General features: G+C 53.0%; 136 protein-coding genes across 136 annotated transcripts; 70 read left to right on the top strand and 66 right to left on the bottom strand.

Annotated features, from left to right (window-relative positions):
- Window positions 1-2,440: 2,440 nt before the first annotated feature.
- On the bottom strand, window positions 2,441-3,149 carry NECHADRAFT_79492 (uncharacterized protein; the record flags this gene model as incomplete). Its single annotated transcript, XM_003051876.1, has 3 exons — window positions 2,441-2,539; window positions 2,597-2,913; window positions 2,966-3,149. The coding sequence occupies 3 exons, from the start codon at window positions 3,147-3,149 to the stop codon at window positions 2,441-2,443; spliced, it is 600 nt and encodes a 199-aa protein (XP_003051922.1).
- A 733-nt stretch (window positions 3,150-3,882) lies between these two features.
- Window positions 3,883-5,319, bottom strand: NECHADRAFT_79491 (uncharacterized protein; the record flags this gene model as incomplete). Its single annotated transcript, XM_003051875.1, has 1 exon — window positions 3,883-5,319. The coding sequence occupies one exon, from the start codon at window positions 5,317-5,319 to the stop codon at window positions 3,883-3,885; it is 1,437 nt and encodes a 478-aa protein (XP_003051921.1).
- Window positions 5,320-6,248: 929 nt separating this feature from the next.
- NECHADRAFT_37891 (uncharacterized protein) lies at window positions 6,249-8,585 on the bottom strand (the record flags this gene model as incomplete). Its single annotated transcript, XM_003051874.1, has 4 exons — window positions 6,249-6,357; window positions 6,427-6,584; window positions 6,642-8,027; window positions 8,223-8,585. 4 exons carry the CDS (start codon window positions 8,583-8,585, stop codon window positions 6,249-6,251), a joined length of 2,016 nt encoding a protein of 671 aa, XP_003051920.1.
- A 984-nt stretch (window positions 8,586-9,569) lies between these two features.
- On the bottom strand, window positions 9,570-11,622 carry NECHADRAFT_79489 (uncharacterized protein; the record flags this gene model as incomplete). Its single annotated transcript, XM_003051873.1, has 9 exons — window positions 9,570-9,771; window positions 9,835-10,034; window positions 10,087-10,298; window positions 10,346-10,520; window positions 10,571-10,671; window positions 10,717-10,868; window positions 10,921-11,081; window positions 11,134-11,342; window positions 11,394-11,622. The coding sequence occupies 9 exons, from the start codon at window positions 11,620-11,622 to the stop codon at window positions 9,570-9,572; spliced, it is 1,641 nt and encodes a 546-aa protein (XP_003051919.1).
- Window positions 11,623-12,368: 746 nt separating this feature from the next.
- On the top strand, window positions 12,369-13,325 carry NECHADRAFT_79488 (uncharacterized protein; the record flags this gene model as incomplete). The annotated part of the gene is made up of 1 exon (XM_003052335.1): window positions 12,369-13,325. One exon carries the CDS (start codon window positions 12,369-12,371, stop codon window positions 13,323-13,325), a length of 957 nt encoding a protein of 318 aa, XP_003052381.1.
- A 959-nt stretch (window positions 13,326-14,284) lies between these two features.
- NECHADRAFT_79487 (uncharacterized protein) lies at window positions 14,285-17,696 on the top strand (the record flags this gene model as incomplete). The annotated part of the gene is made up of 2 exons (XM_003052334.1): window positions 14,285-14,721; window positions 14,777-17,696. 2 exons carry the CDS (start codon window positions 14,285-14,287, stop codon window positions 17,694-17,696), a joined length of 3,357 nt encoding a protein of 1,118 aa, XP_003052380.1.
- A 412-nt stretch (window positions 17,697-18,108) lies between these two features.
- NECHADRAFT_92993 (uncharacterized protein) lies at window positions 18,109-19,834 on the bottom strand (the record flags this gene model as incomplete). The annotated part of the gene is made up of 5 exons (XM_003051872.1): window positions 18,109-18,204; window positions 18,253-19,023; window positions 19,071-19,189; window positions 19,237-19,489; window positions 19,538-19,834. The coding sequence occupies 5 exons, from the start codon at window positions 19,832-19,834 to the stop codon at window positions 18,109-18,111; spliced, it is 1,536 nt and encodes a 511-aa protein (XP_003051918.1).
- A 4,098-nt stretch (window positions 19,835-23,932) lies between these two features.
- NECHADRAFT_79485 (uncharacterized protein) lies at window positions 23,933-26,746 on the bottom strand (the record flags this gene model as incomplete). The annotated part of the gene is made up of 1 exon (XM_003051871.1): window positions 23,933-26,746. The coding sequence occupies one exon, from the start codon at window positions 26,744-26,746 to the stop codon at window positions 23,933-23,935; it is 2,814 nt and encodes a 937-aa protein (XP_003051917.1).
- A 1,854-nt stretch (window positions 26,747-28,600) lies between these two features.
- NECHADRAFT_79484 (uncharacterized protein) lies at window positions 28,601-29,251 on the bottom strand (the record flags this gene model as incomplete). Its single annotated transcript, XM_003051870.1, has 1 exon — window positions 28,601-29,251. The coding sequence occupies one exon, from the start codon at window positions 29,249-29,251 to the stop codon at window positions 28,601-28,603; it is 651 nt and encodes a 216-aa protein (XP_003051916.1).
- Window positions 29,252-31,140: 1,889 nt separating this feature from the next.
- On the bottom strand, window positions 31,141-32,226 carry NECHADRAFT_92992 (uncharacterized protein; the record flags this gene model as incomplete). Its single annotated transcript, XM_003051869.1, has 1 exon — window positions 31,141-32,226. The coding sequence occupies one exon, from the start codon at window positions 32,224-32,226 to the stop codon at window positions 31,141-31,143; it is 1,086 nt and encodes a 361-aa protein (XP_003051915.1).
- Window positions 32,227-33,090: 864 nt separating this feature from the next.
- NECHADRAFT_79482 (uncharacterized protein) lies at window positions 33,091-33,510 on the bottom strand (the record flags this gene model as incomplete). The annotated part of the gene is made up of 1 exon (XM_003051868.1): window positions 33,091-33,510. One exon carries the CDS (start codon window positions 33,508-33,510, stop codon window positions 33,091-33,093), a length of 420 nt encoding a protein of 139 aa, XP_003051914.1.
- Window positions 33,511-34,027: 517 nt separating this feature from the next.
- NECHADRAFT_79481 (uncharacterized protein) lies at window positions 34,028-35,525 on the top strand (the record flags this gene model as incomplete). Its single annotated transcript, XM_003052333.1, has 4 exons — window positions 34,028-34,190; window positions 34,236-34,623; window positions 34,740-34,964; window positions 35,327-35,525. The coding sequence occupies 4 exons, from the start codon at window positions 34,028-34,030 to the stop codon at window positions 35,523-35,525; spliced, it is 975 nt and encodes a 324-aa protein (XP_003052379.1).
- Window positions 35,526-38,726: 3,201 nt separating this feature from the next.
- Window positions 38,727-41,249, top strand: NECHADRAFT_79480 (uncharacterized protein; the record flags this gene model as incomplete). Its single annotated transcript, XM_003052332.1, has 4 exons — window positions 38,727-39,003; window positions 39,055-39,962; window positions 40,014-40,349; window positions 40,398-41,249. 4 exons carry the CDS (start codon window positions 38,727-38,729, stop codon window positions 41,247-41,249), a joined length of 2,373 nt encoding a protein of 790 aa, XP_003052378.1.
- A 2,221-nt stretch (window positions 41,250-43,470) lies between these two features.
- NECHADRAFT_38140 (uncharacterized protein) lies at window positions 43,471-45,304 on the top strand (the record flags this gene model as incomplete). The annotated part of the gene is made up of 6 exons (XM_003052331.1): window positions 43,471-43,591; window positions 43,646-44,058; window positions 44,108-44,482; window positions 44,535-44,819; window positions 44,874-45,042; window positions 45,093-45,304. 6 exons carry the CDS (start codon window positions 43,471-43,473, stop codon window positions 45,302-45,304), a joined length of 1,575 nt encoding a protein of 524 aa, XP_003052377.1.
- A 798-nt stretch (window positions 45,305-46,102) lies between these two features.
- Window positions 46,103-47,412, bottom strand: NECHADRAFT_100259 (uncharacterized protein; the record flags this gene model as incomplete). Its single annotated transcript, XM_003051867.1, has 3 exons — window positions 46,103-46,929; window positions 46,978-47,090; window positions 47,285-47,412. The coding sequence occupies 3 exons, from the start codon at window positions 47,410-47,412 to the stop codon at window positions 46,400-46,402; spliced, it is 771 nt and encodes a 256-aa protein (XP_003051913.1). The 3' UTR covers window positions 46,103-46,399.
- A 524-nt stretch (window positions 47,413-47,936) lies between these two features.
- On the top strand, window positions 47,937-50,290 carry NECHADRAFT_1180 (uncharacterized protein; the record flags this gene model as incomplete). Its single annotated transcript, XM_003052330.1, has 2 exons — window positions 47,937-49,550; window positions 49,601-50,290. Coding segments are annotated over 2 exons (2,304 nt in total), but the record flags the coding sequence as incomplete, so codon positions are not given.
- Window positions 50,291-50,745: 455 nt separating this feature from the next.
- NECHADRAFT_79476 (uncharacterized protein) lies at window positions 50,746-51,500 on the bottom strand (the record flags this gene model as incomplete). Its single annotated transcript, XM_003051866.1, has 2 exons — window positions 50,746-51,269; window positions 51,323-51,500. 2 exons carry the CDS (start codon window positions 51,498-51,500, stop codon window positions 50,746-50,748), a joined length of 702 nt encoding a protein of 233 aa, XP_003051912.1.
- Window positions 51,501-52,469: 969 nt separating this feature from the next.
- On the bottom strand, window positions 52,470-53,374 carry NECHADRAFT_79475 (uncharacterized protein; the record flags this gene model as incomplete). The annotated part of the gene is made up of 4 exons (XM_003051865.1): window positions 52,470-52,633; window positions 52,761-53,105; window positions 53,161-53,230; window positions 53,357-53,374. The coding sequence occupies 4 exons, from the start codon at window positions 53,372-53,374 to the stop codon at window positions 52,470-52,472; spliced, it is 597 nt and encodes a 198-aa protein (XP_003051911.1).
- Window positions 53,375-56,361: 2,987 nt separating this feature from the next.
- NECHADRAFT_100257 (uncharacterized protein) lies at window positions 56,362-58,927 on the top strand (the record flags this gene model as incomplete). The annotated part of the gene is made up of 1 exon (XM_003052329.1): window positions 56,362-58,927. One exon carries the CDS (start codon window positions 56,362-56,364, stop codon window positions 58,858-58,860), a length of 2,499 nt encoding a protein of 832 aa, XP_003052375.1. The 3' UTR covers window positions 58,861-58,927.
- Window positions 58,928-59,628: 701 nt separating this feature from the next.
- NECHADRAFT_60485 (uncharacterized protein) lies at window positions 59,629-64,962 on the bottom strand (the record flags this gene model as incomplete). The annotated part of the gene is made up of 2 exons (XM_003051864.1): window positions 59,629-60,672; window positions 60,722-64,962. The coding sequence occupies 2 exons, from the start codon at window positions 64,960-64,962 to the stop codon at window positions 59,838-59,840; spliced, it is 5,076 nt and encodes a 1,691-aa protein (XP_003051910.1). The 3' UTR covers window positions 59,629-59,837.
- A 2,452-nt stretch (window positions 64,963-67,414) lies between these two features.
- On the top strand, window positions 67,415-69,688 carry NECHADRAFT_79472 (uncharacterized protein; the record flags this gene model as incomplete). Its single annotated transcript, XM_003052328.1, has 1 exon — window positions 67,415-69,688. The coding sequence occupies one exon, from the start codon at window positions 67,415-67,417 to the stop codon at window positions 69,686-69,688; it is 2,274 nt and encodes a 757-aa protein (XP_003052374.1).
- A 2,325-nt stretch (window positions 69,689-72,013) lies between these two features.
- On the top strand, window positions 72,014-74,062 carry NECHADRAFT_68732 (uncharacterized protein; the record flags this gene model as incomplete). Its single annotated transcript, XM_003052327.1, has 2 exons — window positions 72,014-72,058; window positions 72,362-74,062. The coding sequence occupies 2 exons, from the start codon at window positions 72,014-72,016 to the stop codon at window positions 73,811-73,813; spliced, it is 1,497 nt and encodes a 498-aa protein (XP_003052373.1). The 3' UTR covers window positions 73,814-74,062.
- An 81-nt stretch (window positions 74,063-74,143) lies between these two features.
- NECHADRAFT_68730 (uncharacterized protein) lies at window positions 74,144-75,043 on the bottom strand (the record flags this gene model as incomplete). The annotated part of the gene is made up of 1 exon (XM_003051863.1): window positions 74,144-75,043. The coding sequence occupies exon 1, from the start codon at window positions 75,005-75,007 to the stop codon at window positions 74,144-74,146; it is 864 nt and encodes a 287-aa protein (XP_003051909.1). The 5' UTR covers window positions 75,008-75,043.
- Window positions 75,044-76,142: 1,099 nt separating this feature from the next.
- Window positions 76,143-78,653, top strand: NECHADRAFT_38069 (uncharacterized protein; the record flags this gene model as incomplete). The annotated part of the gene is made up of 1 exon (XM_003052326.1): window positions 76,143-78,653. The coding sequence occupies one exon, from the start codon at window positions 76,143-76,145 to the stop codon at window positions 78,651-78,653; it is 2,511 nt and encodes an 836-aa protein (XP_003052372.1).
- Window positions 78,654-80,535: 1,882 nt separating this feature from the next.
- On the top strand, window positions 80,536-82,105 carry NECHADRAFT_104235 (uncharacterized protein; the record flags this gene model as incomplete). Its single annotated transcript, XM_003052325.1, has 3 exons — window positions 80,536-80,639; window positions 80,704-80,837; window positions 80,898-82,105. 3 exons carry the CDS (start codon window positions 80,536-80,538, stop codon window positions 81,719-81,721), a joined length of 1,062 nt encoding a protein of 353 aa, XP_003052371.1. The 3' UTR covers window positions 81,722-82,105.
- A 3,946-nt stretch (window positions 82,106-86,051) lies between these two features.
- On the top strand, window positions 86,052-88,665 carry NECHADRAFT_60475 (uncharacterized protein; the record flags this gene model as incomplete). Its single annotated transcript, XM_003052324.1, has 7 exons — window positions 86,052-86,336; window positions 86,415-86,975; window positions 87,034-87,115; window positions 87,163-87,510; window positions 87,558-88,020; window positions 88,074-88,161; window positions 88,212-88,665. The coding sequence occupies 7 exons, from the start codon at window positions 86,052-86,054 to the stop codon at window positions 88,428-88,430; spliced, it is 2,046 nt and encodes a 681-aa protein (XP_003052370.1). The 3' UTR covers window positions 88,431-88,665.
- Window positions 88,666-89,327: 662 nt separating this feature from the next.
- Window positions 89,328-90,923, top strand: NECHADRAFT_79466 (uncharacterized protein; the record flags this gene model as incomplete). The annotated part of the gene is made up of 1 exon (XM_003052323.1): window positions 89,328-90,923. One exon carries the CDS (start codon window positions 89,328-89,330, stop codon window positions 90,921-90,923), a length of 1,596 nt encoding a protein of 531 aa, XP_003052369.1.
- Window positions 90,924-91,853: 930 nt separating this feature from the next.
- NECHADRAFT_79465 (uncharacterized protein) lies at window positions 91,854-93,551 on the top strand (the record flags this gene model as incomplete). Its single annotated transcript, XM_003052322.1, has 3 exons — window positions 91,854-92,022; window positions 92,055-92,140; window positions 92,181-93,551. 3 exons carry the CDS (start codon window positions 91,854-91,856, stop codon window positions 93,549-93,551), a joined length of 1,626 nt encoding a protein of 541 aa, XP_003052368.1.
- A 368-nt stretch (window positions 93,552-93,919) lies between these two features.
- Window positions 93,920-95,234, top strand: NECHADRAFT_68723 (uncharacterized protein). The gene is made up of 6 exons (XM_003052321.1): window positions 93,920-94,055; window positions 94,110-94,220; window positions 94,272-94,288; window positions 94,342-94,487; window positions 94,549-94,629; window positions 94,677-95,234. The coding sequence occupies exons 1-6, from the start codon at window positions 93,997-93,999 to the stop codon at window positions 94,806-94,808; spliced, it is 546 nt and encodes a 181-aa protein (XP_003052367.1). The 5' UTR covers window positions 93,920-93,996; the 3' UTR covers window positions 94,809-95,234.
- A 786-nt stretch (window positions 95,235-96,020) lies between these two features.
- Window positions 96,021-101,423, top strand: NECHADRAFT_60471 (uncharacterized protein; the record flags this gene model as incomplete). The annotated part of the gene is made up of 3 exons (XM_003052320.1): window positions 96,021-96,156; window positions 96,461-100,683; window positions 100,734-101,423. The coding sequence occupies 3 exons, from the start codon at window positions 96,021-96,023 to the stop codon at window positions 101,109-101,111; spliced, it is 4,737 nt and encodes a 1,578-aa protein (XP_003052366.1). The 3' UTR covers window positions 101,112-101,423.
- On the bottom strand, window positions 101,423-102,805 carry NECHADRAFT_60468 (uncharacterized protein). The gene is made up of 2 exons (XM_003051862.1): window positions 102,033-102,805; window positions 101,423-101,980 (listed from the first exon to the last, which is right to left on the bottom strand). The coding sequence occupies exons 1-2, from the start codon at window positions 102,745-102,747 to the stop codon at window positions 101,784-101,786; spliced, it is 912 nt and encodes a 303-aa protein (XP_003051908.1). The 5' UTR covers window positions 102,748-102,805; the 3' UTR covers window positions 101,423-101,783.
- An 8,395-nt stretch (window positions 102,806-111,200) lies between these two features.
- Window positions 111,201-113,156, top strand: NECHADRAFT_92979 (uncharacterized protein; the record flags this gene model as incomplete). Its single annotated transcript, XM_003052319.1, has 3 exons — window positions 111,201-111,595; window positions 111,649-112,001; window positions 112,054-113,156. 3 exons carry the CDS (start codon window positions 111,201-111,203, stop codon window positions 113,154-113,156), a joined length of 1,851 nt encoding a protein of 616 aa, XP_003052365.1.
- An 824-nt stretch (window positions 113,157-113,980) lies between these two features.
- Window positions 113,981-116,241, bottom strand: NECHADRAFT_38303 (uncharacterized protein; the record flags this gene model as incomplete). The annotated part of the gene is made up of 4 exons (XM_003051861.1): window positions 113,981-114,132; window positions 114,186-115,785; window positions 115,836-116,147; window positions 116,212-116,241. The coding sequence occupies 4 exons, from the start codon at window positions 116,239-116,241 to the stop codon at window positions 113,981-113,983; spliced, it is 2,094 nt and encodes a 697-aa protein (XP_003051907.1).
- An 861-nt stretch (window positions 116,242-117,102) lies between these two features.
- NECHADRAFT_104230 (uncharacterized protein) lies at window positions 117,103-119,487 on the bottom strand (the record flags this gene model as incomplete). The annotated part of the gene is made up of 2 exons (XM_003051860.1): window positions 117,103-118,454; window positions 118,497-119,487. The coding sequence occupies 2 exons, from the start codon at window positions 119,485-119,487 to the stop codon at window positions 117,103-117,105; spliced, it is 2,343 nt and encodes a 780-aa protein (XP_003051906.1).
- A 620-nt stretch (window positions 119,488-120,107) lies between these two features.
- Window positions 120,108-121,298, bottom strand: NECHADRAFT_102593 (uncharacterized protein). The gene is made up of 5 exons (XM_003051859.1): window positions 121,172-121,298; window positions 120,997-121,100; window positions 120,854-120,893; window positions 120,726-120,791; window positions 120,108-120,667 (listed from the first exon to the last, which is right to left on the bottom strand). Exons 1-5 carry the CDS (start codon window positions 121,188-121,190, stop codon window positions 120,327-120,329), a joined length of 570 nt encoding a protein of 189 aa, XP_003051905.1. The 5' UTR covers window positions 121,191-121,298; the 3' UTR covers window positions 120,108-120,326.
- A 419-nt stretch (window positions 121,299-121,717) lies between these two features.
- Window positions 121,718-124,265, bottom strand: NECHADRAFT_68711 (uncharacterized protein; the record flags this gene model as incomplete). The annotated part of the gene is made up of 1 exon (XM_003051858.1): window positions 121,718-124,265. The coding sequence occupies one exon, from the start codon at window positions 124,263-124,265 to the stop codon at window positions 122,115-122,117; it is 2,151 nt and encodes a 716-aa protein (XP_003051904.1). The 3' UTR covers window positions 121,718-122,114.
- Window positions 124,266-132,962: 8,697 nt separating this feature from the next.
- Window positions 132,963-133,905, top strand: NECHADRAFT_60460 (uncharacterized protein). Its single transcript, XM_003052318.1, has 5 exons — window positions 132,963-133,097; window positions 133,160-133,189; window positions 133,302-133,455; window positions 133,518-133,696; window positions 133,752-133,905. Exons 1-5 carry the CDS (start codon window positions 132,996-132,998, stop codon window positions 133,782-133,784), a joined length of 498 nt encoding a protein of 165 aa, XP_003052364.1. The 5' UTR covers window positions 132,963-132,995; the 3' UTR covers window positions 133,785-133,905.
- A 5,015-nt stretch (window positions 133,906-138,920) lies between these two features.
- NECHADRAFT_60456 (uncharacterized protein) lies at window positions 138,921-140,007 on the bottom strand (the record flags this gene model as incomplete). The annotated part of the gene is made up of 2 exons (XM_003051857.1): window positions 138,921-139,481; window positions 139,584-140,007. The coding sequence occupies 2 exons, from the start codon at window positions 140,005-140,007 to the stop codon at window positions 139,003-139,005; spliced, it is 903 nt and encodes a 300-aa protein (XP_003051903.1). The 3' UTR covers window positions 138,921-139,002.
- An 8,481-nt stretch (window positions 140,008-148,488) lies between these two features.
- NECHADRAFT_92972 (uncharacterized protein) lies at window positions 148,489-150,171 on the top strand (the record flags this gene model as incomplete). The annotated part of the gene is made up of 1 exon (XM_003052317.1): window positions 148,489-150,171. The coding sequence occupies one exon, from the start codon at window positions 148,489-148,491 to the stop codon at window positions 150,169-150,171; it is 1,683 nt and encodes a 560-aa protein (XP_003052363.1).
- Window positions 150,172-155,152: 4,981 nt separating this feature from the next.
- Window positions 155,153-157,228, top strand: NECHADRAFT_104225 (uncharacterized protein). The gene is made up of 2 exons (XM_003052316.1): window positions 155,153-155,415; window positions 155,469-157,228. Exons 1-2 carry the CDS (start codon window positions 155,278-155,280, stop codon window positions 157,119-157,121), a joined length of 1,791 nt encoding a protein of 596 aa, XP_003052362.1. The 5' UTR covers window positions 155,153-155,277; the 3' UTR covers window positions 157,122-157,228.
- A 239-nt stretch (window positions 157,229-157,467) lies between these two features.
- On the bottom strand, window positions 157,468-158,322 carry NECHADRAFT_37720 (uncharacterized protein; the record flags this gene model as incomplete). Its single annotated transcript, XM_003051856.1, has 1 exon — window positions 157,468-158,322. A coding segment is annotated over one exon (855 nt), but the record flags the coding sequence as incomplete, so codon positions are not given.
- A 790-nt stretch (window positions 158,323-159,112) lies between these two features.
- On the top strand, window positions 159,113-159,938 carry NECHADRAFT_79451 (uncharacterized protein; the record flags this gene model as incomplete). The annotated part of the gene is made up of 2 exons (XM_003052315.1): window positions 159,113-159,489; window positions 159,548-159,938. The coding sequence occupies 2 exons, from the start codon at window positions 159,113-159,115 to the stop codon at window positions 159,936-159,938; spliced, it is 768 nt and encodes a 255-aa protein (XP_003052361.1).
- A 6,351-nt stretch (window positions 159,939-166,289) lies between these two features.
- Window positions 166,290-167,445, bottom strand: NECHADRAFT_79450 (uncharacterized protein; the record flags this gene model as incomplete). The annotated part of the gene is made up of 4 exons (XM_003051855.1): window positions 166,290-166,703; window positions 166,816-167,007; window positions 167,042-167,136; window positions 167,214-167,445. The coding sequence occupies 4 exons, from the start codon at window positions 167,443-167,445 to the stop codon at window positions 166,290-166,292; spliced, it is 933 nt and encodes a 310-aa protein (XP_003051901.1).
- Window positions 167,446-168,907: 1,462 nt separating this feature from the next.
- On the top strand, window positions 168,908-173,727 carry NECHADRAFT_92970 (uncharacterized protein; the record flags this gene model as incomplete). Its single annotated transcript, XM_003052314.1, has 7 exons — window positions 168,908-169,083; window positions 169,137-169,239; window positions 169,306-171,161; window positions 171,202-171,262; window positions 171,298-172,221; window positions 172,270-172,480; window positions 172,583-173,727. The coding sequence occupies 7 exons, from the start codon at window positions 168,908-168,910 to the stop codon at window positions 173,725-173,727; spliced, it is 4,476 nt and encodes a 1,491-aa protein (XP_003052360.1).
- Window positions 173,728-175,121: 1,394 nt separating this feature from the next.
- On the top strand, window positions 175,122-175,895 carry NECHADRAFT_79448 (uncharacterized protein; the record flags this gene model as incomplete). Its single annotated transcript, XM_003052313.1, has 3 exons — window positions 175,122-175,337; window positions 175,403-175,588; window positions 175,644-175,895. 3 exons carry the CDS (start codon window positions 175,122-175,124, stop codon window positions 175,893-175,895), a joined length of 654 nt encoding a protein of 217 aa, XP_003052359.1.
- Window positions 175,896-176,429: 534 nt separating this feature from the next.
- Window positions 176,430-177,981, bottom strand: NECHADRAFT_38334 (uncharacterized protein; the record flags this gene model as incomplete). Its single annotated transcript, XM_003051854.1, has 2 exons — window positions 176,430-177,865; window positions 177,924-177,981. 2 exons carry the CDS (start codon window positions 177,979-177,981, stop codon window positions 176,430-176,432), a joined length of 1,494 nt encoding a protein of 497 aa, XP_003051900.1.
- Window positions 177,982-179,180: 1,199 nt separating this feature from the next.
- On the bottom strand, window positions 179,181-180,163 carry NECHADRAFT_79446 (uncharacterized protein; the record flags this gene model as incomplete). The annotated part of the gene is made up of 2 exons (XM_003051853.1): window positions 179,181-179,806; window positions 179,857-180,163. The coding sequence occupies 2 exons, from the start codon at window positions 180,161-180,163 to the stop codon at window positions 179,181-179,183; spliced, it is 933 nt and encodes a 310-aa protein (XP_003051899.1).
- A 2,607-nt stretch (window positions 180,164-182,770) lies between these two features.
- NECHADRAFT_38659 (uncharacterized protein) lies at window positions 182,771-184,351 on the bottom strand (the record flags this gene model as incomplete). Its single annotated transcript, XM_003051852.1, has 4 exons — window positions 182,771-183,579; window positions 183,633-183,824; window positions 183,876-184,137; window positions 184,199-184,351. The coding sequence occupies 4 exons, from the start codon at window positions 184,349-184,351 to the stop codon at window positions 182,771-182,773; spliced, it is 1,416 nt and encodes a 471-aa protein (XP_003051898.1).
- A 2,547-nt stretch (window positions 184,352-186,898) lies between these two features.
- NECHADRAFT_79444 (uncharacterized protein) lies at window positions 186,899-187,400 on the top strand (the record flags this gene model as incomplete). Its single annotated transcript, XM_003052312.1, has 2 exons — window positions 186,899-186,930; window positions 187,085-187,400. The coding sequence occupies 2 exons, from the start codon at window positions 186,899-186,901 to the stop codon at window positions 187,398-187,400; spliced, it is 348 nt and encodes a 115-aa protein (XP_003052358.1).
- A 2,105-nt stretch (window positions 187,401-189,505) lies between these two features.
- On the bottom strand, window positions 189,506-191,149 carry NECHADRAFT_100241 (uncharacterized protein). Its single transcript, XM_003051851.1, has 2 exons — window positions 189,899-191,149; window positions 189,506-189,850 (listed from the first exon to the last, which is right to left on the bottom strand). Exons 1-2 carry the CDS (start codon window positions 190,846-190,848, stop codon window positions 189,748-189,750), a joined length of 1,053 nt encoding a protein of 350 aa, XP_003051897.1. The 5' UTR covers window positions 190,849-191,149; the 3' UTR covers window positions 189,506-189,747.
- Window positions 191,150-195,917: 4,768 nt separating this feature from the next.
- On the top strand, window positions 195,918-199,443 carry NECHADRAFT_100240 (uncharacterized protein; the record flags this gene model as incomplete). The annotated part of the gene is made up of 3 exons (XM_003052311.1): window positions 195,918-195,929; window positions 196,138-197,680; window positions 197,733-199,443. The coding sequence occupies 3 exons, from the start codon at window positions 195,918-195,920 to the stop codon at window positions 199,247-199,249; spliced, it is 3,072 nt and encodes a 1,023-aa protein (XP_003052357.1). The 3' UTR covers window positions 199,250-199,443.
- A 262-nt stretch (window positions 199,444-199,705) lies between these two features.
- On the top strand, window positions 199,706-201,428 carry NECHADRAFT_79441 (uncharacterized protein; the record flags this gene model as incomplete). The annotated part of the gene is made up of 2 exons (XM_003052310.1): window positions 199,706-199,854; window positions 199,931-201,428. 2 exons carry the CDS (start codon window positions 199,706-199,708, stop codon window positions 201,426-201,428), a joined length of 1,647 nt encoding a protein of 548 aa, XP_003052356.1.
- Window positions 201,429-201,828: 400 nt separating this feature from the next.
- Window positions 201,829-205,607, bottom strand: NECHADRAFT_79440 (uncharacterized protein; the record flags this gene model as incomplete). The annotated part of the gene is made up of 4 exons (XM_003051850.1): window positions 201,829-202,413; window positions 202,464-205,345; window positions 205,421-205,532; window positions 205,602-205,607. 4 exons carry the CDS (start codon window positions 205,605-205,607, stop codon window positions 201,829-201,831), a joined length of 3,585 nt encoding a protein of 1,194 aa, XP_003051896.1.
- A 692-nt stretch (window positions 205,608-206,299) lies between these two features.
- NECHADRAFT_92964 (uncharacterized protein) lies at window positions 206,300-208,622 on the top strand (the record flags this gene model as incomplete). Its single annotated transcript, XM_003052309.1, has 2 exons — window positions 206,300-206,641; window positions 206,688-208,622. 2 exons carry the CDS (start codon window positions 206,300-206,302, stop codon window positions 208,620-208,622), a joined length of 2,277 nt encoding a protein of 758 aa, XP_003052355.1.
- A 347-nt stretch (window positions 208,623-208,969) lies between these two features.
- Window positions 208,970-209,818, bottom strand: NECHADRAFT_79438 (uncharacterized protein; the record flags this gene model as incomplete). Its single annotated transcript, XM_003051849.1, has 1 exon — window positions 208,970-209,818. The coding sequence occupies one exon, from the start codon at window positions 209,816-209,818 to the stop codon at window positions 208,970-208,972; it is 849 nt and encodes a 282-aa protein (XP_003051895.1).
- Window positions 209,819-210,524: 706 nt separating this feature from the next.
- Window positions 210,525-211,697, top strand: NECHADRAFT_38694 (uncharacterized protein; the record flags this gene model as incomplete). Its single annotated transcript, XM_003052308.1, has 1 exon — window positions 210,525-211,697. The coding sequence occupies one exon, from the start codon at window positions 210,525-210,527 to the stop codon at window positions 211,695-211,697; it is 1,173 nt and encodes a 390-aa protein (XP_003052354.1).
- An 856-nt stretch (window positions 211,698-212,553) lies between these two features.
- On the bottom strand, window positions 212,554-214,878 carry NECHADRAFT_60448 (uncharacterized protein; the record flags this gene model as incomplete). The annotated part of the gene is made up of 3 exons (XM_003051848.1): window positions 212,554-213,663; window positions 213,724-214,438; window positions 214,687-214,878. The coding sequence occupies 3 exons, from the start codon at window positions 214,876-214,878 to the stop codon at window positions 213,347-213,349; spliced, it is 1,224 nt and encodes a 407-aa protein (XP_003051894.1). The 3' UTR covers window positions 212,554-213,346.
- Window positions 214,879-221,729: 6,851 nt separating this feature from the next.
- NECHADRAFT_100238 (uncharacterized protein) lies at window positions 221,730-224,422 on the top strand (the record flags this gene model as incomplete). Its single annotated transcript, XM_003052307.1, has 2 exons — window positions 221,730-221,783; window positions 221,844-224,422. The coding sequence occupies 2 exons, from the start codon at window positions 221,730-221,732 to the stop codon at window positions 223,908-223,910; spliced, it is 2,121 nt and encodes a 706-aa protein (XP_003052353.1). The 3' UTR covers window positions 223,911-224,422.
- A 3,004-nt stretch (window positions 224,423-227,426) lies between these two features.
- Window positions 227,427-229,622, top strand: NECHADRAFT_100237 (uncharacterized protein). Its single transcript, XM_003052306.1, has 6 exons — window positions 227,427-227,554; window positions 228,044-228,062; window positions 228,182-228,337; window positions 228,396-228,500; window positions 228,563-228,626; window positions 228,680-229,622. The coding sequence occupies exons 1-6, from the start codon at window positions 227,537-227,539 to the stop codon at window positions 229,254-229,256; spliced, it is 939 nt and encodes a 312-aa protein (XP_003052352.1). The 5' UTR covers window positions 227,427-227,536; the 3' UTR covers window positions 229,257-229,622.
- A 1,802-nt stretch (window positions 229,623-231,424) lies between these two features.
- On the bottom strand, window positions 231,425-233,231 carry NECHADRAFT_92960 (uncharacterized protein; the record flags this gene model as incomplete). The annotated part of the gene is made up of 3 exons (XM_003051847.1): window positions 231,425-232,264; window positions 232,310-232,796; window positions 232,849-233,231. 3 exons carry the CDS (start codon window positions 233,229-233,231, stop codon window positions 231,425-231,427), a joined length of 1,710 nt encoding a protein of 569 aa, XP_003051893.1.
- Window positions 233,232-233,729: 498 nt separating this feature from the next.
- ARP2102 (Actin-related protein, ARP8 class) lies at window positions 233,730-236,249 on the bottom strand (the record flags this gene model as incomplete). The annotated part of the gene is made up of 3 exons (XM_003051846.1): window positions 233,730-236,011; window positions 236,064-236,142; window positions 236,210-236,249. 3 exons carry the CDS (start codon window positions 236,247-236,249, stop codon window positions 233,896-233,898), a joined length of 2,235 nt encoding a protein of 744 aa, XP_003051892.1. The 3' UTR covers window positions 233,730-233,895.
- A 615-nt stretch (window positions 236,250-236,864) lies between these two features.
- On the top strand, window positions 236,865-238,627 carry NECHADRAFT_92958 (uncharacterized protein; the record flags this gene model as incomplete). Its single annotated transcript, XM_003052305.1, has 6 exons — window positions 236,865-236,884; window positions 237,193-237,430; window positions 237,481-237,557; window positions 237,609-237,638; window positions 237,686-238,162; window positions 238,219-238,627. The coding sequence occupies 6 exons, from the start codon at window positions 236,865-236,867 to the stop codon at window positions 238,625-238,627; spliced, it is 1,251 nt and encodes a 416-aa protein (XP_003052351.1).
- A 704-nt stretch (window positions 238,628-239,331) lies between these two features.
- Window positions 239,332-240,170, top strand: NECHADRAFT_100235 (uncharacterized protein; the record flags this gene model as incomplete). Its single annotated transcript, XM_003052304.1, has 1 exon — window positions 239,332-240,170. Exon 1 carries the CDS (start codon window positions 239,436-239,438, stop codon window positions 240,168-240,170), a length of 735 nt encoding a protein of 244 aa, XP_003052350.1. The 5' UTR covers window positions 239,332-239,435.
- Window positions 240,171-244,798: 4,628 nt separating this feature from the next.
- On the top strand, window positions 244,799-246,741 carry NECHADRAFT_79429 (uncharacterized protein; the record flags this gene model as incomplete). Its single annotated transcript, XM_003052303.1, has 3 exons — window positions 244,799-245,051; window positions 245,100-246,373; window positions 246,433-246,741. 3 exons carry the CDS (start codon window positions 244,799-244,801, stop codon window positions 246,739-246,741), a joined length of 1,836 nt encoding a protein of 611 aa, XP_003052349.1.
- Window positions 246,742-252,256: 5,515 nt separating this feature from the next.
- On the top strand, window positions 252,257-254,476 carry NECHADRAFT_37819 (uncharacterized protein; the record flags this gene model as incomplete). Its single annotated transcript, XM_003052302.1, has 1 exon — window positions 252,257-254,476. A coding segment is annotated over one exon (2,220 nt), but the record flags the coding sequence as incomplete, so codon positions are not given.
- Window positions 254,477-255,415: 939 nt separating this feature from the next.
- On the top strand, window positions 255,416-256,550 carry NECHADRAFT_79427 (uncharacterized protein; the record flags this gene model as incomplete). Its single annotated transcript, XM_003052301.1, has 3 exons — window positions 255,416-255,466; window positions 255,624-256,284; window positions 256,339-256,550. The coding sequence occupies 3 exons, from the start codon at window positions 255,416-255,418 to the stop codon at window positions 256,548-256,550; spliced, it is 924 nt and encodes a 307-aa protein (XP_003052347.1).
- A 6,156-nt stretch (window positions 256,551-262,706) lies between these two features.
- Window positions 262,707-264,394, top strand: NECHADRAFT_100233 (uncharacterized protein; the record flags this gene model as incomplete). Its single annotated transcript, XM_003052300.1, has 2 exons — window positions 262,707-262,987; window positions 263,023-264,394. The coding sequence occupies 2 exons, from the start codon at window positions 262,707-262,709 to the stop codon at window positions 264,392-264,394; spliced, it is 1,653 nt and encodes a 550-aa protein (XP_003052346.1).
- A 1,250-nt stretch (window positions 264,395-265,644) lies between these two features.
- On the bottom strand, window positions 265,645-268,359 carry NECHADRAFT_79425 (uncharacterized protein; the record flags this gene model as incomplete). The annotated part of the gene is made up of 5 exons (XM_003051845.1): window positions 265,645-265,969; window positions 266,023-266,187; window positions 266,524-266,579; window positions 267,096-268,101; window positions 268,178-268,359. The coding sequence occupies 5 exons, from the start codon at window positions 268,357-268,359 to the stop codon at window positions 265,645-265,647; spliced, it is 1,734 nt and encodes a 577-aa protein (XP_003051891.1).
- Window positions 268,360-268,811: 452 nt separating this feature from the next.
- On the bottom strand, window positions 268,812-270,428 carry NECHADRAFT_79424 (uncharacterized protein; the record flags this gene model as incomplete). The annotated part of the gene is made up of 4 exons (XM_003051844.1): window positions 268,812-268,831; window positions 269,016-269,286; window positions 269,338-270,069; window positions 270,120-270,428. 4 exons carry the CDS (start codon window positions 270,426-270,428, stop codon window positions 268,812-268,814), a joined length of 1,332 nt encoding a protein of 443 aa, XP_003051890.1.
- A 3,815-nt stretch (window positions 270,429-274,243) lies between these two features.
- NECHADRAFT_79423 (uncharacterized protein) lies at window positions 274,244-274,799 on the top strand (the record flags this gene model as incomplete). The annotated part of the gene is made up of 2 exons (XM_003052299.1): window positions 274,244-274,283; window positions 274,336-274,799. The coding sequence occupies 2 exons, from the start codon at window positions 274,244-274,246 to the stop codon at window positions 274,797-274,799; spliced, it is 504 nt and encodes a 167-aa protein (XP_003052345.1).
- A 45-nt stretch (window positions 274,800-274,844) lies between these two features.
- On the bottom strand, window positions 274,845-277,648 carry NECHADRAFT_68691 (uncharacterized protein; the record flags this gene model as incomplete). The annotated part of the gene is made up of 3 exons (XM_003051843.1): window positions 274,845-275,718; window positions 275,772-276,939; window positions 277,021-277,648. 3 exons carry the CDS (start codon window positions 277,646-277,648, stop codon window positions 275,466-275,468), a joined length of 2,049 nt encoding a protein of 682 aa, XP_003051889.1. The 3' UTR covers window positions 274,845-275,465.
- Window positions 277,649-282,019: 4,371 nt separating this feature from the next.
- NECHADRAFT_100230 (uncharacterized protein) lies at window positions 282,020-283,280 on the bottom strand. The gene is made up of 3 exons (XM_003051842.1): window positions 283,121-283,280; window positions 282,623-283,055; window positions 282,020-282,572 (listed from the first exon to the last, which is right to left on the bottom strand). Exons 1-3 carry the CDS (start codon window positions 283,121-283,123, stop codon window positions 282,154-282,156), a joined length of 855 nt encoding a protein of 284 aa, XP_003051888.1. The 5' UTR covers window positions 283,124-283,280; the 3' UTR covers window positions 282,020-282,153.
- A 1,134-nt stretch (window positions 283,281-284,414) lies between these two features.
- NECHADRAFT_92955 (uncharacterized protein) lies at window positions 284,415-287,057 on the top strand (the record flags this gene model as incomplete). The annotated part of the gene is made up of 4 exons (XM_003052298.1): window positions 284,415-285,291; window positions 285,345-285,370; window positions 285,417-286,586; window positions 286,635-287,057. The coding sequence occupies 4 exons, from the start codon at window positions 284,415-284,417 to the stop codon at window positions 287,055-287,057; spliced, it is 2,496 nt and encodes an 831-aa protein (XP_003052344.1).
- Window positions 287,058-287,265: 208 nt separating this feature from the next.
- On the bottom strand, window positions 287,266-288,577 carry NECHADRAFT_102591 (carbohydrate esterase family 1). The gene is made up of 3 exons (XM_003051841.1): window positions 287,821-288,577; window positions 287,665-287,769; window positions 287,266-287,615 (listed from the first exon to the last, which is right to left on the bottom strand). The coding sequence occupies exons 1-3, from the start codon at window positions 288,487-288,489 to the stop codon at window positions 287,532-287,534; spliced, it is 858 nt and encodes a 285-aa protein (XP_003051887.1). The 5' UTR covers window positions 288,490-288,577; the 3' UTR covers window positions 287,266-287,531.
- Window positions 288,578-288,920: 343 nt separating this feature from the next.
- NECHADRAFT_106063 (uncharacterized protein) lies at window positions 288,921-289,379 on the bottom strand (the record flags this gene model as incomplete). Its single annotated transcript, XM_003051840.1, has 2 exons — window positions 288,921-289,241; window positions 289,293-289,379. 2 exons carry the CDS (start codon window positions 289,377-289,379, stop codon window positions 288,921-288,923), a joined length of 408 nt encoding a protein of 135 aa, XP_003051886.1.
- A 1,325-nt stretch (window positions 289,380-290,704) lies between these two features.
- Window positions 290,705-291,344, bottom strand: NECHADRAFT_79417 (uncharacterized protein; the record flags this gene model as incomplete). The annotated part of the gene is made up of 4 exons (XM_003051839.1): window positions 290,705-290,741; window positions 290,799-290,887; window positions 290,928-291,246; window positions 291,304-291,344. The coding sequence occupies 4 exons, from the start codon at window positions 291,342-291,344 to the stop codon at window positions 290,705-290,707; spliced, it is 486 nt and encodes a 161-aa protein (XP_003051885.1).
- A 345-nt stretch (window positions 291,345-291,689) lies between these two features.
- Window positions 291,690-293,257, top strand: NECHADRAFT_38592 (uncharacterized protein; the record flags this gene model as incomplete). Its single annotated transcript, XM_003052297.1, has 2 exons — window positions 291,690-291,771; window positions 291,831-293,257. The coding sequence occupies 2 exons, from the start codon at window positions 291,690-291,692 to the stop codon at window positions 293,255-293,257; spliced, it is 1,509 nt and encodes a 502-aa protein (XP_003052343.1).
- Window positions 293,258-293,668: 411 nt separating this feature from the next.
- On the bottom strand, window positions 293,669-295,482 carry NECHADRAFT_38178 (uncharacterized protein; the record flags this gene model as incomplete). Its single annotated transcript, XM_003051838.1, has 3 exons — window positions 293,669-295,087; window positions 295,250-295,272; window positions 295,407-295,482. 3 exons carry the CDS (start codon window positions 295,480-295,482, stop codon window positions 293,669-293,671), a joined length of 1,518 nt encoding a protein of 505 aa, XP_003051884.1.
- A 1,839-nt stretch (window positions 295,483-297,321) lies between these two features.
- NECHADRAFT_37866 (uncharacterized protein) lies at window positions 297,322-298,359 on the top strand (the record flags this gene model as incomplete). The annotated part of the gene is made up of 1 exon (XM_003052296.1): window positions 297,322-298,359. The coding sequence occupies one exon, from the start codon at window positions 297,322-297,324 to the stop codon at window positions 298,357-298,359; it is 1,038 nt and encodes a 345-aa protein (XP_003052342.1).
- Window positions 298,360-298,726: 367 nt separating this feature from the next.
- On the bottom strand, window positions 298,727-300,619 carry NECHADRAFT_38892 (uncharacterized protein; the record flags this gene model as incomplete). Its single annotated transcript, XM_003051837.1, has 2 exons — window positions 298,727-300,385; window positions 300,440-300,619. The coding sequence occupies 2 exons, from the start codon at window positions 300,617-300,619 to the stop codon at window positions 298,727-298,729; spliced, it is 1,839 nt and encodes a 612-aa protein (XP_003051883.1).
- A 1,496-nt stretch (window positions 300,620-302,115) lies between these two features.
- NECHADRAFT_100228 (uncharacterized protein) lies at window positions 302,116-304,324 on the top strand. Its single transcript, XM_003052295.1, has 4 exons — window positions 302,116-302,695; window positions 302,823-302,865; window positions 302,905-303,875; window positions 303,924-304,324. Exons 1-4 carry the CDS (start codon window positions 302,428-302,430, stop codon window positions 304,145-304,147), a joined length of 1,506 nt encoding a protein of 501 aa, XP_003052341.1. The 5' UTR covers window positions 302,116-302,427; the 3' UTR covers window positions 304,148-304,324.
- NECHADRAFT_79411 (uncharacterized protein) lies at window positions 304,323-305,180 on the bottom strand (the record flags this gene model as incomplete). Its single annotated transcript, XM_003051836.1, has 1 exon — window positions 304,323-305,180. The coding sequence occupies one exon, from the start codon at window positions 305,178-305,180 to the stop codon at window positions 304,323-304,325; it is 858 nt and encodes a 285-aa protein (XP_003051882.1).
- A 1,000-nt stretch (window positions 305,181-306,180) lies between these two features.
- Window positions 306,181-307,098, bottom strand: NECHADRAFT_102590 (uncharacterized protein). The gene is made up of 3 exons (XM_003051835.1): window positions 307,055-307,098; window positions 306,692-306,999; window positions 306,181-306,642 (listed from the first exon to the last, which is right to left on the bottom strand). The coding sequence occupies exons 2-3, from the start codon at window positions 306,997-306,999 to the stop codon at window positions 306,522-306,524; spliced, it is 429 nt and encodes a 142-aa protein (XP_003051881.1). The 5' UTR covers window positions 307,055-307,098; the 3' UTR covers window positions 306,181-306,521.
- A 251-nt stretch (window positions 307,099-307,349) lies between these two features.
- Window positions 307,350-309,407, top strand: NECHADRAFT_38612 (uncharacterized protein; the record flags this gene model as incomplete). Its single annotated transcript, XM_003052294.1, has 1 exon — window positions 307,350-309,407. The coding sequence occupies one exon, from the start codon at window positions 307,350-307,352 to the stop codon at window positions 309,405-309,407; it is 2,058 nt and encodes a 685-aa protein (XP_003052340.1).
- Window positions 309,408-311,594: 2,187 nt separating this feature from the next.
- On the top strand, window positions 311,595-312,978 carry NECHADRAFT_100227 (uncharacterized protein). The gene is made up of 7 exons (XM_003052293.1): window positions 311,595-311,683; window positions 311,738-311,791; window positions 311,844-311,885; window positions 311,939-311,998; window positions 312,052-312,108; window positions 312,160-312,297; window positions 312,350-312,978. Exons 1-7 carry the CDS (start codon window positions 311,651-311,653, stop codon window positions 312,848-312,850), a joined length of 885 nt encoding a protein of 294 aa, XP_003052339.1. The 5' UTR covers window positions 311,595-311,650; the 3' UTR covers window positions 312,851-312,978.
- Window positions 312,979-313,247: 269 nt separating this feature from the next.
- Window positions 313,248-315,240, bottom strand: NECHADRAFT_100226 (uncharacterized protein; the record flags this gene model as incomplete). The annotated part of the gene is made up of 2 exons (XM_003051834.1): window positions 313,248-313,819; window positions 313,872-315,240. 2 exons carry the CDS (start codon window positions 315,238-315,240, stop codon window positions 313,305-313,307), a joined length of 1,884 nt encoding a protein of 627 aa, XP_003051880.1. The 3' UTR covers window positions 313,248-313,304.
- A 1,137-nt stretch (window positions 315,241-316,377) lies between these two features.
- On the bottom strand, window positions 316,378-319,762 carry NECHADRAFT_38628 (uncharacterized protein; the record flags this gene model as incomplete). Its single annotated transcript, XM_003051833.1, has 3 exons — window positions 316,378-316,930; window positions 316,978-317,420; window positions 317,477-319,762. 3 exons carry the CDS (start codon window positions 319,760-319,762, stop codon window positions 316,378-316,380), a joined length of 3,282 nt encoding a protein of 1,093 aa, XP_003051879.1.
- Window positions 319,763-320,392: 630 nt separating this feature from the next.
- NECHADRAFT_79406 (uncharacterized protein) lies at window positions 320,393-321,570 on the top strand (the record flags this gene model as incomplete). The annotated part of the gene is made up of 3 exons (XM_003052292.1): window positions 320,393-320,509; window positions 320,576-320,707; window positions 320,770-321,570. 3 exons carry the CDS (start codon window positions 320,393-320,395, stop codon window positions 321,568-321,570), a joined length of 1,050 nt encoding a protein of 349 aa, XP_003052338.1.
- A 115-nt stretch (window positions 321,571-321,685) lies between these two features.
- Window positions 321,686-325,872, bottom strand: NECHADRAFT_38720 (uncharacterized protein; the record flags this gene model as incomplete). The annotated part of the gene is made up of 3 exons (XM_003051832.1): window positions 321,686-322,431; window positions 322,480-325,765; window positions 325,822-325,872. The coding sequence occupies 3 exons, from the start codon at window positions 325,870-325,872 to the stop codon at window positions 321,686-321,688; spliced, it is 4,083 nt and encodes a 1,360-aa protein (XP_003051878.1).
- Window positions 325,873-331,001: 5,129 nt separating this feature from the next.
- Window positions 331,002-333,887, bottom strand: NECHADRAFT_104215 (uncharacterized protein; the record flags this gene model as incomplete). The annotated part of the gene is made up of 4 exons (XM_003051831.1): window positions 331,002-331,417; window positions 331,495-332,089; window positions 332,145-333,609; window positions 333,658-333,887. 4 exons carry the CDS (start codon window positions 333,885-333,887, stop codon window positions 331,260-331,262), a joined length of 2,448 nt encoding a protein of 815 aa, XP_003051877.1. The 3' UTR covers window positions 331,002-331,259.
- Window positions 333,888-336,018: 2,131 nt separating this feature from the next.
- On the bottom strand, window positions 336,019-336,852 carry NECHADRAFT_6087 (uncharacterized protein; the record flags this gene model as incomplete). The annotated part of the gene is made up of 1 exon (XM_003051830.2): window positions 336,019-336,852. A coding segment is annotated over one exon (834 nt), but the record flags the coding sequence as incomplete, so codon positions are not given.
- Window positions 336,853-345,288: 8,436 nt separating this feature from the next.
- On the top strand, window positions 345,289-347,289 carry NECHADRAFT_38914 (uncharacterized protein; the record flags this gene model as incomplete). Its single annotated transcript, XM_003052291.1, has 6 exons — window positions 345,289-345,395; window positions 345,662-345,915; window positions 345,973-346,030; window positions 346,097-346,316; window positions 346,381-346,499; window positions 346,554-347,289. 6 exons carry the CDS (start codon window positions 345,289-345,291, stop codon window positions 347,287-347,289), a joined length of 1,494 nt encoding a protein of 497 aa, XP_003052337.1.
- Window positions 347,290-350,623: 3,334 nt separating this feature from the next.
- NECHADRAFT_92941 (uncharacterized protein) lies at window positions 350,624-352,390 on the top strand (the record flags this gene model as incomplete). The annotated part of the gene is made up of 4 exons (XM_003052290.1): window positions 350,624-351,288; window positions 351,379-351,654; window positions 351,704-352,250; window positions 352,331-352,390. 4 exons carry the CDS (start codon window positions 350,624-350,626, stop codon window positions 352,388-352,390), a joined length of 1,548 nt encoding a protein of 515 aa, XP_003052336.1.
- A 1,652-nt stretch (window positions 352,391-354,042) lies between these two features.
- Window positions 354,043-355,234, top strand: tpi1 (triose-phosphate isomerase). The gene is made up of 4 exons (XM_003052289.1): window positions 354,043-354,182; window positions 354,304-354,374; window positions 354,453-355,055; window positions 355,105-355,234. The coding sequence occupies exons 1-4, from the start codon at window positions 354,145-354,147 to the stop codon at window positions 355,134-355,136; spliced, it is 744 nt and encodes a 247-aa protein (XP_003052335.1). The 5' UTR covers window positions 354,043-354,144; the 3' UTR covers window positions 355,137-355,234.
- A 121-nt stretch (window positions 355,235-355,355) lies between these two features.
- On the bottom strand, window positions 355,356-356,048 carry NECHADRAFT_100223 (mitochondrial 54S ribosomal protein MRPL51). Its single transcript, XM_003051829.1, has 3 exons — window positions 355,985-356,048; window positions 355,844-355,926; window positions 355,356-355,788 (listed from the first exon to the last, which is right to left on the bottom strand). The coding sequence occupies exons 1-3, from the start codon at window positions 356,021-356,023 to the stop codon at window positions 355,497-355,499; spliced, it is 414 nt and encodes a 137-aa protein (XP_003051875.1). The 5' UTR covers window positions 356,024-356,048; the 3' UTR covers window positions 355,356-355,496.
- Window positions 356,049-356,246: 198 nt separating this feature from the next.
- Window positions 356,247-357,910, top strand: NECHADRAFT_100222 (uncharacterized protein; the record flags this gene model as incomplete). Its single annotated transcript, XM_003052288.1, has 5 exons — window positions 356,247-356,629; window positions 356,681-356,808; window positions 356,861-356,966; window positions 357,031-357,155; window positions 357,236-357,910. Exons 1-5 carry the CDS (start codon window positions 356,368-356,370, stop codon window positions 357,908-357,910), a joined length of 1,296 nt encoding a protein of 431 aa, XP_003052334.1. The 5' UTR covers window positions 356,247-356,367.
- Window positions 357,911-358,696: 786 nt separating this feature from the next.
- NECHADRAFT_79397 (mRNA turnover protein MRT4) lies at window positions 358,697-359,537 on the bottom strand (the record flags this gene model as incomplete). The annotated part of the gene is made up of 3 exons (XM_003051828.1): window positions 358,697-358,754; window positions 358,808-359,287; window positions 359,347-359,537. The coding sequence occupies 3 exons, from the start codon at window positions 359,535-359,537 to the stop codon at window positions 358,697-358,699; spliced, it is 729 nt and encodes a 242-aa protein (XP_003051874.1).
- A 2,259-nt stretch (window positions 359,538-361,796) lies between these two features.
- NECHADRAFT_79396 (uncharacterized protein) lies at window positions 361,797-363,615 on the top strand (the record flags this gene model as incomplete). The annotated part of the gene is made up of 4 exons (XM_003052287.1): window positions 361,797-362,021; window positions 362,075-362,149; window positions 362,211-363,269; window positions 363,325-363,615. The coding sequence occupies 4 exons, from the start codon at window positions 361,797-361,799 to the stop codon at window positions 363,613-363,615; spliced, it is 1,650 nt and encodes a 549-aa protein (XP_003052333.1).
- Window positions 363,616-368,078: 4,463 nt separating this feature from the next.
- NECHADRAFT_100221 (uncharacterized protein) lies at window positions 368,079-369,896 on the top strand. The gene is made up of 2 exons (XM_003052286.1): window positions 368,079-368,603; window positions 368,669-369,896. Exons 1-2 carry the CDS (start codon window positions 368,128-368,130, stop codon window positions 369,351-369,353), a joined length of 1,161 nt encoding a protein of 386 aa, XP_003052332.1. The 5' UTR covers window positions 368,079-368,127; the 3' UTR covers window positions 369,354-369,896.
- Window positions 369,897-370,093: 197 nt separating this feature from the next.
- Window positions 370,094-370,944, bottom strand: NECHADRAFT_79394 (uncharacterized protein; the record flags this gene model as incomplete). The annotated part of the gene is made up of 3 exons (XM_003051827.1): window positions 370,094-370,415; window positions 370,467-370,555; window positions 370,642-370,944. The coding sequence occupies 3 exons, from the start codon at window positions 370,942-370,944 to the stop codon at window positions 370,094-370,096; spliced, it is 714 nt and encodes a 237-aa protein (XP_003051873.1).
- Window positions 370,945-371,153: 209 nt separating this feature from the next.
- NECHADRAFT_100220 (uncharacterized protein) lies at window positions 371,154-372,901 on the bottom strand. The gene is made up of 3 exons (XM_003051826.1): window positions 372,056-372,901; window positions 371,771-372,001; window positions 371,154-371,710 (listed from the first exon to the last, which is right to left on the bottom strand). Exons 1-3 carry the CDS (start codon window positions 372,701-372,703, stop codon window positions 371,432-371,434), a joined length of 1,158 nt encoding a protein of 385 aa, XP_003051872.1. The 5' UTR covers window positions 372,704-372,901; the 3' UTR covers window positions 371,154-371,431.
- A 923-nt stretch (window positions 372,902-373,824) lies between these two features.
- Window positions 373,825-375,009, bottom strand: NECHADRAFT_38196 (uncharacterized protein; the record flags this gene model as incomplete). The annotated part of the gene is made up of 1 exon (XM_003051825.1): window positions 373,825-375,009. The coding sequence occupies one exon, from the start codon at window positions 375,007-375,009 to the stop codon at window positions 373,825-373,827; it is 1,185 nt and encodes a 394-aa protein (XP_003051871.1).
- A 9,660-nt stretch (window positions 375,010-384,669) lies between these two features.
- NECHADRAFT_79391 (uncharacterized protein) lies at window positions 384,670-385,176 on the top strand (the record flags this gene model as incomplete). Its single annotated transcript, XM_003052285.1, has 1 exon — window positions 384,670-385,176. The coding sequence occupies one exon, from the start codon at window positions 384,670-384,672 to the stop codon at window positions 385,174-385,176; it is 507 nt and encodes a 168-aa protein (XP_003052331.1).
- Window positions 385,177-386,632: 1,456 nt separating this feature from the next.
- On the bottom strand, window positions 386,633-387,354 carry NECHADRAFT_102587 (uncharacterized protein). The gene has a single exon (XM_003051824.1). The coding sequence runs from the start codon at window positions 387,167-387,169 to the stop codon at window positions 386,765-386,767; it is 405 nt and encodes a 134-aa protein (XP_003051870.1). The 5' UTR covers window positions 387,170-387,354; the 3' UTR covers window positions 386,633-386,764.
- Window positions 387,355-388,474: 1,120 nt separating this feature from the next.
- Window positions 388,475-391,131, bottom strand: NECHADRAFT_60425 (uncharacterized protein). The gene is made up of 4 exons (XM_003051823.1): window positions 390,719-391,131; window positions 390,464-390,667; window positions 390,333-390,414; window positions 388,475-390,257 (listed from the first exon to the last, which is right to left on the bottom strand). Exons 1-4 carry the CDS (start codon window positions 390,950-390,952, stop codon window positions 388,963-388,965), a joined length of 1,815 nt encoding a protein of 604 aa, XP_003051869.1. The 5' UTR covers window positions 390,953-391,131; the 3' UTR covers window positions 388,475-388,962.
- A 3,961-nt stretch (window positions 391,132-395,092) lies between these two features.
- On the bottom strand, window positions 395,093-397,185 carry NECHADRAFT_100218 (uncharacterized protein; the record flags this gene model as incomplete). Its single annotated transcript, XM_003051822.1, has 1 exon — window positions 395,093-397,185. The coding sequence occupies one exon, from the start codon at window positions 397,183-397,185 to the stop codon at window positions 395,971-395,973; it is 1,215 nt and encodes a 404-aa protein (XP_003051868.1). The 3' UTR covers window positions 395,093-395,970.
- A 4,135-nt stretch (window positions 397,186-401,320) lies between these two features.
- NECHADRAFT_38149 (uncharacterized protein) lies at window positions 401,321-403,550 on the bottom strand (the record flags this gene model as incomplete). Its single annotated transcript, XM_003051821.1, has 6 exons — window positions 401,321-401,350; window positions 401,408-402,720; window positions 402,768-402,937; window positions 402,990-403,168; window positions 403,227-403,415; window positions 403,470-403,550. 6 exons carry the CDS (start codon window positions 403,548-403,550, stop codon window positions 401,321-401,323), a joined length of 1,962 nt encoding a protein of 653 aa, XP_003051867.1.
- Window positions 403,551-404,156: 606 nt separating this feature from the next.
- Window positions 404,157-406,749, top strand: NECHADRAFT_68672 (uncharacterized protein). Its single transcript, XM_003052284.1, has 7 exons — window positions 404,157-404,533; window positions 404,589-404,653; window positions 404,702-404,928; window positions 404,976-406,384; window positions 406,435-406,500; window positions 406,548-406,569; window positions 406,626-406,749. The coding sequence occupies exons 1-4, from the start codon at window positions 404,174-404,176 to the stop codon at window positions 405,398-405,400; spliced, it is 1,077 nt and encodes a 358-aa protein (XP_003052330.1). The 5' UTR covers window positions 404,157-404,173; the 3' UTR covers window positions 405,401-406,384; window positions 406,435-406,500; window positions 406,548-406,569; window positions 406,626-406,749.
- Window positions 406,750-407,768: 1,019 nt separating this feature from the next.
- NECHADRAFT_102585 (uncharacterized protein) lies at window positions 407,769-409,501 on the bottom strand. The gene is made up of 4 exons (XM_003051820.1): window positions 409,365-409,501; window positions 409,274-409,307; window positions 408,920-409,217; window positions 407,769-408,872 (listed from the first exon to the last, which is right to left on the bottom strand). The coding sequence occupies exons 1-4, from the start codon at window positions 409,418-409,420 to the stop codon at window positions 408,688-408,690; spliced, it is 573 nt and encodes a 190-aa protein (XP_003051866.1). The 5' UTR covers window positions 409,421-409,501; the 3' UTR covers window positions 407,769-408,687.
- A 4,314-nt stretch (window positions 409,502-413,815) lies between these two features.
- Window positions 413,816-416,258, top strand: NECHADRAFT_68667 (uncharacterized protein; the record flags this gene model as incomplete). The annotated part of the gene is made up of 6 exons (XM_003052283.1): window positions 413,816-414,303; window positions 414,351-414,411; window positions 414,462-414,977; window positions 415,025-415,416; window positions 415,463-415,674; window positions 415,843-416,258. The coding sequence occupies 6 exons, from the start codon at window positions 413,816-413,818 to the stop codon at window positions 416,256-416,258; spliced, it is 2,085 nt and encodes a 694-aa protein (XP_003052329.1).
- Window positions 416,259-416,865: 607 nt separating this feature from the next.
- Window positions 416,866-418,408, top strand: NECHADRAFT_79381 (uncharacterized protein; the record flags this gene model as incomplete). The annotated part of the gene is made up of 4 exons (XM_003052282.1): window positions 416,866-417,165; window positions 417,215-417,261; window positions 417,307-417,978; window positions 418,027-418,408. 4 exons carry the CDS (start codon window positions 416,866-416,868, stop codon window positions 418,406-418,408), a joined length of 1,401 nt encoding a protein of 466 aa, XP_003052328.1.
- Window positions 418,409-418,781: 373 nt separating this feature from the next.
- NECHADRAFT_79380 (uncharacterized protein) lies at window positions 418,782-419,212 on the bottom strand (the record flags this gene model as incomplete). Its single annotated transcript, XM_003051819.1, has 3 exons — window positions 418,782-418,911; window positions 418,977-419,104; window positions 419,162-419,212. The coding sequence occupies 3 exons, from the start codon at window positions 419,210-419,212 to the stop codon at window positions 418,782-418,784; spliced, it is 309 nt and encodes a 102-aa protein (XP_003051865.1).
- Window positions 419,213-419,676: 464 nt separating this feature from the next.
- Window positions 419,677-422,256, top strand: NECHADRAFT_100212 (uncharacterized protein; the record flags this gene model as incomplete). The annotated part of the gene is made up of 9 exons (XM_003052281.1): window positions 419,677-419,724; window positions 420,014-420,232; window positions 420,285-420,350; window positions 420,408-420,521; window positions 420,695-420,722; window positions 420,772-421,107; window positions 421,157-421,798; window positions 421,849-421,985; window positions 422,041-422,256. 9 exons carry the CDS (start codon window positions 419,677-419,679, stop codon window positions 422,254-422,256), a joined length of 1,806 nt encoding a protein of 601 aa, XP_003052327.1.
- Window positions 422,257-422,378: 122 nt separating this feature from the next.
- NECHADRAFT_102584 (uncharacterized protein) lies at window positions 422,379-423,127 on the bottom strand. Its single transcript, XM_003051818.1, has 2 exons — window positions 422,981-423,127; window positions 422,379-422,891 (listed from the first exon to the last, which is right to left on the bottom strand). The coding sequence occupies exons 1-2, from the start codon at window positions 423,068-423,070 to the stop codon at window positions 422,508-422,510; spliced, it is 474 nt and encodes a 157-aa protein (XP_003051864.1). The 5' UTR covers window positions 423,071-423,127; the 3' UTR covers window positions 422,379-422,507.
- Window positions 423,128-431,171: 8,044 nt separating this feature from the next.
- NECHADRAFT_79377 (uncharacterized protein) lies at window positions 431,172-432,594 on the top strand (the record flags this gene model as incomplete). The annotated part of the gene is made up of 2 exons (XM_003052280.1): window positions 431,172-431,770; window positions 431,805-432,594. 2 exons carry the CDS (start codon window positions 431,172-431,174, stop codon window positions 432,592-432,594), a joined length of 1,389 nt encoding a protein of 462 aa, XP_003052326.1.
- A 1,031-nt stretch (window positions 432,595-433,625) lies between these two features.
- NECHADRAFT_79376 (uncharacterized protein) lies at window positions 433,626-434,798 on the top strand (the record flags this gene model as incomplete). The annotated part of the gene is made up of 3 exons (XM_003052279.1): window positions 433,626-433,918; window positions 433,979-434,060; window positions 434,127-434,798. The coding sequence occupies 3 exons, from the start codon at window positions 433,626-433,628 to the stop codon at window positions 434,796-434,798; spliced, it is 1,047 nt and encodes a 348-aa protein (XP_003052325.1).
- Window positions 434,799-436,967: 2,169 nt separating this feature from the next.
- On the top strand, window positions 436,968-437,567 carry NECHADRAFT_79375 (uncharacterized protein; the record flags this gene model as incomplete). Its single annotated transcript, XM_003052278.1, has 3 exons — window positions 436,968-437,167; window positions 437,224-437,373; window positions 437,435-437,567. 3 exons carry the CDS (start codon window positions 436,968-436,970, stop codon window positions 437,565-437,567), a joined length of 483 nt encoding a protein of 160 aa, XP_003052324.1.
- Window positions 437,568-438,573: 1,006 nt separating this feature from the next.
- On the top strand, window positions 438,574-441,720 carry NECHADRAFT_79374 (uncharacterized protein; the record flags this gene model as incomplete). Its single annotated transcript, XM_003052277.1, has 2 exons — window positions 438,574-441,294; window positions 441,679-441,720. The coding sequence occupies 2 exons, from the start codon at window positions 438,574-438,576 to the stop codon at window positions 441,718-441,720; spliced, it is 2,763 nt and encodes a 920-aa protein (XP_003052323.1).
- Window positions 441,721-443,282: 1,562 nt separating this feature from the next.
- NECHADRAFT_79373 (uncharacterized protein) lies at window positions 443,283-444,037 on the top strand (the record flags this gene model as incomplete). The annotated part of the gene is made up of 3 exons (XM_003052276.1): window positions 443,283-443,478; window positions 443,577-443,672; window positions 443,895-444,037. 3 exons carry the CDS (start codon window positions 443,283-443,285, stop codon window positions 444,035-444,037), a joined length of 435 nt encoding a protein of 144 aa, XP_003052322.1.
- A 1,954-nt stretch (window positions 444,038-445,991) lies between these two features.
- NECHADRAFT_38475 (uncharacterized protein) lies at window positions 445,992-449,463 on the top strand (the record flags this gene model as incomplete). The annotated part of the gene is made up of 2 exons (XM_003052275.1): window positions 445,992-446,083; window positions 446,232-449,463. 2 exons carry the CDS (start codon window positions 445,992-445,994, stop codon window positions 449,461-449,463), a joined length of 3,324 nt encoding a protein of 1,107 aa, XP_003052321.1.
- Window positions 449,464-451,011: 1,548 nt separating this feature from the next.
- On the top strand, window positions 451,012-453,540 carry NECHADRAFT_11630 (uncharacterized protein; the record flags this gene model as incomplete). Its single annotated transcript, XM_003052274.2, has 2 exons — window positions 451,012-453,106; window positions 453,290-453,540. Coding segments are annotated over 2 exons (2,346 nt in total), but the record flags the coding sequence as incomplete, so codon positions are not given.
- Window positions 453,541-457,829: 4,289 nt separating this feature from the next.
- On the top strand, window positions 457,830-458,439 carry NECHADRAFT_79370 (uncharacterized protein; the record flags this gene model as incomplete). Its single annotated transcript, XM_003052273.1, has 3 exons — window positions 457,830-457,844; window positions 457,900-458,047; window positions 458,114-458,439. The coding sequence occupies 3 exons, from the start codon at window positions 457,830-457,832 to the stop codon at window positions 458,437-458,439; spliced, it is 489 nt and encodes a 162-aa protein (XP_003052319.1).
- A 1,184-nt stretch (window positions 458,440-459,623) lies between these two features.
- NECHADRAFT_79369 (uncharacterized protein) lies at window positions 459,624-461,630 on the top strand (the record flags this gene model as incomplete). Its single annotated transcript, XM_003052272.1, has 5 exons — window positions 459,624-459,780; window positions 459,811-459,914; window positions 460,260-460,430; window positions 460,488-461,342; window positions 461,394-461,630. The coding sequence occupies 5 exons, from the start codon at window positions 459,624-459,626 to the stop codon at window positions 461,628-461,630; spliced, it is 1,524 nt and encodes a 507-aa protein (XP_003052318.1).
- A 205-nt stretch (window positions 461,631-461,835) lies between these two features.
- NECHADRAFT_38826 (uncharacterized protein) lies at window positions 461,836-463,429 on the bottom strand (the record flags this gene model as incomplete). The annotated part of the gene is made up of 2 exons (XM_003051817.1): window positions 461,836-463,239; window positions 463,304-463,429. The coding sequence occupies 2 exons, from the start codon at window positions 463,427-463,429 to the stop codon at window positions 461,836-461,838; spliced, it is 1,530 nt and encodes a 509-aa protein (XP_003051863.1).
- Window positions 463,430-464,861: 1,432 nt separating this feature from the next.
- NECHADRAFT_92928 (uncharacterized protein) lies at window positions 464,862-467,321 on the bottom strand (the record flags this gene model as incomplete). The annotated part of the gene is made up of 4 exons (XM_003051816.1): window positions 464,862-464,909; window positions 464,963-465,351; window positions 465,404-466,343; window positions 466,422-467,321. The coding sequence occupies 4 exons, from the start codon at window positions 467,319-467,321 to the stop codon at window positions 464,862-464,864; spliced, it is 2,277 nt and encodes a 758-aa protein (XP_003051862.1).
- A 7,299-nt stretch (window positions 467,322-474,620) lies between these two features.
- Window positions 474,621-476,162, top strand: NECHADRAFT_38808 (uncharacterized protein; the record flags this gene model as incomplete). Its single annotated transcript, XM_003052271.1, has 3 exons — window positions 474,621-474,884; window positions 474,938-475,075; window positions 475,407-476,162. The coding sequence occupies 3 exons, from the start codon at window positions 474,621-474,623 to the stop codon at window positions 476,160-476,162; spliced, it is 1,158 nt and encodes a 385-aa protein (XP_003052317.1).
- Window positions 476,163-479,908: 3,746 nt separating this feature from the next.
- NECHADRAFT_73622 (uncharacterized protein) lies at window positions 479,909-480,749 on the top strand. The gene is made up of 2 exons (XM_003052270.1): window positions 479,909-480,170; window positions 480,225-480,749. The coding sequence occupies exons 1-2, from the start codon at window positions 480,087-480,089 to the stop codon at window positions 480,423-480,425; spliced, it is 285 nt and encodes a 94-aa protein (XP_003052316.1). The 5' UTR covers window positions 479,909-480,086; the 3' UTR covers window positions 480,426-480,749.
- A 1,652-nt stretch (window positions 480,750-482,401) lies between these two features.
- Window positions 482,402-487,537, top strand: BRAT2101 (uncharacterized protein; the record flags this gene model as incomplete). Its single annotated transcript, XM_003052269.1, has 3 exons — window positions 482,402-485,308; window positions 485,357-485,632; window positions 485,682-487,537. The coding sequence occupies 3 exons, from the start codon at window positions 482,402-482,404 to the stop codon at window positions 487,353-487,355; spliced, it is 4,857 nt and encodes a 1,618-aa protein (XP_003052315.1). The 3' UTR covers window positions 487,356-487,537.
- A 91-nt stretch (window positions 487,538-487,628) lies between these two features.
- NECHADRAFT_38643 (uncharacterized protein) lies at window positions 487,629-488,698 on the bottom strand (the record flags this gene model as incomplete). The annotated part of the gene is made up of 4 exons (XM_003051815.1): window positions 487,629-487,940; window positions 487,988-488,314; window positions 488,360-488,553; window positions 488,605-488,698. The coding sequence occupies 4 exons, from the start codon at window positions 488,696-488,698 to the stop codon at window positions 487,629-487,631; spliced, it is 927 nt and encodes a 308-aa protein (XP_003051861.1).
- Window positions 488,699-490,178: 1,480 nt separating this feature from the next.
- On the top strand, window positions 490,179-490,852 carry NECHADRAFT_92925 (uncharacterized protein; the record flags this gene model as incomplete). Its single annotated transcript, XM_003052268.1, has 2 exons — window positions 490,179-490,316; window positions 490,373-490,852. The coding sequence occupies 2 exons, from the start codon at window positions 490,179-490,181 to the stop codon at window positions 490,850-490,852; spliced, it is 618 nt and encodes a 205-aa protein (XP_003052314.1).
- Window positions 490,853-490,869: 17 nt separating this feature from the next.
- Window positions 490,870-492,108, bottom strand: NECHADRAFT_100206 (uncharacterized protein). The gene is made up of 2 exons (XM_003051814.1): window positions 491,681-492,108; window positions 490,870-491,631 (listed from the first exon to the last, which is right to left on the bottom strand). Exons 1-2 carry the CDS (start codon window positions 492,045-492,047, stop codon window positions 491,057-491,059), a joined length of 942 nt encoding a protein of 313 aa, XP_003051860.1. The 5' UTR covers window positions 492,048-492,108; the 3' UTR covers window positions 490,870-491,056.
- A 248-nt stretch (window positions 492,109-492,356) lies between these two features.
- NECHADRAFT_38302 (uncharacterized protein) lies at window positions 492,357-493,749 on the bottom strand (the record flags this gene model as incomplete). The annotated part of the gene is made up of 3 exons (XM_003051813.1): window positions 492,357-492,518; window positions 492,573-493,295; window positions 493,348-493,749. 3 exons carry the CDS (start codon window positions 493,747-493,749, stop codon window positions 492,357-492,359), a joined length of 1,287 nt encoding a protein of 428 aa, XP_003051859.1.
- An 829-nt stretch (window positions 493,750-494,578) lies between these two features.
- NECHADRAFT_38996 (uncharacterized protein) lies at window positions 494,579-497,176 on the top strand (the record flags this gene model as incomplete). The annotated part of the gene is made up of 7 exons (XM_003052267.1): window positions 494,579-495,146; window positions 495,194-495,533; window positions 495,586-495,804; window positions 495,852-496,044; window positions 496,098-496,317; window positions 496,415-496,642; window positions 496,689-497,176. The coding sequence occupies 7 exons, from the start codon at window positions 494,579-494,581 to the stop codon at window positions 497,174-497,176; spliced, it is 2,256 nt and encodes a 751-aa protein (XP_003052313.1).
- A 2,140-nt stretch (window positions 497,177-499,316) lies between these two features.
- NECHADRAFT_79358 (uncharacterized protein) lies at window positions 499,317-500,493 on the bottom strand (the record flags this gene model as incomplete). Its single annotated transcript, XM_003051812.1, has 4 exons — window positions 499,317-499,474; window positions 499,653-500,022; window positions 500,074-500,282; window positions 500,337-500,493. 4 exons carry the CDS (start codon window positions 500,491-500,493, stop codon window positions 499,317-499,319), a joined length of 894 nt encoding a protein of 297 aa, XP_003051858.1.
- A 3,869-nt stretch (window positions 500,494-504,362) lies between these two features.
- Window positions 504,363-505,553, bottom strand: NECHADRAFT_38763 (uncharacterized protein; the record flags this gene model as incomplete). Its single annotated transcript, XM_003051811.1, has 1 exon — window positions 504,363-505,553. A coding segment is annotated over one exon (1,191 nt), but the record flags the coding sequence as incomplete, so codon positions are not given.
- Window positions 505,554-506,385: 832 nt separating this feature from the next.
- On the top strand, window positions 506,386-507,312 carry NECHADRAFT_79356 (uncharacterized protein; the record flags this gene model as incomplete). The annotated part of the gene is made up of 1 exon (XM_003052266.1): window positions 506,386-507,312. The coding sequence occupies one exon, from the start codon at window positions 506,386-506,388 to the stop codon at window positions 507,310-507,312; it is 927 nt and encodes a 308-aa protein (XP_003052312.1).
- Window positions 507,313-511,039: the final 3,727 nt, after the last annotated feature.

Below are 511,039 nucleotides of genomic sequence, written 5' to 3'. Positions count from 1 at the left end.
ATAAAAATCTAATTTTTATTATTTTAATTCCCTTATAATTAATTAAATAATTAGGGCTAAAAATATAAGCCTTACTTAGTAAGAATATTTTACTAAGGTAAAATAGCCCTATAAATTTAATCTCTATATAATTCCTTTAATATTATAATAAAGAGGTTAAGAATATAATCTTATTAATATATTTACTCTCTTTTAAACCCTTTAAGATTTAATAAAATTAATATATATTAAGCTTAAAATAATTTATTCCCTTAGGACCTTAAAAATTAATAAAAAAAAGGATATACCCTTAGTTATATTTAATTTATTAATATAAGACTAAGTATTTAATAATTAAATTATAAATATAAAATTTAAAAATATTTCTTATAATAATAATCTAAATAGCTTTAAGGGGATTTATTAAATTATTATTATAAATAAGCTTAGGATTAAGGATAGGTATTTTAAGAAATAAATCTTTTATATCTAAGTTAAGCTATAAGAATTTTCTTATATAGATTTAATTAATTATATCTCTTTTAATCTTATTAATTTAATCTTAAAATATTAATTTTATATTAACTTAAAAAGATATATAATTATAGATATTAAGAATATTAATTATATTAATAATTAATAGATTTATTACTTAATTATACCTTTTATAATTAAGGATAATAAAGAGGCTAAGGTCCCTTTAGGAATTAAGCCTTTTATATCCCTATAATTAAGAATTACTTTTTTAACCTTTTTTTAAGATATACTTAAATAATATATTAATAATAATATTAAGGTTAAAGATAATATATTAATTTATATAAATAGAGAAATAATATTAAATTTTAATAATTCTAAGAAAAAGAAAAAACTAATTATAAAGCTAATTAGTTTTACTTTAAAGAATAATAAAGATAAATTTATAATTTTTATATCTCTTAAAAAGAAAAATTAGCCTAAGATCTTATTAAAGCCCTTAGCTAATTTATTATTAAATACTTTAAAATATAATTAGCTTTTATCCCTTAGTAAATTAGAGTTTTAATTATTTAAGCCTTTAATTTCTTTTAAAGATAATATAAATAAAAATAAAAAAAAAGCTTTTATTAGATTATCTAATTAAATAATAAATATAAATTATTAAGATAAGACTTAAGATAAATACCTATATATTATAAAAAAAAGTCTATAAATTTAAAGTATTAAAGACTTTAATTATTTAAATTATAAAAGTAATAAGGTCTTAGTATTAAAGAGAAAGGTTATTAAACTTAGTATATAAGCTATATTATATAACCCTAGAGAGAAAGGCTAACTTAGGGAGGTAAAGAATTAGCTTATATAATAATTATTATCTAAAAATTATATAATATATCTTCTTATTAAAATAAGAAAATTATCTTAATAAGATAAGATTTTAGCTATAGCGATATAGCTATAAATACTTATAATAATATTAAGAAAAAATAAAAATAAAAAAATAAGAGAATATTAAAAAAGCTAAAATAATTAATTAAATAATTAGTTTTATTTAAGAAATAATTTAATATATTAGAGGGAATTAATAGCTTTTAGGGAAAGAATTAATAAGGTTTTAATAAGGCTTCTTAGGAGCTATAAAGATAAATATTAAAGCCTTATAGGGAGCTATAAGTTAGGAGAAAAATATATTAAGCTAATTTAGGCTATTAAGGTAATTTTTTATATATAAAAAAGGGAAATAAAGGCTATAAAGCCTTACTTTTATTATTATTTTTATAAGCCTTAAATAAAAGACTTTTAGGCTCTTTTATAGGTTATATCTTTATTATTATAAATTAATTAATTATTTTTATTATTTTATATTAAATTTATCTTATAAAAAAGTATATAAGATCTCTCTTTTAAAAAGACTTTAAAAAAAATATATAGAAATTTCCTCCCTTAGGCTATATAGTTTAGTATATTTTATTTCTCTAATAAAGTATAATTCTTTTATTATTATAGAAGTTTAATTAGGCTATTATATTAATATTAGGTTATAATATTATATTATATTTAAGATTTATTCTTTATTATAATTATAGCCCGGCCCTTAATGGGTTAACTAAGCCTAAAGATCGAAATAGAAACTATATTTTATAGACTCTAATAGCACCCGAGTTAACATGGGTGTCTGTAGCCTTCCTAAAGAGCATTTCGCTGGTTTTTACATCGACGGTCTCAGCTGTAAGTTAAGGCGGCGTAATTAGTTCACTGAGCCTAATAGAAAATAAGTAGGACTTAAAGAGCATATCGTGAGGGTAGAATTTATAAGTCAAGGAGGAGCTCTGAGAGTTACCCTAGCCGGCCAAACGGCAGTGCACTAACGTGAAGGGGAGATTTATTGTCTTGGAAAAAGCCCATCTATCAATCTTGAATATTTCTGCAACCCTCATTCACCAAATCAAGCCTCTCCGCAGAGGGAGTGGAACGTCCCCAATTACTGCAGCTGAACCATAAGGTTCTTGTGCTGGCCAAGGCTCTTGTACTCGGCCAAGGCAGCCTGAGCCTTGGGATCCTGGTAAGCAGCCTGAGCCTCCTGAATAAAATGTGAGCATACAATCGCAAAATAATCAAGAGTGAAAACTCGTCATACCTCGAGGCTGTCCCATCCAACCAGACCAAGACCAACGGTAGGTCCATCTCCAACGCTGACACCACCCCAAGTCTCCTTGCCGAGGGCATCAACAAGGCTCATCCAGGCCTTTCGAACCTCGGGGTGCTTGCTCTTGTCTTCAATGACAATGCTGGAGAACTGGGTGAAGGCTTTGTGGGAGGCACCCTCGGGGAACTGGGAAACCTCGAATCGGCCAGAAGTAGGCTCGCCTCCAACTCGCTCATTGTACCTCTCCTTGCGCTCCTTAGCCCATGCAGAGGCCTGGAAAGTCTCAAAGTCCTCCTCGGTCTTGAAAGCTGTGACATGTCTTAGCAGCTGTCTTGTAACGACTGGGTCTCGTCCACCTACCGATGCACTGGACAAACTTGAACTCAGTGGCGGCAGCACCGTTCTCGGCGACAACGGGTCCAGCGGAAACACCGGCAACTCCAGGCTGGGACTTGAGCTCCTCCTTCAGCGTAGGCCAGGCCTCGAGGAAGCGGTCCTTGTTCTCCTCGGAGATGGTAGGGACGACAATGGTGAAGTAAGGCATGATGGCGTGTTTGATTGGGTTGAAAAGTTGAGAAGCTGAAGGCGATGTAGTGAGTTGGTGAATGTAGAAGCAAGTGTTTGATGATGAAATGTTCACTCAAGTCGAGGCATCAGTCTGTATTTATAACTCTACAAACCCCATAAGGAGGCTCCGTTAACTCCTCGTCGGAGTCTTGCCGGAACCCGAACAATAAGCTTGAATCAGCCCTAGCTCTAGACTACGCGTATAACAAACGACATTCGTACGAGTAAGTTCTCCCAAATGCGTTACGCCTTTGAATCGCTGGCGGTGAAACCCCCCATGTCAAAACAAGCATGACACGGCCGCGCCAAGACGTGTCTCGCCAAAAATGGGTGGAATTGCGGATTCGCTTTCGGTTTCGCGACGGATAGAACAGAAGCCGAAGTCAATTGTGCAAGATTTATGTACACAATTAAATGATGCGAGATATGGTCTGACATTGTACCCTGTTGGCACTTGTTAAAGGCATAAGTTTGTCGAAAATAGACCCTGTTTATAAACGAGTGGCTTGGAATTAACTTCAGCCCAAAGGTTGCGTCGCATTCATCAAGATGAAGCGCCGCGTAATCATGCGTACATACCCTAGTGAAGCCTATCTCCCCTTTTTTGTTCTTGTTTTCAAAGACCTCTCTATCGTGCAAAATATCAAAGAAGAACATACTAATAAACACATAAAACACAATGCCGTAAAACACAATGCTCCTAGGTCAACCTATTCTTGTCCGTCTTTGAGTTCATACATCCACCACCCCGAGACTGGCTGAAAGGAGTCGAGTTTAGCTTTCGAATCTTCTTGAGAAACCTCAGGCTTTGAAACTGTGTCTGGCGCTTGCGGTGGTTCATCGACCGTCGTCGCCTGTGGCTCATTGGCTACCGTCACATTGTCAGGGGATTCTTTCGACGTTGAAACCCCGGCATCTCGTCCCGGAAGAGTAATGAGCCTCAAGACAAACTCTCTCAGCCGGGCAACCTTGCTGACCTTCTTCTTCTCGGTCTCCTTCGGGGTTTCCGCCCTTGGCATAATCGTCTCCTCCGGGGTTTCCGCCCTTGGTGTAATCGTCTCCTTTTCAGGACGTGGAAGCGCAGCCGATATCAAATCACCGCTGCTCCAAGCCTTGACGCCTACTGAAGCTGCCACCATCCTCGTCTTGTGTTCTGTCAAATTTTCGACAAGTTTGACAGGCACCGACACGAAACCCTTTGGGATTTCTTCAATGTCAATGTGATGGAATTGTACACCATCCAAAATGCAACCCGCACGCCACCCACCTGTTTCGGGGTCAGGGATAGTTTTGTCAAGTCCTTTGGAATACAGACAGGTCCCCTCAGCCGTCCAGAAGCAAAAAGCCGAGATCCATCCAGATAGACTATCGGGCCCAGAGCTTTTCTGCTCCCAGTGGGCAATCTTGCCCCAAAAGTCTAGGATATCGGGATCCTTGGGATCCATGAACGAGAGATCAAAACGGTGGAGCACTGGCCGCAGAAGCTTGGCGAATAGTTCAGCTTCTTCGCCAAACTCGGCTATCTTGTCAAGGCGCTTTTTAAGCCTGTTCCAGTCGGTCTTGTATCCGAGTAGAGTCACCGACGGAAGACCACAGCTTATGTCCGCCGTGCAGGAAAAGTATTCCTGCATCGATCCCATCATGAGAATCAGAGCCGTAACATTGTCCGGTGCCTCGGCAGTCGAAAAGTCGTCGGGCATGATCCATTCCCTCAGCTTGGGGTCAAAAATGTGGTCCTCTATTCGCTCGGTCATGAGGCGAGCCAGTTCAGCACAGTCGAGAGTCCCTTCAATGCGAACTGCCACTTTCTTCTTGCCCTCGTGGCGCACGAAATGGGACCTCAATTTCTCAGCGTTCTTATTGATGTAAAAGCTGAGCTGAGTGAGGATGGAAAACCAAACATCCTCGGGGCGAATGAACAGGTGATGATGATTGTTGTAGGCTTCCCAGACTGCATTGACGAAGCTGTTTTTCGCGGGATGGATTAAATTCTCGTGGGCCTTGTCAAAGGAAGATTGAATGATCCTCTGGCCCTTCTTATATTCATCTGGGCATGCCCGTTCGAAGACTTGACCCGATTCTGTCGAGGAGCCTTCGTTCTGCCGTGGCGCAGCTGGGTGATCAGCTGGATAAATAGTGACGGGCATTTCGAGCACCTGAGTAAAGTTGAAATGAAAAGAGGGGATGGATTGTCATTCCGTCGTTGGCTGCGTGGTGTTATTTTATAAAACTTGGGAGAGGCTGCCCGGTGAAAGAACTGGCATGTGACAGGGAAGGAAAGGCCCCTTTGTCTACCTGCATAAGAGGAAACGAGGAGTCACTCTTTGTCTGCATGATGCTCGCGTGTGGCTTGATCTGTTCTTTATTATACCAAGTTCCAGCCCGGCCCTCGATGGGTTAACTGGGCCCGAATTTCGCTCGTGTGGCTCATTGGACCAACACCTGTTCAGTGGCTTATATTAAAAAGCTTCAATAACAGGTCAAGTCGCGGCCTTTTGAAAGAATAACAGACAAAGGCCCAATGGATCGCTATCAAGGCACTGGCCACCAGCCAGAAGTGACCAGAGCCAAATTCTATAAATAAAGAAAAATAACAAAGAAACTATCACGAGGAAGACGCCAAGGGTGCCTCACAGGCCCCATGCGAAAGGGACATGGGGCTGCAGCCTAGCAAAGACCACAAAGAACAAGTTTATTAATAACAACTAACTAACTGTGACGAAACGGAGGCTTGCACCATGGTGCCAAAGAGCTAATTGGTTACTAGGCCCAAAGATTCAGCTGCCGTAAATGACCCCAATCTCTTGATCTTATCACACCACCTGTAATGCAGGGACAAGGCAGCACCTTAGCCTCTGTAATCCGCCTTGCTATATTTATGTTAACTGCTAGATTGAGGAGTTACAAAAATAGTGTTATGCTAAACCATTAATAGGTTACCTTATTGTAAGTTATGTGGCTCCGCGCTTTAGCATGGTTACCCTTTGGCTTCGTACATGTAGGCTCTCACTTGAGATGAGTACAGACGACGGTCGAAAAAAGAGCACCGCCCTTCGAGTTACAACTGCCTCTTATGTCATAGAAAATCCAAATCTATCGCGCCCCAACCATAACCAATCACATTTTCATCCCCTATCCCAACCTCCTGGATGCCCTCCATCTCATCCCGGTTTATGGCCACTTGGCTCATCACCGGAGGCAGAGCTTGCTGCTGGAGTTGCTGCTGGTACGGTTGATGTGGCTTCTGATGAGACATGGCCGCCTCTTGACCATCTCCTCGCTTGTTATCATCGGATGGATACTCGACAAACTGAAAGCACGTTGACTTCCCCATCATCTCTTGCATCAGAGATGTCATTCGTGAAATGCAAGGTTTCATCAAAACCGGGAGACTCTCTTTGCCCCCATAAATCTCTCCTGCAGCGTTCTCACCAGTGGTTGCGCTTCTGGTAGCTCCTAGAGGGAATACTGCGTCATCTGAAAAGAAGGCTGCCATCCCGCCAGATACGACACCTGCGAACTGACGCACTACATCCGCTGCTCGGTGTGCAAAGCTCCACTCCTTTGGGAACGCTTCTAGGACTGATAGTGCGACTGCAACCTCATCCCTGGCCAGAAAGGGAAACTCCGACTGTGCGGTCCAGTTTGCTGAGCGGCATACTGCCACAAAGTCGTACATCAAGACCAGGCATATAGGCATAAGCCTGTAGAGCGTGTTGCAGTTGAGGGGTAACTGTTGCTGTTGGAAGAGCGCCGATGTCGCTTGGAGCTGGCGCTGCGCGAATTGCTGCAGCTCCTGCCGTGATACAGCTCCGGCTGAGCTGTTGAAGTGATTTGGGTAGTATAACAGAAGGAGCAGGTAGTAGTACCGCGCGCTGAGCCAAGTCGTGCTGCTATGGATGGTGGTGTTATCGCCCCCTATCGGTGACATCAGGCATCCTTGACTATGCCAATCCTCGATGGTCGCCCGTAAACTACTCAGCGTTGCTCGCCTATCCAAGGGTGTCAGCTCCGCAATGTCGGCCTCTCTTCTGAAATGAATCTGCTCCAAGATGCGGCCTTCCAGCTGGCGTAGCTGGATGACGTGTCGGCTTGTCTGCAGTCTCCTCGCGTATGTTATTCTCTCCCCGCTGGCAAATTCTTCGACCGTTAGACCGGGAAATGGCACGTCAGCGTTGTCTGGGAGAGCCACGGGTAGACCTTGTGAAACGGCCATCATGCGGTCGAGAGCGTAGATACTCCAGTAAAGACGGTGGCGAAGCTCTGTTTCAGCAGGTGGATAGGTATTTTCATCTGCTGGTCGGCGAGCCAGGCCTATCGTGATAGCCTGCCGTGCCGCAATCCCGACAATGGAGTATACTAACGCCCCAGCCGGGTCAAATAGCGAGTAGAGCGCTAGTAGCATTAAGATCTGGACCGACTCGATGCTGTCCCGACAGACGCACTCTTGGATGATCTCGGCATATGCCACCTTGAACTGTTTTGCCGTGTCTCTAGGGACCCGGCTGGCTCGCTCCAGAGTTGTGCAACCTATGGACATGACCAAATAGAGGAGAGTAGACTGGGAGTCACGAAGCCTTTGAGCAAGGTCACCTAGTGTCTCGAGATTCTCGAGTATCTTGGCCTGGTTCACAAAAGGATATGCTCCGTTGACGTTCCGAAAGTAGGCGTCGACAAAGCGACGAGCTGCCGCATCAGTTGGTAGGCCATGACCTGCCGCGAAGTTATCGGCTTCTGGATTGTGTGTGCCTGTTGAGCTCTGATAAGATACCTGGCGGCCAGTTGGGCGGGCACTCTCGGAATCAATAGGTGAAGTCGTAATGCTTCCGTCGATTTGAACACCGAGACTTGGGGGCTCCAAACCGGAGTGACCTAGTTCGGCGTGGCCCGGAAGTAAGCCAACTTGGACTTGAGCCGGGGAAAGATCAGATGATGACAATGCATCAAGTACGTTCTGATCTCGAGTCTGCCCCTGAAGGGCATCTTGATTCGTGGGACTGAGATTCAGTCGACTCCCAAGTAGGGCTGCAAGGTCCGACCCAGTCTCAACATCCTCGATTCTTGCATCATGGTGTGTCTCAATGAGGTGCCGGTTGATGTAGTCACTGAACCATTGAACCCGTGCTCTCAACTGCAATGCCTCGGCTTCAGGGGTAGCGGGTGGTGCACTATACGAGCAACTCTGACCTGCGCTGGCACACAGACTGCACGCGGGAAAGGTCCGGCTGCACTTTTTCTTGAATGAACGACACCTGTCACAGGCAGGGATGGAATGGCGCCCTTGAGAGATTCGGGCAGAACCAAACGGGCGTGGAGCAGAGGATGCTGGTTCGCGAGCTGGCGAAGCGGAGCGGACCCGACTCGCCCTGGTCGATGACGGAGAGTTCCGTCTTCGACGAGACTGATGTGTCATGTCCGAGGCTATCGTGGATACCCTGCCCTCGTTAGAAACTGGCTCAAGAATGAAGAGCCACTGAATGCTTACCTCAATCAACCGCACTCGGGTCGACACCAGTACTGGTCTTATCAAGGATGTGCTCTGCCCCCATAACAACCAAGTAGCGAATACGGATACACTCCGAATAAATTTAATCAGCTCCTTTAATGTATTTTCACATCATGTGTTTAAGAAGGATCTTGTGTAAATGGGGCGAGATGAAAGACCACCTAGAAAGTCATGGGTCTGGGGAACAACCAATTCTCCCCCACAACCGGAAGAAACATGTTCCACTAAGGAGAACTACCCCGGATTCCGACGAGACGGATACGACACGTCCTAGCCCCTGACCCTCATCGCGTGAGACGGCAGGGCGAGATGACGCGAAAGCACGATTCAGTGTTTTCACCACGTGGTAGAAAGCAAGAGAAGCAACCGGTTGCCCGAGTAGATCTCTGCTGCATAAAGTAGCGGCAAGCTCAGAGCGCAAGCGGTGGTCTCAGGGGTTGGAACTTCAGAGGGGGTTGGGATGGGCGTCATGCACCGAAGATCGGTTAACTTGAACAACGTGGCATCAGGTAGTTCTCGTACCTAGGTCACGGTTTTCACCTCGAGACTCCAAGTTTTGACGGTGCAGAGACGATCTGGGACATGAAGGCAACCTCACGACCGAGACGGACAATATTCCCACGGTTCAAGGTTGTATTGCCGCTCTGGTCTTGTGCGTGTTAAAGCGCTGAACCTCGCAATAAAAAATGCTTAATGTAATAATGTTGACTTGCTCGTGTACTATCGTTCTCTTGACTCTCCACAAGCCTCGCCCACTCGTCCGTTCCAGAGTGACTCAACAATTTATGAATGGAACTCTCTCCTCCTGCCAATCAGGTACTTTACCACTTCTAGTATCCGATCCAGTCCCCTATTGATTATGATAAAGGCTGCTGCCAATATCCATGTCGGTTACGCCTTGTCTTCTGGAGACATGTGCTCCTTATGCCCCTTTTCCTCAAGGAACACCTGAACCTGCGTGACACGCTTACGGAACTTGCGAGGCGCGATCTTGTCGTCAAACATCTCGTCTATCTCGGCAGGGGTTCGGCAGGCGATTTCCGGCAGGACAAAAAATCCGACGACGCACGAGATGACACCGGCGGCTCCGAAGCTGATGAAGTCAGTTACGTTCTGTATAAGAATCATGAGAGCAAGCGGAAGGGTTTTTTCTTACAAGTATCCCGTTCTAACACTCCAAGCTTTGAGCATGAGTGGAACCGTGTAGTTGAAGGCAATCCCGAGAACAAAAGAGCCCATCAAGGCTATAGAAGCAGTTCGTGCCCGCAGCCGTTGGGTAGGAATCTCGGCGACGTAACTGTAGGATATTGAAGCACCACCAATGACTCCAAGATTAGACAGGCATCCCCAGAATACCTGAATTAATGTTAAGCCATGATGTAGTGGCATAGAGCCGGCAAACACTTACCAAGACATTGCCCAGTTGTTTGCTCTGGTAGTCGAAAGATCCAAGAATACCGATGGCAAGCATCGAGATGGCTCCTGCCCCAAAGAGGCCGATAGTAAGCCAGCGTCGACCAAATCTATCCGACATCAAGGTAGTTGTGAGAACACCCAGGAGTTGACAAACAGCCAGCACAACCGTCACGGTAAAAGGGTCGTCGTTTCCAGCCAACTGAACTAATCTGGGTCAGTTACGGACGGCTTATTAAGCCAGATTAACTCACAGAAGTATGTGCCATAGTTTTTGGTGACACTCTGTCCTGCCAGCTGTTGCATCGCCTTGGGCCAGAAGCAAATGAAGAGCCGCCAAAGGTGGATTCCTCGGAAGATTTCCTGATATTGGCTCTTGTCCTCGGCTGTGGATTCTCTCTTGTGCTCTACTGTAGCGATGATAATGGACTGGGACAAGTCAGCTCGAGTCCGAAGCAGAGTATAGGACTGGATCTTACCAATTCTTTCTTTACATCGTAGCCTGCCACGCCTTTGTGTGTCTTGGCAAGCACCTTTTCTGCCTTGTCAAACATGCCCCGCTGGACAAGCCACCCTGATGCTGGTCAGCTTCAAAGTAAGTGATGCCGGCCATGGTCAAACTCACAAGGGCTTTCCGGGAGACAGAACAAGTTGATAAGGAGCATACCGCCCAACATTCCCCACTGGGTGCGGATGGGAATCTGAAAGTTATACGGGTCCGTGAAGGCCAGTTGTCGCAAGGCCAACGGGGCGAATATCTGCGAACAAACATACCAGCTTTGTCCAGATTAGCAGTGGCAACGACAAGGCCTATAGTTAGGCAACTCACAGCATGTATGAGGTAGTCAGGAAGCCTCGAATCTGGGTCGGCGCATTCTCAGAAATGTAAACGGGATAGGTAGCCTGCATCATGCCGAGGCCAGCTCCTCCGATCAGCCTAGCAAAGAGCCAGTAGAGCCAGTTCGTGGCCGCAGACTCCAAAGCCACACTCTAAAAAAGATCAGTAAATACCCAGTTGTAAGGCGGATAGCTTGCAACTCACGACTGCAAGAGAAAGCCAGGTGATGTGCATAGCAAACCTTCGGCCAATCTTGTCAATAACAATCTGAAGGAGGCCTACACCGACGAATTGACCAGTCGATAGCATGCCTCCCCAAACAGCCACATGTGTAGGGTTGAGCTTAGTGCCCCCGTTGGGCATTTGGCGAATGAACCCTTTATTCGAGACAATCGCGTTCGCAAGCGCAAGTTCTTGAATTCAGAGTTAGACTGGTGATCTTCAGCAGGGAAACAATAACGTACGGTAACCTTCGAGCGCGGCACTGAACGCAGCCATCATGCAGATCAAAGCTATGCGCCAGTATATACGCAGAGCTTTCAGAATGGGCAAGTTATCCAACTCGGATCGCATCTGGACCGGGTCGCCTTCTGCCAGGGCCTTGTCGATGGCCTTTGGAAGCTCGCCATTGTCGGATACTTCGACATGATCGGCGGGGTCCTTCTTCCCGTTGGACTGATCGGTATGTCGCATGGTGAATGGTCTCGCTGAAAAGGAGGTTGTTCCCGTGCCTTGGGAAGAAGCATGAAGGGCGGGAGGCGGGCGTGTCGACTAAATATGCCCGACAGCGCTTTAGTTGGGCTGGCTCTGATCGCGATGGACCATGGTATTGGCAATTGAAACTGTCTCCGGAATGGCACTATTCAATGGTTGGGAAGAATCTTGATGGTAACGGTCACGTTGGATTCAAGCCGGGGACCGGAGTGCCTCCGACAAGACAAAACCGGCCCCACACCGTCCCGAGACCGGAGCGCGTCCGACTCCGCACCATTGGAGCCGGGTCACAGCCCGACAGAGTCAACTCACGTAGCGAGACCCCAATGCTTGTCAGCCAGTAAATTTTGGTGACATCTTGCGCGGAGGTGGAGCAGTATCCTGTGAGCCGGGGAAGATGTGGGGAGGATGCGGGGAGAATGGAACCAGCACAGGATGCGATTCAGGGGTCCCAGCCTCGCATCGGGCTCTGCCCGACAAGAACCGGCCTCCACCCGACTCGGCTCATTCCTTCCAAGCGGTTAATCCAATTCTCATGCCATATACTTGCCATTTAGCACTACCTTACGCCTACACCAGCCAGGTGAAACGAGAATTCACCAGACTGAGGAAGCACAAGGAGCCCTCAAGGCACAAAAGGATCTAAGCCCTACCAAAGACGGGTCAAACCACTCTCAACTCCTGAAGTCTTCCTCTCCTCGGCCGTTCTCTTCTCTTCCCACACAATGGCACCGACACGCATCATACTGGATACTGATCTGTCCATGGGCGCCGGCGCCGATGTCGACGATGGATTCGCCCTTGCCCTAGCACATGCCGACTCAGACATCCAGCTCGATCTGATCACCACTGTTAATGGCAATACTGACGTCGAGAGCGCTACCATCTTGACTGGCGTCCTCCTCAACCGACTCGGCATCCAAAATACGCCCCTCGTCCGTGGTTCCGCTACTCCTATAATTCATCCCGATCAACAACGGACACCTGCCCCTCACATTCTGGCGCAGAAAGAGACTGCGCGTGCCCCTACCCCAGGCTACGCTCCCGTGGCTATCATCGAGCATATTCTTGCCAACCCAGGGGAAATCACCCTTGTCGCCATCGGGCCTCTCACCAATGTGGCCCTCGCCTTGCTTCTCGAACCGCGGATAAAGTCAGCCATCAAGGAGCTTGTCATCATGGGCGGCGTCTTCTTCGGAACCATGTACTCTCGTGACAAACCAGGAGAATTCAACGTCTTCTCTGATCCCGAAGCCGCCCGAACCGTGTTGCGCTCAGGCATTCCTCAGCGATGGATCGGCCTCGACTGCACCCTACGAGTTCGACTGAACATGGCAGACGCTCAAGAACTCAAAAAGTCGTCGTCGAGTTTCGCCGCCTTTGCTGGAGATGCCACCATCAAATACATAGATTACCAAGCTGTCAGGTTTCCGGGGAGGCCCAAGACGGACTCAATCCCCATGCACGACCCCCTAGCTGTGGCCGTTGTGTCACATCCTGAACTGTGCGAGTATAGGGACATGGCGGTGTCAGTTATTACCGGTGATGGTGAGGCACGTGGCATCATGGTCGCCGATCGGCTGGAGACTCATTCACCTCCAGTCCCGAATTGTCGAGTTGCGGTCGATGTCAACAGCGAGGCATTCCGAACACATTTCTTGACATTAATTCAAAAGTTGTAAAGATTTTTTCTCTTCTGTTGGAACTTCTCCATAGACATAGATAATTATAGATTGAATTTTATTATATGAACACCATGCGAACTCGGGGCACATCACTTCAGTGACTATCACTTGCATCGAGGGCGTCAAGGCCAAGGACTGCGAAATTCGCATCTTCTTTGAAGATTTATAACTATAGTGGCTATTTGCGTGCCATTATCTTGCTCGTATTTAGAGAGATTCTATGGGGTTTAGCCCTGGTACTGAACGTTCTAAGAGCGCTCTCGAGAGTGACACTGGATAACCCGTGTGAGAAGTTACCAGAGTAGGTATCCATGCTTGATGGTCCAGGGCCATCCCGTCTCCTGAAAGTTGTGAGTAGTAAGCTAGAGCGCCCGTCAAACCCCGTAGAAAAACAGAGAGGCGTTTTCTTCTGGCTGTGGTTGGATGTGCTCTGTTCCTCCAACAAATAGGAGGACAGTTAAACTATAATACTAATTGCTAAGAAATAGTATTATCCCGCCTAAATAAGAGAATGTGTCCATCAGGTCATTACTACGCCCATCTCGTTCTTCGCCCAAAATCCAAAGACATAACTGGTAAGGTTGAAAGCAAGGCGTATCAAATCTCTTCTCGTAGGCTTCCTTGCAAGCCACAGGCCCAGTCGACATTGGTTGTTAACTTCATGGCAGGCTGACTCTTGTCTCTAGGAGGGTGTCCTCCGCCAATGTGCAATGCACGCCAACGCCTCAATAACCAAAGTTCTGTTTCACGCATACCTACCTGGAGTGCAGCCGCCTCTTCCCTCACTGATAGGATAGATTTGCATAGTGGTTGTTCAGCTTTCGCTCAGCTTTCCTTCAGCTTTCGAGATCAGTATTTCAGAGCCTGATTATTTATGTAAGTATTCAACACGACAGACCCCGCACAATGCCTTTCCCTTCATCCATTCAATCGCTCCCTATCGCTCACTTGTCAACATGGAAGTGATTGGCAGCGTAGCGGCTGTGCTCCAGCTAGTCCAGGCCGTTGGGAAAACCGTCATCCAGGTGAGCCAGGTCTACCATGACATCCGCGATATGGATGACGCCCTACGGGACTTTGATAACCAGCTCGGGGCTACACGGATGATGCTGTCCGTCTTGTCAGATGGCATTCAACGCAGTACTCTGAGCCCGAGCAAACCACCTTGGTGTAATCAAGATGTGTTGGAGGGCCTTCTCAACAGCTGCAACAGATCCTACAGTCGACTTGGAACTATTTTCTCCAACATTAGTCGTCAGATGTCATCTTCAACTGCTTTGGGGGCTTACATCAGGAAGCGGCGGTATGACAGCGATATCAGTCTCCTCCGTCACTCTATCGACACATACACCTCGGCTCTTCAGCTCCCTGTCCTCATTCAGACGATCCAAGGGTGAGTTTTCTCTCTTTCACTATCATCTATTAACTGGTATCTAAAGCACATTTAGATGTTCTACAGCCACTATTCCTCAACCTCCCGCCGGAGACATAGCTGCATCATTCGATGAGTTGATGCGCCGCATAGACAGTCTTCAGTCCTCTATGGACCGTCTGGATCACGACCTCGTCACAAGAGCCCTTCGAACACCTGAGACACCGATGCCAGCCTCTCCCCAATCAGGGAGCTCTCAAAACACCCAGGCAGGATTAGACGCCGCTGAACGAAAGGAAAAGATTGATATGGAGAACGACACTCGCGCCACGCTTGATGTGTTGAAGGGACTCGTGGGTCACGCCAAGGACTACGCTTCAACCACCGAGTCAGCTTCGATGTCTTCCAAGCGTACACGATCCTCTTCAAAGACGGTGCGAGCCTTTCGAGACATGGCCAAAGCTGCGGCTGGCCCTGAACCTCACACCAACGGAGTCGTCAACCCAGACGTCGGCTTTCATGTTCACTTCTCAACAAAGTCGCGCCAAGATGTAGCAGATTGGGTAGGCAATATCGATATGGCAGATGGTGCTTCAGCAACTTCTACATCCAGGACATCATCACCACCATCCGTCACAACCATCATACAGTCTGTATCCTGTATCACCAACGAGACCAGTGTTCTCGGCGAGCTTCACGAGAGAAGGATCCAGGCAGCTGAGAAGTGTATGAAGGAAAAGTTGTACGACAAAGCCATACCGCATCTCGAACGCCTTCTCAGCTCAAACACCGACCCCGAATTCCTCCAGGACGAAAGTCAATCGGCCCGGTCATTAGCAAAAGCGCTTGTTCAATCCCAGAGTGACAAAAGCATAATCGAAGGGTATTGTCAAAAGTTTCCTTCAATTAGTGTCTGGGTTGACGAGTACCGACTGGAACAGGCCCTTGGCCTCTTGGAAAAGGGCCAAAATGACGAAGTTGTTGCCTTTCTACAGTCGTACAAGGCCGTTCCCGAGCTAGGGTCAACCACTCCAACTCAGCCTGCCAGCTCCAAAACCCTTCAGAAGATTCAACTCACTCTCTGTCGGGCACTCCGTCGGTCTGGTAAAGAGAGCGCCAAAGATGAAAGTATCCCCATACTCGAGCAACTTCTGGGGCAAGATTCGTTAGAATCAGCCGTCAAGGGAGACGCCCACTCACTCTTGGCGGACGCTTATCATGTCAAGGGCAACTTTGAAAATGCGAAATCTCACGGCATACAGGCTTGCCAGTTCAAGATGGACACACTCGGTCGTGACCACGACGAGACTAAGTCGTGCATCGCGTTCATGGCTGACATTTGTTTCGACAACGACGATCCAGACGAGGAGTTGTGGAGGGGTATGCTCACTCGTCCTGATTACACCCATGACGGTGTGCCGCCGAAGTTCTCCGACATCCAGAATCGCCTCCATTCCTGCGTTAAAGAAATGCAGCGGATGGCTGCCAAGAGCCCCAAGCAGGCCGCCAAGTTCGGAGTAAGATATCTCAAGGAGAATTATTGCCCAATCTGGAGCACAGCCATGTCCGACCAAAAGCTCCAAACCGATCGGACTCTAGTCACGCGAGAGTGTCTCTCTCCATTCTTCTTCGAAAAGTCTCTTGTCTGTTGGGATTGTCTCCGTAAACACATGGAGAGGACCCACACACTTGCTGCGGTTGAGGTCGGTGCTGCATGCTCCAGGCATACATATGGACAAGCGCGTAGCTATACTGGTCTTTCTCCTTTTCATTTCTTCGCCATGGCCGTCCCCCGGCGTAAAAAATGGCCAGCTCGACAAAAAGATGACTGTGTCGAGGAGATGGATGCCATTCTCAAGATTGCTATGATGGCCAACCCCGGGGCACAAGTCACTTCTCACATAATCAACGCGGCCATGACCTATGGGCGTAGATCCAAGGAGGTATCCGCCTTATGGCTGGCTGCTACCCATGAGAATCAAGGAGTAGTCGACTTCTTGCTCTCTTTGAGCGAGACAGATGCCACCCGAGGCATGGGGGTTCTCCAACAGACATACGGTTATCGTTTCAGGAGAGAAACCCATCCTATCATTGCAGCGTTTACAGGGTATAGGTACGGTTCGCTTCCTTCTAGTCGAATGCGCTCGAAGCCCTTCTTCAGAGCCTTCGCCGCCCTCTCACCCGATGAGGCACGCGAAGCACTTAAAGTACCAAGTTCTGGCGGGTTGCCATGGTGGTTCGGTTGCCCTCACATGCTCGACAAGTTCCTTATCAAATGTGGAGAAGGAAAATCAGAAGCTACCAGGGACATGCCTAGCTCGCTGCTTCGGTTCTTGCTTCAGGCTGTATCTGACCGGGCATTTAAGGACATTAAACTGGTCCTTGAGCCGGTCGACATCAAGAAGCTCTTCTGGACCCTCTGGGACCACGGAGCTAAACAAAGCAACCTCTTTTTCATGATGCAGCCCATCAAGAACACCATTGCCAATTACTCCGACTACTCGGAAAGCTATATTACAGGGCGCCTACAGCTATGGTTTTCAATTCTCAATCAGCTCCGAGGGTTGAACGTCACTCTTGGTAGCAAGTCCGGAAAAGCCCTGGAAGATTGCTGCAAGGGGCTAATCAACAGGATATACAACCTGCGACGCCGCTTTGAGGACATTCCAACGCAGGATGAGGAAAAGTCTTTCCGACAAAAGTTTTACAAGGCCATCGAGGACGCAAGGCAGAGTTCAGGAACTTCACGAGCACAGGATATGTGGAAGAAGGAAGCAGGAGATGCAAATGATTCTGGAATGGAACTAGCAGGCAATGTTGACTTGTTCTGGAACTTTCTTGACCCCGAACCCACGTCTTCTCCTGTGGATTCGCGATACCAGACACCCAACCCTCCATTGAGGCCTTCACACAAGTCATTTCGGCTGATAGTCCTGTTGGGGGACAGCCAACCCATTCCCAGGCGGGTTGAGCGTCCTCTCCCTTATCATGATTAATGAGGCGGAAGAGGGCCCTAGAGATTCTCGATTGGTTTTGGGCCCAGGGAACTGTTGCAATTGTGCAAACAAGAATTATACTTGGATGAAATCCTCGGATTAAAGCCTAGGATCCTTTGGCAAAACAAGAATTTGAAAAGATTGTGTTGTTGAAACAGATAAGCGGAATGGCCAATTCAAATTTCCTACCTCGTTCCCTATGCTACCAGGGACGGGCCACCTCATCTAAGCTGAGGGTAATTTTACTATGAACCTTGAGGAAACATAAACATAAATTTACATATTCACGAGCTAAACTCATCTCATTCTCAGCTTTCTTATCATGAACTTATGATGTTTTTGGTCTAATTGGTACGGGTTTTGGACAGGGCGCAGCAGCGGCTCCCACTCTCGGCCTACCCTCCCTAACCGTCTAAGTCCGACGCGAGATCGCTGTAGGTATATCCAGCTGATATACGAACCAGCAGCTGTAGTGCTTCCACTCGTGTCTAGGATCAACGAGGTTTATCTATCTCGAGTCAGTAAGAGTTGAAAAATCAGGGGCAAGTTCTCTCACGTCGTAGAGGCTATACAGCGTCGCAATAGCCTTGTAAATCTCCAACTTGGCCAAGTTCTTCCCCAAGCAGACGCGTGTTCCTCCTCCAAACACAAAGTCCAAGACTTCGTGCATTCGTCTGAACCGCTGATTAAACGCGTCCTCTGCCTCACCGTCCTGCCTGAGCCACCTCTCAGGGACAAAGGAGTCAGAATCGGCGCCAAAGACGCCAGTATCTCGGCTAGTTACCGCGGGATTCAGGCCGACCTTTGTACCAGCTGGGAGAAATCGACCATCTGGAAGGATGTGACCACCCTCGGGGACGACACGCTCCGGGGCAAGACCGATGCCAGGGCAAACTCGCATAGCTTCTCGAATAACAGCATCCAGATAAGTCAGCTCTTTCAGGTCCTTCCACTGAGCCGGAGTTTCCAGGTTTGCTTGATCAAGCTCAAGAAAGAGCTTCTGCTTCGTCTCTGGATTCTTGGCCAAAAAGTACACAACAGCACGCATGGCCGAAGCCGTCGTGTCGCCGCCGGCAATGACTGTCGGCAGAAGCCAATTCACAAGTTGAGCGTCATTGACCATCCCCGGATACTGCTCCTCCAGGCCGAGATACTTGTCGAGAAGGTGAGGAACGTTCTGAGATTTCAACCCCTTTTCGGCAATCTCTTGCTTGTATTCGGATATGGCCCTTACCGCGTACATGGTACCCGTCAGCTGTGGTTTAGGTCCGATCCGCTTGATGGGATTCTTGTCGAGGAGATAGTCGAGCCAAGGGATTTGACAGACCTGTCTCTGTTAGCCCTGTGCTGCTGAGTTCCCGTGGGCCGACTTACAGGGGCAAAGTAACGCATCGAGTTTACAGAATCCTTGATCAAACCATCAACATCTTGCTCTTTCTCGATAAAGCCGTAATGTCTCCCAAAAGTGACATTGGCCATGGAGTCCCAAGCCACTGTACAGTCAGTAAGTTTGCGACAACAGAACAAAGGGTTAACAAACACCAGCCCAGCCAGTCATCCATCATGCACACTTTGCCCTTTGATGGTCCATCGACAAACTTTTCGTTGAGCTTGGACGTGAGCATATTGATTGTGACGTCTAACAGGGGCTCAATATCCATAAGTCGGCTCATGGAAAAGAACTTGGAGATGGGCTTGATTTGCTGTGCATGCCATTCAAGGTCCCGCGTGTTGAAGATGTTGGCCAGCCGTTTGCCATTAAGAAGGACGTCGTTGATCATGTACATATCACTCTAAAGTACACTTGTTAGACCCCATATACAATGATAAAAGATTCATACCTTAACCCAAGCCTTCTTTGTTGAATACACGATCTTTATCATCTCCGGGCCGTTGAGAATGATAGTATTGGGGCCGACCCGAACAGCAGAGCCATATCGCTTGTGCCATCTGCGGTTGACGTTGTCGATTTGTCCAGGAAGTACGGCGGCAGCACGCCAAAGATCAGTAAATCTGGCAACGAATGGTCCTGGGAAAGCTCTCAGGGGGGAAAGGAGGAGTTGCCATACTACTGCTAAGCATAGAAGAACTGCCCCTATGCCTAGCAGATGAGCATACTCGAGTTGAGTAAAAGCCATTGTGTCTCCAGTCTGCTCGAGTTTAGTGCGGACGAAACAAACACGATAGAAAGCAGAGACCCTAACTTATACTCATCCAAGTATCCCGTGCCAAGACAAGTCGATCCCGCAGTCTCCATCTTGTCTTGCCTTAGCCTCCGTATGATCCTCGCATACACGGTCGATCAGATCCCGATCGCGTCATAACCACAGCTTTCAGCTTAGGAGGATGCATAAGATGCAATATATGCCATACCCGGGCCAATAGACGACGATGTATCATGTATGTTTGAAACTGGGCTTGACTAATTCCACGGCTGCGATTGAACCCTCAACCGGGGAACAGGGAAACGCGTCATTCCCGCCGCGGCCCGCTGCAGGTCGAATTCCCGCTGCAGGTCGAATTCCCGCTGCAGGTCGAATTCCCGCTGCGGGCTGTCGGGTATCTCCTTGCTTGCGCGGGGACTGCCATGATGTACTGAGCTGCGATCTAGACCAATCATGATAAGTCTCTTCCTAGGCTCACCAAAATCAAGATAAGGGATTAGCCTATTCTTGTATGATTTTTATAGAGGTTTAGATAGTGCTCTAATAGTAGAGATGGGTATGCTCTGGTGGTCCTCGCGCAAGCGAGGAAATGTAAAAAGGCTGGCCTAGACTTAGTCAATATGGTAGTGTTTTCAACTCTATAGGGCTAGTCCATGATGTTATTACCGCATGCAAGATCAATGGATTCCAGGGAGAATCACATAGCGAGGAGAAGCGCTCCGAATAATTGTCGCCAATTTGCACTTGATGCAACCCATTAACCGGCTGCCCGTAGGAGGAGAAGCTTAGAAAGAGCTTGAAATCATCTTGCAGAAGCTGCATCTGCAGTCCAGCCACCAACAGGTGGCTGTTGCGGATGAATGGGAAATGCGGGGCCACTGATAGCCTACTTGGCATTTGAACAAAACAAAAGTGTGTGCGAACGAGGCTCTGAGAATTCGTGTTACGATAAGGGTGAGGCTCTGGATGATGAGTTGTGAATGAGGCAGCACGTCGGTCTCTCACATGCGTTGGCAACACCTGAGCCAACTTATTGAAGCAACAACCGTGAGGTGTTCTCACTTGGATGAGTTATGACTCCTGCAGTCTCTTGTTAGAGTGGTACTTAAAATCACAGTTGTTGCGCAGTGACAGGCTACGACATATGCACCACACGTCATGCGGTTGGTCGGATGACTTGATCAACTGTAACTACAGGCGCTTTGCCGCACGAGAGCCAGGCTTTCACTACCACAGATCTACTTCACGTGATCTAGCATGGAGTCATGACATTTGTTGAGCCTCTCTGACCTACCTCAGTCGAATATGCCTGTGTGTTAAGACTGACTGGTCAGTGTCAATAGGGTCTTGATGAGCGACCATCCCACTGTGTTAGCATTGGGTCATGATGCTATGCTGTTTTGACAATGTGTTCTTTGTTATAGTTGCAGCCCGGCCCTTGATGGGTCAACTGAGCCAGAAGATCGATGAGCAACTTTCATCCCCTCATTGGCAATGCGGGCTTAAAAGTAGAGAAGTCGTTAACAACTAATTGAATCAGAGTTGCCTCCAATCGAAAATTTTCCCAAAATCTCTATTCAGACTTTTGAGAATTCTGAAGCTCAAATGGCTCGGGATGGACCTTGCGTAGGTGCCCCTGAACAATGCTCAGATTTTGGAAGGAACAATAGGCACAAAGGACGTTTCCCAGATTAGTAGTTACGCTTGCATCAACGGCAAGAGGCACTTTCACGAACCACGTATGCGTAATGGGTTCCCAGTCAAGTGAGCTCTTGTGTTCCTCGCATGCTTTCACACGACCATTGTTCGTCAGTTGATATCTCACTGCCTCATCCCTTACAGCAGTGATATGAAAAGCCATACGATATGCCCAGTATCGACACCAGTATATGGACGACTATAAGACGGCGAAAGCTCAACTCCTCCTGCTCCCACTTCTCTCAGGTATTCCAACCAGAGCCTTCTCATCCAGCACTGCCTACCTTCACCAAGACACATCACGAAGCATACTCTATCATCCAGAACTAACCACCCCAGATCAATCATTCCCATCATGAGCGACCTCCCAGAGCCGTGGGAGATCCTGATCCCCGTCAACGAGGTCCCCAACCTGCGATTTCTATGCAACACTTTACGACGCCATTTGCGACCCCGTCGATTCACCATCCGGGTGGACAGGAACAACTACTCAATCAGAGGACACTTTCGGAATCCCAGCCAGATCGCTTGGGCGTTGATGCAGGCTGGCGCCTGGCGGCCCCGTCCGCAGCCCGTTCCTCCTCCTCGAGACCCCCTTACTCCTCCGCCTTGAGACATTGACTGTTCATCGGAGCACACTAGTTGGCCTTTTTTACGATGAAATTTCTCAATCACTCGGGCTCGAACCATGAGTTACCCCCGTATCGACACTGTTCCTTGGCCACATGTGCTTGGCTGGAGGGCCAGAGGAGGCAAGAAACAAGGCTTCTCAGATGGAAGGTTGGATATGGCGTCACACCGAACGGTTTCGGCGATTCTTGAATATGAGTCTTAACGCTCCTCAAATGGGGAGAGGAGGCGGTAAAGGGTGGGATTTTGTACAAAGCATGATGCGCATATGAAGGGGTGTCCTCTGGACAAGCGTTCGGGCGGAGTGAAGTCGTCAAGCGAAGCAGAGGAGGAAATTGCATAGCTCAAAATCCTTAGCACATAGGGAGGAAGCCTTGATCAATAATTTTTGCTTTGATTGCCCCTGTTCCTACCTTTTAGTACTTGAGTGACAGGGTTGACATCTTGCTGCTCACCACCCTTTCGTCTCGCAAGTGCTGCAGGGTGCGTTGACTGCGACGTCGGTAACTGACACTCGTCGCGCAGACTACAACAGGCGCCTTAAATTGATCACCGAGAATACTTCATGTCTTACTAAGTGCATGGCAATATTACTAGCTCCTCCAAGGTTGTTGATTCAACTCACCAGGGAGTAAAATCATGGTCGCCCAGTTTTGCTCAACTTGAAATAGAGCTCATCCAGGCCCAGGACAATTCATTCACCTCAACAACGAGGGTTTTGCTTATTACATGAATGATGTTTTAGGATAATCTATTAATACTCTTACTTATAAGATAGTGCGACCTCTCGATAGGATTTAACTGCGTACAAACAGGAAGAGTGAGCAATTTGGTCAGCTAATTTCTCCTCAGAATTCAGGGCCGCATACCCTACAACTGCTCACAGCCCATCTTCGTCACGTAGGGAGTTTGAGCTTGTATAGTTGCGTCTCTCGGTTGCGAAGAGTTTCCGAATACACCAGCCTATCAAGTATCTTCTAAAATGTGATGAGGAGTTCAATCAAGGAGACCGTTGAGCCCACCTCACGTAGCTAACGGCCCTTCGTAATGACCGCTTCATCCTCCAGAAGACAGCACAACCAGAACCCGACGCACCCACCGGGGAAGCATGTTTACAAACACAGGGGATTCCTACGTCGTCAGCCTCCTGTCCCTGACCCTCTCATTCAGCTAAGTGGCGGGTTTTCTGATCCCGCCGAACGGTGTCTCAACAACAATCCGACAACACCACCAATCCAGAGATGTGAGACATCAAATGCCAGTCTACCACCACATCTACCACCACAATTTTCACGTTCCATCATACTACAGTCAAACTCACAAAAACCTGTGTTAGTCGTCAAAGAGATTAATATCTTCATATTGGGGTCATATCTTTCGTCGTCGAATCTATCCTCGATCCAATTTTGCAAAGATGCTAAAGGGGTATGATGAACGGAATGCTCGCAACCAAACAAATAATGACAGACGCAGGCTGTTGACAACAACAGCCCAGTCGGATCCGCCTTTCACCGTACTCCTGTCTTGCTATGCAATCCCTTCACATTCCAACAACCGTATCGCCACAAATGCTGCCCGCGCTCGTGCCTTTTCACCCGGGTAACCCTCCATCGTCGTCGAAACCCATAAATCACTTCGCTGCCTGCTCCTTTTCGTACCACAGTCCCCGTTCCTGCGAGAGTTGGTACCGTCTGACCCAAAATCTATGTACGGAAGCGAATGCACCCCCCACGGGAGCATCCCTCAGTCGGCCCAACCCAGCATCTCAAGAGTCCCTCGAGCGTCCGCCGCCGCCATGCCGCTGACGGCGAGCTGTCGGACCTGGCTTCCGCGACGGAGACGCTGCAGTCCGACCGACATCTTCCAGGCCTCCGACTCATCGATGACAAACACATATCGCTTGCCCTCCTGATCTCGAACTGAGGCCCGTAGCAGGTGCAGGCCTTTAGATTTCCACTCTCCAGTCTGGCCAGTCGAAGAAGGAATGTTAGCATCTCGGAAAGTTCGATCGCATAAACCAAGACGACAACAAGTTTTGCACGCGCGCAACATCTCGGACAAGTACACATCGGCTTCGTCGCCAGTAAAGGCTTTGGTCGCACCAGGGTCGCGGGTTCGAGAAGCGGCCGTTTTGTGAAGGAAGGGGTTCGTTTTCTTGTCGGGGGCGGGGGAGGAAGCAGACGGCGAATTAAAGCAATGCGGGGGGCACCATACCTCGACTTGTTTCAACGTCCAGGCCTTTACGTCCCATTCTCGCTGAGGAACGCTCCGAACATCGTCATCGATGAAGAGGCCCTCAGTCGTGATGCGGAGAATCAGTCCGTCAGTGACGGTTCCAACTCCTGAGATGAGCTGGCTGGCGGGCATCTTGGAGAACTGGTTCATGAACAGGTAGACACCTGAAATGACAATCTTGTCAGGGTCCTTGGTGGAGTAAGGACCGCTGCGCACTGAAGGAGGCGGCGATGTTCGGGACGTCGTCTGAGACGCAGCCCATGACGATTCTGACCCAATCGACGACGCTGACCTCTTGTGCTGCGGCTTGGCCTTGTCATACGGCCGGTGACCAGTCTCCGTGCTGACGCCCGAAATGTTAGACTTGGCAGCGGCGGGAGTGGCCGTTCGTTGAGATGAAGCGGCCGAGCTGGGAGGAGGCTGCCTGGAAGCTGTTGAGGTGGTTGAGCGAGGTGCAGCAGGCGGTTTGCCGTTTGGCCACATGCTCATTCTCTCACCCACGCCTGAGTAGGCATAGCTGGTTCCCTGACGGGATGGCGTAGCTTCCTGTTCAGCCTTCTCCCGCTCCGCCTTTTCCTTCTCAGCCTTCTCCTTTTCGAGCCTTTCCCTCTCCAACCTCTCCTTCTCGAGACTCTCCCTGGCGATTCGAGCCTTTTCCATCCTCTCAGCACGTTCTCTCTCAGTGCGCTCCTTCTCAGCTCTCTCCTTCTCGCGCTGCTTCTCCAACTCGTCCTTTTCCTTCTGTTTCTGCAGCTCTAGTTCCTTCTCCTTTTCAAGATCTTTCTGTTTCTTCTGCTCTTCTCGAAGTCTGGCCTCCTCGGCCTCCTTCTTCCTTTGGGCATCCCGTTCTGCGGCGTACTTCTTTCGTCGTGCTTCGCGCTCTTCGGCTTCCTTTCTCTTTCGTTCTTCGACCTCACGAGCTTCTCGTTCTCGCCGCTCTTCTCTCTCACGGGCTTCCTTGGCCTCTTTCTCTAAGCGCTCGCGTTCTTTCCGCTCATGTTCCAACTTTGCAGCTAAGTCCCTAGCTAGCTGCTCAGTTTCAAGGCGTTCCTTGCGCTCCCTGGCTTCGCGTTCCTTTCGTTCGCGTTCTTTTTCACGCTCCTGGCGTTCCTTGGCATCCTTGGCTCGTAGTTCGGCCAGTCGTCTTGCCGCGTCCTCTCGTCGTTTTTGCTCTGCCTCCTTGGCCTTGCGCTCCTCTTCCCGTTTCCTCATCTCGTCACGAGCCTTTTCCCATGAACCCTTTTGTTTAGGTGTCTCGGTTTGGGCGGGCTTGGGGGCCGGTTCCGGCTCAGGCTCGGGCTTTGGTTCAGGCTTTGGTTCCGGTTTGGGCTCAGGCTTGACCTCAGGCATTGGCTCAGGCTTTGGCTCGGGTTTTGATTGAGGGACCGAAGCTGGCTCAAGTTCTGGTTCAGGCTTGGGAGGTGGAGTTGACTCAGGCTCAGGCTGAGGTTTAGGAGCAGGCTCAGGTTCTGCCTTGGGCTTGGGGGGAGGCGATGACTCGCGTTTTGGTTTACGCTTGGACTTGGGAGGAGGACTCTCTGATCGGACCTCAGTCGAGGGGGCCTTCCGTCGATGCTTATGTTTCCGAGGAGGTGTTTCGGGAGGCGTTTGGGGTGGTGGAGGCCGAGCCTGGGCGGATGGTCGACGCGACTCCGTATCAGCATGTGGTGTAGGAGGAGGTGGTGGTTGAGGATCATGTCGCGGTGGAGGAGTTGTCCGCTTCTCCTCTTGTGGTGGCGATGGCCTTTGAGACTCAGGTCGAGGACGACGCGGCGGAGGATCCGAAGGTGGTGATCCTTGCCACGACGTTCTTGGGCCATCACCTTGAGGTTGCCGAGGAGGAGGATCACTGTGTGGAGGCGGAGGCGGAGGGGTGCTGTGAGGGGGAGGAGGAGGGGGGGCTCCAGCATTGGTTGAACCATTCGTTGAACGGTATGGGCCCCATCCTCCCGCTCCAGACTTGTCGTTGCCAGAGCCATTACCAGAGCCATTCTTATCTTGGTTTTGGAATCGACCCAGACTCCACGCGCCAAAGCCAACCCCGATCACCAACAAGGACATGGCCACGTTACCCAGACCTTGGAAGCCATCCCACCACGTACGGAAAGCCGGAGCCAGGGTCTGGCCAAGAACAACGAGGATCAATGCTGAAGCGAAGCCGGCTGCAAAACTGTTGACGTTGGGTCTCATGGACGGTAGGTATAGGAATCCGGAGCCGGAGGAGTGTTCAGGGATGACGAAAATGTCATACTTGCCCGGAGGCAAGCCAGAGCCCTTCGGCACTCCGCCATGAGGAGGCGGAGGCGGAGGCGGCCCGCTCATAGTCGACTATCAGCTCGAGTGGGTTGTCAAGTTGTCTGTTCGGGCTGTCGCTTGCTCGGGGTCGCAAATCGTAGGCGGGATCGCTCGTCTATGGGATTCTCGGGGAAGCCATCAAGGCTACAGATAAGACTAACAGCAGGTCAGTGGAGGCGGTCTCTATACCTAGACAGCGATAGGTATGTGTGCCAGCACTGGTCGCTGGGGAGGTGTCGACAGTCGTGAGTCGAAAGAGAGTTTGTTCCCGAGTGGTTGGGGCCAGAGCAAGGTTTAAGAATTTTTGAGGTTGGACAGACTCACACAAGACAAAAGCCGGGGATACGGCGATGATACCAAATGTCAGGCTCCGAAGCAAAAAAGGACTGCTTCCAAAAGGCCTGGGCAAACAGTGACAAAACAGGAAGCGATGCGAAAACGTCGATGTCCTGTTTGCTCGTCAAGCTCGGGATAGCGTTTTGTGCAAAGGGGGGTTAACAATGTAAACCGGGATGTTGGAGAGAAGAGGGGGAGAAAGGAGAGAGGGCGGCGAGGGAAAAAGATGCCCGGCGCCATGGAGATGTGGACCGACAAGGTTGAGGGTGCCCACGACGACGAGACGATGTGCAGGACCATTTGTTTACTCTCTGCTGGCCCTGGCACCAAGGTACCTTAGGTAGGTACCTAATGTAGACTCAGGTACCTGCCCAGCTGGGTGGGACTGCCTGCCTGGCAGCACCCCTTCCAGCGGCTGCCCGCGCTAACAAATCCACTCTTTCCGCCTACGGACCCACATGCTCATGGCTTAGGTCACTCATGACTGGCGAATGGCACTCGAAAGTCGAGACAGCTCATCCTCTCAAGTTGAAGTGAGACAGGGGACCAGGATCCAATTGCCATGATGGACTCGAGAGGGTGTGGCTTTTCTCGTCGTTTCTTTCTGTCTGCGTTTTGCTTCCTGTCGTCTTGGAATTGCTAGGGTCCATGGATTTCCAACATGGTACGATGGGCTGGATGGAGCCCAATTTGCGGAAACGGCGGGTGGCTCTTGCCTGAGACGAGATGACACGCCCATGTCTATCTCGGCCATCCACAAGATTCTGCTGACGTGCAGGAGAATTCATCTCTCACATCGACTTCTTCCTTGAGATCAACGCAAATAAACGTTCGGCTCGCTTCAGGGACTGTACTCAATCTTGGCTCCAGGAGCGAATGCAGGCACGATAACCGAAAAAGGAGGCTCTTGAAGCTGACATTGCTACGCGGTAATTACTTCTCAACCTCGTCAGATCATCTTCCACTACCAAAGCTTCCATCTGTCGTTCTGTCTCTCGTCTTCTATGGTCTTCTTCTCACCCTGGCCTCCATTTCGGCCAGCCATCGCTCCCGCCTCCCGTCATTCAACGGACGCGACCGTTTATCTCGGCCTCCAACGGTGTTGTTCATTTCTCTTCGAGACAAGAGGCGGTTGACAACCAGGTCTCCCCTGCTTGTCGCCCCAGGGGGTTATCCCAACGCCTCTCCTCTCCTCCTCGTCACAGGCCACCCGGCGCGTGTTCGGCTCGAACACACTGACAGGACCCTGGGGATCAAAAGACCAGACCACAGAACCTAGGAAAAAGAAAAGCGGCCGTTGAGGATTGCGTGGGCTCGTTCGTAAGCTCGTCCCAACTCTTGAACCTTTCAGGTTCCCACGCAGCAGATGGCCATGCCGTCAGCTTCCCCGCCTGTCGATCTCGTCACAAAGGACAGCAATCCATGACCTGGTGTTTTGATGACGGGCCGTCATCGGTGTCCTGAAGGCTTCCATGTGTCCGCAGGCAATCGTCCCCGACCACAACAATCCTTCTCGGTGCCTGGCCCTTGTCGATTGGCGCGGCTTCAGTTCTCCTCCTCCACCCACCAGTCCCCCCTCTGTTTCCGCAACTCGTCCCTCCTCAACTGGGCTCTCGTTTCCATCAAGGCCTTTCCAAGAAGATTCTCTCCCCAATGCTGCCGAAAGTTCATGGCTCGGTTTTCATTGTACCCGATACCCCAGACCCGGTCCCTTGATGCCGCTTCGACGAGGATTCGGTCTCCTGTGGCCAGCAGCTTGCGACCGAGATGTTCGTTCTGGGTAAACTTTGCCATGTTACCCGCTTCGACCACTTCACTCTTGATGGGGTCCCGCTCGTCGTGGGTAAAGCCAACAGTCTTGCGGCCGAGCGACTTTTGCTCTTTTGGGCTTGAACTTGCCAGGATCTCGGCCTGGTGGGTTCTGTCGGTGAAGCGCGCCGCCTTGCAAAACATCATGAACTGCTCTGCGCAGTTGAACGTGATCGATCCATCTGGATCTGCCTCGTCTATGTCACGACCAACAAGCTCAGATATCTTGGCTTTGCTAACGGTGAAGATGGAGGGAAACCATTGACAAAACTCCCCGTGCTTGGCATTGGGCATGTGAAAGAACAGATAACTCGTGTTACTCTCCTGGGCCTGGCCCTGCGAAGAGTCAAGAGGCTTTGGCCCCACTGACTTGCACTTTTTGCCCATGGCTTTTCACCATCAATTGTGTCACGATGTCGATTCTGACCGGGGCTCAGCGTTGCAATTACGAACAAGCGAATGGCCATGGATCCGGCGAACATCTTATTACCATCCAGGCTATGGAATATACTTTCCTGGGTGACTCTACGAGACGTCACCATCGTGGGAAAAGCTTAACTTTGGTTCCTGGACCGTCCTTTCTATGATTGGACCCTTACCACGTTTCTGCTGTCAAGCTCAACTCTATGGGGCGTCTATCCGCAAACGACACACCGATACGACCTATCCTCGGCACCGAAACTACGGCCCTTGGATTTTGCGTTGGTCATACTGTGCCCGCAGCTTCCGTGACGTCCGCGACGTCAAGGCCGCCAAGAGGTGAAGTGAGTGGCTGTGATCGCCTTAGCGGTGAGGCCTTCGATCCACCTTCTTCTGGCTGCAGAGTGCCAGCCATCATCTTTTTCTGTCATCCCAACCACCTTGCATTATTATGAATTCACACTCACAGCACAAGTCGTGTTTACATTGCGTGTCACAAATTGCTCCAATCGCTTCTTTTCTGCATGCACTCGTATTTTACAACTGTCAAGGTCTTCACAACTACTGATTAATTCCCTCTAGTCACAGCCCGGGTGCATGCAGCGATTGGGCTGTAACCTTGTCGCAACCCCATGCCCGGTTGTCCTAGCAACCGGCTGAGACAAGAGCGCCAAAAGGAAACGCGACGTCGGCTCTCCTTGTGACGTAAGGTGTCTACAGGCAGCTTGCACCACCCACTCAGAGTCGTTTTGGATGAGCCAGTCCACCTACGTAAGATGTCCACACTGCCCGTTTCTGCAGCCAGCACAGCACAATAGTAGAACGCAGCGTGTCTCTGTTCTAGTAGAGGCATTGCAGGTTGACGGGCATTAACGAGAAAGACACACATGATGCCTGATTCTTTTTTTGGTGTCGTTGTCATGGCATTGCCTCGTACGAGGTTATCCCAATGCCACACACAGCCAGCCTCGTAGTTCTAGACCACTTCTTTCTCTTTCGTTGACCGCAACCAATTTTCTCGTCTCGTCTTTTAGGTACATGGCTAGCGCACTTCTCAACCTGGGTGGGTACATAGCAGTTGTACCTCCTTGTACTCATGTCCCCCATGACGGGGCAGCCCCATCCTTAGCAAGCAGGTGGAACGGGCCGCGTCTAGATGTCCATTTTTCTCTGCAACAGAAATTCCCATGGAGTCGGATCATAGCGTCTGTGTTGTTGCTCCAAGCAGGTTTGTTGTGCTACCAAGTAAACAACAAGCTTATCCCGCTAGTTACCGGTCGATCATGATGTCTTTGATTGCTTCTTGGTCTTTTTCCCTCTGCTGTATCAAATTTGAATCTTCAAGGATGCGGGACGCGGGACGCGGGTGTCTGTGGAGCTGCTGCTTTCTCCACAGCATTGTCACTGAGAGACTGAGAGCAAATTTCCCATTTCGACAAGGAACAAGCCTACAAGGTATCATTCAGAGTTCAAGCTTTCATGTACAATCAACGGCAATGCAGAAAGGACCCTGGATGTTCCATGCTTGACACTCATTTCCCCAGCATCAAATTCAAGCCCTAGCATTAACATAAAAGAAAATGCACAATGCACAAAAAATGCCCAAATTGAATTCCTTATGCTAGAATCGAAGAAAAAAGCTCCCCATCAAATCAAACGCAAAACCTATTGTTCCCAAGACGCCCTGCGTTAATCCCATCAAAATGCCTTGTCCTGTTTCAACTTTGTACAGCGAGTGTTGCCGCGTCTGCAATCCATGAGAGTCCTACCATGAGCATCTTGATAATCCACAACCACCAGACCACCACTTGAACCACGAGCAGTATCAATTTCACCAGCACCGCCAGTAGTAGCAGTCACATCTTCTTGATGCGGTTGTTGGCAACCTTGACCTTGGCCTGCACCCGTCCCGCGTCCTCGTCCAGCTTGTCCAGCATCTCTGTCTGTCGCTCCACCTCGTCGTAGATCTGCATTCCCATCTCTTTCTGTCGTCGGATAATAGTCGTGAGTTGATCAACCGCAAGATCTTGGTTCTCCATCTCTGTCTTCTGTAGCTGCAGTACACCTTGGTTGTCCAGCTCGCGAGTCTTGTCCGTCTCGGGCAAGGGAGCTCCGAGAACCCGGCCGCTGGGTCGACCTCCCTTGAGAAGCCCGGCTTTGTCGGCTGTCGATGCTTGGCCCTGACTAGATCCACCGAGCCCTGAAGCAGACGTAGAGCTGGGCATGCTGTTGGAGAGCCTATCAAGACCCTCCCGCTCCATCCGCGCCTGGGACACGAGATCGCGTCGGCGTCGCAGTTCGCCCTCGCCCAGTCGACCCGACTCTTGTATCCTCCGTAGTCCGTCTGCCAATGTCGCGATAAGCGTGCCACTCCTCACGAGGACCCTCTTGGCTGCTGCGCCTGCTTCCGCTGCAGCCGTCGAGTTGCCATTATCCACAGCCGCGTCCCGCCGTGATAGACATTGCCGCGCTTCATGGAGGTTCTGCTTCAGATCTCTGTGGATATCAAGCCATGTACCAGGATCTGCCGCGCCTGGTGCAGCACTCTTGACTCTTCCCGCCGCCGACACCGATGAATTCGTTGTGCTCGAGCTCGGCAGGTTCAGGAAAGCTCTCCACGCCGAAGTATCGCGCCACCGTCGATCGGGCGACTCGGCAATCGCGCGCAGGTACTTTTCCAGCCCATCCTGACGTTCCCGCGTCAACTCCAGCGAGTTGACGGTCGACTTGAGCCAGTGCTTTCCAGGCAGGGGCTCTGGAGGCGCGGCGCCAACCTCCTGCACGAGCGTCTGGTTAAGGGTGGCAAAGTCGGAGTATCGCTTCTGAACGACAAAGGAGCGTAGAGGAAGTCGGAGGGTGATGTTGTAGAGTGTATACGGCTTCTTGGAGCCTTCGTCGGAGACGCTCGTGGACGGGATGGCGATCTCGGGCGGCGGTGCCATGGTGATGCGTTGTGACTGCTGCTCTCTCTCAACTCGCGTGTGTGGTCCAATGATGGTATACTAAAACGAAGACGGTCTATGATTGAGCTCAGAGAAAAGACGGCAACAATATGATATCCTTTGCGTCAAGGAAGATGGTACAGCAGGAAAGAAACCGGGAATTGAATTAGAGCACGAGGCGATGATGAAAGCGTGGCACAGCTGCCAAGGGTCGGGTGCCTGACGTCGTCCATAATTCATACGGTGAGAACCTTAGCGCGCCCTGCATGCTCTGTACCTAGGTAGCCTGCCGTTCGGTGAGGTCACGGCGCCGGCACTTTGGAACGCTAAACTGCAATTGGGTCGGGTGGGCATGCGACCTTGCACAGTGAGACACACTGTATAGGTATGATTCACCTCACGCGGTGCATTCCATGAACTCGGTTTTGCCCATCTCACGAATGAATTGCTCGACTAGATAAATCAGAGTTTCTCTCTTCTCCAATCATACCGTTCTCGTGGTATATTTCCAGAAACCGCTGCTTATGTTTCACCTACAAAGCGTCGACTTGTCGTCTCTGAGATAAGACCAGAAACCTATGTACCCAAGTTGCTGTCCCCCAAGTAAGTGGTAGTCGGCCAAGGAAAACGTCAAATACTCAAGTCGCTGACAATGAGGCCCAACAGTTCAATAGAAACTTTCCCTAGAGGAAAAGGAGATTTTGCGCAACCTTCAAGGCTTTCCACATGTGCCTGAATGGCTGGGCTGCACAGCACATCAAGGTAGCTCCTAAGGTGCAATAAACATGGTAAAGGAATGAGTCAAAGATAAATTAAGTCTACATAAATTTATGATAGTCTTTTAGTATATTCATTTAATCTTACTCATGATTTTTGAGAAGTCTCGTGGGGCCTTTTGCCGTTCGGATGTCTTGAGTCCCAGCAACCTTGATTGATGGCGTCTTGGTCGGCATGAGCCTGTTCTGTCGGATGACGGGGATATAGGAGATTGTGGCAGTCCCGGCGATGCTGAACAAGTTGGCCTGTGTTGGTAAAGAGCATGGAGCACTCGGGGCAGCCGAGTTGTGCACTACCGTCGCCCTCTATCCATTGTTGAAGAGGTAGTAGGTCAACGTCGAACTCTGCCAGAGGAACTTGAGGGATAATGGACGTATCCCATTCGCCTTCCCATATCTCTTCGCCAAGGGACTCGTGGACTCTCCAGAAGGGGTGGTAGAGTGGTACATGGCGGAGTATCTCGCGGAGCTGGTCCCAATCGTCAACGGCAAAGCTCTTCATGGCCATGTTGGTGAAGACTCCTTAAAGAACAGCGGCGGCGAGATCATGGCATCCTATCTAAACCGGTTGTAGAAGTTGCCCGCAGTACTCTTCTCTTGCAGCGTCATGACGGTCGGTGGGAGCTCCTTGTCTTCTCTGGCCATCAGGAAGCAAGTTGCCCCAGGTGCAATTGAGGATGGAATGGCTGATGCAGGCGGACTCATTCACCGTAACTAGGATTTATAGTTCTTCCACACGGAGCAGGACTCCTTGGCTAAACGGCCTTCCCTTTCAATAGGGCCCTCGCTGCAATGTCAGCCGTCCCGACCTCTACTCCGTCTGGGGCAACACGCTTCTGCCCTGCCTAATGGCCGGAGATGATAAGCAGCTCCCACCGACCGTCATGACGCTGCAGGAGAAGAGTACTGCGGGCAACTTCTACAACTGCCTTAGGCAGCATGCTAAGATCTCGCCGCTCCTTTGGTTCAAGACGGTGGGCTGGCCGATTTACCGTCTGCGCACCCAGCTGCGCATGGCCAGAGGCATGTTCGAGCTCTGCCACGCCGAGGTCTACAGCGACCTCCCCTTCCAGTACGGCCCGGGCTGCGATATCAGCCTCCCCCAGCACTCTGCTGGTCGTCAGGTGGAGATCTACCTCCAGATGAAGTACTCGGACCTAAAGCCCGCTGACCTTACAGCTTGCCTTCGTCCACTGCACTGGCCCCTTCTGCTACATTGACCCGGTTACCCAGTCAAAGAGCAACATGGACCAGAATCGTGGCCTTGGCCCTTCTCTCCGACTTCACCAAAGGCCAACCCGGCCTGCTTCGTCGTCATCTCGCCGTACAAGTCCAACGTCGAGCTGATCAACCGCCTGTGCAAGAACCCCGAGTACGCAGCTCTAGCTGGGATGGCCGTTGCCGTCACAGTCGATTCGTTCCAGGGACAAGGGGGCGATAACGCTGTTGTCGTCATGGGGACCACTGGGAAATCTGGCCCCGGCTTTACAGCCGACGAGCAGCGGCTGAACGTCATGTTCAGCCGTCAGAAGAATGGGCTACTGGTTGTTGGTGATATTGACGCCGCCGGGCCTCTGGGCAAGGATAAGAAGGAGACATTCGACGCCAACGGAGAAGCCATGTATGTTCGTGGCGATGCCCTCAGGAATATGTACAAGGCGTTGATGGACGGTAGCCGAGCTGTCAAGTCTGCTTTATGATAATACTTATGTAAAATACTCTAAACATAATAAAAAGATCTCCTAATAATGAGCAAGCGTTTAGAGCTACTTTTACTTATTCTTTTCTTACTTTTATCATATCCTTAACGCTAGCCTTAGGAAAGGATACGGTGAAAGGTTCTAGAGAGGTCAGGCAGAACGCAAAGAAGCTGGAGATCAAGTCACAAAGCGATGTGGTAACTGCAGCGGCCAACGAGTGTCTACAAGGACAGACCCAGCCCCTCGACAGCCTAGTCAACAGGTAAGTGAGCATTGAACACTAAACGCACAGCACTGGTATAGAAGCTAACAGTACATCAAGATCATGGGACGCCCTTCCTCCAACCTTTCAACGGGTATTGAACCAAAAGTTCACCGGGTCATTTGACCTGGAAGAGCGTGTACAAGCTGGGATTCAGTCGACGAAGGCTCTGTCAAGCGAAAAAGCGGGTTGCTCTCCATGAAACCCATTTCCCTGCTGAACATTGAGCAGTTGGTCCAGCTACCCCGTTGACAGATGGCTCCCCTTCTTTTTTCAAGCGACAACGGATGGACGACGATCAAGTCTCACATGCCCCAAACGCATCACCTTTATCAGCTGATGTCTTGAATGGATGACCATAGGATTGCCGATGTGCCCGACCAAGACTTCGATCCTGTCCGACATATTGACCTCGGCAGTGCTACGGTGACTATTGACAACCACGGGATGGCCCGTCTACCGTCTGCGCACCCAGCTGCGCATGGCCAGAGGAATGTTCGAGCTCTGCCAGGTCGGGAAATACAAAGTGACGGATTGGCGCAGGCGATGTCCACGACATGAATAGCACCCCTGTGGCATGTGCTAAGCCCTTCGTCCTTATTTGCCTGGCTAAATGGAAACCCCAGAGAGAGTTCAAAATTAGACTTGGCATGCGTCGAGTTGTACATGAAGAGAAAGAAAGAGCGCCGTGGTCGTCTGGTGATGGTGTCGTTGTCCGTCAGAGCATTGACCAAGATAGGTATGGGACATCGTGGAGGAAGAGAAAAGGTACGGTGGGTGCCGTAATCTACAACCAGGAAGGAGCCTGGGCGATACCGACATGATGCTCCTTCCTAACATCACGGCGAATGCCATCACTCCCGCAAATCCCGCTTCAGACAAGGTAGGTGCCCAGACACACCCATGATGGTACAGCATGTGGTCATTGACAGTAGTCTGGCTCCCTATGGCTCATTGTTGGAGGACGAGACGCAGTCTTCTCAGGGGGTCATAGCTCCGTTGCTGTCACCCGTGTCATCGCCCCCAAATCCCAGACCTTGGCTGGATTATCCTTGGGAGCCAGACCCAGGGGGGGGGGGGGGGGGGGTACTGACTTTGGCTTAGCGAGCCAGGTCTAGATGGTTGAAAGCCATACCGGCTCCCAGGTTGGTGGTAAGCATAGCCATGGGCAGATAGGTATGACATGTGAGGGCTACACAAACTCCTCGCGGTCGACATCGTTAAAGTCCGGGTCAAACGCAAGTCCTCCAAGGAGCTCGATGAGCCCTTCACAAAGGTTGCTATCGGTACTGTCAATGGTTTCATCCTACCATGAAAAGGGATGGCGAAGCTAGTGAGGGTAGGGTCAAGCACAAGGTTAATGGAGATGATATAGAGCTTAGTCGCTTTTTAGGTAGTTGCTTTTTCAGGAGGGAATATATTATTGAAGCGCTTGGTTTCTTGGTCGTTGAGGGGGCGGTAACTCATGGTGAACTATTTAATGGGAAATGTGCAAATAATTTTAAGCCCCCGAGAGGGCATCACGTCAAGGCTAGACGTATAACATGCCCAGACGTGGGTGTCGACATCTCGCGGGAAGGAAAGGCAAACGCCAACATAGCCTTCTGCGTTATTGGGCTCTTCTCTGACGAGAGACAGCGAAAGCGACGACTTTCGGGGTGAAGACGTTGGGATTGGCTTCGAGTATCGCCTTGTTTGATGGTATCTCGCATTCTACAATGAAGAGATGAAATAGAATCGAACTAGTGTGAAGAAAACCTTCTGGGGGTAAAACCAGGTCAGGCAATCTTTGTCTCAAACTGTTTCTTGGTAAGAGATGAACTTGGCGATCTAGCCAAAGACCTTCATGAAGGTTGCGCGAGTGAGCTGCGGCTTGACGAGCTCAATCATTCGGTTCATCTCCCATATACCGGGTCTCATTTCTTCGAGTCTCTCCTTGATCTCCGGGGTCACAATACAGAAGGCCCAAGCCCGCTCAAAGAAACTATGTCGAAGGAACTGGGACTTGGCGGCTTTGAAGACATTGAGGGAATACTGACGAAGGTCTGTTTCGTTGGCACCAAGCAGACCAAGGAGGGGGACATCCTCAGTTTAAACACGAAGCAACACAGCCGGTATCACTTTCAACACCTCAGGATGCGGCAAGCTCTTAAACAAAGGCCCAACGCCTCGCAGAGGTCGGCACAGGCGACGCAATGGGGCTTGTCTGATATCCCGCTGCCAGTTCGACACCTGACCCCTGGTCTCAATGTAATCATGACGAGACCTCCTGGCCCAGCATATTCCGAGTTCAAATTTAATGCACCAGGCCCTTCTGGACCTGATCCTAACGAACAGTGCGAAGGCAGAATACACCCGTCGACTAAGCCAGTCCCTCACCTTGGAGAACGCTACCAGACACGTCATGGTCTTGGTCAATCGGATGCTAGGGCTGCCGCAATAAAAGTTGTGACGAAACCTGGGCCGACGAAGGGGCCGGCGGCGATAATGGGAGCGGCGATGGGAACAGCGTACCCAAACCGCGAGATAGAGCAGTTGTGTTTATTAGTTTCCGCCAGAGTGGTGCTAGGGACATCTCTTTTGAGTGAATGACAACAATATGAAATATGTTGGCATGCGTTTACTGTTCCGCTGATGCTTCGAAGTGTAGTAATATCGGACTTGTGTAGGAATCTGCAGCCCTGGCTGCATTGTGAAGCCTGGACCCGGGCCATCGCTGACATTTCTTGTGCTGAATGTGTCGTCTGCTACGTGCCTATCGAGGATGCCTACTACTTGGTTCTTGCTGGTTCATTATTGCCCTATGGGCTCTGCTGCTTGTGCTTTAACTTGGTGGATCGACGGGGTTAGACTTCGTGATCCTCTTTACGTCCTCAGGGGGCAAGTTTACCGCGAGTAACGTCAACATTATGGGTTTAACCAGGCCTTAGGTGGGAGTTCGTGTGCCATCGCAGAGTTGAATATACTGTGAAGAGGGCGAGTCAATACGAACCAACTGGGTGTCTTAGTTAGGCGTTACAAGATGGACAGGCGACATAATTAGGACATGGGCTTCTCTGCTGCGGTTTGTTATCAAACACCCAAGAAAGCTTTAGTATCTGTAAAACATGTGTTGGTTTCTTTAGTTAAAAGGCCTGTTTGGCATACTACGTCGTACGCCCAACATCGGCATGCTCCATTCATATCGCTCGGTGCAGGGGCATTCTCACAATGACTGCTTCGCGGTTGGAGGCACGATCCCAACGCCTTGATGCCGTTTGAACAATGATATTGCACAGTCATCAATGGTCTATTGTTAATTATCCTCCAATCATGCGTAGCCTTGCCAGCGGCAGAACGGCTGTGCACTGTCAGGCACTGCTACACCCACAACAGAGCAACAGCCATTATGAATCGCGTTTCTCTGCCCCTCTGTTTTTCCCTCCTTCTCTCCTTCAACAACAATCTGCTCCCCGTGAGAGACCACAGCTCGCCGTTCCCGTGTTCTTCGCGTTCTCCGACGGGCCTCGTGTCTGTCGTACTCTGTTTTCGTTGGGTCGCTTCCCTCTTCACTGACGACGAACCCAGGTGGTCACGCCGGCTCTCGTAAGAGGTCGGTAACTGAGCGCGTGCTTGCACGTTAGCTAAGGACCCTTGGGGGATTCCGAAGTGTCGAGTGGTCGTGGAGGAGAAGGGTAGTAGTTTGGTGTTTGGTAAGTCGACGAACTGCCTAGATTTTCATCTTCTCACCCAAGCAGTCGTCGTCGAGATATCGGTTCCACCATGGCCTCACGCAAGAGCAGCGGTCCTGGTCCTGGTCCTGGTTCTGCTCCCGCCACCGCCGACCGCCGGCCAAACTTTTGGAAGCCTTGCGCAATCCTTCTGGATAGCAGCCACGGTCCCATCCTCGGAGGGAAAGCTCTCGGTGTGCCGCAGTCGGAGGTCAACTCATACCTCTTCACGTACAACAAGACGCATGTCGAGCCGAGCATGGGATTCTACCTGGAGTTTCCATTCAATCAAGCAAACGAGGAAGAAGGGTTTGGCCTATGCCACAGGGGTAGGCTCTTACGTGCGTCCTCTAGAATAACACACACTGACGAATCTATAGTCAACAATCTCAATCACGCCATAGTTCAAGCCGACATGCGTAGGATTGAGGTCAGATTCCCCCGAGAAGGCTTCTCTCGTTCCATCGAGCCAGTGGTCAGCGATGCCCTGCGAAGCCGCTTCCCTGGCACCAAGAAGCCCCTGTCGCTGGTCAGGGTCAGCCTGAGGGATCCATCCCTCATCAAAGTGCACGGTTTCGGTATGCCTTTCAAGGGCCCAGGGCACCCATTCGAGGAGTTGCTCAACCACCAGGGAGCTCTACTGCAGTTTCTGCGGCAGAAGAAGATCCGTATCATTGTCGCCGCACCAAGCCCCGTCTTGGAGCGCGATTGGGACGCCAGAAGTCTTCCGCTGCCTGTCGCCTACCCCTACGGCAACATCCACAGTTGGGACGAAGTGCGACATGCCACAATCCTTGGTTCCGAGAGTCTCGAGTTCCCACCCACCTGGAGTTATCATGATGACAATGCTCACCTAGCCGTTATGATACAGACTCAGGTCCAAGACTTCATGTGGCTTGACGGAGCTGTTGACGAGATCGCTTCCCAGAAGTTCTCGGCGTATTTCGTGGAGTACGCTCAAGGCAACACGTCGAGGTACTATGTCATCATGGCCCTCTCAAGGACCCTCAAGGTGGAGTTCGAGCATGCTCTGTGTCATCTGGCCAAGGGCGCCTTCAAGCTTGACCTCTACGACAACTGGGAAGACGAGGCGGCCTCTGGTCAATGGGATGCCAAGGTCGTGAATCCGCAAGGCATCGATGCCCTCAACGCACATCACCTTGCCGGTCGCGAGATGATTCTGCTAGTTCGCCGGCCCCTCCTAACGCAAGCCGCCCGAGGCTCCGAGTTCAAGGTCACCACGTTCCACGATCGCCTGGCTGCTGACCTCGCGTTGAACGAACAGGGTGTGCGCCAGTAGAACTGCGCTGCTCTTCACTTCGATGCTCGTGCGGATGAGTATGAGAGGAAGGTCAACACCATCTGCCTCTTTCAACCCGGCAAGCAGCCAACCAATTCGATTGGCGGGGCTCGTGACGAGGTCGACTTCAAGATGAGCCTACATCGAGACCTGGTCCGTGGAACAGGCTTTTATGATACGCTGCTGGGCTACGTTCCCTCCGGCCCTTCTCCCGAGCCTTTGGGCAACCTAAGCAGATCACTCCCCGTGATCAACCTCCTAGGAACCGATCAAGACCGAGTCGAGGCCCTGGTGCATGAGGTTCTTCCCCAAGACCGAGCCAGGTTCCAGACATACCTGAGCGAGAGGCCTCTTGGGCTCGGAGTCATCACTCCAGTGAGTATCCACCGCGCTTTTAATATTCGTTCTACTGACGCCTGGTAGGGTCCTGGCCTTGGGAACACAACTGCCCTCGTCGTTGGCACGATTGGCATGTCGTGCAGCCTCGGCAAGATCTACGCCACCGGCCCGACAGATGAGGTTGTGAACGACTTCGCCGCTCGACTCGACCATGTGGACACCAGGGCGACGGACCGCATGAACGACGGCCGCGATGAAGGGGACCGTATTCGATACAAGCATGTTGTCCGCGGTTACAAGATCGATGACGAGGCATCTGCCTTCCTCCACCTGTTGCGATGCCCCGATGATGGAGATAAGGCTGCCCCGAACTCGTTCTTGTCAGGCCAGTCAGAGTGGAAGATGCACCTATCTGCCGCATATTGGCTCCTTGCCCTCCTGCGCTCCCCCAGTCCCAGGGTCCGCCCGCTTCGTCGGGATGAGAGCGCTGCCCTTCACGAGATGCGCAGCCGCATCGAAAACGACAAGCAGTTGCACCGCCTTCGTGCCCTGGCCTCCCAAGGGATCGATTGGATCGAGTATGAGCAAGGCGCCATGCTTAGCAAGGACAGGCTTGTCTCGTTGTTGGAGGAGGTTGTTCGTGTCGCAGACATCGTCTGCACCACCCCATCACTGTCGGCCAAGGAGCCATATTCCGCCTGGAAGCGCGAGGCTCGGGGCATTGCGGTAGACGATGCCGCGTGCATGAGCCGGCCTGACCTCTACTGCGTTTGGGGCAACACGCTTCTGCCCTGCCTGATGGCGGGAGACGATGAGAAGCTTCCACCGGCGGCGCTGTACTCCCACAACCGGTTCGGCCAACATGCCAGGATCTCGCCGTTTATCTGGTTCAAGGCGATGGGATGGCCCGTCTACCGTCTCGGGTTGTCCAGGTAGAGGCCAAGCAGATAGGTAGTTAGCTGCACTAGGTAGCAAAGTCACGATGTTAGAGTACTCAACCCAACAAGAACGCCAGGCTCACTCTACTTTATGATGATTATAATAAAGTGATATACTGATAATAGTTAATACTTTAGATCTCTTTTACTCATTCTTTCCTTATCTCTGTCATACCTTTATATCTAACCTTAGAGGAGGATATTCTAATAACTCTGTCGTATTGGTTTTTTCCCCTTGTCCTCGGCGATGATTAGGAATGGGAGAAAGTTGAGAGCAGTGGCCCAGAAACTACAGAGACCAAATTCGAAGAGGCTTCTGCTGGGACGTCAAAATTACCCCAGAAAACAAGTTTCTGGGGTTTGGTGGGAAAAGGGCCGAATCCCACCTTCGACAGCATCCTCACTGATGGTGACCCCTGGAAGCTGAGAGCGATTCGCATCCACCTCTGCCTGCTGCAGACGTATTTGACTCTGCGGAGCCCCGCAATCTAAGGCAGCCTCAAAGAGTTACGACCGGCATTTACACGGCGGAGAAATATAGGGGCTAGAAACACTCCTCGCAAGTCACTCTTGGGTAGGCTTCTGGAATTTCAAACCCGACTTCCATTCTACGAAGCATCAAGTGATGTAACTTCATGAAAGGGGTTCCCGCAGTTAATACGGTCATCAGAAAAAGGGTTCTTGTCCCGAGGAAAATTGTGGTTCGAATGGAGTAACTATCGAGTTGGTTACAAGAACGGTTTCGGAGACTGGCCGAGAGTTTTGGAACCTCCGAAAGTCCCTTAGACGCTAGAAGATTTTTTTTATCATGGATGTAGCATGGGGTGATATGTTCAATAGACTAGTTTGCCCTGAGAAACCGTGACAGTGATGTCGAGATGCTTCTAATTATTGTTTCATGAGCTCGTAGAGAGGACACACGAGACAGTTTTTGAAAATCAAGACGTAACCAAGATCAAACCCCACTCAATCTATTGTTATGAAAAGGGAAATCGGCAGTTAAAATGAAGCCATTGCTGTTCGCATGATGCTGGAACTGATCATGGAAAGATTGATACCAGCCACGTGGGAATTCATGACATCTTCAAGGTGGTTACAATTTCCATATCCGGCAGAGGCATGTGGGCTTCGTTTCTCGCCTATTGTTTCGTAAAGGGAACAGGCGTGACGTGCTGAAATCTGAAAACCACGCGCGGTTCCATGGGATTTCCGCTCCAAAGTGGAGTGAAGAGCCGGACAAATATTCCTGAATAGGTAATCAGCACGTGGGGTTTCTCCGCCCGAGGATGTCCCGGGTCCCATCAAGAAAGAGGAGTTGTGGGAGAGTCTGGGGATGCAATGTTACTCTCGTCAAGCTTAAATCACTCTTCAACGTCAGAGATTCCCCGACTGTGTATATATCTGGACTTGCTGTTGCATTAATTTCGCCTAATAGAGCCTACCATTTAATACAAGGCATGCAATCATCACCAGTCTCAGCCTCAAAAGTGCCGTTCGCACTAAACAACAGGCCATGCCGGTAGCATGCTTCCACAACCCTAGCTCTCCCACTTTTGAGGGGATCGGCGAATGGTTCGCCGACGTACTCGCGCTTCCCCAGCGAATCGCATCATGCTTCCCCTGCTTGGAACCGAGTCTAGACTAGCACCATGAGCCGTCTGGCTGGGATTTTGCCAACCCCGTGACTGTCAATGCGGGAGAAGACGATCCAAATGTCGGAGAGCCGCTGAGTAAACTATTTCAGACCGTACAGGTTCCTTGCCGAGTATCCCCGAGGGCGAGGGTCTCCGCAGTCGCGTGAAAGGCAAACAGGCTCGGCAACTAAACATTGACACTTATGGAAACACTAGACGCTTTCGTGTTCCGGCAGCATGGATCAGCTCTCTCCAGCCCGGCTTCTGGGTGCCGAATGATGTACGACTCGCCTCCATGTAGAAACCTTAACCACTAGATTCTTCATACCCATTCCTCGGTTGGCCCACACTCCGCAGCCGTTGGTCATGGCTGCCCATGGGGAATATCATGTTCAGGTCTAAAGAATGCCATGATCTGAGCGCTAGGGATCCATTGCGGAATTACGGGTGAAGTGTCTATATAAGTTTGTGGGAGCCTCACCTTGAACAGGTTCTCATCAACACCACTGGGCCATCAGCCTATACAAGTACACATTTGACAACAACACTCGCCAGGGTTGAGTCTTTCTCAGAGTTAACTCCATCATGGCTCCTACAGAGACCGATACCAACCATGTCGAGGCATCACAAGAGCGTGTCGCCTCTGACGACAGCGGCAATGTGACGCTCCGCGATATCTGGGAGCACCGCCGGGTTCTGGGTTTCTGTGAGTTGCCAAACCATCTTCCTTGATTGAACTTTCCTAATCTGGAACTTGTAGGTTTTCTCATCTTCCTGCTGCCAATCAACTTTGGCTTTGAGATCAACAACGTCGGCAACCTCCTTGCTGTGGTACCGTTCATGGAAGAGTTTGGCAAAGTCGTCGATGGGACTCTGCTCATTACCGCCCAAGATCAACAGATTCTGAATGCTGCTACGACCGTCGGCATCTTTGTTTCAGCCTTTGCGACAGGCTTCATCTCTGACAAGGTTGGCCGCAAGTATACGATTGTTCTCGCCTGCTTCATCTGCATCGCTGGCATCATGGTTCAGTACTACGCCAAGTCCATCATGAACCTCTTCGGCGGCAAGCTTCTCGGGACGTTTGGTTTCGGGTTAGGTCACTCTCTAGGACCTGTCTTTGTTGCTGAGATGGCGCCAAACAAGTTGCGAGGAACATGCCTCATTTTAATCGTGAGTATTCGCCCACCAGTCCCAAGCGCACCACTAAACTCGGATATAGAACACCATGATTGTCATCGGCCAGTGGCTGAACTCCCTCGTCATCTATGCCTGCTCGGATCGGACCGACGACATGGCATGGAGAATTCCTGTCATCACTCAGCTGATCCCGCCTTGCCTGCTCCTCTTCGGCCTCGTCTTCCTCCCCGAATCACCCTCGTGGCTACTTGTCCACGGACGAATCGACGACGCAAAGAAGTCTTACCTTCGGTTCAACGGCAAGGACTTTGATGCTGATACTGCTGTGGCCGTTGCTCAGCTCGCTATTCGCCACGAGAACGAGGCCATGGGCGAAGGCGGAAGCTGGCTCCAATGCTTTCGCGGTTCTGACGGACGCCGAACTTTAATCATCTGCATGGTCTACATCGCTCAGCAGGTAATGTTGAAACATAAGACCCAATACTTCTGAGGTTCTAACCCTTTATCAGTTCATTGGTGTCAACTTTGTGAGCGGCTATCTCACCTACTATTTCCGCCTAGCTGGCGTAAACAACCCCATCGGAATCGCCCAGGCCGCCTTCGCTATTCAGTTGTTTGGAAACATCTGCTCATGGCCCCTGGTCGACCGAGTTGGTCGTCGCCCCATGATTGTCGGCGGCATGATTACAATGACTGCTGGTCTGCTCCTCATTGGTGGTATTAGCACAGTGAACAACCAGCAGGCTCTTTCAGCAACTGTTGCCTTCATGGTTGTTTGGGGATTCTTGTACCAGGTGAGTACTACTGTTCCTCGAGCAGCAACTTGAACTAACAAACACTTAAAAAAGATGACTGTGGGTGCCACCGCCTACAGTGTCGGAGGCGAGACCCCTAGTATTCCACTTCGTCAGAAGACTTATGCCATCAACATCATGAGCGCCACGGCTGTGTCGTGCCTTGTTCTTCAGGTTATGCCTTACCTGATCAACAGCGACGAGCTCAACTTGGGCGGAAAGAGTAAGTGAATGCCCACCAATCACACTCATCACATTCTAACAGACCTATAGTTTGCTTCATCTTCTTCGCCTTCTCCGTTCCCATGTGTGTCTACCTTTACTTCTGCCTCCCTGAGATGAAGGGTCGTAACTACGCCGAAATCCAGGAGCTCTTTGACAAGAAGGTGCCTGCTCGCCAGTTCAAGAATTACCAGTGCAACTTGGGAGATGCCGTTGTTGCCAAGAGGATTGAGCTGGAGGATCGGAAGCCAGTGGAAGTCTGAGCACATTGTCTTGATGACTTGGGGTTGCGCAATGAATTGATGAGGTTGGCACCAATAGCCTCACAGGATAGTGGAGAGCAAGTGGATAGTTAAAGGAGTACTCTCTACTTTATGATGACAATGATACAGAGATGTCATAAAAATGATTAATACTTGAGATCTCTTTTATCTATCGTTTCATCATTTTATTGCACCTTTACAGCTAACCTTAGGGGAGAACAAGCTAACATCTCTATGCTCGCTCGTGTGTGGCGGCTGATGGACTCGCGTAGTCGAGGCAGGACAGACATCCCCGTCGCTATTCCGAAGACCCCTAGCAAAATAACTACTTCATACCATCACTAAAATCTCAGCTTATGGACTAAAGGAGGCCAATTAACGCTACTCTTGGCTAGTTGGTTGCACCAGAATATTGAGAGCAACTGGGTTTCTGGAATTAACTCTGATCCATAAACTCTCTGAAGAAGTCGACACATCAACCCCCAGATTCCTCATTACAAGCCAACCGAAGCGTGCTGCCAACTTGAGCGTGAAAATAGCCATTATCTCGATGAACCCCAACTTACACACACTGACAGCGTGATGAGACTTCAATGTGAAGAGCCACCATGTTTCAATACCCAACGGCTGTTATAGATGATGTGTAGGTTGGCTAGCATAGGGAGTGAGTCAAAGATCCAGTCTGCTCCCTGTAAACATCATAGCCGTTCCAACAACGGCCTCACGTAAACTCTAAATTATCTCAAGCCATGGCGGCGGCCCGTCCCGTGGGCCTCAATGCAACATGAACAAAGCATGCACGTTTCCAACAAGATCAATTTTGTACTCATTCACAGGGACTCAAGAACACGTTCCCCGGGAACAAGAATAAGAGAAAAAGCTTCGCTTCTAGTGCCAATCAATTGCCAATGCGTGCGCATCCATTGGCTTTCAACACAGTCCCTCCCCAAAAGTATGAGGCCTCAACTCCAAAGTCCATGCCCGTTTTTGCCTCATGCCGGAGAAAACCAGACTATGTGCTCCCCCTCCCAGTACACTCAACTCATCATGGTCGCGTTCATTACATCTCCCAAGACTTTGATATGAGCTTCGGGACTAAAAAGTCTCCTGGTCGTCCACCTGATCCTCGGCGGGGATCTCGAAGCCCTCCTCTGTCGAGTACAGGATGGTCTGGATTTGCTTGATAAGACCGTCCTCCTGCTTCTCCAGCTCGGGATCCTCGTCGACGGCTTGTTGGATGAGAAGCTCAATGTCTCGGAGCTTGCTAAAGTAAAAGTCACGCTCCCTCTCAAGACCTGTCACTGTCTCCTTGAGAGTAGCGTTCTCCTGCTGAAGGGCGGCAGTGGCGGGGCCGGCAGCCTTGGCAACTCGAGGGCCACCGCTGGGGGTACCACCTGCTCGGCGGGCGGCACTGCTGGAAGCGGCGGATCGGGGGGCGGCGGCACCACCGGTGGGGGGCATGGCACCGCCTTTTCGTCGGGCAACGGCGTCGTACTCGTGATCCGGGAAGTTGAGGTCCCAGAAGCGCTTTGTCCACTGGAGGAACTCGAGGTTGTCCTGCATCTTGCACTTGACGAGGGCCGATACGGGAATAGGCTTGTCGATCTGGTGCTTCAAAAAGCAGTCTGTGAAGGGTTAGGCCGCGGTCGGTGGAGACGGGGAAGTAGACGTACTCTGAAGCACCTTGAAGTTTTGAATGTACAGGTATTCCGAGTTCACATTGAACTTGACCTTGGACATGGGGACGTCCATGTAGATGCTGTCAAAGACTTGGCAAAGGGCGGCGCTAGGAGAAGAATGTTAGACGCTGATTTCGTACGCAATGTCCCCTGTATCATGATGTTTTGCCGTGACATTGTGTCTGGCGTCGCGGTGGCGATCTCGATCGCGGGGTTCTTTGTTGTTTTGAGCCGCCATGACCACGATGATGGCACAGGTCTCACCCAATTCAACGAGGGGGCGGGGCAGAGGTCGACTCACCCAGTACCGCATTGCTCGACCTTTGTGATGTTGAGCTGCAGAAGGCTGTTGAGCCACGCAACAAGCTCTTGTCTGTGAAGGAAAGCCCAGGTCAGCACCAGCTGCGCGCCTACAGCGGAGGCCGCCATGTCGTAGACGGCCCCGAAGACATCACCACCAACCTCGACTCGCCCATCTTGAACTGGAGATTTGTTTATTCGGGAGGATCGTGGTACAACGCAAGCGATTTCGGAGCTGATCGAAGCAGCTGATTATCGAGAAACGTCTTTCGGGAGTGCGAAGAGAGTAGAGACGGCGCAGAAGCAAGCTCAGCTAAAGGAGAGATTGCGTTGTCGGAATGGGATGGGAGAAATTACAGAGTTGGCACCTCTGTCGCCCTATCAACGGTAGTGGGGCTAACCCCTCGTATGGATCTTGTTTGGCAGCTCCAAACCCCTTGGGCTCTTGCAGTGAGGTCACGTGGCACCTCGCTGACCGCATCCACGTTCTGGCTCGTGCTCGTGCTCGTGGACGTGACGCTCTCACCGCCAAAATTTTCAAAAGCGGCAGAAAAAAAGTTCGAGATTTGTGCTGGAGGAAGGAAGCCCCACTATCCATCAACTTCACTTTTCATTCCATAGACACGGCACGAGTGTCTCTCAATTCATTCAAGATGGCGCCCTCACAGAAGCGAAAGCCAATTGAAGACGACTTTATCCACACCATTGACGACGACGACGATCTCCCGGTCGAGGAGGAGGAAATCTCTGCCCAGCCTCCCAAGAAGAAGGCCAAGACCTCCAAGGGCTCCAAGAAGTCGAAACGCGATGCCACCCCCGAGGATGACGAAGAGGAGGTCGCCGAGGGCATCTGGGGCCAAAAAGACGACGACGATGGAGCCATGGACTCTGACTTTGAATTCGGCGGCGAGGACGCCGAGGACGTTGGTGTCGAGGAATTCGAGGGATGGGGTTTTGATGGCGCGAAGAAGGGCATGAACGCCGACAAGAAGGGCGTCGACCTTGACGAGATTATCCGACGACGGAGGGAAAAGAAGCTTGGAAAGTCCGCCGACAAGGATGCTGAGGAGGAAGCCGACGAAGCTGAGGTGGACGCCAATGAAATGGAGGTTGACCTCGACGATGACGACGACGAGGTTCTCGCCGACGACGCATTTGGTATGAACGTTGCTTCAGACGCCGAGGAATCTGGGGACGAGGAGGACGGTGACGAGGACAAGTCTGAGAACGAGGCCGAAGACGATGACGATGACGAGGCAGCTTCAGACAACGACTCTGTAGCTACACCTGTTGGCCACCCTGACGACGACGTCTCAGACCAAAGCGACGATGAGGAAGATGCCGAGGAAGAGGAAAAGCGCAAAGCCTTCTTTGCCCCTGAGGAGCCGGCCAAGCCTGGCAAGAAGTCGGATATGTCGTCATTCCAGGCCATGTCTCTGTCTCGCCCTATTCTTCGTGGTCTTGCTTCCGTTGGTTTCACAAAGCCCACCCCTATTCAGTCCAAGTCCATCCCTATCGCTCTCATGGGCAAGGATCTCGTCGGTGGTGCTGTCACTGGTTCCGGAAAGACTGGTGCTTTCATCGTGCCCATTCTTGAGCGTCTGCTGTACCGACCAAAGAAGATCCCCACGACCCGAGTTGTCGTCCTCACACCCACTCGTGAATTGGCTATCCAGTGTCACGCTGTTGCTACCAAGCTCGCTGCCTACACCGATATCAAGTTCACCCTTGCCGTTGGTGGTCTGAGTCTCAAGGTTCAGGAAGCAGAGCTGCGATTGCGACCAGATGTCATCATCGCGACACCAGGTCGTTTCATTGATCATATGCGAAACTCGGCCAGCTTCAATGTCGACACAGTTGAGATTTTAATCCTCGATGAAGCTGATCGTATGCTTGAGGACGGTTTCGCGGACGAACTGAACGAAATTCTCACAACACTCCCCAAGTCCCGCCAGACAATGCTTTTCTCAGCCACCATGACATCCACTGTCGACCGACTGATCCGTGTGGGAATGAACAAACCAGCCAGAGTCATGGTAGACTCGCAGAAGAAGACTGTCGGTACCTTGGTGCAGGAGTTTGTTCGTCTACGGCCTGGCCGAGAGGAGAAGCGAATGGGTTACCTGGCATACATCTGCAAGACACTTTACAGGGAACGAGTCATTATCTTCTTTCGACAAAAGAAGGAGGCTCACCGAGCCCGCATCATCTTTGGTCTTCTTGGTTTGTCATGTGCCGAGCTTCACGGTAGCATGAACCAAACTCAGGTTAGTAACATCTCGAGTGTAATAATTCCCGGTACTAACAGTATGCACAGCGTATCTCAAGTGTGGAAGAGTTCCGAGATGGCAAGGTGTCATATCTGCTGGCTACCGATCTTGCTTCTCGTGGTCTGGATATCAAGGGTGTCGACACCGTCATCAACTACGAAGCCCCTCAGTCACTCGAGATCTACGTCCACAGAGTTGGTCGTACTGCCCGAGCTGGTCGCAAGGGTACCGCCATTACTCTGGCCGCCGAGCCCGATCGCAAGGTCGTCAAGGCCGCCGTCAAGGCTGCCAAGGCCCAGGGTGCCAAGGTTGTCAGCCGAGCCATCGATGCCTCGGAAGCCGACAAGTTCCAGAACGAGATCGACGAGATGGACGACGAAATCGATGAGATCATGCAGGAAGAGAAGGAGGAGAAGCACCTCGCCCATGTCGAGATGCAGGTGAGGAAGGGTGAGAACCTAATTGAGCATGAGGCCGACATCAAGTCCCGACCCAAGCGAACATGGTTCGAAACGGAACATGACAAGAAGAAGTCGAAGCTGGCCGGTCGCGAGGAACTAAACGGCATGCGGGAAGGCCTGAAGAAGAAGGCGGGCAAGTTGAGCAACAAGGACAAAAAGCGACTCGACGCCAAGCAGATGCGCGCCGAAGGCTCAGAGTGGAGGAAGGGCAAGTCTTCTGAAGCTGAGATGAAGGCAAGGCACAAGGATCAAAAAGCAAAGTCAAAGGCAAAGGGAAAGGGCGGAGACAAGAAGAGCGCCCCTAGCAAAGCCAAGGGCAAGGCTGGTGGTAAGAGGAGGTGAAGTAAGGGGAGTCATTGTCAGCGATGTACAGGTAGATTTTAATGAAACTCATAGCAAGACACATGTCATACCGGTCAAGTAAATCAAGGTAATTACTCTTATAATTACATGTATTATCAACAAACGGGTGTGTTTATTCCTCTGTTGAACCCCAGTTCCGGTCAAGTCCTGAAGAGCCAGAGCTCTCGTGTAACCACGGTAGTGTGTTGAACACAATCTCCAGTAACGATCTGATAATCGATCCAAGCCTATAGAGATTGCAGAAGAGAAGTTCCATTCAGCACCGAGCCTCCATCACTCACACATGACGCGTGAATGTGCCCCAGCTCCAGAAGTTTCGGTGTTGCAGTAGGAGTGTTTCCGTACATGCCAAACCATGGCATGCGTCTTTACAGAGCGGCAATGGCAGACACGACTGGGAGGCTTGGGTCAGTAGGGACGCCAATGCCAGCGATAAGACCAAGCTGGATTTGAAGCAGGGCAATGAGAGCAGCCCTCAAGTCCGTGACGGTCACACCAAGAGTGACCGAGGCCCTCAGGATAGCAGCAGCAAGAAGAGCAATGGGGCGGATGAAGGGGTTCAGGACATCTCTGACGGCCTGAATCTCAGCAGCGAAGAAGGCGCGGATGTCCGGGGTGAGGTCAGTGACGAGGAGGGTGACGGTGACGCTGATCTGGGTGATGATCTCGATAGATGCGTTAATTGCCAGGACGAGTTGGGCGACTTGCTGCTGAGTGAGGCCGATGATGGCACCTGCGACACCTCCCACCGCGCCGGTGGTGACAGCAACGATGGCGGCCGTAGCTGTTGCGACGGCTTGGACGATTGCCTCAAGGTTGGCCTGGATGACGGCTTGGAGCTGGACAATGACTTGAGCGTCAACAGCTCCCTGAATTTGGGCGACGGCCGTAGCTATAGCCTCATGTTAGCCTTTGCTTCCGTTCAACTGTGGAGTTTCTCCTTACTGATAGCATCCACGTTGGCTTGGACAGCAGTCTGGAGGGTACCGACTTGGCTGACAATGACACCCACGGCAGTCTGCTGCTGCCGGGGGACAAGCTCAGGAACAGGCTCTGGCTCCGAGGCCGGTGCCGGAACCGCCAAGGCGAACGACGCAAGGGTGAGGAGGCTGAGGAACTTCATTGTTTAAGTTGGTGATGTGGTTTTCAGGGGTGTTTGTTGAATGATGATCTGATCCATTGCTATTGCTGGGCGATTAGGTGGATTATATACTCATCTGAGGAACTGATGATAAGCAACTCGATCGGTTCATCGTAGTCTTTCCATATCTGATGCCTCTCATGTCCGGATGCCGGAGGAGGAGGATCTCGGCAAGCCACCATGTGCATTCCGTGAATCTGAGACATTCTCTCGATCTAGACTCGTCACATTTCAGAACGTCATTCCAGATCTCCATCACTGTAAAGTTCTTGATTGGTGTGTCATAGTTCCCACCATCCCCTCTCGACGTTTTTCTCTCTTTCCTCCGAGAGCTAAACTCGACGTGGTTCGGCACACGCCGTTCCCGCCGGCCCGCGCCGGGATAGTCTTTGTCAACTTGCACCCCTAGTTCTCTACCGTTTGGTCAAGGTACGCAGGTAGATTCGTATTCAGCTACTTACAGGAGACTATACGGGTCTAGAAACGCGGGTCGCAAGCCTCTTTCGTCCGTGGTGAGACTTGTATTCCTAATAGAGCTGGTGTGCCAACGTCGTTGTCACTACTAAAGTTTTGATCAGTTTGACGTGTGTTTGAGACCTTCTTTTTTTCTCCGGCTGCTTTGAGGTTCTTGAACGAAGGAACCGTGGCGTGGAAGCTTGTATCCCTTAGCCTTTTAGTCTTGCGGTTATGCAGTTACTAGCACAAACTATTTTACAAGCTTACAGACTAATATGCTTTCTTGTCAGTTCCAAGCGTTTGACTGTTATGCCCCTTGTTCAGAGCCTTGTTTCCATTTAAGCGCCGAGCTGAACGCATCAAGCCCAGTCCACTCCACCATCACGATGCATTCAAGGTTGCCACTCCACCTTGACATTTTTTTTCAAGATGGGCAAGGAATGTGAAGATCAAACTGTGTTTTGGTTGCTTGTTTCGACTTCATCCTTGTGTACTTCAAAGACTATCCGGCGGTGACTTTGTTGTACCATGTGGTGACTTGCTTGGCAGCCGGAGGATCACCACCTTGACGAAAGAGAGTCTCAATGTCTCGGGGTTTGGGACATCAAAGACATCCGAGATCCAAGACGTGTGGGCAGTGTCGGGGAAGCCCGTAGAAGCTGTGGATTATCAATATCTTCGTCAGTCTGGCATCACAGACAATGACAGGTCTGGAAGTGGCGGAAACCTCAGCTCTCCTTGCATCGAGATGGCAGTTCCACCAAGCAGCTGTCAGCATCCACCGACGACATGCCAAGGCAAACACGCAGGTGGAGCGCTTCCAACCAGGGAGGTGTGACGAAAGGGCCAAGAGATGTTTGCAGGTTGGGGTTTGAGTGGGCTCTTCGCGGAAGAAGCCGACATTGAGCAGATGGTGTGAGCGATTTAGAAAGAGGAAATTGTAGGCGAATATGCATCTTTGATTGTCTTTGACAGAGACGGGATAGATGAGGCGGCGTTGAGAGACAGACGGGAAAGGAGGCGTGATGGTGAGGGAAAGGAGGCGTGATGGTGAGGGAGTGGTGAGGAACGCATCCGATGGGTTGTCAATAAGACAAGCAACACACGGGGTGCATGATCGTCGTTCTTGACCTCAGCATCGTGGTTAGGTTGTGTTCAAGTATCGAATACCGGAACAAGTACTTACTCGAACCCAGTGTCGAGGGCATCAGCCAAGAGTGTCGTGGACACGGCACGGCTGAGCTCCCGTGATGCTTCTACAAACAGTTGGTTCAAGCCCGTTATCTTGCATTGCCAAGACGTAGTTCTCGGAACCAAATGGCCATGATTGCTTTTCAATGCTTACAATTATCGAAATCAAGGTTACAGTCTCAAAGTCCTACCAGACAGGGCAGGGCCATCGTGTATTCCTCCTCCTCTCACCACCTCTATCAAGTTCTCGCATGGCGGACAAGTATACGGTGGACTCCATAGTTTTGAGCGATGTCGGACAGGCTCTTGTGAGAATCTACCTAGGCAGTACTGTACTCATCCGTTTTCGATCGTGAGTGAGGTATGCATAGCACCTCATTCCATCGCTGGTACACCAATTCAGGGCAGTTCCGGACATGCTTCACAATTTATTCTTGTGTATTTATCTAGCACATTGATCACGTATGAAATAAAGGCCTATACTAGGAAGCATACAAGACGTTGTGAATTGAATAGCATGAAGTGTGTCTCACAAGTTAATTGCCTCACTTCTCAACCAAGGGCTTCTTATAGTAAACTCCTTTTGCACATTCACGTATTTACTGTTACTTAATCTGCTGTTTATTACAAGAAATGATCCAACCGGCCATCTGAATCGGTAATGGAGCGGCAACAACTCACCTCTGAGACCTACCTGAAGTTCTGCAACAACACCAATCTCCACGACACTCTCCTCAATTGAGCTTCTGTTTGTCCATTTAGCCTATTTCCTCTATTTCTAAACATCCCTCCTGTCCAGGACTACCTCCTTCAGCCGCACAGAACATTCCTCTGCTATCTTTTGACACGTTTGACTCATTATACTCGTTATAGCGACAAGTGGCATCCCCAAAGCGGCTTTGGGGCCGCACCCAGAGCCCGTGATGCCTCAAGATCCCACCCGCAGGCACCCCTCGCCTTCCTGACGCTCGGCAGCAGGACAAGCTGACGGTCAGTTCACTTCCAGTTATCTTGGATCCCGAAATTTAATGCTGCTTGCAAAGGCCAGACGCACTTGGCGCGTTTAACCGTCAGAATTAATGGGAGCGGATCCAGGTGTCTCGCCGTAGTCGCTTGTCGACCGGCAGACACCTCTCCTGATCCCTCCTAGTCGTCACCTACCCGTCATGGAAACAGAGTCTAGATGCAGAATTTTTCATTGCAGCGTGAGGCAGTTGGCCTTTCCCTAGGAATAACATCATTATTGACTGGGATCCTACGGCCCAGGCGCCTCGTGTTTCCATCGACTTCGATTGACCACTCCAGTCTTGCACTGGCCAAAGTAAACACATGTTTTCCACAAGGCCACGGTTCTTCAACTCTCGCAATTCCATTCATTGGCCTTCAAGATGGAGTTCTGGCATTGAGCCCCTGGCCACATCGTATTCAGGGGTAAGATGAAGAAAGAGTGAGAAGGTGCCTGTAAACTCAGGGAGCCTAGTACTGTTATAAGTGACTTCATTCAGAGATTTTGATATTAATCTTGGTCCTCTTCCTCCACATATCGCCCGGGCAGCTACTCCGGAGCGCGTTCTGGTCATTAAATGCATGTGCGCTCCCAAGGTGGACCATAAAGATGGAACAAAACTAAGAAAGAGAAGAGCAAGTTTGAGAGCATTTCCTTTTCTGTGTTGAAATATAGTTGTCTTTATTACCTTCATGAATAATTGTGTAAGGTTGAGAGGTCTTTAAGAGGAGTTGGCCTGGATTTTGCGATTCGCCTTTAGTGTCTTATTTATTTCTTCACCTGCATCCATGAAGCGTTGAGCGAAGCGCTGGCATCTACTTGATCCCTTTTTTCCCCACGCGGAAAGTCCTGCCGGAAGGGACACTCGGAGTCTACTGGTGCACATACATAAACCGAAAAGTCTGGAAACCCGCGAGATGAGCCCGAGCTCGGAGTGCCAGGGAAAGGCATAGGACCACGTCCCAGGGTCATTCACTTGATCATTTGGCAAGCAACTTGGAGATGATCGCCAAGAAGGAACAAGAGACAAGTAAGAACAACAGTTTCGCCACGTTTCGGTGGGGACCAATGAGAGTTGTGTCTGATTCTCACAGTTGCTCTACATTTGTCCCTGAGAATATCCATTTCCTATCAATGTTCCTGGATAGCACGGCAAGAAACGCGCACGGGGGCCATACTGTAATGAGACAAGAAGCACACAGTCCGCAATACGAAGGAGACTATGTGGCCTATTAGATGTGATGTACGTGAGCGTGGCCAATTGAAGAGGATGTAAGATGTTGAAACCTCTTGTCATGTGCAGATACAGGTTAGCTGCCCGCACGGGGTTGAAGAAACAAATGAAACACAGGTACAACGGCAATAGAAATATAATCACTCTCTAATATTATGCACGACTTTATATAAAATCTATATAGAACAGGAAATAAGAATAATAAATGTTTATTTTTTAGATATACTTATTACTATTATTGTGCCTTACCCTTAGCGGAGAATTTGCTGAGGCTTGTTAGTTGCGGGCTGATGACGTAAGGCTCTAGATGTCGCCTCGGTTGGCATTCCAGGCAGCTAGAGGTCACGAGCCTCACCATCATGCTTAGTCTAACATTGCTACTTTCAAACCCTCCAAAACCCACCGAGCAGACTCGAATCATGTGCACCAGTCATCTCGGTTGACCATCGTGTCAGGCTGAAAACGCCCCCGTCAGAAGACGCGCCCGCCTGCGACGAGCCCGTCGCCCGTCGCATCCACCAAGCTCGTCTTCTCCAACCGTCAGCCGGACCGTCATCGTGAGCTCGCCGTCCAGAGACGCACATCCTCGCCTATAAATCGGATTCCCCATCTCGGGAGGACCAGTCGACAAGGTGGCTCCATTCAGGTTCTTCGGCCCCTATCGCCCTCATCCGCGCCACAAGCAGAGCCTCCTGCGCTTCCTATTCCCACGTGCCGTCCGAGAGCGATATCGCGAGCGATTACTCAACTTCCACCTCAATACTCTTCCCTACCTGAAACACAACTTTCAATCACGGGTCTACCGTTATATAGTTGAGCGCCAGCGTCGGCGCGCCGACAAATCTCGAATCGTAGACATCGTCGCAAGGCAGGGTAGACGTCTGTGGCTGGGTCAGCAAGCACATCGGCCCGTCAAGCATGCTAGGACCCGGCACAAGGGTCTCGTGGCACGCAGAATGCCGCCTATCGGAGGGAGTATGACGGGCTACGGCTCGGACCGGGCCACCAGCCCTGATCGGGAGAGAGGATACCGAAGGAAACGACTGGCTGCCATGGCGGGCAATTTGTACAGGAGCGGCCAGGCAGCGGTCACTGAGATCAAGGAATCATACGCCCAGACTAGGGCGCGAGGCATGGACGGGGCATATGAGAACCACGGCCGGATACACATTCCAGGCGCCTTCCCTGATGTCGCCATTACAGTTCAGGGCGACGATCAGATGGTCCTGTTCCCTTCATACGCGAAACGACATACAAAGAGAGACTGGGGCGAGACAGCAATGCATGAATCAGAAGCTGCTCATGGAAGTATCAGAGATGAGAACTTCTGGAGGCAAGAATGGGAGAGGAACGAGGATGAGAATGCCATTGTCGACGTCGATGTCCGAGGTTGGATCTACTCTCCTCATACGGGGCCAATGACACGGAGGAATCGAATATTGATTGGCCTGGCACGGCAACTCAGCGGTATACCAGCTCCGAGAGCCGACCAGCCTTACAATCTCAACACCGGACCTACCCGAACTCATCAGATGCATGAGGAGCAACGGGAGCGGGAAAAGATTGAGCATGAAGCGCGGCGCATTGAACGACTAGGACAGCAAGAGAAGCGGGTGGCCTATCGTGGAGGCTACAGTGAGAGACCCCAAGAGAACAGCGACCCAGAGACGGACAGTTTCTACTTTCCTCGATCAAAGAGTGGCAACCAGTCTCCAGACTCGGCTCCTTCAAGCCCAACGATGCCAGCCAGGACTTTCTCGACATCCACGACTGAGATGAGTGAAGCAGATCTGGTACTCGCCAATGCAAATCTCATGGCTCGAATAGCGCCCTTCATGACGAACCCTTCTGTTGCTCTCCCCATCACTCTGTTCTTCTACAACGACACCAAGTCTCAGTCAAGAACTGTCATGACCAACGATGCAGGTCATTTCATCATTCGCGCTGCACTAGACTTTTTACCGACACATGTTCGGGTCCTAGCCAGTGAGGACCTATCGGCAACCCAGGAGATCAAGCTCATTGAGCCTTATGGAGTCAGTCTCATCAGTGACATTGATGACACTGTCAAGAAATCCAACATCTCAGGAGGTGCCAAGGAGATCTTCCGCAACACTTTCGTTCGCGACTTGTCCGAGCTTTCGGTTGAGGGAGTGAGAGAATGGTACAATCGCATGTACCAACTTGGCGTCAGCATTCATTACTGCTCAAACAGTCCATGGCAGCTCTTCCCAGTCCTAGCCAGCTTCTTCAAGCTCCACGGGCTACCACCAGGATCCCTTCACTTGAAGCAATACAGCGGCATGCTACAGGGCATTTTTGAGCCAGTAGCTGAACGAAAGAGATCAACCCTAACTCGGCTGCTCAGGGACTTTCCTGAGAGAAGCTTCATCCTTGTGGGTGATAGTGGAGAAGCCGATTTGGAGGTTTACACAGAACTTGCTCTGAATAACCCTGGCCGTATTCTCGCAGTCTTCATCCGAGATGTGACGACACCGGAAGAAACACCCTTCTTTGAGTCTGGCTTCGACCCTAATCGATCAAGGACTCCAAGCGCATACGATGGTTCGCGAAATGCTTCATCTCAGAACCTAGTACCAGGTGCATTCCGAGAAAGGAGGCCATCCGCGGGTCCAACCATGGGAACCCTCATCGACTTTTCTGATGAGCCTGGAGAGACAAATGTCGACCGCTCTGCCGCTCTCGCTCAGATTCGGAACTCGAGCGTCCCCAAGACGGCCAGCACAGGCGATCTTCTCAGTGGACGTAAGCCTCCACCACCTAGACCAGCCAAGCCTGCGGCCCTTAGAAGCGCCAAGTCTATCACTGAGTTGAACAAGGGGGTTGCTGGAATCGGGCTCTCTCGACAGAACTCTGACGAGCAACCCCCACCTCCTCCGCCTAGGAAGCCCATTGTGCAAGTCAGAGAGCCCACGGCACCACACCCGCTGTCGCAGATCCAGAACTCTTCCCAGCAGAGTATGGGCAGCAGCAACAGTGGCGGCTTTAAGATCCCGGCACAACGCAATAGAACTGCCGCGTACGATGCTGATCGCCCCCCTCCACCTCCCCCAAGACGGCGTGCTACCCCCTCTAACATCGCGGAGCCGAGTCCTCGTCCTCCGCCTCGCCGTACCCAGACTACAACAAACTTGGATGTAGATTGGGAACCTCTACCCCCACCGACAAACGGACCACCGTCCTTTGGCACTGCCAGATCCGGCAGCCGGTCTGACGGCAACACCCCGACTGGAGGCTCTCCCACCTTGGGACCTCAGGCGGTCAACAAGAAACTAGAGTTATGGAGGAGGAGATTGGCGAGGGCACACGAACAGTTAGACGGGTTAGGGGTGGCTTTGTACACTTGGCGGCGTGGCAACGACGTCATCGCCGAGGCCGAGGGCATCGTGAAGCAAGCCCTCGGTGATATGGAAAGAAAGAGAAGGAAGAGGTAGTGACGAAAGGAATTCTCCTAATAAACACGTACAATCCGAGAGGCCACTTGAATGTTTCAAGATGCAAGACTGCAGTGTCTTTCCCATTGAAGCTTGATTGTTGCCTCTGGCATTCGGAGGTTGTTGAAGGTGACCAGTTGAGCTTGCCCGCCACCTTGCTCTCTTTGAAGAGATTCTGGACCTTGGCTCCTTGGCTATCGTTGATATAATGTCAGGGTCTAAAGATATTGGCGCGCTTGTTGTCCACGGAGCGAGAAGACAAGGAAGATGAGGGTAAGGACAGGACATTCATCTGATATTGGAAGTGGAAAAGTACCACCACCCAAGGGTTGTCTCTCGGTGTTTTACGGCGTTATTCTGTCGTTGAGAGTTGTATCTATGACTCCATGATCAACTATCGACGCCTTCTCCACGCGAGCATTCACAGACTGAAATATCTCACTGCTTCATCATCCAATCACACGGCGTGGTGGCAGAGTGGTCTAATGCGATAGACTAGAAATCTATTCTCTTCGGAGGCGTCTGTTCGAATCAGGCCCACGTCGATCGGTGTTCTTTTTGCTGTTTTTGCCATCTTTTGCTGGTTTTCATTGTGCCTATTGTTCGTGATGTTTTTCTTGGTGTTTTGGTTGATGAGTGTACATGGCAGGTGCGGATGTCTCAGCTCCGAATTATAGCGGTTCTTGCCCCTTCCCTATCCAGACGTATTCAAATTCTTCATTGCTTCATCCTTCATTGTTATTACATGGGAAATGTCGGTAGTAACACAGCTCATAATTCTTTTCGTCTTACACCTCAAAAAGGAGAAATAGTCTTCAAAACAATGCAACTAGACATGTAGCAGCCGTGCTCCATCACATCCAACACGTCTCAAGCTATCAAAATACAGATGGACCCGGCATGTACACGTCTAGATGTTCCCAACCCCAACTCCGCCATCTTGGCATGCCCCTACCGTCATTCCATAGCCGTTATATTCATCGGGGGTTCATACCCCCCGCAAGGTTCATGTGCATGATGGCATCCGCCGTCCAGTCCGCCTCATCGTTAGAGTCCCTGTTTGGTTGTCCCCAAAAGTTGACATCTTCTCGCCCATCTACACCTGGTAGTCGGATCTGGGGTGGCGCTTGACCTACCCCAGGTGGCACTTCAGGCTTTGTTCCTGGCGCTGGTAGAGGACCTTGCTCAGGTTCAATGGCACCATAGTGTGAGAAATCAGGCGCGTCAAAGGCTTGTTCTGCCTGGGGAGAAAGGCTGAGCTGAGCTGGGGGTTGAGACACGGGGGCTTGCGGTACCACCTCAGGGTATACGTGCGTGTCCTTGTAGGTAGTTGGTGTTCCATGGTCATCTGACGTCTCTGTAATGTTGCTCTGTGAAGGAACATATGACTGACGAGGAGGTGGGTGCTCAAATTCCTCCTGTTCGGGGATCTGCGGAGCCTGCTCGACATTCCTCAGACTGGTAGAGCCGGGGGCAGGGTTTCCTCCGCTTCGGACACTGACCATGGATACTCTGGCCTGGTCCATCCCGTCGACAACACCTCCAGCTTCAGGGGCGTCCATATCACGGATGGAGAATTGAGCCAGGGTACGAAGCTTTCGACTGACCCAGCCGCCCAAGATCTTGCCACGCTGCTTCTCTCCGAGACGCGACTTGGGGAAGTCTCCCTTGTTGACGAAAGCTACGATATCGACAATGATCTGGTGTTCATTGAGGATAGCGTTGACAATGACTGGGACGAGAGACGCCAAGTAGGGCTTGCGGCTGACCTCGACGAGAACCACAATCAAGCCACCAGCTTGGAAGACGGCACTATATCTTTATTAGTACAATCAATTGTGTATGAGGGAGTCGGACTTACCAGCCATTGGTCACAATATTTCTGTGACACTTCTCCACAGAGTTTTCGATATCCATCGGGAAGTGGCTCAATCCGTTGATCTCGAATGTCTCTCCAATGTTGCCGAGAACAAACAGCACCTGCATTTCCACGAGGGCTCCGTTGGGACCAATCGGTCGACTAACGTTATGAAGGAAACCCAAATCTCCTGTCCGAATATACTGGATGCTCGGATCTCCATCAACAGCTCGTCCGTCAAACCGCTCGGCATCAAAGGCGTCCTTGGAACCATAGAATGACTTGACGCAAGCCTCAGAGTCGACCCAGATCTCGCCATACTCGCCGTCAAGACAGTGCAGTCGGCTTTCAGGATTGATGATGGCAATCTGAGTCGAGACGGGAACCATTCCGCTGTCTTGCACCAACAAGGACTGGGGGTCCGCCTCTGGGTCAACAGGAATAACCAAACCACGTCGTAGAGCCTGTGTGTCGAGCCAGAGCTCGATCGGTTCGATGCACATGTATGACCTTGATGCAATCATAGGGTTGAGGACATGCGAGTAAACAGTGTTGATGGCGGTTGGGTCCAATCCAGCCCCAGCAAAGTGAAGCCTGACCTTCTGGAACACATCAACTCTTGGTCTACTCTCAGATGTGATCATCATGTTCTTGAGCTCATGCAGAGTGAATCCCTTGGCATGCATGGAGTTCATGGCATGGTCAAGCATCTGCGGTGTCGCGTACGTATCCTTGATCTTGTACCTCGACAGAGTAACAAAGAGGGACATTGGGTTGGTAGCGAACTCGATAGGTGACAGAAGATAAGTCGGTGTGCCAATGTAGATGCCCATGAGACATGTGTGGATGAATCCTAGTCCAGTTGTGCTTCGGACACATCCAAGGACTGGTCTCGTGCTTGTCATTTGGCAGGTTTCCTTCTGGACCTTACACATGCCCATGACGGTGTCGTGTCCAAGTTGAACCGCAATGCGTCGTTGGTCTGGCGTCCAGTACGTCCACACAATAACTGGATATCCAGGCCGAATCCAGGCGGGGTCTATCGTGAGTCTCAACTCTCTCAAGCCATTGCTCTGCTTTGGCGGCTTGGTGGTGTTGTAGACGCTGGGCATCGAGATCTTCAGAACCTGGGCAGATTGTTTGATATGGCTTGCCACGGGCTTCATCTTGATCAAGTGATCCACCTCTGCGTTTACGAGCATAGCCTTGACTTTGTAGTCGGCCACGATATGCAGGAAAGCAGGAATGTCTTCGTTGAGTCGACCTTCATCGAGAGGCGCGATGGGGATGACGATTGCGCCCAGACATATGCAAGCGTGAACGGCAAAGACGAATTCCTCCGAGTGCGTGTACATGAGAATCATGTGGTCGCCTGGCCGCACCTTGACCTTGTTCTTCAGGTACATGGCAACAGATGCCACCTTGGTGTCAAACTTCTTCCATGTCACTCCCTTTCCTTCGCGACCCCTGCCGTCGATCGTACAGTAGGCAAGTTCTTCTGGTTGACGGGCAACCCGCCATTGAATGAGGTCAGAAATGCATGAGAAGTTGTTCAGGGGAGTTGATGTCCGGTCATCCATGACAACCTCTCGTCGGTCAACACCCGAGTATTGCTTATCAGCTGGCAACAAGAACTCGGCACGCGAGTCTGAAGCCAGCGGCGACCAGATGCCTCCCATTGGGTCTACGCCAATGGGCAGATTGAGCACAGCATGCTCTACGCCAAACTTGACGTGCACACATGGAAGGTTGCCGAGATCAAACTCTCGGCGACAGAGCATGTTACCGATTTCTCGCCGTCCATTCTTGACAACTCTGGGTAACGTGTTTGGCGCTGTGATCATAACGCAGTACACCCTGAGATGGTGCTCCGTCACAAGAACCTCCATACATCTCTCAGCCAGCGACTCCAGCAGCGCAGTGTCTGGCTGTCGAGGTGGCCCTCCAGATGTCAAAGGCGCAGTCGAAGCTGCCGCCGACTCAAGGACGACGACGGGGAGATGTTCATCGTTGACAAAGACGTCAAAGGCTGAACAGTCGTAAATCTTGGGAACATTCTTGACGATGCTCACGACAATGTGCTGAACAAAGAAATACCGGTATTCGGCTATTTCGTGCCCATGCTCAACCCACTCGACCTTTTGCCGAATGCGGTCCTCGTATAAGCCCAGGACAAACAGTTTGCCTTCAATGACAGTACCCAGCAAGCCGGTTCTGAGAAACTCGGGCTCGACAGGCTGAGGTGTGGGATCGCCAGGATCGAATCTGTAGGGGCGAGCGTGGAAAATCAGCTCCGTGTTCTTGGGCTGCGCCCAGAAGCCGCCAGACAAAGAGGGCGAGTCAACCCAGATCTCGCCCACAGAGTGAGGAGACGCTAGTAGTCCCGACTCTGGATCAACCACAGAGAGCGTGGCATCCGGGATAGGATATCCAAAAGCACCAACCCGCACCAATCCCGGGTCGTCGCCTGCTCTCTTGCGAGCTTCATCACCAATGGCCACAACCACAACTTCATTTGTCTTGAGCGCCTCACGATCCAACAGAACCTCGCCAAGCTCATTCTTGGCCCCTTCTTCTGTAGTCGTAGTACCACCACCACTCAGAAGACTTCCAAAGCCGTTTGAGGGTGTTGGCTTTTCTGACTCTTCCTTCTCTCCACCCTCTTCTGAGTCTGTGTCAGAACCCAGATCGAGCTTCAAGGGGCACCCCATACGCTCTTCTCCTCCGAGCCAGTCACGAACACTAACTACCATGCCGCCGTGTTCCGGCAGACAAAGCATCGGTGCCACAACCTCACGAGCCCGAGGGTTCCTCAGTGGTCTCAACCAGCGATCTGCTAGCACTTCGTGGAACCCACTGTCCACCGTCAGTGTATCAATCAAGCAGAGCTTGATCATTTGAAAGTTGGGCTCCATCCCCTTTTTGAAGTTTCGAGTCACCATGGGCTGCTCTTGGTAGTTGTAAGCGGCCCGTTTCAGACCCGGATAGTCTGCAATCATGATGGTCGACTTGTATTTAGTAAGGAGGTGGGCGTAAAGGCCGGGAACGTCAACGGCCTTGTTGTCAAACCAAACAGTAGTGTGGCCGCCGTAGACGGTAAGCAAAACGCTGAGAATCATGCCAATTCCTTGTCGAGGATCCAGATAGGAGACCAGAATCTCACTACTGGCACCACCACCAATCAGCCGGCCGTTCTTGTCTCTCAACGACGGGTTGAAGGTATCGCCAGGTCCATTGCCGGGAATAGTAGAAATGATGGCACTCAAACAGGCCATCTGATGCATGATTGTTCGGTGGCTCAGGACGACACCTCTAAGATCTCCTGTAGGCGCTCGCGAAAACTCGATATAGGCCAGGTCTGGCACGACCAAAGGAGGGATATCATCCTTCTTCTTAGGGTGATAGCTGCCAAAATCATTCGTCTTCCACCATTCGACACCCTTTGGCCAGGTCAACTTTTGCGTGGTAATGTCTCGCTGGAAGGTCTTGAGGTTGTTGTCGGTAGTCAGGGCAAGATGCGCTTGTGTCGATGTAAGGATGGTGTTCAAACGTTGGTAGTCCTCCAAATCATTGATGGGGACAGCCACCACACCCGCGATAAAGCATCCCAAGAGCGCAATCGCAAAGTCAATGACTTCTGAATCTCGATACACCAGAGCAACTCGATCACCACGGTATAGTGAGCTCTTGTCTCGGATGACTTGAGCCACCTTTTCAGCTCTAGCCGCCAATTTGTCCCACGTAATCGAAGCAATCTCCTTGCCTTTGCTGTCCAGCACCCAGTACGCTGGCTTTTTCGCTATCGTCCGGCCCCTGTGCCTCAGAACAGCTGCGATGTTGTCAAACTTGGACATAGGGGTGGATTCATCGTGGGGGTCTTGAATCGCGAACGGCACTTCTCGCGGTTCTAAAGGCAGCTGGTACTCGAGGACTTCCGGGGGTGGTAGATCGTTCGCTGTCAACATCGGAGGGGCCATAGCGGCCGTAGGAGAGAAGGCATCGCTCGAAGAATATCGTTGTTGAGGTCCCCCGTACTCGACTGTTTGACCCTGCTCATAGTGCTGCTGCCCTGCAAAGTCTGAAAAATAGCCTTGAGAGTCGAGTAGTGTCGTCGTTCTGCCATCATAAGGCTGCTGTTGCTGTTGCTGTTGATACTGCTGCTGCCGTTGCTGGAATTGCTGCTGTTGCGGATCGACATATGTGCCTTGCTGTTCGGGTCTAAAAGCATAGTCGCCCGACATCATGGTCCCGCTTCGGGTTTGGGGTTCGGTATGCGAGGGGGAGAAGAAGAGAGAGTCTCGATGAGCGCCGGTCGGGCCTCCAGCCATCGAGCCCCCTGGTCGCAGGAGAGAGGCGGGAGGTATCTCGGGGGGGTTCGAAGCGCGTGAAGGCGCTCCATAGGCTGATGACGGTCGATACATGGGAGAATCTGGACTGTCGGGAACGGGGCCGCTGCCGCTACCCAGGGCGGCGAAAGCAGCAGCTCGGTGGCCATCGCTCGAGGGATGCGCCGAGTCGTCAGGGGAGTGTATGCGGAGGCCAGGTTGAGAGTCGCTCAAAGCAGCGACTTGAGGTGGAGGAGAACCAAGGAACTTGGAGAATAGTTGGGTTCGTCGCTTCTGGTAGCTAAGGACATGGTTAGCGGTCACAGCACACGCGATCGCGGGGTGCATATGGAGGAGCTCACCCCTTCTGTGTAATATCTCCCTCCTATAAAGTACGCAAAGTCAGTCAAGTTCTATCAAGTATTCCAAGCAAGTGATGTAAGCATCTCCTACTCTAGCCACGTCTCATGATGTAGAGTAGCGCATGAGGTAGAGGGGATCATGGTGGTGGATGCGGAAGTGCCGGGGGCGCCAACGAACCTCGAGCTCGCGGTCCAGCTCCTCAAGCTTCTCTTGGAGCTCTGGATTGAGTTCGGCCATGGTGGCAGGTTGGCGATGCAGCCTCTCGAAGTTGAGGTTTGTGGATTAGGGATAACCACGGCTCACAAGCTGGAGGAGCCAGCAAAAGGTCTCGTGACGTAAGGTATGGCAACCAAGTCTTTGAGGTTAGGCCAGGCCAAGCGGGATTGCTTTTCAGGTTCTGGTTTGGTTTTGGCGGCAGGAGCGCCCAGTAGGGCCAACACGCCGCCGTTGGACCAAGGCGGGGAGCCCCTGCCTTGGTTGGGCTGGCCTGGATTAGCCGCCGCCCTTCGTACCTGCAAAGGTTCCATTGGGTGACAGATCAGTGAGCAGAGAAGGAGCGAACGGCATCCGACGGCACCTTCCTGAGACCGCCCAGCAACTCACTCCCTTGTAGTGCCCCTCCATCCTCCACTAGCTCCACTAAAGTCCCTGAGAGGTTGCAACCCCTTGAGGCCTCTAGGGAGGCTTTATTCGAACCAACGTCGACTCCCAGCTTGAGGTCCGTTGCAATCCGAAATACGGCCCCGTGAGAAGGATACGGGTTATCTGTATTATTTCCAAGAATATCCTCCCTCGAAACTCGTGTTTGCAGGGATATTGCGGCACAGAATCCATCACACGATTTTGGACAAGTCATCGGCGAGCTCTCCATTAGACATGGGCCCAATTGGGAAATCGTTTTGCAGAGCTCTTTGCCACTGAAGACAAACAAGACAATGAAGCAATTTATCGGTCTCAGATCATCCCTTCTACAGTTCCCAATGCTTTAATGAGATCCAACATCACGAGAGAAATCAAACGTTATTAAAACCCCTCCACTTGTTCCCAGCCTCCGTGTTCTCTCGATGGGTTCGGAATATTGAAGCTCCTTTTCCGAATCATGGCCCCACTCGTACCTGAAATTTGATAAAACCTCGCGGCTGAATTTTCAACTCTTCTCTTCATGCACTTCCAATGCAGCCTCCTTCAATGGCCATTAATTATGGCCTTGAAAAGCTGCATTCTCTGACTCAATTCCTTCGGTCTCTGACGAGATGATCAATTTTCATCCGACATTCGGGCAAGGGCAATTGGGCTTGGAGCATGCAGACTTTTCGCGGCTTTCTCAACCGTGACACTTCAACTCACCATGACAGGTCAACTCTCATGCCAGGTCCATCTCGGATCTGGCTCATGAAACTGCTATTATATGGTAAGTCTTAACTGTTCTGCCTCCACTGCCCTCCCCTGCTTCTATGATGAGACACGCATAACACAGACCTGTTCGGAACTTTCTGTCGAAAAACGTGCACAGCTCTCCTGATTGAAGCGCTTTCTTCCCAATTTCTTTGGCATCGTGCTGGCTTTCATCTTTCTTGGTGCTAACAAGCCACAGATTTTAAACTGCTTCCCAAAATAAGAACATGGTGCAACGACCTTGACCACCCACCCGTCCTTGGGGGTTCGTGTCTACAAAGACAAAGAGGTGCCACACCTTTTCTGAGATTCAGTCCTTGTTCAGTATATCCTGAACACGGTCTATGTTTCTTTGCTTCGTGTTTTAAGGGTTTCTTGGAAACAAAGGTTCAAAGGAAGACAATGTTCATAGATCCAGGCACATGTTCTCGTGTTGTCCTCGGCCTCAGTATTAATATTCACGGTTCATCCTTGATCAATGTCCTTTTCGTTCATTATACCCACTATATATCCATTCAACTACGATTGTTAGACCTTTGACAGGTTTTCCGCGCCGCAATCGTTCAACCCGCATTTCGACAACAGCATTGTGATCACGAGCTTCAGAGATAACATGGATCCTCTCCACAGCGCTGGTCCTTATTTGGACGGTACTATGGCTGCGGCCCAGTCAGACTATCTGGCCAACCTCGACGTTGACGATTTACAACTCGACGACATAGATTTTGACCCTCTACCTACGTTAAATAGGCCCGTCACCGACGATGGGCCTCAGGTGGTGCCGATCAGTGCGCCTATTCCACAACAGCCTGCAGCTCCTGGCTTCCTCATGCAGGCACCGCAGGGTGTTAACGACGGGTTTGACGTTGGCATGGGACCTGGGGGCGTCGCAGGATTTGGTGCCGGAGCCCTCAACTATGGTCTCAACAACTTCGATAATGCCATCAACCCCCAGGTTCTTCGGATCAACCCCAATATTCAGCCAAGACCCTACCAACCCAACAACATTTACCCCGATTTTGGACTAGCAGGGCGTCATGGGCCGACGTATACTCCTATGAGCTATACTCCTATGAACGCATGGTTGGAAAGCCACAATTTTCAAGGACAAACGCAACTGACTCCTACCCAAGTCCACTTACCCGTCGATGATATACAAAAGGCATATCACGGTGTACCTGCTCAGGTTGTTCGCGGTTACTGGAGAGAAGATGGAGGACGTTTCGGACCACAACAACAACAACAACAACCTTTCGGCGGATTCCCCCAGTTCCTCAATCAGCCTGCGAATCAGCAACCAGCTCAAAATCAGGAGGCAGGATATATCAAGAAGCGTAAGAGGAGAGATTCCTCTGCCGATGCAAACGGCCCAGAAGACGAGTCTCCTATTCGCTGGGGTGGTGGAAAGGTTCAGAACAACAGGGCGCTCAAGCTAAAGGGAGACATTACTTGCGACCCAGCCTTTGTCTACACAGATCCCCTACCCCACGTAAAAAACTGGAAGAAGATAAACAGCGGTGGCCCCCTTTTCAAGTACACGGACCAAGGGCAATGGGCCGATCACCTGGAGCTCAGCGCCGCAGAGTTGCGTCACTATCTGGAAAACTGCCCTCGGGACCTCAAAATCTTTGTCCAGCAGCCTCCCGCGCAGAGCAACTGTCGGCTGGAGGAGTGTGATCGAAGGTGTCGATACGCCCACTGCCCTGTGGACTCCAAGATCATTCGGCCTGGCTTTCTCCGCGTGGTCTTTGACGAGTACCATGATCTCACGTCTACTGGCAAGAAGGACCCCTTCAAGGTTGCAGGCTGCATGCACCTGTGGTGCTTCGAGCAGTGCGTAGACCCTTACGAATTCTGGCTCAGGAGAAAGCTACTCCCAGACGATCGAAACCTCCCCAAAGAGCAAAAGAACCTCATGGCGCTCAACCGCGATACCGACAGAGCCATCGTCAGCAAAGCCTTCCTTCGATGGATGTCGATCCAGGACAACCTACCAGGCCTCCCTGAGATCCCCCGTGACCATCAAGACTCTCTCACATACGCCCTAGTCAAGCATCACCTGGATAACCAAGTCACCGCCCGCCAAACTTGTCGGGATAGGCGCAACAAGGGCAAGGCCGAGGAGGATAGGAACACCCTCGACGTCCACCTGGGTGATCTGAGCGTCTACGCCCGAAAGTGCATGGAAATCAAGGCGAGAAAACGCGCGAGCGCAAAACGCCGCAAGACTGGGAGCCCGTACGAGAAGGGCCTCACATGGGTCACTCCAAAAGATCTGCCCCACGACGAAGAGCTCCTGGAGCAGATCCAGGAGGATGCGTTCAAGGGGTCACTCCATAGCCCGATGCAGTCGCCAATCAAGACGCCGACACCAGTTGCTCCAAACTTTGAGCAATACGTCCAGCCGGGCGAAGAGGACCTGAGCTTTATGCAGCTGGATCCAAACTTGATGCAACTGACACAGCAGACAGGCGTTCCTCCAGAGCAATCGAAAGAGCCTGATCCGTACGACTATATGCAAATGATCTCGTCTGGAGATTTGACCTTTAAGGGACTGTCGCCGTTGAAGTCAGACTCGACGCCGGAGACAAAACTTGAGTCGACCCCAATGCAACTGGACTCAATTACACTCGCCCTCCCTGATGTACCCCTCGACCCTCAGCTATTAGAGAACCCTGTGCCAGAGTCCCAGAGCCCTGAGGCAAACCCCGGATCACGGAAGCGACGAGCCAGCGATCTCGAGGATGACGAAGACAGCTTGTCCGGCAGCAGCTCGAGGCGCAAGAAGCAGAGGGGCTCAGTGGCGTCCAAGAGCAGCGAGCGTCAAAGTCAGGGCGCACGTCTAAGGAGGAGTCCAAGACAAGGCCCGAGGCGCTCAGCTGCCTAGAGAACAGAACTGCAAAGTTGGCATTGGCGACGGCTTTCCTATCAAGTGATGGGCATCAGAAAGTGGGGAATGACTCGAAGGTTTCTCTCCTGCAGGCAGGAGAAGCCGTTCGACAAAGACGCTTTGATCATGAGTTACGAAGGGGATGGGGTCCTGCATAGGCAACGGGCAACGGCATGGCGTAGATGGCGTCTCTTGGTTAGCTCAACGTCTTTACTCTTTGTTTCCTCTTTCGATACCCCCCTCCAAGATGGAGGTTTCTGTTTTTGTCTCTGTTGGTTAGTTTCTTTGTTAATAGGACATGGATAGACGCATACATAGATGCATTAGACTTGGCTCAGCACGGAGTTTGGAGTCCTGACGGAGGTATACCTTCCTCTTTAGTCATAGATAATCAAGGTCAGTCCTAGTTGAAGAGTGGATTCTCGATAAGCAATGCAATAGGTGACGGTGTGGAAAGACTTGACAAAGCAACCGAGTTGATCAAGTTGCTGACCCTGTAACTGACCCTTGGATGAATTCAGGGTCAAAGGAATTCCATCTCAATCTTTGTTTAACAGGAACAAATAAACTTGCAAATAGAATCCTTTGGTAAAATCGTCATCTGATAACTCTTTGTGTCTGAAAATAATCTGGTGACTGTGACACAGACATGGTAGCTAGGACTCAAGCCACTCAGGCCGTGCCAACTAAGGACAAGGACACAGATCTCGGCTTCTTCCGAGGGATTTTCCCACTTGGGACTCCTCTTTCAAACTCATGTGCTCTTACGAAATCGATCGATACGTTGTCAAAAGACGGGACGAGAGAGGATCCCGTCCAGGATGATGGATAGCACAGGACGGGGGACGTGCAACCAGACGGACTGCAGCCTGCGGGCCCAAGCTCTGGGAAAGACAAGCTCAAGCCAAAAAGAAGTGGATCTCACACAACTCCCGAGCCCGTGATACGTATGGCTTGACAGTTGTTCGACAGGGGACCTCGTCTTGAGGAATGGGAAGGGAGAAGATCTTTGGTGCATGGCACGGGAACGCCGAAGTGGGCGGAGAGGGGGGAGTCTCACACCCGGGGGGCGCTAGATGGGGGGAGGGCCGGGGGATGGATTGAGGTCCACGCTAGGACAGCTCTGCGGCCTGGGAGCTGAGCCGGGAGCTTTGTCTGGGGGCTTTTGGGGGAGCAGCACCTGTTGATGACATCGTTTCTGACGGTGTATCTGCTTTCCTTTTTGGTTGTGGACATGAGGGCTGAACAAGAGCTTTGTTGTAGAGGGCGGTGGCAACGGGGGAGGCTGAGAAGAGAGCCCATCCAAGGCCGGCCGGTGTGAGCTGTGAGCTGTAGCTTGACATCCTGCCCAGAGGCCAAAAAAACGCCCCTGCTGGCTGAATGCTGCATCGGCGAAGTGCGAAGGGTCCAAGGTAGGTCGAATAGCATAGCTTGCTTGCTTGATGGGCTTGGTCTAGTTCAAAAGAAGCTGTGTTCCCGGGGGACGTTGAAGACTTTCCCGTTGCTTTTTGCTTCAAGCCCATGTTTTTTGAATCAATCCTTCAAACGTCTTTAGAGTTTGGAGTATTTCAATCCTTTCATTTCTCTTGAACATCTTGCCAATCTCCCATCAATCAACCAGTTGGTGGCACCGGCTATCCCGTCTCAATATCCACCTCTCGATTCCGCGCCAAACACAAAACCGACCTTTTGACTCCTTACCTTATCCTCGGCGCGTCGCAAGCGAAGCGACCGACTACTATAGCTTCATCCAGCATTATCCTTTTTTTTCCCGTACCCGCAGTGGGCTTCAACGCTAGGTATTGCCCGGCGATTGTCTCTCCTGTTGTCGCAGAGTAGCTGCAGTCCATCCTCACGCGTCGCGTCACGGGGTTTTTGCAGCCATCTCAATTATTCAACAACCAACCCCCCGGAGGATCGGAGAATATTTACAAGCCGTTGTGCACGGTGTCTGGGTGTGTCCCTCCCTTCCTTCAACTTGGGAAGTAGACTTGAACCGTTCTCTCATTGGCTTTGCGGCGTCGGTTGCAGATCGGCCAAGGCCTGAAATTCCGGATCCGAGAAAGTGGAGGCGTCCTCCAAGTGGACGGTCCGAGTCGGGGGTCTTCTAACTAAGGCGGTCGGGGAGTGTCTAGCCCGTGCGGCAGGCGCTGTAGGTACCTTACAGAAGGTGCTTGCTAGGGCGCTCGGGGCACTTTTAGTGGGTCGATAACCAACCCACGGGGACCCTTACCTTGGTTACTGTCCGCCTTGTGCTATCCAACCGTCGGGTCAACCATCTCTCAAACCGTCATCCGTCAACTCTCTTTGCTTGTGTTCGTCATGGGAGAGGATCAGATGGAACCTGCCCTGCAGGTCATTGTGCTGGTACGTATTTTTATTGGTGTTTGTTCGCGATCCGTTCCTCATGCCGCCCGTTGTTGTTTTGACCCATGATATCATGGGTCTCGTCGCTTGCAGTATACAAAGACGTTGCCGCGATGCGATGGAAGCCAGATGCAGGCAGACGCATGGAGGAATCACATGTGATCCAACGGGTCTTCACTCCTGGTCTCTCAGCCATATCGGCTGTTCCATATGCATGTTTTAAGCATTGCTTACGGACCAATTCATCATCATCTCAACTTCACAACATAAGCCATGACAACATTTACTAACCTCAGATCATAGGGTTCTGGAGGCGGACCTCTCGAGTCCAATGTCACTTCATTCTTGGTCCGCTCCGTCGGTCAAAATTGGCATCGTGGTTCTGTCGTCGCCGTCGATGCCGGTGTTCACCTTTCATCGATATGCAATCTCATTGAGGCTGCGACGCCCTCACCAACCCCCTCTGCCCCCTTCACACTCACCTCAGGCCCTTTCGCCGGCATTGAGCTTCCTCATACGTCAATCCTAGCCAATGCCGCTCACATTACTCAATCACTTGTCGATACGTATCTCATTACTCACCCTCATCTCGATCACATCGCTGGTTTTGTCATCAACACGGCCGGCTTACCAGGCACCCGACCCAAAAAGTTGGCTGGTCTACCCAGCACCATCCAGGCCTTCAAGACGCACATCTTTAACCATGTCATCTGGCCTAATCTCAGTGATGAGAACAATGGCGCCGGAATGGTGACATTTATGAGATTGGTCGAGGGAGGAAGTCCTGCTCTTGGTGATGGCGAAGGCAGGGGTTATGTCGAGGTCGCCGACGGGCTTCAGGTCAAGATCTGGAGCGTGAGTCACGGCCACTGCATCGAGAGGCACAACCATAGAGGCTCAGCTTCGAGCGCTTCGACGCGATTCGGCAGCCATGATGCTTCCATGTCTATACCTCCGCGACGCGACCTCTACAGTCATCCAATCCCTCCTCAGCGAACCTCGAGTCTGCTCAGTCAAGCAACATTTGGCCCCGGATCTCCTCAGACCGAGCAGGAGCGGATATGCGTCTACGACTCAAGCGCATACTTTATCCAGGACCAGAAAACTCACCGCGAAGTTCTCATCTTTGGCGACGTCGAACCTGACTCCCTGTCACTGAGTCCCCGAAACTTTCAGGTCTGGAACGAAGCCGCACCCAAGATCGACTCGGGCTCCCTACGTGCGATATTCATTGAGTGCAGCTATGACGATTCGCAGTGCGACGATCGCCTGTTCGGCCATCTCAAACCTGTCTACGTTATCCAGGAGCTGCGCTCGCTAGCCTCTCAAGTCGCTGAGGCTCGTAGTAACCGACTTCTCAACAGCAAGAAGCGCAAGCGTGTAGGCAGTCTCACCGAGGAAGTCCCTCGCCGGAATCCTTCACTGGCCAATCTTTCACCAGAGGACCCCGTCTCGCCAAAGACCATCAAGGCTTCATCGGTTGATCTCGTGCATCCTGGTCCTGAGACACCCCCGACGCCGCACCTAGCTACTCCAACAGCTGAGCTGACCCTCAGGGAACTAGAGTCGTTCACTTCTGCACCTGTGAGACAACTCGAGGGGCTCAAGGTTATCATCATCCACGTCAAGGACCGGTTAAATGATGGGCCCAACGTGGGCGATCAAATCCTGGAGCAGCTGCTGGAGCACGAAAAGGAGGCGCAACTAGGTTGCGAGTTTGTCATTTCCAAGCCCGGACAGAGCTTTTTCTTTTGATTTGTTCATTCTCTGGCGTTGCATCGTGTACAAGAATGTGTTGTTGCATGTGGTTCGGTATAGGCTTGTATGAGGTTTGGTTCGCGATATAGGTTCGGTTTTGGCTTCATGATTTGCATGACCTGATATTTGTTCTGATATGTACGCTTTTGACTTTTGTCTGAGGCGGTTTTGGTTCCTGAGATATCCTTTGAATCCGTTCCAGGAGAGGAACTGGGGTTTGATACTGAATCGAGAGCTGTGTTGCACACTGAAGTAGTTCCATGAGATGGGTCGCGAATCCGTTTATCTCTATTCTATCAGTCATCATCCATATATAAAAACTCTAGTCTATTGCCCATTTTGCTTCTTGAGCTTCTCGGCACCCTCTAACCCACCGACATCCTTTTCGAAATCAACTCTGGGAATTTCCATGACCTCGGTGGTCCTTCCATACGTGATACCTCCCAGACGACTTATCGGCCTCAGCACCTGAGGATCAACGAGGTTCTTCTCCTCGTTGATGGCATCCTCCCTAACCCAGAACCTCGTTCCCTCAAAGATGGCGATGGTACCAGACTTGTTGCCTGGACGGGCGCGGCTTTCATATTCCTTGAGAGTGTCGAGCTTGGCTTCGATGCTGACGACGGCCTCGCCAACACGAGCGCACTTGACCGTCTCGCAGTCGTACACAGGGGTGAGGCCGGAAATGTCCCACTCAGATACACCATAAGGGGCATTTGCGCTGGCAGAGTTGGCGGCCTCGACAAAGTGCTCCGAAATGATGTTGATGACACACTCGCCCGACTCGGATACATTGCGCAGCGTATCCTTGGCGTTTCCCAGACCGGAAGCGATCCCCACGACAAACAGCGGGGGATCGTGGTTGACCATGTTGAAGTAGCTAAAAGGCGCCAGGTTTGTCGAAGACCCATCGGCAGAGCGCGTGCTCACAAAAGCAATAGGTCGTGGAGTAATGGCAGAGATGAGAAACTTGTAGTTGAATCCAGGACTGCGACCCTCCTCATGAGGATCTATCGCGACGTGCTTCTTCCCCGCGTCGCCCTCATGAAGCTTGTTTGCGCCATCGCCAAACTTCCAATCCGGGTTGACAGTCTTTGTGTAACGAAACTTTGACTCGGTATCCCACTCTGGACGAGAAGCCTCGACGCCTTTAAAGTCGGGGTGAGGATTGCGCTTGACCTGGTCCGCCATTGTGAAAAGTGGTGATGTGGTGAAGGGGCGGATAATGAGGGGTAGTTTTGGCGGGGTGAGAGGTTTAAGGGGACGTTGACGAGTTACGGAAAACATTGAAATGGGCGTTTAATCCTACCTAGCTGGGTACGGTATCAGGATTGGTTGTGGAGAAGAGAGGGTCGACGATTCGTAATTGATGGCGGCATCGATTCGTTGGTAATTCCTGATAAAGCAAGTCTCGGCAGTTGGACATGGCATTGGGCGTTTGTATCCGATGTCGCAGACACTTCTATCATGACTTGCTTCCTTGATCAGAGTGGTGAGTATTCATAGCCAGGCCACAATTAATGTACTAGACTCCCGCAATTCTACGCCACGCCATAGCAATATTACTATATTGGAATCACCCTTAGTTTCCTCTCAAGGTGGCGTTGATTGCCTATGGGTATCGGAATTTTTTCACTGCATTTTTAACCCGCGCTGACCGTCCCTGACTTACGCTGGCACCCTCCAAGTCGCTCTTAAGTCATGATGGCGTTATAACAATGCCGAAAACGTATCTACCCAATAAAAGCATACTAGATCATAAAAAGATAATTGAAATCAATAATTTGTTGACCAGAAAGCAGAGATACAGTACTCTTCATTCGACAACTGAGTTTGTTCAGGGTAGGTAACTTGGAGGAAGATAATGATAGACCCCATTTAGCCGCAGCACGTGTCAGGGATCAGGGTTAGCGCATGTGACGTCGCGAGGCGCTTGTTAGCGCAAACGCGGCAAAAGACTCATTCGGCCGCGTCGCAAAAAAGTTGCCCGCCTGGAACTAGAACTATTACCACCAAGACTTCACTGGCCATGTCAGAGCAATTGTGGCTTCGTCTTACGCCGCATTGCTAACTCTTCCCTCGCACTCTTTCCATGCAAAGATGGGGCTCTCAGCGTCTTGGTTGTCAATTTCAAGCATCTATTAACCGTCATTTACATCTACTTCCCCCACCTTCATCCTCATTCTTTTACAGACAGAAATCGACAACCCGAAATCCCAGCGTCAGATCTCGAAAACCACGGTTGCCTGAAGCCACCCCCGTAACGAGCTCGACAAATCCTCCATCTCCAATTCCAAAACTTGGGCTATACTCTGCAGATAGACCAATGGCGACTTCTGTCGAGATCGCAGCCGTCCCCACCTTGGACACTCCCGGCACGTGCCTCTTCGTTCACAATGAGAAGCGCGCCTACGTCTTCGGCCGACCCTCCGAGGGTACCCAGCGCGCCTTCAACAGTCGGAGACTTGGCATGGGAAGCACAGAGCATGTCTTTCTCAGCGGCAGTGTGTCTTGGGACCAGGTCGGAGGTCTCTTTGGCTATATCCTCACAGTTGGCGGAACACTCGAGGCAAGCAGGGAACAGACAGCCATTCTAAACGAGGAGAGGCAGAAAAAGGGAAAGAAGACGGTCAAGCCAGGAGTTTTCGAGGCCATTGGTATACACGGTGGTGAGAATTTGTGCCACAGCTTGGCCGCCTGCCGACCTGTGATTCTACGACAGCCCGTCTCTGTGGTCACATACGAACACAGGACTGATCGTAGGGCCAAGACTATCGAGGACCTTGAACCCGACTGGCAGGACGATGCAATCCGGGTGTGGAATATCCCTGTTCAAAGAGAGCGCTCCAGTAGCCCGCAAAAGCGCCGTCGATCGAGTTCCATCGTTGGAGATTTAAGCCCCTCCTCACCACAGTTTAAGGGATTGGCAAAGCTCTCCGACCCTGAATATGCTGCTACTCTTGTCGAGAAGACCATGTTCAATGGCCACCTCAAAGGCAATGGCCTCTTGGTTCCTACGCAGTTAAGCCAAGTCAAGCCCACGGACACTGTCTTTGTCCGCAAAGGGAGCGATGTGAGCTTATACAAGGGTCCAAGGCCAGGCGATGGCGCAAAAATCAGCAACCCAAACGAAACTGTCTGGGTTTTCCCCGAGCACGAAAGCCTTATCGATCGCAATGCCGACCTCATCAACGTCACACATCGACCGCTCCCACCTACGATATACAGCCAAACGTCCATGTGCTATCTCGTCAAGTGTCACGACCGCCGTGGAAAGTTCAACCCAGCAAGGGCAAAGGAGCTTGGTGTCGTTGTTTCTGACTTTAAGTATCTGACCCAGGGCCAGAGTGTCACTGGGAAGGACGGCATTACGGTGACCCCTGACATGGTCTTGGGCGAGATGCAACTCGGAAACGGCTTCATCGTTGCTGATATAGAATCCCGCGACTTTCTGGACTCCTTCTTTGAACGACCAGAGTGGTCCAACACTGAGCTGATGGCCAACGTCGTTACTCTCTACTGGATTTTGGGCACTGGCTTGGCCAATGATGCCAGGATTCACCAGTTCATTCAAGAGCACCCTAATTTGAAGCACGTCTTTTGTGCGCAGGATACATGTCCCAACATGATTGCCCTAGCCGGACCTAGCGAGCTTCAGACCAAGCTACGGCGGATCGACCCTGAGAGATTCAGTCTGCTCAAATACGACAACACAGTCAAGGGGGACATACCTCCTGGACTTAAAGTCGAACACGGCCGCATTGGCAGCAAGATGTCGCTCATGCCTCGCCTTCGCTTCGATACTGGAACAGTCGCCCCTTTTCCTAACCTCGCCGAGGCAGCGCAGTCTGTTAGTGACGAGATTATGGACCTGGCACGCAAGGCGCAGGAAGAAACCTCTGACCCCGAGTTTCTAAAACGAATCGAGGAAGAGGAGAAGGACATTCCCAACCGTGATGCCGAGATCATCCCTCTCGGTACTGGTTCTTCGATCCCTGGAAAGTACCGCAACGTCTCTGCAACCCTTATTCGCGTTCCTGGTATCGGAAACTACCTTCTCGACTGTGGTGAAGGTACTCTTGGCCAGATCCGCCGGTTTTTTGGAGACGAAGAGACGGGGAACATTCTGCGAGACATGAAGTGTATCGTCGTCAGCCACCTCCACGCCGACCATCATCTGGGAGTCCCCAGTTTCGTCAAAGCCTGGTATGAGCACACTTTGCAAGACAGCAACGCAAAGCTGGCCATCTCCTGTATATCAAGATATCGCAACCTCCTCGAGGAAGTCTCCCAAGTCGAAGACATTGGCTTCCACCGCCTTCACTTCCCTAGCTGTTCCCAGTCGGATAAATTCAACACGGGACGCCGAGAAGTCAAGGACGACAGTTTCGGTCTTCGTTCCATCACCCGTGTCGCGGTGCCTCACTGCTGGCTGTCCTTTGCTACAGAGATTGAGCTCACATCTGGTCTTCGCATCGCCTACTCGGGCGACTGCCGTCCGTCAGATGACTTTGCACGAGAGTGCGAAGGAGCTCACCTACTCGTCCATGAGTGTACCTTTGATGACGACATGCTATCTCACGCTAAGAAGAAGAAGCATTCGACCATGGGAGAGGCACTCAGCGTCGCTCACAAGATGAAGGCCCGACGGACACTACTCACACATTTCTCGCAGCGCTACGTCAAGTCTGACTCTCTCAAGAGGGAAGACGCGGGTGAAGCTGGCGAGGTGCTCATGGCGTTTGACCACATGCGTGTGAGGTTGGGAGATTTCAAAAAGGCTGCAGCGTTTCAGCCGGCGATTGCTCAGATGTTGGCAGACGCTGGTGATAAATAAGTTAAAAAAAGAGGAATTGGGACTTGTACAATAAGGTGGGCGGACGGGTAGAGCATGGTGGCGGATAGATTACGAGTAACGGTCTCACTTTGTTATGCCATGACTATGAAATGACCACTCTTGTCTTTGACTATCCTTTCTATGCGTGATATTGTCGTTGTTGAACTGGCTGTCTCCTATCAAGATGTCTCTCGCCTTGCGTGAAGGGAAACGCCTGTCTCGTTTCTGCCCTCTAACTCACGGTCATACATGGCATTTTAGACCACACTACGGCTTTTGTTACGGAAAGGAAAGAGCAAATGAGACACTCAGTGAATTGGAGTTTGGCAGTGACAAAGTGAATCATGGCTAGCCAAACATCCCCCTAACCTGCACCACGAGACATCTGACTGGAGACTGGCCAATAGCCATTATCAAACTGTGATCCCCAATAGATGGCCATGATACAAGAAAAGCCGTAAAAGGGCTCATAGGTAGAGAGTATAAACAGAAGGGAGTTGTTCCCAAGAATACGGTCGTATGGCGCAGGTGACCTTGTCTTGCAATGGCTGTTAATCTCGGTTCACCCAACGATGAGCCCTCCTCTGACATGTCCGAAGCGTCAAACCTGCAAGGGTCTCCAGGGTGGTTGACTCAGATTGTCCTGTTCGTGAGTCAATCGGAGATAAGTGTCATGGAAGAACAGGGTAGCCAAGGGATGTGAATGGTGGTGCCTCAGACATCCGCGTCGAACTCTTCACTGAGGAAGGTGCAAAACAGTCGCAAAGAGGGACGTCTCTCAGCGAGCGAGGCTCCAACCAAACCTGTCTTCGTCACCATCGCAATCATCGCCCGTCTGCCCTTCAACATCCATCAAATCGCCATCTGCGCCAGGCAGATGCCATCTCTTGCAACGGTAGTCGACCTGTCAGTCTGGCCAGCACATTGGGCTGCTGTCAACCACCCCTGCCAACGGAGCCCTGACATCTGCAGTCCGTCCCTGCTTCTCGCCCATCGAACCACGTCCCTGCATCGTACAGAGTTGCTGCACAAGCAACTGACGTGTCACCAAAGGCGCCCTGAGCTATTGTTGGTTTACCCCTCTTTCCCTCACCCTCATATCTCCTGGGAGCGTCATTCTCACCATCAAACAGGTCGGCCGCGTGGCCTAATGGCTAAGGCGCTAGATTTCGGTTCAGACGCCCGATCCCTCTAGAGATTCCAGGTTCGAATCCTGGCGTGGTCGAATACGAGTCTGAATATCTTTTTTGCTATTCTCTAGCATTTTTGCTGATTTTTTGAGAGGTTTGGCGATGTTGGTGGTGATGTAGAGATGGTTTTGATATCAAAACCGCGCTCCTTCCTCACTTTTTGCCCAGCCCTACGGCCAACGGTCCGGGGTGCATGGGCCTATACCCTTTTTGGCCAAAAACCCATCGAGCTCCTTCCCTCGTAGACGGATTCTCCATGAAGAATTCATCCTAATTCAACGGTTCTCTCGACGACATGCGACGAAGTCGTGATGCTCTTGTCGGGAGAGCTCCCGATGCTGCGTTTGAACCCCACGATCTTTGACCGGGCCGGCGCTGCACCCCGACACTAGTGAATCACCTGGCCCCGGCCAACTACACACAACTCCCGGCGCCGAAAGCGGGACGCGCTTATCGTCGCTATTTTTCCCAGTTGTCCCACGGCCCGTGGTCATTCGGGCTTCTAGTCCTCCACCAGCCCTTCGTGGACTCTTTTGAAAAAACCCCCTCTTTCCTGCGCCCTCTCGCTAATGTCTCTCCTTTGACCTTTCGACGCCCTCCCGCTCTGGTGACTTTTCCCCGTTTCGAATCCGTCCCTGCGAACTTCGTTCCTTCACATCCAAGCTTGACAACAGCTTCCCACACCGTATATCATGTCGGCCTCGCTACCTGGCACGCGGGAGCTCCCCGCCTCGCAGTATGACCTCGAGACGTATATGGGACGGGTGCGCCATGCAATTGGCATCACAGACCCCTCGTAAGTGCAACATTCGACTACCCAGGCGCATTGGCGTTGGCTGACCGCGGCGGCGCATTACTAGGACATTGTTCGCGGGCACAACGGGCCTCGAGGCGGCCAAGAAGATGGTTTCTGAATACAAGATGGGCAAGATTGAGCACATGTCGCCAGCGCTCTGGCATGCGAAGAAGGTGGTAGATTCTACGTTGCATCCTGGTATGTGGTTCCTATTCAATACTCGAAGCAGTGGATATATCTGACTCTTGAGTGTTGTAGATACCGGCGAACCTGTCCTGCTCCCCTTCCGAATGTCCTGCTACGTCTTGACCAACCTGGTCGTCACGGCGGGTATGCTCCAGCCTGGTATGGGCACGATGGGTATCGTCGGGTGGCAGGTCTTCAACCAGTCCCTCAACGTCGCCTTCAACACGGCCAATGCCAACAAGTCGTCCCCCATGTCCACTGAGGTCATGGTCAAGTCCTACCTCTCGGCCGTCGGTGCCTCATGCTCCGTCGCTCTGGGCCTGAACGCCGTCGTCCCGCGCCTAAACGTCTCCGCCTCGACTCGCAACATCCTCGGCCGCTTGATCCCCTTCGCCGCTGTCGCTTCAGCCGCCGGCCTCAACACCTACCTCATGCGCCGCGACGAGATTGTCAAGGGTATCGACGTCCGACCTGTGCTCTCCGAAGAGGACAAGGCCAAGCTCAAGGCTGAGGGCAAGTCGGAGCGGGACGTCCCCTCGCTGGGCAAGTCCCATACTGCAGCCAAGATTGCCGTGTACGAGACTGCTGCCAGCCGAGTCTTCACTGGTAGCCCCATCATGGTCATTCCCCCCATGGTGCTCTACCACATCGAGAACAAGCAGGCTTGGTACAAGAACCTCATGGAGAAGGAGTGGGTTCGCGCTCGACCCCAGCTGGCCAAGGGCATTCCCCTCGGTCTTAACCTGGGTCTCATTGCTCTCACTTCGTTTGCCGTCCTACCTTTTGCGCTTGCCGTCTTCCCCCAGCAACAGGAGATTAGTGCCGAGATGCTCGAGCCCGAGTTCCACGGCAAGGGAGGTTTGAATGGCAAGGTCATCTTCAACCGTGGTCTATAAGAGTCCACATCGTTTGCTTTTAGCATATTCCAGGCTTGATACATCATCGGATGAGCCTTGTCTCAGGACTACTTTGAAACAGAGGGAGTCCTGGATCGAGGGGATTGATTTGCCCATAGCTTTCGAGAGGGGTTTGGTTCAAGACTGGCTTTGAGAATACCCTAGACTTGAGCTCGAGGGAATAGGGGTAGATGCACTCCTTACCTGTCTTCGAGGATTGGAGAACGGATTACACCCATACAGACGGCGTTTATGGAAAATGCGAGGGATCTTTATGGTTGTCGTTGTAGACCAGGGCTGGAAAGATATGCTGGACCGGAAGACAAAAGACTACATAGAACTTCGAGTTGCTAAAATCAGTCAATAGAGCTAGAGTTGCTTGACATCTGCAAGCCATGTTTGACTTGAATGAACCTATCTCTGCCTACGGCGTGCTGTTTCGATACTCAACCATCATGGCTACGGTAGTTTAGTTTTGTATGAGGATGAAACGAGACATGAACAAAGACGACGGCATCAATATGACTAAACAAACACCTCACTTCATAAAACCTGGCATAGAGCGGGGCTGACTGGACCTCGAGATCCATTGATTCAGCAAGGCGAGACATAATCCATTCTTTTTCCCTGAAATCCAGGAGGTCTTCCACAAGCCCGAGTTGGCCTAGGTTTGGTGGGCAAGCCATCGCCACCGAGATCGACACGGCTAACTCTGGCGGGATGCCAACCCGTCAAAGTCGCGATGGTGACGGCAGTGGAGACATTGGTTATCGCCCAAGGAGAGAAAATTGGTACTGTAAGACAGACTAAACAGGTGACCCTGTGTCGCTGTCGCTGTCGAATGCCGAAATCCAAGCACGTCACTCGTCAGGCCGACAGACGAGACTTATCATGAAGGAGCGCGGGGTAGTCGAAAGGTCGGGAAAAGGCGGTCTTGAGTCGTCGGCAGAAGGACGGCAAATAGAAACCACCTGGTGTTTCCCGAATCCTCTTTTATCTTGCTGTGGAAGCGGGGGCTGTTGACGAAGCATCAACATATCGACCCGACATGATCAGGGGACCATGAACCGAAGCGCCACAGAGAAGTGCATCAGAAAGCGAGAGAACGCGCAGCGCGTGGCAGTGGATCCAAAGCCGCCATGAAGTGGGAGGCTGACGACTGGCCAGTTAGAGGTAACGCGAAGCAACTCTGATGATATCGAAGGCTACGGGACGAGGACCGACTTGTCCACCGGTTTCGAGCCAGCCAGCCAGCGAGTGCCAGCTGAGCCAACGGAGTCTTGTCCGTGGATGGATGACCCATCACCTGGCTAGCAGCGGGCAGGGCAGCAGCGGGGTGGTGGGAATGTTCTGGAGACAGTGCCTACAAGTCCACACCATGACGATGCTATCTATCATGACAAGGGGTTTGTTGGTAGCACGAGAAAGGCGAACGGTTGACGGCATGAGGGCGCGAAATGAAGAAATGGAGCTCAAAGAGAGATGAGATGGATATCAACGGTCGAGGCTCATCGAGGTCCGTGAAGGACAACAGAAGCTGGGGTTAACCAAGTCCAGTCCAACAACAGGGGTTCTTGTCAACCTCCGCTTTGGCCGGGGACAAGGTGGATGGATCCATCGCCGAGGCGTAGGCCGCCGGTGTGAACGGGTGCATGCGTGTGCTTTCGCGTGGGGAGAAGCATCTGTATCAGTTGCGTTGGCGAACACTGAGAGCGTTTCAACGCTTCCGAAGCATTGGCAACCCAAAATCTCCCCATTGCGCGCTTTCCTGGCGTCGTCGACTCGGGTCTACTACTCGGGAGTAGCGGTGCTGCCATGGCACATCTGGATGGTCATGGCTGCGACGAATGATGTCGGAGGCCGTGAGCTGACAGAGCCTGTCATCAGCCCAAGACATTGGGGGCACAAGGGACGGACCAACGAGTAATGAGACGCCTGTGGTCCCTGTAATGTGGTGCAGAGGCTCTGGAACTGGAACGGCCGCGGGCCCGGAAGGATGCGAGACGGGGCTGGGCGGCATCACATCTTGGGGTCCCTGTTTCTCTGGGGTCTCGATTGCTAGGTTAACTTTGGGCTTGATAGTCGATGATACAAGCAACGAGCAGAGATTGAACAGATGAAGGCAATTCAGGGCAGCCAGTGGTGAGCACAATGCCTTTGTGAAGACGTCTGATGCATCTTTCTAGCCACGACGTGATCCAAGGCGAGAAAGCGAGGGGCACAGAACGAACTCGGCCTGAAGCACGGGGTTGAGCGAGGGTCGAGGGTTGGCTGCGGCCCACCCAGCCAGCAGCGTCATTCTGCGCGAACAGCGTGCCAGATTTGGCGCTGGCTGGCTAGACCCTTCCTGGCCATGAAGGTTGAAACTCTCTTTGGGCTGTGAGAGAGCCAACGCATCTCGAATTGCGTTCCTGGCAGTAAGGGATAGCATCTTTTCGCTGCGAGAGAGGCGTTTCAAGGCGGCCAAGGAACGGGGTCGACGAGGTCGATGAGGCCGACGGAACCGCAATAGATCGCTCCACATTGGTGTCAATGTTGAGTGCTGATTTCGTGCACCTGCGAGGTCGTGACCTTGTTACAACCGGAAATCAATTGACGTTTTTGTCCGACATGTTTCTCGGTGACGCCCCTTCTGGCTTTCCCGCTCTTCACCCGGTGGTTCTGCGAACAGCAGAGAAATTTGTCTTAATCCCTTAATAGGGTCCACGACAGGCTCAGATTCAGTTGACGAGGAGATGAAGGAGGATGGAAAAATTGCCCATCAAACGGCAAGAGTTAAGCGACGATGGAGACTTGGAGCGTGAAAGGTCCCAAGGTGGCCCAGGCACATCTTTTTCGGGACAGGCACAGGCCGACGAGGGCGAAGTGTACCTGAGCCACCAGAAACGACATGTACCTTTTGGGGTGGCGCGGAGCAATTTGGCGGGGAGAGATAAAAATATACTTGCAGACAGTAGCTGACCTTGTAGACACGGCATTCACAGCGCCGATAGGCTTGCTCCTTCCAGGTTGGGCGGGCATTTTCATCTGTTCTTTTGTCGTATGGCAAGAGCCCTCTTCATCGAATGGTGCAAAAAACCAGAAGGAGAGATTTAACACACGGCTTGATGTGAATCAGAGAGATTCCTAATTAAAAAAAACTTTGCTCAGCGATTCACGATGCCAAAGTCTTCAACAACCAACACGTCACACGGTCTGCGTTTACTGCCCAGGCACTCCAAGGCACGGGCTGCTCCACAGGGACCACGCCGCTGCGACGGACTCTGGGCCAAGAAACCATCGGGACGCCTTTGCCTCGCTCGGCCACCTTCCCAAAGGCGCCCTCCCGGCAGGACCCAAGGATTGTTTCGATGGAGACAACGGGCTGCAAAGCCCTGCAAAAACAAGCCCTGCTGGATGCCCTGCAGCGCGCCGACTCCAATGCCGGATCACAGCGCCACATCCAGGTACCTCTGTCTAGCTGGAATTCCGCCTCTCTCTCACCCTAAATCGTAACCCGAAGGAAAACCTAGCAAGGGACAAAGCACACCTCCCTAACCAATCCACTTCCCGATGGGCCTGTTGAAGATGACGCGAAAGATACATGGAGCAACGTAGAGACCGCCGCTCTTCAGTATGTACTAGAAATGGACTGCTATCAGCGTCACTCACGATAGGCCCGTCACCCTCCCGACCTGCACCCAGTAACTTTGACCAACGCTCCTCCTAGGGAGACGGTAGCGAAGCCCGTGACGCCCTCACCAGGCCGCTGTGAAATCACTCCACATCGCCTTTTTTTGTGTTTCTCAATCCAAGCCTCGCCTCCTCCCCAAAAAAGGAACATTACCATTTCCCGATTAGGTGATTCAATGGGTGTTGGGAAAGTTGAGCTGCCCCGCTGTCTGAAATAGCCTGAACGGACTCGCACAGTGGACGCCTTACAGCGCCCTTCCAGGCCACCCCCTCACTGGAACCCCCGAATGCCACCCGCTAAGCCCACTGTATCGTCTACCGCTAGGGCTTGAGCCAGGCCTGCCCATTGTCGGGCGGGTGCTTCTTCCACTGACATTTCGCACCTCCACCCATCTCATTGATCACATCGTCCGGGCTCCCACTCCCGTCGAGAACACCCCAGGTCCCCCGTTCCATCTCGCCTCTCGCTCGTCGGCCTCTTCTCCTCTTCTTCACCCACGATACAACGCAACGAAACGAGAGAGAGCCTGCGCATACGACTCGACTCGCCTCGACCTGATCGGTCTTTCGTACCGTTCGATACGGCATCGTCCCTTCGGCCTTCCCTTTCGTTCTCCTAGTTCACTTCTGCATCTGGCCCTGGACGGCTCTGATCAAGATGTCAACTCCCTCTACGGCCACGGTTGGAGCATTACCACGATTCCACGATCCGCACTATCCCCCCTCGTACACCCATTCACACACGCATCACCAAGGATACCAGGCAAATCCTAGCGCCAGCTATCGTTCTGTTGCTACGAGCCAGACTATTCTCCCTCCTCCGGTTTCGTCGGTTGCCTCGCCCTCTCATAGCACTGCGGCCATACTCCCGCCGCCCTATCAGCACTCGCCTCTCGCGTACTCGTCATCCGGATCGAATACTCTGAGCCTCGCTCACTCCTCGGTTTCTCGTGCTGTTCCCGCAGCCCATGAGCCTTCTCCTCGTCACGACGCGAACTATTCTACCACGATCATGCCTGAGGCCGCTCCTGCCGCTCGCGCGGAGCAGCCTTCCAGGAAGCGTCGCCGCTCTCGTGAGCCTGATTGGAACAACTTTTACAAAAATGGCCTCCCCAAGGAGATCATTGTAATTGACGACACTCCCGAGCCCGAGGCCAATACGGGTCGAAAAATCACGAATGGCACTGCCACTGGCCCTACCGACAGCACTTCGGGCCGTCAGGTGGCCAAGAAGAGGAGACGTGATGATGAGCCTGGCACCATCCAGGGCGCGGGCTACCACATTAAGTATCTGGGATCACAAAACAACACTCCGCTGCAGACATCAACGCCCACTGGCTCGTCCATCTCCAGCAGTGACCGCACCAATTCTGCTATCAACACTGCACCTACTTCGCTTTCCTCCAACGGCCAGTACGACGATGTCCAGGTTCCACTCAAGCGGAAGCGGACCCGGCAACAGGTAGCCAACGAGGCCAAGCGTCGCGATATCGACGGCCTGGGTGATCCCTTTTTCACCTACAAGCCTCCTCCTTACCCACCCAAGAAGGCTGGCGAGGTCAACGTTCAGGTTATCCATGACGTGAGTTGATTCTCCACATCGCTCTCTGCAGACCGAGTCCACTGACAAATCCTCTTAGCGACAATACAACAAGAACGTCAAGGTCGACGATGACGATGGCCACTACATTGTTGTGCCAGATGCTGAACTGACAGACAAGTGTAAGTTGCCCGTTGCTCCGAATACATCTTCAAGCTGACCCCAATAGACAAAATCGTCCGCCTTCTGGGCCAGGGCACTTTTGGCAAGGTTGTCGAGGCCCGCGACCGAAGACGCAACAAGGCTGTTGCCGTCAAGATTATCCGATCAGTGCAGAAGTATCGGGATGCATCAAGGATTGAACTCCGTGTCCTAGCCACTCTCAAGGCCAACGACGAGGAGAACCGGAATCGATGCATTCATCTTCGGGATTGTTTCGACTACCGCGGCCACATCTGCATCGTCATGGACTTGCTCGATCAGAGCGTGTTTGATTTCCTCAAGGGCAACGCTTTCGTTCCTTTCCCTAACAGCCAAATTCAGAGCTTTGCCCGACAACTCTTTACAAGTGTTGCTTGTGAGTAGAACGAATCTCGCAGCTCAACTGCCACTGACCGTTTCTAGTCCTACACGACCTCAACCTGATTCACACCGATCTCAAGCCCGAGAACATCTTGCTCTGCAACCATTCATACCAGACCTTTACCTACAACCGCAAGATTCCCTCGTCTTCCACGACTATCAACAGACAGGCTACTCAACGCCGTGTTCTGCTGGACACTGAGATTCGGTTGATCGACTTTGGCTCCGCGACCTTCCAGGATGAATATCATTCGTCAGTTGTTTCGACTCGCCACTACAGAGCCCCAGAGATCATTCTGGGTCTCGGATGGTCGTATCCCTGCGATATTTGGAGTATCGGATGCATCCTCGTCGAGTTCTTCACTGGCGATGCTCTGTTCCAGACCCACGACAATCTTGAGCACCTGGCCATGATGGAAGCAGTTGTGGGACACCGCATCGACAGCCACCTGGTCCAGGCCGTCAACAAGATGTCCACGCGGAGTGGAGGAAATGCCGCTTCCAAGTAAGTCTCTCAATGTCAATCCACTCGTCCACTCACTTACACTCTCTCTATAGGTACTTCAAGCGGCTTAAGCTTGATTACCCCACCCCTGACACGACCCGCGGCTCCCGACGCTTCGTCAAGGCCATGAAGCACCTCACGGTAGGTCAAGATTAGTTGATGGTTTGGCTATGGCTGCTGACAAAGAACAGGACATCATCCCTAGCAACAACGCATTCCTCAAGAACTTCGTCGATCTACTCAAGAAGATATTCGTCTACGACCCTGCCCAACGTATCACTGCTAAGCAGGCCCTGAACCACCCCTGGCTCAAGGAGATGGCTCAGCCTGACGACGGCACCGAGGCGGCTAAGATCCGCCTGGAGCGGATACGAATGGAGCAGCAGGGTGCAAGACATCAATATGTCTGAGCCTGGCATCGCAAGCCTGATATTCTTTCTAACGACATACGAGCATGATCACGGAGTTCTGGTTTTCCCGAGGCGAGTTTGAAGGGAGGGACCTCTTGATATGGAAGAGGCTCGTTTGATGCTCATTCGACCTCCATTGTATTCTAGTGCCACCGTCGAATTTTCTCGCTGCCATTTTCACTTATTCTGGGATTTCTCTATGGCAGCTGGCCCCTATAACGCAACGCTACGACGGGAAGGAAAGGTGCACTTTGTTGGATGGCGGCGTCGAGGTGCTTGTTTCGGCTCTGACAGCATATGGACAGCACTTGTCCACTTCTTTTTCCCTTTGTCAGGTCTAATAAAATCGGACAAATACTCATCGAGAATTGCCTTGACGCAACTGGCGACTAACGGAGAAGGACACTCAATACTCGTGTATCCGAGTCGTCTCGGATACTTGAGATCGTCACCACATGATCTAGATCTGGGCTTTGTTGGCTGTGATCCCACGTGCTAGGTAAGTATCCGAGAGGATTGGGGATATGCGAATGTCACCTGCTAACAGAACTCAAGGCTACCTTCACATTCCACAATGGTTATCGTTCACACAAAGAACAAGGGTGGGAGTGACTTGTGAACAGCAGCTTTCTTGCTACAACAACACTGCTGTCCCATGGTCTTGTTCACCAAAGAATGCTGAAAGATCTGCCTGGTTCACTGCCCGCATCTGCAAGTTTATTCGAGGCCCGGTGTTATATATGGCTCTCTTGGTCAGATATGATGCGAGCGAAAATGAAAGCTGTCTGCAAACCATTCAGTGTCATTTGACTCAAAGGATTTTGCTCTTGGTATTCTCATAGAATAGCGAGCCTTGACTTCTTTCAGTCCATCCTTGGCGATTTCTCTGTCCTGATCATGGCAAAGCGTCGTCACGACCCAGATGTCCACCAACTCACGGGGCTGCTATGCATGCCTTGTGGAATTGATTTTTCAAGTCCTTCCCAAGCATGGCTTGATGACCAGGCGAGAGGCATAGGGCAGCTCGACAAGTCCCTACGCCGATCCAACAAACTCCTCGCTCGCATCTCGTCCCGTCTCGATCAGTTCCGTACTCGACCCAAGGCAGCCCAGCTCTGTAAGGCTCATCATGGTCTCAATCCCAAACTGATTCGTCGTCATATGCTTCATATCATCGCCGAGTGTACCAAGCGCATCGACCGTTTACGACACTGGCAACGACGCACTCCCTTTCCCGCCAGCGTCAGGGCATGGCTCAAACGCATGGATGCCGTCACTGGGATGTGGATGGGAGCTAAAGTTTTCCGTGCCGTATTTGGATACGCACAGGTTGCTTCTTCTCCGAAACCAGTCAAAAACGGCTGCGAGGCCTGTATCATGTCAGCCATTGGTGGTCAGGATCAAGCGCTTCTTGACCTACGAGCGAGTCTCGTTTCTCGCACTGGAGGCTACGGTCGAAGATCGAGCAAGGAACCCCGACTGTTGCGTTTGCTCGAATCATGGATTGACCATTTCGGTAGGGACCGAGCCGATGCTATTCGACGCCAGAGCGAGATGCTTGCCGATACGCTCCGAGCTGTGAGGCTTCAAGTCAGGACCGCAAAGGGGGCTGCCGAGAACGATCCGACGCCGTCTACGCCGAACCGCTACCCAGTATCGAGACCCGAACAGGTGACACAGAAAGTAGAGCGGGAGGTGATTCCTAAAACGCCATCACGGCCGCGACAAGGTGCCCCAGGATGGGCCAAGAACACAGACGGTCAGGTGGATTATGCATATTTTCGGAACCCGCCTTCGACTTGGGGTTCCTCGGGCGAAGAATCCAACGATGAGCGTTCTGAGTCAAACTCAGTTCGAGAGTCACAGTCTTCCGACATGGACGAGCTGGATACGCCCGGCGAGCGTGCGGGTCAAGAGGCATCGGACTGGATGGACGTTCGCATGAAGAGCCAAGGGCTTGGTCCCAACGAGCGCCGGAGACTATTCGAGGACGACACTCACCCTGCCCTCAGCGACTATGGCCCGGCCAATACTGTGCCCTCTCTATTGGGAAATGGACGGCCACGGTCGATGCATGGTGAATCGGAGAGCACTCGACTGCCACGGCCAACACTCAACCGCCCAGCCACTGCCGTGGGCCCTCCTGCCTCTACAGCAGGAGGGAGCATCTGGGAGTCTGTTTCAGTGGCCTCCTTTTCACGATTTGGGTCTCACACGCCTAGCCATTCAGGCAGCACCATGGCACCCCCAAGCACAATGTCTACCGTCTCCTCTCGTGTCCCAAACTTGAACCCTCGTCGCAATGCCCCGGGTACACGCGACGCACCGTCCATGGTGTCGCTCCCCCCTGACGACCAGCCATATCTAGACTTTTGCAGACAGATGGGATTGGATGTGAACTCGGACATAGTGGAGCAAACGCGGGCCTCTGCCCCGTCGGGCTTCGGGAGTAATGTCCCTCCACCGCCATCAAGTATCTACTCTCAGGACTAAACAGGGAGATATCACCTTGTGGTCGGTTCGGGGGCTAAGGACTTTGGAGAAGGACGAAAGGGGAGATTTTATGCCATCTTTATATATCGAGGAGGATCAGTAAACTGGAGGGAACTATAGTATCATTATAGAGCCCGGAGTTGAAGTTATGGATGGGAATGAGACGGAGACCTTGATTGAGGTCGATAGGAGGAAATACCCAGGGCACCTATAGGAGTTTTGACACGAGACACGATAATATAAACAACCTTTCCTTTGTTAACTTGCGCTTTGTTCTCACAATCATATTGAATGTCGCCTCCTTGCAACAACACAACCAATGAGTGACTCGCACGCAGCCTGTAAATCAACATCCCTACTTGTTTACAGATTTCCTGGCTCGAACCCATGTGGACAAACTTCCAGCTGTTGTTTGCAAGTGCCCAATCTCTGTGGTCAGCTAATAAGCTGCGAGCACTGTCTGCCAGTGCCCGGTAACTGGCAGAATCTCTGCCTCTCTCGAGCACCGTGATACTCTCCCTTGTTGAGGCCCAGCCCTAAGCCCTAAACGAGAAGGCATCAACAAAAATTGACTTGGTGTTATGATTCACTGCCACTTGCGCCTTCCTCATCTTTTCTCGCAAGCACGTGCAACCTCCTTCCTCCGCTTAGGAGGTTGACACAACAACACTTCTCGCCTCCTCTTATCGAGCCAACATATTTCCTCGAGAGCACAAATATTTTGCATCTCGCATAATCCTTTGTTTGTTTCCCCCCTCACAACTCATTGTCTGGACCTTGCTGACGTCTTTGTTTAGAGTCCACCTGCGGCTGCGCGCATCGTTTGCTTCTTGCTCCGTCGATCCGCTGCAAGCTTCCGCCGCAAGCACAAATCCGCGCCCTCATCAAAGCGACTCCTCCTCAGCGCAGTCAGCTTGTCGACACCCAACCATGTATCGTCCCTCAGGTGGTCAAAAGGGCGAGATCCCCGATGCCACATCAACCTCGAGTGTTTCGCGGACGCTCCAGCAGTTTCGAGCACAGAGCGGAGGCGTTCCTATCCGCACAGAGACTCCGCCACGCCTGTGGCCTACCGCTGTCCTAAGGGCTGGAAGAGACGGTGCGCAGACAGCTTCTCACGACACGGCTTAGATGGCCGGTCGCCCAGAAGCTTCGCGGCCTGCCGCAATCCCGACACCTCCATCTCAGACCAGACCCCTCGACAAGAATCAGAAGATGTATGCAGTTCGTTCTCAGCCTTCCATGCCCGGCTTTGAGCATTCAAGCTCGGAGACCACGAACTCGCCTCGAGAGGCCAGCCCGGATCTCTCTCAAGGCTCCCCGCCAGGAGGTGTGCCGTTGCCTGCGCCTCTGCACATCATCCACGCTGCCACGGAATCGCAGGAGAAGCCAAATGTTGGTGCTGGCACTCTCACTATGGTTGTGAGTGAAGGGCAGGATCAAGCGGCCGAGATTCCCTCCTCAGTCGCCCACGACAATGAAAGATCAGCCGAACTTCCGAGATACGAAGCACTCAGCCCAGGGCCTTTCCGGCTGCCCGCTGTTATTGCTGCAGTGGATAAATGGCAACTGGATGACTGGAAGCCGCCCGTCGTCGCCTACCTCAAGCTTTCCCGAGATCCAGTCATGGATCAATGTGACATTGACACGGATACCGGAGAGCTCATGAAGCCCCTCAAACACATCAGGATCAAGACGGAGGACAGAACAATCACCCACAACATGGGAGATCCCGAGTGGCGACGATGGAACATGACCTCAGAGATGTACATTTCCAGAGAGCTCACTCGCCGTGAAAAACTCAAGGAAGAGGTCCTTGACCAACTGAAGCAGGAAGAAGTATCACAGCTGCCGGAAGACGAACCTTGGCCCGACGCCCGATGTACTTTACGACCCGCAGTCCCTGAGGACTGCGCCGAGATTGCTCAGATTGTCAACCTGGAGATTCAGAAGGAAGGCCACTCTCAGATCCTTCTTCCTCAGCCTGTCACGGCTGAGGATATCCGGGCTGTTTATGACGCCTGTTTGCGCGGCCTGCGACCTTTTATCGTGGCGGTTCCCTCGCAGAACGAGTTCTTGGATCGATCCAAATGGCCAAAGGGGGCAGAGGAAGAGTACCAGGAATTCTTGAAGTTCAAGAAAGCCCAAGAGCCATCCAAGCCTACAGTCATCCTTGGATTCGCTTTTGTCACCGACACTCGACAGGGTTTCCTTGGCCACATGTGTCCTGCATCCAGACTCACAGGGCAGATCAAACTGGCGGTCCACCCTGAGCATCGAAGAAAGCTGATCGGAACCGCACTTCTCGACCGGATTCTGGCTTCTGTGACTATAGGCCACCGCAGCCTTGTCGACTTCAAGTGGGAGTGTTCAAACCCCAATTCCATGTACGAGTACCCTGCCGACAGGAACCGCCGACAGTATGCGAGAGTCTACGTTGAGACCTTTTTCACCGGAGAAGATGACCCAAGCCTTGTTTGGATGACGGGCATGCTGGAGAAGTTTGACTTCAAGCGAGTTGGTCTTTTCAAGGAGACTGCGAAGAGAGGAACTCGCGGTGGCGAGTGGCTGGATCTGGTTGTGTGGGAGCTGGAAGTTCGTTCTGCCGAGGAGCTTGCTAACTACTGAAGGGCGATGGCCAGCACAGGCATCAAAGATATTCGGACTGTAAGCAAGGGAATGTGAAGAATGTGTTTTGGGAGGTTCAAATGTGGAGGAGGCTTGCCGACTTTTGATTCATTGCTTGATCTGTACAACGAGTTGGGGTGATAGCGGTATGTGCTAGTTATGGGGGATATGTTGAAGCGGAATAGACTGTATGAACTGTGCTGTACAATGGAAATCATCTGTTTTGGAGTCGTGTTGTTGGAGTGGCATCGTGCATCAGTCGCTCAAGCGAGCACCAATCACGTGCAGCTGTGAGAGCCGCAGGCACCAGAATTCAACGACGTCCAAGTAACCCAGCGTCAAAGAAAATTCACATCAAATCTATTCGCCTGAAATTCCCGAAAGCAGCTAGCAGAGTGATCCTTTGCGTTATTTATTCTATTCCACAGACCACAAGCCTCAAACCATGTTGTCCATTCTGCGGAAAGCTCGCCTCAAGGATAAGGAGATGCGGATCCTAATGCTGTGAGGGCTCACCGAACGAAGAGTAACGAGGACCGTAAAATTGACACCACACAGGGGACTGGATAATGCGGGGAAAACAACTATCGTCAAAAAGGTCATGGGAGAGGACGTTAATACGGTGAGCCCGACGTTGGGCTTCATTATCAAGACGATCGATTATGAGGGGTAAGACAGTCTCCCAACGTGATCATGGATAGTGCTGACGATGCGTCCCAGGTATAAGCTCAACATCTGTGTGTATCCAGGCGCTCTAAAATACCCAAACAACCATGGCTGACTCTGTTAGGGGATGTGGGTGGTCAGAAGACGCTCCGTTCATACTGGAGGAATTACTTTGAGAAGACAGATGCCCTGATATGGGTTGTGGACGCAACGGATCGGTTGCGTATCGAGGACTGCAGAGATGAGCTGCAGGGACTTCTCTTGGAAGAGGTACATGGATGAAAACGGCCGGAAGTGCAAGAAGCCAAGGGTTTACTGACGAGTTGCACAGCGTCTTGCAGGAGCAAGCCTCCTCGTGTTTGCGAACAAGACGGACGTTGAAGGATGCATGACGGAACAGGAGATCCTCTCGGTAAGTTCGGAGCAAAGAGAAACAAACATCAGCTCACAACGGCCTAGGCACTTCAACTGGAGTCGATAAGGACTCATCGTTGGCATATTCTACCATGCAGCGCCATGACTGGTAGCAACCTAAAGGAGGGATTATCATGGGTTGTGGATGACGCCAAGAAGCGCCTTTTCCTATACTAAGCTATCTACACAACTAGCAAGCAAGGAAAACGACTGTTGACACGAGCAGTTGAAAGCTGAAAAGTCCACCCACCATTACGTGCATAGCCCGAAAACGATAGATGGGCTCGTTACGCCGGGCAACGGCCAAACTCAAACGGAAAGCTTTTTCTGGCGCCAGACGCGAACGACAGGGAACAAGCCAGCGGCGGGCGGATGGGCACATTGAAAGCGGCACATTTGTACACTGCCGCAACGTCGCATTCCCGATCGACTGGAGGAAGATCTGAGATGGGATTCGCCTTTTTTTCCTGAGGGCAGTACCTAGACTAGGTAGAATCTGAGATGGGGGGGCAAGGTTTCACCGGATTTGAGAGCGTGGTGGAGGTGGAGCGTGGTCATGGATGGGATAATGGATGTAAACAAATGACGTTCTTGGTTTTGTTTATGGCGCATCCATCAGTGAAGGAAGGATTGAGACGGGTGCATAACGACTAATTAATCTGTTATGCTTAGGAGAAGAGTTTATGCACTTCTTCGTATGATACCTTATTCAATCGTGCATCAACATCGAACTCGGACAGGGGTTGATGACCGCCATTGGGTCTGAAGCTGTCAGGCTCGAGGTTCGCTGAGCTTCTAGCGGGAGCGCCCTCAAGCTGGCAGCGGGAGTACCCCCTGAGACTTCCGCTACGGGGCCAGTCCGCGGGTGGGTTTCTAGGGAGAGACACCTCTGGACTGGAGAATTGCCAGGGGGGGGCCTGAGGGGATGGGCCAATAGGGTCTGCGTGATGCGCGTGGGCACTGGCCGCATTGATGGGGTCTGGAGGGAAAATTCCATGGACAGCTGCGGTCTGGTCTGGTCTTGGTTTTGCAAATGGGGACGGTGGACATGATCCCATGCAATCCATGGCTGGCTGACTGTCTGTCTTTGGCGCCCAGTTTATCAACGCCCAGCGAACTCTTCCTCTTCCCGTCCCGTCTTTACAGCACCTACAGTTCGTTCCCATCGGCAACCCGAGGCGACGCCCGGCAGGAAAGAGAGGGATACATCTGTCTGTACCTAATAGTTGCATCGTTCTTTTGCGTGGGATTGCCTTTTCTTTTTTCCTTTCCTTCTTACTGCTCCATTTGCTTATGCATAGCGGCCCCCCCAAATCCTCTCCTGCTGCCGCCGCCCGTTTCTAAAACATCCATCCCTCCACCCCCCGTTCCGTGTCATGTCCGAGAGCCATGTCCGACGAAGTCTCCCAGTTCCTCGAGCAGGTCGAACGCCTGCGAGGCCAGCAGATCGAAGAAGACGAGGTGCGAGCCCGTGAGCTCGAGGAATACTTGGCTGCCAAGCGAGAGAGGCAAGCCCGTCGTGAAGGTGAGAGAGAAGAGGTTCCTGGAAAAGCTCTGTGTTTTGCTGCGATGTGACGGGATGTGAGAGAGACGTGATGCTAGACTTTGGCTGTTGCATTGATGGCGTCCACTTTCGTCAGGCCAACATTCCCCCGTCGTACACAACATAACGTCCCAGTGTTTACTTTTCGTCCCCATTGTTATTTACCTGCTCTACTTCATGGCCTCTTGCATGCTGTTTTTTCTGGGTTGTGGATGTGGTTGTCGATGCTCATGCTGAATCACTCAATCGCTGTCCTTTTTCCCTTACTAACGGTCCTTGCTCTCAGAACGTGCCAGATCCATCTCGCCGCAAAAGTCCTCACCCGCAAACACCCCGTCCCCACGCTCCAGCCGACGCAGCATACACCTCTCCGAGGCATTGAAGCTCGAGTCCCCCGTCGTACCCAAGGACGAAGGCTCCCCTCAACCGCCAGAGCCCGAGGCCAAGCTTGAGGCCCCCATGGACCCCCCCGACTCCTCGCCCACCAAGGAGAACGAGACACCCCTCGACGTCGATACCAAGTCTCCTACAACAGCAGCGACACCACCCGCCCGTTCGTCTACGCTGTCGTGGCAGCGCCGGCCTAGCTCCCGCAGCGGCGCCGCCCGTCCCCTGAGCATGCTCGCGACCCAAAATGCGACCCAGCGGTCGCTGGCCGGGTCGCAGGATGCCGCACCTGCTCCCGCCTCTGCCACCGAGCAAACCTTTTCCAAGGACCAGATCGCCCAGGCACTCGGCTCGAAAGATCCCTCGTGGTTCCGTCAGACGGCTGATCGGGGAGCAAGCTCTGCTGCTTACCGAAAGAACCAGGTTGAAGACGAAGATCGTCTGGATATGGCCTCTGTCAAGGCCCAGCTGCCAGGCATGACATCCGACCAAGCCAAGCCTAGCCCGCCTGTCGAGGAGACCCCTTCTCCTACCAAGATGCGATTGGCAAGCCCTCCGACTCTCAATCCTCCAGGCTTCGATGGCCCAGGTGACGACAAGCCACTGGTTGACCGCTTCGCGAGGACCCCTTCAGGCCGCACATCCCCTATCCGGTCTAACTCTCGGTCCAACTCGCCTACCAAGGGTGTAGGGGGCTTCGTACAGAGCGCCATGATGAAGAGGTCTGACAGCGTCAAGCGATGGAGCGTAACGAGTCCCCCAGGCCTGGCCCGTGGTGACTCAATAGCCTCAAGTCGAGGCACTGGGCTGCCCGGAACTGGTCGACCTCAGAGCATGGTGCGCCCTGGATCAACCACGCCAAGCTCGAGCCGACCTACATCACGAAATGGAGAGTCTGAGAACGAGACCACACCGAAAGCCCCCACAATCGACAGCGCCCTGGAATCCAAGACCCCCAAGGCTGGGGAAGAAAGGATCCACGTTCCAACGAGCCCATCCAAGACAATGGATCCTCGACGGTGGAGCCCGACCAAGTCTAGCTGGCTGGAGAGTGCTTTGAATAAGCCCGAGTCACCCAAGCCTCAGCACAGGTCAAACACGTCGCAGCCTGCGTGGATGGCGGAGCTCAACAAGAACAAGGCCGAGAAAGGCAACTCCGCTACAGAAGGGACCCGTCCTCGGCCGGGATCCATCTCTCACAAGCATCAGGTTAGCATCGGTGGGCTTATGAGGTCTACGCCGGTGGGATCTGTTGCAAGGCCTAATACCCCTGGCCTGGGCGGTATCTACTCTCCTCCTCCTGGTGGCAACCGACCTCCTTTCGGTCATGGCGCTAGCAAGAGCATCTCGAAGATTGCCCCTAAGCTTGAGCCAGCAGGTGCCGAAGAGAAGGCGGTAGAGCCTGCCCCTGCCCCTGAGCCTGTTCCTGAGCCTGAGCTTGAACCGGTGCCAGATCCTGAGCTTACAGCAGAGGAGAAGCAGAAGTTTCACGAACCCGAGCATGAGGAGGTTACAAGTCCCAGCGGGACCAAGCCCCCTGCACCCATGCCAAAGCCGAAGCCTGAGACGCCGCCTAAGAAGGACTTTCGCGGCAGCTTGAGGCATCGACCGACCGGCTCTGAGGCACCAAAGACAAACGAGCCCGAGTTCAAGAACGTGTTTGGTAACCTTCGCAGGACCAAGACTCAGAACTACGTAGCCCCTGATGAGCTCAAGAGTAACATCTTGCGAGGCAAGGCCGCGCTCAACCAAACAGGTGGCCCTCAAAAGACGGAGAGGGTAGATGAATTCAAGGAAGCCATCTTGAAGAAGAAGGATGACTTTAAGAAAGCTCAGGCAGAAGGCAAGGGCATCACCAGAAGCAACACCATGGCCGCCGACCAGCCCGTGCCCGAGGGACTCGCACGACGAGCTGAGCTGGCCAACAAGAGAAAATCAGTCATGGATCTGAAGTCGGCTGCTGCGCCAGGTAGGCCAGAGTCGCCAAAGCCGGTTCCTGGTCCCAAGAGGATGCAAAGTACACCATCTTTCTCGCCGAAGCCCACTGTATCGCCAAAGCCTTCGCCAAAGCCCGCCGCCGTTCCCTTTTCTCCTGAGCACTCGAACGAAGGCCTCAAGCGGGTATCAACAGAATCTGCCGCAAAGCCAGAGGAGCCAAGAGCCTTGCCAATCCTGCAGAAGGAAACGAGTGCCCCCTCTATACTGCAGGGACGTGTAGGAGGTGTAGGAGGTAAGCTTGCTGGCCGGTTCAGCCCAGCTCTGGCTGGTATGCTTGCACGAGGCCCTCCTCCCATGGCTACCAATGGGGGAGCCAGTGAAGAATCCGGCTCAAAGGGTGCTTCTGCACAAACCACTGAGCCATCTGCTCCTGGCCCGCAGTTGACACATATGACAAAGGGTCGAGCGAGAGGACCTAGGAGAAAGGCGCCGACCACAGCCGCCCCTGCAGCTGCCCCAGCTTCTGAGTCCAAGCCTGTGCCCAAGGAGAGCCCAAAGCCCATTGAGGCGCCTGTCGAGCCTGTCAAGGAGGCACCCCTGAAGGAAACCCCTATCCCTGTGGAAACGACTCAAGAGGCAGCCTCTGGTCCCTTCTCTATCCGACAGCAGGTCGCTGCCAAGGCGGCCCTTCGTGGTAGACCTACTCCTGGTGCTAAGCCTGAGGAGAAAGAAGCTGCCAAGGGCTTCCAAAGCCTTGAGGAGCGAGCTCCCGTATTCCTCCGCAAGCAAACATCTCCCACTGAGCCTGCTTCTGGCGACTTCCCGTCTCCCCTTAGAATCCAGAAGACTGGTGATGCCGCTTCGCAGCCCAACTCGCCCAAGAAGCTCGACACGAAGCGCATGTCGAGGTTCTTTGATGAAGCTGGATCCAACGGCGCAAAGCTGGAGTCTCCTAAGGAGCCTGTCAAGTTGACTCACCAGCGAACTGGCTCCAGGTCTCCTGTGAAGATGTTCCAGCGTCCTCTGCCGGAGCCGGAATCACCCACCAAGGTTGACAGCGACCCTGTCGTGTCGGTCAAGAACGCCAGAGCCATGTTTGGCGGTGCTGCTCTTGGTGGTGCTGCTCAGTCACCACCACCACCTTCAAAGCCCTCTTTCGATGGGGCTGAGCCTGAGGTGACCAAGACACCGACAAGGACACCTCGTGCGCTCCCTGAGGTCGAACGTTCATCTCCACTTCAGATCAACAAGACACCATCTCGAGTGGCTAACCGCCCTCTGCCAACTCCTCCGGCGGCTAAGGAACCCCAGACTCCCAAGGCCCAGCAAACCGCCTCGGCGGCTGCATCGCCAAAGAAGCAGGGTAACGATGTGGCAAATCTGCTCAGCGACTTCTTCGGCCCAAAGCAGCCCAGGACCGAGTACAAGGTGGACACTGCATCGATTCTCATGAACCGCCCACCGACAGGGCCTGCTAAGATCCAGAGTCTGAGCTTCCAGGTGTTCCAGATCTCGGCTGAAGGCAGAAAGTCGCCGGTTGCTTCGCACCATGAGCGCGTGCTGTTTGAGCGAGAGATGTACATCGCCCCGCACAGCTTCACTAATGAGGCTGGCTGGAAGCGGTTGGAGATTTACTTCTGGGTTGGTGACCAAGTGCCCGAGGCTGCAGCTGATGATGCTCTCCTGTTTGTTCAGAAGGAGGCCAAGGCCCTTGGTGGAAAGCTGGTCAAGATGCCGCAGGGCAAGGAGACGACCGAGTTCCTCCAGGCGCTTGGTGGTGTTGTCATGGTCCGACGAGGTTCGAGCAACAAGTACGACTCGCTAGCAGCCAACATGCTCTGTGGCCGACAATACCAGGGTCAGGTCTCGTTTGACGAGTGCGACTTTACGCCATCCAGTCTCTGTGCGGGATTCTCATACCTCATCACCAACCAGGGCAAGGCTTATCTCTGGAAGGGTCGTGGCTGCGATGTGGCCGAGCTGAGCGCAGCACGACTGATTGGCATCGAGCTCACGCTGACTGGGGAGTTGATTGAGGTCGAAGACGGTGAAGAGCCCGAGTCGTTCTGGGCGCTATTCGAGGGAGGATCCAAGCCGCACTCGGCTGATCACTGGCGACTCAAGCCCAACTATGCCAAGTACTGCAGCAGACTCTTCTGCTCGGACGCAGATACACGGCAGCAGGTATGTTGACTGTTCTCTAGTAGATCTTGACACATGCTGACGATAACTAGGTCTTTGAGATCTCGCCCTTCAACCAGCGTGACCTCTCCCCTGAGCAAATCTACGTCCTCGACGCCTTCTTTGAGATGTACATCATCGTCGGCGCCCGTGCCCAGTCCCGATATGCATCCTTCCGCAACGCTCTTGACTTTGCGCAAGAGTACGCCATCCTTGCCTCTGGCATGGAGGACCGCCCCTTTGTCCCCATCTCGACGGTTGTGCTCGAGGGTATCCCTCGGGATCTGAAGCGAGTCTTTCGCTTCTGGCGCGATGACCTCAGCCCTACGGCAACTCACAGCGGCAACACAGCTGCTCTTGGCACACCGAGGCGCGGTCGGAGCTTGAGAGTGGTGTCGCTGACACAGGCGCTGCAGGCACTTAGCGAGTGAAGCAGAGAGAGTGTCAAGTGTTGAAAAAGTCGGGACTCTTTTCTTGAGGTGATTTTCTATGTAGCGGTACTCCTTGTAATTGGCTGGCCTCGGCCTTTGGTGCATGATGAGACATGGGACGGGGGTTGGCGATCTTGGAGTTGAAATCTTGCCTTGTTTTTGGCCTCATGTTGGAAGAAGTGGGTGACGATAGTAGACCATGTGTGGCCTAGACAGCGATGTGTGTATCAATACTTGATGTTTGATTCTAGTTTTCATCGTCTGGGTGATGTCGTCAAACATGGACTCAACTGCAAAGACAACTGAAATCTCATCTCATCATGCGTCGTCTATTGGTTCATCTGATAATCGTCTGTATCTTGAGAAACAAAAAACATGTCTCAACAGCAAAGCGTGGAAACAGTATGTATGATGGGGGAAAAACAATGCAATAGCACAAAAAACAAAAAGCAATCGACTTTGCTCAGTCCATCAGAGCAAAAAGCCGCCTCATGCGTCTATGGGGGTATCAAATGACTGCCTTCGAGTCTCTTCATCCGACATGACTCCCCTTGGAAACCCTCTCTCGTTAGGAAAATTTACTCATCATCCCTTATCCAGTCTGTCTCCTCCTCTTGAAAATCTACCTCTACCAACCTGAAGTCTACAATGTTTTTTTAGGGGTGTGGTCACTTAGTGGGCGGCGCCGTTGGTATCGACGCCGGAACTCTTGCCGGTTGAGTTGCCGTTTGTGGCGGGCACTGCGATGGGTTGGCCTCGAGCTTTGACAGTGAGAGTGACGAGCTCGTTGAGCATGAGCTCGCGCGTTGTGCGGGTGAGCTCATCAACATCAGCAGCCTCCAAGCCCTTGGTAGGAATGGGTTCCAAAACTGTAGTTTGTCAGTCAGCTATAAAATTGTCACTCTGAGAGAGAAAACATACCCTTGACGGGAATCTTGCCAGACTTAAAGACAAAACTCTTGATGAAGAGGATATGGCTATAGTTTGCGACAACGCAGGGAACAATGGGGACGCCGGCCTGGACAGCTAGGTGGAAAGCGCCTTTCTTGAAGGGGAGCAGCATGGGCTCCTTGGCGTAGCTGCGAGTGCCCTCGGGGAACATGTAGACACTCTGGCGCTTAGCCTGGATCTCGTTGGCGGCGCCCTTCATGGCCTCACGGGCATCCTTTGTGTTCTTGCGGTCGATAAAGATGGAACCGCTCAGAGCCATGAACCAGCCGAGGAAGGGTGTCTTCTTGAGCGAGGCCTTTGCCGTGACGCTGCAGTACTTGGGGAACATGGTACCCAGCATGAGAACATCGAGCTCGGTTTGGTGGTTTCCGATAAAGACGGCGGGGCGCGTGGAACCGAGGATGTTGTTGGGGTCCTCAATGACAAACTCGACACCTGTGGTCAAGAGCATGGCGTAGAGGAAGCATCGGCCGGCGGCCCATTGGGCGATCCCCTGCTTGCCGATGAGGGTGAGGAAGATGGAGACGAAGACGCCGTAGAGGGCGGCAAAGATGAGCGAGATGTACGAGGCTAGGCCGCGGGCGACGAAGCCTGCCTTGGGGACGACCATGGAGAGTGCGTAGAAGAAGATGGTGAGGGCAGCGTAGCCTGTGAGGAAGGTCGCAAACATGCTCGAGAAAGACATGGTGGGCTGGTCGTGCGTAGTTATACGATATAGGGAGAATCTGTGCGATATAGACAAGTATTTCGGAGGAGAGTCGACGGATATAGGGAGAGAGGGTTTGGCGGGGGGTGGTTGGTTTAGTTTGGTTCGGTTCGTTGAGTGGAGGCTTCAATTCTCGCTCGCGACGGCGGCAGCGGCGATGGCGATGGCGGGCAGTAGCAACAGCGGGGTTCTTTTTTCTTTTTGCGACACACACACAGACACAACGAAAACGAAGGTGGGTAACAATAAGGTAAGAAACAAAAATGACCTGCTATCACAAGGCCATGGCTTGAAGCATAAAGTTTACTAAGTAAAAAAAAACAGGAACAGGGAAAGAAGAAGAGAAAAAAAGGCGCCCGTTGGATGGCGGCCACGGGATCGGGAAGAACGAAAGACTGCCGTCGCTGAGAAGAGTCGTTGATTGGGGCGATTTGATTGGCCGAGGCCGTGAACATGACGGAGTTGTGGGTGTGGGTGAAAGTTGGCTTGTGAAAGTCGGGAACCTGAGTCAGCGGTTTCCCCGATGTTGCGATGTTCCGAATGGGGTAATTTACAGGGGGCACATGATGTATCACTTGAGACGCTGATTCCAATGGCGTTGTATTGTTATAAAACATGCGGTATAGTTACAAAATTGACTAATATTGTTACTATACAGACAATATCATATGCCAACTTGTACACATAAAAAAACGTGCCGCGGCTCATGGATCAAGATATGCCACTTTACTTTTACGTTGGGGTGAAAAAACGAACGCTTTGACCAGAATCACGTGGCGGGCCTGTCCCCAACCGTTTGACAGAGATGCCAAGCTTTTAGCCTTTTACTCCACAAAGTGACGTACCTGCTTGGCAAGGGTTTGGTTTGTTCTGGTTTGAGGGTATCACCATCAAGCAGATGGTAAATACGGCTGTTGGTGGTAATTGTAGGCTTTAACTGGTAACGACAAATGGTTTCATTTCTGGGTATAAATACCCCCTCTTTCCCTCTAAGTTCGACTTGAAAACTCAATACCTTCTATATATATATACACCAGTATTCTAGTCACTTCATCGACTTGACAGCTCAAGAGTTCTACTTCCCTTGGCGTTTTCCACCATTCTGGGCTCGAGCGAGACATCGACCAGGCACGAGACGAAGAAGATCTGTCGCAGCACAAGAACCAATGCAACCAGGCTTAGAGATATAGAAGAAGCTGATGCCGAGGCCTTCTTCACCCGCCCATATCCCTTCATACGTCATTCGGAAACTCTTATATATACAGCAATCAAGAACAAGATGGAATGTCCTCGACTGTCCCCTTCTATTGCCCCCAGCCACATTTGGCTTCCTTCGCTTCTCCTTTGAGTCTCACGAGCCGAGTTGATGCTTCAGCTTTGAGCTTCTCATCATGTGCGGAGCCCCAGTGAGGCCAACTCCTTTTCGGGCTCTGCCAGGTCACCCCCAGAAACACAGAAGACGACGAACCCGTGGCCTCTTTTTCACCAGAACGATTCATTTTTGGGTCCTCGTGTTTAACCTCTGGTCTCGACACAAGTCAGAGATATCTCGGTTCTGTAGAAGGGGGTGGCCAAAGATGCAACGTCCAAACGGAACTTTTCTATATACGCTTTCGTTTTCGTCGGATATATTACAAGCACCCCATCCCTACTCGCGGGGCCGGCCTGTCGCACTACGTTAACGAGATGAATCCTGGATCTTGAGATACGGGCCGGCCATGTTTCGCTATATACATAAGGGTCCCGAGCGAACTGGAAAAGTCCAATACTCAACCGTTCCCTCCATACTTCACTCTCATGATCATAAGTCCCAAGTCGAGCCTTTTCCTGCACGCGTTCGACGCATGACTCAAGCCAGGACAGTGTGTCTTGAATGACTATTCGTCCATCTTTGAACTTTGCAATATATACACCTCACGATACCTTTGTCAACACCTGGGCACACCTGAGCCTTACTGCATTCAGACTTCATCTAGTGTTCTCTACACTGGTTACAAACCGTGGGCGGTGGGCTCAAGAGAAAGTACCAGGATTCTGGTTCCTCTAGCCGACTGCGTACGTGGTCTTGCGCGCCATGTCCACGAACTGCTCAAGACGTTCTGCCTCTTGTTCTTGACCGACAGACGCCCTTTGAATCGATCTGACCCGACCTGACTTGTACGATGGGAATGGTCTTTCACGAACCCAACACCACCGAACACAACCTCCAACAGTCAATCACGTCAGAACGCTCAAGTCGTCAACGACGCCTCTATAGCCTCAATCCTCCAGCAAGAGCCAAAAGGAACATTGCGTTCCGCTTCACCTTGCCCAGATCAATACTTTTCCTCGATGGAACGCATATACCCTCTGGCCGGGGCCCAGGATCAATACATAGTTACAGAGACAGATTCCCATCAAGGGGCCTTTGACAATGGATTATTATTGGCGGCTTTCCTATTATATATACGAACCCCCATCTCAACCATTGCTCGGAGGAGAGACAAAGCTTTTTATTCATTCAAGTCCTGGCTTCGTCGGCTTCTTGGGCTTCTCCCACGTGCTATTTCATGAGCTGGGAAGACGTCATAGAAGGCCTACTCTAGGTACCTTAAGGCATCATTCCTCCCATTCAGAAAAGGCTGTCCTACAGCGTTTCATCTTTTTGACGAGTTGGATCCTTGGGATAATTCTCGGCGATCCCAGCGACCCAAATGAATGGGAATGACGCATCTTGAGGCGGCAAATGTCGGTTTGAACACACAACAAAAGTCTTCTTCCAGGTGCCTCCCCTGGCTCCTGGCGAACCTGGATCTTGACTCGAAAGCACAATTGAGTTGGATTCTATATCATATACCCTTTCAAGTCCATTCACAGGAATTCCCCTCGGCTTCTCAGGTGCCCCCGAATTAGTGCAGCCTGGTTATATACTCGATCCACGTCGAGACACAGTCCTATTCTAAAGATGTTGGTCGACGCCATATCATTCCTCTCCTATATATATTTCAGCCCTTCATCTGCAGTCCTTGGTCAGGAAGTAGTCTCCAGCTTTGCTCCCCGAGACTAACACAGCTGCCCTACCTGTAGATGGGGTTCTCCGTCTTCTCGCTTATGAGGGCAACGCCTGCCAGACGTTCACACCGTCCACCGACAATCGTGAGGACTCTTCAGCGTCTTCTCAAAGCTATGCGGGAACTTGACCTCGAGAAAGGAGCCACCAACAAGACGGGGCGCGGAGCAACCCAGAGATTCCCATCTGGCATCCTAGCCGCGATGCCATGTCTTCGACACCTCGTGTTAGAAAACCACGGAATGGCAGCTATTGGTACCATTCCAGAGGATGTGACTTTCCCAGAGCTGGTAAGCGCCGAGTTCGCAAGTTGAGGCGATGCTACTCTTCGATTGTGGCCGCCCATCATTCCCGAGAAAGACACTCCCTCGGTCTTCTTTTTTTGCTCTGATGAGGGACCCCTCGTCGTGGTGATCATTGCAATAAGTGCAAACGATGCAGAAGCCCTGGTCGGGCCCCACGGCCTATCAGTATATAAAGAAGGGTCTTCTATCTTGTTCTGGAGGAGGCACATTACCATGGTCTCTATCTTCTACGTCATGTCCGCACTCTGATCAAACCTCCGCCGCGAAGCTTCATCACATACAGTGGGCAGCGATAGGTAAGCTGCAGAATGTGCTGGGAGTCGGAGACTTTGGAAGTTACACTCCCTCCTCTCGTCGCGGATGAATCTCTCATCTAGATATAGAGTATATCTCTGAACTTCATCGAATCAAAGTCGATTGAAATTCGAATTTCATTTGAACGAAAGCCAAGATCTATTAAGTAGAAAGGCCCATATATACAAAAATCTAGCGAGCTGAGCCAGGAGGCAAACAGTGCTGCCCCTTTCCCTTTATCGGTTCTCGGAGCGCTCAATCATGCATCTTAGACTCGTTTGTTGGCAACGTCATCTCAGTATGGGGCTCAGATAACCCCCATGGTTGGGCTTTCCCTTTTACCCTGGCGCTTTATATACCCGGTGAAGGCAGAATCTCAAGATTCTCTTTGCCACTCTGGATTCGACATTCGGCGCGGTGAGCGCTCGAAAGAGAAGACTGGACATACGACAAGATCGAGCCTCCACCTTTATCAAGTTCATCTCAATTCCCTCGGGGCTTCCTACGCCGTTTACCAAGCGAGGCGACAAACGATGCCTGCGAATGTTCGCTTGGTCCTACATGTCATGAGCCAGACTCAGTTTTCGACCTATTCTGCATTGTCCTAGGCAGACTCTACCTATATATCGAGAATTTCACGTTCCACCAAATGATAGGACCTTTGTTCGTCACCTCAACGAGGACCATGATAAATCAGCAAGGTCTTGGAGGACAAGTTTCAACGATTATTCCTTGGAGCAACACGCCGACTATCTCTTGTCCAGGTTTCTCTTCGAGATGGCAGTGAGTGAGGGTTGGAAAGTTGTTACCTGCCCTTTGCGAATCCCGACCGCCCCAGCGAAGGATGACTTCAAGCTGGAGCCGATCGTCGGAGGCAAGAACGTTATCGACATAATCGAGTAGCACTATTTTATATTTGTCATCTACAAGTCATACAACCCATTACGTCGCGACAAGAGTAAGAACTAATTGCCGCCACCATTTCAGTACTTATACGGGACAGTGCATGACTGGAACACTGAGCGGTTCATTGGCCTCACAAAGTACCAGCTTCAGTCGAGAAATCACCATCTCGTCGCTGGAAACATGTATTAGACCTAGGTTCCAGTGCTGTCCTGCTAAAACGCCAAGCCCCGCGTTGTTGTCAAGGAGAAACTCCCTTCCCGTTCCCGCAAGAACTACAGAAACACAAGACTGCGTGGAGAGAGCCGCATGTCCACCCCTATATACTCAAAAACTTCAAGTCTCTCTTTGCTCTTGTGAGAGCCCAGGCAGTCGAGTCATCTGGTTTTATATATACATCTAGGGCTTCAAGTTGCCTCTCAACGTGGTGAAAAGCCTTGGAGCCACACGAGAGATTGCTTCTCTTCTTCTCACCGAGTTCAGACCAAAGCTTGTCGCCTCGATTTTGTTGGCGAATAAAGCACCAGGAGGCAGAAAGCTGCATTTTGTCCTTCCTCCGGCCTTGACGAAACTTGACGAAACACCTATGATATATACGTCACCCGGTACGATGGATGAGAATAAGTTGCTCGGGAGATATGCATCCTTCCAAGAGGTCTACTATACTTATCGTGCCATACTCAATGCCAAGAGCGGCACCTTATCACGAGGCCAATTTAAGAGGTTTTCAAAGCCAATTTTGGCCGGAGTAATCCAGTCATCTCTTACCCCTAAGCCAATTCTCTCTAATGATTGTTTGGAAATTGTCTTCTAAGTGACAAAAGAGGCTATTTTCGGGGTTCTACAATCATTATACAATGACTTACGCATCTATATATATACGACCCGGAGTCCACATTGTTCAAGACATGCTTCGGAGCTCAGATACGGGTGTCGAGAGAACCCCTATTTACCCGATCCGAGATGCCCTTCATCGAGTGTGTCATCTGTCAGAAGCGGCCATCGAACGCGAGCCACAGCTATAGAATTCTAGGGGAACAAGACATCATCAGATTTCAGCTGAGGGGAGGCCCAGACCTTTGAAGCAAGGCGGCAGCGTCTGACTGTTCCTCCATTCCTTTTACGGGCTGTGGTCGAAACAAGACCAAACTTCGTCCTCCTTGAGGTGAACATGTCTGTTCATGACTCTCGGGGTAAACGAGACCGTTATTCCAGCTATATATCATCTATATTTCTACACTCTCGTAATTACAGTTACAAGACTCTGGTTCTACGCCTGGTTCTTCCTTCACAATGAGTTACACCCCCAAATACCAGTATATATCTCGACTTCACTCCACTCGCTCTATCAAGCGTGAGGCCCGAAGCTTAATTCCCACCAGAAAGGGACTTGGAAAGAGAGGGGCTAACGAGCTTGCCATCTCTTGGGCCTCCATAGCCGGGGGATTAAGCAGCAATTATTAGACCACCCGCCGCCCTCTTTGTTATTCACCGCTGTTCGTAGTTTGCCACAACTCATATCATTAAGCCGCTTGCGCCTGTGATCATCCTCCCTTCACCTGCTTCAGCATACTTGCCATCAGTACGAGACGCTTTGTAATAAATGATCTCACCAGGGGAGTCTCACGATATATAGAAGACCACAAACCACCATATCATCCCAAGCAGTGGCCCCCATGGCTTGGGTAAGCTGGGCCTGACCTCCCCATCTACTGTCGCGACAAAGCCCCCGCCCCCCGATAACCAGTCAGTCAGGGAAACTTTGGGGCTTCTCCGTCACCTCGTTGATCGAGGCAATTAGGGAAGCATGCAAATATCCAAAGGGCTTGGTGCTTAGTTGTGAAGTTTCGGTCATGCTGTTTCGGGGCGATCTCTTCCTCATGTCGGCTTTGCATGAATCCAGTTTTTCCTCCTTTATACTATACAGACTTCAGGCCATCGAACCTGGCGGTCCCAGGAGACATTCAACACTCAGTTGTTCGTTAGCTTTGCCTGGTTGTCTACATGGCCCTACCGGGACTGGCCGGGCCTTGAGGATAAAGTGTGGCGTTTGGGTTATTGTTTGAGAGTCTGAAAGAAGTACTCCGGCTGAGAGTGGCTCCTTCGCGGTATGAATCCCCTGTTCTTGCCTGGACGATCAATTGTGATGTCCAGGTGGATTCTTCATGTGTCTCTTGCTTCGCTGAATACCCTGGCACCAGCTGGGCGTGCATCTCGCCAGAATGCGAGTAGCAATCTCGTCTCACTAAGTTCCACCCGTTCCCAAGGCTTCCCAGTTGAAAGTATCCAAGGACACCCAAGATATATAAACAAGACCATCCACAGGCACCTCATGGCCGAGTTGGGAGCCGGGCCGTTGTTCATCTTCATGACGCGCATCGCCTTCGTCGGCCGCCTAGAGGTTGTAGCCGATCGGAGGCCTCCTATTACCCGCTCACATATATAAACACAGCAACGCCGCGTGTTTTGACACCATCCATGATGAGGTCTTGGCCACGGCGATCTATATATATGACTCGTTGTGTTGGGTTGCTAGAAAGCCCAACCATCGATAAGACGTAGGAATTGTTCTTCAGGAACGGTCAAACGTGCTTCGTCGAGAATACACTCGAATGCAAACTCAATTCAGATTTTACTCGCAACTGGCAATGGCTCGAAGTCATCCGGGCCAAGTGACGCTCAGGGCGCAATCGGCCACGGCATTCTCCATTGATCCACTGGCACATCTCCTGGATGATATTTGCTCGACTGGGATCCGGCCCTGAGTCAATACAACTATCTATCAACCAGTCAATCAACAGTCATATGGGTCAGTCAACTACAAGTCCCAATCAATGGATCGGCCAGTCAATCGAATACCAATCAGTCAACTCCAACTCTACTCGTCGTCATCCAACTTGCTCATATCAACTCTCGTCATTACAATTAAGGACTTTGAGTTCAACCTTCCTATTTCACCACGTGTTATCCGAGATCAACGTGGTCTGCATATCAACGTTGACCGGCAGGAGTTCTCGTGGGGGAAAACGCGGCGGACCGGGTCCAAGACAAAACGGCCAATGGGGGCATTTAGGAGACCCGAGCTCCCCCGCAACGCCAAGCAGTTCCCTGTAGACTGACGACGGCGTCTGGAGCGGATCCTCTAGGCTGTAGGTGCAGGCAGCATAGAAGTAGTGATATAGATAAACACATGTTAATATCGTGTACTCAAGTATCGTTTCTTATGATAAATTTGGCAGGCAGCAATTGCACAACCTCTTCAAGGACCAGGGCTTGAATCCGACATCACGGGACCGTCCGAGCACACCCTCACACCCTGTCAAGCTCGAGATGCAGCCCATTTGGTAGCACCAGCACGACTCAACCCGAAAAGACAGCTTGGTCTGAGACATGTGAAGAAAAGTTCAATTGCAGCTATTTCTGCTCTATATATCATTAACTTATCAAAACACCATCAAGGTCTTACCTCCTGTTCACCATCTTAAAGCTCCTAGGAAGTCCTCATCACATCACGTGAAGTGCGCCTATCGGGACTCTACCGGCTCTACACGGGATACCCAGATACAGTAGCTCAGCTCATGTAACCACTGTAAGCCCCGTCGTTGCAGCCTCAAAGTGGAAGCCTCGCCGTCACCCTCAAACTCCCCAGCATCAACCATCTCCCAGATTTCTCGCCTCGACCATTGCGAGCGTTCCCTATCTGTCGCATCCTGGGACCCGGGGGGCTCTAGCTTGGTCGCTTAAAGCCGCAATCCGATCCACTCGTTCAGGCTCCTTCTCGGTCCTCGTCCGTAACCTCCCCAAGGCTTCCCAACTCATCAAGCTTGAGCTTCTCGTCGTTGCTCTGGCATATGATGCGCCTCGCCCGATAATCAATCGCCATGGCCTCCTCTCGCCGAGGACAACCCTCGCTCTCGGTCCGCATGCCCTCGAACCAACCCCTCGATCGTCCTCCCATCGACGCCCTGTTCCTTATCCACTTCGACGTCAAGGCCGGCTACACTATTCTCTGGAAGCAGTCCGCCCCGGGTGTTGAGCTTGAAGGTCTCGTCGAGTACAAGTCTCTGCCTTCGGGCCTACACACAGTCTCCGAGGATCTCATCTACTTTGTCCACGATGGCGGCCACGCCGGTCTCAGCGCCTTCGTCAACATGCCCTGCGATGAGGAGGAAGCTCGCCATGCCAGGATGATCGCCGTCGGCGTTCTGGTCCCTTTGAGTTATGGTCGCTTGGGCCGCGCCTGGAGACATGCAGAGGCCTTGAAGGAAATGGCCGCGTACGTGTTGGCCTCTCCCTGCGCATCTGCGCCCAACTAACAGCTCTCCGCAGGAAACTCGCCGAGGACCGCAAGAACACCAGCATTCTCGAAGAATACTGGACCGCCAATCGCGAAAAGCAAGGCCAGGGGAACCGACGTCTCTCGGGTGAAACCCCCGTGAGCTCTCCGTCTCTCCATTCACAACCTCTTGGCCGCAAAGGCCACAACCGGAACCGATCCGCCTCGGACGGCGCCTCCCTAATACCTACCGGCAATACCCTCTCGCCATATCATCCCGCCTGGAGCTTGACCAGCCTATTGGACAAGTTTGGTCCTCTCATCTTTCCCATACACCGCGCTGCCTTGTTGCGCAAGCGCATTCTAATATCATGTCATGCGCCAGTTCATGAGATTTGCGATTTTGGTAAGTTTCGCGCTGTATAGACTCTAACCGCCACTAACGAACGTCTCTCCAGTTTATAATATCTCTGTGCTTTCCAATATTCCCCTGTCCGTTACCGATATCCTCCCCACTTCAAGCTCAACACAGCGCTTAAGGCCCTTGTTCTCTATTGGTGTACACGACATTCCCTTCCTCATGGAGGATTTTGAGGCCTCCAAGAGAGAGCGGAGTAGTGAGGACGCAGTGGACGATGAGGCCGGTTCCGGGTGGATCGCATGTACCACTGACAGTATCCTCGCTATGAAGGATACTCTGTGGGATATGCTCATCACCATTCCTCCAGACTACGCCTCTAATGCTGTCGAACGGGTTTGGCCTGTGGTAGAATGTCCACGGGGGCAGCCTATCAAGGCAACTCAGCGAGATCTACGTCGTTTCACTTCTCTCAAGAACGGCCTTGCTCGCCTAGCAGCTCCCATCTCAACTCCCAATGCCGCCCCTGAGTCTCCCGAGTCAGAACGGCGCATCTCCACTGCGTCAACGCGCGTCGTGCGTGATCCTCGCGACGATGCTGTAGAAACCATTGTCGAACCCTTGAGCTGGGCAGCACTGGCATATAATGGATACATGTGGTGGGCCAGCGCCGGTGAGCAGCTCCGGTCTGAGCAACAGGAAGAAGCATCTCGCGACGCTGCTCTACTCGCCGATTTGGGTCCCTCATCAATGAGCATGCCTCGGCCAAGCTCTCGTTCTGAACCATTATCAGAATCTCTCAACTCCCTCACAGCACCCAGACGTACCAGCCACAACTCGGATGAAGCCCGTGTCGAACTCGCCATAATCGCCTACTTCCACCGTCTCACCACCCAGATCCTCTCCGTGCTAGGTGATCTAGCCGACAGCCAGGACGAGCCTTATACTGACCATGACGACGATGAGGATCTATCACAAGGCTCTGGTGAGCGGACACCTCTCCGTCCAACAGAAGCTGATCTCGATCTTGACTTGGACGCCGATGCAATCCGCATCGACAGCCACGCCGTGGAAAACATGGGCCTCGACGTCTGGAGCGATAGCGACTCCCTCTTTGTCCGCGAGCTGTCAACCCTCTACTTTGGCCGCTCCGCCCGCATCGAGGGCAAGGGCGTCGAAGTCTGCGGCGTGAGAGTCTGTTGAAGGTTCTGGCCCGGCTGTCTTTGCTAAAAAAAAAACGAGACAAAGACAGCTGTGGCGAACGAGACGAAGCTGGACTTGCGTCTTCTTTTGTACAACTCTGCAAGCTAAAAAAAGAAGAACGAGTATTGTTTTTAAGAGCAGACGGGTCAGTCTAGATATATGTGCGGAATACCAAACTCAGAGAATCAAGCCTCGCAGGCAAAAACCCACCCCAACAAAACTTGTGTCGACGAATTGATGGAGGAGACGAGTTTTTTTATTTGCTGGCAGCGTTGCACTTTTTACATGTTTTCAACTCTTAATGCTTGTTTTTTCTTCCTATTCTAGAAACTTTTGGTTTGGGAGGGTTATTATTATATAGCGGTTTTTTGCTGGGCATGTATGTATGTATGTGTTGCAAGATCAAAAGGACAACAACAACAAACTTGTACATAGATCTCTCTCCCATATGTTGCATGGGTTCAGTTCAAAGTTGGCATGAGAAGAAGAGATTAAAAAAAGTCGAGTGTGGAATCAACAAAGTACAATAGGTATGAAACAACAAAAAAAAAAAAGAGGTTATATATCTCATTCCCTTAAAAAGAACCCCAAAACTCCCAACCCGGTTTTTGGCCGTGGAAAATGTTATGCCCAAAGTCGGAGGGTGCCATGCTCCTCATACCGGACAAAGCAGCTCTCCATCCCTCTTCTCCTTTTGCCCATTTCCCAAAATACATACACAAGGATTATCTGCCTCCCGTAAAGACACCTACACACAGTGGCAAGGGGGACGGCACCGATGATACAGGGGTTGCGGAAATACTATGTTCAACAAGGCGATCCGGTTATGACTCGTCCTCAGTGTCTGTGTTTGTCGCGCTGGTGTCATCATCCTCCTCCTCGGTACCGCTCTCATCGTCAGAGTCCTCCTCGACCCTCCGGCGGGGCTTGGGGGTCTGGCCGGTCTTGAGAACGTGCATCTGGCCAGCAAGGGAGTCTGGAAGTTCGTTAGCATATGATCGTAGGTGAAAATGAATGGTATCAACTTACCCTCGTCCGGCTCGCTGATGTCGTCCTCAGCCTGCATCTCGGCCGCTTTGCTGGCCTCCTCAACAACAAGTGTCACCTCCATCTTGGTGTCGAAGCCAACATAAGAATCGCAGATGACGTGCAGCACAAAGGTGTAGTGACCGGCCTGAGGGGGAGCAGCGAACTGAGCCTTGAGAGTCTGCATGTTGAAAGTCGGGTTACCCTTGTCGTCGACGATGGGCTGGTCAAACTTGGCAAAGTGGAAAGGAGGGACGGCCATCTTGCCCTGCTTGGAGTCGCTGAGGAAGGCATGCCATTGGGGAGAGTGATCGCGGGCGTAGTGGGGGGCAAAAGTCAGAGGAGGGAGGATGGTCTGCTCGTCAACACGAACAGGCTTGCCGTCAGGACCCTTGATGGTCTTCTTCTTGCGACCGCTGAGAGCCTCAATGTCGTCCTCGGCGGGATCAATGTCCTCGAGATCCAGCTCATCAACAGCGGGGACGTTCTCAGTACCAGGGGGGATGAAGCGGCCCTTGATGACGAGGGACACAAGAGACGAGGGGATGATGAAACGCTCTCCAGTAACCTTGAAGAAAGCCTTGGCGACACGGAAGTAGGGAATCTGCTTGGCAACACTAACGGCGGTCGTGTACTGCTCCTCGGTCAGGAGGCCCTCGCCAACAGCAAGCTGTCGTCGCTGAGCATCCGGTCGATCCATGAACTTCTGAACAGACATGTGGGTCTTGGAGTCGCCCTCAATGCCGCTGACAATCGAGGGGGTGATGTGGGGAAGCTGGAGAAGAGGAGACGACTTGGGGGGCATGGCTTGGATCAGATGCTGGCTGGCGTAGTAGGAACCGGCGATGGGACCAATGTTGCCGTAGGCCAGAGAGATGGCGTTGAAAGACTGGCTCAGGGCGCGGGCAATGGGGCCAACTTGGAACTTGGCCTTGGTGAGGGCAGGGTCATCGAGCTCAACACGACCGAGGTAAGCCCAAAGAAGAGCAAGAGCCTTGCGTCGCACGCCGTTATCGAGATCCTCAAGCTTGTGCTTGTCCTTGGCCGTCATACCAGAAGCATAGGGCTTGTGTTCGCCCTCGGCCGTGATCCTTGACTCAATCTTGGACAGACCAGACTCGGCCTTGTCACCCTTCAGAGTCTCCTCAAACTCCTTGCCAGTGCTCAGTGCCGTGATGATTCCACCCTGGTCGATGTTCTCCTCGTATTGTCGGAACAGGTTGTTGGCGCTCTCCATCAGGACACCTTCCTTGGACCTCCGCTTGGTACCGTACCACCACGATCCGACGAGCCAGGGAAGAAGGACTCCAAGGAGTAGGGTGTACAGGAGAACGACATACTTTCCGTTTCCGTCGGAGACGATAAACTTGGGGAGGGCAATGCCCATGCTGAAGCTCTGCTTGCCGTCGGGGTGGCCGTACTGGATGTAGTTGTTGCGCACCTCCTCGTCCGTGAGGGCCTGGTAGGCCTTGGTAAGTTCGACATAGTAATCGTTGAGCGACTCGGCGGTCTCGTTCTTGGCAGGGTCGGGGCGAATCTTGTCGGGGTGGTACTTGAGGGACAGGCGCTTGTAGTGCGACTTGATCTGCTTCTCGTTGAGGGACTAGGGCGTGTCAGTGGATTACTCTGGCTGTCAATCTCGGGACAGCTCACCTCAGAAATACCAAGAATATCGTAGGGATTGTAGAGCTTGGGAACAGTGCGCTGGGTCACCATGATGAGGTACACCATGCCGCCCATGAGGGCCCATCCGATCACGACAAAGATGGCCCGCTTGACCCTCCACTGCTTGCGCTTCTGGGTCGTCCTCAGCGACTCGACGGTAGCCGAGTGCTCCGTCTTGTAGTCGGTCTTGATCCGCGGCGCAAGCGCATCTTGGTCGCGACTGGGGCGGACGAGGGTGTAGGTCAGGGGGACGGTGACGAGGCCGGTGAGGGTGAGGATGAAGAAGGGGAAGAACTGGCCCTGTTATTGGGAGAAGTACTTGTTAGCCATAAAGTTGCAGCAGTAGACGTCGCATCTCTCTTACCTGCTCGTCATACGAGTAGTCTGAACTCATCTTGAAAGAGTAGAGAGCCCAGGGCTACACTCGACGAAGGAGCTTTGTAACGGGTGATGAAGACAGCAAGACCAGACAGGATTGGTTCCTTCTCTTTCGTATGCCCAAATAATATGGAATCTACCGGCCAAATGTCGTGTCGCGTGTTGAGCTGGCCGACAGACAATGCGGATTTTCGTAAAGTTATCAAAAGAATGGATGTCGAGGCGAGTGTGTCAAGCTGTCCTCAAAATGTTACGGCCACGCAGCGCATTTCCACTCCAGGCGGGACCGGGGACTTCCTTCCACTGGACCTGACTTGCAAGGAAGGTGCGGGCGGACGCCGGTGGTCGGATTATCTGTCACTCCCCACTTGCCGCTTGGGCTGGAACATAGCAGAAGGAACACTCCAGCTGGTACCTTCCGTGAATACGCGCCACCGTGTTCACAGTCTCACTCACTCTCGCTCTTTCCATTTCAATTTTAGAAACGCAACCATCTCAATCCATTTTTAGCGTGGTCAGCCCTGTAGCTTACCTATGCCTTTGTCGAGCCTATTCGCCTCCATATTTTACACTCGTGATAGCCAAGTCTAACTTTGCAACAGAAACCTTGTCCCTTTTCACCTTCAAAACCTCCCAACTTTTCAATTATAAAACTAATGATTCATTGACAAAGAAACTCTCTCTCGCTGCATATGAATATGACCTAAAGCATAGTCCCTCTAATCCTACAGTACAGATTCCGACTCCCTGTTATATAGGGCAATTCTTTGTTCCCAATGGTACATCCTCCCAACGCCAAACATGACCAAAGCAAAGCAACCATCACACGCTACGCTATGACATTCTGCCCTCCTCCTACTTCACATCTACTCGCTGCTTACTCGCTGGCGTCTCCGTGACTCGAGTAGTCGCTCTTCTCCCTCGGCTCCTCGTAAATCGTGTCCTCGTCCAGGGTTGTCATGCCAAGTCCAAGCCCGCTGAGGTCTTCCACATCCGTTTCCTCCTCCGTCGTCGCTCCATTGCCCATCTCTTCGACGAGGATGTTTCTAAGATCCTCTTCGCTGAGAATGGTCTGGATGCTTCCCCTACGCACCCACGGGCGAGAGTCTCGGCGACCTTGTTCAATCAATCTTTCAACCATGAGACGGTTTGCGATAAACTTGAGCTTTGGGAATGCACTCTGCTTGCCCTCGTGAATCATCCGTGCAAGACGAGGTGCATCAGGATCCGTCAGGATATGCCAAAAGTCTGAAATTCTAGACTTGGGCCAGATAGTGATGGTCCCGCTGAACTCCTGTAACCACAGCTGACTCCAATCTTGACCAAGAGGCCGTGGCAGCAGCTCAGCGTGACGGATAAACTTGAGCCACTTGTTCATGTCCAATTTGAGGTAATGCTCGAACGCCGACATGAGATATCCGCCTCGCCATCCACGTCCCTTGCGGTGTGTTACCGGATGGCCAACCGAGCCTCGGGAGGAAAAGAAGAAGAGGTTGATGTGTGGGTTGACCTGGCTGACAATCGTGAAGTTGACGTTGAAATGTGTGTTCAGCGCCTTGATGGGAATGTCTGTCCGTAGACTGCCGTCCTTCCACTTGTGGCCGAAGGAGTATGGCTCCAATGTCCCGTCTCGAGTCTTCATCATGAGGACAACAGGGTTCAGAATGCCAGGGACTGCAGCCGATGCTAAAACGGCCGACCAGATGACACAGTCGGGGCTTGTGAGGTAGTTGCAGAGGATAGTAGGTGAGTGAGGATCAGCTGGCACGCAGGTCACGTTGAGGATACGACCTGTCCGCTCATATGCCTCTCGGAATGTCATTGAACCTCGCGTCCACCAGCCACATCGCCGAGCCCAGTCAACCGAGTCGAAGCGGGCTCCTGTCTTCCACCATCGCGGAAGCCAGACGGTGAAGGGCTCGCGGCAGGCGTTGATGCGCTCCGAGAGTGCTGGCACAAGTAGTTCATCAAGCTCCTCGTTCGTGCGAGTGGCCACCAGGGCTGCAACCAATGCTCCACCGCTGGTGCCAGTAATAACGTCCGGCAACAGGTCCGCATCCAGAAGGGCCCTGACAACTCCAACATGATAGTAGGCAAAGGCTGCACCTCCTGACAAGCAAAGCGCTGTTCTTCCGTAGTTGGCGTAGACGTGCTTGAAAAGAACCCGCTTCTGCTCCATCTCTAGCTGCTTGGTGCCAGCAAGGAACTTGATGCTCTTTTGCTCTACTCCTTGTTAGTGGTAATTCCACAGGGAGAATATGAAATACTCACCTTCGTCAAGAAAGTTCTGCACCAGATTCTTCGTCCCAAAGTACGTCTGGCTGTATAACCTCGAGTTCTCCACTCCAACAAAGTTGTTCTTGACGCAGGCCTCGATCAGAGTCTTGAGATCGTCCACAGCCTTGCCTCCATCGCTCGGTTCAGCCTTCTCTTCCTGCTCTTCTGCTCGGAGTCTCGTCTTCCTCATCTGCTCCCACACCTTGCGAACAGTCTTGGAGTCGTAGTATGCGAAATCATTCTCCTCCTTCCAAGTCTGTCGGCCGAGGTAAGTATCGAGTTCCTTTGCGGCGGTAACCCAATCTTCGTAGTGAACGGTATTTCGCAGGGTCCGTCGGAGGCTTTCTCGCTTTCCACGCCAGGTGAAAAAGTGTTCATACACCCAAATATACAATCTCGTTGAGAGATAGGCAATGGCGAGGCCGGTCAACCACGCAAACACAAAGAAGAGTAGTGGCCATTTCGATACTTGGTATAGATATCCTTCGCGGGTCTCGTCCTTGGTCCGTGTTCCCAGCAGGCCCTCAACGGCTCCCTTGCCGTTGCGGCGCTTTCTCTTGTGTCGCTTAGATCCGCGTCGATGGCGATAAACTCTGGGGTTCACAGGGGCCCAATCGTTCTGCGCCGTGATAAACGTCCCTTGGCTCGGGTGTCCCTGGCTCGACGACGATAGCACGGGAAGGTCGCCGGACGCGGCGCCTGCAGCGGCTGCAACGGCTGCCACATCATCGGCAATGCCGCCCTCAGCCTGCGACGGCCTCTTGGTTAAACTGAACGAGCTGGGACTGCGTGGCGATCGAGCACCCGCATCATCAGACGGGCTCTGGAGCGGATCCGGGGCTTGTAGCGCCTTTTCAAAGGCTTCGAGATCTTGCGCAGCGACGAATTCAGTGTCAACGTCTGGTAGATGGGAGGGGTCGAAGGACTCGGGTGGAAAGCCGTAGGCGGGATCGCGAGGGAGCAAAGAGGCATACGGCGACGACATGACGGATGGGTTTGGCAATCCCTAATCCATCGCTGACGATAAAATTTTCAAGAGAGATTGCAACAGATTGGCATGGATGAGGCGAAAAAAAGGAGTAGGAATGCGCTTGATCACAGCCTGTATGTTGGGTAAAGTACCTCGTGAATAGACAACGTGAGGAAATGACATCAGTAGGTCTCGTCCGGAGCTGGTCAGCCTGAGCTACTACGGTACCTCTGTACTTTACCCCAACGAAATCCACAGCCAATGGAAACCCGGCCTTGTAAGTTGCCATTCGGGGGTCCATCCTTATCCATACCAGTTCGCCCTTGGCGAGCCGAGGTCATGGCTCTCCCAACTAAAGAACACCTGGTCTGGCATCAGGAGAGAGTGGGAGACATGAGAAAACAGCAGATGCTAGTAAGGCACAGAGACGGTTTACACACCCAAACATCTTCTAGCTACGCCTCTCAGCTCCATTCACAAACGGTGCACGTCATCATGTCTCCCCACCTGCAAATATCGGCGTTCATGAGTATCGTGGATCCCCGTCGCCTCCCCTTGCTGCATCCTTGCCCCGATGCCACCAGGGGTCGGGCTTTATTTTTCCTATTTTTCCTATTTTTCCATCAGGGGTATTTCCCAACGACACAACTCGGTTGATGAGGTCGTATACAGAGTATGTAGCAAGATGTTGTAGTATAATTGCACGACCAAGGTTCGCCTAAAGGAGAATTCTGAATCTCATAAACAGTGGATAGTCACAAGTCCTCCTCTGCTCTTCCCCCCGAACACTCGACATCTGGTATACCTCTGTAGATCTCTCCCTCCTACCCCCCATCTCTTCTCTCCTTCGTCCTTTACACGTACTGCGAGAGCCAGCGTATACCGTCACCGTAACCTTGTCGCATCACCACGGAGCACATGAACAGCTCGATCGGTCGGATACCCTCAAGCTGAACCTTGCCCTTGCCGGTTGTCTGGTAGAGTCCAAGCTGGTGTCGCATCTCGTCCTCAGAGACGGCATCGGGGTGGTCGATCTTGTTTCCGAGGATGACAAAGGGGACCTTGGAAAGCTCCTCCATGGAGAGGAGGGCATCGAGCTCGGCCTTGGCCTCGGGGAATCGCTCGTGGTCCTTGGCGTCGACGAGGAAGACGACACCGTTGACCTCGGGGAAGTAGTCTCTCCAGATACGGCGAGCTATCACGACAACCATTAATCATTTGCAATCGCGGACTGAGGCCAAAACATCACTTACCCTGCTGGTGACCGCCCAGATCAAAAGTGGTGAATCGAACGTTGCCGATAGCGAGCTCCTCGGATGCTACGGCGAGTCAGTACAACGTATTTCACAGCGATAAAGCACTAGGCCTGGATAGAACATACTGGGGTGAAGAGTGGGTTGAAGAATGGCAACACGGTCGTTCTGTGCATCCATCGTCAGTACTGATGGTCCTCCAAATCTGCCATTGCCGTCGGTGTGAATCAGGGCGGCCCATGATCCATCCAGCAAGTAAATCTCGACGCACCTTCAGCATGTGGAGAAGAGTGGTCTTTCCGGCATTGTCGAGACCCAAGAACAAGAGCTTCGCGTGCTTGTTAAGAAGTCCAAGTGAGGACAGCACATCGTAGACTATCCGCAGCACGTGTCAGCCCATCCAAATCCAAATCGCTTGCAGGCGGCGCATCGAGGCGAGCACCTACACCAGTTGACAATCCACATGATGCAGATGTATTAGATAGTCGTATTAAATCAAAGGTAAAGTCGATGGATTATATTCGGCCGCTTGGGGGATATTCGTCGTGGAGGCTGGCGTCGTTGAATGCGAACTGGGTGGATTATGAGGAAGGCGTTCATGGGCTTGATCAAAAGCTGGCAAGAAAGGGTGACGCTGTTTTAGCCTCATTTCTCAGGCATCCATGGTCGCATGTCACGCTGTCCTTCGGAACACGCGAGGAAAGGCATCGGAAGACGGACAACAAAGAGATCACGTAGCACATCCATTACGAGTCTTTACTTTCGGCTTCTTTGTTGTCGTTCGATTTATTCCATCACACTTGCATGAACTAGATCATTCTCCCCTACACAACCAATCTTGACCTGTAAACATCCGCATCTTGCCACTTCCGATAGTCGGCCATCCCACCGAAATTTCAACTCTACACCTCACACCAGTAAAGGTGCATGCAGGAGAATTGGGTCGAAGAATCAGGATGCATTTCTTACAAATCAGACATGTCAAGTTTCATCACAGTCAAACAGAGTCGTTATTGATATCCTGTAGATGCACATCATCATAGCCTCTCATCCAACGCCGAGCAGGTGACCCATTTTCCCAATGTGCTGTATCGGGTATCCAAATAGTTTAAACAGAAGGTTCCTCTCCGCCGGTAGCGAGCGTTGTCCGGCCGCTCTGAACAATGATAAAAAAAGATGTAAAAGATATATACAGGAAACCTTTGTATCGGGCATCCATAAGTCCCAGTAGATACAAGTGGCCCAGTCCCGAGGACCTGGCCGAGAAAGGGAAAAAAGAAAACGTCGTCAAGTTAAATCGTAGGTATATCGTGCATGACCGTCTTTGGTCATGTCAATCTTGCATCTAGGCAATGCATAGTTGGTCTTCATGCAACACGACAAGTGTGCTTAGACAGAGATGACATAGTTGCCCTGGTCTTTCTTGCCGGCCATCAAGAGACCGAGTTCTCGCATGCGTTCCGTACCGCGGCCGGGGACAGGTTTCCGCTCAGGGATCTGGCCTCGTCGTGCACGGTTGCAGTACTTTTGATGGAACTTCTCCTTGCGTCGCTGTCGTTTGCCCTCCAAGCCCTTGACAATGTCGATGGCACCGCGAACGTGGACGTCGCTGTCGTGCATGATCTTTTGTCGGGCTTGCTTGCGCTGCAGGCACATGGCACCAGCACGCGGAAGAGACTTAGTCTGGGTGAGACCAGGGCGGCCGGCGAGGTTGAACTTGACCTGGCCACAACGAGGGGATCCAAGGGGTGTGATTATGGGCTTTCGGGCGGGAGCTGGCGACTTTGCCTTGCGGGGCGAGTGTCGGTCAAACAAGGGCTTGGGCGAACGTCCTCTGGTCTTGGGTGGAGGAGAGAGATGGCGCTTAGGGGGAGGGGAGCGGAGCCTTTTGGGTGAAGCATGCTCACTCTTGCGTCGGCGGCGATCGCGCTCATGATGCAAGTCCTCCATCTTCCCATGGAGAAAGTCTTCCTCATCGCTTGAATGATGAACAGGGTTGAAAATTTCCCCATCACCCTCGTCTTCAGACTCGGAGGCAGGGAAGCTAGGGTCAATGTCCTGAGGAATGAGGCGGAGCTTCTCGGTCCTGCGAGCTGCTAGGCACGAGAGATACGCTTCTTCAAGAGGTCTGTCCTCATCCAGGGTACCGCACACGAAGTCAGTGCTGTCAGGAAGATCAGGAGCCTCATCGCGCTGCTTAACGCGTCTTGGCTTCTCCCGGCGCATGGTCCGGTGCTGGCTGCTCAGGGTCGTGATGGACGAGTCAGACTTTCGCTCGTGGAGGGATGGGCGGCGGACCAGAGGGGTAGCGGAACTGATGTGAACAACTGTCTTGGCACTGGGAGTCCAGAGAGCCATGTCATCGTCATCGTCCTCCTCTTCAGAATCAGCGAAGCCGGTCTCCTCGTCGGTGTGATAACCATCAGAGTCCTCATCCTCATCTTCTTCATCCTCGTCATCCTCAATGTCGACGTCGAGCTCATCCTCGTTGTCGTCCTCATCGTCTTCATCGTTGTCAAAGGCTGCATCCTCGTCGTCGTTTTCCAGTTCCTCCTCTTCCTCCAAGGCCTCCTCTTCAGCCTCAGTGGCGAGGCGACGGATATGGTTCTCCTTAGTGAGGGTGTCGTTGATGGTAAGCCTAGCCCCCGTGGCATCGCTCTCGCGACGAATCCAGTCGTCTTCGCGAGTTGTGCCCCTGGCAAACTCGTGGAACTGGGACCCATCCGTAGTCAGATCAGACGAGTTAGCACGGAGGAACTTGGGCCGTGACATGGAGTGTCTGCGAGGAGTGGTCGGTTGAGGTGCAGCCGGGACAGCAAATGTCAACGTCGAGCTCCGTCTAGGAGTGGATGGAGACTCGGCTTTGGGTGTGCGATCAGCTTGGCTGGGATGCATGCCAATGTTTCTTGGGGGAGTGTTCTGAGTTGACGCAGGTCGAGCCGGGCAAGCAAACTTGATACAGGGTCGTCGGGGAGCTTCCTGGGCAGAAGGTGTCTTGACCATGGGCTGAGCTCGGGGTGTCTGGTCTTGAGCAGCAGGCTTTCCTCCACAGGCGAACTGGATGCTTCTCTTGCGAGGTGCCTCCTCAGCCCTGGCTTGCAATCTGACAGCAGCACCAAGCAGGGAGACCTGTTTCGGGTCTGCAACCCGTTCGTCGCTGAGGCGGAGCATGGTCATCTCGGGGAGAGGAGGGCTCGGGGTGCTGGGCCGCGAAGGGCTCGTGAAACCAGTGTCGCTCGTCAGGTCAGCGGTCGAAGCGAAGCTGATGGTACTGGCAAGGGAACGCCGCCGTTGGTTGCTGGTCAGGGCGGGTCGCTGAAGGTCGTGAGTTTGGGTTTGGTAGAGGTCGTCATCCGAGTTTCCCATGATGGCCTTGGTCAACAGAGACGACTTCTCGTTCGAGGGTCGAATGGCGGTTCGCTGAAAATCGCTTGAAGCAAGTGGTTGCTTTTTCAAGTTTAGCTCGGGGGGTTCGTCGGCTTCTTCGAAGTCTTCTGAGCCGTGAGCCACCCAAGGCGTGTCTGGGTTGTTTGTGGCCATGTTGGGATTGGGAAGGGGCTTCGGGATAATATCTGATCTGAGAGCAGGGATCAAGGCTTCAAAGCTATGAGCTGTCAATCCCGCAGATTCAGAGATCGAGCTTGTCGGCAAGGAACCGGAAAGGCAGTTCGAAGCGGGAGGTGTTGAGTCGAAAGGTAGCTAGGCGAGATGTGCGGCGTTTGTGAGGTGTCAGACGGAGCTGAAGCTGCAAGACGCTGCTGATGAACTATCGCGAGAGCGAACAACAACGTCCAGTGGTGCAGTATTACGTGTGTCCCAGAGGACAGAGGTGCTATAACAGAATGACGGACATGGTCAACTGGTATGAGACTCGGTAATGGTTGATGGTATGTTCCTGGGGAGGTAGAACCGCCTCAGTATAGGCCAGATGGGTCGATGGCAAGACGCAAGATGCAGGGCCGGCCCGGGCTTTTGAGAGCTGGAAGGAGGAGAAGAAGCGCGGCTTTCTCGAATCGCAGGATCCCCGTCTCAAAGAGTGGCGCCTATGCTAATGCTGCTTTGCTGGTGGTGGGTTCGCTGTGGGTGTGCTTGTTATTGCGCGTAGGTGGGCGTGGGAGCTGCAGGTGCAGATGACGTCCCTTGAAGGCACGAGTGCAAAACAAAGTCTAAGACAAAGACGGACAAGGACCGGGTAGGGACGATTGCCCGAGCGTAGTGTGTGTTGAAGAGGTGCAGGAGAATAAACAAAAAAGTGCGGGAGAAGAAAGAGGGATATATCACTCGGCAGTTGGGGAATTGAGGTGGTGGTGGTGTCGTCGATTTAATAAGCCCCTCGGGAACGCTTGGAAAGCGGCGGGAAAGAACGAGAGAAAAAAAAACAGTAGCCGATGGCAGGCACGACTGGGAAAGGTACGGGGGGTGTCCCCTAAATTAGAGGACGACGGTAAATGGGTGCCGTGCAAGGAGCGGGTAAAAACTGGAGCTGAAGATGGGACGGAGGGGACAAAAGGGAAAAAATAGGGACATGTGCCTTGTCGCTGTCCGTGTCAATGAAATTTTGCTGGCACGGGCTTGGCCAAAGGTTTCTCTCGGCTGGTAACATCCCACAAGGCGGGCGCCAGGTGAGGGTTCAGGGCAGGGCTTTCACTTGGTGTGGGTGGGACAAGCCCACTGAAGCTCAGTGGAAAGACTTGGTGACCAGGCCAGCGCTTGAACCTTTAGGGGATTGTTTTTTGCGCCCTTTTTCTCCTGGGGCGGGCTTCAACGCCTAGATCGATCCATGGGGGGCCACGGGCTTACAATGGTTCGCTGCCCTTGCCCTGCTACCTTTCCCTGTCTGTCAAGCTTGTCTCGTCCCGCTATAATTGCTCCGAGTCTTCGTTTCCGCTTTTTCGCCAGATGGAAAAAAAGAAGAAGACCTATTGGATCCCTCCCGACTCCAAATTTACGGTGCGTCTTACCTCTGGACATTCCGAGGCCAAATTTCGGCTACATAAGGAGACCTTCACCCAGTGAAACATTCAGGGTGCTCACACAGTACCAGGTTCTGGAAGGATCAACCAGTCAGGGTCTTCCCAATTGACCAGTGGCGCCTGTCAGAGATGGCCAAACAAAGTCCACGTGCGGGCGCCGAACACGATCCTCGCACTGTCTGTTCCACCAAAACGACCCACGACTCGTAACCGGATTGGCCGTGCGAATATCTCACCCCGAGCTAAAGCGCACTGCCCTCCACCCAAGCCTTGGTCATCAGCAACCTGGATTCATGATCTCCGTCATCATCTTTCCAGAAGCAAGCCGCCACAAGAAATCGCCGCCGTTGATTCACAACCCGCACTTGGCCGCCCCACCTATCCCTGTTCTAAAGGCTTCTGGCCAGTTGGAAGCGCGCTGAGGCGTGCTAGGGAGCAACAGTCACTCCTTACGAGGCGGTGTAATCTTAGATGAACGCTCGCTCTGCGACTTGGCTACTGCTGACGACTGACTTCGAACCGGTACGTGCGACTCGCTGAGTCGTACTTGTTGATCCTCGCGGCCAGTGACTGACAATCAGTCACTTTCCCGTCACCCCAGCCACGACACGACACGACGCGAGTGATGGACATGGCTCGACAGCCATTATGCCTGTTTCACGTTTAACACCCCGCGCCAGGGGCTTTCATGATGCGAGAAGGGATGGCTGCGCCCAGGGTACTTGCTGATCTTTTGTTGTTGCAGGTTGTCACCAGCAAGTACCCGGTCATCAAATGCACAGAACTCGCAAAGCCTCGTCTTGGTTTCTAGTGCCACAATGCACAATGGCAACAGAGCTTGGACGCACAAGTTCTCCTTCATCATTGCTCTTTGTCAGCTCAGCTCAGCTCAGCTCATTCGTCGTGCGCCTCATCTTTGTTCTTGTGCGCTCTACTCTCGGCTGCGACCGAGTCGTGGGGGTTGCTCCAGAATATCGCCTCGAAAATAACGAAAACAGTCCGTCTGCCAATTCCAAAGCAGCGTCTCCACTGCCGCTTGTCCGCCCTGACAAGTGGTCGCTCTGCTCTACTGGCGCCTTTTCCGCTCGTGCCATGCTGCTGTCTCCGTCTACGATTGACCCTTGAGGCCGAATTACCCAGCTTGGCATAGCCTCGCACTCAGGGACGCACTCGAGCAAGCGTTTGCGGCGACCCTTCTGGTGCGGTGCTGTTGGCTTGCATCAATCGCGCCTCTGGATACCTGCCACAGGTGCTGCCATTGGTATTTCGCTTCATTTCCCCTCTTCTCGTCCAGACTCCGAAACCCCGTGAGCTCCCACGGCTGGCCCACTTTGCAGAAATGCATGCAACTCAGACCACAGAACTCGCGCGCCATGACGACAGTGACTGGCATTGGCGCATCTTGGTAGCTTGACCCTTCCGCGTGCCCGCAACATGCATGGATGGGGTCATGGTTCAGTCTTGGGCTGACGATATCACCGTGGGATGGCTTCCCAAGACTGTTGCCCCGGATCCTGAAAACTGACAGGCGGAGTAACTTGATAAGTCTGGTCTCCAACTGCAAGTTACATATCAACAAGCCAGGTGCATTTCGGCGCTGCAGCTGCTGGCATTCACCTCTGTCAACCAAGCTGTCAGGATGTTTAGCCTGAATCATGCTCGTGATTGCGCTGTTGATTCCGTGACGATCACGGCAGCTGTGAAGGATCCAATATCCCGAGCCGATACTGATCGTCAAATACCTCGGTCTCTTCCCGTGTGGTGTCGTGTCGAGGCATCAGGAGGCAGTGCGACACCCCTTGAGCAGCAGGACGTGAACCACGGCGGGCTCCGCTTTCTCAGGAATGGACGTGTCTGATGTGATATCAATTCTCACGCCTCAGCTTTGTCCCCCTATTGCTGGAAACTGCTGGTGTTGCTCGTCACGTTGGTCCGCCGCCTGGGCGCTAACCCCCGCGTTGAAGCCAAACCCCGCATCCATCTCCAGGTGCGGTGATGCGGTGCGGTATCAGCGCGTAGATGGAAATTCGTTGCTTGCTTGCTTGCTCTCGAGCTTGCGCCGCTTTGTGTGGTGGTATCCGAAAGCCTCTCCGCGTTCTGGCCCACGACGCCTCCTGCAGCCCGAATAGCTTGTTCAAACCTGCCTTGGTTGAATAACAGGCTATATCAGTGGCCGTCCACTATCATCCATCAGCAATACACCCACTCTCGGTGATACACTCGCACGTCGCGAGATTCCGGCGGTGAAGTCGGCTTTCACAGGCATTTGAAGTCCAGCTCTGTTTTCGTGACAGATCAAACTGGAGCTACAGAGGATACGACAATCAGCATCATTCGCGGCTTCAATGAACCAATCCCAAATCACGGGCCGCCCAGCATACCAACGGAGAGCCACCTCGATAGGCATGCTGTTATGCTTATGCGGACGCTGCAGGTAATACTCCAAAGCTTACCAGCAAGTCCTAAAAGTGAAACCTGGATATTAATGGTCGACTAGGAGCCGCAAACTCAATTGCCAGGATGCAATAGCAGCACGGTTTCGACAAGAATGCAGGTACGTCCTCATTTCTTTAAGCTGGGTGCAGCGAGTATAACCTCACGCGCAGAAGCAGAATGCTTCTTAGCCCGCATGCTTCTGCTCCGTCTCTCTGCGTCTACAACGTGGGCCCCGGTCTCGGCCGGATATGAAGACTGGACCGACAGATGGAACCATTTCCTCCTCATTACCGACTCCGGCAGGACAAGAGTCGTGTGCAGTAAAACGCGCGGTTTTTTTGCAATGGGGGTGTGGGTTCTTTGCTGCATGGTGGTTGTCGCTGTGTAACATGGAGCCCTCCATGTTGTCGTTCCCGTCCTCCTAGCCGGTTCCCTTGATCCAGCAGCAAATGAGTCGCCAACAAGTTCCGGAGCTGGGTCCTTGTCGCTGAAAGCCACAGAAGCAAGCAGGGAGAAGGGGACAAGCGTCCTGTGACCTGCAGACATGCTATGACGGGACCGGTGCGAAAGAAGCAAAGCGAGGGCCCCCAATGTTACACACTTGTCAACTGTGTCAATGTTGTTGTCGATCAGGGACGTTACGAGTCCTTTCAGATCTTTGCCAAGAGATTCTAATGTCCGAGAACTGGTTACAGTCTCAAAAGGGCAAATATCCAACATCGGGAAGTCTCCTGTGTAACCGTCATTTCTATCTCCCGTGTCGCGTTCCCCTGGCCTCATTGCTTTGCAGCGGTTTGTGGATTCTCGCCCTGAAAATTTGCTCTGGGCCAGGCTTTTTCCAGACTGGAGGGAATTTAGTTGGAGCAAGCCGCCTCCAGCTTCCGTTGAGAATTTTGTTTTTGTGCTCCGCTAGCGGCACGATACGTCTTTACGTAGCTTGCAAGCAAGCAATGGGGGCACGGGTTTGAATTTGACCAAAAGCCAATTGCTGTGTTTGTTGACGGAAAATGGGACAAGCCACGGTCCGACCGCACGCGGAGCTTTTGGCCATGTTGGCATCCAGTTTCTCAATTACAGGACTATCGAGGCGCAATTCGAGATTCGCATGGACCGTGCCTCGATGTCGCCGTCTTGAGAGCTTTGTTGATCTCCCTGCCGCCATGGCTGAAACTTGTGATGCAATTCATCGCTCAGAGGGACTTGGCAGGGGCATGGCTGGAAACATTGATACTACATCTTGTCTCATAGCGGTGAGTCCAACCTTGAGCGGGCGAGCATGCCGTGAGCGTACTCGTAAGCCGAAGGCTACATTACTGTACATTACACACGGGGGCTGAGGCAGATGGACGGTGACGACATTGGAGGGATTGAGCCACTTGGAGCTGATGTGGCAAGGGTTGTTTCTGTGGCGATGCCAAACCATGCTGGAACTCTCGGGTCCCGATTCCGGATCTTTGCGGATCTTTGAAGGTCCGAATGTCCACGAGCAACGGAGGTCATCCATGCCTGATGAAAACATCATTGCTTGTTTAGGTACTTGGGCAACTGTCATCTGCGCCTCGTTTCCTCGGGCACCGAGAAAAAGATGTCATACTAAGCGCTCCGCCTTAACTCGCATATGATCGGCATCTCTTGGCTGGACGTTGCGTGTACGCAGTATATCCAACTTATTCCCAGAGATACCAGTACCGACTTGCCACTGCGAGACGAGGATTGCTGGCAGTCCCCGAGACTCCGAGCTCAAACGTCAGGATCCGGACCGGCTGGGAAGAATGTTCATGAGGGGAATTCGGAATCTCGCTGTTATAACCTAGGTTATTGGAGATTTCTGGAGGGTGCTCCCGGCTGGCTGATGCCGGGGTACAGGGTAAGCTACTCTTCATGGCTATGACATCGACACCAAGTCATACGACACAAGTTGATGGGGCGTTTACTATGCTTCGGATTCGTTGGGGTGTAAGGGTTGGACATGGGTGTCCGTGGGGTAGCCATGCGCATTCTGTCGAACATCCGAGGTATTATTTGGTATGTGGCAGGGGGGACGAGTGTTGAGTGACAGACTGGAGTGATGACGGCACAGATTCCTGTCGGTAGAGTTCTCGGCAAAAGATATCGTACGTATGGACCTTGAAGTGGTGTTTCTGATAAGAGATTTACTATCATGTTGTTCGTCGACATCCGTAACAGCCGAGCCATCGAGTCGCTAGAGTGGGAAGTTATCCTCAAGTTCAAGATTAACTGCAATTCCCTCATCTAATGCCCCCGAGAAACTCGAGCTAGGCGTTAGGAGTTAGAGCACCCTAGTATAATGAGACCGATGAACCTATTAATTCGGATAAACAGTTGAGCTACATAGTTAACCTCACCCATGGCTTGTTTGAGCTCGGGGCAGCCCACTTCAGTCAACCCCCTATGCCAGGAAGGCACAGCATTATTCGCTCACGCCATAGCTCAAGTAAAATGTTTCAAGCCCCTCATTAAGTCCACGAAATGGGGATTTTGGGGATCTTATCTACTCTCCATGCAATCAAGGTCACGTCCACCACACTGCCGAATGCATTCTCCTTCCCACTGTAACACAGTAACATCGTCCAAGAAAAGATAAGAGGAGGAAAACAAAAATAACTTGTAGTATCTGAGAGATAAACCTCATATCCAATGCCGATGTTGACACCATAGTGTTCCTGTCTCGAAGCAACCCCTGAGCCCCTGAATAAGAACACGAGTCGAAATACAGCTTCCTCATATCCCAGCGGAATACTCCCCGGAAATCCACACCCGTTCCAAGTTAAAAACGAACTGAGGTTCAACGGGGTATAGAAGAAGGGGCATGAAGTACATACGTGATCGACCAAGAACACAACAGGAGTGAGCCCCTGAAAGCGGCACTGAAACACCGAAACAGGACGATCAAAGGATCAAAGATGTTGGTCATTTCTTGGCGGTTTCTATGAACACAAAGTAGAAGAATATGTAGACGAAGCCAACGGTGAATCCTAGTCAAGATACCGTGCTCAGTGCCCCTATCATCACAAGCTTTGACAAGCTCCAATATCGCACGACAGTGCCCAAACAACCACCGTCTCGCAATGTGCAATATAATCCAAATTAATGGGGCCGAACTCCACAGTCCTCGTGCCAGAGGCGTACGAGGAGGGGCTTCGAGGATCGGGTTTAAAAGGAGGACGAGGGCATCGCCAACATGGGCGGCACATACCAACACTGGCCACCACTGGATCCCACAACCTTGCTTAAACATCTTGGATCTTTTGAAATGATGTTGCGGTCAGCGCGAAAATGAACACATAGAAAAAGGAGCGCGCAAATAGCGTACGCGGGCAGCATGGACCCCCCCTGAGGCTTCTCATCCACGGGTTGAAACGTAGAGATATCGTAGATCGAGAAAGATAGGAGAGAGAAGTGCAATATTGATAGATACAATAAAACAGGACTACTAATCGAGCTGACTGTATTGGCATAAAGCTGCCTCTCGGTCGACCAGCTCTATCTTCCCTCCTGCCCTGTCCAGCATAAACGCACACAAATCTCGAGGCACTCAAGACTAACGAGCAACACCAGTTGGCAAACACCCCATGGCACTCGTGCTATGTCGATATAGGGCAGAAATGACCACAGCCAAGAAGTAGAGGGCCAGCTGCTACTGGGGTGTAGCGTCATGGTCACTCAACAAGCACATGTCATGACCAGGGAGCATCAACCCATCGAGCGTAGTGTCAGAGGTCAAGCTTGTTAAGGTGGTCAGGTCAGCGGTATCTCAATCGAAGCATGACTTTCCATATCATCTGCAACGCTGACGTTGACGATGCTGATGTTGATTAATGGGCTTTGCAGAGGCAGTGAGAAGTCGCAATTCAGGATAGTAGTTCGGCCAAAAAATACCTCTGCACCTCCTAGAATCATCTTAATATATATTTAAAGCCTCAAAAGTATGTTTGGAAAGAAACATCATCACCTTCATTATCCAGGCCAGAACAATTTCGCAGTACCACACGTGAATGGTGACCATATCAGCAGCTCAAGATTTCATCCACCATGAATGGTCAAAGAAGAGTGAAATAATGCTCTAAAAAGATACCATTGTAGGCATGGGCACAGCATCTTCCGAGTTCCTTCGACTTGAGCCATCGGTCTTTACGAAGCCGTCTCGTTTGGGCTCGGTCTTGGCAAGAGAGGGAGCTTTCGGATAGAGGGATGTTAAAGACACATAACAAGGGTGGAGTTTTCACAAACCAAGCGAGTTAGCGGCACAAGACCTGACCTGGGGCGAGATATACGAGCAAATTTTTGAAGAAATACTGATTGTGGAGGCCAAGACATCATAACTGATGCTTTTATCAGGGGGCTGTTTTCTTCATGACAACCTGAGATACCTGGCCAGCCTCGCTCCAACGGCAGAACAAGGCGCTCTGACTGGAGCAAATATCAATGACTCAATAACAGCAATCACATAAAGCTTTCCTTTGGTACCAGTGTCAGTCCTTCAGGCAGGCACTTACAAGACCTGTCCGGACCTCACCGAGGCTTTCCTGGAACGTCTGCTGTTGTGATCCAGGAAATCGGAACCTCGAAGGAACTTTACAGAAAACAATCATCATTCAACTCCTTCATGTCCCATGAAACTGCATCGGCAGTTGTTATTAGCAGTTGTCGGTAGTTGAAGGGGCTCAGGGGTGGGTCGGCGCTTGATCAGATAAACTGCATCATGTGAGTTCCCACGTGACTTATCTCCTTCGGATTTTCCCGTTAGCCGAATCGCGAATTGCTGCTCCGGCAAAGATTCGTGCCAGGCCTCATTTGAGCTCACCCAAGCAAACAACCTCACCCACCAGCTCAGCCCATCATGAACTCCCTCCGCTTCGCCCGCGCAGCTCTCCGAGCTCGCCCTGCCGCTATCCGAGTTCCCCTCCAGCGAAGGACCTACGCCGAGGCCGTTCCCGACAAGGCAAGCGACTACAATCCCCGGCTACTGTTTTTACGACCCGGCCCGACTGACCGTCATCGCAGATCAAGCTGAGCCTTGCTCTCCCTCACCAGGTATGACCGCCGCGCGATACCCCGATCGAGATTGGACACGATGCGATGGAATTGGACCGTCCCGACGACGGCTCGTCGCCAATTGACGGATGGAGCTAATTGCCGCACGCAGGCCATCTACAAGTCCCAGGATGTCGTTCAGGTCAACATCCCCGCCGAGTCGGGTGAGATGGGTGTCCTCGCCAACCACGTTCCCTCCATTGAGCAGCTGAAGCCTGGCCTGGTTGAGGTTATTGAGGAGTCCGGTGGTGCCAAGCAGTTCTTCCGTACGTCGACGCTCCCGGGAATATACGGTTGAAGGGATAGTCGCTGATGGATTGCGTTACAGTTTCCGGTGGATTCGCTACCGTCCAGCCCAACTCTATCCTGAGCATCAACGCCGTCGAGGGTTTCCCCCTTGAGGACTTTAGCGCCGATGCCGTCAGGGCTCAGATCGCCGAGGCCCAGAAGGTTGCCAGCGGAAGCGGAAGCGAGCAGGACATTGCCGAGGCCAAGATCGAGCTTGAGGTGCGTCTGCCATGGTGACATGTTGCCATTGACCCAATTGCTGACTATATGACAGGTTCTCGAGACCCTGGCTGCGCATGTGAAATAAATGTGTGTACAGCGTTTTGTGGTGACGGAGGCCCTTGTACATCAATATTCTACCCATTCCTAGCACGGAGCCGTGACAATTGATACCGGTCCTGGTTGTGCTACCTCCTCAATGCACTTTTATGTCTCCTTTTGTCTGTGAAACCTTCCTTCTCTAACATGATTTTGGGTGTCAATGACGGGACCTGGTTGGTGCGATGCCGGAGCTTCTTCCCCATCTAGTGCACGAGCCTTCCATCTCTCCGACCTTGATTCAACCTCCTAAAACAATGACCTCGAAACTTCTCCTACGTGATGCCACGCAAGGCGACATTGGCGTGGCATTTACTTACATCTTACTATAGTCTTTAGGCTGTCGTCGTCTATCATTCCTTGGATCTGATGGCATCGTCATCTGCTGCCACCCCCAACCGGCTTTTGTCTTGGAGAAGTCGACTATCAACGCATACACAGAAATCCGAATGGATCCCTCCTGGAATCGTCGGCGACCGCATCCGCCAGCTCAGAAAGATCGTATCCCAGCAAGCCTCCGATGATGAAGCTTCGACCGCCGCTCAGCGGGAGCGTGAGAGCACAACGCTCGGGTAGGGACGCCGAGTAGACAGCGGCTTCGGAAAGCCAGCATCAAGGAATATCGTAATCGGAGAGGAGTCACCGAGCCTACCCCTGGAGAAGACGCACTTTGATATGAAGCCAAAGGGGATGTCCGAGACACCGAATGCCCCGGGTGACCCCAAGATTGGACATCGCATCTCGGAGCCAAATCTTGGAAGCTTACGATCGAGTGTCTCTGCAGCTGAGCTGAGAGCCGGTCGGAACAGCCTCCAACGCAAAAAGTCGAGTATTGTAACCCGCAGATCTTCCCGGCGCCCTCTTACAGAAGAGCCATGTCTAGCTGAGCCATCGGCTCTAACCAAAACCTTCACATCTCCTATCCCTTCAACATATGACTCAGCTACTGTGAGCTCCACAGAAAGACGGCGAGATGCGATGGATATCTTTGAACAGTATGGAATCTCTCGGCCTGAAGGTTGGCTTTCGGAAGAGGACTCAGGCACCGCAGACCCTTCCGAAGAAATCAGGACCAAGACCTTCCGAGTTTGTCACTCTTGTGGCGCGCCCCTATCCTCGCAACGATACTGCCTGCACTGTGGCCATGACTCTTGCCTGAAGTGCACGGGGAACGCCCTCGACGAGGGTAGCGAGAGGGAGCATAGCCATTCCTTGGAGCAACATCGGGAGCAGCACCAGGAGCAGCATACCACAGACCACTGTTCCAAGGAATCGACACACGCTACTGCCGAGGGAGAACAGAGTCATGTTCATACGACTCAAGTTACAGTCCGTACAACACGCCTTCGAGAGGCCTCCAGGTTTACGTCGGGGCAAGAGACTCCTAGAACGCCCCATTGGGTCGAAAGGACGTCTCGTCGAAGGTTCAGGACAACTCAAAATGCCCCCAAGCCGACTCTAAAAAAGACGATTGCCGCACCGACGGCGATCTCGAGCTCCGTGAAGAACAATCCCTTCTACATGGCAGACATGGAAGCGAAATCACACGCCCCTGAGCCAACGACCACGCCGAGAACTGTCCAGGCAAAGCGAGTAAACAGGCTATCAGACTGTGTCCCGGATCGGCCAACGCTGGATTCATCGAGCGATAATGACGCTGAAGAAAAGTGCTCTGACCCAGAGTGTCGAGCGACACATGCCGGCCACCATCCAGTTCGCCACAGCATCGAGTGTGCAGCTCGTCGAAGTCTGAAGGGGCAAATCACTAAGGCCGATGAACTAGAGGTGATTGACATGGATGAAGAGCAGGAACCTCAACGGCCAAAAAACTCTCCGCTTCACAGCACTTTGGAGAAGAGGATTGACCAACTGTATCACCATGCCGAGGATCTCCATCACTCACAGCATATCATGGAACACCTAGCCGCCGGGACGAGGGCGCTTGACAGGTCTCAGCGAAGAAGGGCAGACAGGAAGGATACACTATCCCGAATGACAGATCATGGTCTTGATATTCCTAATCGCTCTCCAGGAGATCATCAACTCAGTCGAGACGAGGTCACATCAGTAGGGGAGGAGACAGTTGGACATTCTCTGAGCACCGACGTCAAGGCTCCTGAAGCGGTCGAGGAGCATACACTGGCAGCTGACCCTGCCCTCGAGCGAGACCTAAGTCCTAGGTCCCATTTGCTCCTTGACGATGTTCGAACCAAGGTTGCTCGTCTATTGAAGGCTCATTCCATCAGCCAGGATCGAGTGTTTGAGGCCAAGAGTCGGCCTGTAGGACGACTACGCCGGTCATTCCCCCTTGCGAAGACGACAACAAGTACGAAGCCGGTATCGCAAGCCAAACCCCTGCCACTTAGCCTCGGGGAGCAGGAGAAGGTCAGTAAGGCGTGTGCATCGTGGGAACAGAAAATGGTCTCTTCTACAAAGGAACAGACTCTTGCCACGGATACACACGCGGGTGGACATGCAGCCCATACCGCTCTTTCTTCGAAAAGAGGGCCACGGCAGATACCTTCGCGTATTGAGGATCCTGAACAGGAGGCAGTGGAGTCGAATGGTATCTCGTCATGGAGAAAGCAACTACGAAAAGTGACCAAGTCCGAAGCCGGTGATCCCATATAATCACGTTTGCGCTTGGCGAACACGATACATGGACCTCAGCACCGAGGTTGACCAACTCAAGTCGGAGGCGAGTTTTCGTGTGGTCGACCAGGCAACTGAGCAGCGAGACCAGGGGGTTGATGCCGGTGTTGGCACGTCTTTCTCGCACAAGTGCCCAGACATTGACATTGAGGGCCTCACGATTGTTATGCATATGAGAGGCAAGGATGACTTGGTGATCAACACCAAATTGAAGGATAGTGCGAGGCATGGGTAGGGTAGGAGGGCTTGGTTCTGAGAGTTGATTAGGTTAGAAGAGTATGGATTAACTAAACAATGTTTCCTCGAGGTGTGTTGTGCTGTCTAGGCCTATGATGAGATGGTGATGGCTTAGCCAATGCAGTACAGTTGTCATGATGCAACCATTCATCACAACGCTAGGTTCCCTTGAACAACCAAAACCATCTCGACACGAGACACGGCTTAACTAGATTCAACTGAACCATGCAGGTCAAGGCAGTTTATTGAGTCAAAGCCAAGTGTCCTCTGCCATGGCATTCCTGCACTGCGGTCCAACGTCAGCGGCACCAGTTCAACACAGACACAAAGAGGAGTTGAACTTCCGCTCATCCCCAACCAACAGGGACAATTCCATTCCCCGGCCGTCGGGCCCTACTGCAGCTTCTCACTTTCCCCCATGCTAGAAGGGGAGGAGGGGCGGGCAAAAAAAACCCCAACGTCGCAGCGGGAAAGGCTGGCGCGCGGCTGATGAGAAGAGGCGGTCTGCAGGGGGTGTAAGTTAGGGCTGGGGGGAGGCAAGGCGGCGGTGATGAAGGAGAAACTACGGAGACTTTTTCTGACAATATACATGTCTCTTTTTTTTCTCTACTATCATTTTCTGTTTTTAATTTCAACCTCTGATGCAACAAGGTGAGGCGAAACAGGGTAGATCCCAGGTATGAGTGATCGCCAACTTGGGGGAACAAGGGGGGGTGAGGAAGCTTGGGGCAGAAAATGACCCCAGCGAGAGAGAGAGAGAGCAGAGATTTGAGAAAATCCCATTCCCATCATTGATTGATGATCATTCAGGATCTGTCTCTTTTTCTACCTTGTGGGTATTAAAAAAAAAATGGGCTAGGTTTATGTATGTAAGTGACTAGTTACAGGAAGAAGGATTAGAAAGGGGGGTGTGTTGAACAAGGGGGGGGGGCGTTGTAACGTCAGCCGCCTTCCGCCTTTTTTCGATAGACTTGTAAAAAAAAGAACGAGAACGACTCCAGGCGGTGTAAGAGAAAAAGAAGAGACCTTGTTGGAATAATTGGTTCCTTTTCCACAGAAATGGTAAAAAAAGGACCATCAGAAACGGAGCAGACTCCCAGAAATGGGATGAGTCCGCATGCCAATTGTTCAAAATCTCTTGTAAATCCCACAACTTGACCCCGTAACTACTCATGCAAGTGTTCAATTACAGTATCTGTATCTACTTTTTCCACGCATATCACCAAAAATTGAGTCATCATGGACCAAAGTCCATATAAGAATTTTCTCAATCACTGGGCGGTGAAAGTAGGCGGTGTAGATGATGTAAAAGTAAAAAGGTACTGTAACTATGGAGAGGCTGTGTTACTTTTTTGTTTGTCAATTAACAGGGCATGGATGTTTTCTTGATGTATGTATGTGCGAGTCGAGTCACGCAGGAAATAATGCATGAGCACGTTCGTTTTTTCTTGTTAAAAATGCCTCCAACAGTTGAAAAGTTACCGGGCTTGTAAAAAAGGCGCAATTCTCTCGGTAGCTGGAGGTGGATCTTTTTCTCGGCAGTTGAGAAAGAAAAAAAATGAACTTGCCAACGTTTGAGACAAAATGTAGGGATAGACAAGACCAGACGAGCTTAACAATGAGCTCCGCTCAACTACAACACGAGCTGAAAGGTTGCGTCGATAGAAATGTCGGGCATCACAGCATGGCATGCCATGGTGGGAAAAAAAAACGCTGATGGGCACATGGGGACCCGGTTCGTTCACAGGACAGGGGGGGAGGAAGACAAGAAAAGGACACACTGTGTACCATCATGGCAAGGATCCCGGCCGGCTTCACCCCTTGACGGGATGGTATGTCATGGCATGGCATGGGACGAGAGGGGGGGGGGACGGGGCCCAGATGCCGGGGCCGTGGTCCGGTTGTGGATTCCCGGGTTCCGGACTGTTGGCTGTTGGCTGTTGTTGCTTCTTGACCGTTGTTGTGTAAGCTATGTACGGATACTTACCCAGAGACTCGGGCCAGCAACTATACCCGGCTCACTCTCCGCTCCGGAGCCTCGGGTTGTGCTTGTGCTACCAATTGTCGGTCTGTGCTTTGTTCTGTTCATGGTCTCGCTCGCCTTGCCTTGCCTTGCCCCAGTATCTGTGCGTAGAGACGGTCAGTCTGTCAATAGTCGAAACACTCGGACCTGTCAAGTGAGGGTCTAGTCTCGCTCGTACGCACGGGACCTAACAAGAGAGGGTCAAGAGGGTCTCGAAACATGACATGCTTGCTGATGCTGGTCCTTGTGCTTGCTTGCCTACTTGCTTGGTCAGAAACAATCAACCTCAAGCCAACTACAGCTTAAACTCGTGCAGTCGAGTCCCCCGGATCCCAACGTCCACCTTGAACACTGCCCCTCCATACTCTCGGCTCGTCCCTTCACCGTCCTCGTCCGCCGCCGACGTGATGACCAGCTCAGTTCCCACGAACTGCACGCACGTCGTGTTCCTTGTCGGCACCCGCACCTCGCCTACCACCTTGCCGGTTGGGTCGATCCTCAGCACGCGACCCTCTCCATACACCGCCTGCCAGAGGAATCCATCCACGTCCACTCGGAACCCGTCTGGCTCGCCTGGTCCGTCGTGCTCGTAGAACAAGCGCTTGTTCGACACCGTCCCCGCCTCAAGGTCATAGTCAAAGGCAAAGATCTGCCTCGCGTTCGAGTGGGTAAAATACAGCGTTCGGTTGTCAGGAGACCAACCAGGCGTGTTGGGAATCGTCAGGTCCGGAACTATCACCTCCTTTGACTTGGCGTCCATCCGGTAGAGTGCTCCTATTCCCATCATGTCAGACGGAACCTTGTCATGCGCCAGATGGATGGATGAATGGATGGATGGATGCAGTGCATCGCTGGCAGGACAACATCATCACTCACCCTCGACTTGAAAGGGTCCAAGCCCGAAATCTGTCATGGTCCCGATCCAGAACCGTCCATGAGGATCCACGCCGCCATCATTGCTCCGCAGGCGTTCGTTGTTGGGCTCATTGAATGGTTGAATGAGTTCCCATGTCTCCTTCTTGACGTCCAGCACTGCAAGCCCGTACTTGAGGCCCAAGGCGATGCGGTCCTGCGGATCTACTCCAGCAATGTTGGCCGTGACTGTGGGACAGACATCCAGCTGTGTCGTCCTAAGCGAGGACGGGCCCTCGGCAACATTCAAGTGATGTATCTGCTTCTTTTTTATGTCGACAAAGCGCAGCGTGCCTGTCTGCTCCTCATAGAACGGCCCCTCACCGAGGAGGCAGTGTGTCTCGAGCCAAGGCTTCTCTATCGTCCAGTGCTGAATATCGACAGTCATGATGGGCTATCCGTGAAGAGACGACGTTTATGAGTGAATTAAGAAGCAGAAGGCGAAATGGCGCGGGGCGTGCGATAAAGTGTCGTCCGGCGAATAGCGGGGTTGAGGCAAAGATGATGGTCTATGATGTATGACAGCTTTTCTCCGGTTCGGCCACGGTTCGGGTGAATAGGCAGCGAGTGGAGGCAATGGGCCCTTTGTAGGTAGACGGAGCATCGGCATCAGGCCTATTAGCGTATGAAAAGCACGCAAGCAACTGATAGCACAAGGAAGTTCGGGGAACATCCTGGACGAAAAGCTGCAAGTTGCCGTCGTTAACCATGTAGGGTGAGCGGCCGGAGCTCCTCATTCGGCCGCAGACCACGGAACGGAGCTTGCCCACCACCTCCGGCCCCGACAACGGGGGCCGCCGGGCCTCAGATCCGGATCCTGCCTTACGGTGCCTCCGCCCAAACTGCTCGATCTGGTCATCGCCACTGTGAGATGAGATGGGATGGATGGTGGCTGGGTCCTTTCCAAGAACAACCGTTCGCATCGGAGACTTCACCCGTGGACCCTCTCATCCTCCTAGAGTGAAATGGACGTCTTGTATCCACTTCCTTCACTCACCTTTCTTGTCGCAAGCACCTCCGACATCCCGCCCCCGATACGCCTTATTGCGAACGACCATGACTATCGCCGCAAGGCGTCCGCATGAGCTAGCCCAGTCACCATCAAGGGCAAGCAAACAAACACCCCTTTTTGGCCTTGTCACAGCAAACTCGGGTGGCCCGACCGCAGCGCCAGGACTTGATGTGGCGCTTCCTAGCCTTTCCCGCTGCAACAGTCCATCTCGTCTTGTGAAGCCGCGTCCCAGACTGTCGGGTCCGACGATCTGACAATGAAACGACGTAATTGGAGAAGAAGCGCTCGCTCGATGCTTGTGTAATGGGACACCTCCTTGTCGTCTGTGGTACGGCGCGCTTGCGACGACAAGGTACCCGTACCCGTGAACGCTGCGGTCTGCGAATGCTCTGTGCATCTTGCCTATAGTTTGCATCTTTGTCCAAACCAAAACGTCCAGAGCGAACGTCTCCCTGCCCGCTCAGAAGCATGAGCTTGCCATGTCTGCGCATTAGAGGACCCACGGCCTTCAAACCGCAACCATCCATGTGAGCAATGAGCCAAGCTCGTTTCTCCCACCTGCCTGCCACGCCGGCAGGAACCTAGGAGCTCCGTTCCAAGATCCCCCATCCAAGGCCTCGTCGTTATGTTGCTTTGTTCAGTTGCTTCACGTGGCATGAGGCCGCTGCGGCCGACCCCCACGTCCTGGTGCCGGAGTCAATTACGAATCAGAAAAGCCCGGCTGGAGCCCACCGCTTCTTTCTCCAGCACGGATGCTCCCTACTCATCCACCTCTGATCAGATGAACGATGGACGGGACGGCGTGTCCAGCGGGTGATGGCCCAGACCACGAACCGTCCTGGCGCACAGGAGCTCTTGAGCAGGGCAGGGTTGTTGAGGCGCGAGCCCTCTGACGTTGCTCGCACGTTCCCGCCTCCCGCCTCTCGCGCGCTCCCGCACTCCACAACTTGAATATCTGCATGTCAACCAACACAAACCCTCACGACGTACGTAGCAGAGCATAGCCCTACAGTATCGAACGAGCCTGCCCCCCGAGGATTGGGCACAGCGTCGACAATGCTCCGGGGTAGGTTCCCTCCTCCTCTTCCTCTTGGTCGAGCTTCATCTCCGGTTGCGGGAACACGGGGCGCCCATCAGGTCGTCATCGGGCAGCAACACCACCATCATGATGAGAAACTGGCGCACAAAGGGGACAACGCATCAAGGACAGCTCAACACGCAGTTCCCACATGTCCCTCAACTGGTGAAAAAACGCATGCAATGAGAGACACACGCTCACACCGCTCTACCCCGTAGCAGCGAGGTGCAGCAGCACGCAAAGAGGAGTGAAGCGGACGGGGCAACCGTTGGGTGACAGATGCCTACCAACGCCCCGACCTGCATCGACTCGGCATGCGGCGCGTGTGCCGGCCGTTGGTCAGTGGTGCATCGATGCATCGCTGCTGCGCTGCTGCACAGATGCAAGAGGGAAAGCCTGCATGAACCGGGCCCAGCTAAGACTCCCGGTGAACCGATGGCAGCAGAAAGACGAGACGACCTACTACGTAGCACGTCTCGGTTACAGTGACAGCGCACGCAGCGTGGTCGAGTGAGGTACCGCTGCTCCTCTACCGCCAGGCCAGGGCGGACTGACTGACTCGACCCAGCCCAGGGCCGCCTGCGCCAGCACATCCTGGCCCGCGACAAGACTCGACAAGGCGGATTAGGTGCAGGACGCAATGCATGCCATAGGTACAGACGTTCACTGATTAGCTGGCCGCGTTTCGCCTGGCTCACAGGCTCCTCGGCTGGCTGCTCGCCCTGACCGCCATCGTGGTCACGGGAGGCTTCGTGGGCCCATTGATCGCCGCTGCTAGGCCAGGGGTATCTTTCAAGGCTAGGCCAAAGGTCCAAGATGGCCAGTACATACTTGTCGGAGTGCTGATCACCTCAGCGCCCTCATCCAGGCGGGCGGTGGGGGGGGTTTGAGCAAGCAGGCCAACGTCCAGAGCATCAGCCAGGGTTATCATGGACTCGGATGAGGCGACAAGAGAGGGAACAAGTTGGAGAGAGGAACCCTTTCGAGACATGGGCAGGCAAACGGCGGCTAATTAATAATTCAACCTTGGTCGGAATATTAGCTCTTGGAGACCAGCGGAGGCCAAGTCATGTATGTACGGAAAATGGAGCCAACAATGCAAAAACTGCTAGGGACGGCCCGGCCTGAGGACGGGGATGAATGCAACCTGGGATGTCCTGACTTACCTACTCTGTAACTGGCAAGAAGGCACCTGGAAGCTGAAGCAGAACTAGAAGAACCCATGAGGACGAGTCCTGCAGGTAGGGATTTGGCCTGTTCGTCCCAGAGATTGCCTATTTCCTTGCCGTCGTCTCGTCTCATGGGTTCTCAGGCGCCGTCGTCCGTAGCTCGTGGCATCTCTCTCGTTCAGGTCTCGACGACTAGGAAGGGCCCCATCTTCGGGAGGTATGAAGTCAGTCATGCACGGTGTCTGCAGCCTGTCGTCGAAGCCTGTCGAGCTTCCATCCGCCTCGGTAGGCAGTTGTATCCATGGTCCAACGTCCCTCGTAGGATTCACCAAAAGTCCGGCCCCGCATTACCGAGACCGCCACTGCGCAAACCCATTTCCCACACTCCATGTTAATCGCGCCAGTTCTCAAGAGTCGGAGCTCGGGCATTGAGATCGCTCGTGAGGCATCCCGCTCAAGATTGGTACATATCCTCGACACCCCCCGCCGCCACCGACACAACTTGACTGGGTGTAAGTGCAAGGGTGCCTGGCTAGGCACAGCACTCGAGGGCCGCTCATTTCGCCGCTGCGGGCCATGAAACCAACAATCAGGGTAACGCTAACAGGCTGTCTAGCAGATGAGCCATGGAGCTGGACCTGACGAGAACTGGGGCAGAGCTTTATTCTTAGCTAGACATGTCTAGGCCTGCGGCAGCCGTCGATGCCAAACACGCCCCGTTCCGTGGCTCTCAACGCCGCAAGGCGGATGGCGGACGAGTCACCGCGGGCGCGACGTGATGTGACGATGGTGCAAGCCACCTGTCGTCAAACAACGCGAGGGCGCTGACCCATCTCATTTCGCTGTCCTCGCGGATTCATTTCCTGGAAACTTGTGACGAGCCGCCCGTTGACAATCACATCCGTGACAGTTGAGGCGACGTCACATCACCCTGGTCATCAATAAGCCATTCACACGACGTTGCATGCAAAGTATGTCAATCTGATCTAGGGTTGGCTGTGCCTTGAACGGTCATCATACCTGTTCCAACGTTTCTGGGGCATGTTTGCTTTGTGCCTCTCCTTAGCCACCCAATTGATGTCTGGTGTCCCATTCCTCGACCTGGAGCTAACCTTTTCGCCAGGACCGCCTGTGTTGGCCATGACATCGACATACAGACATTGTACATGCCTAGCGGCGGATTGCAAAAGGCGGAGCAATCTACAGCATGTTAGCATGGTTGCTCTCTCCAAATAGTCCTCACCCTGGATCGCCGCGGCACTGCTCAGGTAGCCTAGCTTCATCCTTCCCCAGTGTCATGGCGTCCTCAGATGACCGGCGGTGGTTCTGTTCGGGAAGAGATCTGACCTTGCCGGTCCAGATCATAGTCCGTCGCGATCTGGTCTGTCCGCCCGCGCGTGACATCGTCGATAGGTGCGCAATGCCGTGCCGGATCGCAAAAGCTTCCTAGCTCCGAGTCCTACCGTTGTCCCGGTACGCGCGCCTGTGCCAGCAAGAGCTCCGGCGTCGACGCAATGCAGGTGGGCCTTGCCGCCTGGGACAACTGTCGTGGATCCGGTTGCATGCTGCAGGCGGGCCTTGCAGCTCACAGACCAGGATCTTTCCCCGGTAAAGTCCCTGGCTATGCCCTAGCACCGTGGCCCGTCAGAAATGTTGTCGTTGTTCGATGTGCCTGCGTGACTGGGATCCCCGGTTGGCCGATGCACCCACACCCCTCGGCCATGGTACCGGATATCACCGCTCCAGGGGTTCTGGTGAGGATCAAAGCCGGACGAAAGTGAAAGGAGCATGCATTGGGAGACACGTGCTTCCTCTCAGCATTCCATGTGAGGGGTATGATAGTTTTGGTGGCGCCCAAGCCCAGGCACCATCTCGCTATTCAGAATGTTAGCGCTGGTAGTGTGTCTGCCATGAGGAGGATGATGTGCCTGGGATCCATTGGAAGGCTGCCAAACACCTACTGCGTCGCACTCCGCATCTCGGGCTATAGCATCATCGTTCAGATGCTTAGCTTCAGGCTCAGACAAGGGCTGAGAACCAAGCCAAGTTCCTCAGCAACGCCGCAATCCAGAGCCAGGTTCATTGATGGGGTGGGCGGCCGCGGATCGTGCTGGGGAACAGGGGGATTCCGCCCTTCCGCGCGGACGGTAATTCGTGGCGTGGCTCGTGTGGAAGTTTGAGTTGAAAGAGATGAGGCGAGAGCGAGGCATGCATCCGTGCTCTGTACGAATTGCTGGGATGACAGCAAATGGCATTGGCGTAGCTGGCGTAGCTGAGTGCTGACTGAGAAGAGTTCCATCCCTGAAGGGAGTCGAGAACGGGATCGGATCAAGGTCTGGTGGTGGAATGGAGTGGAATGGACGGGAGCTTGTTCCTGCCTTACACCAGTTGGTGGACGTTGAGTTTGCCCTGCGCCTGCCGTTGCGGACCGTTTCCTACCCAGTTGGAAGGTGCGATGCGGTTCGTGGAGGGCTCGCTAAAAATCTTGCCAGGCATTGTCGAGCAAACTTTCTTTGATGCTCCATCAATCATTGATTGCATCAACAACTCGAGTCCCTCTTGATCCCGTATTCTCGTCAATTCGCCCAGTCGTGATGCCACGGGGGGCGTGTGTTTGTCTCTCATCCAAATCTGCAGCCCTCTGCTTTTGCGCCTCCCCGTCTACGACATCTGTCTCCTTTCTGTTCCACTCACACGTCTCAAGGCAAGACAGGACTCTCTCCCATGTGGCCTTGGTGGGCGCTGCAATGCCATGTCATCTCGAGGCAAGACAGGCCTTTCTGTTTCTGTCTGTCCGTGGGGTTTGCAGTGTGATTAATCGTGTAAGTGACGCGCTTTCCTTTCGAGGCCAGCAAAGGTTCGACCGACTGACTGACGTGCCTGGCAATACTTGCTGCACATGGACATGGACATGGCCCTGGCTGAGATACAGAAACAGAAGCAGAAACGTACAGGCACCCCAGCCTAGCCAACAATGGGCAGACAGGGAGACCGAAAAGACTCGCAATTAACTGCTCCCAAGGGAACCGGGACCTTGCAAGGACTAGCCAGGATCAGCTAGGTCCGCACCACCCAAATCCATGGCCATGGGCGCGATGGCGATCTTCGTTTTCCTTTGGCTCCCCATGCCAGGTCGCTCATGTAGCGGCTCGCTCGCTGTTGGACGTCTTGTTGTCGTCTCTTTTCTCTTCTGCAAGCCCACCTACTCGTTGCTTTTTGGGTCTCCCGAAGGCGCGGTCGTCACCGCGTCTAGCCCTCTTTCAACTTAGATCCACGGTCCACTTCGCGCGCCAACTAGTCGCCCGCCACATGACTGGTCCTTGCTCTGCCGCCTGTACTTGACGGGCAGCATCTGCTGGCATCTGCATCTGCAACTGGATCGAGAATCAGACTGCGAAGGTCGGAGTGCCTTGGTCAGGGGCCGCCGAGGCTCTGAGTGACGTTTTGGGCACAGATGGACCTCACTTGAGCTTGCGCGTGAACCACCTGCGCAGTGCGTCGTGAGTTGGTCGCCGTCACTTGCGTCCGGCCGTGCCCACGTCTACTACTTTGGCATTTCCGTTGACCGCTCTAGTTTCTCGGGCTCCGTCTCCTTGGTAGCTAGCCGGCGAGCCGGCCTCGGGCTAGATGGGCGGTGTCGAGCTTAGCTCTGGAAGGCTGCCAGTTGTACTCGATGGAACTTCAAGTGAGGCCAGCTTCTATTCCGCAGTATCGGTGGCCTCGGACTCCCATTTCCGTCGTCTCCTGGTCTGTCAAACAGCCCAGCTTCATGACTTGTCTTTACATACTCTCTACATGATGCCACTGACAAAGAGGCGGACAGAAGTTCTGCCACGGGCTGATCTAGGGTGCGGTTCGAAGCTACCTGCCTACAGTACCTACCTACACCGACAGCCCTCATGGAGGCAGAAGAAAAAATTGTCATGACGGGCAAAACTACCGGTAGCTCCCCGTCCTTTATTAGGGCCCCGGTCGTCTAAGCCCTGCTGCGGTCTTGGCGACCGCGGAGTCTGCAAAGCAAGCAAGGGCAGTGGCACGCAACCCCTGGTAAATGCTTGCTGCGTCTGCTGGTCTTCAAGACCCTGGTCAACACGTTCTCCCTGGTACCTACCAGCAATCACCTCGAGAGAGAGCTCGTTGTTGGGCCCCCAGAACTAGCCCCAGCTTAGCCCCGGCCTAGCCCCAGCTTCTCTCGCTATAGACCGTGGCCTTGCCCAAAACCTGCACCCTGGGCCAGTTAGTTGATGCTCGCTCGTCGAGAGCCGGGGCCATCCAGCTCTGGGGCTTGATAAGGCGCGGCACCGGGAGCAGCTCAAGGCCTGCATGGATGGGATCCGTACCCAGAGCAAATAAAGAATACCACACAGTGTGGCTCTCTCCATCTCGGTGCCCCATCTGCTGGGACTCGCTTCTCATGGGTGTTTTTCTCTTGTTTGCGCTGCAGAACGCCAGACAACATCTTACATCACTGGGCGTTCCCTGACCTAGCTCTGCTTGTTCTTCTTCTTCTGACTCTTTTCTCTCTTCTTACTCTGTCAAAGCCTTACGGCCCAAGGCTACCTAGCCCACTGTCAGCCTTCCCATCTGTTGACGTTACCATACCTTGTCTCCTGCTGTCATAATCACCAACTCCGAGTTGACTCGGTCACAGCTCTGGCCCCATCCAGCCTACCCAACTCCAAGCTCTTGTCCAGCCAGCAGACCCGGCGTGGGCACCAAAACACATCACATCCAATAATTCGGATTGCGAGGCGAGAGGATTTGCTCAGACTGGTGGTCCTCGCTCCACGCCCCATCGGCCATTCACAGCGACGAAACTCCCCTTGAGCTGTATGATTTGCTGGTTAGCCTGCACATTGGCTATCCCCCTGTCGGCGTTCCGGTAACCACACTTGCACCGTTCATCATCCTCGACGACCTGCTCGTAAGTGAGCCAAGCTGTGTTCCCCGGGGCTACCCAGAATCTCACATATCAGATCCATCGTGGCGACCTGTGCCGCGCCGCCTCGACCTGTTGATCATTAGCTGGTTGACGTACTGACCTGCCATTCCTCGGACTGGACTCGACAAGCCAACGTCAAAACCCCCCATCTCCCCCATCCTAGCTCGAGTGGCCCAAGCAGCATCGACTAGGGTGATTCTTAAATCAAGTTGTTCTGGGCCTTGACCCTCCTCCATCCTTCACGGGGACAGCGTTGTCGGTTGCAAAGAAAAGGGTTGGATCATCTAACCCAGTCGCAACAGTTGACTTGCTCTCTCCTCGAAGCATTCGAGACAGGACACTGCGGTAGCTTCACATCACCGGGACTGTTTGGGTATCAATCCCATCGGGTCCCCAAGAACAACACACCCAACCTGGCGATCCAGACGACAAGCCTGTGGCCGCAGGCACAGCCATCTCAGGGCAGCCCTGACTCTGCTGCAACAGACTCAACCGGCGCAACCCCCAACTCGCCGCGGACGCCATCGACACCGAGTTGGCCCTCCCAGCACTTTTCTCTGCAGAAGCCTTCCAGCACCCAGGACAGTCAACAGCCGTCCTTGACTGGGGCCGGGGAGGGTCAATGTGCCGGCCCTCGTGGCCAGGTGTGCACAGGCGATCTGGTCCCAATGTCGCAGACTGGACCTGCGTCTCGCCATGCCTCACGCCGCTCTTCGAGGTCACCAGCGGGAGACGAACAAGTCTCGCCCTCCTCGACTCGGTACGGGCAACCCGGCGCTCGTGACACGCGTCAGGACTTGAGCAGCGTCCCGTACACAAATGGGGAGAACAGGGCGCATCAGGTTCAGCCGAGGACTTTGGGTGTTCACAACATCCTCAACCCTCTGGAGCCCCAGCTGCTCAGTTCAGGGGCCAGCGGTCATCTCCATACAGCAGTTCGACCTCATGACGGCGAGTTACCGGCCGTAACTCCTGGGTCAACTCCTGGACCTTTCCCAGCAGCGCGACTGTTCCCAGCTGCTCAACCTGCTTCGATCTCGCTTCCGGGCACGCCTGTTGGGCCTCTGACGCCCCTCGGTGGTCCTTCATCGGAACGCAACTCTCCAACCATGGCATTTCCTTTCCCTGCCGTGAACAACCCTAGGCGGAAACCCAGCCCAACTCAACCTTCTCGAGCCATGAGTCTTAGCCATGGACCACAATCAAATCGCGATTCCGAAGTCCGCCAATTACCCCCGCACAGTGTTTCCCCAGCTAAGCGGCCCTACGAAAGCGAAGTCCTGGAAGAGACTACCAGGTCTCACTTCCCAGGTCTGCAACATCTTCCCGGCATGCCCTCAGGTCCTCCCTCAGCAATGTCGACTCCAGGACGATCTCTCTCGCAGTCGGCAATCCCTTCTCCAGGATCACAGGCACCTCCCCCTATCTTGCCACCAAGTACCGCTTCAGGTCGCCCGCAGCAACCTCCGATGCCCCCGCAAGGGCCATACCCTCCCAACATGCAGGTTAATCGACAATTCCCAGGTGCAGGCCCTAATGAGGCTTCCTCGCCATGGACTGAAACAATACGGAGGCACGGCATGGGAATGGGAGGTGCTCTATTCGGTGTTGAAGGACAACAAGCTTTCATGACTCTTCCAGGAAGCGATACTCCGATTGCCGTCCCAGTTGATTTCTCTCAAGCATCTAAGAAGGCAGACGAAAAGCGACAACGAAATGCGGTGGCTTCAACAAGGCATCGCAGGAAGAAGAAGATCCTCCAGGAGGAGAATACTAAACAATTACAGGAGCTTCGGGACGAGAGGAGGATGATGGAAATAAAGATCGAGGAGTTGACACAGCAACGGGACTTTTACCGAGAAGAACGCAACCGATTGAGAGACATTGTCGCGCAAACACCGTCGATTAGTGGCCTCGCGGTTGGGCCGCCAAGTCCTAATTTTGCGAGCGGCTCTTTTACCGATACGAGCTCGCTTCAACAGGGACCTCAAGGCTATGGGGGAGATCCTTCGACGGGCGAACGACCAGCACAGCGCCGGCGAACCGACGACCGACCCGAGTTCTCGATACCGTCCTACGGATCTCCTGCGAGCATACACCCCGGAGCATCTCCGAGCGGGCTACCACCTATGCAAGGCCCTGGTTATGGAGGCCCATCACGGCCATCGTCTGCAGCATCATCCACCAGCGGTGAAAGGCTCCCGCCGTTGAGGGCTATGGACGGCAGGCCGCCACCTGTCCCGGGGCAAGGCCAGGTGCAAGAGCAGGATCCTCGGACTGGCCAATGGGTTTCAGTTCAGCCGCGTGTTCCAGAAACTGGGTGGGCAACTCGGGACGCGCACCGAAGATGATAGGGGTGGGAGAGGAGATGATTGACGAAGTCGACACAAGAGGCATCACCTCGCTTCCAAACCAGGAAGCCACCGAGAGCGGACTTTCAGCGTCTCAGACATTATGAGTGCATCCTCTCAATGAGGTGCAATTGCCTATATGCCATCATCTACTATATAATATTGGAGTGGTTCTGGTTCTGGTTCTGGGTCCGGTTTGGGGGCTAGCGGGTGGGATTTTGGAAGACGCATTATTGTTGGGCAACCGACGCCATTTCCTTGTGCTTTTATGCTGGTTTCTTTTTTCATTTCATTGTTGTTGTTTCTCTATCTGGATTATATGTCTTTTCTTAACGGAGTTGGATATTCCGCATGTACTGGAACGTTTCTCTTTTGTTAACCTAACTGGTGGCGGCTGGATGGAAGGATGGTGAAAGCGTGTGTTTTTTGCTGCGTACTTGTCCATTCATTTTGCCTTGAGGCTGTGTTTCAGAGCCTCTACCAAGCCCAGATTACTATTACAGAAACAGGTCTTGCTACAGATTGGTTTGTTGTTTATTTGTTTTCCCTCCATGTTTTATCATTTCTTCATTGTTAAAGACACTGCTCTGCTTGTCTTGTTTTGCTTGGACATGGCATAAAACCAACGGAGTCACTCGTTTCGACAGCACCTTGCTTTGGGGCAAGGCACACTGGATCAGGGGGAGGGGATAGGGATAAGCCTCGCGAGAGGTGAAAATCAAGGAAGAAAAAATTGGTCAAATCACTGGTATTTTGGGTGTCCTCTCTTGAATTGGTCAAGAATGGATGTCCGGTCTGTCGTTACCTGGAGAGGCATTTCTTTACTGTCACGGCTGGCTCTTGTTTTTGCGCGTTGTCTCTTACCGGGAAACCCACCCATTGATACCAGATTGTACTTGTCTTGTTTTTGGTTTACTTTTTCTTTTTACTTGCTTAGTTAGTATCGATTTGTACTCTAGCTGCCGGCGGGATGGGACAGGAGTTCTCTGGGCCATTCTCCTTCTGTTTATCCTTTAGGGGGTTGTTGCGGATTGATACCTGATACCCTGGGCGTGTGCTACTGGATGGAAGAAGGAAAGAATAGGGATGGAGGATCCATACTAGGGCGAACAGCACTAGAGAAGAGACAAGATCTATCTATATCATGATGGCTGCCTTGTGTGCAATGCAAGTGACGCTCAGACTGTGTGTTATCGGTGACTGCGTATCGAACAAGGTAATTACGTATTAGGAGTCGGCATGAAACTAGAGGAGAAACTGAAAGATCTGGCAGCGGCGTGGCGTATCTCTTAGGGGGAGATCATCATGTACGTAAGAAGCAGGGCGATAGTTGACAAGTCGCATTAGCAAGAGACCACTCGGGCACACAAGCATGGCTAGCCCTTTCTACAGTGTGACAGGCCCAAAGCGGGTTTTTCACGAGAGAGGGAGAGAGAGAGAGATTGATGATGAGAGGCTTTAGTGTGGCTTGCTGCAGCCCTCAAATGCAGGCCTGCGCTGGACACCATGTCTGTGATGGTGAGTGCATGAAGCTTGCAGGGGGTGTTTGGGTCAAGGGGAGTGGGAGGGAAGAGGGGGGATATTTGCTTCTTTTACCTGTGTTTTCTTGTCTCAGCCAGGTGCAGTTTTCACACGTTGCCGCAGCATGTTTTCTCTCTTTTTTCTTGTGTTACCTGCCTGCCCTGGCAGAAAGGGCTTGTCTGTCGTCACATCCTCCAATCTCGGGGATTGACCGGGGGGGAGTGTTTCCCTCTGCTTGGGTAAATTGGCGTAGACTATCATATCATCTGCAGGTGATAGAAAGTTGCCTGCCCGCCCTATTCCTCGTGTCGCGGTCGGTCTATCGGTCGGTGTTCCATGTAAGGCATTCATACATCACGTTCCATTCAAGGGGGCAATCTCGATTTCCCATGTCGTCTCTTCCAAGATGGGAATAATTCGAGTGAAGATGGAGGAAATCCAGGCACGTTAGGTACCCACTTTCTTTTTTTGTCTTTTTCTCTTATGTCCCGTAAAGAGGTCGGTCCCACTGATGAGAGATGGGAATCTTTCATCTTTTCACCCCGCGCATAAAGAGACGAGAAAAGGGCCCCCCACACTCAGATCGCGCCATCCCGCGTTCCTGGTAAACTCAACTCAAGTCTCAACCCCATCCCCGACTATGGAAACTTTGATTGTTACATCATGTTTCTAGCATCATCCTGGCTCCTTTAAACGCCCCTCGTCCACCCGCTCGGCGCGGGATCGGCATTGGTCTCCAAGGATGAGGCTGCTTGCTTCTTGTCTCTCCTGTGCCAAGTAAGAGACGCTCCTCGAACCGTCTGTACTGTGAGGGTGTGCATCGTCCACGCATGTCTCAGTGCGTATTCTTCATCAGCAGCATCTTTTTTTCCCCGCAACGGCAGCGAGATGACTGAGGTGTCCCCTCCCATCGGGTTCTGCATATGCGTGTCTGCCGTCGCTCTTTCATGACAAAAAAGGGCCTGGCTTGCGAGATGCAGGCTGAATTTGCTTTTTTCCCCCTCCGTCTCTCTTTTTGTCCGTGGTTTGCAGCCTCCGCATCATCTCATCTCGCAGCGCAGCGTAGGGCCAACAACCACACACATATGCGCGCGCACAGGGAAAGCTTCGCAGCAGCCCGTGGTCAACTGACGACAGCTTGCTTACCTATCGCGGCGACAACAACGCTAATCGACGGGCGTGAGCTGGCTCAGCTCAAGTGGCTGTGTTTGCTTTGAGACCATGGATGCCATCATCTCCAGCCAAGCCAGTCGCCCGCCCACGGGGGTGGTCTTCGGTAATCCATCCCATCCTGATGCCGCTTGCCAGGCGCCCTGTCCCAGTGATTACATCCTGGCCGTGTATTCGGAGACTAGTTCGGACTAGGGGCCCTGACGATCTCGAGTGTCGTACGTGTGTGGACCATGATCATCATGTTCGGTTCGTGGGGCGCGCCGTTGCAGGCTGAGCTGATGGCCAGGGTCGCCTCGAACGGCAGACATGGCATCAACTGAACTCGGCCGCCGGCTCTCCACCCTGGCCGAATAGCGACTCTATACAGAAGAGAATGGCACGACTTTTGCCAGCCGCTCATCTACAGCCCGTTGGCCCCGCTGGTTATTTCCCGAGAAGCAGCACCAACAGGGAGCTAAGCAGCAAGCATATCGAACCTTGATGCAATCACCAGCCGCAGGTGCCGCCAATATCCTCGATCCTGTTCTCTCAAACCCATCTCGCCTCGTGCCATCCATCCCGCGTGCTCCCTCCAAAATGCCATTTCAGTTGTTGATTACGGTCCACCTATGAGGGAACTTGATTAACCTCTCTACAGCAGAAATCGAAACACTTTTTTTGTGCTCTTGTCACATTGGTTGGTTGAACGTTGTGGGACTAGGGCTCACGCGACTTGTCGACATCCCGCGCTTTTGGAGATTCTACGAATGGACTGGCTCACACGAGGGAAAGAGTCTGGCCAGACTTGCCTGCGGGACTTTTTTTTTTCCTACTTTCCCACTTCGCGCCGTGGGGGGGGGGGGGGGTTGAAGACGTGTCGAAAGCATTGCCAGAGGCCTCAATCCTGGTGGGACCGACGCTCCCTCTCGACACTTTTAGCTTTGGGTGCCGAGAAGGGTTGGGCACGAAAGAGCCAAGGACCTTTGTCGAGTGTTTTCGGCGATTTAATGAAGCACAGGGGAAGGTCTGGCTCGGTCTGGACTTGAAATTGGGACCTGGTGAGATGTTTCATGTTGCATTCGACGACGCCATCTCGGCTGAAGCTGAACACGAAGAAACACGAGGCCAGCAAGGTAGGTGAGAGGTCATGTACGTCGTGACTAGACCATTTGCTATTTTGGACCAGAGCAAGTTTTCCTGCCTTCGCCTTAGATCCGAGACGGATTCAAGAGACGAGTGTTCTGAGGGCACGTGGGCAGTGGTAAACCCATCGACTCTGTACGAACGTTTGGCTTTCAGTTCTACTTGTCAAATGCATATCCATTTTTTATAAGTGAATTACTTGACCATAATATTCAAGAACAGTCATTGTGGTCTTCTCCTGCTTTCTTTGCACAGGTATGACAAGAGTATCCCTTGATTGAGTGCCTATGTAATGCTGTAACTCGGCCTTATCGCAAACCCAAAAAGAGGTTCGGGTAATAAGGCAATGACTGGTCATGAGGATCATGGCAATTAATGGGATGAGGGCAATATATTGAAGCGGTTGCTAACGTTACAGTCAACTACAACAAATTCTGGATATATCGCAACGCGCAGCATCATCACCACCCAACCAAAATGTTGCCCAAGGCATAGTAAAGGTATCAAAAATTCGACACGCTGTTCTTGCCGCTGCGCCTGAGAAAGGACCTCTGCTGTAATTAGGCCAGGTGCTGTGGTTGAGGGGTGAACAGGGAGTAATTCAAGCTAGCACAGCCCATGGCGCTGAGGGCTGGACTCATTGGGAGACGGACATTTTAAGCACAAAGAGGCCAATCAAGGGCATGGAATGTTTCACGGCATTTTAACCATTCAAAATTCCCGAGATTCAAGCCTACTGCACATCAACGGTTGGTCCAAGTCTCTTGTATTTCAATACTTTGGTTCTAGACCAGTAGTTCAAGACGCCAATTAGCCAGGCCCTGGCTCTTGAGTATCCCCAGTCCAAAGGCTCACATTGTGTCTGAATGTAAGTTTCTCACCAGAAACGTCATTTATGAATAGTTATAATACCAACTGAGCATTTTTACCATTCTACAGACAAGTTTCGACACAATTGTCAAGCCAAGTGACGTCGAGCGTTGAAGTCAAGCCACAGTACGACAGTGTCAACGCCACATGTGGCTGTGACCTTCCATTCCAGGTTTCCCTGTTTGTCTAACCCTGTCATCATCGCGCCTGACCAACCAGAGGAGCTTCCAGCTAGAACATCTGGCCTCGAGCTCCAAACTTGGCGTCACTCAACACCAAGCAACCCCCGCGGTCACTTTTCGCACACAAAGCGCCTCTAGTCGCATTGCATTTGCGCTTCTTGCTTCTTTGCGCAGTTTCGTCGCCTTCTCAACTTCGCATAGTCCCTCCCGTCAGCAGAGGCCCTGCCTCATCGCCATCATGGCCCCGCCATTCCCGCGCGCGAGCATAGAGCTCGACTACCCCCTCTACGCCGTTGACTTTGACCCTGAGGACTCTACTCGCTTGGTAGTTGGAGGTGGAGGTGGAGCTGGTCGATCTGGAGTTGGAAACAAGATTGTGAGTTGGCTGTTCTCAGTGGCATTGCGAACTGTAGCTAACCCGAGTCGCAGACTGTTCTCGAGACCCTGTCACAGCAAGAGCTCCGCATAGCTGGAGAAATCGACCTTTCCCGCGATGAAGACAGCGTCATGTCCCTCGCCGTCGGCTCGCACAAGGGCAAGACGACATACCTCTACGCCGGCGTGAACTCGAGCCACGACAGTATCGCAAAGGGCAAGAACGAGCACCTCCGAACCCTTGCCATCGAGCAGTCCAAGGCTCGCGCCGCGGCCGGGACTAAGATTCCCGACTCCAACATCTCTGAGCTGTCGCGCGCCGCACTGTTCGAGAACCCCGATGCCGACATGTATCAACGTCTGCTGCGAGTCGCTGGGCCGGTGGGCGCTGCCGCTACTGCGATGGGTAAGGAGCATCAATTGGCTGTTTTCGAAGCGTCTGGCGCTGCTACCAAGCTGCGTGGCGTCTTGGAGCTGCCAAAGGAAGCCGAGGATTTGGATGTTGTGCAGACCGGAGACAACGAGTTTCAGGTCGCATACTGCTACAAGTACGAGCTGTATCTTGTCAAGATCGGCGCGAAGGAGAGCAGCGACCCAGAATTGGTATACACGATGCCCGACGACCATGGCGAGCGACCCGTGTTCCGGTCGATTCGTTATCTGAGCCCCAATTTCCTCGTGGCTGCTGCCAACCTCCCCAAGCGAAGTGGTGTTGTGCTTCAGGGATATAGACTGCCCTACACAGGCCATAAGGGCGCCCGGTTGGCTGTCAGCGCCCGGATACCAAGAAAGATCTCTGCGACTGCTCTGGCTGTGGCTAACTTGTCTCCTCCTGCGTCGCCTGGAGCTCCAGTTGGCGAGGCGCAATTCATTATCGCAGTTGCGGGCCACGACTCTTCACTCTCGCTCTACACAGTTGATGTCATTCCAGGTGCTTCTATAGAACTCCTGTCCAAGCTCTGGCCCCTGTATACTCTCAAGGACGTCCATGGCACCGACAATATCACCGGTCTTGCGTTTTCGACCTTTGTCACTCCCAAGACCCATATCCGCCAGCAGTTCATCAAGCTCGCCAGCATCTCCCTCCAAAAGACGGTCGCTGTTCACAGCATTCCCCTGCGGAAACACGTTGACAAGGCCCCGCGGAATAAGAAGGGACCTCCTCGCCCGACCCGTTATGTTACTGCCATGAAGTCGCGTGGTCCATCTTTCCGCCCAGTTGCCATTGCTCTGGCCATTATCGTGCTCATCCTTGCCGTCATCGGCCAGTCTATCCTCGAAATATATGGCGTCGGCCGCCCGATCCTTCACGCGGAGAAGTTCCTCCCCTCATGGCACGGGACTCTCCGGGATCCTGCGCATCCACCGGCTGCCTTCCTGGCCGAAGATTTCTTGGCCAAGCTTGCCGGCCGAGATACCCTCAAGACCGATGCTGGTGAGACCCTTGTGGTGTACGAGGGCGAAGCGCCTCCTGCAACTGCTGAAGGAGACGACGCCTCTGTGCCAAAACTTCAACTCGATGTCCACGAGCCATCCGTCCACGGGCCCGGCAAGACATGGGAGGAGCTGGGCGAGAAGCAAAAGGAGGCGTGGAAGGCCCGTCTTAAGGAGGCTGGCGCATGGACGCAGGGCATGGGTGAGAACGTGTTCAAGGGCATCCTGTTTGGCGAGCTCGCTGGCGCTGTCGGCCGTGCTGTCGCTGGCTAAATCTGTACTATACTACAGCTCTGGAATGTGGAGGATGGAGGCAACATGTATGTATGTATTTGAGAAACGGGACCATGTCATGATAGTGCTTAGGAGTTGTCTAGGGGCGCATTTGTTTTGCTCAGATCGTAATAGTTATTAGTCAGTGATAGTAGATACTAACAAAGACTGTGTATGTGTATAGCATGAATGAGATTACAGATGTTGATTAGTTTGCTTTGGTGTTGCACGTCGTCAACCATCTGACTGACAGGTATATTCTCTATTGGATCTTCAATTCGGTAATATAAAACCCATCTTCGAGATAAACATCCTTCAACTCATATGACACAACGTCTTATAGGGGTTACCTCTTCCAACGGCTGCGGCAGTTCCCTGGCATGTATCTCGCCACGTCCATATCCAGCGTCATCTTGACCTCGGGACAATATGACCAGATATGTTGCCTCAGCTCAGGAGTTCCCCAGATGGGTGCGTGAAGCCATACTCCTCCACCGCCAGTATGATAGCCCATGGGCTCGTAGAATCCCTTCCAATCATCAATGCCCCCGATGTTCTTGGTATCCTCAATAGTCCCATTGCTTCTCATCTTGTCAACCTTCTCAGGTGGACCACTGTGTAACTCGCCTGAAAATGTCAGAGATACGCTTCCATTGGCTAACTTGGCGTCAGGGTGGTGAGCTAGACGTTTTGTAAGCCAGACATCCTCTGGTTCAGTATTGTGTGGACGCTGAAGGTTTCGGAGGACGTCTATGATACGACTAACTCGGCGGAGTGAAAGGCCCCCATTGCCTCCCCAAGCAGAGTTGGGATTCCAAGGTGCACCGACCCAGTCGTATTCGAGATAGTCGTCGAGGTCATGCTTGCTGTTTGCGCAGATGATCGAGTCCGTCTGAAATACCAGCAGCCACTCGGCAGGATGGAGCACCTTTTCGTATAGCCACAAGTTTGTGAAGAAGCGACTGACCATTTCCTGGCTTTGAACGCTCATATTTGAAGGAACGGGAGTCAATGCGAGTTTGCCTTGGACAACTCGTTGGCGGATGGCGAAGGAGTTGTTGATGGCTTCGATAGAGTCGTAGGAGCCCATGAATAGAAAGGGCCAATCTGGTGGAACGACGGAGATGAAGTGTAGGATCAAGGGAGCCAGTATTGGGAGTGGACGTGTTTCAACCAGCAGGGCGAGCTTGGAGGCGTTGAACTGGGGCTTCGAACTGGGTAGAAGGACTCTAGACGTCGTGGTATTGAGGGGATATAACACGGCAGTGAGGATCCTGACCACGGCTGATTAGCTTCTTTCTAAGTCGTTCGGATCGTAGAGGTCGATCAAGAAATTTGTTCTCATTCCCATTCAGGGAAGACTTACATCAAGGTGATCAGAACAGCCACCAGCTTCAAGCGACAGGTGAAGTTGGAAGGCATCTTGGCCTGAGCATTTGTCAATGAGACCTTTTCCATCTCTGTTGAAGCAGATAGAAACAAAGCTCCCGCTCGTTTGGCCGATAATGCATTTCTCAAGGATTCATCTCAACACCTTCTAGATGTTGTTGATGCCATGACTGCCGTGTGCAGCAACCTCGGGTGGCTCCTTCCCATTTCAAGTCACAACCAACCCGGGCCAGTGACCAAGGTTTCAACGACTCCAGACATTTTCTTCTCTCCGTATTGTTCCTTTCATTCAACTATCTTGGGAGAGATTGGCCCTTTCTCTTTACTCAACCTCTTGATGTTGCGTTTCGCTTCCTTCAACATGATTGGCATTGCCTCTTCCACAAAGCTTCGCATGATCCTCTGTCTCTCTCTGATCCTCACGTAAGGCCTCACCGATTCAAAGATGCATTGAACTGCTGACGAGTAATTGCAGGTGGTGGCTTGCCCATCTCATACCGCGTTTTTCGCCAAGTCTCGGTGAGCCAACCTCACCGCCAGACGGTCAAGCAGAGGCCATGGTCCACCTGGAATCCAATAGCAACTCTCCAACGCAGTACAACATGTCTAAGCTGGCCCTGCTGATCGAACCGAGACCGAGTCCACATCTTGCCCCCCTGGTTCTACACATGATGTCGGTTGTGCCGCGAGATTGGCCCTTCTTGATGATCGGTTCTCAACAGAGTGTTGCCCTAGTCGCACAGGCACATGCAATACAGTACCGACAGAGGAGAGGAAAGATCTCTTTTCAAATCATCTCCAGCTTATCAATCGCTGAGGATAAAGATTATTCCTCTAGCCTATTGACTGACCCGAAATTCTACGAAAGCCTTCCTGGGGTAGAGTGGATATTGAGATACGAGTCAGACAGCATCCTTTGTGCCAACTCTCCGAAAGGTCTAGACGAGTTTCTAGACTCAGATTGGACTAGCTTGGGATCGTAAGTCTATCTGATATCAGATGGGAATCTCATTTCATATCTAACAGAACTTGTTTAGAACTGATGCCGCTTATCTCGGCGGTAGTGGAGGATTATCACTTCGAAGGATCTCAGCCATCCGACGAATCTTGAGTTTCCAAAAGCGACTCAACAACTCTGAGCCATCCGACGAATGGTTCATGAAACGTCTCAGAGTACACCCAGGCAAGGCGATTGTGCCGGGTCCGTCGAAGCCGGGCCTAGTTGGTGACCATGAACAATTAGTGAAACCGATGGGTTATCATGTTCCCTTGGGTGGCGATCATCTCGACAGCCCCCTGTGGAGAGACACCGAGAGTCGGCAAAATATCCTTGACTATTGCCCAGAACTCAGCATGATCCTAGACATGAAGCTCGAGCGAGAGAGATGCCCGCCAGAAATAAAACAAGATTGGACCTTCACAGCGTGACAGACTACCACGAGCACGCCCGTGTTGTCCTCACCTCACCGCCGCCACAAGATCCCCAGGCAAAATGATTTACGGCATTGCATCGAATCCTACAGACCATGGCTGCACGCCACAACTCTGGTCCAGGGACTAAACATGTTGGACCGTTCAGAACGGTCAAGGCGATGGCACTGTAAGCCTTCAACGTCCTCCTGGACACCAGCCTGACATGGCAAGATGGCTAACTAGTGGTTTCAGCATGGTCAGCCCCTTGAGCAACTCGAGGTGCCAGCGGAGGGAGGTGATTGGCACTTATTCCACGATGGCTTCAATTTGATTTGGTACATTGACATGATCTGCTCTCAAGGTTCAACCCAAAGTGTGTGGCGCATCCGGATCAGGCCGAGTCGAGAGAGAAAGCTGTCTTTGTGACGTGAGACTCTAGCTCATCTGTCAATGTAGAAAGGCCACGGTTGACTGGATGCTACGGTCAAGGTTGAACAGCGTGGATGCATGGTGCCGTGCTTCCAGGTGCACGGCTTGTCGGCTTTCTCGAGGTTCCCGTGGAGACACGATGGATGTCGTTCCTGTGAAGTCAACCCGCGGCACATTACAAGAGCCGTGCGTGCTCCCAAGGGTGAATTGGAAGCTGATTTGAGGCTGAGAGATGTCGAGCAAGATGTTATTTCTAAAACTACTTTACGCAAGAAGCTCAAGTTAGCGCTCGGCCTCGAAATCTTGACCTTTGATCTCGCCAAGGTCGGGCACGGTCTGGGGATGCAAGCTATGGCCCGGATCAACCGAGGAGGCGTCCAATGACGGAGAATGGGCCTCTGCATGCTCGGGCTCAGGGCAGTCAAGAGCATCAAAGCCGTGAACAAAGGCATGCAGAGAAGAGAACTACCTAACCTAAGGAGGGCGCCAGCTTTGATGGCGAAAATCCTGCGTCTCCTCTGTGACACGTCGTGAGGTTTCCTTGGCCACCACTGTCAAAGTATCAGTGAGATTGAGATGGCTTCAAGTCTAGGCGAGTGGCCCGACGATACGAGCCTGGTCCCTGTCGCCGAGGCCTGGTTCTGGGTCCGAAGGAGGGAGGACCCTGGTCTGACACTGGCCACGGGCGACGATGGCCGTTGGGCAATTCACGGTGAGCATTTGCTGCGCTGCGAGCGTCTCTTGATCTTTTCTTTCATGCAAGATGACGGCGACCTGTTGCGGCCCAAAGGGTGAGGCCCTCGATCGAACCAAGGCGCCCAGTAGTAAATCGATAGGCTTAAAGAGCTGTTCTACGAGATGGGATGCGACGCGCAAAGATGGAAAGCCCCGTCTCTTTCGACGGCCCTGGCCGACTGCCCCTGTCGGGTGGCGAGGTTTGGAATTCCATTCACCATTCCACGGCTCCCGGCTGGTTGGGACCAGTGCAATCACGGGGGAGACGAAGACGCGGGCGTCCCCCCGTCCATCACCTCATGCGCAATGTTGAACACAGCAATGTCAATTTGGAAAATGCCGTCTTGTTGACGGGCTGTGCTACAAAAGAGAGTCGAGGGAGAGAAATGGAGACGCCCGACGTGTGAAGGCGTTTAAAGTTGTTTCATAGAAGATCAAGATTGGAGACAGGCGGAACGTGGGTGACAGCCACGTTTGCCCTGGTTGGCTGACGTGATTTGACTTGGCATGAGAGTGTGTGTGTGTACGGAGGTCTATCTCAAAAGTTTTGTCCTGGCCCTCAAGCCACACAAATACACGAGCCAATCAGAGGCCATTTTCCAAGCACAGTTACATCGGTACTTATGGTCCTCTTTCTTTGCTTTTGAAGCCCCTATCTTCTAAGGATATAGCTCTCTAAGCTTCACTAGATTTCCCCCTGGGCTCCAATAGCCCTCCCTATAGCTTTAGGGAGTAAGTAACTGAAAAGATTTGCTCCAAAGTACCTCAGGTACCGACAGGGATAAGCGGCCTTGGCGCTATTAGCTCCTGGACAAAACTTTTGAGAGAGACCTCCGTAGTCCGTCTCTCTTCACAAGGTAAAGAGCATGGCGAGAGTTTCAAGGTGAGCAACCAGCCGAGGCACAGTTGATCATCCATCTAACCAAGGGAGAGAGTGGAAGAGAAAAGGGATAGGTTGGTTTAACGGCGTTGGTTTGGTTTGGCTTTAGCAGCCTCCCTGACGCCAAACGAGATGGTTCTCCCCCAGGCCCCATATCGCTCCAGACACTAGGCGATCCAGCTGGCCGGGACGGGCGCGCGCCCTGGACAAGGCTTCGAGGTGGCCAAGTTTAGTTTGACCGGGGAAGAGATGAGGCGACGCGTCGTTGATCTACCTAGTTCCATTAAAGTTCAAATCATGGAGGAAAGAAAAAAGAGTCCGACGATGGAAAGGATTGAAGAGACATGGACGGGTTTTACGGCAAGATATGCGTGTGTGCTGTGCCTTGGTTTGCTTTGCTGTCCCACGGCAAAGCCTGAGTCAATGTCAAAGCGCACGGGACGGGACGGGCTGAGAAAGAGAGAGAGAGAGCGACTCTTTTGCTGCTGTTGCTGCAGGGGAGAGGAGAAGAAGGGATCGATTTTCCTGTTCTGGGCAGAGATAGTGAGACATTGCCTCTGAAGGGGCACGATTAGCTACTTTAGAAGCGCCGGATGAGATTGAATCAGGCAAAACGTCCTTGAAGAGGGACAAAAGATCCAAAAGCTTCATGATCATGGCCACGATTATTGTAACAATGACAACAACAAGCCTCTTTGTACTCGTGTTCCTCGACCAGGCAGGCAAGGGTTACCAAAAATTGGGGGAGGGGAAAAAAAAACGGGCTGTCAGATCTCACCAGCCACACTTTCGGTGGTTGTACAGATACTTTTTGTACATGGAGAGAGATTGAGAGAGAATCCAGGGGACGGGAAGCACACTTTTTTTGATCGACAAGTTTGCGCGCGCCCCGCCCTTTTTTCTTTGTTTGTTTGGACGGGAGCTAAACGGGATCGTCAATGGTTTCTGGAGAGGGAACCCATAAAGTGAGGCTTGGGGGGGGGGGGGGGGGACTTTATGAGGCTGCGTTTTTGTGTGTAAGGGCAGGCTGACGAGATGTTGTACTTCTCGATTCATGTATCTGTTGATACGGATTGTGATGGGTTTTCGTGCCTGGCAGGGGGCGTCATGTTTGGCGTTTGTGATGGATGTGATGATGGGCATGAATCGTGCATTTCGAGAAACTGTTGATGCTTCATGTCGATACACTAACACGGCGCAAACAAACACATTTCAAGCAATGAATTAAAGAAAAAAGGACGCTCATTCATGCACATCAACTGTTTAATGACTTTTAACGCGCAACAAACGGTGGTCAACTTTATAGAAGCCCGTCAAAGATTGCTAATTTTACCATTGCACCAAGTCATGGCACCATCTTGGACGCAAGCCTCCTTTTTCTCTTGCTTCGAGAATATCACAGAATGTGTGCTGTGCCTTGCAGAAAATCTGCAGGTTTCCGTTCTACATCAACACCTCCTTCTCAGCTCAAAGAGACGGGAGGCCTGTTTGTCTGACAAAGAAAAAGAAACATGGAACCGCGTATACAGTGAGATGCTTGTCTCAAATGTTTGAAGTCCAATGGGGGAACACCCGGTACCCACACAGCAGGGCGGGAAGATGATCACTCGCAGAAGAAGAAGAAGAAGAAAAACATATCTCAACATTTAATCATTCCGAAGCAAAGTAGTAATTGGTTGGCGAGGTTACCGACAGTTATTTTTCTGGGGTAGACGACATTGTTTGCTTTAGTAGGTATTCCCAGTAATTAGTGACTACAGTAGTTCTAGGCCGAGTCACATTCTTTTTATCGAGATCAGCCACCAACAAAACCAAGCCGTTGCCTTTTTTCACTCCTCTCGGGTCACCCGCCGGCGGGAGGATCGAGACTTGAATCCCGGCGCTCAAGCCAGAGCTAAGCTGCAACCGTCTGTCGACGTTAGTGACCCGGAGCCTACTGTACCCTATGCTAGGGCGGGATGATTAACGAACGGACGAATTTAGCGCTAGGACAAAAAAGACTGGATGATAATCGAGAACTTGTGATTGTCACAATCTGAGGGAAGAAACACCTGCTGAGGAACAGCCTGATAATGATCAAGCTTGCGGAGGGTCCGGGAGAAATAGATCCACAATCGAACGAACGGACATGGCCAGATCGATCCATCACGGTTACTCTGCTTGTTTCGATTCACCAAGATCCAGTTCGAGATCCAAACTGGTCGGGTCCCGCTGACGCGAGAGCTCGGGCACTCTTCAGTCCAATATCGGCTCGTTCATGCCATGAGCAGAGACATAATGTCGACCCAGGGAGAGACATGCCGAGGAACTAAGGTTCGTGCACTTCTGGGTCTGTCTACTCTTGAGAGCAAATACCTGTTCCAGTTGCAAGAATCACACCTAAATCTGCGACAATGCCTGCGACGACCTGAGGTGTTTTCGACGGGCACTATCGTGTCATGCCATAGAGGAAACGGGAACGGCATCGAGACAGAGAGAGAAAGAAAGGGACCCCTTCGATAGGCACATTCTCCTGTGCATCTGGCCAATCGACCTGGGGCTAATGCGGCGGCAGCATTGGCACTAGGCCCGGCTAGGGGCAAGTCAATTCCCTTGAGCCAGAGAGAGCGGTGGTGACGGCATTGAGCGAGCCAGACCGGGGGGGGGGGTCGCATGGGGTGTGTGGACGAGAGAAAAAAAGACCCGCCTTCCGGTGGTCAAGTGTCGCGATGTTGTGTGTTTGAATGTGTAGATTTCTCGTCGCGCGTAAGAAGCGCACTCCTGGGTAAGAATTGCTCTTTTGTAAGCGCTGAAGCATGTCACAAACATCCCTTCTACCGCCTTTAAACACTTTGCGCCCATACATTGTCCAGCCAGTTATCCGTTGTCGTCTTCTCTTTGAGCGCGCCTGGAGGTGTGAGCGGACTGGGTCATTATCCCAGATGGCGTGTGCAGGGATTACACTATGTCGGCATGGATGGATAGGGTGGACATGGATGGGACAGCCTGTCTGCGCTCTCTCTCTCTCTCCCCAAGGGAAGGGCGGGAAGAGCCAGTTTGCCCCAATTTCCTCTGCCCAACGTATTTTTTTTTCTTTCTCTTCTGTCGTTTCTTTACCCTCTACTGTACCAAGCATGAACTGGTGGTGTCTGCTTTCTAGGGTGAGAATTGCGCAACGAACAAAACTCAACCCCATCTTGTCAATGATTAGGGGGAGAAGTAGAGTTCAAGTCGGCACTCCGTGTGAGTGAGAAGAGTGTGTGTGACGATGACATCTTGTGCCTCGTGGCAGCTCCGCATCCATTCTCTTTCAAGGAAACCAGAGTGTCATTCATTCACCAGAAACTCTTCGCCCCCCTTCCCCATGCCGCCGTCATCTTTTTTTCTTTGTTCCATTGTGACTTCTCTCTCTCTTATCTCGAGACTGACCGAGTGTGGTAGCAAAACTCGCCGAGTCTTTATGGGAAGATCTTGTTTCGGTTTGGAACATGTCTTGACCGTGTGTCGTCGTCGTGTTGTCGACGTTGCTGATGCGTGCGTGCGTGCCCGCGAGTGGGAGATCCCGGTCCAGGACCCCTGCTGCGGTCGAGCAAACACCTGAGGAGGTGACAACTCTCCATGCCCGCCCTGCCCTGCCCTGCGGAGCATTGGACGTACATACAGAGAAGAGGCAGAGCTACCCTACAAACTGGCCTTTGAAGAACCCAACGGGGCGAATCGAAGTGCATCTCTTTTTGATCGACGTCCTTTCTCTGACCCAGCGGCACACACACTCACTTGGAGAGTCATTCCCTGCTGGGCTGAGGTGATGGTCCACGAGCCACCATCACTGACAGCCCACCACCCACCACCACATTTCAGGACATGTACATCAAGATCCACCACCATACATGCACCCAGACGCTTTGCACCAGCAGACGTTCAGGAGCCTGGTCCAATGTGCACGTTTCGCAGCGTTCGAGTCGAGCGCATGTAAGTATGTCTTAAGCCAGGAGCGCTTCAAACAGCAAGCCACCGCGGCTGGCTGGTTCCAAGACGTCCTGTCCTGCTTCTTCAGATGCCCAACCAGATTGCTTCCATCGTGGAAGAAGCGTAAATAGAAGCACTGCGCCTGCGGATCATGGATCCATCCATCGCGGTACTCTCACCTCGTACCCTCCAAGTACCCGGTACCGTGCCTGGGCCTAGGGTCGTCAGTCCATGGCTTCTCGAGGTAGGGATTAGGGGGTGGGAGAGGGAGGGGGGCGCTTTCAAAACGACAGGGACCCCGTGGATCCCCTTCTCCCTCCCCCGTCCAGCAGAAGCAGCTCTTTTTTTCCTTTGCTCTGTTCTTCTGGTGGCTCTCACACCTTTCTCTCCGACCTGGGGGTTTGGACTCGAGCCAATGACTGTGGCGCTTTGTTCGTGCTTCTTTGTGCGTTTGGAAGCGTGTCACGTTTGCGAGTTTGGATAGACAAGCTGACTCCATCAACGAAACTGTCTGACGGTTGATTCGCCTTGATCGTCAAGTCTTCCTTTAGCTTGAACTGTCCTTCTCTAGACGATCCTCTCGATTTCGTTCTGGGCTGCCCCTCGAGCTCGAGGGCGCCAGATATCAGGATCCGCCCAATAATACGGGCACTCGATCTGCCCTCATAAAACAACTCGAGGGCGAAATGAACCTGTCCAAGCCCGTCAGCCAGCGCCAGCAGCTTCCCCCCCTTTGGAGGAGCTTGGTCAACTCTGTTCCTCTCCACCAGGCCGTGCGCCGTACATATCTAGTATGTTTGAATCAAACGTGACACTTTGATGTTGGGAGTATTTCGTTTCAGCTGTCGCCAACCCCAGACAGACATGACGGACATGAATGGGGTAGGGTACAGTACCTACCGTGCAGTGCCATAGCAGACGGGCCGCCAGCAAGAGCAGCAGCAAAAAGAGGAACGCAGACGGTATGAGACTCGAGCACACACGGATACTTCTAGCGGCCGTCCAACGACGGATGGACGCCAGCCCATGCGGCCACCGCCTCAACCTTGATCGAGAGGAGGAGGGGTCGCCACACAAACCGGCCACACTGGGCTGGAGAAGCAAGGAAGCAGGGAGGGACCCTTACTGCACTTGCACTGTAATAGAGTCCGGGCGATGCGTGGGCGAGCAATGCATCTAATGTCCTGACGGTAACACAAACGGCTGCCCAGCCGGGCATTGCTGTACGGTTACGTATGTAGGTAGGTAGGCAGCAGGAGAGTGAGGCAATCAATCGTAGATGTATTTTCAACACTCACAGCAGCGTGTTGCGCAGGCAGTGTGTGGCGGAGGAGGACGAGGAGAAGAAGCACAAGTGAATGAGATCCATGTACAGCGCGGGTACCATTTCAGGGCTAGGCGGCCTCTAGGCTCAGGCCCAGGCGCCCTGCCGACACGCCCCGTAGTCTCTTTCGGTCTAGCGCGACTCTGCCCAGGTGCCTTATCCACATTGGAAGTCCACTCTACTTTGCTTGACCTCCATTCACTCATACCGATGAGTGTCTCCCATCTCGTGTCAAGAGACTCGAATCCAAACAATCAAGCAGTATCTTCCACGAGTGCAATGTTTGGTAGATTAGATAGCAGTTGTACCGATACTGCCACATTTTCTGTCCCCTCGCCGGCTGACAGACGCTGGGTCAAACGGGGCGTCTCGTGCCTGGATTTACACGTCTGCCGCAGCAGCTTGTGGCCCAGTTGATCTCATCTTGCTTCCCTCCTCCCACGTCCACGTCCGCTGACATTCACTTTTCTTCCCCTCAACTCTCTTTCCTCTATCGCTCGCTCTCCCCGCGTCAATCTCAATTATCGGCGAACACGCGAAACCCTCTCGCTTCCATCATCATCTCGTCCACCTTTTTGTAATCATTACCTACGGATACTTCATTTCTTGCCCCAGGAGGGAGGGACCTTTGCTTGCGACAGACACTCCACCCATCCTGCTCCAACTCGGCAGTCGCCCTGACCCTGGGCCCCAAGAATTTCCGCCTACAGGCTAGAGAGGTACGGCTACCGAGTACAGGTACAGGTACCTCAGGTAGCTCCCAGCCCGGGCAGGTTGGCTTGCCTCGACCAGGGGGGCCCTGGCGCCGCCAAAATTCCACACCACACATTACCACCTTCAACCCCCAACCCAAGGCGCTTGCGACCTTTTCCACCAAAACAACACCGCTCTGGGTCGACCAGCGACTCCCCTCTTCTCCCAGACGGTTTGACAAACGACCATTTCGTCGACCATTTCCCTTCTATTTCGACTTCTTTTTTTCTGTTGGAAACGAGCAAACCGACGACGACCCTTGCGGCGAGCCGGCCCGACCCATTTTATCTTTACCAACGAAGACGCACCGCACCTTTCACGCCTCGACACGACGCTGAATCGCCCTCGCAATCCTTCCCGCATCCACCGTCGCCGCTCGTTCCTCTGGACGTTTCAACACCACTCACGCAAGGTGTTGATAGTTTTAACGACTTGTTACTTCGCATAAACTCTCTGCATACCGTTGTGTACTCTGTATCGTCCTCGCGATCGTACCGAGCCGCGAAGCTTCGACCCATCGCGAACCTGGTGCTCTTGATCGAAGCCGCTTCTTTGCCAAGTTCCTCTCCGACCCCGAACACGCGACACGCCTTCACAGTTGGGAGTTGAAAGTGGTCGTCGCCTTGCCGAACAACTGGTTGCCTCTTTATGGACCGCCTTGCATCCCACTAGGCAACCCACAGCCCTTTGACGGCTATCCGCCTCGTCACCAGACACACTTCAAAACTTGGCCGACAGCACCTATCTGCCTTGTTAACGCTACTCCTACATCGCCGCGATCTGGGTTTCCCCTGTATCCACCGCCGAGACCGCTAAATTACTTTTCATCTCGAACTATCGTACGCGAGCTGCATATACCACAAAACCTAGATTGGATCTCGCCGAATCGCTTCCCCTGCGGCCATGGCGGCCAACATGCAGCACATGGCTGGGGCCGGCCAGATGATGCAGCAGCAGATGAGGAAAGGGTCTCACCCTCAGCTCCAGCAGATCGTGTATCAGAACCTGGTCCAGCACACACAACCATTCACCAGCCTATGCTGGCAGTCCAATGTCACTGTCCTTGACCGTCTTGGTAAAACCATGAACCTGTAGGTCTGCCTGGATACCGTGTTTGAGACACGAGTCCACTAACGAATACTAGCATCACCAACATTGCACTCGCCATGAACGGTTATGATCACTTGAAGGCAGCCGAATTTGGCTGCAACTTTGAGCGCAGCGTGTTTCACGAATCCCCGACAAAGGTAAACCCGTCCCCTGCCGACGGCAACACCGATTTTACTCGGACAATGTATTAACTGATATTTTAGGAAGCTTACGAGCGGGAGATGACCAACAAGATGGTCGAGTTTTACAAACAACGAGAGGCCAACGGAACCAACATTACGAACAAACTGAACGCCAACGCGCAGGCTCAAGCCCAAGCTCAAGCCCAGGCTCAGGCTATGATGCAGATGCAGATGGGACGCGGAATGGGGCAAGGCCCTCAGCAAGGCTTCCAGCCGATGCAACACCAGCTCCAGCCCGGTCAGATGCCCCAGCAACAGCAACAAATGCCGATGGGCATGAACATGGGAGGCATGGGCATGCCGAACCAAGCAGGTCGCGGGATGGGCCCGAATCAACAAATGATGGGAATGCCAGGAGGACAGAACCGACAGCAGGCTTTCCCTCAAGAAATGGCGCGATTATCAGCACAAGACAAGGCCAAGGTTGCCGAACTTGCCACAAAGATCATGAGCAATGCCACTGAAGAACAGAAGAGCGCGACCAGGATGCAACTCTCAAAAGGACTGAGTCCCGCTCAACTTGCCGAGTTTCAAGCCCAAGGGAAGGATCCGTTAATTTGGTTCTATCAAAACCATGCTTTCCAGATTCTCAAAAACAACATGGGCCGACTGCAGCAGCAACAGCAGCAGAGAGGTCAACCGCAGCAAGGCATGGGCCAGAACCCTAACAACCCCCAGGCGGCTATGATGCAACAGCAGGCAAGCCAGAAGTCCCTTCACCAGCAGGGCCAACAACCCCAGCCTCAACCTCAGCAACAGCTCCCCCAGCAGGGTCAGCAGCAGGGCCAACAGCAGCAAGGGGTCAATGGCGCGCAAGGAGGAAATGACTTTACCTCGTTCACTCCTAACATGGACAGTATCAAAGACCAGCAGATGAACGGTCTCATAGCCCAGCAAAACGGTCAGATGGTTGTACCCGCGAGCAGCGGACCGAACCGCAATCCTACACCGCAGCCCATGGGCCAGAACATGCCTAACCAGCAAGGTCCAAACCAAGGCGCCCGTCCCCCTCAGCAACAACAGCAGCCACAGCAGAATGTGAATCTCCAGCAGATGAAGATGAACCAGGCCGCTCAGTCCCAGAGCCAGGCTCACATGAAGTCGATGCAAGGCCAGGCTGGCGTTGGTGGAAACATGCAGCCTTCTCAGAGCCCTGCCATGAATACCCTCAATACTCCTGTTTCGCGACCGCCGAACGGCATGAACCCGATGGGCAACCAAGCTGGCGTCCAGTTTGGTGATCAACGGTTCAATCAGGGAGCTCAGAGACCAAACAACCAGGCCTTCCAGAACATGCTCGCCAACCTTTCATCAGAACAGCGTGCGACCATCAGCGGTTTGGCTCCGGATCAGCTCAACGAGGTGATGCAACGATGGCAGAATCGGCGACAGGAGAACATGGCAATGAATGGCCAGGGCAACCCGGGGCAGATGCAGAACCGACCTCCAGGCCAGATGGGCCAGATGAACCCCAACATGGGTGGGCAAATGCCTGTCGGCATGCAACAGCCTGGCGGCCCGATGAACGGCAACCAGCCACAGATGCCAATGCGTATCCAGAACCCACAGGCGGTCGCCATGATGGACACGATGGATTTGCCTCCTCAAGTTCTACAACATCTGAACCAAGTTCCTCCTGAGGTTAAGAAGTGGGGGCAGCTTAAGATGTGGCTCAACCAGAACAATGTTGGTCAGAATGTTCGCAACCAGTTGGCAACTGTGCAACAGAGGCAGTTCCAGCTCATCCTCCAGAGGCGCAATAACATGATGCCACAGCAGCAGCAACAGCAACAGCAACCGCAGCAGCAGCCTCAGCCCCAGCCTCAGCAACAACACCAACCCCAGCCGCAACAACAGCAGCCTCAACCCCAGCAGCAGTTGCAGCTACAGCAGCAGCAACAAGCAAACCAGCCGCAGGCACAACAGCAACCGCAGCCTGGCCAGCCTAACAATGCGAACCCTGGCATGCAAAATCCTGGTGGAGTTGGACCTGTTCCACAGATCCCACGGCAGCAAGTGGCCATGAACGTTCCACCCCAATTGCTTCAGGCTACTGCCCAAGACCTTGCGCAAGTTAGGAGCCAAAGGCCAACACTGGCCAACATCCCAGATGAACAGCTGCGTGCTATGGTCATCCAGATGAAGAAGCATTCTTGGATGCAGCAGCAACAGTTGCGAAACCAGGCGCAAGCCCAAGCTCAGGCCCACGCACAAGCCCAGGCGGCTCGCAACCAGGCCCAAGGTCAAGGCCAGCAGCCTGTTCAGAACCAGATGGGTGTTCCTCAAGCGCAGATGCAGATTCAGCAGCCGCCACAGCCCACTCAGACTCCACAGCCCCAGAACATGCAGGTGCCAGATATGGGACAAAATGCTACTCCTCAGACAACTGGCCAGAGGCAGCCGAGCGCGACCCCCGAACAGACACGAGGTCCTCGACAGCAAACGGCCAACAACCGGGCCCAGCCTCCCAATCCATCACCGGCGTCAGCCCCAAAGAACCTGAAGCGACCCAGCAACGATGAGAATACCGACGTTCCTGAACCTGCCAAGCCAGCACCGACAAGACCTGCTTCTCAGCCGAACCAACAACAGCAAATGCCTCAGCAGCAGCAACAACAGGGACCCAAGCAAATGCCGAACCTTGCTTCGCTCTCACCAGAACAAAGGGCCAAGTACGAGCAGTTGATGAGAATGCAGATGGCGAACAGGATGGGCAACCAGGATGAGATGGAGCGCCTCAAGGCAATTGGACAAGAAGAGCAGCGGCAGGCGTTGCAGGAGCCTCTGACCGACATCCCTATGTCGCCACAGGAGCATGCTGAGACGGCGAACAGACTGCAAAGGATTGTCCTTGACATGAACAAGATTGGTCGTGGGCTGCGCAAGTGGTATAGCGTCACTCGCGATGAGGCGCGTGCTAGGATGTTCTTCCGAACAGTAAGTTCTGATAGCCCTTATGAGAAGGATTGTGCTAACTCGATTCAGCGATGGCGGATCATGAAACAGTTTGCGGACGGTGAACAGATGAAGGTGCTCAAGGAGACATTCAGCATTCGGTGTGCTGAGATCGACCAGGCTCGGGCGATGCTGGAGAGTATGGCTAAGGATCTCGCTGCTAGTGTTTACGCATCTCAAAAGTATGGCGAGATGCAGCGACAGCAGCAGGCACAGCAAGCACAGCAGGCGCAGCAGCAGGGTACTCCTCAGGCCCAGAACGCCCGCCTTGCTCAGCAGCAACAGCCAGCGTCTCAGCAACAACAGCAGACACAGCAGCCGCAACAGGCACAGCAGCCTCAAGGAGGCCAACCAGTTGCTTTGAATGCTGAGAATCTGCGTAGAAACTCGCAGGCTCAGGCCACCGCCCCTAAGGGTGGCAACAAGGCCGGCCAAGCAGCAGGCGCTTCGACTACGGCCCAATCCTTCGCGTTTGGTGCCTTGTCACCTCACGGCAACCCCAACTACGGAAAGCCCCCCAAGGATATGAACCTCCAGATACCCCCTGCGCGCAAGAAGCAGAAGACTACCGGGCAGACACCGCAGGGCGCCACTCCATCGCCGCAAATCAGCAAGAAATCATCACCTGATATGCGAAGAGCGTCCGAGTCTCAGGCGCCCCCCAAGCCAGTACTTCTCTGCAAGGAGCCAGAATGCGAGCACTCGACTGTTGGCTTCCCTAACGAGCAGGCTCTCCAGAACCACATCCAAGAAGAGCACACCAAGCCGCATGAGGATCCTATGGGGTTTGTGCGGGACAACCTGGCTTTGGCTCTGGGTCTGGAACCCGACGGTACCGTGAAGAAGGAGAAGCTGGAGGCGCCGGCCATGAGCATGACCAACTCCAAGCAGGGTCAAACCCCAGCTACCATGACGGCGACGCCCATGTCTGGCGATGGGATGAAACGATCGGCTAGTAGCATGGGCAAGCCCCTAGACAACAAGGCGGGCAGCAAGACTGGCGCTACGCCCAAGCCGGTAGACAACAAGGCTGTCGAAAGCATTGTCAATGACCCATGGGCCGGCTCGACGATTGATCCTCAAACTCTGATGCAGAATCTGGGTCTCGAGAAGGGAATGGGAGTGGGCTTTGGCGGCACTTTCGACCCAACTCTCTACCGATCGACGACACCCAATGACACACCAGATTCGGCCAAGGAGGGCAGTGAACCAAACAGCGACATTTCGGAAGGCGTAAGCCTCGACATTGGACTTGGCTGGGCGAGCCTGGAGCCTGACATGCTTCTCAACATGAACATGGGCAACGCCAGTCTGGACGGCAACGCTGAGCTGGACATGAGTGCTGTGCTTGAAGATGCGGGCCTGGACCCTTCGATGTTGATGGAGCCATCAAGACAGGCACCCGACTGGGACGAGGTTCAGGTGGACTTTTCGAAGCCTTTCCAGATGGATCCGAGCCATTACTTTATGGCAACGACTACTTCTTGAAGGTTCTTGGACATATGTGTATGAAAAGGAGAGTGAAGAAGACACGAGGCAATAATTGGGGATGATGAGTTTGACGGCCTCGGGATATATACCCCGGCATGACGACATGTTTTCTCGGTTTTTATTTGGCATGATTCAGCATTGTTTTGTTCTACTGTTTCTGGCATAACAGTTATGAAGGGGTGGCGGAAGTTGGCAAGGACTGAAAAGGAGTGAGGATAGGAAGGTGGCAAAAATATGCATTGAGGATGTTTTTCCTCGAGCCAGCCGTAGGACAGGTCAAGGCTCTGTGGGCACACGCATTGGGAGTTTTTGTGTTAGCGGATGATGCAGATGTTTTGCGATGTGGGAGGGATTCCTTTGACGGTCGCTGTTGGAGCACGTCGCCGGATTGATTTGATCAAGGTTATTCTAGATGTTTTGTATTCGTTTGGTGGTGATGAAGCTTCGGGGATACATAGGCTTGGAGCAAATGATACCCAGCGTTTTGCTATCATGACAGTTTGTACGGGTGTGATGTGCGTTTGCATGTTGTTGCTGTTTGATGTAACCGTATCTGGCCAAGCACGACCGAGTGCCGAGACGGACGTAGCTCCGGGTATGAGACGAGATCCCGCTGCCGGTCCCGTTCCTGCATCCGGGCCGCTGCCCCACGAAGCACGTGCGGCTCCGGAGAGCTAGGCCTATTACATGCTAGGTAGCAAGCTGGGTGGAGTCTGGAGTTGACGGGCAGCTGGCGGGAGTTATGTAATTTGCGCTAGTCTAAATCAGGAAAATTGTAAATAGAAGGTTGGTTATTCTTAAGTGCTGGAAGGAAGAACCGACGCGACGTGTTTGTGGAGCCACGAAACTTCTTAGTTTCGGTCTCGTTGAATGAACCCAGATGGCCAAAGAGGCTGGGTTGGGGTTGAATAGAGGGACGACCAGTTTTGGAGGCCCGAGATGATGGTTAACGACAGGTTGAGAGCGAATGAATTGTGCTTTTTAAGGTTTGATGTGATGATGGACGGGACATGGTGACACATTCTGTTGATGCATCATTTATTTATTTATTAGGCATTTGTTTGTTTAAGAATATGTTTGTTGACCAAGGAATTGAGTGAATTAAGAGTAACACGTCCCCCATGTCTCGTGCCTTTGTCGACTCGCGACAGCGCCGCCCGCCCCTCGTTGGGAAATTCTTAGTCTAGCAAATTCTTTATCTTATCGCCGCCGCGTGTATGTGCCCATTCAAATACCTTACACCTTACCCAGTAATTCAATCTAACTACACACGCTCTCTCATCAGACGCGACTACAATCCTCCCACTTGTTCTCTTTTTTATAGTTTGACCAAGAAGATTCTTTTTTATATACCCCGTCTCTATTACCTATTTGCTCTTCTTTTGTTTGCAATGGAGACTTGTTCACCTAGCAAGCGACGCGCGCTCGCTCCCCTCGACTCCAACGCGCTGGCCCCAAAGACACTGTTCAAAGCCCCCACGGCAAACACCTCGAGCGGCATCAGTCCCGTAAAGATGGCCATCGAAGGGAGGAAGAGACTTCTCGAGATGGAGAGCGCGGCGGCTGCTGGTCCAGCGGGGAAGAAGGCGTGTCTAGGACGTGACGAGGTATGTTGGGACAGAAAGGACTATCATGACGTAAAGACATGGCTAACACTGGGTTTTTTTTCAAGGACGCGTCTGAGAGGAGTAATAGTCCCGATGTCAGTTCTGTATTCGACACGTCTGCCGGCGACGCTTCTTGGGCTACGGCTGCTACTGAACACGACGGCGCTACAACGGTGGCTCGTACATCGACATCAGCACCCGCATCACCAGCACCTACAAGAGGAACCCTAACGCGGCAACAAGTAAGACAAGTACGTTTTGACACCAAACCAACAAACCAACTGTTTAAATACTGACAATGACTAGAGAGCAGAGACCCTTCGACTCCGACTCAGCCTCGCAAACTACAAGCTCCGCACAGGTCAGACGGCCGTGCCCCTCGCTGAGCTGCAGCGTCGTCCCCTCCTCCCGCGCGCCATCAACGTTCGGTCGCCGACGCCGCCACCACCCGCTGCGGTTCCCGAGTCTGAAATTGGGGAAAAGGACCGTCGGTCTTCGACGGATTCTCAGCGGACAGAGGTTATGCCTTCTGAAGGAGAAGAAGAGACAAATCAATGATGAAATTCGCTACAAAAACAAAAAATCTTTGGGCAATGGAGTTCTTTGCTTCTTTTTTTTTTTTTCTTGGGTGGGCGGAGTTTTATGGGCTGTTTCATCTCATCAGCGTGGCATGTGGGCAAAGCGAAGCGATGAAACAGGGAGGGCATCTTTTTTCCAAGAGGTGATTTTCCTCTTTGTACTGTGATGGGGGACATTGGGGCATCACAACATATCTATCTGGACCAAAAGTTCCAAGAGATATCCCATGGCGTTATAAGGGTGGGCTCATGGCATGCGTGCATCCTTTTTGGGAGGGAGGGCGGAAGGGCTTCCTGCCACGATATCTGGACATGTCTGGAATCCCATGCACATAGCGGTTCAATTGCTTCAATGATTTAAACTATTCATTCACTATATTCGTAGTCTCGTTCAACGTCTTCTGACAGGGTACCAAATCTTGGTCTTCGTCCTGGTATCTCCTCAACTCCATCCACCATACGTACCCCGCCACCTCAACTCCAGTACAACTCCAGTATCCCAACTCAGTAACGCTTAGTCTACAAGGATCTTGGGCTCCAAAGATCCATACTTCTCAAAGAATTCCTTGAACAGCCGGATACCGTAGCCAACATCCGCAGTACCACCCGTCTCGCGAATGCTGTGCATGCTGAGCTGCGGGTTGCCAAGGTCGAGCGTTCGCATGCCCAGCTTGGCAGCGAGGCCGGGTCCGATGGTGCTTCCGCATGGCGAATCGTTGCGCACGACAAAGAGCTGAAGGGGCACACCGGCTGTGCGGGCGCACTCCTGGAGGAGCACGATGCCGGGCGAGTTGGTGGCGTAGCGTTGGTTGGCGTTGATCTTGATCACAGTACCGCCGTTCATGGCTGGCTGGTGCGACGCCTCGTATTTGCCAGCATAGTTGGGGTGAACAGAGTGCGCCATGTCGGCCGACACGAGGAATGACCGCGACAACGTCTGCTCGTATGCCGTCGCCTCCTCACCTTCGTGGTGGACAGCTTCATAGCTGCCCTCGCTGGCAGTGTCGCGGTTTCCAGGGAGGACGGAGAGACGGCGTATAACGGATGGCAGCAGGTTGGAGTTGGCGCCCTGTGCCGAGGTCGAACCAATCTCTTCGTGATCAAAGCAGACGGTCAATCGGATGGTGTTGTCGTCCTCGAGAGCGTCCTCCTCCTTGACCGACTCAATAAGACCCTCCACTGAGCAGTAGGTCATGCCAAGGTTGTCGAGGCGAGGGGAAAAGATGAATTCGTCGTTGATACCACCAATGCACGACTTTTGAGTATCATAGAGCACAAGCTCAAAGTCCACCACAGAGGCGACATCGACTCCAGCCTCAGAGGCAATGACGTCAAGAACGGTGGGGTGGTGTCGTTCCGTCATGGCCTTGAGAGGCTTAAAGTCTTCCTCCTCTGCCTTCTCTTCGCCCTCGTCCTTCTTTTCCTCATCCTTCTCCTTCTTTCCTCCCTTGTTCAGCTCGGCAGCTGCAAGACCTGTAATTGGGAAAAGTTCCGTCTCCTTGTTAGGATCGAAGTTGCTCTGTCGGTGAAGGTGGATTGCTAGGGTCGGGATTCTCAACAGGGGCTTGTCGACCTTGATAAGCTTCTGAACAAAGTTGTCGCCCTCCTTGACTAGGACACGACCGGCGATACTGAGGTCGCGGTCGAACCATGAAGTCCAGATACCACCACCATATGTTTCAACGCCGACCTGGAGGAAGCCAACGTTGGACTTCTTGGAAACTGGCTTGACTCGAAGGCAGGGGGAGTCGGTATGGGCGCCAACGATGGCGACGGGATTACCGGGGCGCCATTTGCGGCCGATGGTAAAAGCGACGATGGTCGAGGCGTTGCGGGTGAGGTAGTACTTGCCGCCGGGTCGGAGAGTCGAGGCCCACGAGTCACGCTCGCGGATGAGGGTGAAGCCGGCCTTTTCGAAGCGAGCCGAGGCGGATCGGACAGCGTGGTAAGCTGCAAAGCAATATTAGCGGGAGAATGTCAGTGGGAGCAGGGTTGAGGAGGCTCTAACGGGTAGGCGACTCATTGACAAAGTCAACAAAGTCGAGAGCTTCTTGAGGAGGGGCCATGCTGGGCAACGAAGTCGAGAAGGATGCGATGAATGCGATAGATGGTCGTGAAGAAGATGCAATTGTGATTCTAGAGGGAAGAAGACGACGTGATGAGATGCGGGAGAAGGAGAGCATCTGGCGGAGATGGAGGAGGAGAAAGAGTCTAAGAGGTTGGAGATAGGTACATCAATTGAAGGTCGTTGGAATGGTCATGGTCGGTCAAGTCATGTGGTTGGTCAGTCAATTGAACCTGGTCCAAGCTTCGGTACGTACCCGCTCACCGACCGGGCGGAGGAGGCGGGGCTTCCACTCGCCCCGCGGTGGATGAGAAGCACTCATGGTGATGATTTGATGGCCATACTTTAACCCTGTTTTTCTCAGGCTAGGGATCAATAGTATCCAGTACGCCAAGTTACTTCTTTTCTTCTGACAGTCAATGTTGTCTAAGCATTATGGCAGGCTTGAAGAGCAAACTCACCATGTTCCCCACCACTAACACGACAACCTCGGTTGCAAAGGATATGTGCTATCTGGGAAAACAAGCTTGAATCATCACTATCATGAAAAACAGAACAAAGGAAACAGAAAGGTTGACGCTGGTGATGATAGGCTATAGTTTCTGCCCGACAGAAATCCAATATATCTTCCAAATCCCCATGCCAAGTTGCACCCCTCGTCTCGCCAGGCATGATGATTCTTCTTGACCGGCTACTCCGGAAAAGATGACTGCATTTCTAGAATGGATATCATGGCCATGCAGTGTGGTTCTGATCTAGAAACCGAGATGAGAGTATTAGTACAACTTCTCACCTGTCGCCACCCCAAGGATATCAAAAGAAGCATGGAAGAAGGGTGTCCCCTAGATTTTTTGTTTTTATGTTTTATTCCATGTATAAAATCCTAACCCGTTAAATCCCGTCTAATTCCATGCAGTAAATTCCCGGTCATTAGAGACCCCCAGATATCTAACCATCCCGATGTGATGGCCCTGTCATACCCAAAGCTCAATGGTTGATATTTGCACCAGAGCTACCAATACAATTCTAACAAAATCAAAACCAAGACAAACGAAAACCAAATCAGCGCGCTAATCTCGCCAAGACAAAGAAAATATCATCCCCGGAGCGGTCGGCTGACTGCTCCAACAGCGCAAGCATAGACGACTCTTCGATCGTGACACTTTTGATCATCCTCGTAGACCCGGCAGCAGCTTGTCTTTAAAGATTTTGGTTGATCACGGTGCCATCGGAGCTGCCGCGGAGGCTGGAGAGTGTGACACCCTTCTCGCTCTCGGAAACAGCGTTGGTGTACTCGGGCTTGTTGAAGACGAGACCAGGGTGGCCGAAGCAGAGAGCGATGGCAGCAAGAACAATCATGATACCCTCGAGGATGATGAAGGGGATCTCGTGCTTGATAAGTTCACCATCGTAACCATCCTTAAGCTCGGCAACACGGTAGATGCATCGAGTGAGGATAAGGATGATGGCGGCAGAGAGGCCGGCAAAGAAGGCCTGGAGGCGCCAGCCGAAGTTGGCGGCGCGACCAGAGCGCCAGTAGCGAATCATGTAGTCGCTGAAAGCGACGATGAAGAGGAAGAGGATGATGACCTGCAGGATCAGACCAGCCATAGAGATGTCAACACCAACGTCACCGTTGTCGGACGAGGTGGACATGGCACCACCGGCGGCCTGGAGGATGAGGCAGACGATATCGAAGGGGATGAAGATCCAGTAGAAGAGCTGGGGCTTGAAGCGAGAAAGCTCAGGGGCGAAGAAAACGATCGTCTTGGAGAGGGTGACATAGATGGACGCGGTGTAGAATACGGGAGCGATGGTGAGGCAGACTATGATTGTTAGTTAAGAATCCACAAGAAGGGGGTTTGTCTAGACTTACCAATCTGAATCATGAAGGCGTTGAAAGAGAAGGGGTTGTTGTACATCATGACACGACCGACATAGCCAACAACCTCTGACAAGCAACCCATGAGCATACCGGCCATGAAACCCCAGGCCTTCCATCGGAAGCCTAGGTAGGCATGGGCGAGACCGATGACTCCGAACAGAGCGATAAAGGCAATGTTGGCAGCCAGATCGGGTCGGTAGCCGAGAAGACTCCACTCAACCTTGCAGTTGTCGAGTGTGCAGGGCGAGTCGGAGCCGAAGTAGTCCTCGGGAGGGATGGAGTAGTTGTAGTTGGGCATGTTGGCGGTTTGAAGTGTTGATGTCGAGGGTGAGAAAGAGGGAGTGGGTGTTGGTATATATATGTTCGTCCTCAGCAAAAGACGAGTCTAAACGAGTGCGAAAAAGATGATGAGATGAGATGTAGGGAATTAAGCTTATTGAGAAGCTCTTGGGAGTGGATTGCTGCTGCTGCTGGATGGGAATGAGAGACGGGAATGGACGAGTTGATATAGACACGGTAGAGCCGGCAAGCTGTTGTGTGGGCTGTATAAGGCTGGGGGAACGGACTCGGTAAACACGGTTACTATGCCATGCCCTACGGCACTGGGATGGATCCCCCTCGTCCCAGGCCCACGGACCCATGACGAGGCTCATACCGCTCGCATCTCGCATCTCGCACAAAAGCCTTGAGACGACTAACAGCGAGATGGGTGTCCGCGGGGCGCGAGTGGCTTCTACCAACCAACAAGCGGGTCTCCAGCGCGGGTACAAGCCTCAATGGGTTACACTGGCCTCTAAATTAGGGGCCTGTCAGCGGAGGAATGTCCAGGATGTTGTGGATCATCGGATTTGGACGATGGATGTTGTTCCAAAGAGGTTGATCTGTGCGGTCAAGGTTGATTTCTAAAGATGGTGTTGCCTAAGATTTGATCCCCTGGTATGTCAGCCATCTACGCCAGCTACACACGCGGCATCGAGAGACTTCCGTCACATCGAGAGATTCTTGGTCACATCGAGAGATTTCAGGTGAAGGCAGAGAAAAGTACAGTAGCCGCTAAGCTCAAGAGGCTTTGACGGGTGCGAGGTGCGAGTGCGAACAAGGGCCTACGGATCTGCCCTTTTTTTATTCCCTACCAATGACAGCATCTTGCACAGCCCGGATCTTCCGTAGGGCAGTGAATTTTAATCAATTTTCTTTTTTCTTATTGGTTGAATCACCATAATCGTCGCGTCTCAGTGCTTGCGTCAGCCATGAGAAAAGACCTGTTTTCCCCTTTCAGGTAAGATACGGTTCTTTGACAACCAACAACAAAATTTCCATCTCTTGAGGCTCCCTTCGCGAGGCTCCCTTCGGTGGCTGATGCAATCCCCGTCCTTGTCGATCTCCTTTTTTTCTGAATTTGGGCACTTTATTCAATGTCTCAGATGCAAACTAATGTCCTTTCTATCCCCAAAGTACTAGAAGCTGAAAAATTATCTTACATGAAGCGCAGCTTCACACCCAAAAGAGGTGTGTCTGTCTGACGACAGCTGCTTCGTGTCATCACATCACCACGTCTCGTCAATCTTACTCGACCAAGCCACGCGCCTAGATGAAACGAGGCCTGATTAAACCAGCCCTAAGGTGATCGACGAGCGTTGATATCCAACGAGGCGTTTGCACTGCCCTGTGAGTCGCACTCGCTCAATCAAACGATCTCCATGCAGCATCTCCAACGGGCAATTCTTGCTGACACCTTCAGAGTCGCTCCGTAAGCCAGCAAAGACATGAAGCGAAGCGAGAAGTGGAGCCCCTAACTTTTTCTAAACACGCAGACACGTCAAACAGGGTGCCGAGTGCGAAGAGAGTTTTTTTTTCCTACATCCGACTCCGTACCGTATCTCGTTCAGCGTCCAAGTCCGTGTCCGTGTTGTTGCCCCGCACTCCGCCTCCCCGTGTCGGCCGTTATCTATATTCTCCGGCCCGGCGGTGCATCACGTTGAGCTCCGCCCCGGCCGCCTCTTAAATCATAGATATTGATTATTTCCCTACGAACATGTTTGGCGAAGGATTTTGGCTTCTTGATTACGCAAGTATCATCCCCGCGCAATTAATGTTACTTACACCGACTTGGCAACCACCGCGCGAACTATCCCACTTTCATGAATGGCTGTGTGCTTACGGAGTGCTCTGTGCTATATCCCGCTGTTCTCGCATCGATAACACCCAGGTTTTCTTATTATTCATCTGTATCAAGCTAAGATTTCTCAGATCCTATCCTGTCCGACCGTTCCATTTTATCGCACTCGGATCCATCCATGATGCAATAATCTTCCCCTCTCATTGCAGACCTTGAACCCTTTTTGTTTCGGCGCTACGATATACAGAAACCCAGACGAGTTACCACAACGCCTCACGACAATTCCATTTCGTCCAACCTATCTACCGATCCCACCGCGCTTTTGGTCTATTCCTCTACTTCCTCACAATACGCCCAGCAGTCAAATATGAACTTTGATATGCAAAATAAGCTGAGAGCATCATTGGTATTTTATTACCCTTATTTTCCACCAAATTTTTTCAACTTTCGAACTCGAGCCAATTATGTTATTCCTGGCGCCATGTTACATCCTCTTCCCGCCAAGATCTTGGCTCCGAGAGCATACACCCTGGATTGCCATATTCGAGCACCCTGACCAATTGACACGATTTCCTCAACGCCAAGCTCTTGGCGATATGCTTCTCTCGACGGTCCAGCTGTCGTGGAACAGAATAACAGCGTTCTTCATCACGCTGCACAGTTCGGTATGGCTGACATATTGTCTAGAAGACTCCAAATCTTTTCATAATTGCTCAAAATGGTGGATATATTGCATTGCTCCCATGTCCATATGATCTACAGTCCCTTTACTACACCTTCCAATTCTTATGTAGAGTTGGAGTTATCAGCGCAGGACCAAGCCGCCGATCCTCCCGAGACCTTATAAGAGTCCATGATACCCACGACTGACCCGTACGTTCCGGCAACCATGCAAAAGGTTCCTGAGACGACAACAAAGACGCTCCAGCAGACCATCAGGTGCCACCTAAGGTCTCGGTCTTTCCTAGACCAGTTGTCGTATAGCCACATGCAGCCATAGGGCTGGAAGCACATAAAGGTACCAAGGAGAGCGCCAATCAGCGAAACAAGACCGCCAAATACAGGGATGGCACTGGCGATGATGTAGGCGATGATAGTGATGCCTCCAGTGCAACCCAGCCATGTTCCCCAATGCACTAGGGTGTTCGAGTTGAGGTGCTTAGAGCCGCGCAAGATTCGCACAAAGATGTACTTGGCAGGGACATGTGTCACGATCATGGCTGTGACGAGAAGTCCAGGAAGGGCGAAGCCGTAGCAGACCTTCTTCATGGTTGATCCAGCAGATCCCAGAGCAGGTGAGGCGACATAGGAGCCACAGTAGTAGTAGACAACAACTCCGATGGCGATATACGTGACAGTCACAACTCCTTGAGCACATAGGAGGGAGCGGGTGTAGTGCTTGGGCTCACGCATCTCGGCGGCGATGGTGAAAAACGCGGGTGTTCCTGAAAAGGCAAATATGAGGGCCGAGATAGCAGAAATGCCATCGACGAAGCTCGGCGTGTTGGTGAGCTTGTAATCAGACACCCACACCCCTCCCTTGGGTGCGGCAGCAGGGCGATCCTGTAAGCCGACGGCAACAGTCACGGCAAAGACTATCAACCGTTAGAAATACTTTCAATATTTTCACCCAATTAGGACAACTCACTTGCAGTCATGATGCAGACAAGTCCAATCCAGGCGAGCCAACCGATTTTGCCAAGGGTTCGGATGCTAGCAAACCCAAAGGTGGCGACAGCAGCAACGGCGACAAAGACAGCAGTGCAGGCGGCGTGTGTTGAGACAGCATTGAGGCCGATTGAAATACCCAGCATGGCAGAGCCCGATACGAATATCCAATCTGATATCATTAGTGGGATTCTTTTGCAATGAATCGTACCTAGGTACTCACAGAACATAAAGATGAGAGCAAAGACCTCTCGGCCGATCTTGCCAAACATCATAAAACCGGCATCGTCAAGTCCATAAACTTCAGGGTGTCTCTTCTTGAATACACCAATCATATAGTCAGACCAAGTGGTGATTGCAGAAATCACAACGAGGCAGATGACTCCAGGGATAAGACCGAGAGCGTCGAAAGTGGCAGGAATTGACAAGACACCCAGGCCGATCTGAGTTTTGGTCATGAGAGCGATGGTTGCGATCCATCCAACCTATGTTTGAAATATTAGCCTCGATGACAATTCTGTTGGGGAGATTCGAGGTGAAGCGTACATTGCGGTAGTTGGGGCCATCTTCTGTGACTTCTCCAAAGACAGCATCTTCGACGTGTGAAGAGGCATAGGTAGAGCCATTTTGTGAAGGAGGACTCTGGAGTCCATCAGAAAAGCCCTCAGAGTCCTGGGCAGGCTTCTTCTCCTTGAACATTGTGGGAAAGTTCTGAGAGGGCGATGTGGGAGCAGATGTATAGGAGTGGCTCAAGTGAACATTTGGTAGAAAAAGGAGCAACCCTGGAAGGTCTGGAACAGCTGGAGACAACCTGGGGGAGTCCGCCCTAGGGATGGGACTCGTGTGATTTATTCTGGGGAAAAGAGGAGCTGATGGGGTAGAGCTGGACTGGGGAGTTGATACAACAAGCATGAATGCTGGGGAACAAGACCCTTTTTAAGTCGTTAGATTTTGGTGTTCAGACATTGGATGGAAGAGGTAACCCCACAAGATGGCTTTCACATTCCCCAGACCCCACAAAGAGTATGGCCAAGGAGAAGCTGGGTAGAGATCATGACAACCAGGGTGGTGAAGTGCGCGGAAGGGCGTGTGAGTGTGGTGGAGTAGGTTGATTCATGTAAACCCTGCAGAACAGAATTCTTCTCGTAATGGAAATACCCCAGATGAGCGAATTTCATGGGCCCCAGGGTGCCTCCATGACCTCATCGTGTCTCCAGAGTCAACTCTCACGAGTCGGTGCTGGTCCAGGGACTCGGGAGAGGGTGAATGGTGGAGTATCGGATGGGGAAAACTGACATACCTGGTCCCACCTTCCCTGAAGAGGATGCTCAGGGACACTTCCCCACTCTCCCCAGGCTCTCAGGCTCCTTCAACATTTTGCTCTGGGCTTCTCGGGCGAAGAACCCGAGATGCTCAGTGGACAAGACAAGCCGTTCAAGGCTGTTGAATAGGTATAAGGCAATGTTAGATCCCTTCCATTGCTCCCACCATCTTCAAGCTCTGTCTTACACACTAACCAGGTAACGGTAGATTCTGGAGTGAACCCTGCGGGGTCAGGGTTCTTTCCCGTCCCAAAGATTGGAGAAGGTGTGCGACCAAGTCAGTTTTGGAGAAAACGAGGCGTTTCTTCCTTGAGCCTCAACGAAAGACCAAACCAAGGTCTTTGGCGTTCACCGAAGAACAAGCCGGTCTCGTGATAGGCTAGATCCTCTTCCGCTTCTTTTCTTTTTCTTCACCTCTGACTCTCACCATGTTAGCATGATGTCATCCTTTCCAGTCGCCTTGGCATTGTCGTTGCCACCAAAGAATGCGGCTACGCTAAACTCGTCAAGGACTGGCCTCGGGAACGAACCCGAGATGGTGTCGATGTTTACCTTCACCAGAGAAGCCGACGTTGGAGGCTAACGCACGCACGAGCCCTTCGAATCCACTCAAAGAGACCCCGAGCTGACATTTCAACGTTGGACCATACGCAGACCGTAAAACGACGTTGTTGGCGACGTCGTGCGGGACTCGTCCGGAGTCTCCGGACTCTCGGGGTCTCTCTCTTTCTCTTCCCCATTGGGACAAGCCGCATGACAGGCTAGGGATGACTTCATTGCTACCAGGTTCCACAGCACAAGACATATCCCAACTTCAAGATCTACGCTGTTTGAAAACCCGTCTTCTCCCGGGCGAGTCTGCATCTCAGCAGCCAAAGGAACGATGAACCGTCTACTAGATGAAACTACAAAGACCAGGCATGAACCAATATGCAAGCAGATTTACACAGAGATCCCTTCTAGAACGTTTCCAGAACAAGGTGAAACACGGATGATCACTGCTCGGGATAGGAAACCGAGAGCAGTACATTATCCAAGCTTACCTAGACTATCGAATAGGAGTAAGACCCTTGCTAATATGCCTCAATAATTTCATGCAAAACACCGGAAATAATTCCACGGGCAGCTCTTGGATGAACAAGTGAGAGAAGGTGAACAACCCCAACTCGTCGGCATGGATATCCTAGTCCATTACCGGGTACGGAAAACAACTCGCCTAGACACCAAGTGGTTCTCATGAGAGCTGAAAACCACACGGGCCTCATTGGAGGCATGAATTCGTGGCAAATATCGTGAGGTAAAGCAAACCTGAGAGTGACTGGCCGCGTCCACTATGCGGAGCCACCCAGTATGACCCGGGTGAAGATAATGGCCTCTAGGATCCATTAAAGCAACCCTCGTCCAGCTTAGATGGCTCTGGTTTTCTGATATTTTGCCAAGAGACTCTTCGCTTGCGTACCCCGTGGGGCCATGGAGGTCTAGAATCGAAGCACCATCTCCCCAGGCCCAAGATCTAACCCCAGAGACCCAATCCCCATATCCCCTCGTTCCACCTCCCGGCTACCCCATCCTATTACTCCATCGTGGAGGCCCGGGCCCTTGCCTCTGGAAACTCAGAATATGGTGAGCGGGTCAGTGAGCTCGCTACCGTGGTCTCCTCAAGCTGGCTCGGCACTATGAGATGGATTCTGTCGTGTCTTGGCAATCCAATCATTCTCTCTCTTTTTTAAAGGTTACGAGTTTTTATAACGTCTCCTTCATCCCTTATACTTCTAACCTCTCACCTTTCGCCACAGACTCCCGATCCCTGCCAATCGATGGCACACCCGGCTCCGTTACCCCGTATCTCCCCGGCCGTTAACCCCTGAGCGCTTGCGACACCCTTCTCTATGCCATTCGGAAACACGTCCTTGGCTCAGGCATAATGTTGACAGATTTCTCTTCAAGCGTACGTTGGTTCGTCAGCGAACATGCATGTTGGAGGAGCCGGACGATTCCCAACATCATCTCTCTCGAGTAACACTCGTTGAGCAATGCTGTCACGGCGAGCAAGGGTAGTAAATTACGATAGTAGCTACTAACGCTAAATTCTTAACTACATATACGCCAGTTTCTGTCCCGAATTTGGCCAGAACCAGGTTATGCAGCAACTATGGTGGAGGGCCGAGTGGCGATCTCCATATCCCAGGAAGCCAATGCACGCCAGCGGGATGACCAAGGTTACTCTCCTCCGAACTGCAAATATGGAAGAAAGACCCTATTTCCAAGCTTCGGGATGGTTCGGAACTAGAGACATGAGTCAGACAAAGACACGGCACACCCGGCGGAACCGTGCAGGAGGAATCTCCAATGGACACAGCGGCAACACCCTCCTCTTCTGCAGTGCCATGGATCGAAAACATGGCTTAGTCAGTTTAGCCATCTAAAATGACTCTAGAACGTCAGGTTGAGTTGCAAGTTCTTTGGGGTCTGACGGAAGGTAGAGTTTTAGGAGCTGACATTAGAGGGCGGCCCTGATACCCGTTGCTAGAAGATTCAGGTGACCTTTCGACACTATGAGCTTCTTTTCGAAAGTACTGCAACAGTTTATGGCTTATCTCCTCCTCTGGATGGCTCGACCAGAGCTGTTCCCACCATGATGCCCTTGCTAGACGAGACTCCAGGACGTTGGACACTAGCTGACTGGATAGCACGACTCATTAGCCAAGCGTACAAAAATGACTCAATTATAAAGGTGAGATATCAGTGTTTTAATGTACTATGGCCTCGGTTGAGCACTTGATGGAGTCACCTCCTCAGTCGGCAGTGTGAGAGGATCAATGAAGGAATGACTGGACACTGGTTGCTGGAACTCAGCCATAATACCTCTAAGACCTCGGTTAACGACGTGAAAAATTGAATAAATTAAAAATTAGACATGGTGCCTCCATAGAATTTACTCTTTGTCTAACTATAACAGGTTTTCGCATCGCTACATAATGGATGGTTCATTGTGTACTGTTGTTGGTCGCTAGGTCGCCTACCCGGTACCACAGCTCATCGAGAGCACGCGACATACAACAAAGCCTGCTAAGAGACCATATCAATCAATTCGACGTGACTTGGGTGGCAGATACAATAGAATGCATAAAAGGAAACTACTTTCGGGGTCAGAAGTGAGTGGTGGGCTAAGAAAACTGCGAGTGGCCGTATGACGTCCAAAAGCAACCAATGGCATTTTCAACAACTTGCCACTCTTGATCACAACACATTCTCGACCCTGGCTGATCATGTAGCAGATAAGAGCAAAAATTGTGTTTTTCAAAGACAACCCTACAGGTTGATTCAAGGCGCGGGGTGGAATATCGTCAAGATCCTCTGAGTTGGCATACACACACCATCTTTGGAGAAGAGCTGCCAAGAGGGGACGATGAGAAAATAGGCAACTCAACGAGAAAATCTGCCCGGCAACACAAAATCGACGCTCTGAAGAGAATAGATAGAAATGCAGCACGTTTATGAGTTTTGAGCCGCCAATTGGACGATAAACTCCTTCTTCGGTGGTGGGTTAACCCGCTAGTGTTGGTAAGCCATTCCCGAGGATTGTCTTGGCTATTTTCTTACATACATGACGCGAGCAATTAAGCTTAACAGCCCTGGTGCGCCTCCGTAGAAGAGGGATGGAATAAGGAGTCGAAAAAGAAATAAAACCACCATCTAAGCTTATTGAAAAGGTAAACTCATGTGCTGCCAACTTCAAAAGTTAACGTGCGGAATAAAATTGATGATGCGTTGGACCACGCACCAGAACCTTCAACTCGGGGTGAGAACAGAGCCGTAAGTGCTAGAATAGGCTAAATGCCTCGGGCCAGGTCTGATCATTCCCCGGAGAGGAACTCTTGTCTGGGGAAGTTTCGATGTCACTGCTGGGGACACTCACCACTCTGCAAGTCATGAAGCCAATTTGAAGACGGCAAATTAGTCTTGCTAGGCCTGCATAAGACTCAATGACTCCCGCCTAATTGGACACGCTGATGACCTCAGTCAGGTCCAGACGCCATCATGTCTCAGTTCAACACGTGAGCAAAATCGATAGTTCGTTCCGAATCGCCTCACCTCGACAAGACCTACCTCACACAATGCCCTGACTACATGCAATGACTCTTGCATCCGACCCATCCTCATCTCCCTCAAATCAAGGCACAGCACCATCAGTTCCGTCCATTCACCCGCAGCCGGGTCCAATGGCGCACCCCTGATGGCCACACATCGCAATCTCCCGGGGGCCTGGGCCTTTTGTTAATTTGCCGTCGCTGCTTTAGAGTCGGTGGCTTCCGTAGCCTCGTGCCAAGTTGGGAAATGAGCCCGTGCATGCAGAGGAGAAGGAGGGGAGACCGTCGATGGGACCTCACCCCAGATTTTCCAGGGGGTTTGATGGCTTGATGCGACCTCCCGGCGGCTTCGTTAGCTCGCGCCCCATTCACAACGTCTTTCTTCAGAGGGCCAAGAGATGGATGCCAAGGAGCTCACATAAACAAAGATATATATACTTCAATGGTAAAAAGGTTGAGTTTTAAAGCAGATATTCATGATTTGGTCCAGACCAACTATCGAATCGCCCAACCATGAACACCCGGTTGCAGATTAGAAGATTAAGTACAGATTTGTGCCAATAAAGCGGTAGTATTCACTCGTCTAGTTAAACTCTGTACATGTCCAACAAGACAGAATACCTGGGTTCATAAATTGCCATAGCCTGCAGGCTCTAACTTAGAGGACGAAAAAAGGAAGAATTTAAGCCAGGATGAAAGCGGCGATACCGGCGGCAGCGGCGAAGAAGGCAGAGCCAGCGAAGGTGGCAGCGCCGGCGGTCACGGCAGGAGGCTGAGTGGGGACACTGGAACATGTTAGTGATTTGCTCTTTAACTCGTGAAGCTGTACTTACGTCTCGTTGCCGTGAGCGGGAGGGTTACCGCCAGCAGGGGTGGTGGCGGCGGGAGGGGGAACAGCAGGGCCGGTAGGGTTGCCGGGCTGGCTGGGGTAACCGGGGTTGCCGCCAGTAGGGCAAGGAACCTGGATGGTAGAGTACTCAACGGTGGTGAGGACCGTGGTGTAGCTCTTGGTGATGGCAGTCACAGACTGAGAAGGAACGCACTCGGGAGCCTCAGGAACGGGAGTAGCGGGGACAACAGGCTTGTTGCTGGACTCAGCGGGAGGGTTGGGGTAGACAGGAACAGTGCCGTTGTGGTGGGGAGCGGGCTGGGAAGGCTTTCCGGGGTAGGTAGGCTTTCCGGGAGTAGCGGGCTGAGAAGGCTGCTCGTAGACAGGCTTGCTAGGCTGCTCATACACGGGCTTGCTGGGCTGCTCATACACGGGCTTGCTGGGCTGCTCATAAACAGGCTTGGTCTCAGCGGGCTTGCTGGGCTTGGGCTGCTCGTAGACGGGCTTGGTAGGCTGCTCGGGCTTCTCAGGCTGAGCGGGCTTGCTGGGCTCACCAACGGGGCAGATGGTGGTGGAAACAGCATAGGTCTCGGTGGTCACAACGGTGGAGCGAGCAGGGCAGTTGGTGACCTCGGGACCGCAAGAGGTGATGGTCTTGATGTTGGTGCTGTAGATGGTGGAGGTGGTCAGAGGAGCCTCAGAGGTAGGCTTGGGGGCCTCGTAGGTGGGCTTGGGGGCCTCGTAGGTGGGCTCGGGAGCCTCGTAGGTGGGGATGGGAGCCTCGGAGGTCTCGACAACGGGGTAAGAGGTGGTGCTGACGACGGTGGATCGAGCAGGGCAGTTGGTGACCTCAGGACCGCAAGAGGTGATGGTGACGAGCTCAGTCTGGTAGACAACGTCCTTGGTGGCCATGGCCGAAGAGGCCAGGAAAGCGGCGGCGAAAGCGTAACGCATCTTGAAAGTGTTGATGGTTGAGAAGAAGGGTGTTTTGGTTGTAAAGAGTGGAAAAGCTAAAAGCTCAAAAGGTTGATAGTTGCTGAAAGTGGTGAAAGAATGGACGACCGAAGTCAAAAGGAGTCAAGAAGCAGGCAGCTTTGAAGTGTAGGCTTGTTTGGCTGTGGAAAGAAGGAAGAAAAGATAGATGAAAAGTCGCAGGATGGTCGCGTTTTAATAGCCATGTCGGTCCTCTGCCAGCAACTCCAAGGCGGAAATTACGTACTGGAGGTTTCCAGGAGGTCGGCCGTCTCCATGATCCATTGCCACCCTGGGACCAGGGGTTCTGGCAAACGGCTCTCGACTTGAGATGAAAGAGAGGGCGAGTGTGACCCTGGCTAATGACCCATCCAGACTGGGGGAAGTTGGATGGCGGAGCCATGTCGCGGGTCGACCGCCACGGTCTCTGGAGTTGGTTGCGTGTGGAACCGCCGTGGCCCGTGGATCCGTCGCTGGATGCTGGATCACCATGAATTCTGGGTCACGGACCAGAGCAATGACAGGGGCACGGGCACCCATGGATGGTCTTGTTTCGAGAGCTTGGTCGAAGGTTATCATTCATGCCGAGCATTGACGGCAATGCCAAAGAACAACGTTTCTTGGAGCTGTTGACCAGACAGACAAATTCTGATCGAATAGGTTGTTCGTCATGAACCATGAAGCGACCTCGAAAAGGCCATCTTTCGGGCAGCGTAGCGTCCATCTGCAGGTACAGTCAGTCCCTGACATCCATTAGGAAGTGAGGTGTCGGGTGGAGGCTGGGTGGGACAAGGAGTGGACCAGTCAAGCGCCGTCTCTTCACCCTCTCTTCATCTCGGTCGTCCAGAGTGGTTCTGTCGCCCACATTGGCTCGATCGGCACGGCTGCCATTACCGCCCGGCAAGCTTTAACTGGTTGTTTGACCGACGAGGGGCGGTTTCTGGAGGCGTCAACTCCAGCGAACAGTAGTCGAGGGTCCATGTTTGATAGGCGGTGATGGGCGGGTCATGGACCACTCAGAGTCGGTCAAGCTACCAAGCCGCGCAAAGGGTTCTCATTGCGAGGGATTGCAAGTTGAGGGCAGCACGACAGAGGCTCCCTCCTTCCGCGCACTGTTCGTTCTCATCTCTGGCTCTCGTGTTCTGCTGTATGAGGATCGGACGCTGGCGCATGTTGATCAGGGATGTAGTTGATGAAGGGGAAGCCGGGGGTTATGCCCTGGACCCCGACGCCGTTGGTTTAGTGCTGGCTCGTGCAGTGCACCTTCCTTGATGGTCGACCGCCAAAATGAAAGGACTTGTTCAAGCACAACCTGTGCAAGATGGCATAGTGCACAGCCTCTCTCTGCACAAAAATTCATTGTCAAGCCTCAGCATCATGCGATTCATGTATTCCAGCCTCACCCTTCATTTCTTCCTAAACGGCCCATTGTCTATTGTTCTATCCGCGGTCTAAAATGGACCAAGACATGTCTTGTTTCGCATTGAGTGCTTGCTTTCGGCTGCGTTGTACGAAATGCCACATCTCTTCCTGGTAAATGCCCTTCTTTGTTGTCTGATGCCCAACCATCCTTCTATCAACATTGGACCAACAATTGAGCGGCAGAGTAAACACAATGTTATGACAATCTCCTTGCAGCATGCGCCTAAGCCAATGAGAAGCCGCACCTTACTCGCGGTATCCATCTCCTCATTAATGCACGACATGGTTGTTATTACAAGGTCCGCGGTTGTGCAACTGATTGGCCTCCCGTCGTTGCACAAGTTCGACACATCACTAACCGCTTGCAAAAAGTAGCTGCAGCCGCCTGGGGATTGTGCCACACCCATCTCCTAATGCAGGAACCCACATTGTTGGTGCGGGACGCCATCCCCATGAAAAGACTCAAGCCTCAAACTTGGCATCGACTGGATTGCAACCTTCCATCAGCGAGCCGTGCCCGTTGCGAGTCGGGACGAGGACAAGCAATGACCATTGCAAGCCCCCCTGCCCATCATGGAAACGATAACTGATGTTAATTAGATCGCATGAGCTTGTTTTCGCCATGTAGACATGAGAGCACCAAAAGGACGCCTCCAGAACCAACCTACACATTCAGAGTTTCCAACCGAGATAACCTGTGCTAAATGTAGAAAGACAGACCGCAATAAGCAGGGAGACGGGAGATGGAGGGGTGCCATCTCCATCTGGTTGTATATCTCGGCTGCCTCATTGGGCTATCTACCGGCCGGAGCTTCGTTCGGGGCAATCAACCCCAAGGGGTTCGCTCCTTTCCACGCTTTGATCAAGACTCGTCTCGACTTGAGCAGGACCTCACAAGGCGGTGACGGGCCTCTGCATCATGTTCATGGAGCAGAGGCCGCCTCAACTCGAGCGCATGGATGATGCCGCCATGGCCATCTCAATCAACTTGGCCCTCTTGTCCAATCTCTTGGCCTCCCACGAGCGTTTATTCCCGCTGTGGTCGTCCGCGCGTCACACCATGCATAGTTTGCTGCTGATCAGAGGGCTCTTCCAAAGCCATGACGTCGAAATGTCTCTTTGAAACAAAGAACCACAAAATGGGCCATGCTGCCAACTGGTCCTCCACTTCTTACAGCGCATCCCGGCAGCGCCGTGTATTCCCTAAACAGCCTTCAGAGCAACAGGGACGATCGCCGTATTCAGTCGCAGAAAGAACCAGCCTCGTCCTCTAACCCGTTCTATTCTCGCAGCTCGTGTGACACCAGCTGCAGAGGCGAAAGGAAGCCAATATCCCCCCTAAGTTGGCTGGGCCACCCCTGTTGGTCTTCTGTACCAGCTGTTGGCTCGCAACCAGCCAAATGATACCCTCAGCGCCACGTCGCGCCCCCAGCCGGCAGTGGCTTGCCGCCTTCTCCTGACGATCGTCTGGGCTGCCATCGAAGCTTGGCACCAAATCGAAGGCCGCGGCCATGTGCTCCTCGTATTAAGAAATAAACGATTCAGATTTTAAGATGGGGTTTAATCCAACTGCAAGGGGGCAAGGTCCCCTATTTCTGCTCTCCACAATTCGCCATCACTTCTGGCACTTCTCTGCCCACTTGTCTCCCCGCAAAAGGAGGAAAGGAGACGGTTTGGAAGAGCAGCAGAAGGGTGGACTCTGGCAGTTCAGTTCTGCAGTCGGGAGGAGACGAAACTTGGCAGCCGGGGGAAATGAAGCTGACGAGTCCTCTGGATCTTCCGCTGACTAGATATTGGCCCCGTCGCGCACCAGAGATGGACTCGCACGTGTGAAGCATGGACGATCTCTGTTATTTCAGCAGCAAGTCGACGATCGTCTCCTCTTGGGGGACCAGAGCGAGCCGCGCATCCATATGAACCACAAATCTAACGTCATGCGCCAAATTTATCGACCAACGATACTCGTCTTTGCTGGAGGATTGTTTCATTTCACGACTCAAGACGGCGGCTGAACTACCGAGTTATTTTCCGATCGAAACATTTGAGGCAGTTGTCGTGTGATCGACATTTCGTTTGTTTGCTCTAATTGAACGAGGCTGGACAAAATGCGACCGTGTCCGTCACAAAGGGCTATTGTCTGTCATCAACTGCAGCATGACTGATACTTCATCCATTAAGCTATGCGGCCCGGGATGTTGTCCCTGACCAGCCGGTTACAGTTTCTTTGACGATGCTTATTTTACCTTGCAGCCATGGACGTCCATCTTGTTAGAAACCAATCGAATTCTAAGAGTTACGGTCGGAAGGGTCGACCATTCGCCTCTTGATATTCATGCCGACCCTGGCAGCGATGTACCTTGACTCTCACTGAAGTCTCCATGAGAAATAGCGTGCAGTTACGAGTCGAAAAGTCCAAATTCTACGACCTCGAACCGATTACATCCGAGTTGGGGAGGGTAGGACGTTAAAGCTCGATATGTCGTTCCGCTTTGTATTCACCTGTCGAACATGGAATCTATATCGGCATTTCCACCTCAAGTACGGTCCTTGAATTGCAGACCTCGTCATTCTTGAATTCGACTTCTGGAACTTTGAAGGGGGAGTTCTCATGACGAGTCGGCAGCCAGTCAAGTTGCCTTGGACCTCCCGCGGTTTCCGTGTGCTTTCATGACCAGTTGGGACCAGACGACGTCACGAACCGGAAATTTATATACCTTGGTTACGTTCTATTGTTACGCATATGGACCTGCAGTCTGGACATTCTGCATGATTCCACTGCTGGCAAGTCTGCTTTATGGGATTGACCGTGATATTGTCTTCATGCCCTGGCCTCAAAAGAAGACAGACGCTGCCTTTTTCTGCTGAAGGTGTTGGTATCTTAAATGCTGCATGTTTCAATTAGTATCGTACTGCTATTATCTGGACAGTGAGGTTATTCAGAAGTGGCTGACAGGGTGTGCTGGGATTTGCTACGTTGTACTGTAGCCTATCACACGACCCTCTGTCACCTTTCACATATGAAGTCTACGTAATGCGTGAACCCATCTGATCGTATATTTACCGGTCTATAGATTCGGGGCCCAATCACCATGTTGTTGAGTTAAAGGGTCTCTTATAACTCGTCTTGACATATCTGTGGTTGCGGCTCAACGTGTGAAGTGCGAGAGGGGCAGAATAGCCACGGCCCAAGCTGCCGGGACCTCATTTTATCCGAGAATCTACCTACGGCGGTCTTGCCAAAGTCTACCTAGGTAGGTACCCCACACTGGCACAACCACCGACTTTTGGAAATAGCACATCTCGAGATAAAAACGCAGTTTGCGCACGATATACGCCTTCAAAACCGCCGCGACCGCCTTTCCGAACCCGTTTGCGACTCTATCGTTTTTGTCACCATCGAGTCCGCTTCTATACGAACTTTCGGCGACTCCTCCCACCCCTGCTTCGCTGCACAGGCTCTCTTTGACGACTCAGGCATGACCCCTCGGTAGCCTTGTTCCGCCTCGCCTTTGATATCATAACTATGCTGGATGCTGTGTATCCAAGGCTGCCCGAGTTATAGCAGCGTCGTCCATACTTGAACAAGTTTTATTTACACTCCGGTGCCTGCTGCACCTTGAATTTTGATCATGGAGGCTCAGGTGAGTCGCTGCTACTGTTTTTCCTTTGCATGGTCTTTGTCATGGGCGCTCTCGTGCCCCGCCATTCAGCCGTCACTCTTGGTCATGGCCAAGTCGCATCGGCCCAACCGCCCAGCCTTTCGAGGCCCGATGATGCGACCAGGACGCGAAGCATACGCATAGAAACCATCACATCCCGTCGATACTAACTTTTGTCCCAATGGCTCAGGTAGAGAGCGTCGTCGGAATTCTTTCCAACCCCACCTCCGATCCCGCCCTCAAGCAGCAAGCCTTCGAATACCTAAATCAGCTAAAAGCCGACCCTCAAGGATGGCAACCTTGCACCACGCTCTTCGCTCGAACACCACGGGCGGAAGAGGTGGTGCGTCTTGTCTGCCTCGAGGTGGTCAACTATGCCGTACACACACAGGGCCTTGACCCTACGAGTCTTGCGTTCCTCAAAGACACGCTCCTCCAGTACTGCCGCCAGACGTACGGCCCCAACGCTCAGCAGGAGCCTGATGCTGCGCATCTCCAGAACAAGCTCACGCAAACGTTGACCTATCTGTTCGTGTTCCTCTACCAAGACGGGTGGCAGAGCTTCCTCGACGACTTTATCGAGTTGACAGGCCTCTCTACAAACTCGGATAATGTCCCGGGCGTCGTCTTTTACCTCCGAATCCTCGGCTCCATCCACGACGAGATTGCCGACATGCTCCTGACACGGCAGAGCAGCGAGACCAAGCGGAATACAGAGCTCAAGGACCAGCTCCGGGCACAGGATATCCGCAAGGTGTCCGAGACCTGGAAGCAGCTGCTCACACGATACGGGAGCAATGATACTGTCGTGGACCTCGTCCTCAAGGTCCTGGGCAAGTGGGTCAGCTGGATGGACATCTCGCTGGTTATCAGCCAGGACATGCTCGGTCTCTTGCTGCCAGTGGTCGGGCGGTCCAACACCTCGGGGAGCGAGGACAAGGTCCGCGACACAGCCATCGACACCCTGAACGAGATATGTGGCAAGAAGATGCGCTCAGGAGACAAGATGGAGATGATCTCCTTCATCAATCTGCAGGAAATTGTCGAACAGTTAGTTGCTAGCCCTCCCTTGAGCGAGTTCAAGGGAACCTCTCGATACGACACGGATCTGGCCGAGGCAGTTGCCAAGCTAGTAAACACGGTCCTCTCCGACATTGTACGGGCTCTTGAGGACAGCCAGCTCAGTGATGACACTCGCGCCAGGGCGAACCAGCACCTCAATGGGTTCCTCCCTTTCCTCCTGCGCTTCTTCTCGGACGAGTACGATGAAGTCTGCTCGTCCGTCATCCCAGCGCTGACAGACTTGCTCACCTTCCTTCGTAAACTTGGCCAGCTCCCTCAAGACTACGGCAACATGCTTGCGCCGATCTTAGATGCCATCATTCGCAAAATGAGATACGATGAGACATCCAACTGGGGCAATGAGGATGAGCTGACTGACGAGGCCGAGTTTCAGGAGCTGCGGCGGAAACTCCAGAATCTGCAAAAGTCTATTGCTGCCATCAACCAGACCTTGTACATGGACATGCTTAGCAATCTCGTTGCCACCACGTTCCAGACACTCGACCAGCAGGGCTCCCAGATGGACTGGAGGGATCTTGACCTTGCCTTGTACGAGATGTACCTCTTTGGCGAGCTTGCCCTTCCCAACCAGGGTCTGGGAACCAAGAATCAGCCTTCCAGCGAAGCTTCAGAGAGGTTGGTGGTTATGATGAAGAAGATGGTCGAATCCGGTTGGTATTCCTTTCCTCATGACCAAGCATAGTACTCCTAACACAGCCACAGGTATTGCCAACTTCTCCCACCCCGCCATTCTGCTTCAGTACATGGAGATCTGCGTTCGCTACTGCGTTGTCTTTGAGAATAACGCACAATACATTCCGCAAGTCCTGGAGAACTTTGTGCGGCTGGTCCACCACGATCATGTCCGGATCAAGACTCGGTCGTGGTATCTGTTCCACCGATTCATCAAGCAGCTTAGATCTCAGGTCGGAAACGTTGCCGAGACGGTTATCCAGTCGATCGGAGACCTCCTGCCCATCAAGGCCGAGGTCCCAGGCGAGGACGCTGACGATGACATGTCCTCAGATGAGTCTGATCACTCAGCGGATGCTCTCTTTACCAGCCAGCTGTACCTTTTCGAGGCCATCGGTTGCATCTCATCCTGCCAGGGCACGCCATCTGAGAAACAGGCTTTGTATGCTAGGTCTGTGATGGATCCCCTATTCACCGATATGGAGGCGCATCTTGAGCGGGCCAAGGCTGGAGATGCCCAAGCTGCACTCCAAGTCCACCACATTGTCATGGCCTTGGGTACTTTGGCCCACGGATTTTCGGACTGGACCCCAGGCATTACTTCCTCCAACGCCCATGGACCACCTGACAAGGCCGTTTCTGACGAGTTCTCCCGAGCAGCTGAGGCTATCTTGATTGCTCTTAACCAACTGAACTCTTCTGCCGAGATCCGAACAGCTTGCCGATCGGCCTTTTCCAAGTTGCTGGGTGTTTTGGGTGCTGCTGTTCTGCCGCAACTGCCTCAGTGGATTGAGGGCTTGTTGTCCCAGAGCTCTTCCAAGGACGAGATGGCCATGTTCCTGCGACTACTGGATCAGGTGGTCTTTGGGTTCAAGTCTGAGATCTATGAAGTTCTCAACATGCTGTTGACACCACTTCTTCAGCGCATTTTTGGTGGGCTTACGGAGCCCATTGCCGGAACAGACGATGAGATTCAGCTGGCTGAGTTGAGGAGGGAATATCTCTCATTCCTTCAGATCATTCTTAACAACGGGCTAGACGGGGTTCTTGTGAGTGAGTCCAACCAGGGCTTCTTCGAACCCATGATTTCGTCCATCATCGAGTTGGCCAAGACTCTCGAAGGCAACATTGGAGGAAGCAGACTTGCTTTCACATTGATGACACGAATGGCGGCCATCTGGGGTGGCCCGGATATTGCAGTCATCTCCCAGAACCCTACCGCCCCGAGCGGCAGTCCTACTCCTGCATTCCCTGGCTTTGACCAGTTTATGATTGACCGATTTCACTCGACTTGCTGGGAGGTGATGCGGAATCCCAACTTCCGACCATTCCAAGATGCCCAGACAAAACAAGTCCTTACAGAGATTGCCGGCCTGGAGCAGGCGATCTACACAAAGACTGGCGAGGTGTTTATCCAGTCGCTGCAGAACCATCTTTTCCCTACTCTGGGCGTGGACGGCGATGAGTTCTTGCGATCTCTTACAACATCAACAGACAAACGACACTTTTCGTCATATCTCCTGAACTTGCTGAAGAGCCGACAGTAGACTGGAAAGGCCCATTATGATTTTCAGGGGGTGGGTGAGCGATTGAGCATGGTTGACGTGTGAGGAAGAAGATTGGAGATTACGAGCAAAGGTCTCCGGCGAGCAAAGGGTGTACGGGAGCCTCGCGGCGCATGTTCAGGGAGTTTTGAGGGCAGACATTAGAGCTAAAAAGAATCATATTGTTCGTCATTTCTAGTCACAGATATTCCCCCTTTTTTCGGTATTTTTTTCAGGGTGGCCGGATTCAAGGGTCGAGCGAGGGTGGATAGGCGGATGGTAGTTGAGGATTAGATGAATACACATCCGCGCTGAAGAGCTGAGTATCTGACTGGGCTATAATATGTGATGTTCATCCCTCCTTGTTCACATGTTGGGGGTTACTTTGGTGGATAGGGAGGTTATTCGCGCTGCATACCAGGGGAGGCACGAATTCAATTTCGGCCGCACTTTCTCACCATGGAATTGAGACTGGCAGCAAGTCAAGGAAGGCACGGTAGGGAAGGCAGAATGAAGACTATACTCCATCTCCAACTCCAATTTGACCTTCTCGCCCCATCAACACCATCAAACAACACCATCGTTACCCGCATTCTTCCCTCAACACCGTCATTACCACCCTGAGACGACTTCAACCATGGATACTAGAGAATCTCCAGGTTAGGAACCTAACACTAACCCCAGTGAAACTTCCGCGGGAAGCGAGCCTATCCCCAAAGAAGAGCCAACACCACCTACTACGACACCGGCTTCGTCTACTTCTCGACCACGTCGACTATGGTCGAGACTAGAATCTGCCAGGAATTGTCTAAAAGCATTGGAATCTCTCAACTCGAACCCTTCTCCCTCTCAATCTCAACCTCAAGACGATGACCCCTCTCCCCAAGGGGGCTTCCTGCCCAAAGATCGCGACGCCTCAACACTCATCGAGATCGTCGATAATGAAGTGCCAGGAAATGGGACTGCCGATACCTTGCCCACCAAGGAGTCGCCCACTGAAAAGCAGTCTGCTTCCGAGACTGCTGTTCATGATTCACCAGCCTCAGGGCACAGCGAGGACAAGAGCAATAAGCCCCCACCCCCTGAATCTTTCAAGCAAGGTCCTGGTGCTGCTTCCACGGAGCCCATGTCAGTACCAGTGAGACGGAAACTACAGGAAACGCTAGCAGAACCCTCTGGTACAGAAACAACTCAGCTGCCAACAGGAACAAAGCCCGAAAGTACCGTGACGGCAATGGCTCAGACGCCGCCGGTAACAACGGGCGAGGTGATCAATATATCACCAGCTCAGCTATGGGAAGACGTAGCCCAGCTAATCAAGGAGATGAAAGCACACGAAGCCGAGTTCCCAGAAACAGTAGAAGCCAAGCAGACTTGGCTTCAGAGGTCGTACAAATTTGGCAAGAGCCGCTTGCTCCCTCTCATTGATCAGGCGACGGCGATACTAGTGGCAGAAAACGTCTCACTAGGGGAGAAAATTGCGACCTCGATGAATGTCCACGTCATGGATGCAGCTACAGACGCCTTGATTGAGAAACAGGCCATGGCTCGGACTGCAATTGCACAAGCCGAGGCAGCAGAGCAGTCAACGATGCCGCAAACCATATCGGCTCAGACACCGGCGGAACTACTAGAGGCAGCAACTCAGGCGATGCAAAGGGTTAAAAAACTCAGAACACTAAGACGTACAGTGGCTCGACTCCCAGAGATCGCAGAGGAAACAAAGCTTCCACTAGATTTGAAGAAGAGGGCAGCGGAAACCGTGAAAGGCTTGAAGACGTCACGAACCTCACTGCCCATGCACCTTGAGAGACACGGCGCCACAGAGTTTCACATGTGGAAGGCAGGTCGGGTCTTTAAGGAGTTCAGTCAAGCCGAAGCGGTCATCACTGCGAGGTTGAAGCTAACAGGGGATATGGTGGAAGAGCCAGCAGCAGGTAAACATGCTGGCCCAACTTACCCTTGGGGGATTTTCAAGGAAGTGGAAGAAGACGCTAAAACGACCAAGGACTACGAAGTTTCCATAGCACGACGAGGCTTGGAGGAACGTGAGGCAAGTCTCCGTGATGTAGCAGGGGCTCAGCTGAGCTTGAGGAAGATCAAGTCTTTGTTGCGTTCGATATCGACTCAGTGTTGCAACCTAGGCCTGGACTTGATCTTGCAAGGAACACGTTCTGGATAATGGTGATTTGCAGGTTGGGTTATGAGTAGCAGCGACGACTTGTGATAGAAACAGCGAATATTGGATATAGAAACAGCGATGAATCAATCAGGATGCTTTAATTGAAATGCTCAATTACATATTATAGATGGTGCTTTTTTTGAACGTCTTGAACAGCATGTGTCGGCTCAACCAAGGTATCTCGACATTGCCCAGCAGAAACACCACAGCTATGTGTATCAAAGGAAGAAGAGAGAAGAAATAGGAGATAGGCAGGTAGTACGAGTCTGTGTGAGCAAGCCGGATTCATTCCCAGAAATATTCACCCATCAATCTTTTTTTTCTCCGTTTCTAAATCCATCAGCCACAACGAGAAAAGGAAGCAAAAAAGAAGAAACAAGGCTTGTGCTGTCGTCCATCTCTAGATGATGTAGCCGCCACCAGACAGGCAGCGCCAATCCCGAATACCAGAGCCCTCTTCGAGCTCGACGCACCACCAGAGAACCTCCTTGGCCTTGTCAAGCTGGCCACTCTCCTCGTGGGCGCGGGCGAGGGTGAACCAGGCCTCGGAAGAGTTCCAGCTGGAGCCGAGCTTGGTGAGGGTTGAGAGGAGGGCGTAAGCTCGGTCACGAGCCGCGAGACGGTCGACGACAGGTAGGCGGGTGGCCTTGTAAGCGGCGGGAAGCTCGTCGTCGTCCAGGTCAGAGTGTTGAACGGTGGGGGACTCGGGATCTGAGGGACCGAGACCGAGAGGGGTTGAGGGGAGGTCGGCGACGGTGTGAGGATGTTGTTGGCTTGCTTTGGAGGCTGAGTGACTAAGGTGCAGGAGGGTGTCTTCCAGAGCGGGAACGGGGACTGGGGGGAGGAGAGTCTCGCTGTAGATATCGAGAAGGATGTTGGAAAGGCCGACGATGGCACCAGGATGGTTGGGCGCATGTGTCAAGGATGTCTCAAAGTCACTACGGGCCGCGTAAGGAGCTCCCTTTGCAAGAGAAAGTTGGCCCAGCTATAAACTATGTCAGTTATTGTTTCAAGGATGAGAGGAGAAAGGCTTACCTCGGCCCAGTAATCACTCCACAGTTCCTCAATACTCTTCTTATCGGCCCAGCCGGGGCCCTTCAGACCGCTCGAGCCCGAGGGGTCCCGAGCAAGATCAGCCTCGAGACTCTGGATGAGCCGTTGAGCTTCCGTGGCAGCCCCCTTGCAATCCTCCTTCATACCAGCTCTACGGTAGAAGCCAGCAATCATGAGCCAGACTCTGATAAGAATCGTCACTCTCTGCGCCCTCTCCTTATCCTTGGGGAACTGAACCAGGGGTAGAACGCATGTTGAAGAGTAAGCGTTGTCGACAGACAGCTCAGAGTAGTCGGTGGACTTTGACTGAGTCGAGAGGTACGAGTTCAGATTTGGCGGGGGTCGTGACTGTCTATAGGACGAGCGCCTTGAAGCAGGTTGCCGCTTGCTAGAGAAGGTGAAGAAATCAGTCTGCTGCTCGCTATCATCGGCACCACCTGGCGTGAAGAAGACGTCGCCGTCAACAACAGTAGCACCACCACCATGAGAGACGGCTCCGATACTAGAGGATCTCGGTCGGCTCATGCTGCGATCCCGCTTCTTGAGACTGTTGCTTCTGCCTGTGGCGCTCCTATTTCGACGGACAGAAGACGCTGAAGTTCGTGGCCGAGCATCAGTCAGGGGGCCGTTCTCTCCTGTTACGTGGATCGTCGGTGCGCTGCTGCGCATCGTCTGAGCAGTCTGCGGCCTGGAAGTCCGTTCACTTGACATGGAAGTATAGACCTGCCTCGTAGGCGGTCTAGACCTATCATTGCCCCCAAAGATGGTTCCCCTAATGCTCCTGAGTGTACCCGAGGTCTTTGGCGGCTCAATTGCCTTGGGGGGGCTCAAAGCAGGCTGAGCCGCAACGTTGCCAAACAGTCTCGAGAAGAGTGTCAACAACTCAAAACTGGCATTGACAGCCACTTCGGGTCCTTCAAGCAGCTCAACCAGGGCGAGCTGTGTCATCTTGACCTCGAGGATGCTCTCCTTCTCCGAGTCATCCATATCATCGACCAAGCCTCGTCGACCATCTTCTGCAGAATCCTTTTCAGCTTCGTTGAGGTGTTCGCTCCTAAACGTCTGATCTGTCTTTCCGAACAGGATAGAGGGGTCCTTGAATTGTTCCAGGGCACCTTCACAGGCCCTTGCCGCCAGATGGTAATCTTGTCTCGCGCTCAGGAGAAGAGCCAAGAGGTGCCATACGGGGATAAGGGACCGTTCTTGCCAGTATGGCCCATAGACCAGGTCGTAGTTCTCTTCTTGATCTTTGCCAACAGTCAAGGCCGTTCTCACAGTCTCAATAGCAGCGGTTAGTTCTCTTCGCTCGGCCAAGAGCAGACCGAGAGCAAAGAAGCTCCTGATATCTTTTGAGCGCCCAAACTCTACTGCGAGGGACTTTCGGAGTGATCGGATGGCCTTTTGCTGGATCTCGGTCCTGGAGGCTGCTTCGTACGTGACTCTCGACCAGTGGGCTTGAGACAACCCGATGGCCTGCCATGCCAGGGCGATGGTATGCGGTGGCACAGGAGGGTGCGAAGAGTTGAACTCATCGTACTCGGAAATCATTGGGGTGGCAGTGTCTGAAGAGTTGAGCTGTGGCAGTTTGAACAGCCAGTCCTCCAACTCAGACCCAAGTTGGCGGGCCTTTTCCGCAGCAGTCCGCTGGCCATATCGGCAGAGGGCGATGATGCATTGCGAAATTGTCTCAAGAACTGTAGCATCGTCGTCCAGGCTAGGCTCGGGGTGCCCAGTCTTGTCAACACGGGCCTTGCCCTTCTTGACAATCTCCAAGTAAGAGTCAAAGGCCTTGAAGGCCAGGTCGAACTCGGCGACTGAAAGGTGCACGAGGAAGAGTGAGCGCAGGATAGCTGTCGAGTGGTACGTCTTCATCGCAGCGCTGTAAAGAGTATCGAGGACTCCGCGGCTCAAGCTATTTCGACCACCGGGTCCAAGGTCTTCCTCTCTCCATCCTCGTCCACAGAGAAGAGACCAGTTTCGAAGCACCTGGCCAACGAAGCCCTCGACTTCTTCACGCTCTTCGTCAGCTCTGGGGAACGACGTTTCGCCGAGCAGGAGGGTCTGGTAGGTCGATTCGGCATGCTTGAGCTCCACCCGCAACTGACTTCGAGGAGATAGATCGCCAGCTGTGTTATTCACAAATCCAGTCGGGTAGGGCAAGTCGAACTCGACGATCTGAGAGAGAGCGATGTAGTACTCATTCCACACTCTCCGTCGGGGCACTGAGCCCTTGAAGCCGTATCCTCCGGTAACGGGCATAGCCAGGGTGTCCCAGAACCTTGCCCAGGAGCGATAGCAGGCGAGGGAGTCGTTCTCGCCCACTGGTGAATCGCTGCTCTGGAAGCCCTGGCTGGATAGCATACAGTACTCGGTGAGGAACAGCTCAGACCAGTATCGAAGCTGTCTTCCCATCCCCTGCTCTGCCCACACTCGTGCGAGCGAGGGGAGTCCAGCCCGGAAGGCATCCAAGGCCTGCTTGATCTCGCCGCCGCGCGCAAGGCAATTAGCCTTGAGATACGATGCTTTGAGAGCGCAGACGCTCGTCCATTCGGCAGTCCTTTCGGTGGGGTTGGGTTCGCCATCTTCCACCTTGAGACTCTCGGGCAGTTGGCTGGTGCAGAGGGTGTACTCCCCGTTGACCCAGTGCAGCCATCCCGCACACACCTGAGCCTGGAACTTGTCGGTCAGGTGCAACGTCTCTTCCTCAATCGCTTCCAGGAGCTTCGGCAACTGGGCCGCGAGGTCAATATGGCTCGTATTCGCAGCGGTGGTCGGTTGGTTATGGTTGCTAGCAGCGGCGGCGGCAGCAGCAGCAGTCGTCGTCTTGGCAATAGCGCATTCCGTTTCGGCGGTCAGAGCAAGACCTGGTCGAGTGTTATTAAGTATTGTATTCTAAAAAGCCCTTCGCTGGAGGGCGGTGAAGCGGGAGGGCGTCATACAGGCTCTGTCAGGAGCATGCTTGCGAACCTTGCGAACGAGCTCGGGGACTACATCCCAGTTGCCATCGCAGCGGGCATGATCCAGCTGGTGCATGTACTGCACAGCCTTGGGCTATACGACAGCAGGAGAAGGAGAGTCAGTTTGTGAGATCTCATCGATGGCCTGGTTCTCTTGTCTTACACCCATGGTTCGACCTGTTCAGGAGGTTGTCGGGACTAGCAGCAAGATGGCGCCAAGCGCATGGCGAGGAGAGGGATCGTGGGAGGAACAGGAGGCCTCACGGGGGAGGCTATCGCGGAGGAAGGATCTCGGTGTATCGGCCGATGGGAGGAGAGTCTATTCGAATCAGCGCCAAAGGCGACTTCCTCTACATGCACCCGTGGTTGGTGATGTTGGATGTTGACGAGATGGCTCGTATTGGATCTGACCGTGTATTGATGGCTTGTGGTAGCGCAGAGCTGGAGATTGAGAGCTGCTGGGTCGACGTAACGCGGGCGCTAGACCAATCAGAGATCACTGCCACACCACGACAGGCCCCGCCGCCAGGGGTCTTCCCGTCAGTCCAAGCTAAGCTTGTTGCTGTAGAAGAAAAAAAAGTTTCGGGCAAGTCAAAGTCAAGACTTGTACAGCTTCAACCTGCGAATGAGCGTAGCAATTACACCTCGCTCATCGATTGTTACTGTCGCATCGGAATTGAGAGGTAAAGGGACGTAAGGGATTTGTTGCAAGTTCATTTTATTGCACGTGACGACACAACATCAATCTTTACTCTCTTCATCCTTCCTATCCAGGAAACCCATCTTCCAAGATACCATTCGGCGCAAACACTTGGAGACGACAGAAACGCCTTTACAACCTTTCATTACGGCACGATCCTCATGGCGGCCTCATTACCTCCTGACCTGCGGGTCCTATGTCGAAAACTCACCTCAATCCCCCCAACCCAGCTGCCTCACGCGCTGCCATCTCTCATCAACCATGTTCTTCACTGCAAGGAGCCATTGTCTGCGCCCCAGGAGCGAAAGGTCAAGGACAGCTCCGCCGAGGGAGCTCAGCTGGTCCATAAGCTCAAGGCTAGCATCACCACTCACTTGAACGGGCGAAGTCGTGAAGCCAGGTTCACGGCCATTGGTCTCATCAAGGCTGTCGTGGACGTTGGTGGATGGGAAGTTCTACAAGGATGCAAGCCATGGGTTGGCGGCCTTCTGTCTATTGTCGAGGTTTGTTGAACTTCTTCTAACTCGGAGTGTTACTAAGAGTATGCAGAAAAGCGATCCTGCCGCCTCCAAAGAGTTAGCCGTGGTCACTCTCACCAGGATTTACATGCTCGTTCAGCCATACCAAACTCTTGTGAGAGAGATCGCCACTCCCACTATCCCGGCATTCATCACCACTTGCCTCAAGCTCATCAAGGCCAACTCCGGCGAGAGTCTGCAAACCCCTCTGTCTGTGGTTGAGACCATCTGCGACGCCTTCTCCGCATTGATCCCGCTTTATCCTACCACGTTCCGCCCTTCCAGCTCCAAGATAAAAGCTGCTATCCGGTCATTCCTCGTTCCCACGCTTTCAGACGACGTTGTTGTTCCCCAGAGCTTGCAGAGGGCTTCACGAAGGCTTGTCATTTCGCTTCACCACGTTGCCGCCAAGTCAGGGGGCAGTGATGAGTGGGCCAAGTTGGTCGATCTTCTCCTCAAGGACCTTCATTCTACAGCCGACCAGGTCTTGAGAGCCATTGAGGAGTCATGGGAGGGTTCAAACGGCTACAGTCGATCGCAAGTCGAACTGGATGGGGAACCCCATGGTGGCGGTGCATCCGCCGAGGTACTCCCATCGTGGACGGGTATCAATGCTGGCGCTGATCGCTTGATTGGCCTGTTCCATTACCTCTCAGACTGCCTCCGGTATCCCACCAAGGCGCCCGTCACGATACCTACTAGTGCCCTGGTCGATGCTGCATCTCGGGTACTCCTGATAGCTAGACTCTCGCCCAAATCCCAATCCTGGGATCAGGCTCTCCCAACCGTTGCTGCCATCGGCCGAGAGGAGAGAGAGGAGCTATGGGCTGCCATGCCAGACATTCACATTGCTGCTCTTCACCTGCTGCAGACTCTGTTCCAACGTCTGGAGCAGAACACGGTAGCTCTGGCCCCCGAGGTCCTTGACCACCTTGTCCGAGTATTCAAGTCGGGAATCAACCTTCCCAGCGTGCGAATGACTGGCTACGCTATTTTGAAAGAAATTCTCATCCTTTCTGGCCCGACACTATCAAAATCGTCCGTTGAAAGCCTGGATCCTCTGCTCGGTGCATGCTGCAGGGATCTACAGCAAGACGCTGGACATCTCAAGGAGTCTGAGAAGCCAACAGCCTCTACGACAGACCCCAAGAAGAACAGCATCGCTGCCAATGTCGATCTCTTCCTCCAGCCCCAAGCTTCCGCCGTCGTTGCAGCGACCCCTCTTGATCCAGAGCACAAGGCCGCTGCTTCTGCTCTCCTGGCCATTATTCCATCATGCCTGCCACAGCGCTATCTCAAGCCCTCTGTGCGCGGCCTCGTTGACCAGACGGCCATCGTCACCAGTAACCGCGATGCCATGCTCGCGAGCGTCCTCAACCCGTACAAGGACCAGCGAGGTCGAGTGTACCCCAGCATCCTTCCTCACCTGACACAGCAGTTTCCCGATGATCAAGGCCTTGAGATTCTACGCACCAACCTTCGCGCTGGTGCTCAGAGCCTGGCTGAGGGTGAGCCACCGCTGGAGGAGCTCCCTGTGGCAGGAGAGGAAGAGGACGAGGAGGAGGTGCGAGATGAGGAGATGAAAGACGACAATACCGAGGAAGAATCAGCTACGAGGAAGACAGGGGATCTCTTCAAACCATCGACTCTACCCACGCCACAGCTCGAGAAGAACCTGCCCATCCAGAGCAACCCCTTTGCGCCCAGCGACAAAGTCAAATCCACCGCAGCCGACAAAGATAGGAACGCCCGGGCTGGCTCTCCACCCAAACGGAAGCACGAAGGCTCGGATCCCGCACCGCCAAAGAGACAAGTCCTAGAAAAGTCGTCTCCTGATCGGGTGCTCGCTGCGCCTGTCCCAACTGCCCCAACCGCAGAGGAGGAGGACGACGATGATGATGATGACGAGAGCGTTCACTTGAACATGGAGTTGGATGAGGACGATGAGGAAGATGACGACGAATAGATACGTCCAAAGTAGAAAAGTGATTGGTTAAAGCTGTATTTAAGGGGTATATATTCAGTTTATGGTCTGATTCCTGGACCTCTAGCTCGGTCCATATTCAATGCGAGACGGCGAGTCTGCCTGCATCCAAGGTCATCTCGCCCATCCATTCATCCATGTCGATGCCAATGAGCTTGGAAATCACAATCCCCTACCTGCCTCATCCGCAGCCAAACAACCCACGCAAAACATTTGACTGTCCCCACAACTCCTCTGAAACGCCTTCCAGTGAATGATGCCGCCTATATCTAATAATTCCAAGTGCTTCTTCCCCAGGTCACGCGCGCCCCCCTCAGCTCCTGTCGCGCTCAGTCTCTCAGCCAAGCGCGGCGCTTCTCCTCCTTCCTGGCGCGCCTCTTCTCCTTGAACTGCTTCAGCTCTGCCTTGGAGGGTTTCTTGCCCGACCGCTCGGCTTTCAAGCTTCGGCCGTCATGGGCGTTGGCAGCAGCCTCGACGTCAAAGAAGGCGTTCATCTGACGCCGCGACTTGGCCTCGTCGCTATGCCGCTCAGGACCCATGCCGGCCGTCTGGAACTGTCCAGTGAAGCGGTTAAAGGAAGCCGTCGAAGCATAAACGTCCGACGGGTCGATCACAGCACCAGTGGATGGTCCAGCAGCATCTTCGTTGTTGCCCTGCGCATACCAGGCGTTGGGATCGTAGTCGCCGTGGATGGCGGGGTTGTAACCACCCGCGGCAGGCTTCTCAGACACGGGCGGCTTAGGAACGCTCGACTGTGTACCTGGGGCCGCAGGGGTGGCGACGCGCGGGTTCTCCCACTGCGTTTTCCCGGTGAAGCGATTGGCAAAGAACCAGGCTTGGGTGGTTGGGTCCCATTGACAATCCCATCCGTCGTCTTCGGGTTGAGGCGCAGGCTCGTTCGGCAGGGGAGGACCACCAGGCACAGGTTCATTTGGCAAAGGGGGTCCATCTGGTGTCGGCTCGTTTGGTAGAGGTGGCGCGTTACTGTCCTTGTTGGGGGCATCCGAAGATTCAGGCTCTGGCGAAGCCTCACCAGGCTCGCGATCGGAACCGGGATCCGCCTCCTCCTCCTTCTTCTCCACGTTCTCGGGCGCGTTGTCGGTCTCTGGCAGCTTCGCAACCGGTGACTGAAGCTCGGGCTTCTCTACGTCGGCAGGCGACGGCTTAGGTGACGACATGGCGTTTGGCAGTACGTTCTCGCGTCGGCGATGCGATAATAGTTTGGAGCGTCTATCATCCCAAAGGTGAGTTTGCGGAAACCGAGAATGTCATCGTGATACTTATGCACCTGTTGGAGGAAGAGAGAGGAAAAGAGTTTAGCAGAGCGAGGGTCTTGTGAGCAAGGAAATCGCGAGCTGCGCCTTTTTACATAGCAGAAGATGCATGCGCTGCGCGATTTTGGAGGAGAAGAAAAAAGTGTTCATATGAATGCGAGAAGGAATGCAATGAGTGCGCTGCGCCTCTGACGCCGCGCGAGCGATTCAGAACAGGGTTTGGCAAGATCCGAGGCCAAGTCTCGTCACGTGATCAGCCTTATCCCTTTGTCCTGGGTCCTCATCCATATCTACTAACTACCTACCTATCTTTGACAACTGTGATAGCTTCTTCAATCAACTGCAACTTCATATGCCATCAACAACTTCGCCCATCAAAATGATATTACTGAAATACGGTCATAGCGCCATATGTGCCGAGTTCCGCTTCTTCAGCTCCTTCTCAGCGGCCTCCATGAGGCGAAGCAGGTCTCGACCGTCTATAGCGGGCATTGACCCTGGTGACGCCCCATAAGGCGACATTAGAGCTTCTTCAACACAGGATACTTGATCAGCCGTGATGCTCTTCTCTGAGGCTCGTCCTCTTTTGCTATTTCACTAACAAACAACCATGTTGTCGATCCGCTCATTATACTTGCAGCTTGCCGTGCTTTCGACCGTCGTACACGGTGCCTCGACAGGGGACGATGAGTGCGACTGTTACCTCACGAACGGTACCAACTCTGCCTACTACTCACAGCACAAGTTCTTTGATTTCCGGGATCTTGGAAAGTACGCTGGTGTACCAGATGTTATCAAGAACGCATCTGAGACGGGGGACACTACAAGCGAATACTTTGAGAGCGACGATTGGAACGACAGTTGGGGTATCCAGGACTGGAGCAATCGCAAGAGCGGCGGCGTGAGCCTCTCTGGCGATGCATCTGTGCTAATGATCAACTCACCCAACAATATTTACATCGAGAAGAATGAGGACGACGATGCGGCATCGGACACGTTCTTAACTATGCGAACGATGCGTCTTAAAGACTTTCAGACCGCCGCAGAGTTCGAGTCCGTGTCAACATATCACTACCTCTCACTCCGTATGCTCGCCCGAGTCACGGGCAGCGCGGGCGCCTGCATGGCAATGTTCACATACCTCGAAGGCGACGAGCTGGCCGACGTGCAGGAAGCCGACATTGAGATCCTCACGCACGACCCGAAGAACCGGATCCAGTACACCAACCAGCCGTCCTTCACCGACGACGGCGACGAGGTCCCAAAGGCAACTCGCAACGGCACCCTCCCCAAGGGCCTCGGCTGGGACGACTGGGTGGTACACCGGCTCGACTGGACGCCTTCGCGTTCCGTGTGGTACGTGGCGGGTCAGGAGGTTGCCAGCATCGAGTTCCAGACGCCCAAGGACCCGGCGCAGGTCCTGTTCAACGCGTGGAGTGACGGGGGTTCTTGGAGCGGCAATATGAGCATCAATGGCGCGGCTTACATGCAGATCCAGTGGATCGAGATGGTGTACAATGGCACGGATAGTGAGGGATCGGATAAGAGAAGTCTCGAGGACCGTTCAGAGACAAGACATGCTGAAAGAAGGGGCATGTTGACACCCCGTGAGGACGACGAGGATGGGTGCAAGGCCGTCTGCAGCATTGATGAGGTGGATGAGGCTGGCAAGACCAAGGTGCTATGGAAGAGTGCAGCGTCTTGTGTGACAGCACCAATTCCGAGAGGTTGGACAGCCGGACTGGTGGTCATGGGGATCATGATCATGACGTGGTTTGTGTAAGTCCTAGATATGCATGATACCCGTTAAAGTTGGTGTTGGAGTAGGACATGAATTCAAAGCCACGGTTACATCCATTGAGACCCAGATCTCCAACTCGTCATGCTATAAACAACCATGCTTGACGAGCCTCTCGCAAAATATGCCTCTCAGTCTCGCAACGTGCCCCCTGCATCTGCGTCAAGTTCACACCAGGAGGATCACCCTCTACCAGTCCCCACTGATCCTATCCAGATTCAGCATCCCGCTGATGACCCGCCAAGGGGAGTCGAGCCGCCTTGGCCTGGGCTGCATCTTGACTACCATCGACACGGTCAACGCCATCAACACGGACTCTTGGTTATTTCTTTAATACCACAAGACTTGAAGATTTTGAGCATTCGCCACTTAATCAAAAGAAGAAGAAAACCCAGAGCCTAGACCTAAATGGCGCAAGAAAACCATCAGGATGTCCGGCATTACGCCAAGCATCACCAGTTGACTCGCAACATCAACTCAAGTCCCCACATGGGGCCTCCTCCCCAGGCCCACGATCCGCTCACCTGCTTCTTCTTCTTCACCTCAGCAGACGCCGTGACCTATCCACCCAGGTACAGAAGCGCCCAGGAGCTCGTTTCCGGGGTAAGACTGTTGACTGGCTGGCCTCTGTCCCACACGCCGTGGGCCCCGTGAGACATGGACAAGGCAAGGAAGCGCTCATGGGGACGTTCTAGAAGGCGTGATGCAGAGACAGGGACGCTATATTTGCACACGGCGGGCTATTACCCCATGGAAACCTCATGATGCCAACCAACAGGTGGATTGTATCCTTGCTAGATCTGAAAAAGCTATCCTGCCCTTGTTCGCCATATCCAACGCCCTCCCGAGAATCAAACACCCTTATAAAATAAGCTCGTCTTGTCTAACCTCTTCCAATACGCAATTCCAGCCTATCTCGCGTCATAAAATTTCATCATATTGGGTATCTCTCTTGCATTCCGTCCCCTCCCAGTCCACTCCAACCGCCGATTCCCATTGATGAGTAAAATGCGACATGCCCGGTTCGACAACGTCGAAGCAAATGTCGTCGAGATGTTGCCAAGAATAAAAAACAATCAACAACTTTTATATAAAGATACTGCTAGTGCTGTTCAACAATAGACAACGTCCATGAACAATCAAAAGTCTTCCGCCCATGATAGTAGTATTCATCATGTGTCCGTCGACAAGACCTGCCGTCGTAAGAATAGACAGTCAGTGCCGGTCACGGCCAGAGCTGCACTTCAATGCAAACTGCGTGCCAGGACCGAAGGTGGCCTGTTTGTCGAGGCATGTTGCGGTAGGATATATCTATCACACATCCCGCAGCATCAACTCCGTCGACCAGACGGCTGAGAAGAACCAACAAGTCAACCGCGGCGAGATTGCCTTTCAATCAAGGGTGGTCGTTAAGTGTCGATGTCCTCTCGCTGCATGCCATGGCATACTAGGTTACCTGAGTCGGGCATTTCAACCCCTCAGGAACCCCCATCAGCCGTGAGTCTCGATTTCTTGCACAAACGGGAGCTCACAGGAGGGCCGGGCCTCCTGTGGTGTCAGCTCCGTGGGCGCCTGTCGGTGATTGGAGCATTCGTCGATATAAGTGCCGGGGTCCTGTTCGATGGTATGCGCCTTCACCTCATATTGGTTTGGTCGAATTGGAATTGCTGCGCAGGAAACTGCATGCTGGCAGTCAATCCAAAGGGGTCCCAGTCAAGACCGTTCTGGTCCAACAGCTGGGTCATAGATGGGTATTGGGAGTGTGTGGTTTGTGGTGGCTGAACGGGCTCGTGTGACGGTGTCATCTGGTGCCCGGGTCCGTTCGAGGCTGGCGACATCATCATGGGTTGTTGGTTGTCGCCATTGTAGCCTGATGGATAGCCTCCGTGTCCGGCCGGTGTTTCAATCTCGGAATCATCAATCATGTCGGCTTGAGCGTCATATTCTTGCTCTGTACCCATATTGTCAGCTTACGTTACTTGGCCATGGGCTTGAGGCATCATCAGCTTACCTAGCTGCTCAATGTGATTCTGGAAAGCGGGGGTGGGGTAGTACGAAGCGCCCGAAGACACCGGGCCGCCTCGGACACCCGACTGCATCATTGGTTGTCTAGGAGCCTGTGTGCTTTGGGGCATCTGCTGCTGCGGTTGTTGCGGTTGCTGAGGCATCTGCTGTCGACCCATGCTTGTCATGGAACCTCGCATCGACACATTGTCCGAGGCCGCTGGCGAGAAAGCACCAGTGTTTGTCGGCGAATTCGAGTGCGACGATGGTGTTGGTCGGTTGTTCTTGGGCGAGGTAGCGGTCGAGTGTGGCTGGAGGGGAGGCGGCAACACGGGACCGGGCTCAGCCTTTGGTGCAATGTTCGAGTTCGATCGACGAGACTGGTGGTGTCGGTTCATAATAGCACGCTGAATTGGTGGTGGTTGAACCAGGTTCTGCGGCATATGGGTTGGCCCAAGGTTGGGGCTACCAGTCTTTGCGCGAAGCTCAGCCTGAACATCGATGCCCTTCTCAAGAAGAATACGCTCGAGTAAAGAGTTCTTGTAGCGAAGCATCAAACATTCATCGGCGGCCGTGCGGTGGGCCGCCTGGAGGTTATGGAGGTTGGACTCATGGACGCGGATGGTCTCTTCGAGTTGCTTGATGTATTCGGTTCGGCGTTCTCGGAAGGCAGCCTGAGCCTGTCTGTTGCGTTGTTTTCGTTCTTCGGACGTAGCATAGATCTTTGGCGTTGTCTGTTAGTTGCTATCCGACAATGGCATTGTTATGTGTTGGTGGATGTCTTAGTCGAGGCAAGGTCGGGAGCAAGGGCGGGGAATGTGTTTGTGTTCAAGGCACTCTTGGTAAGGCCAAGAGACGCCCGCAACCATCGTTACATGGTCAACGTGTCGATCTCGTTGATGTACAAGACCAAACATTGAGGGCGATAGAGGGTGTAGGTAAGATGTTATGCAAGAGTTGGTTCACTTACAGGCTTGCGGCCGCCCTTCCTCTTGGGCTGCTGAGCCTCCTGGGTAGCATTGGCAGAGGTTATCCCCAGGTTGTGGTCCCTGTCAGGGCTAGAGCCTGCGGGCGAGTCGGTCTCTTCTCGACGATGACCGTTGAGGCCGTTGAGATGGTTGCTATTCTGGTTGTGCGTCGGATCCGCCTTATCGATGGACATCTTGTCTGCCATACCCAGGCAGGGGCTTCGAGACGATTTGCCGCACGGCGGCAAACGCCCCAGACAGGCAAAACGGGAATTCTGTTACGTGACGAGGTGGAACGTCGAAACGACGACGGGCGCAGAGAATCGAGTCCAGAGCAAGCGTGCGCCCGTTGGGTTTTTGCTTTGCGGTTGCGGGCGTAAGTGCGGCGGGCGCAAGATGATAGCAGATGCGGCCAAGGTTGGGGGTTGTACGGGGGCTCGACGAATAGGGCGAAATCAGGTGCGATAGGCGCTGCTTGGCCTCAGATAATGGTTGCTCTGCGAGTGATTGTTCAGCGCGTCTAACAGGCGCCTATCAGTTCAGTGGGATGTCGCAGGGACGTCCGAAACGTAAGAAATTCTACGACGAGATAAAAACGGGCTGTAATTCGCGTCGGTTTTTGGGGGGGAAGTAAGATAACAGGAAGAGCGCGCGCAAGGGAGGCAGCGTCCCGTACTCTTTTATGTAATGGGAATTGCGAGGAGGGGGCGGCCAAGGGCACTCCTTCTTTTCTGCGTACACTGCGAGGGCCTGAGCCCTTGGGCCAATCAGGAGCACATATGGGTGGGTTGGCCAAGCATGGTCCAGGTGGGAATCAGTGGATCACGCACCAGCCAGCGGCACCACCCACTAAAAAAACCAGTCCACACAGCAGACACCACCCGACTCTTTTACCCATCCATGGCCTCTTCTCCTCCTCTTCACCTTGAATTCCTCCACCTGGGCTGGTCTGGTCTGTTCCAGGACTCGGACTCGGTGCCTGCCTAGCTCCATCTCGTCTCGCCTGCTGATGGGAGATTGAGTGAGGGATTCGAGAGACACGGGAGAAGGTGCACAGGCCAAGGTGATCTCGCTCGACTCGGAACGGTGAGCCTGGGATCCAATCAAGGGATATTACACCTCGGCCGCCTCCCTCGTTCGTACCGCCGCGGTCCCTCCTCCATCTGCCATCCCAAAGGACAGCCCATCCGCCGACGCCGCAGCCATCGCCCACATCCCACCCACACTAACCGGACCTGGATAGCACCAACTGTAAGAGGTGTTTCTTGATGGTGAAGCAAAATGCAGCAGAGTGCAGCAGAAAATTTCATCTCTGACGGTCGGCGCCGCCGTGAAAGATAAGGATTTATTGAGAGGCCATCCCCCATGCCATCATCCCACGCTCTGTGCAAGCGACTACACCATCTTCCAGCAGCCTCTTCTCAGCTGGCTGTGAAAACCGTGAGGGGATTTTCGCTCGTGTGAGGAGATTGCTGCTGGCTCGCTGGAAGGTCAGAAAACTCGTCTTGGTTGGCTGAATTTGGTCGGCTGCAACATCGGAGCCCCCGCTTCCCACTCTCACGCCGGAGATGCTCTTGTTGCTGGGCTGCCTGGCTGGGAGAGAAAGCAAAGAGAGTTGGCAGCCCAGTCCCAGGACGTTGGTGGTGGTGGTGTGGCATGTGCCAAAATGTGCCTCTTGCTTCGCGGCGTCAAATCTCACACCCCATTCTCCAATCGTTGCTTGGCATGCCAGAATGATGGCTGTCAGAATTTTCAAGACTCGCAGCCGTACTCGGACAGAGATGCCCTTCCCAGTCACCTTGAGGAGCCAGAAAATTGCCGCTTCGTTTCATCATTCAGACGTTAGCCCGTCATTTCGCACGATCCAATTGATCGTCCTTTCATGCTTATTTACACCGTTTCTTTTGTTTCTCAACCTTGCTCTTCTAGAAAACTCAGGGAACGATCCATCGTTTGCTATCCACTCACTGGCAGGGATTGCTTCGCCCCGCTGGCCTGCACCTGGAGGTCTCGTCACCGTTCCTCTTCCAGGCCCCCTGTGGTGTCGAAAGATAGGCGCTGTTTTTATCGAGCTTCGTCGATGCTGTGGTACGTCATGCTCGATTACCGCGAGGCTTCAGAGCCGACACAACTGCCGCCTATCTCTTCGACTTTCAGCTCTTCGCCCAGCTGCAGCGCCATCTTGGACGCCACTCACTAGCTGTCGTCCCCCTATCGCATCGGTTTCCGCGAAGACCGAGAATCAAAAATCCTGGAAGAGGAAACAGCGCAATGTCCAAGTCTGACTTACGACAACGAACGAGCACATGGTGGAGCGGTCAGCACCACACCTGACCCGTATTTCGATTAGCGCTGGACCCGGGCCTTGAGGCACTTTGATCCTTGCGCCGTGAAGAACTCTCCTCTCGGATTGGAGCTTTGATGCGTCCGAAACCTCCGCACCGCGGGCATTGTTTCATTAACAGCGGTCCATGAAGATGTTGTTGCTCTAGCCCATTATGCGGCAGCACATTCCAAACTTTGCTCCTCAATTGTGTGGCCCAAGAGCCGTGTTAATTAACTTGTGCTCAAGGACGGAGCAGGCCTCTCTACCGGCATGGCGAATCCACAAAGAGGCCAGTGTGCTCAACAAGCCGTGCCGCGTGCGACTGTGGCTGTCTGTCAAGGGCCATCCGCCTTGCTGGGCCGTCGCCTTCTGATCTCCGATGTTCCGAAACATGTCACGAGATTCAGAGACACTTGCACCGCATACAGCTTATGCTGACACGCAAGCTATTCCTCGAATTCGGCTTTCGTCGACGGAATTCGCAAAGTCCCTCACAAACTCGATACCAAACAAGACTGCTCCTCACGGAAGCATACGCAGGACCTTGCGTTGCCCCCGGCCCCATGATCGTGATCCCCACTTGGTCGCCGCATGTCTCGCATGCCGGCCAGTTCGGCTTCGAAACTCTCAACTTGCGACCACACGCGATACATGTGCTGTACAGCCTCGACTTCGCCTTGGTACCTTTTGAGTTCAAGGCATTGCTCAAGGTTTCATCTCGATGCATCAGGTTCCTTTGAGAACCATCAAGACCAGGCTCCCACTTCACGGGCATTTTGATAGGCGAGTGCCTGAAACTGACATGACGCTCGGACACGTTCGTGCGACCCGGTCATGCCAACTTCCATCTTTGTCGATTTCTCACATTTGGAGGTTGAGCATACCAAAAGCTGAGACTGGCCAGGTCAGTCTAGACACACGGTTTTCTTGCAACGGCCAAGCCACATTGTGAGATAAGCGAGACAGCTCCCTTTCTACCATCTTTCTCCTGTCTTGTCTTGCTTCAGTCCATGCATCAACTCCCAGGAATTGCACCTAGGCGCGTGGCAGTGGCGGCATTTCTCAATGACATGACCTTGCAAGCCGGCATCCCTGGCTCGCGAGCCCAACATGGATTTCACCAACCGGACGTTGTGCCGACCAAGGACTTGGAAGCTTTGACGATGGAGAATGGATGCGAGTGAAACTGACAAAGCCTATAGGTACATTCTCAGAACATGCCATCCTAGGTAGACGTGCACATTGGTTATTAGCGACACGAGTTCGCATCACGACCGTGCTTGCTGTGGAAACCTACTTGACGACGACTGGATAGAGAGCAACGATAGCATGAACGGTGATCCAACAGGCAAAGCATCCGTCACCGGCCAAGCCGACAACTACACGTCTTCTCTCCAGGATGCAGACCCTTGTCGAAGACCAGAAGGCTGTTCACCTGCTTCGACAATTGAGGCAGCTGAGACACTGCCAATCAATAGTCCATGTCCAAGATGCCACGATGCATCACATCGTTCTGGTCGACGCGAGTCGTCGCAATGGGGCCGTGTGGAGCCTCACGCGGTGTAAGAGTTGGATTCCATGCATCGTTCCAGAAGCCATCTTGAAAACTCTGCCCGTCGTTCATTTCCCGCCAATAGTTGGTGGCTAACTGATCACGCCCACAAGCCCCCGAAGGATAGACCCGTCGTCGATCACCTCTTGGGGTAAGTCATACGTAAAGCTCGCTCTGGATGTGGACTCAACATCTTGAGTTATGGTTACTTCCCCAGATCACCCGCCTTGTGGGATAATGAGGACATTCAGATCAGTCCTCATTTAGCTTTGGGGAACCCACATGGTCCAAAAGCGATGCCATTTCGACAATGGCGTGTTGCAGGCTCAACCGTTCGCAAGTACGATATCGGCCTCCTTGAGTTGTCAACTGCGCCCTATCACTCACTGCCGAAGACCGCATCGATGATCGAGGTCAGACGCAAATCAAACCCCTGCAGACGATACTACGCAGGGCGGTTGATCCTTGGCCAGGATAAGTCGAAGGCAGTTCGTCTGAACCCACCCGTCCTGCATCCGAGATGCCTTGTCACGAATCTAGCTTCCTTGGGTGCTAGCTTCCGCCCTTGCACGACAACTTGAACCAACCCAACAAGGCGTTATGGTACTCCCGTTCTGGTGCAGAGGCTGTCACCGTCCCTCACCGTCCGGTGAGTGATATAAACTTGTGCATCAAGTTGCTGAGCAACCGTGTTGCCTAAGCTGTACCCTTTAAGTGCAGGCATCATGAATGTCTCATCAGACTACGAGGACATGGCGCTATGGATCACGATCACAAGTCCCAGTTACCTGGCCAAGATGCCCCAACGAGTCTCTTGTCTCGCAGTTCCCTCACCGAACGAGGGACCACAACTGACGGGAGGCTCATTGGACATGTCGTGAAAACAGTGGCGCCTCAGCTGACCTTGAGTTGGGCTTTTACAGTCTTAAGACCGGGATGATCGGAGAGCCCCGGTCACGGCATGGTGCTAAAGACGGTGGGCTGAGACAAAAGTGGGTATAGCTGATTTCTGGAAAATTTCTAGCGCGGCTTAGGCCACTTTGCACGGCATAAGGACCAGATCCAACGAACCTCACCCCATGAGCTGCTCTCTTTGCCCTGTCCCTGGCCTGGTGGTTCTGGTGCCTGGCCTCGCTCAGACAAAGTGACGTGAGCACTTCTGACCACGTTCTCGGCTAAATCGTCGTGAATTTCGTTTCGAGCAGGCCCTCTTGTCGAATCGCGGCTGGGAGCGCAACCGCGATGATCCAACCCCTGAGGGTGAGAACCATGAGCTTCAGTTGAGGCCCCTGCGTTTCAAGCGGCGCAGCAGGTCCCTTCGGGTCTTGTTCTCGATCATCTCATCGCGCTTCATCGCGCTTTGCTTCGGAGCGGTCTCATCGATTGCCGCTCCCGACCATCGAGGTTGGCAGGATGCGACCCCCAGCTTGAGGCTCTCGCGATTTTCTCTGACGATGACGAGACGCCGGACTATACTAGTCCGATGCCCGGTTCGGGCAGCATTCAGCCGGAGTCTCGCATTGCACCTCCGCCAGTCTCCGGTTTTATGCGCAGCATTCCGCTCCATGGAGCTATGATATAAGTGATCCGAGCTGGTATTAAAGAGGCAGGTCTGAAGTCAATTCTCCTCTGGACATTATGATCTGCCTAGCCTGAAATTGCCATTGCCTAGTGGGTGCTTGGATCGCGCTGGCACTGGGAAAACATGTGAATTTGTGATCGGTGAGTATGTTTTGCATGGTGCCATCTCAGTCTCGGGGCTTTTCAAGTAGCCACATGTTCACGAAGCGAAGCCATGTTGTTGGCTCTGGTATTCGAGTCCCTTCTCGCGGAGACACGCAACGTTGCACGCCAGTTATTGGAGAACACGATCCCATGAGTATATTATCATAAGCCTTCAGAAGAGCCGTGATAGGGTGCATGTGTAGAGCATGCTCACATGTGCTAGGTGTGCAATAGCACATCAAGCTGCGTCCGTGGGAGAAGCACTCGGTGTATGAGACCAATGGACAACAGCATCACAACAGCGTCACATCTCTTAACACTCTAGCACTCTGAAAAAGTACAGAGCGAGAGTTTATGACAACACATGGGATACCCAACTCTACCTATTGTCACCCAGGCCCAGTAGTTGCAGTGCTCGCGTTTTGGGAGCTGCAAAGGGCCTCCGATGATGATTAACATGGATGTCAACGACGACCCAGACCAACGAACTAAACAGGCTATCTCTTAGATGGGTTGATTGAGTCAATTGCACTCTAGCAGTTTGGATAGAGCTAGAAGTTCTCTTACCCTACCTATTCCACGAGTGCCCAAAGGCCAAGCCGTATCTCGCCCCAGTGTCCTTATATTACCAATCAGTTCACAACGTAAGACATCTAGCTGCTAAGTCTTTATAACCATGGTACTTAGTCCTAAGGCGAGAGTGAGGTAAAGATTTCTTATCCACTCATGGGATGCTATATCCAATGGCGGATGGACCAAGGCAGCTCAGTAATAGAAACACGACACTCGAGAGAATAAGAGTCATTGTACACGTGACTTCCCAACGCCAACTAATGGTCGAGTAATACCATTTTCTATACGATCTGATGTTTCCGGTGTTGTGGTTATGACTGAGACACGGGTATTTGTGTGTTGCCGTGGTGTCTCTCAGTAAGGCTGTTTCTTGCTAAAGGCTGAAACCACCCAGGCAACGGCTCCTCGTGCATAGAGTTCCGAGGAATGCAAAGTCTGAGTGCTTAACACTATGACGTTTTCCCATATTTCGTAAACCGGTTCACACATAGAAAACGGGTGAAATTCACGCGACTAGGACGAGCTCAAGTACCGTGTCTATGGAACTCGTGATGGATCATGATCAAAAGTCTCGTTCTTCATCGTGCCACAGGGTAGGTCAGCTGACGAAAATACAGTGTAGACGCCGAGCTAGAATGAAAACACTGTGTCAGCGCACTGTATATCTCCCCACCTAAGTTTGTTATTCCTCCAGGGGGAGCTTGGACCACCTCGGCCAATGTAAACAAATCCCCACCAGCAACACTCGCGCCAGCAAAGATTTGACATCATATCAACGACCCAAGACACACGAGGATCGCGTCCCTCTAATTGCTGAAATTGCTTGCCAACGAGCCGCATAAATATCGAATTTTGACTACATACTAATAATGTCCCCTCCGCGCCGTCGCTCAGCTTGGCTGGCCGGCGCTTCTGGTTCCAAGGTGAGCTCTCACGATGGCATCATTAATCTTCTGGACCGATAACCTGACCCGATATCGCAGACCAAAGCCGCGACGCCTACCCTGTCATCCGTCGCCGAACAGGCTGAATCCCCTCAGCGTTCCCCGCCGAAGAAGAAGCATGCCGCGCTATCTTCGCCCGCCCCCGTGCCGTCGACGCCTACCTCATCGGCGGTGAAGCCTCCTCACGATGAAATGCACCCTAGCAAAGCTCACCAGACCATGGGTGAGCCCTCGTCGGCCCTGAGACTGGGATTCGAAGATATCAAGGACAACGGACCCAATGCCCAACCCGACACGCCGTCGAAGGTCGGGGGATCATCCCCTTTCAAGTTCCGATACGTACGCGAAGGCCTCGAGTCCGAACTGAGCGACGATGCTCAGCAACTGCTGGCGGGGCTCAAGGAGCAAACTGCAAAGTTCAAGGCTGACCTGGTTGCCCAACGAGAGGCGGAGGCCGCCGAGACTGATGCTCTTGGGCGCAAGATTGCCAAGCCCAGGGGAAAATCTGGACGCTTCAGCGCTGCCCATATGGCAGAGTTCAAGAAGATGGACTCGATCGAGAACCACCCCTCTGCCTGGAGAGCCCAGAACGGACGTTTCCAACCTGTCGTGTCTCTCAAGCGAACACACTCCAAGACCAACCTGAAAACGACCCCGACTAACTCTCCGGGCAAGTCTGGTCTGAAGCGTTCGCCCTCAAAGGCAGAGCTTGATGTCCCCACACCAGCCACGCCTCGCATGACCCAGGCCATCAAGCGCAAGTCCTCTCGAGCTGACTTTGACGAGTTCCAACGGTCCCCATCACCCAAGAAGTCTGCTATCCCTAGGCAGACCCAGCTGTACCCCAATGTCCAACAACGCGTCCCTTCGAAGAGATTCAAGCAGCACATGGAGGACGACGCGTCGACAGATCGACCAGTCTCGCGTGATGATTCGTCTATCCCTCGACCCAAGTCTAGTGGAAACGGCGCGTCCAAGTTGCCAGCTCCAGCTCCAGCTCCAGCTCTAAACGCAGGCTTGGCACGACTGATGAGCCCAACCAAGGCTTCTCTCGCCCACACGGGCAAGCCAACCATCTCCCTAGTGAAGTCGCCCTCAAAGTCTGATCTCAAGAGTGGCCTCCCCAAGTCTATCAGTGCCCAAACACTTACTTCTCCTACCAAGACAACTACCCCCGGAACCCGCGTCTTCAGCTCAGGCCGACTTGACAGAGTCAAGTCCTTTATGAGAGGAAACAGGACTCCCTCTGGAAACGCTCAGACTGCGATCCCACAACCCATGATATCTCAGACCCCTGCACCTCCCAAGGCTGACAAGGACAAGGCTTTGCCACCTGTTCCGCTGACTACTCCTCGACGGAAGGTGACGAAGCATGTCGCTTTCACACCAGAGGTCACACGCATTTCGACCGAGCAGAGCTCTCCTTCTCCCCAGAAGTCTTCGTTCAAGAATCGGCTGACACGAAACCTGGGAGTGACATTCCAGGGCCTTGACGTGGCGGTTACCAAGACCGACTCAGACGATGTTAGATACCCTGATCTTTCTGGATTCCGACCTCTGCCTGAGCCTCCCAAGACTCAACTCCAGGCTCCATCCGTCCCTGGCAAGTTCACCTTCCGCAGTGATCATACCATCGAGTTTGGAGAGACACCTGCTGCTGGCTTTGGAGCTTCGCCTGGCCAATCCAGCGTTCGCCATGTCCGACAGTCCCTCAAGCCTAACGCGGAGATGCCTGGTAGCTTCCCTGGGACCACCGCCCCCGTCTCCCTGGCGAACAAGGAGAACAATGAGCCTGGTCCTACCAAGATTCTTGTTGGAGCTCCTCACGGCATGTCCAACAAGAAGCGCCACCGGGCCAGTTGGGACGAGGAAGAAGCCGAGGAGAAGGAAGCAGAACGCGCAGCCAAGAAGCGTAAGAACGAGCACGTCCCCGAGGGTGAGGCTCTTCTCGCTCCTCGCCTCCTTGGTAGCACCCCCAGTGCAAAGAAGACCAGAACTGGCAGCGCGGTCCCCCGAACTCCTAATACGGCAACCCCATCCAAGAAGCGTGCCGTTCTGAGTCTGAGCCGACTCAACATGCTCGCTCGCCCTAAGAACCGGGTCTAGGCCTTTTATCTTGACGAGCGAACCAAAATAAGGAATGGTAACTGATTGAAGTTTCTCATCCTTGAATGATTGTATAATACGACCTGCGCGTTGATATTTCTGGACCTAGGCTGCTTGTAGCTTTGTTGGCTAAATACGTTGATATCATCAACACTGTTTTGGCCAACAAACCTGGCTACTACTAGCCTGAGTCCTGAAAGAGCACGACGCGGGATATGACGAGCGACGGTCTTGTTCAGCTGGAGTTTTTTGAGATTGTGCTTTTCCAGGCTGAGAGGTCTGCATACTTGTTTGTTTGCATGGAACCTGCGGATTGAGTCGGTTGATTAAACAAATTGGGTTCTGTTTTTGTTTCTGTTTTTCCCGGTACACGGCAAAGGGTCAAGGTTTAGGTTCAGGTTCAGGGCGTTTCACGGCAAAAGGATTCAGGTTGTGAGAAAACCGGATGAATTGAGTTCATCATGTAGTTGATTGTGTAGGATTCAATTGTCACAGGATCAAGCATCAAGTGTATATCTTCCTGCTTATGCTCATGCTCACCGTTGTCCACGTGCGTTGCTGTGCTTTCCTTCTGCGTTGTCACTTGCTCCTGCCACTACAACGTTAAGGGAAATCCGGCAAAAAACTCATTACCTACGGTCTCTTCAGGTCTGCCCGACACCTTGTATCGAAATGGCATCAGTATTCCACGAGGAATCATGTGATGGACTCCTTATCCCCATCTTTAACTGACTTCTACACACTCGTTACATTGGCTGACTCTAACATGCTGATCATCACTGCACTACGCCTCTCCTAAGACTCTTCCAACGATGCCATCGGGCAATCAGACCAACATCTTCACATGCACATTTTGCTTCCACCTCTCTAACGGGCCTCCCCACGTCATTGGCCGCTCAGCTCGTCTCGCTTGTTCCCCATGTCACGCGGCGCTTCTCGATCTTGCCATCTGCTGGGTCTGTGGGGAACTCATATTTCGAGGGGATGAGTGCGTCAGCTTTGGATGGTGTTTCTGGCACCGAGCGTGTTACGGATGCCTGCTATATGGGAGCAGGGCCATTTGTCGAGGGGTGCCAGTTCAGGCTCTTTTTTAGGACGAGGAGACGGCAGAGGAAGGAACCAGGGACAGTGGATGTGGAGGGAAGGAGGTTACAGAGGCTCCTCTATGCGCGGCCTGCGTGGTTGAGGCTGAGGTGGACGATGTGAGGGAAGAGAGCATTGTGGTGAAAAGGGGCCTCAGAAGGGTTGAAAGGGTGGATGGGGGATTGACGAGGAGGAGATGGGAAGCTAAAGGTGACGAGAAGAACAGTGCCAAAGTGAGTCTTCTTCCAGACGCTTCAAGTGTTGAGTTGCTGACAACAATATCTAGCAACCTCCTTCCATCGGAGAGGCCTCACAAAAGACTGACAGAGATGGAGCTGACGGCGAAGGAAACAGGGCCAACAACATGTCAATCAACTTGGCAGATCCTTCAGAGTCGGTCATTTGGGTCGACATCTTTGATCCTATCAACGGCCCATCCTTCAAGCCGAGTCCCCTGAAGCCGATTCCATTGTTCATGCAGCGGGCGCCAGATCACGCTGCCAAACTTCGAAACCAACGGCCATCTGCCCTCGACATTTACCTCCAGAGTCCGCCTCACCTGCGGAAACCCGCCTCCGCGCCGAGTTCAGCTTACCCGCCTGTATCACCAGTAAAGAGCCCAGAGCTGGCCTCAAAAGATGCATCTCAGCTTGCAGCCTCACTCCCCGTGGCACCAGCTTCTCGATCACCAACCCCATCTCGAAAACAAGTATTCACTTTGGTCAGGGAGGAGCCCCTGAAACGACCTTCGTCGAGACTGGCCTCGCCGCGTCGCCGCTCCGACATCAACTCGTCGGGATACCGCACACCTCCCGAATACCCCGATCAGGTGATGCGGACGCCTTACCCGCTGCCTTTGTCGACTATCCACGTCGCCAGCCCCTTGCCTTCGCAGCTCACGTCGCACATGCAGCGGATATCGCACGCAGCACCGCAATCATCGGAGTATCTGGAGCGTTACCAGCCATTGACGGCTCCCGTGCGGACGACAGAGGGGAGGAGACTGAGGAGGATCCCCGCGAGCCTGAGCGAGGAGGGGTCTGTAAGAGGGAGATCGGAGCAGAGGAGTAGTGATGCTAGTGACTGGGCGAAAGTTGGGGCTGAGTTGAAGAGGTTCTTTACAGGTCGGTGAGACGAGAAGGTATCATTGGTTATTACAGTTACGGCCTATGCAGTACATAAGGTAGTCATGCATTCACCTACGAGCAAACCCACTTGTATCATTTGAAGCTGTATCATGTGGAACTGGTTCAACATGGATGATGTGAAGTTCTAGTTTGTTTGCAAGGCGCTTGGGGTTTGCCAGATCATTTGAGCCCAAGCAAGGTCCGGCATATTGACCGACCCGAGCAAACAAACCTCATGATACACCGACGTCTTGAAGCGGCTCGGCGCCGGGGGAAGCTGCCGAGGCACGGAACGAATTGATGCTCAATTGCTGATCATGACCGGTAAAGTTACCGAGGTGGGTAAACACCGGCTTGATGCAATTGACTGACTAAGCTCGGGCCTCTTTGTCTAGAGCTCCGCATGGCTAGGCGAGCCGAGGAGAAGCGTGATGGTGGTGCAATTGGGTTTGTTGGTCTGATGCTTTCGGAGATGAGTCTCTCTGGTAGTACGAGAAGGCTCTGAGTTGTTTCCAGAGCTACAGTAGCAATCACGCGCTGGCAATGCGTATACAATGCTGGAGCCTGGAGGTGACGTTGGATGGAGGGAGATGATATGATGGAGGTTCCCATGGTGAAGCCCTACCTCACAGTACATGCGTAGCTCGGGGCTGAGAGCGCTAAAGCTCTGGCGGGGTAAACGGAGGGTTACGCTCTGGAATGATCCCCTGGCGAAACTCTCCTAGCAGGACAGTTTCCGGGTTTGACTTTTCGGGATGTAAGGACGGTAAAGAGAAGCGGGAATGAGGTGAACGGTCTACAATTGCTCTACGGGGTATTTTGTGTGCGTCTCGAGCTCGACAAGAGCTTCATACAAAATGGCAGATCTCCAATTGCGGGGGGATTTTGGGCTGGAGAGTGGCGGGAGAGCACAGGGCAGCTCAGCTTGTTCCGCAATTGGATGCGGTCGTCCATGCCCTAACAGAAGCTGCCAAAACCTCCACAAAAATATTGCAACAATATGTTAAGCGAGGCAGGCCTCTCTAGCGTGCGTCAGAGTTTCACTCCAGTGTCCCACTCTGGGGAGCCAAAAGAAGGAAAGCAGCCAGTGATTTGCTTGGAATAGAGGAGAGGAGGAGGAAGAGAAACAAGAAGGGAGCAAAAAGTAGTGGGTTGAATAAAATAAAAAATTACCTGAGAAAAAAAAAAGAGGGCCGGGATTTTCTTTGTACCGCGCGCGGGCTTTTGTCCCCCATCACCACCAGTTTAGTTCCACCACCAAAAATCAACACCAGACAAATCTTTCCCGCCCCTCCCTCTCCGGCAACAGCTCCTCCCTCTTACAAGGTCATGCGACCGTAAACCAACTTCCTCGTCGCCCTCAAGATTCTGATTTACGCCCCGGACGGAAGGCGATAAGCCCAGGCGACGACAAAGATGTCGGTTGTCACAAAGGTGTGTATTCATTTCTATTATCTTTGGAGCTCGTTCCTTCTATTGTTTCTTGGTGTGCTGCTCTGCGCTTTCATTGTGCTTGCTGCACCTGCCCTGCTTTTTTCTGCGCCCTGAGTGTGTGAGTGAGAGGGGAATGAGCGCCCACGGCTTCTTTGCCTGACGGTGGCTTTGGATGCCCTCAGCAAAGCTCGCATTTGCTTCAAGCTATTCAGCTTCTCATCAACTCTGCTCTACGAGCGCCTACTCATCCTCATCTCGACATCTTCTGCCTCATTATCCTGCCGTCGAGCGCCCTCCGCCGTGTGCCCTCGCCGTCGACCCAAAATACAACCCCTCATTCCCGTCCTTCGTCATCGCCCGTCAGGTTGTTTGCCCTAACCTAACGCGACGCCGACTGCCCCTCCCACCGCTCGCTTCCAAGACAATCACATCGCCCGCGGCCTCATCAATTGTCGATTAAATCCTCAAGCATGCTAACCTGATTCTCAGAACCCTTTTGCCTACCTCGGTACGATTTGAAACCCCTCCCTCCAGCGTCAAATCCCAACGTCGCTCGGTCGACTCGTTCCGACGCTGCCCAACGCCCTTGTCCCAATTACTCGTACTGACCTAGCGGCTCCTATCCAGGCAACGACAGCGATGGCGAGGAGAAGCCCGTCGTCCCTGTCAAGACTGTCGACAAGAACACCACTCGCACTACTAAGCGCAATGTCGAGCCCCAGGCTCCCGTGAGAGCCGGTGGTGCTGGAGGCAACCGCCGAGGTCCTGGCGGCAACGAGGGTGGTCAGTTGCACCTGGTCCTTTCGCCCGGATTATCAATTTACTGACATTCGAACGACAGCCTTCCGAGATCGTGGTGCTGGCAGCGATAGAAACCACGGCCGATCCACTGAGGAGACCCCCCGATCTGGCCCCCGAGGCGGTGCTGGTGCCCGCGTCCGTGGTGGTGAGTAATGCAGAGGCTCATCTGCCAATTCACATGAAAACAAGCTCACATACTTTCTGCAGGCCGTGGCGCTAGACACGCCCGCGACCGCGATGACCGACACCCTTCCCGATCTGGTGCCCATGGGTATGCTCCCTCTTAATCTTGGCTTATTGGCCCGGGATGCTAACGGTGTATAGTGGCTCCGACAAGCAGGCTGCCCAGTCTTGGGGTGCCACTGAGGGTACTGCTGAGCTTAAGGACGAGCAGGCCGGTGATGCCATTGCCCAGACCGAGCAGAAGGATGCTCTCGCCGAGGATGCCGCCGCCGAGGAGGCCGCTGCTGCTGAGGAGGCCGAGAAGCAGGTCTCTTACCAAGACTACATTGCCCAACAGGCCGAGAAGAAGGCCGCTCTCGACGCTGGCCTCAACGTCCGCACTGCCAACGAGGGCAGCAAGCTCGACAAGAAGTGGGCCAACGCCAAGCCCCTCGAGAACGAGGAGGAGGAGTACTTTGCCGGCACCGGCGGCAAGGCCCAGCGCCAGCGAGAGCGCAAGGTCAAGCAGACCATCGACTTCGACCCCCGCTTCGTCGAGCCTGAGCGCACCCGAGGTGGCCGCGGCGGCCGTGGCGGCCGTGGAGGCCGTGGTGGTGAGCGTGGTGGCTCTGACCGTGGCCGTGGAGGCAACTTCCGCGGTGGTCGCGGTGGCCGTGAGGGTAACGCTCCCATCAACACCAGCGACCAGTCGGCTTTCCCCAGCCTCGGCGGCAACTAGATTGTCCAGCACTCGCATAAGAGAGCCAACTCTGCTCTCATAAACCCCCTTGGCATGTCAAATACGCACATTGGGTCAACGTCATGTCCACCCCTCCTTGTGTCTCACCGTGGACAAACCGAGAGGGTGATGATATCCGTTGTTTGAAAGGTTGAAAAAAGTTGACCATTGGTTCAGTGGCCGGATGTCGTGCCTCGCTGGCTTGTCCCGCTGGGGCCCGATACCTTGCCACCAGCTCGGCTGGCATCCAGAAGTTTTCTCCCTCTAGGTCTTCTCAAAGGTTTTCCGTACAAAATTCAGTTGAAATGCGCTTCACGGTAGTGTGGTTCCGGGGAGTCTTTGAGTGAAATAAAGTGAAATCAGATATCCCAGAGTGCCATTGATGCGTGATGCCTCGCCCCTTGTGACATGTCGTGATCTTTGTCTTGTTGAACTCGCCCGACATTCACCTCAAGCATGTTCAGTGAATTGACCAAGTTGATGCTAGTCGATGCCAGTTGGTAATACCATAATGGAGAACATCATAGTTACTTGTGCGTGGAAATTCCTTGTTATTCTGGAAGTTTACGGGCTGCCTCTAGCCCTTAGCCCGAGCCCCTTTTTGTGGTGAGCATGCCTCGACTCGACTTGCATGTATCGCTTTCAACGCCGCATAAAAGAAGAGTGTTTAGTGGATACGCATTACGAGTCCGAGTCTCATCAAGCAAACAAACTCGAGATATATCGTCCTATAGTTGATATTGTATACACGCTTCTCTCCCTTGATCAGACGTGAGAACCAGACCCAGCTAACCCCTGAACGGTACAAGATACGTTAGATGTCACTATATATATCACTTTTAAGTGAATTCTCAAAGGAAAGTCTTCTGTTCAGGATGTTCAGGTCCACCAACATCTCTCTTCTCTCTGTTCAGTTGAATCTATCAACGGTGGATGCTCTGTGGCCCCTGACGCTTCAAATAGCCCTTCAATCTTTGAATAGCATGTGTAAACGAACTTGTGGCGAGAAACCGCTCTGTTTAGTCTGTTCAGCCCCTTCATGGCTTCTTCGCCTTTCTCACACATCTCTCACCCATGTTCAGTTCCGCAGTGAATGTCTATTAGTTTCTGTCGTTTCAGTGGCTCTTTGGAACTCATCAATGAGTTTCTACAAATAACATGTATGATTAAATTCACCACGAGAAATGGCCCTGTTCAGTCTGTTCAGGCCTTTTCTCCTATCCTCTTCGTCTCTCTCCTGTAATGTTCAGTTCCTAAGTGAATGCCCGGTAACTTCTGACAATTCTATTCACTCTTCGAATTCTTTCTCAACATCGTCAGAACTTCAAATCTCGAAAACTATATAGGTAGCCAAAAGTTCCGTCCCCTTCTTCCATTACTTTCTCTCTCAACACTCAATTCAGAAACTACTGAAACCCGAGAAGCTGACCTACAAGCACAACACAAACAAGAACTCAGGACACGCCACACGCACTTCTGTCACAATGGGCAGAATTGATCTCTGTAGTACCTCTCTTCGCAACCGCTATGCCCGTCGTCACGTTGACGACGGCCTCTTTGCCTCCATCTGCCGTCTTGGGGACAAGATCACTATTGTTAAGGAGCATATCTGGAGCAAGCTCCCCAAAGCCAGGGCGGCGCGTAAGAGACAGAAGTACGAGGAAGGTTTAGCAAATTGGCTTGCCGAAGCCAGAGAGCAGAACCGTTCCCGCCCAGGCTGGTCCCGCGACGAAAGTCCGATCCAGTACAGGGAGCCTGCGCCAGTAGGGAAGTCACATCGGATCGTGTCCAGTGACCATCGTGTCTGGACGATAACTGAAGGGGAGCGACTGATGACAAAGTAAAGAGTCAAGGCGAGTGAGTGCGCTCCAGTTGCCGAGTTACCCCTAGGCGACGTGAGTCTTCGAGGTAAGAGTCAGTGGGTGGGCACCCCCTGAGCGATGCGAGCCATCAAGACACAAGCAGGGTAAGCTCAGATAGTTTCAACGGTGAGTCAGTAATAGGCAGTATGAATAAAAAAACATTTGCTCCATCTACAAGTCTTTCAATGTGAACCCCTAATGATATGCGACCCGTGATATAACCCCGATGTAACAAGATGAATAGGAGAGAGGTAAAGACGCTTTTCATTCCTCATAGGCTATACAGATCAAGAAACAAATAAAACTTTAAAAACGACGCGCAAACGCGCGGGAAGCATCCATCCCCAGTGTCGCCGCCAGAAGCACAGCGTTGAAAATGGCCATCATGTAAAAAGGGGCGCCGTTGGATAGTCGATCAAACAAGAGTCCACCCAGCTTCGTGAGCAGCAAGATAGCAACGCCACCACACAGCGAGTAGACGCCTGCAATAGAGCCCTTGAGGCGGATACGCGAAGCTGCCTCCTGATCCGTCGAGATAGACATCAGCGGCTCGCTCTCGTCGTCGGTCGACTCGTGCTCGTCCGGTTGCAGCAGAGGTTCATGACGTGCAGTCCTAGGTACTTCCATAGCGAGAACGCCGCGGCCAAGAGAGCCGAGACTGCAGACGATGGCGCCGATCTGGCTGATGCCAAGGAGAGAGACCACAAGGAAGATGGCAGGGCTGCCACCTCGGCCGTCCACGTTCTTGATCTCCGGGCTAGATAGTTGAGGAAGGATAATGTAACCAACGATACCACAGATCGTCGAAACGACAATGGGAGAGTTGATACGGCCAGTCCGACTGGCAACGTATCCAAAGATAGGGGCGCAGATGAGGCCCATAAGCTGAGCTACGCCTGTCAGGATAGACGAGAGCACATAGGCAGCTCTGCATTCCTCCTTGAGCTCGGGTGATGAGTCGTGAGGATCACCCTTGCAGAATCCGTTGTTGATGAAGAAGGTGTTTACAAAAAGAGGAATGAAAAGGGAGATGGCAACACTTGAAGCTCTGGCTACGAAACCGCCCAGATATCCAAGGGCGATCCTGGAGTCTGTAAATCCGAGAAAAACCGAGTCCTTCATGAGATGGAGATAGGGAACCAGTTTCTAACAATATTAGCAAGTGAATTCGAAAGGGGTCGGCAGACTCACTCGTCGCTCATGGCTGTCAGAGTCATGGTCCTTCTTCAGTCCGAGAAGCACACTCCAGCCCTTGCCTTCTTCGCCCTTGATATTGCGCAAACCAATAGCGACAAAGATGGCAACGGCAAAGGCGACCACAGAGACGACATAGAAACTGTAAGAAACTGCATCGGCCGGTGTCACGTCGTCAATCGCACCGAACCGCACGGGCAGAGGGAGGAACAGGACCAGTGCCACCAGGGCACCGCATCCAGTGAAGAGTCCCACGAACCCTGCCAGCTTCGATGGTCTTCCAGCCTTGTCGTTTGAGTCTGTTGAGCCGCTCTCAGAGACGGAGTGTGTATATCGATCCTGTGTAATCGTCGCCTCAGATTCAACAGAGAAAGCAACGCTGTTGCGAGCTGTTCGAAGTGCCTTGAACCTCGCATTGGCCTCGTCTTCGTCGCTAGTGCTATCGTCCGTCAGGGAGGGTAGAATCGCAGTCACCATAGTAGCCCTACAAAGGTCAGCATCTCGCCAATGGCTGTCAGGTGATGTCTCAAACTCACGCTGCCGAAGCGCCGACCGCGAACAGGACGCGCGCAAGCAACAACTGCGGATACACAGCGCGCGCCTGGACAAACAGCGCAAGGGACATGCCAATGATGGCATATCCTATAACAGCGACCCATCTCACACCCAGGCGATCCGACACGAGGCCCCATCCCGGGCAAGCGACGAGCGCGACGAGCTCATCGGCGAAACCAAGCGTTCCGACGACATTGCCAACGCCCTCCTTCTGTCCAATCAAGTCGGTAATAACAAACGAAACGGAGCTGTTCAAGAAGACGAGAAACGAGATGGAGAAGAGCGAGATGCCGAGAAGGTACGTCAGCGCCTGGAGAGGCGTCGTCAAGGGCGCAAACGGGAGATATCGAAGGAGGGATGGCATGGTGGGGGTAATGCGATCGCGGATCCTCGGAGCCTTGGAGATTTACTGTTTATGTAAAGAGTAGTATGAAAGAATATCAAAAGAAGGAAAAGAGAAGCAGTATCACATCGCGAGGCCGAAGCAATAGGAATCGCGAAGATAGTCGAGTGTTGACGTATTTGATGTTCCAGCTCAATAGTCAGGATGATAAGATTAGATGGAAGAAGCTGGCATGGAGCTATGGAGGCTCGGATCGGAAGTCGGGGGATGGGGGGAATGACGGGGCCATTACATAAGCTCAACACCTCCTTGCGCCGTGCCCGATATCGCAGTTGAGAGGATCATCATGTAAAAGACGGGCGATTGCTTGTAGCAAATGCCTGACATGTTGCTGTTGTTGATATAAGCTTGTAGTTACGTTGTTTGGCGCCTTTGAATTTGAGGTGACAGGCTGTCGGTAAAATTAGTGACACCATGATCTCGTCGATTGGTCTAGAATCATGGCTTAACCTAAGAATACTACAGAGAGCAATAGATAATACATCTACTACTTTCTTCTCTACCGCTACATCAACCCTTAATGATGATCATTAACTGATGCAAATTGATCCAGACTCCATATCCTTGCCCCAACTCCAAGAAAACCCATGAACTACCCCACTGCTTGTCCTCTGTTGCTGCTTATCTACCATGCCCAGAGCACCTTGTGGTGAAGAGTCCTTGCGCCTAGACGCTCAAACTCAAAGGGTGTGATCCACGAATCGTTGGTTGACAGCTTCGCAAAGACACTGGCACCCTTCCACGTAACCACCTGCTCGTCCATGTCTCTTGCGCTTCGACTCACCAGGATTCTATCATAAAGGTCTGGTCGTCGAGCCTTGATCTTCTCCTCCAGAACAACCGTGAAGTGAGGGATCTTGGCGCCACCTCCGATAACCATGATACTTCCCAGCAGGTCTCGTAATTTCTTTTCGTCACCCTTGGCAGCGTTCTGGATACTCGTAAGAATGGCAATATCGAGAGGCGCCACAGGTAGCACAGCATCCCGTTCCGCAGCCATGGACTTGGCGGTTCGAGCGGCGGCATCGACAAACATGCCCGCCGGTGGTTGAGCGCTCTGTCCAGGGATGGGTGTTCCCGCAGCCCGGGTGCCGTTAGGAGCCGGGCTGCCTCCATTCGCACCCTCCTTGTCCTTGCCAGAAAAGACAAAAGCAGGGGGGACAGGTGTACTGGCTCCCTCGGGCGCAGGTGAGCCGGCGTGTGAACCCATAGGGGTTCCGCTTCCGACACCATCCTTGCCAAGGAAGTTGAACTGCGCCTTCTCCTTGCTAGGGGTCGACACATCAAGTTGTGACTGGGTGAAGCCATTGGCGTTTGAGGTGATCGATGGCTGGACAAGCGCCAGGATCGCTAGCTGGGCGGCCGACGAGGGGTCATCGGGGATGTCGACGTCGTAAGCGTTGTATGACCGGTCCACCAATTTCCGTCGGCCCCTCAGCTTCGCGCTGTTGTCAAAGATGGCAGGATCGTATACACCCATTGGGGCGAGGATGACCTCATCGTAGGTCTTGAACTGGTATTTCCGGGTTGGCTGGTTGGGCGCCCGAACGTGGAACTGGAAGAGTTGGACAGAGATGTCGGCCTGGGACATGGTGCAGTGCTTGATCTTGAGCTCCTCGGCAAGGAGGAAGTCATATCGCCGCCGCAGATTCATGTCCTGGTAGGGAAAGTTGTCGTAGAGCATCATCTTGACGAATGTGTCGGTGATGTCGTACCCGCCGTACTTCAGGTTGATTCTTGAGTCCTCAATGCAAAGACCATCTTCCACACACGTTACCGATGTCTTCTGAGCTCCCACATCGACCACGCAGGCCTGTGTATATCCAGCACCAAACGTCGCAGCCATGCTCTCCTGGACGAAGCATATCCTACTAAACTCGAACCAGGTCATGCAGGATCGCAGCACTTGCTCGACGTATCGCTTGTCGTAGAGGTCGGGAATGACAAACACGCAACTATACTGCTGCCACTCGCTGTTAGTCTTGAGTCCGAGCTCTTGTCTCAAAGCCTTGTCGAGTAGAGTCTCGAAATCGTCGTAGAGATGTTCCTGGCTTGTGTACCCATCCTCATTCCATGAACCATGCTGGATCGGCCACCACAGCTTAAACTTGGGATTCGAGTCGTCAGGCACGCGCTGGGCCTGGTTTCCGATGAAGCATGACGCCAGTGACTCGGGGTCCTCCAATGTCTCGATATCGGTCCATTCGATTTCAAGGGGGTCATTATGCTTCTGGATGAGCTCGGGTTCCGTGCGACGGTTAAAGGTCTGCACAAGCTCCTTGGAATTGGGGAGAACCTTGCGCTTGTTGGCTCGCATGTCGATCTTTAGATCATTGCACATCTTTTGGTACTTCTTGGCCCATTCCTCGCCGTACTGCTGGTCTGTGGTCTTGGCCTCGAATTGCCGTCGCGGAAGGGCTTCGTACATCTCGGACTCGGTCTGGGGGAACTTGGTCGCCAGCGTCATGGGGATCGTCCTGGGGAGTGCATCGCTGGCAAAGCCTATCCGAAGGTTCTGGCTGCCGGGGTGAATCACAATGACCCTGGAGGGGTCCATGCCGGTGGAGGGCGTTGTGGCACCATCCTCCTCGGCCAAGTCTGCGACAGGAAGAGGCAACTCGCCATTAGCGGTCTTGGATAGGGCGCGGTCGCGGTCTCGGGCACTCTGGACGAGTCGGTCGCGTGTCGCATCGCTCTGGAGACGGAGGGCGAGAACTTGATCATCGCGCTTCATGTAATCGCTAGCTGAGTATTAGTATCGATTTGACGCGCCTTGAAAAGGGATTGATGTACGTGTAATAGTTCTTTTGATTGATGGGGGTGACATCCGGCCATGTTGTCAATTTCATGCCATTGTCGGTCCTCTCCAATCCTAGAAAAGCTCGTCAGCAAGGTGTCTTGAGCGCAGCCGGATTGCCCAGGCAAGCAACAAACCATACCTTCCCGTAGGAGGACCCTCTCGCTGACTTTGCCGACCATGATGGCGATGAAACCTCTGCAGAAGTTGTGGCGACAACTATGCCAAGGCGATCTCACATGTGCTAGAAGTTGAAAAAGGTTGAAGTTGAAGCTGCTTTGAGCTCTTGAAAACTCCAGGAGCGCATCCAACTATGGCCGTGATCGCGGAGAGACAACTTGTGTAAATGAGGCTTAGCGCGTTTCCCTCGGATTCTTAATGATCCGACCGACGTTTTACCCCTTGATACGCCCCCGCCTCCACACCGGACCTCTTTCCCGTTGTGGAGCTTGCACAGCCGGGACATCTAGAACCTCATGGCGGACTTGCACAATGGTCAGCAAAAGTCCTAGCTCTTCACGTGGCTGAAGGGCGGCCATATAGGAGGCTCATGAGACCCTCAATGGCGTCTCATTGACCGGAATCTTCCGTCTTAGACTGGGCCGCCCCCAAGACCTCATTCATCAAGATCAGCCTGCATATCTGGCCTATTGGTAAGACTATGATTCCACCGTGATTCTCCACCAAGTGCCGGGGCTGTAGACCAAGTTGCATCGTGTAGGATGCAGTTACCTCCGAGTGCTCGTCATCTACATGTCGTTCATTGGTCGAGGACGAGTTGGTGCAAGTCTTCCCCGATGACCTATCCCTGTTCCCCGTGCTAGGGCGCCAGGGAGGCTGGCCCTGTGGCACATAAAGATCATACGCCTCGGAGGTGTGATTTCTTTGACTTTTGACTTGTGTTAAACGCCAGAGATGACATAAGGAAAAAGCCATTGGCCGCTCGTATATTACTTCAACCGCCATTGTCCTCCCTCGAGTCTGCTCTTCGATCTACCTCCGACAACGACTAGCTACTTGCTCGAGTGTTATCGTGAGCGCCACTATGGACGCACATGTTTCGATCGTGGAGCATCTCTCCAATTTTTCAACATTATCCAGCAATATGCCGGCTTCCCTTCTCAGTCTACCATCATCCTCTTGGTCTGGTTCAGTCCTTGTCGGGGCGTTCCTTGGTTATGCCGCCCTCTGCTCAATTCTTCGATTTCGACGGATCAACGCCCTCCAATCTCGACTTGGCTTCCATGACCGAAAATCTCTGGGTCGAATGACAAACGAAGAAGCTCATCAGATTGTGAGGAATATTGCGAACTTCGAATTTCCGCTCTTCTATGACCTTTCGGTTCGGTTAGCTTTGTTCGAGGTATGCTCGAATCAATGCCGAGGTAGTTGTGCTCTGTTGACCCTGGGTAGACCTATGCTGTTCAGCCGGTTGCGAAGTTGCTTTATGCTGTCAGTGATCTGAATATATGGGAGAAAGCCCCGAAGAGGTACAGTGAAATATGTTACTGAGCTTATTGAGTCTTGACTAACCCTACTAGATATGCGGACACCGAGGTCGTATACTGCTGGTAATGCTCACTGTCACTACTCTTGACTTAAGTGCTAATTCCCACAGTTTCGCGTCTTACTCTCCGGCCTCACCTGGGCTTCACAAAGCAGTGGCACGGATGAACTACCTGCACGCCCCATACATCAAAGCAGGCAAGATTCTCCAAGATGACCTGCTCTACGTTCTTTACGCATCCATGGCCGAGCCAGTCCGGTTCCTCAGACTTTATGAATGGCGCGAACTCAACGATATGGAGGTCGCGGCTTTGGGTACGATGTGGAAGTACGTCGCCGACATGATGGAGATTGACTACAAGACCGTACTCAAGAAGGATACGTGGATAGACGGCCTAGAGTTCTTCGAGGATGTTTCTCGATGGGGAGAAATCTATGAGGACGAGCATCTACGCCCCTCGAAGGAGATTAATGAGTTGGGTCATCTCTTGATGGATATGTTGTTGCAATCTCATGCAAAGATTGCTCGTCCCGTCGGCTACCCGGCAGCTTGCGTCCTCATGGGACCCAGACTGAGGCGGGCATTTGGGTAAGATTATCTTGAGGACCTATCCATCAATTCTACATGTACTGACAGCTTGATAGCTTCCCAGAGCCTGGTTTGGGCATCACAGTCCTGACTTATAGTCTTTTGCTCGCCAGGAAGCTTACAGTTCGGTATCTTTGTCTCCCTCGCTTTTCGCCCTGCCTGTACATCTCTCAGCCAGACGAGCAAACAGGACGTATCAGCGCCTACCATTACATGAAAGAGCCTTGGTACGTGCCCTCGACGTTCTGGTCCCGCTGGAGCCCCGAAGCACTCTTCACCCGGCTGGCTGGTGGATTGCTCCCTGGTGACGGTGGTGCAGAGGTCAAGCCTGAAGGATTCCTCCCCGAGGACTTGGGCCCGGAGAGGTACGTTGGTAAGGGAATAGAGGAAGGCAAAGTGATGGAGCAGGAGGTGAAGAAGAGGATCTCATTGGGTTGTCCGTTCAGTGCTGCTGCCAAGGCTTGAGGCGCTCTCCGTGCCTGGCTGGTGCAACTTTAGCCGTGGATATTTATTGTTTCTGCCAGTCATTTTGATTTCTCTGGGTTGATGATAGGATGATCATCAAATTGCAAATTCTCACGAGACCAAATGCTAGAACACCATATAGGTGGTTATGAACTACACATAGCCTGCCCAGCCAGTACATTAGATGCGAAGATCCAGGCACAGAACCAACAATGACGCTGGCAACCATAAAATAGAACCCGAGAACTCATACAACTCCATTAAAACCACAAAACCTTCTACCCGATTGTTTCTCCTAGTCCTACCTTGGAGACAATCTGTTCTCAATGCCTGGCGTGTCCCGTGTGTGAAACCCTCCGCTGAAAATCGGCGGTTCAGGGTAGCTCATGACCGGAGGCGTCTACAATGCGACCAGCTACGTCATAAGCAATTCATCATCCACTTGGACAAAGAGCTTGCCGCTAGGTCTGCAATTCTTACCCTCCGCATCGGGCAATGGCTTGGAGCTCTGGAGCTGCTGGAATCTGATCGGCAGCTCCCCTTCCCCGCTGCATGCAATGTTTGCGTGCGCCAGGCACCTGCGAGGTCGATCAATCACCTGACGTAGCTGGCAGTCACCGATTCCATCGCCACAGTCTCGCTTTAACTTCGACACGACTACATCATCTCGTGAGCTGAGAGTAATTGTAAATAATCATTCAGAGGAAAAACAAAGGCCGTTTACCAAATCTTACCTCGAGAGAACGATCAATCGCGATACGGAAGAAAGACAAGTCCTCACGTAGCAGCGCCAGACAACATCACCAGGATGCCTCCAGTTCCCATCTACACTGCGAGCCCTATTACGGCGGCCAAGGCATCAGGAATCACGCCGCAGACAGCGCACTCAGACGACCCTGAAGCGTCGGCGGGAGCACCGAATACCACCGACTCGCCTACTAGCACGTACCCAGCAGCCCAGCCCGGAGCTCGTCCGTCAATGCCAGCACCGACTGGGGTACCTCACCACTCGGCAGATGTCCAGCCAACTCCGACCCAGGCGGCCGTCGACGCGAGCCCTCCGGCCCCGCAGCCGGGAGCCGTACCGACACCTCCAAGTTACCTTCCGCCGCCGCCCAAGACCGGCGAGACTATGCACGGCACCCAAGCGCAAGCTACAGAAGTGCCCATGCCTCCCCAGATGTCTTATGCGCCTGTCGGTGGATCGGAGTTCGCCGCGCAACATTCTTCGACAACGACAGCGCCAGGCTCATCCCCGATGGTAGGCCTGGGATCGACGTCCGGGCTGGGCGGACCTTCCGGGAGCGACTTCTCGCACCCACCAGGATACCACCAGAACGTGCACGCATCCGAGTTCTCCAGTTCTCAGAGGGCAGCGCATGAACTCGCCTTGGCCCAGGATAACCGAAGGCCGTCGCTGTCACTGATGGGAGATGAGGATGGAGACGGGGTGTGGCAGGCGGCTAAGAAGTGGGCTTCAGCTGCGGGTGACAGTCTCGCGGCCGCCGAGCACGAAGTCTGGAAGAGGATCAACAAGGAATAGGAGGGGGACGATGAGGTGACAGGGCAGGCAGGATAGGGCAGGACGGGGCCGGGCAGGGTAAGAATTCTGCTACCTCGGCATCCATGGTAGGGCTACAGCCAGGATGATGATTGCTTCTTTCTGAGTGTAAATAAATTAATGTTTGAAGGGGAACGGACCCGTCATCGATGGTGTTTCCGTTGTTCTATTTCCAGAAGCGCTGGGGAGAGGAAACGGCGCGGGAGGGAGTGCCGAAGGCCAGAAACGTCTCCCGCAAGGCCATCTGGGATTCAAGGTAGCATCGAGAAGCCCAAAAGAACTATCTGCGGGGGTAATATGGCGTCACCATTGGCTTATGATGTCCATTTTGAGAGAAGACGTGAGTGATGGTGGCCATGAGAAGGTGGTGATCCAATTTCCCGTGTGAGTGGTGCCAGGGACCGACAAGACCGGAACCCCTGGTCGCAAAACGGCCTTACCGGGGTCCACAGAACAAATCATGGAACGCCGATAGAAGGCGGAAAGCAGCCAGGGCGCTGCTGCTGTCAGTGCGCGACAGATTATCCTGGGCAATTGGGTGTCCCCTCCATCCCGTCACTCACAACTCCTTGATGTCCTGGATTTGATACGAGGCGCAGCTTGTCTCGAAAGGGAAGTAGGGAGTACCATCTCTCGGCGTCCTGGGGTTGGCGGCCGCAAGGGGCACACATCCATGGTCATCGTGGGGGGAACACTCAAGCTCTCAGCTCTTTAGGCATTGATCATGGCTAGGATCGGTGATCATGCATGATAGTCATGGCGCTGATGGTCTACTGAGCTCTCGGGGCTCTGCGAGCGGCGTCGGGCTGGGCTCAGCTCAACGCCCTCGAGGGAGGGGAGGGGAAGATGGTGGGAGAAGATGACAGAAGGTCTCCACGACGCGCTGGCATCGAGATGACGCGTTGCGCGCGACATTGGGAGGCGAAAGGGAGCCCGACAAGAGTTGCGGTAACAACGAATGGGCGAACGAGGCACTGCCACGAATGAGAGTAATCCGTATGGAGAAGAGATGAGAGAAAGTACTGGTTGGATGACGAGCAAAAGGAAACAATTGCAAACGCGATGTAACAGTATCGAATGGGCTAATGCGCTGGCCGCCGAGGATCCGGCAGTTGCTGTGAGATGGAAATCATCTGGAAGTTGAGTTACGACGCTGGATGCGGTTGGCTGCCCTGCCTGGATGAGAAACGACGGAGCCGCGTCCAAGGAGCCATGGAAGGATGGATGGCGCCGTTCGATGTTCAGGTTTCGAGGATGAGATTTGACCGAGTTGGAAGGGAGAGATTATCTCTAGATAATCACACCTTGGTCTTGGTACCTAAGGTAAGCCTAAGCTTCAGGTTAGCTAGCGAGGTCTGGAAAGTGGGAGGAAATAATTCGGCTGTTGTTAGAAGAGGTTTAGACGGGACGGAATGGAAGCTGCCTACTATAGCTGATCCACACTTTCACCGTCCACCGCCTGTAGGGCAAGCCACACAGTTCTGACGTGTTCATCGCAGAATCGAGCATCTGGTGGCTACCGCCTCTTTTCGGGCACTGGCAGCAGCTTCCAGCGAGCTTCTAGTGGACGTAGAGCGGAAATCAGCGAACATCCATGGATGGCAGCCCTCAAGCAGTGGATCCATATCAGTGGACATGCTGGAAGAGACCCTGGTCCTGCGACAGATCTGAGACAGCCGGCCCCCGGCAACGTCCCTGCACGAGCCCCTGATTATGCCCCGGATCCAGGGAGCTTCGACCAATTGAAGCCTGCAAAAGACAATTTCTAGGCCGAAGCGGGTTAGAGAAGATATAGTGGCACCGCACGCTCCCGTGCCACACCCTGGACCCCTGCCCTGGGAGCCCCACTTGCTGCAAATCAGAAGGCGTCCCACGACCAGCTCCAGGCCAACTTCAAACGCGCTTGTCCAGCTTGCTTTGCTTCCTCTCACAACCGCAACCTCTTTCCAGCGCACTTTCGCAAGGCTGGCAGCCCAATATGGACGAGGCGGAGGCGACGCGAAACCTACAGCGATGGCGCAGCTACGATGGCCAACTCAGAGATGGGCAGAATTCTGCTATACCGCCTCATCGTCTATACCCTCCTTCACCATGTCTGGACGACTCGGACTCGTACAGCGCTTCAGATGTGGCGATCTGGACTCGTGGCCGTAATCTCTAAGCATATATCAGCGGCAGGCGGTTTGCTATAGCTGAGGTGGGAATCCGATTCGTCCTCTTCTGCTCAACAGTCACAGATGCCTCCCACCAGCATCTGTCGGTCAGGTTCCAACTTGAAGTCGCATCGGCCGCTCCCGCCTCTTTTTGCTCTCAACACGCAAGCCGAGAGAGAGAAGAGGGTCTTTCGATGACCCATCATGCGAAAGCTCAAACATCGACATGAGCACTTGCCGTCTCGCCTGTGGGCGCGCAGGTGCTGTCTGCCAATCCCGAAATAGCCATCAAGGCTCTCCCCTCCCGCAAGTTCCGTCGCCGCACGATCAGGGCACAAAGTACCTGAGCAGCCCCTCATGCGGGGGATCTGAGGATGAAGTCTTTGACGTGTGTGCTATATTGCCATGTACATGGTCGCACCGGGAGGCACTCGTGGTCTGCGCTCTGTCTCGAGGCGATCCCGAAGCAGCTCCTGGCCCGGGTGCTCAACGATCCCCAGCGGCTCGGTTCCTGACTTGCCCTTGGCGACCGGAACCATTGAGCAATTACGGCGCATCTACCTCTACCCCCGAGGCTTAGCGGTTTCGACTGTTGTGAAAAATAGCACACATCTCTTGCACCCTGGGCAATCCAGAGCGCACAGTCCTTCTCTCGGGGTCACAGGGGGCGTGCCGGCCGACCCTCAGAGGGGCGTGTCTCTCCGAGCCGACGAGGCGAGGCGTCGAGTCGCAGCGTTCCGGCTGAGGGTGTCGAGTGTTTGAGGTGGTGTGGCTCCATCTCCGGCTCCGCTGTCGTCGGAAGTTTTGTCAACCCCAGACGGACCTAACGTGGCCCAGTTTGAGTCGACACGCTCATGTTCGGTCGTCGTCGACTCACTCGCCCGCCCGCCCACACCACCTCCCCCGTCGACTCTGTTTCTTCAGCGCCGGACGAGACAAGCCACCTCCGTCGAGCTGCTGCTGTGCAGCCCGACTGGGCGGTCCACTGGTCCGATCGAGCCCCTTGGCGATACACTTGACGCCTGCGCCGCCCTTGGTATGTCTCGGAGTCCGTCTGGGATCTCGACAGGTCCCTACTTCAATCTCATGGCCTGTACGCTCTGGGTTGCCTCTCATGATGGTTATCGTCCCTCATGGTGAGCCACCAGCGTCTCTCTTGCTCCCTCTAAGCTCGGCAAAGCCGTTTCTTCTTAATCTCTCGATCCACACGGGCTCCCTCCAGCCTTGTCGCCTGAAAGCTGTGACCTTATTATCCCTAGTCCGGGGTCCCTCGACACCTTGTCCCTACCCCTGTTCGCTAGCTCCACCGGCTTCTCAACTTCCTTGTCCACGTCCATCTTATTGACGAACATACTCGCAACCAGGGCCCATTCAATCCTAGCATCGCTGCGACTCTGCTTTGCACCGGACTCCCCCCTCCTCTCTACGCTTCTCACTTGTACCAGTTCACAGATCGGTCTGTGTTCGACCTATTCGGCCCAGCCCCTCCCGTCTTCCCAAACCTCTCCCCTGGTGCCCGTCCCTGACTTGCGGAGCCCGTCTCTCCCCATGGATAATGCCTCTTGTCCTCCATACACGTCTTCTTTTATACCTCCAGGTTCCGGCTCCGCCTTCCAATCTGCTTCTTCTTGCACCTGCTTTTCTGCGCGACATCACCCGCTCATCAGCTCTACTCGTTTTCCAGTCTCCAGTCATTCCTTTACCCGTTGACATACAGCAACGCAACTCACTCACACGTATAATATATACACCCAGCCCAGCCTGCCCACCGCCACCCACGCCTAGAGCCTGTCCATTCCTTCTAACCGAGATCCGGCCTATGAGCTTGTCCACACCAACTGCTTCGCTCTCATTTTGAAAAAGAATCGAATACACGCGTCTCTCAGCCAACCTCAACCTTAACCTCCACCTCCCCGCCATCGCCAGCTTGGGAACTCTCTCGTGATAGCAGCTGCCGATATACCCTGGCCGAATCTACTCGTTCCTTACAACGCATTCATTTACAACGCATGTTGGCAGCCCGGAAATTACTCCCACTTCCGAGTTGGCCATTGCGGCCTTAGTTGACCAGGTAAGCCAGAGATGTCCCGCGGCACTCCCGAAGATCCAGATATGATGTGGACCTCGACTTCGCCCTAGCCAGTTCACCTGGCTGCCCATCATCGCGGAATCATGCTGACAAGCGCCCGGTCCTTGCTAGATCCGTTCTGCATAATAGTTTAACGGCGCGCTCCCTTGACTTGTTTCTTGAGTTCCCGACTCTTGTCTTGTCACACCCTGACTGTAGGCCATAGCACTCTTGTCTCTCCTTCGGGTCACTCCTTCACACCCATACTTACAGACTATGATCACAGCCAAAACATATATACATCTGCTTGCCTTTCATTATTCTACTTTTTCTGCCTCAACGGCCGGCTTCAATATCCGTCGAGGTCAACACCTACAGTCAAAGTCAACATGAATTCGAATGAGTTCACCGAGACCGAGTCCGTGCTGGGCTCGGACGACATGTGGTCGACACCCACAACTCAACCCAAATCGCGACCTATGCCAATCTACCAAGGATTTTCCTTTTGCGGTGCTGAAGATTACTCTTCGGTGCCATCCTGGGACTCATCCTCGGTTTCGTTTCAGCAGACCCCAAGCGAGACCATGTCTCGCCCCATGTCAATGCATCAAGAACTCTTCCCTCCTACCACCATGGAAACCTGTGAGTCTATAAGAGCCCAACCGCGATACACTGCTGACGTCAACACAGCCACGTGGATGGAGAAGCCGAGTGAAGATCACTTTGACCTGCAGGGCATCGACCATGATATGAACATGGGAATGAGCTCTTTCACTACTGACGAGGCTATTCCTGTTCTTGATCTCAAGTACCAAGGCGGCGTGATGGATGAAGACCTTATGGCTACAGATGATACTCACAACCGTCGCATGTCTGGCTCTTCGTTCTCCATGTCGACTTCCGGTGCCCTATCGGATATCCCCTCTTACGACGACTTCTCAACTGCCCTCTCCGAGGCGCCTTCATTCAGCTCCGACTACCCTCCTACCTCTAACCGCAACTCTTTGATGTCTTCTACTCAGCTCTCACCTGTGGCCTCGCCTCGTATCGCCCCTCAGACGAGGACCGAGCTGGTGCGCACTCAGAGCCGCGGCCGTGGTGCATCTCCTTCTCCCCGACCTGGCGTACGATCTGCTCCCTACAGCGTCGAAGGCCCAAGAGTCAAGCGATGGTCTACTGGCACATACGGAACAGCATCGAGCCGAAAGCCTGCCCCGTACGTCTACCACCCGTGCTCGGACATGTTCAACACGCACCAGCACATGTGCTCTGGTCACTCGTCCCCAGCCGTTGGCGCTGCTCCTCTACCCCTCAACTATGGCAACCTTCAAGCGATGCAGCAAGCCCCATTCGTGGTTCCCAGCACTCCCGTGTTCCAGAGGAACAGTATGCTTCTTCCGAGCCAGCTCCCCTCCCAGATCTCGTCGCAGCCTTGGCAGACGGATGTGAACCACTTCGCAGCCCCTCCGCCTCTTCTGTCTCACGGCCTCTTCAGGATGCTTCAGAGCAACGGAGATCCCACCTCTCTGAACAGCCACTACGCCGACTTGTCCGACCCACCCGATTTGTATGCCGCTCTTCAGGAGGAGCAGATCCCCCCTCCTCCCGAGGACATGAACCCTTCGGATCCCGACTTGATTCCCCGCGAACAGGAGCTGCGATTTGAAGGCGACCTCTACACCCCAAGATGGGTGCGAGGCCATGGCAACAAGCGCGAGGGTTGGTGTGGTATCTGCAAGCCCGGAAGGTGGCTTGTTCTGAAGAACTCGGCCTTTTGGTACGACAAGTCATTTTCTCACGGCATCAGTGCGGCAACCGGAAGCTCGTTCCAGGAACCCCAGCAAAAGAGACGCATGGACGGCAACCCTGATGTTTGGGAGGGATTGTGTGGGAGCTGCAACGAGTGGATCGCTCTGGTGAGCAGCAAGAAGAAGGGAACGACTTGGTTCAGGCACGCGTACAAGGTAAGCAAACAAGCATCTCATCCTCGGCCCCAGCAACAATCTTGGCTAACATGATAAAGTGCCACACTCACCTCAAGGTTAAAGACACGCCCAAGCGTCGCCGCGAGAGCAGCAACGCAAGAGCCCTGGCCATGTCGACCATGGCCAAGGCCAAGACTGAAGTTCAACGACCCATGACGCCCCAGATGCCAACCTCCTCGATGGATGTTGCCACTACGCCCACGCCCGCTACTATGTCGCAAATCACTTCTCATCCTCAACCGCAGGCCCAAGTGGTCTCGATTGTTCCCGCTCAGGAGCCATATACCCTCGAACAAATGTCTGGAAATGTCCTCGCCATGACCGAACCCTTTCCGAACATGATTTAACTCGCCACGACTTTTTTCGTTTTCTTTTTTTTTTTTTTATTACATGCTTCAAACGCTTCTACTCTTTTTTGATTTTGCCATCTCATGACAGCATATGCATGGCCGCGGATGGCCCGACACTCGTTTACTATGTTATGAAGATAAAAAACCGGGGATGATTACTTGATACCAGTCGGAGCTGAAGGGGGTGACAGTTGATCAGCCCCTAATGCACTTTAGTCTTCTGTTTGTCTTTTTTGATTCCTTCTTGTTTATGCTTTTTTACTTTTGGAAACTTTGGAAGGGAACTAGGAGAAAGAAAGAGGCCCAGCTTTGGAGTCCAAGTTGTTTATGGTCTAGAAGCTGGGTCACAGATTGGTTGTTGGGAAAAGGTGCACAAGAAAGAGAATGCGCCAATGGGAATTTTGTGAGGGATTTTTCAAGATCAGGTTTTTCTTTTACTACATAGTTTTACATCTGCTCACCTTGTTGAGGGATACCCAGGAGTTTGTTCTTTTTTTCTTTTTCTTTTCTCTACTTTTTTGCACTAGATAGAATGGTTGGTACAGGAATTGGGAGCACCCTCTCTTTGCGAGGGGCGAATGATGATTGAAACGAGCAAGATGGACGATGCTGCTGGCCAGTCGGATACAATTCATGCTTCAACAACAACAACTTAGATAGAAATGGTTACGGTCACCCAGAATATCACTGTCGTTTTCGTTTGCGCTTTACTTTACACATTGACTTCATTGAGACAAGAGGATTGAGGAGGCATGAAACACGTTGTGAATGAGATCGTCGCGTGCGTCTTGTTTCGACGGGGCTGGACGCGATGTCACATCAATTAAAACACAAGGCTTGCCTCCCCCCCTCCCCCGTTGCAACAATGCAATGTATCTTTGGAGATGGGGAAGTGGTAGTGGTACCATAGAGCTAGGGCCTGCTACAGAGGCGAGGGGGTGCTGGCATGATGCTCGGCGGTTCTCTGCAAGCGAGTCTGGAGTCGAGTTGGTTGCGGTGCCTGGGGGTTTTTGGTCTTATAGCGCTGTTATAAGGCCAGGGTTTCTTCAGGATCGACGGCCAATCTATGCGGTAGGGTGACGTTGGAGATGTTTGTTTTGATTGTCGCCTGCTGGGATCTCACCCGAGGAAAGTTGACCGATGCCTGCGAACGGCATCTATCACTCTGTTGGTGATGGTGTTGAGGTTGTCAAATTGCAAGAAACAATATGAGTTGCCGTTTATGGGAAGTCGTGATGATACGAGGGGTCCGGACGACTCGATTCAGTAACCGACAATAAAACTCTTGAAACAAGGCAGGACGTGTCACCTCTTAGCAGTCCGTTATATAAGTCCTCATAGAGAGCAAGCCCGTGATTAGCGCCCAGTGTGTGCAATCACACGTTGCGTCCCGGCTGTCCAGGCCAGGCCCAGACCAGGGCTGTCGGATCGGCGACGCGACCTTGGTCCCGGGGAAAAGCTTCTTTGACGCAGGTACCCGGCTCGAGGGAGGAAAAGCTTGGGTCGTATGATTAGACTATTACGGTCGGTACCTGAGGACGGGACCTGAATCCGTGGGCTCGGTGTTTGTAACCGGACACTGCGTGGGCCGCGCTGAGGTGAAGCAGAAGCGAAGGCTTGATGGGAACGTAGGTTCGCTTGAGTACACTTTGAAACGGTTGCCGGGATCGCGATCAGACGATGGGGGAAACTAAAACTCTCTCTCAAGAAAAGAGCGAGGCTGAACTAGAGTTGACAACGCATCGCATCCCGCTTACCAACAAGGCTTCCTTGTCCCGGTAGGGCTATAGCGGACTGTCAACATGGGTTTTACAAACGTTCCCTGGAACCTTTGGAAGAGAGCGAGGACGCGTCTAGCAAGGTCGTCTAGCAAGGGGCACAAAGGGGAAACACTTCCGGGAGAGAAGAGATCTGGATCTTTGCTAAGGGGGGTGTGGGTGGAGAGAAACAAGTTGGTGTTTTTTTTTCCATTTAATCTCCCAAGATTCATGCGGCGCGGAGACCAGCCCGAAGGTGCCGGCCGGGAACGGAGGTGGGCTGCCGGGGAGCGGGGAATACTTTTGTCACGGCCCGGACAGGCAGGCAGTTGGGGGGAGGGTCCAGACGTTTACCTTTTTTGACGCGCCGTTTGATAGTTTCTTGTCGTTCCGACAGGTTGGGCCTGGTTGCATAAACTTGACTGCCAGGGGGTTTAATGGGATTGCGCGCGGGAGATCGAGGGCTGAGATGGATGGATGGTGCGCATGAGGGACGGGAGGGAAGGGATGGATGGATGCAGTGGTCGGCAGTTGTTTAATGGGTAGCTGAAACGGTCTATGGATGAAGGGTTGACGACGACTTAAAGTGGTCATGAGGAATCGACTGCTCACATCTCTCAAAATAGCTTCTCAATGGACTCGATTGATGATGTTTTTATGCGATATGGTAGCGTTGTGCCCCTTTATCACACATCAGGATAGCTCGGCTTACGAGAAAACTATAAAAAAAAAACCAACGGACAAAAGCATTATCTCAAGTCTCCCCTCAACGTGGTTGGTGGGAAAGTATTAAAAGAGAGAGATAAACGGGCATTGAAAGAAGAGAGATCCCCCCCCTCCAATGCGTTGGAATGCAAGCACTTAAAACCCCGGTCGGGTCCTATTTCCGGAAAGACCAACCATCCCGTCTGTTGAGGGTGGCCAATCACGACACGCGATGCCGTCGCATGGTGCTTTCAACGTGTACCGTCCTGCTGGAATCATGCGGCACGTGGAAAGGGGGGGGGGGGTTAGCAGTGTGTATTATGGGATGAAGAGCCGAAAATCGTGTGTATGTCTTGCAGCAGCTTAAGCGAGCTGAGTTGCATTCGATAGTAGTGGTTGTTGTGAGTTTGCCGGGTGAGGATGCATATGCGTGCGTGTGTCGCTATTCGCAAGTTTGAATCCGTCCATTTCGTCCCCGCTGGAGCCTTCAGTTGGAAACTTCCGCGGTAGGCAGTGGACACACACTGATGTCAAGCTGCAGCGGCGGAAAACGTCCGAGCTGGAGAGCGCCATTGTGGAGGAGGAATATGTGAGGCTTACGTCTGTCAATTGAAACCGCAGAAAGTATGTGGTGGAAGTCTCGGATGTGCTGTATCCGTAGTTGTCTGGTTGCTTGGCAGTTTGGTTTCTATTGACAACTTGGCTATGTTGAGACAAATGAACCATTCCAACCAAGTTTCTAAAGAGACCACGATAGTTGCTAAGAGATGCTCAAAGCGACCACAGTTTCACATATCGTGAGTGACAACGTTGGGTCAACTGACTCGAAAAGATATATAGTATTTTTGACCCCTGAGGTGGTTGCTAGAGGTTGTCAGACACGGCTCAGACAATACAACGCCTCGATGACGAGTGCAACTGGACACTATGCGTTTTGGCAGGGGTGCGTTGCCCCTATCATGACACAGCTAGGTATGTGACGTGCTAGGTTTCTCGAGCAACGTTCTAGTGGTGGAAAAGTATCAGTATCATGGATCCGTCTGAAACAGTGTCAACAAGCCAGGCCGTTTTTCTCTGGGTAAGAAAGTATCACTGCCTGAGGCTGGCGTCTTGTTTTGGTCTATTGCCTGACGACGGACAGCGCCCGGTAGTCGATCACGAAAGTGGTGAGCTGACTGTGGTTTTGGTGATCTATTGGTTGGCTGTGGGCAGCCGACAGCAAGATGCAGGGGGGTGGTTGGAGGTGAAAGATGCAGCTCGGGTGATAGCAGCTGCAGATAGACATGGGAGACTTTTTTTATTGTCATGGTTATTGCCTGCCGTCGTCTAGGACTTGATCAACTATTTTTCTCATTGGAAATCAGCTCGGAAGGAGTCGGCCGTCGTATCTGCATGTGTGACGGGGAGAAGTCATAGCGGCAGCCATCCATTGGAACCTTGATGTTGTGATTGTTACTCTTTTTTTGCTTTCGGTCAGCTTCCCGGGGCCGGGCCCCATCGACAGCCCCGACATGTTTGTATTCAGACCAAGTTATCACCGGCAGGAAAATCTACGGTTATCATTACAAGTCTTGTTGTCATGCCGTCAGCTCCTCTCCCGCACATTCACCCGCCCCTGGCCTCCTCGGCTGGTGCCTCTTCCAGATTAGACCGGTTCCAGTGGTTGGCTGGTGAGAGCCCGCAGCGTGCTCTAGCTGCCCTCGCCACTGAAGCTAGCCCCCTGCAAGGCCCCTGGAGACATGCCCCGGACCGCCTCTCTTGGTTGCCCAACAACCGCCAACGGAAAAAGCCCAGGCAAATCGCGTGAGCTGAGGTTGGTTTACCTGATGCACCAAGGCTTCAAGCCAACTTTCCATCATTCTCCGTTGCTTGCTTGCTTGGCTGGATTGTTTGCTTCATTGTCCTTTGTCGAGTCTCTATTCTCCTATTCTTCTTTTGGATCTTTGCAAAGAAATCAGCTTTCAGCTCGGCTCCAAGCCCTGCAAACAGTTGCTGTAAACAGCAAGGTTGGGCCCGTATCCACTGCATCCGTCCATCCAATCCATCCCGTGCATTGGATCCCATCATCCATCCATCCTGTCCATAAAATTTACCGACCTACGAACGACCGGACGGGACCTTTGACCTCGACCTCGAACTTCGACCCTCTTCTGCCTAAACTAATCCCACGACCGACCCCGCGGCCACGGCATCACGATCGAAGCGAAGAGAAGAAGAGAAGCTGTTGAGGAGAAGGAATCTGGAAAGCATCGATGAAATAATCCAATTTTACGCCCGAGGTAGGCTTCTGGTCCCTGCCCCTTCTCCCCTAAACGTCTCTGTCTGTATCAGCATCAACATCAACATCAACATCCATCTCTCCCATCATCACCACAACATCGATTGGCAACGAGACAGGGCCTCAGCCAAGTCTCAAACCCAAACTCTACGGCTTTCCCCCTCTCATCCATCTCTATCCTCGGCGTCATCTAGCGGGGCCTCTATCCCTCCGGCCCAGTCTAGTCTCTGTTGTCTCCCTTTCCTTCCCTTCCCTTCCCTTCCTGCCCCTCCTCTTTTTTTATCGGGGCTTATGGTCCGTATGCCGACTTCATTCCTCCCTTTGTTTGGACCACTGTCTTTGATCTCTCCTCTCGCTGCAAACAAAGGCTGACGACACTCTTTGTTCAAAACAAACAGTCTTAGACTTTAATGCCTTCTTTCCGTCCTGCCATGATCGTTTACGACCTTCTATAATGACCCACGTGCACCGACCTTCGACATCCAAATCCGAATAGACTTGATCCTGTTACAAGCTGTCCTGCCCTGCCCACGCCGAGCTCGAAATCTTCAGATCCCATCTCGAAACCGACCTGCTACAGACCCGCTGCATACGCTCTCTTACCTGCACCGTTTCTCCAAAGTTTAATTTTCCGGTCCTTTGCATGTGTTACCGCCGTTGCTGAGGTCTTCTCCAACGGCCCGAGGCTGACCGTGCACGCCACCAACCTCGAATTTGATACTTCCCACGGCCTGCCTCTGGTTTGGCCTTTATGACAAGCAATTAAAGCTGATATGAGCGGGGATCAACTGGCTATCAGGCAAGCTCAATTCCAAACCTTGCCTCAACTGCACCATGTCATCTCTACGTCTCGGCCCTGCACGTTGTTGCACAACCACTGACAGTTTTCCTGTCCTACAGCTTTACCGATCCGAACCCTCGTCCACCGACTTCTCAACAAACTCCCACATCCGCCGTCTTCCCTAGTCCCATCTTCGAGACCCCAAAGCCCGGGCAAGGTTCCGTTACCGACGCCGGGGGCTGGACGCCGCGCTTCGCCGAGGACTACTCTGTCTTCAACAAGACCCCAGGGAACCTTCGGGGAAACCAGGTTCCCTTCGTCGACCTTAGTCCCGCCACGCCCGCCAGCCGCCATAAGAGGCTGCTCTCCGCCGAGACATTTGCCGCCGAGATTGCAACCCATGTGAATCACTTCTCTTCTAATCCCAATCTGCCACTGCCGCCGGTCGATCCATCCCGCCGCCTGGCCTCATCACCGAATTCAGTAACCGTCCCTCAAGAATATATAGCCGATTCGACTCCCTTGCCCAGCCCTGATCCGTCCAAGCAGCGAAAGTCATCCAAGAAAGCCAGAAAGGCCGACCTCAGCGGTTCAGAGCCTACGCAGACGGCGACACCTCCGCCCACTGGACGTAGGGGAGAGCGGAAGCTCACTGACAAGCTCACGATGCAAAATGATCAGAGCTTCGGTCAGCCTGACTTCACCGGCGCCTCTCAGCAGCAACATGATATTGCCGCTCTGATGGCCGCCTCTGGTGACATGTTTGGATATCCCATGCCAACGCCTGGCACTGCCGGCTTCTGGGACCCTTCAATGGGCATGGACTTTGACTTTAGTGCTTCTCCTTCTAATGTCTTCCAGACAACTCCTGTTCAGGGACACCGCCATACAGGATCTTTTGACTGGAATAACGACATACCACTATTCCAGGATCCAGCTGCATCTTTCGCTTCGAACCCAGAGCCCATTCAGTCAGCTCGACGTGACCGCACTATTGCCCCGAAACCACTCGGGCCAACATCAGCAACGACGGCGGCAAGTGCTGCCATGTCTGCAGCCCTGTCCGCACCCATAGACGACCCCTTTGGAATGTCACAACAAGCGAATGGAGTGAATCCCGGACTGCTCTTTGGGTCTACGCAGAACCCCATGTTGGATAGCGCTGCTCTTATCCCTGTGACACAAGCTGGCTCGGCCGAAGCTACCATCTTCCAGTCGAGGTCGAGAACACCTCTGGGAGAGGATCTTCGGCGATCAGCCAGTGTGAAGGAACTCAGAGCCACCAAGGCTCCCGATCGTGCACTTGCTCCCTCTCCCGTCAAGTCTAACTCCCGCCCAGGGATGGGTCGAAGCGTCAGCGAAAATCGAGGCAAGAGAAATCAACCTCAGACCCAGAACCGACCAGTCCTGCCCAAGCTGGCACCCGCGGTTCGACCAGTTTCACAGGCCAGCAATGGATCGAACAGTGACAATGGACGACCCATAGCACGGCCGACCGGAAGGCTATCTCCCATGAAGAGTCAACATCGTCTATCGGGTCTGGCCTCTATACCCGAGGCACCACTGCAGCCACCGCGAACTCGAACTTCTGTCCGGTTCACGATCGACTCGAGAGGCAGAGCCCGTGCTGAAACAACTGTCGTACACAATGAATGTGACTGGGATGGAAGCTTCAGCCACCGAAGGACGTCCCGAGATAGGAGTCGAACAGGCGAATTGGGATTCTCCGAAGATGAAGACTCATCTTCTGACGATGAGCCCATTATCATCCCCAGCAGGACCAGTTCCTTCAACGCCTCGTTTGCTCTCCCGGACCCCCTGAAGCCTGTTGGCTCCATCTTCCACTCCTCCAGACGCAGTGTCAGCGATAGGAGCACCAGTAGTATCGGTGCTCACGATGGCATGGGAGGGTCGCAACACGATGGAGAGAGCGAGACTGAGACTTTCATGCATGAGCGCCGCGAAAAGGTCGGGGATGCCACGAGCGAGCTGCGCAAGGTCATGGAAGACCGCAAGAAGCGGTCAAATCAGATGGGAGGAGCGGGACAGCACCGGTACTTACAAACCAACAACTTGGGCCCCTTCCGGGGCGATACCATCTCGCCGTCAACCCTCACCGACTCCAGCCTCGTGACAGACAGACAGGATATCCGGTGTGTCTGTAGCAGAAAGGGGGCTGACGGGGGAGACGGCTTTATGATTCAGTGGTGAGTGGCTTCCAGCCAGCTTGGTGGCGGGCCGAGACAGAGACATGGTAGAGTTTGGGCTGACCTTGGAACCAGCGAGTCGTGTGAGATGTGGCTGCACGGCAAGTGTATCAATATGAATTCGCGGACACGACCGAGGGTTTACATCTGCGCATTTTGCGCAAACACGCCAAACATGCGTGGAGGGCGACTGCGAGACACGGGGCGAGGAAGCATGCTGGGCGTCGGGGCCGTGCCGTCACCTTTGGCAAACAAATCATTCAGGGCGTTTCGATAAGGATTGGGTTGATGAGCATTTCTGAGGGAGTAGACAATGGGAGGAGTCCTCGGGGTGGGTCTGATTTGAATACACATGCATCTGGTTTTATGAGACTGTCATACTCAGTTCGAGTGGTGTGCCGTGATTCTCTTGCCTTTGACACGAGCAAGGTCGGTGAGCTATTGTCTTGTGAGGATGACGTACATGGGTGTCACGGTAGACGAGGGCTAAAGCCTCATGTGTTGGAGGAGTCTTGAGCATGAGGCTGTGATGGATGGAGGAATGCCACGCATCAGATGCTGAAGGGGTTGATAAAAGAACGCTTATGCTTATGCTTGCTTGTGCAGACACAACAGCCCTGCAAGGCATAAGCATAGATGAAGAGCTCAAGACAGCCTCCTCTCCGAGCAAGTGCCCAAAATGACCTTGGTCTTGACTCTTGTTGGCCAATACCGTTGCCGCCCACTTTGGCTCTGCTCTGCCGTCGAGGGCCGAGCCGGCCACTGAGCGAAGCGCCGGCCGCCGGAGCTCCAATCTCGGCATGATGGGGTTGAGGGGCGGGGCAGCATCGGCTGGAACTCAGAAAACGGATTCCCAAAAGCCGACCTAACCACTCTCTTCCCTGTCTATTTCGACTCTATTCCTACCAATTCAAAGGTTATAAACCGTGCGAGTGAGGAAACAATGACTGAAAACAATATTGTCGTGCTCGCTGGCGACTACTGTGGTCCTGAGGTGTGTTGGCAAGTTCAACCTTTAGGAGCATCTCATGGGTGGTGTAAGTGTTGCATTGTTTAGCCCACGTGCAGCTGCACCCTCCTACAGCTTACCTTTGCTGACCTGTCTTCTTCTTCACAGTGCTCTATCGATGCAAACGGCAGCCCCCTCATAGGTGAGACCCTCGCCGCCGAGGCCGTCCTCCTCGGCTCCATCGGCGGTCCGGGATGGGGCACCGGCGACGTCCCGCCCTGAGCGGGGCCTCCTCAAGCTCCGCAAGGAGATGGGTACCTATGGTAGCATGCGACCCTGCTTCTTCGCCTCGGACTCGCTCGTCGCCCCCCAAGGCCGAGGTGTGCCGCGGCACCGGCTTTGTCATTGTGCGCGAGCTCACCGGCGGTATCTACTTTGGAGAGCGCAAACCGGCTCTGGTTCTGCCTGGAACACTGAGCCTTACTCCCACGCCGAGGTGGAGCGCTTCACCCATCTGGCTGGTTTTCTTACCCGCGGTCGCGGTGACAAGAAGCTGTGGTCTCTGGATAATGCCAACGTGCTTGCCACGAGCCGATTCTGGCGCAAGGTCATGACCGAGACGTTTGAGAAGGAGTTCCCCGACCTTAAGGTCGAGCACCAGCTCATTAACAGCGCGGTCATGATCATGGTCAAGAACCCTACTGGTCTTAACGGTGTTGTTGTGACGAGCACCCTGTTTGGTGACATTATCAGCGACGCGGCCAGAGTCATCCCCGATAGCATTGGTCTCCTGCCCAGTGCCAGCTTGAGCGGTATTCCTGATGGCAACAGAAAGAGTAACGATATCTATGAGCCCATCCACGGTATGTATTCTTTCCCAGTGTTCCAATACTTGCTAGCTGACTTTGATTTACAAGTTCTGCCCCTGGTATCTCGGGCAAGGGCATCGTCAACCCCATCGGCACGATCCTGTCCGTGGCCATGCTTCTCTGATACTCTCTCAACCTCCCTGAGGAGGCTGTGGGTGCCGCCCTGGAGTCTCCGAACCAAGGAACTGGGTGGTGGCGCCAACACCAAGGAGCTCGGTGAGGCTGTCATCAATGAGGTTATATGGATCCCCAAGGCATAAGGGTTGAAAGAGGGGGGAAATGTTATGCGAGTTGACAGTTCTGGCTAGAAAGGAGGAGAAAACCGCAGGCTAAAAACGCATTTGCAGGGTAGTATGATGACCATTTTGGAACATGAAATAGTAAAATAATCAATGATAAAAGGAGATATCCCGTGGGATGCTTCATTTTGCGAAGAAATATTCAATCTAATACCGGGTATCACGTCCATAGTATTTTGAAATGAACATTTTTATGTAGACTGTGCTCGTCGTACTGCCCAGTCGATGGTGGTCATGGCTGGTGTGCTTCCAGTTAACCTAGACCTGGAACTGAAGCTCTCTTAGTTGAACAATCCTTGTAGGATGTCGGCTTGCTCTTGAAATGAGGCCAGTGTCTTGAAATTTGGGCAACGTGCATACGGGCCGTGATGTAAGCCCGGGGACGTACGTTAAGCTGAGGATGCAGTATCTCAACTGCCGGTGTGAGACATCTACTTGACTTACACAATGAGCAGAATTTGCCTCCTCACGCAACCCATTCTCTTCAGCCGCATATTAGAGTCCTTCTAAGCTGGGCTTGGGTTACAATTTCAACTCTAGACATGCACTTAAAGTAGAGTTGATGGATAATTCCGAGGATGGACACCGAGAACAATTCTATCTAGTCGAGACTCAAACCTAAACCCAATTGCCTTTTTTGCTTCCGGAGACATGGAGGAAATATCACGACCCGGAGCCCCTCTTCCCAATAGACAGGGTTTTTGACGGTCAACTGTGGATTTCTTGTCACATCATGGCATGTCCCGTGCCAACAGGCATCAAGGATATGGCCCTTGGCAAATGACAACTGCGAAGAAAGAGAAAAAGAGGTCGATCAAGAGGACGGTCCAACGCGGGGGACAGATGCAACAGCGTGGAGAATGCAGGTTGAACGGGCGTTGATCCCGATTCTTCCAACGACAAGACGTTGTATTCCTGCCTGTCAGACTGGATATGCGGGAATCACGAGTTGTCCACGCCGTGGCATGAGGGGAAGGCCTGGCAGTAAACTCATGCCGTGGAAAAAAGCATGCCACTTTTTCTCTTCGCCGCGATTGACTTTTTTTCGGTTTGCGAGTTTGAAAAAGATGACTGCTGCCTCTGTCGGGGTTGGTTACAATGCAGACAAACGTGCATTAGGGCTCCATCTGTCTGCTTGCTCCCCCGGCGGATCAATATGCCTGATGCTCTTCTTCTTGTTCTTCCTGCTTCCGGAGGAGGGGGCCGTACGTCTTATCACGCGGGCTCTGCGTTGGTCAGAATCTGGGCTCTGCTTCTGGGAAGGGAAGTTGCCGACGCTGATCTGCAAAGACTGGGGTTCTAGGTCTTGCGAGGGGATGCAGGTCTAGAAAGGGCTGCAGGTTTTAGAAGATGCCTTGTTCCTGCTCGTCTCGGCAATGGGAATTGGGTGGGAGGTAAAAGCTTGGCCGGTGATGGAGGTATGGGAATCGGGCTCGCCTTTTTTTCGTACAGTAGGGAATGGGGATGGCGATACGAGAAAAGAGGGGGTTGAAGGGGAGAGAAGATCAAGAGTCATGACGTTGAGACTAGCGGAGAATAAGCTTGAATCCAGTGTCAGTAGGTACATCGTACATCCATCGCGGCTGATGTCGTTTGAAGTGAGAGCGAGGAGGTTGACCGGGATTGCCATGATTGGTGGAGCCTTCGGTGGCCGCAGAAGAGGAGTCATGATATGGACAGGCCGGCATTGCACTGACTTGCAACACTTCTGCATGTCGCTGGGACGGGAGAGGAGAAGTCAATTCCTCTGGTAGTTAGTTTATCGTGTGTTGCTTTGTGCGTTGTGCCGTGTCGTGATGGCTGCAAGCGGGCAGCTTCAACATTAGCCAGCTCAGCTCAGGTGGACATCAGTTGAGGTTCCCGTCCTCCACACTCTGAGCTGTCCAAGCAGCTGTAGCTGGCTGTCTGTGCCCTGCTCCCGCTGTAAGGTACTGGCTGTGCCTGGCTCAGGTTCGCAAAAGAAAAGGGCGGACACGCAGTGCAGCTCGAGGCCAGCCAATCGAAGCGGCGACGCCATGCGCCGAGGAGGGCAGCTCTCTCTGCGTTAGCTGTATCCTCTCGGCCAAGTTGCACACCCACACGTGTTGGCCGTGTTTGCGTGCTTTATCGTTGGAGGCGATGGAAGCGAAGCAAAGCAAAAGTAAAGCTCAGCTCAGCTCCATCATGCCTGATGATGGCAAGCGTCGTTTGCTTTCCCTCTTGGCTCTCGGATAGGACGGAAACGACGGTGCAGGTTTCTGACTGCTTCGATTCGATTGGGAGGTGGGCATCCATCGGGATTATCCTTTTTCGAATTGCATCGCATCTGCTCAAGCCCTGCATCCATGAATTGACCCCCTGGTCTTTGGGGTGAGAAAGTTGTGACTCGCTCGTGATGTTGCGAGGTGTAGGTGTGGCTGGGATGGATCCCCCATGTGAAGAAAAGAGGTGTGGATGTGGCTGGCGCTGAGCGACAGTACCTTTAGAAGCAACCACACCACCTATTCACGATACGAAGTTGATTATCTTGATGGCTCTTGTCTTTCATGTCATGGGAGCTCTTTTAGGATTGCTGCTGGGGAACCGAAAAAGAGGCTGTTTCGTATTGTGAATAATTTCTCAATATCATTAATTTACCCATCCCAAGTTGCGGCCTTTCTCTTGTTATCCCCGACCCTCAGATCAACTCTCTAGCCCGTCTGATGTCATGTTGGTCTCATCCTCATGGAAGCCTTTTTTTCCCTTGCAGGACGAGTTTTTTCCTCTTCTGCCTTTTTTCTGCACCTCACCCTCCATCCCGTAAGCGTACATGGCGTCGTGCAACCCAAGAAGCACATGCGGGCTGAGCAGAGCAGGTATTTTCCTGTATGTACCAACAGTGAGAGCGGCTTGGCCCCGTCGAGGTTGGATTATGGCTTGAGGGCACGGCTGAGCTTTGTGTCTTTCAGACGCTGACTGACTGCAGAATGCCGAATATCGTATATTCGAGTTACATGAATAGTGAGATGATGGCGAGGCAACAGGGTGGTTTCTTACTCTCTCACTTACACTGAGGCGTTTCCCTTCACGATACCTCCCTGGCTACCTTATTTGATTGTGGCGCTTTGGTTCTTCAGGCCCCATCTCAACCCGTTTGCTCTAAAACTCAATCCTCCGATGTTGAGAGCTACACCAGCGCTAGTACCGTCCAGGGCAGCATTCTCTCGTATTCAACGCCCTCCTCCTACACACCATCATCGTCAGGGCGCGTCCGAAGCAACCATCTCGGTCGGTATCTTAGCCGCAGAGCATCACAGCATTGGCCCTTGCCTCCTCCGCTCTGCCATGATGCGCTAAGCCCACGGAACCGATGCGCTAGAGCCGCTTGGTTGAGACAGACGGTTCGCTTCTTGGCTTTGGGTGCGCGCACGTTTAACCTCGCCGATCTGGTGAGAGAGGCGACGGATCTTCTCGACACACCCGCGCATCACATCACTTCAAGCAATGTCTCCTGCACGGCAATCACTCACTCTCTAACCCCCGGCCCCTCGCTTTGTTCTCGCGCTCTCGGTCGTGCGAGATGAGCCGCCCTGACGCCGTAGATCCCGGGGCAGCGAGGGAGAGACAAAAACAGGCTTCGGCAAAGGACAACGCGTGGTGGCTTGCTGCAGGTTGACGCTGTGGTAGGGCAGATGAGGCTGCTCCTTGGCTGATACCTCGACCTCGTCCTCGTCAGACTGTCGATTGGCCCGCGACCAACCGACATCGCGTAATGGTTGTCGTTCGCCCAGGCAGGTCCAGCTCGACCGACGAATATGCCGTGCTCGTCTACAGGACGCGTGCATCCGACTCCCCGTCGTCGCCGCTGCTGACATTTTGAGTTTCAGAACACATGGCCGCCCGGCCCAAGGCCAGGGCAGAGCATGGCGAGGCCGGTTCACCTCGACCTCACCTTGAAACCCATTCATGGTGGTTGGTAGAAAGCCAGAATATCTCGGAATTGCCATAGATGCCCGGAACTATCGTCTCCCACAGAGTGCAATCCCACACTCCCGGACCCGGAAACCTGGGCTGGTACAACAGCCGCATGTCAGAGTAGCCATGAACAGGGCTTGTATCACGATCAGTGAGGGGGCCTCTCTCGGCCGGTCGTGCCCGTCGACCCATCTCCGCAGGCACAGCGCAGTCGAGAGAGAGAGAGCCAAGTCCCGACCGCTCTCACCATCGGCCCATAGACCCGTCCGCCAAGTCTCATCGACCACTCCCACAACAACATGGCAACGGGGATCAACACCCAAAAACCCCCGTTCCTAGTCTTGGTTCCGCATGTCGGGGGCCGCTTGGGGGAGAGGACCCACCCCTCCGAAACCATGGCTCTCTTTGGGCTCGCCCTCCTGGGGACCTGGGCGTCGTCCATCGAGGCAATCGTCGATTGGCGACAGATGGGGTGACGATCTTGACTAACCCACCCGAGCAAGGTGCCTTCGGCATGAGGAAAAGCCTCCTCGAGACAAGAGAGGCTCATCCACGCCGTGCACCTGCGGTACCTACAGCACAGGCACAAGCACAGTCAGCACCTTGCTATCCACTTTGACTGCTCGTCTGCCCTCTCCGCTTGCTCCCTCGACTTGCTCCTGCTGTCACGGCAAGCAAGTTTATGCGTCTTCCTTGTGTCATGGCTTGGTTGGCGCCAAGTCCTCCGTCCACGTAGCTCGGCTGGGTTCCTGTGGCTTCACACCGGCCTGCCCTGGCATGGGGCTTCACGTCTTGTTGGCTGCTCGTGGGGAGCAATTGGTGATGGCGTTGACCTTTGGGATGCATCCCAACTCCCACGGGACGACCAGACCTGGTCTGTCAGGCCGACTCGCAGGCCACATCACTAACAAACCGCTCAATACATCTCAGTCTCGCATGTCAGTACATGAGGTACCTCGACACTAGTTGCCTCTCGGCAAAGCGAGGTAAAACACTCGTCGATGTTTGGTCGAGCCCGCAGTCCAAGCCCTAGTCGCTTCGTTTCCGCCTTTCTCATTCATCCCCGGTCCGTTTTACCTTTCCACATAACCACTGTTCCTGGAGACCGACGTCAGAAATCACCAATGACTCCCGAGTTGAGCCCGAGAGTTGCAGCGCAGTGCCCTGTTCCGCCCTATCTGACTTGTGTGATGGTGGTTCGTGTTGGAGGAGGAGCACATGGCAAACTCGCTCGTATCTGACTGTGCCCATGGTTCCTCATGCCGTTTCCCGTCTCAGTGGTTCCCCAGACGGAGCGTTAGGCTGATCCAGTCATCAACTGAGCAGACGCGTCCTTCTACTGGCCCGGGTCTGGGTTTGCTTCGCCTTGTATCACCTGAGCTGATAGGCAGCCTTGTCGACGCCTGGATGCCACAGGATCTTTTGTTGAGCTTCGAGCAAGGCCGACATATCGGCCCTGCTATTGCAGATCTACCTGTCCAGGATGGAGCTCCCAGAACCTTGCCAAAGCGAGCTCTCAGGCGTCTTGGCCATGTCCGAGAGGGACTCGCCGACCTCGTGCATGATGTTGACATCACGTCTTGGGCCAGCTCTGACTGGGATCACCGTGAGCTCTAATGCCTCGTCCGGCCGGTCCTTAGTTCTCCCCGTCCTTGCTACCGATGCACCCTCCCTGCACAAAGCTCTTGCTCCAGTGAGCTCCAGCCACATCCTCCAGTCTGTTCGAATAGGGTTGGACTGATGATGTCCGTATCACGTCTTGGCAAAGGCCACCCCCCTCCCTCGTCGTCGATTCTCGTCTCTTCGCAGCAAGAGTCAGTCTAATGCAACCCGAGGTGGAGTTGGAACGACAAAGTCTGTTGGAACTAGCCTGCAAAGTTGTCATGGCAGCATGGCCACTTCGGGCTGGCCTCTCTGTCTCCTCCTCCCCGAGGCCTGGCCACCCAAGCATCACGATACAGATATAAGCGTGGCCCTCAACCTTCTTTGGCTTTACTTTCTCTCTTGCATTATCTCCAGCTTCTCATCAGCGGCCATCCCGATACAGGCCTCGAGTTCCTTTGAGTAACCAACTCGTTCAGGTTACTTAATACCTTCGCTCAACCACTACACTATCGCTTGTTGACCCCTAGCACTCGTTCTTAACACCCTCGTTGAAACCAAAGCCCTCCTACAACTTTCGCTATGAAGTTTGGCGCTGCCCTCCTGGTCTTGGCCACCACGGCCCTGGCCCAGAACATCCGAAGAGGAGACTATGGTGAGGACGACTACAGCAACGGAGGAGACGAATACGGAAGCGGCGGAGAGGAGTACGGTGACAGTGGAGATGATGGATATGGCGACAAGGGCGGTGATGAGGGTGGTGACTACGGCTATGGTGGTGACTACGGCGTGACCAAGACCGCTGTGACCTACACCACCGTGACTACCTGCCCCGTCACCTACACTCATACCAAGGAGGGAACGTAAGTGATCTAATCTCTCTGATACTTTGGCTCAGTCAACTCACAACATACAGCACCTACTGCGTGACTGAGCTCACCACCTCGACCATTGTCGTGACTGAGACCAAGGACGTCCACGTGACAGTCAAGCAGCCCGATGTCACCAAGGAGTACACTGATGTCCAATATGCCACGCGAACAACTGTGTGCCCCGTCACCGTGACCGAGACGGTCGGCGGCGAGGTCATCACCAAGGTCTACACCACCACCAGCCTCATCCAGGAAGTCGTCAAGACCACCGAGTACGAGAAGGTTAAGCAGCCCGACGTCACCAAGCACGAGACTGAGGTTGAGTACACCACCCGAACCACAGTTTGCCCCGTGACCATCACCAAGACCATTGCTGGTGAGGTTGTCACTGAGGTCTACACGACAACCAGCGTCATTGAGGAGGTTGTCAAGAGCACCGACTACGAGCACGTCAAGCAACCCGATGTTACCAAGCACGAGACTGAAGTCGAGTACACGACCCGCACAACCGTCTGCCCTGTGACGATTACTAAGACTATCGCCGGCGAGGTTGTTACCGAGGTCTACACCACTACCAGTGTCATTGAGGAGGTTGTCAAGAGCACCGACTACGAGCACGTCAAGCAGCCCGATATCACCAAGTACGAGACCGACGTTGAGTACACTACCCGCACCACTGTCTGCCCCGTGACCATCACCAAGACCATTGCTGGAGAGGTTGTCGTTGAGACATACACCACCACCAGCGTGATCGAGGAGAAGGTGCAGACCACTGAGTACGAGCACGTCAAGCAGCCTGATGTGACCAAGTATGCCACGGATGTCATCTACTACACCAAGACCAGCCTCTGCCCCGTGACCCTCACCAAGACGATCGAGGGCGAGGTCATCACCGAGGTCTACACTTCGACCGACTACATTGTCGAAAAGGTTGAGACCACCATCTACGACCAGGTCAAGAAGCCCGACGTGACCAAGAACGAGCACGTTGTTGTCTACAACACCAAGTACAGCCTCTGCCCCATCACCGTCACCAAGACCGTTGAGGGTGAGGTCGTCACCAACGTCTACACCTCGACCTCTGTCATCGTCGAGAAGGTTGAGACCACCATCCCTGCCTACGAGACCATTGTCAAGACTGTCGGCCAGGGCGAGGTTGTCACCCAGTACTCCAAGATTGTCTACACCGTCGGTGGCGGCACCGTCTACGAGACTGTCGCTCCTCAGCCCACTACCGTCCAGCTCCCCGAGACTGAGGTTGTTACTCAGCCCGAGGTTACCGTCCCTGCTACTCCAACTGAGGCCCCCGTCGAGGTCCCTACTGGCGCTGCTGCCGCCAACAAGGCCCCTGCCCTTGCCTTCATGGCTGGTGTCGTTGGTGCCATTGCTCTCTTCTAAATGCAGCACGATTGGACTCTTTTAAAAAAAAACACCTCCCAGGTTTTCTTTTTCTACTCCCCTTCGCTTCTCTTCTCTGAAACTCATTGGGATAAAACGGCTGTCCGGGATAAAAAAGAGGGACACGACTTTTAATTATCACGGCGTTGGCCAACATACGAGATGCCTAGCCAGGCAAAACGACATTACGCTCCTTTTGACGACTATTTGGGATTGGGACAAAGCGTCCGGCTCCTGTTCCCAGGATGCTTGGATATTACGCATGTGTATGACAGGGTAGAATGGGAGGGCGGTTTCCTTTTTTCTCTTCTCTTTTTTCTTCTAATTCTATTTCTTTCATGTCTTTTTCCCCCGTTTTAATATTCTACAGTGAAATCACCTCTTTTTGGGGTGATGGAGGAGGTCTTTATACTGCTGTTCCCTGCCGCAAGGTGAGGAACGGATTTTTTTTCTTTTCTTCTCTTCTATTACCCATTCTTAATTTCTATTGTATATATTTGATGCTTATTTGTCTGAGAGAGAGATTGGTGACGACGAGGGAGGGATGAGAAGGGATTAGGATAGTCAATCTGGACATTGGTTGTTTGGAAAAGCTTGTTGAATGTCTGTCTGTGCACGCGTGAAAAGCCTCGTCATTAAAAACGGTGACGCCGTGAAAATGTGATAAGCTTAAAGATATTTATAACCCATTTGCAAGCCATGTTTGTTGTTTTTTGCTCGTGCGATGGAGATGCCGGTGATCAGACCAAGGCTTGCAGTAGCTTCGGCGGCTGCTTCGGAGGAGGCTGAAAATGGTGAAACGAAAGAGGGCGTGTCCTTGGTTGTAAGCGAGAGAGAAGCTTTTGAGTTGGAATGTTGAGATACTTTGATTGCAGTGGTTTAATTAGCCACGCTCGTGTTGATGCATGGTGACGAGAGAAACTGCAGCCGTGAAGATGACCAGTCAAGCACGTGTATCCAACATGTGCACTTGGTAAACACTCGGGGTCAGTTGATGCAAGGTCGAATGCCTCTTTTGAAGCTGAAAGTCTAGCAATCTGATTAAAGTAAAACAAATGGCATTGTTAAAGCAAAACTTTTGGAATATCCCGCTAAGATCCATCAAGATTGGTCGTTAAACATCATAATTGTATCCCCTTCCCTCCGCCGCCCCTCGAATCCTCCTCTTGCCTTGCTCTGGTCAAAACACACGCTCAATATCCCAAACCATAATTCTGGCAGGCACCCCTTCAACTTGCTCATGAAACCAGTCAGCCAGTGCGGTGACGCTTTTGAAAAGGCTGTCCCATGCCCCCATTGCCCCTGAGATATACAGGGACACCTTGAGCGGGATGACGGTAGTTGACTTGACGTATGGCCTCGGGTGGGAGCTGGTTAACCACCTGGGGATTGGGCCATTGAGGATCAAAGCCGCCTGCGTATATTGGTACGGGCATGCCTTGGCCCTGGATCGGCCGCGTATGGGGGATGCCTTGGCCGGCTGGAAAGCGTGATGGTGTTTGGGGGATGCCTTGACCTCCTGGAAAGGGGTATGAGGGTGCTTGTTGAGGCGCGGCTCTCGCACCCGATGGAGCTCTGGTTCGTTTAGCACAAGTTTTCAATACAGCACAAGACGTCTAGAGTCTTACCTGGAAGCCTCATGAGTGCCGGCAGGAATGCCACCCATGTTTGACACAGCGACAAGGGACGAGGGCTTGTCGGGCCTGTAGACGATAGCAAAGTATCTGGTCCCTTTCTTGACATTGCAGAATTTTGCTCCGTACTTCATCGACTCGCCGGCGCGAGATTTCCCCCTGACACTTACTACTGCACAGCAGGCTTCTGCTTGTGCAGTCTGTGTGGCTCTTCCCTGAGAGCTGTGCACTTGAGAGGGGCAGACAGAATCACTCTCGTCCACTATCAGTAAAAGTTAGCACGTTGCTGGATGATACGATAGAATCCAGAGCCTCGGTTTCTTACTGTCTTTGGCAAGTAATTTGTCCTTGAGGCTCGAGCAGGTTGAAGCATCATGAAGAGCAACCTCAAAGGAAAGATCGCCTATGGAGCTCTTCAAGAACTCCCAGGTGACGACTATAGCAGATTCCCTGTCTATTGTCTTGAGTGTGAGAGTGGAATGAAGGTGAGCATACTCTGTCAGTCTCTGCTCGGCCAGCACCAACTGCTGCTCTTTCTGCCCGACACTGGCCTGTACATCGTGGTTTGCAAAAGAACTGTCCCCCAATTGTTCCACAATGTCCCTAAATAGCAGCTTACAAGCATGCAAGGAGGTGTAGGTCTCGGACACATCTTCCAGGAAGGCGAACCCGCCCATGACGGTGGCTCGATGGAGCCATCTCTCATGTACTTTGACTAGCCCGCCGTCCTTCTCTTGGAAGAACGCTCGCAACGAGAGACAGCCGGCCTTTACAAACTCGAGCTTCGAGGAGCTAGTGTGCGGGCATGCTCTCAAGCATGCTCGCAACATCCTCTCCATTTGTTGGGCGAATTGATCTCCCGGAATCGTAACGGTAGCAGCGGACCGAAATCGACCTCGCTGCCCACTCTTCGCGGTATGGATAAGTCCATACGATGCCAAAGTATCCCAGTACTCGACTGCCAGCTGGAACCCCTGCCGGCCGAGGCTCGCGATCATCGTATCGAGCCCAGGATTCTAGGAACGCATCAACTAGCTGATTGTGCAATGTAAGGGGACGTATCATACCTCTTCTCTCTCCCTCGGAGAGTAGTACCATCTGGACGCATCCGAAAGGAGGTGTTGGGCGAGCTTGTCGGCAGTACCAGGTAATAAACCGACACCGAGCATGGAAACCTCTGCCCATTGGGGATCTGAAGAGTTGAGGATGTCTGAGAGTTCACCCACGAGGTCAGGCCGTTCAACCAGCGCCGCTTGCCAGATTGCGAGGATAGCACGACCCTCCTCTTCGGCTGAGCCCAGAGTTCTTCGATCTCGATTTGTGGTGCCATTCTCGAAGTTGTAGCCGTACTTGAGGGGCCTGCCCGTCATGCTCGCCGAGCAAGAGCGCGTAGATCTGCGCATGAGCAGACCCTTGAGGTAGAGGCTACCTCTGTGCTTGGGGTCCATGATGATCTCACCATATTTGGTCTTCAGGACACTGTCCTTGTCGAGTTTCTGAAGAGCGAGGACGGTGGTGCACCAGGACTCGAATTCTTCACGCTTCACGGCGCTCCGTCTGACAATCTCGCCTCGCTCGTTCTTGGCTTTCTTGATCTCGCCAATAACGAACCTGACATCAGTCCTATAATTTGGGAAAAAGGGAGCTAGACTACCTTGCGGGTGTTTGTCCTTGCTACGCGCATTTGTGAGACGAGTCAGATTTGCGACTAGTTTACCCTGGGTGGTAAACCCAAAGCACCAGCTAAAGCTACCGGATGTGCAGCGGACGGAATGATTCTGCTCTCCGCGCTGCAGGACCAGCAAGGCGAGCTTGAGGCCCTCACCGTGAAAGCCCGCAAGGTCCTGGTTGGCGGCCTTGGTGGTGCCGCCCATGTCGAGGTGATAGGGCTCCAGCCTAGAATCGCAGTTGGTGATCTCGACTGTGCCCTTTCCGTTGTGGCCCCTGAATATGATGTAGCCGAGGCACTTGGACCCGGTGCTGCGTCCGTACGCCTTGTAGATGATTTCGGTATTGTTCCGTTCTTCGACGATGTATATCTCTGTCTTGTGCGAGACAATCATTGCGTCTCTCCTGTTGAATCAAAAGAAGGAGGTTCATGTAAGACTTAATGTTCCACATAAAGACATGAGGAAGAAGGGTTTCATACCAGTTCTGGTATAACTCCCGAAAGCCTTCAGGCCCGGTCAATGAAGAGTAACTCGCCTTCAGAAGAAGGTTCAAGGTATACTTTTTTTCAATGCTATCAAGAGTCTTTCTTTCTTCGAAAGTGTAGTCCTCGACTTCAACATTCGTCCTTCGGGGAGCGTTGGGTAGTGGTTGGCGACTCATGGTGGTTGATAGAAGCAGTTGTTTCCGCGATACAATAACAAAAGAAGCAGTCGTTTTTAAGATACAAGAAATTTTTGAATTCAAGACACGGAAGACATGAAGATGAAAAGACCAGAAGGGAAAAAAAAATGTCGGTCAAGGTCAAGCAGACATGGCAAGTTGCTGGCGAACGGACAAGAGCAAACAACCCTCAGTGGCGGGGACATGCATCATGGGCGTTTGCACTTTGCAGTAACATGGAGTACCTGACCTGGCTAGCCCTCTCCCTCCTTTTGCGGGTATCTCTGTTGCACTTTTACACCTATTCCCAGCTGGCGATCCTTAGACAGTCATTTGCACAACTTCCGATTGACCACCTACTTACCCGTCCACATGACCATACATGATCATAAAGGGGCTCAACGGATGTGTGAATAATTACTCGTCATTTTTCTCAAAGCCACCTAATTGGTTTAGATGATCCAAATGGTACCTGTTCAATGAAAAGGTACATGTCTTCTCAACATCGTTTCAAAGTACCTTTAGCCTCAAGTTGTTTGGCCTCCCTGTATCACATCCAAACGAAACACCCTTGTCGATGCTGTCTCCAACCAAGAGCATACATATCCAAACTACCATCCTAGCCGCAACTTCAGCCTCACCACCATTTCAATTACCTCCACCCTCAGAGATGAGACGATCGTGACAGCTTCTGGCCACAAAGTGAATCATCTGCAGGGTCTCGGCAAACATTCCCTTGAAGATGCGCTTCCCCAGCACCTTTTTGAGGTTCTTAGGCGCCCAGCGTCGACACTCGTTTCCCATGACGAGGATACGGTCACTTCGGGCTGAGAACCCAACAACAGCATCATGGTAAAAGGCCTCGACGTTCTCCGGTGTCGGATAGCTCTTCCCGTACACGGGCCAGGGGATCTGTTCTTCTAGAGCCTGCAGTCTGTGAGTGTCACTTTCAAGCAAACGGGAAGTCGGGATACTCACTTTTCCTGTGACGCGCCCGTTGTCCTCAAGGGAATCCCACTTCTTGTCGTAGCGATGCCAGAACCCCATGGGATAGACTCGGCTGTTTGCACCCGCAGGCCCCTCATCCTCTGAGCTGTCATCATCGTCGTCGTCAGATGCACTCTCGCCTTCAGAGTCTGAAGGGATGTAGATGGTCGCAGCGGTGCTGCTCATGGAACGACCAATGGTGACATCACGGTCGGGAGTGTCGTCCCGAGTGGACGGGAGACTAGTTGGGGGAGTCAGGGGTTCAGCTCTGGCCCATGGATGTGACAGGCCTCCCAACTGATTGCCGTATCCAGCGGTGGGCTCCCAGAAGCGAACAGCTGGGTGAGGAGGCAGAGGTGCAGTAGGAGGGATACGGGCCTGTCCAACACGGATTTGTTGAGGCCGGATAGCTGGAGTGTAGGCCGGCGAAATGTAGTCGTTGACAACTGGTGGCCGAGCAGCTGGACTACGAACGGATGCAGCACGGCGAGCTGTGGCCGGGCGAGGGCTGGGGGCATACGCTGCCGACGGCTCACCGGCTGGGCCCCGGGTAGAGGAAGTGAAACGAACACGCGGTGTGCGTGCAGCCGGAATATGAGCAGTCGGAACCCGGGTTGTTCGGTTGCGAGGAGGCGCATCCGGTACCTCAGGCCTGGCAACTGGAGCATTCTCAGGGAGTCTGGTGCGAGTTCTGGCTGGCTGATCCTGGGTACCTCCCTGTCCCTACATGTCGTTAGTTGGAAAGTATCACACAAAGTCAACCGTTTACACACCTCAGAATCATCCAGAGCTATCATGAGCTTTCTCTGAGCCTTCTCCAACTCGGGAGCAAGGTGATTCTCCAAATGCTTATGGCAGAGACGCAACTCCACAGCCTGCTCGAGGAGGGGAGAGGTGATCTGCTCCGCGAGAGACAGCTCATTGAGCTGTTCCATGAGGAGAAGATGTCTGAGATGCTTCCCCTGGCTGATCGGATTGTTGCAGTATCGACGGGACTTGGTCCAACCAATGCACTTGTTGCCTTCACGGTAGGTGTGGGGGAACAGGAACTTGGAGTCCACGTACTGACTCTGCGACGGCATCCTGGCGGTGCTGGCGGTGAGCCTGGGTGATGAAGGCGATGCTCAACAAGGTGACGGAATGAGATGGAAGATATTCTCTTTGGCAGGAAGGAGAGAAACCTGAAGAAGGTTGAGTTCAAAACAAAAAAGAGCCATCTTATACTTTTCCCAGCTCTGGGGAGAGACTGAGGTTTCTTTCAGCCGCTGGGCTATCAAGAACTGACATAGCATCATGCAGGTTTGAAGCTCGTTTTCAGTTCTGCCTGTGCCGAATGTTCTCATTCAGAACTGGCCCTGAGATCGGACAAAGAACCTACCGTACTAAAATGATTGTGGCTGCATTTGCAGAGTTGGTGTATTCAGGCTAGGGGTGCGGTTTAGGGGCTTGACTTAGGCAATATGATATGTGAGAGACCTCAGCACTACCGAGAGAAGGGGCAAATAGGTATTCAGACAAAGGACATGGCAATGGGGACAGAGCTTTTCTCCTGACTGGTAGTAGCAATCCTCTCTTGGCTGGATGTCAGACAGCCCATCCCGGCCTGGGAGAACACCCATGCCAATGCAACCGCTTTAACGGAAGAAGCAACTTACATGAAAACAGGGTTACTCAGTAATAAACCTCTTGAGTGTCTTTCTAGCACCAGAGTCCACTGACGTTGCCAAGAGGCCATATTGCAGGCAAACAATGTAAGCAACCTGCCATTTCCGCTCCCGGGTGCTCACCCTATTGGCACAAGCAAGTAGGCGGCCCGGATCGAACAAGAAACGCGGCTTGGTATGGGGGATGTCTGTGCTACTCTTCCGAAAGAAAGACGTTTGATGTCTCGGCAACTCGCGTCTGGAATGGTCGACGGTGACACAAGAGGCAACACCTATCAACATGGCGTCAGCCCGCATCTGTAGGGACCCAGATCTTCTTTCTTATTACCAAGCGAGAGTCACTAAGAGAGAACAAGTTGTTCCGGGGAATGAGACAACATGGGAGATCATAAGTAAGATATTTCGGCCGTTGACATTGTGTCTTTGTTGTCTTTAACCAACCGGCATTAGCCAACGTCACCAAAACGAACCGGTTTCCATCTTGGTTGGAGACTCTTTATGAGTCCACATCAAAGCCCCGGTAGCTGCGTCCACAGATCGACGATAACCGTCTGGGTGAGAAGGGAAACCGCCCTCCTCTCCCTCCCAGATGGGCCGCCCAGTAAAGAACTCTCGAGAGCAAGGAGTAAGACCCCCGACGGTGAAAGACGGTGTCGAGAACTCTGCCTGGTACCGCCTCCAACCTTGGGCCAGGAGTCTGTACAAGGCATAGCGTAGTGTACAGGAACTGGTTGTTCTGGGAAGCACCCAGCAATCAACCCAGCATCGCTCATCTTCGAGATCCTTAGCTCGTAGTGCACGAAACTGTAGAATGAGCAATGTTGACCCGTCGAAGCAAAAGACCTGAGGACATTCATACTTGCAGGCATATCTATTTAGAGAGTTAGCCATAGTGCACCTTGATGTCGGCAAGTACATACCCGCGTAGCTCTTGAGAGAGCTTCACCTGGGACCCTTGACTTGATATGCAGTCGGATTGCCAGGCTGTAGCCGAGATAAGATTCCTCTTCATCTCACCAATAGCTAGCGGTGCTCTCTCTCCTGAAAACCTGGCCGAGAAGATGGAGTCGACATTTTCCGAGATGCCACGACCAGAAAGGGGTTTGCAATGCGACGCTTGCACCACACTGGGATAACTCTTCCAGGCTGCGAGTGTGACATTGGCCACTTCAGTATTAAACCAATTCTCACAGTCGGCCTCGAATTCAAGCCGCCAATGTCTGTTGTTGGTGGGAACAGCGAGCTCGCTCATCCGTAGCGCGTCGTCAGCGTCGAGGGGCATGAAGGCACTGTCAAAGTTGGCGTGGGTCAGGCCATCGTCAGCGACGAAGGAGTGGACTATGATGTTTGAGATGGGCACATATTTCCGCGCCCATTCTTTGTCGGACGCCGTGGTGTACTTGGTTTCTACAACTGGATTTGTAGGGTGCTGCAGGATGTGATGCTCGGCCGTGCTGTATTGGCCTATGAGACTAGACTTCAGATGGCTGGCGAGTTGTATGAAAGGTAGACAGAACCTGGGGAACCGCGAAATTATGCGTGACGAGGCCATGGATATACTTGATAATGGATGAAGAGACGAGATAGGCAAACGAGAAAACACCTGGGCATGCTGGTGACACTTGGGTTGTTGATGATTGCGCTGGTACAAGTGCAAAGTAAAACGACATGGGTGCTCTCAGTAAAAATGAGAAAATCGAAAACTGAAGTGGAAGTAGAAAATTAGAAGAATTGCGATGCCTAGTTGAGAAGCTGTTGGTCGGTAGGTTAGTTACTTCGTGGTCGAGGCGCAGTGACATGAATGTTGGGTGTCAGTCACTGTACAAGGCTGTATTAGCGATGGGCTCTTTTCTCTGTGCCTCCTTTCTCCTTGAACTTGCTTCTCCCAATTGACTCGCACCCAGCATCAATCAAAACCGGTAACAATACCTACGCTGCGCAACTGTGTGGATTCCGGCGCTATGAATGGGCATGGCATCGGTGCAAACTATGGGGGACTGGATGAGCCCATTCCGACTCCGTCTCCTAGTCTAACTACCAGCCCCCTGTCCAGCCCGGCTCCCAGTTCCTCTTCAGGCCGACGTCAATCTACCCAAAAGGTGTTACGCTCAAGAAGCATTGTTCGTGATAACCCTTGCTTGAAACGAAATATCGTGCTGACCAATGGGCCTAGTACTTTCGCTTTGGGAGCCGCATTATAGGAGCAACTGGGTCACCAGCTGACACGGCGCATCCCAATGTCCTCCGCCTCAGTACAATTCCAACTATTGTGGAAAGCATTGTGTACTTCCTACTCTGGATTTTGCCTTCAGTGTTGAGTAGCCGCATTCTGTCATCGCACCCTGAATGGACCTTGCCTCGACGGTTTGTCTTCAAGAAGCAGAAGGAATACTGGGAGAACGAGTTTGAGTTGGAAAAAGCGGCTTACGAGATGCTCAAACCTCTCCAAGGGCGTTCCATCCCTATTTGCTTTGGTCAAATTGACTACGACGATACCCGGGCCCTGCTCTTGTCCGACATAGGCGGTGCCTGTCTCGCAACTCCCGAGGGTGCAATCCTGCGACACGACGAGCTCCAGCCGTTGCTGGAAGAAACACTAACTACCTTAGTCAACGCGGGAGTGTCACACGATGACCTCAAGCTGGACAACTTTCATCTGGTAGAGGATGATCGTGGTGGTGATAGGATCATGGCTGTTGACTTGGAGAGGGTTGACATAGGTCTTTCGGAGAAGCAGGCAACGTTCGCCGTCAAATGCGCCGTCGACTTTTTGATGCAGGCGTACAAAGCCCATCTTGAATGCTTGGAGCATGATGGGTTGCTCCAGCCAAAGAAATACCCTGCAAAGAGTTAATAGAAGCCAGGTAGAGACATGATACACCGGCATTGATACCCCACGTGACACCCATCACGATACCCTCAACGCAACTACCTATTCAAACATTTCTGCTTTGATCACCTCAGCAACACTAAATGCCAAAGCATCTTGATTTCCAACCAGTAACTCAAATAAATAAAACATAAAAAGACCAACGACTCCCCTCTCAGAATTCCCAAGACTTGACTCCTACATCAACTTCCATTCAGAGCGAGCCAGCGCACAGACCACCCAACCTTAAACTCCCCCACTTACCGTTAGCCAAGGTAGCACTGTGCTCTAAACTTCAGCCTCGCGCGACAACATCCATTGTCACAAGCGAAACCATCCATCACCAACAACTACATCCCACACAATGGCCCCCGTCGATCGCGTGGACCACAATGTCCTTGAGCGTAAGATCGCCAACCTCCTACATCCTGCTAATATGCGCTAACGCCCTTCCAGAGCAGCTCAAGGACGTCATTCAAGACCTCTACCAGATCATGGTCCAAGTAGCGACCTACGACTCCGTCGGCCGCCCAAGCAAAGAAGTCCTCTCCAACGAAATGTACGAGCCCCTCACACTCTCTACCCTATGCGACCAACTAACACGCCCTAGCAAAACCCTCTCTCAGTCTCTCCGCACAGTACACATCTCAGCATCACCGCCCAACAACCTACCGTCAGTACCGCCCGAACTCCTCGAGTACGTCGAGCACGGCCGAAATCCAGACATCTACACCCGTGAGTTCGTTGAGCTCGTTCGCCGGGGCAACCAGCTCATGCGCGGTAAGCGCCACGCCTTCGAAACTTTTCGTGACACACTCGCCGAGAACATGACAACGGCCATGCCTGAGCTGCGCGACGACGTAGCCCAGGTCGTCGAGGCCACCGGTGGTGTACCACCTGGCAAGAAGACTGAGCAATGAGATGCAAGCACGTCAAATATTCTTTCATACTTCATAAACAAAATTGGCGGACAAAGCCTCTATTATCATAACAGTTGATATGCCAGACATGGGACGCAACCCACAAGGAACCGATCTAAGAGTCCGCGCCAGTATCCTATCCCTCCCTCCGTGGCAGAACTATGAACAAAAGGGATGAGCCGGGTCTCTCCGTCCCGCAGCTCTGCCCTGTGCCTATCTCTCTCATCCTCTAGACTAGTCCCTGAAAAAAACGCCGTGGCAATGGTATTTGTGTAGCATGCGTGCAATGTCCCTCTGTGTGTAACATGACCAAGCACGTCTCTAGAACGTAGGCAACCGGTCTCCGCCGGGGTGCCGGACGCGTCTCATACAAATGTAAATGAACCCAATGCCCACCAGAGCCAGGAGTACCACTTGCGCTGGAAGTAAGACGGCTGCGGCCAGGAACACCGTGCCATATCGCCGTACCGTGTCAACGAGCCGATCATGGGCCTCTCGGCGCTGCTCGATATGATCTCGGAACTTGCTGTTCTTGGGAGCTCCTGCTCGTGGGTTCTCGACAAAGGGGGTTTTATAGTCGTCATCATCGTCATGCTCTTCCTCTTCCTCTTCGTAGTCCGTTGTATCGTACTCTCGATCCTCAGAGTCTTGGTCCGAGTCGGCTGGTCATGAAAAGTTGAAACCGCCGGGGTAACCACCACGTTGTTGGCGAGGATCACCGCCAAAGCTGAAGCTGGCACCGCCGCCAGGGAAACCGCCAGCTGACCGGAAGCCACCGCCGCCGAAGCCGCCCTGGCCACCCATCATGTTGAACAGAATCTCGGGGTCGATGCCGCCCATACCTCCACCCATGCCGCCTCCGCCGAACATGTCGCTAGGATCGACGAGGTCGTCGCCATTATCATAACGGGCTCGCTTCCTGTGGAGGTTGTTAGCACATGCCTCTGCTTCATCAAGGGAGGGTGTTCTTACTGAGGGTCGCTCAATGTTTCATAGGCTTCCTGCAAGTCCTTGAACTTCTCCTCGGCGTGGGCATCACCGGGGTTCTTGTCGGGGTGGAGCTTGACAGCCATCTTGCGGTAGGCTCGCTTGATTTCGTCGGGTGTAGCTGTCTTCTCGACGCCTACAATCTTATAGTAGTCCTTTCGCTGAGACTTCTTCAGCTCCAGCTCCGCCCTGCGGATTTCCTTTAGGACTGAACGGTCCTCGGGGTCGAACTCTTGAACTGTCTTCCACTCCTTCACAGCATCCTCCCATCTCTCTGCACCGCCCAACGCGTTGGCCTTGGTCTTGCGAGCCTTGGTGTAGCCAGGATCGAGGCTAATGGCGCGTTCGCAGTCAGCGATGGCATCATCAAACTGCTTAAGCTTGATCTTGCACTGCGCCCGGTTCTGTAGCAGCTTCGCATTCATGTTCTTATTGGAGGGGTCAATCTCCAAGGCATTGGTATACTTTTGGATGGCATCCTCCAGTCGACCAGCCTTGAAATCGGCGTTGCCGTCCTCCTTCATGCGGTCAAGCCTCTGCACAATTCTGAGCCACTTGACTGCATCACGGAAGTCAGGATCGCAGCTAATAGCCATACGGAAGCATTGGATAGCCTTCTCATTGTCTCCCTGGCCGTACAGCACACGCCCACGAAGGACAAGTGCCTCGGGATCCTGGTTGTTCTGTCGCAGCAGAGACATGGCAATGTTCTGCGCCTCACCCAGCGAGTTCTCACGTCCCATCAAGAGGTAAGCCTCTCCCCGCATCAACTGCCACTTGCGGGGCTTGGTGACGCTGGGACCGAGGCCACGCTCAGCAAGGTCAAGAGCGTGAAGAACCATGGACATGCCAGATCCGGAGCCTCGCTGAAGGGTGTTGCGAGCTGATTCAATATGGTGCAGCATCTCCTTGGCCGGTGCCATATCCTTGGCAGATGGGGGAGGGTCAATGCGGCTAAAGGTTGTCATGGCTTCCTCGGGGCGGCCTAGGCCGGTGTAGATGCGGGCAAGACGCAGGAGAATCTTGGCATTCTGGGGGTCATAATCGGCAGCCCGGGAGCAATCCTCAAGAGCATGCTCGTACTGACCATTAGACATGTAAGCAGCGGCTCGGTTGCCTAGATAGGTGGCATCGAAAGGGAATAGGTCGACAGCTACAGAAAAATGTCAGCATTTTGAAGGCTGACTTCAGGCCCGACAGTCGAATGAGCCACGCTTCTCAGATAAAATCATACCTTTGCTGTACTGCTCGATAGCCTTGAAATAGTTTCTGTCCTTGAAGAAACGGTTTCCGGCAGCCTTGTAGGACTCGGCATCATCCTTTGGCGTAGGAGTCGGGCTGGAGGGGTTGGACTTATGGGGAGGAGGAGGAGGGGCGCCATCATGAGTAGAGCCGTTGGGAATAGGCACCGAAAAGTTTGCCTGGGCGGAAGGGTTCGGGGGAGTGGTAGCTCGGGCGCCGTTGACAGGCTCGCCGTCGATATCCATAGAGCTGCCGTTCATGGCGGCGGCGAGAGCAGATAGGCGTTTGCGCTCTTCGGGTGGGAGGTTAAGCGGGTGAGTGGCGGGCTCGTATTTAGGCCTGCGGGAGGAGCGGTGGCCCGCGTCGGTAGAATGCCTCGAGAGTCTAGACGAGTGTGAAGACTTGTTTGACTCTGCGTATGAGGCAGGCCTGGATGATCTCCTAGATGAAGAAGATTTTGTCGGAGATCGGGTGGGCGACGAAGACTCCGAGTGCGACTGAGCGGTATCGTCACGTTCACGGTCGTCGAGACTCGAATGCTCGTTTGCTCCGTTGGTGGGCTTCCTTGAGGAAGACGAGGAAGATGATGGCTTCTTGCCGCTACCAAAGAAGTTCTTCATTTGGGCCAGAGAAATCGATACGAATGGAAGAATTCCAAAGAATCCCCGTACAAGGTTATGCCGGATACCTCACTGCCTGACTCGGTGCCCTAAACGGGCGTTAGGGAAAAAACCGATTTTTTTTTTCGGGGCCGCGTCTCCAGTGGCTCCGGGAACAGTCGAGGTGCGGCTCGGGGGCGGCTCTGAACCTAAAAGGGGGGTGTGCGTGTGGGAGAAGCAGAAGCAGGCGGACTAGGTAGGGGTAGAGTAGAAGGGGGCAGTTGTATGTGACGGGGAGAGTTGATGGGATGGCGATTGTAGACTGGTGGTGATGGAGTGAGCAACTGGACCCGAACAGTCAAGCTAGGTAGAAGGACAAGAACGAGACAGGACAGATCAGAGATGACGGACAGGAAAGCGAAAAAGAGATGATCAAAAAGTAAAGAGCTGGGGGGCAGGGGAGGAAGAAAGATGAAGGAGAAATTGACCCTTGGCCTTGGACCACCAGTGACGGTGACTGGGAGACAGTCAGTGACGAGTGACAAGCGACAACGGCCAGCCGATTTATCAGCTGGGGCCCGCGCCTGGTCTGGTCTGGTCTTGTCTTGTCTTGGTCTTGATCTCAAGTGGTTTGGTCTGCACAATTAATCGACGCCCGGGCACAATTGGCACCTTGTTTCTCCAGGGTCTTTCCAGCCTGACGGGAGACGGGAAGCAATTTGAGCCTGTGTGAGACTGCGTGTCAATGTTGATGACTTCCTAGACGGGGCAGACGGTTGGTTAGTCCAGGCTAATCCGTCCCAATTTCAACCTGTCGGCTTCCTCGCTGCCATGTCCACAGCATCCAAGAGCAAGTCGAAGAAGAAAAAAGAAAAAGAAAAAGGCTGGAGAGCCCTGCGAAGGCTGACTGGTTGTTCAGTGACGGGAGCCTGAGCGTCTGCGTCTTGCTGATGGATGGGGCTTGGCTGGGCTTGATCCATCATTGAAGAAGGAAATTGTGACTGGACTGGGGGCCCGGGGGGCATGGCAAAGCCGAATCGCAGGTCTCGGAGACCGGGTGACACGCTGTCAGACCGCCTGCCGTGCGAGTACCCGGTACTTGCACCCCCGGACAAGGCCACCACGCGCTTTCCACCCCCACCACGAACAGAGCAGCCAGCCAGACTGCAGGCAAAGGGCCAATGAAACAAGGACCGGGTACGATGAGGAAATGGATCAAACGGCGAGGCAGGCAAAAGGGCATGAAAGGGGTCTCCTCCCGTCGTTCATGACGATGGAGGGAACAGGCGGGCTGTGTTGAGGCGCCGCGTTTGCGTGTGAGGTGTCCATACGGAGCTGTGCATAGGTGGCCACCCAAGCCGAGTTGGGCTTACAACACAACACCACGCAACACGATGAGGAGGCTGGGAACTAACTATCTGTCAATCGACTCTTGGTTGAAAGTTGGTCATGGATTGACGGATGGATGACACTTTAAAGGACACTCGAGTGTGACAAAGATTGCGTTTACAAGGCTGTGCATGCCGTGTCTTTTCCGAATGAATCAATTCCAAACATCACCGCCAGACCCGATATCAAGCACATCTCAAACTCCCACCCCGCGTCGACTCGACTAAGTTTAGTGCCCGCCGTACACCCGGGAAAGCATCATTGAAGCGGGCGGTAAACCAGGTGCTTGTATCGAGGAGTTGCGCTTAGCCGGACGTCATTCTAGAAGGTTCAGTGGGGCCGTCTCTCAGGTCCCTGCTAGCAAATAATACGGGATCCCGCGGCCTGGACCAACACACCCACCCACCCGTCCGTCCTCCGGCCACCGGAACCCAGCGGCTGCTGCCTCTTCTTCAACGGCTTCAACTCTTCTGTTGGAGGGGCGGGGAGGCCGGGATCCCTGCCAGGGTCTCTTTCGCTTGGCTGCAAATCACAAGAGCCCGCCGGGCCCCCCGGATTCTATTCCCTTACCTTCCAGCGCGTGTCAGCCTGAGCCATCCTCCAGCCCGTTCCATTTCCTCGATGACTGGTCACTGCTTGACCCGCGCGCCCCGTGTTGTCAGCCGAAATCCCATAGGAGTGGTTGTTGGTTGTAAATTCTACCAATGCCAACAACTCGGCAGTAGCAACGGCATGGGCCTCATGCAGAGCATGCATTGCCCGAGGTGTAATTGTCCGGGCCAAACACGGTGGAGGTCAACGCCAATGCCAATGCCGACTCGAAGGACAGTGAAAGAGGGTCACTTGTCAGGCATGAACCTGTCGCGAATCACATGTGTCATTTCATGTAATTGCGGTGTTTTGAAAGACTGTTCTATAAGTTAGTCTCCTGAACGTTTCTGAATGCCTATCTCCCAAGCACAATCGTCAGTGTTTATCAAGACCGTTTCAAACCGGGTGGAATAAGCTGTGATTCTTTATCATGATACTCCATTGCCTCTGTAAGTAAATTCACTATGCACTTTCGTCCCCATCAGTACCCCATGCCCTGGGAGTCCATGATACTCAAACAACAAGACCAGAACGGATCCTACAATCAGTGCGTAGTTGATATTTTTCATTCCCTCATAATCTCAGTCAATTGCCTTGCTCGTGGTTGTGAGTCAACTGACAGCATTCCTTGATGTTGCGTTGAACCTTCACCGTCCATCGTGTTATTTCACCGGCAGCGGGTCAGCGTAGGTTAATCATTCTGGTCAAGGGCTGCACGTGGCCAACATGAGCGAAATGGTAGATGTGTCTGATACAAGTAAGCTTAGACAGTTTTTCATGACTCTGTTGCGGTGTTGATTTGGTGGTCCGGGCGATTACTGTGAATCTACTTGCTAGAACTACGTACCAAGATATAAACATAGAAGCAACCCTTCCCTAGGCCATCATATATAATTCCAACCGGCAGATAGTATGCCGTTTCAATGCAGTAGGGCTGTTTTATACCATCTTCAATGACTAAAGACTGGATAGTATAGGGGGCCTTGCTTGGACATTGGCCGAAACTCCCCAGACCCAGTCGCGAAGGAGGTCTTGAAAACGGTCACTCTTGCTTAGAGTGGTTTCCAAGCTGGTGCCTGTAGCTTTCCTCTACTAGTGAGGAGTGTTAGAAACATCAAGCACTCAGAACACTTGAAGCTATGAGACCTCCCAAGTGTGTTATGACGGTTGGCGGATTGCAAAATTAGCAATTCGCAGATACAACAACCGGCAGGAAACAAACGTAGCATGGTTTCCCATTCAGGTTTAATTCTAGCCCCATAGAATTAGCAATGACTACGCCTCGCTGAATACTCGACGACCATGTAACTGTGTGTCCTGGTTATAGATAACTTGGTGCATAGTTTCCCGAGTATGTATGGCAATATGCCGTAAATCAGGATGAAAACAAGCAGCTGTTATGAATGCCTTTAAGATTCAGGCCATTGATTACTCGTCAATTTTGAGTTGTCCGCTCCCAGGCCGAGAAAGCGAACTCGTCCGACATGAAGTGGTATACCATCATGGGATAGCCCATATTCCACCGCTTGCCCAGCGAGCGCAGGAACGGATAACTACACCATAACTATGGTAAGAAGCTTCAAGACCTTCTGTAGCCAAAAATGGCGTTCACTTGTTTCGTGATACCTAAGTTGACATCCCTCACCAGCGAGAACAAGAACAACATTGCTTTGATCTTAAGGTTCTTCCTTGCGCTCAAAAAATATTTGTTTTTGTATGTCAAGGACACTTAATCTTGCATCAAGGTTGTTCAGTCTCTCATCTCTACCTCAGCATCATCGCTGGAGGAAGCCATCAACTCGAGGGGCACGACATGCTGGGCATTAGGGGTACTGAAACCAGGGGAGACACATGATAGTTATTGGAAAGACTGAATCAACCATTCAACAGCCATTTTACTGGCAATTCTTCTCTTGGAAGCGCTCTTAACTCATTTATAGCGAACTAAGACAATGGTACGAGAACTTGAGTCCGTGGAGACAGCCCGGCATGTAGTGACCTCGAGGGTATAGTATATCCGGAGACCCCGAGACAGGTTGGGGGTCTGAAGAAAACAGCCGCTATGGATTCCTAGGTATGCACAGAGATACTGCAGATGGGGAGAGGTATCTTGAAAGAGCTCCCATTGTATGAAACACGATGTTGTAGACAACTCGGACACATTTTAGTGGACTACGGTTCTTGCAGCATTTCGAGGCTGGACGTCGAGAATTGGAGATGTTGTCATAGAGATATTGATATCAGGACTTCTAGGTTGCTTGGTGAATGATAGGTAGAGCTCACGGTCAGATAGAGCCCTTTCACGCAACGACGGCAACCATTGGGTCTGTTCGATACACTCCATGCAAACCTGCAAGATAGCGTCTCGCGTGGTTTTCTAGGTGTAGTCTGATCCAGTAGGCTGGACCAACGCAAGGGTGCAATAATTACTCGTGTTCTCATTCGATGACTTATGCTATTCCCAAATCCATTGCCCAAACCGTTTCCAAACCGAATCGACCTTTTCCAAACCAAATCCCTAACTTACACCGTGACCAGAGAACTGCTCAATCCTCAGAGTTCTCGTTGGAGTTGCCTTCTGAACCATTGTTGGAGCCCATGATGGAGTGAACGAAATCCTGGTACTTGAAGACCTCGCCTCGCTTGGCACCAATGTGTGCATTCATGTTGCGATTGAAGGCCCGACGCCCGGTGAATCCATTCATGATCTTATCCACCTCCTTGGTCGTCAGAGGTCTCTGACCGGGTTCGGGCGCCGTCTCCAAGAGTGCATTGCGCAGTTCAGCCAGGTCTACCTGGCCGCTGTCGTCATCATCAAACGCTGAGAAGGCGGACAGGAGCTCGGCACTGGGCGAGAGAGCTGCGAGGGCATCGGCGAGGGAGTTGAGGAATACTGCAAGAGTAATGGTCTGTGGTGCAGAAGGGGGGAAGAATTTTGATACGTCTGCTGGGTGTGAAGGAAGGCCTTGATATAACGTCAGTCCCCGTCGTCTTGGCCGATAATCTGGTTCTTACCTAGCTGGCTGAGCATATCGGCGACGTCTTCTCGGTTGACAACTCCATCACAGTCCCGATCCAAGATTTGAAACCCGTCTCGAAGTGTCCGGACCTGAGTAGGTTGCAGCTGAGACAACGCATTGCCATTGCCAAGCGTCTTTGATACTGGAGTGCGCGGCGACGCGCCAATTCGTGAAGGAGATGTAGGCATGTCGTCTGCTACTGGGGTCTTGGGCTTGGGTGTCCAGCTGGGCTGGGAGCTCGTGGGAGTGGTCGGTCTAGCGAATCGTGATGTCGCGCCAAAAGGTCCAGCCTTGGTCGGCGATCCAGTGGGAGTAATGTGCCGGAGAGGAGAGGGCGAAGCAGGGGACTCGGGTCTGCGAAAGGGGGAGCTGCGTGTGGGAGAAGAGCCATATCCCAAGGGAGAAGGCTTATATGTGACCGGTACAGACTGGAAACGGCCGTGTTAGCAGGAACGAGCGCGCTTGCCAGGGATTGTTCGTCATAGAAGTGCACCATTGTCTTGTACGTGGGTCCGGAGGGACGAGCGGAGAAGGGATATTAACAGGTCGAAGGAGAGAGGAAGAGGATAGAAGTTGGTGTGAGTTTGACGGTTAAGGAAGGTCTCGGTATAGTTGCAAGTAATGGAGCGGGTATAAAATGGCGATGTGCACCGGTTTCGTCACTCGAGGGGAACTGAAGTTGTAGATGCAGCCTGATTCCCAAAGTAAACAAATGGTGTCACGGCGGTTGGTTCCTGGGGAGATGCAACAGGATGCCCCACTACTCACCAGCCATGAACGAGCCACAGACAATTATCAAAGCCACATGCAAGGGAGAGAGCCAAGCCCAATCCGGGGTGCGAAAAAGCGTGGAAGGCGTGGCGCTCGCATGGCGCTAGGGGCTTGCCGACAGGAGAGGAGGCCAGATGGCCCAAGCGCCTTCAACCACCAGCTGATACCGTGATTCAGGGGACCAACCCTTTTGCTATTATGACTTTTCAGTGGTTGAGGCTCGTCCTTGGTGACACTTTTAGTGGTTCAGGAGGCTGGCTGGTGTTTCTCTAGGGGCCCAATGACCTGCTGAACCCTTCAAGTTCAGTGATGGATCAGCCTAGGGGCGACTGTCGCGCATCCAATAAGGCCAGGGAAGGCGAAACCGAGCTCGAGCCCACCGAACCATTTTCAGGGGCTGATCGCTAGGCGATTGAGGGGCTTCAAGGCTGGCGGCTGGAGGGTCGAGGCTGGAACTGGAACCACAACCTTTTGACCTCTTGACGACTAATTAATCGGTTTCAATCGCAGGTGCCAATTGCTTCATATCGCCAAGACCGCTACCTAGGCAGGTTGTCATATGGGGATTCAGCTCTTGGCTAAACTTGTCTTTCTCTTCCACTAGGACAGCCTGTGTCCCGCCCTTGGAAAGCAAAGTCTCCATCCCCATCTTGCGCACCACACCTGGGTTGCGCCCACTTGTGGCAGACCATGTCTCGGTTGCAGCTCTCTCTCTGAATCAATCCCGTTGTTCTGCTAGTGGTGCTACTCACGTCTTCGGCTCCAGCTCTTTTGAGTAGAGCTGAGTGACGCTCAAAGTGGAACAAGTGTCGATCCCACTGCGCATTACACCGCATCTCGTCGACTCGTATCGGCCCTCCCGACTCGGACTCGCAGCGCAACATCGCCCGATCCGGAGCCTACAGAGGCTACCGAGTTTGCGCAGGACGAGGGAGGCAGGCAAGACTTCTACAGTCGTGTCTCATCACACCAGCTGGACTTGAATCCGTCTTCGGACTTGTCCATCCGCTTCCGCCATGGCTTCGTTCCAGTCGACGCTGCCGTACCTGACCAGGACAGTCAGTAACAACACCAACACCAACAGCAGCCATAATCATAACCATAGCAACTACTCCAATGGGTCGTTACCCAATCGACGCACCTCCCTAGCCTCCTTTCACTCGTCTCGCCCGGAATCGCAAATGTCACAAACCTCGCCGCCTCCCTCGAGGTCACCGCTTCCTCCTGGCCTCGAAGGCGATCGCATTTCAGATCCCAACTCTCAGTCCAAGACTCCCTCGACCGGTCTCTCCTCGCAGCACTCGTCTCTGTCGGCACCGCGTCGCACGAACCCCCACGCACGACCCTCACGAAAGCTTCGTTCGCAGTACCCGCGGAGCTCAACCGAGAACCATGTCGAATATATCCTTGTCGCGTCCTTTGATATCGACCGAGGCCCTGTTATGGAACATCAGTATCCAGTTGCGATCACTGGAGACGAGAACATGCTTGCCGAGCTGATGTTGCCCGACCAAGCCCACGCCCGTAATCAGGATTGGACCATCTTTTTCTTGCACAAGGATACCAGTCAGGAGGAAGAGGACGAGGAGCGCAAAGCCAAGGAAGAACGGAAGAGACGACGAAAGAGGCGGCGCGATAGGCTAGCCGGCATAATAGACGAGGAGGACGAGGATGCGGAAGATGACTTACTGGAAGATGACTGGGACGATGAGGAGGACGATGATGACGACGATTCGTCCACCGATAGTGAACCCGAAGGCGGAGAAGGACCGCCACTGATTTATGTTCTAAATCTGGTCAACACCAAGCATGACAAGTCGGTAAAGCGAGGAGCCATTGTCAAAGCCATGGCCATCTGCACGCGCCATCCCTTCCTGCATATATACAAGGCAAGTAGCCTTCTCGCACATTTCTTGTGCCGTGGACACCTGCTGATCGCCCTCTAGCCGTTATTGTTATTGGCGTTGGAAGAGTACTTCAAGGCGCCTGTGCCCGAGACGTTGGCCATGCTATACGAGTCGGTCAACGCCATGGACTTGTCCCTGATGCCCAAGCTTAGCCTCCTTGAGCGGCACCTACTGCAGGCGAGCGACAATAAGGATCTCTTTGTGGAAAAGTTTGAGCAGATGATTCAGATGCGGATAGCCGAAGACCAGAGCGAAGAGGCGGCAGACCAGTCATTGGATGCGACTCGGAGCCCGACGAAGCTGACTGGTATATCGAGGGCCGGTACCAAGGCCCATGTCGAAGGTGGCCAGTCGATTTACTCGGTTCCCCGCGACACGCATGAGTTTGAGAGCAAGGTCATGTACAAGGGCATTCCTATTCCCATCAAAGTGCCTGTGGCCGTCATGCCCGAGACCGTGGGTGACTTCTCACTCATCAAGCTCATTCAGAACTTTTCGGATTCACACCAGAAGACACCTCAGCCATTTACGCTGCACCCTCACCTTACCACGAATGGCGTCAACACGCACCCCATTATCGTTCTGGCTAATGCCTTGTTGACGCAAAAGAGGATCATCTTTCTGGGTTACAACATGCCTTCAGGAGAGGTCGCTGAAGCTGTCTTGGCAGCGTGTGCCCTCGCGTCTGGCGGCATCTTGCGCGGATTCACACGGCACGCCTTTCCTTATACTGACCTGACAAAGATTGACGACCTGCTCAATGTCCCTGGATTCATCGCCGGTGTGACAAATCCTACCTTTGAGCACCACCCCGAGTGGTGGGACGTTTTGTGTGATCTGCCAAGCGGACGGGTTAAGATCAGTTCAAAGATTGATGCTGCTCCAGTGACAGAAGGCTTGTTATACTTTCAGCAGCAAAACTCTGCTTTTGCCAGTGTAGCCAGCGGTACAACCAACAATACTCAGGACTATACCGGCGACAATGCCTTCATGGCCGACATCCTGAGGAGTATTGCGGCAAGACACGGCGAGCGTGTGATCAGGGCAAAGTGGCGGGATTGGGTTGGAAAGTTTACCCAGATCGCGGCCAAGTTTGAGGAGAGTGTTTATGGCGCGAGTGCCTTGTACATTGGCGGCGAGGACCAGGACTTGATGCCACCTGGTGCGAATGGACACGGCTATGTTTGGGCAGATGACACGGCGAAGCATAAGGAGCTCGCCGGTAATGTGACCAGAATCGAAGGATGGCGCAACACCCGCAGTTATTACAGCTTCATCCAGGTAAGACGACCATTTAAAGGAGACCGGGACATTGCTGACAAGGTGCAGGATCTGGCTCAGATCTATACCGTCAGGCCACTGAAGGGCCTTGACCTTGCCCATCTTCATGACCGTCTGCGCATGCAACGTCTCACGCCGGCACAGAGCCGGGACATTTATCTAACAGTGTCCAAACACGTCCATACGTACGACGAGATTTGCCTTCTTCTGAGTGTTGCACCCGAGTCCCACGCGGGACTCTTCTATCTCGCTCTCGGCCTGTTCCACAAAGACCGTGAAGTACGCATCAAGACGGCCGATCTCTTAGAACGAATCGCCGAGCATGAGGCCGGTCAGCACTGGTGGAAGAGTCTGAGCCGTTTCGAGAAGCTCGCCTATATGCGTCTCCGTCGAGAGCTCGACGCCGAGCTCCGGGCCAAGCTGGAGAAAGAGGGCCTCGGCAACCCAGAAGTGGACAGGAGGATCAGTTAGATATTCTTTGGAGGAGATTTTGTTTGGGCGGAGTACTGTGTTGGCGGCGAATTTACCTGCGGTGCCATCCATGTTGTTGGGAGGCTTTCCATGATTCATGTGGGCGGCGTTGTCAAGATTCGCGGGGAAAAGGGGGTAAAGTCATGGGATGGGTTCTATATTCACCGGGTTTGAAGGAGCATATGATTGTGGAGCGAAACGGGACTGAACATTGTTTTGTTTGTTTGTTTCACTTGCTTTTTTGGATTCATCAAGTTTGAAGGGGGAGAAAGATATCCCCTTATCTCAAATAGAATCTCGTGCCATGGTGTAGTTAGACATGGCTGATGCTGTCGAGAACTTGTCTCGACTGGTACATATACACCCTGCTCACAGGGGCTTTACCCCAAGGCGGCGCCGCAAATAAAAATTTAACTGATATTTCAACATGTCGCTTTCGTGTCTTTCACCGTTTTACAGCGCACTGCGTGGTAGTCACAAAAGACCGAGGGCCTTGGCGGCGTGCTTGACGTGGTCCTCGCCAAAGGTGGAGATGAAGAAGTACGAGTGGTCGTAGCCCTGTTAATTGTCAGTTGATTGTATCTAAATAGCAAAGGGGGATACAAACATCTCGGTAGCGGACGTTGAGACCTTCAATGCCAGCTTCCTTGACGGCCTTTTCGAGGTTCTCGGGGAGAAGCTGGCCCGCCTTGTAAAAGTTGTCGGCGGTACCCTATGATGATCAGTCTGAGTCCCATTCTGCCAAGATTTTTTTGAAACTCACCACGTCAATCAGAGCGGGGAAGTGACCCTTCCAGCTCTTGACGAGCTCGGTGGCGTCGTGCTTCTTCCATTCCTCCTTGTCGTCACCGAAGTAGCCCGAGAAGGCCTTGTCACCCCAGGGACACTTGGAAGGGTTGGAGATGGGGGCCCAGGCGCTGACGCTCTTGTACTTGCCCGGGTTCTTGAGGAAGAGGGTCAAGGCTCCGTGGCCACCCATCGAGTGGCCCGAGATGGACACGCGAGAGGAGTCGAGCTCCTTGAACTCTTGGAAGACGAGGTCGTGCAGCTCCTTGGAGACGTAAGACTCCATGTTGTAGTTCTTGCTCCAAGGGTCCTTGGTGGCATCGATGTAGAAGCCAGCCGCGCTGCCAAAGTCCCACGAGTCGTGCTCACCGGGGAGATCGAGACCTCGGGGGGAGGTGTCTGGGTAGAGGAGAGCGAGGCCGAGGCTAGAGGCGTGGGCGTGCAGGAAGCCCTTCTCGGTGACATTGTCGGGGGAGCAGGTGAGGCCCGAGAGGTAGATGAGGAGGGGAGCGGGCTTAGAGGCTGAGGCTGAAGGGGGGAGGTAGAGGGTCGCGTTCATGGGAGTTCCCGTGACGGAGGATTGATGAGTGAGCTTGAGAAAGCGACCACCGAAGCTGGTGATGGTTGCGTTGGTGGTGAAGGCCATGATGGGCGAACAGTATTAGGTACACGGGCAATTGGAAGAATCAAGATGTAGCTTGAGGGGGTATATAAGTTTGGTTTAAGGAAGAAAACAAGTCCACGACGTGAGAAAAAGAAGAAATAGGTAGTTATTAGAAAGAACCTAGAACCAAGTACCGAAGAAGAGAGGGGAAGCTGTTGAGGGGCATTGAGTCCGGGGTTACCCCACCATCCGTCATTGATGAGTGCGAATGCCGAATTATCTCCCTTGTTCCCCGCCCCGGAATCCGGAACCTCCTCCGTGTCCGGACTTTCCAATCAATCAAAGATAAAACGCCTTGTGCCGGTGATTTCCTCCGTGCCTCCGGGCCCCTTGGCCGTACCAGGAAAAGACAACCGTCAAAACTCCACATTAGAACCATAACCATCAATCATGACAACATTTTTTTTGACCTTTTATCTACTCCAAGGGTTAGGAGCAGCAGGCTTCCGCTTCTCAAAGCAGTCAAAGCTCTGGAATAGAGTGTCCCACCCGATGGCGCTGATGTTGTACTTGTGCTCGTAGTTGAAGTCGACTTTACCAAATGTGCAGCCCGTGGGGCTCTTGCAGATGCCTCCGCAGTCGTATACGCGAGGGTAGCAGGCAAAGTTCTCGCCGTCTGGGGCAAAGGTCTTGATGTTTTTGTAGAAGGGGGGAGGTAGCTGGTGACACGTTTTGAGCTGGTAGACTTCGTAGTGGCAGGTTCCTGTTGCGTTGGCTCCCGTGCACATGAGGACCTGAAGTAAAGGTTAGCGGTGCCGATAAATATGGGTAGAGTAAAGACTTACACCTCCGACCTCGCGCTTGTGGATGGGGGATGCAGAGACCGCCGAGGCGGAGATGAGGGCTGTGACAGCGACCGAAGACAGCTTCATGATGGATAAATGTCTTTGATTTGGTGATTGAAAAAATTGCAACAAGAGGCTTTGTTGTCTGAGATGAAGAGTAGAAAATTATGAGTCAAGTTCTCTGCAGAGGCTGGAAGTTATAGTTGCTGCTGTGTAGTTTATACTCGTTTGTTATGTTGTTCTGTTTGGCTGGTAGTAGGCCCTTTGGTGTACCAACCACCCTCTTAACAAACACGCGATGGATGCGCAAACCAACCTCTTTTATAATAAACGTGCAACAAACAATATCCAATCCTTTACTATTTTTCACTCTGCACGACTCGTGTGATTAGTAGCAAACTTGATGCTCGTTCGCTAATTATTTCCGCCGACGTCATGTCAATCAGACAGTGCCTTTACGTTTTCCCCGCAAACGGGCCACAACACGATACACACACTCTCCCTCAACAGCCACGACCGTCACAATTCTCCTGCTTCGGGCCTAACCTCCCCGAGGTTGGGAAAGCAAAGCAGTCTTTGGCACGTGGTTGGGTCGATCCATTTCGCTCGCCACAAAAAAAAAAAAAGTACATGACAACACACGAAAGGGTAAACAGTAACAAGCCACACACACGCGGGTCGGACCCTGTGTTTGAGGTTGACAAGCCCGGAAGGCCGGCTGCAAAAATGGCGTGGTCTAGTTTTGATTGACTAGGGGGTCTAAAATCAAGACAGGTTGTGTGACGTATATGCCGTCAAATGCTGCTGTAGAGTTGTTGGTCTCTAGGTCTCTCTCCCTTCAAGCCGATGACCCGACAGAGTTCCGGAATAAGAGGCTGGGGATGGATGCCGTCATGTCTCAAGCCGTCGTTTCAGACGACACCAAGCCCACCGAGATAATCCAATCCGTCCACCCAGAGTCATTCCCAGATTGACATCATCCTCGCGTGGTCTTGGCTTGACATGCCCCTTCATCGACATCCATGGATTATGTTTGTGACGTGCAAGTCAAATCCTTTGTCGCAGAGAAATCCCCTTCCCGTGTACAATTGTGACTCGTCACATCGGCCGACACCTCATGCACAACAACCATGAGCAGCAAAGCAGGTGATAGACAGACAGTGTAACCAAAACTGATTCCCTTTCTGTTTTTTTGTCTAGTTCCTGTGTAAACCAATCTCAAACGCCGCGCTTATACATGATTAATCAACCTCCGGATGATACACTACTCGGATATGCCAAGCCAAGAAGAAGAAGAGCGGGAACAAAAAACGATCCAGCTCGATTGTTGGTCTAAGGCCGGAGAAACGAAACGGGTATATACGCCTCGGGGCAATCGAGCAGTTCGGTTCGTCCCAGCCCCCTTTTCTCGCTCACTGCAGCAGTTCCTCGCAGGTCCAGTCCTCGTAGCTGCGCAGGACATGTTAGCCATCTCTTGCAGGTCCCTTAGCTCAGTCTGCAACTTACTATCCGTCCGGAAGGTATCGTCGCACGATCAAGGGGATCTTCTTCTCCCGCATCTCCTTGATGGCAATCTGCAGGGGGTCCGTCTCGCCCTCGAGATCAACAAGCACAGGCGCATTCATGCTGTCTCACAGTTAGCCATCCGGGTCGCGATGCGTCGCGCTCGAGGAATGCAAACCTGATCTGCAGGGCGCGGGTTCCGAGGATGCGCGCCCTCTCGTACTTGGTCATGTAAGGCGTCGTGGTTCGCTCGCCCTCGGGGATCTTCTTGTCTTTGAGCAGCTTCTCGCCGCCCTTGAGCGCGTTCGCAGCAGCAGAAGGGTCGCCAGAAACAACAACATTGTCCATATCCTCGCCATCTTGAGGTCGGTTCTCACCATCCTCATCCTCTTCGACAACCTCGGGGTCGTAGTACTCGGTAACCTCCTCGTCCTCGTACATGGGCTCGTCACTGGCAGTCTTTGTCAGAATCGCGTGCGCCGTCATGAGATGACGACCGTAAACTTACCCGCCAGCGCCACCAACATCATCATCACCAAAGTCAGACATCTTGTCTATAATCAGTTGGTGTTTTCAGTAGTTGAAGGTGTGCCGTGATGGAGAATTGTCTTCGCAATGCCTTGGCTAGCAATCTTGAAAGCAGCTGGTTCAGCCTCGCAAAAAAAGTCCAGAGGCGATGAAAGAAATTGTAGTTCGGCCGGCGTTTTTCCGACGCGCGCCAACGCGGGTGCGAGTGGGTCTGGTTCCGCTCACCGAGCTCACCTTGCACACCTTGATCCTTGCAGGTCGTCCCCCACCAAAAAATTAAAGCTCACCGCCTTAAATTGATTTCGATTCTGCCACTTTCATGACCATCCAAATTCAACATCAAGGACGATCCGGAATGCCAGCATCATGAGTAAGCGAAGTGCCCTCGAAGAGGCGCCTGGGACGCCTTCAGCCAAGAAGCTTCATTCCGATGATTCAGATGATTTGTGTGAGTTCCCTGTTCTGTACAGTTGTCTTTGAGCTCCATTCACTAACAGCTTCATCAAGACATTGATGACCCCGAAGACGATGTCACGACTGCCCATACTCCCGCGTCAATGTACGAACCCGATTCGCCTCAGACAGTCAACACTGCCGCCACGACTCCGAGACACAAGTTTCCCTCAGATCTCAAAACCCTTGCTTGCACATGGCCTGGCTGTCCCAAAACTTTCAATCGACCTGCCAGACTAAGAGACCACCTCAACTCCCACACCAATTCCCGACCATTCAAGTGCCAATACCATGGCTGTGACAAGGATTACATCGAGGACAAGCATCTAAAGCAACACATCAAAGCCGTCCACACTCTCGAACGCAAACATGTCTGTCCCAAGGAAGGTTGTGGCAAGAGCTTCGTCACTGGCACAAGACTCAAGCGTCACCAGGCCGTCCACGAAGGCGAGGAAAGGTTCCGCTGTCAAGATTGCGGCCAGAGCTTCAGGAAGAAGGAGACACTGAACAAGCACGTCCGCAAAGATCACCAAGGCCTACCAGCGCTCCAATGTCCTGAAGAAGGCTGTCCAAGAGCCTTTGATTCCAAAGCAACCCTCAAACGACACCGTGAGAGAGAGCACGGCGAGGCCAAGTTTTGGTGCGGCGAGTGTGGACTCAAGAAGATGCCCAATGGCACCGAGGAGCGTGTGGGATTCACAACCGAGGTGCTTCTCCAGGCCCATATCCGCCAAGAGCACCAGAACTGCCTGTTCTGCGATTTCAAGTCTGGCACACGCTGGGAGTTGGAGAAGCATGTGGAAATGTACCACTCTGGTCAGACGGTCGAGGACCGGAAGACGATCGCATGCCCCTACGCCGAGTGCAAAAAGAAGTTTACCAAGAAATCCAATCTCAACGCCCATATCCGAACCGCACACGAAGGCTTCCGCTTTGTCTGCGGTGAGGTGGATCTCAGCAGCGCAGGGCTACAGGGCTGGACGAACGACCAAGGCTGCGGCGATAAGTTCAGCACCAAGGTTCGCCTTGAAGATCACATCCGCTACAAGCATCTCGGCCTAGAACGACCTAAGCTTTCTAAGCCTGGGCCTTCTCACCAACAAGTCGACCTCATCGATGAACTGTCAGGCGCTGCTAACCAAGCAGAGCGCAAGATTGTCTGCCCTCAGTGCAACGAGGCCTTTATCCGATATCACGACCTCGATGTGCACGTTGAAGCCTATCATGGCGCACCATCGCAAGCTGATCCCGCCATGTTCCTGTCCGATAACCAGTTCGATGCCAACTCGATACCCTTTGGTAGCTTCCCCGGAACTCCGGCTTGGCCCGGTGCTACGCAGGAGGATTACATCTTTGCTGCCCAGATGGACTATGACACTCCCCATGACGAATGGCCCGAAGACGAGGCCAACATTCTCCTCCTGGCCCGCGATCCCCAGACACAAGAACCCTTGATAGATCCAGCCCTCGGCACTCTCTAGTATATGAGATGCATTGCAAGGCGTTTGTTGAGTCAGTTGGCTCCCAAAAAGTAATTAGATACCCGGCCCCAAGGCCTCGGCGGGCGTCTCTCAGAATTGGAGAACACCGTCATGATGTAGATAAACGAATACATGTCACAAAATACGGCGAGACCAGGTTACGCAAAAGAATACAATCATTTTCCTCAGTTTGAACCAGCCCCCACGTGCAAGTGATGAATGCACGACCGACCGTCTATAAGACCTAATGAGCCTATATATTTTCGCCTGAAAGAGTTGCCTGAGCCCTGTGTTACCCAACACCATGCAGTGAACCAAGACAGAAAGGAAAAGTAAAGGCAAGAACGAATTGATGAAGCAAAACGACGAGCGGGCATGCACAATAGGCGGTCACCTATCCTGTCCCGAATTTCAATGCGATCCAATTAGAGCATTGCTCAGTCCCAGCAGCACCATACCCAGGAAGCCAAACAAGATGCACAGATTGCGGTTGTGATTAAGGCTCAGGCTCTCCACAAACAACTGCAGAGCGACACTGACCATGATACCCGAGGTGGCAGCGAATAGACACGCGTAAGCAACCGAGTTGGGTGTCATGTTTGTGCGACTCGCGAGCTTGAACCACAATGCCGCAATACCCGCGCCGATGGGTTGAGACAGACCCCCCAGGAACGCAGACCAAGCCATGGCACGCCAGCGGGAGCCGAGAGCCATGTAAAGGGGCAAACACATGGCAAACCCTTCCGTGATATTGTGCACAAATAGGGCCATGAAGACATTGAAGCCAAGAGCTGGGTTGACGTGGTTGGTGGCATAGGTGATGAAGCCTTCGGGGAACTTGTGCAACGCAATGGCAATAGACGTCTGCAGACCAATTGACAGGAAAGCATTGGTCGGCACGTGGTGATGATGCTGAGCCTCGACGTCATCATCCTGCTCCATCGATGAGCACGAGGAGTCATGATCGGAAACCTCAGTCGGAGCGTTGGGGTCAATCGGTTCGCGCGATTTGGCCCTGCTTGTTCGGAAACTCGGGCTCAGGGGCTCGCTTTCGTCGATGTCCTCAACGTGGGAATGGTGGTGGTGATCATGATGGTCATGCGGATGGTCATGACCACGGCCTAGAAAGGATCCAGTAGTAGTACGAAGGATATGAGGTTGCCGAGGAGGAAGTCCAGACCGATTGCCCAAATGCTTGAAACACTCCTGACCACATGGGTCTGTGTATCCATAGCAAGAGTTGAGCTCATCACAGTTGCACTTGGTATCTTGTACAAAGGACATGACCCGTTTTTGAACTTCGCGAATGGATTTCCTCCTCTCTGACAAGGCCTCGGTACTGCTGCTGAGAGGTCGGGGTTGGTTAGCGGAGGTAGGACTGAAGGGACGTTGCTGCATCTCGTCCCCACGGGCAGATGCATGTCGCTTAGGGACCCTGGCTTGGCCGTTCCGTGCAGACTCCAGGAGAGGAGTGGATTCAACGGGAGCATCATGGTCGTGTCCATTTGCGACTCTCGTCAGAGACTTGTCGACGGGGACATGCGATGAGGAAGGTCGGGATATTCGGTGACGGGCACGACTTGCCCTCGACTGTCTTCTGCTATGCTGGCAGGCTTCGTTGTCTTTGTTAGCGGCCTTGTCATGGGTATGATCGCAGTCCACAACGTGAGTTGGCATGAACTGGTGGAGTAGCCGTGAAATAGCCTGGATTCCGATGAAGCCGGTGATGAAGCAGGCCATCATGGTCAAACCAGCGGCTTGTTTGGACCATTTTGCCTGTTCGAAATACTCCTTGGACTCGGGTAGCATGCTATACAGCGCGGAAAACATCTGCGAATTGGTCAGCACATGATCAAGGGCGCAAGGGGACTTGGCAAGTCATACCATGACGCCGAAGCTCAGGCTCAGAGAACACGCCAAGAAGACATTGCTGTCCTGGATTCTGAAATTCTTCTTGCCGGGAAACAGGCGGACGATGCTGTCGACACATACTATGGAAGCACCGAGAACGCAGGCTAGATGTTATCATGGATCAGCAAAGAACAGCGCAGAAAAGATCAAAGTCGCATGATGCGCAACCAGCCTCAAGAAGAGGCCGCAAGTGTCGCATGAAGCAAATGACAGGTAGCAGTAGTATAATTCGACTTACCAATGCCGCTGACAACACACATAATCCAACCTCGAGTGTCATTGTCGATGCTGTCCGCCACCACCGTCGTGGCCATGGTCCTGCTGTGTGTCGCGCTTGCTGTGCCTTACTCCGGCTCTCTGATCTCGGTATAAGCTGGACGAGGGCGGTCACATTAAAGTTGATAGGTTTGGAGAGGCTTGGAAGTGAAGATCCAGGTGGTAAAGTGGCTGGCGGTGATGGGACGTGAAGAAAGCGTATGAGAGGCGTCGATCTAGGTTCAAGTCTGACGTAGCGAGCTGGGGATGGTGTAGTCTCTGGAGCTGGCTAGCGCAGGGTGGGAGCGGAGACCTTTAACCTCGAGTCGCGCCGACAAAGACGAGAAGTGAACTGAAAGGGACAAAGGAAGATATGATGTTGATGATTTGGATGTTGAACAATCCAAGATTGATTTGGTGGTTGAAAGTGGCAAAAGGCCGAAAGGCAAAGACAAGCTAAGGCGCATGAACAATACAAGGCAGGGCAGGCGGCATGGATGGGTTGGGGAGCTTCCTTCTCGGGAGATTTTCAAAATCCCTGGCTCTGCAGAAAAGAGGCACAATACAACACAACACAAATACCGGCAGCACGCTCCCTTATCTATTAGTCCATTTCTGTGATCACTTGCCGCCAGATGCCAAATAAGGGGCTCTAAGATGGGGGTTGAAGCCTGGGATCATGAGGCGGTGCCGCCTTACAAGAGCTGTCCCTCAAGGTTCTCACCGTCGAGGTCTGCACATCATTGGATGCCGCTGCACCCGTTGCCTGCCATGGCTTACGAATAATCGGCCTCTACGCGTGAGACAGCAGAGGGAAAAACACACCAGAGCTTCTCTTCTCCACGAACATGTCTTTGACCCGTGGGGGTATGCGGCCAGCTGCTCTGGTGCTGCTGCGTGAGTGGTTCAGCTTTATTTGCGTGAGCCACCCGCACCAAGTCATCGCCGTTCGTTGTGCCCTTATCCTCGCACCAAAACTGTAGACGGTCGTGATTCAAAAGGTGTTCGATATTCACCTGTGATACTGACCTCGTTTTATGCTGGACATGGGTGTTGCAGACGAGCTGGTTGCGCAGCGAATCATGATACCGCCTTTCGTCATCATCAACTAAACCATGTACCGGGTATGGCGATTCGAGAGAGCCTCATCCGGCCATTCATTTTCTGCTCCTGATCACATCACGAAAAACACCACACTTCTGAAGTTACTCTCTTTTGTTCCCTATACATGCTCCGGCAGGCCGATGGTAATAACAAGTTAACCCTCGACCTAATATCGTGCGTCTGCTGTGAAACAACAGGCGTCTCTCTGCATGTGCAGCTCCCAACAAGACGGATGAGCTTTAAACTAATTAGCTACCTACCCCTCAGACAATCTGGAGCACACACAACTGGCTGCACAAGCGCTGCACAAGAACATGAGTGTACAGTCACCGCTCTTCGAGCCCTACTTCACACCCATAATGGCAGCTTTCCATGGCTTCGTGTAACCATAGAATCATCAGTCTGCTCAAGAGTACACATGTCCAAAACAGCTCTCTCACAGTCCAAAACTTTAATAGAATAGCATTTCCAATTTTACTCACCAATACCACCTCGAATCCTAGTGACGTCAAGGGCCCCAAGCTTCCAACAGGACCCTGATCTGATAGCGGGAAAACACCGGTCATCCCCCACGTTCCGAGCTCCCAAAATTTCTACGGCTCCCGGAGCTATCTCGACATCTACCGAAACCCTTGTGACCCTCCTTCAAGCCATCACGGGGTTCCCTCACTCGACACTATTGGGCGGTGATTGCTCGTGATATTCACTCCCGGCGACGGACTATAACTTGTTGTATTCGTTTTTATTCGACTAGTTCCCCTCCGTCACCTTCACGAGCAAATACCATTGCAGTCATGTCCAAGACGACGCTCGCTACCATCGCCTGCCTTGGTGCGGGAGGCGGCGCCGCCGTCACGGCCGCCGTTTACGCCCTCCGAGGCGGCAAGCAAGAGCCCAAGATTGCCGCCGCCCCGGCCCCGACAACCTCCGTCAACTCAATGGCCGCCCTCCCTGCTCCTACCGCCTCGGGTGCTGTTCCTGCCTCTCAGATCTTTGGACCTCCCGCCGTCGTCCCTCCTAACGCTCCCCTCGACCCCAATGCCCTCGTCAATCCCGCCGGCCTCTTCGAATATGGCTTCCCCGGCCCCGTCGCCGACGTAGGCAACCGCTCCGCCCTCATCTCCTCCTACGACCGCCGGCTAAGAAACCCTCACTGGGTTGTCGAGCACATCACCCCCGCGTCCCTCGCCCATCGCGAGGGCGACCGAAAGCACAGTGCCTTCCTCGAGGATGATTCTGTGCCGCAAAAGTTCCGTGCCGGGCTCAAGGACTACTTCCGCAGTGGCTACGACCGCGGCCACCAGGTCCCCGCCGCTGACTGCAAGTGGTCGCAAAAGGCCATGGACGAGACCTTTTACCTTACAAACATGTGCCCCCAGGTTGGCGAGGGCTTCAACCGTGACTACTGGGCTCACTTTGAGGACTTTTGTCGTCGCCTGACCGTCAAGTACCCCTCGGTCCGCATTGTCACTGGTCCTCTCTATCTGCCCAAGAAGGAGGCTGATGGCAAGTGGTACGTCAAGTACGAGATGATTGGAAGCCCTCCCTCAGTCGCCGTGCCCACCCACTTCTACAAGGTCATCTTTGCTGAGGACGGCCGCGTTGGTGGAAACGTTGCCCTGGGCGCCTTTGTCCTCCCCAACGCTCCTATCGCCAACTCTAAGCCCATCACCGACTTCGAGGTTCCCCTCGAGGCTGTCGAGCGTGCCAGTGGTCTCGAGTTTGCTACAAAGCTGCCTCCTCAGCGGAGACGCCGTCTGTGTACTGACACCACCTGTGCCCTGGTGATCCGCGACTTTGCCGACAAGCAAAAGGCATTCCCCAAGAAATAGGTTACACATTGCACAGCTTGTGTTGTATACTAGGAAATAAAAATGAGGCATGAGAGGAATGACCAGGACGGGAGTGGATTTTAAGCATCTATGGAGCCCCAAGCAACCATGTTTAATGAACTGCTGCTTGTAGAGCTTTGGACATTTACTATGGCATGCTCTAAGTTGAAAACCAAGAGCAATACTACATGTAGTCACGCCAAATGAAAACAAGGAAATGATTTCATGATTGATAATGTGCCATTCTACCCCCGAAGATTATGGCTGCTCTTGAGCTCGATTACAGCAGCCATTCCATGCTTTTCATGCTACCACCAACGCCAAAGGGTATCGACCTGTCGACATCGAAAAACGAATTCCCTCACATCTACCTCGCCCGTGTGTACTTGCCTTGGCGCTGCTCCTGTCGCAGGCTCTCTTCCTGGCTTGGCAATGGAGCCCGTCGTCGGTTGTCGCCCTTGAGGTCGGCATCCAAGCCAGGCAGAGGTGGAGGTGGCACTGGGAGAGGAAAGTTGCCAGGCGGGGGAGGCATGCTGCCAGGAGGTGGAATGACTCCTGGAATGAGACCGGGTGGCAGAGCTCCAGGGGGAGGCAGAGGGACGCCGGCCTTCTTCATGAGCTCGATGAGCTGGGCGGGATCAGGAGGGTTGTTGGGATCAAGACCAGGCAGAGGAGGTGGGGGAGCTCCGTTGAGGCCTGGCAGGGGGAAGGGCAGAGGAGGAGGGGGGGCACCTGAGCCTGCGCCAACACCAGGAATAGGAGGTGGTGGGACAGCTGATCCAAGACCAGGCACTCCTCCACCAAGAGGAAGACCAGGAATTCCGGGAAGCCCAGGGACTGCAAGCTTGGGAGCATCTTGGTCGACCAAAGCATCCATCTCGTCTTCCATCTCCTGCTGTTCTTCCTCCTGTCGCTGACGTCGGTTGCCGCGGCGGTCCCAGGTTCCCTGAGCCTCGGCAGCCGCCTCGCCGATGTGGTAGCGATCCTGAAAGACTTCGGTATCACCTGGTCGAGCACGGCTCCAGAATCGCGTAATACGGTCGTTGGAGCCTGAAGCAAGAATGTGACCGAGAGGATGCCAATCCAGAGACCAGATGGCGTAGTCATGAGCAAAGGGGACCTTGTGCATGGGCCAAACGGACTGAGCAGGAACTGAAGTTGGGTCTGGGCTGTCGTAAGGCGCAACGGTGAAAGGCTGGCCAGGGGGTGGGTTGGGTGAGTCCAAGAGGTAGTGGAAGAGTGAACCATCCATACCACCAGTGCTGAGGAAGTTGGGGTGGATGGGATGCCAGGTGAGAGTGGAAATGTCCTTCTCATGGCCCTTCAGGAGGCAGATGTCGCGCATCATGCGGAGATCGAAAACTCGGGCAGTCTGGTCTCGGGCAGAAGTTGCCAGGCAAGCGCCGCGAACCTTTTCAAAAACAACCTTGGTGATGGTACTCTTGTGGCCATGGAGAGTCGTGAGGCAGCGACTGGTGCGAGGATCCCACAGCTTGACCAAGTGATCCTTGGAACCAGAAACAAGCAAGCCCTTGGTAGGATGCCAATCGACACTCTTCGCATCCCAACCGTGACCCTCGAGCTTGGATTCCATTTGACCCATGGCAAAGTCGAAGATCTTGAGGGTAGAGTCGTCACTGGCAGTGACAAACTTGGAGTCGTTGGGGCTGTAGGCGAGGTCTCGAATGGGGTCGGTGTGAGCGTTGATGCTCTGAACGTTGTTGAAGTTTGGCTGCCAGTACTTGATGACTCCGTCATGGTCGGCCGAGATGAGCCAATCGTCGCTGTGCGAGTATTCAAGAGCACGGATAGCCGAGTCGTGGGCCTGCATGATGGTTTCAAAGTTGAAGCCCGTTCCGTTCCACAAGGTGAACTCGCCACTAGTAGAGGCCGTCAACAGTCTGCGACCCTCTGGTGTCCAGCGAACCACATTGATAGGGTGCTTGATTTTGTTCAGCGATGAGTGGAGATGCTTGATTGGAATGCTATCGCCAGCTCTGGTAACTCGAGCTGCAGGGGGGAGCATCTATATCATCTTAGTCAGTGCCAGTTTGATCATCTAAGGGAAGGCCGAACTTACATCGACGATATAGCTGGCGCTGGGTCGTTCGGCCTCGCCGGCATAGCCTCCTCTGTAGTTCGGGACGCGATCATGTTGCCAATGAGTGATGGTTGCGCCGTAGTCAGTCACCGGTCCTGAAGGTCTAGCGGTTAGATATGCGAACAACACCGCTTTGTTCTTGTCTCTCGTGTCGTCCATCGTGGGCGTGATGATCCGATGTTTGATGCCCAACTTGAACGTTTGCGATGACAAGATGTTTGTTTGTCGAGGTCAAGGGGAAAAGAGAGGAAGAGCAAACATGATAAATCGAGGAAACATTGGGGAACGCCAGATCTGGTATATTGCAATGATACTCAATGCACAATAGAACCAAGCCATTCATCCCAATGCAGTATACATCTTAGTGGCAAGCAAATAAATGACATGCTGAATTAGGAAAATGAATAGGCGGGGTGGATGGATATTGGAACTTTCTCACTTCATCCTGGCACTGGCAAGGAACAATAGCCAACTTGACTATTGAGTGAACAGTGAAGCATCACTGTCGGAATTCAAGGAAACAATAAGGGCACTCACGTCGACCCCGAACTTTGACAAAACCGTCCTGTCCCTGAGCACCACCCCGGTCACCATGATCACCACGATCACCACGAGGCTCGTAGGCCATCGTGACTATTCACAACTCAAAGCACAAGCATCCACAGTAGCTTTGTGAGAAGCGCGTCGGTTTGGGTGGGTCTTGAAAAGCCGAAAAGGGCCACAATGCAGCTATTCGAGTTTATGTGTGAGATTGAATGAATCGAATATCGTTCGAAAGAGAGATTTGAAGATATCGACAGGATACAGTTGAGTGATGAGATGCGCAAGCCAATTAAAGACAAAGCCAGATACTGTTCTCCAGAGGCGCGTGAGCTCTCAAGTGAAGTTCTAAGCCAGGGCCAAAGCTCCAATTCAGACGAGGATTAACCGACATGATCCTGGTACGGTCAGGTGACCTCGCGCTCGGATTACTCAGCCATCATGAGAGACTGTCGCCATGGCCTCCACGAGGCACCTACCTTAGATACCTAGCTCCCACCCTTTCGATTTAGATCCTCAACGGTAGATCTGATGAGATCGGGGATCCTCCAAACAGAGCTCCAAATTTATCTCGTACCCCAAAGTTGTTGGGGTCGGAGTAAACGGCTTCTACCCGAGCTCCGATGTCCCGCAATCAACTCACCAGCAGGATGCAATACAACCGCACTCGCTTTCGCTTTCACATGCTTTGACGCCAACGGGCAAGATACTGTTTGCTCACCCCGAGTACCGTCTCAGTCCCCTGCAACGCCACAGGTCCAGAGGTTCCAAGGGGGTTCATGGTCCCACTCAACCGCCCAAGACCATGAGCAGTGCCCGTGTTGGCGCTGTTCTTGACTGGATGTTGGCCAGGGGTGGGATGCTCCCGGATCCCTAGCGTTGCTTGCCTTTAGCCTCCCTGTGAGAAGCTCCTGTCGACTGCCAAAAAGGCCCCCGGGCAGCCCCGCCAAGAGGCCCGCCAAACGCTATGAACCCGACCGTCCATCCATGATAGGATGCCCTGGAGTTGGTCAGAGGTCATGGCGAAGCTCGATGCAACAAAAAGTCAACCACCCGGACTGCGGACTCAATTCGGGGGCTTGCGAAACCTGGAATTTGCCTCCCCTCCTTTCTCTCGGCTCGATATTGTCATCCGATTCTCGACATTCCTTACTCTAATAACCTCATATTGCCTTGCTTGCCCCCCAGCGTCACCCTTTGCTGACGTGCTCCCTTGTGCAGCTCTGGCTGGTTCACCCACTGGAACCGTGGCGTCAGATCTCCTATCAACCTTGCAACAGTCGCCGCCACCCATATAACTTTGCGTCGACGAGCTCGAGCTCATCATTTTTGTCCCGGTTATCAACGAAGCGCTCTCTGTCCCTGATTCCTCTCTTGCGACCTCACGTCTCTCGACCAGTCCGCCGTCGCGGCATAACTCATTGACGATGAATTCGGCCACAGCGACGAGCGTAGAAACATCCAATGGCTCGGCTCCGAGCTCAGTCTCCCGGCGCAGCGGCCACGACGTCACTCAGCGCGAACCGCAGAACCGCACCAACGGAGGGGCCACTACCGGGTCTCCCAAGAAGGCTGGACAGAAGTACAGACATGTTGTTGCTGTGCACTCCAAGACGAGGCCTTCGTGTCTGAGCTACGATTCCGATGCGACACCCAGCTTCCTCGGCTTCCGCAACTTGATGGTGATCGTGTTGGGTAGGTCGCAGTGCCCCTCTTCGACCGTTGGCATTGAGCTTCGTCATTGACACTTGGCAGTGGTTGGAAACTTGCGATTGATGATTGAGAATATTCAAAAGGTATGGTCTTGCTGCGCTTACTCTAGAGGTCTATCTTGGTGGTGAACGTGCCGCTGACATGATCAATTAGTATGGAGTTTTGATTTGTCTGAGATGTCACGACTACAGCCGACAAGATGTCTTCATGGGACTCCTCCTCTACTTCTTGATCCCATGCCATCTCCTCGCCGCCTATCTAATTGAGCTGGCTGCCGCCCAGCAGGCTCGAGGATCCATTAAGCATGTTAAAGAAGGCCCTGCTGGTGGTCCCTCGGAACAGGAGCGCAAGAAGTTCCACAAGACCTGGGTCATGGTGGCATGGGCTCATGCTGTCAATATCACCCTTGCTCTCGTCCTCACCACCTGGGTTGTCTACTTCAAGATTCACCACCCCTTGATTGGTACACTGACCGAGATGCACGCCGTTATCGTCTGGCTCAAGACGGCTTCGTATGCTTTTACCAACCGTGACTTGCGACACGCCTACCTGCACCCTGTGGAGGGCGAGCGCGAGCTGGTCCCCGAGCTGTACGAACAATGCCCATACCCTAAGAACATTACAGTGGGCAATCTGATCTACTTCTGGTGGGCGCCTACTCTCGTCTATCAGCCTGTCTATCCTCGCACGGACAAGATCAGATGGGTATTCGTGGCCAAGCGACTTGGAGAGATCTTCTGTCTCAGTGTCTTCATCTGGGTTGCCAGCGCTCAGTACGCCGCACCTGTTCTTCAGAACTCGCTTGACAAGATCGCATCTCTCGACATCATGTCTATCCTTGAGCGGTTGATGAAACTGTCAACAATCTCCCTCGTTATCTGGCTGGCTGGCTTTTTCGCCCTCTTCCAGTCCTTCCTGAATGCCCTCGCCGAGATCCTGAGGTTCGGCGATAGGTCGTTCTATGATGACTGGTGGAACAGTGAGAGTCTTGGAGCCTACTGGCGAACATGGAACAAGCCTGTCTACACGTATTTCAAGCGTCACGTCTACATGCCTATGATTGGACGTGGTTGGAGCCCGCAGGCAGCCAGCTTTTCCGTCTTCTTTGTCTCTGCAGTTTTGCATGAGATCCTTGTTGGTGTTCCTACTCATAACATCATCGGTAAGCGAAACACCTCGAGTGCTCGTTGACATGGACTAACTTTCGCAGGTGTTGCATTCATGGGCATGTTCCTCCAGCTTCCGCTCATTGCCCTTACCAAGCCTCTCGAAAAGATGAAGCTCGGTCACACTGGAAGGGTGATTGGAAACATCACCTTTTGGGTATCATTTACTATGTTTGGACAGCCTTTTGCGGCTTTGATGTACTTTTACGCATGGCAAGCAAAGTACGGAAGTGTGAGCAAACAAATGTCGCCAGCAGCGGCCAGATAGGAGTGTTTTACTGGGTTGGGGCGTAAACCTCATTTTACTGATGTTGTGTTAAGAGTCCTGGAGTTGAGCTATACAGATGATTAATCGATTTCGCATCAACATGCAATTCATCATGTATCTACCTCCTTGCCAGACCCTGATTAGATCCTGCCTATTATACATTCTCCATATGCAGCTACCTGATGAATGGCATCCTAGTGCCGACCCTCTTTCGATATTGGACATAGTCGTCCCCAAAGAACTCGATCAGTTTGTTCTCCTCGTGCCTTATCCTGCTGCTGAAGAATTTCCACAGTACGTACGCGTAGGCAAAGAAGCAAACAACATTGCCCAGCACAAGCTGCGTCCCCAGCCCCCAGTAGAAGAAGCCAAAGTAGCTTGGATGTCGAAACAGGGAGTAGATCCCGGTAGTAACCAGCTCGTGGGAATCTTTTTTTCGGTTCTGAACATGGTGGTTGAAGCTGACGCCAGCCTCAAGCATAGCCATTGACCGTACGACTTGTCCAACCAAAACCATGACAAGTCCAGCTCCAAGGAACAACGGTCCAGTTCCAAAGGGTGCCCAGTGGCGATCGGGGAAAATGAGGTTGACAAGAGCACACTCGATGAAGGCTGCAGAGTGAGCGATGGCGTATAGTGGCCAGTTGGCAGTCAGGAGAAAGCTGTCGATGCTGGCCACCAGAGTATTGCGCTCAGCCGTAGTCCAGAATTCCAGAAAGTGAAATGCCGAGAGGGCAAAGAGGAAGAAGGGCACTCGCCAGACAGGGCTGGACGAGAAGCACAAGATGGCCGCAACGGCGACGGCACTCAAAGCGAGGGAGATGCCCAGGCAAAAGGCCCTGATGGCGATGCCGGAGAGCGACTTGGGCTGGCCGGCAAAGAATGGCTTCAAGGCGATGATGTCGCTGAGGGGTGGTCGGGAATCCATGTCATCTGAGAAGTCCTCGCTGTAGGTGGGTGATGCCTCGTGATGTGAAGGCGTGGGGTCGAAGTTGGCGGCGGCGCGGCCGCCAGGATGGGTGTTTTCAGACATTTTGTGATGACGATCAATAAAGAGCTTGTATGTCTGCATGAATATTTCCGTGATAGAAGAAAATATATTTGAAGAGCACTCGTCCCTGAGGTATGATATCGCACGTATCACTCTCAAGGGTCAAAGTGAAAGGGGTGAAGGCCAAACAAGGATTGAAGAAAACCAGCAAGAAAGCGCTGGAGAAGAAGAAGGCAGGACAAAAGGCGCCCTGCCTGGATTAAAAAGGAACGTATGGATAAGACCAGTTGGTTACCGCGACTGCTGGTTTGCCATTATCCCCCCCGCGCGGCGTCTTGGGGTCTTGATTGTGATGCAGAGAACAATACGAACGAAGCTGTGCTGGCCAGAGCTTTTGCGATTATGGAGGGATGGATGGGACCCACCTGGACACGCCTTGGGGCTAAGGGGGTTTGTCCGCCTGTCGAGTGGAATAAGCCCTAAACATATATAGGCGCTCATGGCGTTGGAAATATTGAGTAAAAGACGCTCATCGCAGAATATGTTCATATCAGGAAGATTCAAATCCTTTTGAGCTGCAGTTGCTGTTGGGTTGTCTTCCAAAGTCGCAGCATCTTCCCCTTTAGGGGATTTGGGCGCTTGGGGGCTGGAAGCACTGCATGATGGGTAGAGGTACTTGCGCCAGAGCACAAACAAAGCCGACCTATATACATAAAAGCCTACTTGAATGTATCCTCTGCATAGCCAAGGGGTTCTAATTGGAAGAGACTTTAGGGGTCTTTGCTTTGGTGCTGAGCATGAGAGAACCGAATAATCCCAGCCTGGGATGATATGGGCATCATCGTTTGTATTTGTTTCATAACTGGAGCAACCCACGCAGTTGTTGAATCAGTCATCGAGCCCCCTATAACTATCCAAGGTGAGAATTAAGAGTATTAAATATTACGGTAATGGGGCGGTATCCGGGCTCGCATTCTTAGAAGCCATCAACATCATGATCGTGATAGCTTCATCAGTTGGTTGCATCTGAGTCGTTAACAGTCCATCCCATCATAGAGAAGCTTTGTTCTAGTGAAACGTCTCTCTTTACTGCAGCCACACTTCACAATTTGAAGCTCTCTAGGCCTTGAGAGTGTCAGAGACAGGTAGAGAAGCATTGTTTCCAACTGCTTGAGCGTAATCATGGCAACTAAAGAAATTACCCGGCTCAAGGAGCCTTTTGATCCAAGTCCTCATCCGCGTGAGATCTCCTGGTTCATGAGGCGGCCAAGCCCCGAATACATTTCAGCTGGCCGCGTCTACATCCAAGACTGCAACAAGCACGCAAGACATGAGAACTGGTGTCCAGTCCAAGGAAAGATATCAGATAGTCGACATTCCCTGCTAAAGTCCGCCTTGTATCGAGAAAGATGAGATAATGAGGACCAGAACGTTGATGAATCCCCAGGTGCATGGGATCCAAGTATTCATCTCGTAGTATCCAGCAGAGTAGACAGCGCCCAGCCTGGAGTCACGTTAGCAACTAGGCGTATCATGGATTCCAGAGGACTTACACCAAGCCTACAATGCTCCCTGCCATGACAGCTTCAAGTCCTGCCATGACGAGGTATACGATGGGAACCGCCCATAGATACTTCCACGATGACTTCTTCCAGCCATGGTTGAACATGGCAATCAGAACTGCAGCCAAGTGGAAGCATGCGTAAATGATGATTGTCCATAGTAGAGTGAACCGCCAAACATCCAAGATATAGTAAAGGGTGAATCGTTTATCGTTGGTGGTGTCATAAAGGGTCTGGATATTCAGGGACGGGAAGCCCGGCGTCTGGTAATCCTTGGGAGGTTCGTTCGGAAGCGCCATCTACATCGTCCATGTTAGCTCTCCGATGTCGCGACGAGGTTCAGATGCGACTTACCGTGCCATAGTGCAAGCTGCAGAATGGTATCGCTGTGCTGATACAGTCTCGCGCTGTTGCTACGGTCGATTAATTAATGGGGTGGTTGAATTGGCGGCGACAGGGGATCCATTAGGACAGGGATGGATGCCCGTGCTGGACGGGACCTATGCACCTTCCCCGGAACGTCATCCCCAGGCCTCGGCAAAAGCTCGTGAAATCGGCCTGCGCGCCGAGCGCAACGCGACAAGAAGCAACTTCAACTTGTTCACCACCTCAAACTTGTCCCAATATCCACGGACACGGATGAATCGCCATGTCTTCTGATAGACTCCTCAGAACTGTCTTGCAACACTATCAAGACGTCCACGATGCCGCCAAGACGGAGCAGATCATCGGGTCGACGACGCACCTCCTCACCGAGCTTACAAACCCTCTAAACCTCGGCCTCCTGACATCGCATCTCCTTACGGCACCAGCGATCTGGTTCCAGCCTGGCGGACTTCGAACCTCTACCCGAATAATCAGCATCTACAACACTGCTGCCGCGCGCATCCACAACTATGAGATCGCAAAGACGAAGCGCAACGAGCCTCACGAAGGCGGCGGACTGCGATGCGAGGAGTGGACAAGGGCTGTTGTGAAGGGCGCGGACGATCGATCGAGGAGGTGGCAGCATCTTCTCGTCCTCACAGGTGTGCTCATGGGCATGGAGTCTAATAACCGCCAATCCTTGTCGCGCAGCTTGAGGAATACACTTGAAGAGGCAGTAGTGATGGCGGCGAACCTGGCGCTTGATACCCGCGAGGAGGACGGTCCTGTGGCGGGCGCATCGGTTGTTATGGCTCTCAACTTTGCCTTTCCATTGCTTTCCGACTTCCACAAGAGTCTCATCAACTGCAATGCCATGCTGCCTCTCATTGTGTGGGCTGTAACTGCTGAGGAGGGCTTTGCCGATGGCGAGTTCCTCATCCCAATCAGCACCGAGATTGTGGAATCCCCAGCCCATCTGCTTGCCTGGCCGCCAACGACGCCTTCGTTCCGCCATATCCAAGAATTGGATAGGCGTCCCACCTTGGCCAACATGGGTCCATTGGCCAAGCTTGCCGGTTTCGCTATCCAGCGCGCAACTGACACTGCTGCCGTCCTCGCTGCTCAGGACGGCCTCCTTGCCTTTACCAGTAAGGTCTTGAAGATCTGGCGAACGAACCGACTGAGCGACATAGACCCAGCACTAGAGGGCAACGTGCTTACACAGGAGACTCTGACAAGCACGTGGTCGGTCCTCTGGAACCTCATGAGGAAGCTCATGTTTGGAACAGTTGCTATCCTTCAAGCGATTGTTTCACGAAGTCTTCTTGATCCCCTCATGCTGAACGATGTGGCGGCTCCCGTCATTGCAACCAAATCACTGCACATTCTGCGCAACATATTCTTTATCTCTTCAAGGAACGGCAACAACGCTTTCCAAGTATACAACTTTACATACCTCACGTCGATCGACTCTATCTCTCGGAGCGCGTCTGCGTGTTACATGTTTCTCCAAGAGACTCGACCGGAAGAGAACGCCTCGACAGAAACTACATATCTGCAGAGAACATTGGATCTGTTCTACCTGAACCTATCTGAGCATCTCCCCCTCACTCTATCGACAGACGCATGCGATGCTCTTATCATCAAGCCGGCAATCGCATATATCTCCCATGAAGGACCGACAACACAGTCCATGGTGCAACTGTTTGAGTCTGCTCACAGTGCCATCCTCTCGACCATCTCTTGCCCTCAGCACAGTCCTCTCACTATCGAGCTCACACCATTCTACATCGCCAAGCTATTCGATTCTTTCCCACGACACATTTCCTCGCGTCAGTTCAGAGTGGCCTTCAAGACTGTGATGCAAATTGTATCACCCCCCTTCCCTATTGCCGACATGGAGCCGCATCTCTCAGAGACTTTGCTTGAGATGCTTCGATCCTTTATCACAACAGCGTCAACCAGCCCTCTCCCTCCAACGGCGGATGTTGTATCGCGAGCGGCTATGGAGGAGTCACAGGAAGAACCTCTATCTCAGCAGAGTTCACTTGTATTGGCTCTGGTTGACTCTCTACCATACCTTCCCCTTCCTCTTGTGGAGGAGTGGTTTACGGTTACTGCTCAAGCAATGAATGAGATTTCGGATCCCACACTACGAGAGCCTGTGAAGCAGCGGTTCTTGGAGATCCTCGTGAGCGGAGAATTAGATGTGGAGCGAGCAGCTATTGGAGTAGCTTGGTGGGGGACTCAGGGAGGTCGAGAGCTCATCCTTGCCGGCAAGACGGAGCCGGCCATGATGAGCGGTGCCCTTGCCGGCCCTGAAAGATCGAGCAAGTTGTAAGGCTTGAGCAACGAGCGCGGATAAGCGCCGAGTGTGTGGTTCTGTCTCACATTCTTGACAGATCACCATGGCCGGTGTTCCCTCAAGCCTTGCAGTGTAAAAGATCGACTTGGCCGCAACATGTCACGGGTTTCATCTAGAGAGCAACGTCTCACCGGCAGTTGTTTGTGGCTGCTATTGCGTCTCGAGTGACGACACTGGGAAAGCTGAGAGGTCACAACTTGGCTGAACCAGTCGTGGTTGTCCGGTCACACCTGAAGACCAAGACCTGCGTTTTGGTGTCGCTGGACTCGGGCAGACGGACACCTTTCCGTGAGCCTTATGCACTTGTGTCATTTCTGGTCGGGTTCTAGGCTCGGCAGGCTGTGCAGGATCTGGTAGATCGAGATGGATGGAAGAGTTGGATGCATCTTGTTCTGTTCTGGGAGTCCGGGAGCGCCGGTGAATGACTATTTGCTCAATCGATGAGCATTCATCACACGTGCAGAGAGATGGGGACCGGACAGGACACGGGCTACCCGCCTAGAGGTAAGTCCGGCTTGGGTTCGGCATGTCTGGTGTGGTCCGAGAAACGTCGGTGTTGGGCTGGACAATGATCGTTGGTCGAAGCAATACGGTTGCAAGTCGGAACAGAAGCAGAGAATGGAAGTCATTCCCGGCAGTTAAGTTGGCACGACATTAATATACAAAGGAAATCTGGGAACGCGTTCATCGAGACCAAGGAAACGAGCTACAGAAACAAGCAATTGAAACGGTCAACAGCCAAGACCCAAGGGTCCTCGGTTGAAGCGGGGATGCTAATCAAGGTCACGGCCAGCTTCTCTGCAATATGAGCGGGGAGTCAAGACACGGAGGGTTGCTAGACCCAATTCAATCACCATCTCAGACACGGCTGGATAATGGCGTGGGTCGCACGTCACTCTGCGATGCGATTCGATGCTTGGGTAGAACAAGATTCCGGTCCCATCCCATGCAGACAAGACAGACATTGGCCATCCTGTTCTTTGGCTCCGGTGTCATTATCGTCGGGACTCCACAAGTGCGTGGTGGTGGATGTTGTCCGACAAAGTCTACGGCCACGGCCACGATGGATGGTTGCACTCACTTCATTCAGTTCAGCCCTTCAGGGTTCTCTCAGCAACTTGTGAACACCTATACTCATCAGTCAAAATGACAGTTTCCCGGCCGGCATTCTATAGTCGCTCCCACGACCTGCCAGACCAGGCACAGCCACAGTCCATGGAGCTCCATATCAGCTCGTCCAGGTTCCGGGACCTGATTTGGACCCTGTCAAGCTGGGCCGCCTGGGCCCATCCTTGGCATCTTTCAGGTCTAGCGTCGTCAGTAGATCACGACTAATGCGCCTCTCAGGTCGATCGGTGAACTGGTTACCCCGCTGTGGAAAGCTCTGAGATGTGATGTGCTCAAGCCGAACCATGACAAGCAGCCCAGGCATGACGACACGGGGGAAGCTTGTCGCGAGACAGGTCGAAACAAGCCTCAGATGTCGCGATCGAACCAATTGATGCCAAGGAACCTCGGATTGTGGGATCGTGACACTTGGTTGCCATGTACTCCTTTGCAACAACAGGTTTCTGGCTCCCCTTTTTCAATGAGGGGTGGAGGGGCCGTTCAAGGGACCATTCATCCATTCATCCATCCATCAAGGCACTCATGGTCTGAGGTACAATGACGGTACCGCCCAGAGATGGCAGTAAACGCGCGGTCGTGTGGGACACTCGGGTGATGGTTGGCTGAGAGCATCATCTTGACGAGAGCAAAAGAAACGACAATCGAGGCACGTCTTGCTTCCTCTGATGCTCACGCAGGGAGACGTGGGGTCCCATCTTGGCAAGGGGCCTTGTCTCCCTCCCTCAGTCGGGGACCCCGTCCAAGCCTCCTCCGTGTGCTAGCATGTCTTGCTAGCCGCGCCCGCTCGACAAGCTTCTGCTCCATGGCAGGATTGTCACAGCCCATGCCACAATGGAACAGTGGCACGTCATCTCCCGAGGGGCCAGTGGTGGGGGAGGGGAGGCGGCTCTCTCTGTTGGTACGGGAGACCATGATCCACATGACAACGGGACCGAGCTGGAGGGGCAGCAGCTGGAGCCCAGCTTGAGAGGGAGCTTCTCTGTGTAGGTATTAAATAGAAGCTGTCCCCTCACTGCCAGCTTAACCTTTTCGATCATTCACTCGCATCACTTCCTTGACTATCAAACTCGTATCAGTCATCATCCATCACAATGTCTTACGGCGGAAACGACAACGACAGCTACGTACGTTCATCCACTCGCTTTCACTTGAGCTTCTCAAGCTAACAGGCTGTTCAGGGCTCGTCCAACCGAAACGAGAGCTCCTACGGCTCCGGAAACAACGACAGCTACGTAAGTGACCACTCACTCTAATCAGAGTAGCCTCAAGCTAAGACTTTTCTAGGGCTCTTCTCGCCGTGACAACGACAACGACAACGATAGCTACGTATGGCTCCATACTCTCTCACTCACAAGGTGATGAAACTGACCCTCGAGTAGGGCTCCTCCAACCGACGCAACGAGAGCTCCAGCTACGGCAGTGGCAACAACGACAGCTACGTATGTTGATATTTCTTCCACCAAGATGATTCTGAGACTAACACCTGCATCAGGGCTCGTCTGGCCGTGACAACACCAGCTCCAGCTACGGTGGAGGCAACGACACCTACGTATGTCTTGGCCACTCTCATTCCAATAAACAGCTAACTAACTTTCACCAGGGCTCTTCCCGCCGTGACGATGACGACGACAACAAGAAGTCCTCGTACGGCTCCAGCCGTGACAATGACGACAGCTACGGCACCAAGTCTTCCTCGGGTGGCTATGGATCCAGCGGACGCGACAACGACAACAGCTATGTATGCTCAAAGACTCTGACTTTGATGTGTTCTCGAGCTAATCATTACCCAGGGATCCTCTAACCGGGACGAGAACAAGAGCTCCAGCTACGGCTCCAGCGGCAACACCTACGGCTCATCCGGCCGAGACAACGATGACTCCTACGGCTCCAGCCGCAAGGACAAGGACGACAATGACTCGTATGGTTCCAGCGGAAACACCTACGGGTCTTCTGGCCGTGACAACGACGACTCGTACGGATCCAAGTCTTCTTCGGGCGGCTATGGTTCCAGCAACAAGGACAACGACTCGTACGGCTCCAGTGGAAACACCTATGGCTCTTCCGGCCGTGACAACGACGACTCTTACGGCTCCAAGACGTCGTCTGGCGGCTACGGCTCCAGCAACAAGAACGAGAGCGACTCGTACGGAACCAGCTCTGGCGGCTACGGCAGCTCCAAGCGCAACGACGACGACGAGAGCAACACCTTTGTGGACAAGATCAAGGACAAGGCTGGTGACTTTATCGGAAACAAGATCAAGGGCAACAAGAACAATGACGACGACTACTAATTGCTGGCGTGTCGGCATGGTTTAATATGAAACTAATCTGGCGTTTTTTATATGTATCGATAATGAAGAATTGAGTCCGTCCAACGCCATGGATGGTGTTTTCTTGAAATGAGTTCTAAATTGATACCAACTGTGAAAGCTCGTGAGTGAAATAGACCATCGTTGCAGCCTAGCCAGCTCTGCGTTCTCCTTGTTTTTGATTAGGAGATCCCAGTCTGACATGGCAGCATGGATTGGATTGAAGCACAACTCATGGTCCCAAGTCAACTTCTACAGGCGTGCTTTCGTGTTTGTATGAATGGTTTCAGACCCTTGAGCATGTGCACTAAAGATACAAGTCACGAGGCATTGAAGAGTAATTTGACCTCATAGGATACAAGCTGTGGACAATACCAAGTATGAATCTCATGTCATCATTATTCAACTTAAGTGGTCCTTGGTAGAGATGAATTAACTAAACCAGCTTCTTGTCAATCTTGACAAGAACGACTCCCTCGGTGACACGTCCCTCGCAGTCCATGAGATGAACAAAGCGATATCCCTGTCCCAGCCGATCAAGCCTCACGCAGGCCCAAGCAGCCAGATCGTCCTTTCCGATCTCATCATCCCGGATGGTGAAGCGCACCCATGAGAGCTCATCCACGACGTGGGGAACAGGGGGGAAATCGAGACGCTCGCCGCTAAAGTTGGGGGCTTGGCCGCGGTGAGTCCGCGTACGGGCCTTATACTCGCCCTCACGTTCATGGCCGTCGTTGGGGATGGGACCGCCGTGGAACTCGTCAGGACCCTCGACGTGTAGCTCGACCTTGACGTAAGGCTCAAAGCCACGGGCGGATGTGTCACCAGGGGGAAGGGGGATGTTTTGGGCGGCGAGAACGGTGATGGTGAGATGAAGGGTCTTGCGGGTGATTTTGTTGAAAGAGGCGTCGTCCCCATCGTCGTCTCCCTTGCTACGGTTTGGTCGGTATCCTATATATGATTAGTTATGTGACATGGTGACATCATATGATGGTGTTCATACCTGGAGGCTTCAAGACGTAACCTCCTGTGCCAGCAAACATGCCCTCGTTGAGCATCATGCCCTCATCCCATCTCTGCCAGTTCAGGGCAACAATCTGAATACCCTTACGCCAGAAGATGGCAGGGTCCAAGTTGGACGATCCTATCCGCAGACCCCAAGGGTACGTTCTCATGAGAAAGTGGCGGTTATGGTTGAACAGGTCCGACGCCTGCTTCTCGTGCACATCAATCACCTTCTTCTCAGACAGCGAGAAGATGTGCGTAGGCATTCCGGCCTCGGGCTGCGTCAGGCTCTTAAAGGAGACGCCCCGAGAGTAGAAACCCATGCGGCTCAGCTCCTGGATCACCTTTGATACCTTCTTTGCTGCTGCCGCCGCTGCCCCTGGAGGAGCAGGCTGGTCGTCATCCTCACTGTCCTCCAACGGGGCTTCGGTGCCGGGTGGTGCGTACTTGACCTTGACGATGAGCTTACGGCGGAGCGAATCTGGACTGGGCAACGCATCTGGGTCCCCCTCGGGTTCAGGGACGAGGAGACCTTCCCAGGTCTCCTTCATGATGCGCACCATGCACATCTGCTGACCCGGGGTGCAGTGAACCTCAAGGGAGACGATCACAGGAAGGTCACTGACGACAAAGGCACTCTCTCGGATGGCCTCACAGACGGCGCGGAACGAGACCTCCTTGGTCAGGGTGTATCCGTGGAGGACCCGGGGCTCAACGATGGCGACTTCGGGCTCCGTAGATTCGGCACCGGCGCCGGAAGCGGAGGCGGGATCGGCCTCTGCGTCATCGTCGAGGGTCGTCTTTCCGAGCTTGGCCTTGAGCTTGCTAAATGTGCCCTTCTTCTTCTTGATTCTCCTGATGGGCTTGCCCGCCTCCTCGTCGCTGCTACTGGGGCTGCTTGTCCCCTCAGCGTCCGACTCATCACCGTCCCAGACGTCGATCTCGATGCACCGACCACCACGCAGCAGGGTCTCAGTGTAGGGCCTAGTAGAACTATCGCTGGAGAGCTGGTTGCCCGTGAGGTAGGTGTTGTGGCTGGAGCTGATAAAGTACGCGGCGAGCGGATACGAGAGGTCCTGAGGCTTGGGCGGGGTCGTGGCCGCTGCGAGCGACGACGTCATGAAGGCGATGAAGCCGTCGAGGTCAAGCGACTCGCGGGCGAGTAATTCATCGACGGTGGTCGAAGGATCGAGCTGCTGCGTCTTCTGTACAAACGAGTAGATGGCCTCGTGGCTCCAGGTGCCATCCTCACAGTCGACCAGAGACTCAAAGATTTTGACAAGGTGCGCACGAACGACGGGGTCGACGCTCGAAAGAGAGCGGGACGTCTCGCTGGCACCGCCACCAGCCTGTAGTGGAAGAGGCATCTTGAGATGACGAGAGAGTCTCTTTCGTTTCCGTTCCTTCTTTGATGACGTGAGATCGAGCAGCGAGCGTAAAAATGAGAGGGCGATGAAGTGGTGTTGCAGACGTGAAGTTATTCGCTGTCGTCGAACAGGCCTTGGTTGGCGGGCGGCGTCCACCACATTCTGCTGCTGCTGCTTCTCTTGCTGTAGCTGCTGCCCCTGCATATTCTAGACCATTAGAGAATCAAGTCAAGTCAGCCCAAACTGGGGGAAAAGGATGACGGTGCAGCCTCAAGAGACGAATCCATCTTGAAAGATTTCATTTTGCAAACTGGCGGCCTCTCCTTCCCTACTATCTTTTTTTTCGTTCCACGCTCGGCAAGGAAAGAGCAAGCCACAGTCAAAAACTACAAGGGCTTCCTTAATCTGGCATCCATCTCATCTGACGTGGTCTCATGTTCAAGGGTAGCTCAGGATAGCTTGCAACACATGCCCCACAACGGGGACCCCTATAGGGTCTTGTGAGCAGCTGAACAAACATCAACCACGTTACCCGCGGTCACTATTTATAGTGGTTGACCCGGTAAACGAAAATTCAAGGCCTTTCGGTTTGAATAGGATCGTCACGTGGCCTGTGTTTCTTTTACGAACTGACCAATGTGAAACACTCTAAGCCAGGAATGATGTTGTAGCTAATGCTTAGACCAGGCAGGTTCTGTCAGAACCATAAATGAAGCTCTAACATAAAACAAACCCAAGGCTGAGAGCAGTGCCGTCTTTCCGTCTTGACTCCAGCTTAAACCCCTAAGCCACATGATGATACGTAGGCAACGGATTCTACTCTCCTTTGTAAAACATAAAGGGGGGCTTGGCAACTCTCTTCATGATTGCCAAGAAGACCTTTGTCGCTGTCATAGGCGTATCGTTCCATTTCCGCGGCAACCACAAGCCGAGCTCACTTGGCAACCTTCAAGGTCCAAGCCCTTGATACAAGCCATCTTCCCCTTTTCTCGAAAGGCGTTTGAGCCACGCAATAGCCTGTGACTCCTTGATGAATAATTATACGAAAGTGTTGTTGTGTTTGGATACGAGATTACATTTCTCCATCATGACATCTGTCCGTGCCACCATTCCAGCTCATGATTACCACAACACATCTCATGCTCGACCCTTCTGGGCTCGCCTTGCATTCCTCCTTTTCTCGAGAAACTCATCCAAATCAACATGGACCCTCAGCCCCTTGGATGCCATCGTCTCAAACACCCCCTTGAGCTCAGAGGACTCCATGTCCCGGTTCAGCGTCAGGAACGCCTCCATCATGACATCCTTTGACCATGGGCATTGCCTCAGTGCTCGGAACAATACATCCTTGGCTTTGGGCCGTAGTTCCCTCTGCAAGCTGCAGAACTGGATAAACTTGATCCACAGGCCAGTGTTGGACTTGCACAGGTCGCTCGACACGGCGTGCTCGAATGCTGCCTTTGTAGTGTTGACGTTACCACGCTCCATCTCGTGATAAATGGCAAATAGTCGGCTGCTCAGACAGTCCTGAGCTGGAGTGAGAACTGTCTCATATAGGAGTGTTCTCGTCTCGTCGATTACACGAAGGCTAGAGTCAGCCCACTCGAACAGAGCCAAGAAGATGCTGTTTCGGGGAAAGTAGCCAAGGAATTGCTTCAGCTGGTCAAGTAGGTATGCGCGTCGGAAGGGCCTTGATCCTGTTAGCAATTGTCCATCAGCTTCTGCAAGAAAACTTACCCTCGTGTTGCGTGCAAGTATAGTAATCTCGCCGCAAATTGTAGGGCCCGCTCGTGAGCGGGTGACGCTTGATGTCCTCGCCTCTTGAATTCAAGAGATTGTTTGTGAATAACTTCAATCGCGGCTGATATGTTTCCTTGAGAGTCTGACGTTGGCTCAGAACAGCCTTCAGCAGTCAAATATGACAGCAAGACCAGACACTCGATAAGACTTTCTGCATGATCCAGTCCGCCAGCAGAGAGAAAGTCGTTCATCCTAGAAGAAAAGGCTTGATGAGCTTTGAGGATATGCGTCGAAGATACGTCGGGAGCTTGGTCCAAAGAACGTAAGTTATCATTCACAGAAGCGCATAGCCTTTGAGTTGCCACTTTCTTGTTCCCAAGTTCCAGTTCCATCCAGGACCATCTCCTCCAAAGCCCAAAGGCACTTGGCGTTGACGCCTTCTAGTACCATGTGTTAGCAATCGGATCTTCCGAACATATAGTTATAGTGTACTTACAGATGTAAGCGCTGTTGCTGACGAAAAGACTTTAACTGCAACATCATGACTTCCACTGGCAGACTCGGCCAGAGCATATGCGCCGTACAAGTCGAGGTTAGCAGGGTAGCGCTTGAGTAGAGCTTTGGCGGGCTTCTTGACACCATTTCCATCCCATGCCGCACACAACGCCAGATGAAATCCCGCGAGTGCCTCAAAGTTGGCAGTATGGACCAGCTGTTTGGTAGCATTAACCACAAGGTTCAGCTCAACCTCGTTGCTTCCATTCCTCCCTGGGAGATAAGAAAACCACTCTTCGCCCGAAAACAATATGTCGGGGGATTGAGAGACACAAAGAGGCTGATGTGTAAAAGCTGGCGGTTTTCGCTGTATCTCAACTGGATCTTCATCACCAGAGGGAGCCTCCAGACTCCGTTGTTCTTCAGTTGCACTCGAGCTAACCAGGAACTGGTCATGTAATGCCTCTTCCGTCAAGACATTTGATCGAAAGGTAGGTGGGAACCCAGAAAAGATGAGAAAAGCATCGACAAGTTGCTCTTGCACAACTTGTATAACATCTCTCGGCACAATAAAGAGCAACGGCTCAATATCAGAGAACATGACCACTCGAAACGGGTCATCTTCTGTCCCCTCGTCCATGGTTCTCGCCGGCATTCGAGCCTTCTCTGTCTGAGAGTGCTCAATGATGGCCCAGCGCCTGTAGTCATCTCGAGACTGGCTCACGATATCCTTGCTTTCCTCAAGTGACTCAGGGGCATCCCCTATACCGCCATCTTCGACAAACTTTGCCCAGCCTTGGGCATCTGCTTCTCCTATTCGGGGAACTTCACTCTCCCAGAAATCTCGAAGTGATTCGAATGCTGCAGTCTGGTCATCCAGATGTGGAGGTCGAAAAAAGTTGAGTTCAAGGAAAGCTTGCCAAGCTGCAACCGCAAGTTCCTTGTATCCAGAGTCGTGAATGAATCTCGTAAGCCTTAGAAAGACGTATATGGCCTCGCTAAAGTCTTCTGTACCGAGATCTGATCCAGATTGCGCGAGGATCTGACTAAGTCGACTAAGATGCATCTGCTTGATCGACTCATAGTGAAAGGCGGATATGTTGGACAGAGCAAAGTCAAGGTGTGTCTTCCACAACGTAAAACTGACTTCCTCGTCCTTTTGCAGATCTGCCCACTTCTTGGCAGCCGTCTTGCTATTCCACACCTTGACTCCCTCGCGCATCAAAGGAACCAACACCCGAGTTCGATCTTGAGGAGTTGAAACGTTTGCCAAAGCCGACTCAAGCATGTGTAGTTTGATCTCAGCAAAGGAGTGCACCTCAGCTTCGAGTGCTCTGTGGTCAATGTCCTCGCCGGCTCTTAGAAGGGCATCCTGATGATTTGCCAGCTCGAGCCAGGCATCAATATCATCCGGCTGATCCTTGACGCGTCTGGAAAGTTGTATCGACTTCCATTTCAGGGGGTTGTTTTGATCCAAGTCGACCTGCTCGACATCCGAGTCTGAGTCAGTCTCCAGATCGCTGTCGACAAACTGTCGAGGCTTCGCTTTGCCCTCTATCGAGCGATATGATGGCTTTTCCTCCTCATCAGATGATTCCGTGTCTTGCTGGCCACGCTTGCGCTTTTTGGATGTGTTCAACGGTAAAAAGTCGTCGTCAGCATCTTCCAGAGACTCATTCTCCTGCTTTCGGATTCGAAGTGGCTTTGTTCTCACTCGCCATGCCTTTGAGCGAAGCCCATCCTTGTCCTTAAAAGCATAGGAGCCTTCACCCGGCATGCGGAGGCTGAACTGATCTCTGGGTCCATCGCGGTGTATCACAAGCCGACCAGTGGTACCAAGAACCTTGCCATATCCGTCACGGTAGTAGGCAGGAACCTGAGCTCGATCAAGATGGCCATAGCGAATAATCAAGGGATCGCCCTTTGTGTCGATCACATACAATCGCGAAGCCTCCTTGTTGTCTCGAGGAGGCTCGACGCGTCGCTGATGCTCTGGCGTCCCCGAGCGACTAGAGCGTCGAGATTTCTCCCTTTCTCCGTGCTCTGAGCGGTGCCTTTTTGAGTGGTGATGATCGCGATGACTGTCAGAGTGATGGTGTCGTTTCCTCCTCGAGTCTCGATCACGCTCTCTTTCTCGCGATCTTGAACCTGCGCTTGCACTAGAGTCCTTCTCTTTTGACTTGAAAGACGAAAACTTGGGTACTTTCAGCTCCGAGGTTTCTGGTTTCGGCTTGAAAGATGCAAACTTTGGAACCGTGAGCTTGGGGGGTTCATCCTCGTCGGACATGTTGCTAAGCTGGAGAGACTGCCTCAGCAGCTCATGCCTTGTATCGGATAATGTTCAGGGGTGTGGCATTGCAAAGGATGCGACTGCAAGAAAAGCGACGTGTAAGCTGGTGGTTGTATCGCGATGAGCCTTATCAAAACGTCAGCCACAAGGGGCTGCAGCTTGAAGCTTGGCCAGTGCGTGATACAGTGTGAAAAATCACACACTGTCCTAGAGACCGAGGTTTAGGGGCTCTTGGCAGTAAACTTCAGACCCCAAGTGCCACTCAGCTCCCCTGAAAAGCATCCTTCAGCTCGCCTAAAGACAGTGTCAGAAGCTTGATCGCGTGCCCAGCCGGTACCTGAATTAAGTTCAATTGGAGACGGCGTTCGCGGGAGAGAAGCAAAAATGCCAACTCACACATTAAAGACCCCTTGCATCTCACACCAACCAGCGCATCATCCTCCCTATCCAATTTCGACTGCACTGCTGCCGTCAGCCCTACACGTCTGAGGGGACTGATTTAAGATTATCGTGCGGCCCCTAGTTGCCGTTTCTTCCGGTGGAGGTCGGTGAGAATCCTACCGACTTTATCAATTATAGCTGCTCGTGCCCCTCGTCTACTCATCTTCCGCTTCGAGCTCTCCCACCATGGACTTTTCCTCGACGACAATCCTCTCCGTCCTTGGTGCTTCTGTCGCGACTATTATCTTTGGTACCTTCATCATGGGTCTTTTCGGTGGAAACAAGATGCCCGTTGAGGGCAAGGTATGTGTCCTGCGATTCCTCATGGGAGCCTCTCATGATCCCCTCAACTGACAATTCCTCGTCTAGACGGTCCTCATCACCGGCGCATCCGAGGGAATGGGTCTCAGCGTGGCCAAGAAACTGTCTGCCAAGGGCGCCAACATCATCCTCGTCGCCCGAAGCGTCGGCAAGCTCGAAGCTGCCCTTGCAATTGTCCAGGTCAATCCCCCACGTAAAGCTCGTCTGTCCTTCCAACTCGACTAACTCGACTTCCCTTACAGGCCGCGGCAAAGAACCCCGAAACCCAACGCTTCCATTACATCTCGGCCGACGTCTCCGTCCCCTCCTACGCCGGTCCTCTCCTCGCCGAGGTCATCAGCTGGAACAATGGCAAGAGCCCCGACATCGTCTGGACCATTGCCGGCATGGCCTACCCCGAGCTGTTCATCGACATGGAGATGGATTCGCTGCGACGACACATGGACGTCAACTTCTACGGCACCGCCGAAATGTCCCACGCCATTCTCCGCGAGTGGCTCGCTCCCAACGCCCCCGTTGAGAAGGAGCCCAAGCACCTCATCATGACCTCGAGCGTCGTCGCCTTCTACTCGCCTCCCGGATACGGCCCGTACGCCCCTGCCAAGTACGCCATGCGAGGTTTGGCTGAGAACATCTCTCAGGAGGTCAAGATGTACCCCCAGAACGTCGAGGTCCATGTTGTTTACCCTGGCACTATCCTCTCCGAGGCCAACAAGCGCGAGAACGAGGTCAAGCCCGAGATTGCAAAGATCGTTGAGAAGGATGACCCTCAGCAGACACCCGACGAGGTTGCCGAGAAGGCTATCCAAGGACTCGAGAACGGAGAGTACTTTATTACTGTGGCTTTCCTGGGACACCTCATGAAATGGGGTGCCTTTGGTGGCGCATCAAAGAACAACGCCATCGTTGATTTCTTCGGTTCTCTCCTGGCACTGTTTGTCTGGGTATTTGCCCGGATCGACATCGATAGCAAGATTCGAAAGTACGGCAAGGTACATGGTCATCCTAGTACGTACAAGAGGAAGAGGCCGCAAGATTTGTGAGGACATCTGGTGTCTGTCAACAAAGTAGGATTCAGAGATACCCATAATATTTAATAACTCCATTGACCTTGCCCAATGTCTATTCGTGCGATGGTATCTATCATCTCTAAACCGCTTACACGCCGCTCCACTTGCCAAACTTGGTATATCTCTTAAACATCTCTCTCAGAATCGCACGTCCACTGCCGTCCATGGCGTCGTTGAGAATCTTTCTCACTTCAGGGGGTGTAATGTCGAAAATCGAGTTCATGGCCGGTTCCAAAGCCTCCCTCACCGATCGCGGTACGTCGGCCTCCAGTTGCAACTTGACATACTGCATCAGCACCAGATACATGTGCCGTCCAGCTGAACGCTTCGCCGCATCAGTCGCCGAGTCGAGCGCATTCTGGTGCTGTGAGCGAGAGACGGCACCAGCTGTAGGCTCACAGATGAGCGTGACAAGGCGGGCGTAGAAATGAGCTTTCGTCTCATGCATAGCCTGGCCCAGGGGGTCTGTGGCGCCCTGGCTAACGATGAGGTTGCGGATAAGGGCCTGCATCACGGACAGAAGGACATGATGATGGCCTTCAAGTCGAAGGCGATGCTTCTTAATGATCACCTCGACCAGCTTGCATAGCCATCCGAAGGGTACTCGATCGTCGCCAGCATGCTCAGATGAGCTGAGCTCGCAGACAGTGTTGAGAACAAGCTCGATATTCCATTGAGTCATGGACTGCGGCTTCTTTTCCAGGAGGGTTTGGAGAACCCGGCAGATACGGATGCTCACAGATTGGCTCTCTAGAGTTAGGAGTGTCGAAGTCAACTCGCTATGAGCAGTAGCCAGGTCGAAGCCCGCTCCCTTGCTCTGCAGGTCAGGGCACACTAATAACGTTAGCCAACATTCATGTTTATCAAGGTTGATCGTCTTACGTATAAGTTGATGCACAACCGTCTGGATGGCCGATGCCTGTCCGTCCGTGTTGGAACCCTGCACAAACACCTGAATAAGATCCCTGAGGTACTCAATCTTGGCGGGTGTATCCATCTCCTTTGTGACAGAGGTAACATTGCTCTGGAAGAATGGCTCCCGGAGCTTCGGCGGCACGTCGTTGATGCTATAAAACGTCGTTGGCCGAGCCTCCTCCATGAGCGATGAGAAGTATGTCCTCAGGAATGTCTGCATCTTCCACCCTCGAAGATCTCCTGAAGCCATGGCAGCGTGGCTTCTCTTCTCGGCCTTTCGGATATCCGACTGTTTCAACTTGGAAACCCCAGAAAGGTTCTCCAGTGCTTCGGCAGCATGAACAGCAGCGAAGAGCCGGAGATCGGCAATAACATTGTGTCCCTCAAAGGCCTTCTTCTCGGTCAAGAAATAGCCCGTTGCAGCCATGACACAGTTTCCTAGCACATCCTTTGCGCTGTCTGGTAGCGATCCTAGCTCAGCATGGGAAGTGCAGTTTGGCGATCGAGAAACTTCAGCAATCAACACCTTCAACAGAGTGAGACGGAAGGGCGACAAGTCCCCAGCGTCGTCGCAGTCTGAGATGAAACTGCGGCTTTCCTCAAAGTACTTGATGCTTCGGTCGTCGATGTGTTCCGCCATCTGCTGGATCGTAACTGAGGCCATCTCAAAGTACGCATTAATAATATTTGTCAGAGTACCATCCTGAGTCGGCGTCGAAGAAGAAATGTCCGACATGGCATCCGCAACGTCGACGAGGTCAGAAAACTGCAAGCCCTCGTAGAATGTCGGTCGGCTCATGAGCTTCGTAGACAGCCCAAGGATATATCTCCAACCGTCTAGCGATACTCGCTTGGTAGCCTTGACTCTGTGGGTGTTGAGAAGAATCATGATCCGCTCTCGCTGGACTCGAGTAAAGGCATCTGTGTGAACATTGGTCAAGCTTCGAATCCAAGTTTGGCTTGCCTCGGCAGGCCAGCGCTTCTCTTTGCCGTCGTCTTCTAGAGCCTTGATCAGACGGTCGACAAGGTCACCAGCAACCTTGACATCGTTCAGGTTGTTCTCGTTCTCGAGCAAACAGGTCCAGATCTCTCGGAGTTGGTCAATCTCGCTGCTGGGGAGGGACAACGCATTCTGCAACGCTTCTGGGAGAGCCGCCTTTGTTCCGTGGACAAATCGGCTAAGACGGCTGGAACCTCGCAGAAACCAAGCGAGGTAGTGTTGAGGTGCTGCCTCTTCGAGATACCCCGGTACAGCATCGAGTTGCAGGTACAAAGACACGTCCTTTCCTTTCAAGGCGCTTGTAGAGAGCAGATCCGCTGACAGGCGCGTTGTGAATGACTCCACCAGTTTCGCAGGTTCACTAAGTTGCTTGTCGTCTGGGCTCATCGAGACCCAAGCCTGACAGCAGCACTTGAAAGCTTCGTAGGTCTCCCTTGATTCTATGGGCGCTTCGGACAAGATCTTGCTCAGATGTCCTTGCACGGCATCCCAAATCTCGGTTCTTGATTCCGCGGCAACCCATGATAGTGTCTTGGAAACAACACCCCATTTCAACGCGGTCAAAGTGGAAGACGTCTTCTTCACCTTACTCACGAGGTCAAACAGCTTGCTCCCCACAGCGTCAGCGTAAGACTCGCTCTGAATGCCTTGAGCAATAGAGTCCAGGAAGAGGCAGAGCGCCCTTGAATGGGACTTTCCGCTCTCAACCCATTCCAAGACCTCGAGAAGCTGCTGTGGAGACAGCTCCTTTTCGATCAAGGCCTTGAAAGAATCACTGCCGTATTCATTCTCGGCAACTCTGATCCAAGGCGAGCTGGCCTTGTTCTTTTGCTTCTCGATCTTGCAAAGCTGCTGGAACCAAAGCTTCAAGAAGCTGGACAAGTCTCGCCCAGTGCGGAACCCTTGCACGATGGCTTGAATAATCTTTGTGACAGCTTCAGTCTCAGTCTCAGTCTCGTCAAGGCTTGACGCAATGCTCCGCTCGCAGATAGTATCCAGGAGGCGTGCGCCTTCTTCGGAAAGCTGGAACACATCAGGATCACAACTGGCGATATCTGACACTAGCCTCCAGTTGGTGCTTTCTTCCTGGAGAGCATACTCGCGGCACACGGAGCGAAGGTCGTCCGTGTCAATAGACGCGGATTTCTCGGCGGCTCGTTCAAGAACGATTTGTACGAGCTCATCTCGGTCGTCCCTCGGTCGCAAAATGCTTTCGACAGCCTTGAAAACCTGCTTCATCCAATCCGGGTTGCTTTTTCGTAACCTCCCCTCGCCCAAAGCGTCCGTCACGCCTGATGCCAGGAAGTACAGCGCAGGGGCTGCCACGTCAAGATTCTTCTCGGCAGCTTGAAGGGCTCTTGAGATGGGCTCCATGTCCTTTTTCGTAATAAACGCCGCCCGAGCGGGGAGTATCAGGTTGCGATGCATGAGCTTCTGAAGATCGACCGACCACTTTGTCCGTAATGATTCGCGCACAGCGGCTTTCTGTGTCTTGGAAACCTTTTCTAGTTTGCTGAGAATAGCTGCTGACGGCGCAAAGAGATGTGTAGCCACCTCCAGAGCATCATCGCTCCCCTGCAGGTGAAGATCCCAGATGGATGCCGTTGTCTCAATCCAAGACTCCCAACCCTCGGTTTGATCATCGCTGCTAGACAGAGCAGAATCGCAGAGCTTCAATGATAGTGATGCGAGTGTCGCAGCGTCGGCGGCTGACGTACAGAAAAGAGATCGAATATGCTCAGCACCAATCTTGTCGTGTGACGATTGCGTCGCAGAAGAGTCGAGTCGGTCAAGCAGAGTCTTGAGAGAACTGAACACGGCTTCACCAGCCATCAAACATCCTTGGCTATCCTTCAAGTCCTCAAGAGCAAAGGCCTTTGTTGTCGATCTCTTTCTCTTGGAGGGAGTAGCTGATGAATCCGTGGCTGGTCTGGAAATGTCCTTCAGGGTCTGCTGCAGAACAGCAATGAATCGTCGATCAGCAAGGGACTTGGCGAGTGAAAATAGCGGAATGCGCTGAAAGACGCATTCAAGAATCGTCCAGGTCAAGGGCCATCGTCGCATAGTCTCGGCATCGCTGGATGAGCCGTTCATCGATTTCAGCAGCCATCGCAAGCTGCTCTGCTCCGCGGCATGAAACTGGCTGTCTGCTGATGCAGTCAGATGCTTCCACAATTTTTCGAGATTTTTTCCATCCTCTCCTGGGCCACTTTGGTCGAGACCTCTCACGGTCTTGATGAGATCCGTCTTGTCCTGAAGCACGTGTAAGCCTTGTCATGCCTGGAAGACGCAATTGAAGAGAAACTTACAAGGTTTTGAGTGCCTTCTTGAGAAGGACTATCCGTCATGGTCACGTCCATAGCGACCAAAGACTTACAAGCGAACGACTAGAAAAATTGCTTGACAAGAAGATATCTTGAACTCGAATCTTTGAATGCGCCTCCAAAATCCACCCAAAATTTCCAGAATTCTGCCGTTGCGCTAAGCCGTCCCCGGTGCCCTGGTCCTCACCGCCTTTCGGCCACGCAGTAACCGAGAAATACTCGTGAAGGTTGACATGACGCCCGTAGAATCAAAGCTTCCAGCTCCAGATTTCGCCCGCAACGACCGGATTGCAAGCCCTCAAGTACGCCAATTCTCTTCCGAAGCCTCGTATTTGTCCGATTGGAGCTAACGCGCCGCCTGTCCAGGACTGCCCATCATGGCCGAAACCGCTGTCCCTCGCCCTTCCCCGAGCGCCATTTCCTCCCGGCCCCTCAGCGAGTCGCTCCTCAACGAGAAGGTAATTACATCTTCCTAGAGGACCCGGATATTCTATACATGGTAGGAAGATGCTAATTGATACCCAGTGGGATCGCTGCCTCTCCAACCTCCTCGTCAAGTCGACCCTCGGCCTCGGTTTCGGCGTCGTCTTCTCCGTCCTCCTGTTCAAGCGAAGAGCATGGCCCGCGTTTGTCGGCGTCGGCTTCGGTGCCGGCCGGGCCTATGAGGAGTGCAACTTTAGCCTCAAGCAGGCTGCGCGAGATCTGAAGAAGCAGTCGGCATAAGCGGATGATGATGATGGATGATGGCGAGTAAAGGTGCCGATTGGCCGAGGGGACGAAATCGACATTTTGTACAAGGAACAGCGCATACGGACTTTGCGGCGTGTTAGAGGACGAAACGAAGCGGATTTCCGCGGGCTTCCGGAGGAGCCAATGTCAGAGTAGGACGTTTCTCAGATTCAGTTCAATAGAGGTCATGTATAACAATTTGCGTCTATTCCCAAGCGATAACCACCATGTCCAATCCCAGCGATCTTGGCCATGATCAACAAACTACTGCAAGGGGCTATCCTACTGCTGCGCTTCCAAATCGGGAGTCACCGTATTTCCAGCAAGTCTGCTCGACCTCCTCCTTGCTCCGGCTGCGTCTTCCCTCCCTGTTGCGGCCAAAGGGGAATCCAATAGTTCGCAACAACTTTCACAGTCGGTTACTAAATCCGAACTATTCGTCGAAAAGGTGAGAAGATTATCGAGGCTGAACCGCCGCATCCTGTCGACAACGCTGGGGTTACCATCTTGGCTGGCCGAGGGTGACATGAGCTTAACAATGCTCTGCCTCAGGCTGTGCATTTCGAGCTTGAATTCTTCAGCCAGGGGCTGGCTTTGTCTGCGGATGCTGTTGATGATGGAGTTATCGTGATTGCGGTATGGCCTGTCCGGTGCAATATCTTGTCCTTGACGATGGGCTCTTGAAGCCACCAAACGCCGTCCGTTCTCAGGATTACATCCACGGCTGGAGGATCCCAGACCAGCACATACAAGAACCAAGATTCCGAATGCTAATACCAGCACGAGTACTCCCACTGCTACCAAGAATATCTCTATTTGGCCCGATTCGGGGTATCGAGAAGCGTCGGACATGCTGTTTTGACTCGATGGAATAACACCGTTCGGAGATCGTTCTGGTTATGTCTTTGCTTTAACACCGGAGGCTCGTCGAAGTCGTATGGGATCGTATTGATAGTCAATAGGAGTTCGGTTCGAGTAAGATTCAAGGTCAAAGTTGTTCGCGTTTCCAAGTGATACAGAACGTGTCTCTGCATGGAGGATAGAAAACAAAGTAATCGCGGGGGTCAGTCTGTCAAGAGAGCCCAAACTCGGCGTGAAAAAGGGTTGTTTAGGGGAGAATATGTTTTAGGTTTGCCTCTCTGTAGTTTGGAGGTTGGCGATGGTTACTACCTGACCTCACATTCGCACCAGCCCAGAAGAAGTGGCAGGTATCAACGACTCCTGTGAACTGGAAGTCACAGTTGAACGCGTACAGAGACGACACAACATAGCGTGAGTTTCCATCAATACTCTACTTGGGATAAATAATTCTTTTATTACGGCATTAAATCCAGAGACCAAACCGCCATGCAAAACTTGCTCGGGGATGCTCAAGTCTCCCACAACTCCAGACTCTACCGCCTCAACATGTCTTGAGAACACACAGCCCGGATGACAAGATTGTTCCCCCGAGATGGCATGTTTCCCCTTGACTCATTTCTCCCACCTTTACACCAGTGTCACGTCACTCGTATGATGCTTCCTCAACCTCAGTCTCCCACTCACCGCATCCTCCCCCTTTATTCGCGCCTGAAGCGGTGCATCGATATTTTCTCTGTTGACGCAACCCCCCAACATTACGCTCTTTGGGATACACCAGACGATAATCTTTACTTTGTGTAAACCTCTCGGGGGCACACGGCGTTGGACTATCAGACGATGGGGGGCTTGCACAAGAGACAAGGGGGAACATTGTGAGCGCACCGGTAGCTTTTATTTTCTAATCAAGAGAGGATTCAAAGAAAATTTCCAACACAATCCATCACCATTACTTTTTCCAAGCCTAGGCCACCCACCGAGAGTGCAAACCATCCTCCTCTAACAAACTTGTCTAGAACTAGTCTTCAGAATACCGCCCATTCCCCTCACATCCTAACCCCCACCGCATGTCCGGCACTTGGTCCGACAATGGGGGTTTATTTTCCGTAGGCTGTTGATTCGTATCAGCTATTAGCCCAATCGGAGGAGCACCGATTCTGCAGCGAGACGTTGTCACTGCGGAGAAAACATAGCACCGCTGTGCAAGTCCAACAGTGCGACGAGGACGCAGTCTCACGGATCGGAAGATTGGAGATTTCGTGCTTGGGCAAGTGAGAGAAGAGACGATACTTACTAGGGTCAATGGGATGGTCGGGGCCCTTGGGTCCGTTGTTTCCTGGGTCGGAGCCGGTGGTTGAGGTAGGCATTGTTGGAGTCTGGTGAGGACGAGATGAAGATTTGAGCGTGCTAGAAGGCTGTAAGCTTCAATTGATATTGAAACAGTAGAAGAGTAAAAATACAACCTTGTATGGAGCTATTGAGATTGTAGAGAGCTTGAGAGGTGCTTGAAGAGTAGATCAAGTTGAAGGGAATGACGTCCTTTTTATATCCAAACTGCTACTCAGAGCGGCCTCAAAAGACCACCAGCATGAGCTCCGGTTACAATGATAGCTACTCCTAAGCAGATCTTTCTGGTGAGCCGCATGGCGTCACAGACGGTGCAGAGTGCCGGAAGTGAGTCGATTTCATCGTTGCTCAGCGTGGTTCCTCGAGTACACTCGTCGTTATAAGCCTATGAAGCCGCAAAATTTCATCATCAGATGCATCTTGCCGCAGCACAGGTTTCCAAAAGCAGGTGTGCAGAGACATGCTCGTATCCTGAACGAGGTCGGCCCTGAGCCCGTTGCGGAAGGGAGTCCCGTCAGACTTGTGCAGTTGTATGCGAAAGGGTTCATCAATCAGCAAGGGCCTCCTTTTTTTTCTTCTTTGTGTATCTCTTGGCCCTGTGGCAAGCGGTGGCACAGTGAATCCAATATTACTACTATCCTCGGGCGAGACGTCAACGGGTTCAACTCCAACGTCAGCAAGAAAAAGGCAACCGAGGCATTGCCATTCTTGTAGACTATGACCGAGTCGAACGGGTTCACCAACGAGGCTCAGAGCAAAGGACAAGCTACCGAGTTTCTCAAGTACTAAACAAATACGGGGGGTATATCACCTAGTGTCACGCAGAAAGGCTTAAACCAGCCCATGGCATGCTCATTTCTGCTGGTTGGTCCCAGGCAGCCGGGCCGCTGAGGGAGGGGAACGGGGAACGGCAACGAGCTTGAACACCATTTTGCATTTACGGGTCGTCGCATTTCCCAACATGGGCCGTCTGCCGTCACTGGTCTTGTGAAAGCAGCCACTCGGCAGGGTCCCCCGAGATGCTGTGTCGCTGCACACTACCCGTCACAACCCATGGAGTTGTCCCAAAACAGGACGACGGACAACCCCGTTCCCCCCCGACGAGGGATAACGCAAGCTACACAGGCAAAGAGGCCGGCCATTACGAGCCTCAGCTAAAAGTCTACAACTAGTGCCGGCGTACGGGGCCAGGGGGCTGGATCTTGTGCACATGGTAAACATATTCGTAGTGTAGTGTTTCCAAGACGAAAAAAATGCATGTGAGAACTTTTGCTGGGCGCGTTGAGACAAATTGGAAAGGAATCTCGACACGCACAAAGTACAGCAAAATAGAATCTACGTCACTCTTGCACTGAATATGACCGACAGGGAGTAAGAGATTTTCAAAGCCGGTTGATTTTTACGTGCGTATTAAAAAGTGTAAAGAAGAAGAAGAGGAAGAAAAAAAAAGCAGCAACTCGAAGCTGGCGGTTAACGGTGGTTGGTGTCACGTGCGTGTGGGTCTGTGTATCCCTGTCACCGAAAACTACTTCAAAGCTCACTTTTTTTTTCAGTTTGTTCAATCTCTCTTCATCTCTCTTTCAACCTCATTTTCTCTCAACGCTCAGCCTCTTTTCTTTGATGGGCAACTTTACCCTAAGCCGAGATGATGATCATCTTCCTCGGCTTTTGGCCCATCAGACGGTTTTGTCCGACGTAACGTCTGGCTTTTCCTGCTGGTGGCCGCTTTCAGTCCGGTCTTCCGAAGAAACCCTGGCCCAGGCCTGTCAACGCCGTGACCATGCGAGACATTTGCAAGGTCCCTCGAGAGTGTGAGGGTCTTGCGAGTCTTTTTTGACTTGACAGTCTAATAAAGGCGGCGTCTTTTGTGATACGCTTGTCTCGGCTTCATTGCTATGCTTTTTTACGTTCAACTCACCTTTTGCCCTGTCACAGCAGCTTCTTCCCCCTTGTCAAAAAGTCCGTTTTCAACGGCACCCACAAATTGCCTACACCTCGCGCTTTTGATGCGCATGTGTGTTAACTTTTATTTTAATCGTTCGCGTGGGAGAATGATCCATCGGTCTAGACAACCAGTCCGCTCCACCCTGCTGCCACTGAAAATGTGTGGTTCCAGGACTAAAATCGGGCATACATGCCATAATGAAATGACTCTTTTGAATCATCTTTGTCTCTGCTTTGTGCTATCAACTTATGCACGTTATGACGGAAAGATCCCGCAATCCCTGAACTGAACTCGAAACGTCGCCTTTGTCTTGTCCTGTATGCATCGTGCTACCGAGAGTCGTTCAAAACCTCCTAAACCTGTCCGTACAAGGGTATCCTACATGTCTTGTTGTCGTTGAACCAAAAAAGCCTTGCATATGTACGCCATGTCATCCATCACAAAACCGTTGCCTTGCCTTGGCTTGCCTCGCCTTTCCCTAGGTATACAATCCCAAGGTTCCCACACCTCGTCAGCCCACATGTCTGTCTCGGGCAAATATTTCTCAAACAGAGTCTCCAAAGATGGCCTTGTCATCGGTGAAGGACATGAGAAACTTGGCCACGAGTCGACCCGTGTACAAGGTCTCCGGGCTCATAGGGAACGGGTGACTGCCGCTATTGGGGAGGATATCGTTGGCCGCCAGGAACTGCAACTCTAACCCTGAAAAAGTGTGAGACAAACGTCAGCATTTTCGTGTTCCTTCTAGAAGGACTTTTCTCGTCAACGGTTGCACTTACAGTCCTCGCCAAAGAATAGCTCCCTGAGCTGAGCCGCAAACGTCACGGTGGGCCCGTCCAGCTCGCCCTGCTCGGCAAAGCTGCTGTCAAACAGCGGGTTGAAGCTCTTTGCGTTGGCCTCCTTGGTGTGCGTCTGGTAGACCTGGTGGAACTGGTAGGCAAACTGCTTAAAGGGCATGTTCTCGACCTCCTTGCACGTGTTGAGGGCCACGCTGCGGTCGTACTCGGCCCGCGCGCTGTTCCTCATGCTGATCTCGTTGCCCGCCACGACAAAGGTGTCGGCCGCCGTCTCGACCGCCTCCATGAAGAGGCAGAGCACCAGGAAGGCGGCGGTACAGGGCGCCCACTCGCGCCGGATCTTGGGCTTGAGCGACTTGGAGAAGAGCTCAAACAGCTGCTGCATCTCGCGCAACATGAGCTCGTCTACGACCGACTTGATCTGCCGTGCGAGCATGCGGGGCGTCACGAAGCCGTCGTTCTGGGCGATCATGCCGGTAGACCGCAGCGAGTCGACAGTGTGCCGGGTGAGGCAGAGCTGCCGGGTCATGATGTAGTGCATACAGTAGATGGACAGGGCGCGCTTGACCATGAGGGACTGTAGATGCGTCGTCAGCTCGGCTACTGATACAATTTCACTCGGGCTTACTCACCTCGGTCTCATCGGCGTATTGCTTGATGATTCCAAGAATCTTCCTCGGAAGTTGAGTGGAACGGAAAGATTCCGTCACTTGGTCCACAAAGCCAGGCTCGGTGATGAGCTCTTGGATGTACTTCTTTGTCCTCTTTTTGAGGTTGTCCCTCTCGGCCGTCTTCTCGAGCTCGACAGCAATGGCTGCGGCTCCGTTGGACTGCAGCTCAACACGGTCTGGTCCTACATTGACCATGTGCCAGTGCTGGATGATGTCAGGGGTCTTGGGGGTGAAGAACTTGGCCTCGATGGCGAGAACCGCTCGGAACCTGCCTCCAGAGAAGAGCTCGACAGAGCAGCCCTGCTCAACTCCATTGACCTGGAAGCTAACAATGCTCTCGGCAGTAAACTTGGTCATCATCTCCTTACGCAGATGACCACGGATAAAGTCTGGGAAGAGGATGGGAACAAAGTCCTGGAACTGCCAGCAGACCACCTGAGGGACCTGCATCATGAGCTTCTTGCAGCTCTTGCAGGGCCTCTCCTTGTCACACTTGACCTTGCGGCTATGACAGCAGAAGCAAGCTCCCACCCTCCGAACCTGCAGGGCGTTCTCCTTGGTAGCATTCGCCAGGGGGCCCTTTCGGCCTCGCTGACTGGTGCGATTCATGGCCTCGAAGCATTCAAAGGGGTTCGGGCGGCCGGCGTGGGCCGAGATGGAGTTGGGGGTTACAATGACAAACTTGCCCGACTGCTCTGCCTTCTTCTTCTCGACCTTGCCTGTCTTGACCTTGCGGATCTGCGTCGATGATTTACCGCTGCTGCTGCCGTAGTTGGCCTTGTTACTAGAGAAGGAACTCTGTGAGTGAATGCTCTTGGGGGATGGCGAGCTGCTAAAGTCATCCATGATGAAGATGCCTTCGCTGCCCCTCGTGTTAGTAGGGTTCCACGGCGGGACGTTTGGATCCGACTGCAGCGGCTGTGGCATGTTGAGGTCGACTTGGGGCACCTGAACCTGCTCACCCGAGGCGGTCGAGAACATGTCGGCGCCAAAGTTGTTGATGAGGGTCATGTCTGCAGTCTCATCAGCACCCTGCCGTGAACTGGGGCCCGTCCTCTGCGCCACCAGCATACCGTTCAAACCCTGGGGCGAGAACTGGCTCGCATCCTGCTGCTGCTGCTGTTGCGGGAAGAGGTACTGCTGGGGGGTCATGAAGCCCTGCGCCTGGCCGAAGCCTCCATCTGCTGTTGTGGTTGCTGTCGCAAACATGTCCGAGTTGCCAGTCTCGGACTGCGAGGGGAACGACGGGTTACTGAAGAAGGCGGTCTGGTCCATCTCCCCGAGGAGGAGGGGAGAGGCTGCCGAAGGGGAGGGGTGGTTTCCAGAGACGTATGGTGAGGGAGTGTTGACTGGCACAAAGGGTGAGGATGTGTTCCCTGACACATACGGGGATGGCGTGTTGCCCGCCATGTAGGGAGAGGGTGTGCTGCCAGCGACGTAGGAAGACGGAGTGTTCCCAGAGACGTAGGAAGACGGAGTGTTCCCAGAGACGTAAGGGGAAGGCGAGTTTCCATGAACGTTTCCAATCATGGCAAAGCTACCCAAGCTTCCACTGGCAGGGTCAGACAGAAATCCGATGGAGGACGGGCCAGAGCTCGAGGCCGTGTAGTCGATGTACTGCCATGTCTCGTCGGTCTCGGGGGCGGATTCGAAGTCGTAAGGGGATGAAGAGTTTGGCGATGGCCGGGAGGACACAGACGCCATTGTGAGAGGCTTAGAGAGGTTTCAAGGGGTTAAGATCCGAGTTGGTTGATGAGAGTCAATACTATGGCGTGGTGTATTGAGAGGCCAGGTTACGGATGGGGAAGAAAGCGGATATATATGGGAGGAAAGGGACGTTATATAGTAGATTGAAGCCCATGAAAATGAGACGAAAGAAAGGAACCGCAGGCAATCACAGCCAAAAAGAATCGAGTCGTCACTTTGTCGTTGTAGTTGTTATCGAGATCGCATCCACCAAAAGATCACCAAGAGTTGGTCGCGCGCAAAGTGGGGAGAGGAGGAGAGGAGACCGACTCAGCGATAGATCCAGGGAGCAACAGATATAAAAGGCCAGATCAATGGCATTTTTCTACAATCGTAGACCGAAGGAAAATAAAGAAAAGGGAAAAAAGAGACTCTCTAACTTGTTGGATTTCTGCTCGGTCGACCTTCTTGGGGTCGTCGTGGGGCCCTTGTTTGCTTGCATTCGCCGTCGAGACTCGACGCGCTAAACCTAAACGGCGACCGACTGGGCGTAAGTTGACCCCACGACGGGGGGTACCTGAAAGTCACAGCAAAACCACGCGGAATGTCAGGTACCCCAGCTCGGGAAGCGCAGGGTAAGGCTTGTCGTCGGCCAGTCGTTTATGCACATGTTCATCCAGGGCAAATTTGGACTCTCTGACGCTATACCTCTCCTAGTACTATGTCGAGTGATGGTGTCTTTGGGCTGTCATCAGTCATTGCACCGCAGCGGCGGCAGCGGTATCGAGCGAGGCGCGGTAGCTGAGCTGTTTCTGTTGGCCTTTGAAATCGATTTCGTGCATCACGACATAAAGTGATGCAGGAAGGCCTCAAGACAGCTTCGGCCGCGCCCTCGGTACGACGGGACATGTCAGTTCATCACATCAGCCAGACGCCACATGAGAACCCCATGACTTGCATTCAACTCCCGTGGCCTCTGCCGGCGAGCAATTGCGGTCTATGTTGAGGCTGAATCTCGATCTGACTATCTGTTGACGTTAACATATCCTGACGTTGATGTCGACACACTCACTCGTTTCAAGTTGAAATCACTCACTCACTCACTCACTCACTCACATACCAGCAGTGACCTCTCATCGTAAGCAATGCTGCGTAATCTCGCTCATTCTGATTCTCGTCTTTGCGATACTCTATGCGAACTGTTGTCAAATCAAACCGTCAACTCAACTCTCCAGCTGGTTGCTCGTATACCGACTGGCCGGCCTCATAGCCAAGCTCTGCCATCCCGTCCCGTCCCGTTTCATCCCATGCCATCCCGCTGCGCTGCCGTATTCATACACCCTGTCGCAAGACCGTGGCCTCCGGGCCTCTGTGTCCCCCGTGCCTTTAACACGAAAGGACACCTCCGGCACGAGACTGCCTGCCTCCTGGGGAGATTGATCATCCTCACAGCTTCCTATCCCTTTCAACCATCCATACCCAATATCCCAGACCCTTGCCAACCTTCCTGACCATAGCCCCGATGCCCAACACCACCATCTCCGTCGTTACCCAACGCCACCCGCGGCCGGGGCGGCAGTGGGCGCGCCATCCATGCCCGGGACCAACTTCTCCAATTACCGGAATGACCGAAACACACAGCAAGAAGTGCGAATTGTGCCAGAGTCCTCGTCCTCTATTGGAGAGATGCCCATAACCCGGAGCAATAAGAAAAACGAGAGCGTAACAATCATGGATGCTAAAATAGCAACGGAAGCACAAAAAGAAGAAACCCGCGATTCGCCCAAGAAAAAATAAACAAGAAATCATTGCCACATGAAAACTCCCAACACGCTCTAGACGATGGCCTCCCAACCAGAAAAGACGGTTGTTACCCGCGGCAAACATGTCGGCGACAGCGTCTTGCTCAACTCATGTTGTATAACCGTGGAAGAATGCCCATCCATATTCGAAAAACATTATCATTCACAATGCGACCCTGCAGTTGCCTTGCTTCAAGCCTCAGCAAAGAGACCCGGGTCACATCCCTGTTTCTGCTCTGCTCTGCGCCGTAGTCGTCGCCGGCTGATCGATCGTCTTTTCCTGCTGTAGGAAAGCGTATAAACGTATATCGTGGGAGTCGCTTAGGACTCGTGATGAAGCTTGTGTCTCAAGACCGGTACCGCGCAGCCGCACGGTCTTGGATCTGCTTCTCGGTAGAAACGTATAATCGGTCCAGGTAGTCCATGGCCGATGCATCCTTCAGAATCTTGGCCACCTGAATGCCGGCCGAGATGAGCTGAAGGATGTTGCGGTCGTCCTTGAGAGGACGGCTCTGGTGCTTCGCGGCGTGTCGCATCTCGAGCGAGTTCTCGAGGATCGTGACAAACTGCTTGATCTGTCCGTTGTACAGCACTCGCGCAGGGATGCGTCGCTTCGTCGCTAGGCGCTTCAAGAGGTAAACCCACTCGGTCCACTCCCGATCCTGCGGTCGCTCAACCGGCCTCATATCCTGAGTCAACGGAATCGGGAACTGGTACTTGGCGACAAAGTCGTAAGCGCACTGCGAGAGTCGGTCGTTGACCTGGCTGAGAACGCTGTCCTGCTCCTGGACGTGAAGGTTCGTGGGCAGATGCGGGAGTTCGCGCTCCTGCATCGCAATAACGTCTGGCGGTGGCCGCTGCAGGAATTGATGGGGACCGTCAAACTCGTCTCGGTTCGACGGCCGTCGCTGTGACCGGCCCTTACCATTGGGCTTGGACTTGGCCTGGGCGGCGCTGTTCATCCCATTTTCCAGGGAATAGTCAGACAGGTTGGGCGACGCGATGATGTCGTCGACCGAGTCGGTGGGTGAGTAGCGGTCATGGGTCTCCCAGGCCTGTGAGCCGGAGCCCTTGTAGGATCCATGTCCGATGGGCTTGCCAAACGATCCTGACGGAGGACGTCCGGCGTAGGTCGAGCCTGGAGGGTAGGCGGACTCGGCCCGCGAAAGATGGCCGGCAGCAGCGCCGTTGCCGTTGACAGCGACGGGCATGGCAGCGGCGCCAGCACCGGCACCGGCACCGGCAGCGAGGTTGTAGGAGCTAGCCGAGTAATTGACACTTTGCAGAGGGCCATTGTTACTAAAAACTGCGGGCGTGGGAGCTCGAGGATGTCCATACCTTGGTGTCGAGTAAAAGACATTATCGAAGCCTCCATGTGCCGTGGGTTCGGCAAAGGAACTGCCGGGCAAGAGTTAGCCAACCACACTGATGGTGCCCGTCGCGACGGACGGACGCGGACGGGCTGGACAGGCAACGGGGAGAGAGCAATCTCACCTGCGAGTCGGGTTCCAGGGACTGTTGGACATGGCCGAGGACCTGTAGGCATACTCTGGTTGCGCCATACTGAACTGGCTGGTCATGGCAGCAGGCAGAAGGAAGGCAAGGCAGTGTTAACTTCCGGACAGAGTCCTGCTGACGAGACTTGCGGCTGATAAAGAAAGAATCCACAGCTGGAGGCGAGGAAGAAGCAAATGGGTCCGGGCCTTGGGTTCCAGAAAAAAAGAGACTAAATCCGATGGACAGCTTGCACACTATGGGTCCTTGGGCCGTGATCCTTGGTTTTCTCCAAAAGGCTGGCTCCAAAATCTCTGGGGCATCCACGGCGACTAGGGTTTTCCTGAGATGGCGATGGGATTCCTGGGTCTGGGTCCTCCCGTCGGCGGTTGTAGGCGGTGTGACCTGGGTGGTTCAGGCAGATGGATCAATCTGTCTGTCTGTTGACGTCTCGGGACGTACGTCAAAAGGAAGTGCCAGGAGCTCCAGATGGGACGGAAACGGAATGATTGGACAAAAAAACTCGCGGGAAAACAGTGAAGCACTAAGAAGACGATACGTAGTGCTGGATCCTTGGGGGCTTGCTTGTTTGCTTTGCTTTGCTTTGCTTTGCTTGGGAGGGGCGATTGATTGACCGATTGATTGATTCTCAGCGAACCAGTCGCAGGCAATGCTGATGAATGAGCCGATCTGAGTTGGCACAGGTACAGGAGCGGACTGGGGGCACTGAAGCTCGGAATAGGGACGATTTATGTTCGTTCGTGAGGCTGCAAGGGAGAGACCGACGCATGTCATGAGCCGGACCCTGGTCCAAGATGGATGGTGGATGGATGGTACTGGAACCTTGCCTAGGAAAAAAAAAATGGAAGATACCCCGTTCACTAATGGCGGAGACTCGACAGGGACCAGGCGGGAAGCGTTCGACCAAGACTCTTCTGGCAGAGATTTGCAACAAAATTCGCCCCAAGACAAAGTCGTCCAGGTGGTCGGGAGTGAGAGAGTGAGCCAAAGTCCGAGAAAGGGCTGCGATAGTCGTGTCGGGTCGTGTCGTGTTGTGCCGTCGACGCAAGCAAGCGCGCAACCCACAGCCGTGCAGCGGATCTGGGTGGTGGGTATCACTGTAACTTTTTTTTTTTCCTGATCCCTTCCTTTCCGACGAGAACAAGCAAGCAGAATCCAGGAACCCAGGGATGGTCGATGTTGTGTAGCCGAGGAGGTGGAGCGTCAGTGTAGAAGGGTTTCGTCAGAGCCCGGGACTACCCCAGATGTTTTGTGCGTGCTTCAAAAGTAGAGTGTGGGAGACAAAGGTACAATAGCTTCCATCTCATGGATCGCGGGGGCAGCTCTCGGCTACTGCCTTGGTCTTGAACAGCGAGGCAATTTCCCACCGGCATCATTGGGCGCAGGCATTGTTGCCCAAGACGCGCTGGCAGCGTCAGGTAAAGATGACCTCAGGAGATAGCTAGGAGCAGGGGACTACCTGGAACCATGAGGAGCGGTCAATGGCGGGACGACGATGGGACTCGATGGAGGTCGGGCACCAAGGCTTTTGGGCCATCATGGATGGGATGGGATGGATGCCATGCCAGCTAATCGCACCCGACAGGGCTTGTTGATGCCCACTGACCACCACCATCACGAGCATCAGCGCCTGGCGGTTGGGTATTTCTGACGGGAGCCCGTGAGATGCGATGCCCAGCTGGCGGTCCGACAACAGAGCAGCACCTCGACAGACGACCGAGACAGCACACCGCACCGCACCAGACCGGCAAAGCACAGAACAGTACACCGCACCACCTCCGGAACATGGCGCACAGGGCGATTGGCCCTGGCTAAACTTGGCTTTTTTGCTGGCCTTGGACAGGACAAGACAGGGCGTCTGGTGATTGGGTGGCAGAAGCTCAACGGCTTCGACCCTGAATCTCTTGCAGCGCACGGGGCGCCGATCTGAGCAAAGCCCGAATTCCGCCCGGTGAACCATGAGGACCCATGAGGGGATTCGGAAACAGCCTGTTAGTTACAGGACTGCGCTGGCTGGCTCTGGCGTCTGGCTCCCCATGCGGATGCTGATGCGGATGCGGTCCAGTGCGGAGGTGAAAACAGCGTGTGCAAGGGCCCGTCACAGCATCCATCCCCATCCATCATGACGACGACGACACCATGGCCTGACGCTGATGCAAGCAGACGCTGGCACTGCGGCTTGCTCCACCTGCCCTGACCCTGGGCTTTGGAGGGGGAGCCACAAGCTCGTGGCATCGTCGGCACCTGTGAACGGTGACAAGGAGATGAAGGGTCCTTACGCTCTCTCTCCCGTCCGTCGCGCACCGCAGCTCAGGCCGCATTGACCCGGCCGAGTTCAGCTTTGCCGATTATGAGGCGAAGGATTACCTGCGGGTGGATCTCGTTGCCAGCGGATAGAGATGATGTGCCTCCATGGATGATGGAGATGGATCAAGGTTGGCCATGGCCGTAACGGACGGGGTCGATGTGGGTGCGAGATAGATGCCTCATCTGCTTTGCCCTGATTCAAGGCTGAGGCGACAGGCCGCATCGAGGACAGGGCAGGACAGACCACCTCCACTCAGGGCTCCTGTTCTCAGGGCGGGCAATGTTGTTGGTCCCCTCATGGAAGCCGATGTCGTCCACACAAGGATGCCAGAGCAGGGCGAACCAGGTGAGGCTCGAGATGGCTCCGATTGTTTGGCTGCCCAGGTTCCATTTGGCAGGTGCCAGATTACCCACGGGCGGCCAAATGCATGTGACCGATCTGCGGAACCCAAACGTTTCTTTTCTCTCCTTTGACGTGGATATTAACGTGACACGAAACAGTCTTCACATAAGCGCTGCTGTCTTCTCACGGCCTTGGAGTGTGGCCGTGAAGTTTCACGCCGTCGTCGTTATCGAAGCCAGGACCCATGGTGGCCAATTGTCTAGCTGAGGCGGTCGAGACGTGAGAGAGCGTTTAGACAAGCGCCGGCCTGTGCAGGTCAAACGATATCTATTCTTTTTGATAGGGCTGGCCATGGTATTGAGGACAATCTGAGACCGTGTAGGTCCAGATATCCTATAGTTGGATATCTGGGTGGTTGTGGTTGGATGTCGAGGAGTGTCTGATTTCGCGATATGGATCTTCCAGATGCACTCTGCAGATGCAAAGCCACGACAGCAATGATTTCAATCCGAATAAGAGTAGAATCGCCACTCGAGACGTTGCTGGTGTCGTCTTGTTGCGGTCGGTCTAGGTAAAGTTTTCTGCCTAGGGTAGACAGATCCATGCCTGGATGCTTGGGCACATACCCAGACTCACTACCGGCATACTAATATTGTGAGCGACATATCACGCACACCTGCATACATATCCTATGTAAATTACAAAACTAGAGTTCCATCACATATATCACATCACATCCTGGCAAGGAAGGATCCTTGAACCCCCTCAGAGAAATCTTGATATGGATCTCATCGAGGCCCAACTGTGGGCATCGGACCAACCGTTACACCACACAGAGTTTCTGCCCACTCACATCAACCGTCCGATCAAACATGCCCAATCTCCTGACATCCGAATTCTTGGCAAGTAAGTGAGGCTGCCGTCTGGGTTCGGTTCCTGGATATCCGACCCATCCTGCCTACCCTAGGTAGGTAAGTGAGAATCCAAACCGACCTTCTCAAACACTCGGCACAATATTCCTCCTTTCCCCCGCCTTTCCGTTGTTTCCTTTGAATAGTGAGAAACTTCCACATCCTGCTGTATGTGGTGATCATCGGTTGGCCGGCAGGGTCTGAGCCGGGAAGGAAATTTGGTCTCCGGAGCCGGCGGCATTTCATCAAGTCGCTACATCCACCAATGCCTCTGAAATCACTGCGAGATGTTTATAAGACGGATTTCTCTCCATCAAAATAAGACTTGAGCAGTCAAGACAAGGACGATAGGGACCGGAGAGAGCCTAGTGCTGACATTAGACTCCCGTTCTTCTGGTAATCATAAGGAATGACTGCGTAGCGAATGCATAGCTTTCTCAAAATGGGTTCCGTAATGGAAAAGGGATGTAATGAGAGGTATGCTTTAGGGTAGTCTGGTAGTGTTGAGTTTTGGATTCAAGTTGTTTGTAGAATGTCGATTTGTTCCCAAATACTTTGACCGTCAACAGTGAGGTTGGGCCAACTTAACCACAACGACCACAACGACCGCGACGATGCGATTACCTACACACAGTGCTCTTGCAATAATTCTTCAATGTTCATATCTTACACCCCTGGGTCCAAGAGAGATCTTTGCGAGCTTTGAACCGGAAGAAAGGTCAGTGTCTCTTCAAGCTCGCGAAAACACCACTCGTATCCCTCCTTTTTGATCCAGCCGCTCGCAAAATTTCAGACTGGACCACACTTTCGGCCATGTTAGAAGAGCCCTCCTCAATCAATTACCCGGAACCATCCTATGCGATCCCTCCAAGTCATGAAATTGGCCCCTGGCAGCGTCTTATCGACCTTTAACCTCCTTGTCGTAAGCTCAACAACAAAGCATGGCCTCCGACCATGTGTCGTCGCTCCCATTATTGAACTTACTTGCTCAAGAAGGTTTAAAACTCCCGAGATTCCGCTGTCACAAGCCTGTAAATCCCCCAAACCCCATCCAAGCGTCAAAGATCCGAGGATCTGGCTTAAAAGCCCCCCCTTTCGTATTACCCCTGGTCTTAACACACCAAAGAAGGTCTCGCGAAATGACTCCGCTGGGCGGGAGCACCCAGAAAATCTTTGGCGATCAGATCATGCTTCTTGCTGGGACGGCATTCTGCTCTCGGCCTATAGAACTGCTCATCGGTCTTTGGTACTGCCCGAGGGAGGGGCTCCAAGAGGTGATGTTGAGCGCTAAGTGAGGGTGACTGTCGGCACTGGCGGGATTGCTGTTGAAAGTGAGGGGAAGAGAAGCCCGTAGAAGACCAAGGCGTGAGGAGAGGGGTGATCTCCTGAAGAAAAGGACACTCCTGGGGAGCCGGCGGTGAACAATGCCCCTTACTCTAGCAGCCGCCACCACGTTCACTGCCACAAACGTCGGTAACTGGTCATAGATCTGTCGAGTTTCCCAATATCAATGAATAATACCGTACCACAGACTCGTATCGACATCTAGCAGTCGACGGTTACCCGACAAACGAAACCGCAGTTCTGGCATCGCCGGTAATGTTCAGCTTCGAGGTGGTGTGCAACCCCTGACGCTTGATTTCGCCCCGTACCTGAGCTTCCCGCCGGCATTGGCCCCCCCTCCCTTTACGGGATGATTCTTGCCAGCTGAGATGAGACCTCGTAAGTGACTGATAGCAAAGCATCTGCAGCGCCAAGGAGCGGGATCAAAAGTGCTTGAGATGCAAGATGGCACTTGCCTGCCTTGTGAGGCGTCTTGTTAAGCATGGTGAGACGGGGACCTCGTAACTCGGCGACAAAACCATGACCGCAGCACTCAAGAAGGAGCAAGACCAAAAGTTCTTGCAGCGTGATCCGTGTATGATGTCCCCATTATGAGCTTTGTATGTAATTGTGAGCAGACTTGATCATTGTTGGGCTGGACTCTGAATGCCTACATTATTGCCACTGCCATGATTCTAGACCATGAAACTATCCATTGCCGAGGCAGTTCCTCTAATTCGGATATACGGAGTGTTTAGAGTTAAAAAGTTCTTGACGAAAGAAGCCATCTAACTATTCATTCAGAGGTAAGGCTTGGATGGGGCCGCTAATAGGGGGGCGTTCTCGACAGCCTACTAGAGCGCCACCGTCTCGATCTAACGGCGGCGTTCGATCAATGAGATACATCCAATGCCGTACTGTGACATTAACACGAACAATAGCAATTAGAGCTCAAGAAGCGAGTTTCATTGAATTGTTAAATCTCGTATCAACGATTGGCCCTGCAACTGCGACGCCGAATGAAGCCCGTGACCTCCCACATCCCGTGGTGAGACATTGTCGCAGATAGTAACTTGACAGCTCGTAGGGCGCCCTCTCGATCTGGGGGAGGGCGCAGGCATTTTGCATTTCGACCAAACTTGGAAGTCTCCGGTTCCCAATGCCTTCTAGCTCTGGCTATTTTTGTCCTTGTTCATTTCTTCTGGTTCCTCTTTACGAGAATCTCGGCTTCGCCTTTTGGTGAGACTGGCCTGGTCCCCCTTTCGATGTTCTCGAACCTGCGAACGATGGTCAGGTGATTGACCCAAGATGATGGGACGCGAGCTTACCTGCAGAGCAGAGGAGGCCAGATCGAGAGCCTGCTTCTCATCGAGGTTCAAGATATTACGTTACGCACCGTCGAGGCCCCCCCCCCCCTGTATCTCCATCCCTTCCTTGAATCCGTAAATAGAATCCCTTGCAATAATACCTGCTCGTCCCCTCTCCCCCCTACGCCACCTTGACAAATGCCGCTTGGTATCGTCACGAGGGCTTCAATGCGAGGGCTCATTGTCAAGCCATGATCCGTAGAACCCCGTCGTTATTCCCCATATCGTTGCCTCTGTGCTTCTGAGCTAAATTAGCCAGTTGGTCGAAGGATGAGCACAATATACTGAGAACCGGCTGTCCGGGGGAATAGAATGTCCCTCTGCCTCCGTTCTTCAAGCCACAAAACGGCTGCGACCCTGGTCTCGATGCATATCGGACAAGGCAGCAGTGATTTTTCTGCTTCCAACGGCGCGACAAACAGGTAGCTTCGCCTCATTGACCAGGGCATCGGACGTAACGCTCCCTTCAGCCCTTAGAGGGTCCCTCAAAATCATCATGGAGAACGAGTCTGACACGAGCCTACAGCCAGCCTCCAAAGATGAGACATGGCTGACACGAGGGAGACGACATCTGTCTGCCCTGGCGATGCAAAAGGGCCAGTGCCTGGTCGCGTTTATGTTGTTTCGTTTCCCTAGGGCTGAAGGGCTCCCCCATGTCCTGCGCCGCTTCCAATTAGCAGCACGTGGCACCATGAGGGAGGGAAACACGAGCTATCGCCTGGTACGGGCTCGCGTTAATGCACCTGTTCCCACCCCCTGTTGACATGCCCGACCGGGAGCCCGTCACCCAAAATAACCACAGCCCCGCATGAGAACCAAACCATCCTCCGTAGGCAGCATACCATCACAACTTCCGAGGCGGGTCCACCCCCGGGGCTCCGACACGGGCGTCCGATCCGGATCGGACCTGGTGTCTTTCGGAGAGCCTCGGTCATTCAGAGGCGACGCTAGTTGACGCACCAACAACATCAGAACATGAATGAAGAGGGGGATGGATATGCATGATGATCTTCATGTCTGGAGTGTCTGCCGAGCGTGTCTGCCTGGCAAGGCTGATTTAATCTATGTAGGGCTCGTCTATAGTGAAGCTCACAATCTCTGTGGTCTCGTGCCATCTGCATCCTCTTGAACCGTTTCGAGCGTTTCAGAGGCCGTTGGTAGGCTCCCGCTCCAGGTGGGCGCACCGCACCAGCCTCCCAATGCTGTACTAACTATCCTGGTCCCAGATGAGGCTCCATATCGTTGGTTGTCACTCATCGTGCAGCGGTGACGTAGGATGTTCCTCATGGGCAGATCCACCCTGCGCGAGACAATGCGCTTTCGAGGCAGCCCGATGTCGAGCGGCCGCCTTTTTGCTTTCCAATATGGCCTCACTGATCTCGAGTCCCCCGGACAGAGGGCGTAGCCTCTACGGGTTTGGGTGAGAAAGCCCCCGCCACCGGGTCTTAGCGAGTCATGGGTCTAGGGGGGATCAGTGTGCGTTGATTGGACAAGGTCCCTGCAGGCCTCGTCTAGGGAAACGAGCTTTGCTCTCTGGCTTCTATTTGGGGCTATCCCGCCATCTGGCTTGGTTGGAATCGGGCAAAGGCTGGTTCTCAATACGAAGGCATGCCTCCATGGCCTGTCTCTTGTTCAGACCGTGCCAACCGTGCCTCACCACCAGAACCTCGCCTCCTGTGGAATATTTCCCGTCGACTGTCCCCGAGTTGCCGGGCTGCGGATCTTGACGATAGACGAGCCGACACATACATCAGCATGTGGGCGAGGTTGCTAAGCCTTTGCCATTTTCGGAGAGCCAAAGAAACACCACAATACCTTAGTAACTAACCCTCATGACCACGGGAGAAGAGAATGGCTCCCCCAAAGGAACGCAAGAGGAGATTTCATCGACGGAGCAAAAATGGATGCCAGACTTGTAAACGAAGACATGTGCGCTGCGATGAGCAAAAGCCGTTATGGTACGTGAAGATTCTCTCCCGGCTGCAGCTGCACCATACCACCATATACATCATTGCTCGACCTCTTATACTTTCCCCTTCCCCCCCTCACTTTCCAGCAACTCGTTCCCTCGGACCCTTGGCTTGATGCAAGGCTGCGATCCGGCAGTATGGTAGGGCACACGAGCCTTGCATTACTGCCGTGCCACGCGTCAGACCTGGGCGCCGACCGACGAGTTGTAGTGGTCTCGTTTGTAAGACTGACTAACGGCCTTTGGCGAGCGTAGCACCAATTGCCTCCAGACGGGGAGTGAATGCATCTATCCAACTCCCGAGCAGACGCTGCCATCCAATGAGTCCTCACCTTCACCTTCATCCAGCAGCAGCGCCGCAGGTCCCAGTACCGAACTTGAGGCCTTTGGCAACTCCCAGATGACTCTGGCTGAGCCTCCAGCGCCAGGTCTCATCAATATCCTCAACAACTATGTTGGGGGCTCTTTCGACGCCCTCCCGGAGCCGTCAAAACGCCTCCTGCAGCACTGTAAGCTGCCTGCACGAGGAGGATTTCGGCATAATGTTGACTAACGTGCTTAATCAGTTTCGCAATACACAGTATGGGGCCAGCGACCCGTAGCCAGGGAACTGGAATCCTCGGCGTGCGGTGACCCGAATCCCCGGGACCTTCATGGTTCGGCCGATACAATGAGCTGACAGCCGTCTAGGATCCAAAAGTCGTTCGAAAATCCGGGGTACATGCACATGTGTCTGATGCTGTCGGCCTGCCAATGGGCCTGGGTTACGGGGTCCATGGACGAGGTCAGGATCCCGTTCCTGTACCACAAAGCCGCCACCTACCAGTTCGCGAGAGAACAACTCCAGAAACCAGACACTGCGCAGAGCGGAGACACCATGTTGGCGATTTCTGCGCTCGCACTAACTGAGGTAGGACATTTCGGATGCAGTGTCGGACGCAGTGTCGGAACGTATGAGACTGACATTGATCCAGGGCGCCATTGGAGAGCTGGATGCCTCGTCAAGACACCTCAAGGGTATCCGGTCAGCAGTCGAGCAATGGAATCGAGACGCTGACCAAGTCCCGACGTTGCCCCAAAGGATGCTCAAGATGTCGGTTTGCCAGATTGTACTCTGATTTCCGCCTTTGCTGATGCTGATGTATAGGGTCGGTGACGGCTTGCGAACCGGAAAGTCGGGCCAGCTCGTCAACGTACCGGAATATCAACCAACCTTTATGGCACTCCTGTTTGCCTCCATCTGGGACATTACAGCGTTGCCGCCTCGCGAGGCACCGAGATATGGCTGGTGGGAAGATACCGACTCACGAGCAGCAAGGCTGTGGCAGAATCACACCAAGGACCTCAACCTCAACTACGAGATATCGAGAGGGTTCAATCCGACCCAATACGTACCGCGAATCCTTAACGGAGACCCCAAGAGTAGCCGGACGAGCTTCATCGCCACCTTCTTCTACCTGTGCTCCGAATTGGGCCACAAGTACTTTGACGTGACTCTGATCGACTGGCTTCTAGAGCAACTGATCGATGACGTTAACGCAGGCGAGGCGCACCTCAAGACGAGCGTGTGGACACAGGCGCTGTGGCTGTGGTGCGTCATGTTTGGGGCCGCCATCGCCTCAACAGGGCGAGCGAGCAACATGGTTGAGGAGAGACAGCTGGCCAAGTGGCGAGGAGTCTACAGTGACAAGATGAAGCTGTTCAGCCGCGAGCTAGGCATCAACAGCTGGCAAGCGGCCAAGGCGATGCTGGCCGGGGTGCTTGGGAGAATAGAGGGGGAGATTGAGAGGGGACTGGAGGAACTATGGAATGAGGGGATCGCGGGAGGTGTGACTGGTGAAAGCAGTGCGAGTCCAGCCGTGATAGAGCTCGACTCGGACTAGGACGTGCATTGTGAAGTGCTGGAGGCGTGGAATCATTTAGTAGGACTGATTCAGAAGGATTCGTCATTCTGGAGCCACGGCGGAGCATCTTGTTGAGTGCTCACTCGAGCAATCATGATTGTAAGGCGAGCGGTTGGCCCATTGCACCTGGGGCTGACAAATGGTTGAGGGTGGGAGTTCCGAAATTAGATCTTTTGGACCTATACATAGTGTATGTAGAAGAGAGTCGACGCAGAGATTTGTTGTATGTACTGTATTGATATCAATAGAGAGCCGCACTTGGCCACGCGTCGTTAGACGGCATGTTTCCGCATTTGTTGGTGGGCTTCCATGCTGGCTTCCATGGAAGGGCTGGAAATGGATCGTTGGTGGAGCGGGTTGTCCCGTGTCATCACGTGGGGCGAGACCTTCCTCAGTTGGCAGGACCCCTAATGCTTTCCTTCCGTCGTCAAGTGGAATCAGTGCCTGGCCCATTGCATTGCCTTGGAAAGCAAACTCAAAACTGAGGTGGGCAATAAAAAACTAACAACACATCAACACCAGCAGGCATCAGCCTGTCTGTGAACGACAGAGTTTTTCGTCTTCCGTAGCACAGCGTTGGATTGCAACGTTGGCACCGTTGGATTGCCCTGTCTTGGCACAGTCACCAACACGATACTCAGCCTGCGACAGCGAGCGACGCGAGCGACTATGGCCTGTCTGGGGTCTCTTGTCTCCTCGTTGTTGTTATCGCACCTTGTTCTCTCTGATTCTGGAAGCGCTTTTCACCCACCTTGACCGCCGCTGTTTGTCATAGGCTGCTTTCTCGGCGAATCGCTGGCCCTTTCTGTAGCCCTCTGTTTGCATCTTTCTGAGGTACGTCCAGTCTCGTAACGAAGGGCCTGCTCGTGGCCGACCAAGACCTACCCCGCCCAGCACGGCCTGCGTTGTGAGCAATCAGAGCACCGGGATACACAACCCGGGTGACGGGAGACAAACTCGGTGTGCCGCTGGTTGCATGCTGGTTCGCAGGACGCAGTCTGGTTGGTGATGGTTTCTTCTTCTGATCCACCCGCGCTGACCTGGCCGACCTGGCCGGAGGAGATAGGGGCATGAAGGGGGTGGTCTCTTCTGCGGCGGGCCGGCCGGAGAGGGGACGACATCGTCAGCGTCGTTTGACTCGTAACAGTGGTGTTTTGGTTGAGAAGATCGTCAGGACCAAGTTTTAGAGGTCCAATACCAGGACTGCCCTCGCAGACTAATATTCTCGAAAAGCGCTTGGACTCGAACTTCATGAGGATCGACGCTGATAATGCAAACTCTACTCTCAGGACGGGATGACGACTTGCGCGCAATCTCGGTGCCAGCCTCTGCCTTTCCCGTTGGTCCCGCCCTTTCCTCGCATCTTGTCACTGCTCACCCTCGTCCAGCTCCCTTTTGCGCTCACCACCTGCAGTGATGCGTTGTCCGACAACCATCATCCCTCCCTTTCACTAGTTGACGCCAAGTGATAGGACGCGCCCCGGGCCTGCTCTCCACCAGGCCCCTCACCAAATCAGGGAAGTTGAGCCAGTCGCTGTCGTTTTGGCCCATACCTGGACGTATATCCCTGCAATAATCCAACACACCGGTCTCTTTGCTCTGAAATCACAAACGCCAACTCATCCATGCGGCCATCCTATGCGGCAGTTTCATTGGCATCCATCGCTTGCTGTGGAACCTGGCTCCGGCAAGTCGTCAGGCCTCGACAATGATAAAACCCGCAGGGTCCCTCGTTGCCCAACGTCTCACTTCTACTTCCTCAATTTTCCAGCCCAACTCTCGCCTCTTACTGCCCAACAATCCTCGCTTCGGCCTGATCCTTCAAAGACGACCCATCCTTTACTACTCCTCTTTCTAACCCTCTTCTACCATATCTGTCTACGCTTGCTTGCCATTCCGTCAGGAAACACCAAAGCAACCCAACCCAATCAGCCCAAGGATCATCCTGTCGCACAACAACACCAACTTGACGACAGTTTTGCCACTGGTCTGAACTTGCAAGACAACGTCCCGCGTTGCTCTGCTGGATCACTAGAGTTCAATTAGCTCTACCCCGAGGATACCATGACTGTTACTCTCTGTGTGACCACGGCAACCATGCCCGGTTTCAAGAACTCGACTGACCTCGATGAGGTTCACTCGCTGTCCAGGTACTGTTTTCTTTACTCTTCCCTGGGAGGTCTGCATTTGCTTTTGAAGTCATGTTGCGCGAAACAATGTATCAATCATCTTGCTTCTTCACTCTGTCTTCCACCAAAGGATATCGCTCCCGGACAACAAACACTTCAAGCTCTCGCCCCAAGGGATTTCTTCACATGGATCAAATGGCCCATTTCTCCTAGGATTGCCGACACCCATTGCCAGGATCTTTCACATGGACTTGTCCAGCCGGACATGAAACAATGATATTTTCACTCTGGCTTTATGCCACCGAACGGTGAGTATTGCCCGTTGATGTACATTGAATCGCAGCTTTTCCCATGGATCAAGTCCGGACCTCTTTTCCTCGTTTTGCCTCAGGACACTGCTGGTTTCATGGATTCGACCCAAGGACATGGATACTCTTGAACTCGGGACTAGATCGGGACATGGCAACAACAAGGAGACAATCGACCGCATGGATACCCCAAGCTGGATGTCGCACACTGGATCAACATCTCACCCTCACTGGAAGGTCGCTCTAGGAATCAAGGTAGCATTCAGGCTTAACAGCCATGAATCTGACAATCCAATTTGATTGTTTTGTGCGTCCGCACGCTTTGTCTCTGGAACGCCTCTTTGACCTTTCGCTGGCTTTTATCCCCTGGTTTCAATGGATGACAAGGACTCTTTGCTTTACACTCGACTCTGGAACCCATACTCGACACTGCAAATTGCTATACCAGCGACTTGATTGACCGAAATACGGGAAGCTGAGACTGAACGGCCTATACACTTGACCTGAACCCTGACCACAACCAACACCTTCGCCGCCACTCGCCAATGACCCTTGACACGACACTGGATGCTTGAGCCTGGATCCGACCTGTGACTTGAACAATAACGACTGGAGACATCGCCGCGCTCTCAACGGACACCCGAGGAACCTTGACAGAAAGCAAGATCTAACATTAGATCCATGCTTCTCACTGTCATACTTGGTCTGTACCTACGACGCCGCAGCCACGCAGTGAAAAATGGCTAACCGATTCCACAGATTCAAAGTTGATTCAAGTCATGATCAGCGCCATTTCTTTTTTCTTGTTTGATTTTGGGTAGTCGTGAACGACACACTGACCTTTTCCTCAGCGATTTCAGCTTCCCTCAGCCTACCATGGCTTCGACAACATCTGGACTCTTTTCTTTTTCTCAAACAGAACCATCAGCGGACCTCTTGACAGGTTCGTCGTGGGCTACGACAGCAGAAGGACCACAGAACTTTCAAGATTTCTCAGACAATGGATCTGCCCATTCCGGAGAAGCCGAGGAGTTCATTTTCACATCTGGCCAGACTACCCCCCGAGGAAGCCGGGTTCACTCCCAAGGACACCAGGACATTCAGACCAACTGGACTGCATCCAGGACTGCTCCCGTTACCCAAGGTGGACAAGCGATGTCCAGGGTTAACTCGAACAGATCCAACGGCTCTGCGCTGTCACAATCATCACACTTGTCCAACATGGACTTCACAGGTAATGCTTCCGCTTTCCAGACTGGAACCCAGACCGGTGCTGCCATGGTGGGAATTGATACTTGCCTCCTGGACACCGATGCCGATGGCATCACGACCCAGATCTACTGGCCTGGATACTCCCTCGACACTGGACTGAACGGCGATGCCACCTTTTCCCTGCCGGATTCCAGCCCCCTCCACGTGGTCCCAGCCCACATGCAGCTTGGCCCTGACAACAGCCTTGCCGAGAACTCTCCCCCTAGCCCCTGGGACTGCTTTTCCAGCTCCATCTCCCGATCTTCCTCTCCCAACACCATTGAGGACATGTGGTTCCCCACTCAGAGCCCCAACTCGTCGCCTCAGATCCAATGCCAGTCGCCTAGGTATGTATCACCCCATCGCACAGTGACTCCCAGATCGGTTTCTCACATCGTCGATTCGTTTAGCCTTGACCGGAACCTTCCCCTGATCTCCGAGGATGCCAATGGAAAGGTGATGCCTCAGCTTGATGACACCCTTGCCCTGCCTGCTCCTTTTGCCGGACCCCGACGACAGAACAGTGATGGTGAGTCCGCCAGGGACCACGATCTTTACAAGAAGGCCGCTCCCCATGATGATGGACTCTACCACTGCCCCTGGGAGGGACAGCCCAGCTGCAACCACAAGGCCGAGAAGCTCAAGTGCAACTATGAGTAAGAAACACCCTGCCAACTTTGTTTGGTGACTGTACTGACCTGTCAGCAAATTCGTCGACTCCCACCTGAAGCCCTACCGCTGCAAGGCCGAGTCGTGCGAGGGCGCCCGCTTCTCGTCAACTGCGTGCCTCCTCCGCCATGAGCGTGAGGCTCACGGACTCCATGGCCATGGTGACAAGCCTTTCCTTTGCGTCTACGAGGGATGTGAGCGTGCCGTGCCCGGAAATGGATTCCCCCGCCAGTGGAACCTCCGAGACCACATGAAGCGTGTCCACAACGACCACGGAAGCTCCAGTGGCTCGCCCACCAACGGATCCGCCCAGCCTTCCAAGGGACGTAAGCGCAAGACTGAAGTGACCGAGACTCAGACCGCCCCCAGCCGCAAGGCGGCCGTCAAGGCCATGCCCGTTCCCCAGGAGCCCAAGGAGTCGTCGACCCAGCCCCTTCTTGACCAGTGGATGGAGCACCGTAAGGCCGTGGAGAACCTCTTCCAGACCCTTGTCAAGCCCGAGGATTCCCAGAACGAACAGCACATCGTCACCATGAAGGATCGCCTCACTTCCATGATCAAGCTCACCAAGCACATCAACTCGGTCAAGGCTGGCACCGGTATTACTGGCACCGGTTGAATGAATTGTAAGTGACTCTTGACATCTATGCCACAAGCCCTGAGCTAACCAGACGGACCCAGATAAGCGAAACTTGTCTGCTACCAGGATTTATCAACATTTGAAACGTGCGAGTGCACATGCAGAGACCGGAATGACCGTCTATCTAGAGACCATTTTCTGAATCTCCAAGACACCCCACGGACCGGGCAACCAGACGCCCAAGGATCTTCGGCAGAGACGCCAGTCCTGCCTGATTGAGCATCCCATCCATAAGGACGCATTGCCAGCCCGTCGGAGTCTTTTTTACCCAAGGCCACATCCATTACCAAGGAGAACGCCGCCGGCTTTTCGGAACCGGCGCTTGGAGGAGGATGTGGTCACTTTGCGAAAGGGAACATTGACGACTTGAGAGTCGAAAGGGGGAAGCCGAGAACAAAGACATATCTGATAGATTGATTCAAACATCTACTTCTTTTACTTTGTTAGTTAGTTGGAGGACAAGTTACAGACACATGCAGACAGACCCCTTTGATCACAGCAAGAGGGTAGCAGATAGAGACATTTTTGTTAGGGAATAGGATTTTGTCATTTGATAGCATTGCTTTACTTCTTGGACAACTTTGAGTGTTATATGGATGAAGAATGATGCGCCTTGACGGGGCTGATTATCATGGCATGATATTCGGTAAGACATAGTGGTTCGACAACTAGGAACAGTGCGTCTTGTCGCCTGAGGATTATCGCTAGATCATCCAGGGGTCAAGATACTCGCCGCAGCCTCATCTCAGAAGCCAAGACCGATACTTGATGGATCGTAGATGATATCTCAAACTTGGTAAAGGGAAAAGCAGCGGTGAAAGCTGCAGGGAGTCGGAAGAAGCAGGGTGATTATACAGGATGCAGCTCATGGAGAGTGACCCCGGGACAGGATCGCGGAGTGTGAGATGCTGCACTGCAGGCCATGTATTGCTCGTCCCGGGGACGTGCTGACCTGGATGCGCCGCACACGGGAGGATACGGTGTGGGTGTGCGTACTCGTCCAAGGAGAGGTTGGATCGCGGGCACGGAGGCTCACCGAGAGAGGACGTGCTGCGTATGGGACGATGTAGGTATGTAAAGGTGGTGTATGCCGTGCTGTGCTGAGCGGTGAGTATCTCCGAAGCTCGCTCGGTCAAAGCTTCGGTGCAGAGGTCCTTTACCTTTCAAGGTGGGATGCCGCTGTGGTTTTAGCCTCCTCCACTATGACGCCAGTCGGATCAGCAACCGTTTGCGTTGGAGATTTCAGGTACCCGGCCGGCGAGCGTATGTCTGATGTTGGGTCTACGCGGCTGGGAAAAAGCTGGCCTGATCAGCCTCGGGTATTATGAGATACGGCCCCGCGGATGATGGCGAGAAACGGGAGGAGAGACCCGGCGGGATGGGTGTTGGGAGCGCTCCGAGCTCTGCCGTGTCGCCGGGCCAGTGTAAGTGCTTGGTGGGCGGTAGATGATGATGGGAGGTTGATGATGGCTGAAGATGTTGGGCATACCGTATTCAACACAAGAACAGTAGAGACATGCTGCAATTCTCATCACATATTGTGCTAGAATCGTACTGTTTCAGTAATCACTGCCCCTCCGTGTTCCTGTCCGTCCGTGTCAATGCCCATCCATGTTCATGACCTGATGAATGGACCTGGCCTGAGCCGCCTCCGCCCGCCCCAACTAACACGGACGCGCGCCGGGCCTAGTACCACCACCACATCCAACTATTTACCAGCTAGCTACCCTTCTCAACAACACCTCTTCTTTTTCTCTCTCATCCACATTCTCTCTATCTTTTGCTTCACCAAAAACACCTTTCCCCCTTTCAACTCAACATAGTCCAATTGCCCATCATGGCTCGCAAGTTCTTCGTCGGCGGCAACTTCAAGATGTCAGTTTTACCCCGCCATCCAATCCGTTGCTGTTCTGCCCCTCCCCCTCCCCCTCCATGAAGCAAAAAGGCCGCAGGTCCTACGAAGCCGTATCCAGAAGCTCACACGTTATTCTTATAGGAACGGCTCCGTGTCGTCCATCAAGGAGATTGTTTCTAACCTCAACAACGCCACCCTCGACGAGAACGCAGGTATGTCTGCCCCTCACCTCCACGTCGTCCCTCAGTTGCCCCTCATTCTGAGCATCATCAACTGACTTGTCCCTGCAGAGGTCGTCGTCTCCCCTCCCGCCCTCTACCTCTCTCTCGTCCGCGAGACCATCCGCCCCGACATCGAGGTCGCCGCCCAGAACGTCTTCGACAAGCCCAACGGTGCCTTCACTGGCGAGATCTCCGTTTCTCAACTCAAGGACAGCAACATCAACTGGGCCATCCTCGGCCACTCTGAGCGCCGAACCATCCTCGGCGAGTCCGACGATGTCGTCTCCTCCAAGACCAAGTACGCCACCGAGAACGGCCTGAAGGTCATCTGGTGCTGCGGTGAGAGCCTCGAGACCCGCGAGGCCGGCAAGACCATCGAGTTCGTCTCTGCCCAGATCGAGTCCCTCAAGTCCCAGATCTCCGACTGGAGCAACATCGTCATCGCCTACGAGCCCATCTGGGCCATTGGCACTGGCAAGGTTGCCACCGTCGAGCAGGCTCAGGAGGTCCACAAGGCCATCCGAGACCTCCTTCGCAGCATCAGCGACAAGGTCGCCGACGAGACCCGCATCCTCTACGGCGGCAGCGTCAACGAGAAGAACTGCGGCGAGCTCTCCAAGCAGCCCGACATTGACGGTTTCCTCGTCGGTGGTGCTTCCCTCAAGCCTGCCTGTAAGTTGTTTCCGTTGCTTCTTGAATGAATCTATACTGATAACCTTAGTTGTGGACATCATCAACGCCACCAAGCAGTAAGGAACCAATATCAAAAGTAAAAGGCCTCCTTCAGACAAGGATATACTGTCTTGAAGGAAGAGCAGATAGATGATGAATGAAATAAAAATACCCATGAACATCGAACTATTGTGAACTCTCGGTGCCAAATGTCCGAGCCATCCGTAAAATTCCATTGTTATATATCTCATTTGACCATAAACCTCTCTCTTTGTCAACTGTAGTCAAGTCAAGTGTCATGTCGGCGAAGCAGGTATCATTGACGCTTCTATCATCCGGAGATCCTTACTCTAAATCGTACAGTTTCCTCACAACCCAATGCGGCAAGCAGGCAACCCCAAGTTGTTCCAGATACATATACACATAATCCAAACATTCGTCTCAGACCACCATTCCCTTTCCGTGGTACGGGGACCAGATACCACGCACACTGGGCTTGGTGCTGGTGACAGCCCTGTTGGTCTTCTTCAGCTTCTCGCCGCTGGCGTCACGGAGGAGCTCGGCTTTTTGCAGGATCTCGTAGGGCGACATGTTTCGCACGCAGATGGGCTTGGTACGGCCGTTGATGTAGTGGCCAATGACCACGGGGTGCTTGCCGGGTCGGGGGGAGATGGAGAATTCGATTTGGGGGTTGGCGGCGGCGAACTTGGGGAGGAGGGACTTGATGAAGCCGCTGTAGCAAGGTTAGACCAAATTCAAATAGAAGAGTGTAAGGAGGGTTGGCTTACTTCATTCCCTTGGAGCTACCGGCCCAGTCGCAGTAGAAGAAGTCCAACCTCTTGCACTGAAGAACGAATGCGCCGAGGCCATTCTGGAAGCGGTCAGTGACAAAGTCTCAGGTGAGGGGCTGCGATCAATTGAAGATTCACCTGGCCTTTTGCTATTTGCCGTAGTGCTCTGATCGTCATCTTTGTCTGGCCGTGTCAATCGCTATCCTCATGATCCAACGACAACCAGAGAGAGTTTGATGTACACACGCGAGGCCATCGCCAGAAAATCAGCACTCGTGCAGGGTACCCCAAAGTGGTTTAGCGTTGTGGCGGTAGAGCTTCGGGTAACATGGTCTCAGCCTCGACTGAAAGGCAGCCTTCGAGTCTTGGGGGGCATAATTTCACGACCGCGCGACGACACAATTAAACTCGGTGCGCCTGGTCTTTCCATCTATTATCGACCGCGGTATCCCTCGCGCGTCTCTTCATTTCGCTCATTACTCTCTATTTTTCTTCTGCTATATCCGACGCGAGATTCCACCATGACGGACAAGCTCCCCCCGAATCTGCTCGCACTCTTCGCCGCGCGACCCCCCCTGCGATGGGTCGAGCCACCCGACCATGCGCCCCAGAATCGCAAGACGGCGCCCATCAGCGGCGTCGCGCAATTCCTTCCCGAGCTGCAGAAGTACAAGGAGACCGACGTCTATAATCCGACCGAGAGTTGGCTTCAGGCACGCGATCGCAAGAAGCAGGAGAAGAAGCAAGACCTGGAGGAGCTGGTGACGCAGGCGCCTAAGCTTTGTAGGAAGCCCCAGCCGTGATGCTGTCGCGCAATCGCTAACCAATGTACAGATAAGCCAAACGAGGATCCGAACGTCCGAGGCGATGCCTTCAAGACTTTGATTGTCGCACGTCTGAGCTACGATGCTGATGAGAGAGACCTGGAGAAGGAATTTGGGCGCTTCGGTCCCATCGAGCGCGTATGCTTCCCCCACGCAACTGTTTCATCATCATTCACTAACCGCGATCCAGATTCGCATCATTGTCGATACACACGCGCACGAGAAGCCGAACAAGAAGAAGAAGCCCCATCGAGGATACGCCTTTGTCGTTTTTGAGAGAGAGAAAGATATGAGAGGTAAACTCACCCCCTTCCCCCTTCTGACTAGACATTTGTCTTCTTCCCTGGATGTACCTTTCAGAACGTGGCCCTCAAGCCTGCCCTTTCTTTAAAGTATACGGCGAGACACAAGGGCCCTCAAGCTTGCCCGTCTCTGCTATTCCTTTTCTTTTGTCAACCCATTCAGCACGCAAGGTACTATTTATGGTAAGATTGACTGACACCTGCGCCATCTGGCGCACCTACGAGTAGCTGCCTTGGATGCTTGCGATGGCATTCGCATCAAGGATAGACGTATCAAGGTAGACGTCGAACGAGGCAGAACCGTTAAAGGATGGCGACCTCGACGACTTGGTGGTGGTCTCGGCGGCCGAGGCTACACTAGGTCGATGCCTTCCCGTCCAATGGGTCCTGGCGGTTTTGGCGGTGGTTTCCGTGGTGGTTACAAGGGCTTCGACGGTGGACGTGGACGGGGCGGCTTCCGAGGAGGGTTTGGCGGCCGAGGTGGCTTCCGGAGCGGTGGTGGCGACTACAGCCGTGGCGATAGAAACGGATACGGCGCACCGAGCGACGCGCCCTCTGGACCTGGCTTCGACCGACGAAATGGTGGTTATAGCGACCGAGGTGATCGCGGCGACCGCGGTGGTGACCGCAGAGGCGATCGAGGCCCTGGTGGGTATGAGTCGCGAGGCGGCGGCCGCTCATATGACGACAGACACGGTGGTGGTGGCGGCGGTTACCGCGACGGCGGCGGCAGCGGCAGATTCGGAGACCGCGATAACCGACGAACCGGAAGCAACATGGAGCCCATCGGTCGAAGAGAAGGTGGAAGAGAGGGTGGAAGAGAAGGTGGGTATCGCGAACGGGACCGCGACTACGACAGGCCCCGCGACGATGACGGTGGCCGGAAACGTGGTTATGACGGTGGTTACGAGGATCCAAGGAAGTTGCGCCGATACTAAAGCAGTGTTTCTTCTCCCCGGCCTGTTGGTGGGTTGTCGATTCTCGTCCTCCCGTCATTAATACACCCCCCTTTTCCACCAAGGGTAAGCGCACCAGATTATATCGACAACCCAAATCACGCCTACGGCAGTTACGGAGTATTCTCTCGCGCAACATTACGGTTCCGCTTGTTTGTGTTAACCGGCTTTACTGCCTCCCTAACCCGCCAAGTCTGACCTCACCCCTGACGGTTTCAACGACGCTCCAAATGCCTTCCTGATGGGTCCGAGACGAGGCAAGGTGGGAGGTAACCTTTCTCTTTGTTATGTATTCTAATTGGTTTCTGGGAGGTGATGAGAAAAAGTAGGAGGAGGGTGACAATGGTGAAAAGGGGCGCAAGACGTTGCGCAACATAGGTAAGGTCAGGGTAAGGACTCCGTGACCTGCTGACCCTTGAAAATGTCGCCTAGGATGGCCGACAAGGCCGACTCTGATGTATCACTTAGGAGTTCTTTGTTCAGTTGAAAGTAACAGTTAAATAGTACTGGCCGAGTGAGTGAGTGAATGTGCCATCGTGTGAATGTTTTTGAGTATGTATTTTTTGTCATTCAAGGGGCGGGTCTACTGTCAAGAAAAACATGATGCCCTCCATATCCCATGGCCCTCAACGCCGAGATCCCATAAAAATAAAAGTTCATGCTGGTATCAGTCATTCGAACACACAAGAATTTGTCAAGCCAAGCGTCTAGCACCGTGTGCGTTTCTTTTTTTCTCTTTCAAGAGCGTCATCATTGGCTCAGTCCTTTTTAATCCTCATCCATGGCGTTGACCTCTGTCACCTCGGAGGTTGCGGCGCTCCAGTATCTGTGGTGTGTTAGCCTATGATGGGAGTTGAAGTGCGTATGGGCAAGACTTACGCTAACACCTTGACCTTGAACTCGCTCAGGCACACGCTGAAGAGCTTGAGCAGCCTCGTCTGTCGCGAGTCCAGGATATCACCCTCCTTGCAGACGACATAGTCCTCGCCCTCTCCAGACTCATCACCGAGAACAACGCGGCCCTTGACCATGCGGGTGGGCACACCGAGGCGGCGCAGCTCGGGCTCGATGGTGTGCTCGAGGGGCACGTCGTGCTCAGCAGGGACCTCACCACCGGTGGCATAGAGAACGCCGGCGGGGAGAGAGAAGCCGCGGGAGGCAGCGACGCCAGCGCGGGCAAAGTCGACGGGAGCGAGGTTGTCAAAGTAGGCGAGGATCTCTTCGGCCGGCCGGTTCGTCAGGAGCAGGCCCACGGTGCCAGCCAGGTGCTTCGTAATGCCCTCAATACCAGGCGCGATGGCCTCCTCGGGGGTCTGGCCAAGAGCCTTGGCCATGAGCTTTGTCTTGCCAAAGAAGAGTCTGCGATGACGGGTCAGCGTCCAGGTTTCCTCGGTCAAGGTTCGTAGAGATTGGCATACCGGCAGTCGGAGAGCTCGCGCCTCACCTCCTTGAGGTAGCTGTTGCGCATGTTGTCGACGCTAAAGACGAAGCAGGTCTGGTACTCGGGGATCTCATTGCGAATGTTCTCAAACAGCTTGTCCTTGTTCTCCCGCGTCTTCTTGGACACCTGGGTGAGGTGGACGACCTTGGCGCGCTTCGACTTGGGCATTTTGGCGGGTTAGAGAAATGTCAATCGATAGTATATTCGGCGCAAGGAGAATTGGTTTGGATTTCCCCCAATGTGTGAAGAGGAAAAAAAGTCGAGGTTGGTTCAAGATCCGCGCCCGTTGGAAGCAACTGATAAGATTGTGGAAATTTTTCGAGTGCCAAAAAAAAAGCCAAAAATTCAGGTGGGCGGTGGAACGAACCCCGCATTGGCGCATTCACCGAAAAGAACTGCAGGGGTCTCACCTTGATCCCGATTCGGTAATTACCTTGACAGGGCCAAGGGGAGGATAGATTTCCATGTTCAATCTCTGGGAACAGAGTACGTGGTAATTCTCTATAAGTTCAGCTATTACGGTGGAAATTCTCTTGTTTTGTGCTTGTTCTTAACTCAACTAGACGTGAGAGATTGCCCAAGTTAAGGCCAAGTCATCACCAATGGGATCAAGGCGAATTACACTCGTTGAGCAGCCAATGGCATAATACTATTACAATTCACATAGCTACTCAAGCTGTGAAGCTCGCCTAACTCCTTTAAGTTCTACTGTTTATGAGAAACGAAGTTCGAGTTCAATTGACGTACAACAACGGACCTACTTATCTTCAGTCGTTCCTTGCCTCTAGCCACCTACCGTAGCAAGTATCGCCAGCTCGGCACATATATGCTCCAGTACCAGATATTCACGGTCTTTCGGGACGACTTTGGGAATCTCTTGTGGCTCTTTTCATCGACTAGGACAGCCATGAAACCTTCTGGCTGTGTCCGCGCTGAGACAATCCCACGAGTGGCTTTGGCTACTCGGGTGTCATTCGCCCCAAACAGGCTCGCTTTTGAGAAATTCGAGCTAAAAGTGTTGGGTGAAACATCCTCATTTAATTGCACGTGCTTTCATCGTGCCCTTTGCTGGCTATGTCTCAGGCTCTCCGTCTGGCTAGACTATACAACTAGGAATATAGTAACGGGCTGTTAATGTGAGCTCAGATATTTGTTATCGTTCTGATCCCCGTATCAGTCCAAGATAGACCTCACCAATTGCGAGTGCGCCCTGAATCAGATTGACCTAGCATTGATGTTCTCCAGCTCTGTGGGGTTGTGGTGTTGCGGGTAAAATAGAGGGTATGAAACATTAACCGTCTGTGGAGGGCTAGAGTGTGTAAGTCTACGGATCACTGTCTTGACATTGAGTTTCTAGTAGGGCTGACTCTGCCACAACTTTAATCGCGAGGGTTATCACGCTGAACCGTAAAGTGTGATTCGTCCCCAGCTTTGCCTCACTTGTGCAATATACTGGTTCCTGTGGCTTCAACTACTATGCTGAAATACGCGGAAGTGGCTTAAGTTCAGCAATGGATTATTCCCCGTGCACTGCAGCAATGACAGGGTTCCGCGCTATTATGCTACATGAGGTCAACGAGAGGATCCTTGAACTAGCGGCATGTGGAACATGGGACGACCCGAGGAGCGCAGGAGATGCATTTGCAGCGACGAGACACAAATTCCCTAGACGCTCAACCGAAAACGGCATCGTAGATTGCATATTTTCAAACTATTCCAAATGCCTCGGCCGTCTGCCAAGAAATAGTTGCTGCTTCGGGAAAACTGGTCGCTTCCGTTCCGAATATCGTGCAAGCTGACGCACGGACCAGGCGCCTCCGACTCCGAGCCCGAGCTACCGCGCTACCTGAAGGAAGGAAGGACCTAGGCTACCGTACCTACCACAAGCACAAGGTCTTTTTTGTTTCTGGGCCACACACAACCTCCACAATCAACCACCCAACACCCAAACCACATCATCTCAACAACCTCATCCCAGAGTTCTTCTCGCCCTCTTCCTCCTTCTCACCATCCTCGCTACTCTGCATCTTCAGCTTCCATCTTCCATCTTCCATCTCCAGGGTTTCTCTCCTTCGACGTCCCGTCCGCCTCGAGTCTCAGTCTCGCGAATCGAATCTTTCCCACCCTTGCCACCCCTCCCCGTTTTCCACCATCGTCGCCGCCGCCTGCGTCTGCGAACCCTCTTGGCCACGGTTTGTCATCACCTGTGCCCTACAATCCTCCGACGCTCTGAAATAAACTCGAATCTCCACCAAGCACCAAGCACCGTCGCCATCTGCAGCCCATTCGCATACCCCGGGCCGCGTTTCTTTGTCCCATCTTTGTCCGCACCTCTCGCGATCAAAACCTTTTCCATCGCGCGTCCGACTTAATTCTCGCTCCCTCCTCACCTCCGTCACTCTCCAACTTCAGAATCACACAGCCATCATGGCCTCCAACGGTAATTTCACCCATCAGAATCTGTACAAGGAACATGCCGACCAACATCAAACAGCTCCCCCTGCTGCCGCCGCTCCTGCTGCTGCCGCTGCCACTACCGATGCCTCTGTCTCCGCCCCCGCTGGTAACAGCAACCTGTCCAAGGACGAGGTTGGATGGTACTTTGTCGAGCAATATTATACCACCCTGAGCAAGTCGCCTGAGAAACTCCACGTATGTGTTTTGAGTCCTGTGCGCGCTTGGATTTTCACTAACTAGCTTGGTAGCTCTTCTACGGCAAGCGCTCGCAATTCGTCTACGGTCTTGAAGCTGAGGTTGCCAACGTCTCCGTCGGTCGACAGGTGAGTTTCAATATCAGATATAGGTACCTGGCCAATTCAATTGCTAATCCTGTCACAATAGGCCATCCAAGAACGCATCAAGGCCCTCGACTTCCAAGACTGCAAGGTTCGAGTATCCAACGTTGACTCCCAGGCTTCTTTCGAAAATATTGTCATCCAGGTTATTGGCGAGACCTCCAACAAGGCCGGTGAGCCCAAGAAGTTCGTCCAGACCTTTGTCCTCGCTCAGCAGCCCTCTGGTTACTTTGTCCTCAACGATATCCTGCGATACATTGACGACGAGACTGATGACGAATCTGCCGCTGCCCCCGAAGAGCCTGTTGAGGAGCCCGAGGTTGCTGAGGAGGAGCCTGCTGCCGCTCCTGTCGAACCTGAAGCCCCCAAGTCTGTTGAGGAAACCAAGGAGGAGACTGTTCAGCTCGACCCCGAGGTCGTGGACCAGAAGCTGGAGGAGGTTTCCACATCTAAGGACAGCGCCGCTCTGAACGGAAGCGCCGCTGAGTCTACGGTCGAGGAGGTCAAGGCCCCCGAGACCAAGCCCGAGATCCCCGCTGCCGACGCTGATGCTGCTGCCGAGGAGATTGCTGAGGAAGATGTCAAGGAGCCAGAGAAGCCCAAGGACCCCAGCCCTACGCCTGTTTCCAAGCCTGTCGCTGCTCCTCCTGCCCCTGTTCAGCCTGCCGGGCCTCCCAAGCCTATGACCTGGGCCAGTCGTGCGGCCGCTGCTCTCCCCAGACCCGTTGTTCCTCTCCCCAAGACTCCTACTCCTCCTGTTCCTGCCCAGAGCCGAGCTCCTGCTCCTGCTGCCCCCGCTCCTACATCTCAGCCTGCTGCCGCTCCCGCTGCCCCCGCTGCTGCTGCTGCTGCTACTGCTGCTACTGCTGCTGCTACTGCTGCTCCTGCCGCTGAGCCTACCGCCAAGGATGCTACTGGCTGGCAGACTGCTGGTTCCGACTCGAAGCGACAGAACCGTCCTCAGTCCATCTCTGGACCTCCCACCGAGAAGGAGGGCACTCTGGGTTATGTCAAGTATGTGACAGACAAGGTTCAAGATGCCGAGCTTAGGGGCACTCTGGCCGCCTTTGGCGAGCTTACCTACTTTGACATTAACCGCCAGAAGGTATGTTTGGCAATATCTCCTAACCCATTGGACTCCATGTGCTAACCATAAGTAGAACTGTGCCTTTGTCGAGTACAAAACTGCTGAGGGTTACCAGGCTGCGGTCGCTGCCAACCCTCACACTGTCAATGGAGAGAACATTGTTGTTGAGCCTCGTCGCCCCAAGGCCAATGCCTATGGCGGTAGCAGCTATGGTGGCCGAGGTGGTATTTCTGGACGTGGTCGCGGTGGTGTCGACGGTGGCCGCTCTGGCGGTCAGGGCTCTCGAGGTAACTTCTCTGGCCAGAACCGAGGTCGCGGTGCCCCTCGAGGAGGCCGTGGCGGTGCTCAGGCCCAGAATGCCTAAACTGGCATGTCACACGGCATAGCAAAGCTGGTACATGGTTACCGGTTATTGACCTTGCCTATATAATAGGCACTGTGGCCCACGAAAGGGGCTTTGATGCTCCTGGGGACACTTTGCCAACAAGGCGTGTAAATATAAAGACGCCAGGGGGAACCACAAACACACATTTGGCAAATGCCGACAGGAAGGAAGGACGGGAGGAGGCGGAGTTTGGCATTCCCTTTGGGAGGAAGGATGGAGTTGGGAACCTGGAGTCATGATTGTTCGTTTTTCAGTTTCGCTGCTTTGCGCGCTACATCTGCATCTCATCCTCGGCAACCGACGATTGGCTCAGGGATTCAGCGAAAAGGGGGGTGAAAAGGTCCTCGGGTGGGAGCTTTGGTTTGGCATCATTACTTTCTAATGACCGTGTATATTCTCACAAAAGCGAACGTGAGGGCGATAGAGGCGGGACTCGGGGAGTTGAAGCAAGCATGGGGAGCGATGGATGGGATAGGAGGACGGCTGGGGAACAATGAATGGTTGGAGGCGGAGGTGAGCCTTTGCCTGGATGTACGAGAGGGTCTATAGGGAGACCGTATATTGTACACTTTACTGTGCAAGTAGCCATCAGTTCCTTTGGTTTCTGAAGCATGTTTGTAAAAGGGGCAGTGTGAAGAAAGGGTGAAAACGAGACAGATACCACAGAACTGTCAGTCAAGACACAAGTCCAAGTCAGAGAGTCAGCCATGATGCCGCTGGTTGGATGAGGCAACGTAACAGCTATGGATCCATGCAACGCAAAAGCCAACAAGGTGATGACGGTTCACGATGGCAAAAGGCGGATGCGAGTTTCAGTTCAAAAGAACTTGGCAAACGAAGCTCGTGGGTAGAACCGGTGGAATGGTTCGCCGCATCTGATGTTGTCGGTCTCTCAAGGTACTGGTAGGTCAGGTCCTTTTGTTGGTATTTCACATACGGGAGGGACTTTTGATGAGCGGAGGAGACGTATTTCGTAATTGATGCATGGTCCCATTGCATTATGATCCTCTTTTTGCTAGCCGGCCGCTCGCTCGGCGGCTGGTCGGGGTCTATTCCCGGGGGTAGGGCGCAAAGTCCGGGGCGTGGGCTCCGGGGGGGAAGAGGGTTCTTACTCCGACCTTCTTAATGCAGGCGGGGGGAGGCAGCAGCATTGAACAAGAGGTCATGTGAGACCGGACGAGGGTTCGGGTCAGGATGAGGCTCTGGGGAAAAAAGGGAGGGGGCTTGCGTGCCGAGAGATCCGGGTGTGTAAGACGATCGGAGGGGAGGGAAATAGGTAGGTGGTCTAGGATGGGTTGAATATAGCGGATGGAGGTGTACTGTAGCCAAGGCGGGAGCGTACATAGTATTGAGCTTGTCGGAGAGCTTCTTCAGGTTAATAGACTTTGGAGGATTCAGCCCCGCAAGACGGCGGGGCAGAGATCAACGATGGCCATGACATTTCTACGATACTTGATTTCGCTTGTTGTTTCTATAGTGGGATAAGGATCGACATAGAAGAGCAATTCCGCAGGTACGTCTGGAAACATTTCTCGGGGGAATAAGTGAGAAAGTGGGCGATCGTCATGTGTCCCCTGATCTCTGGCCTACCAAGTGCCGACGTGGCAGACGGAGTATTCCGCATGCATTACATACATTGATGGAGCACAATATTGTACGGTAGTGTAGTGTTGTAGTTGCAATGCAATAGCGTTTGATTATCTTGATCATCGGGCGCTGCACCTCGCGTTTCGAGAGTCGGCCCTGTTGGCGTGTTGGTTGCACACAGTAAGACGGGATGGTTTCAACGGAGACAGGACGGACATGCTGCTGGCCCCGTGGGCCGCTTTCCAATCACGTACGGTTATACGGATAATAGTAACTAATAATGGATGATAATTGGGGGAGGGGGGTGTGACAGGGGCTTCGGACTCGTTGTGTTGTAATAATTACTCCCTGGATGATCCCGAGAAGAGTCAGGAAATGAGGCACTTTTGAGTGGTCAAGCTGAGTTCAATAGAGGCGTTAAAAGATGAATCTCGTATGCAGCGTAGATGAAACACAAAACGTAAACCATAACTAAGTAAGAATTAATTCTTACAAACCAAATAATAGTAAGAGGACACAAATATCGGTGTGGGGCCTACTACATTGAAAACAGAAGAGGCCGAGGAAGAGAATCCATAGGTGACCCCAGACGCGGAGAGGGGCCGCTTTCAAAGGTGCCAAGGGCAGCGCCAAAAGTTCCTCTGGGTTCCTCTGGGTGGGAGACACCGACACTGAGGGCACACGACGGGATGCAGTGCAGTACGTACTCTACCCAGGAGTTTGGGTCGCTTGTCGCTTGTTCGGGGACTTTGACGAATGAAGGGCGTCGGGACAAAGTACTTTTGCGAACAGCCCAGCTGTTGGTTGGCTGTGGAAGAACAGCAGAGGGTAGGCAGGCACTTTTTTTTTTTCCTGCTGTGTTGGCTTTTACGCATAGCACTGTAGCAGTGTGTAATGAGACGGCGTTTCGGAATGAGTAATAGGCTCCGAGAGGAAGAAAGCAATAACAAAGTACGTTATGCAGAGAGCCATAGGATTTCAGAAGGAAAAAAAAAAGAAGATCTCGGCTTGGCTTGGATAGACCCTGTTTTTGCTCGATTAAAACGGATGACTTGCAGGTTGAGGACCGACACACGTACGAGGCCCGAGGCGACCCCGGACGATACGGTCGAGACCCGGCCGAGATGTTGGATGTGGCGTATTGTACATCCGAGCCGATGGCGGCGGCTTTGAATCTCTGCGCCAGCTGGGAAAGGGCTGGTGCTAGACTATTGAGATGGGGATAATAAGCCACATGTTGCACAAAGGGTATCAAGTGCCGCGCAGCTGGAGGGTACAGCACCCGCCAGGTTAATAATGGTATACAGTAAGTCATGAAGATTTCCTCAGGGACCTTTTTTTTTTGGTGGTGTTTCTCGACCGTGCCGTTTTCCGTGGTACCTACCCATCCGGGACTAGCGGCTCTGTCTGAGGGACGTCCGGTGGGGCCGTGGGCCGTGGACTTCCCTGTACGCGGCGTGCGTGCGTGCGGTTCTGTGGGTCCGTCGTCGCGGGACCTTTTGGCGGGAAGGTGGCCGGGGGTTCCCAAAAGAGCCCTTTCCAGTTTTGAACCTGCGACTCGGCTTGGGACCTGCCAGGTCAAGCCATCCGCTGCCCACATGCCGTGCCATGACCATGACCTTGAGCCATGTGTTGTGCTTGCCTTCTTTGTTAAGGATCAATGCCTTCTCTCGATCGAGTCGTATTACGCCCCATCACCACTTGACTTCTTCATCTACCCCCCTCAGCCTTGCGCACCATAGAGATCCGCCGTCTCAAACCCCCTAGGGCTGTACTCTCCTTCGGGGATCGACATCCAGCGCGGAAGTGCGGCGCAAAGCAAGCAAGCTCGTCATTCCCTATCGGCGAAACCCTAGACTTCCCTACCTGCCCGTACCGTAACCGTCCAGTACTGTACCCTTCCTGCGCGCTTGCGGTTGCGCCTCGACCCTTCAAGGTGCGTAGTTGCGGATCGCATCACAATCCCATCCTAGGTTCCTAAACCCAATCACGGCCCCGTCGCATCAGATCCCCTCCAATGTGACTAAACTCGAACGTCGTTTTTAGGCGAATCTACAAGTCGAGCGCTCTGCGGCAGCCTCATCTCGCCACCCTGCGCCGGTGCTTTGGTCCACATCCACACCCTCAACGTCGCTTTCCATTCTACGAGGGACCCCCCCAGTCCCGTCCTTTCTCCATCCATCCTCTCACCTCTCCTGACGGTGATTCCTCCCTCTCCACTCCCTCCCGGGCTCTGCGTTGCGCTGCGCTGCGCTGCGTGGGCCCTTTTGGAAACGGCTGACGTCGCCTTGTGCTGGCCGTTGCCCTGACCTTACCTTCGATCCTAGCCCCCCCCGAACAAAAGAGCCGCCGCGCTTCCATTCCTCTTCCATCCCCCGTCGAAGCCAAACGGAGACTCGCCCTGGCGCCGGCACCGACAGGCCCGAATTCAGAAGCACACCGTTGTTGCTGTTGCTGCCCTACTCTGCTCACGCCCCCGTTCGATCCAACGATCCTCAAACATTCTCAACCCCCTGCCTTCGCCCTCGGCCCCGGGTCGTCTTCCATGACGGATGCTCGTTTCCTCGGGTCCACGCTGACTGTCCTCGTGTCGTCTGCCTTCTTCTGTTGGCTCGCTCGCTTTCCTCCTTCAACATCTCTCTCCACAAATCTCCAGAGCGGGTCGGAATGATCAACCTCCTCAGTCTGCCGCCCTCTACGGAGACTCCTGCGGCCAATGTTGGTTGAGCTCACGCCCCAGACTTATCATCCGCCATTCCCGCTCCGTGTCGGCCGGTCGCGAGACCCTCTCGAGCCTCATATATAAGTCTGGCCTGCCCCATGGAACCCCGTAGGGTGTCGCTCGACGACGATGGATCATCCACGATCGCTCCTGCGTCGCCGCCTCTCCGGCGGCGTGTCTCGATGGAAGAGGATTTCTACTACCAGCGTATCATGACAAGCCCGCGCCGACCCTCGCAGCCGCCCCCGTACCAGCAAGAGCCTACATCAACGTCAACTACAGATCGTTCAGCAAAGGGGAAACGCCTCGCGAGCGGTGGGGGCGGCCAGAGTCAAGTTCGCCCAGGTACAACAAAGCAAAAGGAACCATTACCCGACTACAAGAGTTATATAGCCCTCGAGGGCGTCTTTGACAAGAAACACGAAATCGAGAATACAATAAAGAGGGCCGAGGACCGTCAATGGCATCCCGTCTATGTGACACTCAACGGGACCGCACTCAGCATCTATGGGGCGAAGAAAGCTTGGGGATGGGGAAGGACTCGTGATGACGGACCATCAATCGACCCGGACAACCCTCCATGGATGAAAAAGGGCAAGCTTGAAAAAACGTACAGCCTACTCTATGCGGATGTTGGTATCGCCGCCGACTATAAGAAGTAAGTTATTCTGTCTCGTGACCAGGTGGTGGTGCAGTTCATGGTCGTATACTAACATCGTTTAGGCGACGATATACCATCCGTGTTCGCGCAGAAACAGACCAATTTCTTCTGTGCTGCGTTGAACTGAGTACCTTTATCAAGTGGCTCGAAGGACTGTTTGCCGCCATCGACATCGCTCTCCCTCTAGAGGACCGAGATTTTCCCCGTGATATGTCCATACCCCGGATTCAAAGGATTCGCTGGTTTCATGGACAGGCCCCAACCGCCACTGCCATTGACCTTTCGGAGTTGGGTATCGAAGAACCTCCTGAAGAAGTCTCGGAGAATCCAGATGTGGAACGGTTGTCGACACGTACGGTTGTGGCGCCAGACTCTCAAACCAGAGTTGAAGCGGAGCTCGAGGTTGATGGGGATGAGGAAGAAATAGCAGAGCCTCCTCCGCGAATAGACCCGATCCGCCGTCTCAGCACGACGTCATACAACAACCTAGGTATCGACCCTGTCGATGGCAAATGGATCCCGGAACATCGGTGGTCAAGTGCCCACGACATGCTGTACGCCAAGCTATGCTACAGCAACCTCTTGTTCAGGAGCCCCCGCAAATCTCCATACATCATCAGCAAGGGGAAGAAGTGGTACGTTGATTGGACGACAGGCCGCATGGTCAGGGTTCTGCCACCAGCGTACGGAGAGATCGACTATTTTGGAGCTTGGCAAACGGTTCATACCGAAAACAGGAGGATATAGACCGGCCGATGATTGACACGCATACGAACATTCCCTATTCTCAAGACTTGGACCCTCGGATTCTCAGATCTCGATATACTCGACTTCTACATCAACCAACACATTACCTCCAAGGGACCAGTCACATCCCAATATCTCACAACACAACAACCTACCTCCCGACAATACCTCATCTACATTTTAGAGCCGACGATGAACTCACACGACACGGGATTTAAAGACTTACAGGGCACGGCGCTCACCATCTCATTTCTTTGATGATTGATTGTACATACTTTGCATATCGGGCGCATTCAGGGGTTGCATAAGCCAACGGTGGCAAAGACTTATGATCATGGGCCGGAGTTTTAGTTGTTTTGTCGTTTTGGTTAAAGTAAAGCTCTTCTCGCGGTGCATGGCATGGATGGTTAATACTCACCCATGGATATCGTACATGATTTTGTATATACACGACTTTTACTATCACGCGGTCACGATTGACTGTTATGGTGCTTGTACATAGGTACATATGAGAGGACAAATATCAGGATATAGCTCCTCGTCATGAAATGACTGCTCGTTTGTAGACATTGATTCGTAAGTAAGTAAACGCCAGTATACAAGATGAAAAGTATGGTATCATATGAATGTGTCGCCTCCCAAGGACCCTTTGATTATCCCATTCCACCGCCACGGCCGGCCATGCCGCAGCAGCCTTGTAACGTTCCAATTGCTCCACAGCACCCCTTTCTCTCCCTCTACTACGTTGTCGTCGTAGGTGGTGGTGGTGCTCGCCCACCACCACTCGCCGTCTCAACAGCCGCAATACCCTCCCTCGTCTCGGCAGCCACCTCATCAACCAGCGGCCGCAGGGCGTCATTTGCACCTTGCACATCGGCGACCACACCCTCAAGAGCCTCAAGCAACGAACGAATCTCGTCGCGCTGCCGGCCGACCTCGTCGTGCAAAAGGGCGTTTTGCGACTGCGTCGTCTGGAGGCGCGCGTTGAGCTGCGACTGATGCGCCGTGAGGGAGGGCGTCATGTGAGCGGCAAGAATAGCGGATGGGGGAAGGAGGTGAGGTCTTGAGTAACATGTTAGTTGGAGGTGTGCTTGAAAAGGGTTGCAGACGTACGGTGTTGGTTGGGTTTCTGTTGTTGATTCGGCCCGCCGGCGGGAGGCGTCGCTTATAAGACTCTCCAGGTCATTGAGTTTTGGTACAACCTGCCTCGTAACAAGTATACTCTCGAATTCTTTCTGCTCCCAGAGTCAGCGACAAGTCACTTGGACATGGAAGAACAAAAACGCACCTCGCACTTCTCCCCCAGCTTCTCAACCATCTGACCTTGAACCTGCCTCAGCACGCCCTCTGCCCTTTTCGCAACGGTAGGATAGCATCCCGCGACGTTTTCCCATCCAATCTTGCCGAGCGTCTTGCGGAGGGAGCGCGAGTAGAGCTCTTGCAGTCGCGCGGCGCGAGGGCCGGGCGTCACGGCGGTGTGGCGCTGGGGCAGTGGAGGAGAGGCGGGCGTTGGCTGCTGTTCCTCGGCGGCCTCATTCTCCTGCGCCGGTTCGGCGGCTGGGGGTTTGTCTGGTTGAGGATCGGGTGCCATTGGGTGGTATGGGTAAAATGGTGATGCTTGTTTCTTGGTGTTGTAATGCGACGGCGGGAGACGCGACGGAACGATAAGATGCGACGCGTGGGGTTATCGCACGTGTTGATGGATTTTTCTAATTGGTGGCGGTGCATGAGGGGTCGGTTGTGGCTTGAAAGTCGTTCCCCCTCGGTGATGAAAAGGAAGCTCTCCCTGTCCTGATATTGTCGTAGGGTGTGGTCTATGTATTCGAAATCTATGTATACGTCTAGGAAATAGGCTTGTCAAAGCCGAGTGTAGTTTTCTGTTCTGTTTCTGTACGTTATGTGTGGAGTTGTCTCTCCAATCCTTCATCATAGCTCATAGCATCTAGGGTCCCAATCCCAATCCCTCTCCCAGTGTGTGGTTACTCCTCCCAGTTCAAAAGTCTATAAGGGTATCGGTTATAAATCCCAAGGAAATATTGTCGTTCATCTGTTGTAGTTGTTGTGATCGATTAAGACTCTCAGTTGGCAGCCAGGATCACAGCCGCGTCGGCATCTGACGTTCGGTCTTGTTTGCCGCCATTCCTTCGTCTCTCTTCCTCCTCTTTCTTCTTCTTCTCTACTTCCCTTTGTCGCTCATGGCTGACATAGGTCGCATATCGGAGTGTGCCCAGTGTGAGAACAGCCATGAAGAGGATGCCCAGGACTGATCGACGGATCAGGATCCAACGTACTGCCTCGATCTCAGACTTGGCATCGCTACTAAGTACGATGCTGATCTTGTAGTTGATTTGCTGGACCTAGAATGATGTCAGCTAACCACATTTCCATACCCCGTATCCAGCTGAGAGATAACTTACTGCGCTCTGTCCCACCTTCTGCTCTTCACTCACTGCCATCTTGCGGTCATTAAACAACCCTCGCACATTGTCATTTAGTGTCAAGACCTCCTGGTTAAGGGACTGAGTCAAGATGTCCACCTCATGTTGCAGATGCGTTCGTTGTTGACGTAATTGCTCTTCTTCGAGCCTTCGGTTATTCTTGATCTCCGTGCTAAGCTCTGAGCAAGCTGCCGTAAAGAGGTATGTTTCCTGGTCAAAACGGTCAGCCCCTGAACTACTTCTCCGAGTACAATTAGAGCTCACGTTTTCCACATCACTCTTGCTAACCAGAGTCGACTGCGCAATATCAAGATTTTGTGCGAGCAGCGCCCTAATTGCCTTCATGGCTGTTGTCGCCTGTTCCTGAGAGTACCCCCCTTCCTGCAGCTGCTTGACCAGCGAGTAGCTGTCAAAGTGATGGATATATGGCGGTGGGCACATGGCAGGGCCATGCCTCATAGTCTGGGGTGGCTCCATGTGCAGAACAGCCTCCAAGGGGCCGCTCTGCTTCGCCTCCTCTCGAGCCAGCCTAGCCCGCTCCTCCTGGGGTGTTTCACTCTCTTTCGGCTGAGGTTTGCTGCTCGTCGCTTCACCGGACTGGGTCGAGAAGTTCTGACTAGACGTGTCGGGTTCCGAGGGAGTCTCTTCGGTCGGAGTAGGTTGAGGTGGTTGTTGCTCAGCAGCGCTCTGGTTTACCACAGGCCGGCTGGCCGCACCACCGATAACACCAGACGAGGCATTGAGCGACCGGACCTTCTCGCTGCCAATTGGCTGAGGTTCAACAGCCTTCCCTCGCCTCCGCGCAAATGTTCCTCTATGCCGTGTGAACGCCGCGGCGCGAGGAGCTGTGCCGACGGCTCGCAGCACGTGCGGGCTCAGAGACCTCAACCGGGCAGTGGCTGCGGCTGTCATTGCGGGTAGGGAGACCCCGCAGGTAGGTCGGGGGGCTAGTGTAGACTACCGGGCTCGAGATGATGCACTCATAGGCGCAGGATTCGATTCGAGGCCGTCGGTGCGAGGAGGAGGTTGAAGATGTGAGACGCCATATGAGGGAGGATCCAAGTGTTGCTCCTACGTAGCAAAAGGGACCCAAAGTTGCGTTGGGAGGTTTCGGAGCGGAATCGGCAACTACCGTCCAGGGTAACTTAATTTAGGTACCTGCTTAAGTGACTTGGCTCCTGCACGTGGCGTCATCTTAACCAACGCTCTGGGGCAGGACTGCCGATGTTAACCGCAGGGGTCGAGGTACGTACCCACTCCTTTTCTTTCATCCCGTCATGCTGTCACACGTCAGATATCAACAACGAATCTCAAAGGTTACAAACCCCATATACGAAGGAGTCTTTATTACCGCTTTGGATAATCCTCATATACTATCCGAACAATTCTTGTACCTAGAATACAGCTGATAATTTTGTCGCTGGTGCAAGGCCTTGTATACCTCATGTTCTGCGGCCCTCCTATTATCGCTTTCCGGCCGGCATTCCTTTCATTGCATTCCCAGAGCCAGCCATCCCATCCCATCCCATCCCATCTATTCAGTTCCCCAATGTGATGATACACCCGCAATGCCGTTTCTCGCTTCCATTCCCAACCTGCCCATCTCATAACTATATGTCTCCAGCATCTTGAACGCCATCTATGCTTTGCTTTATTCTTCATCACACACCAAATTGATACTCCCTGTCGCTTCCACTTCCAAAACCACTCAGGCTTCATTGTCTCGCACTTGCACTGGCCTTGCCTCGTTTCCCAACTTGTCTGTATCGTCACCGCCAAGGCCACCAAAAGCACTGGCGTTGGTGCTGGGTGGACCACTGCTCTGTGGGCTGTTGGACTCATTCGTCAAGACGGGTGTTGGTGTCGACGAGTTCACATCGACGTGAAGACCGCTTGCTGTATTCAACGCCGGTGTTGCGCTCGGGGTTGAGGCCGGCGTAGTAGCAGGGGTCGTGATTGTTTCGCTTCCGCTCTCATCATCAAGGAGCTTGGTGATGGCCTCAATCTGTCTTGTCGTGGCATTCTGCTTCATTTCATCGAGCATAGGTCGGACCTTGTCCCTGAGCGCTTCCTTCTCTGCAGGGTCGGCTGTAAACAAAAGTTTCTCTGCGCATGGTTAGAATACACTGACATTTTCTAGGGCGTGTGAACTTACGAATCACATAATTTCCAAATTGATCAGACATCAGCTGCTGCAGTGGCATTGATCCGTCCTCACACACTGTGGTCATCACCTTGTAGATCTCGGATCGCTGTTGAGGAGTACAGGTGTGGATGCACTTTTCAACCACATTTGATGCTTGCTTCTGTCTCGACAGAGTCAAGATTTGGGACATGACCATCGTATAAATCCGATCCCGGTCCTTGGCCTCACCCTTGTCGAGGATGTGTTGAGCCACGTAATTGCCGAACTGGTCGTTGAACAGAAACTTCCATGAGTTGTGCAGCTCTTCCAGAAATGTGAGCTTGTCTTCCTCCGAACCATATTCGAGAATTCTCTGAATGACGCGGCATCCGTAGTTGTGAGAGGCAAATTCTCTCACACGGCCCTTGAAAACATCCATGATGAAGTCAATGTGTTCCCTGGGTACCAGCTGAATGATCTTCTGAACAACATGGTTCCCGTGTTCGTCCTTGATCACCTCGATAATCCTAGGCTGCAACTCCTGGACAAGTTCCGCTTGCTGGTTGACGAGGATATGGTCCATTGCCTTCTGAACCACCCGGCAGGAGTACATCTGCATCGACATGTCCACCATTCTGCCCTTCATCTTGTCGGCAAGGATGCTCTTCTGCACCTGGCTGCCATGATCAAAGAACTTCTGGATAACATAGTTGCCAAACAAGTCTTTCATGAGCTGAACTGCGTTCGGCTCGATCTCTCGGAAGATTCGGTCCTTTTCGTCACTGTTGGCGGTGTCGATCTGGCTCTGCACGAACCTGGAACCTTGCTGGTCTCCGCTGAACTCAACGATATGGCCATATATCTGACTGAGTGTGAACTGTTGCCTGTTCCTCTGGCGATTGCGGAAGTCGTTGAGAACGGTGCTGCGACGTTCCCTACCGGGGTCGGTAGTTGGATATGGCTGTATGGGGACGGGGACATTTCCAGGCAGCTGGTATCCGGCAGGCAGATTCGGTAGGCCATAGCCGGTGACCATGGTGGGACGGACAGTTTGGGCGAGTGGATCGTAGTACGGCTGGTAGTACGCCGACATGGCGCTCTGGTTGTAGGGGGTCGTAGGTGGATACTGGATCGTAGATGAATACTGGTTCTGGTTTCCAGGCATCCGGTCATGATCGCCACTGAAACCCGATCTTGGAATACCATACAAAACGCTCAACACGTCCGCATTCCCCATGTAGACTCCGGAACTTCTTGCTGGCTCTGGGCGAGGGTTCTGTGTGGTGGGGATGCGATCAATGGATGACCTGTTGATGCCATGGAGCTGAGAGTTCAGATGTGTGACCAACTGGTCTTGGGACTGGTCGATGCCGTTGCTCCCGGACCTCACCTCAAAAGGCTGCGAGGCCGGGTTGAAGGTTGACCGGCCTACGTTGACCATGGAGGAAACTGAATTGTCGTCCATCGTCAACCGGCGAGTGAACTCCAAAGAGAGGTCTTCACTCATTTGCTGCCTGTTGGAGTTGAAGGCCCGGCTGTTGGTTGACTGATGCTGGAATGAGGAGGAATGCGTTGGGATTGGCCGCTGAGACTGAATTGAGTTGCTTGGAGTGTGTCCTTGGGTATGGGCGTGGCTGAACATGTTGGCAGGTGATTGAGCCTGTCGTTGAGCAGGGCCAGTCGAGTCCCGTGCTATGCCAAAGCTGCTGATCGAGTCCATGTAGGAGTTTTCCTGAGGACTGCGCCTTCTGAATGACATGCTGGTGGTCTCTTGGATTGATGTGTCATCGTAGCCATCGAACACGTTGGTGCTGTGGTTGATGCTGCTGCCGATGGCTCCTTCGTCGCGCGGCGAGCCCGTCGATCGTGGCATTCCCATCCCCCAGCTAGAGCCTGACCGCCAGTCATCAGAGCTCATGTTCCGGGTCCCAGAGTTTGCATGTCGGGTTGCAGCGTTCGCGGGTCGGGTTCGAGTGTTCGCGTTCCGCGCTCCAGCGCTGGAGCCGGCAGGGGTATCATCGACAGCTAGAGCTAGGAGTCAGTACACGTGGGATCTAGAGCGGGGCAGATAGAGTGAAGAGGACCAGCGACGAAAGATGTATCGCGGCCACGGGAAGACACCTACCATGATAAGCCCAAATGCTGCTGGCCGAGCCGTCGGCCGTGTAGGGCACAGAGATGGATTGAGTCGGCTGCCTGTCGTTGGTCTGGGCGGGCATGGTGCCGAGATTGGTAGAGCCACCGAGGCGTCTCCTGGGCTATCAAAGACGAAGAGACAATGTCAGTAAGCAGTTCCTAGCCAATTCCTCAGACAAAACAAAGAACTCGTCGTGATGGGATATGATGATGATGTGTGCTTTTCAAGGTTTGAGTTTTGGTGTGCATCCAATATTATGGGGGACAGCGTCGGCCATCGTTTTTTTGGTCGCAGCGCAGACTCGACGTGGTAGCGAATCCGGACGTGCGCTAGCCTGTCGCATCTGGTTGAGACACACGAGCACCTCTGACGTCGCACTCCCTGGCCCAGGGCTTTGAGCCAAGGCGCTGACGGCAGGGCACGGGCACGGGCAGGACGAGGAATGGGACATGAGGGTGGAGAGGACGAGGAATGCCATGTGCATAAATGAAGTTTCGGGTAAAGAAGAGCAAAGACGTACCTGAAAAGAGCTAGCCATGGTTTGGTCCATATCAACGATGATGAAGTAGAACGAGTGAGGATAATTGAATTGTCTCGTTGATCAAGAAGCAACTCAGGGTTAGGTACAGTACAGATGGATTCTCGTACTGGACTCAGTGCGGTGTCGGACCTCGCTCTAGGCGTGTTTGGGGTTGCACTCCGAGGGGACAGGAGTCGAGTGGGTGCTGGGGTCCGGTGTCTGGCGTCTTAGCGCAAGGGAGGCGAGGGTGTAGCGAGGTGGATGGAGCGGCAGATGGTGCTGGGGTGCCTTGGCTTTCAAGGGCCACGCTGCAAGTTGTGTGTCCGACCGATGGAGATGGAGGGACGATCAGGGCCTAACGGATTAGATACGGATACCTGTATTAGATACCGGGTCCGAGACGATGAGACGGATGTTGGATCAAGGTATGAGTGTTGTATGGTAACGACCGGGACTTGTGTGTCAAGAGATGCCGTAGTTGAACAAGGCGGCAGTTGTTATCGAACAAGTGATGATGGGTAGGTGCTTGCTTGATCTCAGACGACCAAGCTAGAGCTCAGTCAGCACAATCCAGTATCTGGTTGGAGCAAAGTACAAATAATGTGGAGGCGAAAAAAAGATGGGGGGTCAAGAGTGGGTAAGGCTGAGGGAGAGGGACAGGGGGGATTTTATATTCAAAATCCGGACATAGAATGAAAGCAAGCTTTCCCCGGCAAAAATGGGCCAATTCTTGCCTTTCGTGGGTTAAGGGCGGGAAGGAAATGTGGCAGGATATTAGCTTTGGTGCCTGTGCCGTGACTTACAATAAAGATTAAGGTATTTGTGGTGAAGCTTTTTTGCGACGGGACCCAAGAGTGTGTATGAGACTGCTTCCAAGATGTACCCCAATTCGGTTTCCCGGGGGTGGTGGTGCTGTTGGGGCGGGAGGAGCTGGATGTGTATACAAGCAAAATGAACAGGAATACCCTGGAAACCAAGATCCAAAGGTAGAGTAAAACGGTGCGCAGTCCTTTCTGCCGCGTGCCGTATATGTGGGCGTGTGTAATGTCGCGTGCGTTTTGTGTGTTGTTGTATGTTTAGGAATGCAACAGGATCCTTGAAAGTCCCGGAGCGAGCATGTGCCGACGAAGGGTGGAGAGCCGACAAGGTCTTGTTGGGGAATTATTCAGTTGACAAATGAAGCCGAGGGATGTAGCGACATGTGCAGAGTAGGGTTTTTTTCTTCTTCTCCGAGGCAAGGTAGTGTGCAGAAAAGTGTGACTGAAGCCAGATGTACAAAGGAAGTTTTGGTGGTTCTGTTCGGACGGACGTCTATTAGACAGTAAAGGTTTCGGTCAGATATCAACGGTGGCTTCGATCGGAGGGGTTGAAATGTTCTAAACAAAGAGTTTATCGAGTAAGTATGGGGCGAGAGAAGAAAGTGAAAATGGGCAGAGAAGCGGGCGAGATTATTAGAGGTAGTAAAGTAATTAACAAAGAGGACGGATCAAGTAAATTAACGAGTCGACAGACACAACAAACCAAGCTTCGACGAGAAAATCTTGGAGAGGAGGGGGAGGTGAGGGTGAGAGCGGCAAACGACAGCTTTGGGGGCGTAGGGGCAGTTTTACATGTAGTCGGCCGCGGGCCAGCGAAACAAGGGCAAGCCTCAAGGTCGCACACCAGGGTCGGAATGCAGGGCACGGTGCGCGACAAGAAGAGCAAGAGAAAAGGGCCCGCGAAACGTTTGGCCCTCCAGCTAAGGGAGAAACCTCGTGTGCAGTCCTGTCTGCAAAGGAATGATGGGGAATGACGGGCGAGACAAGGTCGATAGCGCGCCGACGTCTGTGTGGTTTAAGGACGAGCCTCCCCAAGGTTGGTAAGGTACGGAGGTCTCTCTCAAAAGTTTTGTCCAGGAGCTAATAGCGCCAAGGCCGCTTATCCCTGTCGGTACCTGAGGTACTTTGGAGCAAATCTTTTCAGTTACTTACTCCCTAAAGCTATAGGGAGGGCTATTGGAGCCCAGGGGGAAATCTAGTGAAGCTTAGAGAGCTATATCCTTAGAAGATAGGGGCTTCAAAAGCAAAGAAAGAGGACCATAAGTACCGATGTAACTGTGCTTGGAAAATGGCCTCTGATTGGCTCGTGTATTTGTGTGGCTTGAGGGCCAGGACAAAACTTTTGAGATAGACCTCCGTAATGGGGGGGAAGAAGAGGGGGGGGACAACCTCGAGGTTACTGTCGACAAGGGTTAATCTCGAGCAGGGAGGGAAATCCTGCCTTAGTGTCGATATTGAGCTGGGGATGATCAGGGAGGCAGATGAATTGCCCCAGTATTTCACATTCGTCCAGACGATAATCCGTAGATGGTTGCTGTGATAAACCGGTGAAAGGCTGCGATCTATCTATGCGGGCACACACAACGCGCTTCCTAGGTAGACGCAACCGGTTCGAACGGGGAGGGAAACAAGACAAGGGACGCCTTTATCCTCGTTGTGCTAAAAGCTTAAACCCCTCTCTGGCCCAGATGGCGCAGGATGGCATGTCTCCCCAACAATAAACCTGCACGCCATCCGCGTCTGGTCGGTGTATATTGTATTGTGCCTCGTCGACACAGCACCCAGATGGGGCACGGTGTAGACTTGTCTGGGTATCTACCAATTGCTCTGCCGACCAATCTGCCGCTGCGTCAATCTTTGTCTCGACTCTCCTCGTCGGGCTGCAACAGCAACAGCACATGAACCCCTCTGGCTGGCTGCTTGCCTGTCTTGGTGCTGCCTCGCTACTTGGCACAATGAGGGGGCCTCGGATCTCCCGAGCGTTGTACGAACCGCGATGCTCATGTGCGTGATTTTGAAGACGGGATGCTTCATATCGGGTATGACACTTGTACTGAACTCTTTCGGTGCCGTCTCTCAACAGACTGGTCTTGATGAAGTTGAGGCGGATGCCTGACGCTTATGCCGTAGGTCATGAAGAAAAAGGCCCTTTTCATGGGCTGATTCCTGTATTTCTCGGTGTCATTGATGATATATCATATCGCGTCTACCATTTCTCAACCTCTTGATACAAGACGCACACGCATCGTGACAATGGCGCACAGAGTATCCGTGTCCTGGCTGTTAAACGGTGTTGGGCTTGAGAAACTTCCATTGCTCAAGCCCCAATTCAGGGCCGCAAGCCAAGACGGGCGGCCCCTCCTGGCTAGACCCAGATCGTGCAGACTAACTTTCCCAACTAAACCCTGTTCGGCTTAGCTTTTTTTGCCCGTGGTTAACCGTATCCTGATCAGGGAGTCGCTGAGGTGACTTTGGCTTTTCTGTTTGCATCATGCCGTAAATCATGAGGAAACGACTTCATAGAAGTAATTCAAAAGGACACCTGTATCTAGTCTATCTGAACCATGACGAGCCCAAAATGCACATATACACCGTGACCCTTTACCACCGCATCAAGACCTTCCTACCCTACATCATGGAATCCCCAGGTGTTCCAGATGTTGATACCGGGTAATCAATCTCCAGCGCGCATTCGATTTAATGTCTTGGGCCGAGACCTCCATCTCGTTCCCTGGAGAATGGAATTGTGAGCGCCACTCTAAAATCCAGTGAAAAGATCCATGACTTTTGATCCACCGTCCATGTTCCCTTGGTGGCTTCGTACTTGCTGACATAGGTGTGCGGTGCCTTGACAGCAAGGCGCTACCTCAGACTCAGTTGCCAGCAAGTTGGCTCGCCGAGATGTGGTCAGATGGCTTCCTTTCTCGGCCCTTTCCCTGCGCTTCCCTTGCAGTGACAATTGCTTCCCTTCACGCTTGCTTCCCTTCTTCTCCGCTTCTCAACACTAGGTCATGACGGGATGCGCCGCCTCCTGGAAACCTACACCATGGCAGTGTTGACACATTCGCGAATTGCAGACTGTGGGTCTCTGCCGACTGTCTCGGCGCCCTCAGGAAAACAAAGGACAAGCCCGAGACCACCTGGCCTGGCCTGGCCTGGAAAAGGAGGCCTGAGCACGAGCGCGTTGAACGAACGCGGGACGGCTGATTGCGCATCGCCACGACACCCATTTCTTCACATTTCGTCGTGGTATCTCGTCCAATAGCGGGAACGGACGCGATCCGATTCGAACAGCGACTGTAGAGTATCACCGTTAGAGTATCTTACACCAAGGCAATCAGTCCAAAATAGCAACCGACACGAAACAAACAATCTTTATGCAGTTTCCCACCCCGAGATGCCCGTCCAGGTTGAACACATTGTACAGACCGCCATTAGACACTGACTTGTGTTCGGGAAAATGATGCACTGATCTGCCCCCCTAGCCAAGAGCTGGGAACGCAAGGGAGAGCTGAGTCGACCCAGTCCACGCGTTGCCTAGCAAGTGAGCACCTGCATGTCCTCGCAGAATGTGTTCTTAAAGATCCCTCTGGAACGCTGCCGGGATTTCTTACCGTCAACCTGACGACACATTGGTCATGTTGGACGCTGCGCACTCTTGCCGTTCATTCATCCAAGTGGCCCGACTTTTGCTGGCAACAAGAAGAGACAGTAGGTGATCCGAGGTTGAACGCTGATGATGATTCTGCCCAGTTGATCTCGTCACACAGCGTGTCGCCTTTGGGCTTTGGCTTCCACGACCTCCTCGACAGAGGCCCGATACCACGATGCACCAAGATTCAACGGTTGCCGCATCAGAGATCCCGATGTCATTGACAGGCTAGAAGTAAGGCAAACAGTGTCTGTTGTGGTGTGGACATGTTTCACTTTGCCGTTCACCGCCTGGGACGAGACGCACCGAGAGGATGGTCTTGTCTTGCATTCCTTCCGTCGAACGTTGACATGCCGCACACAAGAAACCTGAACCACTCAGACCCGATTTGACGTTCACCAGGCGCATCCTCGATGGTTCGATTGAAGGCCTCACACTTCTGGCGGATCAAATGAGCCGTTGTTGTTTGGCCAGGTTGTACGGCTCGGCCGACGAAGCTCAATCTGCCGCTCGCTGTCTTATCCACTCATCTGCTGCATCGGTGAGTGATGAACTGTTCATGTTCATCGGGAGGTTGCGTCTCGTGCACCTCTTGTGGGGGAGATGTTTGGTTCCGGGAACGGGTTCGACTTTGTGTCGCCTTCGAACCGACAACAGTTTCGAGCAGCAGCACCGAGAAGTGTGTAGAGGGACCTCAATGTCCACGACTCGCAATGCACTGGCATGGCTGGTCCGGCAGAATTGGTTCGACGATGAAGGTCAACAGTCGTCATTCACTTGAATGGTAGACCTTCTGTTGATAGATGAAAGAACGAGGAGAGAACAGGGTAAGAAAAGAAGCGAGAGGGAGGCAATCTTGGGGAGCAATTCCAAGGGCTGAAGCCAACGGACCTCGGTCGTCGGGATATCGCTCATTCTCCAGCGTCAACGTCTTATGTGAGCACTACACCGCCGGGCTGACAGACTTGGTTTACTGGAGCATAGTTGGTGATGTGGTCAAGGTGGTAGAGGCTCCATGCGTGGTTCCGCCATATGTGTTGGCCCTGCAGAGAAGAAGCACGCAGGAACAACGGATGGCGTGCTTTGATCGCGAAGCATGTGGGGTGATGTCGATGCTCCTCTCAGGGCGAAGTTTTCTCTACGGCTAGCGGTCAGGCAAAAGGAAAGTCGGGCAGAGGCGAGAGAATCCATGCCTGCCGGATCAGGGCGGATGATGTGCCAGAGACCCAGTCTTCTAGCCCGTCTAGTGGTCCAAGAAAAAAAAATAAAAAATGGCACACTTCGCAAGTATTTAATCTGCTGAATCACAGCATAAAAGGCTTATGATTGTAAATCTAAGAATTCATATAGACATTAGAATATAATTTATATAATTTATATTTATATTTATTTATTTTAGTCTAAGTTATAACTATATAGCCCGGCAAAGGTCTTATTGCCTACCTGCAGTGTGCCATTTATTTCTTGGTCCGGGTGCCCGTCAACAATGAAAGGGATCGAGGGAAAAGGAGGGCTGCCGGGTCTCCTGATGGCGAAAATGGGCATGGATAATGCGAGGACATTGGTTCCACACAAGATGAAGGCGGACAAGCGACAGACAAAGGACTTGATGGAAACAACTGATTGCGTCCCTTTTTCGATTGCTTGCACATGGATGAGGCTTGTTGTTGGGAACCGTGCGTCCTTCCCTTTGCGTTCGTCCATCGCATCGTAACGCTAGAAATAGAAACAGAGGATTGTCGAACGCGTGTACCAGGCTGAGCGGCTTATTTCTTACGACACCTCCTGCGGGGAGGAAGTGGCGATGCCAGGCAATGTATGCGAACAAAGGCGGATTCGTCGTGGTGCGGCGCTTCGCTTTCATCCAAGAGGCTTTCCTTTGTTCACGCAACCGAACCAAACGTCCCTGTCATTGTGTGATAGCGCTCGTACCTTGCATTGGCGTCTTGTCGAGCAGCCGAGATTCGCTCTCATGCTCGCCACGCTCGTGTGGGCTCTAGGCCCTTTTCAGCAGCTGACCCTTGACTTGAAGAATTCGATCCAATCCAGTGAGTGATGAGCAAGTCTCTGCTGCTTATCGATAGGCACAGGTACGTGTTGGTGGTCGTATGGAGGTCGTCTTCGGTGCTGGTCTCTCAAAACGGGCAGCTCCACCAGCAATGCACCAAGGCACCGTGGCTTTGGAGGGCTTGGCAGGGGAAAGCGGAGTCTTGGACCAACGGCTGTAGCCAATGAAGCGCGCGCCTACAGGGAAGCTGGCAGCGAATCCCAGCTGACCCCTCCAGCGCTAGAACAGGCCAGATACAGGGGACAAGGGCTGGCCTTGAGAGGGTGATGTTGGAACCAAGAGAGAATGAGAAGCTCAGGTGCCTGCGCGAGTCACAGTTGACCATGGTCATGGCCATGGCCATGGATGGAAGCCCACCTTGAGAACGACGTGCCATCCACATTCACATCCATGTGGATGGAAGCGGACCCTTGGTGTCGCTCCTCGATACGCCATTGGCTCGCCATCCCACCGCTCGACGGTGGCGCCCCGCACCAGGAGCGAAAAAAGACATGGAAGGACCACACGAGCAGAACGCAGTGCTTGTCCGGTGCTTGCAGCACTCTCAGGCCCCAGCAGGGCCAGCACGCCAACGCCCAGTTGGCTTAGCGGCCAATTACAGCGGCGGTGCCCCTGAGATGGACCAAGGAAACAGTGGCCCTAGCGCCCATCCAACGCCTCTCCAGCGCCTGCTACTGCCTGCACCCTGGTCCGGCCTCATTTCCGTGGTAGTCCCCTGTTCTTTTCATCTATGGCCTACTCCCCCAACCGAAATCCGCCCTTCTCTTGTTCTTCTTTCTCTTCCAACCCAATCCTCGCGGGCTGTTTCGTGATTCCCGTCAACGGCATAGTTTTTTGCTCCTGTTGTACATCTTTGTTTTTTGCAATCCCCCCTCCTTTGGATCATCAGCTTCACTCTTTCAGCTGATATCCGTCCAGTCTTTTACACCCCAACCTCCCTTCCTTACCAAACTAGGCCAACACCACCAACCACCTCCCTTTCCGAGGTTCCCAGCCAGGCATTCACCAACCGACTATTGGCGATATCCTCTCCCTGGCGTACGTCTCCTATGCCCCATCTGACCCTCCACCTGCCACCTCTATTATGCTCGATGTTCTGTTTTGAGGGGTCTTTTCTGCAACACGTCATGGCATGCATTGAATTGGTAGGAGGGAACTCGTTCGGTTTGGCCGGTTCGCATTGCCCGGCAAGCCTCGATGGCTCTTCCGACCATGATAGGGAATGGGGGTTGGCTCCTGTATTGGATGATGCGTTGCAGATGGGCTTCACACCCGGGAAGAATGACAATTCTCGCTCGCACTCACCGATGGCTCTCGGCTATCTCCTCGCAGCTTGTATGGGCTTACTGACATTTTTGAATTATAGACTTTAACGGCCCGTCACTCATTCTTTTGTACACCGGAGCCCTCATTGACTATCACGAAACTCAATTATCATTGTCATCGTCATAACGTTACGACCCCAACTTTATTCACGATGCCTTCCCTTCACAACCTCCTTGCCCGGACCTCCTCCGCACCCCCGGACTCTGATGGCTCGGACGACACACTGATCAACATGATGCTCGGACTTCTCGGTCTGGTCTTCCTCGGCCTGATCCTGGTTTCGATCCTCTTTCTGTTCCGCCGCGCTCGTCGCCAGAAGCAGATGCAGCCTGTCCACGACGAGGAGGATGGTCTTCCCTCGTACTACGACAGCAACACCAAGCGCATGGCCAACCACCGAGGCCTCACCATTGAGACGACGCACAATGGCCGCTCCAGCGTCTTCGTCATCAACAAGAATGGCCACCCCATGCTTGCCAACCCCAACTCGCCTCCCTACTCTCCCGACAATGTTCCCGAGATCCACATCACTTTCCCTGATGAGCAGGATGACCAGGGCCGACCAAAGAGCGGTCGTGTTCTCGTCGTCCGGGTTGGCGACAACTCGGCTGTCGGTCTTGAGCCCATGAACGACGAGCAGCTCCCCGCCTACGAGAAGGAGGCCAAGGGACAGTTCTACTCGATCGACATGGATCAGATCGGCGGTCTCAAGGAGAAGGACCGTACTCAGTTCCAATAAGAGATGCAAGTCTTTTACGTGCTTCTCTTTTTCACCGTCGCCGGCGATGCAACTTCAAGCCGTCTTGGACGACAACACGTCACGACAAAGTCTTGAATACGATTCTTCTTTTTGGGATAATCTCCCGCAAAAAATTCAGCGAACTAACCCGCCCTTTGGCCCGGTTCTGCCACAGGCAACCGGAGAGTCGACGGCACTTTTATGACCAGTTTACTATATACCCGTTTACGCTGCGGTCTAATCTTCGCAATGCTACCCATCAGCGGCGGCCCTTCCCTTACGACACTTTTGCCTCTCTATCCCCTTCCACATGTGCAATTTGCACGGACACGAGCTGCCACTGAGCTGGTCCAAGGTCTCAGGAGAACAAGGATATGAAAACATGGAGAAACAAAAGGTGGAGAACAGGGTGGGCGGCAGCGACTGCGCCCCGGTGAGACAGGACGAGGCCTTGGATCACTCTGGCAAGTGATGGGTAACACGAGACCCAGCAAAACACTGTACATGCAGCGCAGCAGCAGCGGCGGCAGCAGCAATCTATCGTGGGGTTGAATCTTGGGACACGACATATCGGCCCTTTTGGAGTAGCTTCCCTATCTGTATTTGATAGTGTATAATTTCTTATCTTGGCATTGACTGTGTTGATGCATGTGATTGATGACTATTTGTTTATTCCTTTTGTGTGACGGTGTTTATTGAGACTGAGGCATTCTTGGGGTATTCTGTTGAGCAATTACATTTGTAGGATTGCCTGTTCCATCGACATGTCTCGTTGGCGAGGGAGTTGATTGGCTGATGTATTGGAGGGGTGGCGCTTCCAAACATGGACTATTTAACCGCCAAGTTGGACGTCACTAACAGAATACGGACACTTTCATGACTTGGATTGAGGCCTGGTAGGCTGCTTTATTAATGACCTGTGTGCTGATTATGACCATACAGCATGCAGTCTTTTCTGCAAACCAATGAGATAAAGAAGCACAACATTGTCAGCTGACAACTCCCTCAGAAAGATGCCGTCCATGTCAGAAACACCTCCCACAACCTGCAACACTGTCTCACCTAGCTTCCACGCCCTTCTGTTTCCCGGTTAGTTAGACCGGGATAATACCCGACGGGCGTCACTCTCTCACCTCTAGTTGAAAGAAAATCACGAAGCAGCGGGCTCGGGGCAGATGACGGCAGGACAGTTGCAACCCTGCGACTTGGGAGGGTTGAAGCACTCGTACTTGTTGGTGGCGAGGTTACAGCAGCAGCACTGAGGAGCGACAAGCTGGGGAGCCGCCATGGCTGTGCCGACGAGGGCGAAGAGGAGGTACGAGAAGTGCATGTTTGGTGATTGTAGTTGTTGAGTTGGTGCAGAGAGGTGAAGTGAGGTGAGCAAAGCTTATCTCGCGGGGAACAAGAGCTTATATAGTCAAGCTTTTTCACTTTTGGTTACACGACGACTGCATTTGAATAACACGTAAGATGTTCCTTATTCGATACGTGAAAAAAAGGGATCCTTCAAGTATATACAAGGCGTGAAATTTATCCCCAAAAAGCGCGTTCATGTTGCATCCTTTTCCCCCCTGGTCATTAAAAGGATCTAGTTCCCCGTCTCTTTGGCGACGCCTGGACCCTCGGTCACGGTCGGAGCGTCGGAAGGACAGAGAACCATGGGACACATGCACGTCTGGTCCTCTTCCGGCTTTCGGATGGTGCATACGATTGCTCCCCTGCCTGCGTTGCAGCAGCAGCAAGGTTCCGACTTTGGTGTCTCTTCTTCTGCTTGACGCTTTTCAATAGCGGTGGGAGTCGGAGAGTTGGGCCGGAGAGTCGGGGCGTCTTCGGGACACATGACGGCAGGACAGATGCAGTCTTTTAGGGCGCGTTGGGTGCAGACTATCGCTGGTTCGTTGATGTTGCAGCAGCAGCATTCTTGGACTTCGTTGGCGGGTGCTGCGATGGCGACGACGGCCATGAAGAGGGCGGTGATGGAGTAGAAGTGCATGATGAAGGCTGTTACTGCTGTGTTTCTTTCTTGTTTTTTTCTTGGGAAAGAATAAGAAGAAAGAGGAAAAGGTGAGGATGCAAGTATGGGAGAAGAGAGGCTGAGGGGTGTGTAGCTGAGTATATGTGTCGTCGAACAAACAGTGAACAAGACCTAATTCTCTTTCATGAATCACTTGACAAACCTGAGTCTGTGACCAAACCTCGAACAACAGGGGAGAGAACACAAGACATTTATATATTTGACAAGGACCTCGCATTGGCAAGGTCACGTCACTGACAAGGGAAACACGAACCAGACTGTGTTTTGGGTTTTTCCATCAATTTAGGTCCGACGGTTGCAACTCCACCAAACGCGAACCCTCGTCCTCAATAAAGTGTACACATACACCTGCGTAATCTTACTTGAAGCAAGCCTCTTTTCTGATCGACGTAAACACTGTTCTTCCCGCGTGGTCCGCTTCATGCAAAAACCCGTGGGTCGTGGTTATCCTCCGCACCGGTCGTTTTGTCGATCACTAGGGGGAGGATCGCTTCATTTCCCTCTTTTTGTTTCAGACTTTGTGCCCGATTGGTTCTTGATACGATTTACCGTCTTTTTTGTTCGCTTCTTTGCTATTGTCCGTAACATTCATTTCGAGTAACTGCCGAAATACAATCGAAATAGCCACTCTCTTCTTATGAGGTTGACTTGCCGACGGCCCGTGTAGGCTAAAAAGGTACATATCCATCCACCACGTGGGTCAGTCTGCGATGCAACACTCCATAGAAACAACTTGTCCATCAAAGCATCACAAACGAAACAAACATGACCTCAGTGATACACACACCGACAAGCAAGTCTCCTATTCTTGGAAACATTTGCCCCATAGAAGTACACGTACTCCCTAAAAGTGACGTTTTCTAGCAGCTGTCAAAATCTCCAGATCGAGCAATCCATGATCGACATTGCATCCACTTCCCAACTCTCGGCATTGTGGCAGTTCAGATGAATCAACCTGTCATCTTGTCCTCTTTCATGCATGACTTTCCCGTTGGAATGTTGATTTTCTTGTTCATTGGATCTGCCACCTGATAGACGCGGAGCTGACAAGATCTCTCAGCTCCCTTGGCAGCTTGGTCAGAGTAAGCCTGCATCAACCATGTCTGAATCTACCTCTGCAGGCACTTTTGTCCCATGTCTTGCTTCATCCAACTCGGGTCATCCTTTCAACTGATCTACAAATCACTTCGTATCGGGCATCTCGTATTACGCTCAACCATCAATCATCACCTTCAGCCTCAGCCATGCATGTTGGACACACTTCTTGGTATTCTGCCTCAGCGGCAACGAGATTGAAATTCATGTCGATAGTTTTCCTACACGTCCATATCCGAACCGTCTTTTCCAACCAATGTTCATAACCGTCATAGCCTCCACCGACCAAAACAAGACATCCAATACATAGATACATTGCCGTCCAGAAGCGGCACGGTGGCCGCCGAGAAGAGAAAGAATATAACCAAATCGAGAATCTGACTGTGTTTTTGCATCTTGGAATCATCATCCATAGCGTAATATACCGAACTCATAACCAACCCGTAAAGTCAAGTAAAGCCTCCTGGCTAGGCCAGGTTTTCAACCAAGAGTGTTCCAGCACACCGCAACAAATGCTACATAACCTAACAACAATATCAAGACCAACCATGTAGTCATGACACGTTGCATTGAAAAAGACCCGTATCAAGCAGTCCCCGAATGTCAAGGAAAATAGTACAAATACAGCAAGACCAGCAGCCGCATCAGAGAGCAGCCTAGGCACCAGGCATGCGGAGGATGGGGTACAGTGAGGATCCCTCACGAGGAGTACCCAGTTCTCGGATGGGGCCCCTGGGGCTCTTGGGATCAACATCCATGACATCCGCAATGCTTGGTCGCCGGTTCTCCTCCTCAACATACTCCTTGCGTTCAAGACGTCCTCGGACATACTCACGCAGAGTCTCAATGACTCGCATGTTCTCGAGCCATCGGTCATACTGCTCCTCGCGCTCGCGGGTCGCGTCGCTAACATCAGACTCAGAGGATGGTGAGCCAACCGACAGGGCAGACTCGCTCGCCTTAGGAGTCGAGGCACCGCTGGTATCCTCATGAGGCAGAGGCAGAGGTCCTCGTGCCCGCTGAAGCATACCACCAGAGTAGCGACGGCGCTCGTTGCTCTCAAAGCTGGGTCCCAGAGTGGTGGTAGCGGAGTGACCGAAGCCCTGGCTAACTGCAGGGAGGCTTGTGGGCAGAGTGGGATACATGACCGAGGCTGTTGAGCCGTGGCGAGACTGAGGAGACATGCCCGAGGAGGATGGGCTAGGAGAGTGGCCGGAAGTGTACGACATGGAGCTAGAGGGAGGAGTGACGGCGGGAGTGCCGGTGGAGGAGATGGCTGTCAGGGGCGAGGCCATGGTAGCTGCAGACACTGACTGGTAGCCGTCGGCTGTCACGGGAATGCCTCCTGGTGATCGGTGAGAAGTAGGAGGCGAAGGAGTGTTGCGGTAGCCGTTGAAGCCCTCGCCGTGGACGTGAACGCCAGCAGTAGCATGGCTGGCATTCTCGTAGATGGTGTCTTGCATCTGACCAAGGATGTTGTCGATGTGGATGAGATCCTTCTGCGTGCGCGCGTTGGGCATGGGGAGATAATACTGCTGAGCCAGGGGGTTGCTGGGAGCAGGGCCAGCGTGCACGGCGGACGGGGGAGCTGGTTGAGGCATGTACTGTTCTGTGGCGGCCATGGGGCCGTTGGGGATGGACAGGTTTCCGTGAAGAGGCATCAAGGAGCGGCCAATCTGGGCATACGAGGAGGGGTCAATCTGGCGACGCTTGGCGCTGCCAAAGAAGTCGTCGACCATGTCATAAGCGCGCTTTCGATCATAACCGCCGGGGGCGGCGCTGTAGCCAAGGTGCTCGGTGCGGGCGTTGTTCATGGGCGGCTGGTTGAAATAGAGGCCATAGTTGGTAGAGGGTTGGGGAGCATAGTAACCGCTAGGATGCCCAGCCTGATGGGTGAAGGCAGCGGCGTTAGTTCGCATCTGGCCATTGTGGTCATAATAGCTAGAGGGGCCTGGAGGCGAATTAGCCTCGAGGTAAGGAAAACGGGATGGCCACTGCCGTGGGGGAGAATCGAGCTGAGACATACCCTTGGGAGGCTGTGGCCTGTAGTTGAGTCCACCTTGAGGATCCTGAGATGGCCGGACAAGGACAGAGTCATCGGCATGAGTCTAGGTCGTGTAAGTGAGATGTCGTCACTGAACAGGGGATGATGCTTACCTTGACATGCTTCTTGAGATCCTGGGGTCGCTTGAAAGACTTGCCGCACATGTCACACTTGTGAGGCTTCAGGGGCACATGGACCCGGATGTGCGAAGTGATGTGGTCTCTCTTGACGGTGGTGGTCCTGCAAGAGTTCCACTGACAAGTCAGGTTGAGGTTGTTGGTGCTCTTGCGACCAACGTGACGCTCACAGATGTGCTCCTACACCAAGTCAGCAATCTGTGCAGGGTCATTTGAGTTTCAAAGACTTACATAGAGCGACTCTGGAGTGGTAAACTTTTGGCTGCAGGCATTCCATCGGCAGATGAGGTTATCATCAGAACTTGTCGAGGGAGCAGCGCTGCTCTGAGAAGTGTTTGAGGCGGCACTGGGCGCAGGAGTGGCAGACTTGGAGTCGTTGCTGGCGCTACCAGAAGACGACACAGCCGAAGACTGCTGCTGCTGGCCAGGCTGCTGTGGCTGCTGCTCAGGCACCGGAGGAGACATTCTGTCTGTGTGTGTGTGTGTGTGGTGCTGTGCACGGAGTATTTGTTAAGCCGATGACGCACCGCTCAAGCCCAAACGGCGAAAAGCGAGTGAGGCTAAGGTTGTTTTGGGGCTGAGGGGAGACTCAAGGTTCCCAATGTGCATCAAGATATGAACGAGTATACGCTCAAAAGGATCGCCTTTTCAAACGCGATCAAATAATGTCTTTGCGGAGGATCGAGGAGAGATTGATAAATGATCAGAAGAGAAGTTGCCTTCATATCGAGTTCCGGGGGGGGGGGATGTGCTCCCTTTACATTTACGCAAAAGTCTGGGCATGAGGGTAAGAGCGAGCGGAAAGTCTTGGCGGTCTTGGCGAGAATTGTCAGGTATCCGAAGGCGGGAGGTACTTATCTCTGTGAAGAGAATTGGTGTAGTGACAAGTACTGGAATTGTGCGCTACGCCGAGTGCGCAGGTGGAGGGAACGATGCCAAGACCGCCAAGGCTTGGCAGTCTGGGCACTGCCCCTCATCGCGACGATGCTATTGGTCTCGCTCACCTCGGGGCCTCACACAGGCTGGCCACCACTGCGTCAAGCGTTTTATTCGGTCGCCAACGTCACCTGAGCGATTGGGATTTCCGAGGGGTGTGTGTTTTTGTGTGTGTGTGGCAGCATGGAAGGGCGTTCGGGGGATATACCCGATAAAGTCCAGCGACAGAGACTGAGATAGCAGTGTGTTAGGAGTAGCACAACGAGGCTTGTCTTGTGCAATATTGGCAATGAATAGAGGGTTATTATGAATCGCCCAGCTAGTGCATGCGTCCGGATCTACCGGGGAACTGACAAGTCCGGTGGCAGCAGCCCAGTGCTCAACTCAAAGCGAATAGGAGAGATCGTCGCCGGTAGCGTGCTGCTCCTGGGCGGTACGTCGCCGCATCCAACCGCCTTTTCATCTCAGGGAGGGGGAACGCGGCGGCGGCCAGAGCCTTGTCAACTCTGATGCGAAAAATGTGTCCCCTTGGGCGGAATTTGCAGCTTGTTGGTTCTTGGTGCCCAGCACGCCCAGCCCAGGCCAAAAACCAAAACCTTCCACACCCCGTCTGCAACGGCTAATGCCTCTCCCCTCCAATCCCCCGCTCCCTTTCTTTAAAGCAGTGGCAGATGATGGAAAGCATCAGGTTAACAAAAAAATGTGATTAATCAAGCTTTTGCAAACGAAGAAAGACGGCATTCTCAAAGAGGAAAACAGAAGCCCCCCTTCCCACCCCCAGCCATCAAACTCGCACGGGGACACGAACAATGAGCTCACTCACCCAAAGCAATCACAATATCTGACACACAGATGACTTGACTCTGGGGCCAAGCCCGGGGGGGCCGCCACACGACTCGCGACAAGAAAAGCCAAGCCCAAGCCAAGCAGGCCAAGGCATGCCTTTTCCTATCTGCAGTCAAGCTTTCCGCCAGACGCCGAGGCCTCCTCTCTTCTCATGCCAGCTCTTGGCCCCATCCTGCCAAGAGAGTGCCAAGATGCTTGGCGGCGCCTAGGCCAAGACCTCGTTCTTCCTTGTCGCCAAGCTCACGAGGGGGGACCGACGTTCCCAGGAACGTAGCCGATCGTCGGGGTTCAGCCAAGCGACCCCAAGCCCACGTTTTTTTCTCTTCTCCCCCTCTCGATCCTGTTGTCTCCTCGTTTCTTCTCTAGGGTGAGTAGGCTTGGTTATTTACAAGCCGCAAAGAGGCACCACGAAAAGGCGCAAATAACAATACAATCAATCTCACATCTACGCGAAAACTTTCCTGAAAAATCCTGTCATCTTGTTACGTATCGCGACCTGCATCTAACCTGCAGGCCCCCCTCCCCTCATTATCTTCCCCATCTCCCTCCGCTTTTCACGGACGAGGTAAATTGCTCCTACATCTTACTCCATATTAAACCACACGCTTTTTTGCAAGATATTACGGAGCATTCTCCCTGCAACATCCGAGATGCCCCATAAATATGCGGACTTTGTTGTTGTTGTAGTCCAATCTTGGGGGAAACGCCATGCTTCGATAACCGTTTCGGTAAACTCGTGATGCGGCAATGCCGTTTTCAAACCGGATTGTAACCCGACCACCGAGGTTCAAAACGTGATCTATCTCGCAGATATGGAATACTGCTTTATCATCTCTAAACTTATCACACGAGACACCTTTATCCCACGCTTTAGTTATGAACCTGCCCGTTGGAGAAATGCCACGTTATTTATCCCTACACACGGCATCCGCTGCCCCCCGGCGCCGAGCAGGGACTTGGTCGGGCGCCCGAGAGTACCACCGGGGACCCGGGGTGCCGGGGATTGCCATGCGGTCGAAAGAAAACTCAAAGACAACTTCGGTTAATAATGGATACTGAGTATTCAATAACATATATGGCACTTTTGTATATTAAAACTAGAGCAAACATTACAATATTGAAGCCTTACAAGCCCTCATTCTTTCATCAAGTCCTCCATCATTCAGCCCCTTTCCTCCGAGACACTGTATAACTCCGTAGAATTCTCCAAGGCTATTAGTGCCTCATCCTTTGTCTTGGCCGCAGCGACTGGGATGTGTCTGGGGGTATTTTGCCACGAGGCTTGAACATGGCTCAGCAGAGAAACAGACTGCCGCCACAGTACCCTCAACGCCAAGGAGCTTGTAATCTCGTCACTGGACCTTCACGGCCACTGTCAGCACCCAAGACCTCCTCCCATCCATCCATAGGCAACACGGTCCGCAACCAGGATACCAAAGTCTCCCCCTCGTCCAATGCCCGTCGAGAGCCAAGAAGCTTCCAAGAAAACGCCCAGAACTCCTCTCCGCAAGTCCACCCTTCTCCTTTCCTCCGCCAAGAGTCTTGGGTGCGATGACGACAACGCGGCAGTGCAAGGTAAGAAGGGAGGACCATGGGGGGGCACTTTATCCACCGTACAAACAATAAGCTTGACTGCTCAAGCTTTGTGGCCAAGACCTTGGGCACTCATCGGTCAGTTCATGTCTGTCGGCATCCGGCGGAGGCGGATGCCCTTCCCTGGTTTCCCTCTCCGGTGACCTTACCTTCCTCCTTCTTGGCCGATATCTGCCGTCCCATCGGGAGACGGCCGAGTCGTAATGATTTCAGCCCAGGTCTGGGCATCCTCTTGGGGCCAAGCACAAGACTCTGCCCGGCACTGAGATCATGTCATCTCGCATGCCCAGTCTCTTGGACGATTTCCCTCCCAAGGCAGAAGCACCGATATTCCCCATCGAAGCATCACCGACGGCCATGGCGCCCCGCGAGGTCAGGCAATCTGCGGGGGTTTAGCGAGACTTGCTTATCATCCTGTTCTCGGGTGATGTTGCGTGTATCCATGAACAGACATCCCCATACCTCACCTGTTAAACCAAAGAAAGGGGGATCCATGTTTTCTTCTTCTTTTTACTCTCATCGGCATCATCTCACTCCTTGCGTCGTTGCCCAATCGAGCAGGGTGCACTCGCACGAGGATCGGGTTCCAATTTCTCAGATGATCTAGCACTATCATGAAGAGATGATGAAGGGTTGGTGAGACCAGGAATAGCAAACAAAATCTTCTCTTGATACGAGATGCCGATGCTTGTTGGACGAGTGTCGTCAAGTGCCGGTGCGAGATCTGAAGTCATGGTTCCATCCATCACGTGATGGCCGATCGGCACCACACATCGACTTACTTCCACCGCATCACCACTCGTTCTCCATCTCTCAACATCTTCAATTCTTCACTTTGCTCTCTCATCTACTCTGTGCCAACGGAATCAATCAACAAAGCCCTAACATGTGATCCATTCAAGACCACTGCACTAGTCCATGGCCTAGTCATGCAGTCGTCACAACAACCTTGGTCCCCAACATGACATCCCCAACCTGAGACGACGTTGCAACTTTCTTCGGCAGCTCCGACTTGCTTGTTTCACCAAGCCAAGATCATATCACGCAATCACCATCACAATTCATCATCGACTCTGGTATGCGGGAAAGAAAGATCAAGACTTCCATTTGCAAAGCTGGCAGAGCTTCGAATGCTAACGACCAGGAAGCTACCTAATCCCTCCTTCACCAATTTGCTGCTTTTACTCCTTTTTGTCTGTCTCTGCATGTGCTCTTGGCACTCGAGACTTGAGGGGCACGCTCGTGATGGCGTCCAGCTCCTTTTGATTCCAGCCATGATATCATATCCATGTCTTGTACCATGTTCATCCAATGTGTTCCCCTTTCCACCTCATCCTCCTCTATCTAATGATGCTGGCTCGCCCGCCCCAAATCCCCTTCAAAAGGTAATTAAACAAATAGTCGAGAAAGTTGCAAAAACTGGCTGCAACTGCCCACAAAGGCATGAAAATATCTGTCGTCATAGTCCTCCACAATGCCATGTTGAAGTGGTAGGATCTGCTTGTGGATGCTCAAAGCCAGGCTCGGGTAACCGGGTATGTGTAAAACAGAATGCCCCAAGGAGACGACGCAACCTCAGAGACCAGCCCTTCCCATCGAGGGAGTTGTCGTGTCGCTCAGGAGTCCAACTCCTAGCATGAGTAGTCCCTTGGGACCACCAAGAATCGAACTGCTCCCTTGGAGGGACAGGAAGAACAAGCGAGCCAAGACATATCTGTCTTGGACTTGTATCCCCTCAATAAAAAATAATAAGACCCGCGTTCAAGGTTTGTGCCTGGGGTTAACCCAAGCGTTGAAACCTTGAATGACCCATGCCGTTTGCTGACTTTATCCCCAAAGCCGACAAAAAATCATCCGCCTCCCATAGGACAGGATGCCGCCGAGTACCAAGACGCCGAGAATCGAAACCGATGAGAAAATAAAAAGCCATAACCCAGAAATCCGTTCGAAGACCGTGTCATCGTGATAGTGAGCTGTGATCTAGAGGTCGCCGCCTCGATCATGTTGGGCCGACACGGCCTTCCCTTTTGGGCCCAGCCAACCCAAACCGAATGAATGCCCTCAGCCAAATTCCGGAAGCCCCCAAACGCCACGCATGCAGAGAGGTATTATACAGAACCGAGTCGCAGAAGGGCCTCGACGGCCTCCCGCTCCTGTGCGTCAGAGGTACCCGCCAACGCCGAAAAGTCGATATGTGCTGGTTGAGGTGGGCGCGCCATGCCGGAGCTGGCGGAGAAGGAGCGAAGTCCACCTGGTGTATATACAGAAGAAGAAACGAAGCCGCGGTCCGTCTGGGCCGCAGCCTGGTTGGGGTAGGACTCGGCTCGGAGAGCAGCGGCCCCCACCGCTGCCCAGTCCTCGTCGTCGGTCGCATCCTCAGGGTCGTCGTTCATGACAACGTCGTCCTCCGGAGCCTCAGAGCACGAAGCTGACGCGTATCCGTCCATGGACATCTTGTCCGCCTCATGCTCCATCATGGAGATGTCGTGGTCATCATCGTGGGAGAAGTTGACCGAATCTCCGTTGCTCGAAGACGCCATAAGTCGGGCCCGATCCTGTCCTCTACCGCCGTTCTTAGAGATGGGGATGCCTGCTCCGTAGGACGAAGGGGGCGTTCCCTGTCGGTGTCGCGCCGGCTGTCCTCGCTGGCGGGCATCCCATCGTCCCCATCCCACCTTTTCAAATTCCACCTCTCCAGCCAGTCCACCTCCTTCACCTCCCCGACCTTCCAACGCTCCCACAACCAGTCGCCTCGCCTTTGTTGGGGGGATCCCTGAGAACCCGGGGACCGAGGTGGTCAGGTATCCCATAATGTGTCGGATCGCCAAGGGACCGTGGTTGAGCAGGATCTCTGGCAGGTGATATCGGGCGAGGAGGGAGCTGGTGATGGCACCCGACGCCTCGAGGGCAGGCGATACAGACCGACCGTGGTCCGAGGACTCGTGAAGGTCCAGGTCTGAGTCAATAGGCTCAAGCTTGGCCTTCTGGAGTTGCGCCTTGAGCCCGTGAGGCGGAAGGGAGGGAGAGATGGAGTTGGGGGGAGTAGGGAGGGGTTGAGATCGTGTCACAGTCGCAGGGACACTCCGAGCCGCTACAGCAGTTAAGTTGTCTCGGCTCGAGGAGGCCTGGGGGATATCGCGAGAAGCCGCTGCCATGGTAGCCATGATTACCGAATTTCGGTCTTGTATGTATGCGCTTCCGAACGAGAGTGTCTGAGGGAGGGAGTCGACGGTTAGCGCATGAGATCTCGGGCAACAAGACAGAAATGCGATGCGATCCTTGCGACGAACGAGCCGGCGGGAGCGAGGAAGAGTCGTGGGCATGATGGGCGACGCGGTGGTGGTTTGAGTCACCGAGGACGGACTGATATGTACGTACCTAGTTCAGAAGCCGGATAGACGGAGCGCTGGCAAGACGATGTTGCGAACGAGGCGATAGTATGGCAGGCGTGGCAGAGCTGACGCGATGATCTGGACTGTGACAGGTGACTCTAATACGAATCGTGATGTTCCTTTGTTGGTGTTGTTGTTGTTTGAAGAGAAGGAAAAGGGAGGGTGCCTGGGAGCTGCGAAGGTCGGATACAAGTACATGGCCGGCCAAGGGCAGGTGAACCCGTGTGAGTCGTTGGGTACGTACTTGCATCACAACGCAGCATCGCGAAATGGAAGTGCCAGTGCCCTGGAAGTACCTGCTCTCACTCATTCCCACTTACTGGACTCATAGCGAGCGCTGCCAGGTGTGCACGGCGGTGCGTGTGCTGGGTGCAGGTAGCGATAGGCGCAGTCCCGGGGCACGGGGGGGGGCGAATCTGTTGGAGGAGGTAGGTGTGGATTTGTAATTGGGGTGCCTACTTGGTCACTATAGGCACACCACCATGCGCCAGCGAATCAAATGTGTTTTCTCAGCGAGCCACAGCTGCGCCGCGGCCCAAAGTGGTCAAGCGGCCTCATCCTCCCCCGTGTTTTGGAGATGCTAAAGGGGCGTTGTCCTAGCAAGAGGATTGCTCACTGATAAGGTTGAAGGGGGGAATGCGACACGCACCGGGTTCCTGATGCTATTGCTTGGGTGTGCTCTAATCCGAAATCAGGTCCCAGGATCAAAGGAAGCCTTGGACTGAATGACTGGAACCCAACCAAGCCGAGCAAGAGTCATCAGCCAGGTCAGGCATTTCCTTGGTCTTGTTCGAGATGATTCTCTCGCCTGCATTTCCCGTTCCGAAGAGGGAGGGGTTCTCCCCTTTGTTTTGTGATGCCCATGTAAAATTTGTTTTCATTGTCTTTGATCCATCGCATCGTGGGTTCTAATTCCCAAGGAGCCGGTAGTCCAGGGAGACGAGCCAAAGCGTAACGGGGAAGCCAGCCGGGCCAGCCAAACGAAATAAAACTGCCGTTTCACGCCCCAGTGAGCTCCAGTGTAGTCCAGCGTACCTAGCACAGCGCAGCGTCCACTGCGAGGCTCGCGCTCTTTACTACGGCTCCCTTTCTCCAGTCCCGCGGTTCTCTCTCATTAACTGCGAGAGCATCAAATATCGGCACGACTTCCGGACAGAGTAAACCGTCGTCCAGGAAAAGCAAGCAGGCAGACGCAGGCAGGGTCCCGGGTCCGGCCCTGGATCTACTGGTCCTGCTTAGTATCGGGCATCGGGGGTTTTCGGCGGGGGAGCTGGAATTCCACCACCGTGATATGTGCCATGATGTGCGCAATGGCAGCGGTGCTCCATCCGACTGCTTCGTTGGCCGCAGGTGCTCTCTGCCTTGGACAAACTGCCCGAGACTGGAGACGGGGGCCTCAAGTGCCCGTGTCCGGCGCTTCTGCGATGCGGCACCGGCATCGTCATTGTGCTTCTCAAGCTCCTTCAGGGGCCCGGAGGCGGACCCCGTGTCGACGACGGCTGGCCCTGATCTCTCGGTGAGATGGGGCACTCTCTCGTTCCAAGTCTTTCAGCCTTCAATCCATAACAAAGTCTGGGGATCAAAGGGCTAGCGACTCTGCTACCGGTGTCACACTTAGCGTGTAAGAGGTACATTGGCAATGTTCTTTTTCAGGCCAACGCCTCTCACCCCCGAGACCACGGGGCCCAGGAGATTGGGGAAAGATTGTGGGTGTCTAGCCGGTGTTAGTGCTTCAGCAGCGGCTGGGAGCGATTCGACATTCGTCCACCTGATGATGGTGGCTAGCATTCCTGCCCTCCATCGCCGCCAGGGCCTGGGCTTGGATTCTGATGGGGAGGATTAATTTGACTGATTCATCAACTGGTGGCACCAATTCTCAAGATGTCTTGCTAGAGACAGTCTAACGAAAAGTCATGGGCGTCATGGGATCTTGATGGAGAAAACTCACACCCATCATGCTCACCAAAACGTGGTCGTCGTCATGACATGCAGAGCGGCAGCGGCGAAGCGGGTCACAAAAATACTGCATTCGACTGATCAAGGGGGAAAATAAAGGAGGCATAATATTAGAGATCCAAAGCCCCTAACGCACGCACCTTTCTGTCACCTCTCCTCTGTGCGTTGTGATTTTCGATACCCACAAGGGCCCGTAACCCAGCAGCACTTATTCGCAAGGACAAGGTTCCAGGGGGTCCTCTCCTTGGGGATATCAAAAGAATTGACGGCTCTGGCGTGCTAAAAGCCGGGCCAATTTCCAAGGCCATGCCCTAGCCCGGCTGGTTGTTAGTCAACCCTTGGGTCTGGAAAAGGAGTTGCGAGACATGGCAATAAGCTCGCAAAGTCTGAAATTCTGGAAATTCTTGTGTGTGCCATTTTTACACGTACCTGCGTACTGGTAGAAACCTTTTTCACACAAGTGTAGGGCTAGAAGCCTGCAGAGAGGGCAAGATGCCGGCGAACCCCAAGCCTCCCGTGTTCCAGCAGCGCATCCCGTGTCCATCGTGATGGGGGTGTGCTGTTATCATGCGCCATCTGTGTTCCCGTGGCACCGTGTCATGGATAGTAATTCGTACGGTTCCTCTCTGACATGGTCATTTGTGTATCCCGTTTCTTGTCCAGATTCGCCCCCCTTTGTGCACGAGCCGATGTTGGTGTAAACGTTGGCTTGGTCAACGAGTAGCCCTAATCAGTTTCCAAAGATAGGACGCCCTCATCATGCTCACCACATCTTGACCCCAAGTACCTAGGTATCCGCGCAAGCTGACTCTTGATTATGATGTATCTCGCTCCGGCTTCGCGCTCGATACAGGCCATGACTGACAAATCCCATCCGTAATAGTGTTCCCACCGCTCAGACGTGTCAGCTCAGGCCTTGTCCCTAACCTCTCTGGCCTCTGGTGCCCAGGCGCCTTGTTCGTATCGTGATGGATGGCTGAGCTCAGGTCTGAATGGCCATGCCATCATGGCCTGCTGGCACATCGCACGGGTCAAATATCGCGCACTTCCACCGTTCGCATGCCACTCTTCCCAGCCGCGAAGGGGAATCCGTCATACCAGACGTGCCAGATTCCAGTCTCGATCACCTCAGCAAGAGTCGTCGCAAGTGTACGACCCGTCACGTTCCCAGTGTGCATCCCTTTGATTGGGTTCGCGATGCCGTAACTATTAGTGACCGTAACCGTTTTCTGATGCCGGCATCGTCACCCAACAGCTCCTGCTCCCTTGAGGTGGAGGCATCCGGCCTTGCTCCGGCTGCGAAACCTCCCCTCTTTGACGTTCTGTCGAATCAAGGAATTCATCCTTGAGCGCCTGCTTGACCCATCATCCATTGACACGACCCCACGTTGGACGACACTGTGCCGTGGGCCTCTCTTGGGCGATAGACTTCCCCATGGCCAGTCATCCCCAGCCACACGAGGTGCCATGGGGGCCACGCGCATCCGACAGACGAGAGCCACGGGTTCGCTCGATAGTCCCGTTGCCCCGCGCACTTGAAGCCCGAGGCTACAATCATTGTGTGGGGGATTGCGAAACTCCGTGGCTCCGCCGTGCCGTGAGCGATCCCGGTCTATCCCGCTCCGGGTCCTCCGCACCAAGAGACCTCATCCATTCGTCCCAACCAGGTGGTAGACGCACAATCGTCGCCTGTCTATTGCCGAGTTTAGTCAACTGACGATTGCCGTGCTTACACCAACACGACGCTTTCGGACATGCCTGCGGTTACCTTTCCCCACTGCCAAGTTCCATCCCAACTGAGGGGGTGTAGAATATATGCCGCCGCCATATTTCGACATTGTCACGATGCTCAAATCACATCATCGGGATCGTGCGTGTGCATTAGCTTACTGGTTGATAGGCTTGATCTCGGGGTTGAGTCTCAGAAAGTCTCTCGGTCCACAATGAGACGAGACGATGGGGCGTGCAGGTACGCTGTCGAAATGTCGTCAGCTACCCAAGTCGGCAGTTTGTTCCCCGCCGATATCATCGAGTATTCACGACGTTCCGAGCTGTGATTGTGGCCTTGACCAAGGGTCCACGAGCCCTGAAGAGCCGAGGGCCCGAGTCTTCATGTAGCAAAGACGAATTCGCGGCACGCCTAGTTGATAATGTCAGTGATACCATCCGAATTTGTGTGTCGTTGATGGGGACATACCGTTCGCAGAACCCCTAGCTTCTCCTGCGACTGCATAAACACATGGCGGTACTGAGCAATGCTCTCCCGCAGCACAACTTCCCTGCTCGTACGACCTTCACAGATAGCTTTCATCTTGAGTTCCATCTCTTTGCGGAGAAAGGGCTTGCCGAGACTCGTCTCGAAGTTCATTCGATCAAACCCCAGAATCAATGCCACACCAAGTTGGGTGGGAACGAACACCTTGATACCTCTTCGCCCACCAGAAGAAGCTGCCCCGCCACGCCCTCCGCGTCCTCGGCCACCTCGGCCACGTCCACGTCCTCCTCTTGCAGCCGGAGCTGCGTCCGGCTCCTCGTCATCTGCCGGTGCCTGGCCTGCTCGCTCAATCGTAACAACATATTCCCTGTCTTGGATCTTCTGAATGTGCTCTGCCATGGTTGCATCCGTGCCGATCCCATTGGCATCCATGAGAGCGATTAAATCGGCTTCGGTAAGGTAGTTGGGCGCCGTTGTTTTTCCTTCTGTGACCATGGCCTCGGTTGGCTGGAAGCGCTCCCCTTCGGTGAACTTGGGGAGCTCTGCTGAGTTGTTCCACTTCTCGTAAATAAAGACCTCAAGATAGTTCCTCTCTAGAACGATGACGCCGTGGGCATTGAAACGCTCCTCTCCGTATTCAAGCTCGATATCGGTTGCCATACCTTTGGCATCGTCCGAGCAACAGGCAAGGAACCGGCGAACAACATACTCGTATAACCGGCCCTCGTCGAAACTCAAGACGGACGGCGCCGCGTATGTGATAGGGTGAATAGGAGGATGAGCTTTGTCGTCGTGTCGTCCTTCTCTCGGTTGTTGAAATGCACCATTGGCGAGACCCTGTGCAAAAGTACCCCATCTCTCATCGGGGGTCTGCTTTTGAACAAGAGCTCTAAGATTCATTCCTCTATCAAAACGGTCAGTTTCGGTTCGAGGGTAGCTGATGAAACCCTTGTTGTAGAGTCCTTCGGCGATAGTCATGGCTTGCTGTCCACTCATACGGAGGAGCCTTGTTGCAGCCTTTTGTAGTTCAACGGTCGTGAGAGGCAGAGGCTTGAACTTGCGCGTAGGCTTTTCCTGGACCTTGGTGACAGTCGCCGTTTTGGCCGCAAGGCAGCGTTCATAAAGAATCACCGTTGACATTCGATCAAAAAGTCGGTTGCGCAACCAGGAGAACTCGACCTTCTTCCCCTCCCTGTTGTGCATGACTTTGATGCTCCAGAACGGCTCCGGTACAAAGTTCTTGACTCGAAAGTAACGGTCCACGACGAAGCCAAGGGTTGGGAACTGGCACGATCCTGAGCAGTTAGTAACGAGTTCAACTTGTTGGTGATAGGTCGCATACCGTAACTTAGTGTCAACTTTTCCATGGGTCCGCCTAGGGGTCTGAGATTGTTTGTGATGAATCGTGTAAAGGCATATCCAATGCGAAGATCGAGCTCGATTCTTGTAGCAACGGCATTGACTTGCTTCTCATCCAATTCTGCCAGGCTCCTGGCTGCCGAGAGAACATGGCTATCAATGTCAGTTCTGGTCCAGACAAAGGTAAGTTAGGGGAGCCACCTACGCTCGTTCCACATTGCTGAATCTCGCACGTTTGACCTCAATGTCCGGCTTGCCCTTTCGAGCAGCTTCGACAATCTCATGACCGATATGCTCTCCTTCACGATCGCAATCGGTCCATATGACAAGCAGTCTGGCAAATTTCGCTTGGGACTCTATGTTCTGGGCAATCGATTTCTTGTCCTGGAGCCAGTCAGTGCCAAATCACATCAGCGAGAATATAAGGACTTGCATCGTAAACACTAGTAACGATGGGCGCATTAAAGAGTGCCTCTGGCGGTGGATGGCTCCAATTCTTGTACTCTGGAGAAAAGTCGACGTTGGTCAAGTGCCCGGTGACACATGTCATGGTGACGGAGCATTTGCCCCATCGCTGGCCAAAGTCAAAATCGAAGGAGTAGTTTTTGATGAATTTGTTTCGGGTATTGTGCTATGGCATTCTCGGTCAGTATTGGCTTTCTCGGGGACAAGGAGATGGACGTACTGTGGTGTGAGAACCACCAGAGAGAATCCCAGCAACGGCCTTGGAGATGGAGGGCTTCTCAGCCACACAGAGCACCCTCATCGCGACAGTTTCTTGGTGTTTGGAGGAGTAGGGATTCTTGACCGAGGCCGGTTTAGTCGCTGATCACGAGAAGAGAGGCTGCCTCAGGCGTCGCGCAGTCATGAAGCTGCGGCGGTGGGAAGGCACGGCACGCAGAAGGAGCACGGTCAACGACGAGACGCGTCGCAGTGATAATGATTCGCTGCCATATTCCTCCAGAAAAGCCGCCCTGATAAGATGATCCGCCCTATCTTGTACGGCTTCAAGGTCTTGTTAACATGAGCCGACGTCCAACAATTCGCGTTTCAGAGCTTGCGCTTTCACGATGGACAAAGGAAAAGCGGTGCGTGCCGAGAGTTGAAGTTGAATTTTGACTCCCCTGCTCGCCTCCAGTGGCTTTACAGGCGGGTCCTTGGCCTCAAGCCACTAGCCACAGCGGCTCCATCCGCTGCGTAGGCGATCTTTAGGGAGCCGGGGCAACAAGGCACAGGCGGGGGCCAAGCCGAAAGTGGCGTGTGTCACTTGGGGTCCCTAGCCCCAATCTATGACGCTGCCAATTCCGGACTTCTTTAAAACATCAGTGGAAGAACGACGAGGCCTGGACAAGCATACATGATCTTGTCTCTCATTTCTTGTATAACATAATGGCTTTTCCTTTTCTCAAGTCCATCGAGGACTGCGGCGACTATGCAAAGACTGTCGAGCCCTTCATACCCCAGCTCTATGCCCTGCCTGGACAGATCGTCGACAACATTGCCGACCCCTCCGGGTTGAGGCAACTGTATATCGACACAAACCCTCTCATCTCGGCTTTTGCAGCCTCTGTTACCTCTAGCTTTATCTTCCTCGTCGTGTCTGAGATCAACCGAAACTACTCCCAGATCGATCGCATGTGGAGTCTGCTTCCTAATCTCTACGTTGTTCATCTGGCGGTCTGGGCTCGTCTTGCTGGTGTACCATCTTCGAGAATTGATCTTGTGGCGGCTGCTACAACTGTTTGGAGCGTAAGTTTGAGAAGATCCCATGCAAAGCGGTACATTCTAACGGCCGGATATATAGTGCCGTTTAACATATAATTACTGGCGTAAAGGCGGTTACAACGTTGGATCTGAGGATTATCGATGGTATGTACATGTCCCAAGGTAGCCATCCACTCAACTTACACGCTGCAGGGCCATCCTCCAGAAATACGTCCCCAGGTTTATCTTCTTCATCTTCAACGTTACATTCATATCATTCATTCAGAGCGTTCTTCTCTTTGCTTTCTCTTGCGTTCCTGCATACGCCATTTTGCTCTCCACAAAGTTTGAGCCCAATATCACAACGGCCGATGTCGCCTACTTTGTTGCGGAGATTGCTCTCGTTTTCAGCGAGTGGGTGAGCGACGGCCAACAATGGGGTAAGTGCCGTAGTCACAGTATATGAAGCTTGTTCTAACATTATCAGATTACCACCAGGCCAAACACCAGTATCAAAAGGATGCCAAGGTGCCCAGGAACTACAACTACACTCAGGCTCAGCTTGATCGGGGCTTCAACACCTCGGGACTCTGGGCTTACAGCCGACATCCCAACTTTGCCGCCGAGCAGTTGGTCTGGTTTGTGTTGTACCAGTGGAGCTGCTTTGCCACCAACAACCTATACAGTTATACCTTTGCTGGCTCTGGTGCTCTGATTCTTCTGTTTCAAGGATCGACGTGGCTTACCGAGCGTATCACCGCCGGCAAGTACTACGAGTATTCCATGTACCAGAAGAACGTCGGCATGTTCATGCCCACCTCATTCCGTCCATACAAGACCCCTGTTCAGCAGCCCAAGGTCATCCGAACCAGCGAGATTGCAAAGCGGATGGAGAACAAGAAGCAAAAGTAAGGGTGGTGTCTTTCTACACGGGATCGGTTGTTTTACCGTGTCCCATATCCAGGGATACATCAAGGCAACCTGGTAAGCAAACACAATTATCAATACACGAGGGGCGAGGATACGAAGGTTTGGGGCGCTTTGTTGGGGAAATTTATTGGTCTATGGGGGCATCAACATAGAAAACACAAGTCTAGTCTGCTCATCTATTGTCCAGGATAGTCTAGTTTTTCTCGGCCGTCAGCAGGAGATCGCTCAGCGAGTCGGCGTAGAATGAAGGAACAGCAATGGCATCTTCCTTTTCCCAGTCTGCCTTCTTGTGAACACCTGTCAAGACGTGAAGCGTTCCGCCGAGTTTTCCCTCGATGCCAAACTTGATGTCGGTGTTGAGTCTGTCGCCAACCATGCATGTCCGGGCACGGTTGAGCTGGAACTTGCCCTCGACGGCGTCCATCATGGCCTGGCTAGGCTTGCCTAGAGCCAGGGGTGTCTGTCCTGTTGCGTGAACAACGGGGTAGTGGCATGAACCAGCTCCGAGGAAGAAGTCCTGGTGCATGGGCAGCGTTGAATCGGTGTTGGTGGCGAGGAAGATGGCACCTCGCTTGACATAGTGCATGGCGTGCGCGAGTTTGAGGTAGTTGACGTGAAAGTCGAGGCCACACAGCACAACGCCAACCTCGGGGTCGAGCAGGGAGCCGTCAGCGATGCCCTTAAAGTCCTCTGGTGTGATATCCCGTCTAAAGGCCTCGTCTGTACCACCGACGTGAGCAATACCCTCAGACTCGAGTTCCTTCTCGATACCAGATTCTCCTATAATGAAGACCTTGTGCTTGCCCTCGGGGAGCTTCAGGATGCGGGAGATGTAGATGGCGGCAGAGTAGCTGGAACCAAAGACATCGTCCTTCTCGCTGGGGATTCCCAGGTTGGTGAGTTTCTTGAGGTACTCATCACGGGACTTTGTAGAGTTATTTGTGACGAAGACGGTCCGCTTTCCTTGTGAGGTGTAAGTCGTTGATCTTGACTGTATGTGGTTGTGACTCAACCTTTTGATCTCAAGAGGGCGATGGTCTCGGGAACTCCTTCGTACACATGATCGCCCGACCACAAGACACCTGTAAGTGTTAATCCATGCACGAAACTGGATATCGGTTCATCCTACCGTCACAGTCGAGCAAAAAGACCTATCAGAAAACGTGGATGAGTACGAGGTTATGCGAGCTGTGTGTAAATCACTCACATCAAACTTGTCGATGAACTCGTTGACGGCGGCAGCATCGCCGGTGAGATATTTTGGGTTCGACATCTTTAGAGGCCTGTAAAACTCTGCCACGACGCGGGATTTCTTCTATCTCTGTTGTTTGAGTGTCTTTGAGTGAGAAGAGGTTGAGTGGCGGACTTGACTCGGCGAGTTGTGGAGCTTAGTCATGTCGCATCCATCATGAGTAAAAACTTGGGAACCAGATGGACACCTTCTCGAAGTTTTCTACGGCAAATACGAAAGGAAGCATGGATACGACTTACAAAGAGGTTCAATACAAACCGTCAAACATTCAATACACAGATGAACAATCAAAATATGACCGATCTTCCAGAGTCTTCGATATTCCTCAAATCATCCTGCCGACTACAGGGTAAAGCTGTGATGAAGCGATACCGGCTCATGTTGGTTCGTCAACATAGACCCCGCTGACATCATTGCATCAACAGAGCCCCAGACGGAATTAACTCCCGGACGACAATCTCTGCAAGTCCGAGACAAGCTGCCGCTATTCCCAGTCTCCGATCCGAACCAAACCAATTGGCCCGCAGAAGAAGTTTCCGTCCCTGCTCTGCCGCGTGGTGGCAACGGATGGAGGGTTCAATTCTTTTCTCCACGAGGCTCGGTCAAGGAGATAAGGGTCCAATGTGTGAGTCTCCATTGGTCGAGACGGGGCCGGCGAGTAATTCGGCAACGCCGCTGCTGTCATCGGTGGGTTTTTCAAGAAACCCATCCTCCCGTCCCGTCCCAAAACACACTTTTCTCCCCCTGAGATAACCGTCTTATCCGCGAATGAGCGGATGCCGTTTCCCACAGCCGAAGCTGAGAAGTGACAAGAGAGAACTGGACACGCTACGCTAGGTGTTACCGAGATACTGACGGAATCTTTCACCGCTTTGACAGGGCAGCTTCCGTCTCTAGCGTGGCGGCGTTCGACATCCACGCATGGGATGCGTGGACCCTGAAAGATGAACTAACGTCGCACGGGGTCCAAAGGGGTTTCCACTCTCTCGACTAAGGTAGACCCCGAGAGAAGTTTTGATCGTGCTCGCGTGTTATAAATACTCTTGTAAAGCCGTTTCCCAGGTCCATCCTTGCTTCGTCTCCTTTACCTCCTTTCATCCTTTGACAACTAGGTTGACGTGGTTGTCTGCTTCTCCGAGAAAGGCCGAACATACAAAAAGCACAGGCACGCGACATCTGGCCGTTGTTGGAGAGCAAGCAGCTTTGTCCTTTCACCCGCAAGCAAACTCTTTTCTTTGCTGCAAGTTCATCATCCATCCATACGTATAAAGGGAACAAAGCCCCTGAGTTGAGACCGACCCTCGTCATCACTTTCGCAACACCATCACTTCAACTATCCATATTTGACACCACCTCTCAAAATGGGAAGCACTACTGTCAACCAAGTCGAATCGTCGACCACTTCCAACAACTCTCACAGCTACTTCAACGCTCCTGTGGACAAGACGTCGTCCAGCGAGACCTCCCCCTTGTCGACCCCCGGTCTAAAGGCAGACGAATCTGAGCACCACGCCGCAAGCAAGCCTATCCCTGCACTTCTCCGCGACTTCCCCAAGCCACAGGACGAGGTCGACGTCCAGACCATGCTCGAACGCCATCCAGGCCGTTGGACCATCCAGGGCCAGATGGAGGCCAATCAGCGACGCGGCAAGCCTGCTGCACACAACGAGGAGGAGATCAAGGCCCAGCGCCATCAAGACTTTGAAAAGGCCAAGCAGGACCTCCGTGCGTTCCAGGGACACCTTCGCACTTCCTCTGAGCAATGGCGACCTTGAGCTGAGAGCTTTTGACTTGGCGAACAGCCGGCGCATTGTTTAAAAGGTTATACCCAAAGATTTTTTTATGAACGAATCATGATACTACGATCAACGATGTCCTACGGGACTTGTTACTGTTGCATTGCATGGCGGAGGAAAGGGATGCATGGTCTAGAATTGGAGCGAGTCGAGTGTTGCCATTGAGTACTAGTATAGAGCATGCATAGACATGGATAATAGACATTGCATCAGTCAACAAATTAAGCCAGGTCCGCGACGGACAGGACACGACCACCCAGAGTGAAGCCGTAAGCGACGGCGGCGATGAAGGTGGTCAAGTTGATCAGGGATGAGATGCCGTGCAGGATGCCAAATCGCTTGTTCAGGGCCTTCATCTCGTCAGAGTGCGGGCCATCCGCGAACCACTCCTTGCCATCTCGCTTGACTATCAACCCGTTAGCGCATTTCACCGCAAGTACATTGATGACATACCTTGACCACGGCGCTGCTTCATAGTCTCAGTTGTGAGAGGCAGGAAGACGGTCAAGTTGACGGCACCGGTCAATGCCATGATCCCAATTGGGAGCAGAGAGTGCCATCGCGCAAACTCGGTGACTAGTCCCCGAGGGCCATTGGAGAGGCCAATCAGAGAGTTTCCGGGGAATGTCAGGGCGAGAATGCCGGGCAGGATGGTCTGCAGGCCAAAGTAGATGGGGAAGAGCTTCTGCTGAATGGCAGAGAAGCTAGGACGGTCAACCGTCCGAATCATGACGATGCCATTGATAAAGGTCTGTTGGTTCTGTTAGCTATGGCCAATGGTCCTGATGAGGCTGTGGCATATCGTACGTGGAAGAATGACGTGCCCAAGAGGGTTCCGTACCTGCAATCCAAGTCAGTTCTGTTCTGCAGCTCACTCAAAAGAACGTCGTCCACCTACGTAATGATGTGATACGGAGCCGGCGAAAAGACGACGGCACTGACTGTGCTTGCCATTGTGCTGCTGTATGTGGTCGACGCCGACGATTGAGGTCAGTTTCTAGAGGAATGAGCCAGGTTTTTTCCAATTCAGCCGAGGTGTCGCGTTGTCATAACCCTGTCTTCGGACTTCGGACAACCTGAACCCCCCCAGTTGATGAAGTCATGCTTTGCTTGGTGTGCGCACGTGACTACGCGACCTAGACGTGTTTGTGGAGAAGTATCTCACATTCATCATCGATCTCTTGTCTCGAATTTCTTCATATGCTCATATGTGTATGAGAAAGAAAAGCCTGAATCTACATGTCCACAAAGAAACCGCAGGTCACCAAACGCCACCACCTCCTCATCGTGGCCCCTTCCACCCATGTACGTAGTGTCTCGGCAACGACGAAATGCCTGTTCGCCTCCGCAAAGACTACTGCATCTTGGCAACGCTGCTCCAAAGACTCCTCCTCTTTGTCATTTTCTAGCAAGAGGTGAACAATGTCAAGTCTGCCGTGCTCTGCCGCACCTTCAAGAGCAGTTCGTCCACCCAAAGCCGCCCTTGGAGCGTTGATGTCGGCCCCATTCTCGAGAAGAAAGACAGCAATGTTGTAGTGTCCTTGGATTGCTGCGAATTGCAAGGCTGTCGCCCCGTTCTCCCTTGCTGGAGGAGCGTTGACATTTGCGCCTTGAGAAACAAAATCTTTTACAAAGGAGAAGCTGCCGCTCTCGGCTGCCGCCTGTAAGGCAGTTTTGCCCCCCCTCCAAAATGCTGGAGCATTGAAATCGGCGCCAGCCTCCAGAAGCATAGTCGCCAGCTCTTCGTGGCCCCCTTCAAGGGCTGCTTGAAGTGGAGTTAGATGGAGCCTGTTGTCGGCTATGGGTGGGAAGGGTTCTTTGAATCCTGCCATTTCCTCAGGTTTTGGGTTGACTTCAGCATCGTGATTGATGAGCATTCGAAATATTTTGAGATCAACAGGGGAACCGGTGTCGGGAATTATCGAGGTAAGCGACATGGCGCTGCCTGGATCAGCTCCATGAGAGAGCAACAGCTGAACGGTCTCTCGATCTCTGTAAGAAATGGCAGTTTTGAGAGCTGCACCAAGCCGCATGCCGTCTCGCGAATAATTGATGTCTGCACGTGAATCTATAATCAGGTTGACGAACTTGTTATTCTTCGTCATAACGGCCGTTTGGAGTGGCGTTTGAGCACCAGGTAAGCCGCATATGGGATCACCACCTCGACTTGGCCGGTTGACATCAGCTCCAGCTTCTATTAGGCGGGAGGCCATGTCGAATGATTCCAAACTGATGGCAGCACACAGAGGCGTTGGCCAATCTTGAGGAAGATCTGGCTTGGCCCCCTTTGATATCAACATGTCGAACAGCTGAGTGTCGTCTTGGTCGATGGACCAAGCCAAGGCTGATGATTCGCGACAATCTTGGCTGAAGTTAGTGGTGGGCTCTGCTGGAATGACGAGAGCGGTTTGTAAAAAGAGACGACTTGCCTTGTTTGGAGCGTGTGGGATTGATATCAGCACCCTTCCTCAATAACATGTCGACGAGGCCAATGTCTCCCATTGAAACTGCAGCTGCTAAACATGTCTGCCCGCCAAACATTGAGGGTTCAGCATTGATCTTTCCGCCTTGTCGTATCAATAGATCAATGAGGTCCCGACTACCGGAACGAATAGCAGCTTGCAAGGCGGTCAGGCCCTCTTCGCCGTAAGGAGGCGCATTGACAAAGGCACCTCTGTCTAGAAGAAGTTGGACCATGTCGATGTCCCCGGATTCGGCGGCTGCTTGAAGCGCAGTTCGCCCACCGCCGTCGTCTGGGGGTGTATTGACATCGACGCCTGCCATTAGTAAGGTTTCGACCAGATGTTGTTCTCCTCCTCTTGCGGCATCCTGTAACGCTATGCAGCTGATACCTTGATCCCAGTTCGCCACAAAGGCGAGGCAACCATCGACATGGGCCTTAGCTTGAAGTAAAAGGTCGATTGCTTGGCCATTTTCATTTTTATACGCGATATCAATGGGGGTGAGCAATGAGTCCGAGGCATCATATGGTGAGTACCGGGAGAAGAAATCGAAGTCATAATCGAAGTCGGGCTGGTTTCCTCCCCCATAAGGGATGTTGGCATCTGCACCCGCCTCCAGCAACGCTTTAATAGATTCAGAGCGGTTGTTTTGAACTGCATTATGCAATGCCGACCTCGAGCCCGGATAAAAAACGTTCGGGTTGGCGCCCTTTTCGAGGAGTAGGTTAGTTAGAAGGGTGTCTTCCTGGGCTGCCGCCGCTATGAGGGGGGTCATGCGTATGCGCATCCGACGATGCTGGGGATCCGAATATGATATATTCACAATAGCCCCCGCTCGGACTAGCATCTCTGCGATGGAACTTTTTCGAGGAAGATCCATCATGACGAGACAAAGAGGAGAATGTATCACGGTCGATCCTGGTTCGGTTGTGTTTGGGCAAGCTCCATGTTTCAGCAGCAGCCGGACAATTTCGGCATTACCGAGCTTGTCCTTGACGGAGAGCTGGAGGGCAGTCTCTCGAGTGATGCGATGGGTGATCCTTGGATTGACTCCACTCTCCAGTAAAAACTGGACGGTTTCTTGGCTGTCGAGACGGATAGCGCTGAGCAAAAGGTTTTCCATCAGGGCCCTGGTTGACGGATCGTTCATGTACGTGAAATGTTGAAGGAATCGAATGTTCCTAAATTCGATAATCCACTCGAGGAAACTATCGGTCTGGTCGTCAGAGAAGAGACCGTTCGAACACTCATAAACAGCCCAAAAGAAAATCTGGACGAAGCGGTCGGGGAGTGTGGACTGGGTTTTCAGAGCATCAGCACCTGGCCTCTTTGGCAACTTTTCCGTGATCGTCTTGGCCGCCGTAGACACGCAAAAATCTGTTCCGAGTAGGCTTTCAGTAAGGGTTGTGGTTTGCACTGCAAGGGCGAATTGCCGAGTATCCCGTTCTCTGAAGTACTCAAAGGCAGACGTGACTACAACGCTCAGTAAGTCTCATTCCATGGCTCTTAGAATGATCTGGCACCAACCTATGGGATGGAAGATATCATAAAATAGAAACCAGGGAAGAGTAGTGCACGCAATGAATTTGGTATCACAAGACTCTGTTGGTGGCGTGCGGGCAATGATGGTATCTGGAGCTTCTTGCGGAGGGACTAGGGTATGTTAGTTCATATAATCTAAGTAAGACCAGAAATCTTTTCTGAGAGGTTGCTTACTCGAACCAGTCTGATCTAAGGACCTTGATTGACAGTACCGCCCAATTTCCTTCTTGAGCTTCTTGGCTGTAATGGGCTTCCCGCCCATGATGACCTCCGAATTTTTGCCCTCATTCTTTCGCTTTCTGACCAACGAGCCAGCGTGTTCCCACTCTTCTTTGGTGTGGTTCTTTCTCATTTTCCAGCTGTCCAGCCGGCGAATATACTGGGCTCTCCTACTCGAGTATTAGCGAGCTACTTGAGAAAGCGTCTGGGGCTAGACTTGAGGAGGGGGTTATACGTAGCATAGAAGCTATACTCTTCAACCATGCACTCGACAAGTTCGTCGAGTGTCTTGTCTTGGTCGAGGTATAGCACACGTATGTGCTCCTTTTCCCTCTCCCAGAGGGGTAAAGGTATCCTGGTTGCGGGAGGCATTAGTTGGCACTGCCGATTGCCGGCGATGTTGATAGTGGAATGGATGAACGGATGAACGAATGAATGGGTGGATGGATAAATCAATGGAGGAGATAAACCTAGAAGAAGAGGCAATGGGGAGCCTTTATATACATGAAATCCGTTACGCCAAGATGGTTCAAATGCACTTTCAACCTTGTTCCAACCCGACGCACACGCATGACCTGGACTGCTCTCTCTGAGCCTGTCTGCCCTGATTGGTCTCGTCTGGCAATGAGGCCGCATGCACATCTTCAAGCCTTCAGAGGATTCTCTAGTTGTGCTGATTGGCCAAGCCAGAATTCGCGCTCGCAAAGGGGGGATGCCAAGTCATAGTAGGCTGACTGGGGCTATTGCCAGAATTCACGTTTGGTATGGTCGGTGTTATTGGACAACGCCCGGAAAGAGGTCCCGCAATGCAGCAGCATGCATGGTGCCTTGAAACCGGGGAACGAGACACACAATTGAAGTTTGAGGTGTTGCGCTAGAAGTACCTACGTAGATGGTAGAGCATAATCACGTGATAGCGTGACCTAGACGCGTTTGTGGGGAGCGTCTCATCTTACAGCTTCAGCTCATGGCCCCTTCTGCCTAATCCAAGACCGGGATTCACCATGAGAAGGCGCTCACCATTGATAATTGTTTAAAAGAGCGAAACAGCCCGTGAAGACTCAAGCTCCAACTTCAACCCCTCTTTTGATACCTTCATACCTCGTCTTTGTTGATCTCATCCACCATGGCGGAGAAGGAAGCCACCATCTTCATCCTGGACCTTGGGTCCACCATGGCCCAGACTCACAGTGGGCGATCTGAATCAGATCTCGACTGGAGTATGCGATATGTGTGGGACAAAATTACCGACATCGTCGCCGCCAGTCGCAAGACGTTGTGTGTTGGTGTTGTCGCCTTCAGGACTGACGAGACCGACAATAAGCTGCAAGATGACGACGGCTATGAGAACATTGCCGTGCTGCAAGAGCTGGGACCGATGTCCATGTCATCTCTGAGGAACTTGCAGTCTGTCATCAAGCCAAGCGAGACGTGGTCGGGAGATGCCATTTCAGCCATCGTTGTCGCTGTTGACATGATGGACACATTCACCAAGAAACTCAAGTGGAATCGCAAGATTATCTTGATCACCGACGGTCAGGGCCCAATGGACGCAGACGGCTTGAGCGACATCTCTAAGAAAATGAACGACTCAAATATCCAACTGACTGTTCTGTGAGTAAACTTACCATTTCACCATGTCACCACTAACAGAATGGTAGGGGCGTGGATTTTGATAATCCTGACTATGGCTTCAAGGAAGAGGACAAGCCCAATACCAAGGTCAGGATATTATTCACACTTCATCAAGCATATCACTCACGGATATGTAGGAAGAGAACGAGAAATCCCTCAAGTTACTCGTCGATGATTGCCAGAACGGTGTCTTCGCGACAATCGCAGAGGCCATTGATGAGCTTGATACCCCTAGAATCAAGTCGGTGAAGCCATACAAGACATACGATGGCACTCTTACTCTCGGTGATCCTGAGAGGTTCCCTTCTGCGATGAAAATCAATGTCGAGAGATACTTCAAGACCCATCTCGCGCGACCCTTGACAGCAAGCACTGTGGTCGTCAAGTCTGAAGGTACGGGATCCGAGTCTACCCAGGCCGTAGAGGGAGACGAGATGGAGGGCGTTGAATTTTCCGCGGTCAGGCAAGCTCGATCGTACAAGGTCAACGATCCTGATGCCCCTGGTGGCAAGCGAGACGTAGAGTTCGAGGACCTTGCCAAGGGTTTCGAGTATGGCCGGACTGCTGTGCATATCAGCGAGTCGGAGCACAACATCACCAAGATCGAAACACAAAAGAGCTTCTCAATTGTTGGATTCATCCCTTGCTCAAAGGTGAAATTCTACGACACCTTTGGTTATCGTGTTATTGACTCTTCTAGTATGAACCTTTTCTCAACCTGGGCGAGGTCTGCGTGACAGTAGCCAGCAAGTTTGATGCAAAGTCAGCACTCGCTTTCTCCTCTCTGGTCTGGGCACTCTCGGAACTCGAGTCGTATGGAATCGCCAGAATCGTGCCTAAAGATGGCAAAGACCCGCAGCTGGTATTGGTGGCGCCTGGCGTGGAGCCAGACATGGAGTGTTTGTACGACATCCCACTGCCGTTTGCCGAAGACATTCGAAGTTACCAGTTCCCGCCTTTGGATCGGGTCATCACGGTTAGCGGCCAAACCATCACAAAGCACCGCTTCCTTCCGACGGACGAGCTCAATGATGCCATGAGCGACTATGTCGATGCAATGGACTTATCGACATATGGCATCGACGATGAGGGGTAAGGTCAATGTCTCCTGAACTATGGCATCAACTAACTCGAGTAGTGAACCCGCTGAGTTCGCGCCTATCGACGACACGTTTAACCCAACAATTCATCGGATCAACCACGCCGTGAAATCCCGGGCAGTATACCCCGAAAAGCCCATTCCCGATACCCCGTCGATCCTGCTGCGATTCGCTTCGCCGCCTGAGGACTTGATTGAAAAGGTCCAGAGCAAGATTGATTCGCTTGTGGAGGTGGCAGATGTCAAGAAAGGTTCGTCTCGCCGACAATGCTTATAGCTCGTGTCTAACCATGCCACAGTTCCGCCCAAGGTCAAGGGCAAGCGAGGCAGAGAGGCGGTCAAGCCCATTTCTGGTCTCGACGTGGATGCCCTCCTCGGGGAGGAGGAAAGGAAGGAGGAGATTAACCCAGACAACGCAGTCCCTGAGTTTAAACAAATGCTGGCTGCTACCGAGGAGGTTGCCCAAATCGAAGAGGCAGCGAAGCAAATGGGGGCAATTATCACGACATTTATTACCGAGAGTTTTGGGGATGCCAAATACGCACGCGCCATGGAGTGTTTGGGCGTTATGCGGGAAGAGCTGACCAACCTGGAAGAGCCTGGGCTGTACAACACCTTTGTACGGGACATGAAAAAGCAGCTGCTATCAGGCGATCTTGGAGGAGACAGGAGAGACTTTTGGTTCAAGGTGCGGTGGTCACGGATGGGACTGATTGACAAGAAGCAGTCAGAAGTATCGACTGTGTCCCCAGAGGAGGCAGATGAGGTGAGTTTCTGGTCACTACGTTTTCTTGAATACATGCTAACCGTGTTACAGTTTTACAAGTCAAAGTAGACTCGTGATGTATTGTACGTATTTTGTCATGGTATGGATCCATGGCTTTGGCGGTCTTGTATATTAGGTGTAAATAAAAGCTCTTGGCGCTTGGTGCGCATGCAAACAAACGATGCTGGTCAAGCCTGTTTTACACGCTGATATCGGGCTCTTGCAGCACAAACACAGCAAACGGAATGATTAGACTATTTTCAGCTTCCCTACGGCAGCGAATCATGCCGTGAAGCGTGTTTTAGACGAATGAGGCAGATTCAAGCCTTTTCTCTGTGCTCCCTCCCTCTCCTGTCACGCTCTCAGACTCATCAATCAGCCTCACCTTTCCTCCTTCATCCTTCCCCTCAAAAACGGCGCGTGCTGCACCTTCTCACCTGAACCCTCCCTCTCTCGACCCGCCTCAGGCATCTTTGTGGCCCGGTGAATATTTCATCACAAAGGCCTAATTCAAGCCCAGTAATTTTTCTTTCTTCATCGTCATTATTTCTCTTTTTTCGTCTCTTTCATTCTTGCGCTCGAATAGCAGCATATTTCTACGGGTGCAAGCATCGCCATGGCGGACCTTGAAGGGCGCCTCCAGAAGCTTCGACTAGTCCTTGGTCAAGAGGTAAAGATGGTCGAAAGAAAGAAGGATGCTGAAAAGGAAGAGGACGTCTCTCAGGTAGAATCGGGCAATGATCGCTGCGTCTTGGACGACGACTGGTCCAACCATCGCCCATCGACTGGTCAAGATCGAGACCACACCACCTCTGTCGCGGAAGATCTTGCTAGAGAGAAGATGAAGAACGAGGCATTCGACTGCTCCGGTTTTCAAATCGGAGAGACCGTTGACGACCCGGCTTTTGAATTCTGTCCGTTCAAGATTGTTCTCACGTACCCGGAGCGCTTCATTGGCAAGATGAACCGACCTAAGGTGTGTATGCAAGGCCCTATTTTCACTCCGCCAACTGACTTGCATACAGGCAAAGCCATTCTTTGCCCAACCTTTGGCGGATCGAGTTTGGGACTTGTGAGTGGCCCTTCCAGAGACTGGGCCTTGTGCTGACCATTTCAGCTTCTACCTCCATGACCCAGATGAACCAACAAGAGATCCATGCCTCTTGGTTCCAACGGCCCAGTTCCAAGATTTCCTCGACGACATCAACCTTGAACTGGGGATTTCGCTCAAGATTCCCCTGGGTGTGAACACGGAAAGGTTTTACATGCGGTTCAACGACCCAGACACACCGCGCCCACGATATCTCAGACGATCCGAGGACGAAACCTCGCTCGACATTCGACCATGGCCCACCATCAATGACGACGATGTTAATCTCTACGAAACAGCTGAGAAGGGGCGGCGGGCTGAGTGGCGGGACAAGCTGAAGCTCGTCAAGACTGGCTTCATCCCGAAACAGCGCAACTCGTTCAAGGCTCTCTTTAACAAAAGGAACCGGGACCTGATGCTGAAGCACACGCAAGAGTACCTGGGTCTCGTGGGGAACCCTGAGGGTCACGATGTCGTCTTCATCTGTGTCGATGTTGAGGCGATCGAACGACCACCGAACCCAGTCTCCGAGATCGGCTTTGCGATTCTCGACACACGAGACATTCAAGGAATCGCCGCTGGCGAATGTGGGCGCGGGTGGTGGCCCAAGATCAAATGCCACCATCTCCGAATCAAGGAGTATGCAGGTTTGAGAAACTATCGCTACGTCAAGGGCTGTCCTAATGCCTTTAACTTTGGGTTAGTTGTTCATCCCATGACCCAAGACTTGCGACTGACTATTTCTAGCAAAAGTACGTTCCCGACCAAGGCGAGAACTAAGGATGCCATCTTGGCCATTGTGAACCCGTACTTGAAGGACTCGCGAAACATTGCCATCGTGGGCCACGACATCAATCAAGATATCAAGTATCTTAAGAGCCTCGGCATCGACATTGAGGCTGTCACAAACGCTTACCCCCCGGTTGACACCAAGGATATCCACCAATCCTGGACCAACTCGAACAACGGACGAGGTCTCGGCAGCGTCCTCTTGGAACTGGGAATCGCAAGCCAGAACCTCCACAACGCAGGCAACGATGCCTACTACACACTCTGCGCCATGATCGGCATCGCTATTGAGGGGACTAAGAGCGAGGAGGAGAAGAGTGACATGAACCAGGTTGAGTGAAGGAATTGGTCTGATGTAACTTGGCAAGACCAAAGCTAGGAGAGGAAATAGCCAAGATTTTGAGAAGAGAATATGCCATTGGTGCCCTGTATTCGTACAGCGTCTAGTCTAGATAGCTCAACGACGTGCTCATCCCATCACCCTGTCCTGCCCTGGCTTTAAGGAGCCTCCCCATAAACCAACAAACGCCTTCGCTATGGAAACAAGTAGTGTACATTATACACACGCAGCGACACAGCCACGTCGGTACTCCAGTCGTCGATTGTTCTTTTTCTTCGTCAGGCTCACACGCTGAGAGTGAGGAGGGTGCAAAGTCCGAATGCCGGGGACTTGAATCGGTTTCTTTTCGGTGTCATGACAGCATGATGCGGGATCAGCTATTCTTGTCCAAAAATTCCTTGGCCTCGTTGACCTTTGTAGCGAGATAGGGACTTCCGCCTCGATCGGGGTGGTTGAGAAGCATGAGCTTTCGGTGAGCCTTGCGGACCTTGTCCTTGGTGATGCTGCGCTCGCTTCAGAAGTGTTAGTCGGGAGAGGTTTTTGTCATTGGCCATGGAGGAGGACATACTTGAGGGAGAGGATGAGAGAAGCCTCCTTCTTGTTCATCTTGGGCTCGAAACCACCCTTGTAGAAAGCCTTGCCCATGGCTCCAACTCCTCCGCGCGAACGTCGCCATGCGACGAGACCGGCTCGGCCCTGTTAAAGAGCAAGTTAGCGACTGGGATTGTTTGGACTTTGGTGGCTTGAGCGTACGAGAAAGGCTGCAACGGCAGCGCCGGCACCAATAGCCATAACAGAAGCCATCTTGGTATTAAGAAATTCGAGGTTTGAATGACAACGATGAGTGGGTTTGGAGAGATGCCGAACTTGGGGCGGCAAATCGGGGAAACTGAAGTTTTCCAGAACCTTGCCGGCGCGGACCGGAGGGTTACGGATTAATATTCTACCGGTGCCTATCGATTAGGTGAGCGGCACGGTCAAAGACGGAGCTCAGGAGTGTGATTCATCATGATTGGACAGTGAATCAAAAGGCGGCCGTTTTTCACTTCCCTCCGGTATCTATGGACCCCTAGACCAATGTTTCGTGTTTTTTGCACTACGAGAATGTCGGATAATGCGGGGAAAGGGTGTGTAAAGGACGTGATGGCCAGCGTTCATCAAGAAGCTTGACGGGATCCCATGACACACACCACGAACCCCATGACTTGTTGGCCCTTTTGTGTCAGTCGCACGCACGCCGTCGTCTCCCAATTAGATTCCCCTCCATCATGATAGGACGAAAGCCGCGGATTTGCGCCCTGACTTGCCTCTCTTGGGTGTGTGCGGGCTAAAAGCTGGCAGGCAGGCTTATCAGTTCCCGGTCTGCGTTTTGGCTGCATGTCTTACCAGGGTGAACCACTGGGACATGACTCTGTAACGATAGGAAGCCCTGCATTTCTTCCTTCTTCTTTATCCTCCATCACTTTGCTACACTTCATGGTCTTTCGTGGTGTTGTTGGTTTGGTGACTTTGTTGAAACGCCTAGACATACAATACAAAGCAACCAGCTCACGGCGGCTAATTGCTTTTTCCTTTCTCGTCTTCTCAATTTTGAATCCTCCCTAGATAATCCTCCAGCCCGGGTTTTCCATGGATGAAAAGGTAGCTGCCGAGGCAAGGCCTCTGCTTCGAGAACGTCCTAGACGACGACAGCGGTCAACTTTTGCTACCGTCTTGGCTCTTTTAGCAGCTACTGCGCTGATCGCCTTTTTTCATCGTCGTCCTGAGTCGAGATTGGATGAGATTGGCCATGAGTCTGAGCCGGAGCCATGGAGCTGGAACGACGTATGAGTTTTGTTTCTCAGGATTGACCATATGTTCTGACTACTGGGTATAGCTAGAGCCTAGCCAAGATCTCAAGTGGGAGACATGTTATACCAAATTTGAGTGTGCCAGACTCGATGTGAGTTGGGATACCCATCCCCACATCAGTTCAACTACATACTAATGGATATCTAAGGTCCCTATGGATTGGCTCGACCCTTCAGACAAGCAGCGTGTCGTAGTTGGTGTCATCAAGTTACCAGCAAAGTCCAAAGACAACCCTGTTTCTCCAGTCTTTGTCAACCCCGGTGTAGGTCTTTTTACTCCAGTATTTGTTATCCATGTTGACGTTTAAACAAGGGTCCTGGCGGCTCTGGAGTGAGCTTCGTCAAGAAGTCTGGTCCTCTCCTGCAAAAGATTGTGGGCGATAACCATGCAAGTCTCTTTCGTAGTGAAGTCAAGACAGTAGACTGACAATTCTAGGATATTATCAGCTTCGACCCTCGAGGAGGTAAGCTATCAACTTATTTAAGAGTATAACTTGTCTAACTTGAGTTTAGTCGGCGTCTCTACACCTCGCGTAGAATGCTGGGGCTCAGCCCAAAGGCGAAACCTCTGGACTCTCCAGGAAACACCCATCGTCGACGAGCGCCCAGGCCTCATATACGATGCCTACGCCCGTGCTTCGGCATACTCTGGTGCCTGCGAGATCGCTATGGAGGAGACGGGTATCAATGCCCACCTCGGAACCGCATCTATTGCAAGGGATATGCTCGAGATCCTCGACAAGACCGGCCATGAGAAGCTGCGATACTGGGGGTTTAGCTATGGTACTATTCTTGGAGGTGTTTTTGCTGGATTGTTTCCTGAGCGTGTTGAGAGACTAGTCAGCGATGGTGAGTCTTTACCTGACATTGTTTGTCTCATTCACTGACGATTCCCTAGGAAACGTCGAGTATCACGACTGGTTCAACCTAGACCACAGCAAATTCATGTCCGATGCCGACGCAATCTTTGACGCCTTTGACAAGGCCTGTCACAAAGTCGGCCCCGAAGCATGCGCCTTTTACGCCGAAACGCCAAAGGCAGTCCAGCAGCGCCGGATCAACCTCCTTGAAAGTCTCAAGGCTTCTCCCGTTCTCATCCCCGCGTGGTCTCACCCTTCGGGACCAGACCTACCGCGATTGGTCACCTACTCGGATGTTCAGCGACTTACGCAGCGATGTATCTACTCGCCGCTCGTCAAATTTCCTCAATTGGCCAAGATCTATGCCTCACTTGAGGGAGGTGACGGTGGACCTTTTTACGATATGTTGATGGCGAGTGGTGGCGGTGCACTCGAGTCTAGCAAGATGTGCTCCCTGGGTGACACTCCTTCTACAAGTCCCCTGGAGACAGCCATGGAACTGGATGCCTTCCCAACCATCATGTGTCTCGATGCCGCAGCCGTCGAAAAGACACCAGAAGAATTCGAGGCTTATCTCAAACGAGTCAAGAGCATCAGTCGTTGGGCGGGTGCCTTCAACATCAACTTCCATCTCTCCTGCGTGGGGAGAAAGACAAGGCCCAAGTGGCGCTTCTCAGAGAGTAAGTAGAACTCTTTTCGAACCAAGAACCCTATTAACAACCTTGAGCAGAGGATATCAAGAAAGACACTGCTCATCCTATCCTATTCATTGGAAACATGGCCGACAACGTGACGCCCCTGCAGAGCGCCTTCAACAACTCGGCCAGGTTCCCCAGCTCAGTCGTCCTCAGGCAAAACTCATACGGGGTTAGTCCTTGGTCCATCTCCTTCCCTTCGCCGCTTACTAAATCAATTTATTTAGCACTGCTCACTCGCCGCACCGTCGACCTGCACCGTCCAATACATCCGCAAGTACTTCCAGGACGGCACCCTCCCACCGGCTGGTTCCGAGTGTGACCCTGACTATGACCTGTTTGAGATGCCAGCCAAGGGGGAGGAGGCGACGAGCCTGGATGAGCTCACGGCGGCAGTTCTGGAGTTGGTGCGTGAGGTTGATATTCCCAAGGGTATCTGGTAGACTGTAGATGTGATGATAGGTTTCGTAGGGTAAAGACAGGGCCGTGGGATACATGCGTATGAACAAACTGCAGGAGTTATAAGATGGACTGGTTGGAATCTCATAGCATCGATATTAAGGATGAGCAAGAACTTTGTAGGCATTGTGAGGTCTTTATATTGTGAGTACATCTATCAATGAAATCTTCAATTTAACCATCTCTCTCCCTCAACGGGTATCATCTCTCGATCCGAAGCCAACATCACATCTCTTCAAGCCTCATCATCATACTTGTCAGTGCTGTGATGGACCCTGTCGGGCATCTTGAGCCCCTTCTCAACAGCCTCCTTGACCTTCTTCTCCAGCTCCTCACCCTTGGTCTTCTGATGATGCTCCTGCTCCTCCTCAGTCTTCCAGTTACCGGCTCCTCCACGACCCGCAAGGCCCCCGCGGATGTGCTGGCTATTTCGCTTGAGGCTCGCGCTCACGGCCGCGGCCGTCTTGTCCGCCATCTCCTCCTGCTCCCGCGCATCCGGCAGATCCGCCGGGTCAACATAGTTTCCGGCACCGCCGCGGCCGGCTCGCGCGGGGAGGTGGGCCGTCTTGCGGTCCGGAGGAGGCGCAGGGTTTGTGGCGAGATCCTGAGCCTCAAGGTCCTGAAGGAATACGTGTAAGTTGGGTGAAATGAGAATCTCGATGATGGCGATATTTATAAGAGTCACACAAATCAAAGACTGCAGCTTACCCTAGCAGCTTCGTCAACTTCAGTCGAAGGATAATAGTTTCCTGCACCTCCTCGGCCAACTCTGCGATATACATCGTGTTCGGGAGCCATAATTGAGGTGTTTACGATACTGACGTAGATGTGGATACGGTGAGGTGGATGATGAAGTGAGTCGTCGTAACAAGCATCAAGGCTTAATGAATTTTAGATGCGAGAAGGAAAAAAGATAAACTTCGTTTTCTCTGACACATTCTACACAATGCGACTTTTTAAGGAGTCGTCACTGGTGACGCCACTGGGTGCGTGGGGGATCCTTGTGTCCGACCAAGGTAAAATGTCTCTGCCTCAGCCGTGTCGAGATTGCTGTGACAGATGCTATCTCGAGTCCTTTTCCGTGTGTCAACGGATTTGGACATGGGAAAGCCAGCGCCCGCCAATCTTGGCCGTACCGTAGCCACACCAGGACAGCGCCGCCAGAACAGCACAGGACAGGCCAGGCCAGTGGGTGCTCAATCCGGGGTACATGACTAGGCTGAACCGCGTAGATCTCGCTGGGACTCCATGTCGCCTCCTGCCATGCAAGTCACAGCAGAGCAGCTCAGGCGTGGAGAAGTTTGGACTGATCACGCCTGGTTGTGAGAAATTGGCCTGGACTGAGCCGTCTGTCGAGAGATCAAGGCTGGGGTCGGTAACCTTGGTGAGGTGATCGGCATTCATTATCCATGGTATGAAGGCTTGGACCTCGAAAGCACAGAGTTTGTTGTCCCCCAACTTCTGTGGCACCGGGCGAGGCCTTGAGCTGGAGCAAATCGCACCATAGATTCGATTCCTGTATTGAACCCTGTTTCTTTAGCAGTTGGCTCGAACCTGTCCGTCCCGCTGTTGAGTAACCTCGGGGTGCTTGTCCCGGATCGCAGGAACTTGGTGGCTGGTTGCTACACCGACGTCGGGCCTCGGTCTTTCAGATTCCAGAATGTCTTTAAGTTGACATCTAGGCAAGACTTGAAAGCCCTACGAATGCTGCCCCAGGGAAAATTCGATCTGCCGCCAGAACTGCCTTCATGATATCAATGGCACGCTAGCCCGTGATCAGCACTCTTCATAGATAAGCCACTCACAAGCTGCCAGGTTCCGTCGATAGCCTCCGATCATGGATGGCATTCGGGTACCCGCTGCGGGCTCGTCGCTGCGTCAGGGTCCCCTCCAACACACAAGCAAGCATTCCTTCGTCCCGTCTTCTAAATCGTTTGAGCCGACAAGCGCTGCTGATCTCGGGAGCCTACAGCCCAGACCACAGCACTGGGAGTATCAACCTTTTGACTCTCGGTTCTGATAGTTTATTGAGACCACAAAGCCTTGGATCCCTTGCCGTCTAGGCCGAATGAGAGAACTCTTCCGAGGAACAATGAAATGACTCCACGTGGAACAAGAATAGGCAGTCTTGTTCTCATGCAGGTACGGCAACAGATGCGCAGTAACATGTCCTTATCATATGCTCATTTCCGTCTGTTGAAATTTCCCCTCACTTGGCCATTGAAGCGGGCTGTTCGTCTCTTCAACTTTTTCACAAGCCGACTTTCGAGCGAATTCAACACGTTGAGACATGCAGTCTGGCCTTGTCATCAAGTTGAGGCATTCTTCTCCCACCGTGATCCTTGCTGCGACAGTCAATCACACCCCTGTGCCTATGCTCTTCGCGGGATGTGTGAAACAGCGTTACTGCCACTGTGCGTATCGGCACCTGCGAGACGGGCGAGCTTCGTGATATAGAGGGGTAATTCTGTAAAGCGGGGGCCTTCGTGAGAACGAGACGAGACACAAATGGCGGCTGGCGGAGACGGAACCATCGGCCTGAATGCCGTCCTGCCGTCAAGCTGTGCGCGGTATAATGCAATTGCCGGTGATACGCATGTACGGACCAGAAAAGCCAGCTGTCCCTTCCTCTTTGACCGCCGCAATCCGATGAGGTCCGTGGGCGAGCGAGACACCGGCCGGCTCAGGCGGACCTGGGCCATTGTCGGCCGGTGTTTGCTCACCATGACTTGACGATTGAGTCACCCAGCGCCGACTCATCGGCTCATCCACTTTTACGACAGGCACAGCACGCCAACTCATTGTTAAAATGCTGCCCTGATTGCGATTGCCCCATTCTCCGGGACCATCACCGACAATTCCAGCACAGTAGAGGGGCATTGGGCCTTCTGTTGGCGCCAGAATATCTGGGTCCTGGTCCTCTCCTCCTGCTCTGGGGGGTGCGTGATGGACTCCAGAGAGGGCTTCGTGTCTCCTCTCGTCAGAGAAGCCACCCAGCAGAGCATCCACCCGGCCCCAACTGTCATTCACCCGGCTAGGTCTCTCGGGTCGAAGCCATACTCGAAGAGGCAGAGTGCCCCTAGCGGGCTGCGGGCCTTGGAAGCGGCGGCTTTTTTTGGTGTCGGTGTTATCAGGATCCCAGCGCGGAGGCGGCGCACCCCGGATCGCCGGCCGTGAGCCCACTGCATGCGTTCGGTGATGCGAGAAATCCAGGGTTGCAGAATCAGAGTGAGGGAAAAGAAGCGCCTCAGACCATTGCACGGCCATTGTCGCCTTTCTGGGCGGAATGTCTCACTGTCTGAAGAATAGCCCCGGCGCATCATCGGCAGACTTGCGCGGCAGTGAGCCTCGTTCAATCAAGAGAGGATCGAGATTGAGAGAGTGTGGAGGAAGCAGACGCGGACCTGATTGGTCTCATCGCAGTAAGCTCGCAGCACCCCAATGCGGCCGTTGTGGGCTTGTCCTGGGAATTCCATCTCTTGATGGGGTCCTTCTTTCACGAGAATTCATCTTATTCCCACCCCAGCCTGGGCGGCCGATTTGTTAGTTAGTCCCGGGTGATTTGAATGTCAGGGTTGCGTCATTGGAAGCCTGCAAGAAAAAAAAGTTGAAGCACAAAAAAAAGTAAAGGATGAAAACAAGGCAGAGGCTGACTGAGAACAGGGGCGCCTCTGCCAGGCACCCGGCATGTCAATGACGTCGATTTCGTCCCAGCCTCGAATCCTCCCTTCCAATGTCCTGAAACAACGGCAACAAAGGAAAAGAAAATAAGGGAATTTTCTGTGCTTCTACTGGCCTTTCTCATCATTGGTTCCACGTGTCGAGATCAAACAGCCGAAATATTGGCATTGGAGGACATGGCGCTATTGGCAGAATTATCCCGATGCGACCTGCGTTCAACAAGAAGATCGTCGGGTCGTTATCTCAACATGGAAGTGCCCCGAGTGAGATAGTCAGGAACGGCTGATGGAAATCCCGAGGGCTAGAATCGCCCTTCTTGTCTCGCTGGTCTGCAAGGTGTGACAGGTCGTGTGTGAGCTGAATATGAAGGTGAAGGGTTGTGCCCTTGGAGTTTGATATTGAACAAGGCGAGTTCATGCCGTCTGCCCTGTTGCATCTATTTACTACCTGATAGATGGGTCAACCCCGGGGGCTTACCTCTCCGTCCTTCCTGCCACCACGATCCGTACTTGTAAATCCGATAGGAAGGAGACAGCGATCGCCGTACCAAAGATGCCCTAACGAGATACATGTGACCAAGAGGTCCGGGCACACAACTGATTGAGCTGGAAAGTGCAGGTCAGGTGAGAGAGCTTGTGACCGGTCAATCGCCAAGGATGGTAAGAAGGAAACGGGATGGATGCCCGCTAGGTCTTTTATTGTCTAGCATTTTGAGGGGTAGGTGATAGCTTAACCTGAAGGATAGGCGAATTGTCCATCTCCAGTGGTTGATACAGGCGAGCTGTAAGTCAAATGCCGCGTAAGAATCCATCCATTCTCAAAGTCCATGTTATCAGTGCGCCATGTACATTACTGTACCAGGCTGGAAGCTGGAGGCGTCGACAGCACAACACAGCACACGAGATGTGGCACTCGCTCTGAATGGATCACTCAAGTTGCTTCCTCAGGTATCCTGTTGCCTCACGCACCGCACACACACACCAACCTGGCTTTGCCTTACGTGAGAACCTGGACATTGGTTTCTATACGGAAGAGAGGTGGCCAGCCAGAGAGGGGCACAGTGCATTACATTCCCAAAGGGACCAACCTATGAACCAACGGGCTTCCTCTTTTGCCATAATTCACCCAACCTGGGCCCCCTGCTGGCACTGGGAGCAAACCATTGAGGTTAGCAGAGCAGCCAGGCGTCTCGCTCAGCGCCCGTCAACCCAGCCCAGCAGCTTGCTCCTACAGTAGGTAGGCGTGCTCCAAGGTTAAAATTGCGGTGGCAGCTAAATTTCGTGCCAGAAGCCCTCTATCCAAACAAGGCCAGCGACGGGGTGGCAGCCCAGCGCCAGCGGCGACCAAAGTGGTGGCAGTGAGTGGCACGGCCAGCTGACGACCTTTCCACACTGGGCGAGTATCCTGGGCGGCACACGCCTGGGATGTGAGCGCAAAGGACCTTATGCACCTAAGCCCTTTGGGCCTTTCTGGGGAGACGTATGCTAGGAGCACCCCTTTTCGATTTATTTTCTTTGGGGACGGGGCCATGAGGGTCAGTGAGAGGGTTTTGGTATCTGGACTCGGGATCAAGAGGATTCTATCGCATAGATTTGCTGAATGAAGACAGATAAGGAAATGCCCTTCTTGTTAATGATATAAACACAATCAAAAGACATTAAATACAACCTCATATATGGATTGAGTAAATATTGTGTTTCGGTGTTGGAGTTCCGAAGTGGTTGCAATCATGACTCCCCTCGGGACGAACAAAAAAAAAGTTGGAAAAGAAGGGTCTCAACTTTTTTTTCTGAGTCGGCCATGATCAGCAGCAGCCAGTAATTGCCGAATAAAAAAATTCCCTCCCCATCTATCCGATTCAGACCAGGGCCGAGCCCAACAGAAACACAACAAAGTCAATAATCAGGCCCAAGTCAGCCCAGCAGAGCAGCTTGACCGAGTTATCAGATCACGACAGCAGATCAGATCAGGGTTCGTTCGCTCACCTTGGCTCTCAAGGGCAGCAGAAAAAGGGCCAAAACCAAGGGGCTTCGGTAGGCCGGCCACTTTTCAGGGCAGGGTTCCTCTTTCAGGGCAAGGGTTAGGTTTGAAGCTTCCAGCGCCAACAAAGCGTCCAATGCGGGACCTGGATGGCCTCCACGGGCAATACCACGTGTAAGGTGTAAGAGACAAGAAGCTCTCGGGCTGCTTGGGAAATGCAATAACGAGATAAAACAGGATGCTGGTCTTACAAGCATAATTGTTTCATCTGTTTGGCATCCATGGTAATTACAGCTGCTGGCAAATGACAGAGACTTGCCGAGCCAAGCTGATCTGCCAGCGACGGCAAGACGTGTCGTTCGCTGGTAGAGTGCCCACAGGTGCCTGAGGTGCGCTTCGCGCTCCAGCGTCTACGCGCTTAGCCCTACAACCACTACATTAACATTGGCATTGAATTGACAGCAACATATCCATCACCAAGCATAAACCACCATGAGAAAGTAGACACCTGTTCTCAACTCCAGTTTTCCATTTTCTGCCCCAGGCTCGAAAGAAATCTTGACCCCTAACAAGAGGCCATGTCGCAACATCATTCCGCTAAAGAGACGCATCCTAGAGCCTCGTCACGCCTGGACGATTTCCCAACCCAGGCAAGGCTCTCCTTTCTGGGACAACACTGGTTGCCTGTTCCTGGAAGATGCCCCATGATATCCACTTCCAGACTGTCTGAAGAACTCTCGCGGATACCGGAAGTGATGCCTCTTGGACCAAGCCGCGCACCCAGCGGAACTGTCGTGGGGGGGCTCAGTCACGGTGACACGGGAGCCCGTTACTGCCAACAGGGCCATGAGAAGCACTAACCCAGCGCAGTCCGAGGTGAGCGACGGCGCTGTTGCACCTGTTATTCAGGTCAAGGATATGATCCCTGATCACAGGATCGCTGGAACACGCACCGCCCCGGCTCGCATCAAGTTCACTAGCCGACGCAAGGAGAAGAAACAAACGGCTTACCACATAAACCTACGGTAGGTACCAATGGAAACCAACCTTGTTAGGTAGCCCAGCTCCGGAACATTCATTCAACAAGCTCGAACCCGACAACCAAGTACGGCACTCAAAATCTGAGACAGTTCCTCTGCGCTCGTGGCATGGCAGCAGGATGCGAGAAACTATTTGCTGCCGGTGGTCTTGTGGCTCGCTCATCGATTCTCTTGGAGGAGACGCCATCAAGCCCACGTCCGTGAGCTCCTCGTACATACCCATACACAGTGCAGATACTGAAGCTGGAATGCCCCCCTCCTTTTCCACTTTACTGATTCCCCGGCTTTGCTTGGTTTCATCCAGCGACGCCCCCACTGGGTGCCCCAAATCAACCGCCCCGGCTCTCTCTCAGCACGCACCTGGCAGGGAAGCTTGCCCATCCCATGCATCGACACCCTCCCCCGCCCAGTGTGAAATTCCGGCTGCTGTCTCTCTGTCTATCCTATCTCGATGGGGCGCTCTGGCGGCGTCGGCGGCCTTGTCGGGGCCACGGGACCACTCTGCCCGTCTCGGAAGTTGGGGAAGACGGAGAAGCACTCAACCAGACCAGCAAAGGAGGCGGCATACGATGGGATATGCCCGAGTCGGGTGACGGATCAGGCCAGAATTGAGGCATGGCAAAGGCATTGACGATGATTGTCAACAGGAAAACGAACGACACGAGTCTGAGCAGGCATCATTTTTCTTTTCTTTCTGATTCGGCTCGTTAATTATGGCCCTTCCATCTCTCCGTCCACGTCCAGTCCACGCGTCCGGGACTGCACTTCCCGAGCACACACTCACTGCTGCACCATCCATGGTCCAGGAACAATGTCTCCCTCCCCTGGCGAGCCGGCGACGGTTGTGCAGCGGGCAGGACCCTGGCACATCTGCACTTTTTTTTTCTGGCCGCTGCACAACCGAAGAGGCAATGCCTTTTTATACCTTATCTAGCGATGGACGGTGCCAGCCCGTGAGGGGACCCAATCATGCCCTGCTGCGCATGCACAACGGGGAGGGGATTGAGGGGAGACCGGGTGGAAACGTCCATCTCTGGATGCATCGCGGCATGGCATATCAACAGGCTCTGTTCGTTGGCAATCGGCCAGACTCTCTGTTCTCTTTATGCTAACCGTTGCATACAGGCAGAGATCTATTCCCACCTGTCGTCCTTTCTTCCATTCACCTCAGCACCAGCAGGAAGCTCAGGTCAGCAAGGGGACAGAGCCCGTCGCTCAGCCCCCGTTCGCCGGCCGATTGCGACTCTCCATCTGGCCTGTTTCTTGACTGCCTGCACTCACTGGACATCCATCTCACACGCCCCCCCTTGGGTCGCTCCCACGCCAGAGCCCCTCCCCTCTCGCTCTCTTCTTCCCTGCTGCAACTCAGTTGTTCAGATGCTCGACAAGGGGGTCAGCGGACCAATAACCCGCCATTTCCCTCTCCACCTGTCGCCATCGAATGGCTGCCCCAGGGCTCTAGAGACGCCCCTCCCCCCCCTTCTCCCCCCAAAGCACAGAGTCGACGGCACCATAGCGCCTGGTGGAAGGCGTTGGAACCGGCCCAGGGCCTTGGCTCCCTCAAAGAACCCCTCGCTGGTTCTGGGTCGATTTCCAAGGCACAAGGTCACTGAATGAGAGTGGTAAAGTGGCAGGACTAGCCCAGACCATCATCCCTTTCACTGATTGAGTCCCGGTAGTCGCAAAACCTTCGATTCACCTAGCCTGGATACTGCACTGTACTGTACTGAACTGTACAGGCGCCCTCTACTGGCTACATACGCCCCCGCAGCCACACACACGCCCTCGCTGGGTTGTTCTTCCCAAAATATTATTTCTCGTCCGCTTTACTTACTACACTTCCTCGCAGCATCTCGCCTCTCACCACTTCTCTTCCTTCCAGCATCATCCGTCCACGATCCTCCGGCCCAAAGAGCAAGCTACAACTTCAATCTCCACGCCTAGTTCGCGGTCGACCGACTCCTGTCGTGTCGAATCCCGAGCGTATCTCACACAGTCGGCAATGGCATCATCCAAAGTACGCTGCCCTCATCCTCGGAGGGTCCGACCCGAGCCCTGCCCCGACCCTACCCTGCCATGAACCTCCCACGACCTGCCAGATGGTTTCCAACCTACCAAGGCCCAGATTTGCTGATCTCCTTCTTCCTGTCCAGGAAATGCAGCAGTCCTCGCGGCCATTGACTCAGAACCGCTCCCCCATGTCGACAACCGCGTCTGGCCTGCCCGGTCGTCAAACCCACGCTCGGGCGACCTCGCACTCGCTGCTTACCGGTGCCCTCAACGCAAACCACCGAGTCACTCGACGAAAGTCGGTTACGAACCCGAGCTCCAACATCACTTCCGCCTTGGCCGCTGCCCTCCGGGATGGTGACCGGTCCGCCGCTGTGCCCATCGCTAACGGTGGCCGCCGAATGTCCAAGAGCGCCGCTGCCAGGGCGGCACTCGTTGGCAGCCTTCCCTCCCCGCCAGCCAGCCTTCCGAACCACAAGTCGATGTCCGATCCGAAGCGAGAGCTCAATGGTAGCGCCATCGAGGACGATCCGAATGACGGCTCGGCCGACGAGGGATCGACCAAGTTCCAGAAGGCTCGTCAGAGGCGTGCCAGCGACGGTCAGACTCTCAAGGAGGGCAAGAAGAGCAACCGGGTCGAGGTCCGCTGCGACAAGTGCGGCAAGGGCTACAAGCACAGCAGTTGCTTGACGAAGCACTTGTTGGTACCCCTCTTCCCCATTGACCTTGCTCCCAATCCAGCGAGTCTTTTGCAAAGACAAGATCTGCTTTTGGCGTGTGACGTTGCGTGTGTGTGAATCAGTCTCGCTGACTAGGATTAGGTGGGAGCACACTCCCGAATGGTCCTACACCTCGAAGCTGCTCATCTCGAAGCACCAGCAAGTCCAGCTGCTTGAGGCTGCCTCTGTCCTTGTTGCCATGAACGGTAACAGCAAGGACAGTGCTGCCACTCCTCCCGACTCTGCCAAGGACTTCCAAAGCGAGGCCGGGTCTTCTTCACCTGCGGCTTCGGGGTACTCTGACCCCGCAGAGCGACAAAGCTCTGCCGACACAACCCCGCCACCATACGCCGAGGGGCTGAATGTCAATGGCACTTCGTATAGAAACAAGCGTCACAGCAGCAACGGCGGGTATGCAACGAGCTTCCAGTCCACATCGGCGGCTTCGTTTGGCGCTGGGAGTGCGCCATTTGGCTCAGGATTCGGTCACTACCGGCAGCCTAGCAACGACCACCGACCAACGTCATCCGGTCGCAACGCGACGGGCGAAGACGATCGGGACCTAGCTGCGGCGGTGGAGCTCCTCAGCTGCAGCTTTGGTAGCAACAATGGGTCTCGCAACGCTGGACTTCCCGCAGATGCGCCCCCTGTCCCTCCGCTGCCGGCGCAGTACCTCGACCAAGCAACCCCTCTATCAGCAGCGGGCTTCATCAACAGCTATCCCAGCCGACAACCTGAAAGTTTCACACGAGGCGAAATGAGACGACCCAGCGAGGACGTCAAGATGGAGGAGAGCGGCGATTCGGTCATGGACGACGACGATTTCGAAATGCGTTCGCGGGGTCGCAGCGAAGATGACGACGACGGTGTTTTCGGTCGCATGGAGGAATGATTTTGGATTCATCATTAACGGGTTAACGAATGGGATTGGACGGGACGGAGTAATCTCTTGGGTCGGGCATATTGACTCTGGAGTTGGAATATTGCATGACGTTGAAGGGCGGGCGCGTTGTTTGTGATTTTTCCGCATCACGATATATGTCGATGCGTGTATGAGGTGGTTCAGCTCCGCCGCCGATCTTCAGCACCAATGAGTGGAGGGCTTTTCTGCATTGTCGCCCATACTGGGGCTTGACAAGGACGAGATTGCATCGCCACGAGGTTAAAGTGAGGATCCGGAGAGGCGTCGAGCGGACGCCCGAATAAATAAATACCTACTGAATAAATGAAGAATAAATCTTGAAACCGTGTGTCCGGTCGTGTTTACGATGAATACGCCACGGGAGGAGAGAGTTGGGTCTGGGAGAATGATTGAATAGGTATCAGGTCAGATCATGACGAAAAATGATGTTGGTGATAGAGCACCGCTAGACATGAACAACGAGGTCACAATGGGTTGGGCAATAGAACAAGCAGCAGCCAAGCTAGACCCGATCCACGTGGGACGAGAGTAGCAAGAATGATAGAGTGAGAGAAGCCGAACAAAAGTCGATCTCTAATCTTTATCATTCATAGTTGATAGTTCAGCGGCTGGTTCTAGAGAAAAAAAAGATGGGAGAAAAAAAGAGGGAAAAAAAGTGTATGGAATTTGGAAAAATTGGTTTGGTCGGTTGTAAAAAAAGCAGCTAGCCCACTAGAGTAAAGCACCAAGAAGCGATACAGTGGGGGTCAGTGGGAGGAGCTGCTGAAATAGTGTTTCCCCAGCGACCTCCTCGACGTCACTGACTGTCCCATCTTCCCCACCAGAAGCTACAAGCGCCCTGCCCACCCCTCGGCGCAAACACACACACACAAAGATTGGATCCAGCGCCATCTTGTCTCTCTGTCGCAACACTTGTGGCTTCCTCGGGAATCCAGTCTTGCTAATCCAGCGACGTATCAGCCTCGTTTCTTTCGAATTAAACAGACGAAAAAGCTTCCGAGATGCCGGCAACTTTGCGAAGAGCTGCTGGAAAGGCTGACGAGGCCGGCGATGAGGCGGCGCTGACGACAACCACGGCCTCTTCCTCCTCTCCGTCGCAGAGGCAGGTCGCGCCACGAAATCTTCGCGAGGTTATTCCCGACCAGGCGCAGTTCCCGCTCGCGGTGGCGACGAGCTTCGCGATGGCGAGTCTCGGGTATAGTCTGTTGGGTGAGCTCACGGGTGGTCAACTCGCAGCTATCAGCCGCAGCCAAGACACCTGGGGAGAGGTCACCCTCCTCGCGGGCTGGAGAGTGTGAGTAATAGATTGATTGCGATGGAGTTCGGGGTACGGTTCGCTAACTCCGTGTCCCAGGATCGAGCTGGCGCTGGGATGGTACGGCAAGCTGGATGGCCTGGATGTTGCCATGTTGGATCTGCTGTCGCATGGTCCTCACGTCAGTCTACCCCACCTTTCCCGATGCTGGATGGATATTCATGATGGATGCTAACCCATGGTAAAGTACTTTCTTCTGTCGACGTTCTATAACCTCAGCGCTACGACGGCCCTGTGGGCATTGGCTATCGATATCGCCTCGGTGGCCGTTCCCTTTTCCCTGCTTCGGCCGCTTTCTACCGTCCACACGCCCTCCGCCGCTGCCGCTGCAGGGCTGCCCAATCGCGAGCTCATCGACTTGCCTCTGCAGTTGTATACGACTGCCTTGTCGACTGGCATCTACACCGTTGTGTTGGTTCTCTCGCTGCGCTTCATTCTGCCGCGCATCCTGGTCGTCTATTACACTGGTGTACCAACCCTCGAGCCCGCGTATACGGCTTCGTACCCGTCTGTCCTCCCCGTGACACTGCTTTTTGGCGTTGCGGCGAGCACCTTCATATTTGCGCCGTTCGCGACGACAGCTCGGGCAAAGGAGGACGACAAGATCGACGAGTTCGACCCTGTCGCTGCGTCCCTTGGGGAGACTGTCTGGTGGAACGTCTGGGGATACACTGCAAAGACCAAGGTGGTGGTTAGGCGGACAGCAATCGCTGCCCTTGTTGCCGCTACCAACACGTTCCTTGCATCGACCAAGACCCTTTACGGTGTCGAGTCCGCAGGTGCCGCCGTGTATGCGAGTGTCTGGGCTTTTGCAGCCCTATGCACAGGCATCGGTCTTGGCTTTGTAGGTGGAGACTAAAGGAGAGACGAATCTCACAACTGGAGGACAACCGAAAGCGCCCTGATCTGGCCCTCCATTTGAGTTGGCCAGAGACGGGCGTGTCCGCAGAGAGGGCCATATGAATGGATAGAGTTGGAATGCTCTGGTTTCCTGGTATACCTTGTTCAATTGAGGCCGAGGGGTGGAATTGGGGCTTACTCGGCCGACATCTTTTGTGTTTGGTTGGCTGTGTGTCGATGTCAGGATTGCTCTGACACAGTGTTTTGCCGTTGTCTGAGAGTAGAGGCGTCTATGTTGGCAACCTCTTTTTTTTCTATGTCTTTGTATGAATACCATCACGACGGGCCTTTTCCTTAATACAAAACTTGTTTGAAAGATGTTGCCTAGTTGAGATCGCCAGATGTTATCATGTCATAGGCTAGGCAAGCGAATTCAGCTTTGAAGGATGAATGGCACTCGTGATCTACAACACGACAGTGGTCGATCCTCATGGCTGCCGATAAAGCGATACAAACTTGTTTCAACTCACTCCGTGAATGACACTGTGTTCTGAAGATTGCCAAGTTGGGTAACCAGAGCGGAAGATGGATGGCGGGGATTGCTTTAGATCTGGATGGTGAGATCGATTAGAGGCGATGACGTCTGGGGGGGCCACGGGCCGTTGGTCGTTGATGGAGCCGAATCCACCGGCAAGGCAGATCGATTCAGTAGGGCTGATGCATGTCGGTGTTTTGAGATAGGTAATTGCTGTATTGAGAAGGTCGACAGACTGTTCCAGAGGTTATTGCAGCAAGGAAGCATCTGTATATGCAGCTTTATATCCGTTGACTTGGGTTAATGTATCACCCATGCCAAGACCTGGTGTCGTTGATCTTCACCGGGCGCTAGCGAGGCACTAACAAGGCCCGCCACAGACATGATCTGAAGTTGAGAACAGAATTCGAAGATGGAATTCGAGGGGTCCAACGGTAGGTCAATTGGTCAACTGCCTTGTTGTACACATCATATGATAATCGAAGACGGGATTCATGACCGGCCTTAATTCCGTAATTCCGCACTTGGATATGAAGAAATAAGGAAGCCTAGGAGCTGAGATGGGGCACCGTCGCTCTGGTTGCCCTAGTCGGATATGATGCAAGGCTGCGCCCCAGAGTGTACGATCCCAACAAGCTGCGGACTCCGCAGCTCGAGAGGCTATAGGGCTGCTGCAGTTCAGCTGACAAGGGTATTCGACGATTCAGAGCTTTGAACGTTCATTCTGGAGGAGAACTAGGCCCTAATCGAGTCCAAAATCAAGCAGTCACTGGTGATTGTGGCACGACGTTAAGGCACAGGTTGAAGACATTGGGAGGGGCCCCTGCTTGCAGCCCCTCCCGTACTACGTATATGGTCCCGAATTCTCCAAGCCCATCTCCACCTAAATGCGCCTCGCTAGTATCATGCTATGACCTTGGGGTTTCCTATCCTCACTCGATAATACCCCTTGCAACTCTTGCCGCAACCAACACGCTGCAGGACCAACAACATGCTTAGAGAGGCTCAGTAACAGGTTCAACAGAGGATGAATGCTCCACAAGGTGATGAAAGTCTGCAGAGAAGCACCCCAGAGTGCCGGAGCAGTGCCACTCCGAAACAGTTCGGCATGTGGTTGTGTGCTATTCCAAGCCCATGGACCCCTGGAGGAGGATCCCCTTCAGGGATGTTTTTGTCCACCACAAGTCCAATACGGCAAGCAGGACGAGAAAGCCAAGATGAAATGCCACTATCGACAACACGCGGCTTGACAAGGTCTCGTGCCTGGCTTGAGAAGCTGCTCATGATGGAAGAAACAGCCCTATAGGATGTGGCTGGTTCTTTTTTTCCACCTTGCAAGGGTTCATTTCTGTGTGTTCTTTTCAATGCGGTGGGTGACTCTATCTCGCTCCTTCGCTACACGCTCGCTGTGCGTGACCTTGTTGTTGTACCTGTGTGCTTGGCTGCAAGGCTCCAGTATAGCAGAATATCTTTAACTTTTTGGTTTTGATACTGCAGTTCACAGTTCTTTAAGTATAAGAAGAATCCGTTTTTCTTGATGGGATCGAATATCTTTAGCATCATCACACAATACCACCTCAAGCGCATGTATTCTCTTCAAAGCTCCTCTTTAACACTTTTTAAACACAAACGGCAACTTGGATACATCTCGACATGGCCAGCTACTGCAACTCCACGGCCATTAGGAGGTCTGGAAGCATTAGGAGCGATGATGAAGTCAGTATCGAAGGGCCAGTTGAAATTGAGGGTTCGATCAAGTCGGGAAGCAGTATCAGTCTTAAGGGCGAGGTCAGTGTGAGAGACAAGATGGACGCCTACGGAGGTATCGAGATGAATGGAAGCATCAGTTGCGGGTAAGTAAACCATTATTGTCCATTGAGTCCTTCAAGACTAACACAGTGGAAAACAGCGGCCGAATCAAGGCCTATGGAAATATTGTGGTGTCGGGATGCTTGGTTGCCAAAGACAAGATCAAAGGATATGGAAAGCTTAAGGTTGTCGGAACTCTCGAGGGAACCGAGTTGGAGATTTACGGAAATGTGAGCATCACGGGATGTCTGTAAGTACAATAAAGTCTGCAATTGTTTAAAGTTGTTCTTTTTGCTGACCAAATCATTTAGCAAATGTCGTCGTCTGGTTGTCTACGGAAACTTGACCCTCATCGGACCCGAGTCGGGTTACTATGTTGAACAACCTGCAGCGATCGCGGGTGCGACCATGATGAGGGAGACGGAGCCTGACTGGGACTGGTAATGGCGTTGCTATTAGGGGTTTGCGATTTCTTCCTATGTTTTTGGTTTAAATTGGCTTTTTTTTCTTTTTCTTACGATAATGACTTGTAATGGCTGAATGCGGTAATGGACTTAATGGTTGGGTAATGAGGGTATTCGGGACTGGAGGTGCATGGATGGGACTTGCGGTTGGAGTTGGGCGTTTAGATCGCTTCAGACGACTACCAGAATCTCTAGATATGGATCTAGACTATCATTACTCGTCCCTACGTATGGATGAAGTATGAACCGGTAACTAGGGAATACAGAGGATATTTCCTCAAACCCCTAGTCCGTCATGTGCCATGTTCCACTCAATTGTGTTGCAATGTGAGTTGCATCTTCAGCTCCAGGCATCCTGGAACTATTGTCAGTTACAGCCACAATGCAGCAACACGCCATGCGCAGTATGTAATTGAGGCTCAGAGGCTTCGCAATCAGAATTGCTAGAATTCGGCAGCCTAGCAGGACGTTGAAGAGGCTGTCCAAACACGTCAAAGAGCAGTTCGGTTGTCGTCTTAGTCCCATCGACAACCATGCGAGTGCAATAGCATGGATCTCAGCTTCGACCAGTCAGATCGATTCCGTGCCTCACGTCAAGCATGGGCCATTCCTATAATTGGGGAATTGGGGGCCAAAGACGACCATGAATTCCTACGGATGTTTTCGCTGCTCATCGCCAAGATAAAGGCGAGCCCAGTCTTGATGACTCAGGCATCTTGAATGTGGGTGCCTGAAGCCTGCTTCCCGCACGTGCACGGACCAACTCCTGTTCCTGCCTTGCGTTGCGCACTACCTAACCGAATGCGCAATCGCAACCTCCGCGTTGACGTACTATCGACCATCGCGCCCTTGACTTCTCGACGCGCCCACCATTCACGCCATCAGATGGCATCGCCAACGTCCTCGGAATAGGGCAACGGTATCCGCTCATTTACACTATTCATCGCGCTTCGCGTCAGACGAGCCACGAGGCTCAGCGCAACACCATGGCCGCCGCCAAAGACCCCCAGGGCGACACCAAGATGGAGGATGTTTCGCCCAAGAACCAGACCTCGATGGAGGAGTCCATCACCCAGTCGCTTGGCCCGACGGGCAACGGGCTCGCGTCGCTACAATCGCGCGTCGATCCCGATGCGCAGACCACCGTTACCGATTTCCTCGATTTTACAGAATACCTCTCCTCTGATGTTGTGCGGTCCCTCACGCTCATCGGGAAGCTCGACGAGCGCTACATCAATGCATCCCACATGGTCGACGACTTGACCTCGGTATGGGGTCGGCTCCCCAGTCTACCTGCGGAGGAGCGCCGACCACCCGTGCAGCTTAGGGCAGACATCTCTGAGCAACTGGCTCAGTCAGTTGACTCGAGGGCCTTTGCCCATGCCGAGGCCGTGAGGTTGTCGGAAAATGTTAACAGGCACTACAAAAAGGCAAAGGTTTTACTTTCTAAACTGCAGAAGATGATGGACAACTATCCCACTGAGGAAGTCAAAAGCCCAGTTGTTTCGAAATCGCCACAGTTGGCAAGGAATAAATTAAGCTCCAAGGCTGCAGGCGAAGGTGGTCAGAAGCCCAGACGCCCGCAAGTTCCGAGAATTATCGTGCCGGGAGAGATCTTAGCACCATATGATGTTGACTACGATACCTTTACCGACGACAGCGACATTAGTTCTGACGAGGAGTCGGATACTCCAGCACCAAGTCGAAGAACTCCCGCGCCACCTCCGCGAATCAAGCTTGTTACCAACAAGACCCCAAAGACGCCGAGTCGCCTCGCGCGGCCAGTGAGCTATCCTACGGCCGCCCTGAGCCAGGCTGCAGCTGCGAACAATGCAGCCTTGCTTCATCCGCCACCCGAAAACGCAGTTATTGGCAGCCCTGATGCTCCATGGCTACAACTAACCCAGTATGAGCTGGCCAAGCTACGGAAGCGGATGAAGAAGAATGCGACGTGGACCCCGAGCGAGACCATGATTGCTCGCGAGCTTAAGGCTCTGGGCCGTGGTCCTGATGCCTATCACGAGGCCAAGAGAAAGGCCGAGGGAGAAGGGAAATCCTTTGAACCTCCAGTCCCCGAGCCCATCGTGGATAACGAGTCGGGCGAGAAGCAACTCCCTGCTGGTGCGATCAGTGCTGACACGTTGGCTGCTGAAGAGGTCCCGACAAGCAATCGCGGCATGAAGCTCAACGAGGCAAAGAAACTAAAGAGGGAGGCCCTGGCCAAGCTCGCCGCAGAGGAAGCCGAAGAATCAGCCAGGAAAATGGCAGAGGCAGCTAAGCTCTTCCTCGGCAATGGCAATAACGGAAACAAGGGGAACCAAAAGGGCCAAGCCCCGACCCCGGCGTCTGAGGCCCCCAAAGAAACACCCACCAAGCCCGTGAAAACAAGAGCCACGTCGAGGGCTACGAAGCGAAAGAGAGAGCCAGAGCCAGAGGAGAGCCCCAACTCCCACGAGAACAACGAACAGCAGCCCTCACGACCACAGGTGAAGCGCACCAAGACTGAGACTCCTGTTCCACCACCCCACCACCCTTCCATGAGCCATAGCAAGGGACCAACCCCTGAGAGTACAGGTCCTCCAGCTCCCCTGACGACGTCTGGTGAACACGCTGTCGCCACACACGCCGAAACCCCAGTTCCCATTCCCATCCCACCCCAAGGCACGTCAATGATCACCAGAGGAGCCAAGTCTCCAACTCCCAACCCGTCTAACTCGACTGCAGCTCCCGCCGTCACTCCTGGCAAGGCCCACCCGACAGAGACTCCAGTGCCCTTCCCAGTCCCCGAGCCGCGAAAGTCGGCAACCCCTGTGCTGCCTCCAGTGAGAGAAAACACTAAGCGAGAGACTCGGGGTGACGCAGCGAAGCGGACGCAGCAGGCCCAGCAGCAGCTACTTTTGCAGCAACAGGCACAAGCGCCACCGCCCCAGCAACCCCAGGAAGCTCCTCAGGAGCAGCAGCAACCTGAGCGGCAAGCGTCTAACCCCCCTCAACCTCAACCCCAATCCCAACCCCAACCCACTATAATCCCTCCTCCACAACCCCCTCCAGTTGCCCCTGAAGTACCAAGCAAGCAGATACCTTCACGGGCTGCAACGCCCCGATTAACTCCAGGGCCAGAGGGCCTTGCCCTCCGCCGACCGAGCTCTCGTGGTAAAGGCGCAAGCCAAGAACCACAGTCCTCACTAGCGGCAGATCGGCCACGACGGGCGAGCACCGCTCGCAACACGCCTGCCCCCGAGCCTCGGCCACCCAAGCGAACCAAGCGTCCTGCCCCCGGCGTTGTTAGTACCACAAACAGTGGCGGGAATAGCGCTGTCGGTAAGCGAAAAGCGGCGCCGAAGAAGAAAGCTCGTCCGAGGCAGAATAAGGGTCCTGCGGAGCCAGAGCTGGAGGAGGTAGACGACGAGGGGAACCCGATCGACCCCGACGAGCCGAGATACTGCTCCTGCAACCGAGTCAGCTTCGGCCTCATGATCCAGTGCGACAATGTCGACGTAAGCGGCTCCTCAACCACGCCCTCACACTCATCCTCCACCTCAGCATCCCGTCGAAAGGGAACGGACAAGCAGCTAACACAGAAGCAGAATTGCAAGGAAGAGTGGTTTCATCTCGAGTGCGTCGGTCTCGCCGAAGTGCCCGCGCGGACGACCAAATGGTATTGTCCCGAGTGCCGGGTGCTGCTCAACATTGGCGAGAAGGGCGAGGTCAGTGCGAGGGGTGTGAAGATGTAGGAGGGTGATGACAACAATTTTGGGGGATTCGTACAGGTCGATTTTTGGAGTTTAGAACGGTACGATTTGGGGCGAAGTCTGGATGTTTGATATTTTAGGAGATGTCCTCTGCAAGGATCCTATGAGAGAATGATACCCGAATGATTTGCTCTTTATTGGTTGCAGTCTAGGGCCTACCAGCAACTTTCACCAAGACACGACGGGACCTCACACGCAGGTCGAGAAATGAAGACACAAGCACATCAAGAGGGTCAGTTACCCAGCTCTCTTGAAGATAATGATCGGCTAAAGATATATCATAGTAAAGGCAAAGCTTCAGAGCTTCTTTATTTATCCTTACTATACTCTATCTATTAGCTTCAGGGGGATTATCCCAGTGTCTCCATTTCCTCGACCTGAGTGCCTGAGAAGCCCACCACGCGCAGTGAGGTCTCAATGGTCGATAACAACCACATCTCTTAACAAGGCGTAATTGGTTTAGTGGTAAAATTCTCCGTTGCCATTCGAGCAGCGTCGGGGAGCCCTGGGTTCGATTCCCAGATTACGCATTGATTTTTGACATTTTTGCATGTTTCTTCCATCGATTCCAAAGACCGGATTGTGTGTCTTTTTGCAATCCCAAGCTCTTTTGCCGCCTCGTCCGATGCGTTCCCCGTAATGGCCGATTGCATCACCTTTGTCACGTGCAACAAGCCAAAGCGTGATTGGTTTAGTGGTAAAATTCTCCGTTGCCATTCGAGTAACGTCGGGGAGCCCTGGGTTCGATTCCCAGATCACGCATTGCTCATTTCTTTTTGCGTGTTGCAGCATGAGATCCTTTTTGCTAATCATCCACCTCCCTTGGTTGTCTGTTCCGATGAGTGGGTGTTGAGACGGGATGAAAGGAGTTTGGGTGTTGAACACTCGACTCGCGCAAGGCAGGTGCTGTTAGGTTCCGAATAACTTTCAGAGGGAAGTCCAGTTTTTTGCTCACTTGAACTGCAACTGCCTCATAATAATTCAACCCTTTGGTCAAATCTCATATAGGGTAATTTAATTGACGTTGAATAGGTAGGTAGTGCCTGAAGGTTGGGGTGGTCAAATAGTACTGGAAGTCTCTTGAATAGTTGAAGAAGAGCAAGAACACACTTGATCAACGACGATAACACCTGCTCCTATACCCATGGCGATTGAGCAGCGTGTTTGAAGGTCACATCGGCCGTCGATTCTCTGGGAGCCAGGGAAGAAATAGGTGGGGGTGACTGAATAGTATGTGGTGACTACCAAACTCGGTTAATAGTCGATCAAAGGACCAACTGGTTCCATTATCAAAAAGGCATTTGTCGACAATAAGGCCAATGGCGTCTCGTGTCCAGCATATCACCCTTGACTTGCTACTGGTAGTGAGTGAGGCGCAGAATACTATATACGCATTTGACAAAAAGAAAACCGCTACTTGACGGTCAAAAAAGAAACATCTCCGGTACAGGGAATCGAACCCTGGGCTCCGCGGTACAGTTCCCTCAAGTTATGAGAGCGCGAAATGTTAGCCACTACACCATACCGGATGAACTGGCTGTTGATGGGAGAAGCAGAAGATGATCCGAAGAAGTATTCGACGAAAGCCGTGATCGTACTGGTCCTATCTGCTTTGTCGTGCTCTGAGCATCAAGAACTTGAGAATAAGTTGTGTAGAATCTGAGGCTTCGGAGGCTCAGGAACACATGAAACCTAAGCCCTGCGGGGATAGAGTTAATGCATGGCGGACCGCCACGCTTCATTCCAGAAAGAAACACTGACGGTAACTTTCGTTAGCTGGATCACGATCTGCTGCAACCCACCTGTGGAAAGCAATTGCATCATGCTGGTTGTTGAACTCCGTATATCCGTATTTATAAGTGAGGAGTCTGGCGGGCGGAGTAGCCAAGCTGCTCTCTCTTCTCGCTCTATTTGTCAGAAAACAACCTCGCAACATATTCACAATGGCAAAGAACATACCTGAAAGATACCTACCCCAATACGCAAAGGAGGACGACTGGGATGATAAAGAGCTCCAAGACTTTGTGACGAGTTTCTATCGCCTCTCTGATAACCCTGAGGAGAATCAGCGATGGGTCGACTCATTCACGGACGATGCGAACGTACAGATTGGCGCCGACAAGGCGCAAGGGTCTGAAGGTTAGTCAACTGGTCTCTGTCGGGTTGACTATCATGTGAAGCCAGTCCGACAAACTGTTGAGATGTTGAGCTGACAGACAAATACACAGAGATCCCAGACTTCCGCACTCGGATGTGGGCGCATATCCAAGAGCGTAAGCACACGGTGCTCAAAGTATTCCCTGGGAAGTTCACTGGATCGGACGCATCGGAGCGTGAGTGTATGCTGCTCGGAGAAGCGAGCTTCTTGACACGAGATGGGAGAACTATTGAGGCTGGTTGGTCGGCGCATGCGGTGGTAAGAAGGGACCAGGGTCAATGGAAGTTTGCGCAGTATCGAGTCTGGGTGCAGAACGAATAGGCGGACACCTCTTATGAACTCGGAGCAGTTGAGATTGTGCATAGTCTGGGTTGATCAACTTTGATGGTATTCCAAGCTCCCAAGCTCAGCGCCTCTGTTGAGAAACCTGTCCAACCCGATACGTCATGGCAGTCCCGTGGGAGAAATGCGGGGATGGGAGTTGGGGATGCGTATTGCCCGTGGTCGAATGGCAAAGCCCCGGATCAGCACGCCGATTAACGGAAAGCTGTGGCAGGGGAATCGACAAGTCCCGAGAAAGAGCAAGGTCAGATGAAAAAGGCTAGCAGCACACCCGGGGGCGTCATGTCGTCAACATGGCATCGTCGCAACGTTTCTGGGGCGCTCTAGAGTTCACCGTCCCTTGCTTTCCCACGCTGCCGGCCTTCTGCTCCGGCGCAGACGAACTCGCGGCCTCCCTCGATCTACTCATCTGGGATATCGCCCCCTGGAGATGAGAGGCACAGCAAGGTGGATGGCGTAGATGGCAGGGCTCACCTGACCTGCGGTCACGGCGTAGAATCATGTGGCTTGGATTGGGTCGGATGGATGGTAGATGGTGGATGGTGCAGCCTGGACGTCTGGGGGGAATGATGGCGGATCATTGATGACTATGACTTGATGACTGTGGTGACTATTGCGTACTTGCCCGATTCGAAGTGCCAGTCAAGTTGGTGTCTTCTTTCACTTGTTGGATCAAGGAACGTCGTCATAACTAAGCTCTCCCTTTAACAGCCCAGACCCGGAAACCTGTTATGAACTGGGCGCGTAACTGGGCATGATACAGTAGCCTGCGACGTGGTTCATCATGCCCGCCGCCTCGGCCAGGCTCGCCAGGGAGGGCCGGATTCGTACCCATCCTTCAGCGCATGAACCCCCCGCGTCGGCCGGCCCTGTCCCGAGACTCGCACCGCGGGAGTTGGAACTGGAGCTGACCAGAAGTTCAAAGCCATGCGCCTTTACCGCCTGCTGAGCCAGTCTGACCTGACTGTGTCAATAACCGGTGGTTAGCCATCGGTGCCAAAGAGGCAAGTCGGAACCTTCAGTTGACCTAGCTAGAATGCACAGGTTCGGCGTGCCTGACAGGATGAGCCACGCAGATCCGGCTGGCTCTGATATGTACCCGGCCTTGCCTTATCACTTCCCGCGGGGGCTGGTGATGACGGGAGGTACCTCTCTGCCTGCCAGGTCCCTTATCGTGTACAACCTCAGCCAGCCTCCACCCATCCAAAACCGCCCGGCGCTAGAACAACCTCGGGCGGGTTCAGGTTCGCTATTTACAGCCCAGGGCATGTGGCCCCCTGCTTGGCTCCCCGACACCCCCCGTAGCGCTCTCCCCTCAGTGGACCAAGACCCCGCGTCACTGGATGAGGTGTCAATGGCCGCGGGAGGGTGGGATGAATGAATGAATGAATGTCCATAGCTCCGGGCTGCCTTACACCATGGATCCAAGGACCAGGCCATGCCATGCGTCTCGGGGTGACTCCCTTGTCTTCAGTTCCAGGTCCAAGTCAACCGACTCCTTCTCTCTTCTTTCATTTCCATACTCTTCCATGACTCTACGATAAAGCATCAAACAAGCGCATGACGATTTTCTTTATTCCCAACTCGAAACGATCTTTGGTTCCTCTATTTTCCTTCTTTTTTCTATCCAATATTATAGACTGAAAGCGACGAAGCTGGCCTACGCCGCTGCCCAACAAACTCCCGCACCGCACCCCGCCCTTGCTCTCATTCGCAATCACTCACTGCACTGACCCAACCTGACTGCAGCGGTACTTGCCCCTGCTGTTACTACAGTACCCCTCGATCTGTGCGAGTCGCAGTTGTTCACTGCTGGCTCTCTCTGGCGTCATTGCCTCTGATCCTCGACGCGACACAGGACACAGACTTTGAATCTAGCCAAGTGCCGGCGTCACCTCGACTCTTTCTGAGTAAATCGATTTGACGCCTCCTTTTTGGCAACCACGTTCTGCGGAAACGCGAACCCTTTAGGGGCAGGAAACTGCTCCGACGCTTCTCCAAATCAGTTGAATGCCTTGTATGTTTGTACCTCTATGTCCCCCCTCATTCCGCCTACCTCCCTCTACTATCGCCTATCCCGCCCCTGGACCGCGCCTGGTCCTTGACTCACGTCCTGCAACACGCTGCCTTCTGCTTGCCAGAGGAGCTGACCATGACTCTTTCTCCAGCCTCCAAAAAGGACAGGAAACATGCCAAAGAAAGTGGCGGCATTGCCGCGGCCGTGACGAAGCAAACAGCTGGAAAGTTCGCGTGAGTCTTCCCTTGTCCGCATGACTTGCCTCTTATCATAATAAGTACCTGGCTGACCCGTTGCATGTAGCAACATCAACAACACCGGTAAGGACAACGGCAGCACCAACACCAATACCAACAACTCCAATAGCGCTGCCAGTAACAAGAGCAAGAGCTCCTCCACCTCGGTCGCTTCCACGCCCCCGGCCGATACTCCCGAAATCCAGCCTTCTTCCGGCCCTGACAATGTCAACCCCGCTGTCTCCCCTATGCTGGCTGCTTTGTCCACCACTCCAGTATCTGCAAGTACAGCACCGAGTATGAATAATGAATGGATGAGGAGCGGCATGGCCGGCTCCCCAGGCAACCTCATCAGTATCATGGGCGATTCACCTCCTACTCAACCATCTTCTTATGAGGACTCCAATCGACTGCATCACGGATGGGCTGCCCAGCGACCTTACATGAGCCCTTCTCCTGCATCTCTGTCTCCCCCAAGTCATGGTCGACGGCCCTTGAGTTTTCATATGGATGCTCAGTATCAGTCACCCGAGACTCCCCCACCAGGTGCGCATTATCGTCGTGGTTCTGTCAACTCTCCTTTCGCTGGCTCGAGGATGGGAGGTCAACCTCCACTCCCTCATCAGCCCCAACCGCATTTCTATGGAGCCCCGGATATCGATCTCAATATGGAATCCCGTTCGGGTATGAAAGCAGGTGAACGCGGCTACTTCTTTGGCTTTGACAAGCTTCCGGAATGCTCTGGTTTCCCTGCTAGCCCTAGTAACGTTGTTATTGCGGGCTACGAAGGTGGTCTCGATGTGTACGCCGTCAGCAAGAGAGGCCTCGAGCCTGTGGCAAGTTTAAAGGGACTGCGTGGAGGTGTCCGCCATGCCAAGATTCTTCCATGGACTCTGGGCAACGCTTCGGAGTCGCTGTTCCCTCTTGTCGCGGTGGTCCTTCATGGTCCTGTATTGCCCTCAAGCTCGGCTGGATTGTCCACTCAGGATGAGAACGCGAGCCCTAGACCCGACGGAACGACGAGCCCGCGGTCCGTTTTCGCTCATCAGGATGGATTTCAAGGACGCAAGCCTATCGATGCTTATCAGACTTCCGTCGAAATCTACTCCCTCAAGACGAACCAACCTGTCGATGTGCTTCTCCAGGCGCCCAAGATTCACATCAACCCCGAGATTTCCGTCACAAACCCCATCTTTAGACCTCCCCCGCCCAGTGGCTCTTTCACGATTAGAGCAGACTCTGGAACGCTTGTAGTCTGTTCGGGCGTCACCGGTGAATGCTGGGTGTATTGGCAACTGTTGGAGGAACAGAATGGCCACATCTTTACATGCGTCGGCAAGATATGGACCAGTCTCCAGCAGAGCCATCGTGGTGAGGTGCCAGAGGAGGCCGATAAGTCGCGCGCTTCATCTGCTAACCCTCGACCAAACCCGCAAACCCCGATCCTGGCCGTCAATGGACGATGGATCGCTTACTGTCCATCGAATCCATCAACCCAGGTCCTACTCGGAGCTCATGTGCCACTGCCAATTTTTGGCAAGGCACCTGGACTCTCCAGTGTCACCTCGCCCCAACTTCCGACGATATCTGCATCAGTCGATCTGCCTATATCAGACAGTGTCGTCAACAAGATTATGCGGGAGACGACCCAGGAGCTGATCCAGGGTGCTAAATGGGTTGGCCAGCAAGGGCGGCAGGCTTGGAACTCGTACTGGAATAAGTCGTCAAGCCCTCAGCTACAGCCGCAACAGGCTCGCTCTCCGCCTCAACACTGGGCTGGAACTCGGTCTCCTCATGGAGACGCCAGCCAGTTCCCGCCCACCCATGGTTCCGCTGGCCAGGCCGTAGCCAAGGAGCCTGGGCTGGTGTCTATCATTGACGCTGGGTCGCTCTCTACATCTTCCTCAATCCACCCAATTGTTACGTTCTCGACACCATTGGGATGCAGTTATCTTTCCTTCTCACCATCTTCCTTGTCTCTGTTTACGGCCAGCAGCAAGGGTGATGTTCAGACGGTTTGGGACCTCTTGCGTATCCAACATACCAGATCGTCCCCCCTCCAGGCAACTGTTGCGCCAAATACGAGCACAGGACCCCAGGTCCGTCAGATCGCCCAGTTCTCTCGCATGACTGTCGCACGGATCGTCGACGTTGCTTGGACACAGGCGCAGGGCGAGCGGCTAGCCATGGTGACAGAACGTGGCACTGTTCATCTTCTCGACATGCCGTCGAGCGCATTCATGTGGCCCGCTCCGCGCCGTCGCAAAGCGGCTCCTGAGAGTGGTACTGCTACACCAGACCAGACTAATACCGCAGTTTCGTTGGCTACAGGCGCCTTTGGTGCGGCCTACCAAGCTGCAAAGCCTTTCGTAGGCCGGCCCCGTCGTAGCAGCGCCAACGTCCCTGGCGTTACTAGCAATACTCTCAAGGATTCCGCGGCCATGGGAGGAAGGGTGATTGCTGCTAGCATTAGCTCTTCCCTTGGGAAGACGGGAACTGCGATCAATCAACTTCGACAAACGGGAGAAAACCGTGTGTCCTTGCCACCAAGCTCAACCTATCCAGCGGCATCCTGTGTGACCTGGATCAGGAGCCGGAAGCATCACGGACTCTACGTGGTTGGAGGCGGCTTTATGCGGGCGTTCTCCTGTCGGACTCGTCGGTCTAGCGTACAGGCTGGTAGCAGAGTGACACGCGCCAGCAGATATCACGACTACAATGTGCAGGCCTTGCCTAATGATCTCGTTGCTCCGGCTGTACGACAAATGGTCGACCTGGGCGCTCAAGAGGAGATCCTCGACCTTTCGGATCGTGAAATGGACGCCGGGAACACACTGACACTCAACCCTCGACCTCGTGCGGTTTCCACAGACCATAACATGGAATCTTCGATCCCCCAGGCCGAGATAGAATCAAGCGCGCCTTACCAGCCCTTCCACACCGATCGGCGGGTAACCCTGTGCGAATACCGGCGAGGTGCAGCAGATCAACTGGAAGCAGTGTCTGCCATCCTAGCCGAGACGAATCTAGAAGAGAATGCATCAAAGAAAAAGAAGAAGAAGGGGCAACCCGTGGAATCAGGTTCATCACGCGGTGCTTCGAGCACCGCTGCTTGGGCCTTTGGGCAGGATCTTCCCGTGGTGCGACTGGACTTGGGTTTGCCGTCTGTTGCCGAAGAGGAGTACGGCGACCTGGATGACCACCTCGGCCTTCCCCAGTCGGCCATGGAGCGTGTGATGCAGTATGGTGATGAGGAGCAGATTGTGGTGACAACAAGGAGACGCCGTGGAGCTCAGGGCGGAGGCCCAGGGGAGGATGGCTTCTTTGAGGATGATTGTGAAGTCCTCGATTTTGCTGATCAGAGAGTCTAGGTCTTGTTGGTAGCACGACAACATTTGAGGTGTGTTCGAGGCTTGAGGTGCGGACTGCTTGGCTTGGCTTTGCTGTTTTTCATGCATGCTATGGGATAGTGTTCCGTTGCTTGAGCTTTGTCGACAAACAGCAAAGGTGTCGACATTGGTGTGGCAGGGGATGTCTGAATTCAACCTCACTCACGGTCTGGATTACTGGAGTTGTCTGATTCTGGTCTGTTGGACACATTGGTAATACGAAAGACACTCGTTATCACAGCATTTGTATAGCAGGCCCTAAGGCCTGAAGAAATAGAAACACATTAGATACCCATTTCTCTGCATTGCTCTCTTTTTCTGTGTCAATACAAGGACACGCGGGACCTTTTGTCTTTAGCCGCAAGGTCCCATGGCATGATTAGATGGTGGACTACTCAGGCAGAGAGCACCGCCCAAGATGCCACAATGAATAATTACAAGGTATATCTATCGACGTTTTGATCGTCTAGTTCGTCTTCTTGGCAGCAGCCTTGGCCTTGGCGGCCTTCTTTTTGTTGCTCCGGATCATGACCATGCCGAGGAAAGAGCCCACGACGGCGCCGCCGAGAAGAATGATGATGACGGGGATGCGGATGGCCCAAACTCGGGGAGGGAAGAAGTTCTGAAGCACATGGTCGTCGTCGACAAAGGGCTGGAAGGGTTGTTAGTATACACGCATGCGCGCAAATCGAGACCAGGAGAGTCGAAGCAGCGAGGGGCAAGACTCACCATGAGCAGGGTCCAGATGGTGTAGTAAAGGAAGACGACAGAAGCGGCCACGAGCATGGCGAGACCGACGATTTTGTCCAACTGTAAATTCGAGATCGGGTTAGTCGAGCGACAACTTGAAAAAGCGAGGGGTTGTTGCAGATGTGTTCAAAGATCGATGGTATGAGGCGCGTAAAGGGGACAGCGTGTAAACCAAGAGGTAGAGGAGTGACTGACCATTGTAATAGATGCGCAAGGCGAGCGAGCGTAGTTGGTACGGAAAGAAGAAGGGAGAAAAGAAGTTTAAAGAAAGTCTGTCGTTGAAGCCTGAGCCGGTGCTGGGATGTGAGGTGGAAGTAGCACGGGGCGGGATGTACCTGTCGAGAAGTCCAGCCTGGCCAAAATTCAGGACGCGATTCAGGAGGTGACGATGGGTGGTGCTTGCAGCGAATTGAGTGGAGCAAGCGCCACAGCTCAGCCACAGAGGATGTGGCTTGACAGCCTTGCCGGCCTGTGCGTCAACTTTTTTTCTTGGTTTGTCTCTGGTCGCGCTGCAGCCTCCCAGCCTCAGGCTCAAAGTCAGCGACGACATCCATCTCGTTCGTTGAGGAACTTTCGCTTTGTCTGTCTCCGCAACGTCATCAACTCTAGGAGCAGCGATCCCACGACATCAAAACCGCCGCGACTGCGACTCTATCGATGATGGCGTCCGCCGAGGTCGATATCCCCCGTCGCGAGCGCGACCGCGGCGACCGAAGCGACGGGCGCGATGGCGACTCGTACCGTCCTGCGAGGGCGCCGCGATCGCCATCCCCCTCACGAGCCCGCGAGCCGGTACCCGTGCGCACGGAGGAGGAGAAGCAGGCTGCTGCAAAGGCCGAGTACGAGAAGCTGTTGACGATGCGATCCGGCGGAACCTACATCCCCCCAGCGAGACTGCGCGCGCTGCAGGCCCAGATCACGGACAAGACGAGCAAGGAGTACCAGCGCATGGCCTGGGAGGCGCTCAAGAAGAGCATCAATGGTTTGATCAACAAGGTCAACACGGCAAACATCAAGCACATCGTCCCTGAGCTGTTTGGCGAGAACCTGGTCCGCGGCCGAGGTCTGTTTTGCCGATCCATCATGAAGGCCCAGGCAGCCAGTTTGCCGTTTACGCCCATCTATGCCGCCATGGCTGCCATTGTCAACACGAAGCTGCCCCAGGTTGGTGAGCTGCTGATCCGCCGACTGGTCATGCAGTTCCGCAAGGGCTTCAAGCGCAACGACAAGGCCGTCTGCCTCTCCTCGACCACCTTCCTCGCCCACCTCATCAACCAGCAGGTTCAACACGAGATGCTTGCTGGTCAAATCTTGCTTTTGCTTCTTCACAAACCTACCGACGACAGTGTGGAGATTGCGGTTGGGTTCTGCCGTGAAGTTGGACAGTACCTGGAGGATATGCAGCCGTCTATTTCCATGGCCGTTTTCGACCAGTTCAGGAACATTTTGCACGAGGCCGATATCGACAAGCGAACGCAGTACATGATCGAGGTTCTGTTTCAGGTGCGCAAGGACAAGTTCAAGGATAACCCTGCCGTCAAGGAGGAGCTGGATTTAGTTGAAGAGGAGGATCAGATTACTCACCGAGTCGAACTGGAGGGCGAGATTGACGTGCAGGACGGGCTCAACATTTTCAAGTTTGACTCAGAATGGGAGGAACACGAAGAGGCGTACAAGAAGCTCAAGGCCGAGATCTTGGGCGAAGGAAGCGACGACGAGGATGATGACGATGACGAGTACGACAGTTCGTCTGAGGAAGAGGAGGATGAAAAGACTAAGGCTATGGAGATCAAGGACCAGTCTAATGCCGACCTGGTCAACCTGCGCAGGACAATTTACCTCACCATCATGTCCAGCGCCGACCCCGAGGAAGCTGTTCACAAGCTCATGAAGATCAACCTTCCAGCAGGACAGGAGCCCGAGCTACCCTCGATGATCGTCGAGTGCTGCTCACAAGAAAAGACGTACACCAAGTTCTTTGGAATGATTGGCGAGCGCTTCGCCAAGATCAACCGACTTTGGTGCGACTTGTTTGAGCAGGCTTTTGCCAAGTACTACGAGACTATCCACCGTTACGAGAACAACAAGCTCCGTAACATCGCCATGCTTTTCGGTCACATGTTTGCGTCAGACGCCCTTGGCTGGCACTGCCTGTCCGTCATCCACCTCAACGAGGACGAAACGACATCGAGCAGCCGTATCTTTATCAAGATTCTGTTTCAGTTCATCGCAGAGGAGACGGGTATGCCCAAGCTCAAGGCACGTATGACGGACGAGACCTTGAGGCCCAACTTGGAAGGTCTCTTCCCCCAGGAAAACCCCCGCAACATCAGATTCTCCATCAACTACTTTACGAGTATTGGAATGGGTGCTCTCACCGAAGAGATGCGAACACACCTTCAGAACATGCCCAAGCCAGCTCTACCCGCTCCTCCTGCCGCCGACTCAGACTCGGACTCGGTTTCAAGTTACTCATCCTATACTGGTTCGTCCTACTCGAGATCTCGATCACGATCGCGGACACCTCGTCGGGTCGCTGGCCGGGGCCGTTCTACTTCTCGGACTCCTGAGCGGAGGGCCCGCGGACGCTCATACAGCTCGTCGCGGTCAAGATCCTACACAAGGTCTGTGTCTGCAAGAGGACGTGGACGTAGCCAGTCTTACTCTGCGAGCCCCCCTCGTCGAGGTCGGCGGTATACTAGTGAGAGCCGCTCACGATCTCCGGCGCCCCGTGGTGGACGTGGTCGAGCACGCAGCGATTCATACTCGTCTCGTAGCCGGTCACGCTCTCCTCCTCCACGCCAAGCTCGTGGCCGAAGAGATTCTTACGCCTCGGAAGGTCGGTCACCCTCGCCGCCACCCCGTGACAGGCGAAGTCGATCCCGTGATTCGCAAGATCGACCTCCTTCTCCTGTGAACAAGCGGGAGTCTCCCCCTGCTGCTAGAAAGCGGCAGAGGTCACTCTCTGGTAGCCCACCACGTCGAGGACGGCCGCGCGGAAACGCCGGTCCAGGCTCCTACCGGCGCAACAGCTCCTCTGTGAGCGACGGAGCGCGAGACAAGCCGAGGCAATATAGTCGATCGCCCTCGTACGATTCCCGCTCTCCGCCGCCTAGGAGGGCCAAGCAAGAGAACAGGTCGCCGCCACCGGTGCGAAACGGGGGCCGAGACTCACAATTGCGGTCGCCCAGCCCACCACGCCGTGGAGGCAACCGACCCGCCAGTCCTGTGCCCGCAAAGAGGAGACGATATAGCGATAGTGTATCTAGGTCGCCACCGCCTGTGAAGCGAGGACGGCGGGGAAGTTGAAAAGACGGAAGGGGATGAGAGACGATGGGAAGCAAATCTTAATGGATAACATGTAGTTAGTTGAATTGGGCTGCTTTGGGGAGTTGTATCATCAGCGGGACTACCAAAATTGAAAGCTTCTGGCCCATTTTCGTTTCGTATCGTTTCTTGATCGCTTGGTTTTGTGACTCTCACTGCAGATGTCTAAGAGGGTCTTGCATGGGACATAGGAGATCCGAAAAGTAACTAGGAAGTTGTTATTCGGCCTTTAGCACTCACTGTAAAGATAAGACTGCTTAACCCTGATGTGCCCGTTTTGACCTGGTTCTTTAGTATCAGAAAAGGGGTCAAATTTGACCTTCACACTGACACTCTATTATCCCACTGACTCTGACAGAACAGCCGTAAACTATCGATGTGAGAGTATCCAGGGACTTGATCAATCCTCGGAAAAGGTTAATTCGCTCCGCCTTTTTTAGATGATGCGTTGGACGGCATTGTCGGGCGTTTGCTGCGTTCGTGGTGTCAACGGGTTCATGCCGGATCCTGCATGCATTGTGCAGTTCAACGGCAATGCAACGAGATGAACATGTTTCGTTGGGCAATACGATACTATTCAAACAGTCGGTTTTTATCATGTTGCGTTCGTTGAAGTCTAAGTTGGGAGTTACAATAGGGCGTTCTCACCAGATCTATACATGCGTTTGCAACACCAATTATGGCATTTTGGTCAACAGATGAAAGAAGACGAACGCTTCAGGGAGGACAGGATATAAATACCACCATGTTATGTGATCTCTCAACCCTTCTCTTCACCTCTCACAAGTCCACTTAGTTGAGGTTCAAGCAATTCACCAACACTGAACCACACTGATACACCATCAGCACAAGTTCTGAGCACCTCGCCAACTACAGCATGATGGATCTCGCCGACAGATCTTGGAATTTCCGCTGCGTCTGGAGCTGTGTCAGAGACACAATCATCGGACTCCAGATGAATCTCACCATGTGGGGGGAGAACTTCCAGGAGTTCCTTGACGCGTTTTACGACCCTGACAGTGAGTATCCCGTCTCCGTATCTACAATCTTTGTTTCTGACAGATGAATAGACGCCGACCCGAGTTACGTCGTGGACCGAGCTACCCTCGGTTGCATGCTGCTGATCTGCAACATGACGTTTATCCAACGACTGAGCGAGACTCTTCAATATCATGAGACCTTTGGCGCTCCTACTGCTCTGCCTGCCCCCCCTGTTGACTTCTGCTGCGATCTTCAGGGAGTTTGCATGTCTTGTGACTGGGCTTGAACGACTCTCGGCACATTTGAGATGGAGATGGGTGGACATCTGAGGAGGACGACGAGCTGCGATGGATGGGATATGGATTGCTTTTAGGCTTTCAACTCCAAGGAGGAATCTCACGGTCGATATGAAAGGATGAAGGGATGATAAGTACAGTAGCACATGATGCTTTGATAACGAATTTACGATCATACCAACGGCTTCTCTTGATGATTTACAGTGGCAGCAGCTGCCTGGTCAGTGCCGGGCAGTGACTTTAACATCGTGAGTCGGTCCTTATGATGATACTTCTACTTGTGCCACGTGAGAGCTGTCTTATCCACCTCGAGATAATCATCCGTGTTTTTTTACTTTGCTTCACTTCAAACCTTTCTGCCTAGAACCACGAGAAGCATCTGTGATACTTGGCATCGTTGAATGCGCATCTTTCAAGAGCAAGCGACGACCACACCTACAACATCTTTCAACTGCATACCCTTTGACAGTCAAAATACGGCCAACATGGAACTCGAGACTTTCATCATCTGCTTCAGCCTCAGCCTCGTCGTTCTCGCGAGTTCCTCTTTTCCAACCACGTCCCGCTATCTGCTGGGTCTCACGGCCATGTGGTTTTACTCCACCATGGGTGGTGAGTTTGTCTGCCGCTTTCTTAAACGTCTTTCTAATGCGACACCAGGAGCTGCATATTTCTCCGAGGTTCTATCTCCTATCGGCTCCGCTATAGTCGATGTTCTCCTTTGGCTTTACGATGCCACTCCCAGGTAAGGCTCCCCCGTCCAAGAGAGAGTATATCCCCGATCCGAATATGGTTTATCGTGATGAACAAAGCATTTCTTCAATAAAAAACATGCTGCAGTGTGGACGGGAATTACACAACGTGCTGCCTGTCCGTTTCATTGTCATACTCTGGTTCCTGCAAGATCACATAGCTAACATCATACGTAGGCTCTCTCATCTTCTGTCCCCCTCTCATTAAATGTTCATGGAGATGCAAGGGTGGCTTTCGTGTTTCCTTAGTTATATCTTTAGAGAGTTGTTGGTGACAATGCCTACGAGATAAAGCATGTCTTCAAAGAAATCAATACCATGGCAAGCTGGTATCTTTGTGGTATTCTTGCTGATAAAGGGCTTGGGCGCAGTGTTATCCACATGTGTGTGATAACCCATTTTTCTCTCAATGATAGGCATATTGGCAGCCTGGAGTCCTTGTCTACCTATGCAGATAGAGCCAAACCTCAATGGCAAAAGAGAAGTGAAAGACATCATGATAGGTATATAATCTACCATCCCTCACTCTCTATCTCTCCCCACTACTCACTACTCACAACTCACAACTCACATCAAGACACTGACACTGATACCACAATCCCACAGAACAAATATACCATGGCGGTTCACCTACAGCTCTTCGATACCAAGGCAATGATTCCCACAATCAAGCTTCTAGCAGCGCACTTTGTCAACATCTGCCTGATGAGCGTTCTTCTAGCCGCCCTATCTTTTGGCCTGATTTTAGTGTCCAGTGCCCTCACCGTCGAACTCGGTCTGCTAAGCGAAACGCTGTGTCCCATGCACGCTTAGCCATAGTTCTCATTTTCTACCATGGAGCCGAGTCGCTGATTCATGTGCTCGAGACGACAAAGAAACACAGCATAACGTGGTGGTTATGGAATCACTACCAGCACTCTGATTACCGGGCTGGATCACTTTGAAAGTTTTGGTGCCTGACATCTCTACGGGCTTGAGGCAATGGCTTGGTATGTTGGTGTTGTTGGCAAAGGGGATTAGAGTTGCCAACTGGCTCTTGGTTGTTGTATCCTACGGGGGAGATTTAGTAATAAGGGGGCACTAGTACTGCACATTGAAGGAACAGGTTGGGAGTAGCAAATACATCAACACACTTTGCCCTCATGACATTAAACGTGCTTCTGAAACATATTTTCGCTGTGGCAGTAGGTTTGTTGTATCAATGGGATCGAGGTCCTGCTCTCAACTAGATCCCACGCACATGCTCCTCTGAAAGTGCCTGTAGATGTTCCATTTTTAGATCTAGATCTCTGAGCAAGATCCATGACGAGCCGTGCCATTATGCTATGGCGCTTCTTATGTCCATTCTTCAAGCCTTGAAACCTGGTGGTATGAGTGTGCTAAGAGCTCGGAGTTTGTCTACTATATTATACCGAGTAGTCCACCCCTTTTTGTCCATCTGTGTTCTCTTTCATATACCGATAGCAACAACTTCTTACACACAGTTACCCAACCCCTTTCAGAAGTCATCAACGATAACTCGGCAAAAACATGGAGTGCATCCTGCCTGCCCTCAACTCAATTGGCTTCACGCCCATCGGACCATTAGCAGGTATGCACCCGGACTGGATATCGCGCTCGAAATTCTGATGAACCAGCCTAGGCTCGACTGCCGCTGTTTGGCAAAGCACTATTGGGAATGTTCCAGCAGGGAGTATTTTCGCCTTCCTTCAGAGCGTCACCATGAGCAAGGAGGTGGTTGGCGTAGGCAAGATGGCCGCTGGGGCATTATCCTCTTTGGCTTAGGATGAGCGGGAGCGGGAGCTGTATCTGTTAGCTGGTCTGGCTGAAAATTTGGTGAATTAAGTTCTGTTGGTGTTTCAACTTTGATGATGTCTTTGACACTCCTTTGCAAACAACTTGGTGTTTGTCTCTACTCCGTCCTTGAGCGAGTGAAGGAAAACTCGCCGACTCAGCAATCATTCACCTTGGCGAACAATCCAAGTCTCACGTAATAAATCGTCACTGAAACCTTGCTGTGACTTGTAGGCATTCACCGGGGTTCGCTGGCCTGTGGTTGGGTCAAATGTTTGATGTTGGCCTGGTCGGCCTCCCACATGAAACTGCATCGCCACCAAGGCTGCCCTGCAACCCTCACTCTCACCTTTGACCCCAACTAGACTGTCAACTTTGGCCCTAATCAGACCTTCACCACTTGCATCAACTCTCGAGAACAACTAGCGCTATGGCTGATAAAGTAAAGATGGCTTTGACTCAGGTTTGTATTGGCTTTGATGGATTCTAGGTATGTGCTGACGATGAGGCTTGTCTAGGCCGCGGGGAAGGCTGCACAACATGCCAAGGATAATCCCAAGGCTGCCGTCGCAGTTGGTGCTGGAGTTCTCGTGTGCGCGGTCCCAGCTTTGGTGGCTGCTCCGGCTCTGGGTCTCACAGGCTTTGGCGCGAATGGCATCGTTGGAGGTTCGTCAACACCTTTTATCTCGATAATACATCAATTTAGTGCAGGCTTGCTAATAGTTCTTCTAGGTTCTCTTGCAGCCGGTGCTCAGAGCGGCATCGGAAGTGTCGTTGCCCCCAGTCTATTCGCAACCCTCCAGAGTGCCGGTGCTGGCGGTTACGGTTTGTCTGCCGTCTATGGAGCCGTTCAAGGTGCAGCTGCTGTAGGTGCTGGTGGTAGCCTTGCTGCGTCCTTTGGAGGAAAGAAAAAGAATGATAAAGAGAAGAAAGGAGACAAATACGACGAAGAGAGCGAGGCTGATGAGGGAGATGAGGGAGATGAGAAGAAGCCCGCGGAGAATAAGAGTGGAGAGGCTGGTGGTGAAAGCAAGGACGACAACAAACCACGCCTGTGATGCCTCCCTTCACGAGCCGCACCATCCTCCCTCTCTTGAGACATCGGATGGTATACATCAGAGCTGGTTGGAGACATAAACGTGGCAAAGGAGCCACTTGATCTTTGTATGGAGGTGCTGGCACTATCTGGTGTGGCTGTTATAAACATTCTATGCAAGTCAGCTCTTTGAGAGCAAAGAAATACCAGACGCCTTTTCTAAGACACACTACTTCTTCGTTGTTTAATTTTCTTTGAGGAATTTTGTTTCATGCATCCAGTTGTTATCTATAGCAAAGGCATCATCATTCACGGAGGTGAATAGGTAGTTGACCGTCTTAGCAATATATAGTGTCAAACTCTCTCTTCCCTATTTTTATCCCTCCAACCATAACACTCTCACCTGACACACGATAACATCACTTACCAACATCACTCTACCAACTTGGCACCGGAAATACGCCAACATGCTACCTTTCCTGTCGTTTCTTTTGAGCCCTATTCTGTCAGCTACCGGGCTCTTGAACCAGGCCATCCTAAACATCTTTGGATTCACGAGTGCCGGCGTCCTTGCAGGCATGTTCCCCTTTCCATAACCCTTTCCCACCTCACATAGCTTTTCCATGCTAACTCTCTCAAGGGTCCTTTGCCGCGTGGATCCAGAGTCTGATGGGAAATGTCAGTGCTGGGAGCTTTTTTGCTTTCTTCCAGAGCGCCGCAATGGGTGGCTATGCCACCGCTATCCTGAACAATATTGTCGCTTTTGGATCTGTCTCTTTGGCTGGTATGGCAACTTTTTGGAGACACTTCACCTGATTAATGAATCCATCGCCCGTCCCCGACCTAGTTGGTATTCAGGGGCAAGCCGGCGCTATGACATTATCGCAGATTCTATGAGGGAGCATGTCGATATAGTAAGGGGACTTAGTCTCCTGACACGAGTTTTCTTGTCTGTTTGTTTAGTAACGAGCCTGTAGCACAACACAAACAGTTTGCTGCCATCTACAATTGTTTAGTTCACGATGTTTGTTGAAGCAAGCTATTGACGGGCAGTTGTCTCTTAGACATAGCAATGAATTACTTAGATATTTAACATGAAATGTCTATCTCTTAAAACCTCTTCTAAACTTGACCCAAGTTCTTGTGCAGCTGGTGTCCACGCCCACGGGAATACCAGATCAGACCTTCTTCACCAATACGTAGACCATGGCATCAACATTGTCTATGCCGGCAGCCTCTGCCTTTATATCTACAGGCCTCGCGCTGCTACTTGCGCCAGTTCAGACTGCAAATCTTGCCCTGGGCTTCATGGGCTTTGAAGCCGGCGTCAGTGGAGGTCTGCGGCTCTTCTTATCCCAAAACTGTACGTTCATGTGCTAATGAAAGTTCACAGGCTCGTTTGCTGCCTTGATTCACAGCGGGATTGGCAATGTAGCAGCTGGGAGCCCGTTTGCCATTCTTCAGAGCGCTGGGGCTGGTGGTTACGGCATGGCTATAGTGAGCAACGTCTTTGGATTGACGGGCCTGGGAATGACAGTCGTTGGAGCTGTTGGAATAGTTGGAGGACTGGTATCGTGGTTGGGCAGTTTTTTACGGTAGGCAAGATGAGTTATTCGTCAGATACGTTCCTGCAGGGTCTCTGGCGGTTTATCACCATGGCCACGTCCTTGACCCCCATTGTGTGACACTCTGTGATATCTCTTAATCGCCAACATGACAAATCATGGCATGAATCAACTTGGTTTACTCAAGATCCCTAAGACTTCTCAAACAGATCCCCACTTGCTTTTTTTCGTTGACATGCCTTAGAATGCAGGTTGCTATCAGTATCCTAAGCCTTAGGATCCACGCATTCACCTCCGCTTCACCATTCTTTTCTTCCTCCCCCTCTTTCTCTTCCCTCCAAAACTCGACTCGCCCATCTTCGAGAATCGCCCAAATTATCTCAACTTGATCATGGCAGTCCCGATTCTGAACTCTGGAGGCGATAATCATGGAGATGATGATCCCCAGGTGAGATGACGCCCACGACCCATCCCTGGGAAATCCACACAAACTGGCCTGAAGCAGAACCATCGCTCTGACAATTCCGACCCTTACCAGATACCTCTAGATGATCCGATCTGGGGCGTCAGAGCAACGAGAACTCTAACCTTGTCTGGTATTATGGCCACATTTCTTGCTGCTGGGGGCTATACCGTCATTCCACCCAGCGAGCCATCATCATCACATCAACCTCGCAATCTTGCCCCTGCTGCACATCCAGAGGAACGACTTGCTCCTCTGCAGGGTCCCCGTCGCTCCCCATTGAATTCTATGCAAGGAGTCTCAGAGCATCCTGCAGAAAATGGTCCACAACCAGATGTGGCCCCCCTCGATGAGGTGCAAGCCAGCGTCGCTGAGGCGAGCAACGGCGAGACCAGCAAGACTAAGAGAAAGTCTAAGAAGAAGAAGTGGGAGAAAAATAAGAAGCAGGAGAAGAAAAAGAAGCAGGAGCAGGAGCAAAATGTCTGCCGTCTCTTTCAAGAATCTGGACAGTGTCGCTACGGAGACAACTGCAAGTACTCTCACCAGCTCCCCAACACTCTGCCTCTGCCCGACGGCACGGTCGACCCGGATCTCCCTGAGAAAGAAGATGGTTCCTCCAAGAAAGAATATGACTCTCCGATTGATCTTTTCTTCGCAAAGTACCCCAAATTCGACTACATGCGGGACAAGCCCCTGTGGAACGAGTTTCATCGCATGGTTGAACACTTCAAGTGGCAGGGCGCCGAGAGAGGCCATTTCAAGAGCGAATTTCGCGACGCCTTGGTGGAGGAGTTCAACTACGTCTATGGCACGGATGAGGGCAGCCTGGAGAGCTGGGATAAACTGTGCCAAGCAATGGGACTGTCTGCTCCAAAGACGCTGAAGGAGGCTCACAAGGTGCGTAAACTTGTCGGGTTCATCGCAGTTCACGATACTGACGTGCAACAGATTGTTCGGGGAGCTCACGTCAACCTCGTTGCCCTCGTTCAGAGTCCCAGAACTGGGGAACCCGTCGAGGTGTTCAAGAGCATGCAGGATTTGAGACAATTCACGGCAAAGACCAAATGGACTTTCCCCCAAGAGCATGATCAAGCAGGCGGCTTGCTCAACATGCTAATCCGCAAGATGAGTGTCCCGTCCCATGGCCGCGGATCTCGAGGCAAGAAGAAGGTCGTGGCCGAGTAATTGGTTGGACAGCAAGAAGGCAAGGCGACATGGGCATGGTCTGAGCAAGACGGTTGGTTGGTTGGTGGTGGTGACAAGCTGGCGGGTTGGAATATGAACATGTATGAACAGAAACCTGTCTAGTCTTTTTGTACTCTAAGTAGCCAACATTCATGCCCTCATACGCCGTCTACCTCATCCCAGTTAGTGGGTATCGTCCATGATATTATCCAGCCAAAGCCTCATCCCTAGCCTTGATATCCTCTTGCTTTCCCTTCTCCTCCTCTTTCTTCTCCTTGGCCTTTCCCTTCTCCTTCTTACTCAACGTGATGGCTCCCTTCTTGAGCGCCTCGTTGGGCAGTGGCCGGATGATGGGCTGTACCACCCACCACGGTCGCCGGCATCGGCGTTGTGTGCCTACCGAACTCTCATCCTCTGGGGGATCCACCTCGCCCTCGGCCAGCGGCGTCGGGTCTGCCACGTTCTCGCCGTTGGTGCGCTCGTACTCGAGCAGACCCTCGGCCACCTTGAGCTCCACGGCCGCCAACACTCGCTCGTAGGCATCCATGTCACCGGCTCGGCTCTTGGCCAGCATGTCCCGCACGTCGGTGTGCTTGGAGACAAAGTGCCGCAAAAGGTGGAAGAGATGAGGCTGCATGGCCGACATGTTTGGTCCCTGCTCACCCTTCTTTCCACCGCCGCCCTCCTTCTTACGCCTCTTGGGCGCTGGCTCGTCGCCCTCAGCCTGACCCTCCGTCATCCATGTTGTGTCGTCGCCGGGCATAAAGAGTGGTCTACGTTCGGGAGCTTTGCCTCCTAGGGTATGCTCGTGGAGGATGTTCATGTACCTCCTCATAACGGCATCAACTCTGTATCCACCCTTGCCGTCCTTATCCCTCCAGTATTCCCGTCCCTCCTCGCCTACAGGTGGCGGCTTCGAAAAGATGGCTGGGTCACTGAGGTTACCCTCAGCGCTCATGACACCGTCCGCCCCTGTAGCCTCGAGGCATCGCTCAATATCGCCCTCCTGAAGGATGTTTCCATTGGCGAAAATGACTGTCTCCTTTGGCAGGCTGTCGCGCAAGAACTTGATCATCTTCCACTCGGCCAGACCTGTCAGGTGACCCTTTTGCTCCCTCCGCCGACCATGTACAGTCAGGATGGACGCGCCCGCCTTGAGCACATTCTGCGCATACGCCAACGTCTGTTCCTCAGTCTCCAGAATGCGAATCTTGGCCGTGACGGGCACAGGGAGCTCCTTGTGCAGAATATTGATCAGACGAAATATGAGATCCTGATCCTCCTGAAGGAAAGCGCCATACTTTCCCTTGCGCGCAATACCCTGAGGACATCCAAGGTTGAGATCTACTGCATCGCAGTAGGGCGCGACCTGTTTGGCGGCAGCGAGGAGGGCGTCAGGGTCGTTGGCGCAAAACTGGACAAACAACGGTCGATCGATGGAGGGGTTCCCGTCAAGCCAGGGGTCTTCGTTTGAACGGACAGCCTGGAAGTGTGCTTGGCGGTACTTTTCGTCCTGCGAGAAGAGGCGGGCGTGCAGCATGGGCGTGTAGGCGAGGAGGCTGGACTGCTCGGTTGGGGAGAGGAAGGATCTGGTAAGCATGCGCCACGCCTGTTAAGAAAGAGTCAGCAATGGCAGCACTGGGAAGGGATTGACAAAAGAGCAAGATACATACAAATTCGGACTGGTCCACCATGGGCGCAACGATAAACTTGGGGCTACCAATGCTCTCGTAGAATGCCCTGCCATGCAACTTGGCTGGGCGTTGTTGCCCCGCGGGGCTCTTGTCTCCGGTCGTCATGGTGGATATTCCTCGCAAGGCGGGATAATGATGATGCCTCGAGGTATAAGCAGACACAGGCCCCGGAGTATTAGTCTTCCGGAGCCAAACTCGCCGCAACAATCTCTCCAGGATGTCGTAAAGTCGTTTATCGCAAAGCGTGCTTGTAGCAGTCGCCGTTGTTGTGTAGCCCACAAGGTTCAACAGGGATTGTTTAGGAAGGAGGAGAAAAAAAAAAGTTCAAGGTCCCTGCTCGTCACACTCTAACACCCACTTTCCGGAGGTGGGGGACCGCAAGGCTGTAGGTCCTACTGTGGCTGAGCGCGGGGCACGCGATGAGACCCACCCGCCGAGGCATGGAAGCCGCAAGGCAAGCCCCGCGTTCAGCCTTCAGCCTTCCCCACATCAGAAACAAGCCCAAAGTCGGCTTAGCTTCAGCCTCGTCGAGGCACAATGTCCACTTGTACCGGTACATGTACCGATACTTGGTCGTGAACGTGGACCCTTGGTGTACGTACCGTCCCGTCACCATCTCATCTCCAACTCCCGTCAACTTTGATTGCTTACTACAATTCATAATCTGAGACATCCCCACGGGCTGCCACTCACACTCAGATCGACCACCCTCATTAATTAAATCCATTCTCTTAACACGCCTCGTCCGTCTCATAGGCAACGCCCATACAATCAAACATTCACTCACACTTCAACAATGATCCATGCAATCTCGAACTAAAACAGCTTTCATGCTTATTTACTAGTTCCAGCTATAGACATCCATCCTTCCATCGCCAAGACAAGCACCTACCTACGTACATACCGAAAAACTAAGTAGCTAGAAAATTCACGGCAAGTCATTGCCTCGTTCATTGTTATCACTCCAGAGAAACACGTCCTTCCATCTTGTTCCACTCACCCCAATTTTCCTCGTCGAGTCCACATAGAGACTGACGACTGGGGATGTCGTGTTCTGTAACAAGTGGCGCCGTCGTTTCCAGGCTCAACATCCCATCTACTGGCTCTCAGCAACAGTAACAGCCACTGCCGCCGGCCCCTAGCCACGTCACCTCCAAATCTCGCTCCAGCTCCGCTACTGCAAAGTCCCATAAATCCATGCCCGTCACCCTCAACTAGGGACTTGGGCGGGCTCTCTGCTTTGCTATGCTCTGCTTTGCTTTGCTCCATCGCAACATGAAAAAGGAAACTGAGAAAAGAAAGATTAAAGAAATGTATGACTCTTTGGTCTAAATCCCACATGACATGTAGAGAGTGGTTAGAGTTGAACGCCCTTGACACCTTACTATGCTGTCCCAAACGCCCAAACGGTAGGTACTATGGTTGCAATACAAGATTCCGGGTCTCGCGGCCCGATATCGATCAAAGGAAACAGAACACTGCTTGAAGCAGCCGTCGCTCTGTGTTGTGTGGTGGACATTGATTGCCATTGCCATCATCAGAAAAAGTGCGTGTAGATCTTTGAGTTTTCGTGAACCTCCATCTCCTAAATATCTTGTTAGCTTCTGCCATCTCCACTCAATACTGCATCAAACTTACCATCTTGAAGGTATTAAGCTCCTCCTTGATTTGCTGCGCCAGCATGGGTGTCAACCGGTTGCATGTCGCAATCTCGCCACGTCTGTCATACTCCTGGCTAGGCCAGGTGTCGTAAAAGACCAGACGAGGGGAGAAGGTCGCGTTGCGCTTGGCTGATCCATGAGGGGTGCCAGGCGCGCTCTTGGTGTCCTGGCGCAGCCGAAGGGCAGTCATGAAGTAATCCTCGCTGCCAATAGCGATCGAGCCAGTTCGACGGTGACCTTGCGACTCATCATTGGGTGTGCTCGGGGCACTGGAGTTGGGTGAGTCATTAATGGCCGGGACACTGGGGAGGTCCAGGCCAGGAGAAGTGTCAGCTGGTCGGGTGGAAGGGCTAGAAGAGCCTGGTCCTATTACGGAGGTTAGCTAGAGTCAACTCATCACCAATAGACTTTGACATACGCTTCAAGATTCCCTTGCGGACTGCGGCCAGTACTTCCGCACGTTCTCTATCGCCACCGACAATGCTCTTACGCGAGTTAGAGTTGTCCGTGCCGGAGCTTCCCAAGCGCTCAGCAATCTCAGCACCCAGGTTTGTGTCGATCGAGTTGCGCTCCAGATGGGGAAAGCCATCCGCGGGCTTGGGGTCAGCAGTAACGTTGACTCGCTGCGTCTCCGCCTCGACAGTAATCATCGATACAGCGGCCTGGCTGGCCTCGGGAATAGGTCCATCTGCGGGTGCGACTCCAATCACTGACTTAGGTCGGAAAAGTCCCACCAGCGACCGTCCACTCTTCTTCATGCCCCGACCCATCTTCCGGATCATGATGGAGGCCGAGGAGGCCGTGGACGATATAGAAAGGTTGTCTGTCGAACCGCCGAAGAATCTACCGCCATAAATGCTGTGACCAAGGCCTGCCGCTTCTTGCGCCTCGGCGATGCGGGCTTGCTCAGCATCGTAAGCCTCATCTGAGGTTGGATCCTTGTGCAGCTTGGAGGGTTCCGTCTTGTCGGCGCTCTCGCCATCAGGTCCATCAGCCTTGCGGAAATCGGCCGCGCTTCCAAACGAAAAGGCGCGACGCAGCCTAGATGTCTTGCTCTTGGCCTTGCGCCCTTTCTGGTTAATAGCCGCGAGCTGCCTAGCGGCTGGCGTTTCTAGGTTACCCGCGCTTGCCGCATGGTTAGCTGCTGCGCTGGACGGTGCAGGGTCGTCAGAGACATCGTTGGCCATGGTGGCAGGCCTGGAGAGAGGGGAGGGATTGGTTGTGCGCTTGATGGCATCGGAAGATGAGCCTCGAGGTGGGATATTGACCAACTTGGCGTGATCCTGCTTAGATGTGCTTTCGTTCGATGCCAGGGAAGAGGGGTTTCCAGTGGGGGCTGAGACATTGCGGTTGGCAGACTGCATATGAATCCCTGTTAGCATACGACCATCACAGTGCCGATCTGATTGGGCAATGCGGCGGGAATAGCAACTCACCGATGATGGGCGCGAGTGGCTGCTGCGGCTTGAAACAATGCTCTCGGAGCTGCCGTTGCGCGAATGCACAGCAGGATTGGATACGACTCGGAGAGTGTCAGACTTGACCTTGTCTTGCGCAACAGCCCTCGACGACTCCGACGACTCAACACTCCGCATGCTACGCCGCCGCGATCGCTTAGAGTCATCCAGGGGCGACTGCGGCAGCTGCATGTCATCCATAGATGTGCCAGGGATGGCGTTGTAGAAGCTGTTAGGTCGGTTAAGGACGGCCGCGCGTTGCGGGTTCGGCCCGTTGTAAAGCTGGGCCGCCGTCGGCATTCCGTTGTTTCCTGGAAGGGTCGTGCTTTGAGAGCGACTGTGCTGGTTTTGCTGTTGAGAATTCGACGGTCGCCTGTATCTATCGGGAGCAGCCTTGCTTGCTGAGGTAGGGGAATATGGCTGCTGGGTAGGTCCGGCAAGGAAGGCGGAGTGAGGTCGAGGAGCGGGTACGATATTCCTCCTTTGCGGGATAGCAGAATCGTCGCGTGCGCCCGTTTGGCCAACACCCATGGTATTCGCGTAGGGCAGGTTTGTCATTGATGAACTGAACCCACGGTTGCCATAGTTGGCATTGGGGACTTGGTTTCGGATGGGTTGTCCTTGCTGCTGCTGCCAGGCTTGGGCGTGGTTCAGAGTCGGAGTACTCGTGAAGGCGTATTGTTGGACAGGAGCCGAGCTGCCACGGTATCCGGATGGGGCGGCAGCACCGTATCTGGGAGCTTGAGACGGCGTTCCCACGTACTGGTGGCCATTCTGGCCTTGGTTGGAGGATATCATGCCTGTAGCGGAAGTCGGTCGGGTCTGGAGCATCGTCACCGTTGAAGTTTGCTGAGGATATGTTTGAACCAGCGCAGCCATAATTAGCGTCGGCAAATCTCGTTAAATCGAGGAGCCGTCAACAACAATCGTATCCACGAAGCTCGTGCACGGATTCTTGTCGTCGGTCCGGGTTCGAGAGTTTGATGATAGGTCGGTGGTGGATTCGCGACGCAATCTATGTGCAGGATAGGACAAAACAGATGCTACTGAAAGATTGTTGTCAGCAGGCTGTCCTCAAATTTAGGCGGCAACTCGTTCACAAAATCGAGCTTGCCTCAAAGAAACAATGAATGACATCAGGCATGAGCCCAACGTCAACAGCTCCAACCAGCTCGCACGGTTGACTTACTTTTTTTTCTGGTTTATTGTTGGTGACAAACGAGAAGCGTTGAAAGAGACGAGAAGACTAGGACGCCAGCGACCCAAGACAGAAACGAGTGATCGTGTCGAAAGGGACAGCTCACTTTTACCGTGGGCAAATTTCGACTCGGCTACAATATGATTGCTAGAGGCAGGTTCGGGGAGCAAGATCAAGAGTCGTCTTAGACAACTTGAATCTCGGCTTAGTTGTAGCGAAACATGGGAAGATCGTCGTCGTTTCGGGGCGATAGAACGGGGAGACGGAACACCCGAGACGAGAAAGGGAGGTATTACGGGATTCGCTCGCGAGGTGAGGGTTCAAATGCGCAGGAGGCAAGGTAGGACTCCTTTCGTTGGAGGTCGTCACGGGGATCTGGAAAGAGCAAGGGCAGATGACGAGGCAGATGCAAATGCGCTGGAAGAGTCTGAGGTGACGATATCTGCAACGAGGCGCTCACGAGGGGCGAGAGAACGGAAAAGGGCTGAGATCGAAGGCGTCCAGAAAAGTGTGGTGATGTTCGGAGAGGGCGACGGCCGAGTTGGGAGAGAGAAAGGGGCACGGCAGTTTAGCTGCAGCCGGGAGACACGAGGCGTGCAGACGGGGGGCTGAGAAAGCCGAAATGGCGAAGAGTGACGGTGATGGCGATGAGGAAGGGAGGAGAGGAAAGAAAAAGAAAAAAGACACAAGAACAATGAGAAACAACGAGACAAGACGGAGATGGTGATAGGAAAGAAGACAGAAATTCGCCAAGCTGTGGTGGTGAGGTTGAGGGAGGAAACGGCTGCTGCTCTCCTGGCCGTAAAAAGTCGACAGGGCCTCAGTGCTCGGGCGGGAAAGAGGGAAGAGCGATACGTACCGGTACCGGGGACTTGTACCTGGTCGTACTGGAGGTACCTACACCTGGTACCCACTTCTCTGGAAGGACGCCGGTCAGGACTCAATAAGGATGGTCCTTGGTTAGAGCACACGCAGAGAGGCCAGGAACGGCAATGCCAGGTGCCAAAAGAGCTCGCAACTGTCCATCCACATCAGCCTGAGCTGCAGTGGCCATCGGGAGTGGCACCCCCTATAAGCCACCCAAGACGCCCATCCATTTCAGTTGTCCCCGTTCCCTACACCTGCACTCAACGCTCTACCGTCAGAGTGGGGGCCGCCAATGGAAGCAGCTACTCCGTAGGCGCATCTCATGTCCGACGCGCAACCCTTTCGGGTCTGAACGTGACAGCAGCGTGGTTGCAGTTCGATAATAGCCTCGGTGGCTACAGATGATGGAGAGAGAAGAGATGGATGCCACCTGCCGGAGCTGCATCCCACGCACCTGACCGACACGATGGGATCGATGGCATCCAATCCATCTGTCCATGCAGTCGACGTGATTTGGACATCAACAACAGACGGCACAAAGCATTCGCTGCTGCCCTGAGTATCAGCCTGGTGGAGCAGATGCTGGTCCTGCCATTGAGATACAGAATACGCACGCAGTACGAGTACGTACTGTAAGCCCTGGGCTGCACGGGACAAGGGGCACCTACCTAAGGCCTTCGTCAGCAAGCAAGCAAACAAGCAGTGGGAAATGTGGTTTCTGTTCTTGAATTCGCACATGTCTCGGGCGCCAGAAGCACCTCGACATCCTCACCTCGCACATCCACACTAGGGCCCAACACGAGGTCCTTGGTGGTGCCATCCCAGCGCGTCTCCAGGATTCCCCAAGACAAAGTCCCACGACTTCAAGGAGCCTCGGGCGGGTCCTGTTGATGCCACAAGGGCCCGAGAGCCCGTCATTGGCTGGCGGTATCGCTGTGGCATTGACCCAGCCTGCGCTAGACAAGGGATTCAACAGACCCCCAGCAAGGTACAGTGACCACGTCCTTCAAGTACCATCTCTGACTTTTGGCCTCCTGTCCTGTCCTGTGCCGCGAGGATACGCAAGGGGACCGCCCAGCGCCAGCAGATCGGCCGTTAACAGATTGGATCCAGGAACCTGTCTGTGCTGGTTGCTGGCTGACGATGGCGCTGTCTGATTTTTTGACGGTGCTTCCTTCGCTGCATTGTCCAACGACCAACTCAGTATGCCGGGAGCAGCTCAAACGTTGGCGCTGACCTGTGCTCCTCGAGGCTGTCATTGTCCTGAGAAAGAGGTCCCTGAATTTCCTCACATTGCCGCTCTGCTGGTTGCCGTCTCCCACAAGAACAGGCGAAACGATGGCTTTTTGCCGCCGTCTGGAGTCGAGTTGATCCCGTCTGCAATATCCGCACCGCACCTTCAACAATTCGGGGTCTTCAGCCAGGGGTAGGTACCAACGCTTGGCTGCAGAGAATACTTGTCTGGGTACAATACATACAGTACTTGGTTCCAAGCAAGGGGACAGTGGAGCATACCTACACGCTGCTTTGCTCCTAATAACCAGTCCAGTCACCAACCTACCTGTTTAGGGGGTTGCCAGAGGCTTAATAACAGATCCAGTCAATGTGCCAGAAGGTCTCCATTCATTCAGTCCGCCAGAAGCGGGCGGCCGGCGGACGTTGATGCTGGGTCCCGCGCCGCTCGTACCGATCCTACGCAGAAGAGCACATCGAAATACGATTAGCCATGGGCCATCCTAGTCGCTTCTGGGACTCGCGCGCATTTGTGTGGCCCTGTGTATCTACAAATCGCTGCCTCGATTTTTCTTCAGGAGAACCCATCCTCATAACCTCGGCGAGCAGGTTCCTGGTGGCGGTGGTTATTGGTGACTCTTCCAACAGCGTCAAAGTCAATTGAAAGATCAGCGTCAGCCTCGTAATCCTCCGGCTACCGTTGCCTTGTTTCTGGCAGTTGAACCGACAGTCAGGAATGTTCTTCTGGGAATAAACGAGGAAATCAACCTAGCTACAAGAAAAGCGTAACACAATGGAGCCCACCCTCGCATGAGAGATGATCATCCATTCAGATGGGCCAGGCCCATGGCATGAATCAAACTCGTCCATTTCTCCTGCATCTCAACAACTTAGCGCTCACGTCCTGAGTTACCTCAGGCCTTCGATTACTGGCCATGAGATTCGGTATCTCATATGCTCCTGATCCTGATCTCGGTTTGACACATGATTGAGTTGAATCGATGCCGGCAGAAAGAAGCATGCACCAGTGCGCCTCATTCTGCTTGTCGTCCCATGGCCTGCAGTAGTCTTGCTGCGAGGCGATGGCCGCAGGGAGCGTGGATCTCAGACTGGGCATCCGATGGGTCGGATGGGAGATGGAAGTACTGTACTTTCAACAACAACGGCAAACCCGCAACAAGAACCAAGACGAGGAGGCGAGGCGAGGCCTACTGGGTCCTCGAATAACGGCAATCGGGGGCAAAACGGCACCAGACATATGCACGATGGCATCGAAAAGGGTCAGTCCTGATAGGAGGGCAATTGGCAGAGATTCGCTGCAAGGCATGGTGGAGGTTGGCCTCGACACCATCTTCCGTCACATTCACGCCGAGAGACATGCTCGTGGTCTTATTCCTGCTGGGGCTGGAGAGTCCCTTGCAACTTGAAGGTTGACACACCAAGCAATGCCTGCTGTGTCGTTCGTCTACGAAGCCCCTGGTTCCCGGTCGATTCTCCACGCTCATTGATCTTATTTTGTCACAACTTTTTTTTCTCGTCTTCCTTTTCTAGCCCTCAAGAGCCGCAACCATGACAGCAAAGCATCACGCCGCCTCTCCACTGAAAGGAAGCTGGAATTTTCCATGACAACACGACATTGACCCAGCAGCCTCCTTGGAAAAGAGGGCAACCCTCACGCTGATCTGGGTATTTTTAGACTGGGGCACCGAGAGGGTCAGGCCAGGGCCTGCCTGTTGGTTCTTCTCCATCACAAGTCGCGTATCCCCCACTCAACTTGCTCTCCTGTGCAATGGTGGTGGTTGCGTGGCGATACCCAGCAGTGAGGAGTCGAGTACGCTAGGCCTCTGAAGTCTAGCCGCGAGTGCCGGGTTCGCAGCGTCTCCGAGCCCAACAAAGCCAAATGGATAGAAATGGTATTGTCCCCTCTTCCAATTCTATCCTCGACCGATTAGGTTCCCGCCGGTGTCTGCGGGATACGGAGCTGGGAGGGATCGGGTATGGGCGAACAAGGCTGCGATTAACGGCCAGGCGAGTTCATGGAGGTGCGACTCGACGATATGGATGACTGGGTAGTATTCTGCCACCATACAGTTCACCGACAAGTCCTCGTCATTTTACATGCCAGCTCGTGCCGCCCAGGCCTGGTAAGCCAATGCTGCTCTAGCACTGGACTGCTTGACTCAGGCAATGGGTCTGGGGTATGCCATTTGGGGAGCCTGGCAGCCTGGGTTGAAATGATGGCAATGCGAGGATGTGCCCCTTGGACCCTCCAGGGATGAAACAAGTTGAGCCGGGGTGCCAGCCTGTCTCAGGCCCCGTCTTGACATTGCGTGCGAACAACACCACCACACACGTTCGTTCTGTCATGATGCCGCGCAGCATGAGTCCACCCATCTACGGGTTCCGGCACTTGTTGTTAGTTGTGTTTGTGACTCTATCGGTTCACTGGCATCAACCGTTGGCCGACTTGTTGTACCGCCATGCGTGCGGCTGGGAATTCAACTGCTGTCCTTGACCTCCTACTGGACGCTTGTTTTTGCAGAGGACGCGTCAGGGTTCAACGTCACATGCAGTGTGGTTGGCTGCGTTTACTGGGAGCGAGTACGGAACCTTCTGTCGCTTAGCCCCTTCTAGCTTCGAATGGAGGACAAACAATCAAGTTGAATCTTATCTGCATACTGGCATGACGCGGATGTCGACCCGTGTAGCCTACTGCTGCTGGCGTTGATGATGGCTCCGCAGCCCGTGCTGGTTGCATCAACGAGATGCAGTGTCTTGCAGCTAGCCACACGGGCTGGAGAGCCTGACCTGGACCAGACCAGGCTGGTGATGGCTTCAACGCCGGTCATCCTTCGCCCTGAGACCTTTACCGCTTAAGCAGGCACGGTCAATCAAGGGATAAGCCGCCATCGAAGGGTTCGTGGTGGCATCATGGTGCCAGTCGGCGCTTTGTTCGGTTCCCACTTGCTGGGGTTTTTGAGCCGCGCCAACCTCTGGTGCAACTGTACCCTTCCTGTCCATCACTTGGGGTTTAGCTTGGTGGTGCTCTCGAATCGCCCATTTAAACTCCCGCCGTTGCCGTTGATCGACGACCCTTCAGGGCCTTTCCTCCGGCAAGGGGCCACGGCTAGGGAGTGTCAACCATCCCTCTGGAAGGGTTTCCGAAGTGTAGGGTAGACTTCCATGAAGACAAACTTTCCCATCATGCTGGATGAGAGGACATGCATGGCGAGGCTATCCCAACGACCTGTTGGTCTTGTCGCCCACCCTGAGGCGCTTAATTGACAGATAGTCTTGACCTCTCACCCATGACACAAGAAACCTACCTAATGGGGTGCCATGTTTCTATGGCAATCATCGATCACGATGCCCATACACACATCCATTCCCGCCGCACAGGCTCACTCGTGATCCGCCCGGGCCTCTGGGGAGAGACAAGAACACACGGTCCTGGGCCAGCTATTTCGGCGACGGGCGAGACAAGACATCCGTATCAGTACCGTCCAGCCAGCCATGATTCTGGAGAAAGTCCTCGACCGTATCAAGATTGGCCCTGGTGTTGATTGCCCCTAGGTCCGGACTACAGGCACAGGGGCCTGGGCATTTCATGTAATTTCATTTCACCTCAGCTTTGAGATGAGCTGGAGATAACACGGGGCCGGGTTGCGAGAGGAACCACGTCCTAGCGTCTGGCAGAGCAATTCCCGAAGGTGCCGGGGTCACTATACAAGTCACTGTCACTGTCACCATCTCCTGTTGCTGGCTGATCTGGAGAGGTTCAGGTTGTCAACCTCATCTCAATCTCTGCTCGATGAAATGAAGCCCACGTGGACTGCTCAGGGTCTGACAGGAGGGCAACCCAACCAAGCAGCAGAGAACAGTGGACTATTCGCCAAGATTACGACATGTTGCCCTGAAGCTCCGCCTTCTGCCAAATATCTACCCATCCTCCGCGAAGGCCGCAGCTTCAAAAGGGGATCTACAAATTCGGATGTAACTTTAGTCTCGGCTCCTTTCCATCTTCTCCCTGCCAAACTATCTACCAACCCCGGCCCGTTCAGGCGGTGCAAAGCTCATTCCAGTTTCCCCAGACAGACATACGTCTCTCAATTTACTCGAGACGACTTGACTGCTGCTGTTATTTTGCACCTGTCAGATTTACGAAGCGCGCGCCTTGCAGAGCTGATCTTGCCTGGATAGAGGTGACGACACGGGGCGTCGGAGAGGAGAGGGGCGGATCGGATAAATCAACGTCTCAGAGCCACCCAGTCGCATCTCAGCGGCTGCACGTGAAGAGCGACAACATAGGTATTCACATACTGTCATTGAGTATCTCGGCAGAGAGCACCCTGTGAGGATCCTCAAAAAGAGGCCGATCCGGCGGTGCACATCACTCCCCCGCGCCGCGCCGCTCCCCCGCTCCGCATCCCTTCCCAATCCCTCTCATATCGCGCCGCCCGCTTCGGGAAGTTAACCCGCCGGTGGGGGGTTCATTTGTCCGAGCGCGGCACGGTTGAGAACCGGCGGTGAGGGAGCACCTACAAACCATGGTCGGTGTCCCGCGCAGCACGGGTTGCCAGCTCTGCCGGACGAGAAAGGTCAAGTGTGACGAGGCAAGGCCGGCATGTGGCAATTGTATCAAGTATGGCGCTCAGTGTCCAGGCTATGATCGCAGTCGCAAGTTCGTCGTGGGAAAACACCAGATTCGTCAACGAGGCAAGCGAGCAGACAATGTCGTCAAACCTGCCTCTTGTGCAGCCGACTCTAACACGACCCTGTCTCGTAGACCGGGGCCTCTGGTTCGTGCTCCCCTGACCTTGGCTCGGTCGCTGCAGCTTCCTAGGGCCCAGGTCCTCTACAACATGATAGAGTCGTCTTATATGATATCTGCTGCCACAGACATATACAGCATCTTGTCGTGGGTGGCGGTTGACCGCCTGGGCAAGCGAGCCCTACTCGACGGCGCTGTCTGTTCCTTTGCCCTCCATCTAGCTGGAAAGCAAACCTCGGACTCTGAACTGATAGCTCAGAGCCGGTCGATATATGTCCTCGCACTCAATGAGCTGCAGGCGGCTCTACGACATCCTTCAGAATGGAGCGCGCCCGAAACCCTGTGCTCTGCGATACTGCTATGCTTCTTTGAGGTAGTTCCTCCTGCTGTCCACTCGCCTCTTTTACTCGAAACTGATAACCCTAGCTCTTCGCGGGGACTACTGCTCCCGATACCTGGCTTCAACATGCCAAGGGCATTGGCATATTAATGGAGCAACGAGGGCCGACGGCTCATGCCGAAGGTTGGGACGCGGCCATGCTACTCTCGTTTCGTGGGATTCTTGTACGTTCCCTCATTCCTCCCCGACCCCAAGAACAAGGCGGAGGGCTGGAACTCGCATTATCTCCATGTCAAGTGACATCAGCGTCTATATGAGATTGCTATGACCATAGCCAAACAACCAATGCGGCCCATGATCTCTCCCCTTCCATCACCGGCAATGTTACTCTGCATTGAGATGGCGCGATATAGCATCTCACATATACCCATGAAGTCTGAGTGGACTCTCGATCCTGGTCGTCTAATATGGGTGGACCTCACTGAGCTCCCGCTCTTGGCGGCGGCTCTCCCATTGCTACTCTGGCGGATCAAGACTAACACGGCCCCTTGCTAGATAATGAGTGACATGTTCTATCCTGGCAAGGGCCAGTTCTTCCTCTCGCAGCCGGCATGGCACCAGGTCATGCTCGACCGTGGGAGGCACCTTATCCACCCGGCCGAGATCCCAGACGAGACGATCCGGGTCGCTGACGCCTTCTTCACCAACCTCGTGCAAGTCTCGCCCGTCTTGAAATGGGGTTATCTCGTCCGCGAGGCTAACAAGGCTGGCATCTCGGTCGAGCCATCCCAGCTCTCCTCTCTGGCCCACCTCGCTGCCGCGAATCACGCGAGTTTCACCCAGTGGCACGACGAGTTTGCCGTGCTCCCCATACCGCAACCTATCGAGGCCGCGCCTATCGATCCAGCATCTTCGCTGTATGAGACTGTCCTGGTGTACGAGCACCCATCGGCCGGGGCGATGCATATGGGGTACTGGGCGAGCATGCTTATCCTGCAGGAGACTCTGGCGCAATGCGGGATGCCGGTTCCCAACTCGGAGGCATCTCAGCGAGATCTCGTCGAGAAGATATTGCGGTCGGTCGAGTCTGTGGGACAAGGCACCATGGGGCCGTATCGGATTGGGTTTTCGATGCGTATAGCGTATGAGTTTGCTTCTGCCGAGGAGCAGAGGTGGATCGGGAGTATGCTGGATCAATTCTCGAGAAGTTATGCGGCTGTTGATAGGAAGTCGTATCCCGCTCCAAAGGCGGATGGTTATTCGGTGCGAGGCTCGATCGAGCCGGAGGGTTCACAGTTGTCTGACTACTAACGAATGATATATTCTTGCGAGCGGTATATGATATTGGCTGATCTAAGCTGGTCTTTTCGAGCCCCTCTTACTTGCTTATCTTCTCTATCACTTTTGCACTGTTGTTCCGCAGGCCATCACTTAATGTCTGGAGATGTCACTTAACTCTAGGAGTATTAGACCCATCGTTAGAAACACCGTGGAGGGTCGTGATCGGGAGCAACATATGGGTCTAGGCAACACTTACTAATTGAACAAGGCTCCCGTGCCTTTGATACCCAAGTTTCTGAAGGACATGACTTCTTAGTTATTTAGCCACCAAAACGCCCGTATTAATCGAGTCCCACTAGTTCCCTGACTTACACCGTTGGGCTTAGTGATTGGTGGCCATGTGAAGGTCCAAGCAGTAGCTCTAAGAACAAGGAGGAACAAGTACAGCCACGAATGAGCCCTGTGAAAGGAAAATCACACAGGCTCCATTGACGAAGATAAAAAAAGGCCATGGAAAGTCTCTGGTTGTGTAGAAATGATGTATTGCCCTTTGGAAGGATGGCAGGCCCGCGTGTCCCCAGGAGAGATTGTTACCATAACGTACAATGAGAGAGACTAGAAATAGTGTATACTAAACATTATATCGAAGTATCTAGTATACACCATTGAAATGATACAAAAGCATGTAAGCTTTGGGCTGAAGGTGGGAGGGCGGTAGCTGGCCATCCATCCCAGCAACTTTCGCATCACACAGATGTCGACGATCTGAGACTAGAGATCCAAGATCTATCACTAAATATTCATATGTTGCTGATTTTCGCTAAAGTACCTGTGCATAGACGTAAATCCAGGCCAGTGTTCCAATGTTGAGCCACGGCTCTGTGACAGCCGAGCACTTATATTCTCTTGCCTTGCGCATAACAACTACCATACGAGACCCAAAGCGTCAATTCCAGGATTGAAGATCTCATGAGCTAGCATCTCCCCAGCCATTTCCCAATACTCACCTGTGGGTCTATTTCAGTCAGCATGAACGGTACTGCGACCGAAACGACAGAAACCATACGCTTGGAAACCTTGAGCATGACTGTTTCCGGTAGCTACATTGTTGCTAATGTATATGAGCTGGCGGGTGGTTCTTGAAGCTCCCTGTTTAGTTTCGAGGATGTGATAGCTTAGATCAGGGGCAACGAAGACTTTGCAATAATGATCGCGGCGGGAACGCAACCTTATTATTCTGCAATGCCGAGACTTTTACAGTTATGTATTGAATTTGACTCTATTTTTTGATCTCTTTGTTTGCCCTGTGGCCCCCATCTTATCCCACTATGCTGTAAGTTTCCGCTCGCGGGAAATGCAAGCATCGTCGCACCAGTTCGTCTCGGCTAATGCGGATGGCATCCTAGAATCTCAATCGCTGCGCTGGTATTGCTTACTCTTAGTTAAAACTTGGCTTCTGAGTTGTCTCTGAATAGTGTTGCCTCCACGTCTTATGCGGCCCGTTGTAGATCCAGGCCTCACGCAGAAGAGTCGTCAAGGCGCCTTGATTTCGTCACGGGACGAGAACTATGGATAACGGAGGTACTGCAGATCAAATGCCAGATTACAATTTACCTCAGAAGAATCATCTCGCGCTGCAGATGAAGTTGCTATCCTGACTGGACGGGTGCGTATTGCTTCACTTCCCAGGAAACAACTGGACCCTGAAAACTTTCATTCTGAATATATCCCAGGCCTGCAGGCCTAGGTAAACCCGAATGTGAGGCACCGCGTATGAATTTATATGTGATGTCTCCTCGGTGGAGCATGACCCATTCATTTCCTATGAACCAACCCGATCAACGTTTCTGACGTTGGTAGTGTGTCACTCAAGCCGAAGTTAATCATCTTCGACCCGTCCTTTGGATCTGGGATACGCGTGGAGCTTGGGCTTCGGACAATTCCATCCATAAATATTGGCCAAAAATAGTAGCTTCATGTTGTGGTGGGCACTTGGGCAGGCGATTTCGGGGTCCGTAGCCAAATGATTATTCGTGGGGAACAATGGACTTGGTGGAGGGTCAACGCCATCGTGTTACAAAGTTTAGACCCCCTTGTGGCTGAATAACGGATTCTTGACAGTTGCTGGCCATGGCAACGTCAGTCAGTGACATGCACTCAGCGTTCTCCACGTCCTTTACTTGAACATACTACCAACCAAGCTCGGTCGTACATCATGAAATTACAAAAGACGAGGGCGTATATATTGAGATATAGATCTAATCTGTGCATATTCAACGCAAACCCCGTGGAGGTTTCTGCAGTGTGGAACCAGTGTAAAAAAGAAAATGAGAATAAGGAGGAACAGACAATGGGGCGGGCTGGGATAGACCAAGCCATTCCTCGAGATAATTGGAGCACACACGTTCTAGGGGTTCTTCAAATCAATGGCAGCAGCTACTACGTAGTATAACCTTCTTTCCATGCCATAAAGGTCTGGATGCCCTCTGTGGACTTGGCGTGTGATGCGCACGGGAAATCGGCAAGATGAGCCAAGACGCCAAGGCCAACGTCACTCCTTGAGCATTGAGCACCGAGCATCGAGCATTGACTACGATTGAGACTACCAAACGCTGCAATACTAACTCTAAGCATGGATCGAATTGGGCCAACAATTAGGCTCGTTCTACCCCTTGTGATTTCTTCTCGTGACCTCGTCGGGCGTCTTGACGTTGCAACGGACAGGAGATGTGAGAAGCTTCGCCTTGCTGTAGTTCGCCGCCTAACAGTGGCTGGGGGAACTCCTTCGTTTGGTGCGGCATCCATTACCTTAATTCGACCGCGTCATTCGGTTCCTGGGTGCTCAGTGACAAGCACCAAGACCACGGTTACGAATCACAGGTCGATCAGATGCATGGGTGCCCTTCTAGCTGGCTTCCAGAAGGCGGAGGATTACGGGGAATGTGTGACCGCGTGACTGCTCCTCCACCATTGCTTTTCACTTGGCAGTGACGTTTGGAGTGAGTGTCTGGGGGAAACGGCACCGACGGCCACTGGGCGTTCGCACGGAGTGGATATGGTCGGGCCGCGTCGGGGTCCCCGTTGTGGGGATTGGCGGAGCCCGTAAGCTCGGCGTCGGCTGACTGCAGCGCCGGTCATCCTTCGGAGCCGACAGTGCCGATCTGCCCCACCGTATCCCTTGTTTCTATCATTGGAACTCTGCTGCCTGGGGAGACGATAAACCCTTACTTTAGAAGTAAGGGAGTAAAGTAGGACGAGGAGAGTCCTTAAGATTGAGGGGAAAGGGCGAGATAGGACGAGGGGCTCCATTGCCGAGGTTAGGGAAAGGCAAGGATAAACATCTCCCTAGCGATTTGCTGGCTGATTTACCTCTGTATCACTGTGATAAGCAGTGCCCAGCATTCCTCGTGGGTGGTTGGAGGGGTGATCCATTGCTTCTGTGGCTTCTAGAGACCTTCCATAAGGAGGTGGGCATACGAGGGTCGCATGGTCTTCCCAATTCGGTGCCGCGGAGGTGCTGTCAGAAGCCCCGATCTGCAGTGCGTCATACCGAGTCCGGGCCAAGACCTGCCGGCTGACCAGGTGCGTCGCCGTGTAGGGCTCCTAGGGCTCCTAGTGCAACATTGATAGTGTCTAACCTTGGGGTGCGTCTGGAGATGTCTAGGGCCGTGCCAGCTCATCACATTTCAGCCGCACGTCCCTGAGGGCATTTAAGGGCAGCTTCGTCTCCCTCGATTACTTCCCATCATTCTCTTGCTCATCAAACTGTTTTGTTACGACAACAGGCATTCCTTGATATCCATTGATCGCACCAGGAGTGCCCATTGAGCTGCCTTGAAGGCTGATAGACCACGATACCCATTGATACCCCGACTCTGAAAGATATCACGACTCTCTTTCATTGACCAAATACTCAATCTCTACAACATATTCCAAAGCATTCACACAATCATCATGACATTTGGACGCACCCGCACAAGCTCCTCTGAGGAACAGCGAGGAAGAAACCCCGAGCCGGTTCCCATCATGGACGACAAGGTATGTCGGTTAAAAGCAAGACTGGCCTAGAACACAAGTCTCACAAGCCACCAGCAGCGCACCAACTCGTACTCGAGCGAGGCTTCTTTCCCCGAATCGCCCGCCTCATCCCCGCCCAAGTCATCCCACTCATGGTTCAAGCCCGCACCACAAGCCGTCAATGTCTACACCACTTGTGGTCGGCACACCAACCAGCTCCTGTTTGGCGGACCATCCCTGACGGAGCTCGCCCGGTCCATGCTCAAGAAGGACTGAGACGCAGGAAACCCATTTCCAGGGCTCAGCTGCATGCAGTGCAGTCCTGCTTTATCTACCATGACGTCCAAATCGCGCAACTTGTCAGCCTGGAATTCATGCTGTTTCACATTCACTGTATTTATTCGACGTCGCTGGCTGGTACGGGACGGGAGTTTTTGTTGATGTTGGCGAGCGCGGCGTCTTCAGGGTAGACATCCTAGACATGGCGACGCATGAAGTGGAGGACGAGATGGAGCACTGTACCACGAATGACGGCCTTGTACGATACCTTTCACTGTAGCAATATTTGTAACGAGTCCATGAATTTGACGATAATATTATTAAACTCGGCTCTTTTCTATAATTGGCGTGTGACGAACCAAAGTCAAAAACCTGCCCATGTGGGCATTGAGCAAGCCCGCCTTTTCTCGCGATTGCGCGTCCCTCGCTCGGTTATCGTAACAATGATGGGAGCCAAGGAAAAAAGCCAAGGCTTGTGATATTACCGAGTAGTCACATGGTCGAGACAGCATGGGCGCGAGACGGTTGAAAGGATGCTTTGTCGGTCGGTCACTAATGAAGCAAGGTCGGAGCGACCAACACCCGACAGGATATTCATAGAATGCGAGAAACGTGTCTTACGACTATCCATTTTGGTCAGTACTGTCAGTAGTATCCTGCTGATTTCTTGGGCCGAGATTCGAGTCTTTGCCTGGTGCCAAGTCATTGCCGAGGAGCCGCGAAACGAGAAAATATCATGATAGTGAGATAACCTGCAGAAAAAGCAGGATCGAAAAATGGCTGTTGCCTGACCGAGCTCCATCTGGGGAATCCATGACCAACCTCATCGACTCTGACAATTCGACGTGGACAGGCCCTGTTGGAGGAAGCGAACCCCTACTGCGTGTTGGCTGCCAGATGCTGACTGATGACCAAAAGTGTAGCCTTAATTTCAAGGACACAAGGCATCAAAGCGGGTAAGCTCCGGGAAGAACCAGGGACTGCCACCTGCGACTCGCCGTCAACATCAGCCCTACGGGAAGCTTGACCTTGAGCCGCAAGCATCGAGCGTTGGCGCCGGCATGGGGAAATCTGGGGAGAGCTGGGGTCTTGTTTGAATTCGATATTGATGACATATAAGAATATTAAGAATAGGAATTGAGAGCGCAAACGGGCCTCGGGGCGGTCGCGAAATGTCTATAATGAGTAAATGGGCAAACGCCTATCGAAATTTTACAAAAAGGGCAAGATTCATATCCAAAAAGTCATGTTGAAGATTGATTCTGTTTGTTTCGCAATTCATGTCAAAGCCTCGATAAATTAGGTCAACTTCGGGCTCTCCAAATCGCCTTGGTGTCTTCCGACCCTTTTGCGCCAATCACAGACCAGAAGCGGGCCAGTTGCCTGGAAAAACGCTCGGGCCACCTTGTTTTCTTTCGCGCCAAAATGCACGTGAGGCCGCAACTCGCCAGACCTCAGACTTCGACGCCTATCGCCCGTGAACCAAGACGCGCAAAACTGCTTCATCCCACGCAGTCACCTGTTCTTTTCTTTTCTTATTCGTGTTCGCCCGTTTCCCCAAATACATCACCAGCGCCTTATATACGACTATTCACTTTTGCTCTGGATACAGATCCAGCGCATCCCGATCGATTGCCCCCTTTGATGCTTTGCGCTGATCCCGACGCGCGCGCTGTAAGCCACAAGCTCGACTACGACCACCCCATGCACGCCTCAACCTGATATCGTGCACTCTCCGCTCATGTAAACAGTGAGTTTGCGCAACCAACTGGTCAATACAAACGCGATGATTCGATGCGCATCGATGCATTCTCATCATCAGCGATGACTGCCGTCATGGTGAATGATCCCTTTGCTGACCTCCCTGCTTGTCTTTAGACCCAGCAAAGCTCGACAAGACCCATCGTCCGTGTCATTGCTGGACGTCCGAACCGCCACACACAAGCAAAGAATCGATACTAGCATCACTTACGATGGTCCCCAAGCGCAAGAGAGTCCTCGAGGACTTTGATCCCAACAAGTCCGACTCTGACGACGAGAACTTTGACCCCTCCGTCGCTGGACCTCCTCGAAAGAGTTCAAAGAAGATCGGTCGCTCCAGGAGTGGAAAGCCGAGTCGCCGACGTGGGAATCGCTATCGGGGATCCGACATCGATGACGATGACGACGAACTCTCCGATAGTCAGGAGGATGACTTTCTCGAAGATGACGAAGATGAAGAAGACGAGGATGCCCCCGTAAACGCCGCCGGTCGACGTGCCCGGAAAGCTGCTGTAAAGCATCAGAGCTACAGAGAAAGCAGCGAGGAGGCAGCCGAGACAGGCGACGATACTGACAAGCCTGATGAAGCCAAGGATGATGTCGATGTTGATGCCGATGCCGATGTCGATGCCGAGGCCGAAGATGTAAAGGAAGTCGAAAAGGAGCCCGAGGAGGAACCTGCAAGACCAACCAGGAGCAGAGTCGTGAAGCTCAGAGTGCAGAAGGGTCAACTGCCCACTGTTACACGCCGGTCAACTAGAGCCCACACGGAAGAGGCAGAGGAGTTCCTGGAACTCTCCAACTCGGGCAAGCACGCTGTTCCTTCGCGAGACTCACGGAGTCGAAGCCCGGAAACATTTGCTCGGAACACAAGGGCTTCACGGGCCATGAAGACGCCTAAGAACGCCCCCGAGACGATTCCGGAAGCTACTCAAGAGACCAGCTCTCGAGAAATCAATGACGCCGATCAACCTGATGAACTCTCCCAAGATCCTGAGGAGATCCAGAAGAAGGAGGACAAGGATGAAGAAATGCAGGATGTTGTCCAAACCGATGTCGTCGAAGAGGATGCCCCCGGAGAAGATGCTCCTGTGCAAACAGTGGAGGAAGATGACGACGAGGACGATGTACCTATCACTCGCAGAACCCGAGGCTCTCGCGCAAATGCCTCAGCACAACCGGAGGAAGTCGAATCTGATACCGGGCCCAGAAAGTCACGTCGTCTGACCCGAAAGTCCAGCAAGAAGTCTCATGAGGTCAGCAGCGACTTTGAACCTGGCGATGATTCGGAAGATGCGGCCGCTTCTGGCTCCGAGAAGGCCCACGACGAGGATGACGTGGACAGCCCAGCCCCTCGAGGCCGACGAGCACGACCTGCTAGAGCTGCGCGTCAAGGCGGTGATTCTGCTGATGAAGAGCCCGAGTTTGATCTTGACGAACTCAACGAGGAGGCGCGCGAGCTGCGACAGGACTCTCGTTCGCGCCGGCGCCCAAGGAAGGAGTCGCCTATCGTCTACCAGGAGAACACCCGGAGATCCAGAGCCCGCGTCAACTACTACATGCCTCCCCTGACCTCGGTTAACATTGAGGAGGAAGAGGCCGAAGCCGCACCCGCGCCGTCGCGCGCACGACGAGGGCGTGGTGGAGCTAGCCAGGGCTGGGAGCGTAACCTCAACACTACATTTGGTCCCTTCGGAGGCGGCGGCGGCGGTGGTTCACTCCTTAATGGGCCTTGGGGCACAGGCGCAGCTGGCGGTGTCGACTCGGATAGCAGTGACGATGAGATGATGCATCGTTCTAGCGTCGTCGCTGGCAATATTGGCATGACTCCGACATCTGCGGGCCCTGCCGGCGGCCTGCTTCCTGGCGTACCCGGTCTCAACATTGATGGGGTTGGAGCAACTCCCAATGTTGGCAAGATCAAGGACCGCAAAGCCCTTGCTGATGCTGACCCTCTTGGAGTTGATATGAATGTTGACTTTAGCAAGGTTGGTGGTCTGCAAGGCCATATCGACCAGCTGAAGGAGATGGTCCAACTTCCCCTACTCTATCCTGAACTCTTTACCAGATTCCACGTCACTCCGCCAAGAGGTGTACTGTTCCACGGTCCACCAGGAACTGGTAAAACATTGCTTGCCCGAGCCTTGGCCAACTCGGTGGGCTCCGGCGGCCGAAAGATTTCGTTTTATATGCGCAAGGGTGCCGATGCCCTGAGCAAGTGGGTTGGTGAAGCCGAGAAGCAACTCCGGTTGCTCTTTGAGGAGGCAAGGAGAACCCAACCCAGTATCATCTTCTTTGATGAAATCGATGGTCTAGCGCCTGTCCGATCCAGCAAGCAGGAGCAGATCCACGCCTCAATTGTCTCAACACTCCTGGCTCTGATGGATGGAATGGACGGTCGTGGTCAAGTCATTGTCATCGGTGCCACCAACCGCCCCGACAACATTGATCCTGCCCTCCGCCGACCAGGCCGTTTCGATCGAGAGTTCTACTTCCCCTTGCCGGATGTTGAAGCACGAAAGTCGATCCTCAACATCCACACTGCGGACTGGGGCCTGTCAGAGCAATTCAAGGACTCCCTGGCTGAGAACACCAAAGGCTACGGTGGTGCTGACTTGCGAGCCCTTTGCACAGAAGCTGCTCTCAACTCCATTCAACGGACATATCCTCAGATCTACTCTTCCAAAGAGAAGCTGGTGGTCAGCCCTGAGAAGATTAGCGTCCACGCAACAGACTTTATGCTGTCTATCAAGAAACTGATTCCCTCGTCTGAGCGATCAGCAACCTCGGGCGCCCGACCTCTTCCTAAGTCGATAGATCCGCTGTTGCGCAAGCAATTGGCGGAGGCTAAACGCGCCCTGGACGGACTGCTACCTCGTAAGAAAAAGATGACAGCACTGGAGGAGGCCATGTATGAGCAGTTTGAAGATGACGATCACGGTTTTGGTCGAGAGGCGATGCACCAGGAGTTTGAGCGATCTCGAGTATTCCGTCCCCGCTTCATCATTCATGGACAGCATGGAATGGGTCAGACTTACCTTTCCTCCGCCATCTTGCACTACTTCGAAGGTGTTCATGTGCAGAACTTTGACCTCCCCAGCATATTGGGTGATGGAAGGGTAAGTGATACTGTCATTTGGTAAAGATGTGATTCTAACATGCAACAGGCTATGGAGCAAGTCATTGTCGGACTCTTTACGGAAATTAGACGACACAAGCCCAGCGTCATCTACATCCCCAACATCGAGGCCTGGTATCTCGCGCTGCAGGGCACCATTGCTCTCACAACATTCAAGACCATGCTGCGATCTATCCCTCCTACTGACCCGGTTCTTCTTCTTGCTACGGCAGAGGGCGATAAGGACGAACTCCCCGCTGAACTCTTCCGGGACTTTTTCGGATTCTCCAAGAAGAACCAGATGAAGATCTCAAAGCCTGATGCGGTAAGTGAACTGATTGGCTGTTTTGATTATGTATTCTAACCTTGGACAGATGGCTCGAATGGAGTACTTTAGTTTGACCGTCAACTATGTCAAGAAGAAGCCAGCCGAGTTCCCCGATCCTGCCAATCGTAAAAAGCGAGTACTTGAGGAACTCCCTGTTGCTCCCCCGGTTCAGCCTCCTCCTCCCACCAAGGCTGAAATGAAGGCGGCGCAGAAGAAGGATCACCAGCTTCTCAACGCCCTGAAGATCCAGCTGCAGCCCATCATGGACCAGATCAACAGGAAGTACAAAAAGTTCAGGCAGCCTGTCATCCCACCAGCTCAGATTGAGTACCTGTTTCTCGAGTCGGATCCCAACTATGTGCGGCCTGACGTTGAGGGCGCCCAGACGCGACCCTTTGAGATTGTCAAGGACAAGCATGGTAATGACGTTCTGAGAGACACTGCGACTGGCAAATGTTACTACAATCTCGAAACAACAACCATCGAGGAACGTCTCTCCAACGGATTTTACACTCGGCCAAAGGATTTCCTTTTCGACATTAAGGCACTCGCGAGGGACGCCAAGAACATCGGAGACAAAGAACGAACCCTCAAGGCCAACGAACTTCTCAGCAATGTCGAGGTTGACGTCGCTAGTATCGAGAATCAAACCTCGCAGATTGACTGGGAAGGGCTTTACCGACGTCAAGTCCAGCGAGCCAAGGACGCTGCCGAGAAGGAACGGAAGAGAAAGGCAATGCAATCGCTCGTGGACCGTGTTCAATCTGATCTCGGGGGTGGCAACGACAGCGACTCGCAGGGCCCAGTCACCCTGGGAGAGACAGTGCCTGGATCGCGGACAATGGCCAGATTCCAAGTGAGAAGCCCGCTGTCTAATGGCCACGGTTTCTCAGGCCAGGACTCGCATCCCCTCAGCAATGGCACAGGTCATCCTTCTGGTGATGACGTTCAGATGAGTGGAGTCGACGACGACACACAGGCTGCTTCTCAGATGGGACCTCCGCCTAAATCTCATGAGCACCTTAGTCTGGCACACACGGGAGTGACGCAGATCTCGCAAAAGTCAGCCGTGACATCCCTACCACCCGGAGTTTCGCCTTCAGCAGTGATCAATGAGGCCTCGACAACTAAGACATCAGACCCCTCTGATCATCGGTCATCCAACTTTAGCACCCAGATGACTAATGGCACTCATACTGAGAACAGAGGTGGTGGTGAGGATGATACTACTGAACTCGATATCCCAGACACTCTTGAGGTAACGGGTCAGAACGAGTCCTGGATGCACTCTCAAGCCCAGCAGGCGGCTGCAACAGGCAACCCCTTGCCAGGGTCTATTCTGTCAGGCAGTCCGCCTTCGCAGCGCACGTCTGGCTTTAAGGCTCACAGCGTGGGTGGAATGGCGAACATCCTGAACGACCACAACTCTGATGATCATCATTCCATCCGCAACTCAGGCTCGTCCGGTTCTGCTTCTCAGCCGCTCACGGCTGACGAGGTGGAAACGTTTCTGCACAACGTGACAAACATGACGAGCGGCTGCACCATTGAGCAGCTGGAACAGATCAACCGTGAGCTCATGGATGAGATTTGGCGTACAAGGCACGAGTGGAACCGCAGCAGGGTCATTGGATTCGTCACGTCGGTGTTCAACGACACCATGCGGGACATTGACAGCATGCAGGAAGTTGCTCCGCCCAGCCAACGGCAGAGCTTTTGAGGGAAGGATCGGAGTTGTGAAATGTCAAGTTAAGGGATACATCATGTAAAGGAAAAATCGGAAGCCAGTGCAAAGAGTTGGGTGATTGATTGAAACCATGTTTAGGAGTTGGGGTGTTGCAGCCGTTTGGCTAGGGATGGAGGAGAGATGTGTCTGTCTGGCTTAGAGGATATCAAACACTACACAGCTTATTTTTTTCATATTATTTGCTTCCTGTACACTGATCTCTTTACCCTCATGTATGCATAAAATACATTTAAAGATTCCGCATGTTTACAACTTGGACTTGGTGCTATCATATCGCTTCCCTTCATCGGCCTGCTCAGCCACTGTGAGGTCTGGCAGCTTTTGGGGCATGATACGACGGGGTGAGGTCCCTGGGACGACGTTGTACTTGGAAAAGTCTGTGACTCCGGCGTGCTCACGGAGAAAGTCCTCGTCGAGGAGGAGTTCACCATTGACGACAGAGGGGGGAGCTTGGAGGATGGCGAGGATGGCATCGGAAAAGATGGTTGCCTTGCGCAGGTCGTTGGCTTCGTCTGGGTTCTTGACAGTGAACTGTTGAGTAGCAGCAGATTCGATGGCCTGACAATAATTAGCTGGGTTCTGTTTAACAAGTTAAGTTGACGCACCACAGCTGGCCATATGCTCGTGATAGCCATGTCCTTCTTTCCCTCACGCTCAAAGTCCATGGCAAGCCCTTTTGTCAAGACACTCATTCCTATCTTGCCCATGGCATATGCCGTCTTGCCGCGGAAGAAGCGGCTGTAGATTGGAGGGCTGACGACTACTATACGACCTGTGGAGGGGAGATGAGGAAGAGAAGCTTGGACTGTTGCGTAGAGTCCTTCTGGGTTGACGCGTTGCATGAGCTGGAAGCGTTTCACGGGAGTAGACGCCACGGGGGCCCAGAAGATGGCGCCTGAGTTGTAGATGAGGACGTCTAGACGACCGTATGTCTGCTTGTGTTAGTGGTGAATGTAAGGGGGTTGGGGAAGAGTTACCGAGAGTGTTTTGGATATGAGAGCATCGACACTCTCTGTGGAGCGAACATCGACTTGGACGGCTGTTGCTTGGCCTCCAGCTTCAGTGATCTCCCTGGCTACAGTGGTGATGGTTGAAGCGGAGGAGTTGGGGTCTGGCGGGAAGGGCCCTGCGGGCTTGGATGGGTCGCTGATGGTTTTAGCAGCAACGACGACTTGATTGTGCGTTAGTTGAGATGTATAATCCTTGAAAGAGTGTTACAGACCAGCATAGCCATTCCGGCCAAGGTCAACGGCGACCTGACGGCCGATGCCCCGTGAGGCACCGACGACAAGAGCGACAGGCTTTGTAGATGTCATGACTACCGAGTTAATTGTGTTTTCACAGACTATCTGGATGATGCCTCGGGAAACTTCTTCCCTCTTGAATTCACATATAAGTATATCTACGGGTTGATTACTGATACGGACAGTGATGCTCGGCACCCCCTTGGCTCGGTGGTGGATACGTAAACTATCCGAACCTCGGCATCCCCACACCCCACATGGAACCCGGGGGCCCCGCGTCCGCTCCGCGTTTTTGGGTAACACGGGGGGAAGGATCACGTCTTAAACAATCAAGATCACAACAACTACTTCGTATCTTTTCTATCAAATAGGAGAGAAGGATCAGTAAACAACTGCAGAAGATGGGAGGAAAGATTGATTGCTACCTGGACATTGGTGAGTATTTGTGATAAGATAATCTGGGGAGTTGCTGATGGTTGTAGTGTCTTTTTATAGCTATGTTGGGTATGTGGATTTGAGGCAGAACATTGACAAGCTTGCTGCCCATGGAGTCAAAGTAGAGTATGTACCTTCATTTCTATGTAACTCTCTTATCAATTACTAACTCGTTCAGATTCCACCCCGTCTTTCTCGGAGGCATCAACAACCTCTCCGGTATGACACACTACATCTTTTCCTCCTCTTCTTCTTACAAAGTTCTAGGAAACAAGCCTCCTTGGATACTCCCAGCCAAGGCCAAGTATCTCGAGGATGATAGTCGCCGTGCGGCTGCTCGCCTCTCAATCCCATACCAAGGTTCACCACCTGACATCTTTGCCATCGCAAAGACCCTCTCACCACTACGCGCTCTACAATTCATCAAAGAAAACTACCCCGAGTCTACCTTTCTCGCAACCTTTCGCTTCTTCTTTCACAAGACATGGTTACCTCCGCATGTAAACCTCGCCGAGGACGCCAACCTCATCGCAGCACTTTCTGAAGCTACGGATGAACTTGATGGTGGATCGGGAAAGAAGCTTTTCACGGATGAGGATGTCAAGAAGATTATGGCGGGGAGGGAGAGTATGAAGGAAAAGGTGAAGCAGTTGACGGCTGAGGCTGTTGATAAGGGTGCTTTTGGTGCGCCTTGGTTGTGGGTTACGAACAGGGATGGAAAGTCGGAGCCGTTCTTTGGGAGTGACAGGTGCGTATTCGTGGACTTGATTCTGCTGAATGAGACTTTTTCTAACTTGTGTATAGGTTCAATCATGTGTATCGATTCCTGGGGATTCCGTTCCATGACGTCGAGGTGCTACCACCTTCATCCAAGCTGTAAGTCAGGTATTCGCATTGGAGACTTAGATGGGAGTGAAAGAATTATCGAGAATTCCAAGGAGAGTTTATTTTCAATTAGCAATTAACCGCCATTAAATCAAGCATAATCATTCCTGAATTTTCGTGACATGTATTTGCCTGTATCTTAGCCAATTGTAAGTGACACAAACCCACTCACTCAACTTGACCCAAGACACTCCACCAAAATCTTCAACCATCACCATCACCAACAACAAAAATGCAGCCTCTTGAACTCACGCTCATCGTCGCCGCGACGCGAAATATGGGCATCGGCGCTCACGGGACGATGCCCTGGACTGGTCTTCGCAAGGAGATGAGATACTTTGCGCGCGTGACGACACGGATTCCGCCCCAGGTACTCGATTCAATCCATTCACACCGCATCAGATACTGGAAACTGACAGTGTTTAGTCACCTCCTGCTTCTCTAAACGCCGTAATCATGGGCCGTAAAACCTGGGACTCGATCCCCGTCAAGTTCCGACCTCTCAAAGACCGTCTCAACATCATCATCACCCGCTCAGCAGGTCCCGAAGACCCAACACCAATCATCGGCGACAAAGAGCCCATCCGAGTATCATCCCTAGAGCACGCGCTCCGGTACGCCCGAGCCCGAACCGACGTCGCACGTGTGTTCGTCATGGGCGGTGCGCAGATCTACGCAGCAGCTCTAGAACTATCCGAGGCCCGACGGGTGTTGCTCACAAGTATCGAGCGTGACTTTGACTGTGACACTTTTTTCCCGATTGAGCTAAAGGGCGAAAAGTCCGGAGACTGGGTTAAGAAGCCGAGGGAGGAGCTAGCGAGTTGGACTGGTGAAGACATTTCTGAAGATGGTGAGGAAGAGGCGGGGACCAAGTATGAGTTTCAAATGTGGGAAAAGATAGATTAGAAGAGTCAAAAGACAGTAATCCAAATGAGATGGGATATCATCCATGCATTATCTTCGTATATACATAGGTACAACAATCAAAGATGCCACAAACCCGTCACTCCCCATGCCCTACCTATTCATACACCCCTTTTTTAACAACCCATCCCGGTTCTAATTTTTTGCATAGTTCATAAACATCTGATAATACATAGCATCATCCTCTCAAGTCGCAGAGACCTTGGCCGCTCCCTCTGGCGGCACAACCTCTGCCTCATGCTTCACCGGCTCCCTCGTCGGGGTGACGTCGTCTTGCTGTCCGCTTAGCTGCTTCTCCAGTCTTGTCCAAAAGACGTCGACGGGCTTGTTGAGAATCTGGGGAAGTTGTGTAGCGAGCATGTTATCACTGACAGCCTCAAACTGTAGCAACGTCGATCGCATCCAGCCCACGATAGCAAGCAGAGCACGAGGGTCAGCGTCGGGAGATCCCTTGAACAGGTTTCTCCAGACAGCACTCGCCAGCATGGCATCGCCCTTGATCAACCCCTCATCATACGCCAGCAGCAGACCCCGCCACTGCACAAAAATATCCTTGAGGTAGCGCTGCCGCAGGGCGCTCGACGTAATGTGATGATCGATGTGCATCTTCTTCTCGCACTCGAAAAAGAAATGATCCGTCAGCTGGTGCTGCCAGTTATGGAAGGGCTCGCGCTCGAAGCAGCGTATCCGGGCGTTGATGAGGTAGAGGTGAAGCATGGTGACGTGGGACCAGGTGCTGAATGTAGGAGGGAGTTTGAAGGCTAAAGATGTTAGCAATTAAAGCATGAATTGAGCAAGTGACAGACGTACTGTGATGCCATACGCTATCTGGGTTCAGAGAGTGACCAATCTCTTCACCATCCTCCGCAAGCTGCACCTGATCATTCTTCCGCTCCTTCTCGGTGATGTGGTAGTCGGCAGCCTTTGAAGACGCCTTGAACAACTGCTCCGTAGCACCCAACACGCGATAAGGCTCAGCCATGGCACTCCCGAGGCCCTTGAGGAGGCTCCTCTCGCTCGTCTTGCTAAACTGCCTCACGGGGATCGACATGGGCGCCCTCGCGGGGGTTATAAAATTCGTCCTCGGGGCAGTGGCAGCCCGTGATGCGCCGGCGAGGATTGCAGCCCGGAGGACGGTCCGGGCCTGTGTCCTACAGGTCTCGCAGGTCAAGCTCATTGTGAGTGATGTTCTGGGAGGGAGATTGAGAGGCGTCGGGTCGAGGAGGGAGAAGGCTGGGTGTGTTCGGGGTCCTTCACGTCATGGCCGGGTGCATGACGGCTTCAATTCTTCAATGGCAGAGAAATTGTCTGCCATGTGAGTGGCCCGGGAGAATGTCGGCAGTGGGGGACCCTGGGTGCTATGGGCACTGAGGCACACTGTGCAAATAACCTCCACAACCACCGCAACCATGGAAGCAACATCAACAGCTCCTGTAAGAATCATGATGAATAAAAATACATATTTTTACATTTTACAGAGGTGAGATTATTGGAATTTGGAAAACACCAATGAGCTGTTTGTTCCACCAAATCCAAAGCTATTAGAGATGGCCACTCCAATATCCTTCTCTTGCGCTTCCTTGGGTACAAAGTTGAAGGCGGCTCCAACATCAGGCTTCTCCAGGTTCAGCGTCGGAGGCACAATTCCCTATAAAAAATTGTCAATCATAAGCCCCAGTGCTTCTTAGAGAGCTTCACGTACCTCATGGATGGCTAGGATGGAGAACAGAGCCTCAATGGCTCCAGCAGCGCCAAGCAGGTGTCCAACTGCACCCTTGGTGCTGCTAACAGTAATATCTGACTCGCGGGAGTGGCCCTCGTCGCCCATCATGAGACTTCGTATGGCTGAAGTTTCGGCTATATCGCCAACTTGGGTAGCCGTGGCATGAGCGTTGACATAGTCGATCTGCGAAGGCTTAATGCCTGCATTCTTCAGAGCCTTTTTCATGGCGAGAAGCGCACCGCGCCCATCTTCCCGGGGCGCTGTCATGTGATACGCATCGCCGCTGCAGCCGTAACCCTTGATCTCTGCGTAGACGCGAGCCCCTCGCGCCTTGGCATGCTCCAGCTCCTCGAGCACACATACAGCAGCACCTTCAGCGACGACGAACCCATTCCGATCAGCGTCAAACGGCCGACAACTTGCCTGCGGATTATCGTTATACGCCGTTGATAAAGACCTTGCTCTTCCGAAGCCAGCAAAAGTCAAAGGGTGGATGCATGACTCTGAACCTCCCGCGATCATGACATCAGCATCTCCCATGGCGATGAACCGTGAGGCATCTCCGATTGAGTGGGCGCCAGTTGTGCAGGCTGTCGTGACAGCATGATTCGGACCCTGCAATCCGTACTTCATAGCAATATGGCCAGCAGCCATGTTGATGAGAATCTTTGGGACGAAGAGTGGTGACACCTTTTTATATCCCTGACAAGCAGTCAGCAGCGGCTCTCTCTTGCTCAACTCGAAGTAGCCTTACACCTTTATCGTGGGCCAGACTCATCTCGTAGATATCTTCAAGATTTCCAATACCGCTTCCGAGACATACACCTGTCTCTTCCAGCTCACGCTCATCTTTTGGCTCCCACCCAGCGTCCTTGAGAGCCATGTCGCTGGCAGCAATGGCGTACTGCGTAAATTTGGACATGCGGCGCTGTTCTGTCATGCTGACCCAGTCTGAAGCCCTCCATTTACCTTCTCCTTCTCCACTGGGAACTATCCCAGCTACCGTACTCGTAAGTTCCGTCCACCGCGCCCGAGGCTCCAAGTCTGCAACGCTGACGATGCCGGACTCGCCGGCCAAGAGACGGGTCCAAGTTCGCCTGACGCCGACTCCTAGGGGCGTGATGGCGCCGAGGCCAGTCACTACTACCCGACGCATTATGATTCCATTCCGAGTTTAACAAGGGGAAAGTATGAGAAGTTGAGGTTGAGATGTAAGAGGTAGATCCGGGGTCATGTCGAAAATTTCCCACTTTGGTTTAGCGCACTGTGCTTCCCGTTCATGATGCAGGTGCGTTGCATCGTCATCTACGATAAGCCATTGACAATCAATTCAAGGTTCCTTTCTTTGTATCTTTTTATATCTGCAATATTCATCTAAATATTTCATCTTTTTTATATGGGCTTCTGACAAGATATATATGTTTTTAAATTGTCATGCCCCCAAAATCTGAATAAGACGCCACCTGCTCAAAACGGAGCACAAAAGACGCGAAGCAAACACGTTTCACCTGCTGCTCCTACACTGAGACAACTTCTTTGACGACTAAAAATCTCGACAAAGATCTCGTTCAATCTTGGATATTCATTGATTTATCTGATATATAGCGTTTTTGTGCTGTTCTTTATTGCACGTGGCATCTTCCTAGTCGAGACGCGTCTACACGTCAGCTCTTACTGTCTCACCCCCATAGTCTCCGGGACTTTCTACGAGGACTTTCCGGTGGATGAACTCGAGCTGATATCGGTGAATCTGGGGGCCAAGAGGCTTCAACAGTCTCATCATGCCTCGTAGTCAGAAGCCAGGCTCGGCAATGCCGGCGGAGGCCATCGGACAGACCATTGGGGGCCCTAGTGGGCGATTGTCAACATCGCTAGAGGCGGAGGATCCCTCAAGCGATAACCTCAAGCATCGCCTTCATGAATGGGCAGCCAGCGGAGCTCGGAATGATGACGACGATGATCAGGGCTCAGAGTATGAGCTCCTCATGGATCCCAATCTTCCCGAGGAGTATGAGACGAGACGAAAGGGTTCAGAGGACTCGGGCGATGAAGCAGCTCTTATCAAGGACGATGATGAAGATGAAGAGGAAAACTCTCCTTACCCAGAAGTCAGAGCCGCAGTCCGAAACTACGACGAGGACCTCCCGTGCAACACAGTCAGGGCCTGGACCATCGGCATGCTCCTCGTCGTCCTGGGCGCCTCGATGAACACCCTCTTCTCCCTCCGCCAGCCCTCTATCGGCGTCGGACCGCTCATCGCCCAGATCATCGCCTGGCCGATGGGCCACGGGTGGGCGAGGTTCGTCCCGGATAGGGAGTTTACCACGTTTGGTGTTAGGTGGACGCTCAACCCGGGGCCGTTCAACATCAAGGAGCATGCCATTATTGTCGTCATGGCTAGTGTTTCCTTTTCGGTTGCCTATGCTACGGATATTATCCTGGCCCAGCTTGTCTTTTATAAGCAGAATTTTGGCATTACGTTTCAGCTCCTGTTGACTATTTCGACGCAATCGGTGGGATATGGGATTGCAGGCATGCTACGCAAGTTCTTGGGTGAGTCTACCTCGAGAAACGACGAGTTCAAAAGCTGACCCTCAAAGTGTACCCTGCCTCTATGATATGGCCCGAGAACCTCGTAGGCGTCACCCTCATGAACGCCATGTACGAGAGAAACGATGCGCCAGATCCCACCATCATCGGAGGCACCATGCACCGTTACAAGTGGTTCACCATCGTCACAGGCTGTGCCTTTGCCTACTACTTCATCCCGGGCTTCCTAGCCCAGTTTCTGAGCATCTTTGCTGTTGCCACCTGGCTGGCGCCTCAGAATCCCGTCGTGAATCAGTTGTTTGGAGGTCAGACGGGTCTGTCACTTCTTCCTATCACGTTTGACTGGACGCAGGTTGCGGGCTACGTGGGCTCACCACTCATTCCGCCTTGGTAAGTTGAACTGTCTTGGCTTAACTGTAGGATGCCCTCTGAACAAATATAGGCATGCTATCGCCAACACCCTCATCGGAGTTGGCACATTCTTCATCGTGCTCTCGTCGTTTCTTCACTACGGCGGAGCGTGGTATGCTGAATACCTTCCAATGAGTGACTCGAGCACATACGACAACACAGGAGCTCCGTACAACACGACTCGCATTCTAACGCCCGAGTTTACTCTAGACGAGGAAGAGTACAAGAGCTACTCGCCCCTATTCATCAGGTTTGTCAAACTCAAACCCAAGAGTAACTTTAGCTCACAGAGTCAAGCACCACATTTGCCATGTCCTACGGTCTATCCTTTGCCGCTATATCATCCCTCGTCGTGTACACCTACCTGCACAACGGAAAACAGATCTGGCAGCAGTGGAGGAACAGTACTAAAGAGAAGCCGGATATCCATATGAAGCTCATGAACAAGTACAAGGAAGCTCCTACGTGGTGGTACATGTCTCTCTTTGCTGTTGCAAGTTCCCCTCAGTTCTTTCTCAAGACGCATGGCTAACAGTCGTGCAGATGCTTCTCATTGGGTTCTACACTGTTCTCGGGTTCCCTACAAACCTCAGTTGGTGGGCGTTCCTGTTGGCTATTGCCATCTCGTTTGGCTTTGCTCTGCCGATTGGCATTATTCAGGCTGTTACAAACACTCAGATTGGACTCAACGTCTTGACCGAGTTCATCTATGGCTACATCCAGCCGGGTCGTCCTCTGGCACTGATGATGTTTGTAGATATCTGTCACTTGGATGAACTATGCTAACTTTAACTCTAGCTTCAAGACATATGGATACATTACAATGCAGGTTTCTCTTTCTCTAGCGCCTTGAACAGTAGCTGACCGTCACAGGGCTCAATCCCTCCGCTTCGTCTCTGACCTCAAGTTCGGTCACTACATGAAAATCCCGCCTCGAACAATGTTTCTAACCCAGGTCGTGGCCACGACCTTTTCATGCTTCATCCAGATCATAGTCTTGAACTTGGCTCTGAACAATATTGAGGACGTCTGTGAGCCACATCAGGCTGACCACTTTACATGCCCTGGCGGCCGCGTCTTCTTTGCTGGTGAGTAGACACTTTCAACTATGAAACATCGTCTAACATAACATAGCCTCCATCATCTGGGGTCTCCTCGGCCCTGCCCGCATGTTCTCCCCCGGCCAAGTCTACTCGGGCCTTTTCGCCTTCTTCATAGTCGGCGCCATCACGCCCATCATCATCTACCTCGCCGCCAAGCGTTGGCCCAGGTCCCCCGTCCGCTACCTCATGGCACCCCTCATATTCGGCGGAGCCGGGTCCATCCCCCCGGCCACGCCCCTTAACTACCTCTCCTGGGGCGTCGTGGGCTTCGTCTTCCAGTTCTGGATCAAGAAAAGGCACTTTCGATGGTGGACAAGGCTCAACTTCCTCACCTCATCGGCGCTCGACCTCGGCCTCGCCCTGGCTACGCTCTTCATCTTCTTCGCTTTTACACTGCACGGCGTCGAGCCGCCTAGCTGGTGGGGGAACAATGTCGTGTCTACCACCATGGATGTCCAGGGCACAGCAATCCAAGCGCACGTGGCCCAGGGGGAACGCTTTGGCCCTGAGAGCTGGTGATGAGTGAGAGGGGGAATCACTGTATGCTAGCACTTTTTTGAGCCGCCCCTTCAGAGACATGGCAATTCAAGACTTTTCTCATCTATACGCCCCCCTCCTCAGAGACAAACACTTCCCAACTGCCGAGCTAGTATCTGGCAAATGAGACGTGGCGTACGTTCACGCAGCTGACAATAAGCCTCCGCCTTGGTCTTGTACGTCCGGGGCGTTATCCGCATAACTAACACATTGCTTTTTTTCTCCTCGCCCGCCGATCATGCAGTCTAACAGGGGGGGCGAGGTACATATCTTGTATATACACACATCTGTCCCAGACCGCTCTTGGACCAACCGTACTGTAAGAAGCAAAAGTCGATTTATGCTGCTTCTCCTGCATACATGACAAACTGCGTCTCTCCCCCCCGGCCCTACTGTTCCATTCGTCAAGGCTGCACCGGAAGTTGCTTCCGAAGTTTTGCTGAAGAAAAAATATGATCTATCAAGCAAACATTTTCAAGGATATCCCGCGTTTCCTCCCCCCAATCTCATTTGCAGTACAGAAACGCCAAGCAGGAGGGCCCTTTCCGGCTCACCGGGTCTCGCAGTTTGGGCTGAGTGCGGGATCGGGTTAGAGTCCAGGAGATCACCCTCCCTCTCTAGTCCGTACTTCGTACGACTACCAGAAACAGGATGGTCGGCGTGATGGTCCCGATCTGTTGGTGGTTGTCCCGATCTGAGTCGGAAGGGTGTTCCGGTGTGACTATCGATGTAGGTATGCAGGCATGCATGTTGGGGGCCAGAGTAGTGTCATATCATGCTCTTCTGGTCTGTCATCAAATCTGTCTGGTCTGGCTTGATCAGCTCCTTGTCCTTCAGACCCCAGTTCAACCATCTTGTTGATAAACACCAAGTCACTCAGCCAGCAGCCTCACTTTGTGGCCCCTGCCGTGCCTAGGCGTCCATCAAGCTACATGTTCTACTCTCGTGTGGTAGAAACGTCTTATTCAAGGATGGTGACTTGAAATATAGCTACATTAGAATCCAATGCCTATTAAATATTCAATAACCCAGTTGCCCTTTTCTCATCATACAATACCGAGGCAACCTGCTTATCTGACTTTGGTACACTCAGCGACTCAACTCCCATCTCATCCCCAGCCACACTCCCCTGTCAAGCTAGACCAGCCGTGTCACACTCAAGTACTTCCTTGTTTTGACAACCGCCAATCGAAACCAACCTCGCCATCTTCACCATGTGAGCTCCCTGTACCGTCAGTCAGGCCCTGGGATTGAGGCGTATTGTTCTCCGTGAATGAGACCGTGGGCCACCCCCCTAAAAGACCGCCATCTTTGCTTTGCGTTCCCCAGGGATACATGGTTGCCAGCGATCCACGGCGGCTCTCGCATGGCGAAATCCAAGCATCGTTGACTGGTGAGCAAGAAGGAGGTCGATTTTGAACGAAGCTCCCTGTAGACAGCTGGTACAGCTCGCCATTACCTGCCAATCCGGCATCTTTTTTCCAGCATTCCTCTGATCTCTCTCCCTTCTTCGCCTGTCGAAACGACTCCAAGATACCAACAAACTTGTCGGCATGACGGTGTGGACCTGCTGACATCTTCAAAGCGTCCATCGCCTGAGTTATCCAGAATTCAGCATGTGGAACATCATGTATGCCGGCATAATCGTTGCTGAGCACAATGAGAGCCGCGTCAAATAATATGTGCCTTGGCTTGGTTAGCACATGTGTCAGGCAAAAGCGAGAGACTGGTACTTACAGAGTCGAAGAATCAAAAACACGCATCTCGTGCGAATCAATGGCCCACCTGATGAGCTTGATCATCTGAAGCGATTGGTATACGCATCTTTCGCTCAGCTCGCAGGTGATACGCGATGGTCTTGTCATGCATGTCCGTATCAGTCCGTCTTTATTAACTGTTGTTTTCATGAAAATGTCCAGAAAAAAGGGTCGACAGAGAAGAATATTGGCGTAATGGCCTAGGATGTGAGCTTTGAGCCAAGCCCTAGCGAAGACGCTGGCGTCCATCGCCGTTGGCAAAGACAGCTTTGTCAACGATGGATTCCGCCTGGACCAAGCCTCGAGATCCTTCATCATCCCGTGTGCTGCCTCGGAACAGATCCTACTACTTGAGTAGACCTTATTCAGGACTTGACCGATGATATCGCACACCTCGACGGACGCATCAAGTACGGAACGTGATCTTCCATGATTGGATGATGCCGCTGGTACTTGGAGTGAGTTGTGAGAACAGTCTTGTTCTGACATTGCCAGCGGTCGCCCCAGAGATGCTGCGAGAAATCTGTCAAGGACAAACAGGCTTCTCCAAATGTTTCGTCTCAGAAGCTTTACATGCTGGTCAGTAAACAAGATATCCGTTCGAGGGGCCATATGTATTCCAAGGGCATAAGCAGATCGAACAGCCATTCCTACAGCTGTGTTAGCTTTGGTTGTAGCACGAGAAATGTTATGATACTCACCACAGTACGCATAGGCAGCATTCCGTCGTGATACCAGCAACGCGAAATACGACATCAGCGCAAGAGCCTGGACAGACCACAACCCGCCATCTTCGGACCAGCCCTCATCCTCAAAGGCCGTCATTGGGTCTCCTATTGATTTCGCAGCGGCAAACAACCTTTCTCCCCATTGGTCATCAAGGATACGCATCTCATGAATGACAGCATTGTGGTCTGGAGACAGGGAAACTGGGCCCATGGTAAACCCAATGGCCAGAACGAGATATACGAGACAACGATCTGAAGCGGCAGCAGACTCTGGCGCGGCGTAGACCCGGGTCAAGGCCATGTCTGTCCAGTTCGGGTCCAAAACCCAAAGCAGGCCTTGCATCTGTTGGAGTTAGAGACGCTTTTCAGCATGGACACAGCAAGAATAACCTACGTTGTCAAAGAATGACTTTGTCAATATCCTAGCATGCTCTATCTCAGGCAGCAATGGTTGAGTCTGAGGCGAGGAGGGGGCTATAAAGGGAGCTTCTGGCATCTTGAAGCGGTCGGGGTCGTCGGTAAAAGAAGAGTCTCCCGAAACGAACCCCACGACAGTGCTGATGACAACCAGGGAGGAGGACGTCGAGGAATTACCAACATAGACTTGGACTTGTTAGCAGCAGCAAGCAACAGAGCCTTAATAGACGAGATACTCACAGCCCCTGTTAGTGAGGTCTCGCATCATCCATGCTTCAGTGTGCAGTTCCACTTCTCCTGGCTTCAAGGCGACGAGGGCTTGGTCAAAGTTTGAGCTGGAAACCCATATTGGCAGGACTTTTTGGTGGTGTCCATCGTCCGTGTTGTCTGAGTCCATGTCCGCGTAAACATAGCCAGAGGAATCAGGGGACTGGTCAGCACAGCGTCGTTTTGATGGCGAGGCCGGTACGACCCGGTTACTCGGTTCTGGACTTTTGTCGCCATGGTCCCGACAAACCACTCTTCTCTTGCGACAGGGATTGCAGGGCCTATGAGAATCGCACTACCCAAGACTAAGTTAGTAGTGATAAGGAGATGTGGTGTTATGCGAGCATAGATGTATGAGAAGCGACTTTGGGCTCAGCCAGTGTCGGCAAAAGACAGCGAAAATTGTAAATTGTGAAAGAATTTGAAAGACAATGGATGACTGGGAAGTTGTAGGTAACCAGGGGTTTCATGCAAGTGGTGGGTGAGTGCATGGCGGCTCAATAGCCGGTTGTGTAACATGTGCTCAACTCATGGACGGGAAACAGGGGCTTTGTTCTTGGCTGGGTTGGTCTCTCACCTTCTGTTTGCGTTTCTTACAGGTGTTACAAGCCGTTGCGGCTCTCTTGCGCATGTCGGGCCGCACCCTGGCTCGCGTCATCGCGGATATGTATGCAGGATGTATGCACCAAAGTTTGTTGGTGAATAAGGGGGTATATGGCAGCAAAGAGATAGGGTCAAAATATGATAACAAAACGAATGTTCTCCCGCAGGATATGATAAGTAGTCGAGAGATATTCGAAGAGTCTGTAGAGCAACAACTGCTTGTGTTGCTCCAGGCGTGGAGTCTTCACCCGCGAATGGGTGAAAGTACTCCTCCTTTCTCCCAGCAAACTCAAGTCGCCTTGACCAGCAACTGAGCTTCCGGTCAGTCGGGGAGCCGCAGTTTCAACTCCGAAGCAGTAGTTGGAGTAAACGGGTGCGGGATGTGATCAGGATAGGAGCCCGTCCGAATGATGGTGTTGCGCAAGGGCCTTCGGATCCCGTGTTTGTGAGTCTTTGTCGGTTGATCTTGAGATCTCGCACTGGCAGCTGATCAAAGAGGCCGGGTAGAGCACTCGGAAGTCGGAAGCAAGCGAGTGTGAGAGCAGCAGAGTGCGGATAATGACCTGAGTGAGCATCCCGGGTCAGCTGTGTGAGGGAGGTCAAGGTCTTTCTACCCACCCGCCTGACCAAGGCAGGAGGGCGGCATCCAACTAGAAGCCGTCCCAGCAGTTCGGAAAGGGTTGCATGATGCTATGCGATGTGATGAAAGCAGCGACTCTGGCAAAGGCCGAGCAGATACCTGTGGCGTTCAGAGGGCTTGCCATGGCGTGTCGGCATGTCGTTGCAGCAGCTGAGAGAGAGCCTGAGACGGCGGTACTGGGGAGGTACTCCTTTCCAGAACTCGATGGCAAGTCCTCGGCCCCCTTGCGTGGGAAGCATATCACTGGCTTCATGATGGACGGTTCAGTAGAGGTTGCGTCAAAGGGAGCGTAGCAAGACTATGAAGCGATCACGGCCTGCGACGGATATGGACCGATCAAGACGATCTCCTGGAATGGCCGTAGAGATTCTGAGATGCTGGTTCGGGAGTTGCACCACAGTCCACACACATCCATCCCATGCCTTGCCCAGGGTTCAGCGATGTGGGGGCTCCCTGTTGTTCCCTGTCGCCCTCCACTGGTTTGATCTGCAGAGTGGGACTCTTCTAGTCGGATCTCATGGCATCCTGGTGGTGTTGGTCGGAGTTTATTGCGAAGTAAGTGGGTGATTGTGTAACCTTGGCCCATGGTGTTTTCGGCTGTCGACTTGGTCCAGGGAGGAAATTCTTCACGTCGCCGGATAAAAATGAGGCCCTTGCAATCGAAAGTCCACGTGACAGAGATTTCGCTCCTTCCTACCTTTTCTTCTCAGGAAGGAAGCACTGACAAAACACTACCTGCGCGTATATAAGCGCACGAGTGCCTACTTTGCATTATCACAGCCTACCATGCAGTATTGCGCTCTACGTGCAGCCTGACTTACACAACACCACACCCAGATCGTCGGAGCGGCATTTTCCAAACTGTCGATATCACACCGAGCCTCTCTTTTCTCCCCCTGCCTGCCTCGCATTCCGCAACCCCGCCTTACCCCTCAGGTTTACCTCTCTATCAAAGTCTGAGCCCAGGTCTCGGGTCCATTGAGGCGTCCTGAATAGGACTTTCCAGCGAATAGCCGCCTGTCCTCTCGGCGGGCGAGGGGTTTGACTCACCCTGTTGCATTTCATCCCACCTTTATGCTGCTTGTTGGTGGTAATTGTGGCCAGGCAGGGTTATTTGTACAGGCAAGGTAATGCCCCGAGCCCGTCTTGTCCAACGACCGGGTCGCTGGGTTCATCAAAGCCCCCTCTCCGAGACACTTAAGGCTGCTGTGAGACGCCGCTGTCTCTGTTGGGTGCGATTTACAACCCTACTTGACCTGGGCGACGCAGTCGGCATGTCAGCTTCCCAATCACAAACCACCTTGCCATGCAAAGGTGACTGGTCGGTTTGTGAATCACGCCCCCTTTAGAGAGCCTGTCTCACCTCTGCATGAATGGCTCTTGATTATTCCCGATCTCTGGCACGCGTTGGAGGCTTCCTTGGACGAGCATCCGAAACGATTCCAGGGTTACATGCGGGCAGATCTTCCAAGAGTGAGACACCAACTTATTGTCCTTCAGCTAGCTATGCCAGGCCACCTGCTAAGATGGGAATCTCCGCCCAGGTTGTGACCAATGCAATTAACGTTTGTCCTGGTCTTGAATCGCCATCCCATGCTCTGAAGCCCATTGGTCGCCTTGGCTTTAACTTGAACTTACAGTCGATGGCAGCTGTCAGTTCCCAGTCCTGACGCAATATTATGCTACGAAACTCACCAAGAAAGCCAATACACTAAAAAACGGCAGCAAGCCATATTCTTAGCCAGTCATCATATGAAGACGCGCAAGCTGTTTCCACTAGTCAACGGCATGGCTCATCCTTCGATCACACCAACACGAGATGCCATGTGCAGCCGTTGATAATTTCGCCATTTTTTTTAAACTCAATCTCGAACCAAGCTGTGTTGATGGCCAGAAAGTAAGTTATTAACACAAGATCATGGCATGAGACAGACCATTGCGTGAATCTAGGCCGTCGGCATCACATGGATTCAAGCACCAACAACCCAAAGGGATATTACCATATTGCTTTTGCCCTTGGCAAGATCGTCTCCACGCCCACAGGAATCATTGACCAAAATTGCGGATGTCATCCCCTTGAACTTAGTGATGTGTCTATTCTTGGCACTGCAGGTTCGGAGGGTTTCAATACATGTTGGTACCCTGCACGCCGCCCCCCGTTAGCAACCAACACGGACAACATTGGTGTATCTACTGGAATTGGAAGGACGTTGAGAAATCGTTGGACGAATGGTTCATCTTACGAGATTCCTTCTTTTCAAGGAGGTGTAGGGATGAGACCTGGGGCTCGCTTCTGAATAGATAGAGACTATTGCCTCGGTGTAAGGGCCTCCGAGCCGTACTCTGCCGTACTCCGCCGTAACTCGTCGGAGGTTCCCAGGCACCAAGGGCATGAGGCGTCCTGGGACAACATTCAGCTATTGGATTGGTGAGAGAAAGCAAGGGCCAGTTGGTTCGAGGACCTGAAATATGATTTGAATCCTGACAGTTGGAGCGTTCACTGGTATCCTCAAATGTACCCAATCACGTAGGGCTGAGATAATTGTGGCAACAAGACTCGTTCATAACGTTACTTTCAATTAGATATCCAGGCATAAGTAATAGATGACTGCCCGAGACACTGCTCCGTGATGGACGGATGTTCTCAAGACACCTGCGGCTAGCTGTCAGGAAACATACCAAGAAAAGAGTCCAAGCGCAATTACTAGCCATGGTCTATAGCGGAAAATGATATATTACAGGGAATCTTTATAACCTCACAACACCAGCCGTCCGGGCTCCTCCTCAAGAATCACCTTGCAGCGCTCCAGGAAGATCTGTGCCCGCTCTTCCTCGGCCTTGGGGACTACCAGGGTGAAGATGTTGGCGCCGCTGGACATGCCGGGGACGGTGCGGATGGTGGCGGGCTTGGGAGCGGCCTTCTTGCTGGGGGCGGCAAGAATGTCGATAATGTCGGTCTGCTTGCGGGCGGCGGGTTTAGGGGCGAGCAGCGACGCGGGAGGGATGGCGGAGATCTGGGGGAGGTAGACACCGCGGGATCCCTTGACAGCCTTGACCTTGTCGAGGCCGAGAACCTGGTCGAAGAGTTCGTTGGTGGTGGGAGCACGCTTCAAGGCAGGGAGGGCGTCGTTGGCGACCTCGGCGGCGCGGCCGACAAATGTAGAGATGGGCAGGAAGACGCCAAGAGTATCCTGGATCTTGTTCTGGACCTCGATCACCTTGGACAGGGAGACGGGGATAGACAGCTCGAGGTTCTCGATCACAGGGGCCTTGGGAGCAGGGGCGGCCTCCTTGGGGGCTTCCTTGGGTGCCTTCTTCTCAGCGACCTTGATGTTGCTCAGGTCGAGGTGGACGAGGGAGTTGAAGTTGGACTCGTTGGCGGCGGGGGTATCGGGGTTGATAGCTCCGAGGTAGGCGAGGATATCACCCTTGAGCAACCGGCCGTGGGGACCAGTACCCTTGATCTTCTTGACATCGTCTTCGCTGATGCCCTTCTCCTTGACGAGGTGTCCGACCGATGGCAGGAGAGGGTACTTGTGCTCGTATGTCCCGGTGCCCGTGGGCTTGGGTGCGCTCTTCTTCTCGGCGGGCTTAGACTCGGTCGGGGCGGTCTCCTTGGCCTGGCTGGGCTGGGCCTTGGGCTGCTCGTCGGCGGGGATCTCGAGTGAGCTGATGTCGTCTCCGGCCTCGGCGATGACGGCGATCCGCGATCCAACCTGAACGGCCTTGCTACCGTCAGCCGTCATGATCTTGACCATAACGCCGTCGTCCTGGGCCTCGACGTCCATGGTGGCCTTGTCGGTCTCGATCTCGAGCAGCACGTCGCCGGCGCTGAAGGACTCCCCCTCCTTGACCTTCCAGCTGGCGATGTTACCCTCGGTCATGGTGGGCGAGAGGGCCGGCATGGTAAAGTTCTGAGCGTCGAAGCATCGCGTCGATGTGGTGAAGGCTACACGGTAGAGGAAAAAAGGTCACCATGTGTTAGTCGGTGCGCGACAAAAGGGACCGAGAGGGAGGAAGACGACATACTACGAGCGACGACGACGGAACGGGTAGCGACGACACGGGCAGACGCCCTGCATGCTGCCGCGAGAGATGCCATTGCACACAGCTCAATTGAGGACGAGAGACGGCGATGTGAGGCGGGCTGTGGAGGGGATTCAGGGCACGTAGGAGCGGCCTCGGGGGGTGTTGGAGGGATGGATTTCTTAAGCTGAAGCTGTTGGGATGGCGGCGCTGAAGTGGATACGGCGACGTTTTTTTTTGGCGGGAAGCTTAGGAACGCAGGGGACAGAAAACTAACATTTTCTTAACGGTTTTCGTCACTTATACACGATTTAAATTATCGTCTCATTAACTACTTAAAAGCTTTAATATTGATAAATACTATTAAGTATGCCTAAATCTTGTTCTTCCGACTTTTTAATAAGAATTCACCAAGATGGCTTCACCAGCTCAACACCCAAGCTCATCAGTATATCTCTCAACTGTTCCACTTAATTTGTCGCCCTCCCTCATCCCCCTCGGACGACATTTTGCCGCAACCCGACCACGCCAAAATGATCACCGGCTTATTTCCGCTCAATCCCAGATGGGTTTAGCTCGATTGAAAGTTGAATTTCTGGATAGCTTCACTTTTTACTTGAGAGGCTGCAAAATATTACACATGAGTGCGAGTTTATGACGCCACGTACCCAATTGAACGCTCTATAACCCATAAAACATACTACACGCCTCGACAGTACCCGTCTATTCTGCTCAAACGACACAAGCCCCATCATGGCCAGCCTCGCAAGGGGCTTTTGCCTCCCCGGTCTCCGGCCCCTCCTCGCACCCCGCGCCGCCGAATCCGCCCTCCTCCGATCCCGCCTCTTCACCACATCCCTCCGCCGAGCTGCCCGGGCTTCCCAGTCGGGCTACAGATCCACCCGGACTGCGCAGGTCCTCGGCACTCCTCCCGCAACGGCCGCTTCCCCGAGCCAGTACGCCCTCATCAAGAGCCTCGCGAAAAAGCCCACCCCGACGATCCTCTACGAGGGCCCCTCACATTTCTGGTTCTACTTTGGCTGCTGGACGAGCGGTGTTTCTCTTCTCACATGGACGGCTCTCACTGCGAAGACGGCTGTCAACCAACCCGAAGGTGTGCCGCAATGGGTCGGCTACACGTTCGGCGCCTCCTACCTATTGCTTGTCTCTATGGGCTTCTACCTCATTACCAAAACTCCCAACATCGTCGGCCGTATCCGTATCCTACCAGCCCAGGCTGCTAAGCTCGCACCCACCGCCGGTAGCCCCGTGGGCATCGGCCCTGCGCCTATTCAGATGGAGGTGACTGTCAAGCGCATGTTGCCTATGCTCCAGCCCAAGGTTGTTACAGCACCACTGGACAAGGTCTGGCTCAAGAGTCGATTCTCGCTGCCAAGCGAGTACGTGCCAGAGCTGAAGCGTCTGGAGATGGAGCGTGAGACCGAGGTCAAGCGAGAGGCACTACGCAAGTTCGACATGGAGCACTTGTTCACCATGCCCTTCCGCAGGATTGGTCGAGCAGTGACCGCCATGTTCAACGGAATCAAGTCGGCCTGGACTGATATGGGCTTTGGCATTATTTGCGTGAACGGCAAGGACTACAAGGTGGACGTGACCAAGGGCTTTGCACATGATAGGTTCCGCACATTGGAGAAGATCCTGGAGATCGAGATTAATTGACACTCGGGGGACTTGTAAGTATCATGATAGAAGAGGACTTTGAGACGGCGACTCCGTGATATACCGCGTGAGAGCCGAGATGTGTTACTACCCTGTATGTTACCGTGTAAGAAGCGTGTATGAAAAGTCTTCATCCAAAATATGAGCCTCATAGCCTCACTTCTCAGTTACGGGAGCACAGCCACAGACTGTAATGTTCCTGAAGAATATTCCCGCAATACAGAAAACTCCTCTGTGACCACATCAGTCTCTTCAATCCCTCGTGATGGGATCGCCCGATCCATCGGGCACGCGAGCAACGGCACATCGCCATGATGGAGTTGATTGCATACAAGCAGCAACGTTTCCCAGCGGTTCCGAGATGCTCCCACAGGTAAGCAAATCGCTCAGCTTAACAACACACCGCCAAGATCGAGGCGAGCAAACGACCCAACTTCTGCAGCATAGACATCACGTATGATGGAAGCTACATGCTACGTCTCAACTCCACAGATGAGATGCGACTCGAGGGGTGAGAGTCCACCAGGTAGACGATACATGGGGCTCTCGTTTCGTCCGCCCTCTTTCCCTGAATGGAAAGTTGGAAATCTCCACATCTCGATTGGAACGTCGATGGAACAAGTCCATGTTTGCGGCACTTTGCATCTCAAAGACCCCTCGTGATCTTCCAGAGCGGCGGGCCCCCAAGCCAAACTGGCGTGTCGTTCAACTCGACTCGACTTACACGCAGTTTGGTCAGCCACCACCAGATCAGCCCACGCACCACTACATGACCTCTCACAAAGGGAGTCAGATTTGCCGCAAAGCCACCCGTCGAAACAAAGGGTCGAGGATGGCGCCGGCACTGACATTCGACTGCAAACGCCCATGGCGCGAGTGGCTGGCACATCGTAGACAAGTCCCTGCACGATCGTTGAGGGGTCCATGATCAACATGGACAGTTATCTCCTCAGATTGGTTAGTCCAAGCCGCTTAAGCACAAGCACAAGCAACAGCAGCAATGACCAACATGGAATCTGTCCTTCGGCATGACGAAAGCAGGATCCAAACATATCCCGAAGGCGGGGTTGGAAAAAAAGTTGAAAATTTCCTCTTTGACGTACCTATCCAAAAACTTGGAGCCCCTCGATACCTATCTTTACCCCTCCAAACCAAGGTCGTCATCCGTCGTCCAGTCTAATGGGAAGCGGTCAGCCAGCCTCACCCTTCTTCCCAGCTTCAGCAGACGAGGCTATCCCTGACAGTTTCGCTGAACAGCCTTTTGACGATCCAATGCAAGCAACGTCGAAAGCTCCACAGGCGGGGCCTAGCGCCGTGGGTTTCGATTCCATGTTTGCTTTGTGGGCGCCCATCAAATCAAGCGATTCGCGCGCGCTGTCACTCGAGTTTGGACGGCGGCGGGCGCCTTGAGATCATGCCATCGAGCCATGATGAGTGAACCATGGCAATTTTATCGTGCATGTACATCTTTCGAGAGAATAATCGAACTCTGTCCGGCACATGGATTCAATACCTTGTGCCATCGTCAAAACACTCGGACCCCTTCCCCTGCAAATCAGGGTCCAAACCTTAGAGTCGTAGCCGTAGCCGTAGCCGCGCGCACACCATCGCCTAGGCTTGTCATTGAAGCCTGCGCCATCGTCATGTCAGCTCTATCAGAAATGAATTGCCGACATCTGTAAAACTCCATCCGGAGGGTCCCCAAGTCCAAACAAAGATGCCTGTCAGCAGCTGTTGTGGGCTCATCGACGTCATCAAGCTTGTGCTCCTGGTTGGGTCAGCCCTTTACGGCTTGCGGTGAGCCTCTGAGCGTCCCACCCTGGACGAGGGACCCTGACCTGGGGGGGCTTAGTGCAGTGGAAACGATGCGGCCGATACCTTGGAAGTGCTTCTTGTCAAGATGAAGATCAAGACCAGATTCAGAACTCCAACCTCAAGAAAGCTGCGCGCGACAAAGATTCGTGGCCGACGCGCCTTGCGCTGCCTCTCTTATTGGCGCCCACGCAGATTCTGACAGATAGCCAACAAGACATTCCGAGGGCTGAAAGGAAAAAAGGGACCACAAACCAACGAAGTACTCGTACTTGTCGTGTGCTCGGCTCGGTGTAAGCGGAGGGAGGCTCGACGTGATCTTTCATTGTCGATATCCGTTGCCTCAATGTTGCAAGTCCGAAGTCATGTTACCGCCGAGCACCAGCAAGCCAACAGTTGCACCAGCCCTGCAGTAAAGGTCCACTCTGTGCCTTGCTTCAAGCCCAAGTCCTCGGAGCGTTTTTCTCGTCGACCGGTCGGTATGTGGGCGATGCAACATGCCTCCCTACCCACTGTCTTTGTGCCCCAAACGAATACGCATCCGCCTTTGTCACAGAACAGCGGCGCCCATTCAAGTGACTGTTCCAGGCGCTCGTGAAACATGGTTCCACGCAATCACTTTCGCCCTTGAGAGCAGGGGCCCAAACATCTGGAGCAGTATCATGATATATGCAGATAGCCGCATCGGCGGAGTGGCTTGCGAACAATAGAGGAGAGCTCACTTGGACCATCCCATCTGATCAGACGTCTGCTCACTCGCTTTTTCACTACCAACGCCAGATCCCCTCTAGATATGCGTGCCCCTCGTGCTCCTTGGAACTCGACGAATGGTGTGCCCCCTAAGAAGCAGAATCATCATTGTCGCGCGTCGGTTTGCAGCCCATCGACTCTCAAAATGCAGAGGTGGCATGTCGCCCAAGCAGATTGGACAATTCCCCACCAGATCGAGGGGTAGAGTCCTCTAGCGAAAGAGGGCCTGGACCTTTGAACAGAGACCCTGATACGCGCCGTAGTGTCGTCCCTCGTCGGTCGATCGCCGACGGTGTCCCTCAAGGACAGTTGAGACGACACAGGGCCATACACCTGCGTGAGTGTGTTGCGTGATGCTTCGCGAATGAGCCAGAATATCTTTTTAGGTGCATCGTGACATGTACTAAGGCACTGGAGATCGCTGAGGGTGTCATGTCCTGCGGTCTCCTGTATGTGATGCTCAAATCCTGGGGTTGGACGACTTGGATGTCGCGGGGGGTCAAGCAGCGGTGAGCGGAGGATGGGCGAATCACGTCCGATATCCCAGCCAATATCAGCAAACCCAAGCATCCAACACGGTCTTCCCCCGAGCTGCCACCTCCCGTAGCTTCGAGGGAGAGAGGAATGCGACCGTCAAGCGTCATGTGCCCCTCGTTTCAATTTGGCATAGGATGCACCTGGCACCCATCATTGGTCACCGTGTCTCGATTTCTAGAACAACCGCCAGTAGCGCAAAGGGTCAAAGGAGGCTCAGCCGTCGCCGTCAACCCACGACACGGCAAACCAACGCCATCACGTAGATGAAGCAGTTTGGGAGGGACAGTATCGTCGATTATTCGTTGAACTGGGCGGTCTATCCCACCCACCCAAGATCCTCCGTCTGTTAGCATCAAGACTAGATCGTCCCCGAGCCGGCGTCGCGCACTTCATCTCACGACATCCGAAGCAGGTGATGGTCGACCTCCGATGTGCGGACATGGTTTACCGGTTCTTCCCTCACATCTGCCGGACGAGGCTCGAAAATCATCCGACCTGGTGAAACGACCTCTGTAGATGAGCCAGTGGTGAAGTCAAGACATTGGATCCGGGGACTTGATGGTTCTCTGTACTCACTCAAGACGAGACGCTAGACCCACCCGGCCGCAGCAGAGTCCTCTCTCCAGGT

Source organism: Fusarium vanettenii (genome assembly GCF_000151355.1).
Source record: "Fusarium vanettenii 77-13-4 chromosome 4 genomic scaffold NECHAsca_3_chr4_2_0, whole genome shotgun sequence".
NCBI lineage: Eukaryota > Fungi > Ascomycota > Sordariomycetes > Hypocreales > Nectriaceae > Fusarium > Fusarium vanettenii.
The sequence above is the reverse complement of the archived record's forward strand: the minus strand, read 5'-3'. Positions and strand labels throughout refer to the sequence as shown.

Excerpts from the sequence above, each read along its gene's own strand:
- NECHADRAFT_60425 (XM_003051823.1), bottom strand. The coding sequence starts at position 390,952 with ATGTCTCCTCCGGTGCCTGAGCAGCAGCCACAGCAGCCTGGCCAGCAG. Across the intron at positions 390,415-390,463 it reads ATCTCAAGAAGCATGTCAAG|ACTCATGCCGATGACTCTGT; the intron begins GTAAGCATCATC and ends TACACGACCTAG. Across the intron at positions 390,258-390,332 it reads CAGGCCACAGCCTCCCAAGG|GCCCCTCTAGCTATTATGAC; the intron begins GTATGTCTCAGC and ends ATTCGCCTCCAG.
- NECHADRAFT_100223 (XM_003051829.1), bottom strand. The coding sequence starts at position 356,023 with ATGACGATCAGAGCACTACGGCAAATAGCAAAAGGCCAG. Across the intron at positions 355,927-355,984 it reads GGCAAATAGCAAAAGGCCAG|AATGGCCTCGGCGCATTCGT; the intron begins GTGAATCTTCAA and ends GACCGCTTCCAG. Across the intron at positions 355,789-355,843 it reads GGTAGCTCCAAGGGAATGAA|CGGCTTCATCAAGTCCCTCC; the intron begins GTAAGCCAACCC and ends ACCTTGCTACAG.
- NECHADRAFT_68723 (XM_003052321.1), top strand. The coding sequence starts at position 93,997 with ATGTTGTCCATTCTGCGGAAAGCTCGCCTCAAGGATAAGGAGATGCGG. Across the intron at positions 94,056-94,109 it reads GAGATGCGGATCCTAATGCT|GGGACTGGATAATGCGGGGA; the intron begins GTGAGGGCTCAC and ends GACACCACACAG. Across the intron at positions 94,488-94,548 it reads AGGGACTTCTCTTGGAAGAG|CGTCTTGCAGGAGCAAGCCT; the intron begins GTACATGGATGA and ends CGAGTTGCACAG.
- NECHADRAFT_102585 (XM_003051820.1), bottom strand. The coding sequence starts at position 409,420 with ATGGCAAGCACAGTCAGTGCCGTCGTCTTTTCGCCGGCTCCGTATCAC. Across the intron at positions 409,308-409,364 it reads GCTCCGTATCACATCATTAC|GTACGGAACCCTCTTGGGCA; the intron begins GTAGGTGGACGA and ends CTTGGATTGCAG. Across the intron at positions 409,218-409,273 it reads TGGGCACGTCATTCTTCCAC|ACCTTTATCAATGGCATCGT; the intron begins GTACGATATGCC and ends CAGAACCAACAG.
- NECHADRAFT_100237 (XM_003052306.1), top strand. Across the intron at positions 228,338-228,395 it reads TCCTGGCGGCAACGAGGGTG|CCTTCCGAGATCGTGGTGCT; the intron begins GTCAGTTGCACC and ends TTCGAACGACAG. Across the intron at positions 228,627-228,679 it reads TCCCGATCTGGTGCCCATGG|TGGCTCCGACAAGCAGGCTG; the intron begins GTATGCTCCCTC and ends AACGGTGTATAG.
- NECHADRAFT_100228 (XM_003052295.1), top strand. The coding sequence starts at position 302,428 with ATGAATTCGGCCACAGCGACGAGCGTAGAAACATCCAATGGCTCGGCT. Across the intron at positions 302,696-302,822 it reads CTTGATGGTGATCGTGTTGG|AGGTCTATCTTGGTGGTGAA; the intron begins GTAGGTCGCAGT and ends CGCTTACTCTAG. Across the intron at positions 303,876-303,923 it reads TCCTACTCATAACATCATCG|GTGTTGCATTCATGGGCATG; the intron begins GTAAGCGAAACA and ends TAACTTTCGCAG.
- NECHADRAFT_104225 (XM_003052316.1), top strand. The coding sequence starts at position 155,278 with ATGGCCCCGCCATTCCCGCGCGCGAGCATAGAGCTCGACTACCCCCTC. Across the intron at positions 155,416-155,468 it reads CTGGAGTTGGAAACAAGATT|ACTGTTCTCGAGACCCTGTC; the intron begins GTGAGTTGGCTG and ends CCCGAGTCGCAG.
- NECHADRAFT_100227 (XM_003052293.1), top strand. The coding sequence starts at position 311,651 with ATGTCTTACGGCGGAAACGACAACGACAGCTAC. Across the intron at positions 311,792-311,843 it reads CCGGAAACAACGACAGCTAC|GGCTCTTCTCGCCGTGACAA; the intron begins GTAAGTGACCAC and ends AGACTTTTCTAG. Across the intron at positions 312,298-312,349 it reads GCGACAACGACAACAGCTAT|GGATCCTCTAACCGGGACGA; the intron begins GTATGCTCAAAG and ends ATCATTACCCAG.
- NECHADRAFT_60468 (XM_003051862.1), bottom strand. The coding sequence starts at position 102,747 with ATGTCTTTCTCGAGCATGTTTGCGACCTTCCTCACAGGCTACGCTGCC. Across the intron at positions 101,981-102,032 it reads TGGCAAGATTCCCGTCAAGG|TTTTGGAACCCATTCCTACC; the intron begins GTATGTTTTCTC and ends GACAAACTACAG.
- NECHADRAFT_100230 (XM_003051842.1), bottom strand. Across the intron at positions 282,573-282,622 it reads CGATATGCTCAGCCAGCTAG|GCCTTCCTTCACACCCAGCA; the intron begins GTAAGAACCAGA and ends CGTTATATCAAG.
- NECHADRAFT_102587 (XM_003051824.1), bottom strand. The coding sequence starts at position 387,169 with ATGCACTTCTACTCCATCACCGCCCTCTTCATGGCCGTCGTCGCCATC.
- NECHADRAFT_68672 (XM_003052284.1), top strand. The coding sequence starts at position 404,174 with ATGGCTTTTCCTTTTCTCAAGTCCATCGAGGACTGCGGCGACTATGCA. Across the intron at positions 404,534-404,588 it reads CTGCTACAACTGTTTGGAGC|TGCCGTTTAACATATAATTA; the intron begins GTAAGTTTGAGA and ends CCGGATATATAG. Across the intron at positions 404,929-404,975 it reads GAGCGACGGCCAACAATGGG|ATTACCACCAGGCCAAACAC; the intron begins GTAAGTGCCGTA and ends TAACATTATCAG.
- NECHADRAFT_102590 (XM_003051835.1), bottom strand. The coding sequence starts at position 306,999 with ATGGCGCTTCCGAACGAACCTCCCAAGGATTACCAGACGCCGGGCTTC. Across the intron at positions 306,643-306,691 it reads GGGAGCATTGTAGGCTTGGT|GCTGGGCGCTGTCTACTCTG; the intron begins GTAAGTCCTCTG and ends ACGTGACTCCAG.
- tpi1 (XM_003052289.1), top strand. The coding sequence starts at position 354,145 with ATGGCTCGCAAGTTCTTCGTCGGCGGCAACTTCAAGAT. Across the intron at positions 354,375-354,452 it reads CACCCTCGACGAGAACGCAG|AGGTCGTCGTCTCCCCTCCC; the intron begins GTATGTCTGCCC and ends TTGTCCCTGCAG. Across the intron at positions 355,056-355,104 it reads TGCTTCCCTCAAGCCTGCCT|TTGTGGACATCATCAACGCC; the intron begins GTAAGTTGTTTC and ends TGATAACCTTAG.
- NECHADRAFT_100221 (XM_003052286.1), top strand. The coding sequence starts at position 368,128 with ATGGAAGAGGATTTCTACTACCAGCGTATCATGACAAGCCCGCGCCGA. Across the intron at positions 368,604-368,668 it reads ATCGCCGCCGACTATAAGAA|GCGACGATATACCATCCGTG; the intron begins GTAAGTTATTCT and ends AACATCGTTTAG.
- NECHADRAFT_100206 (XM_003051814.1), bottom strand. The coding sequence starts at position 492,047 with ATGAGCTTGACCTGCGAGACCTGTAGGACACAGGCCCGGACCGTCCTC. Across the intron at positions 491,632-491,680 it reads AGATAGCGTATGGCATCACA|CCTTCAAACTCCCTCCTACA; the intron begins GTACGTCTGTCA and ends TAACATCTTTAG.
- NECHADRAFT_102591 (XM_003051841.1), bottom strand. The coding sequence starts at position 288,489 with ATGGCCTTCACCACCAACGCAACCATCACCAGCTTCGGTGGTCGCTTT. Across the intron at positions 287,770-287,820 it reads TCCCCGCTCTGATTGACGTG|GGTACCGCCGACAACTTTTA; the intron begins GTGAGTTTCAAA and ends TGATCATCATAG. Across the intron at positions 287,616-287,664 it reads TCAACGTCCGCTACCGAGAT|GGCTACGACCACTCGTACTT; the intron begins GTTTGTATCCCC and ends GACAATTAACAG.
- NECHADRAFT_73622 (XM_003052270.1), top strand. The coding sequence starts at position 480,087 with ATGACATTTGGACGCACCCGCACAAGCTCCTCTGAGGAACAGCGAGGA. Across the intron at positions 480,171-480,224 it reads TTCCCATCATGGACGACAAG|CAGCGCACCAACTCGTACTC; the intron begins GTATGTCGGTTA and ends ACAAGCCACCAG.
- NECHADRAFT_102593 (XM_003051859.1), bottom strand. Across the intron at positions 120,894-120,996 it reads CTCTTCTCCACATGCTGAAG|AACGACCGTGTTGCCATTCT; the intron begins GTGCGTCGAGAT and ends ATGGATGCACAG. Across the intron at positions 120,668-120,725 it reads TCTGGGCGGTCACCAGCAGG|CTCGCCGTATCTGGAGAGAC; the intron begins GTAAGTGATGTT and ends TTGTCGTGATAG.
- NECHADRAFT_60460 (XM_003052318.1), top strand. The coding sequence starts at position 132,996 with ATGAACTCCCTCCGCTTCGCCCGCGCAGCTCTCCGAGCTCGCCCTGCC. Across the intron at positions 133,098-133,159 it reads CCGAGGCCGTTCCCGACAAG|ATCAAGCTGAGCCTTGCTCT; the intron begins GCAAGCGACTAC and ends CCGTCATCGCAG. Across the intron at positions 133,697-133,751 it reads AGGCCAAGATCGAGCTTGAG|GTTCTCGAGACCCTGGCTGC; the intron begins GTGCGTCTGCCA and ends ACTATATGACAG.
- NECHADRAFT_100220 (XM_003051826.1), bottom strand. The coding sequence starts at position 372,703 with ATGACAGCCGCAGCCACTGCCCGGTTGAGGTCTCTGAGCCCGCACGTG. Across the intron at positions 372,002-372,055 it reads GCAAGAGTGATGTGGAAAAC|GAAACATACCTCTTTACGGC; the intron begins GTGAGCTCTAAT and ends CGTTTTGACCAG. Across the intron at positions 371,711-371,770 it reads AGAAGGTGGGACAGAGCGCA|GTCCAGCAAATCAACTACAA; the intron begins GTAAGTTATCTC and ends ACATCATTCTAG.
- NECHADRAFT_100241 (XM_003051851.1), bottom strand. The coding sequence starts at position 190,848 with ATGCGTTACGCTTTCGCCGCCGCTTTCCTGGCCTCTTCGGCCATGGCC. Across the intron at positions 189,851-189,898 it reads CCCGCTCACGGCAACGAGAC|TGTCCCCACTCAGCCTCCTG; the intron begins GTAAGTACAGCT and ends AACATGTTCCAG.
- NECHADRAFT_102584 (XM_003051818.1), bottom strand. The coding sequence starts at position 423,070 with ATGGCTCCCGAACACGATGTATATCGCAGAGTTGGCCGAGGAGGTGCA. Across the intron at positions 422,892-422,980 it reads AAGTTGACGAAGCTGCTAGG|GACCTTGAGGCTCAGGATCT; the intron begins GTAAGCTGCAGT and ends GTATTCCTTCAG.